The 448,178-nt window shown below is 46.8% G+C and overlaps 132 protein-coding genes across 132 annotated transcripts; 68 read left to right on the top strand and 64 right to left on the bottom strand.

Annotated features, from left to right (window-relative positions):
- Nucleotides 1–11,604: 11,604 nt before the first annotated feature.
- HD556DRAFT_1302222 (uncharacterized protein) lies at nucleotides 11,605–12,057 on the bottom strand (the record flags this gene model as incomplete). The annotated part of the gene is made up of 2 exons (XM_041299482.1): nucleotides 11,605–11,945; nucleotides 12,003–12,057. The coding sequence occupies 2 exons, from the start codon at nucleotides 12,055–12,057 to the stop codon at nucleotides 11,605–11,607; spliced, it is 396 nt and encodes a 131-aa protein (XP_041167458.1).
- Nucleotides 12,058–12,098: 41 nt separating this feature from the next.
- On the top strand, nucleotides 12,099–13,461 carry HD556DRAFT_4491 (uncharacterized protein). The gene is made up of 6 exons (XM_041310632.1): nucleotides 12,099–12,256; nucleotides 12,308–12,433; nucleotides 12,572–12,741; nucleotides 12,799–12,863; nucleotides 12,938–13,194; nucleotides 13,268–13,461. The coding sequence occupies exons 1-5, from the start codon at nucleotides 12,248–12,250 to the stop codon at nucleotides 13,192–13,194; spliced, it is 627 nt and encodes a 208-aa protein (XP_041167459.1). The 5' UTR covers nucleotides 12,099–12,247; the 3' UTR covers nucleotides 13,268–13,461.
- On the top strand, nucleotides 13,433–16,419 carry HD556DRAFT_4392 (GMC oxidoreductase-domain-containing protein). The gene is made up of 16 exons (XM_041310592.1): nucleotides 13,433–13,701; nucleotides 13,754–14,005; nucleotides 14,054–14,145; nucleotides 14,202–14,381; nucleotides 14,434–14,444; nucleotides 14,495–14,614; nucleotides 14,675–14,901; nucleotides 14,949–15,035; nucleotides 15,087–15,135; nucleotides 15,183–15,320; nucleotides 15,373–15,442; nucleotides 15,492–15,580; nucleotides 15,637–15,860; nucleotides 15,919–15,938; nucleotides 15,991–16,113; nucleotides 16,163–16,419. The coding sequence occupies exons 1-16, from the start codon at nucleotides 13,656–13,658 to the stop codon at nucleotides 16,256–16,258; spliced, it is 1,824 nt and encodes a 607-aa protein (XP_041167460.1). The 5' UTR covers nucleotides 13,433–13,655; the 3' UTR covers nucleotides 16,259–16,419.
- Nucleotides 16,420–17,215: 796 nt separating this feature from the next.
- Nucleotides 17,216–19,840, top strand: HD556DRAFT_1435525 (GMC oxidoreductase-domain-containing protein; the record flags this gene model as incomplete). Its single annotated transcript, XM_041305446.1, has 16 exons — nucleotides 17,216–17,261; nucleotides 17,318–17,569; nucleotides 17,618–17,709; nucleotides 17,766–17,945; nucleotides 17,999–18,009; nucleotides 18,061–18,180; nucleotides 18,242–18,468; nucleotides 18,516–18,602; nucleotides 18,658–18,706; nucleotides 18,754–18,891; nucleotides 18,941–19,013; nucleotides 19,062–19,150; nucleotides 19,213–19,436; nucleotides 19,492–19,511; nucleotides 19,564–19,686; nucleotides 19,736–19,840. 16 exons carry the CDS (start codon nucleotides 17,216–17,218, stop codon nucleotides 19,838–19,840), a joined length of 1,836 nt encoding a protein of 611 aa, XP_041167461.1.
- A 316-nt stretch (nucleotides 19,841–20,156) lies between these two features.
- On the bottom strand, nucleotides 20,157–21,193 carry HD556DRAFT_1315739 (uncharacterized protein). Its single transcript, XM_041301132.1, has 6 exons — nucleotides 21,134–21,193; nucleotides 20,950–21,084; nucleotides 20,884–20,891; nucleotides 20,649–20,845; nucleotides 20,531–20,588; nucleotides 20,157–20,476 (listed from the first exon to the last, which is right to left on the bottom strand). The coding sequence occupies exons 1-6, from the start codon at nucleotides 21,183–21,185 to the stop codon at nucleotides 20,288–20,290; spliced, it is 639 nt and encodes a 212-aa protein (XP_041167462.1). The 5' UTR covers nucleotides 21,186–21,193; the 3' UTR covers nucleotides 20,157–20,287.
- Nucleotides 21,194–23,065: 1,872 nt separating this feature from the next.
- On the bottom strand, nucleotides 23,066–23,763 carry HD556DRAFT_1315752 (uncharacterized protein). The gene has a single exon (XM_041301133.1). It carries the CDS (start codon nucleotides 23,481–23,483, stop codon nucleotides 23,214–23,216), a length of 270 nt encoding a protein of 89 aa, XP_041167463.1. The 5' UTR covers nucleotides 23,484–23,763; the 3' UTR covers nucleotides 23,066–23,213.
- Nucleotides 23,764–25,198: 1,435 nt separating this feature from the next.
- On the top strand, nucleotides 25,199–26,754 carry HD556DRAFT_1302226 (uncharacterized protein; the record flags this gene model as incomplete). The annotated part of the gene is made up of 7 exons (XM_041299483.1): nucleotides 25,199–25,437; nucleotides 25,640–25,766; nucleotides 25,811–25,950; nucleotides 26,004–26,131; nucleotides 26,190–26,236; nucleotides 26,327–26,422; nucleotides 26,530–26,754. 7 exons carry the CDS (start codon nucleotides 25,199–25,201, stop codon nucleotides 26,752–26,754), a joined length of 1,002 nt encoding a protein of 333 aa, XP_041167464.1.
- Nucleotides 26,755–27,118: 364 nt separating this feature from the next.
- On the bottom strand, nucleotides 27,119–28,694 carry HD556DRAFT_1315764 (uncharacterized protein). Its single transcript, XM_041301134.1, has 2 exons — nucleotides 27,827–28,694; nucleotides 27,119–27,774 (listed from the first exon to the last, which is right to left on the bottom strand). The coding sequence occupies exons 1-2, from the start codon at nucleotides 28,677–28,679 to the stop codon at nucleotides 27,407–27,409; spliced, it is 1,221 nt and encodes a 406-aa protein (XP_041167465.1). The 5' UTR covers nucleotides 28,680–28,694; the 3' UTR covers nucleotides 27,119–27,406.
- Nucleotides 28,695–29,385: 691 nt separating this feature from the next.
- On the top strand, nucleotides 29,386–30,653 carry HD556DRAFT_1223595 (uncharacterized protein; the record flags this gene model as incomplete). Its single annotated transcript, XM_041296897.1, has 6 exons — nucleotides 29,386–29,467; nucleotides 29,523–29,778; nucleotides 29,833–29,869; nucleotides 29,927–30,005; nucleotides 30,056–30,375; nucleotides 30,426–30,653. The coding sequence occupies 6 exons, from the start codon at nucleotides 29,386–29,388 to the stop codon at nucleotides 30,651–30,653; spliced, it is 1,002 nt and encodes a 333-aa protein (XP_041167466.1).
- A 566-nt stretch (nucleotides 30,654–31,219) lies between these two features.
- Nucleotides 31,220–37,825, top strand: HD556DRAFT_1302229 (OPT oligopeptide transporter protein-domain-containing protein; the record flags this gene model as incomplete). Its single annotated transcript, XM_041299484.1, has 37 exons — nucleotides 31,220–31,744; nucleotides 31,827–31,944; nucleotides 32,007–32,641; nucleotides 32,692–32,862; nucleotides 32,916–33,041; nucleotides 33,350–33,489; nucleotides 33,564–33,653; nucleotides 33,701–33,731; nucleotides 33,790–34,158; nucleotides 34,217–34,252; nucleotides 34,305–34,359; nucleotides 34,421–34,645; nucleotides 34,701–34,721; nucleotides 34,771–34,824; nucleotides 34,867–34,894; nucleotides 34,947–34,962; nucleotides 35,014–35,132; nucleotides 35,164–35,229; nucleotides 35,278–35,300; nucleotides 35,468–35,553; nucleotides 35,603–35,626; nucleotides 35,795–35,883; nucleotides 35,941–36,047; nucleotides 36,105–36,168; nucleotides 36,297–36,354; nucleotides 36,400–36,554; nucleotides 36,583–36,632; nucleotides 36,679–36,728; nucleotides 36,815–36,832; nucleotides 36,865–36,886; nucleotides 36,939–37,032; nucleotides 37,083–37,085; nucleotides 37,142–37,207; nucleotides 37,260–37,295; nucleotides 37,347–37,378; nucleotides 37,511–37,564; nucleotides 37,617–37,825. 37 exons carry the CDS (start codon nucleotides 31,220–31,222, stop codon nucleotides 37,823–37,825), a joined length of 4,065 nt encoding a protein of 1,354 aa, XP_041167467.1.
- A 133-nt stretch (nucleotides 37,826–37,958) lies between these two features.
- On the bottom strand, nucleotides 37,959–40,036 carry HD556DRAFT_5231 (phosphatidylserine decarboxylase-domain-containing protein). The gene is made up of 6 exons (XM_041310859.1): nucleotides 39,743–40,036; nucleotides 39,522–39,697; nucleotides 39,234–39,467; nucleotides 38,612–39,185; nucleotides 38,399–38,559; nucleotides 37,959–38,342 (listed from the first exon to the last, which is right to left on the bottom strand). Exons 1-6 carry the CDS (start codon nucleotides 39,966–39,968, stop codon nucleotides 38,070–38,072), a joined length of 1,644 nt encoding a protein of 547 aa, XP_041167468.1. The 5' UTR covers nucleotides 39,969–40,036; the 3' UTR covers nucleotides 37,959–38,069.
- A 2,005-nt stretch (nucleotides 40,037–42,041) lies between these two features.
- On the top strand, nucleotides 42,042–43,922 carry HD556DRAFT_1532068 (cytochrome P450). The gene is made up of 10 exons (XM_041309522.1): nucleotides 42,042–42,156; nucleotides 42,229–42,316; nucleotides 42,380–42,485; nucleotides 42,538–42,691; nucleotides 42,715–42,809; nucleotides 42,986–43,203; nucleotides 43,260–43,381; nucleotides 43,435–43,481; nucleotides 43,537–43,659; nucleotides 43,715–43,922. The coding sequence occupies exons 3-10, from the start codon at nucleotides 42,442–42,444 to the stop codon at nucleotides 43,818–43,820; spliced, it is 909 nt and encodes a 302-aa protein (XP_041167469.1). The 5' UTR covers nucleotides 42,042–42,156; nucleotides 42,229–42,316; nucleotides 42,380–42,441; the 3' UTR covers nucleotides 43,821–43,922.
- Nucleotides 43,923–45,772: 1,850 nt separating this feature from the next.
- On the top strand, nucleotides 45,773–47,576 carry HD556DRAFT_1522289 (uncharacterized protein). Its single transcript, XM_041309190.1, has 11 exons — nucleotides 45,773–45,787; nucleotides 45,854–46,024; nucleotides 46,081–46,119; nucleotides 46,183–46,211; nucleotides 46,270–46,283; nucleotides 46,339–46,374; nucleotides 46,548–46,607; nucleotides 46,657–46,791; nucleotides 46,850–47,084; nucleotides 47,145–47,202; nucleotides 47,257–47,576. Exons 3-11 carry the CDS (start codon nucleotides 46,099–46,101, stop codon nucleotides 47,443–47,445), a joined length of 777 nt encoding a protein of 258 aa, XP_041167470.1. The 5' UTR covers nucleotides 45,773–45,787; nucleotides 45,854–46,024; nucleotides 46,081–46,098; the 3' UTR covers nucleotides 47,446–47,576.
- Nucleotides 47,577–48,284: 708 nt separating this feature from the next.
- Nucleotides 48,285–49,923, bottom strand: HD556DRAFT_1522290 (uncharacterized protein; the record flags this gene model as incomplete). Its single annotated transcript, XM_041309191.1, has 2 exons — nucleotides 48,285–49,652; nucleotides 49,714–49,923. 2 exons carry the CDS (start codon nucleotides 49,921–49,923, stop codon nucleotides 48,285–48,287), a joined length of 1,578 nt encoding a protein of 525 aa, XP_041167471.1.
- A 1,431-nt stretch (nucleotides 49,924–51,354) lies between these two features.
- HD556DRAFT_1223560 (RING/U-box) lies at nucleotides 51,355–51,805 on the top strand (the record flags this gene model as incomplete). The annotated part of the gene is made up of 2 exons (XM_041296892.1): nucleotides 51,355–51,501; nucleotides 51,641–51,805. The coding sequence occupies 2 exons, from the start codon at nucleotides 51,355–51,357 to the stop codon at nucleotides 51,803–51,805; spliced, it is 312 nt and encodes a 103-aa protein (XP_041167472.1).
- A 3,195-nt stretch (nucleotides 51,806–55,000) lies between these two features.
- On the top strand, nucleotides 55,001–58,059 carry HD556DRAFT_1452183 (CHAT domain-containing protein; the record flags this gene model as incomplete). The annotated part of the gene is made up of 2 exons (XM_041308067.1): nucleotides 55,001–55,402; nucleotides 55,457–58,059. The coding sequence occupies 2 exons, from the start codon at nucleotides 55,001–55,003 to the stop codon at nucleotides 58,049–58,051; spliced, it is 2,997 nt and encodes a 998-aa protein (XP_041167473.1). The 3' UTR covers nucleotides 58,052–58,059.
- Nucleotides 58,060–58,793: 734 nt separating this feature from the next.
- On the bottom strand, nucleotides 58,794–59,948 carry HD556DRAFT_1522291 (uncharacterized protein). Its single transcript, XM_041309192.1, has 3 exons — nucleotides 59,615–59,948; nucleotides 59,444–59,556; nucleotides 58,794–59,392 (listed from the first exon to the last, which is right to left on the bottom strand). The coding sequence occupies exons 1-3, from the start codon at nucleotides 59,788–59,790 to the stop codon at nucleotides 58,971–58,973; spliced, it is 711 nt and encodes a 236-aa protein (XP_041167474.1). The 5' UTR covers nucleotides 59,791–59,948; the 3' UTR covers nucleotides 58,794–58,970.
- A 644-nt stretch (nucleotides 59,949–60,592) lies between these two features.
- On the top strand, nucleotides 60,593–61,444 carry HD556DRAFT_5774 (anaphase-promoting complex subunit 11). The gene is made up of 3 exons (XM_041310995.1): nucleotides 60,593–60,846; nucleotides 60,976–61,077; nucleotides 61,142–61,444. Exons 1-3 carry the CDS (start codon nucleotides 60,681–60,683, stop codon nucleotides 61,180–61,182), a joined length of 309 nt encoding a protein of 102 aa, XP_041167475.1. The 5' UTR covers nucleotides 60,593–60,680; the 3' UTR covers nucleotides 61,183–61,444.
- Nucleotides 61,445–61,468: 24 nt separating this feature from the next.
- On the bottom strand, nucleotides 61,469–64,248 carry HD556DRAFT_5761 (PSP1 C-terminal conserved region-domain-containing protein). The gene is made up of 5 exons (XM_041310993.1): nucleotides 64,189–64,248; nucleotides 62,295–64,135; nucleotides 62,137–62,244; nucleotides 61,730–62,086; nucleotides 61,469–61,671 (listed from the first exon to the last, which is right to left on the bottom strand). The coding sequence occupies exons 2-4, from the start codon at nucleotides 64,046–64,048 to the stop codon at nucleotides 61,927–61,929; spliced, it is 2,022 nt and encodes a 673-aa protein (XP_041167476.1). The 5' UTR covers nucleotides 64,049–64,135; nucleotides 64,189–64,248; the 3' UTR covers nucleotides 61,469–61,671; nucleotides 61,730–61,926.
- HD556DRAFT_5760 (Rgp1-domain-containing protein) lies at nucleotides 64,249–67,663 on the bottom strand. The gene is made up of 7 exons (XM_041310991.1): nucleotides 66,827–67,663; nucleotides 66,134–66,775; nucleotides 65,903–66,085; nucleotides 65,723–65,851; nucleotides 65,379–65,675; nucleotides 65,195–65,328; nucleotides 64,249–65,101 (listed from the first exon to the last, which is right to left on the bottom strand). Exons 1-7 carry the CDS (start codon nucleotides 67,248–67,250, stop codon nucleotides 64,397–64,399), a joined length of 2,514 nt encoding a protein of 837 aa, XP_041167477.1. The 5' UTR covers nucleotides 67,251–67,663; the 3' UTR covers nucleotides 64,249–64,396.
- A 1,245-nt stretch (nucleotides 67,664–68,908) lies between these two features.
- HD556DRAFT_1435540 (uncharacterized protein) lies at nucleotides 68,909–70,631 on the bottom strand (the record flags this gene model as incomplete). Its single annotated transcript, XM_041305447.1, has 12 exons — nucleotides 68,909–69,112; nucleotides 69,167–69,218; nucleotides 69,276–69,495; nucleotides 69,555–69,689; nucleotides 69,741–69,800; nucleotides 70,055–70,068; nucleotides 70,127–70,155; nucleotides 70,217–70,255; nucleotides 70,322–70,336; nucleotides 70,384–70,403; nucleotides 70,467–70,499; nucleotides 70,559–70,631. 12 exons carry the CDS (start codon nucleotides 70,629–70,631, stop codon nucleotides 68,909–68,911), a joined length of 894 nt encoding a protein of 297 aa, XP_041167478.1.
- A 1,886-nt stretch (nucleotides 70,632–72,517) lies between these two features.
- HD556DRAFT_6262 (uncharacterized protein) lies at nucleotides 72,518–74,943 on the bottom strand. The gene is made up of 4 exons (XM_041311125.1): nucleotides 73,873–74,943; nucleotides 73,116–73,820; nucleotides 72,978–73,062; nucleotides 72,518–72,925 (listed from the first exon to the last, which is right to left on the bottom strand). Exons 1-4 carry the CDS (start codon nucleotides 74,848–74,850, stop codon nucleotides 72,633–72,635), a joined length of 2,061 nt encoding a protein of 686 aa, XP_041167479.1. The 5' UTR covers nucleotides 74,851–74,943; the 3' UTR covers nucleotides 72,518–72,632.
- A 2,987-nt stretch (nucleotides 74,944–77,930) lies between these two features.
- Nucleotides 77,931–78,776, top strand: HD556DRAFT_1435542 (Prefoldin subunit 3; the record flags this gene model as incomplete). Its single annotated transcript, XM_041305448.1, has 5 exons — nucleotides 77,931–78,023; nucleotides 78,051–78,127; nucleotides 78,177–78,288; nucleotides 78,341–78,499; nucleotides 78,552–78,776. 5 exons carry the CDS (start codon nucleotides 77,931–77,933, stop codon nucleotides 78,774–78,776), a joined length of 666 nt encoding a protein of 221 aa, XP_041167480.1.
- Nucleotides 78,777–78,939: 163 nt separating this feature from the next.
- HD556DRAFT_1223950 (uncharacterized protein) lies at nucleotides 78,940–79,242 on the bottom strand (the record flags this gene model as incomplete). Its single annotated transcript, XM_041296925.1, has 2 exons — nucleotides 78,940–79,039; nucleotides 79,091–79,242. Coding segments are annotated over 2 exons (252 nt in total), but the record flags the coding sequence as incomplete, so codon positions are not given.
- A 1,418-nt stretch (nucleotides 79,243–80,660) lies between these two features.
- Nucleotides 80,661–81,848, bottom strand: HD556DRAFT_1428091 (phosphoglycerate mutase-like protein; the record flags this gene model as incomplete). The annotated part of the gene is made up of 6 exons (XM_041304682.1): nucleotides 80,661–80,801; nucleotides 80,854–80,952; nucleotides 81,005–81,525; nucleotides 81,645–81,690; nucleotides 81,742–81,771; nucleotides 81,831–81,848. The coding sequence occupies 6 exons, from the start codon at nucleotides 81,846–81,848 to the stop codon at nucleotides 80,661–80,663; spliced, it is 855 nt and encodes a 284-aa protein (XP_041167482.1).
- An 82-nt stretch (nucleotides 81,849–81,930) lies between these two features.
- On the top strand, nucleotides 81,931–84,160 carry HD556DRAFT_1315917 (uncharacterized protein). Its single transcript, XM_041301135.1, has 9 exons — nucleotides 81,931–82,483; nucleotides 82,550–82,668; nucleotides 82,725–82,886; nucleotides 82,956–83,031; nucleotides 83,090–83,218; nucleotides 83,267–83,454; nucleotides 83,506–83,783; nucleotides 83,840–83,972; nucleotides 84,036–84,160. Exons 1-7 carry the CDS (start codon nucleotides 82,414–82,416, stop codon nucleotides 83,755–83,757), a joined length of 996 nt encoding a protein of 331 aa, XP_041167483.1. The 5' UTR covers nucleotides 81,931–82,413; the 3' UTR covers nucleotides 83,758–83,783; nucleotides 83,840–83,972; nucleotides 84,036–84,160.
- Nucleotides 84,161–84,381: 221 nt separating this feature from the next.
- HD556DRAFT_1259046 (uncharacterized protein) lies at nucleotides 84,382–85,884 on the top strand. Its single transcript, XM_041299026.1, has 4 exons — nucleotides 84,382–84,803; nucleotides 84,856–85,058; nucleotides 85,115–85,539; nucleotides 85,590–85,884. The coding sequence occupies exons 1-4, from the start codon at nucleotides 84,449–84,451 to the stop codon at nucleotides 85,597–85,599; spliced, it is 993 nt and encodes a 330-aa protein (XP_041167484.1). The 5' UTR covers nucleotides 84,382–84,448; the 3' UTR covers nucleotides 85,600–85,884.
- HD556DRAFT_6940 (ChaC-like protein) lies at nucleotides 85,773–87,381 on the top strand. Its single transcript, XM_041311327.1, has 14 exons — nucleotides 85,773–85,881; nucleotides 85,936–86,055; nucleotides 86,117–86,141; nucleotides 86,201–86,271; nucleotides 86,339–86,398; nucleotides 86,452–86,482; nucleotides 86,540–86,593; nucleotides 86,662–86,675; nucleotides 86,732–86,803; nucleotides 86,861–86,866; nucleotides 86,916–86,949; nucleotides 87,002–87,072; nucleotides 87,124–87,201; nucleotides 87,259–87,381. The coding sequence occupies exons 2-14, from the start codon at nucleotides 85,999–86,001 to the stop codon at nucleotides 87,301–87,303; spliced, it is 618 nt and encodes a 205-aa protein (XP_041167485.1). The 5' UTR covers nucleotides 85,773–85,881; nucleotides 85,936–85,998; the 3' UTR covers nucleotides 87,304–87,381.
- Nucleotides 87,382–87,565: 184 nt separating this feature from the next.
- HD556DRAFT_7166 (uncharacterized protein) lies at nucleotides 87,566–90,226 on the bottom strand. Its single transcript, XM_041311397.1, has 17 exons — nucleotides 89,961–90,226; nucleotides 89,810–89,904; nucleotides 89,707–89,747; nucleotides 89,637–89,657; nucleotides 89,548–89,586; nucleotides 89,428–89,473; nucleotides 89,357–89,366; nucleotides 89,291–89,293; nucleotides 89,155–89,243; nucleotides 88,892–89,097; nucleotides 88,779–88,834; nucleotides 88,645–88,726; nucleotides 88,485–88,591; nucleotides 88,354–88,436; nucleotides 88,294–88,304; nucleotides 88,141–88,241; nucleotides 87,566–88,085 (listed from the first exon to the last, which is right to left on the bottom strand). Exons 1-17 carry the CDS (start codon nucleotides 90,095–90,097, stop codon nucleotides 87,938–87,940), a joined length of 1,275 nt encoding a protein of 424 aa, XP_041167486.1. The 5' UTR covers nucleotides 90,098–90,226; the 3' UTR covers nucleotides 87,566–87,937.
- Nucleotides 90,227–90,277: 51 nt separating this feature from the next.
- HD556DRAFT_1315983 (S-adenosyl-L-methionine-dependent methyltransferase) lies at nucleotides 90,278–92,642 on the top strand. Its single transcript, XM_041301136.1, has 7 exons — nucleotides 90,278–90,423; nucleotides 90,477–90,859; nucleotides 90,920–91,137; nucleotides 91,236–91,305; nucleotides 91,353–91,564; nucleotides 91,614–91,678; nucleotides 91,726–92,642. The coding sequence occupies exons 2-7, from the start codon at nucleotides 90,511–90,513 to the stop codon at nucleotides 92,462–92,464; spliced, it is 1,653 nt and encodes a 550-aa protein (XP_041167487.1). The 5' UTR covers nucleotides 90,278–90,423; nucleotides 90,477–90,510; the 3' UTR covers nucleotides 92,465–92,642.
- Nucleotides 92,643–93,523: 881 nt separating this feature from the next.
- On the top strand, nucleotides 93,524–94,967 carry HD556DRAFT_1316001 (aminotransferase; the record flags this gene model as incomplete). Its single annotated transcript, XM_041301137.1, has 6 exons — nucleotides 93,524–93,607; nucleotides 93,661–93,735; nucleotides 93,791–94,027; nucleotides 94,083–94,187; nucleotides 94,221–94,551; nucleotides 94,603–94,967. 6 exons carry the CDS (start codon nucleotides 93,524–93,526, stop codon nucleotides 94,965–94,967), a joined length of 1,197 nt encoding a protein of 398 aa, XP_041167488.1.
- Nucleotides 94,968–96,777: 1,810 nt separating this feature from the next.
- HD556DRAFT_1316048 (MFS general substrate transporter) lies at nucleotides 96,778–99,118 on the top strand. Its single transcript, XM_041301138.1, has 10 exons — nucleotides 96,778–97,008; nucleotides 97,064–97,130; nucleotides 97,184–97,317; nucleotides 97,368–97,474; nucleotides 97,521–98,035; nucleotides 98,100–98,213; nucleotides 98,266–98,357; nucleotides 98,407–98,540; nucleotides 98,588–98,720; nucleotides 98,770–99,118. Exons 1-10 carry the CDS (start codon nucleotides 96,880–96,882, stop codon nucleotides 98,914–98,916), a joined length of 1,572 nt encoding a protein of 523 aa, XP_041167489.1. The 5' UTR covers nucleotides 96,778–96,879; the 3' UTR covers nucleotides 98,917–99,118.
- A 290-nt stretch (nucleotides 99,119–99,408) lies between these two features.
- Nucleotides 99,409–102,695, bottom strand: HD556DRAFT_1316055 (uncharacterized protein; the record flags this gene model as incomplete). The annotated part of the gene is made up of 2 exons (XM_041301139.1): nucleotides 99,409–101,283; nucleotides 101,311–102,695. Coding segments are annotated over 2 exons (2,706 nt in total), but the record flags the coding sequence as incomplete, so codon positions are not given.
- Nucleotides 102,696–102,761: 66 nt separating this feature from the next.
- HD556DRAFT_1223603 (uncharacterized protein) lies at nucleotides 102,762–103,301 on the bottom strand (the record flags this gene model as incomplete). The annotated part of the gene is made up of 1 exon (XM_041296898.1): nucleotides 102,762–103,301. A coding segment is annotated over one exon (540 nt), but the record flags the coding sequence as incomplete, so codon positions are not given.
- A 3,363-nt stretch (nucleotides 103,302–106,664) lies between these two features.
- On the top strand, nucleotides 106,665–108,392 carry HD556DRAFT_1516024 (Alpha/Beta hydrolase protein). The gene is made up of 3 exons (XM_041309071.1): nucleotides 106,665–106,897; nucleotides 106,946–107,119; nucleotides 107,169–108,392. The coding sequence occupies exons 1-3, from the start codon at nucleotides 106,713–106,715 to the stop codon at nucleotides 108,181–108,183; spliced, it is 1,374 nt and encodes a 457-aa protein (XP_041167492.1). The 5' UTR covers nucleotides 106,665–106,712; the 3' UTR covers nucleotides 108,184–108,392.
- Nucleotides 108,389–110,646, top strand: HD556DRAFT_1516025 (uncharacterized protein; the record flags this gene model as incomplete). Its single annotated transcript, XM_041309072.1, has 12 exons — nucleotides 108,389–108,676; nucleotides 108,727–108,799; nucleotides 108,853–108,890; nucleotides 108,940–108,987; nucleotides 109,044–109,214; nucleotides 109,262–109,441; nucleotides 109,494–109,643; nucleotides 109,696–109,851; nucleotides 109,910–110,070; nucleotides 110,117–110,165; nucleotides 110,215–110,350; nucleotides 110,387–110,646. The coding sequence occupies exons 1-12, from the start codon at nucleotides 108,542–108,544 to the stop codon at nucleotides 110,644–110,646; spliced, it is 1,557 nt and encodes a 518-aa protein (XP_041167493.1). The 5' UTR covers nucleotides 108,389–108,541.
- HD556DRAFT_1280599 (uncharacterized protein) lies at nucleotides 110,637–116,600 on the bottom strand. Its single transcript, XM_041299291.1, has 6 exons — nucleotides 116,092–116,600; nucleotides 115,054–116,042; nucleotides 114,140–115,003; nucleotides 111,108–114,087; nucleotides 110,927–111,055; nucleotides 110,637–110,873 (listed from the first exon to the last, which is right to left on the bottom strand). Exons 1-6 carry the CDS (start codon nucleotides 116,451–116,453, stop codon nucleotides 110,738–110,740), a joined length of 5,460 nt encoding a protein of 1,819 aa, XP_041167494.1. The 5' UTR covers nucleotides 116,454–116,600; the 3' UTR covers nucleotides 110,637–110,737.
- A 1,798-nt stretch (nucleotides 116,601–118,398) lies between these two features.
- On the top strand, nucleotides 118,399–120,842 carry HD556DRAFT_1435554 (P-loop containing nucleoside triphosphate hydrolase protein; the record flags this gene model as incomplete). Its single annotated transcript, XM_041305449.1, has 15 exons — nucleotides 118,399–118,404; nucleotides 118,469–118,621; nucleotides 118,669–118,826; nucleotides 118,876–119,019; nucleotides 119,071–119,168; nucleotides 119,221–119,246; nucleotides 119,301–119,388; nucleotides 119,442–119,539; nucleotides 119,603–119,740; nucleotides 119,796–119,837; nucleotides 119,890–119,965; nucleotides 120,024–120,271; nucleotides 120,322–120,391; nucleotides 120,451–120,620; nucleotides 120,681–120,842. The coding sequence occupies 15 exons, from the start codon at nucleotides 118,399–118,401 to the stop codon at nucleotides 120,840–120,842; spliced, it is 1,677 nt and encodes a 558-aa protein (XP_041167495.1).
- On the bottom strand, nucleotides 120,705–122,872 carry HD556DRAFT_8287 (uncharacterized protein). Its single transcript, XM_041311756.1, has 9 exons — nucleotides 122,763–122,872; nucleotides 122,598–122,705; nucleotides 122,476–122,548; nucleotides 122,345–122,413; nucleotides 122,248–122,295; nucleotides 122,119–122,192; nucleotides 122,007–122,066; nucleotides 121,737–121,958; nucleotides 120,705–121,676 (listed from the first exon to the last, which is right to left on the bottom strand). Exons 2-9 carry the CDS (start codon nucleotides 122,689–122,691, stop codon nucleotides 121,045–121,047), a joined length of 1,272 nt encoding a protein of 423 aa, XP_041167496.1. The 5' UTR covers nucleotides 122,692–122,705; nucleotides 122,763–122,872; the 3' UTR covers nucleotides 120,705–121,044.
- A 311-nt stretch (nucleotides 122,873–123,183) lies between these two features.
- Nucleotides 123,184–124,647, top strand: HD556DRAFT_7946 (uncharacterized protein). Its single transcript, XM_041311654.1, has 7 exons — nucleotides 123,184–123,355; nucleotides 123,410–123,820; nucleotides 123,872–123,947; nucleotides 123,997–124,068; nucleotides 124,118–124,168; nucleotides 124,218–124,282; nucleotides 124,337–124,647. The coding sequence occupies exons 2-7, from the start codon at nucleotides 123,622–123,624 to the stop codon at nucleotides 124,555–124,557; spliced, it is 684 nt and encodes a 227-aa protein (XP_041167497.1). The 5' UTR covers nucleotides 123,184–123,355; nucleotides 123,410–123,621; the 3' UTR covers nucleotides 124,558–124,647.
- A 3,132-nt stretch (nucleotides 124,648–127,779) lies between these two features.
- On the top strand, nucleotides 127,780–129,626 carry HD556DRAFT_1316122 (uncharacterized protein). The gene is made up of 8 exons (XM_041301140.1): nucleotides 127,780–128,151; nucleotides 128,203–128,278; nucleotides 128,328–128,399; nucleotides 128,448–128,498; nucleotides 128,549–128,613; nucleotides 128,668–128,727; nucleotides 128,786–129,267; nucleotides 129,327–129,626. Exons 1-7 carry the CDS (start codon nucleotides 128,010–128,012, stop codon nucleotides 129,265–129,267), a joined length of 948 nt encoding a protein of 315 aa, XP_041167498.1. The 5' UTR covers nucleotides 127,780–128,009; the 3' UTR covers nucleotides 129,327–129,626.
- A 1,228-nt stretch (nucleotides 129,627–130,854) lies between these two features.
- HD556DRAFT_1316130 (uncharacterized protein) lies at nucleotides 130,855–132,668 on the bottom strand. Its single transcript, XM_041301141.1, has 6 exons — nucleotides 132,511–132,668; nucleotides 132,289–132,453; nucleotides 131,864–132,208; nucleotides 131,651–131,783; nucleotides 131,304–131,602; nucleotides 130,855–131,239 (listed from the first exon to the last, which is right to left on the bottom strand). Exons 1-5 carry the CDS (start codon nucleotides 132,652–132,654, stop codon nucleotides 131,325–131,327), a joined length of 1,065 nt encoding a protein of 354 aa, XP_041167499.1. The 5' UTR covers nucleotides 132,655–132,668; the 3' UTR covers nucleotides 130,855–131,239; nucleotides 131,304–131,324.
- A 792-nt stretch (nucleotides 132,669–133,460) lies between these two features.
- HD556DRAFT_1316135 (uncharacterized protein) lies at nucleotides 133,461–135,372 on the top strand. The gene is made up of 3 exons (XM_041301142.1): nucleotides 133,461–134,288; nucleotides 134,348–134,375; nucleotides 134,433–135,372. Exons 1-3 carry the CDS (start codon nucleotides 133,614–133,616, stop codon nucleotides 135,026–135,028), a joined length of 1,299 nt encoding a protein of 432 aa, XP_041167500.1. The 5' UTR covers nucleotides 133,461–133,613; the 3' UTR covers nucleotides 135,029–135,372.
- A 2,212-nt stretch (nucleotides 135,373–137,584) lies between these two features.
- HD556DRAFT_1435560 (P-loop containing nucleoside triphosphate hydrolase protein) lies at nucleotides 137,585–138,399 on the bottom strand (the record flags this gene model as incomplete). Its single annotated transcript, XM_041305450.1, has 3 exons — nucleotides 137,585–137,664; nucleotides 137,723–138,291; nucleotides 138,347–138,399. 3 exons carry the CDS (start codon nucleotides 138,397–138,399, stop codon nucleotides 137,585–137,587), a joined length of 702 nt encoding a protein of 233 aa, XP_041167501.1.
- A 204-nt stretch (nucleotides 138,400–138,603) lies between these two features.
- Nucleotides 138,604–142,407, top strand: HD556DRAFT_1280610 (uncharacterized protein). The gene is made up of 9 exons (XM_041299292.1): nucleotides 138,604–138,611; nucleotides 138,671–138,799; nucleotides 138,889–138,939; nucleotides 139,089–139,475; nucleotides 139,525–139,664; nucleotides 139,718–140,058; nucleotides 140,120–141,608; nucleotides 141,667–141,837; nucleotides 141,895–142,407. Exons 2-9 carry the CDS (start codon nucleotides 138,762–138,764, stop codon nucleotides 141,924–141,926), a joined length of 2,649 nt encoding a protein of 882 aa, XP_041167502.1. The 5' UTR covers nucleotides 138,604–138,611; nucleotides 138,671–138,761; the 3' UTR covers nucleotides 141,927–142,407.
- Nucleotides 142,408–143,454: 1,047 nt separating this feature from the next.
- Nucleotides 143,455–146,151, bottom strand: HD556DRAFT_1452289 (uncharacterized protein; the record flags this gene model as incomplete). The annotated part of the gene is made up of 7 exons (XM_041308068.1): nucleotides 143,455–144,205; nucleotides 144,270–144,587; nucleotides 144,643–144,960; nucleotides 145,011–145,244; nucleotides 145,289–145,353; nucleotides 145,839–145,992; nucleotides 146,056–146,151. The coding sequence occupies 7 exons, from the start codon at nucleotides 146,149–146,151 to the stop codon at nucleotides 143,459–143,461; spliced, it is 1,932 nt and encodes a 643-aa protein (XP_041167503.1). The 3' UTR covers nucleotides 143,455–143,458.
- Nucleotides 146,152–146,440: 289 nt separating this feature from the next.
- On the top strand, nucleotides 146,441–150,028 carry HD556DRAFT_1428103 (uncharacterized protein; the record flags this gene model as incomplete). Its single annotated transcript, XM_041304683.1, has 13 exons — nucleotides 146,441–146,651; nucleotides 146,698–147,209; nucleotides 147,263–147,363; nucleotides 147,466–147,479; nucleotides 147,511–147,739; nucleotides 147,789–147,918; nucleotides 147,969–148,144; nucleotides 148,209–148,305; nucleotides 148,355–148,555; nucleotides 148,833–149,076; nucleotides 149,201–149,317; nucleotides 149,370–149,437; nucleotides 149,462–150,028. The coding sequence occupies 13 exons, from the start codon at nucleotides 146,441–146,443 to the stop codon at nucleotides 150,026–150,028; spliced, it is 2,667 nt and encodes an 888-aa protein (XP_041167504.1).
- Nucleotides 150,029–153,396: 3,368 nt separating this feature from the next.
- HD556DRAFT_1435565 (uncharacterized protein) lies at nucleotides 153,397–153,816 on the bottom strand (the record flags this gene model as incomplete). Its single annotated transcript, XM_041305451.1, has 1 exon — nucleotides 153,397–153,816. The coding sequence occupies one exon, from the start codon at nucleotides 153,814–153,816 to the stop codon at nucleotides 153,397–153,399; it is 420 nt and encodes a 139-aa protein (XP_041167505.1).
- A 5,609-nt stretch (nucleotides 153,817–159,425) lies between these two features.
- HD556DRAFT_1223238 (uncharacterized protein) lies at nucleotides 159,426–161,412 on the bottom strand (the record flags this gene model as incomplete). The annotated part of the gene is made up of 4 exons (XM_041296868.1): nucleotides 159,426–159,738; nucleotides 160,394–160,577; nucleotides 160,776–161,220; nucleotides 161,281–161,412. 4 exons carry the CDS (start codon nucleotides 161,410–161,412, stop codon nucleotides 159,426–159,428), a joined length of 1,074 nt encoding a protein of 357 aa, XP_041167506.1.
- A 2,910-nt stretch (nucleotides 161,413–164,322) lies between these two features.
- On the bottom strand, nucleotides 164,323–165,565 carry HD556DRAFT_1452292 (uncharacterized protein; the record flags this gene model as incomplete). Its single annotated transcript, XM_041308069.1, has 5 exons — nucleotides 164,323–164,442; nucleotides 164,484–164,517; nucleotides 164,759–164,828; nucleotides 165,030–165,115; nucleotides 165,328–165,565. The coding sequence occupies 5 exons, from the start codon at nucleotides 165,563–165,565 to the stop codon at nucleotides 164,388–164,390; spliced, it is 483 nt and encodes a 160-aa protein (XP_041167507.1). The 3' UTR covers nucleotides 164,323–164,387.
- An 11,196-nt stretch (nucleotides 165,566–176,761) lies between these two features.
- On the top strand, nucleotides 176,762–177,099 carry HD556DRAFT_1435572 (uncharacterized protein; the record flags this gene model as incomplete). Its single annotated transcript, XM_041305452.1, has 2 exons — nucleotides 176,762–176,979; nucleotides 177,036–177,099. 2 exons carry the CDS (start codon nucleotides 176,762–176,764, stop codon nucleotides 177,097–177,099), a joined length of 282 nt encoding a protein of 93 aa, XP_041167508.1.
- Nucleotides 177,100–187,314: 10,215 nt separating this feature from the next.
- HD556DRAFT_1452296 (uncharacterized protein) lies at nucleotides 187,315–190,019 on the bottom strand (the record flags this gene model as incomplete). Its single annotated transcript, XM_041308070.1, has 3 exons — nucleotides 187,315–187,540; nucleotides 187,595–187,958; nucleotides 189,845–190,019. The coding sequence occupies 3 exons, from the start codon at nucleotides 190,017–190,019 to the stop codon at nucleotides 187,315–187,317; spliced, it is 765 nt and encodes a 254-aa protein (XP_041167509.1).
- Nucleotides 190,020–191,024: 1,005 nt separating this feature from the next.
- HD556DRAFT_1452297 (uncharacterized protein) lies at nucleotides 191,025–193,381 on the top strand (the record flags this gene model as incomplete). The annotated part of the gene is made up of 8 exons (XM_041308071.1): nucleotides 191,025–191,114; nucleotides 191,147–191,185; nucleotides 191,234–191,257; nucleotides 192,042–192,065; nucleotides 192,114–192,230; nucleotides 192,280–192,571; nucleotides 192,621–192,868; nucleotides 192,912–193,381. 8 exons carry the CDS (start codon nucleotides 191,025–191,027, stop codon nucleotides 193,296–193,298), a joined length of 1,221 nt encoding a protein of 406 aa, XP_041167510.1. The 3' UTR covers nucleotides 193,299–193,381.
- Nucleotides 193,382–194,539: 1,158 nt separating this feature from the next.
- HD556DRAFT_1302269 (uncharacterized protein) lies at nucleotides 194,540–195,296 on the top strand (the record flags this gene model as incomplete). Its single annotated transcript, XM_041299485.1, has 3 exons — nucleotides 194,540–194,665; nucleotides 194,903–194,937; nucleotides 195,092–195,296. The coding sequence occupies 3 exons, from the start codon at nucleotides 194,540–194,542 to the stop codon at nucleotides 195,294–195,296; spliced, it is 366 nt and encodes a 121-aa protein (XP_041167511.1).
- Nucleotides 195,297–195,725: 429 nt separating this feature from the next.
- HD556DRAFT_1259083 (cytochrome P450) lies at nucleotides 195,726–198,012 on the bottom strand (the record flags this gene model as incomplete). The annotated part of the gene is given in 13 exon segments (XM_041299027.1): nucleotides 195,726–196,061; nucleotides 196,119–196,148; nucleotides 196,198–196,320; nucleotides 196,367–196,413; nucleotides 196,463–196,497; nucleotides 196,547–196,633; nucleotides 196,685–196,787; nucleotides 196,852–196,974; nucleotides 197,031–197,280; nucleotides 197,334–197,459; nucleotides 197,524–197,660; nucleotides 197,715–197,859; nucleotides 197,879–198,012. The coding sequence occupies 13 exon segments, from the start codon at nucleotides 198,010–198,012 to the stop codon at nucleotides 195,875–195,877; spliced, it is 1,527 nt and encodes a 508-aa protein (XP_041167512.1). The 3' UTR covers nucleotides 195,726–195,874.
- A 5,188-nt stretch (nucleotides 198,013–203,200) lies between these two features.
- Nucleotides 203,201–205,948, bottom strand: HD556DRAFT_8870 (uncharacterized protein). The gene is made up of 3 exons (XM_041311942.1): nucleotides 205,262–205,948; nucleotides 203,589–205,214; nucleotides 203,201–203,539 (listed from the first exon to the last, which is right to left on the bottom strand). Exons 1-3 carry the CDS (start codon nucleotides 205,586–205,588, stop codon nucleotides 203,291–203,293), a joined length of 2,202 nt encoding a protein of 733 aa, XP_041167513.1. The 5' UTR covers nucleotides 205,589–205,948; the 3' UTR covers nucleotides 203,201–203,290.
- A 1,924-nt stretch (nucleotides 205,949–207,872) lies between these two features.
- HD556DRAFT_8868 (uncharacterized protein) lies at nucleotides 207,873–209,363 on the bottom strand. The gene is made up of 5 exons (XM_041311941.1): nucleotides 209,065–209,363; nucleotides 208,855–209,006; nucleotides 208,629–208,806; nucleotides 208,221–208,567; nucleotides 207,873–208,164 (listed from the first exon to the last, which is right to left on the bottom strand). Exons 1-5 carry the CDS (start codon nucleotides 209,189–209,191, stop codon nucleotides 208,060–208,062), a joined length of 909 nt encoding a protein of 302 aa, XP_041167514.1. The 5' UTR covers nucleotides 209,192–209,363; the 3' UTR covers nucleotides 207,873–208,059.
- Nucleotides 209,364–210,903: 1,540 nt separating this feature from the next.
- Nucleotides 210,904–212,083, bottom strand: HD556DRAFT_1435579 (uncharacterized protein; the record flags this gene model as incomplete). The annotated part of the gene is made up of 5 exons (XM_041305453.1): nucleotides 210,904–211,122; nucleotides 211,179–211,525; nucleotides 211,587–211,764; nucleotides 211,817–211,968; nucleotides 212,023–212,083. The coding sequence occupies 5 exons, from the start codon at nucleotides 212,081–212,083 to the stop codon at nucleotides 210,904–210,906; spliced, it is 957 nt and encodes a 318-aa protein (XP_041167515.1).
- A 790-nt stretch (nucleotides 212,084–212,873) lies between these two features.
- Nucleotides 212,874–214,297, bottom strand: HD556DRAFT_9673 (uncharacterized protein). Its single transcript, XM_041312154.1, has 2 exons — nucleotides 213,881–214,297; nucleotides 212,874–213,822 (listed from the first exon to the last, which is right to left on the bottom strand). The coding sequence occupies exons 1-2, from the start codon at nucleotides 214,095–214,097 to the stop codon at nucleotides 213,038–213,040; spliced, it is 1,002 nt and encodes a 333-aa protein (XP_041167516.1). The 5' UTR covers nucleotides 214,098–214,297; the 3' UTR covers nucleotides 212,874–213,037.
- Nucleotides 214,298–214,972: 675 nt separating this feature from the next.
- Nucleotides 214,973–216,138, bottom strand: HD556DRAFT_9107 (TB2/DP1, HVA22 family-domain-containing protein). Its single transcript, XM_041312006.1, has 4 exons — nucleotides 216,024–216,138; nucleotides 215,861–215,950; nucleotides 215,462–215,806; nucleotides 214,973–215,405 (listed from the first exon to the last, which is right to left on the bottom strand). The coding sequence occupies exons 2-4, from the start codon at nucleotides 215,948–215,950 to the stop codon at nucleotides 215,280–215,282; spliced, it is 561 nt and encodes a 186-aa protein (XP_041167517.1). The 5' UTR covers nucleotides 216,024–216,138; the 3' UTR covers nucleotides 214,973–215,279.
- Nucleotides 216,139–216,354: 216 nt separating this feature from the next.
- HD556DRAFT_1223493 (uncharacterized protein) lies at nucleotides 216,355–216,651 on the top strand (the record flags this gene model as incomplete). The annotated part of the gene is made up of 2 exons (XM_041296888.1): nucleotides 216,355–216,485; nucleotides 216,540–216,651. Coding segments are annotated over 2 exons (243 nt in total), but the record flags the coding sequence as incomplete, so codon positions are not given.
- Nucleotides 216,652–216,712: 61 nt separating this feature from the next.
- HD556DRAFT_1428107 (transcription factor S-II-domain-containing protein) lies at nucleotides 216,713–217,350 on the bottom strand (the record flags this gene model as incomplete). Its single annotated transcript, XM_041304684.1, has 6 exons — nucleotides 216,713–216,751; nucleotides 216,802–216,840; nucleotides 216,897–216,953; nucleotides 217,007–217,119; nucleotides 217,167–217,271; nucleotides 217,326–217,350. 6 exons carry the CDS (start codon nucleotides 217,348–217,350, stop codon nucleotides 216,713–216,715), a joined length of 378 nt encoding a protein of 125 aa, XP_041167519.1.
- A 699-nt stretch (nucleotides 217,351–218,049) lies between these two features.
- HD556DRAFT_1195040 (uncharacterized protein) lies at nucleotides 218,050–218,256 on the top strand (the record flags this gene model as incomplete). The annotated part of the gene is made up of 1 exon (XM_041296261.1): nucleotides 218,050–218,256. A coding segment is annotated over one exon (207 nt), but the record flags the coding sequence as incomplete, so codon positions are not given.
- A 996-nt stretch (nucleotides 218,257–219,252) lies between these two features.
- Nucleotides 219,253–222,198, top strand: HD556DRAFT_8905 (peptidase family M1-domain-containing protein). Its single transcript, XM_041311955.1, has 14 exons — nucleotides 219,253–219,674; nucleotides 219,727–219,790; nucleotides 219,847–219,995; nucleotides 220,058–220,137; nucleotides 220,201–220,220; nucleotides 220,275–220,406; nucleotides 220,462–220,619; nucleotides 220,672–220,768; nucleotides 220,815–220,845; nucleotides 220,892–220,970; nucleotides 221,025–221,290; nucleotides 221,351–221,520; nucleotides 221,576–221,735; nucleotides 221,786–222,198. Exons 1-14 carry the CDS (start codon nucleotides 219,514–219,516, stop codon nucleotides 222,139–222,141), a joined length of 1,923 nt encoding a protein of 640 aa, XP_041167521.1. The 5' UTR covers nucleotides 219,253–219,513; the 3' UTR covers nucleotides 222,142–222,198.
- Nucleotides 222,199–222,252: 54 nt separating this feature from the next.
- On the bottom strand, nucleotides 222,253–223,744 carry HD556DRAFT_1316290 (uncharacterized protein; the record flags this gene model as incomplete). The annotated part of the gene is made up of 5 exons (XM_041301143.1): nucleotides 223,566–223,744; nucleotides 223,486–223,510; nucleotides 223,329–223,437; nucleotides 223,189–223,268; nucleotides 222,253–223,137 (listed from the first exon to the last, which is right to left on the bottom strand). The coding sequence occupies exons 1-5, from the start codon at nucleotides 223,735–223,737 to the stop codon at nucleotides 222,255–222,257; spliced, it is 1,269 nt and encodes a 422-aa protein (XP_041167522.1). The 5' UTR covers nucleotides 223,738–223,744.
- On the top strand, nucleotides 223,739–224,988 carry HD556DRAFT_8907 (uncharacterized protein). The gene is made up of 4 exons (XM_041311957.1): nucleotides 223,739–223,986; nucleotides 224,040–224,590; nucleotides 224,640–224,705; nucleotides 224,757–224,988. The coding sequence occupies exons 1-4, from the start codon at nucleotides 223,866–223,868 to the stop codon at nucleotides 224,937–224,939; spliced, it is 921 nt and encodes a 306-aa protein (XP_041167523.1). The 5' UTR covers nucleotides 223,739–223,865; the 3' UTR covers nucleotides 224,940–224,988.
- Nucleotides 224,989–225,036: 48 nt separating this feature from the next.
- HD556DRAFT_1532100 (uncharacterized protein) lies at nucleotides 225,037–225,741 on the bottom strand (the record flags this gene model as incomplete). Its single annotated transcript, XM_041309523.1, has 2 exons — nucleotides 225,585–225,741; nucleotides 225,037–225,538 (listed from the first exon to the last, which is right to left on the bottom strand). The coding sequence occupies exons 1-2, from the start codon at nucleotides 225,728–225,730 to the stop codon at nucleotides 225,037–225,039; spliced, it is 648 nt and encodes a 215-aa protein (XP_041167524.1). The 5' UTR covers nucleotides 225,731–225,741.
- Nucleotides 225,742–225,811: 70 nt separating this feature from the next.
- On the top strand, nucleotides 225,812–227,844 carry HD556DRAFT_1316296 (YL1 nuclear protein-domain-containing protein). The gene is made up of 6 exons (XM_041301144.1): nucleotides 225,812–225,935; nucleotides 225,980–226,059; nucleotides 226,111–226,223; nucleotides 226,272–226,538; nucleotides 226,591–227,233; nucleotides 227,283–227,844. Exons 1-6 carry the CDS (start codon nucleotides 225,877–225,879, stop codon nucleotides 227,531–227,533), a joined length of 1,413 nt encoding a protein of 470 aa, XP_041167525.1. The 5' UTR covers nucleotides 225,812–225,876; the 3' UTR covers nucleotides 227,534–227,844.
- Nucleotides 227,845–229,336, bottom strand: HD556DRAFT_1316303 (p21-C-terminal region-binding protein-domain-containing protein). Its single transcript, XM_041301145.1, has 6 exons — nucleotides 229,173–229,336; nucleotides 228,883–229,119; nucleotides 228,619–228,828; nucleotides 228,349–228,555; nucleotides 227,938–228,297; nucleotides 227,845–227,886 (listed from the first exon to the last, which is right to left on the bottom strand). Exons 1-5 carry the CDS (start codon nucleotides 229,227–229,229, stop codon nucleotides 228,133–228,135), a joined length of 876 nt encoding a protein of 291 aa, XP_041167526.1. The 5' UTR covers nucleotides 229,230–229,336; the 3' UTR covers nucleotides 227,845–227,886; nucleotides 227,938–228,132.
- Nucleotides 229,337–229,694: 358 nt separating this feature from the next.
- On the bottom strand, nucleotides 229,695–233,510 carry HD556DRAFT_1316304 (vacuolar protein sorting-associated protein 35). The gene is made up of 11 exons (XM_041301146.1): nucleotides 233,399–233,510; nucleotides 233,224–233,320; nucleotides 232,867–233,173; nucleotides 232,525–232,816; nucleotides 231,989–232,462; nucleotides 231,794–231,939; nucleotides 231,333–231,744; nucleotides 231,164–231,283; nucleotides 230,629–231,117; nucleotides 230,426–230,575; nucleotides 229,695–230,373 (listed from the first exon to the last, which is right to left on the bottom strand). Exons 1-11 carry the CDS (start codon nucleotides 233,411–233,413, stop codon nucleotides 230,119–230,121), a joined length of 2,757 nt encoding a protein of 918 aa, XP_041167527.1. The 5' UTR covers nucleotides 233,414–233,510; the 3' UTR covers nucleotides 229,695–230,118.
- Nucleotides 233,511–233,676: 166 nt separating this feature from the next.
- HD556DRAFT_1223802 (uncharacterized protein) lies at nucleotides 233,677–235,086 on the bottom strand (the record flags this gene model as incomplete). The annotated part of the gene is made up of 2 exons (XM_041296913.1): nucleotides 233,677–234,806; nucleotides 234,855–235,086. 2 exons carry the CDS (start codon nucleotides 235,084–235,086, stop codon nucleotides 233,677–233,679), a joined length of 1,362 nt encoding a protein of 453 aa, XP_041167528.1.
- Nucleotides 235,087–236,531: 1,445 nt separating this feature from the next.
- Nucleotides 236,532–239,053, top strand: HD556DRAFT_1435591 (uncharacterized protein; the record flags this gene model as incomplete). The annotated part of the gene is made up of 4 exons (XM_041305454.1): nucleotides 236,532–238,404; nucleotides 238,452–238,652; nucleotides 238,698–238,986; nucleotides 239,035–239,053. 4 exons carry the CDS (start codon nucleotides 236,532–236,534, stop codon nucleotides 239,051–239,053), a joined length of 2,382 nt encoding a protein of 793 aa, XP_041167529.1.
- Nucleotides 239,054–240,166: 1,113 nt separating this feature from the next.
- On the bottom strand, nucleotides 240,167–245,602 carry HD556DRAFT_10361 (DNA-directed RNA polymerase II, subunit 1). The gene is made up of 9 exons (XM_041295949.1): nucleotides 245,144–245,602; nucleotides 244,772–245,095; nucleotides 244,473–244,719; nucleotides 244,247–244,424; nucleotides 244,112–244,191; nucleotides 243,994–244,063; nucleotides 243,886–243,946; nucleotides 240,406–243,835; nucleotides 240,167–240,352 (listed from the first exon to the last, which is right to left on the bottom strand). Exons 1-9 carry the CDS (start codon nucleotides 245,333–245,335, stop codon nucleotides 240,267–240,269), a joined length of 4,668 nt encoding a protein of 1,555 aa, XP_041167530.1. The 5' UTR covers nucleotides 245,336–245,602; the 3' UTR covers nucleotides 240,167–240,266.
- Nucleotides 245,603–247,016: 1,414 nt separating this feature from the next.
- HD556DRAFT_1316342 (uncharacterized protein) lies at nucleotides 247,017–249,709 on the top strand. The gene is made up of 6 exons (XM_041301147.1): nucleotides 247,017–247,135; nucleotides 247,187–247,353; nucleotides 247,406–247,625; nucleotides 247,676–247,946; nucleotides 247,999–248,594; nucleotides 248,645–249,709. The coding sequence occupies exons 1-6, from the start codon at nucleotides 247,081–247,083 to the stop codon at nucleotides 249,475–249,477; spliced, it is 2,142 nt and encodes a 713-aa protein (XP_041167531.1). The 5' UTR covers nucleotides 247,017–247,080; the 3' UTR covers nucleotides 249,478–249,709.
- A 306-nt stretch (nucleotides 249,710–250,015) lies between these two features.
- HD556DRAFT_1223815 (FAD dependent oxidoreductase-domain-containing protein) lies at nucleotides 250,016–251,856 on the bottom strand (the record flags this gene model as incomplete). Its single annotated transcript, XM_041296915.1, has 5 exons — nucleotides 250,016–250,907; nucleotides 250,968–251,083; nucleotides 251,130–251,430; nucleotides 251,490–251,607; nucleotides 251,661–251,856. 5 exons carry the CDS (start codon nucleotides 251,854–251,856, stop codon nucleotides 250,016–250,018), a joined length of 1,623 nt encoding a protein of 540 aa, XP_041167532.1.
- Nucleotides 251,857–253,079: 1,223 nt separating this feature from the next.
- Nucleotides 253,080–257,273, bottom strand: HD556DRAFT_1280659 (muts domain V-domain-containing protein). Its single transcript, XM_041299293.1, has 27 exons — nucleotides 257,195–257,273; nucleotides 256,931–257,140; nucleotides 256,655–256,880; nucleotides 256,530–256,602; nucleotides 256,283–256,477; nucleotides 256,165–256,235; nucleotides 256,070–256,108; nucleotides 255,929–256,017; nucleotides 255,724–255,879; nucleotides 255,588–255,665; nucleotides 255,497–255,538; nucleotides 255,213–255,449; nucleotides 255,106–255,164; nucleotides 254,988–255,054; nucleotides 254,895–254,940; nucleotides 254,831–254,842; nucleotides 254,639–254,780; nucleotides 254,574–254,581; nucleotides 254,433–254,520; nucleotides 254,279–254,379; nucleotides 254,119–254,231; nucleotides 254,052–254,071; nucleotides 253,953–254,003; nucleotides 253,885–253,903; nucleotides 253,788–253,834; nucleotides 253,697–253,734; nucleotides 253,080–253,642 (listed from the first exon to the last, which is right to left on the bottom strand). The coding sequence occupies exons 1-27, from the start codon at nucleotides 257,201–257,203 to the stop codon at nucleotides 253,320–253,322; spliced, it is 2,559 nt and encodes an 852-aa protein (XP_041167533.1). The 5' UTR covers nucleotides 257,204–257,273; the 3' UTR covers nucleotides 253,080–253,319.
- Nucleotides 257,274–257,348: 75 nt separating this feature from the next.
- Nucleotides 257,349–259,838, top strand: HD556DRAFT_11312 (FAD-linked oxidoreductase-like protein). Its single transcript, XM_041296091.1, has 7 exons — nucleotides 257,349–257,936; nucleotides 257,991–258,254; nucleotides 258,308–258,567; nucleotides 258,633–258,821; nucleotides 258,875–259,341; nucleotides 259,398–259,492; nucleotides 259,604–259,838. The coding sequence occupies exons 1-7, from the start codon at nucleotides 257,589–257,591 to the stop codon at nucleotides 259,730–259,732; spliced, it is 1,752 nt and encodes a 583-aa protein (XP_041167534.1). The 5' UTR covers nucleotides 257,349–257,588; the 3' UTR covers nucleotides 259,733–259,838.
- HD556DRAFT_1452441 (armadillo-type protein) lies at nucleotides 259,656–264,416 on the bottom strand (the record flags this gene model as incomplete). The annotated part of the gene is made up of 16 exons (XM_041308072.1): nucleotides 259,656–260,337; nucleotides 260,386–260,601; nucleotides 260,652–260,966; nucleotides 261,016–261,119; nucleotides 261,168–261,262; nucleotides 261,311–261,387; nucleotides 261,440–261,866; nucleotides 261,913–262,959; nucleotides 263,010–263,089; nucleotides 263,140–263,235; nucleotides 263,294–263,704; nucleotides 263,756–263,853; nucleotides 263,906–264,018; nucleotides 264,086–264,235; nucleotides 264,289–264,314; nucleotides 264,378–264,416. 16 exons carry the CDS (start codon nucleotides 264,414–264,416, stop codon nucleotides 259,945–259,947), a joined length of 3,687 nt encoding a protein of 1,228 aa, XP_041167535.1. The 3' UTR covers nucleotides 259,656–259,944.
- A 126-nt stretch (nucleotides 264,417–264,542) lies between these two features.
- Nucleotides 264,543–265,460, bottom strand: HD556DRAFT_1316416 (uncharacterized protein). Its single transcript, XM_041301148.1, has 4 exons — nucleotides 265,342–265,460; nucleotides 265,054–265,291; nucleotides 264,909–264,998; nucleotides 264,543–264,847 (listed from the first exon to the last, which is right to left on the bottom strand). Exons 2-4 carry the CDS (start codon nucleotides 265,222–265,224, stop codon nucleotides 264,719–264,721), a joined length of 390 nt encoding a protein of 129 aa, XP_041167536.1. The 5' UTR covers nucleotides 265,225–265,291; nucleotides 265,342–265,460; the 3' UTR covers nucleotides 264,543–264,718.
- Nucleotides 265,461–267,178: 1,718 nt separating this feature from the next.
- HD556DRAFT_1224043 (kinase-like domain-containing protein) lies at nucleotides 267,179–268,172 on the bottom strand (the record flags this gene model as incomplete). Its single annotated transcript, XM_041296930.1, has 5 exons — nucleotides 267,179–267,253; nucleotides 267,310–267,435; nucleotides 267,480–267,737; nucleotides 267,784–267,873; nucleotides 267,924–268,172. 5 exons carry the CDS (start codon nucleotides 268,170–268,172, stop codon nucleotides 267,179–267,181), a joined length of 798 nt encoding a protein of 265 aa, XP_041167537.1.
- Nucleotides 268,173–269,214: 1,042 nt separating this feature from the next.
- On the bottom strand, nucleotides 269,215–270,037 carry HD556DRAFT_1435600 (uncharacterized protein; the record flags this gene model as incomplete). Its single annotated transcript, XM_041305455.1, has 3 exons — nucleotides 269,215–269,813; nucleotides 269,861–269,925; nucleotides 269,979–270,037. 3 exons carry the CDS (start codon nucleotides 270,035–270,037, stop codon nucleotides 269,215–269,217), a joined length of 723 nt encoding a protein of 240 aa, XP_041167538.1.
- A 539-nt stretch (nucleotides 270,038–270,576) lies between these two features.
- HD556DRAFT_1316450 (acyl-CoA N-acyltransferase) lies at nucleotides 270,577–272,715 on the top strand. Its single transcript, XM_041301149.1, has 10 exons — nucleotides 270,577–270,745; nucleotides 270,805–271,090; nucleotides 271,142–271,388; nucleotides 271,438–271,527; nucleotides 271,576–271,651; nucleotides 271,703–271,767; nucleotides 271,823–271,916; nucleotides 271,972–272,086; nucleotides 272,136–272,320; nucleotides 272,385–272,715. The coding sequence occupies exons 1-10, from the start codon at nucleotides 270,673–270,675 to the stop codon at nucleotides 272,654–272,656; spliced, it is 1,503 nt and encodes a 500-aa protein (XP_041167539.1). The 5' UTR covers nucleotides 270,577–270,672; the 3' UTR covers nucleotides 272,657–272,715.
- A 68-nt stretch (nucleotides 272,716–272,783) lies between these two features.
- On the bottom strand, nucleotides 272,784–273,752 carry HD556DRAFT_10932 (60S ribosomal protein L19). Its single transcript, XM_041296074.1, has 4 exons — nucleotides 273,672–273,752; nucleotides 273,253–273,616; nucleotides 273,046–273,190; nucleotides 272,784–272,998 (listed from the first exon to the last, which is right to left on the bottom strand). The coding sequence occupies exons 2-4, from the start codon at nucleotides 273,606–273,608 to the stop codon at nucleotides 272,912–272,914; spliced, it is 588 nt and encodes a 195-aa protein (XP_041167540.1). The 5' UTR covers nucleotides 273,609–273,616; nucleotides 273,672–273,752; the 3' UTR covers nucleotides 272,784–272,911.
- Nucleotides 273,753–275,547: 1,795 nt separating this feature from the next.
- HD556DRAFT_1452443 (Pkinase-domain-containing protein) lies at nucleotides 275,548–277,667 on the top strand (the record flags this gene model as incomplete). The annotated part of the gene is made up of 4 exons (XM_041308073.1): nucleotides 275,548–276,219; nucleotides 276,299–276,631; nucleotides 276,684–276,801; nucleotides 276,879–277,667. The coding sequence occupies 4 exons, from the start codon at nucleotides 275,548–275,550 to the stop codon at nucleotides 277,253–277,255; spliced, it is 1,500 nt and encodes a 499-aa protein (XP_041167541.1). The 3' UTR covers nucleotides 277,256–277,667.
- On the bottom strand, nucleotides 277,521–279,177 carry HD556DRAFT_1316460 (AAA-domain-containing protein). Its single transcript, XM_041301150.1, has 5 exons — nucleotides 278,992–279,177; nucleotides 278,441–278,936; nucleotides 278,026–278,388; nucleotides 277,671–277,972; nucleotides 277,521–277,613 (listed from the first exon to the last, which is right to left on the bottom strand). Exons 1-5 carry the CDS (start codon nucleotides 279,026–279,028, stop codon nucleotides 277,597–277,599), a joined length of 1,215 nt encoding a protein of 404 aa, XP_041167542.1. The 5' UTR covers nucleotides 279,029–279,177; the 3' UTR covers nucleotides 277,521–277,596.
- A 12-nt stretch (nucleotides 279,178–279,189) lies between these two features.
- Nucleotides 279,190–279,918, top strand: HD556DRAFT_11617 (uncharacterized protein). The gene is made up of 3 exons (XM_041296097.1): nucleotides 279,190–279,425; nucleotides 279,480–279,607; nucleotides 279,656–279,918. The coding sequence occupies exons 1-3, from the start codon at nucleotides 279,285–279,287 to the stop codon at nucleotides 279,780–279,782; spliced, it is 396 nt and encodes a 131-aa protein (XP_041167543.1). The 5' UTR covers nucleotides 279,190–279,284; the 3' UTR covers nucleotides 279,783–279,918.
- A 2,610-nt stretch (nucleotides 279,919–282,528) lies between these two features.
- Nucleotides 282,529–283,052, top strand: HD556DRAFT_1199329 (uncharacterized protein; the record flags this gene model as incomplete). The annotated part of the gene is made up of 3 exons (XM_041296347.1): nucleotides 282,529–282,671; nucleotides 282,722–282,940; nucleotides 282,992–283,052. Coding segments are annotated over 3 exons (423 nt in total), but the record flags the coding sequence as incomplete, so codon positions are not given.
- A 1,376-nt stretch (nucleotides 283,053–284,428) lies between these two features.
- Nucleotides 284,429–285,342, top strand: HD556DRAFT_1223268 (uncharacterized protein; the record flags this gene model as incomplete). The annotated part of the gene is made up of 3 exons (XM_041296873.1): nucleotides 284,429–284,654; nucleotides 284,710–284,929; nucleotides 284,979–285,342. The coding sequence occupies 3 exons, from the start codon at nucleotides 284,429–284,431 to the stop codon at nucleotides 285,340–285,342; spliced, it is 810 nt and encodes a 269-aa protein (XP_041167545.1).
- Nucleotides 285,343–285,396: 54 nt separating this feature from the next.
- HD556DRAFT_1216838 (uncharacterized protein) lies at nucleotides 285,397–285,819 on the top strand (the record flags this gene model as incomplete). The annotated part of the gene is made up of 1 exon (XM_041296703.1): nucleotides 285,397–285,819. A coding segment is annotated over one exon (423 nt), but the record flags the coding sequence as incomplete, so codon positions are not given.
- A 1,270-nt stretch (nucleotides 285,820–287,089) lies between these two features.
- HD556DRAFT_1199499 (uncharacterized protein) lies at nucleotides 287,090–287,556 on the top strand (the record flags this gene model as incomplete). The annotated part of the gene is made up of 2 exons (XM_041296354.1): nucleotides 287,090–287,338; nucleotides 287,389–287,556. Coding segments are annotated over 2 exons (417 nt in total), but the record flags the coding sequence as incomplete, so codon positions are not given.
- Nucleotides 287,557–288,663: 1,107 nt separating this feature from the next.
- Nucleotides 288,664–290,252, top strand: HD556DRAFT_1223307 (uncharacterized protein; the record flags this gene model as incomplete). The annotated part of the gene is made up of 5 exons (XM_041296880.1): nucleotides 288,664–288,903; nucleotides 288,954–289,142; nucleotides 289,203–289,392; nucleotides 289,441–289,515; nucleotides 289,567–290,252. Coding segments are annotated over 5 exons (1,380 nt in total), but the record flags the coding sequence as incomplete, so codon positions are not given.
- A 7,266-nt stretch (nucleotides 290,253–297,518) lies between these two features.
- On the bottom strand, nucleotides 297,519–299,215 carry HD556DRAFT_1435611 (uncharacterized protein; the record flags this gene model as incomplete). Its single annotated transcript, XM_041305456.1, has 7 exons — nucleotides 297,519–297,677; nucleotides 297,732–298,184; nucleotides 298,256–298,447; nucleotides 298,505–298,756; nucleotides 298,810–298,875; nucleotides 298,935–299,117; nucleotides 299,174–299,215. The coding sequence occupies 7 exons, from the start codon at nucleotides 299,213–299,215 to the stop codon at nucleotides 297,519–297,521; spliced, it is 1,347 nt and encodes a 448-aa protein (XP_041167549.1).
- Nucleotides 299,216–300,329: 1,114 nt separating this feature from the next.
- Nucleotides 300,330–303,442, bottom strand: HD556DRAFT_1428132 (uncharacterized protein; the record flags this gene model as incomplete). Its single annotated transcript, XM_041304685.1, has 9 exons — nucleotides 300,330–300,613; nucleotides 300,660–301,306; nucleotides 301,357–301,466; nucleotides 301,661–302,045; nucleotides 302,101–302,249; nucleotides 302,613–302,766; nucleotides 302,816–303,009; nucleotides 303,062–303,282; nucleotides 303,358–303,442. 9 exons carry the CDS (start codon nucleotides 303,440–303,442, stop codon nucleotides 300,330–300,332), a joined length of 2,229 nt encoding a protein of 742 aa, XP_041167550.1.
- A 7,797-nt stretch (nucleotides 303,443–311,239) lies between these two features.
- On the top strand, nucleotides 311,240–311,953 carry HD556DRAFT_1435617 (uncharacterized protein; the record flags this gene model as incomplete). Its single annotated transcript, XM_041305457.1, has 1 exon — nucleotides 311,240–311,953. The coding sequence occupies one exon, from the start codon at nucleotides 311,240–311,242 to the stop codon at nucleotides 311,951–311,953; it is 714 nt and encodes a 237-aa protein (XP_041167551.1).
- A 3,471-nt stretch (nucleotides 311,954–315,424) lies between these two features.
- Nucleotides 315,425–316,825, bottom strand: HD556DRAFT_1428133 (uncharacterized protein; the record flags this gene model as incomplete). The annotated part of the gene is made up of 3 exons (XM_041304686.1): nucleotides 315,425–315,635; nucleotides 315,705–316,569; nucleotides 316,660–316,825. The coding sequence occupies 3 exons, from the start codon at nucleotides 316,823–316,825 to the stop codon at nucleotides 315,425–315,427; spliced, it is 1,242 nt and encodes a 413-aa protein (XP_041167552.1).
- Nucleotides 316,826–319,204: 2,379 nt separating this feature from the next.
- HD556DRAFT_1224136 (Endonuclease/exonuclease/phosphatase) lies at nucleotides 319,205–320,224 on the bottom strand (the record flags this gene model as incomplete). The annotated part of the gene is made up of 1 exon (XM_041296935.1): nucleotides 319,205–320,224. One exon carries the CDS (start codon nucleotides 320,222–320,224, stop codon nucleotides 319,205–319,207), a length of 1,020 nt encoding a protein of 339 aa, XP_041167553.1.
- Nucleotides 320,225–326,695: 6,471 nt separating this feature from the next.
- On the bottom strand, nucleotides 326,696–327,029 carry HD556DRAFT_1223940 (uncharacterized protein; the record flags this gene model as incomplete). The annotated part of the gene is made up of 2 exons (XM_041296924.1): nucleotides 326,696–326,819; nucleotides 326,878–327,029. Coding segments are annotated over 2 exons (276 nt in total), but the record flags the coding sequence as incomplete, so codon positions are not given.
- Nucleotides 327,030–327,583: 554 nt separating this feature from the next.
- On the bottom strand, nucleotides 327,584–330,683 carry HD556DRAFT_1302308 (uncharacterized protein; the record flags this gene model as incomplete). Its single annotated transcript, XM_041299486.1, has 14 exons — nucleotides 327,584–327,645; nucleotides 327,785–327,900; nucleotides 327,949–328,042; nucleotides 328,095–328,255; nucleotides 328,397–328,539; nucleotides 328,647–328,659; nucleotides 328,752–328,756; nucleotides 328,915–328,932; nucleotides 329,005–329,032; nucleotides 329,153–329,430; nucleotides 329,481–330,065; nucleotides 330,204–330,252; nucleotides 330,282–330,577; nucleotides 330,642–330,683. 14 exons carry the CDS (start codon nucleotides 330,681–330,683, stop codon nucleotides 327,584–327,586), a joined length of 1,890 nt encoding a protein of 629 aa, XP_041167555.1.
- Nucleotides 330,684–336,800: 6,117 nt separating this feature from the next.
- HD556DRAFT_1302309 (uncharacterized protein) lies at nucleotides 336,801–338,691 on the bottom strand (the record flags this gene model as incomplete). The annotated part of the gene is made up of 9 exons (XM_041299487.1): nucleotides 336,801–336,889; nucleotides 336,945–337,045; nucleotides 337,108–337,315; nucleotides 337,431–337,580; nucleotides 337,637–337,957; nucleotides 338,001–338,149; nucleotides 338,200–338,381; nucleotides 338,430–338,614; nucleotides 338,667–338,691. The coding sequence occupies 9 exons, from the start codon at nucleotides 338,689–338,691 to the stop codon at nucleotides 336,801–336,803; spliced, it is 1,410 nt and encodes a 469-aa protein (XP_041167556.1).
- An 860-nt stretch (nucleotides 338,692–339,551) lies between these two features.
- HD556DRAFT_1199166 (uncharacterized protein) lies at nucleotides 339,552–340,073 on the top strand (the record flags this gene model as incomplete). Its single annotated transcript, XM_041296344.1, has 1 exon — nucleotides 339,552–340,073. A coding segment is annotated over one exon (522 nt), but the record flags the coding sequence as incomplete, so codon positions are not given.
- A 4,740-nt stretch (nucleotides 340,074–344,813) lies between these two features.
- Nucleotides 344,814–350,305, top strand: HD556DRAFT_1435627 (uncharacterized protein; the record flags this gene model as incomplete). The annotated part of the gene is made up of 22 exons (XM_041305458.1): nucleotides 344,814–344,946; nucleotides 345,023–345,283; nucleotides 345,348–345,404; nucleotides 345,488–345,520; nucleotides 345,575–345,668; nucleotides 345,724–345,782; nucleotides 345,843–345,894; nucleotides 345,960–346,005; nucleotides 346,783–346,878; nucleotides 346,925–347,204; nucleotides 347,254–347,355; nucleotides 347,407–347,469; nucleotides 347,523–348,104; nucleotides 348,155–348,348; nucleotides 348,399–348,580; nucleotides 348,627–348,781; nucleotides 348,836–348,991; nucleotides 349,051–349,203; nucleotides 349,254–349,408; nucleotides 349,465–349,623; nucleotides 349,680–350,017; nucleotides 350,077–350,305. 22 exons carry the CDS (start codon nucleotides 344,814–344,816, stop codon nucleotides 350,303–350,305), a joined length of 3,579 nt encoding a protein of 1,192 aa, XP_041167558.1.
- Nucleotides 350,306–350,793: 488 nt separating this feature from the next.
- HD556DRAFT_1435628 (uncharacterized protein) lies at nucleotides 350,794–351,904 on the top strand (the record flags this gene model as incomplete). The annotated part of the gene is made up of 6 exons (XM_041305459.1): nucleotides 350,794–350,907; nucleotides 350,958–351,139; nucleotides 351,197–351,228; nucleotides 351,280–351,308; nucleotides 351,354–351,411; nucleotides 351,468–351,904. 6 exons carry the CDS (start codon nucleotides 350,794–350,796, stop codon nucleotides 351,902–351,904), a joined length of 852 nt encoding a protein of 283 aa, XP_041167559.1.
- A 99-nt stretch (nucleotides 351,905–352,003) lies between these two features.
- Nucleotides 352,004–353,503, top strand: HD556DRAFT_1435629 (uncharacterized protein; the record flags this gene model as incomplete). Its single annotated transcript, XM_041305460.1, has 3 exons — nucleotides 352,004–352,481; nucleotides 352,530–352,976; nucleotides 353,022–353,503. 3 exons carry the CDS (start codon nucleotides 352,004–352,006, stop codon nucleotides 353,501–353,503), a joined length of 1,407 nt encoding a protein of 468 aa, XP_041167560.1.
- A 154-nt stretch (nucleotides 353,504–353,657) lies between these two features.
- HD556DRAFT_1428135 (uncharacterized protein) lies at nucleotides 353,658–357,920 on the top strand (the record flags this gene model as incomplete). Its single annotated transcript, XM_041304687.1, has 12 exons — nucleotides 353,658–353,743; nucleotides 353,856–354,055; nucleotides 354,229–354,332; nucleotides 354,383–354,591; nucleotides 354,643–354,938; nucleotides 355,023–355,342; nucleotides 355,393–355,612; nucleotides 355,656–355,823; nucleotides 355,878–356,027; nucleotides 356,085–356,483; nucleotides 356,532–356,791; nucleotides 357,909–357,920. The coding sequence occupies 12 exons, from the start codon at nucleotides 353,658–353,660 to the stop codon at nucleotides 357,918–357,920; spliced, it is 2,424 nt and encodes an 807-aa protein (XP_041167561.1).
- Nucleotides 357,921–367,404: 9,484 nt separating this feature from the next.
- On the bottom strand, nucleotides 367,405–367,674 carry HD556DRAFT_1223026 (uncharacterized protein; the record flags this gene model as incomplete). The annotated part of the gene is made up of 1 exon (XM_041296852.1): nucleotides 367,405–367,674. A coding segment is annotated over one exon (270 nt), but the record flags the coding sequence as incomplete, so codon positions are not given.
- Nucleotides 367,675–368,769: 1,095 nt separating this feature from the next.
- HD556DRAFT_1214447 (uncharacterized protein) lies at nucleotides 368,770–368,988 on the bottom strand (the record flags this gene model as incomplete). The annotated part of the gene is made up of 1 exon (XM_041296644.1): nucleotides 368,770–368,988. A coding segment is annotated over one exon (219 nt), but the record flags the coding sequence as incomplete, so codon positions are not given.
- A 1,453-nt stretch (nucleotides 368,989–370,441) lies between these two features.
- Nucleotides 370,442–373,985, top strand: HD556DRAFT_1428136 (uncharacterized protein; the record flags this gene model as incomplete). The annotated part of the gene is made up of 17 exons (XM_041304688.1): nucleotides 370,442–370,732; nucleotides 370,796–371,236; nucleotides 371,272–371,388; nucleotides 371,515–371,678; nucleotides 371,743–371,924; nucleotides 372,000–372,205; nucleotides 372,335–372,424; nucleotides 372,487–372,540; nucleotides 372,623–372,625; nucleotides 372,668–372,761; nucleotides 372,795–372,908; nucleotides 372,930–373,018; nucleotides 373,064–373,291; nucleotides 373,369–373,438; nucleotides 373,510–373,741; nucleotides 373,834–373,911; nucleotides 373,958–373,985. 17 exons carry the CDS (start codon nucleotides 370,442–370,444, stop codon nucleotides 373,983–373,985), a joined length of 2,481 nt encoding a protein of 826 aa, XP_041167564.1.
- Nucleotides 373,986–375,041: 1,056 nt separating this feature from the next.
- Nucleotides 375,042–376,563, bottom strand: HD556DRAFT_1302315 (uncharacterized protein; the record flags this gene model as incomplete). The annotated part of the gene is made up of 6 exons (XM_041299488.1): nucleotides 375,042–375,154; nucleotides 375,343–375,462; nucleotides 375,543–375,657; nucleotides 375,830–376,160; nucleotides 376,206–376,410; nucleotides 376,470–376,563. 6 exons carry the CDS (start codon nucleotides 376,561–376,563, stop codon nucleotides 375,042–375,044), a joined length of 978 nt encoding a protein of 325 aa, XP_041167565.1.
- Nucleotides 376,564–377,754: 1,191 nt separating this feature from the next.
- Nucleotides 377,755–378,372, top strand: HD556DRAFT_1197598 (uncharacterized protein; the record flags this gene model as incomplete). The annotated part of the gene is made up of 3 exons (XM_041296308.1): nucleotides 377,755–378,000; nucleotides 378,074–378,197; nucleotides 378,245–378,372. Coding segments are annotated over 3 exons (498 nt in total), but the record flags the coding sequence as incomplete, so codon positions are not given.
- A 6,722-nt stretch (nucleotides 378,373–385,094) lies between these two features.
- Nucleotides 385,095–386,122, top strand: HD556DRAFT_1302317 (uncharacterized protein; the record flags this gene model as incomplete). The annotated part of the gene is made up of 6 exons (XM_041299489.1): nucleotides 385,095–385,120; nucleotides 385,416–385,486; nucleotides 385,518–385,582; nucleotides 385,668–385,771; nucleotides 385,820–386,048; nucleotides 386,099–386,122. 6 exons carry the CDS (start codon nucleotides 385,095–385,097, stop codon nucleotides 386,120–386,122), a joined length of 519 nt encoding a protein of 172 aa, XP_041167567.1.
- Nucleotides 386,123–387,518: 1,396 nt separating this feature from the next.
- Nucleotides 387,519–388,247, bottom strand: HD556DRAFT_1435637 (uncharacterized protein; the record flags this gene model as incomplete). Its single annotated transcript, XM_041305461.1, has 2 exons — nucleotides 387,519–388,136; nucleotides 388,197–388,247. 2 exons carry the CDS (start codon nucleotides 388,245–388,247, stop codon nucleotides 387,519–387,521), a joined length of 669 nt encoding a protein of 222 aa, XP_041167568.1.
- A 3,369-nt stretch (nucleotides 388,248–391,616) lies between these two features.
- On the top strand, nucleotides 391,617–392,480 carry HD556DRAFT_1302319 (uncharacterized protein; the record flags this gene model as incomplete). The annotated part of the gene is made up of 5 exons (XM_041299490.1): nucleotides 391,617–391,734; nucleotides 391,784–391,902; nucleotides 392,086–392,109; nucleotides 392,322–392,361; nucleotides 392,401–392,480. 5 exons carry the CDS (start codon nucleotides 391,617–391,619, stop codon nucleotides 392,478–392,480), a joined length of 381 nt encoding a protein of 126 aa, XP_041167569.1.
- A 2,200-nt stretch (nucleotides 392,481–394,680) lies between these two features.
- On the bottom strand, nucleotides 394,681–396,858 carry HD556DRAFT_1435639 (uncharacterized protein; the record flags this gene model as incomplete). The annotated part of the gene is made up of 9 exons (XM_041305462.1): nucleotides 394,681–394,848; nucleotides 394,911–395,105; nucleotides 395,155–395,304; nucleotides 395,580–395,702; nucleotides 395,748–395,837; nucleotides 395,887–395,928; nucleotides 395,987–396,034; nucleotides 396,087–396,200; nucleotides 396,745–396,858. The coding sequence occupies 9 exons, from the start codon at nucleotides 396,856–396,858 to the stop codon at nucleotides 394,681–394,683; spliced, it is 1,044 nt and encodes a 347-aa protein (XP_041167570.1).
- A 443-nt stretch (nucleotides 396,859–397,301) lies between these two features.
- Nucleotides 397,302–399,635, top strand: HD556DRAFT_1428137 (uncharacterized protein; the record flags this gene model as incomplete). The annotated part of the gene is made up of 10 exons (XM_041304689.1): nucleotides 397,302–397,322; nucleotides 397,377–397,493; nucleotides 397,547–398,090; nucleotides 398,137–398,187; nucleotides 398,218–398,361; nucleotides 398,422–398,586; nucleotides 398,671–399,107; nucleotides 399,134–399,218; nucleotides 399,280–399,459; nucleotides 399,499–399,635. The coding sequence occupies 10 exons, from the start codon at nucleotides 397,302–397,304 to the stop codon at nucleotides 399,633–399,635; spliced, it is 1,881 nt and encodes a 626-aa protein (XP_041167571.1).
- Nucleotides 399,636–400,047: 412 nt separating this feature from the next.
- HD556DRAFT_1316492 (S-adenosyl-L-methionine-dependent methyltransferase) lies at nucleotides 400,048–401,765 on the bottom strand. The gene is made up of 7 exons (XM_041301151.1): nucleotides 401,645–401,765; nucleotides 401,472–401,593; nucleotides 401,177–401,404; nucleotides 400,765–401,119; nucleotides 400,658–400,716; nucleotides 400,386–400,604; nucleotides 400,048–400,336 (listed from the first exon to the last, which is right to left on the bottom strand). Exons 1-7 carry the CDS (start codon nucleotides 401,679–401,681, stop codon nucleotides 400,283–400,285), a joined length of 1,074 nt encoding a protein of 357 aa, XP_041167572.1. The 5' UTR covers nucleotides 401,682–401,765; the 3' UTR covers nucleotides 400,048–400,282.
- Nucleotides 401,766–401,795: 30 nt separating this feature from the next.
- Nucleotides 401,796–405,337, top strand: HD556DRAFT_1316512 (uncharacterized protein). Its single transcript, XM_041301152.1, has 9 exons — nucleotides 401,796–402,189; nucleotides 402,241–402,312; nucleotides 402,456–402,509; nucleotides 402,568–402,609; nucleotides 402,661–402,720; nucleotides 402,770–402,826; nucleotides 402,878–402,916; nucleotides 402,969–403,470; nucleotides 403,534–405,337. The coding sequence occupies exons 1-9, from the start codon at nucleotides 401,990–401,992 to the stop codon at nucleotides 405,073–405,075; spliced, it is 2,568 nt and encodes an 855-aa protein (XP_041167573.1). The 5' UTR covers nucleotides 401,796–401,989; the 3' UTR covers nucleotides 405,076–405,337.
- Nucleotides 405,338–405,496: 159 nt separating this feature from the next.
- HD556DRAFT_11915 (FYVE zinc finger-domain-containing protein) lies at nucleotides 405,497–407,103 on the top strand. The gene is made up of 5 exons (XM_041296182.1): nucleotides 405,497–405,889; nucleotides 405,944–406,038; nucleotides 406,096–406,167; nucleotides 406,225–406,849; nucleotides 406,900–407,103. The coding sequence occupies exons 1-5, from the start codon at nucleotides 405,760–405,762 to the stop codon at nucleotides 406,974–406,976; spliced, it is 999 nt and encodes a 332-aa protein (XP_041167574.1). The 5' UTR covers nucleotides 405,497–405,759; the 3' UTR covers nucleotides 406,977–407,103.
- Nucleotides 407,104–407,380: 277 nt separating this feature from the next.
- On the top strand, nucleotides 407,381–408,875 carry HD556DRAFT_1223998 (phosphatidylethanolamine-binding protein; the record flags this gene model as incomplete). The annotated part of the gene is given in 7 exon segments (XM_041296928.1): nucleotides 407,381–407,850; nucleotides 407,868–407,949; nucleotides 408,002–408,175; nucleotides 408,226–408,304; nucleotides 408,346–408,403; nucleotides 408,451–408,746; nucleotides 408,796–408,875. 7 exon segments carry the CDS (start codon nucleotides 407,381–407,383, stop codon nucleotides 408,873–408,875), a joined length of 1,239 nt encoding a protein of 412 aa, XP_041167575.1.
- A 325-nt stretch (nucleotides 408,876–409,200) lies between these two features.
- HD556DRAFT_11939 (glycoside hydrolase family 16 protein) lies at nucleotides 409,201–411,292 on the bottom strand. The gene is made up of 13 exons (XM_041296237.1): nucleotides 410,721–411,292; nucleotides 410,508–410,672; nucleotides 410,425–410,457; nucleotides 410,361–410,370; nucleotides 410,275–410,313; nucleotides 410,147–410,216; nucleotides 410,058–410,091; nucleotides 409,970–410,001; nucleotides 409,839–409,923; nucleotides 409,669–409,783; nucleotides 409,527–409,614; nucleotides 409,402–409,476; nucleotides 409,201–409,346 (listed from the first exon to the last, which is right to left on the bottom strand). The coding sequence occupies exons 1-13, from the start codon at nucleotides 410,876–410,878 to the stop codon at nucleotides 409,285–409,287; spliced, it is 966 nt and encodes a 321-aa protein (XP_041167576.1). The 5' UTR covers nucleotides 410,879–411,292; the 3' UTR covers nucleotides 409,201–409,284.
- A 711-nt stretch (nucleotides 411,293–412,003) lies between these two features.
- Nucleotides 412,004–417,051, top strand: HD556DRAFT_1316545 (pre-mRNA splicing factor). Its single transcript, XM_041301153.1, has 20 exons — nucleotides 412,004–412,276; nucleotides 412,329–412,513; nucleotides 412,563–412,722; nucleotides 412,769–412,903; nucleotides 412,961–413,463; nucleotides 413,515–413,544; nucleotides 413,598–413,955; nucleotides 414,033–414,224; nucleotides 414,279–414,436; nucleotides 414,486–414,558; nucleotides 414,608–414,739; nucleotides 414,793–414,854; nucleotides 414,906–415,116; nucleotides 415,168–415,471; nucleotides 415,522–415,998; nucleotides 416,050–416,193; nucleotides 416,242–416,366; nucleotides 416,415–416,504; nucleotides 416,557–416,686; nucleotides 416,740–417,051. Exons 1-20 carry the CDS (start codon nucleotides 412,132–412,134, stop codon nucleotides 416,885–416,887), a joined length of 3,762 nt encoding a protein of 1,253 aa, XP_041167577.1. The 5' UTR covers nucleotides 412,004–412,131; the 3' UTR covers nucleotides 416,888–417,051.
- HD556DRAFT_1316550 (6-phosphogluconate dehydrogenase) lies at nucleotides 416,990–418,702 on the top strand. The gene is made up of 5 exons (XM_041301154.1): nucleotides 416,990–417,243; nucleotides 417,298–417,537; nucleotides 417,595–418,030; nucleotides 418,083–418,203; nucleotides 418,250–418,702. The coding sequence occupies exons 1-5, from the start codon at nucleotides 417,082–417,084 to the stop codon at nucleotides 418,518–418,520; spliced, it is 1,230 nt and encodes a 409-aa protein (XP_041167578.1). The 5' UTR covers nucleotides 416,990–417,081; the 3' UTR covers nucleotides 418,521–418,702.
- Nucleotides 418,703–420,516: 1,814 nt separating this feature from the next.
- Nucleotides 420,517–422,300, top strand: HD556DRAFT_1435647 (uncharacterized protein; the record flags this gene model as incomplete). Its single annotated transcript, XM_041305463.1, has 4 exons — nucleotides 420,517–421,875; nucleotides 421,928–422,011; nucleotides 422,059–422,184; nucleotides 422,238–422,300. 4 exons carry the CDS (start codon nucleotides 420,517–420,519, stop codon nucleotides 422,298–422,300), a joined length of 1,632 nt encoding a protein of 543 aa, XP_041167579.1.
- A 231-nt stretch (nucleotides 422,301–422,531) lies between these two features.
- On the bottom strand, nucleotides 422,532–422,834 carry HD556DRAFT_1224071 (uncharacterized protein; the record flags this gene model as incomplete). Its single annotated transcript, XM_041296932.1, has 1 exon — nucleotides 422,532–422,834. One exon carries the CDS (start codon nucleotides 422,832–422,834, stop codon nucleotides 422,532–422,534), a length of 303 nt encoding a protein of 100 aa, XP_041167580.1.
- Nucleotides 422,835–422,899: 65 nt separating this feature from the next.
- On the top strand, nucleotides 422,900–424,151 carry HD556DRAFT_1316565 (glycosyltransferase family 2 protein). Its single transcript, XM_041301155.1, has 7 exons — nucleotides 422,900–423,098; nucleotides 423,147–423,246; nucleotides 423,296–423,330; nucleotides 423,384–423,459; nucleotides 423,516–423,541; nucleotides 423,585–423,779; nucleotides 423,832–424,151. Exons 1-7 carry the CDS (start codon nucleotides 422,947–422,949, stop codon nucleotides 424,049–424,051), a joined length of 804 nt encoding a protein of 267 aa, XP_041167581.1. The 5' UTR covers nucleotides 422,900–422,946; the 3' UTR covers nucleotides 424,052–424,151.
- A 130-nt stretch (nucleotides 424,152–424,281) lies between these two features.
- On the top strand, nucleotides 424,282–425,194 carry HD556DRAFT_1223755 (uncharacterized protein; the record flags this gene model as incomplete). The annotated part of the gene is made up of 3 exons (XM_041296911.1): nucleotides 424,282–424,401; nucleotides 424,454–424,852; nucleotides 424,907–425,194. The coding sequence occupies 3 exons, from the start codon at nucleotides 424,282–424,284 to the stop codon at nucleotides 425,192–425,194; spliced, it is 807 nt and encodes a 268-aa protein (XP_041167582.1).
- A 104-nt stretch (nucleotides 425,195–425,298) lies between these two features.
- Nucleotides 425,299–426,198, bottom strand: HD556DRAFT_1223418 (chromosome segregation protein Spc25-domain-containing protein; the record flags this gene model as incomplete). The annotated part of the gene is made up of 4 exons (XM_041296884.1): nucleotides 425,299–425,426; nucleotides 425,479–425,679; nucleotides 425,735–425,881; nucleotides 425,934–426,198. The coding sequence occupies 4 exons, from the start codon at nucleotides 426,196–426,198 to the stop codon at nucleotides 425,299–425,301; spliced, it is 741 nt and encodes a 246-aa protein (XP_041167583.1).
- A 160-nt stretch (nucleotides 426,199–426,358) lies between these two features.
- HD556DRAFT_1223736 (AGC/NDR protein kinase) lies at nucleotides 426,359–428,260 on the top strand (the record flags this gene model as incomplete). The annotated part of the gene is made up of 6 exons (XM_041296908.1): nucleotides 426,359–426,614; nucleotides 426,669–426,982; nucleotides 427,031–427,288; nucleotides 427,339–427,437; nucleotides 427,486–427,841; nucleotides 427,903–428,260. 6 exons carry the CDS (start codon nucleotides 426,359–426,361, stop codon nucleotides 428,258–428,260), a joined length of 1,641 nt encoding a protein of 546 aa, XP_041167584.1.
- A 1,036-nt stretch (nucleotides 428,261–429,296) lies between these two features.
- Nucleotides 429,297–431,316, bottom strand: HD556DRAFT_1435652 (alcohol oxidase; the record flags this gene model as incomplete). Its single annotated transcript, XM_041305464.1, has 6 exons — nucleotides 429,297–430,073; nucleotides 430,124–430,202; nucleotides 430,257–430,619; nucleotides 430,669–430,720; nucleotides 430,771–431,160; nucleotides 431,217–431,316. The coding sequence occupies 6 exons, from the start codon at nucleotides 431,314–431,316 to the stop codon at nucleotides 429,297–429,299; spliced, it is 1,761 nt and encodes a 586-aa protein (XP_041167585.1).
- Nucleotides 431,317–432,716: 1,400 nt separating this feature from the next.
- HD556DRAFT_1223856 (cytochrome P450) lies at nucleotides 432,717–434,466 on the top strand (the record flags this gene model as incomplete). Its single annotated transcript, XM_041296919.1, has 7 exons — nucleotides 432,717–432,944; nucleotides 433,006–433,060; nucleotides 433,113–433,191; nucleotides 433,221–433,279; nucleotides 433,328–433,416; nucleotides 433,469–433,756; nucleotides 433,807–434,466. The coding sequence occupies 7 exons, from the start codon at nucleotides 432,717–432,719 to the stop codon at nucleotides 434,464–434,466; spliced, it is 1,458 nt and encodes a 485-aa protein (XP_041167586.1).
- Nucleotides 434,467–437,854: 3,388 nt separating this feature from the next.
- Nucleotides 437,855–438,506, bottom strand: HD556DRAFT_1452531 (cytochrome P450; the record flags this gene model as incomplete). Its single annotated transcript, XM_041308074.1, has 5 exons — nucleotides 437,855–437,906; nucleotides 437,963–438,044; nucleotides 438,101–438,187; nucleotides 438,241–438,343; nucleotides 438,390–438,506. Coding segments are annotated over 5 exons (441 nt in total), but the record flags the coding sequence as incomplete, so codon positions are not given.
- A 1,914-nt stretch (nucleotides 438,507–440,420) lies between these two features.
- HD556DRAFT_1208255 (uncharacterized protein) lies at nucleotides 440,421–441,303 on the top strand (the record flags this gene model as incomplete). The annotated part of the gene is made up of 3 exons (XM_041296515.1): nucleotides 440,421–440,650; nucleotides 440,695–441,007; nucleotides 441,058–441,303. Coding segments are annotated over 3 exons (789 nt in total), but the record flags the coding sequence as incomplete, so codon positions are not given.
- A 1,212-nt stretch (nucleotides 441,304–442,515) lies between these two features.
- Nucleotides 442,516–443,040, top strand: HD556DRAFT_1223149 (uncharacterized protein; the record flags this gene model as incomplete). The annotated part of the gene is made up of 1 exon (XM_041296858.1): nucleotides 442,516–443,040. One exon carries the CDS (start codon nucleotides 442,516–442,518, stop codon nucleotides 443,038–443,040), a length of 525 nt encoding a protein of 174 aa, XP_041167589.1.
- Nucleotides 443,041–448,178: the final 5,138 nt, after the last annotated feature.

The raw sequence follows: 448,178 nt of genomic DNA on the forward strand, positions 1-448,178 counted from the left end.
TCAATTCCTCCCGCAGGGCACCCCCACCTTACAGTCCACCAGCACCGGTAACTGGACCCGGCCGGATAACGTTTTCGGAACGGAATCCCTAATTGACGCCATCGTCTCATGCGAAACTGCCCCGGAACTACGAGGACCAAGGACTGACCACGTGCCCATTCTACTAACCTTAGACTTAGAAACTCCTCGCGCCCAAACCGATCCACACCGCAACTGGCGGGAGGTAGACTGGCAGAAGTTCAATGAGCGCCTCAAAGGACTCATATCGACTAACCCAGCTCAACCTTTAGCGTCAGAGGTCGAGTTTCAGAATGCCGCTCAACACCTCACCCAATCCATCGTATCTACCATGGAAGCATGCGTACCGTACTCGAAACCTTGCCCACACTCCAAAAGATGGTGGACAAAATGTCTCTCAGACCTCAAAACTCGCGTCAAGAACCTCAGCAAAGTATCATATCAAATGCGCGGGATCCCACTTCATCCCAGCCACGAGGAACTCAAGGCTGCCAAGGATCTTTACGCAAACGAAATCACGGCAACGAAGAAGCAGCATTGGTTGGACTGGCTAGAGGATATTGAAGGTAATGATCTTTGGACTGCTAATAAGTACATATCTTCAGAACCCCGGGACGGTGGCAAGACCCGGGTACCCTCGCTAATCACTTCAAGACCGGACGGCACCAACTCCGAAGCGTCCACCAACCAGGAGAAAAGCGAGATACTGGCTAAGTTGTTCTTTCCTCCTCCCCCTGTAGCTGACCCCACCTCCATAGATATTATATACCCGACCCCCGTAGAACGACTCCCCCCCATCACCAAGGACCAAATCAAACGAGCCATCAACAACCTCAGCGGCTACAAAGCCCCGGGGCCGGATGGGATATGTAATATAGTGTTTAAGGAATGCTCCGACACCCTCATACCGTACTTACTCTTTCTTTTCAACGCAGCCTTCTCATATCGCACATACTTTCAACCTTGGAGAGAATTCTCCACCATCGTCCTCCGTAAGCCAGGCAAGTGTCATATCCCGCGTTCCGGACCCGGACCTATCACACTCATCATTTCCGGATTTCCGGATCCGGCCGACTTCTATGTATCGTCCGGATCCGACCCACGTCTAACTTCCGCGCCTTATCCCTTTGGTATTTCCCTTATCAGTTAGTACGCTTTATTTTCCGTTCCTCATTCATCTCCGTCTTCATTTTACTAAGTTCCGATAGACTAGTGATAGTCGTACCATATGTTTTCTTCATAGCTTTACATAGCTTCGCACTGCACTTACTATTCTCTGTTATGTCCTCAGTAGTATATAAACCCCTGTACAATCTCTGTAGTTTCCTCAGTTCGAATATCATATTAGACTCTGCTCATTCTCTCCTCCGTCCGACTTGAGTTTCTCTCTCGTCGACCTCCGCTCGTCTTAGGATCGACTCCTATAGACTTGACACCTCCGCCTCTACCTCTGGTAGTCCTCCGCTGTTTCCTTTCTAGTTCGGACTTCGTCCGGATTAGTCTTATCTCTTGTTTCCGAACGTCCGCCGGAATTCCCGCGCATCGGACATCGGACTCCGGACATCGCCCGACGCCCTCCGGACATCGTCCGGTAACCTTCGGACATCGTTCAACAACCCTCGGAAGTTAGGGGCACGTACTCGGGTAAGGGGCGCAGCGCACGAGCTGAAGCCAAGCCCTTCGGATCCGACCTTTGAGCACGTTCTTAACAGTATATTCGAACTCACACCTTACCGAGTATACTTACATCTGACTTCATGGCACCTACACGGGCGCAGACCGCTCTCAATGCAGCGGGTGTAGTAACCGCCCGACGCGACTCTACTCCCATAGTCGATGCCTTCCTCAGTTTCTCACAGCGTCGCGCTAGTGCGCAAGGCGCTGCCTCCAGTATCTCACAACTCATGAATCGCCCACATCCGTCTACCCCCACCCCCACACCCGCCGGAAATCTTCCGCACAATGATTCCGACGATGAACTTGCCCTAGGCGGTAACCCGCCAGGAGGAGGTGGCGGAGATCCGGATGATGAACCTCCGGAAGACCCGACTGACGATGAAAACGAAGGTCTAGGTCCACAAGACTTGGTCTTCCTCCGGCTATCCCAAGCCATCAATAACCTGGCGCGTAACAACCGCCAATCCTCCGGATCCGGTGATCCCAAAGTCAAAGTCCGAGAACCGGATACCTTCGATGGCACTGAGCCCCGGAAACTCCGGGTGTTCTTTGTCCAATGTGAGCTTAACTTCCAAGCTAAGCCGAAATCTTTCTGTACCGGCCGAACTAAGGTCAACTTCGCGCAATCATACCTCAAGGGCATGGCCCTTGAATGGTTTGAGCCGGACCTCCTTTCGGATGATCTAACGGATCGTCCGGACTGGATGGACGACTACTCCGAGTTCATGTTAGAACTCCAAACTAACTTCGGACCTCATGACCCGGTCGGAGATGCGGAAATGCAGCTGGAACAGCTCTATATGCGCGACGGACAGCGCATCAACAAGTACGTTGTAGAGTTCCAGCGGCTAGCTTCCCAAGTCCGAGGTTGGGGCGACGGAGCTTTGCGCCGTCAGTTCTACAACGGACTTCCGGCTCGCATCAAGGATGAAATCAGTCGTCAAGGAAAACCCACCACTCTGTCCCAATACAAAACTCTCGCCCAGACTATTGACGCTCGATACTGGGAACGCAAGGGAGAAGTCTCCCGCGAAACCAAACCCTCCGCATCCGCGCCTCCCGCTAAGCAGTCAGCTTCCACTTCCGACCGGAAAGAGTACTCCGGCGGAAAATCCGGAAACACTTCGGCTTCCTCCTCCGCCAAACTTCCGGACTTGACGTCCAAGCTCGGAAAAGACGGCAAACTCACCTCCGAGGAACGCCAGAGGCGCATGGAGAAGAAGCTCTGCCTCTTCTGTGGCGGACCCGGTCACACTGCCAGGGACTGCCTAAAGTCCACTTCCCGTGCGGCCAAAGGTCGTGCTAGCACGGTGACTCCGGAAGCCAAACCGGAGGTCTCGGAAGAGACAAAAAATTAGTCCGCAACCCTCCTGACTCCGCGCGGGACGAGGGTTGCGTTGACTCAACCCGTGCAATGGAGCTACGCCTCAATGCTATTTCCTTTTCCGATCCGAACTCTCTAGTACCATCCGTCTCTATTTCTACTTTTCCCGATATTTCTCCGTTCCCGGCTCTAGTAGATTGTGGTTCCTCCCATTGTTTTATAGAAAGCAAGCTAATCCGAGAAAATAACATTCCGACCTATGCAATTCCTCCGCTTCCGCTCCATCTGTTTGATGGTACTTCTAATGCCACTATTACTGAGGCAGTAGATTTACCGATCCGGTTTCCGACCGGCGTGGTTACCTCCGAAACATTTTATGTTACTCCGCTGGACTCATCCTGTTCCATCGTTCTAGGATATAGCTGGCTCACCCGACACAATCCGTTGATTGACTGGGTAAAGGGCAGCATCGATTTCCGTCCGATTCCTCATGGAGTGCCTCCGACCCCTCCGACCTCTTTTCCGCCGGCTCTGGCGGAAATCCCTTCCTCAACCTCGCCGAGTCCCTCCGCTGATAATGCCGGTCCTAATATTTCCCTAATCAATGCAGTTGCCTTTTGCCGGGCCTGTAAATTAGAGGGATCGGTCCAGTTCAGTATTTTTGTTCGTCCGTCCGGTGTCAATCTCCGCTCCGCTACACTCTCCTCCGAACCTCCGAACCTATCCGGAATTCCTTCGGAATATCACGAGTATGCGGATGTCTTTGATAAGGGCAAAGCCGGACAGCTCCCTCCCCATCGTCCATATGATCTAAAGATCGAATTGGAAGAAGGAGCGGCTCCGCCCCTCGGCACCATCTATTCCCTTTCCCCGGTTGAGCTTGTAGCTCTTCGCAAATTCCTTGATGAGAATATTGCGACCGGACTTCTTCGTTCCTCATCCTCTCCGCACGGAGCCCCTGTCCTATTCGTCAAAAAGAAGGACGGCTCCCTACGCCTCTGTGTAGATTTCCGAGGACTCAATAAAATCACAAAGAAAGACCGCTACCCGCTTCCCCTCATTTCCGACCTTCTCGATTCTCCGAGCCGCGCTAAAGTTTACACTAAAATCGACCTCCGGTCCGCATACCATCTAGTCTGGATGGCGGAAGGAGACGAGTGGAAAACTGCTTTCCGAACGCGCTACGGCTCGTATGAATGGTTGGTTATGCCGGAGGGTCTCACCAATGCTCCGGCGGCTTTCCAGCGCTTTGTCAACACCATCTTCGCCGATATGCTTGACATATGTGTCATTGTGTATCTTGACGACATCCTCATTTATTCCGCAGACCTTGCATCTCACAAACAACACGTCCTTGAAGTTCTCCGACGCCTCCGGAAGCATCGGCTATATGCTAAACCGGAGAAGTGCGAATTCCATTCCGACTCCGTAGAATACCTCGGTTACCTCCTATCTCCGGCCGGACTTACAATGTCCTCCGACAAAGTCCAGACTATCTGCGACTGGCCGGAACCTCGGAAAGTCAAGGATATTCAATCGTTCCTCGGATTCACCAATTTCTATCGTCGCTTCATTTTTAACTACTCGGATATTGTAGTTCCGCTTACACGGCTCACTCGCAAGGATGCTCCCTGGAATTTCTCCGAGGATTGCCGGAAATCTTTCGAAACTCTCAAAAAGGCCTTCACCACGGCTCCGGTGCTTACGCACTGGATGCCGGATGTTCCTATCGTTGTTGAGACGGATGCTTCTGATTATGCCATCGCCGGAATACTTTCTATTGTATGTCCGGACCAGGAGCTCCGACCGGTTGCCTTTTATTCCCGAACCCTTTCGGCTCCGGAACTCAACTATGACACCCACGATAAGGAACTCCTAGCTATTTACGAAGCTTTCCGGTCCTGGCGACACTACCTTGAAGGCTCCGCCGAGCCGATAGATGTCGTCACGGATCACAAGAACCTTGAGTACTTCGCTACCACAAAACTCCCCACCCGCCGCCAGGCCCGCTGGTCGGAATATCTTCATCAGTTTAACCTCATTATCCGTTTCCGACCCGGAAAACTCGGAGCAAAGCCCGACTGCCTAACTAGACGTTGGGACGTCTACCCCAAAGAGGGGGATAAGGACTACGCTCAAGTGAATCCACACAACCTCCGGCTGATATTTACCACAGAACAGCTCGCTTCGTCCCTCCGGGCATCACACCTAGCAATTCCGGTGCTCCGGACAGCTGTACTGATGGATGTCGAGCAGCTTCATAAGGACATTCTGTCCGCCCTCCCTAATGACCCTATCGCTTCCTGTCATCTTCCGGATCCGTCGGACCCGAGATGGACAGTGGACGAGAGTGGTTTCCTCCGTTGCGACAACCGTATATACGTTCCAGAATCCAATAACCTCCGTCTCCGAGTGCTCCGGAATACGCACGACCACCCGCTATCCGGACATTTCGGTCAGAACCGGACCCTGGAAGTTATCCGTCGGGAATATACCTGGCCCGGAATCCGCGCATATGTGAAGGACTATGTTAAGTCCTGCACGACCTGCGCCCGAGCTAAAGTTCCGCGACACAAACCATACGGATTATTGAAGCAACTCCCCATTCCCGAAAAGCCGTGGAATTCTATATCCATGGACTTCATCGAACAACTCCCTGATTCCTCCGGCTTCACAGCCATCCTGGTAGTCATAGATCGACTATCCAAGCAATCCATATTCATTCCGACCTACGACACCATCACCTCTCCGGACCTCGCCCGGTTATTCCTCCTCCATGTGTTTTCCAAGCACGGAGTTCCGTCTCATGTTACTTCCGACCGCGGTACGGAATTCGTTTCCCACTTCTTCCGGTCGCTCGGAAAAGCGTTAGATATGATCCTCCATTTCACCTCCGGATATCATCCGGAAGGTGACGGACAAACCGAGCGGGCTAACCAAACCCTAGAACAATACCTCCGGATCTACTGCAACTATCAGCAGGATAATTGGTCGGAACTGTTACCCTTGGCCGAGTTTGCTTACAACAATGCTCCTAGTGCTACTACTGGAGTTTCACCATTCTTCGCCAATAAGGGTTATCACCCGAACATTTCCATACATCCGGAGCGTGATCTTTCCTCCGCCCGCGCCCGGGATTATGCTATAGATTTAGATGAGCTTCACCAATTCCTCCGAGAAGAAATGTCCCTTGCCCAAGCAAGATATCAGGGACCCGCGGACGCTAGACGGAAACCCGCTCCGGACTTTAAAGTTGGAGATCAGGTCTTTGTCAAAGCAAAATATTTCCGCTCGACCCGACCATCGAAAAAGCTCTTGGAAAAGAATCTCGGACCATTCGACATCATCGCTCGTCCCGGTACCCACTCCTTCACCATCCATCTTCCGGACGCTATGCGATCCGTACACCCCGTATTCCATGTCTCTCAGTTAGAACCCGCAACTCCGAACACTATCCCTAATCGCATCCAACCTCCTCCACCTCCGGTACTAGTCGACGGAGAACCGGAATACGAAATCTCCGAAATCCTGGACTCCAAGATAGACCGCCGGAGACGTCACTGCCAACTACTATACTTAGTACGTTGGGCCGGATATGAAGGGACGGATGAAGAAACTTCCTGGATACTCGCAACCGAACTCGGAAATGCGCCGGAACTTCTATCGGATTTCCATTCAGCATATCCGGACAAGCCGGGACCAACTTCTAACAAAGAGTAAGGAAAAACATGCATATATGTACTTTATTTAGGTGTCCGACATCCGGACTTCGGATCCGACGACCTAAGAGTCCATCTCCATGTCTCCGCCAGATCCGCCGGCCTCTTTTTCCGCCTCCTCCCCATTTTCCTCCTCCGGAGCATCTTCTACATGCATCCGGAAACCGCTCCTCAGACTCTCCATGAAGAGAGTCTGAAACTCCCTCTGCTCCTCCATGAACCGGAGCATAGTCTCACTCACCCGGTCCATCGCAGCTCTACTTCCCTCCGCCGCTGCAAAACCCCTCTCCATCAGCCCATTCGTCCGGGCCAGTTCCGCAACTATGTTGTTGGCGGCTGCGACCCAGGCCTGGTCGTCGTACTCCGCCCAGTCTTGATCCTCTCCAATAACCGTCCGGGGATTGGAGACTATTTCTATGTCGTCGTCGATGTCCTCCGGACTGCGCTGACGTCTTTTTCCTTTGCCCTTGGGGCTCGGAGATCCCTCCGGACGCGCGCGTTTCTTGCCTTTGCCTTTGCCGGCCGGCGCCTTGACAGGCGGATTTCCGCCGACGCACTTTTCCTTGGACGCGCGGCACTGGTCACACGTCCGGATCTTTCGGAAATCATCAGTAGTCATCCGGATCCGGACAAAACAGAAAAACTCACCCTAGGCGTCCTAGACGCTACTGCCCAGGTGCAAATCTTGCGCCTAAGGACGCACATCTCACACGCAACCTCCGGATCTGCCGGACCGGAGGACTAAAAATTGTTAAACTCCGGAAAAAACGCAAAAAACCTCATCCGACTCACCTCCGACGCATTACCCATCCTAGCCTTTGCCAAATGCTCCTGCTCGCGCTCAGCCAACCTCTTCCGAGTCTCCTCGATATCCTTCCGTTTCTGCTCCTCCATCCGTTTCTGTTCCTCTTCCGCCTCCTTGCGCTTGCGTTCCTCTTCCTCCGCCTCTCTCCGAGCGTCCGCCTCAAGCCGCGCAATTTCGGCCGCCATTTCCGCCTGTCTCTCTTCGAGAACCTGCCGGGCGGTCTTCTTGTTGCCGGAAGTGGAGTTAGACATGTTAAAAGCAGTAATAGGAGTTAAAGGGAAAGTTTTAGACGTCTCATGGGCGCCCCGGCCTACTTATATGCTCAGTGCTATTTTTACGAGCTCCGCCCATCATCTCGCATTCAAAAAAATCCGGTCCGGACTTCCGAATCAGAAGCCTCGTGGGCTCGGCCCTAAAGGGGGGATACTGTCATATCCCGCGTTCCGGACCCGGACCTATCACACTCATCATTTCCGGATTTCCGGATCCGGCCGACTTCTATGTATCGTCCGGATCCGACCCGCGTCTAACTTCCGCGCCTTATCCCTTTGGTATTTCCCTTATCAGTTAGTACGCTTTATTTTCCGTTCCTCATTCATCTCCGTCTTCATTTTACTAAGTTCCGATAGACTAGTGATAGTCGTACCATATGTTTTCTTCATAGCTTTACATAGCTTCGCACTGCACTTACTATTCTCTGTTATGTCCTCAGTAGTATATAAACCCCTGTACAATCTCTGTAGTTTCCTCAGTTCGAATATCATATTAGACTCTGCTCATTCTCTCCTCCGTCCGACTTGAGTTTCTCTCTCGTCGACCTCCGCTCGTCTTAGGATCGACTCCTATAGACTTGACACCTCCGCCTCTACCTCTGGTAGTCCTCCGCTGTTTCCTTTCTAGTTCGGACTTCGTCCGGATTAGTCTTATCTCTTGTTTCCGAACGTCCGCCGGAATTCCCGCGCATCGGACATCGGACTCCGGACATCGCCCGACGCCCTCCGGACATCGTCCGGTAACCTTCGGACATCGTTCAACAACCCTCGGAAGTTAGGGGCACGTACTCGGGTAAGGGGCGCAGCGCACGAGCTGAAGCCAAGCCCTTCGGATCCGACCTTTGAGCACGTTCTTAACAGCAAGCCGAATTACACCATCCCCAAAGCCTATCGCCCGATCGCACTACTCAACACCACGGGCAAGCTACTATCTGCAGTAGTGGCCGACCAGCTCACTCATACCCTGGAACGACATCAACTCCTACCAAACACGCATTTCGGAGGCAGACCGGGCAGATGCACCACGGACTCGCTTCATCTACTCGAGGAAACCATCAAAAACGCCTGGCGCACGCACAAAGTGGCCTCAGTACTTTTTCTAGATATCGAAGGCGCCTTCCCCAACGCAGTTACGAAGCGACTGCTTCATAACATGCGCATGAGGCGCATCCCTACTGAACTAGTACAATTTACAGAACGGCTGCTCACACATCGCCAAACGCAACTCAAATTTGACGGATTCACGTCCGAATGGTTCCCAGTAACTAATGGTATTGGGCAGGGTGATCCCCTCTCTATGATACTGTACATTATCTATAGCTCTGGCCTCGTCGACGTCGCAAAGCCCCGCATGGGACGCGAAGCGGTAAAAGAGATGACCCTTGCATTCGTGGACGACACGGCCCTCATCGCCGTCGCCGAAGACTTCACCGAGACTCACGCTATCCTCACAGATATGCTCGAACGCACAGGAGGAGGATACGACTGGTCAAGAGCTCATAATTCCTGTTTCGAAACTAACAAATTTGCACTAATGGACTTTTCTATGAACAGACGAAAACACCGCCCGGACATGCACCTACAGGGCTCCATCATCCGTCCCTCCCCTACTCACCGCTTTCTAGGGGTCATCCTAGACCAGGAATTACGCTGGAAGGCCCAAGTCGACAACGCTATCGCGAAAGGAACCACATATGTACTACAGCTACGTCGTCTTTCCTCCTCTGCCAAAGGATTACCTCTACGTCTGATGAGACAGCTCTACCTAGCAGTAGCCCTGCCGAAAATAACCTATGCTGCGGACCTCTGGTTCTCCCCCGTGTACTGCAAAGGCTCAGACACCCTGCAAAGGGGCTCTATCGGGATCGCGAAACGTCTCTCCGCCGTCCAACGTCTAGCCGCATCAGCCATCACAGGAGCTATGAGAACGACGGCAACAGATGTCATGGAAATTCACGCTAACCTCCTTCCTATCGCACTCCACCTCCAAAACGTTTGCCACCGAGCAGCTCTCCGAATGGCCGCCCTACCCAGCACCCATCCGTTACACACCCCAATCTGCAGAGCCGCCAAACGCTACGTCGGTGCTCACCGTACATCCCTACACCGTCTCACCCATCAATTCAACATCACACCGGACATGATCGAGACCCTCACTCCAGCAAGACGCCCACCATCCACCACAAACCCTTGGACCGTCAGTGTCGCTGACAGCAAGGAGGAGGCTATAACGGAGCACGAGCTTTTCACCGACCAAATCCAGGTATATAGCGATGGTTCGGGATACAAAGAGCAAGTGGGTGCAGCGGCGACACTCTTCAGAGCAGGTAAGACACCCAGGACGCTGCGGTATCATCTAGGTACAAAGGAGGAACACACAGTGTTCGAGGTGGAGGAAATTGGACTAACATTAGCAGCACATCTAATAGCCACAGAACGGGACCTCACCTTCCCCCTCTCCATCTCCGTGGACAACCAAGCTTGTATCTATGCCGGTGAGAGTTTCTATGCGCGCCCTGGTACCTATCTAGCAGACCACTTCCGCAGAATCTTGAAGAATGTCGCGAAGAGACACGAGGACTTTAAAGTGACGTTACGCTGGGTGCCGGGACACTCGGGCGTCCATGGCAATGAAGAAGTGGACAAGCACGCGAAGCTTGCAGCAGAAAGCGTCAGAAACAACAGCCCCAACGCCAAATTACCACGCTACCTCAGACGCGCTTTACCACTGAGCATATCAGCGCTCCGGGAAACCCAGCACAAGTCCATCGAAGAACGTTGGCGCCACTCCCCCCGCTTCCACAAACTCAATCACATCGACCCTCTAGTCCTCAAACGCTCCTTCACTAAGTTAACCGCAGCATTCCCCAAAAAACTTACTGGACTGTACATGTTCCTCCGCACTGGCCATGCCCCACTCAACGTGCACTTACATCGCATTCGCAAATCGACCACCCCCTTCTGCAGTAACTGCCCAAACGTAGAAGAAAATGTACATCACTATCTACTCGCCTGTCCCAAGTATCAACGAGCACGCCACTCACTGTCCAACGCGTTGGGCCGTCACGCTGCATCCCTCTCCTACATCCTAACCGACCCTGCAGCTACCCCCCACTTGATCAGATACGTTAACGCTACCGGCCGCATGAGAGCCATCCTTGGTGAAATCCCGCTTCCCCGCCCACCTGCCCGCTGACACCCCATCTGTAGAAATTGCACATAGCACCTTCGTAACCACGCAAGACTCAACTCCCAAAAACCTTAAAATCCAATTTAATACCACCACACTAATCCAACCTAATCCACTCGCCTACACGGAGTCACCCTCATTCAAAAATGGCCTAAGTCAGAAGGCAGTTGAAGAACCTCACCCGTCAATCATGTACTTCAACTACCAAACCTCCTGCACCCACAAATGACTCCTGTACCAGCCCGCGCAAGCGGCCGAGTACGCGTTCTTGTTTATTCGCTTGACAGACACATACCTCGTACCATTAGATAAACAGTCACCTCATCTTCGACAGGTCGCGCGTCTAAAACGGCCGGCGGGAACGGCGGACCGATGGGAGTACGCTTCACATAGGGGCATTCGCGAACCTAGAGATGTGTCGGGGACACTGGGGGTCCCCTAGACTAGATAGTATTGTCCTCCATAGAGTATAACTCTCAATAGGACAGAAATTGGAATAAAAAAAAAAAAAATGCGATGAGACTTGCACGGTTTTCCCTAAAGAAAAAAAACATCAGTTACTTCCATTGGCGACGTGAAAAGCTCACTGATGTTTCGTTTCAAATAGCTCGATACCAGTGAGGCGGGCCATCCCTCCCTAGCGCCTCCTTCAAAGCCTTATATGTTGCTTCCGGCGGCGCGGAGACTGGTAAGTGTTCCCCTGCAGTACAAGGATCGTCGCAAGCGAGGGCAATGCACCAAAAGCTTCTGCCCTTAGGAGTTTTCACCCGACGAAACCTGGTGTACAAGAGAACACCCGTCGCTCCCATAACATCCCTCGAAGCCAGCCTAATGATATCACGCGACTCTTCGGATGTCTTGGCGGGTGGATAGCCTATATCAAGGGCTCGCTGGTGCAACCAACTATCGCTCACCACATATCCATAGTATTTTACCATCACTAAAATTGAAGAATCATTAGATTACAGACGGTTCCAACTCAAATGCATGATCTTACCTTGGATTTGTGATTCGATGATGTTTAATTTCAACCGTAAACCCTTTATTGGCATGGGGTGTCATGTGACAAGGCACGTGCTTCTACCTGGAGGCAACTGCACAACCACCATGTTGTGTTCGCCCGCTCGTTGTTGACCTCTTTTTTCCTGTCGAGTTAAAGAATAACTTTTTTTGTTCTCTCTTGGGATCAATTGCCATGTCATGATCTGTCCGGACCGTACAAGAATGTTGACTTGAACCCACATGAGCAAGGTAAAAAATCCATTGTTCAGTGGAAATGCTATACACTCTCAATGATACTAGTATTACCCGCAAGAAATTGATCAAAGTCCGCACGACATATACCTCAGGCCCCTGAGGCCTGAGGACCTGATCAATTGTTGCCACGCAAAACTTGCTTGGAGATGTGCGGGTACAGAACGTTGCCTTGTGGGTCTGTGCACTTGTTTGCGAGCTCAACGATATATCGAGGTACCCTCGCCGTTCTATACGGCGTACGCTATGCATTCAATCGCGTAGCATCACATGTACATGCACTGCGTGTTTTTCTCACGTTCCACTCGACAGATCAACTTAATCAAAGCATTGTTGGTGCTTGATCTTTCTTCGACATCCAACACATTTACTCCAACGACTTCACTTTACATTTCTTCCAGTATTGCGACAATAGAGTCTCCTAGTCACCCGATAGAAATTCGAGTTGGATGCAGACAAGATGCGAACAGTTTTCCGCAACTGTCAGTCCTCTTCCTGTCATCCAGTCGTCAGCCCCATTGATCAATTGATCATCGGAGATTTTTTAAGGAGGACGGGCCCATCGTCACACTAGGACAATCTGGTAAATCTGTGCCCAAAGGATGTAAAGTCGCCTCTCATTATTCCTGTTTTCGTTCCAGGTACTCATACATTTCCCCATCTCAATATTTCAACCAGTGTTGTGTGCAACTGAAGCCAAACGACCCTGCAATATCCGAACATGCCCCCGCTCTTCTGTTTCTTCGATCCACTCTGGGAGGTGCATTGAACACGCTCTTTCCGTTTGTTTCGTTCCACTCGACGGCATCTCGGATGATGAGGTTCCCGACTCAGTTTTTCCGCAAGCGATCGACTTTTTTTTCAAATGGACAGGCATTCCTTCCGTCCTTTGTACGTTAAGCTTTGACAGTAATCTTGTAAGAATCGCTTCCTAGGTGCGAGGCCATGTTCGAGCACTTCAACAATCATCTCTCATACTTCACTGTCCCTGGGTTTATTTGTAAACAGAATCATGGCGCGAATGAGGGCATGACGTACTAACGGCTTGTTCGTGATTAGATAATGCGGTTACTGTGCGGTAGCAAATACGTCAGGCGCCGGACGTTGCCTTGTAGATCTGCGCTGTTTGCGAGTTCAACAATGCATTGAGATACCCGCGCCGGCGCGTCCTGTACGCTTCGCATTTAACCACGCAGCATCACATGCACCCCCGTTTTAGGTTCCAATGACTCCACTTGGTCTAATGAAAGAAGTCGCTATAGCAATTTATCGCGTTCTTGATCGCGTGATTCGTAGCGTATTGCAACTCCCCGTGGGCATAATGTTGGTGTTTCATTTGGGTGAAGGTCATAAGATGAAGCAGTGGATGGCGGCCTGAAAGTAACCCCGCATATCAATGTCTCATTCAATCCTGTCAGAATTCGATATCGTTTTTGCTGGAGGTGAGAAAATATTCTCCTGTGGTGGTTTTGCCTCTTCACACATTGTGTATAGGTGGTGCTACAGCCTGTGTTGTTGCAGGTCGCTTAGCTGCATGTGATCCCTCGCTAAGGATCTTGATCCTGGAAGCGGGTCAACACACCCTCAACAAACCTATTCATGTACAACCCTACCAATATCCCTTTAACCAATTACCGACGAGCACCACGGTCACGTTCAACATCGGAAATCCATCTCCTCGTCTCAACGGCCGTGCACCAATCGTTCCCTCTGGTCGTTGCGTTGGTGGAGGGTCGTGTGTGAATTGTGCGTAGCATATTTGTAACGATGAATGCGACTCTGATGATGAGACAGTCATGGTATACACTCGTGCACCTGCTTCAGACTATGATGATTGGGGAGTCAATGGCTGGGAATCTGAAAATTTGATTCCCCTCATGAAGAAGGTCTCGAATGCGTTTTCAAGTTATTTGTTCGAATTACTTATACTTTCAATCTACAGCTAGAGACATATGAAGTGCAGCCCGATCATCCAACTCACGGAAATAATGGACCTATCAAGGTGTCCTCTGGTGGGTGTGAATTAGGTGTCTCCGACGAGTTCATTCAGGTCGGCACGACCTATCACAAGAGGCGCTATGCCGACGACACCAATGATTTGGAAACATGCAATACATATAGTGTGAGCCATGGTGTTTTTTTCTAACGGCGATTATTAACTAGATTTGTCTTAGCCATGGCGGAAGTGAGTTCCTGCACTCGTAGGCTTCGCTAATTTTTGGCTCATGTATAAAGGTACATTGACGGGACGACCGGAAGGCGTTCGGACGCGGCTCACCACTATGTCTACAACCAAGCTCACAACCCAAATTTACAAGTCTGGGACGGAAAGCGCGTGAAGCGTGTCATCTTTGAGTAAGTGGGTGCCTGAGATCGCAGTCGCAACAAACCATTGACGTCTTTTCCCAATGAAAGAGACAAGCGTGCTGTAGGTGTCGAGTTCACCAGTGACCCAGTATCTTGTCCAGACGCGGATCAGTCGTCGAGTATTGCGAGAGCATTGAAGCTCGTTGTTATCTGTGGTGGAGCATTCGGTTCCCCGACCATTCTGGAGAGGTCTGGGATCGGTGCCGAGGCGGTTCTCAAGCGATGCGGCATCCAGCAATTGGTGAATTTGCCTGGCGTCGGAGAAAATTATCGAGGTGCACATTTATCTATCTATTCTATGAGCTTGACTTAGGATGGTCAGATCACAATATCGCCTTTGTTCCATACCTGGCTGCCGACGAGGCTGTTACCATGGACGCTCTCTGGCGCGGGGAGAGTATTGTACAGGGTAAGCATGTTCCCCCTATGATTTCAGCAATTTACAACTACCCAAATGTAGAAAGTCTTGCACAATGGAACAGCAGCGGAAAGTCATTAATTGCACAAAAGTTAGTGCAAGTCATCACTGCTGGTATTGTGCTTATTGGTATCTCAGTGGCATCGATTCAACAATCAAGTGGCGTCCTGATAATGAGGAATTGAAAGCCATGGGTCCAATTTTTCAACCACACTGGAAGGAGTTCTTCCAGGACCGCCCAGACAAGGCTGTTGCAATATTTGGTGCTCTTGCGGGGTGGGTGTATATTGCCTGACTTTGATGATATGGAAATACTCATAACAATTAGATATGGTGCACAACTCTCGAGGCCTCTCATCCTTCCTCCTCGCAACTACATAACCGCCGGTTATTTTACAGTATTGCTCTCCGTCTATCCCATGGTTTTTTTCTGAATCTCTTCAATAGCTTTATCCGGTGTCTGTTGGGAGCGTTCATATCAATGTAGTAGAGAACGACAAAGAAGGAATAGACTTTACTACAGGCTTTCTAGATGAGTGAGTGGACACATTTCATTTTAGGACACTTTGTGTAACTATGATACTCCGCACAGTTCATCTGATATTGTTCCTCTTGACTTCATGTACAAAAAAACACGCGAAATATTTCGACGCATGGCTTCCTATCGAGGTGAAATCGCTGCTGGCCATCCTGATTTCCCAGAGGGAAGCGCTGCAGCCTGCAGAGAAGCATCCGGTCCGGTGGACATAAATGCACCTGACATTGTCTACACTGCCGAAGATGACGAGGCGATCAGTCAATTCCACCGCGACGTCGGTAAGTCCCGACTTGCGCCATCTCCATTTCCACGGTGAAGTACTGAATTGAACATTAGTGCAAACGGCATGGCACTCGGTGTGTGCAGCTAGACCTTCCATGATTTCATATCTGATCTTTGTATTTGTAGCTTGGGACATGTGCCATGAAACCAGAGGAGGATCGGGGAGTCGTCGATGCTCGGCTAAATGTATATGGTGTGTCAAACCTGAAGGTCGCAGATATGTCCATTTCGCCATTGAATGTTGGCACGGTGGGTACTGAACAGGGGATTGTGATGTGCGATCTAATGATATATACAGAACACGTATTCGACGGCACTTCTCATCGGAGAGCGGGCTGCAATGATTATTGCCGAAGACTTGGGTATCAATTGCGTGGACCTGACTAGGGTTTAGGTGATTTCATCAGGGAAACGTAATTCATTACAGAGTGCTACAGAGCGCTCTGTAGCATTCTGTAACACAATCCAACCCGCTGATGTTCTCGTGTGTCACATCGGCGACTAGATGCGCGTACTGAGCCGAGCTCAATCTCTCACACGTTCCATCCAAGTGTATTTTACCTTGTAAAACACCACACGATCATCATGTCTTCAGGAACGAGTCGCGGTACTTTGTCAAAGTTTCAGTGGTTACAGGAATGTAGAAACTCATCTGTCTGAATGTTAGCACGTTTACTCTCAGAACAAGCTTCTTCTTTTCATGAGGCTTTGATGATATGATACTCTCAAAAGTCTATCGTCCAGTCGCCTTTCTGACACGACGTACTACCCGAATTCGAATGCAATGTTACGTAGACACATACTATCTATACCGGAGGCCGCCGAATCATTTTTTCCGCTTTTTTCCCCAAATGGACAGGCATCATGATTCTTTCTGCGTTAGGCTTTGACAATAATCTTATGGCAACCAGAATCAGCGAGGTCATGTTCCAGCACTTCAACATTCATCTCTCATACTTCACTGTCACTGTGTCTATTTGCGAACAGAATCATGGCACGGATGAGGGCATGGCGTACTAACGGCTTGTTCGTGATTGGATAGTGCGGTTACTGCACGGTAGCAAGTACGGCGGGTGCAAGACATTGCCTTGTGGATCTGCGCTGAGGTACCCTGTATTTTGAATTTTAAATTTTATGTTTGACCCGCACCCCCGTTTTTCGCATGCTCAGGTCGACGTGGCCTAACGAAAGCAGTCGTTCTTGCAATTCATCGCAGTCTTGGTCATATGATTCGTAGCGTACGTTGCAACTTGGCCCCGTGGCCCGTGGGCGTAATGTTGGTATTTCACCTGGGTGAGGTTATAAGATGAAGTATTAGTGAATGGCGGCCTGAAAGTAACCCTGCTTATCAATGTCTCATCCAATCCTGTCAGAATTCGATATCGTTTTTGCTGGAGGTGAGGAAATATTCTCTTGTGGTGGTTTTCCCTCTTCACACACACATTATGTATAGGTGGTACTACAGCCTGTGTTGTTGCAGGTCGCTTAGCTGCATGTGATCCCTCGCTGAGGATCTTGATTCTGGAAGCGGGCCAACACACCCTCAACAAACCTATTCATGTACAACCCTACCAATATCCCTTTAACCAAGCAACGACGAGCACCACGGTCACATTCAACATCGGAAATCCATCTCCTCGTCTCAATGGCCGTGCACCAGTCGTTCCCTCCGGTCGTTGCGTTGGTGGATGTTCGTGTGTGAATCGTGCGTAGCATACTTGTAACGATGAATACGACTCTGATGATGAGACAGTCATGGTATACACTCGTGCACCTGCTTCAGACTATGATGATTGGGGAGTCAATGGCTGGGAATCTGAAAATTTGATTCCCCTCATGAAGAAGGTCTCGAATGCGTTTTCCAAATATTTGTTCGAATCACTTACACTTTCAATTTATAGCTAGAGACATACGAAGTGCAGCCCGGTAGTCCAACTCACGGCTATAATGGACCTATCAAGGTGTCCTCTGGTGGATGTGAAGTAGGTGTCTCCGACGAGTTCATTCAGGTCGGCACGACTTATCACAAGAGGCGCTATGCCGACGACACCAATGATTTGGAAACATGCAATACATACAGTGTGAGCTATCGTGTTTCTTCCCTAATGGCGATCACTAATCTGATTTGTCTTAGCCATGTAGGAAGTGAGTTCCTGCACCCGTAGGCTTTGCTAATTTTTAGCTCATGTATAAAAGGTATATTGACGGGACAACCGGAAGGCGTTCGGACGCGGCTCACCACTATGTCTACAACCAAGCTCACAATCCAAATTTACAAGTCTGGGACGGAAAGCGAGTGAAGCGTATCGTCTTTGAGTAAGTGGGTACCTGAGATCGTAGTTGCAACAAACCCATTGACGTCTTTTACAAATGAAAGAGACAAGCGTGCCGTCGGTGTCGAGTTCACCAGTGACCCAGTATCTTGTCCAGACGCGGATCAGTCGTCGAGTATTGCGAGAGCATTGAAGCTCGTTGTTATCTGTGGTGGAGCATTCGGTTCCCCGACCATTCTGGAGAGGTCTGGGATCGGTGCCGAGGCGGTTCTCAAGCGATGCGGCATCCAGCAATTGGTGAATTTGCCTGGCGTCGGAGAAAATTATCGAGGTGCACATTTATCTATCTATCCTATGAGCTTGACTTAGGACGGTCAGATCACAATATGGTCTTGGTTCCATACTTGGCTGCCGACGAGGTTGTTACCATGGACGCTCTCTGGCGCGGGGAGAGTATTGTACAGGGTAAGCATGTTCTCTCTCCCTATGATTCCAGCAATTTACAACTACCCAAATGTAGAAAGTCTTGCAAAATGGAACAGCAGCGGAAAGTCATTGATTGCACAAAAGTTAGTGCAAGTCATCACTGCTGGTATTGTGCTGATCGGTATCTCAGCGGCCTCGATTCCAAAATCAAGTGGCGTCCTGATGATGAGGAATTGAAAGCCATGGGTCCAGTTTTTCAACCACGCTGGAAGGAATTCTTCCAGGACCGCTCAGACAAGGCTGTTGCAATATTTGCTGCTATTGCGGGGTGGGTGATTGCTTGACTTTGATGATATGGAAATACTCATAACAGTTAGATATGCTCCACAGCTCTCGAGGCCTCTCTCGAGTATCCTTCCTCGTAACTACATGACCGCCAGTTATTATACAGTACTGCTTTCTGTCTACCCCATGGTTTTTTCTGAATCTCTTCGATAGCTTTACCCCGTGTCTGTTGGGAGCGTTCATATCAATGTAACAGAGAATAACAAAGAAGGAATGGACTTCACCACAGGCTTTCTAGATGAGTGAGTGGACACATTTCATTTTAGGGCACTTGTATAACTCTGATACTTGATACTCCGCACAGTTCATCCGACATTGTTCCTCTCGACTTCGGGTACAAAAAGACACGCGAAATATTTCGACGCATGGCTTCCTATCGAGGTGAAGTCGCTGCTGACCATCCTGATTTCCCAGAGGGAAGCGCTGCAGCTTGCAGAGAAGCGTCTGGGCCAGTGGACATAAATGCACCTGACATTGTCTACACTGCCGAAGATGACGAGGCGATCAATCAATTCCACCGCGACGTCGGTAAGTCTCGACTTGCCATCTCTATTTTCACGGTGAAACACTGAATTAACATCAGTGCAAACGGCATGGCACCCGGTGTGTGCAGCTAAACCTTCCATAATTTCATATCTGATATTTGTATTTGTAGCTTGGGACTTGTGCCATGAAACCAGAGGCAGATCAAGGAGTTGTCGACGCTCGGCTGAATGTATATGGTGTGTCAAACCTGAAGGTCGCAGATATGTCCATTTCTCCATTGAACGTTGGCACGGTGGGTACTGAACAGGGTATTGTGATGTGCGATCTAATGATATATACAGAACACGTATTCGACGGCACTTCTCATCGGAGAGCGGGCTGCAATGATCATTGCCGAAGACTTGGGTATCGATTGCGTGGACCTGACCAGGGCCCAGTTTAAGTGATCTCTCGTGTGTCACTACATGCGCGTACTGAGCTGAGCTCGATCTATCACACGTTCCATCCAAGTGTATTTTATCTCGTAAAACAATCATCTATGTCTTCAGGAGCGAGTCGCGGTACTTTATTTCTCGGTTGTCAAAGTTTCAGTGGTTACAGGAATGTAGAAACTCATCTGCCTGCATGTTAGCACGTTTACTCTCAGAACAAGCTTCTTTTCATGAGACTTTGATGATATGGTAATACTCATGACAACGACGACAGATGAGCAGTAAGCGGAATACATTTCCCTCGTTCCGTTGAGGTAGTGTCTAGGATCCCAGATCCAATTTCCATTTCAAATTAACTGCCGTACATCCAATAAGTTAGATATTTAGGTACCAAGACGAAATTTTGAATAAACATGAACCGAATTCATATCGAGAATCTTTCTCCCGTTTCACATAGTACTGCTAGTTGACACTGACGCTCTCCTGGAAATTGATTGAAGTCACAGCAGTTGCTGCGTCGGATTGTGCCACAAGCCTAGCATGATATTCTCGAATGCTTAGGATTAGGCGTGGTCCCAGTACAAACATCTGCGTGAGCATAAATATTTCAGAGAAACCACTATAAGTTTGAGTCTTCGTGGAAGATGGGGACTATGACAGTGATGAATCGGGGTTGCATGCAAAGGTCAGAATAGGTCGACGTACCACTGAGATCTTCGGAGAAAGATAACCGATGAGCTCGATGCAAGTAAGAGCGACAAAACTAGCGATGGTGCAGATTTGAATTAGCGAGAAAAAGTGTGTATTCAGATTGTGAACTCACCTCGCAAAGTAAGTGACGTGAGTTTTCATCAAAACCGCGAAACAGTCCATGATTATTCCTTCTGATGATTGTTGCCGCTTTTCACGGAAGTGTTTTAGAGCTATCCAGACTGCGAGGCAAAGTGTGAGGACCTCCCATGCAGTGAGGAGTATCCAAGTGGTGTAGTCCAAAACTCGTAGGACACTTCCCCTGGGGCCCTAAAAGCAACAGTGCATTCATAATTACCAGAAAGAACGCGTTCCTCTGGCATTTGCCAATAAGCCAGGTGCACTTGAATGTTTCATCCACAATCAATGCTTACCGGCTACAAAATGGCTCACCATTATTGCGATCATCACTCCGATGGCGATTCTTATAGCCAGGAAGACGACGACGAGAAATATCAGCATACGTCTGGATCTCTGGTACATGGCATATAACCGAACGATCATGATGACTTGCCTGATGTTTCAGTCAAGTCAATATCACAAAAATGCATAGCTCACCACCCAGCATTATATTTGCGACATCATTAATGTATTCTATTGCGTCGGACATGATATGGCCTGACAAATCAAGTAATATAAGTTACTAGTCTTGGAGGAGCAGACATTTTAAAGAAACTCACAACTACGGAAGTCATTATCTTGATCTAACAAGCTTTTCGAGAATCTCACTCACCCCTACATGGCAATGTGTTGGTTGAACGAGAATGACTAGTAGGGTTCACGAAGAATACTCACTGTATCGGTTACCGAAATTGTCGGAACGTAAACTGCATGCCCTCGGTCAGAACACACACGACGACATTGAAATATGAAGAGACAAACCCAGAACACAGATGCTGGTCGTGAACGATGGCTATTTAGCACAACGCCGATTGCATATCCTCCGAAACGTACATGGCATATATCATTCCGGTGTAGCGCACCTAGGATATTTCGAAGTTAGTTTCACGACTTGCCAACCATATTTTTGTCACGAGTTACATACACCAAGGTACATAACGGTCATCAGGGACCAGTGTCGACTCTGCCGCAAAATAGTTGAATTTTCACGTCGCTCTTTCGATACAAGAGGCTACCCACCCAGATCAACTCAACCTGTAAATCATCGTTAGCGGGATGGCTACTCTAATAATGGCATCAACCTGACCTCTTGTCCGAACGTGAGTGCTGACAATACCTAAGGCCGTCAGTGGTTTTTTTATACACGTTCTTGCTCACCCCAGTCGTACATTACACAAACAAAGGAGGCAACTGCGACACCGTGAGCAAGGTCAGATTGAGTCGTCATTGTCATGATCCCACTGGCTGTCCACGAACCTACAAAATAGCTGCTTATGCGATGTGGATCTAGGAGTGGCCCGGACCAACTGGGATCATCTGAGACTGTTAGGGTCATATTACCAGAGAATGGAAGTAGACGAGTGGGGGAACTTGGGAGGACGTATGATGAAGGTATTCATGTTAGATATACCATATTCAAGTGCTTGCATCGCCGAAGTGAGATTGAGGGATGGTATCTATTCTTGCCTTTGTTAGCATACACGTAGAATTCAGTAGTCCTTCTGCCTCAATGGTCCAAAATGCGAATCTCTTAACAAATGGCTTGGTTACGTTCTATCAGAAACGGTCAATGATATTCCTAAAGTCGGTCGTATCCTTGATTGATCCTCGGTCACTCCATGCGACCTATAGCGCTCATGGATGTCTTCATCGAGCTACATTGTCACAAGGACGCTTATGCGGTAGATAGCTTTGTTACCGATGAAAAATTAGTATGGGTGTCAGTAGCTTGTATAGTAGTACTTATGCCTGCGAACCAAATAGAGGGAGGGACAGCTGTTCTGTTTTGTTACGTCAGGTGCGGGTAACCGAACCGTTTCCTTTGGTTCATGTATATGAGGATCATTACAGATGCGGACCAAAAGTGCATACATGCGTTGTTCCCAATTCCCGGTCACTGAGACACGATCGGCTTGTATAGTGACGAGGGCAGTCCTACAAAGGTAGATAGTTGGCCAAAGATGGGGAACGGGGGAGGCGATAAGCGGGCATATAAAGACAAGGAAAGAGATCGGTTGTACAAAGAAACAACAATAGAGAAGGAACAGGAACGCGGAACGAAAGCCACGAGCAGGTGTGGTGATGCTACATGCTTCATGAATGTGCGATGACTCCAGTTGATGAGAAACTTCGCCCAGAGGCTATTAAAAAGAACCGCGATAGACACAGACCAATATTGGGATCAGATGGAACCGAAAAATAGGTATCAAATAGTGCTTGTGCGTTGTGCATGTCTGGCATCATACTTACTTTGCTGCAGAGAGGAGTCACTAGTCAGGCCTGGAGCGAAATAAGTTTTCCTGGTAGGACTCGGAATCAAAAGCAAATGCGCGGAGTTTAAAATGTTCTCATTACACCAGTTGCATAATTCGTATGTATTCAACTGTTTGTTTCAAGATCTCCATTGCTCAGCGAAACTTGTTCAGAAGCAAATACAATCGATCAACTCTGCAACGAACTAGTGCCCACGCGTCGTGCCATCAATCATACTACACCAATGCGAAAGCAGAAATACGACTCACTGTAATTCACTGTTGTGACATACTACTAACTCACTCAGGTTCACAATAATCGACGACTGTATTCTATCACGTTGGTGAGTATTGTGGACGAATTCAGGACATAAACTGCTGATACTCACAAGCGCTTGGACGAATGTCGGCACGCACTTCTGACCAGTGCAGCAGCTGACCTCATTGCAAAGATTGGGACATCTACCATCAGCGTCACTGGCAGATACTGTTACCGTCAGAGCAGCAACAATAGTGAGAATAAAGGAGAAATGCATTGTTTGTGAGTACGTGATATGGGATCAAATCAATCTGAGGGGGACAGAAGAAAAACGGCTCACTTTTATGTGCTGAATTTTGTCGTGGCAGAACTTCATGGTAATATATGATCCCCTTGCTATCTGCATTGCCAGCAGACCTCAACTTCGATCCGCACTTACATAGGCTGACCTTATCCATACGAAGTCGTGTCAGCGGAAATTACTGAAGAATGATTTTATGATCTCAAGAACTTGAATCACGCACGGTTATACAATTTTGTCTTCGTTTAAAAGGAATATAATCAATTGTGTAGATACGCTATGTCGTATCTTCATCACCATATGCAGATGATATGGTTCGTGCTGCCAACGCATATCGAACTTGGAGAAGTAAGATGCACGAGTCAACGACGCACCACGGATGAAGGGTTGTTGAGTTATGGCGGCTTTAAAGTTTGTAATGAGGCCATGTGTAGGGGTCTGCTTGAGGAGAAATGAAGCGTGAAATTGATCAATTGATGGACTTGATCCATCAATGTCAAAGTTTCGCGCGCGGCGTCAATAACTGTGAGCATTTGAGTGAGCATTGAAGGGAGATACCAGTGCTGTAGATAGGAATACGCACGGGTAAACCCGCGGGTTTCCTGAGGTCAACCCGTACCCGTATCCGCCAAGGGTACATACCCATGAAGGTTATACGCATGAAGGTTATACGCATGGGTATGCAAGCATGTACTACCTCCACCCAATCCCAACAGCCATCGGTGCTTAGCGCACATGCCTAGCACACGTCAGCGAATGCTGACGTGGCCTGAACATGTGCGAACGGCACCCGAAGGCGCCAGAATGGGAGAAGGAGTGGCTGCGGGAGATGGGCCGAGATGTGGGGGTCGGATTGTGAATGAGGAGTGGTGCAGGGTGCCTCGAATGAGATGTCGAGGTCGAGGTATAGGAGGGACACTGCGCAGTGCGTGTGAGTGGGAAGGATAGATCTACAAAATATAGATCACTCACCTAAAACTTCTGTTACAATGAAAGGAAACACTGTTAGAAAATCAATCATTGAAAATAGTATACCTAAGTTACACAGACAGTTAAAGTGCTGATGCGCAGGGTGGGGTTTGGCGCGTAAGACGCAAATGGACCGCAACAATAATTGTATCATTGTTTACTTTCATTAGCTCAGTTTCTTCCTCTATGATCGCGCCTGCTACTAGCGAAGTAGCGTCTGCCTTCGAAATTAATGACGGAGCTATACTATGTAGCACTCACAACACCCATGTATGTGCTTCCATGGTAGGCCAATTTAAAGGTGGATGCTGGATATCACACTAGTACTGATCTTAGACTCGTAACCAGTCTGACTACATCAATTTGAAATGGTGAGAATGTATTGACGACGTTAGTCAGACTAGTCGATCTCGGAGTGATTTGGCAGGCGAAGCGAGGAGTTTGAAATTTGGGAGATGCCGGTATGCCGCTTTGGGTAACGTTCGTACCGTGAAAAGTACAGTATCCTCAAATACAACAGTACATCGCGCCGGAGCACTAATCATTGATTAGGACAATTAAAATGGTTCCAATTCATGCATTATACCCACCCATGATGATGTATAAGCAGCCTGAACCTTTGGCTTGCCTTCCAGACTCGACGAGGAAGGAAACATGGTTGAAACCTAAAGGCCTAACATAGCGTACAGTCTGAGCGAGAGCTGACGCATCACTTGTGCTATATGATTGGAACTACCTCCAGCACGACCGGCACCTATCGAATTTCAAACTCCTCGCTTCGCCCTGCCCTGCCACGCCACTCCGAGATCGACCAGCCTGGCTACACCACTCAAGTATCCGTGGTAGTCTACGCCAGGCTGGTCACGAGCCTAACCAGGGACGGGATCTTTGTTTCTAGGTCCATTGAGCGGGATTTACGGACGGTCACGCGTTTTGCAATTGGCAAATCTATGGTACATCGGTATGTGACCTTTACAAGTCAACCCATCATCTCACCCCCATTCTTAAAATGTTAGTATGGAATCTTGCCTGTGGATGAGCACAGTTAGAATCCCAGCTTCTCGCCTTCCGATTTTTACTGGCCTCGGAAGCAGCGCGCCCATGTCGGTAAGGTTTTATTTTTTAACTAGAACATATTGTTTCTGAATAACTTCCCTCTTCAGATTGGCGGCGGCTTTCTTGGGGACTGCTGTCAGTTGCTGGCGGTTAAATGAACGAGGGAAGGCTGTTAGCATTTACACCTTTAGCACCGTTATTGGGTCCCGTCCTGGGACCTATCGTAGGCGCCTGGTTAGTAGCCATCTCAGGTTTAATGTCACTATCTGAATTGTGAGCTGAACGGTCGACCTGGAGATGGGTGGTCCTATGCGCCCCTCTTATTAGAAAGGAAGGCAGAGCGGATTGGCAGATCTATGGATGTCGAAAAAATGCCGTATAGAGAAATCCGTACCGTTTTCGAAAGTCAAGACCATCGGTAAGTTCTCTTAAATTCCTGTGAGATGATATCTGAGGACATGATTTATATAGTCGGCGGACCATCATGGCCAAATCTCTTAGCCGCCCCTTTGCACTCTTTGCCCCGAGAGCGATGTACAAGATTTACGTTCATTTCAAAAATAAGAACGGTGGAGTTGCGAAGCCGGAGTTCCGATTGCGTTCGTTATTTTGTTTTATTGCCTCGTTTCTTAAGTGCTCATATAATATCACCAACAGCTACGGTGGTTCCCGAATCCGTGCTACTTCCAATAGGGTGTTCGATCGTAGGCTGGAACTTCTGAAACTAATTGGATTGCCTCAGATAATGTTAGCTTGATCTTCCCGGTATTGTTTTTTGATAACGATTTCCACAGGGTATTGCGCTTGTAGGAGCAGGCATCATTTTGAGTTTCCAGTGTATCCAGGCATACATTGTTGATTGTTTTACGCTTCACATGATGCTGCTTCCGGTACGTATTATCTCTTTCCCATTTCTCATCTCAAAATTTTCGCATTCAGCGCTGGCCGCTGTCTCCTGTTTGCTCCAGTGATGTACATCACACTTGGGTTTGGGAAGGGCGATACTATTCTGGGGGTCGTGGCAATCGTCATAGGCTGTCCTGCGTACGTATTCGTTCTTCTTCCTTCCGTTGTCACCCTTCATGATTACGACCCAGACCCTGTATATTTTGGTATTACGGGGAGCAGATACGGAACAGCAGTCGATATGCACGGCGATAACGCTAGACAAATGAGCAGCGACCGAAGTAAGGCATGGATCGCGATAACTCACGAATTATGAATCCTGCTGGCAGCGATACAGTATTATTGTTCTTGTTGGCCGCAAATAATACGGAGAACACTCCGCTCTTAACCTCTCCGTTCCTAATTTCAAGTCATATGAAGTTGCAACTGTAACAAACGTAAGAAGGATCATCACACATGAGATACATCAGTGTGCGGCATGCTCGATTTAGCGATTTCGACTGGTAGCATATGGCTGTTGTTGCTAAGGTCCGTCGACGGGGGCTCGAGTTTCTTGTCCCGCGAGAGCATAAATAGGATTCACCGACCAATCATATCTAGGGTATAGGCGCAACACAGACCGGCAGAAAAGAACTTGGCGAAGCTCTCATACGCCTTCACGAGAAATTCTACATGAGGCATGCATGCAATGCGCAATTAGGAAAGATTGGGATGTCAACTGCAGGCGTCGTTGTCGAGGCAGTGGGAAGAAATTGTGACCTGCGTACCGCTCAAGATTTTTGAATACATGTTGTGGGGCGTTGACTGTACACCAGTGATTCTGGTTTCCCTCATTTTGAAGTGCGGAGTAGAAGTAGCTCCAGTAGTTTAAAGGTGTAAACATGGAGTGAGACAGAAATCAGATCGATACAAACGACTTGCGATACAGAGGACAGATCAACAAAAAGGGCGACAAAGTGGCGTTTGTTCTATGTTCCGAACACGCCGTTCACTAAATGCTCTCTCCACGCACTCCCTACACCAGATCCGGGAAATATGTCGCTCGACAGGACTTTACGCTGAATGACGACGCTCGGAACGATGCTGAAAGCACGTAATCGGCCACTTTCGATAAGCCAACTGAAAGCTTGATCAAGAGCTCGAGAATACGCGAACGGTGGGTAGCGAAGATGCTGCAGAAGACGCCGAGCACCGGACAGGGAAAGTGCGTAAGCATGAGTACAACGTGGAGAGTAAGATGGGTGTATGTGTGACCGTGTTGGCAGGTCATATAACGGAGACATGACCTGAGGCGATGGAAGTGCAGAGTAGAAGGACTCATTTGACCAGCAGTGACCTGAGGAACACAATACAGCATCCATCGCGAACAATGTAGCACCGGCGCTTACCCAGAAAAACCATGTCCCAGCCATGTGGGAGAGAGGGCCAGATATGACGCATCCTTATCTCGATGTCCCTTTCCATGTCGATATCGTCTTCCAAGAAAACCGCGACATCCTCTGGAGTGGTATTCACTCTATTGATGAACTGGCGAATAGCAGAGACATGAGAATACCAGCATGAGATCTTTGGCGCAGTGAGGATCATCCAGTCCGGAAGGCTAGGGTTGAAAGGCGGTACAGAGTTATCTTGAGTTGCACACGTGACATTTGGATGGTGCGAAACACTAAGAGAGGACAAGGTGGTATGTCTGCTATTTTGAGTGTCCGCAGAGGTCCAGAGGTCGGAACCAGAAGCTCCAAAGTACTCTGTGGAAGAAGCAATGGCGTTGATATCAGCGGGCCAACGGAAGATTGATTCCAAGTCGTCCAAGGGTCCTTTGGAGGGCTGCAGCGAACGCTGAGAGACGATCTGCTCGAAAATATGACCAATAGTGATATCTGAAGGGTCGAGTGCATCAACAACCGTCCAACTGATTTCTTTGGATGCTTGCAAATGTCCCATCTGTTTTCGTCGGTCTTGTCGCCAGGGCAGAGATATGAGATATACCTCAGAAGCGATACCCAGCTGCGTCGATGAGGGGGAGAATAACGTTGTGAAGTTCTTGGTAGAACACGAAACCTCGCTGTGATCTCCTTCTTTCCAATGCACACGAGAATGGACGAAGGATGGTAACGAGCTCAGTTGCGGAGAAACGACTCGGAGCGCAGGGATCCACGACCCTAAAACTAGAATAACACCCAGAACTAGGTATATATATCTCGCAATACCCACTCGAGACACGAAAAGGTTGGTAACCATGGTGATGGCGTAACGCACAAAGCCGTTGGGTATTAGCAGACAATCACGTGAGGGCGTGTGCAAAAGCAACGATTACGTAAGTAGCGTGTGAGCGCCGTCCGGTATAAATCTACGCCTCATGTCAAAAACTGGCTCAGCTCTCCGAGCTTGCCAAAATAAGCAGGAAAGTGTAGCATTTCTTTTGACATGCATTCTGCACTAGTACTCAGTCTCATTGCAATCGACTCCCTCGCACAGACTCGTCTGGGCACATCACATCATATTACGAGAACTTCTTCGGTTCTTTGTCCCCCTATCAGGCTGCTGTCACTTCGCCGTCCATCCTGCAAATAATACAGGGTTGAATTTGACGTTTATAATTGCCCAGCCTTGAAATTAACGACAACATATACATATAGGGAATCAAGCAGCGCTTCACCTTCGATTATGCCATCTTAGTCCCACCGTGGGGTCTCGATGTCAATTTTTATCACTGTGTGAGTGACATCCTCAGCTTTAAACTTCCTGCGCGTGGCTGCCAATTTTTATATCTCCCTAGCGGAATTTTTATTTTAGGTTCCCCATATAACCTTTGTATCTTCCCTGCCCATCCCTTGCGACCGTCCACTCGTTGTCTCCAACATCTTCCGGTGGATAGGGCACAGCCTGGACGCTCGAACATCTATTTCGTCTTAATCACCCTCCTTTGGTGAACTATTTTGCGGCCATGTCATCCTATACCCCGCAGACAAATCTCTCCATAGAAAGATTTCGCCTTGATGGAATGATGTTCTTGTGTGTGTGCTACGGTATGCTCTCGGTTGACACGCGACGCGCCGGAAGTTGACTTATGTATCGCAATAGGCATATTTTTTATCCTTACAGTGCAAGCCTGGATTGCTCTCATGCAACGGCCTCGACACGGAGGGAAAATAGCAGATCATCGTCACATACTTCTTCTCTACGTCTTTATTACATTCGTATTGGGAACGATAAGCTTTGGTATGAACGCAAGATATACGGAGATGATCTGGATTGATCTTCGTGATGCGCCTGGTGGTCCGCTCGCACTAATTGAGGACTACATGAGTTATCGTATCAACTTTATAGCGCTTGCCACGTGAGTGTCCTTGCCCATTCACCTCCGGATCTCTAATGTCGACGCCCCGTCTAGCGGTCACCTCCAGGAGTGGTTCATGCAAGCTCTGCTCGTGAGCCAATTAGTTCCCCAGATCGTCCGCTACAAACCTCATGCTTAAAAATCTTAGCTCCACCGATGTTTTGTGATATGGGATTGGTCAAGATGGGTGGTGGTCCCAATGATCTTACTCTATGTTACTATGATCGGTACAATCTATCATTCACCAAGCGACACCCATCACTGACATCTTGCGCAGCATTCTCCATTGTCGTCCTGGTCGAGGCGGGCAGTGGTGTCAAATTTTACAACATTATCATGGAGCTTGCCTACCTCTGTGTCGAAGTAGGGCTCACCGTGATCTATACCGTTCTGGTGATAAATCGCTTGTTCGTCATGCGAGGGCGTATGAGACAGGTCATAGCCCAGTATGATTCAAGCGCATACAATACCATCGCCCTCATGGTTATCGAGTCCGCAGCACTATACACTGTCTTCGCTATTGTTTTTATAGTTGCCTTCGCCATGTATTCTAACGGTCTCACCACTCTATGTTTCATGTCTATCGGCAAAATACAGGTAAGCAAACAAATTCTGGTTAGCTGCGTCTCTGATGCTAGCTATTCCAGGGCATTGCCCAGTTGTTCATCATCATTCGTGTTGCACAGGGGCGGGCAGTCACACGCGAGTGGTCGACCCGAACTCCCGCAATACATACAACCTTAGCATTCTCAGGGACTGTATCCGACTGCACAGAGGGGACCGACAATGAACGAATAGGAAAGCCAGAGCAGACCGTTCAGTTGTATGCTGATTCAGAGCAGGCGACAGAAGTTACTATGTCTGCGGCTGCGTGAAAATCGTTGATCTTTGATTTATGCAATTGGCTATCGAACGTCTTTGAAGCAGGGGTAGCATGGGACAGATACCGGTATTCAATGCAGAAATGAGAAGATGACCAGTTTGCTCTATGCTCCACAACATCGTGATCATACACCTCGGACCAACCTCCAACTATCACAGATACAGTCCCCCTCAGCTCTGTGCACGCTCTGCCCTAGTATACATAGAGCTCACATGGTACACCGGGTAGATTGAGACATTCGCGCATGATTCATGAGCAGTATATAGCCTGTTATAGTAGATATGGTGTACTACTTATATATGGTTGGCATCCCGACTTGCCGTCCTTCTGGCCATCCTTATCCCTTCATGATACGCGCATTTCATCTCCGAAATTAGTGCATTCATGCGAAACTTGTTAGATAGCCTGCCAGGTTCGGGTGGATAACCGGTAGGTTACCGGTCAATGTAGCAGCCTTTGAATTCAACAAGACCAAACGACTATCATTTACCGAAGTAGTATTGCATTTGCTATCAACGCTGCTTGTGACACATCTCCCAGAGTGTTTGTTGCATAGCAATGGACTTGGATGAAACCGACTCACTGTCTCAGCTCTCTGACCAATTTCCTGGCTATGAAAAGTTCACCTCACATATCACGAGTGTCACATCAACCTTCGTCCTCCCATTCTTGTACATTACCGACCGCCGCGATCCGCGCATCACTGCCTCACTGCTCAATCAAATTTGCCGTAACAGTGGAGACTGTTCTCCTACACATTTTGCGCACATAAACGCGACTGCTTGCTTTACAGCACGGTTGTTGTATGACACCGTACTCAACGCACTCGCAAGATGGGAAGTGGCCTGGGAGAATGGGTGTCAAAATTGGCCTGGTGAGGATGGGAAAAGATACAACGACAGTATTGATAGCTTTTTACATGGACTCCGGAATATACGCAACAAATCCTGGGAAGGAAAGGCTAAAGGAAATGGTAGAACTGTAGATGAGGAACCGAACATGGTGCTCCTCATCGAGAGGGCTGAAAGGCTGAAGGACAACCTCCCGGACCTTATCGTTCCTCTGACACGTCTCGCAGAATTGGTGAGTGGTCTGATCTCATTTTTGCCAAACCGTGTGTCTCACATCTCAAGGGCAAACATTGACTGACAATATGTGCTTGCAGTCACAGGTGAAGATAACGACCATCTTTCTATCCTCTGTGCGATGGGAGGATATCAAGCCACCTCTTGGCGCATCCCCAGATCCTTACTTCATTGATATTGGTCCTCCAAGCAAACAAGGTAAAGTATCCAATCATGCGTATCCAATTAGTATGATCTCAGGGTCATTGGTGTCTTTTCAGATACAATTGACAGCCTTCTTTTTGAATTCCGTTCTACGTCTACAACACAGCCAAGTGCAGGCACACAAGATAGGACATATCATCCATCGCTGCTGCCATTGTATGAACAATATGTGGAACACGTCTACAATGTTTGCTCTCTCTACACAACCGATATCCGAGAACTGCAGTATATTGCCGCTGCACGATGGCCTGGGTTTGTTAAGCCTGTACTGCAGGAGCAAAGCGAAGTTAATGGGGGCGGGGACCCAGATCCAGACGGAACACGTAATGAACTGACACTCCCCGCTTCCGACGGCCGCATGAGACTGCTCAAGTTCTTCACCCCTTCTCTGACGGCGGCACTCGATGTACTCTATCCACGCTTGACTAATGCTGCGGACTGGGCGTTAGCCAATGACCCTGACATGCAAGCGTCAGAGGAGGCACAATCTCAAATAAACACGGAAGGGAGCATCATTGTTGACCACCTACCGCGGATGTCCAAGTTCATCTTACTCGCAGCGTTCCTGGCTTCGACGAATCCTGCCAAGAGTGACGTGCGAATGTTCGGTCGCGGAGCAGATAAACAGAAAAGGCGACGTCGGAAATCTGCCTCGCCAAAGAAGGTTGGAGCGCAGACAACTGTTGCAAAGGTATTTCCATGTTTATTTCACACTGTATGTAATTCAAAAGCAAATCAAAGATTACACAAAGATTACTTGGCCCTGTAGTATTTCCACTGGATAGACTTCTCGCAATTCTTGGTGCTCTCCTAGAGGAGAATGATGTCGAGAACCGGCCTCACGAACCCTGCTTTGAACTTCCAGGGGAGCACACCGACATGGAATTGGGGCGAGTGCATATTTACGCTGCTGTAAGTGCCACGCCTGATCCCGTGACAATCTCGTCTGACCCTGCATTCCCAAGATTACTGAGCTTACGTCCATGCGTGCTCTGCATCGCACGACTGCTGTCGAGAAACTAGAGGGACCGCCTATGTATAAATGTGGGATTTCATTTGGGGTGGCCGGGGCACTTGCCAAGGACCTGCAGGTACCACTGAACGATCTTATGTGGGATCCGGTGTAGTTTTTCGATAATATGGCCACATATATATTATAATGTGTGCCACACAAAGCATTTACTTTGTGGGAGTCATCAGCTAACGGTGCGATTTCCTGTATTGGTGGTTATCCGAACCTTTCTGAGCCAATTCTACGCCAGTACTAAGTCGATAGTGTATGAACTCGCTAAGTAATAAGCATTGTACTACAGATATATGATATGATAAGTAATATACCTCGCAGCCACCCTCAACTTGTTTTTAACCATGTGGGAAGATTCAATCTCTCTACTAGTAGAATCCGGAACCGAATTACAACCACCAATCAAGGGTTCCAGCTGGCACCAGTGCTATCGGTGAAATTCATAGTCACACCGCCGGTGCGAAAATCCTCAAGCCCGTGTCAGACAATCGCTCTTCTCCAATAGTCCAACTCCTGTATATCTATGACGAGGCCCACGGACTTCATCTCTGAATCTGCGGCATTCCCTTTACAACTACTCGACTCAAAGCCGCTCAAGAACTCTGCCGACCTCAGGCTCGGGAGTGAGGTCACTGACAAACAGGTTGACGACCATCATGATATGCAACGCTCAGCTCGAGTAAGTTTGCTGTGTAACAATACCTTATAAATATCATGTTTATAAAGTCGAACGGAGCTCTCAGCTTCTGCGTTCACTGTACGTCTGCCTTCCGCGCATCATGTTGAATCTTGAAATGAAACATCCTACTGCACAGACTCGGGATTCCATCGATGATAGTGCGGCCTTTGACGACCCGAACCTCGACCCTTCACATGGCCCAGAATTTGACGACGAGTCACCCTATCCAGAAGTTCGGTCCGCTGTCGCAAACACAGATGATCCGTCCATACATGTGACAACCCTTCGTACATGGGTTTTAGGCTTGGCCTGGGCAATTATTATGCCTAGCGTCAATCAGTTTTTCTCCCTCCGCTATCCCAGCGTGCCCATCACTGGCATAGTCGCTCAGCTACTCTCGTTTCCAATAGGCCGCTTCTGTGCTGCTTATATTCCTCGAAAAAAAATCTTTGGGATTTCACTAAATCCTGGTCCCTTCACTGTCAAGGAGCATGTGCTGATAACAGTGAGTCCTCTCTTTACAACCCTGTTGGCCTCGTTTTATCATCACCTACCCACGGTAGATCATGGCTTCGGTAGGCGCAACATCTGCTTACGCAGTAAGTCCTTCCCGAAGTGTCACAAAGCATGCATTAAAAACACCAAAATCAGACAGATATTATCGCTGTGCAAAGAGTTTTCTATAACCAGAAATTCGATTTCGGTTGTTCGTCTTCCACATCACCTTATCAAGATTAAACGTATGCTCATGAATTGTTCCTCACCAGATCAGTGGTTTTTGGTGATGTCATCACAACTCATTGGCTTCTCCACCGGGGGAATCACACGACGATTTCTTGTGTCGCCTCCGAGCATGATCTGGCCTATGACTCTCGTCAGCTGCGCACTCTTCAATACTCTTCACTCCGAGCAGTATGCGGGCATTGGGCGATTAGGCGGCTTAAGCCGAGGACGCTTCTTCGTCTATGTTTTCACAGGCGCATTCTTGTGGTGTATGGATTTCACCCAGTCCCCATTCTTGTCTAATCTAACTTTTTGATGTACCAGACTTTATCCCTGGTTACCTATGTAAGGCATATTCCCTATAGCGACTTTGTTTTGTCAATTGTTTGCACAGTCTTGTCCCTTTCGTGGTTCTCTTGGGTCACGTGGATTTGGCCTCACGATCCTGGTGAGTCTCCAGATACCAATCCATGGTCCGCCCCTCACGCAGAACCTCTAGTTGTTTCACAGCTCTTTGGGTACGTCTTTTTTGTTCTCTAAAAAATTATCACCATGCGCTGACAAAACTAGCTACGTCCACGGTATGGTATGTTAATGTTTACTTGGTCCCTGTCATGATTTGAGAATTTTGAATCAGGGAATGTCCGTGATAACATTTGACTGGGCCCAAATTGCGTATGCACTTGGTTGTTCCTACTTTGTCGTCCTTCTAAGCTTGGTTGCCCAGATACAATGGATCACCACTAGCCATGCCTTGTGAGCCTCCTACTATCTCTTCAATGTTCAGTCTAACTCTGGTCAACATCAGGGTGGGCAACGGCGAACGTTATCGTTGGCTTTGTAATTTTCTATTGTGAGTCCAATGTATTTATTTAAACTGAGTATTGAACCATCATTCTAGGGATAGTAACACCTATATTATACGTCAGTGATCCATAAAGATTTCACGACTGAGGATTTGACACCTCGGTAGTTTAAAAATACCTGGTATTCTCTTTACATGCCGTTCGTCTGATTACTGTCTCTCCTTGTATGACGTCAGCTCAATCTCTGTTAGTATTTCGTCAAGGACCTCCTTCGACAATACACAGAACACATACAACGTTACCCGGATATTGACTTCAGAAGGCACTTTCAACGCGACAGCGTACACGGAGTACAGTCCAATATTTATTCCGTAAGTGATCACACTCTCAGCTCTGGTGATATACCCACTTCGATAACAGAACAGCATTCGTGATGTCTTATGGGTAAGTTCACTAATTGGCGATTGATTTTGTCTTCTGTTGAGAGACCCCCTTTTCATCAGTCTCTCATTTGCCTCTATCACTGGTAAGGAAGTATGCACTACAGCTATGACACAGATTGACAGAAATGTCTTAGCAACTATCGTTCATTGCTTTATACATTTTCGGAAGCAAATTTGGTATCAAGCGCGACGGTCACTCAGGGAACAGGCAGACATTCATGCTCGCCTTATGAGTCGATACCCACAAGTTCCCGATTGGTATGACAAAAAATCTTTTCCCACAGGGGTTATAACTCAAAGCAATTCCCCACTCAGGTGGTACTTATCTCTATTCACTCTCATGTTTGCATTGGGTGTCGTCAGCATCGAGATTTGGCCTACAGAGATGCCGGTTTGGGCTTTTGTAGTGGCGCTCTTGATTGGTGAGTCTTCGAAATATCTGCCTGAAAGTGTTATTTGAACGTCCACATGCCCTTTAGCATTGACCTATGTAATTCCATGCGGTATGATACAGGCAATCACCAATCAACAAATTGGGTTGAAGTGCGTCACATGATCACGGATGGAATCTTGTCACAACTCAAACATACCCTAGCGTGATCACAGAGCTGATCATTGGGCAAGTTCACGTTGGTCCATGGCCTCAATCTATCTGACAGCTTACTATCTAGATATTCGCTACCTGGAAAACCAGTAGCAATGATGCTGTTCAAGACCTTCGGCTATATTGTGTGTCGCATATCCTCTAGCCTTTTGGTGTATTGACTCTCGTAGTCTATGTCTCAAGCCTTGACATTTACGTCCGACTTCAAACTTGGTCATTACATGAAGATTCCTCCTCGAAAAATGTTCTGGTGTCAGATTGTAGCTGCGATAGTCGCTGGAACCGCGCAACTGGGTGTTCAATCGTGGATGTTCTCTAACATACCGTAAGCGTTAATGTTGTTGATCGTTTAGTGGGGCTGAGTATCTTGTAGAGACATTTGTAGTGCCACTCAAAAAGACGGGTATGTCCGAATGTTTAGTATGGCATCTATGCTCAACATTGTGCAGTTTCACCTGTCCTACCGTGGAGGTATTTGGCACTGCATCCATCATCTGGGGTGCGTTTATTAGTCTAGTACCCCGAGAGAAAGATGATGAATTCACTCTGACGAACAGGTGTGATCGGCCCAGAACGTTTGTTTAGTTCTGGGCAATTATATCAGTAAGTCGTCACTTTACCTTTGATCTTATTAGGACTCAATGTCCTCTTGCAGCTGTACGTTCCCGTCAATAGCTTAACAGTAGCAACGTTACAAACACACTTCTAGCCGTATTGGTGTTCTTCATTATCGGAGCAGTCAGCCCTGTCGTGGGTTGGCTGGCGATGAAGCGGTATCCAAACAGTTTAATACGATACGTGAAGTGGGTCATATCTTGATCGCAAATTCATAACTGATTAACACTCTGACTAGTTTGTAAGTCCCATAGTATCATCTTATTCCTCCGGACAGCATTGCATCATACACCATAGTCCGCTTATATTTAACGGCACCTACAAGATTCCCCCTGCTTCTGCGCTCAATTATGTACCGTGGGCGTATGTGCACAGCATTTGGCATGTGGTGCATTGACTTACTGATGTACCACAGGCTTGTAGGTTTCATCTTCCAGTATGTAATACGAAGGTTTGTTTCTCGTTTGGAAACCTCTGCAGCATTTCCTGATGTAATCTGCAGGCGCAATTTTGCATGGTGGACGAAATACAATTGTAAGTGGATTAGCGGCAGTATTCACGCCGTATTTCATGAGAGCTACGCAGATGTCTTGTCGGCAGCCCTGGATGCTGGGCTAGCTGTTTCTATAATCTTCATATTTTTCGTGTAAGTCCGCTTAATCACAGTTTTAGCTGTCATTCATCGAGGTGCACAGATTGCAATATCCGGCAAATGGGTCGGTAAGTAAAAGGTTGCCACACATACTGACAAGCGTTCATACAATTCCACTAGATTGGGGAGGGCTTGCAACACTGGTGGGGCAACACGGTAGGCTCTCCACTGAACTACCAGCTCAAACGACTAATGCGTTTACCATCAAGGTATATTATAAAACTGCTGATGGTATGGGCACTCCAGTTCGCCAGCTACAGGGCTCAGAGACATTCGGGTACGTTGACTTACAAGCTGATCACTTCGGTTTTGTTGACGAGCAAACTTAGTCCTAGTATAGGATCTTGGTAGCCACTGTATATTCTGTACTTTAAATGTAGATTTATCTTGTTGTATTGATTGGTATACTATGGACTTGTCCTTGCGTTCCCGCATAATGACACACATCGTTGCAACTATCGTTTTCGGTGGGCGAATGGTTTATGCGAGGGTATCATGAACGTTCATCATTAATTTGTCATGAGATGCGTCAATGTAGATCGTCTGCGGCAAGCGACCGGAATTCGGGCATATCTAGTCGGTCTTCACTTTGCGAACCGCCGCAGAATCATTGGGCGTGCCACCGAGGCGGTTTCCAACCTTGACTTTCTGCCCAGCTTTGAGGGTGAACTCGAACGTCTTTGGGGCTTCGAAAACCAATACGATGGTGCTTCCCAAGCAAAATCCGCCCATCTCTTCACCTGCGGTCAACGGTTGACCGTTGAGGATAGGAGACGCTGCTGAGTAGACGGCCTCGTTATAAGTCCCGGGAGGAGGGGGTCTGCCTCGGACGTTGGTGCGAAGAGCCTTTAAATACGACATCAGCATGAAGTACACTTATAAACCAATGGAATGATACATACGGTATCAAAGTTGATCTTGATGCTGCCTACATTAGTGGCGCCAACGGGGATCATACCAAAGAACCCAAATTTCCATCGACCGAGAAGGGCGACTCTTTCATTCAGGACGAAGAGGTTTTGCAATCGCTTTGCCATCCATGGGGAAACAGAGAAGAGTTCGCCTTGAAGCCACACGCCGTCAGCAGCACGCGAAGCATGTGCATGAGGACTTACCAACGAAATGGCGCCGTTTCTCCACTACCCATGCGGTGGGGCTGTGGAATCGGTGATAATCACCCGGAGCGAGGTAGATGACGGTGAAGTAAAGTGCATTGCCTTCTTTAACGCTTGTGCCCGAAGTACTTCTCTTCCGCTCGAGCGACGGTCTGACGCCCATCTCGCGAGCAACGGAGGCATCATGCGCGATAGTTTCTTGGAGGGATCCTGGATGCTCCACAGACGCGTCAACCTGCTCGCCGAATTTCTTCGGCACGGAAGATGTTTCTACCTCGGAGGCGGACTGAGTTCTTGTAATTGGAGGTGTTATGGTACCCGGAGTGGAAGGTGTGGATGCACCCAGGAGTTGGTCTAAGCTATACTCGATACCGTTCACGTTAGCAAATTCTTGGTCCGTCACATGAGACATTTCTCGGTCTGGGAATTCGATTACCGTCGAAGTCGGGCTCTCTGGATCTGAACGATCCACACCGAGGAGGGCATCCAATGAGTAGGTGATCCCCTTGACTTGCTCCACTCGAAGATTCTCAATAGTTCCGAGATGTAAAACGGTGCCGTCGGCGGGGCTGACCTGTAATATAGTTAAGATAAAAGTTCTCTAATGAAGATAAATTCTTACGAGGATAGCGTTGTCTATGGGCCTAGCACCAGGTTTGAGCTTTCTGTAGAAAAATTGACCCAGGCTCGTGTATTGCGTTAGATCGTCAGGGTCGATTTCCTCAAGGTTGCAGCCAAAAACGTATGCATAGAGCCGGAAGCCATAGGGCCGTATCCAAACAGGAAGTTCGAGTGAGTTCATGTAGCCCCAGACGCGCGACATGTTTCGAAGAGGAAGGGCGCCTATTACGTGAACCTGCACGAGACCAGTTTAACAAACGTAGTACGATAACTAATCAGTGATACGCACATGCCATGGACCTTTGAGCTTAATGACTTCACGACCTTCATCATCGACATGAACCTCGTTCTCTGAGCGTGCTACTTTCTTGCGGTATTGGATGACGACGAGGAGAATGGCCCCGACGGCCAAGGGAAGCGGGTACCATTTTGTGGGAGTCTTCGTCCATGCCAGCATAAGACGTCCTAAATTCGGTGAGGTCAGATATGCACATACACGAAAAGACATACTGTAGAGCGGAACGCCATGCGAGCTTGACAACGGTGGTGGCGGTGGTGTAGTCTCCGGAGGAATACCGCTTCTAGTTGAACCCCGCTTGAGAGAACGCACAGTGCTTGATAGACTGATTCTACGCTTGACAAAGACGCGTGAGAAAAGAGCAGAAGAGCTGTTCGTGATAGCATGAGACGCCGCCTGAAGGGGCCTCTTCCCCTTCACGATGGCTTTATAAAACATGGAGGATTTTGAGAGTTCTGAAGCGTTGGGCACAAGCGGCCACACGTCCTCCTTCGGCAACAGGTACCTAAGCAAAAGCTTTAGATCCTAACAACGCCAAACAAACGGTCCAAAATTCTTGAAGATTGTGTTACCCCAACTCGGGGCTTTTTCGCTTGATAGCTCTCAATTACCAGCCCACCGAGGGACCCCGGTAACGTTCGGAACAGGCCCATCTACGCCATTTCCTTTGTACTCCTTTATTAAAAATACCGTGTTTATATGCTCCTTGCCTTTGAGCCCCCGCGTGCGTCGTCCCTCCCATTTGCGTCATCGTCTATGTCGCCAAATCATCTCGTTCGAGAAGATTATCCCACACAAGCAACCTCCCATTAGCATTCAGCTCCCTACCACCGTGCAGAAACTCGTGGAATTGGTACTCGCATTTCGAGAGGCAGTTCCTAAAGATGCCGGTCCCAAAGGGAACCAGCGAGCGCTGATGGAAGCTTTGAGAGAGTTGTCGTCCGCCCAGTGGTCGAAAATCTGGGCGGAATCGCACGACAAGGTTCTTGAATATGGTGGTGCCCGACCTCTTTCTTCAATTTCTTGCTGGCATTGCACGCTGCTGGCGAATACAGGAAAGATGGAGAGTTCCTTTCAGGGCACTACATTTCTTCATACACACCATCGCTCACCGCGCTGATCAAGGCTCGCGCAAGTCATGAGAGGTCTCCGTCGGTGCCCTTTGTCGCCATTGGTCAGAATCACCCAGCCGGTGCCTTGTTCACTTTGGATGCTGTAGAGCCTGAGCTGGAATTAGTGCGGAGACTTATGCCCGCTCCCCCAACAGTTTCGTTCTCCAAGATTATTAGCGTTGATGCCACAAAATCGAGAGCACTGCTCGCATTTCGGGACAATACTTGGCTCCATCTTGCGTGTCACGGGACGCAGAAATTTGATGAACCCTTCAAGTCGGCCTTTTTTATGCGCGACCAGCCGCTTTCACTCTTCGATATCGCTCAAATGGATCTGTCTCGGCATCAATTTGCATTTCTTTCTGCCTGCGACACTGCAGTCGGTACCTTTAGTACGCCCGACGAAGTGATACACCTAGCGGCCGGCCTGTAATTTGCCGGGGTTAAGAGCGTTGTTGGGACATTATGGAAGGTTGATGACAGTACCGTGCAGCGCATCGTCAAGGCGTTCTACACAAACTTGTGCGGGGATGGCACGATGAATTCCAAACGAGCTGCCCGAGCGCTGCACCGTTCGGTCCAGTCGTTGGCCAGTGACAAGGACATACCCTTGGCCTAGCGAATAGTATTCGTGCGTATTGGCATATAATCAATTCCGTGCGTCCCCCCACCTTGTTGATCAAAGCATTCTTGAGACAATCTGACGACTTCGCATCTAGTGATGGCCACGCTGAACTTGTCGCCAAGGACTTTGATATTTCAGACTTGGAGACTTTATACCTCCACGATATTTACACTCGATTTTGACTTCAATCTCGTATTTTCCTTTGTTGCCTCGTAATGGTTTGTGGGTAAGCACAACACTGATCTGGCATGACACCTCATGTGGCAAGCCACGATTTATGACGGACGTGATAGTCAGGTGTCTGAATTGCGTGAGGGCGTTGAATGCACTTCAACTTAACCCAGTTCTTGTGAAGAGCTTCACGAATCACCCCGGCTGGGTAGTCGACATTTACGTTCATTGATTTCTTCCGCAGATAAAGCTGTGTCGTCGCATAGACCCAATTCTACGTTGGTTCTCATGCCTTGAGCATATAACAATTATGAAATATCCAGATGCACCGAAGGAGCTTTACATAAATAGCTTTGTCATCTGTTCACCGGTTCAAGCTTTCAAAGAAACGGGTCCAAATATTCAACCGGCACCCACTCCCTCAAGTACACTCACCAGCATTTATTCACTGGTGCCTTCAATCCCATCACTACTTGTGAGCCACATTACAGGTCAAAAATTATTATTATGATTGGTTACTAATATGATGTGGAATATAGTATGGCGCGTGATTGTAATTGTATGGTGCAGGATATGAGTCACTGGTGCATGAGAATGAGAACTATGTGGTCCGTGAATGACGAGGCAAACTGGTGTGTTATCCTCCGCAAATATACGATCAAGGTCACGCTTGCCTCTTCCCCCTGGACCCCCTGGACGTTGGCTACCCAAAAGAAAAGTGAGTTCATAACAAGTTCATAAATATAATGCTCCTCGAGTCTACGTGGACGCTAACAGTGAACACATCCAGCCAATCTCAACGCTTTGCTGAATGAATTAATACAATCATCTCGCTCCGGGTTGGACCCAGGGTCATGATCATCATTGGCAGGAATCAGGTAAGATGGTACCGAACTAATGGCTACCTAGAGCACATACTCATTCGCATATTATGGAAAAAGAGGGTGCTAGCGGACCGTCCTCGCGCAGTTGCAGCAGGAGAATTCTGTCTGCCGGTCTACGTATGATTCTTGCACCTGCAGGAGAGCAGTTTCGGAGACTTCCCAAGTTGAGTGATATCTTTTCTTGTCGACTGCTTTACTAAAGTTACATTATCCAGGGCCACGCACACTCACCTTCAAGCAAAGGCCGCAGAATCCTATACGCCCATTCAAATGGACGCCGCCCGTGATGACATCTTTGACATCTTTGAAAACACCAAAAACACCAAGCAGCTGCAAATCAGTATGGGTCACTTTATCGCTGATTTTACGGTCACTTATGCATTCAACTCAAGCTATGCCGCTTCAATATCATCTTACGTGTCATGTATGGCAAGTTCATGCCCACCGCCATAGATGCTCGAGCGCTTCTAGAATCTCATGCGACCTGGTGCGTTGTTAGTAGAACGTTTCCCAATAATCAGATACCTCCCGGGATACACAACCGAGTTAGAGGGATGGAGAAGGGAAGAGAGTCAACTCTTCCGCGATCAACTTAATTGTGTTCCGAAATAATTGGTATGTTTTCAAATATCTTTCCTGAATACCTGCCTGACTAGTTCGTAGGCGACCGGCGAAGCTGGACCCTCATTTTCTTGGTACCTTCCCGAGAATCAGTCTTCGCACAAGCTTTCGGATGAAGAAATGGCCTAGTTCCCTCTTTGGTGCCGGTTCAGACGCGACTGCTGTCGCGATTATGGTTGTCGTCATGGCTGCTGCATGCTATCCCAAGGCGCAGGAGAAAGTGCAAGAGGAACTCGACACCGTCATTGGTCGTGGCAGGTGTAGGTCAACATGTGAGCTCATCTGAGTAAAAAAAATCTCAACCCGGTTATCATAGCTCCCACGTTGGACGACTACGGTTCCCTTCCCCAGATTGAAGCGTTCACGCTTGAGTATCTTCGCTGGAGGCCCGTGACAACTCTTGGATTTGCCCACCGTGCCCTGACTGACATACCATACGTACGTTTCCAAGGCTTTGGGATGATTCCTAAATTGATTCGCTGGTCGAGCAGAAAGACATTTGCATACCAGAAGGCGCTATCGTCTTTGGCAACCACTGGTACTGAATGATGTGTATTCTAGGCGAAACGTGTGCGCTGATCATGCTTTGACAGGGCTATCTCGCGCGACCCGAACGTCTATCCCAACCCTGACAAGTTTGATCCCGAGAGATGGCTCGGCAGCGATGGCAAAATCCGTGAAGACCTCAAGTTCCCTTCATACGGTTTTGGACGCAGGTATGCCTTTCCCCGATAAACCAGATGTACCGTAGTTCTGAAAAACAACGCACAGAATCTGCCCCGGGCGACGCATCGCGAATCGCTCGATCTTCATCAAACTCGCGCTCGTTTTGTGGTCGTTCAAGATCACGCAGGACCCGGAGAATCCTATTGATTAATCGGGCTTTGTGGATGGCGTGATTGCGCATCCAAAACGCTTGGCTGCGCGCTTCGAGCCACGGTTTGGAGACGAGGCGTCGTTGGGGGCTGTTATGGCCAAGTATAGAGAGGGGTTGTAAGATCTTGGGCATGAAGTAGTGACGTATCACGTATGTATATATGAGCTTGGGATCTGGTATTATTTTCGTGCTGAGGGCTGGCATTTTGGCACACTACGGCGTAAAGGATATTTAAGACATTCTTTTTAGTGTCTGAAACCCACTGAATGAATTTAGGAGAGTCCTGTATCGTCACAGTTTTGAGTTATTAAGTGTACTAGTCGCAGCATATGATTCAGTTACATCAGTAGCGTAGTCAGCCAATTTAACATCGTTCAGTGAGTGGTGTTACCTGCGAATACATAGTATTTGCAACACAGAATCATTGGGTAGACTCAATACTGTGAGCCGCGGGTCCTTCGTTGGCGCGCTGCAGTGGAGTCCGGCACATTCGAGAGTAGTAATGAGAGCGTTTTAAACTCCGCACATTTGCTTTTGCAATTTACCAGTGCTAAAGCTTACGCTTCCGAGTCCTACCAGGAAAAATTTATTTCGCTCCAGGCCTGACTAGTGACTCCTCTCTGCAGCAGAGCAAGTATGATGCCAGACATGCACAAAGTACAAGCACTATTTGATGCCTGTTTTTCGGTTCCATCTGATCCTGATATTGGTCTGTGTCTATCACGGTTCTTTCAATGGCCTCTGGGCGAAGTTTCTTAACTTTCAAAGAAACGGGCCCAAATATTCAGCTGGCACACCCTCTCAAATACATTCACCAACATTAATATTCATTCACTGGTGCATTCAATCCCGTCACCACTTGTGAACCACTCAACTGGAGTCATCGCACATTCTGAATTCATGAAACGTGTAGCATCACCACACTTGCTCGTGGCTTTCGTTCCGCGTTCCTGTTCGTTCTCTATCTTTCTTTCTTCGTACAGCCGATCTCTTTCCTTGTCCTTTATATGCACGCTCTTCACCTCCCCCGTTCCCCGTCTTTGGCCAACTATCCACCCTTGTAGGACTGCCCTCGTCACTATACTACAAGCCGATCGTGTCTTAGTGACCGGGAATTGGGAACAACGCATGTATGCACTTTTGGTCCTATCTGTACTGATCCTCATGTACATGAACCAAAGGAAACGTTCCGGTTACCCGCACCTCACGTAACAAAACGGAACAGCTGTCCCTCCCTCTATTTGGTTCGCAGGCATACTACTATACAAGCCATCAACATCCATACTAACAGTATTTGAATTTTTCATCGGTAACAAAGCTATCTACCGCATAAGAGTCCTTGTGACATTGTAGCCCGATGAAGACATCCATGAGCGCTATAGGTCGCATGGAGTGACCGATGATCGAGGATACAACCGACTTTGGGAGAGGAAAGCGGTTCATTGGATTACGCGTTGAGGTATACGCGCTGGCAAATCTGATGATAGAGGTACACCGGTGAGTTGTCAGTTGGTGGCATTCACCAATGATATCATTGACCATTTCTGATAGAACGTAACCAAGCCATTTGTTAAGAGACCTTTCGCACTTCGCAAATTGGATCAGTGAGGCAGAGGGACTGCTGAATTCAATGTCATCATTGAAATGCGAGAACTTGAGCTCTTTCGAAGATTATGTTGCGCTAAGTTAGGACCGTATGTGTTCTACAGTATTTCACTGATGAAACCCTTATCTGCTTTACGTGTATGCCAACCAAGGCAAGAATGGATACCATCCCTCAATCTCACTTCGGCGATGCAAGCACTTGAATATGGTATATCTAACATGAATGCCATCATCATACGTCCTCCCAAGTTCCCTCACTCGTCTACTTCCATTCTCTGGTAATATGACCCTAACAGTCTCAGATGATCCCAGTTGGTCCGGGCCACTCCTAGATCCACATCGCATAAGCAGCTATTTTGTAGGTTCGTGGACAGCCAGTGGGATCATGACAATGACGACTCAATCTGACCTTGCTCGCGGTGTCGCAGTTGCCTCCTTTGTTTGTGTAATGTACGACTGGGGTGAGCAAGAACGAGTATCAAAAAACCACTGACGGCCTTAGGTATTGTCAGTACTCACGATCGGACAAGAGGTCAGGTTGATGCCATTATTAGAGTAGCCATCCCGCTATCGATGATTTACAGGTTGAGTTGATCTGGGTGGGTAGACTCTTGTATCGAAAGAGCGACGTGAAAATTCAACTATTTTGCGGCAGAGTCGACACTGGTCCCTGATGACCGTCATGTACCTTGGTGTATGTAACTCGTGACAAAAATATGGTTGGCAAAGTCGTGGTACTAACTTCGAAATATCCTAGGTGCGCTACATCGGAATGATATATGCCATGTACGTTCCGGAGGATATGCAATCGGCGTTGTGCTAAATAGCCATCTTTCACAATTAGCATCTGTGTTTTGGGTGCGTCTCTTCATATTTCAAAGTCGTCGTGTGTGTTCTGACTGAGGGCATGCAGTTTATGTTCCGACAATTTCGGTAACCGATACAGTGAGTATTCTTCGGGAACCCTACTAGTCATTCTCGTTCAACCAACACATTACTATGTAGGGGTGAGTGAGATTCTCGAAAAACTTGTTGGATCAAGATAATGACTTCCATAGTTGTGAGTTTCTTTAAAATGTGTACTCCTCTAAGACTAATAACTTATATTACTTGATTTGTCAGGCCATATCATGTCCGACGCAATAGAATACATTAATGATGTCGCAAATATAATGCTGGGTGGTGAGCTATGCATTTTTGTGATGTTGACTTGACTGAAACGTCAGGCAAGTCATCATGATCGTTCGGTTATATGCCATGTATCAGAAATCCAGACGTATGCTGATATTCCTCGTCGTCGTCTTCCTGGCTATAAGAATCACCATCGGAGTGATGATCGCAATAACGGTGAGCCGTTTTGTAGTCGGTAAGCATTGATTTTGGATAAAACATTCAAGTACACCTGGCTTATTGACAAACATCAGAGGAACGCGTTTTTTCTGGCAATTATGAGTGCACTGTCGCTTTGGGGGGAAGTGTCCTACAAGTTCTGAATTACATCACTTGGATACTCCTCACAGTATGGGAGGTCCTCACACTGTGCCTCACAGTCTGGATAGCTCTTAAACACTTCCGTGAACTGCGACAACAATCATCAGAAGGAATAATCATGGACTGTTTCACGATTTTGATGAAAACTCACGTCACTTACTTTGCGAGGTGAGTTCACAATCTGAATACACTCTTTTTTCGCTAATTCAAGTCCTGCATCATCGCTAGCTTTGTTGTTCTTACTTGCATCGAGCTCATCGGTTATCTTTCTCCCACGATCTCAGTGGTACGCCGACCAATTCTGACCTTTGCATGCAACCCCGATTCATCACTTTCATAGTCCTCATATTCCACGGAGACTCAAATTTATAGTGGTTTCTCTGAAATATTTATGCTCGTGCAGATGTTTATATTGGGACCACGCCTCATCCTAAGCATTCGAGAATATCATGCTAGGCTTGTGGCCCAATCGGACGCAGCAACTGCTGTGGCTTCAATCAATTTCCAGGAGAGCGTCAGTGTCAACTAGCAGTACTATGTGAAACGGGAGAAAGATTTTCGATGTGAATTCGGTTCGTATTTATTCAAAATTTCGTCTTGGTACTTAAATATTTAACTTATTGGACGTACGGAAGTGAATTTGAAATGGAAATTGGATCTGGGATCCTAGACACTACCTCAAGGGAACGAGGGAAATGCATCCCGCTTATTACTGCTCATCTGTGGGCGTTGTCACGAGTATTACCATATCATCAAAGCCTCATGAAAAGAAGAAGCTTGTTCTGAGAGTAAACGTGCTAACATTTAGGCATATGAGTTTCTACATTCCTGTAACCACTGACACTTTGACAAACAAGATTCGCTCCTGAAGACATTCTGTATATATCATTAGATCGCACATTACAATACCCTGTTCAGTACCCACCGTGCCAACGTTCAATGGAGAAATGGACATACTAGCATGACACCTCATGTGACAAGAGTACTATAGTGAAACGCACTGAAGGATTCGAATTGGAAATTGAGTTATCGAATTAATTAGATTCGCCCGTTGAACATCCTTTTTTATTTTCGTCATAGAGATGACATCGATGACTGTACGTTATAGATATCTGCGCAAGACGAGTCTCTTTTCATCCATATATGTATATACATTGCTGAAAGTGGTCGCAAATGACTGCCATCTTCTGCTGCCTCTCAAATTTGATTGGCCGCACATCGTGCACATACACTGCAAGCATATAGAGCAAAGGTACATAATAGCTAACATATCGTACTATTTCATGTACAACCTATTTATCCTCACAATCAGTCATTCTTGTCCTCCTTCTCCCATTCCTCATCTTCCACTTAGTCCTCCTCCTCCGACTAAGGCTGTAGCTGCAGTAGAAAGTTTGGCCAAGAAGCTGCCTCGTCTGCAGAGTTTTCCCGCTCGATCAGCAGTTCGCTCCATGCCTTTTCTAATTGTATCCACGCCGAAAGACCATCGAAATCGAAACAATACTTGAGATCGGCTAGATTTGGAAACAGCACTGCTAGGAAGATGTGGAAACATGATGCTTCCGACACCTTCGAGTGTCCGACATGTAGTTTGCGGACGGCCGTCTGCGTGGTCCAAAGTTCCAGATTTCCATCCGGCGCACGGGGGAGTGTCGGAAAATGTGTGGCATCGAACATTAAGTGCAGGTCATGAAGCGACTTGCACCTGGTCGCTAATGAAAGCACAGGGGTCAAGGTGACCTGATATTCGCCAGGTACTTTTGAGGTGAATGTCAACGTACAAAGATCTGGCCAAGCAACTGCAACGTCCTCGATGAACGCGTCATCCAGGCAGTATTTTCCAATGTCAATGAATTTGACACTCGACAGCCTCCTGAACCGGAGCAAAGGTCGGAAAATAGAGGAATGGAGTTGGTCGTCAGGCCCAGGTTCCTCCGAGGGGTTTTCCGAATAGTCGACCACAGTGATATCTTCCAGGAATGCAAATGTTTTGCAAGACGTAGATAAGGATTCGATGACCGCGGTGATCTCGGCTGGTTGAGCAGTTGTGTAATACGAGATTTCGAGGACCGACAATCGTGGCATGGTAACTTTATGAAGGAAGGATATACAATTTTCCAAGCGGGCGCCAGGGAGATAGAGATGTTTGAGCGTACTCAATTCAAGTTGCATACCACCTGATGGTTGGAATGCCATATCAACTGACTTGCCCAAAGCCAGCGTAAGGGTATGGAGACTGCACAAATGCTGGATATTAGGAATGATCTGCTTCATCAGATCCATGCCGAGCAGGCCAATAGACAATCCATTCAGCTTCTTCGGCAGCTTAGGTACTTTGGAAGGACAGGCCGAAAGGTTGTGGGCACTGTGTAGCGATAGTTGCCGGAGGCCAGGCGCTTCAGTAAAAAGAGCATCAAACAATTGCTCTACCTCGTGCATCGGAGCGCCGGGCAGTACGTTAAATGTGAGGCTTTCCAATCTTGGCGAGAGGAACTGGCGGAGCAACGAGAGTTCTGCACCGAAGTTGAGTAAATGCCGAGATACTGTGTTGAGATGCAATGTGCGCAGTTGAGGGAACAACACAGCAGGCGGAAACAGTTCAAAAAGTTGCTGTAGGACCAAGCCACTTGGTTTCGGGGAACGACAAGTGTACCCTGTAAAGATAAACTCGCGTATCCTTGCCGCATTGATCCTGACACGCTCCCACTCCGTGGGCAGCGGTTCGCGGGAAAAAATCTGCAAATTGGAGTACAGTGAGCATTGTCCTGTCAAGACTCAAGTGGCAGACATCGCTCACAATAGTTCTACCGTACCAGACTGTCCAAGTGTCTTGCGGGAGACACTGGACGAGGGGTGTCAAATTGTCCTGCTGAGACCATAGCATGTCCAGAGCGAGATTTGAGAACGTGGAGCAGGTCATCGCCATGTTTAGCAAGTCCGGCTTAGAGGACTTGGCATGTTGCAGTATAGCGTAGACGATATCGTTGACTTTGAGAGCGTTATGCATGATGAAGAGCTGTTGGTAGCCCTCAATCATCTGCACGATCTTTTTTATATAACCAATCGTATCCACAAGTCCACAGGTCTTCAAGTCTTTAGTCTGGGCAGTATTCAGTTGTAGAGCTCACAGCCCCGTTGACTCTATCGGCTGCATTGTTGTGGACAATAGTTGACACATGAAATTATTACACTGGCACTGTGGACATTTCTCACCACTGCACAATGGTATATTTTCGCTAAATGCAGGATACTTACAATACGGTATTCACTGCGGGATCGCTGAAAGCAAGATAAGCGCACATAGCTGCCCACATCATCACGTGAAAGCCTCACCATCCATGGAGAGCAACTTTGAGACAGATGTTGAGCACTTGCTTTACTCAGCGCCTTTGGTGGTCCGAGCAGCAGTCAAAGAAATCTATGCCAGCCACTAGAGGTCCAAGCATAGATTCAATGTATTGACAACCGACTCTCGATTCAAGCACTAGTCGAGGCTGTTGAATAGGACATTTCTGGCAATAGCAATTTAGACGTGTCAAAAACAATGAATGAACGTGCACACTCAGAGTTAGGAGAATCAATGGCCTTATTCGTCCATAATCTGTTAAGGGGGACTAGTGCACATTGAGATTCCGTGTTGTGAACGTGTTACTAGCGCTGAACTACAAAACAATCTTGCATGGACGCCTCATCATGCATCACTGTTCACGCACATGTCGGATGCTGAGTAATAAGAATTGTATTCAGGATCCCAACAGGCCTTCCACTGACGTCCGAACTTCTGGGTGGGGCTATGTAACATTTTATGAATGTGCTACAGCAAAATTCCGAGGCTGAACGAACCGCAAAAAAACCTCAGCACCAAGGACAAAGCTGTAATCCACTGTTTCCGAGGCAGGTGGAGCCCAGTATCGACGTGAGACCCGCAGTAATTGCCAATGCCTCCAGGAGTGTCAGCAGATGGAATCACAACTTCCATATCTTGCTTCAGGAGGCTACAGCTGAACGTTCCATCCTTGAGACTGATCATGAAGCTTGCTAGCACACGATTAGTTAATACAAGTTGGATGTTAGAGCGAGAGATACAACCTCGAGCACCAATACTGTGTAAATAAATTATGCGTCCCGCGCCTTCAGGAATGCTGACCCTGATCAAAGAACACCATAATCAACGACCAGTTGTCCAATCTCCCCCATATGAAGTCCTCTAGATGCTCGTGGATTTGAAGCTCGGAATATGTAGAGTACGTGTGAGGATCAGCTCCAAGATCAGTGCACCAGGTCCCGGCCCCCGGGATTCGAGTTCATGTTGAGAGTCGAGTACTAGTACATTTTAATAATAGACTTATTAACATACCCACGACGCGTACACAATACCAAATAACCCCAAACCCTCCTCGGACGCTCCTGCATACTCCACACAAACCCATACCAGTCCATGAAAGTCCGCATCAAACACTGGAACGCCATCGCTCAATGGCGCTGGAACACAGGAAACACAAATCACAATCAAGACAACGAAGGCGACGTCTGTGGGATATGTCGCGTCCCATATGAGGGGTGCTGTCTGTCGTGTAAGATGACTGTCCTTTGAGTGAGTTCGTTTCGCTCCTTTGTAGTTTTGTCGTGCATGGTGCATTTTTTCCGCTCGTCACGTCCCCCTTCCATCTTTTCTTCGCGCAAAGTAACGACAACCCACCAATCTTAACTTTCTGTCACAACAGTCTGGGGCGAAATTCGAATGCAGTCACGTATTCCGCATGCACCGTTTTCTCAAATGGCTAGGAACGACTGCTTCGAAACAGCAGTGTCCTGTGGATCGACGTGCTTGGGGTGCGTGTTTATCTTATGTCTATATCGCCAGGCGAAACTGCAGTCGGTACCTTTAGTTTGCACGATACCTAGCAGCGTGCCTGCAATTTGCCGGGGTCAAGAGCATTGTTGGCACATTATGGAAGGTTGATGACAGTACTGTGCAGCGCATGGTCGAGGCGTTCTACACAAACTTGTGTGGGGATGGCAAGATGAATTCCAAACGAGCTGCCCAAGCGCTGCACCGAGCGGTCCAGTCGTTGGCCAGTGACAAAGATATACCCTTGGCCCAGCGAATAGTATCCGTGCATATTGGCATATAATCGATTCCGTGCGTCCCCCCACCTTGTTGATCAAAGCATTCTTGAGACAACTGACGACTTCGCATCTAGTGATGGCCACGCAGAACTTGTCGCCAACGACTTTGATATCTGAGACTCCGAGACTTTATACCTCCACGATATTTACACCTGATTTTGACTTCCATCTTGTACTTTCCTTTGTTGCCTCGTAATGGTTTGTGAGTAAGAAGGAAGTTGCACAACACTGATCTGGCATGACACCTCATGTGGCAAAACACGTACGATTTACGGTCAACGTGATAGTCGGGTGTCTGAATTGCGTGAGGGCATTGAATGCACTTATACTTAACATGCAAATGCCAAAATCCAGTGCTTGTGAAGATCTTCACCCCGGCTGAGTATTCAACATTTCCGTTCATTGCTTAGCTTTAAAGACATTCATTGATTTCTGACACAGATTTCTGCCTTCTCATGCAACTTACTAATAATACTATTGTCTGACAGCAGTAGTAGTAGGATGGCCAGTCCTAGTCATTGCAGGCGATGACAATGAGCCAGTACTTCGCAACTGATACGAGGCCTGGGAGTCCTTGTGAATGCTCTGCAGCTACAGCCTTGCGGCTGCTTTAATCAATATTGATTTTGCTGTGCAAATCTGATGCACAATGCACATTGTAAATGAGGCTATGAGTCGCTCGATGTTCTCAGCCTTTCTGCGAGTTGCTTCTGTCCTGTTCATCGGCGGTGCACGATGTGTATGCCACGCGCGTGCTGTACTTCATTCTTTTATAATCCTTCAGGACTTTACAGGTATTGCAGTGATTCGTGACCTCCAGCATCTCAAGTGTTGGTTTTAGTTTGAATCCACCCTTCGTCATATGTCAGGATTCTTCACTGGCCATTTCAGTGACTGCCCTTCACCCTTAAGAGAGGGCACGAACCACCAAGAACTCTCCCAGGACATAGGACAGATCAACCTCATGATTAGTGAAACACTGCAAGTTGTCGTCAATAGTATGTCTCACGTTTATCTTCATGTAGCATGTACCGATGACTTCCGACATTTTATTTCCTCATTAATCTCGTATTTGTGTCCGCCACAGACACCGTGCCAGACCCGCTCGATGATACCCTCCAAGCCTCAGTTGGGGAGCCAGGCCAATCAGAACAGCCACGGGATCCGGGAACGACAAACCTTGCGTTCAGTGAAACACCACAAGTCGCCACCAACAGTATGTGCCATCTACCTTCACTTAGCACATGTCACCCGTGATTTTCCCTGACAGATTCCATGTCGGACCCACTCGATGATACACTCACAGCCTCGAGTGAGAAGTCCAGTTGCCCAGAACACATCCAGGATTTGGGAGAGATAGGCTTCAGTGGAGTGCAACAAGTCGTTATTACTGGTATGCAATATCTATCTCCGCTCAGCTCGTAATGACGATTGTTCCCAAGCCATGCATGCAACTGATCTCGCTCTTGGTCTCCGACGGATCCCTGCTGGCTTCCATGTGGTGGTCAAGGCTGACGGTGCTGAATACCAGACAAGCAACGAATCTGTCAACGTAGACCAGGCTGTCGTGGAATGGCACGAGCGCATTGTTCTGTAAGTCATCCTTGACCCCGTCTGTTCTGCAGGAATTGAGAAAGACTGTAGGCCGTGCGATCCATCTTTTAAAGTTAGGGTCAGCGTGTATGCCTCATTCGAATCGGGTCCCATGCTCTGTCACGGAGAACTCCTCCGCACGTTCGAGATCTCCGTCGGAGAATTACTGGATCGCACCGAAAAATCGCTTCGTCAGTATCATCTACCGCACATAACGCCTAACAGATGCTAACGAGGGTCGCAGCCATAATCTTTCAGCCAAAGCAGGGGGAAGTCATATCCGCTTGTACTTCACTGTTCATGAGAGTGGAGCAGCAACTTTCCGATCAAAACGACGCCGCAGTTCTTTGCCCCCTCACCACTGTAAGCGATCCATGCGATCTGGCATTCTGATGCTGAGAGCTGTCCCATGTAGCTTGCATCCCGCGATATGAATGCGTTAGCACTAAGGACGGATGCGGGACATCGTCTTCTCGCACAATACCATAGGACGCAGAACAGCGGAGATCTCGAACAATCCATAAAGTACTTTGAACGGGCCTCGGATTTGTGCCCTGTGGATCATCCCTACCGCTGTAGGGATTCATTTCTGGCTGGGCTTGTAGAGACTGTTTTTACCTTACCTTATGTTGGCACTTTTGTAGCTTACATAAGCAAGTTATCTTTTCACCAGTTACCAGTAGGAGTCAGAGTCTTCAGTAGTTTTCTATCATATTTCCTCTTCTCTGAACCTTGAGCCTGGTCCAGAAACCCTTTAGGGTCGAATAGCAGCTAGGTTCTGCAAGACCCAACATTGTTCAGACTCACTCTCTGAATTGTTGTACCTTCACCGCCCTGCAGCTCTGTCCAATCTAGCTACCGCAAAGTTTGCTAGTTGCCAAGCTGATGGAAGATACCTCGACTTCGACATCCCTATCTCCCTTTTTCAAGGCGCACTCGACTCGCATCCCACTGATCATCCAGACCGAAGCGTCACCCAGCTCCATCTTGCCATTGCTCTGCTCTCGCGGTTCGCGAAACGGGGATTTCAAATGGATGCTGTTGCAGCTGAAGAATTGCTGAGCGAAGTGCTCGAGGTCTGCAATGCCAACAGCCACATCTACAGAGCAGCTTTGATTACAGTGGAAACATGGGCTCTGCATTCCGCTGGAAGGATTGATGGAGATGATCTTGAGCAGGAGCGGCCTGCCCCATCCTTGCTTCCGTTATCGCCGAATCAACTTGCTGATCGAGTACAGTGGTGTTTGCAGAGAGATGAGCCCGGTGCCTTGGATGAAGTGATATCCCTTCATTACGATGCACTCAGATACTACAACACTGGGCATGCTCTCTGAGGGCAATTGCTAGGTAATCTGTCTCTGATGCTGGGAACTCGGTTCGAGCGTCGAGGCAACGACAAAGACTTGGATGAGGCTATCGAAGTTCAGATGGAAGCACTGGCTTTGCACCCGGTCGGTCACATAGATCGATCCAAGTCATTGAGCAACCTCGCGAATGGACTCTCCTCCCGCTTTGACCACCGAGGGAACGACGAAGACTTGGATGAAGCTATCGCGCTTGACAGAGAAGCACTGGCTTTGCACCCGGTCGGTCACACAGATTGGTCCATGTTATTAAACAACCTCGCTGTTCGACTCTCCTGCCGCTTTGACCATCGAGGCAACGAGGAAGACTTGAATGAGAGTATCGCACTTCAGATGGAAGTGCTGGCTTTGCGCCCGGTCGGTCACACAGATCGCTTCAAGTCATTAAACAACCTTGCTGTTCTACTCTCCTCCCGCTTTGACCACTGAGGGAACGACGAAAACTTGGATGAGGCTATCGCACTTCACAGGGAAGCGCTGGTTTTGCGCCCGGTCGGTCACACAGATCGGTTCAAGTCATTAAACAACCTCACTATTCTACTCTCCTCCCGCTTTGACCATCGAGGCAGCGAGGAAGACTTAAATGAGGGTATCGCACTTCAGACGGAAGCGCTGGCTTTGCTCCCGGTCGGTCACACAGATCGGGCTGGATTATTAAACAACCTCGCTGCTATACTCTCCTCCCGCTTTGACCACCGAGGGAACGACGAAGACTTGGATGAGGCCATCACACTTCACAGGGAAGCGCTGGTTTTGCACCCGGTCGGTCACACAGGTCGGTCTGCGTCATTAAACAACCTCGCGAATCGACTCTCCTCCCGCTTTGACCACCGAGGGAACAACGAAGACTTGGATGAGTCTATCGCACTTCACAGGGAAGCGCTGGCTTTGCTCCCAGTCGGTCACACAGATCGGTTCAAGTCATTAAACAACCTCGCTATTCGACTCTCCTACCGCTTTGACCACCGAGGGAACAACGAAGACTTGGATGAGGCTATCGCACTTGACAGGGAAGCGCTGGCTTTGCTCCCGGTCGGTCACACAGGTCGGTCTGCGTCATTAAACAACCTCGCTGCTCGACTCTCCTCCCACTTTGACCACCAAGGGAACGACGAAGACTTGGATGAGGCTATCGCACTTCACAGGGAAGCGCTGGCTTTGCGCCCGGTCGGTCACACAGATCGGTCTGGGTCATTAAACAACCTCGCGAATCAACTCTTCTCTCGCTTTGACCGCCGAGGCAATAGAGAAGACCTCAGCGAGTCACTAGAGAACCTACGCTGTGCATTGACCATGTTGACGCACCATAATCCTCGTCAATTACTAGTCCATGAGTCGCTAGCTAGGCTTCATCTCTCATCCCATCATTCAGGTCTTGACGGCAGCGGCGTGGGCGGAAATACAGACAGTCTGAATGCTGCCATGCATCATGTCAAGGCAGCAGCAAATCTTGTTTCTGGAGGCTTGCTATCTCGCCTGTGGGCAAGTCTAAGTTGGGTGCACCGTGCTAGTCAATATTCGCATGGCACTCAGCTGGAGGCTTATGCGACCTCTCTGCAACTCTTGGACACTTACATGTCTGTCACAGCCTCTGTATCGTCTCGTCATAATGTCATGATGGAATTCCCACGCATGCTTGCTGTGAATGCTGCTTCATGCGCTCTTGGTAGTGGTGATGTGGGTCGCGCTGTTGAGCTGTTGGAGCAAGGCAGGACTATCATCTGGACCCAGATGGCACGACTGTGCACGCCTCTCGATAGCCTCCAGACTTGCGGCGATCATGCGCTGACACTGATGAAGAGATTCAGAGAACTCAGCTCCCTTCTTGATAAATCACCTGCGACTCATTCAGAAGGCACCCGAAGAGTTGATGCTGAAGCAGAAGAGACGCGGTACAGACGTCTAGTGAAGGACTGGAATGGAACTGTAGAAGAGATCCGGAAGATCGAGGGCTTCTCTCGCTTCCTACTTCCCCCCTTATTCTCCTATCTCCAAGATGCAGCTCGCGATGGGCCCATCATCGTACTCATCGCAAGCAAATTATCTTGCGATGCCATCATTATCCCACACAAGCAACCTCCCACTAGCATCGAACTACCTACCAATTTGCAGAAACTCACCGAGTTGGTACTCGCATTCCAAGAGGCAGTTCCTAAAGACGCCGGTCCTAAAGGGAACCAGCGAGCGCTGATGGAAGCTTTGAGAGAGCTGTGGGACGTTGTCCGCCCAGTGGTCGAAAATCTGTGTGGAATCGCACGAGAAGGTTCTCGAATATGGTGGTGCCCGACGTCTGTCTTCAATTTCTTGCCGTTGCACGCTGCTGGCGAATACAGGAAGGGTGGAGAGTCCGTCTCACGCCACTACATTTCTTCATACACGCCATCGCTCACCGCGCTGATCAATGCTCGCGCAAGTCACGACAGGTCCCCATCGGTGCCCTTTGTCGCCATTGGTCAGAATCGCCCAGCCGGTGCCTCGTTCAATTTGGATGCTGTAGAGCCTGAACTGGAATTAGTGCGAAGACTTATGCCCGCTCCCCCAACTGTTTCGTTCTCCAAGATAACCAGCGTTGATGCCACGAAATCGAAAGCTCTCAGCGCATTGCAAGACAATACTTGGTTCCATCTCGCGTGTCATGGAACGCAGAGAATGGACGAACCCTTCAAATCAGCCTTTCTTATGCGCGACCAGCCGCTTTCGCTCCTCGATATCGCTCAAATGGATCTGTCTCGGCATCAATTTGCATTTCTTTCTGCCTGTGAAACTGCAGTCGGTACCTTTAGTACGCCCGACGAAGTGATACACCTAGCGGCCGGCCTGCAATTTGCCGGGGTTAAGAGCGTTGTTGGGACATTATGGAAGGTCGATGACAGTACTGTGCAGCGCTTAGTCGAGGCGTTCTACAAAAACTTGTGCGGGGATGGCACGATGAATTCCAAACGAGCTGCCCGAGCGCTGCACCGAGCGGTCCAGTCGTTGGCCAGTGACAAGGACAACAAGGACATACCCTTGGCCCAGCGAATAGTATTCGTGCATATTGGCATATAATCAATTTCGTGCGTCCCCCCACCTTGTTGATCAAAGCATTCTTGAGACAATCTGACGACTTCGCATCTAGTCATGGCCATGCGGTACTTGTCACGAAAGACTTGCAATATTTCAGACTTGGAGACTTTATACCTCCACGATATTTACACCCGATTTTGACTTCAATATTGTATTTTCCTTTGTTGCCTCGTAATGGTTTGTAGGTAAAAATGAAGTTGCACAACACTGATCTGGCATGACACCTCATGTGGCAAGACACGATTTACGATGGACGTGATAGTCGAGTGTCTGAATTGCGTGAGCGCGTTGAATGCACTTCACCTTAACCCAGTGCTTGTGAAGAGCTTCACGAATCACCCCGGCTGGGTAGTCGACATTTATGTTCATTGATTTCTTACACAGATTTTTGAACTGCCATTCAGTACAAGTCAAGAGAGGGGTTATGCAATCATTGCTCGACAGAACTCTCCGCCCGGGGCACAGTCTACGGAGCGAGATGCACAAAAGGCTATAAACGTCGCAAATGACACGTTGTATGTGAAGTGTCCGCCATTTTGTACTTGGTGACAGCAAGAGAGCTTTGAAGAAAATGCTACAGAATGCTATCTATGCGTTGCTGTTAGTTTTTCATAGTGGGAAAGAAATCAGATTAATTGCTAGTCAACGGAGTAAATGAACAGTAAAAATGTTTGGTGCTATTTGGGCTGAATAGTGATGTTCCGGCCCGGCTTAGGCTCAAAGCCCCGGCTTAGGCTCGGCTTCGAAGGGCTTAGGCTCACAAAAATTCAGAGCCTAGGCCGTGAGCCCAAGCCAGCCCAAAGCCGGGGCTTGGGCCCAACCAGGCCGCGGCTTTTGGAAGCCAACAGATGCTCATTAGTGTAGGCTAGTAGTAACAAGCAACAGCGTGAATACAACGTATCTAAACGTCCATCTCAACATCCGACACGTCCTCGGCATCATCACCCAAAAGCATCATGTCCCAAGCTTCTTCTCCATCCACAACATCACCAGTCTCTGCGTCCGCTTCCGCTTCTTCGTCATTGTCGTCCAGGTAATCCAACTCAATGAGAGATGATGGTTGAGGCTCCCGGAACAGAAGATCGTGTCGTAGCGCACATTTCACAGACGGCGCTGATGGTATGGGAGAGGTGGGTGGAGATTGCGTGATTTCGGTAGTGGATGAAGTGGAGGTATGTTCAGCAGCACATTTAGCAGCCTCCGCAGCGTGGAACTCGTTAATTGCCTTGGTTTGGGATGGCAGTGCTGCCTGCTCGGCATGCTGAAGAAGGGTGGCTGTAGGTTTCGTTTTGCGCACGGGACGTGCAACACGGTGCTCGGCATCTGTGTTTGTCATGGGTGGGTAGCAGGTAGGGATGTTAGAGGGACACGTACCAACATAAATCGATTGAAAGATAGTACTGGGTGCGCAATCACGCAGACACTTGTGAAGGCGAAGCACAAAAGGCTTTAAATTTACTAAAAATATCAATTTGCGCAACTGAAACCTGGTAGAGTGAGTTATGTCAAACTCGCAAAGCACAGGACATAGTGCTGGCAGCTCACCGTGGCTTTTCCGTAGCAACAGACAAGAGATAAGGCCTTGAAGGAGGGTGAATTGCTGGATATGTTGGACAGTGCAGGACCATCTGAGTTGAAGCTGATAAAGTGATGGAAGTCAGAAGCTTAGAAAGACAAAAATAGAGTCGGGAAACGTACCTCCGGTGAGTGCCACTGAACATGCCAAAGCCACGGCTTAGGCCGCCGGCTCAGGCTTTTCGAAACTCAAGCCCAGGCCCAAGCCTTCCTCAGGCCGTGACTTAGGCCTGGGCTGGGCCCGGCTTATTTGGGCCCGGCTTGGGCCGGCCCAGGGCCTCAAGCCGAGCCGTGCACATCACTAGGGCTGAAAACCTGAAGGGTTTTTCGACCCGAAACATCGTGCGCGAAAGTGATATGAAATGAACACGTGTTTGCTGCTGAGAAGGGCCCGGGAGTGGTGGGCGGGTGCGACGAAATGAGAGTGGAGTCGAGGAGTAGAGAATTCGAGGAGTACTGTCTAGTAGTGGTAAGAACTACGAAGCAAGAAAGATGAAAGTCGCAAAAGCTGTGTCCTCCAATTCTACATTGGTTCTCGTGCCTCGAACATATAACAATTATAAACCACCCAGATGCACCGAAGGAGCTTAGACAGAAAGCTTTAGATCCTAGTACAAGTTGGATGTTAGAGCGAGAGATACAACCTCAAGCTTCAGGCTTCAAGTACCAATACTGCATATGTGAATTATGCGTCCCGTGCCTTCAGGAGTGCTGACCATGGTCAGAGAACACCATAATCAACATCCATGAAGACAGGGACAGGACGAGGACCAGTTGTCCGATCTCCCCCATATGAAGTCCTCTAGATGCTCGTGGATCTAAAGCTCGGAATATGTAGAACATGCGTGAGGATTAGCTCCAAGATCAGTGCACCAGGTCCCGGCCCCCGGGATTCGAGTTCATGTTGAGAGTCGAGTACTAGTACATTTTAATAATAGACTTATTAACATACCCACGACGCGTACACAATACCAAATAACCCCAAACCCTCCTCCTGGGACGCTCCTGCATACTCCACACAAACTCATACCAGTCCATGAAAGTCCACATCAAACACTGGAGCGCAGTCGCTCAATGGCGCTGGAACACAGGAAACACAAACCACGATCAAGATGACGAAGGCGACGTCTGTGGGATCTGTCGCGTCCCGTATGAGGGGTGCTGTCCGTCGTGTAAAACGCCGGGAGATGACTGTCCTTTGAGTGAGTTCGTTTCGCTCCTCTGTGCGTTTGTCGTGCCTCGTGCATTTCTTCTGCTCGTCACGTCCCCCTTCCACCTTTTCTCGCGTAAAGTAACGACAACCCACCAATTTTAACCCTCTGTCACGACAGTCTGGGGCGAATGCAGTCACGTATTCCACATGCACTGTTTGCTCAAATGGCTAGGAACGGCTGCTTCGAAACAGCAGTGTCCTATGGATCGACGGGCTTGGGGTGCGTGTTTATCTTATGTCTATATCGCCAAGTCTGGCTGACGCGTTACATTTGCAATTTGTAGTCACTGCTGAGCGAAAAGCGAATGAGCTGCCTGCGAGTTAGATGTTGGCGGGTCCATTCTTAAGTTAGCAGCGGGTCCGCCATTGAGTTAGCAGCGGATCAACCTCAAGTTAACGGCTCAACATTGATTGTGCGATCATGATTGCAATCATGAACGCTCTTATTGGATCCTGATAGTGATCTCGGTCCCGACCCCACATATCCTACCCCTGTATCAACATACGGACGCATTGTATACATTTTCATTGACGATTCCCGCCTCTATGCACATAAAGAAGCACCACAATATATATTTTGGATTGATATACGATACTAATACAAGGCGTCAGGCCATTTCTCATCTCCATCCCCCTGCTCCCCTCCAAACAAACCCCATCAAAAGGCAGAAAAAACCTCTACACTAACGTACACACAACCAAATACGATACAAAAGCGAAAACCAGAACATGAACATGAACGAACATGGTTCCATAAATAGCTTGAACTTGAACTTGAGCATGAAACAAATGAAAGAACCAAAAAAAAAAGGTTCTAGATGTGCGATGAAGAGTGTGGATATTGCATATCTAGATCATACATAGATACATACATTTCGTGAGATTGGCTGGTGTCATGTGATCGTGATGGTTGCGTAGTGTGGTTGGGATTGGGATTCCGTCCTGCTCTTCTGTTCCTCTTCCGTCGTTACTTGTATAGATGTGAGGGGAGCAATTACTGCTCGTACCCTCCTGGGCCTTGTAAAGAGGCCATCCAGATCCTTGTTTTATACAACCTATAGATAATTCGTTAGCAGGCGAGCGAGTAAAATATGCATAGCGGGCAAGACATAGAGATAGGCGCAGCATGTAGCAGGGAAAAAAAGACACACCGGAATAACTCCCGGACAAGCTCCCGAAAATCAATTCGTTTTTCAGCGATAAAGTAGAACGTGAGTTTACGTCGGTCCCTGCAGTGTGTCAGTCCTCTTGGGTCCTATGAACGCCAAACGGCACGCACCACTGATACTCCGCATCGATAACCTCCATAGGAAGTTTCTTCTGCCGAACTTTACTCTGACACAATTGCAGCGCTTTAACTTCATCTTGCATCTTGGTCACTAAATGTCTGTCGCCCCATCAGCATCCTCCCTAAGACTAGGCAATGGAAACACGTACTGAGTATCGCTAGCCTGCGCCTTCCCATAAATCATCTTCGGATTAATATCCTTCTTCCCCGTCGCTGCCGCACCCCCAGGACTCATCGCCTCCCCTGCCTCCCTCTCCCTAACCTCCCTCTGAAACGCCTCCACCTCCTTAAGCGTGATACTATCATTAACAACCTTGCCCAAATCCTTCCCTCTGTCCGCTTCGACGATCACCAAATCCCCAACCCTGATATCTTGGCTTAAATCAGTGAGATAGAAGAGGTCCGTACGCCCCGCTTTGAATTCGACGATGAAGAGCGGCCAGGAGGCTGGGACGCTGCTTAAAGGGAGACCCTTGCCTAAATCGCTCAAGGGTGTTTGCTGCGTTTGACTGGCGTCGGAGGGGCGCCGTTGCATTTGATGGTAATACGGGCCTTGTTGGGGCTGGATGGGGCGGGAGGTAGTAGTGGGCGAGAGCGGGCCTTGGCGTGCGAACCCAGCGCCATTGTTCTGCATAGGGAGGTACTGGATGCCCTGCCCTGGGATAAACCGGGCCGTAAGCTGCTGCTGACCGTACTGCGCCTCCAAAATCTGCTGGTCAAAATGACCCCGAGGGGGACTTGCACCTGTGGAGAGTGCGCTCTCGCTTGGAGACCCGAATTGTTGGCGGGATGTAAAGCTCGTGCCGGATGGGATGTTGAGGTGATAGGGGGATACGCGGTCTGCAGAGGGTGGGCTGCGTGGGTAGATGGGGAGGGAGGACGGTTGGCTCGTGGTTGATGAGCTGGACGGCGCACCGGGCTCTTTCATGCTCAGCATACCGAGATCAGCAGCTAAATCATCATCCGAAAGCATAAGACCGCCTCTCCCTCCAAATGGCTGTGCATTAAATACGCCAGGACGACCATGACCATGGGTCTCGTCACCGGGGCTTTCAGGCGCATTAAAGCCGACGATAGTAGGCCTGCGGGGCTGAACGACACTAACACTGTGTCTCCGACTAGTAGTGCCACTTCCACCTCCGCCGTTCTCGTCTTTTGGAGGGTTCATACCTGCCCAAAGTTCTCGGAATGCTGAGCCGTCGTCTAGGAGGATCTGGCCGACATCACGAACAAAGGGGCTCATATTGGAGACGTCGATGGTGTTCCTGTTCGGATAGCCGTTATCGGCGAGGGGGGACCTGCCCATGGCGCCGAGGCTCCCGTAGCGACTAGACGCGGGTGGTTTAATCTCTCCGTACCTAGCAGATGGAATATTGAGCGGGTTTGAGTTGTGAGCCGAGTCTGGCCAGAGGTGTGAATGCTGATACGGGGATTGAATTGAGGTGGGGCGGGTTGTGGTGGTAGCGAGGCTTTGAGAGCGGCTGCGGGTGAGATCGGGGGCATAGGAACGGCCACGAGATGAAGTGGGTAGGTAGTGTTCGTCATCATGATGGTCATAGGTATCTGAGAGTGCTTCAGATTCGTCGTCTTCGAAGGTCGACTCGAAGTGGGATTCGCGGAGTGCGGAACTATAGTTTGATTGAGGGTTTGAAAAAGAGGAGCTACGGGTTGGTACGCTCATTGGGAGACCTGTTGTTAATGTCCTGGTTGGTTGTTGAAGGATACGTGGTGACCAAGGAGATGATGAGGACGAGGGAGATGAAGGAGAGTTTTGATTGCGTAGACTTGTGAGGTTTGCCCTTGGCGGTTGACTTGTCGCTCGTTCCCTGCCAGAATTATTTGGGTCTGGGTCAAGGAAACGATGCCTGCGATTAAAGTCGTCGTTTTCAGGCAGATGTTGCATGACAGCTGGCGGTGGCGAGAGCAGCTGGCGAGTTCGTACGACAGCTGGCGGCTGACGGGGACTTTCACTAATTATTAGTTTCTATCACTACATCCTTCCATTTAACTAAATCTCTATGATAATCGCTGAAACTCACTCACCTAGCTCTCTAGTATGCTCTAAACACAAAAACCGAGTTCAAGTTACAAGGAAAGGCTTGGGTTCCGTCACGAGCTCACCACCATTTTTTAATTAAAATAATATCATACATACAAACAAAAAAAAACCTTTCGATAAATATCCGCCGATGTGTGGGGCAATACGGATCCTTCCGCGGAATCTAGATCACGGATCTCGATCATACCTAGGTCACACCTCGAACACAACGTCAACAGCGCTGAACGCTGTGTTACCAGGCCAAACCACCACTGGTACTTCACACTCCACGATCTCAACTTGCACATCTCTCCAATCACCCTCCTCCTGCTCCCCTTCCTCCTTCTGAGCAGGAACCTCAGGCTCTTCATCATCATTAATGTCATCCCCATCATGATACTCTTTCTCCCCAGTCCCGAGGAACGAACTCATGAGATACGAAGTCCAGCTCTGCTGCTGTGCTTGTTTGCCGACTTCTTTCGCACCGCTCCCAGGCACCTCTTGCTGTTCCGGAGCGATCCCAACGGGCGCACGCCATGCACTTCCCCACGAAGTAGGCGCGCCATCCCTCGTTAACCCACGCACCCGTGCGTTCGGCGCTGTAACGCCTACTAGTAGTGTCAGGTGTACTTTCCACGTCAACCCCCCTATCTTCCCAGGTCCAGCCCCAGCCACGGTTCCGTTCCCAGACAAGGACCCATTGATATGGCCGTTCCCAAGCAAAGGAGGAGATGAGAGCACGATTCCGAATGTGGGAGATGCGTCGCTGGGTATATCAAGTGCGAATGTGGTACGAAGGGTACTGCCTGTGAACGAGGCGTGGTGTTCTGCGTGAACGCGGCGTGTAGTACTTGTACTCGTGTCTGTGGTTCCTAGGGAGGCTGGGAGGCTTTCGTTCGTTTCTAGCGTTGCACTTAGCTGTCAAAAGAACCGAGAATGATAAGCCAATACAGCCCTCGAAATTGAGAAAAAAATGACGCAATCAAGACCAGCCAGGAACAAACTACTCACCGAAATTACCTTCCCCCGTCCCTCCCGCTCATTAATCTCCACAATGCCCAAAACAGTCTCCCCAAGCCGATACGCGCTTTTTGTGAATGTGAGAATAGCCACTTTGACCCCATCTTTTGTCACGTCGTATGAGACTGGCGGGGTGTTAGTAGTTCGCATAGAGCGAATCACGCGCTGGACGTGCCTTTTTTGGGATTCCGGGTTAAGATCTCGACAGCTTCTCGACATCCTGTCAGTTCTCCCTCTCCTCCCTCTATCTCTGTTTCGCGTTCTCTTGCGAATGCTCTGAGAGGATCCGAAGTTGCTTGACTCCCACTCCCAGAAGCAAGCCCAGAGGAGGAAGAAGGTACACTTTCAGGCACGCTCTCGGCAGGCTCCTTAATCCTCACACCCGTCGACCCCTCCGCAGGGAAGGTCTCGAGTAGCCTCTCCCCGTAGGCGCGGAGGTCATCAAGGGAGTCACAAGGTGATGTAGTCAGTGCTATCTCCCATTTAATTATGTGATGCATCGAAGATAAGAAGACGCACAATGTTTCGACGAAGAAGAGGACGAGTCTTTCTTTGCATCTCCACATGCGCTGCCTAGCTCGATAACTTTTCCACCGTCGTGTTTACGCACGGGGAGGAGGAGGTCGTAGGGGCTTTGTGGTTTGCTGACTGCATTGATTGGTGAGCGTCAGGTTGAAGTAAGGAAAACGACAGACTCACCGCTGACCCAATTATACACCCTGATAGGGACTTTCATTACCCTGCTCACTGTCACGCCGGTAGAAGGAGCTTCACCGCTATCGCCTCTCCGGCACGTACCGACTGTAAGTTCGTATGAGAAGCGGATCATGCGGCCCTTGAATGTAGGAGGGAGGGAGGAGGGTAGGGGAAGGGTGTATGTATCTATTGTGCATCAGCATGATTACACAAAGAAGAGGTAAGGCAACTCACAAGTCCTACTTTCTCCAGGACCCAAGGCGAGATCGACAGCTAGCATGGCAGGTTGTACTTCGAATACAGGGAGCGGCATCTCCTCTTCCCCTTCTTCCACAGGGTTCGCTGCTCCAACACTCAATCCCAAACCAACATTTGCAGGAGACGTATCACTTTGTGAACTGAGGGAAGGGGCTCTTGATCTCCCGAGCGTAGGAGTATAACTCGAAGGACTTAATAGACTTAATAGGGAACCCGTAAGACTCGTAGAACGCGAATGGGACCTGCGGGTACTGGCGATGTCCATGCTTCCGCCTCCCAATACAGGTTTTTTGAGGAGATGTGCGCGAAGATTAGACAAGGCTGCTGGTGTACTTTGTGGGAGGATGTGTGCTGTTCCTGAAAGTTGGGCATATGAGTAGAGGAGGAGGGCTGTGTCTTTGGGGATAGGTTTGGTGTATGAATGAGGATGACCATGACCGAGTGCCTGAAGCGATGGTCTACGAGGGGGGTATGAGTGGGTGGGCCCTTCTGCTATTGTGTCGAGCGTGCTGGTCTGGGGTTGTACTACTTCGGTTGACTGGAGGTGACCGTCCAATACTGATTGTTTGCGTGCATGTGGATGGTTTTGGGGAATAGTGAAGGTTGTACGTGGTGTTACTGCGATCACTTTGAGCTAGTCAAGGACGATGACGATGACGAAGGACTTACCTTGATCTACTTCATAAGCTTGTACATACTCTTCACTAGCACTGCGCTTGGCCTTCTCCAATGCACTACGCCTTGCTTCGAGCACTTCTTTGCCTTTCCCTTTGACATCGACTGATCCATTCCCAATCAATCCCTTTCTTCCCTCTTCACCAATTCCACTTCCAAGCGCTTTAATGAAATCTGGTGGACGTGGGCTCAAGCCAGGAGAGGTAGGAGGCCTGGCGAGGGGTGCCGAACTTATAGAATGGGCATTTCGTCTATGCGATTTCTGAACTGGTGCAGATGCCGGTACTAGTGGTGTGTTGTTTGGAGAGGGTGTACGTGTATTGGTGAATGTGATTTCGACGGTGAAAGGTTCACCAGCAAAGTATGCGCTTTGGGTTGGGGATACTTTGACTTTGATGGAGGAGTCTGTCGCGTCCATGGTTGTCTGGGTTGGTATGTCCTGAGCTTTATTTAAATAAAAAGGCTAATATGAACGATATGAACGAGGGAAAGAAAGCACGTTAGGGTATTCTCAAGCTTCCACACATATGAGAACTCATCCCAGGCGAGGTGCCATCACACCGATTCATGCGATGTCTAGTGTCAGTGCGCTGTGCAGCCTGTGCTCTATACCCACAGAATCTTATCTCGTCCATAACTACTTTCGCTCGCGTTACCCTCCCTTGACAACTACACTTTCCAAGCCCGGGGACGGATCGTACAAGTATAGTACTTGTGATATATATTGTGTATCAGGTTAAATCTTTGTCATACAGAAGTCAAATGCCTGATGAGCATCTCAGATACGATTAGAGTTTCGGTTGCTTGCGACTGTTTGGCTCTACCTGTTGGTCTCGGTTGATCGATCGGCTTTAAGTTAACCACGAGTTAGTAGGTCTTACCTTTCACCTCCTTTTCGTGTCGACAGCGATTTTGTCAAACAACGAGTATGTCGCCGCTCATCGTGAACGGGGACCTGACCCCGGGCCCATCTTCGCTCAACAAGCGCATCATGATCCTACTTGTTAAGGCACAGTACTCCATCTCATATTATATCTCCGCCGTGCTCGACATAGTGTCACCTTTTTGATATGCATGCCGTGGTGAGCGACGTATAGGACTGCTCCTAACACCACCATTCTCAATTTCAACCTCGTTTTTTTTCAACGCCCTAGTGCACAGCTTTTGTTCAAATTCTCTTTCCCGAGGACCATTCACTTACATCACTAGCAGCGACGTCCACCAGCGTTGTCGTTCGACACACCTGGGGCCTCATGGGCTTGTCGGTTTATCCCACTAGCTCATGGAGTCGTGTGACCAATAGCTAGTCCAGGCAAGTCGAAAAGGGCGCTTTAACGACACTCATCCATTTCAGACATCAATACCAATACTTTGTACCAGAGGTCGGATCGACCCATCCGTTGACTACAAACTCGGCCTCAGCCTCATCTCCAAGTCCATACTGAAATTATCAGAATGGGCATATGAGATGGGCTTGATGCATTCATGCTCACGTCCGCGAGAAAGATCGATCTTTTTCGCCGGATTTGTTTTTTTTTTGGAAAGACCGCGGTGTTTGCGCCATAGTGAAGCTGGGGAGTTGACTTCATGCGAATGGCTTCCGCGGGATCAAACCCTGTGCAGCTGAAGAGGATTCGCAGAGGATGTGATGACTCGATATATACTACTTGCGCGGAATCAAGCGTGCTCACATCCTCGCGAAGGCGATCGGAGGATGGTGATTTTGTCGTGTCTGGATTAGAGTTATCTGAATGTGATTAGCCTAAGTTGGACTCGGTCGGCTTAAACTTGAACGTTGAACCACCTTGACAGTGTTAGGTCCAGACTCCCTAGAACTTTGGCCCGAAGGTATGAAGACACTGCTTCTTAGCTTCACCAAATAAGCCTTGGGGTGAGTGCCAGCGCCTGGTCAGTCACATTTACTATTGGGTTTCCCAAACATGGCGAGTCTATTTCTCATACATGATTGAAAATACATATCAGTTAGTACCATGGCGAAACTCCGAATCCAAACGGCATTCTCAACCTCCCTGCAATACAATGCCAAGATAACAATGTCATAGAGTATTCCTCATACTACATGCCGCTATCAGTCGATGCGAGTGTGCACTCCTGGAATGCAACCGTAGTCATGGCAGTTGCTCCTTCGGAGTCATCCACAAGCCTAGTGCCGTGTTCTCGAACGCTAAGGACGAGGCGCGGTCCCAGCAAAAACATCTGCAAGAGCGCGGAAACTAGCGCAACAGCGTAATAAAGCTCAGCTCCTGCAGAACTTCCGCTCTGCACAATCGAAGAGCAGTCAGATGGATGCGAGTCAGTAACGGATGGGCCCACCGGTAAATTTGGAGAGATGAAGCTAATGCGGAAGGAAGCAACGGCAGCAAAGCTGAAACATACAGAACATCAACGTTGAAACGATAAGGAGCTCAAGTCATGAGCTCACCTTGCAAAGTAAAATACATGACTTTTTATTAACACCGTGAAACAGTCCTCAATAATCGACCCTGTCGATAGTCGTTCGCGGAAATGCTTTATAGCAATACGGACTGAAAGATACAACGCGAGGGCTTCCCATACGGTGCCGAGTACCCAAGTGACGGCTGATAGAAGAAGGCTATTCCCCTCGTAATTGCACTGATAAGTACCGGAGAGGATGAGCTCCTCTGTTATTTGTCTTGTAAGCCTGACTCTCTGAAGTCCTTCGTGCATTACCAAAGCTTACCTCCTGTAATATGTGTGCTTTGTATTACCGTGATTACTGCGCTAGTAGTCGTCACGGTAAGGAAAAATACAACGAGGAAGATAAGCATCTTTCTCGATCGCTGATACATGGCATGCAACCGAGTAATCATGATCACTGGCAAGATATTTCAGAGCATTAGCAATGTATTAAAGCTAAATAACTCACCACCCAGCATGATGTTTGCGATTGTAAACATCCACCATTGTTCGAAATCAAAAACAGTGCCTGAAACACACAATGAGCGATGGGCATTGTAGGGGACTAAGTCCAATCTCACAGCTATTCGAATGTTACATTCAGTCAACAATGTCGAGAAAATCACTCACCCCTACGAGAGAATCGTGAGTTGGACAGTAATGGGACGCATTGCTCGAATTGCTCGGATCACTCACATCATCTGACACGTAGAGTGTCGTGATACTTGCTAGATGACATAGTTTAGTACATGTCAGAAGATACTGGGAGTGGGAGAGACACACCGGGTATATCGAAGCTGGTTACGAGAGATGGCTAATTAGCACAATGCTGACATGTTGGCCTCGCAAACATACACAGCGTATATTATTCCACCATAGCGCAACTGGAATGTTGTAAGGTGAGCGCACTTGCCAAATGAAAATTAAAATTGGTAAGGTACGTACAGCAAGATATAAGACGCTCGTGACGGACCAGCGTCGTTTCTATTTCGAATTCATATCGGAAATCATCCAGTTGTCCTTAGACTTCTAACATAACACTGTGCTCACCCAGACTAGTTCAAACTACAAAACCGTTAGCAATGAGACAACAATGACATCGACCTACATACCTCTTGTTCGAATGTCAGTGCTTGGGAGTAGCATAAAAACATCAGCAACTTCCTCGGTAACTAGTAAGCCATGTCCTGCTCACCCCAATCGTATATCACCACAACAGTGGATGCAACTGGGGAACCGATTACTAAAACGTCGATGATAGAGCCAACAACCGACTTGCTTACGAACCTGTATAATAGCTTTCAACGCGATAATATTGGATATACCACCAGAAGTCGGGACTATTTGAGACTATGGTCATATTGAAGGAGAGTGGGGTCGGTGGATGGCGACTCGAATAGTGAGCACTAATAACATGTAGATTTAATATACTAGTAGATCGCGGGGCCCGACTTGATTGAATTTCGGCTAGTTCTCGCTGTGGGCGCGATATAAAAACACCGCGTTTCAGAAACCCGTTAAAAGTTACGGATTTATCCACGATTGTACTCGATGCCGTTTTTCGAGAGCTTCTTGTAACACGGATCAGGGAAATGCTGTAAGATCATTATAGGCGTGTAATAACTTGAAGAACCTGACAGTTTGTTTCACGAACTTGCATAATAGCTATCATCCCGATAAATTCTGTTGGACAACTACGACCTAGGCCCTAGTAGGATCCTTTGAGAATGCCGTCCTATTTGAGGGATGGTGTCAGTGTGTGGCGAAGTCTCCGACGGTGGTCGTCTAATGATGCTGTCCTATGATCGGATCATCCAGGACTTGAATAGGCTGCGCATGCAGTGAGTTTATTGTTGTATGAAATCAAGGTGAAGTACTAACCTATCACTACTGTCTTGAAAGTAGTATTCGTGTTGTAGTTCGTTGTCAGGGATAGCAGGACTCGAGTTTTTATCAAGGCTGTTCTCGAGAGGTCCTTGAGTTCGCCGCGTCAGCGGAATAATCAATACATTGTCTAGATCGACCAGGCTACTCCAAGTCCCACCACCGGAAACGTTGACAGCAGAGACTTGGAACATCTGCAATCGAATTTGAATTGAATTAGATGATAAATCGATGATGACCGGTAGCCCTCGGAGTCTGAGGCATGGCCGCAAGGCTCCATAAATGAAGCTTATCCTCGACAGAAAGATTCTGGTTCACTCTTTGGCCTGCCAGTAGCCTAGCTGTCGAAAGCGATTTGATTTGGTGGTAACCTCCGGAGCAGGTAGCAGACAGCCTAAGCGAAACCAAACATCAAGGAAATGCCGGGTCAACAACCTGAAGAACTTCTTGAGATAGTACACAGCAAATAGCTCTAGTAAGGCGGGCCATAATAAAAGTATTTTTTAATCTCTTCGTGGACGAATCCGATCGCGAGTAATCATAACATTCATTCCCAAGATACGTGAGCAGGCAAAGAATCTTATCATCAAGGATTATTCAGTAAATACAAGATGACGTAGAGTAGGCAGTGCGAGTCAGGAAAACAAGTAATGCAGATATCCGAGTCAAGTATGATTAGTAAACTGATGAAGTTAGCGGTCTCTAAAAGTCGAAATTTGTTTCGCTGTCAGCATCATATTTGCCAATGATGACTGGGACGTGGGTCATGATGAGATTAGTGGTGAGCGACGGAAAGTGGTCCTTGTTGATGGTATTGTGGCAGCGTGAGTCTCGCGAACCTTTCTGATGACATCGTAGCGTCACGGATATTGTTGTGTCATGGAATTGAGTGTTGGCTGTCGTGAGCATCGTGAAATGGTGTGTCTGAGTGTCGTGAATGGTCTTGCTTGCCAGTGGCGTGGAGTTAGTATCGTGATGCATGTCATACTCTTCTGGTCAGCTTGTCGCCTATGTTGGGCACGTCTGAAATGTCGTGAACTGTGGTGATAGGCGTTGTCCGTCGTAAGTATCGTGAAATTGAGTGTCGTGAGTGGTCTTGCTTGGTAGTGCCGTGGCATTAGCATCGTAATGCATATCATTAAATGGTCGTGATGATGTCGTACTCTTCTCGTCAGCTTGTGGCCCGTGTTGAGCAAGTCTGGAATGTCGTGAACCGTGGTGATAGGCATTGTCTGTCGTAAGTATCATGAGGTGGTCGTTGTCTGAGTATTGTAGTGTCGTTCATGAGGGTGGTCTCGCTTGATAGTGTCATGGTGTTGGTATCATGATGCATGTCACGATGGCGTCGTATTTTCTCGTTGCTATGTGACCTGTGACCTTGGCGGGCTATCGCAGTGTTCGTTGTCAGTAGGCAGAAGTTGTCAGTGTTGTAGGTATTAGTGAAGCCGCAGCGGAGTGGCGTTAAACGTTGAAGGTGTCAGCAAGTGTCTCGTCGGGGTAGCAAAGGTGGAAAAGTGGTGGTAGCTGGAATTGTGGCGACGACTGCATTTGTTCGATGGCGAAGTGACGCAAGACGGGCCTTGATCCGCGAACCAGGCTCTAAAACATAAAATGATTCGAATGTAAGAGGGGGCTGCGATCCTGGCGACTTCCGGTGGTTGCCGACCAGCATCGAGGTGAGCCCCACCTCCGCCATGGCAGTGACCCAGCTGTCCATGAGGGATGATTGATCGACACAAATCTGTTTGCAGACTTGCGCAAGGTGGCCAACTAGTAGTACCGAAATCAATAAGCAATTACAGTACGAAGAGGAATGACTGACCGATCCTGTGGGCGTGTCGCCGGAGGCGAGAACGCACGATGCTGTGGCAAGCAGAGTCCATTCGCAAAGATCTAGCAGGTTTGCGCTAATGACGTATGATGAGTGATATACCAAGCCTGACAATGAATATGCCCGTACCTTCTGCTGCTTCAGTTTATATGGGCGCGACTTCTCAGGAAGCGCTGTGAGAGGTAGAGGGATGAGTCGATCAGCGGCATATTTAGTAACGAGTATCAGGGGCTTTAGCCAGGAGGCAGCAGCCTTGGTCTTGTGAGCAAGCACGTCAGTGGGTCGGGCGGATCCAGAAGGGTTAGCGTCAGTTTTGGTACACAACGACATTGGAAAGCTATCGAGTGGAACAAGTGGCCGAAAGGTTGGCGGATGAGAGGGAACATTGCGGATGGCGAGAGCATTTTCGACAGGCGGAGCATTTTCGATAACAAGATCATTGTCGGCGATAAGAGCTGGCGTGCGTGGGGATATGGTGTCGATGTGGTGTTCGACGTCTTTGGTGTCTAATGCTTCGTCAGTGCCAGTGAAGACGCCCTTCAAGTGTACGAAGGTATCCGTGGGGACTACGGATGGACTGCTGTGGAGGGAGTTAGTGGTCTTCATCGTCTGAAGCAAGGCATCTGTGAGGTGTGCGGATCCAGGAACAGAATGGCTAGCAGTACACGTAGGCGTTGTCTGGCATTTGTCGACTAGGACAAGTGGCCGAACATACGGCATACAGAAGGGGCTAATGATGTCGATAGTTGTGCTTGGAGCTGGGGCATCAATGCGGACATTATCTGTAGTGTGCGCTGGTGCTAGCACCCCAGGCTGTGGCATAGCGTAGTTGTCCTGGAGCGAACCGAATGTTAGGCAATGTCAAGTTAGATATGATGCCTCGTACCTTGTCAGAGAAGATGTCCTTTGAGTCATCATCACAGGCTACAAGGGTAGCATCTGATGCGATAGAGAGGCGCTTACAATTGCTGAAATGTGACAAATCGAGGGTAGTAGTGATGTCGTTGGGTGTTGGTCTGAATACAGGTGACGATGATAATGAAAATAGTAGCAAGACGTCCTTCAAGCGGTCGTCGTCGCAGGCTACCAGGGCAGTATCTGATATGATCGAGAGGTCGAGAGTAGTGATGTTGTGTGACATTGTCGATTTGAATACAGGTGACGATGACAATGAAGATGGTAGCAAGACGTCCTTCGAGTAGTCGTCGTCGCAGGCTACAAGGGTAGTATCTGATGCGATGGAGAGGCGCTTACAATTGTCGAAATATGGCAAATCGGGGGTAGTGATGTCGTTGGGTATTGTTGATCTGGATACAGGTGACGATGACAGTGAAAATGGTAGCAAGACGTCCTGCAAGCGGTCGTCGTCGCAGGCTACCAGGGTAGTACTTGATGTGATGGAGAGGCGCTTACAATTGCCTGAATATGACAAATCGAGAGTAGTGATGTTGTGTGACATTGTCGATCTGAATACAGGTGACGATGACAATGAAGATGGAGATAACGGTAGAAAAGACTTCTGGGCTGGAACTGGCAACACGAAATTTGCGGGCGGGTGACGATCTGGAGTACCTTGATGTAAATTGCACGTCGGGCACGCCGTTCCCGGCAGCCTTGGTGGTGCATCGGGAACGTGCTCGCTAGTGGAGGGTGCACTGGTATTGTTGCTCAGATACATTGAAGCGGCCTCGTCAGCGGCTAGGATCAAGATAATTGTCGACTTGAATGCCGACACGACGAGGCCGGCGGTACCCTTCCTTGGTCCAGATCGGATTGGACGGAGAACCGTTTCCTCGAAGAACGATACCGAGATTAAGGCCGTAATGGTGAAACGTGAAGCAACGTAGAAGGTAGTAGAAATCATAATGTTGGCGGAATATCGTTGAATGTGGGGTGTGCTGGCAAGATATTCGACGGGGTGACTCCAGGATATCCCGCGATATTTATACCGGTTACGAATATTTGTGTGTGCTTGCCTGGATAAACACGACGCGTCAGTCACGTGTTAAAAAATCAATATATGTTTTGCATACCAATTCTGATGTCATTTGCAACAAAATGTGTGAAGAAACACGGAAGCTAAAAATGTTCCCAAAATCTGGTTAGTTGCGTACTGGAAACCCGTGCAAGAAACTTTACTGTCTTCTCATAGGGTGAGTAACACAAACATGCTCGTAGTTCAAAATTACTTCGTGAAGGTCTTAAGCGAACCCGCTGATTCGCTGACGAAAAGTTCACATCACAGCGGGTGTGATGGTAAACTCAAGCCTGGGTATCTGTTGATAGCAAGAGTTTGCAAGTTACGAAGGAACCACGGAGAGAAACCATCCGGCCTCAACGATGAGCTGAGCCACGTCTGAGTGCGTTCTCGCAACTAGCTGTGGTGTGTCCGCATGGCCGGTCGTCTACACCAGTCAGGATTGCGTATAGATGATCTTGAGGGTGTTTGCGTCCAAGTATGAATCACCGAGGGGGACGTGCCCTCGGCTAGATGACTCCAACAGAAGATCAAAAGCGCATGGTATGAGGCAGGAAGGATCCTAGGGACATTACATTCTTGCGCGAGGCTTATGACCTCCAGAGTACATTTTAGACCGATCTACAGGAGAAAAGGGAAGCTCACTAGCGGCATGAGAGAATGCAGCATAAGTCACTTTGGTGAAGTCTTGGGGCTAGGCAGAAACAGCTGTAGCTGATGTGTGCTCCACTGACGGAAGTCCGCAATGTCATATTTGTTGGAGAGTCGTAGGGCTCCAGCTATGGTATCAAAGACGACAGTGAGGTTATTGAACTTCCTGGAGACGTGGTGATATACAATTATAGTTTGACGGATAAGAAGATGGCTTACTCGTGTTGGTACAGCCATGTCAGGATTAGCCAGTTATTCGCGGAATTTTGCGACAAAATGATCAGACGACACTCATGTATTCTCTCGATGTCGGCCGGCTACAGAAGTTCGAGCATGTCCGCAAAAATTTCAGAACATATGAGCATTCCATGATTCCCCTTCGACACCAATCAGTGTCCCCGTCGGAAACCAAAACTCCGACTGCTCAATTAATGATTCGGATGCTCTGCAGTGGCTCGTGCGTTGTCGTTTCACTGGAGGAGGCGATGCCTGCATATCCTTGTCGGCACTGTGCATCATTAAAGAGTGATTAGTTTGAAGTCGTTGTTTCCTGTTGCATCCGCAGTCTCCTAGAACATGCCCATCGGACCCTTCTCCAAGTAAACCACATTACTTCCGAGACGGCGGTAAGCTACAACTGAAAAGGCCTTGGCAGCTTCATCTGCCTGTCCGAATTTTATCACCGCCATGGTAGCTGCCGGTGGTACGATAACGCGGTTGAGTTTCCCGTGTAACTCGAACATCTCACATATCTGTTCCGCAGTGGTGTCATAAAGGATGTTCTTCACAAATATCGTAGTCGCTCGGGAAAAAAAGTGATGATAAGACGAGTCCCTGGAACTCGAGGTACGACTTCGTCTCGTGGATAATGTGCATCTCCGCAAGCGCACACTTGACTGCTGCATTATCCGACTCAGACTTCAGAATATCTGCCTGGACAATTCGGAACCATCCGAACAGCATAGACGATGCCACTGCATTAAGCTCTGCACATGCATTGCACAAGATCTGGATATATAGTGCATAACATGACAAAGGCTTGACGAACATTCATGTACAACACACTCCAATTGAAGTCCCGCCCAGCTGTGGTTTTACGCCGAGAACTCTCCTTTTCTTTAAACATTTGTTTTCGCCCCTCGCCCTCTACTTGCATTTATGGTCAGAGACAGGGATGATGTAGGGAGGACGCCATTGGAAGGACATCTTGTCCAGCGCCTCATACGCCAGGAGGGCAGACATCGGCTAAACCCTTCAACTTCCTAGACAAGGTATATGGACCTAGTAGGATCGTGATAAGTCAGCGAAGTGATCGGCAACACACAAATTGTAAAAGGGGAATAAAAGTCAGATAAATTTTCTACTATTGGTTCCCGGGGATCAGCACATCCCTGGAGGATCAGATGTCCCTAAGTGTTTATCATCAAGAAAAAAGCGAAAGATGTGGAGAATACATAACAAGGCTACGAGATACTCACATTTACAACTTCCCCGAATGGTTGAAATAGCTCCATGATCCCTGCTTCGATACATGAGATGAGAGCAAGATTTCGAAGGAATAAACGAGACTGCATGGTTGTCTTTGTTGTCGAGTACTGGCGTTCCTCAGGGATGGTGCTCTGGTTCACCCCACGTTTCTCAGACTTGATCGGGTAACGAATCCGACACCATCTTCATACGTCGTCGCATCCATTCAAGGTCCGAGACAGTCTCATTATTATCTGATCCATTGGATGCTATCTTTGTCTCGAGGAAGGCCCGTCGGTAGTGCTGGATGAAATCCGCCTTGTGAACATGTGGTCACGATGACGGTCCTGAATCCGCAGCAGTATCTTCAAGGCGTCTTCCCTTACTTAGTCGAAAAGCTGGAGCATCTTTCACCCCCTGCGAGTAAATATATTAAAAGCAATACGACACCTGGAAAGAAGAAAAAACTTACTGCGACGGCCACGACATTAATTCGCGTCGAGCCAATGAACGTGCGATCCAAACAGCCCCCAAGTTGCAGCGTTTGCTTCTTGATCCGTCTTGAAGCCAACGAAACCGAATCGACGCGATGTGCCGTCTTGCTTCGAGTGAAATTTTCACATCTGTGATGGTTCCGGAGGAAGCACCTTGCAATTGTTGTACGGAGTGCGTTCCAAGGCAATCTGGCGTCAAGTATGTGGGGAGATTTTTCACAATCAAACAGGATAGAATTGAAAAAAAAATCGTGAGGACGGGAGGAAAAATGAATTCCAACTCCGACCGGACACAAACCGGACGTCATGATTGGAAGCGGGGTTCGAGCTTTCAAGATTACAGTCTCTACGACCATGTCTGCCAAGTCGGTATTTCAAGAGGAGAAAAATCCACGGGGTATCCCAAAAGCTCCATTCATCGCGCGTATCAACCAAAGTAGATCAATGGTCATCTGCTCATGCTTCATGATGTAGGCAAATGTCGAAGAATATCTGGGAGGTTCAGATGGCGCGGTCGAGACTCCCCTGAAGAATTTCCAGGATGCTATCGCGTATGTTTGATATATACTCTGTGACGATATTGAAACTAAGGAAATCCAGGAAGTATCGATATATGGATGCCAACCTAACACAACGACGAAAAGGTCTGGAAGACAAGATCCCCGATATCAGAAAGACATTACATATGGTGGAATTTCTGCAAGAACAAAGAGTGAGTCTGTCACTGCGAACACGTGCGTCGACATTATCTGACGATTATGTAGGAAGGCAAGAACAAGAACGACGATCTGGAGGATGACCTCAGTGACGAGGAAAACTCCGACAATCCCAAAAAGCCGCTTACCACAACGTTCGAATTAAATGACACGCTTTTTGCGGAGGCAGAACTTGAGGACAGCGACACCGTCTATCTATGGCTAGGGGTGAGTTTAGTTGTCCACCGTGAGTTTGCCGATGGTATCTGATTCGTATAAGGCGAATGTTATGCTATCGTACAAGTTGTCAGAGGCTGCGTCGCTCCTGCGATCCAAATTGGATCTTGCAGAGGCCAGCTTAAAAGCTACGATCGAAGACTTGGAGTTTATGCGAGAGCAGCTGACGGTGATGGAAGTCAACACTGCTAGAGTTTATAATTGGGATGTCAAGCGGAGAAGAGAGCGTCGACTAGCCGGAGAAGGCAATGGAACGAAGGGCAGCTAGCATTTACATACAGTCGGGCAGAATCTTCAAGCTTCAATGCCCATTCAGGGAGCCTATAATTTGCATACCCAAACCCTTGTATTACATACGGCCAACAAGAGTAAGAATGCAGTATCCCTGCCAGTATATAGGATTGAACTCATAATTCATGACATATCGTGAATCATGCCTTACTTCGGTCGCTCTTCATTTGTCTAGGATTATCGCCGTTCATATCGACTGCTGTTCCGTATCTGCTCCCGTAATGCCAAGATATCCAGGGTCTGCAGGTATCATTATTCAGGGTGACAAATGGAAGAAGAACGAAGACTTACGCAGAACAGCCTATGACGATTGCTACGACCGCCAAAATAGTGTCGCCCTTCCCGAACCCGAGTGTGGTATACATTACTGGATAAAATAAGGGAATTACAAAGGCTGCCAGTGATCGCAAATAGGAGACAGCAGCCAGCGCTGAATGTGAGAAATTTGAGACGTATGAGAGATGGGAATCATGCAATCCACAATGTATCCTGGATCATCACTGGAAACTTAGAATGATCCCTGCTCCAACAGGCGGAATACCCTGTGAAAATCGTTACTAGAAAAGAGTACTAGGAAAATCAATTGAACAATATCTGGAGCCATCCAATGAGTATGGGCTCCAGAACTCCAGTCTATGATCAAACACCTTTGTGCAAAAGGCCACCAGATCGACGGTGTGCAACGTGATAATGATCTCGTCAGAGCCAATCATGACGGTCCCTGCAGTGCTCTTGTCAGAGACACTAACACGGAAGCGAGTGCGTTTTGTGCGCGAAACATAGACCGAGTTTGTCGCGTTGCTGTTAGACAATAGGAGAGAGTACTGGGACACCTTGGAGCGAAGAAACTTGGTAGGTCCGCTAATGTGAAATATCCTGCAAGGAACTAACTCACGAATTCCCGCTAATGTTGTTCGCGCAATCAGACGATGGAATGGTGCTCAAGTTACGAGCACCTAGGTCGTCCAGCAACACAAAAAAACACCTGCACAAGGAGTTGGGTTGCAACCCCATTCATGGTGAGTGAGTCGACGGCGCTGGCCTGCCCCATATCATGGGTATAGGACTGGGCGTTAACATGCCGAACACTGTCCGTGAACCCAACGATGGAGGAAGTGGACACGCCACGCCACCACTCATTAGCAACTCCATAGCTAGCGAAGATAATCATATCGATAGGTCGACTTGTTGTTGATCTGAATGGTGATTTAGCGCGACATCGCAGACATTAAAGAATGAATTTTGGACATACGTTTTTTACATATGCCTAGTTAAGCATTATTGTACGTTAGGAGATGATTTGTTCAACGGTCATGTTTGGATTAAAACGAGTCACTTAAACGCTGTTATATAGAGAGTGCAAGTTGTTTGGTTGAGTTGATCATAATATCAAGAATTCGCATCAATATCATCTTCTGATAAAACCACGACGTCGTCCTCAGGAATGACATTCCATCTATCAATGAATTGTCGAACAGCTGAGACATGGGCATATCAGCCTGAGATCTTTGGCGAAGTGAAAATCATCCAGTCTGGAAAGGAAGGTTTGAAAGGTGGCATGGAGTGATGATGAACCGTGCGTGACGGTTGGACAAGATGAGACACTAGAAGAGGACATCTTCAATGTCCGCGAATGTACAGATATCAGAATATGTCTCAAGGGTCGAGTAAATCAACAACCGACCAGTTGATTTCTTTGGAAGCTTGCAGATGAAGGTCCATCTGTTGGCGCCAATCTGAACGGTGTGTTAGGTATTTGTTCATAGCCTCTGTGATTATAGTGAGCCTAGGTATATTGCTGATTGCACGGAAGCAGAAAATTGCGGGTTGCTAGTGACATCGTTGCGAAGGTGTGAATAGGTCACTTCTTTGCTTCCCTATTGTTTCCATCCAGTGCATCGCTCTCACAGTCCTTGGTATTCGCCGCACCATCGAAGAACGCTCTAATGTCCCGTTGCTTTGGGTCGTATGCAATCTTGCCGGTCCCGCCGGCGTTGGGCTTCTGAGAATTAGTAGTAGCAACCCCATATATGGGGGAAGTCAGGTGGACGTACAAGCTTGACGAGATGATCCGTACGACCGAAGTCCGTCACTGTTACGATCAGAGAGTTGTCTTCATCAGTGATCTCCAATGGTATGCCATCTGCAACGTCCTGTATACTACCATCAGCATCCGCATAAAAAAGGAACATAACATCAACTGACCTGCATTTCAATGATTACCCTCGCCCACGCCGTGTTCTGCATCCCAGTGTACCCACGCGATGGGGTAATCTTTCTGGAGTCCCTTTCTAACAACGCGCAAATGAGCGCTCTGATGCAGAGCCCATGGCTTACGAGTGCGATATGCTCTGCACGCCTGGCCCGCATTGCACTACGTACGTGTGGCATGACCACTTCATCCACGGCTTGCATCGCACGTGCTGCTAAATCTTCATCGGACTCACCGTCCGTAAAGCGTTCACCCGGAAGCGGTGTGGGGTACTTTCCCTCGCTCGTGTACTCTGAGAGCGACTTGGAAGACCTGTTATCAGGAGAACACCACGGTTTCCCCTCTGCAATGCCAAAATTCTGCTCCTTTATGGACTCGATTGTGAAGTCATGTGGCGGCTGTGGGGCAGGTTGGGCAGCAAGAACAAGTGCTGCAGTGGTGGCAGCGCGCTTGAGGGGAGAGGCATAGATCTTGGTAAACAGGGTCTTGGACAAGTATGCGCCGAGAGCTTCGGCTTGCTAAATGATGCGGATGTTGAAAGCAGGAAGCAGGAGAATTGAAGAGGGTTTACCGTTTTTCCTGCGTGTTGGAGAGCATATCAGAGCAGCTGATGTGAAAGAAGACTTAACGAACCGCGCTGGCTTAGCGGGGCATCAGCCCACCCTGCCCACACGTGCCTCTGTGACATTTAAGTACAATACGGCGCGTGGAGACTACAAAGTAAACTGACCACATTATCGGTCGACTGTCCATGCCTGATCTGAATCCCGCTCGCCCATGAGTTCATTTTCAAAGACACAAAACGGACTCATGACTCACGAGCGTCACGGTCAACATGAATTTGACTTGTGTCCTCTAAAAATATCGAGGCTCGAATAGTTCGGACTAGCTGGTGGAGCCGCATCATGATCGTGCGCGTGAAGACTCGATACATTTTCGGAATTACAAACCTAGCTTACTCATCAGTGAAGGACATATAATAGCTACTTGTAAAGTTCCTTTATCGCAACAGTCGTGTAGCATAATTGATTGTCACAGTGTAGACAACCTCGCCGTATCAGACTTGCTTCTGAGCGGCTCGCGCAGACCTGAAACATCACCCCACACCAGTCCAGGAGAGATGCGCTCTGCGGCCGCAGCCGAAATTGTCTAGCCTCAAGTAGACCAAATAAGTAGAAGGAAGTCACTCTTTCGTTATCAATTCGTTACTAAAATCCCTTCAAGATCAGCCTATCTGTGAATTCGAAGGCCATCATCATTGGCAAGGCGTTGCAAGCTACCGGATCTATCAACAAGCACCGCCTGATGGATCAGTGATCTCATATGATAACAGAATGATTCATTTCTATATAACGAAACTGATGAAGATGTACACACCGCTGCGCATCTCCCAGTTTTCGCCATGACTTCAAGTGGTATCCCATTCGATGCCGGCGCTTTAATGGCAACAGTGCTGGAAGGTATTTTATACGGTGAGCATCGGGCATCGGGGTTGTTTGTCCCATGTACATCAAGCTCAAGTCAAGTCATCTCTCCAGGCTTTTCAGTGCTCATGTTTATGGGCACCATATGGTCTTTGACCTACAAACAGCATGTGCGAGACATCAATCGCCCAATCGCCATAGTGGCTATCCTGCTGTTTTTATTGAGTACTGCGGTGAGTCCTTCTTGCTTTTCACGTCTGTGGCATGGCACCTATTAACATTCACCAAGCACATTGTCGTGAGCATCATTCGTGTGGAAGATGGACTGGTAAAGTATCGCGACACGTACCCAGGAGGACCAGCAGCATTCTTCGCAGACGTTGCACAAGAAACGTATGTGATCAAGCATGCGTTATACGTCCTGCACACTCTACTTGCTGATGGGATGGTGGTAGGTTCATATTTTCGTCTGCTATTCTAGGATCCTCTAGGCTAATAGAAGTGCCCCATTTAATAAAAGGTTTATCGCTGCTATGTTGTTTGGCAATCTATCCGGGTTATCATCCTACCAGGCCTGTTGTGGTGTAGCGTCGCAGGTAAAATTGCAATAATGCTCAGCCTGAGGAAGTTGTGTAATCTGATATCACCTTGCAGTCACTGGCACCATTGCAGTCTACAGTGTTTCGCAATCCGAGTCCACTACTAGCGTTTTCTCCAAAAACCTTGCGACGTATATCATGGCATATTTTGTCTCAACTATGGCAGCTAATGTGTCGGGTTCAGGTAAGCTCATTTCCGCCAGCACGGTGCAGAAGTTGTGAATGTGTCCAGGATTAATGGCATACCGAATATGGGTGATTGAACGCAATATCACTACCACTCGCGCCAGTACGAGAGGCACTTTGATGCCAATAGTACGCGTGCTCGTGGATGCCGCCATTTTGTACTCTGTGACACTTCTCACCGCACTAATCTGTTTCCTCTGCTCAAACAATGGAGAGTTTGTTATGGTGGACCTGGTAATCCCCCTTTTGAGTGATATCGAAACGTACTGAGCTATGATCAACTAGCTAATGCCGATCATATCGATTACATTCTACATGGTGCTTATTCGCATCGCCATGAATAAACATCGCGGTTACCTCTCAACCTCAACTGGAAGGACAACCGTCAGAACGGCACAAAGCAATTCGCAGGAATATCCTATGACACCCCTGGAGACCCATATATCCAAATTCACGCGCAGTGGCAGTACTTCAGCGGACGGGATGGGGAGTGAGCACAAGTCAGGACAGTCGCCTACTTGGATATTGGCGGAGTAGAGGTTAACATCAGAGCCGAATGTGAAGTAAATGACTAGAGCCTCCCAAGCGGAATATACCTTACTAACGTTTATGTTACAAGTTGAAGCTTCTCCAAATTCTGATCATAAAGACTCAAGGATGGAGAATCGGCCGTCTCTTTGGACATGTATAATAATTTTAGCTCTGTAACACCCGATTTTCCGGTTGATAAACATGTTATCCGTCGTGCCAACGTGAGTAAAATCGAGTACCTTTATCCCCTACTTCAGTAATCTCTGATATCAAAATATGCAAAGTAAACTATCCCATGTGCGATGGACAGGGCTGTGATGCCAGCATGTTTTCCACTTGCTCTAAACTCTCGGATCTGTACTTGATTGTTCTCATTTCATTGACCACAATATAGTGTGCCATTGTGGAGAATGTCTCATATTCGTGTGTTGTGAGGAAAACTGCTGAGTTTTGCCAACCGGTTGGTCCACCCGTGGGCAGAATTCCGAGTCCAGACACAATGTACTGCGGAAAAGTCCGTTCCACCAATCGCGTGGCTCTAACACCAGTGCTGTCGTACTACTATCATAGGCTCACCGGAAGCCTGTCAAACTTCTTTTTGACCAAAATTTTAAAATCGTGGATCTTCTGCTGATGTAACTTGAACACGACATATTATATTTAAACCCTTCTGAAATCTAGAGTGCTGTGGTTTGCCATGTTTGATTCTCATTTCAACATTACAACGGTAAAACTTGCGCTTGGGGCCCTGTCTCTTGCTCTCATTCTCTTCTGGTACTTACGGCCTGCACCACGGCTCACTCAGATCCCACCAACACAAGAGAGAGTCCTCATATTAGGTGCAACGAGCGGAGTAGGTCGTACCCTTGCTCATCAATATGCGAAGAGAGGTGCACGGGTATGCTTGGTAGGACGGAGGGAATCAATGCTTGATGAGGCTGCTGAGGAATGCAGGAAGGAATGGGTATGTGAAAGCGGTCGTGTGTTGCGTGTGCGCGGCGATTGCGCAAGCGTGGAAGACATGACAAAGGTGCGTGACACGGTGATCAAAGGTATGTATTATAGTTCCTTTTATTCCGCACTGTCATTGAGGTGATGTGTCAGAGTGGGATGGCATCGACACGCTCATAATCACGGCTGGTGTTTCTGCCCTTCAACCGTTGATGACGGTTGCTGGAGTGACTAGTTCCAAAGATGGTCTCTCTCCGCCACACGCCACGGTTGAAGCCATTCACCACGCGGTTGGTGTCGCTAAAACAGCCACCAATGGCAATTTCTTCGGACCATACATTGCTGCGATCACATTTGTGAGATTACGTCTCCATGCAATGCATTGATCACTCATAAATGTTCAACTTACTAGATACCTCTCCTCACTTCCTGTTCCATCTCACCATCTATCCTTCTCCTTTCGAGTGCGGCAGCAATCATTCCTGCGCCAACACGCACCATCTATGCTTCTACTAAATCAGCTTCCCAAATGCTCTTTCAGGCGCTCGCAATCGAGCACCCCCGTATATCATTCACGTCCTTCCTTCCCGCAACGATCGAGGGGGACTTCCGCGCGTCCGCGGTCGACACACCGCTCAACTCTTCCCCCGTTATACACGAAGCTGACCCGAATAAACATGGCTTGCGACGCGAGGTGGTGGCGACACGCTGTGTCCAGGCCATTGATCATAAAGAGAAGACGGTATTTATGCCCCGGTACATGCGAATTGCACACATTTTGTATTGGATCTGTCCAGCATATGTGGAGTGGAGGGGAAGAGTGAAGTATAATTTTAGGTAATGCAGATCAACCGTATTTGTGGCACGCCTGACTCCTTTTGTCTTAGAGCCGACTAGGGCATCCCCTTAGCGTCTTCCCTTGTATGGATAAGTGTACACTCTAGAAATACCCGGAACCGATTTACACCAGTCTGCGCGACACGGTATGATAGGATCGACAGTTGTTCGTTCGTTGTACTAGAGTATATACCCACTGGTCCTGGCTAGAGCTTCCGACCCGCTATGCTATGCAGTTGTTACGTGGCCCAGCGTGGTGTATTGTCACGCTGCCACATGACAGTATTAGCATACCTGTGTAGTTACCGGTCATCGTAAAATGAATTTGCTTTCCTTTATAGCGTATGTAGCCGCAGTATCTTCGGCGTCTATATCGCTTAGTTCTCGCCTGTTCAGCATTCTTGCATAGCGCCAACTCATTGTGCTCCGAGTATTCATCGCTTAACTCACAGGTCGCCCATGGGGTCCATCAATGCTCCATTCGTAGTCTTTGGATACGGCTCACTGATATTCAAGGTGAGGACAGGCAGCCACGAAAGCCTGTGTCACTAACTAATTGCGATCACTGCCGGTATAGCCCCCACCTCACGTCCAATCCCAGAGTGAGCGATCAATCCATTTAGCTTAGCAAACATGTTACAGTGAATATGGCTTTCTACAGCCTCCGGATTCCTAAAAGGCTATGTAAGGCGCTTCGCTCAGAAATCGCATGATCATCGTGGCACACCCGAGGTGTGTCCTGGCACTTATCGTACATGTCCGCGGAACTCCTGACGTAGTATTGATCGTGAACTCGCAGAATCCGGGGCGTGTGGTGACTCTTATCCACAAGGAGGATTGGGATCGCTTTTCTCAGTCTGTGAGTTCATCTCTTCTCGACTTCTAGGATATCCGCAAACATACACTACATAGGATGCATTCCCGAATGAAGATATTGTTTGGGGCAAGGTTCTTTCGTCCGATGGAGGCACTCTCCTGCTGATAATGTCCCTCTCCACAGGCATAGCGTACACGATTGATCCGGAATACGAGGCAGAAGTTAGGGATTACTTGGGTGAGTCCGATATGGCCTACGATGTTAAGGCTCCATAGTTCGTATTGACACTTGAGGTGTCTGAAAAGATTACAGAGAAAAGGTACGTCGCTCAACAGAACTGAGTATCCGATCATTCGAGGTAGTACAATGGATCAGGATGGATACACGATGGAGACGCTGCATGTCTATACCATAGAGAATGGGATCGAAAGAATTGCAATTCAGGATGTACGCAACACGCTTCACTTGTTTCACCTACGGGCCATCGTTGATTCCTTAACTCAGGCTTTCGTACGCGTTGTGTTTCTGACTGAGTTGTGCCGATCTCACGAGAAGCAAGTGTTATGTCGGTCGGCCAGATAACCCATCATTCAGTGAGCATCCCACTTTCCTCTTTTGAATTCGGTCTTATGACGATGCGATCAGTTGGTTCAGAACCATTAGAGGACTTGGCACAGCGGATATGGGTCTCCGAGGGGCCCTCTGGACGGAACAAGGCTTGTCAAGCTTCCTTCATGTCAGAGCAAATTTGAAACCATTTATATCAGGAATATCTGTATCGCCTGGCGGAATCGGTCCGTCAGCTTGCACCAGCATCATATGATTCGCACCTGTTTGCTCTTGAGGTAAGTTCGCGGACGATTACCTAGACAGGTGAGCCATTATTGATGTTTCCTCTGAAGGAACGACTACGAGAGCTCGATGAAACGGCAAGCGATGATCACTAGTCAGCCATTTTGTCGTTAGATATTACCAACACGAAGGAGAGGTCGATTATCTACATACCTCAGACACACTGGAATATATCATATATATACTATCCTAGCGTTCTGTACCATGGCACAGTGATCGGTTTTCATCTGCAGACACGGAAATGGCGCCCTCAACGCATCATTACAACCTCCTGAAAATAAGTTCTCCAGATATCATAGTCTTCATGCATATATATCGGCTTTGGGTCAATGGCAATAATATCATAGGGTTCATTCTGCAGTCGTTCACAGTAGAGAACTCGGAGTCCACACGTTTCCTGAATACCTCGCAGCCTACGTACATTGGGTAAATGTTACTGAAGTACAAATTCAACAGACTAGCACCATACCACGTATGAATGAATTTCGGACCCAACACCAAGTACTAGTCTGTTTTATGAAAGCAGAGGGCATGCCATCATGGGATAGACACAGCTATTATCCCGCGAATGTGCATGCCTGGATCTCGAAAAAGGAAAACACTTAACTAACCAATTGAATCCAAAATTGATGATACCAAGCGACGAGTCGATATACTAAAACAAACAGATTCATCCAATAACTCCGGCAGCGTACAATAGCGTACGCCCTATGAATGTGGTTGCGATCTTCACGTTCTTGGGGACTGGCTGAGTATGGCACCGTAACGAGGATAATTGAGATCAGAACGCGGAGATGGTGTGAAAGGTGTATCGCGCAACAGGGGTATCCGGTCGGAGGACGGCACTCGCGTTAAACTTCGTTCTCGCTCCACAATCCTTGAAAGATGGTATATCAACAACAGGTGTGGAAGAGTGACAATGAAACACAGACCCGCGCATTACAGTAGCCGTAGTCAGTCGTCTCGCACGTCTTTTACTCTGATTATCCTCGTATCGATCTGTTTCGTCCACAATTTCTTCTGATATGATCTCCTGCAAAACTTTGTTATCCTTGGATATATACCAGAGTCCAAGCAAGGCACACCTCAATGATGTCTGGAGCATGGATATTAGTAAGAGGATAGAGCTGTCTGGGAAAACACACCTTCGAGTGTGATCACTCCAATTCCACCACCTGCTAATCCAGGTGTCCGGCTAACCAGTAGTAAGTGGGCACGTCCTGTTTGACTGTAACACATGCATCAGAGCCGCGGAAGTTCAAGTGAAGATTCTCACAAGTAATCTAGCGCCTGGAAGCAATTTATACTGGGATGTGCTTCGGGAAGAATGGAGAGCTTGAAATCCGAGACTGGGAGAGCCCGGGCCGGGTCGTATACCAACAACTGAGAAACAACTTCAGCGTTTAGGTAGACTGACATATAACATCGAAAGTTGCCTTTTTGATGAGTAGAAGCCCTTGGAATGATAGTGGATTCCCGGGTTCATGTATAGGAAAGCGTGAGTAGCCACTTGTGAGACTGAGCGAGCTGTTAGTAAAAAAAAACAGGAAACTGGAACTATGATGTTTACATTGCGTCTACTGTGTTGTGATCAAGAATGGTGTCTGAGCTCAGTGTTACAACATCCTACAGTTCCGAGACACATGAGCGATATCGTCCTATATCGCCAACGCAAACACTTACCTGGATGGGTGTCATGATCGTCTCCACATTCTTCGTATTGAGCTCCAGCACACCATTCAATATACTGATTTCGTCATCCCGTAGCGGTTCCTCTCCCGTGCGATGGAACTGTAGAAAAGATTTGAGCTCAGCCTTCTTGTACGTATGGCCCTCATTCTGGCCTAGAACGTAATCGAGGAGCTTCGCAGTAGGGTATGCGATAGGAGCTATTTTATATCCGGAGTTATTATGACTTCGACGCAATGCATGTCACTATCACCTACCAAACAAATACATAAGGCAGAGCACGAAAGGGGCACATCGTGCGCCAATTGCGAGGCCATATCTGACGCTAACAGCCTGTGGAATAACTCTGCAGAAAATGTGATGGGATCAACTGGATACTTTGTTGTCACGTACTCTCTGTGGAAAAGAAGAATACGGTGTCTTGTTCAGCAAGTCCGATTCGAGAGGGGCGAAACGTACCCAAAAATAACTATAATCAAAAAATCAGCGGACAACGAACTCATGGATACTAGTAGGAGATTGATGCGTACCTATCGCTGTGGTAGAGATTACAACGGCCGCAATGCCGCCACCAAGCTATATAACGCGAATAGTATTTGTTAATCGGCGCGGAGCCGATCAATTGATGTTTCAAGAATTCCGTTACTTACGGCACCATCAAGAAAGATAGGCAAACTTTCGTTGATGACCTGTGGGTGTTTAGCTATTGTAGACACGGGCACCTGAGATAACCACTCACAACGTTGGCCAGAAGAAGTACCTATAATGAAGGATAAGTTATTTGTGCGTGTGCGCGGGCATCAACATACCACTAATACCCAATGCCGACCTCTCTGCATCAGTCTTAATACTGGTCGTCGTGTACCAATTTCATCAACTGGGAAATGAAACAAGGGCTGTTTGGCAACGCACCTTTTTGCGCATTGCGCTTCTCCGTCAAGTCCTCTGACGACGTAGCCAAGACACGCAGGTGCAATTCATCGAGCCCCATCAGCCCGAGAGTCAATCTATGACAAAATATCAAACATAACAAAAAAGGACCTAGTAGACTGCATAGACTCACCCTGCAAATACACCTCCCGCAAGCACAAGGACGGCACTGATAGCAATCCTGTACCAGAAGGTAGGTGAATCCACTGGCTCACCCGTTGTCGTCTCAGGGGGCTCCAAGAGCAGTGAGCGGGCGAGGGCAATGATCATGGTGCAAAAGAAACAACCAAGCTATCTCGGTTTAGCAGAATTTGGAACGTAATAAAAGCGGCTTAGAAGCCTTGGCAAAACCTAATGATGTGATGATGATGTGGTTGCAAGTCCGAGCATACGGATAAGTGACAAAGAATAACCGAAGTATGACGCTTAGTCACGTGTGGATTTCCTAGTCCGGAACGCAATTGGTGTGACGCCACGAAGGAATCAGGGCACCTTTGCAAATTGCAACAGGTGCGCTTGATGATCAGGGCATGAGTGTTGTCACTGTTGCGAACACCATCCACACCGTTTCAAGACTTTTAGCTCCTTCTCATCGCGTGCGTCGACTGGCAACCTGTCCTTCTGGTCTACTTTGTAACGTTCGAACCAGTTTTTTTTGCCAGTTCAAGACACTATCAGCTGCAATGTCTACCCGTGTGAGATCACCGACAATCGATCTCGAGGTTCCTGCACCAGTGGAGAAGAAGATTCGATTGGAGGAAAATCCCATGGATGAGTCCAATGTAACAAAAGAAGATACCAGTATCCCTGTGGTATCTGGACCTTCCAAGAAAGTGTCGAAATCAGCAAAGAGGAAACAGAAGCGTATCTTGCCAGAGCCTTACTCTTCAGAAGATGTCCTATGGCGCGATATAGTCGCACTGCTAGGAGATGATACGGTCGACCATGCCCTGCAACAAGGTACCGAGTGGGATTCACCCTTTGATTTCCGTGAAGAGGTGGAGGTGGAGGTTTCTACATTATCTTCCAATGGTGCGGATAAGGATATTCCCTGTCTGTTTATTGATTCTGACTAAACTTCACGTACACCAGGCGATGCGCTGGCACGTTCTCCTGCGTCTTCCGCTCCTTGGGTGATCGTTGCACCATTTGCATTACCAGGGGAAAGAATTCGTGTTCGAGTTTATCGCAGTTCGCGATTACATTCATTCGCCGACCTTCTTGAAGTTGTTTCACCGAACCTTGACCTACGCGACAATAGCCGTGCGAGGTGTCGCTACTTTGGACAATGTTCTGGTTGCCAGTATCAGGTTAGTTGCGTGTCTTTTAGTGTTCGCATGAGTATCAGCTCCCATGTTTAGAACAGACGTATCATAATCTTATTCGGCAGCTGACTATCGCATCTTAGATGCTTTCTTACGATACTCAACTTGGAATCAAGCGCAACGTGGTCATCAAGGCTTATGAAAATTTCTCAAGTACTTTTATTTAATCGTTTCTGATGGGCCTTCACTCACGTGACTAGACCTTCCCAAAGAAACCATCCCAGACGTACTTCCAACCATAGCCTCGCCACTTCAATATGGCTACCGCACGAAGATAACACCGCATTTCGAGGCCCCGCCAAAAAAAGCACGCAAGGAAGCTGATTCTAGTTCAGCCAATTCAACAGATAAGCCCAGCTGGCTAAAAATTGGATTTAATGAAATCGGAAAGCGGACAGTGCTGGACATCGAGGTGACAATAGTGAACTTGGAATGTTTTGATATGTACTTAGCAGCTTCAGGAGTGTCCTATTGCAACCCCCGTGTTAAACGCGGCACTTGGACCTATACGGGAAGATATAATCAAGTAAGTGAGCTGTATAAGAAACTCGACTATATCTGAATTTCCATCAGGAATATCTGGGGCTACAAGAAAGGTGTTTCATTACTTCTACGCGACTCCATTGAGCACCCGCCCTCCGATATATCATCTACCCCCAGTCCGGAGGACGAGAAGCACATCTGCATCACGAACCACAAGGCAACTGTTCGTGAACGCGTGGATTCCACGTATTTCGAGTTTCCGGGACATTCATTCTTCCAGAACAACAATTCCGTGCTTGTCCCGCTTACCTCATACGTAAAAGATGCGATCTTCCCTTCCTCGAAATCGTCTGGGCCTACGCATCTTGTGGATGCGTACTGCGGATCAGGTCTCTTCTCCTTGATGCTTGCGCCACATTTCGACACCGTCGCAGGCATTGAGCTCTCCGCCGAGTCAATCAAGTCTGCTACTGCGAATGCTATTATTAACGGCCTTCCACAAGGGAAATGTTCTTTTCTGGCCGGTGACGCTGCGAACATATTCTCGACAGTTTCGCACTTCCCCCCAGACAAAACGGCGTTGATAATAGATCCTCCACGCAAGGGCTCTGATGAGCCATTCATAGAACAATTGGTTCGCTTCGCGTGCAGCACCGTGGTATACGTGAGCTGCAATGTGCATACACAAGCGCGTGATATAGGGATGATTATAGAGCGGATGGAGCAGAAAGGGGGTGGGAGGAAATATGTCCTGGAGAGTTTGAGGGGCTTTGATCTATTCCCACAGACTGCGCATGTGGAGAGCGTCGCGGTGTTGAGGTTGGTTTAGCTTCCGTCAATGTCAGTACATAATTCTATCACGTTGGCATCTTTAACCGGACGGTCGGACTACGCTTTTACGTCGTCAGTCCTTGTTATTACGTGCAGAAGGTGAACATCCTGATCATGTGCTATCAGGTGCTGATATCAAGGGTGATAATAGGCCTTATCAGACTCATGACCAGACTTGCTTCGAAGTGCTTCGTTTGACGTATCTTCGTTCTACCAGCTGATTGAACTTATCGGTTGCGGGAACTTCAGGACCCCGGCTGCTCCTCGTCTGCAGATAGTCAGAGATCTGGACAATTTACTTCCGGAGTGCGACATTTTTGACTCGTGCAAAACGCCATGATTTGAATGTGGATTTGCGCATGCATCCAAAAGGTAATTCCCATAAGTCGCACCATGTTTCTGACACTCGTCGGTGTATCTAGACGAACCCACCGTTCCCAACAAACTTTTCTTGTAGCAAGTGATTTTGGTGGTCATGGGTATCGATGAACTCCACAGTCACTTGCTTCACAAGGTTACCAGCGGACTTCCAAGCATTGTACGTTGATACAAGATCGAAGTATGATGCCGATATCACTCGGCACAGTGTCAGTACTGTTGTAGGAAAATATCTGCACCTCATGGAGAGCATCCGACGTGGCACAAGCCAACGAGTCGTGTAGACGTTCGGATTAGGATCTGCCAGCGGCCTCTCGCGCTCACCAAGTGCCCATTGGTCACATGAATATCGCATCATGTCCACAGTTAGGTCTTCGTGACCATTCGAGGACGCTGGTCTTGGCCATGACGCATAATCTCTCTGATAGCATGAGTGACTTCGAGACTCATTGGGACTAGAGGTGCTGGCGTACAAAGCTGGGGAGTACCAGGGGTCTTGCCTTGGGTCGCATGCATGGACGATCTCCGATCCGATCATACATTTATAGTTCGAGACTTTTGTGAGGTGACGTTGATCGAGTCATTATTCTTGTCAGATATTCCTAGTCATGCTGTCAGTGTACTTATAAGAATATGGGTCGAACTGATCCCGCCTATTTTCCCTTTGGTCACAATAGCCATGGGTAACAGAAACAGCGTCGCTTCTCCTGCCTCGGGCCAAACGAGAGACTCTGCCAACCCGGGAAGCCCTGCTGCACTCGATGTGAGTGTGTCGCCTGCTGAACGTACTCATGTGTAACTCCAACGCTGTTGCAGGCATCTAAGCTGAGTATGACGCTCGCAAAGACATTGAAGCCCCTGCAGTCCATCGAGACATTACGTTTCGGCCAGGTGAGCAAGTACTCCTGACAACCATATTCATGTCGCTCAACGATAATGATACCAGTCATTCTCGGACCACATGATCGTTGCAACTTATGATCCTGAAATGGGGTGGTCCGCGCCTGAGGTCAAGCCCTATGGGCCCATTACACTTGATCCTCAATGCTCGTGTTTCCAGTACGGCGGAAATGTGTTTGAGGGTATGAAAGCTTACCTGGGGCCTGACGGTAAGGCACGTTTGTTCCGCCCAGATATGAACATGCGTCGAATGGAGAAGTCTTGTGCACGTCTTGCTCTTCCCGTGAGTACCATGACGTTCATGCAAGGAGTGTCTCTGACTTCGTTGCTCCATGCAGCCCATCGACGGAGATGTCGTTTTAGAACTTATAAAGCGTCTTGTGAATGTTGAAAGGCGCTGGATACCCAAAGAATCGGGATATAGTTTGTATATCCGTCCTACTGTCATTGCAACCCGCCCAGGTTCGTGAAATAAGTTGATGATGTACAAGCATTCACCTGATTGGAATGTAGGTCTGGGAGTTACGGCGTCTGACCATGCGATGCTTTACATTCTTGCATCGCCAACTGGGCCATACTTTTCGAAGCCTGTTTCTCTTCTTGCAGTCAGTGAAAATGTGCGCGCGTGGCCGGGTGGAACTGGAGGACACAAAGTTGCTGGCAACTACTCGCCCGGATTCCTACCCCAACGCGCTGCTGCAGAGAAAGGCTATGATCAAATCCTTTGGCTGTTCGGTGATGACAGAAGAGTCACAGAGGCTGGAGCGATGAACTTCTTCGTTGTAGTCAAGAGGGATGATGAGGACGGTGAGTTTGAATTGGACATGGTTTTATATATAAATGAATTATTGGTTGAAGGCGTGGACCTTATCACGGCCCCTCTGGACGGTACTATTCTACCTGGAGTGACTAGAGCATCATGTCTTGCCCTTGCAAACGATCCAGAATTCCACAAAGAAATCTCAGTGCGCTTACACCCACAAGAAATGGTGTATACCATGAGTGACCTCGCCAAATGGTCGTCCGAGGGCAAACTGCTTGAAGCATTAGCCATAGGCACAGCGGTCATTGTTGGACCCTGCAATAGAATTGGGTTTGAGGGTAAGGACATCGTAATTCCTGGGGATGAGATGGGCCCAATTGGCACTGCAATCCGGAAAAAGATTCTTGATATCCAGGAGGGTAGGACAGAGTGGAAAGGATGGGGCGTCGTGTGCACTTAGACTATGACATGTTCAATACATACACAACTTTGTTAATGCTGACGCGCCTGCTAAAATGGGTAATACCACACACATGATGCTAGATCTGGAAGGTGGTCCGTGCGCAGACCAGTTAGCCTTTATAAACCCTCGCTCCGCATTTTATTTCTTCATCTCTTGTGCTCGGGCATGTACTGTCGCCAGTGAGGTCTTTACCGAGGCACAGTCTTTTGCTGATTGCAAATTACACATCCGAACCCGTCTGTTAGCTTCGGCTTCCAGCAATTTTTGCAAACCCCTTCGCTGTGATACTTTTGTTTGCAAAAACGGAGTGGAGCGAATTCAAGAACCTGCGCCTAGTGGATGTAGTCTCTACCAATGTACTTGATGTTATTATTTTGTCAATGCACAGAATATCTTTTCATATGACAAGCTTGAACATAAGTTGGTGCCACATAACTTCGTTGCAACACTTGAGGTTAGGTCTCGTCAACAGCTCTGATGGCATCTAAACGCAATACATAGCATGTACCGAGCGCCTTCGAGGTCACATGCACATCCCGTCCCATTATAATACTGTGTTCATGCTCTGCGGCCTTATGTGTCCTTCAGTAAGATAGCGCAGCGCATGAAACTTGCAAGGTCGACAAATGAGATATGTTGGAGTGTTGGAGCTTCGACGAGTGCTAGTGATCCAGGGCTAGGTGGCAGCATGGCCGATAGAAACTCCGACTGAAAGGCCCAGCTAGTTCAGACTAGGCTGTCCAGTCCTTGTCCGTCCCAGCCAGCTCTACGAATTCAATAATACGTAGTGTGCAGCTGCCACATTTGCAGATCTGAATTTTGGTCGGTCCGTCTGCAAGTGTTTCATTGCAAGTGTCCCGGCCAATATTCCTATCTACCCACTTTGATGATAATTCGTTGACTCACAATTCCGACTAGGGCCGAACTCGCTTCAACTCCCTAGCCAGATTCAGACGAAGGAATACAGTTCCTTCTGATAAATCTCCCTCTCGTAACGCGTTACAACAGAATACCAATCAGAGGACAGTCCTGGTGAGAAAGTTATATCTCTTATATACCACCACATGACAATATGTGCAGAGCATTCCCTTTATCTTCATCGCTATAAGCAATATATTGCGACGTAAACGCCCTGCAATCAACGTAACGCACCCCAAAAGACTCGTCGGTTCCCTGATAATCGACATGTGGTCTTATTCTTGAGGCTGGTGCACACTTAGTAAGTTGATAATAGAATGTACGTCCTGTATGGACAGATAACAGGGTCGACTCATGACTTGGATGGTTTTCTCTTATAGAAATCCTGGATGATTGCGATCCTGAAGGTCACAGCTGTAACTCAAGCTGGTCGTTTATGGGTCTTACTCGCAGTGTGGCTATCCGATAGCCAGAATGAAGACAAGGTTCTATAGGCTATAGCCGCGCCACTCGATCGGCCACGTTGTCCGACACACTAACACTATAGTTAGGGTTATTTTTGATCAACGGCGCCGGTAAAACCATATGCGCTTTTGTCGCCCGCTTCATTGCTGAATTATCTATGTTATCATGTACTCTCATACAATCCCAAGCTTCAGTTCCCGCATCGGATAACCTTTTACGTTATGGCAGAAAGCCAGAGTGAGACTCTGTCGCCTACGGAAATTGAGAGTATTACAGTATAACGCTCGACGTCACTCTCCGTACGTACTCACCCTTTTCTTTTACATATGCGATCACTCCTCGTTGCACGCCTCATACTCACGTTCACCTTTTATTCTCCGTCTCAATCAGCGTATTAATTCTTCTCCCCTAAACTAGTCACCCTCAATCTTTTGAACCGAGACTGAGGTGAGCTCTCTCATTTACGGTTCTACGGACACCTTGACTATTTCTCGTGCCTAGTCCGAGCGTCTTTATTTGAGATAGTATGAAATCCCAGGATACAAACACCCAAACGTATCTTTCGAGTCCAAAATCGTCAAATGAACCTATCAAGCTCGATATAGAGCATGCAGTGGTTAAGGATGATCCTCGAATATGGTCAGACACGAAAAAGGTGCGTCCTTCCCTTTTGTTTTTGTAACTACAGGCTGATAGATCACATCGTACAGAACGTTGTAGTGTTCATCATATCTGGAGCATCGGTGATCACAGGTTTGTGCGCGAATATACAAAACCGTGAGTTGTTTCCTTGATACCATTGCAATATCGGCTGAACAGCCGGAGGATAGCTGCCAATGCTCAAATTGAACAACAGCTACACACCAGTAGTGGGGACATCAGCCTGAGTCTGTCTCTTTCCATTCTCATTCAAGGCAGTTTTCCTATGATTTGGAGCGCAATTAGCGAGATAAAGGGCCGCAAGGTTTGGATTTCTGTGTCCTGAGTGCCACTTGTTAATATCGCCGAGCTCAGATGGTGTACCTTTTCTCCTTAGTACTGTTTACACTCGGATCGGTGATCGTGGCCGTATCCAGAACCATCGGTTTTGTGATCAGTATGCGTGTTCTGCAAAGCATAGGGTAGGGAAGTCGCTCAGTCCCTTAATTCCTTGCTCACATGGAGTAGGGCAAGCGCAGTTCTCACTATTGGAGCTACCACTCTGGCTGATATATACGAGCCGCATCAACGAGGAAAAATGATGGGTATATACTATTCTGCACCTCTCGTCGGTCCCTCATTGGGGTCGATTATCGGTGGTGCACTCACACAGGGCCTCGGCTGGCGGGCGATTTTCTGGTTCCTAGCCATCTGGGGAGGTTTAATGTTTTTGGCATTCCTTTTCTTATTCAAGGACACCTTCCGGAAGGAAAGGAGTATGACGTACCAAGATGTATTGAAGAGGAGGCTCCGAGAACAACAGTCGTCGGAAGTAAAGGACGGCTCGAGAAATATCTCAGAGAAGGAATTACAAGTGAATGACGAAGACCAGACGAGTTCGAACGATATTGAAGCACAGCCGACGGTCATACCAGCATCAGCCGTCAGAGAAGTACAGCTGTCCATTGCTGATGTCAACCCTTTCCCTCCATACCTATCGATCATCAGCCGTAAGAACAACATTGCTATCTTGACAGCATCCGGTGAGTACCCTCGGTGGTCCTTGCTGAAGTTGTTTCAAAGAAATCTGATGCCCTCTTGCGCCAGGTTTAGTTTATGCCTTTGGCTTTAGCATCATGTATACATGCGCAAGAACATTGTCTATGTATTATAATTACGACGCTTTGAAGACCGGCCTCGTCTTACTTTCCTATGGTATTGGTAGGCGAATCACAAGCAAACAACGAGCACTTCCCTGACGCATCTATCCCAGGCTCTATATCCGGCAGCATGTTAGGTGGACGTTGGTCCGATCGGACACTTGCTCGGTTAAAGGCCGCAAACGGAGGGATCAGCTTTCCAGAGGTGACCTACTGTCTTCAGCTCAACCTGTCTCTAACGCGAATTCGTGCAGATGCGCCTCGAGAGTACAAAAGTCGCCATGGTGTGGCTACCTCTTTCTGTGATTGGATACGGTTGGGTGTGCCAAGAACGGGTCAACGTCGCTGCGATGTGCGTGATGCTCTTCCTCGCAGGATTCCTATCCATGTATGTTTCTTTCCTTTCATACCGTCTTCTGCTCTCATCCGCAATAGATGGATCTATGCGAGCACGCTGGCATACATTGTCGATGCAAACACTGGTCGCTCATCGACGGCAGTAGCAGCCAACGGTTCTTTCCGTGGTCTGTTTGCTTTTGTTGCTACTGAGATCGCTGTGCCTCTACAAGTGAGTCGACGTCATGATTGCTTGTGGAACGGATCTGAGGTTGGTTTAGGATAGTATTGGCGACGGTGGTTTGTATACCCTCTGGGCGGGGTTGATGGTCATTACTAATTGTATTATCTTACTGGTGTTGTACAAAGGCAGGAAGTGGAGAGAAGCTAGTGCTGAGCGAGAGAAGCGGAAGCTGGATGACAAGTAGATGATCATCATGGCTTCCGAAGTTCAGATCATAGATGAGTATAGATGATACTAACTATAACCATAACATTACTGTGTCACTGGCAGCATAGAATTAAGGCTCGTCTGCCGTCAATTCAAGTTGATGCATGTACAATAATCGGTGTCGCGTAGTCGACTGTCATCGATATCAAATTCATTAATATAGCGACGTTGTTAGTGTTTGAGTTGAGAGCCACTCTAGGCCAGTGACTCTATGATCGTCCACACAGCAGTATTGAAATTGAACGTGCTGATCGATATATATCCTCGGGTCGGGCTTGATCCAATGATGTCAAACTTCCTAGCTAAAGCCAACACACGGCGCCCTATTCCCAAAGCTCACGAACACAATATTGACTTGTGAAGGTGAATCATGAATGCTAGATCTTAGCCGTGCGATGAATTCGAAACACCAGACTGCGGCGTCTGAATGTTCTGGCCAGATCGTTCTTTGTATGCGAAGTTGCGAGTCTTTACTCAACAGCCTGTACATTAATTACAGCGCCAGACTCGGCACTATGCCCAAAACGTTTCAACGAGTAAGCTCGGCGATGAAGACAATGACTCCTATTTGATTCAAAGACCGATAGAAAATCTCTGCTAAGAAACTGAAGGTGAGGGCTTTCAAATGGCTCATTTATACACTCCTTGTAGACTATAGTATATTTTGAACGAGCAGTTCAATGACATATATAATCGAACGACTGATCGTACATTTGGTAAACCTCTTTTCATATATACTTCGCGATGGGTTTCGCAACTGGGAATGTTAACACCGACGTTCGAACGTTCAATATTCAACATAAATTCTGAAAATACACAAACGACGTGAAGGAAATATCTATGCGAAATAACAAGACAGCAAGACATCCAGTGCACAAATTCGACAGTTTCAAACCAGCGACTAAGATGACTCTGTAGCTTCAATGAGGTGTTCCTTTGTGCGCAGGTCAGCTGCTGGGTACACAAAAATCATTGAGAACACACCTGTGCAAGTTTCTGTCCTTCCGATAACACAAGCAGGCAGGAACACAAGCCCTTCAAGCACCACTGCCTTTCAAGCCAGGAGAGGAGGTGGCGATCCCAGAAGAGCTTGAATGCAAGGTTGAGCTTGTGGTCTATTGGACTCAAAGCTCGCGAGAGATGGAAGACCCAGTTTTGGCATGCGTACTTCAGAGCGTCAGAAGATGATTGACTTCGCTCACGTGCTTTGGTTGCGAAAATTGTGAACGTGGTCATAGTGTGGAGAACCTCGATGTCTGGACAATCTTGTAGGGATACAGAGGTGGAATGATATTGGGGCTTTAAGGCCAGGAACGCCGGAAACATCAAGAAATCTGGTAAGTTCTTAAACTCCTGGATTGCTTGAACAGCTGGGGGTAAATGCAACTGTGGGATAATTGCGTGTCCGCTGATTGTTTCCAACGTGTTAGAGAAGTCTTCCATCGTCACCCAGACAGACGCCGCAGGGGTTAACTGCCATTCTTGACCATGGGGGGTCTGTAGCCACTCTCGTCCTCTCTCGGTCTGCAGCCACTCTCGTCCGCCCATAGTCTGCAGCCACATTCGCCCATCCAGGGTCAGCAGCCACTTTTTCCCACTCTTCGTCTGTAGCCATTCTTGACCATGTTCAGTCTGCAGCCCACCTGGGGTCCGCAGCCACTTTTGTCCGCCCGGAGTATGCAGCCATTCTCGCCCTCCTGGGGCGAGGAGCCACTCTTGCGCGTAATTGGTGAGTAACCACTCGTGGCCACTCTGGGTCAGGAGCCATTCTCGCCCGTGAGAGGTGTCCAGCCATGCAAGCCCGATTGGAGTCTGCAGTTCATTTAGGATCTGTAGGCGGTCGTGCACACTCTGGGTCTCCAGCCATCCCCTCCCATATTGTGTCTTTAGCCACTGCCTCCCGCTCGGTGTCTCCAGCCACTGCCTCCCAATCTTTGTTTCCAGCCACTGCCTCCCGTTCCCTGTCTTCAGCCACTGCCTCCTGCTTGGTGTCTTCAGCCACTCCCTCCCGCTCGATGTCTTCAGCCACTCCCTCCTGCTCGATGTCTTCAGCCACTCCCACCCCCTCCATGTCTTCAGCCACTGCCTCCCGTTTGGTGTCTCCAGCCAATCCCCCCCGCTTGGTGTCTCCAGCCACTCTCCCTCGCTCAGTGTCTTCAGCCACTCCCCCCCTCTCGGTGTCTCCAGCCACTGCCTCCCACTTGATGTCTCCAACCACTTCCTCCCACTCTGTGTCTTCAGCCATTGCCTCCCACTTGATGTCTCCAGCCACTGCGTCCCGCTTGGTGTCTCCAGCCACTCCTGCCTGCTTGGTGTCTCCAGCCACTCCTGCCTGCTTGGTGTCTCCAGCCACTCCCCCATGCTTGATGTCCCCATCCACTTCTCCGGCCACTCGCTGCTGATCAGTATCTTCAGGCACCAGCCGATTAGTGTCTTCAGCCACTCCCTGCTGATCTGTATCAGTATCTTCAGGCACCCGCCGATTAGTGGCAGGCACCCGCCGATTAGTGGCGGGAACCCGCCAATTAGTAGCAGGCGCCCGCCGATTAGTATCAGCCACTCCCCCTCGCTTGGTGTCTTCAGCTCCTCGTCGCTTGATGTGTTCAGCCACCGCCTCCCGCTCGGTGTCTCTAGCCACCCCCTTCCGCTTGGTGTCACCAACCACTCCCTCCCACTCTGTATCTTCAGCCATTGCCTCCCGCTTGGTGTCTCCAGCCACCGCCTCCCGCTTGGTGTTGCCAGCCACTCCCCGCCGCTTGGTGTTGCCAGCCACTCCCCGCCGCTCGGTGTCTTCAGCCACTCTCCTACACTTCGAGTCTGCAGCCACGCACGTCCGTCCAAAGTCCTTAGCCAAGACTGTAGACCAGACCCAGGAGCTCCCTGAAGCCATAACAGGCCCATGAGAACCTGCAGCGGCTCTGGTGGCTCGACGATGAAGGCTAATGATTGTTGCAAGTTCCGGGGGTCATGGCGTTGCATAGCCTGATTCTGCGACTTCAATTCTGAGAGCGCATCCATGAGAGTAGTGCGTTCTGGAATGTCTTGGATCATCAAGCGAAAAGAGGAGGAAGCGAGTAGGGAATGTGGTGCTGTGATGGGTTGTAATCCAAGGAGGCTGCAGTTTGAGAAGTCTGAAACATAGTCCCGAATGGACGAGTGGTAGATATTCACGGGATGGCTGCTGTCAGCGGGAATATCCATGAAAGACCGTAGCTGGATCAGTGCGGTCGCGACATCTCTGCCTTGACCTGGGCCAAGGAGCTTCGAGATCTGTGAGATCGGCAGAGGGTCTGCAAGGGCAGCAACAATAGACAAGTGCTGGTATGCCCGGCTGGGGTCCGAACAGGTGGCAAGGATACGGTTGTATAACTCATACACTTCCGTCCCAGGTAGCAGTTCATTGGTTAGCTCGAGCATGAGCTCAAGGCGATCCCGGGGGTCGTTGTATCCGTCGTCGACAAACTTCATCATTGTAGATGCCACAATAAAACGTCTGCCAGCTCGGTTCGCCAGCCGCACAAGTTCATCCACAGTGGGCTGAGGGAAATCAGGATGTCGACTTTGTAACTCCGTGAAGGAATGCTGTAAGAAGATATAGATGTCATTGTCGACATCTTCGCCGTCTAACGAAATGGTGCGAGAAATGCCCTCCCCAGAAGTGTTCACCGGTATCTCGTATACTAGTGTGCGTACTTTTTCAATGGCTTTACGGATATGCTCCTCTAAGCGACTAGTGAGCAGAATGTGGATCACGGGAAGTTCAGGATCACGAAGAACTTCCCCAAGGAGGGAGATGAGGTCGCGGACAGTTTCAGGTCTGCATTCATCGAGGGCATCGATGACAAAGACCGGAGGTGGACAGTCGCGTAAACTGAGTTGCAGGTGCAAGAGAGGTTGGCGAAATAACGCCTTCATCTGGTTGCGAAGAGACTCGCTGGATTTTAGAACTGCAGGATTCTCGCGGATAGCTCTGTTCACGTCGTTCCTGACGCTGGGAAAATTACTCGCAAGCTGGTAAGCAAGCGTCGCAAAGAAATGTCCAGTCGTGCTGCGTTCCGTGGAATTGCGCGAGAAAAAGAATGTCCCCGCGAGCCTTGTTTCAATTTTCGTATTCTGTGTTATTTTCAAATTTTTCATTCTTTCAGCTACAGTGAATGCCACGGCAGACTTTCCGACGCCTGCCGTGCCATGCAGCCAAATGATTTGACTCTTATCTCGCTTGTCTAACAATCCGTGGATGAATTTGAGATGGTCCACTCGGGTCCCTTCCAAACATTTCGGATGGGGCTGGCGTTCAGGGGAGTCATATTCAGCGCTCAGGACAGCGACCTGGGACAGCTTCTCCCAAGTTCCTTCGGCCATTGATAGAAGCTCGCCAAGAACTGTTATTCATGTCAGAGAGCTAGAGAGGTAAAGAGGGAAGGATATGTTTACATCAATGCCAGTCACTTATCAACGGATATTGATGATAGAATGTGACACGAGACGGGAAGTTGGAATGCTGGAACTGCATTTGAAATCAAAAGGGTTAAGTAGCAAAACGATCGAGCAATGGAGATGTCAACGTTTAGAAAAGATGTTTGGAGTCTGAGATAGGATGGACGACGATTGGTTGCAATTCTATTCAAAGCTTGATGGATGGTGGTTGTATGCAGTCAAGTTAAAAGTACAAGCGCGCGGATGTTTGGCTGCAGGTCCCAACCCAACTGCCAGGTAGGCACGAGGCTGCACAGGAAGTTACGCCGGTAAGTTATCAAAATCTGACCCGGAAAGTTGGATATGAATTATGAACCATACACGTACCGCACCCGACTCGAACACCATACATATGGAGTCCATGTGCATAATCATATCAACTTTCGCTGTTTTATAATTTACATAACGTTCATCAGTGAACGGACGGATCTCTGAGAAGAACAAGCATCGGTGTAAGCTGGACGCTTACCAACACGCTTATCTTATCGCACGTCATGTGACCTTTCCCCTTATATTCTGCTGCTCTTGTACCGTTTAGACCAGACTCGAGTCTCTTACCTACCATCACATACTCATTAGCACAACGCTCAAAGAACTCACAGTTTCGTCCTGTTACTTTCGCCTGATTAGTTCAGTGTTCCTTGTCGTTCTCCCGGACAAGGTTCCAATCGAGTGCAATTGCGTCCATTACGTCATGCTGTGTTGTTGCGTGTTGTGTCAACACCGCTTCTGCTGCCAGTGAAGACGGAATCTATCTATTGGGTGCGCAACATCACACGTTCTCGAAGACGCTGAGACCTGTCTACAGCGTGCATCAGGAAAAACGGGAAGTGCAACATAGCACAACATAGGCTATATAAATCATTATCAGCAGGTTTCAACTTTCGACCTTGAACACCTGTGGGAAATTTTCATCCAGGTTATAGTGCGCAGGGTAAAACAGTCTCAAGTATAATAATATATCCCTCATACCAGCAATTCATGGCGATACCCACCTATAACTCATTCAATGGCATTAGATCTGTATCGGTACCATTTTCCAGGCCAAATCGAACTATTTTGACCTATCTAAAGACCTGAATTTCCTTTCGACTTCTATCTTTTCTCGTCTCGAAAAGTGCCGTTTTTTCGAAAGACCTCAAAACACAACGATACATTCTATAGGTTCTATTTTCTTCGATCTATATCGACACGTATCTACCTCTTTCTTGTCGATTTTCACTGGGGCTGAGCGATCATACACAACTTTTCCTCTATTAAAATTGTTCGACAGCATGGCTGATTGTGTGCCTGACGTAGATGTAGCTCCTCTGTTTCAAAAGAGAAGTCAAGAAATTTCCTTCAAAAAGCAAAGCAAGTACCTCTCACGAGAGGGGATATCAAATCAACATCAAACTTGGCACGGCCATAGAAGTATATAAAGAACTAACACTACACAAGGGACCCAGCACCGGAACTAGCATAAACTCAGTCCATCTTCACATCCGACAGCGGGTGAGCGCTTGTCCCTTTTCAGCTATCAATGCATCATCATCGTGAGTAAGCAAGTACCCTACCAGCATGACTCCTTCCTCCTTGTGTCCCCACCACATCACAGGCGACCACTCGTCTATGAGGTTGGCGAGCGTTTGAAGGTGGCCATATGCAGTTGGTTGGAGTTCCAGATCTGCAAGAATGTGTGAAAATGTTGTACCAATTTGCATGGGCAGTAAGTGCGAACCTGGGCGGTGTATATGTATATCGGTAAATATCTTATGTTCTCGTCAGTGGCTGAGACAGATGAAAGCCCAAACATCCGGTCTGTGATCGTCAGGGATAGTGTTCAATAACACTGACAGCAAAATACTGGACATGGATGACTCGCGCAGGAAAGGCTTCGCGAGGAAAGGCACGAGACAGTGAAAATCGGCTTCAGCGGGCTCGCTGCCACTCTAAGTCCTTTCTTTCCGGTAGCACATCTCTACTGTGTTTCGTCTCGAATGACATTCACGACGAGCTCCGAGAAATGCAGCCCAAGCGTCAATATTTGTTCCCTGAACGACTGCAATGTTGACAAAGAGCAGAATCCACCCCTCAAGACCAACACTTGGCATATAATACGTGATGTAATTCCACTGCCCATTCTGAAGGAGTGGCCACGTTTGTAGGGTCAGCGGATTAGAGGAAAAATACGAGTTGTGGAAGTAGTCCCAATATACATGACGAGTGCGGCCCATCCAGCACATGCTGCAACGATCACCCAAAGAGAAATGACAACTTTCCGAATGCTAGGCTGAGCATGCCACACAGAGGGCCGTGTCTCTGTTGGCTTCGTGAGACATCCACATGTGTCTAGGTCAGACACGACTTGAACATGCCACTCCGACAAGGGCATACCTACGACTCGTCAGACTGAGGTCGCAGAGGTCGGTTCTAGCATTGACAGTGGATTCCGCATCAGATATTGTCGAGTCAAAGTTCTGGTGACCCAGAAGTGCGCTATATACAAGAAGGCTGGATGGATGTCAATTTTCTTCTGGCGGTTTAGAAGAAGCTGACATCATTATGGGAGGCAGAGACAAGAAGGCCAGCGCATTATAGACGCGCAGATTGAATATATTTCACTTATGACCATGGCGTTTCACGATGGAAGAGCACGGTCACGTTAATATGTATCCTGTGCACCGTTGATTTACATCGCATCGCAGTGCGGTAGTACTGAAAGTGCACGCAATGTCAGGATGGTGATCGATTGATCAGTCAAGGCTAACCTCTTTGTAATGTACTACACACATATCCGTGCACGGACTGGCTGCTGTCTGTTAATCAAGAGAAATAATAACAAGAATGAGCTCGAGCTCGGCGTCCTGAAATGATAGAGTTCTGATTGCCGAGTCCCAATCGAGGTGTGATGTGCATGTGATGAGTGTGAGTGATGTGTGGCCTATTACGCTAAGTGAAATTGATGTTAGTACGGACCGTCCCTAACGTTGAAACAACATATGGGAGACCTGACTTGCAGACCAGGAGTACTTCTGTGAATCTCGATGATGTGACCGCCTGGACGCGACTCTGGGAGCATGGATATACGTATAAGAAATCAGAGCACGCTCGAATCCATGGCTCGTTCGGATGACAAGCACTGGGAAGTTCCAGTGACTACTAGTAGCAGTCAGTGTAATTACATAATGCGCACTCACCATTTGGGAACACCGGCAGTTGCCGCAGCGTCGGTGGCGCAGACGCCCGAATTTACCATTATTTGGAAATCACAGAAAACGTCCATGGCGTATATTGACCTTGCTTCGTGGCAAGGTTATGTCTCTTCCTGCAGCTTTGGTCGACCAGAACGTCTGTATTGTTCCATCGTTCACTCTTGAGAATGGGAGGATATTGCGGGAGGTCCCGGTCGCCTACAAGACTTGGGGCAAGTTGAATGACGTTAGGGACAACGTTATGATCATTTGCCACGCATTCACTGGCAGCGCAGATGTAGAAGATTGGTGAGATTTTTTGACACTTCATTTCGGGAAAATTCTTATGTATTCCAGGTGGGGCCCTCTTATCGGACACGGGAAGGCCTTCGACCCCAATCGATTTTTCATTTTCTGTGCCAATGTTATGGGCTCACCATATGGATCGGCTTCTCCTGTAACAACTAATCCAGCTACGGGAAAACCTTATGGTCCAGAATTCCCTCAGACAACGATACGCGATGACGTGCGGTGGGTAGTCTTCCAATATCCTGAATGGTTTCTGATCTGATTCATGCAGACTGCATAAACTCGTCCTTGATAATTTGGGAGTTTCCAATGTCGCTGTAGTCATTGGAGGCTCCATGGGTGGAATGGCCGTTCTTGAATGGCCTCTGTGCACCCCCCCAGGTTATGTCCGTCATATAATTCCTCTGGCTACTTCCGCGCGGCACTCCGCTTGGTGTATCAGTTGGGGAGAGGCACAACGCCAAAGCATTTATAGCGATCCGCTTTACGACGATGGATACTACGACACACAACCTTCAACTGGTTTAGCTGCTGCAAGAATGGCCGCACTTCTAACTTATCGATCGCGTGATTCTTTCGAGACTCGCTTTGGACGTCGCCCTCAAGCTACTCCTGTCCCGGAGTCTACCACTGTCACACCTTCTTTTATTACATTTACTGATAAGGACCTCGCTGCTCATAACGAGGGTCACAAAAAAGCGACCCGCACACGCCCCCAAACTCGAACCTCAACCGCATCATCTCCGCCCCATTCTCCAACAGAAGGGCCGAACAGCATGGAGCCTAACTCACCCCCTCCACTTTTTTCAGTGCAATCGTACTTGCGTTATCAGGGCGCGAAATTCGTGGCGCGCTTTGATGCTAATTGCTACATCCATATTACCCGCAAGTTGGATACGCATGATATTGCTCGAGGACGGACTTCCATTCTCGAAGACCCTCTATCACCGACAGCACAATCAACCGCTCTTGCTGCTGTCATTGCAACCCTCCCTCCGCGTGCATTGGTGATCAGCGTCGAAACGGACGGCTTGTTCACTCCTTCTGAACAAAAGGAGCTTGTAACACACATACCCGATGCAGAACTTGTAGTCATCCCATCGCCTGATGGCCATGACGGCTTCCTCCTTGAATTCGAGCAGATCAACACGCATATTCTTAGATTCCTCAGGAGGGAGTTTCCAGATTTATATGAGAAAGATGAGGAGGATGTTCCTGAGGGGGACTTCGCAATCAAGAAGACGAGCCTGTTTGGAGAGGCAGAGGCAGATATTACAAGGTGGTAGGGGTCGCGCAACCGATTCATGTCTCGTGAGGGAGAAGTGTCTAAACTGTTCTCCGGTGTTCTGGGTAAAGCAATAGATGGGGGCATGTCCACTAGCCCCAGATACCATCAATACAAGTCGAATACACGCATTAGGTATCATGATGTATAGGTTTAAGAGAAACCTTTGTGATCATATATGCATATGGTGTGTGTTTGATTGTGGCCAATACATTAGTGCAAGGCCGTCATGATTAATTAGTGGCAGTTGTTCAATCTTTGACCCGTACCGGCTCGAGTTCATTGCTGCTTCTACTGCACATTTGCACTCAGTATCGATTGAAGTGCCTGGTTCAATAACACAACATAACATCTCAAACATGGTTCTCTTGAGATTTGCACCATCTCCTACTGGTGCTCTTCACCTCGGTGGACTTAGAACCGCTCTTTACAACCATCTGTTCGCCAAAAAACACGGAGGCAAATGGATTCTCAGAATAGAAGACACAGACGCGGTCAGTTCCATGTTTTCTCTCATCTCTGCAAAATCTCATCTACGACCCAGGTGAGATATGTACCAACTGCGGTGGACGACATTAAGAATGCATTGACATGGGCTGGTCTTCCGCATGACTTTGGTAAGCTGTATGCCACATTCTGGCTCAAAGCAACTCAAATAATCTTCATCTAGGTCCTGGAGTGGATGGTCCACATGGGCCGTATTTCCAAGTTGGTGTCTCACAATTTATTGCACGCCCCGTATACTGAGCTCCACCAGTCAGAGCGGCTCGACCTTTACCATTCCTACACACGCAGGCTCCTAGACGTCCGTCTTGTGCTCATTACTTATCTCTTCTTTCTTTAACAATTGCCAATTCATAGTCTGGTCATGCATACCGGTGCTTTTGCTCTCCCGACAAACTTGCTGCTACTCGCGAGAAGCTTGCGCGCACAGGGTCAAATGCTACGTATGACAAGTCCTGCCTCCATCTCACGGAGGAAGAAGTTGCACGCAGAGTACGTGCTGGGGAGAAGTCCATCGTCAGACTGAATGTGAGTACATCTACTGTGCTGTTAAACCGCATGCTTACGAGCGACAGGATGACAACCTCCCAGACCGTGCTTCACCCACCGATATCGTCTTCGGTCTCCTGAGGGATGCACATGCCTCACTTCCAACAGACCCTGTTCTTTTGAAATCTGATCTGTTCCCCACGTACCATTTGGCGTCTGTTGTTGACGACCATGAAATGGATATCACGCATGTTCTCCGTGGAGAGGTAGGTGTCCATACCTCCGTGATACGACGTCCTTTAATTCCATGCATCCCAGGAATGGCTGCCTTCACTACCGCTGCACCTCGATCTATATTCGTGTTTGGGTCTCGAACCCCCTCAGTTTGCGCATCTACCCATCCTCTTGAACCCGAATGGAACAAAAATGTCAAAGCGCAATGGAGATGTGTCTGTCTTAGATTTCATGGTACGTCACTTTCATCATCCACGAACTTTGATTTGAACGCCATTTTCTATAGCGCCGTGGTTGGGAACCGGAAGGTGTTCTAAATTGGCTTGCACTAGCTGGTTGGGGCGTTCACCATGAAAATGGGCGCCCTTCCCCACCCGGAACGCCCTCGACTCAACCTCCCGACAGTACAACCCTCATGACGCTCCCAGAACTCATCGACCAAGTGCGTTATCACTATTTCATGAGTTCTTGGCGTGTTCTACAACAGGTCTATTCTACAGTTTGATTTATCTTCCGTCACACATCGCAGGAATGTTCTTGATCCTGCAAAGCTTGCATATCTTAACAAACATCACCTCATGCGGAGCTGGCAGACCGAACAAGGTATTGCCTTCCAGGCAAGACGAGTACACGATGTTGTCAAGGCTGCTTTCCCTCACAGGTAGTTCATCTATTCATTTATGCCCTTGTTAACCCGGTGTTTCTAGTCCATACACAAATGTGGAGTACATCACGCGTGTGATCAGCGTCTTGCAGGTGAGCATGCTTTACCTACTGGATGAACGTACAACTACAGTGCTTGCAGGGTCGCATAACAAATCTTCATGATGTTCCAACACTCGCTCCGTTCTTTTTCGTGGAACCGGATTATGAATTGCCCGAAGCGCGTTCCGTGAAGCGAGGACTATCAGCTGATGACTACGGCAAGTCACGCACTGTCAGTAATCAACATTACTGATCGCTTTGCGTCATTATAGACCATGTCGTGCGACGAGTTATCCTACAACTCGAGTCTTCATCACCATCGACTCAATCTGACATTGCAGTTTTCTTGCACGATGCGTGCGAGAAAACAGGCCTGAAATCCAAGGTCTTCATGACGGCTTTGAGGCACGCGCTATCTGGGATGAAAGCGGGACCCAGCCTTCCTGAGATTATCGATGTTCTTGGTACTGAACGGACAGCGCAAAGGCTGAAATTGGCGCTCTCAGTGCACAAAACTAGCGATTCGAAATAAATATAATCGAATTTCTAATTGTCCATTTGCGCTACTTGTATACAGATGATATGTGATGCACAGGCTTGCTAAAACTACGGGACACTAATAATTAAAGTGTTTCCCATCCCCCACTGTCGACCGTGCTCTCAAGTTTACGAGCAACAGCAGTTGGAATACCATGGTTAAGCCACGTTTTGCGGACTTCTTCCCATCTAGCTGGGTGTATATATTGACGACGACCACGTCTGTACGCCGCAGTTGAGCATTCAATTGAAATTAACCGGCAGAACAGACTGACCTCATTGAGACATCGACCTCACCATGAACATCAAGGTAAGGGGACTGTGCAAATGTCCCGTTGCTGGCGTATAAATAAAGTAGAGAGCATCGTTTCACGACGAAATAAACACCGATAGCACCACCGCAACTGCAACCACAGGGAATCAGCGTCATGTCATAGTATGACTTGGAGGACTCACTCTCGTGTATGCATGTTACACTCCCCCCTGAGTCCTAACTCGTCTTGACAGCAGTGACTCGCCATACAGCATGTTACTCCGCAGATCAAACAGATTGCAGCATCCGTCGGAACGGTGTTGCATCGGTGACATTTCATCACCTTGTCTCGTTCACCAAAAAGGTTATCGAGGATGAGTGGCAGACGGGCGATCCCGTATACAGCTGCGTAGTCCAGTACGACGCCACAGTTGAGTTGCGAGGCAGCATGCGAGTGGCCGTAGTGGGCGCACCATCCGGAGAGTGCGTTTTGAAGCGTATCTTGGTTTGGGAGGTCTGCCAAGGGAGGAATGCCAAGGGTAGCGAGTAGACGCTTGTACTCATTGACATTAGAGGCACCTAGTAATGGAGTCGGGAATGTAAGCGGGACAACGGAGCGACACAGGATTGCTGCCCGTCTGAGGAATGGAAGAGTAAACGCGTAAAGCATCTTCTCGATGCGAGCTTCACCAAACGCATCAAAGACTAGCGTGGCAGTGTGCTCGAAGACGGGTGAATGTCGCACGACCGACATGAAGAACATACGGACGTCACCGAAGATATCAGCATGGGCACGAGTAGCGGGCTGCTGGAAAGCGCTGTACGTCCTAGCCTTGTTGAGAACATACACCATACCAATGACTGTGCGAGCCAAACAGGCATAGTAGCACAAGATCAAGACATGCTGCAACATCTCGGGAGCCACTGCGGCGGTTTCGATGAGTACGGTGAATGGGTCGCGTAAGAGCAAGGGATACGAGAAGGAGGTCAGTGATGTTCGGCTCCACTCTGGGAGTAACCGTTTGATTATGGCTTGTTTGACTGACTCCCGGCCACCATCTGGCCGACCGTCCAGTTCAAGAGCGGATAGTCTTGTCAAGCTGGCAAGTAACCCGCGGATCATTCTACTTTGCGTATCCGATAATGACAGCGAATCCGCCACAATGCCTCCGGAGGAGTCAGTCCCACGAGCAGCAACCTCGATAGCGGAAATTGTGTATCCGACAAGGTCTTCCGGAAGATACATTCCTGCACCTCTTTCTCCTACTTCTGGTTCAGGTCGCTCGCGAAGATGACGCGTTTGTTGCGAGACCATTCTTGATGACAACATGAGGGTGTCGAGCATCTTCGTCGAAGCCACTGCTTCTGGTTTGCGCACGGCTGCGCCATAACCAGGATCTTGCGCGCTCCAGAACACAAACTCGCCCGTCCCACTCCTGAACTGCAGGCCATCCATGACGCTGTCTGGTTTTGACTTCAAGACGCTTATCCCCGCAGCTCGAATCCAGTCTGGGAAGGGGATGCGGCTCGCAGGAGCATTGTTGGGATGAAGAACGGGGAGAAGAACATTACCCAAGCTCTTACAAAGTGGGCAGATGTACTCCTTGCGCTGGATGTTTTCAGGATGGTTTCTCGTCGCGTGTGAGCGGTGCCGCTGGCGAACGGAAGAATTGTAGACTTGGAAACAGTCGAGGTGCATCATGTGGCCACACACAGATGCGTGGAGCCCGAAACGAGTGTACTGTGCAGGGAAGCCATCGAAGTTGGGCGAGCTTGCGGTGTCGAGCTCCTCAGCATTAGTTGGGGGGAAAGTGGTGTCGCGCGGATTCGCTCGATCGAGCGACTGAGGCATTGTCATAAGCTCGTTGAGATATTGACTGTGGCTGTCTGGGTGTTTCCTGAGCAACCGGCTGGACTGTACGAGCCCCAGAGAGCCGAACGCTTTGGCCTCATTGAGATCTTCCTGGCAGACGATGCAAGTGCCATACGAGGAAAGTTCATCAGATGTCTCATCCATATCCTGATCATTTTCCTCTTCCTCTTCCTCGAAATTGAGCGAGAAACTTGCTTGTTGAGCTTTCATCTCTGCCATAATGGCTTCTTGGCGTGCCTTAGCTGCACGCTTCTTGACACCCTCAACATCAGGTGTTGGGGCAGCAGGGCTCAGGACCTCGCGAGGAGGCTGCACCCCTTCCGGAACATGTTTGGAAATCTCTGTCAGAACCCAATCGATGCGGCTCTTGTAGGGTTTGTATTTTTCATCATGTTCCATGGCGCATATGATGTCGGCGAGTTTCTTTTCTTCTGCAAAGGGTTTGATAACAGAGACATGACTGAAGACAGAAGGTCGTTCTACAAGCGCTAGCATGATGAGCTGGAATGTTTGGTCGAGTATAGCTTCGGCGGAGGGCGGGGCCGTCCCCGCACTATTAGTGAGCGAAATCACGTTATATATGGCATAGAACATGACCTGAAGAAGCGCTTCAGACTCCAGGACGGACGGGAGTATCGAAAACGGGCCGGATGTGATGGTCAACGGCTTCGGGACGATGACTGGGTCTTTCACACCTGTCTTCTTCCGAAGTCTGTTCTTGAGGATGACCTCTACTTCCTCACGCTTATTCCGCGTGTAGTGGAAGGTGAATGGATCCACCTCATCATAAGCCTCATCCTTGAGCTCATACACGCCGGTGTCAGTTGTCGACTCAGGGGCGCGGAAATGAGATACGTCCTTGAGGACGCGCTCGAAAGATACATCATCCACCATCCTCTCAGAGACGCGCTTGGCAAGATCAGTGAATGAACTTGGCCCCGCCGCGAGTGCGTGCACGATCTCGCGACGGATGGCACACTGAAATGGGAGCTTCGTGGCGCTGGCTCTCTCGCCAAGAATAGTTATAAGGACGTAGAGAAGCTCCTCGACCATGCTCAGAAGATGGGCGCCTTCATAAGGGGACTTCTCGACTTCACCACGGAAGAACGAGAGGAGGCCGAAACGGTCGAGGATGGAGACAATGATGATATTTGGATCGAGGATGATGAGAGATGACTGAAGGATGAACAGGTCTTGGTCGTAACAGAGCTCGCGAAGCATGAAATCGCGGTAGTGCAGAAGCTGGCCACGAATAGGGAAGCCGTTGCGAACCCATAATCCTGCCCTGATCTGGGCAATCATGGCGAGCACTGCGAAAACACAGTTAGACAAGCTACAATATTGATGATGAACACATTTTACCTCGTAAAGGGAAATCAATTAATGTGAGGATGGCACCCTCATTGAAGGGGCGCAAAAACAAGTCCCGGACGCCAGACACCCCAATCTCCTTCAATGACTCCTCTGACAAAATATCAACATGCTTTAACAGATCTGCAAGGAGCCAGTGAAGGGAGTGATGAAAGCTGACCCATCCTTCCAGCACGTTGAAATCGACGATCTGGTACTGTGCATCACCAAACTCGACCTCGTGCAACATCGGCTTTGAAAACTTTTCCTTGTCAAGCCTATCTGTCGAGAGAGTACACACGGCGAGGATCTCCCGCACGACAGTTGTGATCGCTCCTACAAGCTGCGTTGGGTTCGCAAATGCGAAGGCTTCACCGTAGACCTTGATGACACGGGAAAGCGAAAGTGTTACGTTGAACACACTGATCCACACATCCGTCTCATACTCGACGTGACTCGAGGCAACGCGCTTGTTTGGGTTGATACACATGAAGACCTGGCATACCTTGACAAACTTGCGTATGAAGGCTGGGTTACGAGCGATGAGCTGTTGGACAGGCCGGTTGTGACAGAGATACCGGAGATCGCTGAAGACGGGCATGAAGCGTTTGCTTCTGAATGGGGGGCTTTCGACGTCTATGTCTTGTTGGGCAGGAGCCGTGGTGAGGATGTGCTTGTCCGCAATGTGATTGGTGAAGAAGTTGACAATGATGTCGAGCAGACGTGTCATGAGATCGTGTTGAGAAACGATATGCAGGGCAACGGATGGTGCAGTGAAAAGTTGGAGGGCGAAATACTTTATGGATGTTTCTGCTTCACGGTCAACCAGAAGATAAGCGTCAGCGACACGGTGGTAGGTGCTGGCAAAGTGGGACGCTGCAATACGTCAAAATGTGCTTATGACAATGAGCAACGTTGTAGCATACCAATGGCAATTTTATGGGGATGCGAAAGTATCAAGATCGATGCATAAATTGCTTTCAAATGTATCCGGGGCTTCTTCCACAGTCGAGTATGATAGACGAATAACCAATCAATACGGCATGGACGCGCCAGATCTGCAGCAAGATTTGGGACCTGGGGACCAGGAGTGAAGAACGTGTTCTCCCGCCGTCTCGGCGACAAAAGCTCGGCAGCGATGATTTCTTTGATTATCAGGGTATCCGCCCCCAGCCGGCTTCGAGTGAGATCAAGCAGCCACTCAATGATGACACAAGCAACCTGCTCGCGAAAGGTATCATATGCACGACGGATCGTGACACCGAGTTCAATTTTTGTCATCAAATGTGCTGCTTCAAGGAGCCGGGGGACGTCGCCGTTGATGTCGATTATTTCCCGGCCCACATCGTCAATAGAGTACGCCATTATGCTTGCCGTCTTCCTATCATGGCCAGTGGTCTCGGATATAAGCTTGATGACCTCATCAAATGAGTGCTTGTCGTCATTCCAAATGATGATGGCGTATTGGTCCTTTTGCATAGGATCTGCTGAGGGCTGCAATCGTAGGTCAGCCTCATGCGAAGGCACTGTCGCTTCATCCGGGGAGTAGTCCAGGGTGTCAAGGATGAAGTCGAGTGCATATGCAATAGTGCGACTCATGAGATCACGTAGGTCGGGCGGGATGGCGACTCTATATGGATAATCCTCAACGAATGGAATCTCCTCAGATATAGAACGCTGTGAGGCTCGAGGAGTGGCATCAACTGCGTTCAAGGACTGTTCAATCTGCGCTTGGACATGGGGAGCAGGTGGGTGAAAAGGACATGAGATAGGTTTACGCCAGGCCTCGATGTCTCCGCAATCGCAACAGCCCCCGGCTTGTTGAGCAACGAAGAAGCTGACGTTATGATCTGAATGATCACTGGAATGAAAACAGCGGCTACAGAGGACGCAACTATCATCGAGGGCGCAGTCTCTGAAGGGGTATTGTGAATGATTGACAGGATAGCAAGCGGGTTACTGACTTGCAACGAAAACAACTCTCTCCCTTGCTGAAGATATGGCCACACGGCCTTCCAGGAACAATCGGATCCTCTGAACCGGCACCAGCAAACCCCAAATCTGCTTGAACGCTACTGAGAGTAGCGTGCATGGGGAGGCTGGAATTGGATAACGGGAGGAAGAGATGTGAATACGGTCCCCAAAATGCATCGTAAAGCTCTGATAGAACCTCTGCACGGGTTGCAGGAGAGAATATATACTTTCGTGAACTTGGCATTGTTTCGAGGGCGTAGCGGAGTTGTGAAAGAGGATCTGATGGTCTGTCGCGAGGATTCATAGTCACTGGATGCCTGGAAGTGTTGAACAACGATATAAAACTCGACATTTCAGTTTAACATGGACTTTCAATTGATCCAAAATCAGACAGACACAGGTAGAAGATTACAGTGATAGAGGGTCTGAGATTCGTGCCAGAGGTTGGCGGCAGTAGCACATTATAGGTTATATTTTAATATTTTAATATTATTAATCGTTATCTACCGTGGAAAGGGGCTCTATACTTTGTAGGCAGTTGTGAATAAAAAAATATTGATCGTAAGCAGATAATTTGTTTGAGCGCAAGGCCCGTACGGTCGACCTCGCCCCGATAGTGACACTAATGACCCCCAACCCGCAAAAATGAGCCAAGGTGTGCTGCCATTCCCACATCATCAGTGAATGCAATGCAGCGAAGTGACCCTTGAAGAGCCGCAAAGCGACGGATAGAGATGAGGCTAGATGAGGATACAGTGAGTAACAGAAATAGTAAGGTATTCGCATGAGCGTAAGTGCGGACATCTCCAGTGTGTCAATACAGACATCCGCGTCAATGCAAGCATCTAGTAATACGTCAGTACAGGCATCCGCATCAACGCAGGCATCCAGGTACGTGAGGGCATCTGCGTTCATGAGGATGTGGGAACCGAGCCCACATGCGCACGGCAGCAGGTGCTGGCAAGGATGGTACTCTTATCCGCCATTGGCAGGCGTCATGGTGACTGGGTGGATGATTCCTCCCCTTATCAGCTTCTCTGGTAAGAAACTTGATGAGTTCACAACGACGAACTTCCTACACGAGTAAGCTTGACAGAGCAGTGCTATAGCTGCACCTTCGGGTGCTCTCTACCTTGGCCAGCCATGTGTTGTACAGCCGCTGCACACCTTGTACTCCCGTTACTAGTACCGCCGACCCTGTCTCACCTGTCAAACGTTCTGCCTTCGAGTTGGAACTTGGCAGTCAAGATACATATAGAAGACCGGCCCCTCAGAAAGAGGTTGACATTCACCTCAGTGGGCTTTATTTATGCACAACGGAAGTTCGAACAGAAGGATAATCCTTTATTCTGGTGGAAGGTTTATTTATTTTAGCCATTAATTCTTCAGCAAGTGGTTGTATTCCACTTACTAGTAACACGAGGTAATGTTTCATCGCCTCGTGATCCTCGTTGTTAGCGTCTGAAGCAAACATACTCTCGGCGATAGCCGCTCGATTAGATTATGTAAGCAGCGCTTCACAAATTCTTGGAACTTATCAACTTGATCATGCCGCCTTTACTACTTGCTACCGCTACTAGTAGATGAGGATCGCCGTGTCGCGATGCTCGTATACTAGTATAGATGTTGAATGCTGATGCCCCGTGCTGTCGGACATGTCAGTGTTCTAAATATTGGTAAGTTGCCAGAATTTTCTGCTTGCTCGAACCATTCGAAAGGTGGTGCTCCCGGAAAACGTTGATACCAGATTTTAGGATTCCTCTTTGCAAGGCTTCATGTAATTGTTTCGGCTAGTATGCAGGCAACCGAAACATTACCATTGACGCCATGAGAACTCTCTTTATGCTGCGATGCTTAATCATGCAAGTTCGGTCTCACAAGTTGGTGACTTACTACCCTTTTCAGCTCCTTCAGGTTGCAAGTAGTACTATACCGTAAGTGCGGTGATTACAATGAACACTGTGGTTGCTATGGTCTTCATGACAAGATTAAAGAGTCTTTGTTCTCATTATTCTGATTCTTAAGGGGTGTGTACTAATGCACCCATCGATCATGCTGACTTGTCCATGTCAGGCGGAAACAATCGACAGTGGTTGTCGCGAAAACTTATTATGAGATGTTAGCTTCAAACAATAAAACGAAGGAGTATCACACGACCTGAAGACTATCTGGGTTCGCCTAGGCCTATCACTCAAAAGGGTTACGAAGAGGTGCGAGAGATTGTGTACTCCTAGTCTCTGTTTCAAATTCAAGATACATGTCCGCCTTTCAGTTGTTTCTTGCATCATTGGAAAATGATGGTGGTCAAAAAGAGGCAAGCATCACTTTAACATCGTCTTAAGGCATTCTAATTAGTGTCAATTTCAGTCCCAACGCTACACCACTAATGTGACGCCATCTTCAGCCTCGCAGGCATCAAAATCCGTTCGACTTTCCAACGCCCCACAAAATCTGAAACACGAAGTAGTAACCCCACCTATTGGTGCAAACATTTCCCGTGAATTTATACTTGCGACGCCTGTGAGTGGCACCAAAGCTTGAACTTTTGTCAGTTTAACAAGCTTCAGAAAAAACCAAAGTCTAGCAATGCAGCAAACAACAAGATTGGTGGTTCCGTTCTGGGCTCATCGTTGGCCCTTTTCAAGCATCAAGCGATGGACCTCGAGTGGCTACTCGCCCGCGAGAAAGCAGGACAAGGAGGCTCAATACTCGCACACGAGATGGGGTGCGTGCAACGCGCATGAATGAGCCTCTAATTACTCATTCAAACTCAGTCTCGGAAAGACCGTAACTTCCATCGCGTTGATAAAGATGACGCTCCAAGAGACGAAAGCAGCAGATCTCAAGAAATCGCATGAGCTTCCTTTTAGGACTAGTGTACCCGTGAAAGTTCCCCCTAAACGACCGAAGACAACACTGTAAACCCGATCTTCTCTTCTTACTGTTGCCTCGTTGACACTGCGATAAAGGGTTGTTGTCCCTAGTGTATCTCTCCGCGAACAGTGGATGCGCGAAATTGGGAAATTTGGTGATGGGCTAAGAGCGAAAGTTCATGATGGGCACATGAGTAGGTAGATTGCCAGACCTGCCCGCGCATTCTAAAATCCACGTCAATATAGGTGTAAACGCTCTCACGGACGCAGATGTAATCGCAAGTACTTTCAAGAAATTACCTGGTGCTACCTAATACCCAGCGTAGATCACCACGTATCAGCGAATAGAACGTCGAATGAGCAAGGATCCTAAGGATCCAGTTTTTCTGGCACGCTGGTCCCGTGTCATTTTAGGTAGCATGTTCACTGAAGTGCCGACCGCCTTAACTGAGTACAAAATGTTGCAGATGAATCGCATAGGATTGTGGGTTTAGGTGCTTGGTACAAGGCATGCATGGCTTTGCAAAAGCTTCAAGGGCTTTGTCTTACTGGCACCCCGTTCGTAGTGAGTTTGTAGCGATTTGCATATGACCATCGAGTAACCAAGTCTCAACAACGGCTTGTATAGAACAAGCTATCCGATATCCAACCCCAGCTCAGATTTCTTGACATCACCAATGAACGGGGTCCGGCTGCCGAAAGCACCGTTTTCGCCGTGCGCGGTAAATGTGGATACTTCTCCAATGTTTCCGCACATGCAGTTGCGGTATGTTCTTATTGTTGTTCCGCTATGCGCAGTTATTGAAATGAACCTCTTATAGGATCTTCTTGCGGATTGTGCGCGATACAGGAGAAAGATGGATGTAATCCAATCCGAATCTAGAAATCAAGACTGTTCATGTGTACCAAACACAGGGGGAGAAAATGATACACGATTGGGCTCGTTCCAGCATCAGAGATTTCGATATCGGGTGGCTGAGAGCCAGGCAAGGTGATAGATCTGTTTACGTATACGGTGTGCAGATTATTCTGATAGTCCTTTCTCCTAGCATGCGATCATCCATTGCTACTCATGGGCGTCTTGGGACAGATAATCGAGGAGCAAGGCCTGGATGCCGATGTAACTTCAAGTGCAGTAGACATGTACGGACGTGGACTCGGTCCAGATCCGGAAGTTCTCCCATTAAACCTTCAACCATTCGCTCGGCTGTTTGGACATGCGTATGTCTCAAGTAAAATCCGCGCGGTGACAGATATCATCACAGGGGTACCAGAAGAACAGAAGGTGTTGGTTTTTGTATGTCGTTCTGCCATTTTCTTAGATTCGCCTCATGTCTGCCTGCCCAGTGCTGCTTTAGGGACACGATGGATCTGCTGGAGGTCCAGATGAAGAAACTAAAGATAGGCGTGGGCCAATGTTCGTATGATATGTCCATTTTATGCGAGTTGGCGTTTGAAAGCTATGACTATTGTTAGTTCACGGCGAACTCTCGACCAAACAACGCATGGAAGTCCTCGACTCTTCCGCGGACAATGCCCACATGAAAGTGCTCCTAATGTCCATTAACGCTGGTGGTGTCGGACTCAACATTACTGTCGCAAATCATGTCATTCTCGTTAACCCGTGGTGGAACAGTTGCAAAGAGGTGAGTGGTTAAAGCGGAATGCATTGCCGTTGATGTAGAAGGCCAGCAACTTAGGTACAGGCCATTTCTCGGTGTCGCCGCTTTGGCCAAGACAAGACAGTTTTTGTGTATAAAGTTATCACACAGGACTCTGTGGAGACTGATGTTATAAAGCGTCAAGAGGAGAAGAAGGATATCATTGAATATGTACTAGACCTGATTGCGCTCCCCCCTATCCTCTGAGCTTGAGAAAATGTTTTATAACCCTACCGCATATATGCAAACTATTGTGCCACCATTTCTCGCAACGCTCGAATACCCACTACACTATCCGTTGCACAGAAAATCCATTACTACATAGACGAAACATATACGATCACAGTTCGAAACCGCACGTATTGTCTACACCCGATGGAAGATCCAAGAAGAGACACAAATATATTCTCTACACAACAGGCCGACGTGAACTTGAAGCAGCTGTCGTTGTAGTGCGTTCAAGGGTAGTCCTTACATTCCGCCCATTGTCACTCGCACTTGCGGCGGTTGAGTCACTCATGGCGCTCTCAGCACTCGTTGAAGAGTGCATTCTCGGGGCGCGCGTCCTCCTCTGGCCCATGGCTGACTGGATGGTCGTGTCCCCTGAGCCACCTTCCCGCCTGAAGTGCCTCATGACAGAAAGCCTCCTGGAAGAGTTGGACCCAGTGCGGGAATGTCTTGAGGATGTGGGGGATGATGGGGTATAAGGGGGTGGGTTCATGCGTGATCTTTGAGATTGCGGTGACATGGCACGCTCTTGTGCAGGTTCACCGTAACTTTCGGCATTCTTTCTGTCTGGGGTGCTTGGTCGTGATGGTTGGGTGGCAAGGAATGGTGTGATTACATCAGCTGCATCGCCAACGGGTGACAACACAGGGGCGATAGGAGGCGCCAAAGGCGAGACAAGCATAGGACGAACAGTGGAGGTGGGTGAAGCGATGTGGAGCGAATGGAGACTTGTTACTGACGGACCGTTGGGAATATTATTGGATTGAATAGCGTAAGAAGAGGTAGACATCGCAGCTGACGTTTGAGGGTATCCTGATGGTGCAAGGGGTGTGTGAATCGTCGAGTCTTTGGTCGCCACAGCGAAGTGCGAACCATTCATTGTGGGCAGTGTCATTTTGTGCGGAAATTGTGCTGCTCTTCTGCGTTTCCGACAAATAACGAAGAAGCAAAAGCCGCATAACAGAAGCAGCAGAACCGTTCCCCCGACAACACCTCCAACAATCGAACCGATAGGAGTTGCTGAAGACGAAGAACTGGACGGTGAGCTCGAAGAAGAAGGATCGCTAATGGGTGATCCATTCACGTTGCCTCTTCCTAATGAAAGTTAGTGCGCATGTGACTGACATGGTCGATTGGGCTTACCCGTAGCACTATTATCCGAGGCAGTGGACTGGACAAATGTCCCGTTGGAGTAGTAACTAGCTGTAAGATCGTTCGTGATAAAGGAGCTAGCGGTCCTGCTATCAGAACTTACGATTGTAGCTCGCATAATAAGGTATTATTGACGCGTTGGAAGGGAGTCTTATTCCCTCATCCCAAGGAAAGTATCTTTGAGAGACATGAAAAAACTAGACCAGTAAAGACCAAACGTATATAAACTCACGTTGTTGTTGACGTGCTTCCATTACAATTCGTTATCCATGTGTCCCAGCTACGCCAAGTTTGCTAAAGCGAACAGCGAGTGGATTTAAGAAACTTACCTCACTAAGGAGGGCGATCCCGTGGCACAAAACGTACAGGCACTTATCAAGTTGTAGCTTGCCCAGGAACTGTTTCCAGTGGCCATTCTCGTTTTAAAAAGCCACACTGGATTCACACGAATGTGACTCACCAAGTGCACCAAGTCGCATTTGAGCTATCAGGAACGAAGGAACCCTCGGAAGAGGAAGGAGAAATGGTATTATCTGAAGCGACTCAGGCATATCACAAAGAGTACTGGGAGGAGGGGCTTACTCATCGTATTCGGACACGAACTGTACACCACTCCCACTATTTCACATGGCGTTTGCTGCTGGGTGTTCGTGGACCAAGTTGGACATGATGACATTTTGGCTCGATTTGCTATTGACAAGGTTGAGAGAGCTTCAAGTGATGAAGAAGCTGTGTGAAGGATGTTACAGGACTAGAAACGCAATTGAGATAGCAATGAAGTAATGACCTGCAAGTCGACCGCTGACGGCAGTGAATGTAACCAAGAGAGAAAGCAGTGACAACGGACGGTGGGTGACAACTTGGCTGCGAGGTGACAGGTGAAGCGGCTGGGAGATGTTGCACGGCTAAACGCGGGCCATAGGTCTCGAATAGCAGGTGCGCCCACTATCACTTCTCGGCATGAAGCTCCGTGCGGCGTGGATCAAGTTGGTAATAATGCGAATGACCATGATAGGAATGGGTAAACCAGGAATATCTCCGTTTTTACGAACTGGGGAAGTTTGAAGACTGCTACCGAACTTCGAAGATGGACCTGACTCCTTGGCGTCAAAAGGTCAGGTAAGTTGACAGATGGAGGGTGGTCGGTTAGTAATGACATAGCCGCATGTACATTACAGTACTAGCAACTGAGGGCTGTGACACACAGCCTGAAACGGATTCGGATGAGGCTTCCAGATGCCCATCTCCGAAGTCATTTCCCGTAATTAGAGGGTATTAAACACTTCGTTGTCGAGTTGCTGGCCGGTGTGGGCTTGAAGCTTGAATACAGCGAGTCAACCGTTAGTTGTTTCAAAATTCCCACGTGTAGTACACTGAAAAGATCGAGGAACAAGTTGGTCAACCAGTTCAGGAACTTCAGCGCTCATTTGATTCACACATCATGTCCGGTCCGCGCTCAGACATTTCTGTTCTCAGCTCAGGTCACCAGACGAGATCCCTGATAAGTAACTTTACGATAAGCCTGACATTCTTGTTCCTCGCTCCGTATGATTGGTATTGGTTGCCTACATCCCCCTAGTGCATCCCAGCGTGTGGCTCCTCCAACATGATGTCCTTGTGTTTCTATCGTTTTCTGCCCATAATTCCATATATTTCGACCATCCTTGCCGCACAAGTGCAACCAGCCAGGCGCAACATCGTCTCACCTGCCGCCTGCGTTGACGGATACTCATGGATGGACGACAGTCAGGGCGACTCACCTTGTCTTACGGCCGCTTATGTAGAGGGTGCGTGCACTGAGAACAGTATGTGGATTTCCCTTGTTTCTCGGGTGTGAACTCACGTGCACGCTCAAGACTACAACCAGCCAGTCCTGCAAAGCGGCTACTCGTACTCGTTACCAAATTCTTCGACTGCGAATCCTTGCTATTGGTAAGTGGGAGTGACGACTGCATTTTCGATTGTTCTGATATTAGAGCAGTTCTTGGTCGTCCTATAATCTTATGATGGCCTGCACTTTATGTCAAGGAGTTAGTAATTCTTCTGTCTCGGAGCAAGTCATCTGTCTTGTATTTTTCGGGGAAATATTAACGATTATATAGATGGCCTGCATGGGCATCCGGATGCACCACGAACCAATCATGGACACAGGAGTCTGTTCAAGATTCATAGTTGTTGAGCTGCGCTCACAATCTCTTATAGATATTTCCCTCCTGGATATATGCTTACTGGAGGTGCGTCCATACCTTATTGGGCTACTACTGATCGTGAGTTTGTTCTGTCTTCCGAACGCATGGTATCAATTGATGAGTTTTTTTTAGCGTCAACATGGACATACGCGACGTTCAATATCCCAGATGCGAACGCTACCTATCAAAAGAGTATGCTAAGTTCATTCTATCTCTTCATCACTGTTGTTGATCCGGTCCAGATTCTTCTAGTGTCACCCCAGGCGCCTCATCGTCATCTAGCGGTTCAGGTTCAAGCTCATCTTCCAGCAGTTCAAGTTCAAGCTCGAAGTCAACTGACGTGGGTGCAATAGTCGGTGGCACCGTCGGAGGCGCAGCCGCACTCCTTTTTCTCGTCATTGCCGCCTATGTACTGTACAGACGCCGCGTATACAGGAATGCCTCTGTTATCAACCAACAAAGGACGACCTTTATACCACAGTCAGACACACACAACCGTATCCCTTCCGATACATCCAACTTTTCTGCATCAATGTCAGGTTCTCTTGCGCTATATGGGCAGCCCGCCGTATCTTCCTCGCAGCAGTATGAGACTTCATATTCTCCACAACCTCAGACAGCATACCCATCTCTACAAGGTTCATATTCGCCTATTCCACGGACAGATATGACCGTCTACACTACACATTCTAGCAACGGCCGACCTGGTGATGCCATACCAATGGTTTAACATTAAGGTGCATCTTACAAGTTTTTATACTTGACGCGCCCGCATTCGGTACCTCATACCTATTATCTCCTGACCAATCTCCTTCGAAAATTTACTATGACAAGCCACCGACGGGGATCAGAGAATTTCTTACTCTGCATTCTATGCCGTCGTTCCCGCCGTCTTATGATGTCATGATAATAATGCCGTTGTTACATGAAACAACAATGTTCTTATTGAAATTACTTAGCATGCTTCTGTTGCTCCTTCGTTCTTTTCCAGAGCCCAGTTGGCGACTCGCACGATCTTCATGGAAAGCGACATAAGCACCCTTCCGAGCTTTACAGGACGAAGGCTACTACTACTTCAAGTGGAGATCTTCAAAAATCCGAGTGAGTTGGTGGATGGCGGCGATGGGACACCCACCCGCATTGTAGCCGCACAGGGTTGAATTAATATCCGCAATCTGAAACGGTTTGGATCGAGAGAAGACAAGTCGAAGCAACACCAGTCATAAGACCTAATTATATAAGGGATTCGTCGTACGATTACTCGTTATCTTGTCGACGACGTCACGCGTAGTGGTGGCGTTGTACAAATTTGAACTTGTTTGAACACCACACATGACACAGACAGCTAGCGTCTAGCAAGAACTTTATAGCCCTATTGGATCTTATACGGTGTATGCCATGATTCTATCAAGATCATCATCAGAAGATATGCCTCTTCCGAGCGCTGGAACCTGGAGATAAGAGCATGCTTGCACTCATTAGGATAGCCCGTATGACACTTGTCCACATCTCTGGCCCTCTTCCAGTCCATCTGAGCCCACACCATGGTCGCGTCCTCAGGTGTCTATCTTGTTATGTCTGTGATTTCAAGTGGCTCGATTGTCCTGGCCGTACAAGTTCATCCAGTGAAGCGCAACATTAGCTCATCTGCCACCTGCATGAGTGAATACTCGTGGATGGACGACGGTCAGGGCAACTCACCTTGTACTACTGTCGCTTATGTAGAAGCTCCATGTAATGAGAACAGTATGTGAATTTTCCTTCCTTCTTGGCCGTAAACTCATGCGCGCTCTCCGAGGCTATGACCAGCCAATTCTGCTCAACGGCACCACGTACATCTTGCCAAATTCTTCGAACGCGAATGCATGCTACTGGTAAGTGGGAGTGACAACTGCGTCTTCGATCGTTCTGATATTAGAGCAGTTCTTGGTCGTCCTATAATCTTATGATGGCCTGCACTTTATGTCAAGGAGTTAGTAATTCTTCTGTCCCGGAGCAAGTCATCTGTCTTGTATTTTTCGGGGAAATATTAACGATTATATAGATGGCCTCAGTGGGCATCCGGATGCACCACGAACCAATCATGGACACAGGAGTTTGTTCAAGATTTCATAATTGTTGAGCTGCACTCACAACATCTTATAATTATAGATATTTCCCTTCTGTATATGTGCTTGCTGGAGCGTCCATACCTTATTGGGCTACTACTAATCGTGAGTTAATTCTGTCTCTGCGAACGCATGGTACCAACTGATGAGTTTTTTTAGCGTCAACATGGACATACGAGACGTTCAATATCCTAGATGCGAATGCTATCTATCAAAAGAGTATGTTAGGTTGATTATACCATTTATCTACCACTGTTGTTGATCTGGTTTAGATTCTTCTAGCATCACCCCGGGCGCCTCATTAGAACCGTTATCTAGCGGTTCAGGTTCAAGCCCATCATCTAGCAGTTCAAGCTCAAGCTCAAAATCAACTGACGTGGGTGCGATAGTTGGCGGTACCATTGGAGGCGCAGCCGCACTCTCTTTTCTTTCTTTTGCCGCCTATCTATTGTACAGACGCCACGCATATAGGAAAGGAGGTTATGCTTTGGCTATCAACCAACAAGGGATGACCTTTATACCACCGTCACATAACCGTATTCCCTCCGATATATCTGATCTTGTTCCATCGATGTCGGGCCCTCTTGCCATGTATGGGCAGTCCGTATATCCGTCCCAGCGGTATCAGACTGCATACCCACCTCCACATCGTTCATCCTCACCTCTTCCACGGATGGATGTGTCCGTCTACGCCACACATACTGGTAACGGCCGACGTTCTGATGCCATACCAATGGTCTAACACTAAGGTGTATCTTTGAAGTTTCTTATACTTGAAATACCAGAGGCGCCCGCATTCGGTACCTCAAGGCCTCATGTTGAACGTTCAACGTAACATCGACAGTATTCCTTTTTTTCGTTTGTCATCACGGACTCTTCAGCATAGCTTATAATCTTGTATTGATCAGCGGTTCCGTCAATAACGCTGAGTTATAGTTTACGTCTCCTTGCACGCTGTCTCTTACTCACACTACTTTATTTTTAGCTTTGTCTTTTAGGTACTGAAATGTCATAGCGGTTCTCTCAATAATGCTGAGCTTTGTTTCTTGATCCCGATTTCATCAGGTTATGAGTTCCGACTCTTACTGAACTACAAGGACGAACTTTACTCACGTTAGCTCGCCGGCGGCCGCTCGCATAGTATCTTACTCTATTTCGTTCTTCTCTTACAGCGGTATCGCTATGGGTAAATAAGAAAGCTACTTACAGCCGCATTGTAGCCGCACAAGCGCTCGGCGACCACGCAATCTGAAACGGTTCTGATTCAGATGCCATTTCTGAAGACAAGGCGAATATGGTTGATGACATGGGCCTACTTAGTCATAGACTTGTTTAAAAGTTGACATTAACAAATTTGAACTTGTTTACATTATTCTGTATTAGTGTTACTTTTTGACTAAATTTCATACCCCAGACTCAACTCAGCGCTTGCCAATCGGTGATTCAAATATTCATCAGGCTTTGCAACATATATTGGACCTAGTCAGATCTTACGGTGTAAGTATGCCATGATTCCATCAAGGTCATCAGATATGCCGCGTCGGAACGTGGTGATAAGAACATGCTTGCACTCATTAGGACAACCCACATGCTTGCCCACATCCCTGACCCTTTGGCAGTGCATCTGAGCCCACACTACGGTCACATCCTTAAATTTCTATCTTTCTGTGTCTGTGATTTCAAGTGTTTCGACTACTATGGCTGTACAAGTGCAACCAGCCAGGCGCAACATCGTCTCACCTGCCGCCTGCATTGATGGATACTCATGGATGGACGACAGTCAGGGCGACTCACCTTGTCTTACGGCCGCTTATGTAGAGGGTGCGTGCACTGAGAACAGTATGTGGATTTCCCTTGTTTCTCGGGTGTAAACTCATGTGCACGCTCAAGACTACAACCAGCCAGTCTTGAACAGCGGCTATTCGTACTCGTTACCAAATTCTTCGACCGCGAATGCATGCTACTGGTAAGTGGGAGTGACAACTGCGTTTTCGATTGTTCTGATATCAGAGCAGTTCTTGGTCGTCCTATAATCTTATGATGGCCTGCACTTTATGTCAAGGAGCTAATGATTCTTCTGTCTGGGAGCAAGTCATCCCTCTTGTATTCCTCGGAAAACATTAACGATCAAATAGATGGCCTGCATGGGCAGATGGATGCACCGTAAACCAATCGTGGACACAAGAGTTTGTTCGCGTTTCGTGTTTGTTGAGCTGCGCTCATAAATATCTTACAGATATTTCCCTTCTGGATATGTACTTGCTGGAGATGCGTCCATACCTTATTGGGCTACTACTGATCGTGAGTTTGTTCTGTCTTCCGAACGCATGGTATCAATTGATGAGTTTTTTTTAGCGTCAACATGGACATACGCGACGTTCAATATCCCAGATGCGAACGCCACCTATCAAAAGAGTATGTCAGGTTGATTCGATGGCTGCATCTCTTCATCACTGCTGTTTATTTGGTCCAGACTCTTCTAGCATCACCCCAGGCAATTCAAGCTCAAGCTCGTCGTCTAGTAGTTCAAGTTCAAGCTCGAAATCAACAGACGTGGGTGCGATAGTTGGCGGCACCGTCGGAACCTTGGCTGCTCTCTCGCTTTTTGCCGTCGGCGCCTATCTACTGTACAGACGCCACGTGTACAAGAAAGGAGTTTACGGCTCTGTCATCAACCAGCAGCCATTCATAAACAGAGGCGATGGTGCGGCAACTCGCATGACACCCAATCGTTTTCTGCCCGATCCATCCAACTTTTCTCAGTCGTCGTTCGGCTCTCCTGTGTTGTATGGGCAGTCCACGTCTTCGTTGCAATATGGGACTGTGTACTCTCCACAGCCCCAGACGGCTTACCCTTCTCTGCGAGGTTCATTCACACCTCCGCCGCGGACGGTTACTACGTCTCTCCACACTACACACAGCAGGCAACACTCCAATACCATGCCAATGGTCTAAGTAAGATATTTCTGGCCTTGTACTGTCGGACGCACTGACGTGGACTTTTTATGGGCTAGTGCCGTCTTTCGCAATCTTGCACATCTTGGTATGACGCACAAAATATAGGCAAAGCGGGCTCGCGGAGTTTCTCTGTATCTCAGCTTCGTACACCCCGTCGTTCCCATCATATTGCGAGATATAAACTTCCGTCGTTATTTAAATAAAATATTTTGATTGATCATGAGATGTAGACATGCTTCTGGCATTCTTTCTTCTAGACCTACAATTCAAATTTCATACTCCACTCTACTCCACTATTTCCAGTCTTTAATTCCCCGGATGTGAAGTTGTCAGCTTGAAGATCAGAAGTATATGAGCCAGTGCACCCTTGCAAACGTTTACAGGATGAATCGACCGAAGGCGATGATGCTCTTTCGGTGGGTTTGTCATATCTCAAGATCTCAAGCTTGGGCACGAGGTCTTGATCAGCGAGCCCCCATATTAGGATCATGTCTTGTAAAGATTGTCACACCGATTGATATTTATACCTGGTTAGCTAGCGGTAAAAAAAACAGGGATTCTCTTCGAGAAATAGAAAAGCCGCAAAGTTCTAGAGCCCGCATAATAATGAACAGTAGAATTAGTCCGCTAGCTTCTCCTGCAAGTTTCGAATATTCACATACAAGGAGCCACGCCTCCGTAATGAGCTTAGACCTGGGTCTCGGGCATGCCGCAGGAGAAGCCGCGATCAGGAAATTACCTCTAGATTCAGATACCAATTACAAGAGGAAACGAGTTCTTCTCGAGTACTCGAGTGCGCAATTGGACGTACCACTCGTAATAATGTATTCCATAGGAAATTTAACAATCAAAAACAGCGCATATATGCACGGCACGAGGCCTGGCCAGTCGCTGAGAATTATTCCCATAATAAAGAAGAAATAAATGACTGCCGTTTTCTTCTATTTGGTCTAGGGGGGGAACACTAGATCCATTACATACTACGTACATATTGTCCAAAAGTCCGTCGAGCGAGTTCTTAATACATATGTACACGTAACGGTACGACCGGGCAGTATGGCGACAAAGAAAACTTCGCGGTGGGAAGAACTTCGTCTTGTTGTAGACTGGGGAGACCGCCGTTATATCGTAGTTTGCGGAGGGGAATCTTTTGACTTGCCTTCCAGCCTCGAAGCTACAGAAAGGAAGATGGAAAGGGATTGGGAGGGAGGTCGAAGGCAAAAATGATCGCTCTGAAGATCCAAGTGCTGGAGGTCCCCCAAGGTTGAACGGGGAGTACGATCCCTGGGAAATATACCGTAGGATCACAATTTGGGACGCACCGTAAATAAAATTTTGATCTGTGGCCGATTCCGCCCCCAGATCGGTCTTGCTGCTTCGTCGTCGTCTAAAACGTCGTCATGCTGAACGTAATGGCTGGAACCTATCTTCGATGAACGTGTCTGGAACCAAAGAATAATATCAAGCTGCTGCCAGATCACTGTTTGTCGAGCACCGTCTCCTTGATTTCTGCTCGCGAAGCACACTCGATTACTTAGCCTAGGAGTTGTTCTGGGTCACTTGTCGACGCTGACAATATCACGCTCTCCGCGGATTTGAACGGCACGAGGATGTACTTATTCAAGACTGCATTAATGACCTATCGCGATGTAGTCGTAAAGGTAGTGGTAGAATCGGGTAACCTATCAGTATCAACGTCTCACACTAAGGACATCTAGTAACAATCAAGATATTTCGGTGCGTGGATATATGACTTACGTCCAACTTGACTTCACCTGACCCCAGTATAAGTTGCAGTATATTTCACCTAGACATTACACAGATGGCTTGAGTTCTTCCCGACTCAAGTTTGTGCTTAAATAGTGCGGAATAAATGCAGAATAAATTAGACGAATAAATTGGACAATGTTGGAAAATAGCATTGGAAGAGCTATCAAAAGGATGAAATCCTTCTGGGTAGTAATTAAGTCTACATAACAACCGATGAGCACGAGGCAGGCAGACCAAAAAAAACTCAACTTGGGTTATCATACCGATGGGAACAGATGAATTGTCTAAAGGTACTCGGTTGATGCTGAATTTATGGCTGCGTGCAGAAATTCGGTAACCGTTGGAGGCGCAACTGTGTGCTGTCGGTTTGAAAAACCTGTTGCAGCTTCACTGTCGACATCCATGACGTCCGAGTCCGCGCCGAGTTCTTTCTTGCGTTTCGTCGCCAAGAAATGCAAGTACGTCAGACTATGCTGTGGGGCTGGTGTTCGCGCGGTATTCATTGGAGGAGCGGAAAACCAGAACAGCTCGTTTGTGTCTGGAGAGCGATCGAAATGTTTTGCTAACACAACGTGTAAGCGGGTTTGAAGAAAAATAACAAAAAACCTACTCGTTTCGGGGGGAAGCTTGTCGACAATTGGGGGAACAGTCAAATTCCCTGCCGCGGTCAGCATGGTCCGGTCACGATTGTCCTCGTGCGTGTGAGTCTTAGGAGGACTGTGCACAATTTCGACCAGTCGGTCCTGTGGCACAGCGAGTATGTAAGTATAAAAGCGGGGATTAAACATCACCACGGTTGAGCAGTCTATTCATGAATACTCGCCTTGCTGACCTCGGACATCCCTAGTTCACCAACGCCTTGCCATCTTGGGAGAGTTTTCTCAAGCTGACGGCCGATCGCCTCACTATCCCCAACCCTTTCTTCTGCAGTCACTGGTCCCTTTAGAGGAGTGGATTTGGCGGTCTGTGATTCGGAAGCTGGAGGTACAGCGGATGTTGGGGCTGTTGTCCTTAGTTTGGTTGTTGTAGAAGTAGAAGGCTGCATAACAAAGGGCTGCGGCGGTGCAGCGGGACCCGTTCCGTGGACCTTTTGAGCAGATGAGGGAGGTGGCGAGTGTCGGGGCACGGGAAGAATGCTTCTCTTCTGCCATTCAGTTTCGAGTACGGTCTGAACGCGAATAGATAAGGTCGGAACGCCCAATTGGTGTTGAGGGTAATTACGCCGCGGACAAGAAGTGGAAAACGTACTTTGAGAGTCTGCGCATCAGTAGCAATTTGACTATCTGGTTCGTTGTAGAACAACGCGTTCCAAAAGACGAGCGACAGATCGGTATAAGCGTTGAGCGCGTCCTTGTATCTGTTCCGTTCAACGCTTGACTTGATGGCGTTGATACATCGGGGTTCGGGTATGACCTATGTGATTCGGATATATATGTGCAGGGTTTGGTTTCCTCGGAATATTAGAAATACCTCATAATATTCAGGCCATTCTGATCTATCGACCAGATCCATAAACAATTCAGATAATTGACGTTTTCCTCGAGCTGGAGTTGTTGCAACTATAATTTCAATGACTTCATCTATAGCTGTCTTTTGTGCAGCTGTTATTGTCATGGTCAGAAAAGAAGCGTTGTTTGTAATTGTTTATCAAAAGCCTTGAAAATTAACAAGTCTCTACAAACGTAATTTATTTCGCCTAAGCCTCGGGCCCTGAAGAAGTTCAACTATGAAGGAACTTGATCTTGTTGCTATCTGCAATCAGAAATGAATTTCCTGTGCCCCCGCCTCCTACCGGCGGCTGCGTCATTTTTACTGACTAATAATTATTAAACTAAGTATAGGAGAATAAAGACTCAAGCATGCATATCCAGCGAGCTCTTCTTCTATTTCCATCATACACGAGGAGAATGCTTCATTTCCTCAATTGCATCTCAATCCACCGGGATCGTCGTTCCTCATATCTCCCACCTGCGTGCCCAGCTTCGAAGTGACACCGAAAAGGAAGCATGTGCGACATCATTGTACTACTCAGACAACGAGGCCACACCGAGCGTGGTATTTCCGCTCCGCCGAGAATCATGTCGAAGTTCAGATGTTGTTGCTCCAGTCAACGCGTGCAAGTGGGGGAAGTAGTCCTTTGTTATCACGGACCGACAACCCATTAGAGTATGATATTGATCCAACAATTTCCTTCCCGCAGCGCTTGCCTGTCGTCTTCCTCAACAACACGCGGGCATCCGAGGCTTCCTGCGAAAACGGTGAGTTCAAGATGAGCTATCGGAGTTCTCAGATGAGCTACGCCAGCCAGCTGCTTGGTCCACGCCTAATTACGATTGTAGAAAACGGTGTGAGCCGCTGGGGTTGAATGCTAAATTCTGCCGTAAAACAGCTGCTTGTTGCCTGGGCCTTCATAGATTTGGACCTCGTTTTCTTTATGTCTTCGCACCTTTAGGGTTGCAACGGATGTACCCAACAAATTATATATATAAGCTTTCCTGCTCACAGAATTGGCGTGAACTTCATCAGACTTCGTCCTCCTCGTCCATACCCAGCCGCCCCCTGACCTCTACGCCATGTTACACTCTCCAAGCCCTCTACTCCGGCAGCCAAATTTTCGGCAGCACCATATACAGAGCGCTCAACTCGGTCCATCTCTTTCCCAGTCAAACACGTCGGATTGGGTCTCAGGCTTCTTAGAAAGATCATCCATCTACGACGCATACGATATACAGAGCGGTAGATGTTCTCTCCAAGATAGCGGCCCATCGACAACGTCGGCCCTACGTGCCATGGTCACCGGACCACCTATATCTTTAGATATACCCCCATCTTTAGCTAACTTTCGTACCATCGCCGGCGGCCATACCTCATGTGAGTGGTCCGACGCACTGCCTTTATTCTACCAGCAACAACTACACTACCCATACCCTGCATGCGATAAAAGCCCGTCGTCATCACATTTTTCTTCCTCATCGCACTCTTACTGTATTGACCTTCCAACTTCGTCCAACATGGTTCTTCCGTCTCATTCAACATCGCCGCCGCTCCCACCTGCCCTGGCATTACCGGGGCCTTCCACCACCCCTGCAGAGATAACACAATCCATTCGCACTGCATGTGCAAGCTCTTCCAGGTCAGCGTCATCACGCAACACAAAGAGTGAAGGCTCAGGCCCAAGACCACGGGAGAAGAAGCATGCCTGCTGGATGTGCGAGAAGTCCTTTGATAGGCCCTCCACGTTGAGAAAGGTCAATATTACTTTGCCGCTATAAATAGCTAGCTCATGTTAAAGGTCTCTACCTTGCAGCATTTGCTCGTGCACACAGGAGAAAAAGGCATGTAACAAAATTGCTGCGGTTGTGCGATGCTAAAACTTAAAATTATAATTGTAGCATTCGTGTGTGACACCTGTGGCCGTCGTTTTGGCGTTGCGTCTAATCTTAACCGTCACGTTAAGCGGTGCATTCTTAAGCCCGTAAACACTGCGAATCGCACGAGCCAGATGACATCTAGTGACTCCGCTGGGACGTCACAGGAAGTCGCATCCGTCCTGCCGCCGTCCGCTGCCGCCTCGAGTGCTGCCGCATCATCAGATTCTGATCCACGACCAAACAAGCGTACTCGTGATGAACCGGCTACGTCACCATCAGAACAGCCCAAGGCGTCCGCGAAGAGGCGACGTCGTGCTCCGTCCCCGTCGCAATGGATACCGACTTCCCTTCTTCCATTCAATCTCTTCCCCGTAGAGTCTACAAAGGCGACTACCGTCCCACTCCCACCTGTTACGGCAGTCAAAGATGAGGTATCCAACGAGTGGGTCGAGGAGCGCAACTCATGGGATGAGACTGTTGGCCTCACACCATACCACCCATGTGGGTGGAAAGGTACCCTCCCGGGCCCAGCCGTAGGGTTCGGCGGCAAAGATGTAGGGAACGTCGGCCTCGTGAATGGAGGAACGTACGTTATGGGAAGACTCGTCATGGTCTAATCATGTTGCCATCTGCCGTGTTCTTCCCTGGATTCTTGACTTTCTCGCTCACGCTGAGAGGTTTCTTGACATTCTTGCAGGCTTATTTGGACTTCCTTGGTTTTGGTTCCGCCCCAGCATTTATTCCTGATACATCACCTAGTACCCGCCAGCTTTACATCTGGCCTCATCACTATTTGCTTGTTTTTTTTGGCCCGTTAGGGGTTTTTGAAATGCTGGTCATCTGCATCTAAATTACGACTGTTCCGAGTACGTACTGTAACGTTAGCTTGTTATGAGATTTGTGCCTGTATCAAGTATTATCCTGACGATAATCTATCCTGCTGTTGTTATTCGCCAGTCGAGCTCCAGCGGTCACCATGAATATTTACATATGTGCATTGGGCAGCCTACCGGTGCTCGGAGTTTTTAGTGCCGGTTTCACAGTAGGAGGCATTCAATATGTTCATCATGAGGCAGGATGCCGCCCAGATGGGCCTATAATATTTACTGGTCATGAATTCAACTTGAATTATTTTTTTAGTTATCCTCAGAGGAAATAATGAAACCAGTGAGTGTGGCGTCTGTGTTTCCTCCAATCATAAGGTACATCTTGGAACATGCCAACTGGCTGGCCGCGTGATGTTTTCGTGTGATTTACAGGAATACCGATTTACGGTTTGCGGCATTATCGCTACCAAAGCAGACAACCCAATATTGCTATCGCGGTTCGCTCTTTTCCAGAAGCTCCCGATCATGATGCATGATGTGGTGGGTTGGTGGCAGACCTATCAAGTACAGCAAGCACATAGCTGTATGCACATATGCCAAATGGTAGATTATTGGTACGCATCGTCAAACCCAAAACTATCAGGTGATAGATTTACCTGGAAGATGTTCGCCTCGTCCCATCTTCCCAAGCCCCCTTTCAAGGTTCCTCGGGTACGCTTTGTGGCGACTGCGCTGGTGATTAGGCAAAGCGAAAAGAAATTTCTGCTCAAGGAGAGGAGAACAATTAGACATTTTCAGTCATGACCCACGCTATAATCAAAATTCTCGGATTGCAACCCGCGCCAAATCGGGGTCGTACGCTCCAGCTCCAGCGCTTCGTAGAAGCCTACTGCAGGGTCATCTGCACATCGCAGCATCCCTTCCCCTATGGCTCCCACACATCCACCTCTGCGCCCACTTGGTGTCGATGAAAGGTCATAGGGCATCTTCGTCGAGTTCTTGCTTCCTCGCAATGTATGCATGATTTACAGGAGACGTGACGTTATCAGCAAATCGTTCGTCTTAGGTTATCCTCATTTTTTTCATATAACTGAAGACATTGTGTAGCACGCCGTAAGACTTTGTTCATAATATTAAGACTGTCGAGCTGCTCACCTCTACGGTAATATTGGAGCATCGCGTGGGCGATGCTGTCGTCTATTGTAGTCTAGCAGGCGCATGTTTGTAAAGATGTTCCCTGGCGCGATCAATGTTTTTCGTGCGACAAGTCAGAGATGCAGTTGTCGCGGTGCTGAAAGGTCTCAAATGGCGACTGGCGTGTCATAATTCTTCCTCGCTCTGTATATCGCAGATATAGGCCATATAAGTGAAGCTCACTGTCACCTGAATAACAATTTGACCAAGACCCTGATCAGCGGTATTAGCATGGTCTCCTACACTCACTCTGATCGAGCCGGTCGACTCGTAGTTGCTGATCTGAGACTTCCCTACGTGGACGATCATTTTATATGACGTTGGAGACGGACTGGTGGGGCTGGCAACGTGCCTGCCTCTGGCAGACAGAAGCAAGTGTGACCTAGTATTTGAGCGCTACTTACGACAACGTGCGAAGGCAGAGTCTACCCGTACTGACTAAGCTATGTAAATGGTGGCAAACACCCGCACGCCATAAATGTGATTTGTATTTTCATTGCATATCGTTCCAATCGTCAGTATATCCGTGATCAAAGATAACGAAAATAACCATTTTGAAGCTCATTGATAAGTCCTGCGATATATTACTATCAGTCTTATTTGCCGTAAGAGGCATTTACGTCGCGCGAAACAATTAGCGCTCACTGCATCGTGCTCGAAGTTCTACCCACTGTGAGCAACGGTACGTAACCCGCACATGTCTTGCAAACATGAGCACCTATCTAACTCCGCTACTGAGTTCGAGCTCATTATGGTGTGGATCAGCTTGGGTATAGCAGGTTCCCTGCAACTCAGGAACGGAAAAAACGATTTCAAACCACCAAAACTCTATGAATGTTATTCTTTCGCAGCCCCTGAATATGGCCATCGTCATGGATGCTTACAGCCACGGAGACACGGGATTCAGGCAGGGATGTCGGCGTTCCTCGTAGTAGACCGATCGACCGTGGAGATTCAGAAATACTGTAATTAGAGTGAAAGGGAGCTATGCATCGGTAGACGTTCTGCAAAATCACTGTGATGCACAGTCCACAACTCGATTGTGATTTATCTGTCCTTATTCGGGGGCTTATCGGCGAGTGAACCAAGTCCTAGTAGAAGCCTAGAATTTTATTGCATTCGGAGAAGTGAGATTTAATTTTTTGCAGTAGGTCAAAGGGTATATTTGGGGTCGTCCAAGCTCTTGATGATCCTTGTAGGTTCATATAGGTTTTCCGCAATAAACTTCCCATCTAGGAGACGAAAGCTTTAGCATCCCTCATATCATTTTATGAAGATAATGGCGTTTACTTGGCTCATCATTCTGTTCAGCTCTCCATATTGCCTCTTCCATGTCTTTAGCCACGCCCGTGAGGATGTGCCTCTTGACCAACCGTCGCTTCGCTTCCTCCAGATCCACCTGTATCCACCACCGTTCGTCCATTAGCTGTGCGCCTTTCTCCCATATTTCGTGCTTTAACATGGAGTATAAACCCTCGATCACAACCAGGCGGTGGGAAGGGTATATCGACACAGTGTGAGGGGTAGGATCTTTCAGGGCATGATCAAAAGAAGGGGCAGTTATCACAGTAGTTTCCGGTTGACGCAAAAGCTTGGTAAACTCGACGTAAGATGGTCCGTCGAAAGTCCAGTGTGCACCGCGACGATCATGCGCAAGTTTAGGATCCAACATGGCATCTAGTTGTGCGCGTGTCAGATGCCACCCATCCAAGGCAACCAAAATGGCAGAAGTGTGATGCGTGACGTTATCAGCAGCCAAAAGCGCGTTGACTTTGGCGACCACTAGTTCAGCCAGGGTTGATTTGCCTGACGCAGGGACGCCTGCGATAGCAACTAAGAGCCGCTCTCCAGCTACTTTACTGGCTTGCCAGTGACCATCAAATCAAGTGGCATTAGTCTAGAAAATAAACGTACACTTTGAGTTGCTGTACGAGATAGCTAGCGAGGTCTTCTGCAGTGCTATCCATGGTGTTTGGCACTGGTAAAGTCATCCATCGATTTGATGACAATATAACAGGACAACATTAGCTGGGTATTATGTCATGAGTCTCATGACTCGAAATAATAATAGCTTGTACCCTCTGACTACTCACAGTATATCAAGGCAGCGTTGCGTGCTCCGGGACTGCAGCTGAAAGCTTAAAAAAGCACTGATAGAAGTTGGTGCACAGCAACAAACGTGAGATTTCAATAATTATTTTACGGAATGATTATGTCACAAACTTAAAATACTTACAGGAACGATATTTATGTCTGTTTCTGATGGCCCTGGGCCTGAGGCCTGAGGCTTAGGAGCTGCGTAACACTTCACCTTACTTTATTTCACACCATGTCGGGGAAAGTGTTGGAAGGACGAGTTCTTCAAAGGTATGCTCACCTTTACCCTCACTACTAACTAACGTGCAATGACATTGTCATGTCACGGTTACTCATCACCTTGTTGAACCTTACCGCAGAGCAAACCCAAAGACAATACAGGATAAATTTCTAGTTGGATATCAAGGATGGTGCGTTCGAGTATCTCTTTGATGCAAGCTCGTGGACCGTCCAGGTCTCATAATCACCTTTGAGCGTCTCTCGAGTGGTCCAAAGTCGCAGATGGATGATGGGACCCATTATGATATAGTGAGCCTCGTGTTCAACATTCCTTTTACAGGTTCACCTGTCCTGGAGATGGCGAACCCTTGGATCCTAACCACCATGGGTGGCTACACTGGTTTGATAAGCCGCTCCCAGACGGTGGACGCCCCAATACAGATATATGGCCAGATATATCTGATTACTCCCCATCCGAACTGTACCCTGCCACAGGTCTCAAAAACGCAGACGGAGAACAAATGTTTCTATTTTCCTCGCGCCACTCGAAGACGGTGAGGCGCCATTTCCACTGGATGGCGTTGCACGGTGTCGACGGCGCGTTCTTGCAACGATTTGCAGGCCAATGCGACATAGAGGCGGGCACAGCAATGAGGGAAATCAGAGATGAAGTGGGTGATCGTGTTCGAGAGGCTGCTGAAGCAGAGGGAAGGGTATTTGCCATCATGTGCGCATATTTGTCAACTCAGTTTGATCGATATTCATTACGTATCTAGGTATGATGTCTCGGGTGTTCACCCAGACAAGATTCAGCGGGTGCTCGAGCAAGATTGGATGCATCTCGTGCGTGATAAATGTATTCTAGACAGCCCCAATTATCTTCGCGAGAAAGGCAGCCCGGTCATCGCTCTGTGGGGTATGCGTTTAGATCCAAATCACTTTGATTGTTTAGTTCATCTTTCCCCTCAGGTTTTGGATTCAACGAAAGAAACCACTCCCCCGATGTCGTACGATCTATCACTAATTTCTTTCGTTCCTCCACACCAGGCGGTGCTTATCTTATGGCAGGTGTACCTGGACACTGGCGCACATCGACATCTGATAGTGACCCAAACCCCGAGTTCTTGCGAGTCTGGACAGAAGAGTTTGATGCATTGAGCCCTTGGACTATCGGACGTTACGGAAATGAAGAAGATGCGGAACGCTGGGGGAATGAAAAAGTCAAACCGGACTTTGATTTTTTGAAGCAAAGAGGAGATGAAGGCAAAAAAAGAGTAGATTACATACCTGTGGTACTTCCTGGAGGCAGCGTAAGTCCAGTAATGCCCGTCTATGATCATTGTCCTACTGATTATTATTTATGTTCTACAGGGTTATAACCTCTCTGGCGGCCAATGGGGACTCAACGACATAAAGCGCAACGGGGGCCGCTTTCTCTGGAAGCAAATATATGCTGCTCGACACGCAGGGGTGCGCATCATTTATGGGGCCATGTGGGATGAATATGACGAAGGAACAGCATTCATGCCCGTTGTCTCTTCTTCAAAGCAACTTCCTGTTCACCCACAGTTTAACTTTCTAGCGCTCGATGCCGATGGCTATTCGCTCCCGTCAGACTGGTATATGCGCATAACTGGTCTTGCCGCTGAATCATTACGCGGTGATCGTATGATACATGAGACATTTCCTGTCAAGGAGTTACAGGATTATTGGGCAACACGCCCCAGGTATGAAGATAAAACAGCTCACGAGGAAGAGGCGGAGCGATGGAAGGAAGCTCAACGAGCGTATCACGATTGGGCTACAAAGGAAGGAGGTGCAGCGGTGGATGAGGCTCCACCTCCATATAGGCTGGAAGATGAGCAACCGACGCACAGTCCTCGAACAAGCAGTACACCCAACGTCAGACCAGTCCCACCTGAAGCCACCAAGCCCACTCTCGGCCATTCATCCAGTGTCTCAGCCTCTTTGGTGTCCCCACCGCCTGTTCCAGCCAGGAGTCCATCGCTGACCACGAGCTCGCCATCAGCGGGCAGCCGACCTCCTGTTATTAACATGAGTTCTCGCCCTCCACCGGCTCCAATGTCAGCAAGACCGGTATATTCCTCCGATAAGGTGGATATGGACATGCGTCCCCAGCAGCTCTATCAGCGACCAGGCTCCTCGCATTCCATTGTCAGGCCATCCTCTCAAGTTTCTTTCCCTCTTCCTCCACTTGCATCTTCTAATGTGGCATATTTGGCCGATGATCTCGCCCGACAGAAAGTATCACACCATCCGTCAGAAGTTGTCTCAACACTACAGGAATCCCATGTATCAGGGATTTCTTCTTCGGTCATGCAAATGCCTTCCGTGGAGGCGAGTCTAAGGCGTCCCAGTATCTCGCCCGCAATCCCGCCAATTTCTCCGCGCCCGCCGGCTTCACAAGTACCTGTTGCATCATGGTCCCAATATCCTGGTCAACAACAGCTTCACTATGGTCCGTACAATCATCCCCCTGCCCCACCCCTCGATTTCCACCCTTCACCCTCACCCCAGGGTAGGCCTTCCGCTATAGGCGGACCAGGATACGATCGACATGATGCTAAGACGCATTCACACGCCGCCTCTTACCCCCGCGTAGAACAATTATATCCGAACACAATTCCAAATTCTGGTGTACCTCAAGAACATTACATGGCAACAGACAAGCCACCACATCCCTGCCAAACCTACCCCGCATCAAATCCACTTGCCCAAGACTACTTTCAACACCAAGTTCCCCCCGCACAACCTCCTGGTGGTTCGCATTCTCCTCGACCATACCCTCCACCTGAATGGGGAATCCCAAGCTCGCCTCCGTCCCAAGTGCACCATATTAGTGTGTATCTCCTGTTCACGGCTGCCCTCGCGTTGCTAATTCTGGTTGTTCTCACAAGGTCCTCCTACGCACCCGCAGTCTCAGAACTATTGCGCCCCGAACCAGCCGGCACCGATGTGGACAGGCAATGGTGGAGGGGGCAGGTCCAATCTCGCGGGGCGCGCACTAGACACGGTGGAGGGCATCGCGGGGAGGGATGCGAGGAGACACCTGGAGAGTCTTGCGCAGAGTGAGTTTACTCCTGAACAACGTTCTGTCATCTATTGTTGATGTGGTTTCTTTGCAGGCGGGTCGAAGCTGCTGAACAAGTTCAAATGATATTAGCTTCTTAGGAACTCACAGGAACTTTTCAGCTTTGTACTATGATTACAGATGTTTCTCGTTGGACCAAAATTGGACTTTGATTGAATGACTATTGTACTCTTGAGCGGACATTATAAGCCATAGTATATGCACTCTGTCGAGTGCAGCAACGATCCTTTGCTGGAGAAAGGTCCTCGCCATCGTGATGAATGTAAGCGATCAGTTGGCGGCTGTGGCATGACATGTATCAACACACCAACAAATACCATCTCCTGCACTCGAGAAAGTGACGAGAGGGCTCATGATTTTGATTTTGCATTAGCATCAGCAAACTACAATGTTCTGTACAGTTCTGTACAGAGCTGTACAGTGTCACAGGGCCACAGCTTGGTCCCTTCTGTACAGAACCTCCCAGTGCCACAGCTCCCACACACTCCTACCCAGCGGTTGTTTCGAGGGTGGGCACTGGGGGTCCCATCCTATATCTTAGTACTAGACAAACTTAGACATATTTTCCCGTCCACTAAATTTCAAACTCCATACTTCTCCCTCCACCCTCTCATCTACTGCTGGCATAAAACATATGTAAACAACACAGCCACAGGTCCATCGGTAGATTTAGTCCAGTATTTACTCAATTAAGCAACCGGTGCGAAGCAGCTCAAGTATGACACACCTCGCTGCCAGTGTTCACTCAGACAGTGAGATATGTCATAAAACCCTATTGATTTAATATACTGTAAGAAAATACATTGTGCAATCCTACACATCAGGAAAACATCCGGATGCTTAAATCACTCTTAAAGTGCCTTATTTAGCTTATTTACAACTTTAAACAAACTATTTCATTGCTTGAAATAAGACCATAAAGTAGGTCTATCTCCTTAAAATAAGGCCAAATGACATTTAAGGCGAGTAAGCAGCATAAAAGAATACTATTAGGACATCGTAAATAGAACATAAGCCTAAAATAAGGAGATGCACGAGTTTAAGGGAGAGGTATATATCGCGTCTGTGTCATGCGATAGCTGGTAGAAATGAGCTGGGAAAGCAGGGTATATATGCAGGTCATAGCATGCGATAGCTAGCAGAAACGAGCTGGGAAAGCAGGGTATATGCAAGTCGTCTGAGCTACCGGCCGATGTTGAATGAATGAATTCTGATAAACAAATATTAGCAGACTGTCATATCCCGCATTCCGGACCCGGACCTATCACACACATCATTTCCGGAAGTCCGGATCTGGCCGACGTCTATCTATGTCCGGATCCAACTCGCGTCTAACTTCCGCGCCTTATCCCTTTGTATGTTCCTACTCCAGTTAGACTATATCATTTTCTGTACCTCATTTCATTTCCGCCTTTATTTTCATCTGTTCTAATCTCCGGGTTCATTTACTATTTTCTGATAGACTAGCGTTTGACTTTTCTATACGCTCTGTCCACAGCTTTGTATAGCTTCAGACTGCGTGTCTCTGTTCTCCGATAAGTCCTTAGTAGTATATAAACCCTGTAGAATCTATGTACATCCTTAGTTCGAATATCATCTTAGACTCTGCTCATTCCCTCCTCCGTCCGACTTGAGTTTCTCTCTCGTCGACCTCCGCTCGTCTTAGGATCGATTCCTATAGACTTGTCACCTCCGCCTCTACCTCTGGTAGTCCTCCGCTGTTTCCTTTCTAGTTTGGACTTCGTCCAGATTAGTCTTATCTCTTGTTCCCAAACGTCCGCCGGAATTCCCACGCATCGGACATCAGACTCTGGACATTGCCCGATGCCCTCCGGACATCGTCCGGTAACCTTCGGACATCGTTCGACAGCCCTCGGAAGTAAGGGGCACATACTCGGGTAAGGGGCGCAGCGCACGAGCTGAAGCCAAGCCCTTCGGATCCGACCTTTGAGCATGTTCTTAACACAGACGAACAAAAATACAAATAAAATAAAATTACAGATGCGCAGGCGGGCACGCTTGTTAGCAGGAGCAATCGACTGGGAGGAGTCACAACTCTCGTCCACTCCCGAACGACTCAGACAATTGTGACGTGGGTGTTTCATGTACTCTTCAGCACAAGTAAGAATCTCCTGGATACGAGAGTACGGTAAGTCCTTGACACTTTCCATGTACGCCTTAGTGTCTGTCTCCCAGTTCCCAGAGGAGAATGCCGTTCCTGTGTGGCTCATCTTGTTCGTGGCTTCATTGAGTGTTTGCAGGATCTTGTGACCCTTGCCGCCATTGTCGGAGGGGTCGCTATCAATCAGTAAATGATCTTTGACAAGGAGAAGAGCATGCTCGGCCTTTCAAGATATACTAGTTAACATTCTGCTGACAGAGCAAAAGGAAAAAAAATTGAGCACTTACTGCTGCAGCTGCAAGCACCAACACAGTCAGATATCCAGGCTTCCCAAACTGGACCAATGCATCAACCCTCACTCTCCCAGATATTGCAGTAAGGTGGGAGGCGAAAGTGCATAATATATATTCTGATAAAAATGTGCCGGGTTGCTCTTCATTTTTGGGATCTTCATATATGAAGCAGCAGTCCTGGAGTTGATACTTGGTGTATTCCTCGCGGGCTTCCTGGGTCTCATACTCAGGTGTTGAAGCAAAAAAGGCCATCAAGACGCTGACGGCGGTTGAACCAAACGCAGCACGCCACTCGTGAATCCTTTGGGACACCTGGGGATGTCTGAATCAGCCATATCTAAGTTGAGTAAAAATTAAAAATATAAACCAATTGAAATGGGAAGCCGTCGGTAAGAAATTCACAATGTCCTCGACGTGAACGTGGATACACTGCATAGTATACATCTTCAAGGGCACTCTCGAGCTCGCTCTCCGGGATGGACCATCCGTTGTTGTCATTACCCACCCAGTACATCAAAGAGGGAAGGAATACTGTGCGCCATTGACCTTGTTCAAGGACTCTGCTGGATAGGTCCGAGTTCTTCGCTTTACCTTTTCTGATCTTTGCATGGTGGTTTTCTGGGACTGCATCCTCAGGCTTGATCCGTGCATTGGTGGTCTTTGAGTCTGAGATACCAACTGACATCTATCAGAGTGTCAGGTGCTTTTCAGTCATGATCTGTTACAAATTCTTACCGAACTTGTACATCGCGTCTCAATAACCTTGGCCTTTTGATCTGTGCGTCCATTGTCATCCACCATCATTGCTGCATTGTCAATATACAGCTCATCCCCATCTTCAGCAGCCTCTGGGTCCTCAAGAAGCTCAAGTCCTTCAAGGTCAGTGTAGTCTGCTTCTTCCAAGGTTTGAAGTGAACGCTTGTCGCCCCTTGAGGCATCTCTCGGTCTCTCCATGAAATGCACCAAGTCCTGACTCAAGTAAGTACACATTCCAAACTCAAGGAGACACTGACCTGTCTCCCCTGGGCTGCTGGGGGTTCATAATGCTCTTCGTCATCAAGGTCCACATCAGACTCTGCTGCTTGGGGCGTCCTGTAGCTTCATCGACTCGTTGGCGCAGAAAGCGGCTTTCAGGTCTTGGATGCAACTCTATCCGCCCAATCAGGAATGGGGCCTTCAAGGTTTCCGAGGCCTAGACTAGCTGGCTGCTTTTGATTGGCACTTATTTTGCATGCGCAAATGAAATCAAAGTAATACAAAGTGAGTTCCATTAAAATCAGCATTGTGGTCAAAAGAAACTTATGAAGATCTGATTTTCCCATCGTTAATTGTGCCTTCAACATGTGTGTGACTGTCACTGATGGAGGTCGTGACTCCGCCGTTGGACACCTTGCGGTTAGCGGTGACACTATCACAAAAATTCAGCCTCAAGGCTTGATGTTTCCTCTTTACCAGTTGGTCAGTCTGACCATCTTCAGTAGCCTGCTTTGACTGAGCTGCTTTGCAAGTATCAATAGTTAACTATCAGGTGAGTCATTCAAGCGCTGGACTACTAGTACTTACCTGTGACAGCCTTATTTTCTAGATTAATACTGTTCTTACCACCGACGACCATGCGAGGCTTTGGTTGCGGCCGAACAAGCCTTGGAGGACCCATCGCTTGAGCATTCTGCTGGATGGCCATAGCATCTTCTACTGCTGCAATCGCAGTGCATGACTTTCATTCTGCTTCCACATGAATGTCCTTCTTAACTTGTTTTCAGTTTTTTTCAGCAGCTACCTCCTCTTTGGATTGTCGCTGCACTTTGTTTGCATCCTGGACAATCTGTCCAGGGTGCTTGTTTGCATTAGTAGGATGTGTTTGTGGACGAGACATCAGGAAACGAGTGACCAAGAAGAAAAAATGAGTGACGGGAGAGAAACGACAGACTAAGATGTTGAACTTGGTTAGTCAAACACAGTTCGGGTGAGGGTTGCTGTCCTCGCTTTCAATTTAAACTCACCCGAAACGAATAAGTTCACACAGTCCAAATCACATCGTTCACGTCAAAACCTCATTTAATTTACAATTCTTAGCACGTGGCGAAGCAAATATGCCTCGACTTCCTTGTCTCATACCTGGCTGCAAGCGTTTGTTTCGAAATAGGCTGGGTCAAACAAAACACATGCGCACTGTGCATCCGAGGCCTTTGCGCAGTCATAAGACATTTCATCAAGCAGCTCCTGCACCGCGTTCTCCAAGTCCTGTGCATCAAGACTTCGATGATGCGCATCTTCCAGACGAGAATAGAGCAGGAGAAAGCTTTATGCCGGAAGCAGATAATTCAAGTGTACAGTTGGGACCTCTATTTCGAACATTTCATCCTCATCTCACAGGTAAAAATGTGTACCATGCGCTCATTCCGATCTAACTTGTTTGTAGGACTCAAGTGTGACATCAATGGTGATTTTATCAACCAGAATGCGCCCCCAACACCCCAAACCGAAGCATTACCCACCAACTGGACCCCATATGAAAGTCATGTTGCATTTGAGACGGCTGAATTCCTCTTCACACACAATCAAATGTCTGCAGGGCAGATTGATACCCTTCTTGACCTCTGGACAGCAACACTCATCAAACATGAAGATTCCCCTCCGTTTGCCACCCACCACGACTTATATGATACCATTGACTCAACTCCACTTGGTGACATTACTTGGGAGAGTTTTTCAATGTCATATAAGGGAGTCAAGCCAGCGGACAATGTTCCACCATGGATGAAGGCTACATATGACGTATGGTTCCGTGATCCGCGTCTTCTCATCCACAACATGCTCACCAATCCTGATTTCGATGGCGAGATAGAATATACCCCATACTGGGACTACAATGACAATGATAAATGTTGTTTCAAAAAAAATTTCTTGGGTAATTGGACTTGGATGCAAGCAGTACGCTCATATATTTCTCCCTTTCTTCAAGCTAACGATACATCACAATATAGGACAAAATCGCTGAAGATCCAGAGATGCATGGATCAACCTTTGTGCCTCTGATTGTCAGAAGCGACAAGACTACGGTATCAGTGGCTACAGGACATACTGAGTACCATCCGCTCTACCTCTCTATTGGAAACATCTTCAACAATGTTTGACGTGCACACCACAATGGTGTGGTATTGGTAGGATTTCTGGCTATTCCAATAAGTGAGTTAACATATTGTTCATTGTTTTAATCACTCATTTGTCATAGCCACGAAAGAACATGCAGATGACATTGACTTTCGTAACTTCCGCCGGCAATTATTTTACTCCTCGCTTGCAAATATATTCAAGTCCTTAAAGAAATACATGATGACCCCCGATATTGTACGCTGTCCTGACAGCCATTATCGACGAGTTATATATGGGTTAGGACCGTATATAGCTGATTATCCAGAACAAGTCTTACTTTCGGGTATTGTTACAGGGTGGTGTCCGAAGTACATGCCTTCTAATGTCTTTTATTGACTTACACTGACATTGTTCAAGGTGTTTGAATGATCGCAGAAATCTTGATGGCAATGGATTACTCCGGTGCAGAGAGCACACCAACTTACTGGTTCAAGAACTCCAGCACAAACAGTTGTGGTATGAGTACGGTATTGTTGGAGACGTTGTGGTATGTTCTTGTTCATTTTCAGCCATGTTGATTTCTCATTTGTTTTCCAGCCGTTCACAAATGATTTTGCTCGTGCAGATATACATGAGCTTCTTTCTCCCGACCTCCTACACCAAATCATCAAAGGGACCTTCAAGGATCACCTTGTTGATTGGGTGGGAGAATACTTAGAGCGTGTGCATGGTTGTTCATGCGCAGCAGAGATTCAGGATGATATCAATCGAAGGTAAGTGACTTTTTGTTTCAATTTTCGTTACTTCTACATGCTAGTGCTTACAATCCTCCAACAGGATAGCTGCAGTTGCCCCTTTTGCAGGTCTGCAGCACTTTCCAGAAGGGCGTGGATTTGCCCAGTGGACCGGTGATGATTCCAAAGCTCTGATGAAGGTACATTGCTGTTTAAAAAAAATCTGTGCGCTAACACTACTAATACTAGGTCTATCTACCTGCCATCAAGGGCCATGTCCCTCAGGATATCATACACACATTCAGTGCCTTCCTTGACTTCTGCTATATCGTCCGACGTGAGGCACTGACAGAGGATGATCTTGTACAGCTTGAAGATGCCCTCCACCACTTCCACCAGTATTGTGAGGTGTTCAAGATGACAGGAGTTAGACTCACCTTCTCGCTGAAGGTACAACAATTCAGAGAGTGAGTCTGAACAATGTTGGGTCTTGCAGAACCTAGCTGCTATTCGACCCTAAAGGGTTTCTGGACCAGGCTCAAGGCTCAGAGGAGAGGAAATATCATGAAAACTTGCTGAGTACTCTGACTCCTACTGGTAACTGGTGAAAAGATAACTTGCTTATGTAAGCTACAAAAGTGCCAACATAAGGTAAGGTAAAAACAGTCTCTACAAGCCCAGCCAGAAATGAATCCCTACATCGCTTCCACACCAACACTCTTTACAGCATTACTCTTGTACGATCCGGCTCTTTGGAGCACCCAATGGTCTTTGCTCATCCATAACGGAGTCAAAGCACATCAAGGCTGTCAAAGAGCCCTGGCGCTGTTCTAGCCGCTACAAGGCACTAGGCCAAATGCTAATGACAAACCAATGTCTCGACAAAATTGCTGCTGCACGGAGCGACTTCGAGGCTTGTAATATGCTCCATGGATCATGTGTATCTGATGCTTTACAGGCGCTAAAAACCCGTATGTCTTTAGAAATTCTATCTAAGTCTTCTAATATCATAGTATACAGGTCATCCTCAGTCTCTCAGTGACGATGACAACGACAACAATGACAACATTTTCGCAGTTGCAAACGCACCTCAAGAGCTTCCCAACCGTTTACATGTCAATGAACCACAACACCAGACCATCGAGGGAGAAGCAGCTGAGATTATTGATGGACCCGCCGCCAAAGCTCATGTAGAGCTTGCTGCAAAGCCAGGTAAGTTTTCTGTCTTCAGGTCAAACACATTGAATTTGTTGAACTTTTGTAGTATTAGGCGGTGCATGTGATATCCCTGCACTCACACTCAAACTAGGGCTTCCAAGCTTGCCTACTATGGTCAAATGATTCCTTCACGACCAGCTTCACATCGAGGACCCTGAGCCTCCCGCATCCGATCCTGCTATGGCACCAACATTTCTGGGCCGTATTTCAGTTTTTAGCTCGGCGGCTGCATCATTCTATGCCCCTAGTGACCTCAGCGGCACTGGAGGCATGCGACACGAGCATATTCGTGCAACAACCTCATGGCGAGGTGGTCCTGCTCGGAATGATTGTGTCTTCGTTAGTATGAATGATGAGTTCAGTTGTGGCTTGGATGGACTTGCTGTCACAAGAGTATTGTGCTTTTTTAGCTTCAAGTACTGGACAGAGTACTTGCAATGTGCCATCATTCGGTGGTTCTCATATATCACTGACAGTCGGGATCCTGACACTGGGATGTACATTGTTGCACCATCAACCAATGATGATGGCACACCAGATGTCTCAATTATTCATATCGATTGTATATTTTGCGCAGCCCATCTGATTCCTCTCTATGGCACTAATTTTCTACCTCGTGAAATCACCCTTCATGACAGCTATGACGTGTTTCATGCCTTCTACATCAACAAGTATGCTGACCACCATGCATTCGAAGTAGCATGAAAGGCAGGTCTGTCGCCATCTTTTGTCCTCCTCACAGTCTGATTATTTACTAGGACTATCTACACCCTGCAGCATCATCACCTGGCCTCACCCACCCAATTCATTGCGCACGCACTTCACCAGACAAAGCTTCATTCTTCTGTAACTCCTCATTGCCCCCATTTCATCGTGTACGCACTTCACCGGACAAAGCTTCATTCTTCTGTAACTCCTCTTGTCGTCCCCATTTCATCGTGCACGCACTTCACCGGACAAAGCTTCATTCTTCTGTAACTCCTCGTTGCCCCCATCTCATCGCATACGCACTTCACCGGACAAAGCTTCATTCTTCTGTAACTCACGGGTAGCGGACATATAATCTCAAGGTTTACATTTATTTTATACAGTGGTATAAGACTAATGGCACAAACTTAGAGTCAGCAAGACAAGACTATCAAAATAATTGGTAAGTTCTCGTCAAATATGAGAGATTCTAGCACTCACTGTGGTCTACAGCCACCCTACACTCGAACGACGTGTTCCGTCTCGATTCCCATGCCATATCCACCTCTTCACCTTCTCCCAGACCCCGAGCAAACCCTCCATCCCTTCCGCTCTCGCCTCTGTTTCTTCTGCAATCACTGCAGCCCTGATCGCTGCCTCTGCCTGAACCGTCATGTCTCCCCACTGATGTCTCCTCCCTCGACTGCCATAAATGGATTTCGAAGCCATATGGTGTACTGGTTTCCCGTCAATCAACAGTTGACATCATGAGCAATAAATGTACCGTATTTTTTTGGTTGGAATGTGTGAGCTTTAGCGGCTGATCTTTCGTTGATTGTCGTGCGCTTAGTTTTTGAGTATGAGCTATAAATAAACGTAAATAACTATAAAACTTTTGTCGCGCCTTTGCTGCCTTGACTGCCTTTGCTGCCTTAGCCCTGCCCCAGTCCTTAGAAAAGTATAAAAATAGTCGCTTATGTTCCTTAGCTGCTTTAGCAATATTTTTAAGTAGTCTAAGACAAAAAAAGCATCCGGACGTTTTCCTGATGCAATTTTGACAAGCACCACACGACGTAAAGTCCATATGTCAATGTCAATGTCCCCGGAGCTCTGCTCAACACCATCCACTTCGGCTCAGTATTGTTCCTCTTCATTGTCACCAATATTGACATTTGCTGGAGTGGTTGGAGGGATGAGGGTACTCAAGTGCTGCTTCTGATATGCAGATAATAACACATTCAACAATTTCCATAGCTCCGGTGCAAGTCGCTCCATGTCATTTGCCAAATTGCCATGTCTTCAAGGTGGAAATTCTCCAGCTGCTCCATGAGTATGTTTGTGACACTGAAGTGCCAACCGTGTTGCTGCTTTGACAATTGAGCAACTGATTTCCTTAACTGCTCGGTAGATAAGTGGGACACCCATCATACAATTGAGTCTTTGAGATGTGGGTGGGTGACAGAGCTAGCCAAGACAGATTGAAAGTTGGCGGTAGGTCATTAACAGCAAATCGAGAGAAGTCGTGTTTGGTGTCCAAGAGACAGTTGACAAAATCTGAGACAGAAAGGTTGTAGTGCGAGAGTGCTTGCAGGACACCAACAACCTGATCATGCATCACGGCATTCATCATTAGAGAATTGATAAGGGTGACAATCAATAACTACTATCAATACTACTTGCCAAATTCAGTCGGTGTAGAAACAACAATACTGAGAGGAACAAATGATGCTCCTGACTGTATCTATAAATGTTGTGAGGTCGCGTGTTGCCTAGTCTGCTATACTTGAGACAACAAGTGCGTTCGACCCTAAAGGGGAAGCGAGTGCAGCAAGGATCTAGAAGTAGGCGCTGCTGGTTGGCTGATGCAAAGCGCGGGAAAGTGCAGGTGCGCGCAAGGTGCGGGAAAGCGAAGGTGCATGCAAGGTGCGGGGAGCGCGCACGCACGTGAGCGGAAATGAGAGAGTAAGATTGAGTTTGCTTAAGTGGTGATATGATGCAAGACCAGAGATGTGAGTGCGAGGTGCCAAGGAATAGATTGCAACTATATTCTGCTAGGTAGTAAGTGGGTAAGTGGGAGGTAAAGTGGAAAGTGAGTTAGGTGAGTAATATTATGTACTGTTGGTGCTTATATACGGCACCTAAGCGCTGTCATGCGGAGCCGAAGCACTACCAAGTGAGGTATGTAAAGATATATGTAAGTAAGGGTCCATGATAAGAATAAAGGTGGTATGATATGCAAATAAGGGCAAATGGAAATACATGCACTAGAGAACTTGGTGGACAGTGGATGGATGCTTCTGGATGGTGGGCGCTATAGGGCGCTCAAGTGCGGGAAAGCGCGCGTGCATATACGTCGTGAAGCACGGGAAGTGTGCGCGCATGTTGCGCGTTGCGCGGGAAAGCTGCGCCTCATATAGGAATAGCTGCAGAAAGCATGCAGAGTGATGCTGCAAGTTTGTGCCATGTACTCCCTAGTGACAACTGCCATATGATGCAATGAGAGGCATGAGTCTCTACATCGGTCCAGTGGTGCGATGGACCTGTGGCTGCGTTGTTTACATATGTTTTATACCAGCGGTAGATGAGAGGGTGGAGGGAGAAGTGTGGAGTTTGACATTTAGTGGACGGAAAAATATGTCTAAGTTTGTCTAGTACTAAGATATAGGATGGGACCCCCACTCTTGAAACAACCACTGGGTAGGAGTGTGCAGCTCCCAGTGCCACAGAGCTCACAGTGCTACAATGTTTGTCTAGTAAATAGAACAAAAAAAAATCACACTGTTAACATTCTTAATGTATTAATGGCAGGAATTGAACTTGAGACTTCAGAAAGCTCAGCAACAACATCAACACACATTTACCACTACACTATTGTTTCTTTGGTTTTACTCACTCACAATAACACATATACCAATTATTCTCGACCCTCAATATTGTGAAATATAGAATTAAACCTCATTTCAACTTCAAAATTCATCATAACTTATTGAAATATACAGATAAATTAAATCTCATTGCAACATGTTTTTGACTGGAGAAAGTTTAGTCAAATTTCAATAAGCTTTGATTAATACTGAGGCTTAGTGTCAATGTTGAACTAGATACAGTGTACAACCACTGGTTGACACACCAAGTGTTAACCTTCCTCCTGTACACCACACACCTTCAAAATAATAATTTCTAAGCGCTGGAATGGTGGTAAGTACTGTAATATACATGATTGGTGGATTATAATTTTAATAATCAACAATGATAATATATGAGAGTGTAGTTGAGCTATGTCGAATGAAACTTGTCGTTGACACACCCGTGACAAGCATGACACGTCACTGTGATAACACTGATCATGCGCATCTGAATCAGTGTCTACTTTGACACACATCTCTCTAGCTCTCAAACTCTTCTCCTGAATCCTCAGACTCTGTTTCATCATCCTGTGCCATATCCCCAAGGGTAACAGCAGAACCTGATGCCACTGGAATCTCTGTGGGGCCTGGTGCATGTTTTGGCTTCAGTGGTCTCACTGGCTTCTTTGGCCAGTTCTTTTTCAGCACATTCTTGGCTGCTAACTCCTTGCATACTGCCACCCACTTTGCCACATCCTCGACATGTTTCTCCTGCAGTTTACACCACTCTGCTTCGATGGATGCCTTTTCTGACCTTTTTGCAGCTCGCGAGGCCTTCTGCTTATCTTTCTCGGCCTCCTTTCCTTGTTGTTTGTGCTCGACATGCTCTAGCTCTTGTGTAAATGCTTCGTCGGTCAAGTGACATCCTTTTCCCTCTGGAAAAAGCTTTTTCCAGTCCATTTTCTTCTTCGTCTCTCATACATACAATGATTGGCTTTGCTTTGCGCACAATAAGCCCTGCACAATAAGCTGAGTATGTGCACCCTCAATAATGAGGTCCTGGCTTTGCAGGTGGGTTTTTGCATTGCTGAGGCTATTTTGCAGGTCTTCTGTGTACCCCTTGAGTTTGATCCGCAACATTGTCAATGGCTTTGCATGCAGCAATGTCCAATTCAGTGCGGGAATCTTTGGTGGCACCTCAAGAACAGGTTGTGCAATTTGATGTGCAGATGTGACAGGATCTTTTGATACTAGAAAGCTCCCCAAAGCTGTACATGAAATTGCAGCATTCATGAGTCACATGCACTTAGATGGTGTGTATAGGTCTGGATTGATATCAGGGTCAATAGGATGACATGGTGACCTTGCTCCATGAGATGTCAAAGTATGTGTACTTGGTGAAGTGTCAAATGATGTAGGTTTATGGTATCGAAATGTTGCCATTACAGCACGAACAGGACTTGAATGTTGTAATGGGAAGGCACCTTTGACCGATGTGGCCTCACTGGGTTTCATCTGCCCTGCTGTGATGACGTCCCTGTTAAATGGGTATATTCCGGTAGCTGAAAATGCTGCCTTGATCAATGTGGGTGTGAACACCTTCAAAAAAGCATTTCCAAAGACTTCGATGAAGCTTCCTTTGTCAACCTTTTGTTGATATTTCTTCTCAAAGCTATTCACTTCGTATTTCCAGGTCTCCTTAAACCATGCAAAGCAGACAACATCAAGGCCTTGGAGTGCATGTGTACAATGAGGTGGGTAACCAAGAATTTCGATGCTGTTCTCTTGGGCATAACAAAGAAAGGCAGGTGTGTAATGAGAACTGTGACCGTCGACAATCAAGATTTGGTGTGTGCAAGGAATGATAGCTAGATGAGAAGGGGTGAAATGGGGAGAAAGGGGGAAGTGGGGTAAAACTCAAATAGACCTCTGGACGCGAGTATAGATTCGGCCCAAGGGGATTGCTACTGAGAATGATTCCTCTAAGTAAAAAGTGTGAGGGGAAACATAAAAACTAGTAAGGGTGACTGAGACTAAAGAGAATACAAAAGCCAAAGCTGAAGTGATGCGAGCGTGAGCGAGCCACTAAAAATGCGATGCAATATATGCATAGGCGGAGTGCCAATAAGATGCAATGTGATGCGAGCGCAAGCAGCCGCGATGTGACAAAACGCGGAAGCGCGCAGTTAAGCCAAAGACGAGATGTGAAAGAGGTACTGAAAACACGAGGGCGGGGCTGAGCGATGACAAGCGCCAAGAGTGTTGGATATTTTAGACACGTGAACACAAGACAATTGCCGCCGACAGAAGTGCGCATGCGAGAGAGTACTGAAGATTTTAGATTCTTAGTCAAGACTTGTAGTTTTGCATGTAAATGGGTGATGAATTCTGATGGGAGAGGGAAGTTACATGAAAATTCTCAGTATCTGATATATGTATGCACACCAAAGTGATATTCGGAACCGGGTAGGAAGCGAGATGTATGTAAGTAGGGTCCATGACACATTTAATGAAAATATAAATGGAATAGCTTGGGAATTGTTGTTAGTCTAGTGTAAATCAAGTAATATATGCACCAATGAACCGGCAGAGGATATGGATAGGACAGACGGAGGACGCGCAACAGATCCGAAGAGAAGCCGATGCTAGCCAAAGCACGCGCAAGAGCCGCGGCCGTCGGCTGACGATGAAAGACTTGCGTGCTATACCAAGGCCTATACGAGGCCACAAAGACCATAGGTCTTACATCAGGTGCGGCCACCTGCCTTTTATTTGGTCTTAGCATCAAAGTCATTGCACAGCCACTGTAATGCTAACTCACCATCTGTCCATCCATTTGGAGACACTGCAATCCTATCAAGTGGTGAGCTGTGTGTCAAGGTTTGAATGGGGAGGTGGCTCACAAAGCTTTCAAAACATTATTGTCACCCCACTTCTTCAAGATGTTCTTGCCCTTAAAAATGACTGTTGGTGGGAGTGCAGTCCCATCTGCACAGATCATGACAATGGAGGTGACATTTTCACAATCCGCTCCACCTTGTTTATGTTGTGTCTTTGTGCCTCTCCTTCCGACAACATGGTGAGTGCCCTGGTCACCTGGTGTGTTACCTGTCTCATCCATTGCGTATATATCCTCCTTCAGAATAGGTTGTCCATCCTTGCCTACAATGCCATGCTTCTCCACAAGGTTAAACCAATGCTTGACTGTGGCTGGGTTTAGTGCCTGGGCCCTCTGTGTATCAAGTGGCTTGCTCCAATGGGTCTGTAGCTCGTCATTGTGCCTTGTGAGGAAGCACTGACACCAATTAATTCCAACAGGCTCAAATTCATCACCGAGACGAGACCAGAGGATTTCATTTGCAGCACTTTTGATGATGTTGTGTGTCAGAGAGATGCCATGGTCTGCAGATTGAATGGCAAAGTCAACAATTACTTGTTCTTCAGCTTCATGTTAGCTTTTTTTTGTAGCATTAAAGTCTGAAATTGACGGCTTATTGTGATAACATCTTGAGAGTGTCTTGAATGGAACACCATACTGCTGTGCAATGGGCCACAATCCCTTTCGATCTTTCTCTGGTTTGGCCTGCTCTGCAATATATGCCGCTAATGCATCTGCCATAGACAAGGCAGCAGTACAGCACTTGTCTCGCTTCTTCGCAGTATTGGATTTTGCGTGATTGACCATTTTAACAAGAATGGATGGAAATGACGCAGCTGGGAAGAGCACGTTCATCATTTACGCGTTGTACACAATTGACGTGTTTTTAAGTTCCCATGCCCCTGAGTACCTTTGCTGTGTCACACTCCAGTGGCCTCCACATAATCTTCATTCAGACTTAGTGAAATATCAATCATTTGTTGCAAATTGTGGTCTATACATTGATGAACATGTCTACCTACATGCTGATGTATTTTTGCAGCAATATAACAACCTATATTGCCCAGCAGATGGACATCAAAAAGTTGATGCTCCATTTTGAGCCACATTTCAGCAAGAATTTGTGCATGTATGAAACACAGCTCAGTGAGATTGCCCAAGTTTTTTTCTATGTCAACTAGATGTATCTATAGACCTAACTACAGAATATCAAGGTGTATCAGATGTTAATTTAATGAGTTATTGGCAAGTGTGTCAAGGAATGGTGGTGTGTCAACCAGTGGTTTTACACTATACAAGACTTGGTGAAAATTTTGGTTAATACTGAGGCTTAATGTTGATGTTTAACCAAAAAAAAAACTTGTTGAAAATTTTTGTAATTTATTTTGTGAGTCTGTGGTGCACTGTGAGTCTGTGACTCTGGATCCTGGGATTCTGTGATGTCTGTCACACTGTGAGTTCTGTGGGACAAAATGGTAGTTTGCTGATGTATCACATCAATATGACAAACAAAATACAATTGCACTGTCATATTGTTCTATGATAGATATCTATATGGGAGGCGTATATATGATGCATAGCAAGAAATATGACAATACAGTAGACTTGCTCATAATGTATAGCAACGGGGGCCACCCTTTCTCTACTAGATGTCCACGCTGTAGAAACAACAATACAGAGAGGAACTAATGATGCTCCAGACTGTATCTGTGAATGTTGTAAGGTTGCGCGTTGCCTAGTCTGCTATACTTGAGACGACAAGTGTGTTCGACCCTAAAGGGGAAGCGAGTGCAGCAAGGATCTAGTAGTGCGCGCCGAAGGCGCTACTGGTTGGCTGATGCGAAGTGCGAGAAAGAACACAGGTGCGCGCGAGGCGCGGGAAAGCGAAGGTGTGCGCGAGGCGCGGGAAGCGCGCGCGCGTGCGTGAGCGGTAATGAGAGAGAGTAAGAGTGAGTTTGCTTAAGTGGTGATTAGATACTAGACAAGAGATACGAGCGCGAGGTGTCAAAGAATAGATTTCTACTATGTTCTCCTAGGTAGTATGTGGGTGCTAAGTGGGAGGTCCAGTCCAAAGTTCGAAAGTCTCGTAATAGTATGTAATGCTGGCGCTTATATACGGCGCCTAAGCGCTGTCACGCGGAGCCGAAGCACTACTGAGTAAGGTATGTAAAGCTATATGTAAGTAAGGGTCCAAAATAAAGGTGGAACGATACACAGATAAGAGAAATGGAAACATACGCACTAGAGAACTTGGTGGACAGTGGATGGATGCTTCCGGATGGCTGGCGCTATAGGGTGATCAAGCGCGGGAAAGCGCGCGCGCGTATACATCGTAAGGCGCGGGAATGATGCGCGCATGGCGCGCGTTGCGCGGGAAAGCTGCGCCTCATATAGGGATAGCTGCAGATAGCACACAGAATGGTGCTGCAAGTTCGTGCAATGAACTCCCTAGTGAAAAGTGCCATATCACACCATGAGAGGCATGAGTCTCTACAACGCTGCCACCAGTAAGGTAGGCCTCATTCAGGTATAGTGTTGTAGGCAGAAGTCTGCCATTCTGCCAGCCGGTTTGGCAGAACATAACATAGATAATCATCATTTACAATCATACAATACCTGCCACTGCACTCCATCAGCAAACCAGTAGATATCTGTACAATCCTCAAACTTGTACAGGATTGTACAAGCTTGTACAGACTCACAGAATTTACAGCTAAGTGGGCCTTGTGCAGGCCTGTGACAAGGCATACAGGCTGTACAAGATACCTTGTGCACCTTGTACAGCTTGTGGGTTTTGAAGGACAAATGCCAAAAAAAATATAACTCCATCTTATTATTGTCACATCACATGATTAATTTCACATATTATATTTTGTAATTGGCAGGAATTGAACCTACATCCAAAGCAATTATAAGTGCAGCATTGTTACTACTCAGCCATCAGGCCATGTATATAATATAGCAATAATAGCAACATATACTGAAGCAATGTTACATGACAAATGCAAAAATTTCACTAAGTCAAGTCCATTCAATTACCCCACAACACTACCACTCCATTTACTACTACATAAGTTCCACTATGGTATCTTAATATAATTGTAATTGAATAGTAATAACTGATGTATGTCCTATTTTATTCAGAGTCATTATATTTTGTACATTAAGGATTACCTCAACTATATTGTCAGTTATTACAAGTTGAACAACATATAATAGGCTAAGGATAATAGAGACTAGAATAAGGTCAGAAAACTAGTAATTTCACAGTGAGTCTCTGCACAGCTTGATGATGTAATCATGAGGGGTTGATAGGTCCACAATGAAGTCTGTAAACAGCCGGAAAAGCACTGCACCATCCTTGTGGATCTCAGTGTGTGAGACAAGCAGCTTCGCAAAGGCCTCTGTTGCAAGCAAGTTCATCTCTCCCAGTCCCTACAAGGAAACGTACTCATAGACATGCTGAACAGCCGACAAAAATGTGTGTAGATGGAATGTATGGCCTTCGGAGAACAGACCTTGAGGCTGAGGCCAGGGAGGGAGATCTTTGCTGCTGTTCTTTGACACCTGCTTGACACCATCAGCACAGTAGCTCCACTTGTGGTTGAGTGGCAAGTTTCTGGGGCCAGGGTACATGATTGTTTGGCAGCGTGAGCATGTCTGCACTTTTTGGAGCTAAATAGCAAAAATTTCAGCATGTAACTTGGTGTGAACTTGAGTGAACTGACCTTTTCCCTAGCTCCTCCTTGACAAGAGGTACAACAGAACAATGGTGGTGCCAAAATGTCTCATTGTTCCTCTTTGCTATGTGTTCATATCCAGATATCAGAAAATACAGAGTGATGCAAGAGAAAATTTGATATGACAGCCATATGAACTTGGCCCACATGTCCATAAACAGGTAGAACTCGTCTGAACTTTGAAAGGTCAGTGAGCGAGGATCAATACCTGTGGCAATGGAGAATAAGTGCTGAGACCAAGTAATTGAGTTGTTGATGCCAGCACTGGAGTGATCCTGTGAGAATTCAAGAGGAAGTTTACATGTGTAACATTGGTCGGGTGTGATGGGACATACCTCTGTGGTAGCCCCAGGAATCACTGGGCGATCACTGGTGACTGCTGGGTGACCCTGTGAGAATTCGGGAGGAAGTTTGCATGCTGTGGTAACAACAATCCTGCTGAGTAGCAAGGACAAGGTTAGGTCTAGCTATGCCTAGCTGCGATGTCAGAGTAAACAGTGTTTGACCCAAGAGAATCTCTATCTAGGCTTAGGCTCAAGAGAGAGGGAAAATAAAGAGGGAGAGTGAAAGAGGCACTCCAAGCTAATGACAGAAAACTGAGTTCCAGGAGCTAAATAGTGAGCTGAAGAAGCTACAACTAGGAGAGCTACAACTAGGGAATGCTACTAAATAACCCAAGTTAATGGAGAGCAATCAAGAACTGGAAACTGAGGAAACTAGGTAATGACTGTAGAGTCCTAGGTAAAGGTAGAAGATGATTATGTAAGCGGTAAAAGTGCGAACATAATCTAAGGAAAGTGTCAGTAAGAGATGCTACATAAAAACTATCATTTCCTGCTCAGCGGGAAGTTGAGCTTGACAATGCGTAACATTGGTCACATGTGATTGGACATACCTCTGCAGTATCACCAGGAATCACTGAGTGATTCTCCAAGAATTTAGGAGGAAGTTTGCATATACAATGTTGGTCAGGGGTGATTGAGTTGTTGATGTCAGTGCTGGTGACTGCTGGATGACCCTGTGAGAATTTGGGAGAAAGTTTTTGTGGGTACCATTGATCAAGGATGGTATGACATACCTCTGTGACAGGACTGTGGAGCTCTCTGGGTCACATTACAAACATGACCAGAAGAAAAGTAGCCATCAAGTGTCTTGGTGCTGGCTGAAACCAAAGTCTGTTGTAGCACTTAGCCTTGTGCTGAGCTCATATTCAGCTAATTTCCAATGTACATCACATGCCCATTACACATGAATCATTTCCTGATGTTATCTGATGCTTATCCACTCAATCTGACACTAACCCAAGTTATGTGTGAGTTTGGCATCTGCAGTCTCTTCCTTGATGAGCAAACCACCAAACATAGTTGTATTATCTGATACTACAAGTCCAAAGGTCTCGCCGGAGTCCACACCTGGGAGTTCTGGTGGAGGAAGCAGCTGTGTGTCCTTCTTGTACAGTCTATTGTAGAGTCTTGCTATGTGGTTAGAGAGCTGGATGTGATGGGAGCTGTGAGTGAGTTTGACAAAGAGCATCATTTGATGCCTACTGGAAGTGACCCTAATGTTTCGATGGAGAACAAAGTCATGACTAAGCGCAGACAGCATTCCGATCCTACTTGGTTGGGCATACTGTAATGAGTTCCAGCCTTTGTGGGTACCCTCAACATGGCTGCCATCAGACCGGATGTCTTGATCTAAGCGCTCAAAACACTCTTTTTGGACATGTTTAAGTTGTTCTTGATGTACCTAGCAGAATATGACACTGTGAGACTCCATTTTCACTCCTAATGAAGCAGGCAGACTTACCTTCTGAGCTGCTGCTAACCACATACCTTTTTCAGCCCATTTATCAAAAGCTGCAACAAGGTGCCACTCCTGTTCACCACGATCCAAATACTCTGCTCCACATCCATGTTCTGCGTGTTTCTTGAGGATCATACCCAAAATATTGGCAGTGATGACACTACAGAATGGGCTTTTGCTGGTGTTCAAGATTGCAGCAATGTATCTTTGTTTGGTGAGGTTTCCTGTTAGCAAGAGTAGTATAGCTCATGCTGAAGTTACATATTTTGCAATAAAATGCCAGATATCTAGCTTAGCCTCTGTCTCAGGCATGACAGAAGCCACTGCACTGTATATATGACAGCAGTTGTTGGTGACCATCATCTTTGGTTGTGGGAGGTTGAGGATATCATGGCGCCACTTGAGGTCACACAGTAGCTCTGTGATTTCAGCATTCACATGTGTCTGACAGAACCACTTGCAAACAGGGTATATCAGCCTCAACTTTTTCAAAGTCAGATGAAAGTACTCATCCAAGCAATGATCTTGTTGCTTTCATTCAGCACAGTGAGTATCCCACCCTTGATCTCTCTTGTCTTTTGCCTGTCCTTGTTTGTAAGTGTTGCCTTATTTGATGCTTTGAAAGTGTTGTTGAGAGAACTGCATATTGCTGACAAACAAATAGTGAGTGTATAACACTGGGTGCAGGGTCTATCTTTTCTGCCAAAAAAACAGTAAACTTTTTGAAAGAAAAGGTCGAAATTTATCTTTCATTTTATCTGCCTAAAAATTGTGACACAAAATTATAATGGTTTTCTGAATTATCTCTCACACAAATCATGAATAAATCAAAATTTTATGATCCCAACTTTCTCATTATATCTCACATTAAAATTGCAAAATAATGTTCATATGTGTGGCTGAACAAAATTCTGGACAAGTTAGCAGCAACACAGGTTATGATGTTTTTTAAAAGTGTGTTTGAGAAACATTGAATGGAAACACACAAACTTAGCTTAAAATTTGTCTGATGGAAAAGAGCAGAAAAAATTTAAACTGCACAACCATTTCACCTCCCAATCCTATCTAGGGACCATCAGACCCGAGCACCTCATGCTGCCTCATGGTGCTCTTCCCCTAGACCTAGACTGGCGCATGCCACTGTGAAGAAGTAATAGTAGCTAGCTAGCAAGAAGGTTAGAGCACTAATAAGATCCTGCTGAGTGTGGGTGTGCTGTATCGACCCAAGAGGATTGCTATGAAGCACTTCCTCTAAGTATGGTGTGAAGGGAGCAAATGCGGTGTAGAGACTGACATCTCTGTGGCCTCATAAAGGTCTAATTTCCGATGTATGTATCAATGCTAATCATTATCCGGATCATTCACTATCATATCCGACTCAATACACACCAAACCCGAAAACATTAGACATTGGACTATTGGACTTCATGTGCACTAGTCATACCTATGTCCTGTCTCATTGTGCTAGCCCCACTAGGTGTGTAGTTACTTGTTTTCACATCACTAACATTGTAGACCACATTATTACATGTCCGCAGCACCTCATGTCTTATTACATAGGACATCGGACCCGAAAATATTGCGCACTGACTCCCAAAACTATTCCCAGACCGCAGACCCCTGGGTCAAATGCACTTGTCTCACCAAGTATAGCAGACTAGGCAGTGCAAGACCACAACATAAATATATCAGTTTGGAGCCATCTTTGTATAGCCCCACTCTGTGTGGTATTCCTACAGTGGAACAGAAAGAACTAAGGTAATCTTGGAAATGTAGGTCTGCCGATGAGAGCAAAAATGAGATTATCTCTGACTCATGCAGATCCCTAGATACAGACTCCTCTTGAACCTTCATAGGACATACCTATATAGAGTAGACACATATCATTGTATTTCCCTACTTGGATATACTTGGTTTTCCATCAGAACTCCTCTCAGTGTGACCTCCAGTCCCACTGTCTAGACCACACTTCTAAGGCAAGCCAACACTACCTTAGCCATACATCCATTAGCCCAACAGCTTGACGAGCTGCTGTGCGTACAAAGCTTGTCGGAGGATACCTCGGGCTTCATCCGAGCTAGAACCCATCCTTCTGTCTATGTGAGATCACTAGACAATTGGCCATTCAGCTATAGAAGGCTTGACCTATCCAAGTCGTAACACCGATGAACCGAATGGACATGGAATGGATGGACAAAGGATGAGCATGACTCTGTTATGACAGTCACATGGCTAAACACAACATTGATCAGCTTGCAAACAAAGCGACCATGAGCAAATTTCAGGGTATGTTTAGTCTACAACTGGGTCATGAGTGACAACCGACAATTGAAGGATCACATATGATTGGACGTAAGGGGGATGTTGGAAATTAATATTAGAACTGACAAAATGCAGATAAATGTGCCTTGAGGGTTCACTTCTGAATGAGTTCATTGGAAGTGAATCTAACTGGTCTTAGCCAAGCAGTCGATACAACAGAATCTAAATCTGTCTGTGTGGGTTCAAAACCTGCTAAAGATCGAATTGTCAAGTGATCACCAGAGTCAAAATCTGTTTCTCTTGGAATGTGCAGGTTTGAAACCTGCCGACGATGAATTTTATTTTCTATAAAAACACACCTTGACAATAACATTTTTATTTTTATTGTATGAATAATGAAATCACACCTTCACATTTCCACACGAATGTATAGCAAGCAAACACTGATGATCTAAAGCTTGATTGACATTGCTGTTGGTTTCATGCATCCTTTTTTGCTAGGTGAATGCGAGTATTTTTGACGCAGAGTTCGATATATGACCAAAATCTCGATGCAAACTCGGAAGGATAAGCATAAGAACAATTTAATTCTTTCTAAAGGTCTTGACTCTGTTGAAGAAGAAGAAGAAGAAGAAGAAGAGCAGATTACACATCAAACTTGCAAGTTTCATCCTAATGACCTGGGGAATGAGGAAAAATACAAATATATCAAGGCTGAGATTGTGCCTTGAGGATTCACTTTTGAATGAGTTCATTGGAAGTGCATTCAACTAGTCTTAGCCGAGCAGTTAATACAACAGAATCTAAATCTGTCCGTGTGGGTTCAAAACCCGCTAAAGATTAAATTGTCAAGTGATCGCCAGAGTCAAAATCTGTTTCTCTTGGACTGTGCAGGTTTGAAACCTGCCAATGATAAAATTCATTTTTTTTCTATGAAAACACACCTTGAAATTTGCTCATGGTCGCTTTGCTTGCAAGCTGATCAAAGTTGTGTTTAGCCATGTGACTGTCATAACAGAGTCATGCTCGTCCTTTGTCCATCCATTCCATGTCCATTCAGTTCGTCGGTGCATATTTCTATTCTATTTCTGTGAATTCTGACAGTATTGCTGGCGCTATGCGCACACATTCCATAATGCTATGTCATGGACCCTTATATTACATATTATCACGCACTCGCTTCGCTTCTCAGTTCGCTTTAGCGCTTAACATTACTTACATAGTTCATGTATGTTTTTCTCTCTTGACAAATTAACCACCATCATCTTGCTGTGACGCTCAGAACTGCGCTGGGCAGGAATGAGCCTATTTTTATATATGCATCAAGGAGTATAGAGCACTATCAGTTTCCCTATCCTTGTTCATCATTTGTCCAACAATTAACTCCTGTGCAAACCCAAACCCGCACTTTCCTGCGCACTAGACAGTATAAGTTGACTATACTACTACATCACTTCCCTCGTACTGTATACCTCTCCCTATAGGTTTACCTTCAAAGTAGTCCCTTGTGGTATGCACTTTTTAGCCCCTATTAGGTCCCCCTTCAACTCATCTAGAGTCGCTGTGCTCCAACCACCTGCATGCGCGCCTCACATCTGCTTAGCGCACGCCAACGCATAGTAGCACTTCCGCTTAACCGCGCTCCGCACATCATAGCGCGCCTAACCAGGCTTGACTAAGCATCTGGTTCAGTCACTCGCAATGTTTTCCCTCAGCTGAACAGATGAATTGAAAACAGACCGCAATACAACACTTTCAAAAAGCGAGAGAAGAGCAGGTCTCAAATACAGTGCACCTCAACCTTATACATAAGCGAATAGTGGCCAGATGGCTCTTTTGAATCTTTGCCTTGAATCTCAGCCTTGACAGATGTGTATTCTTCCTCATTCCCCAGGTCATTAGGATCAAACTTGAAAGTTTGATGTGTAATCTGCTCCTCTTCTTCTTCAACAAAGTCAAGACCTTTGGAGAGAATTAAATTGCTCTTGTACTCGTCATTCCGAGTTTGCATCAAGACTTTGGTCATATATTGAACTTTGCGTCAAGGATAAAAGAATCAACAGTGACCATGCTGTTGAAAGAACTGACAAAATGCAGATGAACGTGCCTTGAGGATTCACTTCTGAATGAGTTCATTGGAAGTGCATCTCACCGGTCTTAGCCAAGCAGTCGATACGACAGAATCTAAATCTGTCTGTGTGGGTTCAAAACCTACCAAAGAGTGATCACCAGAGTCAAAATCTGTTTCTCTTGGAATGTGCGGGTTTAAAACCTGCCAATGATAACATTTTTATTCCATGAAATCGCACCTTGACATTTCCTCATGATTGATATATGTTTGTTTTTTTCCCTGTTAGAACACACCTTGACATCGACCCATGTGTACTTTCCTGAGAGCTTCATATCACTGGTCTTAGCCAAGTAGATGTTGCAACAGAGTCAAAATCTGTTTCTTTCAAACCATGCAGGTTCAAAACCTGCTTGCAAAATATTTTGCAGTGTATAGATTCTCAGAGACCCAAGTCCCAAGTCCCAAGTCCCAAGTCCCAAGTCCCAAGTCCCAAGTCCCAAGTGCAAGCAAATAGGGACAGTTAGACGTTTTGGAGTATTCATCAAAGTGATGTCATTCGTGTCAGTTTTATCTTTTTCAATGCAACCCAGGTGTGACTGCTTTGTACTAGTTTTGCAGCAGAATGTAGCGAGAATGCTTCTGTTGCATCTATACATTGTGGTCTGTAGCTGGGAGTATCCTTCAGCATGACATAAAATAAAATGATGAAAATATTATACCAGCAGTGTTGGATTGGACAACAGATGGACGTGTAATGTAGGGCATGCACAGAAATGCAGTGCTTGGTATGGGACAGGACGTGATTTCATAAAATCAAAAATGTTATCATTGGCAGGTTTCAAACCTGCGCAGTCCAAGAGAAACATATTTTGACTCTGATGATCACTTGCAATTTCATCTTTGACAGGTTTTGAACCTGTCACAGACAGATTTGGATTCTGTCGTATTAACTGCTTGGCTAAGACCAGTTAGATGCACTCCCATTGAATCCATTCAGAAGTGAATCCTCAAGGTACGTTTTGTCAGTTCTAACATTAATTTCTAACATCACCCTTGAGCTCAACCATATGCGATCCTTCCATTGTCAGTTGTCACTCATGACCCGCTTGTTAATCCCAAGACATCACGAACATCATTGGCCCACCGCGGTGATCTGCCATCAGCACTTTTTTTGAGCAATTGCTGGATAAACAGGTCTTGAAGTAGAGGCCCAGGAGAAGTCTGATGTCTTTTGCGATAAGAGTAGAATAAAAGAATCAATCGCGGCGACTATATTATTGAAAGAACTGACAAAATGCAGATAAATATGCCTTGAGGATTCACTTGTGAATGGGTCCATTGGAGGTGCATCTAACTGTTCTTAGCCAAGCAGTTAATATGACAGAATCTAAATCTGTCTGCGTGGGTTCAAAACCCGCCAAAGATGAAATTGTCAAGTGATCACCAGAGTTAAAATCTGTTTCTCTTGGAACGTGCAGGTTTGAAACCTGCCAGTTGCAACATTTGTTTTCTATAAAAATGCACCTTGAAATTTGCTCACGGTCGGTTTGCTTGCAAGCTGATCAAAGTTGGCTTTAGCCAAGTGGTTGTCGCAACAGAATCAAAATCTGTTTCTATTGGAATGCGACAGGTTTAAAACCTGTTGAATGTCACATTTTTTCTATGAGAACGTGCCTTGAATGTTGGCTCATAGACGGTATCTCAGACATTGATCTTCATTGGTCTTGGTCAAGTTGTCGCCAGATTCAAAATCTGTGTCTCTTCAACTTTGCAGATTTGAAACCTGCCGATGATGATATTTTTATTCTATGAAATTAAACCCTGATATTTCCTCGTGCATAGTTTTCTTCAAAACCCATCATAAATGCTCTTTTTCATATCATTGCCACAATAACATGGCTAAGACCATTTAAGATGAGTTTTTGAGAAAACTCTTCACTAGGAAATGTCAAGGTGTGATTTCATAGAATAAAAATATTATCATTAGCAGGTTTCAAACCTGCACAGTTCAAAGAGAAACAGATTTTGATTCTGTTATGACAACCGCTTGGCCAAACACTAGTCTCAGTGGCTTTAAAGCAAACCGACCATGAGCATATGTCAAGGTGTGTTTTCATAGAAAATGAATTTTATCATTGGCAGGTTTCAAACCTTCACGGTCCAAGAGAAACAGATTTTAACTCTGGTGATCACTTGATAATTTCATTTTTGGCGGGTTTCGAACCCACAAAGACAGATTTAGATTCTGTCGCATTAACTGCTTGGCTGAGAGCAGTTGGGTTCAATTCCAATGAACCCATTCAGAAGCGAGTCCTCAAGGCACATTTATCTGCATTTTGTCAGTTCTTTCAACAGCATGGTCACCGTTGATTCTTGTATACTGCTCTTATTGCAAAAGACACAGACTTCTGCTGGGGCTCTTAACTTCAAGACCGTTTTCGTCAGGATTGGATGAACATGGACGGATAATGGATGGGGCGGGTGTGGAGCTAAAGGCTTCATCATCACTAGTCGCCCTCTTCTTTCCCTTGCCTCGATGAGAGGATCTTCGGTTCTTCCTCTTGTTAACCGTATGCGTTTTTATCTGGTCTATCTCCATTTCCGTGAGTACGAAGACGGAAGCGGGCATGGAAATTTGCTCTGCTTCTGCGATAAGCTCAGCAGGTTCCGCCGGGGTGGTTTCCCCTAATGCCTGTACGGGTACCAAACTGTCCTTAAAGGTTGCTACGGAAAGCGTAGTTGGTATAACCATTGGTGGGTGAATGTGGAGCGCTTGCAGCGCAGCAGATAATTCGGTAATTTCTGAATGCGAAAGGTATTGTTGATTGGGATTGGCTAATATTTCTTCATGCGTGGCGGAGAATGCAGTGTAAATATTTACCGGGTGCTCTACAGTTTCTTCTGGAGCTACCACAGTATCTGATGGGGTTGGAAGAGCATTGACCTGTAATGCTAACCGTGTTTCTTCTTGCAGGTTTGTAATCATAGCGTTGGTGATTTGCGTGAGACTATTAACAGCGTCCAATAGCTCACTAGACAAGCGAGGAGGAGGCACAGGAATTGCACCGTCATAGGAAGGTGGAGGGGTTGTAGTAGTTCGGCCAATTGGTTGTGGAGATGGTGGACGAGCGACTCCGGCAATTTGTTCAGCAACCACATGAATAGCCGCCTGAATGTCAGACTTGACTTCCTCAGGAATAAGACGCAAAGCGTAATGACGAATGCATTTCTGTAAATGCATGACGCCATGCTGTACACTTGGTTCCTCCACGTGTCAAAGGAGTCTTTCAATGAGGTCGGTGGCATGAATGATGTTGACGATGAGGTTAACTGAGAAGGCATTTCGGGAGATAAGGATTCTATTGATTTCGATGGCATGTTGGGGACAGAGGATTGCTGCTTTGATGAGCGTGAGGTCTTCGATTTTGGAGATGAAGGATTCAAATCTTCCTTTGTCGGACGAGAAATTGGTCGGTGCAAATGTGGATTTGTAGGGAAGAGTATAGGATACTGGGAAGGGCATTTTGTTTCAGGTTGGGAAAAGATGATGCAGTTGGAATCATTCTTGATTTCAGAGTCCGTGTTGTCTTTTATAAGCTGAGAGGGTTTGTTCAGCATTTCCAAGGTTTTCTGTGGGAATCCACTTGTTGCTCGCAGAAGAATATCCTTTCCACGATACCAGATAACGGCACCGCTTCCCGTTACCTTTATGGGCAAGGATGGCTTCAATTTCATATTCTTCTTCTTCTTCCAGAATATCAGGAGGGGGTTCTAGGAAGTTCGGACCGTGGACGTCATTTTCGCTATAGGACGATAACTGAGAAGCATGGAACGTGGGATGTATGTTCCATTGCGGAGGCAGTTGGAGTGTGAAAGTGATCGGAGATAATACTGCAGAAATGGGGAAGGGACCATATCGTTTGGGGGCAAGTTTCCGAGAAGGAAGTTTTAGTCGGAGATTCATTGCTGATAACCAGACCTTATCTCCTATCTTCCATGGTTGGTATTTCTTTCCGAAGGATCTTTCCGCCATTCGTTGCATAGCAATATTGTGACAGGCGATTGCTTCTTCCCTTATCTTTTGTAGTAGACGAACTCGTTCCTCTGCTGCTGGTACCTTTGACTCGGGTAGAATGTGAGGGATTGCTCTTGGTTCATATCCCATCATGATAAAGAAGGGAGATGCATTCCTGGCATCGTGTTTTCGGTGATTATGAACAAATTCGGCCATAGGGAGGTGTTCAACCCAATTCGTTGGATCATTCTGGCAATAGATTCGCAAGTAAGTTTCTAGTTCCTGGTTAAGTTGTTCGGTTTGTCCATCGGTTTGAGGGTGATAAGCGGTAGAAGGGGCAATGGCATAATCCAGTAGTCGTGCTAATTCGAGAGAGAATTTTGAGAGGAATTGGGGTCCTCTATCGGAGATTACTTTGTCGTGTAATCCAAAACGTTTGAATACGTGTTTCAAGAAGAGCTTGGCTACTCCTTCGGAGGAAATAGCTTTATGACAAGGAACAATAATTACCCCCTTACTAAGCCCATGGTCTACCACGACCATGACAGAATCAAAGCCAGAGGACAGGGGCAGATCTGTGATAAGATCTACGGAGATCTGAGAGAAGGGTCTAGTGGCGGTAGATGAAATGGGAATCAGAGGAGGTACAACAGGATGGGTGTTTGCCTTCATCTGTTGACAAGTAGCACAACCTTCAACATATTTTCGGACAAATGCTCCCATACCAGGCCACCAGGCTTCTCATTTCACGAGCTCTTCGGTTTTGAAACGTCCGGGGTGACCCGCAGTAGGGTGATCATGATATCGAAGAAGAATGTTGTTGCGAAGGTTGGGCAGGATATAGGCTCAATCTTTGTAAAACAAGATATCGGAATCAATCTTCCAGTCATTAAGTGCTGATTTCATGGGAGGAAGACAGATGCCGTTTAAAGTGTCCATGGCGGTGGAGAAGATGGGGTCTTCCAAAGGATTAGAAGCGGTAAGCGCACTGCGAAGGTCTTCATCGATAAGGCGGATAAACATGGAATCAGGAAGCATAATGGTGTCTTCATTATCAGAAGCTCCGTTATCATGATCCGATCGTCGGGATAAAGCATCCGGTACAGCTAATTTTGTACCGGGGACATGGTGAAGTTCTAGATCAAAGGAGGTAAGAAGCATCTGCCAGCGTGCCTGTCGACAGGTTAATTGTTCTGCCTTTCTAAAATAAAGGAGATTCATATGATTGGTGAATACCACGATAGGGGAGGGATGTCCTTCTAGATAGTGTCTCCATTCCATTAGGGCCCGGATAATGGCTAACAATTCTCGGTCGAAAATCTGGTAGTTTCTTTCCGCTGGGTTAAGGGATTGGGACAGATATGCACAAGGGTGGTAAACACCATTTTCATCCGTTTGTAACAGGACTCCACCTGTTGCAACCAATGAGGTGTCGGTAGCAATGGCAAATTGCTTGAGGGGATCGGGGTTTCTGAGTACAGGATGAGTCGTGAAACAGATCTTAAGATGATCAAAGGTTTGTTGGCAGGCGGAATCCCAAAGGAAGGTGGCGTCTTTCTTTGTTAAATCAATCAGAGGTCGTGCTATATCGGAATAGTGGGACACAAAAGCGCGATAGAAGTTGCAGAATCCCAAAAATGATCGGACTTCTTTAACGGAAGTGGGTGTTGGCCAGTTCTTGATACCGTCTGTTTTAGCTTTATCCATCTCTACATGTCCAGGCTTGATGACCATTCCCAGATATTCAACTTCATTGGCGTCAAAGGTGCATTTTTCTGGTTTCAGGAATAACTTTTCTTGTCTGATTTTATCCAGTATTCGTCGAGTCCACTCTTGGTGTTCCTCAAGTGTTTTTGAAAAGATTAGGATGTCGTCCATATATATCACCAGCCATCCTTCATTGATCTCCAGTCGGAATTTGTCATCCATATATCCTTGAAAAGTGGCCGGGGAATTGCATAACCCGAAGAACATTACTGTGGGTTCAAACAGTCCATGTTCCGTGGTAAATGCGGCTTTCCATCTATCAGCGGGGTGAATACGGATATTGTTATAACCAGATCTGATATCCATTTTCGTGAAGAAATTTGCACCGTGTAATCGTTCGATAAGAGATGATGGGAGTGGAAGAGGGTGGGAGTTCTTTATTGTTTGATCGTTAAGAAGTCGGTAATCTTGACAGGGTCGTAGTTCTCCACTCTTCTTTCCTACAAAGAAGAATCCACTTGCTTGTGGGGATTTCGATTTCGTGATAAATCCTTTAGCAAGGTTTTCGTCAATAAATTTTTTGACGGCGAGTCGTTCTTTCGGGGATAAAGGGTATACTCTAGACGTTCTTGGGAGAAAACCTGGTTTCGTTTCAATACGATGGTCTATTCCAGGTCTTTCTGGGGGAAGTTGGTTTAATCCGTCTTTGGCAAATACATCCGCGTAGTCATGAAGATAGGTGGGCACGAGTTCTTCGAACGATTTCTTTTGCTTTTGCTTTTCATCTGTGGCAAATTCTTGCGCCTTGTTGCTGAATTTGGGGAAAGCGGGGATTGTTTTCTGTTCGGATAGGGATGTTCCATCTCTGGTAAGGGGAGTATCAAGAGATATTTCTTCTATTACCCTCATGAATTCTCCATTAGCGTCGTATTCCACCAAGAATTCTCCATCGTTGAGTTCATAGGTGGAAACATCGCATACAGGAGGGGCAATCCATACATCTTCCTTAGTATCGAAGCATTTATCTTCTTCCATGGGTAGCGAAGGAGAAATGTCTTCTGGAACTTCTTCGATTGAGGCGGAGAACTTTGATGGTTCTTTTCTAAGTTTAGAATTGACCCATTTCGGTCCTTCGTTCGACAGTGTTTGTGAAGTTTCTTTTGACCTTTTAACACTTTCCTCAATTTCGATAGATTTCGAGGTGCAAGGAAGGGAGAGAGTCTGTTTGGTCCAATCAATAGAAGGATTCATGGCTCGGAGCCATGGGATTCCAAGGAGGATTTGGTCTTTTTGTCCTAGCTTCGTGATGTTAAATTTTCCCATCATGGTTCGTTCATCAATTTTGATGATAAGGGTGCAGTATCGTTCTACTGGTCCGCTGCTGGAGTAACTTCCATCCGCGGTTCGAATATGGAATGGTTTGTCCAATCTTCGAGATCTAATTCCGTGCTTTTTTACAAAGCTCTCGGAAATGTAGGTTCCGGAGGCTCCCGAATCTATTACTGCGCTTGTTTCGACATTCTGACGTGTTCGAGAGATGAGAGAAATGGGAACACGAAGTTCTTTCTTTTCACCAATAGCTCGAATAAGACATACAGGTTCTACTGGAGATACTATAGTCGACCTAGTTCTCCAGTTTAAAAATCCTCTTGAATGCGTCTGGTTTCCTCTTCTTCGTCAAGTTTGCGGATGAATGGGGGTCCTTTCTTTCTTTGAGGACATTCCTTGGCACGATGTCCTGTTTGATGGCAAATGAAACATTTGCCAACACGCATGTGTTCTTGGCGGTCTGCTTCGGTAAGCCGATCTATAACCATGGCATCATGGTCTCTGTTTGGGACGTATCTCTGGTCTCCAAATCGCCTTTTCTTTTGCTGCATGGGGATTCGAGATCTGATGGATTGTAGCTGCATGTAGCAGTTATCAATATCCACCACAGATTCGACGAAGTCGTCAAAGGTCTTTGGGACGCCTCCAGCATTGAATAGTTTCACGAGTATCCCTGTATTAAGTCCTTCTTGGAAATGGAAGATCTTGGCGGATTCTTCTTTTATCTTTGCTTGGGCAACGAGTCTTTGATAATCGGCAATGTAGGTCTGGAGATCTCCATTTCCTTGTTTAAGGTTTCGGATCTTTGCCATAGCCATTCCCGATGGGTCAATGGAGGAGAAGGCTTTGTTGAATGATTCCAAAAAGTCCTTCATTGTTCCATATCCTTTCTTTTGTCCAGAAGAGTCCACATATTGTGCGTCTTCAAGAAATTCTTCTTTCCATAATCTGGCATTTCCTTCGTTCATGAAGGAAGTGATGAAGATAACACGTTGTTTGTCATCTTTGTAAAGTTTGTCATTGATGTCCATGTAGGCATTACAAGAGAGGAGGAATGATCTGGAAAGTTCTCTATCTCCATTAAAAATGGGAGGATGGTTGATCTTGTATTCAAATTCCTTGGTAGTCGATGTGTTTGACATATTGAGTGGTGGTACAGAAGTACCGAGGTTCAGGGCTCGAAGTTGTGGGGTGAGTGATGTCAGTTTGCTTGCCTGCACTAGCTGTCTTGCTCAGCCAGGTCTTTTCTTCTTGGTTCGGTTCGTTCTTTTGACACACACAGAAGGGTGGTGTCTATCGACTTGAATCTTTTGTTACGAACTAAGATAGTTCTAACAACGACAACTCGACAGAGTTACGTTCGTTGAGATTTCTAAGCTTCTCAAACAAGAGAGGGTTCTAGGCTTAGTAGAAGGAGTGCTTCCACTAAGAATCAAGTATCAGACGACCTAAGATTGGGAGTCTTAGGCGAGAGATGTTTCAGGTAAAACCTAGTAAGATTCAAGTAAAGAATATAGTAATAATACATGTGCTTAAATAGGTCAATATGTGCGCACAGACCAAGACAATCGTGAGATACAAGATGTCGTTCAAGAAAGGAAAGCATGTAAGCCAAAATAGGTAGCCATGATTGTAACACCCCAGCAGAAGTCTGTGTCTTTTGCAATAAGAGCAGTATACAAGAATCAACGGTGACCATGCTGTTGAAAGAACTGACAAAATGCAGATAAATGTGCCTTGAGGACTCGCTTCTGAATGGGTTCATTGGAATTGAACCCAACTGCTCTCAGCCAAGCAGTTAATGCGACAGAATCTAAATCTGTCTTTGTGGGTTCGAAACCCGCCAAAAATGAAATTATCAAGTGATCACCAGAGTTAAAATCTGTTTCTCTTGGACCGTGAAGGTTTGAAACCTGCCAATGATAAAATTCATTTTCTATGAAAACACACCTTGACATATGCTCATGGTCGGTTTGCTTTAAAGCCACTGAGACTAGTGTTTGGCCAAGCGGTTGTCATAACAGAATCAAAATCTGTTTCTCTTTGAACTGTGCAGGTTTGAAACCTGCTAATGATAATATTTTTATTCTATGAAATCACACCTTGACATTTCCTAGTGAAGAGTTTTCTCAAAAACTCATCTTAAATGGTCTTAGCCATGTTATTGTGGCAATGATATGAAAAAGAGCATTTATGATGGGTTTTGAAGAAAACTATGCACGAGGAAATATCAGGGTTTAATTTCATAGAATAAAAATATCATCATCGGCAGGTTTCAAATCTGCAAAGTTGAAGAGACACAGATTTTGAATCTGGCGACAACTTGACCAAGACCAATGAAGATCAATGTCTGAGATACCGTCTATGAGCCAACATTCAAGGCACGTTCTCATAGAAAAAATGTGACATTCAACAGGTTTTAAACCTGTCGCATTCCAATAGAAACAGATTTTGATTCTGTTGCGACAACCACTTGGCTAAAGCCAACTTTGATCAGCTTGCAAGCAAACCGACCGTGAGCAAATTTCAAGGTGCATTTTTATAGAAAACAAATGTTGCAACTGGCAGGTTTCAAACCTGCACGTTCCAAGAGAAACAGATTTTAACTCTGGTGATCACTTGACAATTTCATCTTTGGCGGGTTTTGAACCCACGCAGACAGATTTAGATTCTGTCATATTAACTGCTTGGCTAAGAACAGTTAGATGCACCTCCAATGGACCCATTCACAAGTGAATCCTCAAGGCATATTTATCTGCATTTTGTCAGTTCTTTCAATAATATAGTCGCCGCGATTGATTCTTTTATTCTACTCTTATCGCAAAAGACATCAGACTTCTCCTGGGCCTCTACTTCAAGACCTGTTTATCCAGCAATTGCTCAAAAAAAGTGCTGATGGCAGATCACCGCGGTGGGCCAATGATGTTCGTGATGTCTTGGGATTAACAAGCGGGTCATGAGTGACAACTGACAATGGAAGGATCGCATATGGTTGAGCTCAAGGGTGATGTTAGAAATTAATGTTAGAACTGACAAAACGTACCTTGAGGATTCACTTCTGAATGGATTCAATGGGAGTGCATCTAACTGGTCTTAGCCAAGCAGTTAATACGACAGAATCCAAATCTGTCTGTGACAGGTTCAAAACCTGTCAAAGATGAAATTGCAAGTGATCATCAGAGTCAAAATATGTTTCTCTTGGACTGCGCAGGTTTGAAACCTGCCAATGATAACATTTTTGATTTTATGAAATCACGTCCTGTCCCATACCAAGCACTGCATTTCTGTGCATGCCCTACATTACACGTCCATCTGTTGTCCAATCCAACACTGCTGGTATAATATTTTCATCATTTTATTTTATGTCATGCTGAAGGATACTCCCAGCTACAGACCACAATGTATAGATGCAACAGAAGCATTCTCGCTACATTCTGCTGCAAAACTAGTACAAAGCAGTCACACCTGGGTTGCATTGAAAAAGATAAAACTGACACGAATGACATCACTTTGATGAATACTCCAAAACGTCTAACTGTCCCTATTTGCTTGCACTTGGGACTTGGGACTTGGGACTTGGGACTTGGGACTTGGGACTTGGGACTTGGGTCTCTGAGAATCTATACACTGCAAAATATTTTGCAAGCAGGTTTTGAACCTGCATGGTTTGAAAGAAACAGATTTTGACTCTGTTGCAACATCTACTTGGCTAAGACCAGTGATATGAAGCTCTCAGGAAAGTACACATGGGTCGATGTCAAGGTGTGTTCTAACAGGGAAAAAAACAAACATATATCAATCATGAGGAAATGTCAAGGTGCGATTTCATGGAATAAAAATGTTATCATTGGCAGGTTTTAAACCCGCACATTCCAAGAGAAACAGATTTTGACTCTGGTGATCACTCTTTGGTAGGTTTTGAACCCACACAGACAGATTTAGATTCTGTCGTATCGACTGCTTGGCTAAGACCGGTGAGATGCACTTCCAATGAACTCATTCAGAAGTGAATCCTCAAGGCACGTTCATCTGCATTTTGTCAGTTCTTTCAACAGCATGGTCACTGTTGATTCTTTTATCCTTGACGCAAAGTTCAATATATGACCAAAGTCTTGATGCAAACTCGGAATGACGAGTACAAGAGCAATTTAATTCTCTCCAAAGGTCTTGACTTTGTTGAAGAAGAAGAGGAGCAGATTACACATCAAACTTTCAAGTTTGATCCTAATGACCTGGGGAATGAGGAAGAATACACATCTGTCAAGGCTGAGATTCAAGGCAAAGATTCAAAAGAGCCATCTGGCCACTATTCGCTTATGTATAAGGTTGAGGTGCACTGTATTTGAGACCTGCTCTTCTCTCGCTTTTTGAAAGTGTTGTATTGCGGTCTGTTTTCAATTCATCTGTTCAGCTGAGGGAAAACATTGCGAGTGACTGAACCAGATGCTTAGTCAAGCCTGGTTAGGCGCGCTATGATGTGCGGAGCGCGGTTAAGCGGAAGTGCTACTATGCGTTGGCGTGCGCTAAGCAGATGTGAGGCGCGCATGCAGGTGGTTGGAGCACAGCGACTCTAGATGAGTTGAAGGGGGACCTAATAGGGGCTAAAAAGTGCATACCACAAGGGACTACTTTGAAGGTAAACCTATAGGGAGAGGTATACAGTACGAGGGAAGTGATGTAGTAGTATAGTCAACTTATACTGTCTAGTGCGCAGGAAAGTGCGGGTTTGGGTTTGCACAGGAGTTAATTGTTGGACAAATGATGAACAAGGATAGGGAAACTGATAGTGCTCTATACTCCTTGATGCATATATAAAAATAGGCTCATTCCTGCCCAGCGCAGTTCTGAGCGTCACAGCAAGATGATGGTGGTTAATTTGTCAAGAGAGAAAAACATACATGAACTATGTAAGTAATGTTAAGCGCTAAAGCGAACTGAGAAGCGAAGCGAGTGCGTGATAATATGTAATATAAGGGTCCATGACATAGCATTATGGAATGTGTGCGCATAGCGCCAGCAATACTGTCAGAATTCACAGAAATAGAATAGAAATATGCACCGACGAACTGAATGGACATGGAATGGATGGACAAAGGACGAGCATGACTCTGTTATGACAGTCACATGGCTAAACACAACTTTGATCAGCTTGCAAGCAAAGCGACCATGAGCAAATTTCAAGGTGTGTTTTCATAGAAAAAAAATGAATTTTATCATTGGCAGGTTTCAAACCTGCACAGTCCAAGAGAAACAGATTTTGACTCTGGCGATCACTTGACAATTTAATCTTTAGCGGGTTTTGAACCCACACGGACAGATTTAGATTCTGTTGTATTAACTGCTCGGCTAAGACTAGTTGAATGCACTTCCAATGAACTCATTCAAAAGTGAATCCTCAAGGCACAATCTCAGCCTTGATATATTTGTATTTTTCCTCATTCCCCAGGTCATTAGGATGAAACTTGCAAGTTTGATGTGTAATCTGCTCTTCTTCTTCTTCTTCTTCTTCTTCAACAGAGTCAAGACCTTTAGAAAGAATTAAATTGTTCTTATGCTTATCCTTCCGAGTTTGCATCGAGATTTTGGTCATATATCGAACTCTGCGTCAAAAATACTCGCATTCACCTAGCAAAAAAGGATGCATGAAACCAACAGCAATGTCAATCAAGCTTTAGATCATCAGTGTTTGCTTGCTATACATTCGTGTGGAAATGTGAAGGTGTGATTTCATTATTCATACAATAAAAATAAAAATGTTATTGTCAAGGTGTGTTTTTATAGAAAATAAAATTCATCGTCGGCAGGTTTCAAACCTGCACATTCCAAGAGAAACAGATTTTGACTCTGGTGATCACTTGACAATTCGATCTTTAGCAGGTTTTGAACCCACACAGACAGATTTAGATTCTGTCGTATCGACTGCTTGGCTAAGACCAGTGAGATGCACTTCCAATAAACTCATTCTTTACAACTGGGTCATGAGTGAGTGACAACCGACAATGGAAGGATCACATATGATTGGACTTAAGGGGGATGTTGGAAATTAATATTAGAACTGACAAAATGCAGATAAATGTACCTTGAGTATTCACTTCTGAATGGGCACATTTGGAGTGCATCTAACTGGTCTTAGCCAAGCAGTCGATACGACAGAATCCAAATCTGTCTGCGTGGGTTCAAAACCTGCTAAAGATGAAATTGTCAAGTGATCACCAGAGTCAAAATCTGTTTCTCTTAGACTGCGCAGGTTTGAAACCCGCCAATAATACTATTTTTGTTTTATGAAATCACACCACCAGCAAGATGGTGCTCTCAGGAAAGCACACATGAGTCCATGTCGAGGTGTGTTTGGAATAAGACTAAGACCAATGAAGATCAGCATATGGGATGCTGTCTATGAGCAAATATTCAAGGCATGTTCTAATAGAACAAAAAAATGCGAGATTAAACAGGTTTCAAACCTGTTGCACTTCAATGAAAACAGATTTTGATTCTGTTATGACAACCACTTGGCTAAACACAACTCTGACGAGCTTGTAAGCAAACCGACCATGAGCATATGTCAAGGTGCATTTTTATAGAAAATGAAAAATTATCCTTGGCAGGTTTTAAACCCGCACAGTCCAAGAGAAACAGATTTTGACTCTGGCGATCACTTGACAATTTAATCTTTGGTAGGTTTTGAACCCACACAGACAGATTTAGATTCTGTCGTATCGACTGCTTGGCTAAGACCAGTTAGATTCACTTCCAATGAACTCATTCAGAAGTGAACCCTCAAGGCACATTTATCTGCATTTTGTCAGTTCTTTCAATAGCATGGTCGCTGTTGATTCTTTTATCCTGCTTTTATTGCAAAAGACATCAGACTTCTTCTGGGACTCTTGATTTCAAGACCTGTTTACCTCTCAGCCTTAATAGATTTGTATTTTTCCTAATTCCCCAGGTTATTAGGATCAAACTTGAAAGTTTGATGCGTAATCTGCTCTTTTTCTTCTTCAACCAAGTCAAGACCTTTAGAAAGAATGTTATTGTTATTGTACTTATCCTTCCGAGTTTGCATCGAGATTTTGGTCATATATCAAACTCTGCGTCAAAAATACACTGTGCGATCCTTTCATTGTCAGTTTTCACTCATGGACCCACCGTGGTGGTCTTCCATCAGCACTTTTTCAGGGAAATCATTAGATAAACAGGTCTTGAAGTCAAGAAGCCCCAGCAGGAAGTCTGTGTCTTTTGCAATAAGAGTAGGATAAAAAAATCAACAGTGACCATGCTATTAAAAGAGCTGACAAAATGCAGATAAATGTACCTTGAGGACTCGCTTCTGAATGGGTTCATTGGAAGTGAATCTAACTGGTCTTAGTCAAGGAGTTGATGCACCAGAATCTAAATCTGTCTGCGTGGGTTCAAAACCTGCTAAAGATGAATTTGCCAAGTGATCATCAAAGTCAATATCTGTTGCTCTTGGACTGCGCAGGTTTGAAACCTGCCAATGATAACATTTTTTATTTTATGAAATGATGATGATGGGTATTTCAGATAAGGAGAGCGGTAATATTCACAATGTCAACAAAGAACTATGAAATATTGGGTTTGACCCCTATGTATCGGGAAATGGCTCCCTACTACTTGGATGATGGGTGATACTGTGGAGAGTCCAATATTTATGTAGATATGTAGAAATTCAGAATACATAGGTGAAAGCAGTAGTGAAATATTTCAGATCTGAAGTACATGTAAAAAGACACGAGGCGCTGTGGATGATGGGAAAAAATGTAATAGTGGTGGCTATGACATGAGTAATGTGCAAAATAATCAACTATGCACCTAGTGGGGCTAGCAAGATGGGACAGGACATAGGGAGGACAAGTGCACAATATTTGGTTGGCCGATGCAGCCAAAACATCAGGTCCGCCAGTCAAAGTATTGGGTCCACTATGGGCTATGGAGACTGTCAGAATATAATTGGGAAGTGATTGGTGTGTGACATGCATTTGACATATATTGTTAAATAGCTGAATATGAGTCCAGTGCTAGGCTGAGTCCTACATCATCTTAGTCAAGGAGTTGATGCACCAGAATCTAAATCTGTCTGAATATTGAATCATAGTCAGTCTCTCAGACACTAATCTTCATCAGTCTTAGTTGAGCCATAATAAGAAAAGAGGTGCTGCGGACTATGGGAAAACATGTAATAACACAGTCTATGATGTGAGTAATGTGAGAAATAATGAACTGTGCACCTAGCAGGACTAGCAGGATGGGATGAGACATAGGCAGCATGAGTGTGTGTGATATCTGATTGGCCGATGTGAAACTTGATGTGTGATGTTTGATATTTTCAGGTTTGATGCATATTGAGTTGGATATGATAGATAGTCACTCGGACAATGTTCAACAGTTGACATGGATCATAAAACAAGCTGTTGCAAGGCTAGCAGTGGAACATGGTTCCATACACCAGCTTTGAAATTTTTTGGTTTCTCTTCCAAGAAAGTCATAATGCCACAAGAAAATTGAGGCCTTCCAATTCATTTTAAGATTCATGTAGAAGTGTGAAGGTGTGATTTCATAGAATGAAAATGAAAATGTTATTGTTCGTAGGTTTCAAACCTGCACAGTTCAAAAGAAACAGATTTTGACTCTGGTGACAACTTGACTAAGACTGATGAAGATCAACATTTGAGATGCTGTCTATGAGCAGATATCTGAGACATGTTCTAATGCAAAAAATGTGTCACTCAATAGGTTTCAAACCTGTAGACTTCAATGGAAATAGATTTTGAATCTATTTTAGCAACGACATGGCCAACATCAGTTGAGATGAGTTTTTGAGAAAATCATTCATGAGACAATGTCAAGATGTGTTTTCATAGAAAATAAATTTCATGATTGGCAGGTTTCAAACCCATGCATTTCAAGAGAAACAGATTTTGACTCTGGTGATCACTCGAAGATTTCATCTTTAGCAGGTTTTGAACCCACACAGACAGATTTATATTCTGTTGTATCAACTGCTTGGCTAAGACCAGTGAGATGCACTTCCAATGGACCCGTTCACAAGTAAATCCTAAAGGCAGTTCTTTCAATAGCATCGAGGAGGATTCAAGGGGGATATTAGAAATTATTGTTAGAACTGACAAAATGCAGATAAACGCACATTGAGGATTCACTTTTGAACAGATTCATTAGGAGGGCATCTAACTGGTCTTAGCCAAGCAGTTGATATGACAGAATCCAAATCTGTCTGTGTGGGTTCAAAACCTGCTGAAGATTAAATTGTCAAGTGATCACCAGAGTCAAAATCTGTTTCTCTTGAAATGCATGGGTTTGAAACCTGCCAATGATAACATTTTTATTTTATGAATTCCCACCTCGACATTTCCTCATAAATGATATATGTTTTCTTCTTCTTCCTGTTAGAACACACCTTGACATTGACACATGTGTACTTTCATGCCGTAGCTCACGCTCCCAAACATCTGCTTTATATGGTGTTTGTGGATGCACTTTTCTGTGTCCAAGAACATCTCTGGGCTCTATGTGACGTGGCTCCGCATCCTAAGCACAAATGCCTGAAATCATGCTTCGGGGTTGCATAGAGTCAAGAAAGTGATGTCAGCGGTGTGATTGTAGTGCTGACCAAAACTGAATATGCATCTCAACACAGTCCTTGGGCCAATCATAAACACAGACAAATTTCTTCAAAGGTCTTGACTTGATTGAAGAAGAAGAGCAGATTACACATCAAACTTTCAAGTTTGATCCTAATGACCTGGGGAATGAGGAAGAATACACATCTGTCAAGGCTGGAATTCAAGACAAAGATTCAAAAGAGCTATCTGGCCACCATTCACTTATGTATAAGGTTGAAGTGTACTGTATTTGAGACCTTTCATCATCATGTTGCTCTTCTCTCGCTTTTTGAAAATATTGTATTGCAGTCTGTATTCAATTTATCTGTTCAGCTGAGGGAAAACATTGTGAGTGACTGTTAAGAACGTGCTCAAGGGTCGGATCCGAAGGGCTTGGCTTCAGCTCGTGCGCTGCGCCCCTTACCTGAGTACGTGCCCTGATTCGCTGCTAATACAAAAGTACATGAGCTGTATATAAGTGCACAATGGCAAGGGTCCTCGGTTAGTTTGATAGTTTGACTGAAACAATTAGGATGTGACAGATGCAGAAGGGAGTGGCATTGAGCCTGACAGGTGGCTAGTATGAGCAAAAAGGAGAAAGTACGAGAGAGTGAATTAATGGCAGTAAGAAAGAGTTTGGTTTGGACAGAATAACGAGTGTTTCATAGCAGTTTTGACAGGTTTCGGTATGGAAAAGTGAGAATGGAGCAGTCCATGACCAAAAGACAGGGTCTGAGGGTCGGTTATAGCAAGGGTTTTGTCTAGGTAGCGAGTATAGCGGTTTGTGCAAGTCAAAATGATGATGAAAGAGTGAAAAAGAAGATGAATGTATCTGCATGACTCGGATGCGAAGCATGATGCTTCTTTGCATCAATGAGTCATGTGGAGGTTTGCAAACATTGGTTCTACAATTTCCTTTTGAAGTCATGGTCGGGGCATAGAGGACATGTGATCCTTACATTCTTATGAGAAAAATGTTACATCCAACAAGTTTCAAACTCATTGCACTCCAATGGAAACAGATTTTGATTCTGTGATGACAGCCACTTGTCTAAACACAACTGTGATCAGCTTGCCAGCCAACCAACCATGAGCATATTTCAAGGTGTGTAAATCATAGAAAATGAATTTTATCATTGGTAGGTTTCAAACCTGCGCAGTCCAAGAGCAACAGATATTGACTTTGATGATCACTTGGCAAATTCATCTTTAGCAGGTTTTGAACCCACGCAGACAGATTTAGATTCTGGTGCATCAACTCCTTGACTAAGACCAGTTAGATTCACTTCCAATGAACCCATTCAGAAGCGAGTCCTCAAGGTACATTTATCTGCATTTTGTCAGCTCTTTTAATAGCATGGTCACTGTTGATTTTTTTATCCTACTCTTATTGCAAAAGACACAGACTTCCTGCTGGGGCTTCTTGACTTCAAGACCTGTTTATCTAATGATTTCCCTGAAAAAGTGCTGATGGAAGACCACCACGGTGGGTCCATGAGTGAAAACTGACAATGAAAGGATCGCACAGTGTATTTTTGACGCAGAGTTTGATATATGACCAAAATCTCGATGCAAACTCGGAAGGATAAGTACAATAACAATAACATTCTTTCTAAAGGTCTTGACTTGGTTGAAGAAGAAAAAGAGCAGATTACGCATCAAACTTTCAAGTTTGATCCTAATAACCTGGGGAATTAGGAAAAATACAAATCTATTAAGGCTGAGAGGTAAACAGGTCTTGAAATCAAGAGTCCCAGAAGAAGTCTGATGTCTTTTGCAATAAAAGCAGGATAAAAGAATCAACAGCGACCATGCTATTGAAAGAACTGACAAAATGCAGATAAATGTGCCTTGAGGGTTCACTTCTGAATGAGTTCATTGGAAGTGAATCTAACTGGTCTTAGCCAAGCAGTCGATACGACAGAATCTAAATCTGTCTGTGTGGGTTCAAAACCTACCAAAGATTAAATTGTCAAGTGATCGCCAGAGTCAAAATCTGTTTCTCTTGGACTGTGCGGGTTTAAAACCTGCCAAGGATAATTTTTCATTTTCTATAAAAATGCACCTTGACATATGCTCATGGTCGGTTTGCTTACAAGCTCGTCAGAGTTGTGTTTAGCCAAGTGGTTGTCATAACAGAATCAAAATCTGTTTTCATTGAAGTGCAACAGGTTTGAAACCTGTTTAATCTCGCATTTTTTTGTTCTATTAGAACATGCCTTGAATATTTGCTCATAGACAGCATCCCATATGCTGATCTTCATTGGTCTTAGTCTTATTCCAAACACACCTCGACATGGACTCATGTGTGCTTTCCTGAGAGCACCATCTTGCTGGTGGTGTGATTTCATAAAACAAAAATAGTATTATTGGCGGGTTTCAAACCTGCGCAGTCTAAGAGAAACAGATTTTGACTCTGGTGATCACTTGACAATTTCATCTTTAGCAGGTTTTGAACCCACGCAGACAGATTTGGATTCTGTCGTATCGACTGCTTGGCTAAGACCAGTTAGATGCACTCCAAATGTGCCCATTCAGAAGTGAATACTCAAGGTACATTTATCTGCATTTTGTCAGTTCTAATATTAATTTCCAACATCCCCCTTAAGTCCAATCATATGTGATCCTTCCATTGTCGGTTGTCACTCACTCATGACCCAGTTGTAAAGAATGAGTTTATTGGAAGTGCATCTCACTGGTCTTAGCCAAGCAGTCGATACGACAGAATCTAAATCTGTCTGTGTGGGTTCAAAACCTGCTAAAGATCGAATTGTCAAGTGATCACCAGAGTCAAAATCTGTTTCTCTTGGAATGTGCAGGTTTGAAACCTGCCGACGATGAATTTTATTTTCTATAAAAACACACCTTGACAATAACATTTTTATTTTTATTGTATGAATAATGAAATCACACCTTCACATTTCCACACGAATGTATAGCAAGCAAACACTGATGATCTAAAGCTTGATTGACATTGCTGTTGGTTTCATGCATCCTTTTTTGCTAGGTGAATGCGAGTATTTTTGACGCAGAGTTCGATATATGACCAAAATCTCGATGCAAACTCGGAAGGATAAGCATAAGAACAATTTAATTCTTTCTAAAGGTCTTGACTCTGTTGAAGAAGAAGAAGAAGAAGAAGAAGAGCAGATTACACATCAAACTTGCAAGTTTCATCCTAATGACCTGGGGAATGAGGAAAAATACAAATATATCAAGGCTGAGATTGTGCCTTGAGGATTCACTTTTGAATGAGTTCATTGGAAGTGCATTCAACTAGTCTTAGCCGAGCAGTTAATACAACAGAATCTAAATCTGTCCGTGTGGGTTCAAAACCCGCTAAAGATTAAATTGTCAAGTGATCGCCAGAGTCAAAATCTGTTTCTCTTGGACTGTGCAGGTTTGAAACCTGCCAATGATAAAATTCATTTTTTTTCTATGAAAACACACCTTGAAATTTGCTCATGGTCGCTTTGCTTGCAAGCTGATCAAAGTTGTGTTTAGCCATGTGACTGTCATAACAGAGTCATGCTCGTCCTTTGTCCATCCATTCCATGTCCATTCAGTTCGTCGGTGCATATTTCTATTCTATTTCTGTGAATTCTGACAATATTGCTGGCGCTATTACCTTCAAAGTAGTCCCTTGTGGGACACAACTTCATTGGCACCCACTGGTCCCACATGACGATAAAATTCCAGTCGGCTTTAATGTGCTCGTCTTGTAGCCTTCAAGCTTTGTCAATTGGATTTTTATAGACAATTTTGGTGGACCTGAACAATGCTGTCGATGAACAATGCAGAAGTCTGACAGCTGCCACACTTTGGCCATTTCCGGTGGTGTCACAATGTGATGCTCTTTGTGGCATTACCTTCTGTCAAGTCCTATCCACATCCACACAGACACTCTCACACTTTCAATTTTCACATCTCAACTATGCTGTCATAACAAGAATCCAATGATGCTTTGGCGCTCGCTGACACATTTGTGCACGATTCGGTCACCCAAATCAGACGCTGGGAAGGAGATGGTTGTGAAGTTGTTGATGAGGCTCACGAGATTGCAAGGCGAGTGGTGTGTGTTTTTTACTTCGTTTGTTATGTACCTACTCACAATCAACAGTCTCAAGCTCTCCAGCAGCATGGCAGGAAGTGCTCAGTCATCTTTCCGTTTTTGCTTTCCGCTGCCGCCGGGGTCCAGGTGACCATGAATCAAGGTCTCGTCCCTCAATGGAACTGTGTGCTGGCTGATGATGCACATATGGAGTCACATCCTTTCTTCCCAAAGACTGTTGGATATAGTGAGTTGGCACCCTTTGGATTGACAGTTACACCTTAATATTCTTACAGAACAACCAGTGTGAAGAAGTAATAAGAGCTGGCTAGCAAGAAAACTAGAGCACTAATCAAATCCTACTGAGTGCGGGTGTACTGTGTCACAAGAGGATTGCTATGAAGCACTTCCTTCAAGTATAATGCGAAGGGAGCAAATGCGGAACAGAAAGAACTAAGGCGATGCTGGAAATGCGGGTCCGCCGATGAGAGCAAGACCAAGACCACGGGTCCGATGAAGGTGCAATGTGAAACAAACGAAAGCGAGAGGATTCTAGGTAAAGAGCAGCGGGTTCTAGGTAAAGCGCAGTTCCGCAAGTAGCGGCTAGGTATAGACAAGGTTTAAGGCCAAGGTATAACTAGGTATGGAATGCTAAGTCGGAGACCAAGAGCAGTTTGGATACGCGCAGAGCCTAGGTAAGGAAAACTTAGATGAACATTCTTGGAGCGGTCAAGAACACGTGGGTTCAAAGTGAGAATGAACAAAGCTTGTCAATTGTGCAAAGTACTAAAGAACATCTAAGGTGACTCTGCAAAACAAAGGTAGCATCTGAGGGAAGGGAAGTACTGTACTGTATGTAACGTGCCAGATAACTGTAGCGATAGAAAATGAGGCAGATAAGTAATATGTAATAAGAGCGCTGTAGAGACTCGTGCCTCACATTGTGTGATATGGCAGTTTTCTGTTAAGACCGTGCACAAAGGGTAGGACTGATTCCAAGGGGCTTGGCTTCAGCTTGTGTGCTGCGCCCCTTACCCGAGTATGTGCCCTTAACTTTGGAATGAAGTCCGGAGAAAGTCCAGTGAAGTCCGAAGGACTTCCGGAGGAGCGTGGGAAACTTCAGAAGGACTTTCCAGATGAGTGCGGGAAAGTTCCGGAGGAACTTCCGGAAATTACGATGGAGTTTCGTCCTGATGGGGATATGTGTAATGGCTACTCAGGACAAGTCCTGAGTAGAAGCAAACAGAGGAAAGGCTGCAAGGACAAAGTCCGAAGCAGAATAGGTCCGGAGGACCGTGGGAAAGTTCCGGAGGAACTTCCGGAAACTTGGAGGAATGGTGGAGCGGAGGAGCGGAGGAGCGGAGGAGCGGAGGAGCGGAGGAGCGGAGGAGCGGAGGAGCGGAGGAGCGGAGGAGCGGAGGAGCGGAGGAGCGGAGGAGCGGAGGAGCGGAGGAGCGGAGGAGCGGAGGAGCGGAGGAGCGGAGGAGCGGAGGAGCGGAGGAGCGGAGGAGCGGAGGAGCGGAGGAGCGGAGGAGCGGAGGAGCGGAGGAGCGGAGGAGCGGAGGAGCGGAGGAGCGGAGCTCCAGCCTAGGGAATTCCTCCCTAGGCCTGAGATGCATAATTACTAAGTCAGAGGACTAGAACTGTTACGAGGACTTAGGGTGAAGGCTAGTGCGAGGACTAATATGTGTAATATTCAGACTGAGGAAGTATAGAGACTTTACAGGGTTTATATACTACAGAGGACTTAACGGAGAATCAGTCAGCGCAGTCCGAAGCTATGCGAGGCTGTGGACAGAGGGTATAGAAAAGTCAAACACTAGTCTATCGGAAAATAGTAAATGAAGACGGAAATGAGGACATAGGAAAATAAAGGCGGAAATGAAATGAGGTACGGAAAATGAGTTAGCCTAACTTGAGAAGGAACATACAAAGGGAAAAGGCACGGAAGATAGACATGGGTCGGATCCGGATGTTCGGAAGTCCGGAGACAGGTGATTACCATAAGGGGATGGGCGCTGATTTAAGGTTTGAGTTCGGACATGACAGATAGGTCGGATCCGGAGATGTGGATATCAGATCTGGCATCCGGATATCAGATGCAGGAGTACAGGGATCCGGACGGATAGAGGATTGGGTCTGGAGACATGGAAAGGAGGTCCGGAGGTCCGGATGAGGCGTGGGAACGTCATCGGATGTTGGTCCGGAATGCAGGATATGACATTTTCACTAGGGAGTACATGGCACGAACTTGTAGCATCACTCTGCATGCTATCCGCAGCTATTCCTATATGAGGTGCAGCTTTCCCGCTGAAGGTACAACAATTCAGATGGTGAGTCTGAACAATGTTGGGTCTTGCAGAACCTAGCTGCTATTCGACCCTAAAGGGTTTCTGGACCAGGCTCAAGGCTCAGAGGAGAGGAAATATCATGAAAACTTGCTGAGTACTCTGACTCCTACTGGTAACTGGTGAAAAGATAACTTTCTTATGTAAGCTACAAAAGTGCCAACATAAGGTAAGGTAAAAACAGTCTCTACAAGCCCAGCCAGAAATGAATCCCTACACCGCGCAATGCGCAACATGCGCACACACTTCCCACGCTTCACGATGTATATGCATGCGCGCTTTCCTGCGCTTGAGCGCCCTATAGCGCCAGCCATCTGGAAGCATCCATCCACTGTCCACCAAGCTCTCTAGTGCGTATATTTCCATTTCTCTTATTTGCATATCGTTCCACCTTTATTTTTATCATGGACCCTTACTTACATATATCTTTACATACCTTACTCGCTAGCGCTTTGGCTCCGCATGACAGCGCTTAGGCGCCATACATAAGCGCCAGTAGTACATACCAGAAAGTAGTTTTAGCAACCCCCATGTTCATACCACACAACTCAGTTTAGTTGGAATCTCTCCCTAGAAAGTAGCACTTACATTCCATATCTCTATATACGCACGCGTACTTTCCCGCACCTTCACGCCTCGCGCGCGCCTGCGCTTTCCCGCGCTTCGCATCAGCCAACCAGTAGCACCTTCAGCGCCTACTACTAGATCTTTGCTGCACTCGCTTCCCCTTTAGGGTTGAACGCACTTGTCGTGTCAAGTATAGCAGACTAGGCAATGCGCGACCTTACAACATTTATAGATACAGTCAGGAGCCTCATTTGTGCCTTGCTGTATTGTTGAACCTTCAGTGCGCATGGAACAGAATATGCAGATACATGTAATAAGCCTCGCTATCATTGTAGTCAAACCGAAAGAGAAAATGGACACGCACCAGCGGAGATAGGTGGACATGGAAAGGACCATGGACAGGTAGTATGGAGAAGCAGATCCGAGTGCAGGTGGTTGCTGGATGAGTATTGGCCAAACGGAACTTGTCACTAGAGGAGATGTAAATGATATAGACCTTGTAACTTCCTATAGGTCTTGACACAAGTATCAAAAGACACTTGTTCCTGCCCAGTGCGGGTCTGAGTGTCACACCAGTACCAACACCAGCACCAGCTCCAGCACCAGCACCGGAAAAAGCAAAAGCACTCTCCCCAGTTGCACCCCCAGCTCCCAAATAGATGTCAGTTCCACCGATTGTGTCATATCCCGCATTCCGGACCAACATCCGACGACGTTCCCACGCCTCATCCGGACCTCCGGACCTCCTGTCCATGTCTCCAGACCCAATCCTCTATCCATCCAGATCCCTGTACTCCTGCATCTGATATCCGGACACCAGATCTGATATCCACATCTCTGGATCTCCGGATCCGACCTATCTGTCATGTCCGAACTCAAACCTTAAATCAGCGCCCATCCCCTTATGGTAATCACCTGTCTCCGGACTTCCGAACATCCAGATCTGACCCGTTCTATCTTCCGTGCCTTTTCCCTTTGTATGTTCCTTCTCAAGTTAGACTATACTCATTTTCCGTACCTCATTTCATCTCCGAGTTCATTTCCTATGATCCGTCTTATTTTCTAAATACATTTCCACATGCTCGTACATAGCCTTACCCCTCTGCTTGCTGATCTGCAAAGACTTGCCTCTAGTATATAAACCCCAGTAGATACTCCTGTATTTCCTCAGTCTGAATATCATACACATATTAGTCCTCGCACTAGCCTTCACCCTAAGTCCTCGTAACAGTTCTAGTCCTCCGACTTAGTCATTATCCATCTCAGGCCTAGGGAGGAATTCCCTAGGCCGGAGCTCCGCTCCTCCGCTCCTCCGCTCCACCATTCCTCTGATTCTCCAAGTTTCCGGAGGTTCCTCCGGAACTTTCCCACAGTCCTCCGGACCTATTCTGCTTCGGACTTTGTCCTTGCAGCCTTTCCTCTGTTTGCTTCTACTCAGGACTTGTCCTGAGTAGCCATTACACATCTCCGTATCAGGACGAAACCCCATGGTAATTTCCGGAAGTTCCTCCGGAACTTTCCCGCACTCATCCGGAAAGTCCTTCCGAACTTTCCTGCGCTCATCCGGAAGTTCTTCGGACTTCCTTGGACTTTCTCCGGATGTCATTCTGAAGTTAAGGGCACATACTCGGGTAAGGGGCGCAGCGCACAAGCTGAAGCCAAGCCCCTTGGAATCAGTCCTACCCTTTGTGCACGGTCTTAACAGATTGACTCACTTCCTCATCCTGGTCATACTCACAATCTGGTTGTTCCTGGCACCATGACCGACAAGATCAAATGGTCTGACCAAGGGACTCATAGATCCCGAGAGGACAGCCCAGATGCCGAGTCAGGCAGGAAGAAACCCAATGTTTGTCAAAGGCCATCATCTCTGATACCAAGGACAAGGATAGGCAGCCAACAGGGACAATCGTAGTTAAGGTATGTTTTCCATTCACCATTTCCAACTAACTGCTTACACCACCTTAGCAGTCCAAGATCCTCAAATTAAAGGTAAGCACAGTGGTGTAGGACTTGGAGCCCTTAGGTCCTCGCATTGTGCGCGCTGTCACTAATGCAGTGCGCACCCTTTCTGTTATTGGCTGATGGTCATGGCTCATGCGCACGCATCGGCTTACCTTCAGTTCCATCGCGCATCCTTCCCTCCTCCTATCCATGTCCTCCCCTGGTCCATTGGTGCATATTCTACTTAATTCATATTAGACTGACCATAAAACCGATGCTATATCATTTATATCCTCATTACTTGTGTTATGGACCATTGTTACATACTACCGCTACCTACTTGGCTCCAAACAGCGCTTAGACGCACACATATATATTCGTACTTAGAATTTCTTTTGTATTCATTTATCTCCCACAAGGAATCTATCATCCGTCTGCACGCAACTTTGTCTCAACCTAAGTTTTACATGTATTACCGTGTGCGCATCTCTAACGGCTGCGTAAATGTCCGCCTTTTCATATCTGTATATCCCTTAACCGCTCTATCAGTTCACCACTGCGCCGCTTTGCCTTCACGCTTCGCATCGCGCTAGCTTCACGTCTTTCCCATTCTCAGTTACTTCTACTTGTTCTAAGATTTCCCCTCCATATTTTTACTTAGAGGAATCGTTCTCAGTAGCAATCCCCTTGGGCCGAATCTATACTCGCAGAGGTCTATTTGAGTTTTACCCCACTTCACCCTTTCTTCCCCTTTCACCCCTTCTCATCTAGCTATCATTCCTCACACACAGCGGTAATGTCAGTGCCGATATCATGGCTGACTCCTTTTCAGGGTAATACCAAATATGTCAAGCAGGTGAGATTTACCTCTTCCTGTCAGTCCTCACACCTCAACCATCTTCAGCCAGAAGCTGAACCAAAGATTGGCCAAGCCCAGCCAAAGGGCAAAGGAAAGGAGAAGGCTGTGGAAATCGCCGAGCCTATGAGAGGGCACAGGCAACTGAAGGCCAATGCTGAGGAGGTGAGTTGGGCAAATTTATTTCTGTGACAGAGTGCTACCTGTTTCATAGTACACTCCACTGTGCAAGAGATGCATTGGGGAGTCTTGTCTTGTTGTGGTCGGCAGGAAGGGCCAAGCCATCAAATCCTGTGCCAAGTGCCACTTCATGAAGGTGTGGTGTAACCAACTGGTGTTGGTCAATACTCGGGGTCCTTCAACAACACAGGCCCCAAAGTCACATCCTCAGTCAAAGGCCGCACCGGCCTCCAAGTCCAAGGCTCAATCCCAGACAACCAGAGCGACCTCGCGTGTACGTCCACCAACTCCTATCCTAGAATCCGAGGACACTGTTGAGGATACTGGTAAGTGATTTTGTTCTTCACAATAATGTGCTTTAACCCTTGTGTGTAGAGGCGTCTGTTACCAATTATGATGATGCCGAGATAGACCATGATACTGACGCCGAGCGGCACACCGACATCACCACTGAGATGTCGGTTGATCCTGATGATCAAATCATGGTTGACCAGCCTGCAGCCATAGCTTCTGCAGCCGACTTCTCCGCCAACCATTGGGTGGAGAACACTGATGACATGCCCATTCCCATCCCCCCCACCAACTCCTGCAGCCAACCCTCTTTCCCTTCCTTCAGCACCTTTGTCACCCACCATCCTTGAAAGCCTGTTAGCCCTGACTACTCAGGTCACTGCCATGCAAATGGCCGACAAGAATGCCCTTGCCAGGGTGAATGCGATGGAACAAGAGTTTGACACCCACATCTCTTCGATGTGTGCCGAGCTTTCCTCCATGCAGCTTGATGTCGGTGCCACTGTGACATTGGTGAATAGACTTGTCAGCCTGGTTGAGAAGCTTCAGCAGGAGTGGGTCCTCACCAATCCATCATTCTCACCACCAATACTAAGCCATGGCGATGATTTCTCGGCCACCACATTTGGCATGAGGTACTTGAATGGTGTGTTTGGCCCTTTGGTTGCTCCCATCCCTCTTTCTATTGGAGTCAGTCAAACCTCAGCCTCATGCCCTTCCGGTCATCCTGATATGCAGGGTGGCACTTTCACATCTGAATAAGTGTGCTCGGCATCAGCACACACCAGTCCCTCATGTGCTCCTGCTGCAGTTGAACAACATTTTGCTGTTATGCCACCTGCTTCTGCCGCGCACTCCCTCCCCTGATCATTCAGCAGATTACATAGTTGTACTGTAGATCATGTGTTGGTTGGCGAATTATACCTGTATACTGCTTGGTTTTGAATTTAATTGTTTTGGCATCGATTTGATTGTGCATTGACTCCTGTGTGATTTAAATGTTGGCACAGTTGATCTTGATTGGGTTTGCAGTTGGCATGGTGTAGAGACTGACATTTCTGTGGCCTCGTAGAGGTCTAATTTCCGATGCATGTGTCAATGCTAATCATTACCCGAATCATTCCCTATCCTATCCAACTCAAATACACACCAAACCCAAAAATCATCAGACATCGCACATCGGACTATCGGACTTCACGTGTACTCATCCTACCTATGTCCTGTCTCATTGCGCTAGCCCCACTAGGTGCATAGTTACTTGTTTTCACATTGCTAACATTGTAGACCACATTATTACATGTCCGCAGCTCCTCATGTCTTATTACATAGGACATCGTATCTGAAAATATTTCGCTACTACTTTCGCCTATAGGGTTCCAGACTTCTATGTATCTACATAAATATTGGACTCCCCATAGCATCATTATCATCCAAGTAGAGGAGAGCCATTCTCCAACGCTTAGGGGTCAAACCCAATATTTCGTAGTTCTTAGTTGACATTGCGAATATCATCGTTCCTTCACTGCCCGTATCAGTCATTTGTTATTATTGCGCACACCTCTCACTTTCCCGACACTCGCTATTGTGTTACTATTAGTTTCCGATACCCTGAACCTGAACCCAATAACCCAAAACCCCGAAAACATCGGACCCAACGCTTTTGCATCGGACATTGTAATTATACCTTCGGACATTGTTTCCCATGCTCGGACTATTAACCCCACATCACTCACTGACCCCCAAAACTATTCCCAGACTGCAGACCCCTGGGTCGAACGCACTTGTCTCACCAAGTATAGCAGACTAGGCAGTGCAAGACCACAACATAAAGATATCAGTTTGGAGCCATCTTTGGATAGCTCCACTCTGTGTTATATTCCTACATCGGCCCACCTGTATTTAACACAGCAATACATTGATGGGCCCACATGGGCTGGCCGGTGTAGAACAGGGATATTTCAACCTCGGCTGTATGTATTATACAAGGGTAAAGTAACTGCAGTATGTGCCATCATGCGGAGGTAGCAAACTGCCATTTATTGAATGCAGATCTCAATGTTGGACGCATGCACATGGAGCATAAGAAGAGTGGTATTGCAGCATTCACTCGCTCAGACTCAGGTTTAATGGTGAGTGCTCGTTTGTTGTTTTCATTATCACTTATCACCATTGAGATGATTGCAGACAACCTCTTGACATTCATCTTCGTCACAAACAATCCTGGCCACATCAAGATATTTATTTATATTAGAAAATTTGTTTGATTTTGAGGTATATATGTTTTTCGCACTTCTATTATGATATTATTTCAAGCGCTACATACTTTGTTATGTTTGTTTGTTTGTGCTGCTTGTACCGCTCTGTAGATATTTGTAATGACAAATGCTTGTTGGCTTGTGCTGTTTGTGACACTTGTGTAGTTCTGTATCTGTTTGTTATTGTTGTGACACATTGTCAGCAAATCAGTAGTTTGCTGATGAGTGATGCACACCAGGTGCTTCCTCCACATGGTAAACCTGGTAGTGAAATTGTTGATCAACGAGTTCAATGTGAAGAAACAAGGAGCCAACCAAGTGGATAGATAGTACTGAGATGGAGCTGGAAGAACTCAGCATGGAGGTGGAAGAGGATCCAGGGATGATGGATGAGGTATATGATGAGGACAGATTTGTTGACAAGGCTGAGTTGTTGGATGAGTGTGAGCATGTTGCAACAGATTTTGACTCTGTTATGACAGTCACATGGCTAAACCTGAGCTAAATTCAATTTAGATAAGCAAATGCTGGGGCATGTTTTCATAGAAAACAAATGTCGCAATTAGCAGGTTTCAAATCTGCACAATGCAATAGAAACAGAGTTGACTCTGGTGATCACTTGGCCAAAGCTATTAAAGACAAGTCTTTGAAACATTGTCTATAAGTGAACCTTCAAGATGTATTTCAAAGAGAAAGAAATATTGGCTGATTTTGATGTAACTATGAGTTCAAAAGAAGCAGCTAATACTCAGAGGGATTTAGGATCAACCAAATGTCTTGCTAGGTTGTGCCTCTACACAAACTAGTATCTGAGTCTCTTATCTTTCCAGCAGTTCTAGAGTGACATCAGATGACGGCGGTCAGCCTTGAGGGCAGTTGTCGGAAGTGTTAGCCAACTCAAATCAGTGGTTGCAGCCACCCACACCATGAGTCTCCTGCACTCGAAAGAATGCTCAGCGGGTTGAACCACATCGTCATGTTCATGCTATTGTTACACGCATACTACGAGTACAAGGACAATTTATGCAATACAGACCTAGAAATTTATCGCAATGCCTCCGACAGCCGCGCACTGAAAACCTCCTATGCGGCGATCGAACAGAAAATGTTTTTCAATGATGCTTCACCCATGCGAGGCTTGAAGATTAGGCCGAAAGGTTTTTGGTGTGATACTATGCCAGGGGTAAAGGCGGTGTCGTCGATGGGATCGCTAGGGTCTTCTGCTAGTGTGAAGGACCAGAGGATAAGAGCGACAGCAATGTACACTGATCTGAAAGTGGCGGGTGTATTGAGACAAAGTACTTATCAAGCCTCATTGTCGACTCACCGGTTAGCAACATGCAACCCTGGGCATGCACTAAAATATGTTCAGCGGAAACTCAGTAAAATAAAGAACTGATACTTACCGTCTTCCAAAACCAAAAGTGAACAGCTTCATATTCTCTTTGATTTCTCCGTCTGCACCGATCCATCGTTGTGGATCGAATACTTCGGGATCGTGGTAGACGGAGGGGTCACGTGCGATGCTCCTGAACCGAAATAAGAATTTGTAAGATGAATCAGACGTGCACCAACCAATGATTTCCGAAGACAGTAGCACCAGCAGGAATGCACATGCCGTTCTGTAGTGATGATGAACTCATATTTAATCTGTGATTGTGTGGGGCATACCCAGATGATATCTTTCGTTGCGCGGTGGGGTAAGCCTGGAACACCGATCAACCAAATGGCCTTGGATGTACATGGCTGGCTCACCTATCGGATTGACGGGCCTCCATCGAAGAGCTTCCAGAATGAAGGCTTGAACCTGAACAAGTTGCGACCAGTCTTCGAACGTAGGAACTACGGCACAAGGTCAGTCGGTTTTAAACTAGGGTGGTTTAACTTTCATACTAGTCTCTCGGTCAATGATGGCTTCTAGCTCTTCGTGTACGCGAGCTTGTGCGTGTGGGAAACGCGCAGCAGCCATTAAAACCGTTGAAATCGCGACAGCAGTCTAAGATTTCGCAAGTTAGTTTCGCCTGATCTGAGTCGCCGTCTATATCGGTTTCTTGGCTTACCGTATCCGAACCTGCTCCGATGAGAGACCCAGAGAGGTATGCTATCTCCGTCTCGGACAGCTGGTTCTCCTCCACGTGTAGAAGGAGATCCTTTGCAACTGAATGAGGGGCGATGTAGCGGTCCTGTTGTTCATGATGAGGTCGATGCAACGACTACACCATGGAAGAAGAGTCTGTACCATTTGACTTTTAACCTCATTTAGCTGGCTGAATAACATATTGTATTCTTGCCGGCTCCAATCTTTCAAATTTCGCCCATAACCAGGGACATATTTGAGGATGGGGTACTTGTCAACGAGGTATGCGCCTGGAACCATCGCGCTTTGGATTCTTGGGATCATCTTTTGCAGCTGCAGTAAATATGGGTCATTCAACAAAGTAGGGGTTGTTTTCCCATATACGACACGCAAAATTACAGATGCTGCAAAACTGCGCAAATGTCACCAGCTGAAGCGAGTATGATACTATGGGGACGGACGTACCGCTTGATGTGCTGCTGGTGCAATTTCGGTTCGTGCAGTATGTCCAGAATAATCTCGCGCGCATGCGCGACCTGTACCGGCTCGTAAGACTGAGCAGACTTCACTTGGAGGTGCACATGCGAAGATCTGCGTGGTCGGGCCGGTGAACCGTGAGACAGTCTTTTTCAGAATTAGTTAATATGTTGCCTACTTGCGAAATTTGCGGAGCCTCTCGCCAGAGCCAATTTGGACGAATCGCATTCCTCTTCCAAGGATGTCAGCGCCAGCGACCGAACGAGGCCGGTCTGCGAGGAATGCGCCCTGCTTCTCCATGAGGCCAACTGCTTCCTGTCATTTGTGAATACCCAAATGGTGATATCCCACATGTGAACGCGGTCATACCTGGTGACGTCCGATGATGACTAGTACATTTTTTCCATCGTTGAGAGATATGATTGGTCCATATTCTTCTATCCACTGAGCAATCTTCCTGGGGGAACTATTGTCGTGAGTTGATATCCATCGTTCATCGCATGACCACGACATACTAGTGCCCAGTAGGAGACTCTGACGGACCAGGGGGTAAAGGTAACACACGGGAGCGAAATGTGCGGGAGCGGTAGGAGTAGACGATGACGCTTAGTAGACCAAGGATGACTACCCCAATCTGCCAGTTCGACACGGAGAACATATCAAGCATGGAGGAGATGGGCAAAAATGCTGAGACCTAAAGTGTTATCTTCTCCACCTGGCTTTTGTAGGGTAGGGTGGCGCTCAACCTAGCCAGTGGAGTTTACATAGGATTAGTATGGGTTTATCAGGTATATTTACGTACCATGTACATGAACCGAGTTTCAACAACACATCGGGAAATTTCATCACCTCCCTATCTCTCACCCGGCCGTGCCCACATGGCCGTCGTGAACCAAGTCAATGATTCACTCCACATTCGGTAACTTGATGTTCGCGGAGCGTGGCAGTACGGTCAGTTCTAGTAAGTAGTACTTGTCACTGTGTTTAAGGGCCCGTTCGGTCGTTTGCGTCCGTTTGAAACGGTCGGCAACATGTTCGTGGGCCTGTCACGCTACTGCATAATGCGGCGTAAACAACCGGTTGCCGAACGGGCCGTAAGTTAGACTTTCTGTCAGGACCTTTACATTCAGATTGGGTCATCGATTGAAACACTTTTTTTGTGATATAACCACCAAAAAAAATGTTTCGTTTCGGATGTAACGAGGCTTAAGCGTAGCTGAAGGAGACTCAGTGGCAGTGATCAGATTGTGTTTACTAACACATGTATGTCTCGATGACAATTTATTTTTTGCAGGACAAAATAAACTGGTCAAGTAAGGTTTGTGTGCTGTTCCGAGTACTAAGACACGAGCAGCTGATCAACTTGCCGAGGGACTGCCACGCGAGAAACCCCAGTATGGCACGTTTAAAAATAAGTAAGTGCTGATGACCATCGCCTCCCAGTCATAACGCCATTATTAGATCAGGTACCTCTGGGGTTACGGTCTGTCTGAGTGCCTCTGCTGTCCATCTTCGTTCTAGTGGCCCCTCTGCTCGATATCGGTATGTTTCGCCTGCAATCATTGTACTTCGGCGGCTCTGCCCCATCTGCGCTGTCTGCTCCTGTGTTCATCTTTCAAGTCAGCAGACCACAGAACGCGATATTGTCAGAGATATCATGCGACTTCTTAGGATGAGCGTCGTGTTGACTGATATGGCGAGATAAATCGACACTTCAGGATCTCCATAAGCTCTGGTAGGCGTCGTCAAGGGCTCAGACCTTCGTGCTGCCCCTTGAGCACTAAGCTGATTAAAGCAAAGTGTCTTACTTCATATGGCCCGGGCCACGCTTTGCATCTCTGCAATCCAGGAAATCCCCGTAGTGGCAAGCTCACAAACGCTTACTCGAGTGACTCGGGCCGCTCAAGCGGCACCGAACTATAATGCATGTTTGAACTAGAGTATCGCCGGTCAGTAGAGTCTTTCCGGACTAGAGGCATATCGGCGACCCCTAGCCACCTGTGCTCATGATTAGGAGATACGACTGGCGGACTTGATACTAGTAGGCAGCAGCCAAATACAAATGCTTAGTAGTTCTGTATTGCAGTATCTTTGACGCACCCCTGGTTGCACCGACCTCATCGTTTGATACATTAGGTGCCGCCGTGTTACTAGTAGGGCCCAGACCTGTGGAATATTTGATCCGATCTTCTAGACTTTGAGGACACGCACCCCCAAGCACAAAAAAACAGGGCGTGCTTTCCATTAACAGTCAGTGCTAGTGAATCACCACAGGACACCTCTTTTCAAAATAAGGAAGTACGAGCATCGCCTGTCAATCAGCGTGAATCCAGATGCAGTCATGCGCCGTTGATAGATCTGGAACTCCTGGAGCTACGGTGTGTCTGGTCCGAATGAAATGGTGCAAGTACAAAGCACATTGTTTATCGTATGTAATCAAGTTTTATAAATGGAACAGATATGATCAGTCATCATGCATCATGGTCATGACTCATATAGGCCTTCAAGCTTCAAGCTTCAGGCTAGAGGCAACACCCAAGCCCCACCGCTAAGTACTAGACGATATGGAGTAGCCTACTCCATGCGTTATGCTTCGTTCGTGTTAGATTTGGTGTATTTACATAGTTCAGGCCGCTTCAGGTAGTACTAGCGTAACCACGGCGAACAGACGATCCGAATGATGCGATCCACTATGCTTAATGTTGGTGAATACTGGCAAAATGCATTGATCCAATCCACGATTTTGAAACGTACTAAGAGCTGCGGCATGGGGCAAGCTCACTCGTCCACCATCCGCTTGTATGCCTTTTCAATTGAATCGATTACTTTTGCTCACACAACACTACTAACCTGCCATATCGATTGGGCATCTTGTGCCACAGTGTTCTATATCTAGATGTGCAGCTTGAACGGCGATCACATCCTGACACTCAAACTCCACGATTTTCAAACTTCAGCTCGTCTGCAACAGTGCAATCTGGTCGAGGAATCTATCAGGCAGCTAATTTAAGCCACGATGGAGCCATATTATCCCCACTCGATCAGCTCCACGATACCCCCTGTCATTAGGCAGACCAAATTCGAAACGTGTAGGAAGGCAGTACTGCTAAGCAGTCGTTAGGCTCAGCGCTCAGCGCTCAGCCTCCGCAATTTAAAAAATTTGGAGCGTTACTTACGCCCGCGGTCTCGGTTGGCAAGTTCCAAACATCGACCTTCCCAGGGCTCGAGTCGTGTTCCGTAACCTCCGGAACGTCATAAAACACTCTGAAATTTGCGTTATTTGTTCTGAAGAATGAGATTCATATGTACCGAAATTCAGAGGAGAGGTAGATGTGCATCACGTTTCTTATCAATGGTGTATTGCTCTAAAACAATTACGACCGATAGTGTAAGCTAAACTTTAGTAAGGAAAGTAAACCTGAAGTTATTGAGAAAAGTATACACACTTAAAAGTCCAAACCGCGGTGACCGAGGAAGGCACACAGGGCTACACATATAAACTGACGAACCCGAGTCTGAGCAAGTGGTACCCAGTACGTCGGCCAACCTTAGCTATCAGTGGAGTCGAACGCCTTCAAGGGTGAATTGACAGCTAGGAACATGTCGATCATATTGAAGATGGCTTTTCGGCTGTTGGTCGCTGAGGCAGTATTTTGAACCACTTCTGAAACGTCTGAGGCTGCTATTACATCTGAAAGAGAGATAAGAGCGTTTTGCAACGCCTGAACTGTCAGGATCTGATTCGAAAATGAAACTGGGCGCGAGTGGTAAAGGATCCTGCGAAGTTAGTATCATTATCGCATACAGAGCATGCGAGAGTTGCACAGACCTGACTTGTCTCAGTGTATGGGAGATTCTGTACACTGAACTTTGCAGCTGCAGAATCTCAGGCTTTGTAGAGACGCCGTACTTGATTTTGGCGTAAGGAGGAGAGAACACGATATGCTGTGAGAAAAGAGTTGTGGTGATACAGGTGTCGGTTTGAGTGACACTAGTCGAGATGACGTAACGAGTGGAGTGGTGTTTGTGAGGACGAGGTAAGAGAGGAAGTTGGTGCAGATGATGTTAGTGAAGATGAGACAAGAAAAGGAAAGTTGGTTCACCAACTGGAGTGTCACGTCTGCGAGATTCAGTGTGCGAAGGTGAAAGGGAGCACGGCTGTGATGACATCGTTAGAAATAACTGGTAGATGTAAAGGCGGTAATCCCACATCACCTTAACTCGAATTGACTAGCTACTCTCCTTTCCTCTGCCAGGCTCTGCTTCAACCACCCCTAGTACTTCTTTCGAGGAGTGTCTTCAATTCGTTGAGTAGGTTTGAAAGTACAATTGAGTCTATCTAGTTGCCAACTTGTCACTAAATGGACGAAGAAGGAGCGAGTGGCACGCTAGCATGTGGACACGGTTAAGGTCGGCATATCGTGAACGAACGAACAGGACTATCAACCAAGCTTTACGATATTTCGTTGACCGCCGCCAGTCCGGATGGGTAAATGCACTACCGCGCGTCAGATACAACCTCATGCCGATCATCAATGCATCTATCGGATACTCACTTTCATTTGCATCTCGAACGAACACCACGATTTGCGGCATTTGCCACCACCAGCGCCAGCGGCTGTGCAAGCCAAGCGAGAAGACAGATACTGCCAATATCCTCAAGTCCATCATTTCTCTAAAAGCGGACGTTGCTAACGCGGTGCATCGCAACAAAGCGCACGAGGAACCAAGCTCTGTATCGGTACCTGAGCACAAGGAAGATGGATTCAAGACGCTAGTCTTGTCACTCACAAAATTCGACGCTTCGCCGCCGCAAATATTCGTTCAAGCAGTGTCATTAATGTGTCTGCTGCGGTTCTAATATTGTGCCCGGTTCAAGGTGGGCCGTTATCCAGATATGATGACCATATGACCGACCACCGCTAGGGCATCCAAGACCGAGTTCTGATCACCGAGGAGGCTATTGCCACAGTAATGTTGTATCATTCGAGACGACTCTGCTCATCCATCGGCGCGGGCATTACAGGACTCTCCGGCGGTTGCGACGCGAGTCATTTACGGGTCCGTTTTCAAACTTTGGTTCCGTTCATGGTTGAATCAATGAACGTTCTCAATCTCTTTTTTTTCTTTCTATTTCATTTATTTAATTTAATTTCAGTGACACCTATAATTAAACTGCCCCAGTAACCCCATAAGTGAAGTGCAACTAAAGGTTGCGTGCTAATCCTCTTTCGAGTCAGCCCTAATAGCAGGATAATATTATCGGGCAGACAAACCCGAAGGACTGCCACTGTATCAGTGGCTCAGCGCTCAGATTTGTAATTTTGCATTGGTGATGAGCTCGTCCGACTCGGAATTTACACGAGGTCAATACTTTTGCGGATACATGAGGCCACCGCGGAAACTGAGTGGAAAACAACGCCCTGCGGTTTCATATTTAAGGGTCATACTACGTATTTAAATAAGTATCTAGAAGATATGAGATATAAGATAGGCTAAGTACGTCTTCCGAATCATTCGACAGCACAGCTTTCGCAAGTATTGTACAGTAGATACAACAGCATCCTGAGATATATCACCAAGACCCGGATATGCATATGTATGAGATACAAAGATGTAGTTGGGAACCTCAAGGCCGGGATCCCATTGGGGTGTTCATGGTGTGCGGACTTGGTGGAGAAATTAATGGTGGAGACGTACTTTTGGGAGAGATCCACAATGTCAAGGAGACAACAATTGGAACGTCCCATAAAACCATCATCTGACAAGCATGCTGGTGCGAGCACTGTAGAACAGGGTGTCCGTTGTTGTGGTGCTATCCTCGCTCGGGGACTCCTTGTGGCTCCTTCGGGTGAAATCGTGATCAACATCACCCCCCCAGGAAGCATCAGTGTCGCAGCTCTGGCGCATCCACGAAGCTTCCGAGTGAAGCGAAGAGACAGGTCTTATGGTCTCAGTTTGGGGTTCGTACATGCTGCTGAGTCCAAACCACCCGCAAACATCCCAACCAGAACCTCGCTTCCCACACCCTCCATCAAGATCAAGGCCACCACCGTGAGGACCGAGGCTCGCAGGAGAATCTGACCGGGCAAAAGGCGTAAAGAGGGAAGGTAGAGATGCTGCTGGAAGGTTATCCCCAGGCTCAGGTGTAGTACTCGGCGTAGGAAGCTGTGCAGTAACAGCACATGGTTTTTCTGCGCCGTCCTTAGCCTCCAAATTCTGGTTCACCACACATTCCAAAACCTTTGTGAGTTTCTGGCGATCTGCACCGAGGGATAGGGTCCAGTCATCCCATTGTGCTACTTGTAGAGCTTTATCGGCTTCATGAAGGGCACCGTCCTCTGAAGGAGGCGTTGGCACACATATGCCACTCCCTGGTACATCGATGCAGAAAGGCAGCGACAATGTCCAGTCTGCACATGCAGGAGGGATAAGTGTAGCCTTCGGTATGGCTCCACTTCGCAGTAAGGGAGCAGATCTTCTCCGCTCCCGCGGAACTGTTAGAAACGGTATTGTGGAGACAGCACTTGACTTCCTCCTTGCTTTCTTTGATGGGCTTGCAGGTTCGGAGTTTGCCTCAGTATGAATCTGCACGCGTTTTTGAGGTGAATTGGAACAGCTGAGTGTCCCTTTTGAACGCCGAGTGCTTGGTACCAGTATGCTCTTCATGAGTCGTACTTGAGCTTCCAAATCATCGGCAGCCTCTAATATCCCAACACTCGCACGCTTGTCCAGGATAGGGGAATTGGCATTGGACATGCTCTTATTGGTGGGTGAACACGGAGAAAGTTCTCTTTTCCCCCCTACCTTCGAAGGGGAGGAAGGCGGACTTGGTAGACTCGAGGGAAGAGGAATCACGATGCGTCCTGTAGCACCCCAGCTTAAACGAGAAGGAAGTCGCAGGCTTCCAGGAGAAGGAGGAATCACAACTGTGCCCGAAGGCGAGTCAGTACGCACAGGAGTACGAGCACGTTTTGAGGAAGTCGGGTTGGTCGTTGGAAGAGGAACTGGGGCGTTGAGGGGCGTGGTAACATCCGAATTTCGTGCCGTTAAAGCGGGTAGTGGAGGAAGGGGGCTACTGGGTGGAGGTCCCGGCAATGGCGGTGTCAGCATGGAACGGGAGCCAGCCCGTGCACGAGACCAGGGAAAAGACGAAGTCGTTGAGGTAGACGATCTAGGTGCGCTAGATGAGGCCGAAGGAACGTAGGATGAAAGCTGGCATGATGTAGGTATGGATGAAGTAGGAGATGGGAGGGAGCACGTAGAGATAGAACCTTCAGTATCAGAGGGTACATGAGGTGATGCTCCGACCGCTGGTTGAAGGCAGAGGGATGCAATCTCTTGAGGAGGAAGAACCAGTGTCAATGCTGAGGGCCGTCGTCTTGTTTTAGCCTGGACAGTACTATCACTACTTCTATGCGATAAAGTGGTGAATCCAGTCGCTCGAGGTGTGACATTATCATCGATAGATTCGACGACATTGCATTCGGTTACTGGGGTACCCGACCCCATTTCCGTGGCATCCGTACTTGTCGTTGCGCCTTTGCATGTATTACTCGATGATGATTTATTACCAAATAGGAGCTGCAGGGGTGAACGCGGTGTGGGTGGAAAGTGAGCCGTTTGTATCGGAGAAAGCCGAGAATGTGTTGGTGAGGGGGATCTCCTTGTACTGAGGGCCACATTTCCCGTCTCCATGCATTCTGCGAGACACTTGGAGAAACGCTCAGACGTAGGTATCACCGAACCAAGACTAGATGTCGAAGACATGCTAGTCAGTGCTCTCGAAGGTGATAAAATGGCAGAAGTGACACTGCATCCAGATGACGAGCGAGAACGATTTAATGAGACACTTGGGATGTCTTCCACCTGCGTAACATGAATATGAGTGTTAGAGTACAGAGTCATATACGCACTGTATGATCATCAGCTCTACGAGACCTATGGGGAGATAAGCGTGATAAACGCCAGGTAAATGCCATCTTGCGGGGACTCGGTGTGACAGGCTCGTCTAGGTGTTTTAGTATGGGCGAACGTGGAACGAGAGGTAGATGTGACGATGAGCGGGAGAACAAGCGGTGAAACGTTGAGGTTTTTTGTTTTTCCGGGGTCGAAGGGAGTGTATCGTGAAGGATAGTGTCGGAAACGTTAACGTTTTCAAGTCTTTCTATGTCAAGAGACTCGCTGAGAATATGATTTAACTCATTTATGGATAGAGTTGGCGGCCTGCGGGTACAGAACATTCTAATCGAAGGAGTGACTGAGTGAGTGTTTGAAAGAGTTGGACAGACAATTAAAATAATAAAGATCGGCGAGGTGGACAGAGTCAAGGCATTCCTCGCAGAACGTGAAGTCAGGGTTGTAGGAGCCTTACCCGTTCGAGAACTAATGTAATATACAATACGTACTGCTACTAGTAGTAACTTCGTAATTCGAGATGAACCTTCTCGTCGGAAATATCGCTTAACTTGATGGGCGTCTACTATGATACTTAAGCGGGGAACTACAGCAATAGCTGCACTGGAGTAGTACTTTGAATAGATGGTCGAATACAGGGTGAGCGACGCGTAATACAAAGAAGCAAGCCATGAAAATAGTCGATGGGCTGGCTGAGTTGATCGGGGCGAATAGTCGTCAACCTAAAACACGAGGCAGATTACCTTCCAAAGTACTAATCGGCTTCTAAATGTCAAGGTATGTGCATTACCTCAGAGGTCGAGACCTCCAGCACCGCTCGGTAAGGTCATGTATAAGGTTAAGCACAACACCTACAACCTCCAACCTGCGCCCTACGCGCTAGGCCCAACCTCAGCGCTGTCTTCACGCCGCACCAGACCTCCCGCCCCGCCGGGGTCAGGAAGACATGGGAGTGCATCTAACCCGTAAGCCGGTTCAAATTTGGTCACTCTCCGACAATACGCAAGATAAGGAGATATGTTTTTTCTTACGAAAGCTCGTACAACTTTAATGACGTGGACAACAGGTCCAAGTCTGTTTGATGGTGGTGGTACCGACACAGGCTCGTATTTTGGAATATATGGCGGCGTTGTCGGTGGGAAGCGGGCATTGGCGGAGAACGACGGTGGACATGGGCACTAGAAGTGCGCTTTCACTCACCGGATAAGGATGAGGGCAGGGAACGAGTGGAGTTGCGGTGCGAGGGCGCATATGCATGGACTGATAAGACAGTATGTTATGTTCTGAAGAGTAAAAAGATATGTAATGAACAACCCGATTCGTAGGTTAAGGTTTAGGTGGCGACGATATATCGTGTAGACGACATGTCATTACCGTTCACAATGTTGGCGTTAACGAGCGCCACGGTCAACCTGCCCTGTTTGCCTGAGGTTAGTCACGTTGTCGCCGCTGTTCCGAGTCCTACTACTCGGGTAAGTCAGAAGAAAATTTCAGCTGACGAGGTTTTCGAGGTCTTGTCATAAAGTTCACATTGAGTTCTTACTTACTTTGTTTTTGTCACGGTCAACATTTTAATATTGAGGAGCCGAAGCACTCCAGAAGAACATTTATTTACCATTTGATTGGTCCCAGCACCTCAGGCTATTGGCCAGCCTCACACTCGGAGCCACCATCATCACCTTCTGGACCCTCGGGCGGTACCGGGTATCTATGATCATTATCGACGACTCCCAGTTTTCTAGTCTCTGAATCTGATATCTCAGCCTAATTTCACTTTACCAGTCTTAGCACAGCTGCCAGAATACGAATCATTACATGGATTCTAGCACTAAGCGCTAGTAAGCAAGGAAAGGCACTCTTTGGAAATTTTCACGGTACAACGTGCGTACCAAACTTTTCTCGTCATCGACGCTCATGACTCGGAGCTTACGCCGAACTTGTGTTATAGTCGCGGAAATTGAATGATTGAATGATCTTCAAACTTAAGGAATTTTCCTTTCAGACGTCATTTGCGATCTAGCAGGACCCGAACTGGCATTTCAAAAGACTTTAACGCTAACTTGAGTTATAGTCGTCTTCCAATTTTCCGATCTGATGAGTTAATTTCACTTGTATTTTGACAGATTGTATTAGGGCATTTGTTTGTCGACCCTCTTGGCCTTGATTCCATTCGAGGACAATGGTGTATTGAGTGTTACGATTGTTTGAAACTCGTACAATGCAGCTTATTTGGGTCAAGGCTTTTTTCAAGGTTGATAGTGTCTTGCTAGCCTCTCAATTTAATGCCACGTGTCAGGAGCGTTTGGACACTTCTAGACTACCGTACGCCCGGGCTTAAATACAGCTAGTCTTCACTGAGTGTACAGACTGTCAAAGCCTTGATTACACTACTGAATGATCTTCTCTTCCTATAGACGCCCGTGACGCACCCTCGCGGCAGGTGTTTTTTTTAACGGTAATTTTTACACCGAGCTTCGTGATGCAGAACTATTATTAGCCTTGGAGCCTTCGTAACAGTGTGTCCGAACTTCGGAGGCCCTAGCCATAACGAACAAAGCTACAAGCGTTTTTGGAAGACCATCTCAATCACTTACTACTTGTCGAACCAATTTTACATCATTGTTATTTCCAAATGGCAAGCACCTTGGTCATTGTACATGTCTCGAATACTTATATTTATCTTCCAACGATCCAGGATTCAACTTTAACCCAACTCTGCACTAAATATGCAGTCGATGGCGAATCGAATGAATGATTGTTTCTCCATGCGCCAACTGAGCGCACCACCTGTGGTACCCTATGACTGGGACCAAAATATCAGGTTACTCGAAGTCGTCGGTGCAGTCTGCTCAAGCGAACTGCCCAGCCCAACACGAATAATAATTAATGTGGACGCAATTCCCTGATGCACACATGTATATTTAGCTGAACCACGAACCAGAATGTACGAGGACTCACATATACCTGTGTCCCAGCATAACTTAATATCGCCTCGGCAGGATTTCGAATGGCCACGAGAACGACATAAATGAGTTGCGTGACCGTATACAGAGCACCGCTTTCGATGATGAGCATCATCGGGCGTCCGCCAGTCGTGATTTTTAAAATCACCGGCTTTCCATGCTCGTCGATGGTGGGAATGCGAGATATGTTCCAGAGGCGACCGGCGATGAGCCCGGTGACCATGATATTTGTGCAAAGAGGCAAAACATATCCGGCAATAGTCAAGGGTACGATACCAGTCGGAGGAACTGGTGATGTCGGGTCAATTGACAATACAAGGGATGGGATGGGCAAAATGCACCCTGGCACATGGAAGGTGCAGATAAGCGGTTTCGTCTAAAAAGAAGACTGATGAAGATTTACCAAATCCCCCAAGAGCAGTGAGCAGAGGGAGAATAATCACATAGAAATTCTTCCCCCAGACAAACCAGCATCGATAGAGTAGGAGTAAATCTCCAACTAAATCAGCAACAGAACTCAGTAAATTGGCTGCCATTAGTGCAGGAGTTTCGTTTCCGAAATCTGAGAACGGAGCATGGTCCTGTGCCAATGTGAGCCTTCATTAGCATCATGAACTATTATTCCTCACGAGTGCAATGTAGAAATGGGTGAACACCAATACAAAATGAGCCGTCGATGTCATAAAGAGGAGGCAGTTCGCAACCCATATTACTCGATTGGATACTCGATATCGTGTGATGAGAATTACGATAGAGATAATAAATAACGCGCAGTAGACTCCTGCATGATGATGTAAGTTGATCACTGATCCGAGAACTGACAGCAGGGAATCGCGCACCGTACAAAAACGCCTCGCATGCCGTACCTACAGCTGCAGAGACATTTACTGAGATGCTCATAACAAGTTGGGAGGGAGAAGAGGGCTGAAGAGGCAAGACATCCTGTTGCAATTGAAATAGAACCATATCTAGCAAAAACCTTTGAAGCACTGACGTGATTTAGCTAATGGGCATAATAGGGCTCCGTGAGTCGGTCAAATAGTAGCTTTTTGAAGTCGTTATTGACGCAGATTATTAGCCTTCGGTCGGGTCTTGGTCCTGGATAGTGTTGTTGGCAGAACTCGGGAGTGTTGCCAACCGGTCTGGCAAAACTGGTTGTGCCTCAGTGCCTAGTCCACGGCAGAACTCATGCGAAGGGAGGGTGGTAGAACCTGGCAGAACTCCAGGGTAGCTGATCATGAGACTCACGGAGACGTAATTTAGGTCTGATGACACACTTTGAATTCGACAAAATATAAGAACCGACGTCCCTAAAGTAAAAAGGAGGACGCCCCCCGCATCACTGTTCCAATCAATTCCAAAGTTTTATCCACTTGTCTTTGCCCTGACGATCGTAGGGTATGCAGGAGCACGATCTCGGCATAACACAAACCGTGCGACAATGCAATACATATTTGAAGCATAGCGAGATTCGTGCGAACCTCAGGCCTTCGACAACACCGTAAAAGCCGCAGAGGCTGGAAAGTCCGCCGTCGACATGCGCACATGCGCACTCATGAAGAAGTCGGTATTACCAATTCGCTGTCGAGAATCAAGATGATTACACAGCATCTTTCGCATGGACATCTCCGCTCTTGACCGAACCTCGTGATGCAGATGACCTTCTTGCTGTCCAGACAGTATCTCGCCTGACCTGATGCTGCTGCTGCTGAAGTCACAGCTCTCAAAGAGTTGAAGAGGACCGAAGAACGAACGAAGTTAAATGGCTCGAGGGAGATGCTTTTGATTTTGGCGAGTTGGATTGGTTGAAACAAGGAGTAATTCCACAGGCTATTCTAAATGAGGTCGAGGTGGGTGAGGATGTCGATGACAGATGGGATGATGTTATTTCATAGCCTAGAGGTTCTGCCATTGTGCTAACCGGCCTACGCGACACTAGTCTTGAGGGTGCGTATTAGTGCTATGCCTAAGCGACTTGATTACGTACATAGCCAAGGCTTCGAAGCTTCCATCACTTTCAAGTTTATACATTCCATTTTACCCGCTCACCAACGTTGTTTAGCTTTAGAGCGAAACAAACAACTGGCTTCCTGTCTTCCCTTCTTGTTATTTCATATCGATACTAGAATCACTTAGCCGCGTTTTTATTGTTGCAGTAACACCAAACAGTTAGAGGCGCTCATGCTACTAGCTACTTTTGTTAGTCATCATCATAACTTGGCGAGTAGTGGTACAACGATCGCCGAGCGCCGACCGTTACCACCATGCACGGAAACCATCGACATATACCAGATGCTGCGAAACAGCAGTGGGTTGCCGTGTCCGCACGCAACATGACGTCGAAGGCCACACAAGCACGACTTACTTTTTGTCTTGCACGAGGGCTTCGTTGCTTGGCAATGATTCTGAAGATTACCTACAGTTGGTAATAGTAGTGTAGTGTAGTACTACCATCACCATGTACAGCTGGTCGCAGATCAGTGCCCGCGCAGTGGGATTCTAAGGTCTCGTCACTACATTAGTACCGCCCGGGTCCGCCCCGCACAAGCCCCACAAGTCATGTTGACGTACAAGTTAAAAAAGCAACTAGCACTATGGAGCGAGTGTCGCTCCAATAATAAACAAAAGCGGCTAAGTGAACTTTTTGAGATTCTGGTCTATCGATATGAAAATAGTGATCAAGGATTCAAAGGCGGACCCGATGACCACTGTTCCACGCCCAATTGTGCAGCTAATGGAGAGCTAAAGGAGTGATCATTTCTCCACGTGCCAACTGAGCGCATCCCCGTGTCTTGTCGTTGGGAACGAAACTCTACTTGAGTTATCGTCGACATAGTAGTCTGCTCAGACGAAATGCCAAGCCCAACACGAATTATGATCAAGGTGGACGCGATACCCTCATACGCATATGTCGATTGAGCTTGACCACAAACTAGAAAGCACAATGACTTACATATATCTGTGTCCCAGCCAGACTTAATATCGCCTCGGCAGGATTTCGAGTGGCCACGAGAACGACAAAGATGAATTGTGTGACCATATACAGAGCACCGCTTTCGATGATTAGCATCATCGAGCGCCCGCCAGCTGCGATTTTCAAGGTCACTGGCTTTCCATGCTCATCGACGATAGGAATGCGAGATATGTACCAAAGGCGACCAGCGATGAGCCCAGTGACCATGACATTTGTGCAAAGAGGTAAAGTATATCCAGCAATAGCGAAGGGTACGAGCTTAGTTGGAGGAGTTGGTGATGTCGGGTCGATTGACAATAGAAGAGATGGTATGGGGAGGATACACCCTGGCACAACGAGGGTGAAGGTGAGCGTTTTCGACCAAAGAAGAGACTGATGATGATTTACCAAATCCCCCAAGAGCGGTGAGCAGAGGAAGAACAATCATATAGAAATTCTTCTCCCAGACAAGCCAGCATCGATAGAGTAGAAGCAAGTCTCCAATGAGGTCGACCACAGAAATCATCAAATTTGCTCCCATTAATTCATAAGTTTCGTTTCCAAAATCCGAGAACGGCGCGTTTTCCTGTAGCAATATGAGTCTTAACTTCATCATGAGTCTCTTGCGTATTCCTCACGAGTGCGATATACAAGTGGTTGAACATCAACGCAAAATGAGCCGTCGATGTTGCAAATAGGAGGCAGTTTGCAATCCAAATCACTCGGTTAGACACTCGACGGCGTCTGATGAGGATTACGACAGAGATGATGAATAGCACGCAGTAGACTCCTACGCAATGATGTCAGCGATGGACCTGAATCACTCAGAAAGCACATCACGCACCATACAAAAGCGCCTCGCATACGAGACCTACAACTTGAGTTACGTTTATTGAAACAGTCATCAGACAGCTGCAGCAAATGGGGAAGATACAAAAAAATTTCTTCTTTCACTTGAAGACTTACAAAAGTACGCAATTCAATTGTCGAATCTGGTGGAAGCGGCCCGTGCTTTGATGAATCATGAATCATGATCCGCATCAGCTCGGTAGTCACTGTGACAATTTGAAGGAGCTAGCGATAAACCATGCGTAGCCTGGATAATTGGTTCATCCCGGTTCTTGCCACAAGACTTTCTAGACCTTTTCCGTGGAGTAGTCTAAATGGGTTCGCGGAGTAACACGAGCACATCGCAGCAAGCTTGAGTATGTATAGTGCTTACCGTTGAATAACCAATACTTGCCACGTCGTTTCAGACTTGTGATTGTTTATGGATATAACTTTGGGGCTCATAAAATATCAGTAAGCGATGAAAGACCTGTGGGTATTGGTGCCGCTATCGTATTATGCGAGTATGTACCTTCACCTAATTTAAAGGTCGAGTTGAAGGTGAAAACTGCTGGAAGGTGGATAGAACTTAGGTGAGGGTACCTGTGAGTTTGAGCCATTGTCGACACCATACGTTGGTAATTTTAAGAATCCCGACATCATAGTAATAGTTGGTTGGTATTTGATGGATTCGATGTGGCTGAAACCTTGGGACCCAGATTCTCAGCCAACTTTAAGCCATCGGAATTCTTGGAAAACGCGCAGTGCAGCAGTGTCAGATCCTGTGTTTGCCAGCTCGTAATATCGCGAATTGGGTCTTCCAATATATCGATGTGATGTCACAGAAGTATGTTGTTGAATGCAGTGCAGGCAGTATATCGGTTCGGTTACGATTAAGGATACAAATAAACAAATAGACCTAAATATCAAGAACGTAGTAGGTGCGTGAGTGCGTGAACACGAGAATATTACTGAGCTCGTAAAGTTGTCATGGGTATCACTGGGGTATCAAGCGAAGATACAATAAAAAATTAACATCGATATACGGTTTGAAGGTTGAGAAACAGTTGCATGCCCTGCCCCGTAGGAGCGTAGCTCAATCCCATCCATCTACGAACTTCTCCTAAACAGTCTATACGCCGCGGTCCTTGTCGTTGTTCCCAGCCATGTAACGTCGGACTCGCAGAAGCTCTCTCTTGTAAAGCCCGCACAATTGCATCGCCACCGTCTGGGTATACACATCCGATGTGCTCCATCTCAGCTAGAGTAAGAGGTGTCTGTAGCCAGTTGTAGATGGCATCGAGAACGTCTTGGACCTTGATGGCGCTCGTCCTTTGCACCCTGATGGCATCCCACATGTACGCCGTGGGACAAGCTGGGATGGCAATCTCGATAATGCCAACCGGGATATCCGTGACTTCAGAACTCAGAGCTTGTGCCAGATCCATGGAAATATGTGCGCCTGTTGTTAGCCTAGCTGTAATTGGGTTCTGGCGGATATCCCACTGAAGCAGAGGCATGTCTGGTTGGAAAGGATTTGTAGCGAGGCAGGGTACAATCTTCGGGCGTTCATCGACTATCTGGGGCCATGATACAGCAAACAGTGTTGCAGGAGTCCACGGAACAGTCCCGGGTAAATAGCTCAGTCCATTCATGTGTGGAGACCAGGTTAGATTTCCAGCTGGATAAGACCACACATTGTGATCAGGTTGTCTGGCTGGCAGCGCAGGCATGATAACTCTGCTTGCGTCGGCCCAGGCAGGCACCCGATATGGATACCGTGGTAGAAAGCCATTTCGCCATGGAGGGACTGATCCTAGATCATACAAATGCATCCAGTTACAATAATGTACAGAAATCAGAGAACGACTTACCAGGCGTGGTGCGAATGTCATGACTCACACTTCGACTTCTTTGCTTTGTGCGGCAGAAGGAAGAGTTGCGTAACCAACCACATAAGCCGCCACTGCGACTGGAACAATCATCGCAATGCATGATGGAAGAATTGAAATTGTTGAAGAGTGAAATGTCTACAGGAGAAGCTTTTGTACTGTTGAGCACCTTAAGGGCGGGCACAGGTGTCAGCCCCATACTGCGGCAAGGAAGGCCCCATATGACCCAAGAATCGATGCGATGCCTCAGTGGGTGCCTATCTCAACACAAAAGCATCGCATACGAATTCCTGCAGAAATACAAGGCCACTTCAGCAGACACAAATACGTCGCTAAGAGAAAAATTACTAGCAGAACAAGACCAGGTTCACAAATCCGGGCAATCGCGAACCCGTAACCTGCTGGCACAATAGCTTGACTGCACACAAATGTATACATGCGCCTACAAGGGCAGTGCGCGAAGGAAGGCTGTGGTACGACATCTCACCACATATGCACGTAAAAGCGCATTTCAGGAGCAATCAAAAAAACGGGACCGCCAAAATTACCATAAATCTATTTCAATATTCCAAATCGGAATACGCCGACAGCTTGAGAGGTCATATACCGAAACGAACACGTCTGAGCAGGTGCCAGTGAGTGTACATAAACAGGTATCGAAACTCACCGCCGCAGAGTCAGCAGGCACTACATGTCATCCTTTCACTGACAGGCCGAGCGAGGCTCGACATCAGAGAACGGCGTTCAACCTTAGTAGTTTCAGAACTTCAAGATAAACGTTAATAAATGTTGGAGCAGTATACAGGAGAGCGTGCCTAACAGTGCCACATTGCTACCAGTACTTGACCCCAGTACTACTAGTTCGCACAACACGGTGAGCGTCATGATCAGTACTGAGCTAGCAGATAACATCGTTGGTGAATGAAACCCACGCTCGGCACCTATGAACATCACATGAGCTCTAGTAAGAATAGAAAACAACTGCCAGTCGTCAAGTCACCGATTGAGATCATCTTCTCTCACAATTCACAATCAATTCACTGGCGTTGACAGATCTAGGCGCTCGGTCGGTTCCGAGTACGCTGAGATCTGAAACCTGGTGACTTTCCATAACAGAAGTAACATCCAATCAGAGCGCAACAGCCACCCTCCACGCGCGCGTCGCGACGCTTGTATGATGTGGCGTAAAAAAAGCTCAATAATGGTTTGAAGAGATACGTGAACTAGAACATATCGAAACGTAAAACGAATTACTCCTCAGGCTTGAGCAAAAGCATGGATAATGGAAAGGGGGCGTATGATAGTGTCTATGACCATCCAAGCCGAACTACATACACAGACCGAAACGAGAGCCGACGATAGCGAGGGGGCGTGTCCGAAATCACTCTGAATTACCGCGGTCACGGACACCCTCAGCCGTCACCGTATCGGTGTGCGCTACAGCACGCGAGCCGGCCAAGTTTGACACGACAGGCTTCAACACAACGCCGTAAATCGTTTGTGCGCCCTAAAAGAAGACATCAATCTCCTGTATCTTGAAACGCATTCTATCTCGCGACTTACACGGAAGGTTGGGAGCTGCAGCCAGAGGATGAACACTGTCTTGAATGCAAAGTACCACGGGAAGTAGTAGAGAACCATTCTGAGTGCAATGCTCTCGAGGAAGTTAAAGAAACCAAAGACAACCCAATACGTGAGCCACTGAACGTCATCCTGATGCCCGGGGCTCTCCAGCGCCTTGAAGGAGAGGTAGGACGGAAGGCCCCATCCAACGAGGTTAGAGACAGGCGCGGCGAGAGGGTTGACAAAGTGGAAAAGGGTGAGGAGAAGGACCGTGCAGCTGACAAAATATGTCTTTGGAATCTGAGTTCGCTGCTCAAATGTGTTCAACACTGGATACTTCGTGAGCTGTTGAGGGGCTTATGTTAGTTGAAAGAATTTAGCCAAGAATCTGTTACTAACTTCCTTGTCGAGCTGTTGGAAGTAATAATTTGCCTTATTCTGCGCCTGGATGAAAGCAGGGTGCTGCTGAACCTTTTGTGTCGCGGACATCTGCAGAGTAGGGACAATAGACAGTTTTCTTGTCAAAGCCAGAAATAAGGATATCTAAATTAACACGACTGACCTCAAGGGGGCGTGGAATATGTACTGAGGAAACTGATTAGGTAGCAGTCAAGACGGTGGTAAGAAAGAAAGAAAGTTGGGGCGGATACGTCGTTGATATGGGTTTGATGACATGTGTTTGGCGGCCACAATACGTCAGCTTGCCTCAAGTTTCCGTGGCCCAGAATCATATATTGGTGCATCCACCAGCAATCTCCGCAGCAGCGCTTGCTCTCCGTTTCAGATTCTTTCACAACTCGTGCTTAACGTCTGCTGCAGTCATGGACAATTACGAGGCAATTCAGGTATGTCCTTGATATCCACCGTATAATCTGAATCAGATTCGGACACGTCTCAACCACGCTGAGCAGGCCCTACATAATTCACTGCCTCCATTCTCACCTTATGTGCCCGCGTCACTTCTGCCGTCTATAGCTCTAATCCTCTTGGCATCAACGTTCGTTCTTGCATTCTACTTTTCAACGTAAGTCGCCGCTCTAAACTTCTGTAATACGTGTTCCTATACCCATGTCCACAGCCTTCCAAAAGACACGTTTCCACTACGCGAGACCGCGGTGGCATCATTAGCAAGTGTCCTCGGTGGTTTCGGAGTTGTCGCCCTGTTCTGTAGTGCTGGAGTGAACGTGTAGGGATGTTCGTGTCCTAGTAGTTCCAATCGACCGTTGGATACCCCCACCTAAAACATTTACACTAATTGTTGACACGCCAGCCGTGTTTGCAAGAGACACACTGAACAACAATGAATGAGACGGGGACAATGAATGAGGGGGGTGACGTACTGTGTATAAAATTGTTGAACCTTCATCGGCACTGCGCATCTGCAATCGTGGTCAGCTCAGTTTTTAGCACAGACGGTATTAACAGTCTTCCTTGCCTGTTTCTCTTCGTAATAGGCTTCCAGATGACCGCAAGCCGGGCATTTTTCTGACACCTGTTGGTGGTGTGAGGAAAGCTTGATATCTCCAATACATTGATGCTGGTCACCTTTGGTAAAACTTTACCCTGATGAACCTTCGTTTGGGTTTTGCGCTTCTGTCTCAGCGCTGAAGGGAATGCTTCAGGATGTGACCGAGTGGTGATCTCAATATTCTCATAAGCTGCGGTAGATCAAGATGATGATCTGTGTGGCTCAGAGAGTACACACATGATGCTGGCTCCTCATAGCTGCATTGTTCGCAGATGACTGTTTTCTCGTCATCTCTTGGAGGACTGAGGAGAGTGCCACAATGAGGGCAAAAGATGAGGGAGCCTAGAAGTTGGTCACTTTTTCTGTTTCGGATGTGAGTTCAGTCCATCATCTCACCAATTTTATGTGCGAGAGTCGGCATAAGATCGCGATTTATAGTTTGATGGACTTTTACTAAAAAGCTGTAAATGATATGGAAGCTAACTTACTATCGGTTTGGACAAAGCATGGCACGGCATCGCGTCGCGTCGGGTGCAATAACGACTTTCACCAGTTTTAGAACAAGACCTTTTTGTTAGCGCCCACACCGACGACGGTCCCAACATTCATTCATTTCTACGCCCACACTGTATCGATGCAAGTTGCCGGACCTTGACGATTGCTTTGTTTTTACCGTCGACGTCCGACGTAACTATCACTGAAGAAAGCCCGGCTAGTTAATGATCATCGATGATGATCTGATGGCACGTTCGAATGGCTTGCTTTGACCCGTCTCGATATCACCGAAGATGACAATAAAGGGACATCAAACGAGTGGCACTTCTTTGTTCTTCTACGCCGAGTCCAAGCTAATCTGACGTATGAGCCCCTGGACTCAGACACCGCATATATATGAACGCCTTTCTTCCTCCATGAAATCTCGGACCCTCTTCGTAATCCTTACTTTCCCTGTTTTTCATCCTGCACGCAGGCGTGCTACTGGACTGCTACTTTACTATTTCTGTACCTTCTTTTCACGTTCACCGATACGTCAAACGCTCATCATTTTCACTTCTACCATCACGCGCCATTCATTGTGTTCTGATCTTCTATTGAAATAACGCCATCTTATATGATGTCTTCCCATACCGCTCTCTCTGACGCAGCTCTCTCCGACCTCGCTTGCAGGCTCCGGTACGCCAACGCGCGTTACGGCCAGATCGCTTGTCAACTGCGTTGTCGCATAACAATCACGCGCACGCATCACGCACAGCGACGTGCCTTCTGGTCTGGCTTGCGCATTGATATAGCAAAGGCTAAAGGTTGTCCTTCGACTGCGATTTCAGTCAGGCCCCTGCCTGTCCTTGATACGACTCCCAGTCCATCACCGCTTATGCTTTCACCATTTGCACTTGTTGGCAATGTCCGCAACGAACTTGGCTTGGAGATTCCAGACATCGTCGTATCTCCCCCTGATGCCTATGACCAACCCCGCAAGCGTCTTGTTATTCGGATTCCACCACTTGCTGGCCTTCATGACAATATGTACCGCCATGAACACTGTGACATATCTGCTCCGGGCGCGCCACTCATCCGGACCAAGGAATTACCGGAGTGTGAGATGGATGAAATGTGCTCTTCACGTTCATGTAGGCTCTCAAAAGATACTTGCATTTTTATGACTAAATGACCATCTTCAGCTTCTTCCGCTTATTCCACCCCTCTCTTAACACCCGTGAGTCCTCTAAACCATATGTTCCTTTAGCACACTAACTTCCTGCACTAGATTGACATTGTTCACTCTGGTCTTCGTATCAAAATTCCAGCCAGGAAGCGCAAACTCGGAGAGACTGACGATGAAGATTCCTGTCCAGATAGTTCAGACATTCAGTTTCCCAAGGTTTGCTCCTCCATGATTCGATGATGCAAACGCTGAGGCCTTGTTTCTAGAAGCACATGAGGAAGCGCTGGGCCTGTTCACAGACAACTAACGACCGACTATATTGGTCTCCTCGGTCACAAATTGCCTCGCTTTGAGCTTGCAAGGACGATATTCACCTCACGGTTTTATGCGGTTTCTGCGAATACATACAATACCCAGCTTGTCAGTCCATTTAATGTTTCTCTTTGTTGTGGACGTTGTTACACGAGACTTCCATGTACTTTTTAGTCGCCTTGTGAAGGACTCTATAGTTAATGTCTGCCTAATGGTGTATCCCAACTGTTTGTGTCATCTTATCATAACAAACCTTCGTTAGCTTCGCGTATCCCAAACCTGTGACTGCATCGAAATGTGAAGGAAAGTTAGTCGCGATAGTACTACATAGCACATTGGCGCCACCGTCGGACTTCGATCGAAACAGAAAACTGGAACACTTTATCGAAGTTGAGGTACTACGAAGCGCTGTTTGCCTGCCTAATGCAGCCCGGACTGCAGGCTTCTAGCCTTTGTTCTCGTCCGACTTACATTAATCCATTCGGTTAACGCTACGTGAGCTTCGAGGCAACGGTCATTAAAGACATTCTCGCAAGGGTGCTTGGATAGGAAGCTGTCTCCACCTCTCTCGCTTACTACTACCACAACGCGGCTGCGGCAACAATTCTGATGAGTTCCGAAACTACTGATCCAACCTCTCAATCGAACTATCGTCAGATCAGCACGAAACATTTTTCCCTCGACTGGTCGATTGATTTCCATGAGAAAGTGATCAAAGGCTCTATCACACACGAGCTTACCGTGCATACAAGCGATTTAAAGGAGGTCATGTGTGTTTCAAATTACCTGTCCATGTTGTGCGGGGAGTACTTATGTATATAGTTTCGATACATCTGATGTGGTGATCAAGCGCGTGTACGTCGAGGGCGAGGCTTGCCATGCTCAGGTGCGCAGATATACTTCTTCGATGTGCGAGTTCAAAGTGCTATGGCGAGCTTGCAGTATTCCCTGGGAGAGAAACATGAAGTCATGGGCTCTGCGCTGTATATTCCACTTCCTGCAGGTCTGCAGCCAGGATCTTCAGTGAAAGTGACGATCGAGTACAATACAACGGAGCCAGGATGCAAGGCATTGCAGTGGCTTGACAAAGCGTCAGTAGCCATTGAACTTCTTGTTTCGTATTCCCACTCAAACTGCTGGGATATTTTAAAAGACAAACTCATGGCAAGACCCATCCTTACTTGTTCAGTCAGTGCCAACCGATTTATGCAAGAGGTCTTTTGCCATGTCAAGGCAAGTTTCAGATTTTGATGCATAATATGCCATAGCAGCTTAAACAGTGTACGACACACTCAGATACTCCATCAGTGAAAGCCGTCAGTCATTGTTGGTCTGGTGCAGTTGTGATTTGCAACTGAGATCTTCAATAGACATATGAAGCGAGGATCACGTCTGTCCTTCCTGCACTCATGTCTGCTATTCGAGTGTCTCCGCCTGCGGAAGGACCGGTGCACGATGGGAAGATTGTTGGGCAGGATGAAGTCACCTACGTTTACAACCAGGTGTGTGGTGCTCAACAGGATCATTCAGCTTTACCTTGACTTCCTTGATACCCAGCCTGTGCCCATACCATCTTACTTGATTGCGATTGCGTCAGGAAATCTCTGCTACCGCGCATTCGAGAAGCTCGAAGGAAAGGACTGGACGAGCGGAGTATGGGCCGAGCCGGACATCATCAATGACGCCTGGTGGGAATTCAAGGAAGATACGACAAGGTTCTTTTTAGAGCATTAGAATTGATGAGATATTTGACAACTCTTTGCATAGGTTTTTGGCTGCAGAGGAGGAACTCGTTGGTATGTCGTATAAATTTGGCGTGTATGACCTGCTGGTGTTGCCTCCGGCATTCCCTTATGGGGGCATGGTGCGTTCCTCTATATCCCTCGGGTCAGATTCTGATAGACATCCAGGAAAATGCATGTTTGACGTTTGTCACGCCAAGTTAGTGCATACGACTTATCATGTTGCGTTTTTGACCAGAGGTTAGCTTTGTTGACTGGTGATAGGACATTAGTGGATGTCGTCGTACACGAGATCACGCACTCCTACTTCGGGAATGGTATAACGTCAGAACATCCTCCTTCCTCTCCTACTTCTTTTTGACTGGCATTCTCGCGCAGACACGCAGATGCTTCACACTTTTGGCTCAACGAAGGTTGGACGACGTACATCGAACGCCTCCTCCAGCAGATACTGCACTCCCCTGCTCACCGTGGATTCTCTTTCCTAACCGGTTCGAAGCAGCTTTATGATGACCTCAAACTCTATGAGCAGCGCAATAAGAAATATCAGAAATTGCAAATTGAATTCGAGAAAGGCGAGAACCCTGACGACGCCTATAGCTCGGTGCCATACGACAAAGGCGCTAATTTCCTCCTCCACATTGGTCGGTGCCCATCTAGTCCAAATGACGTGCAGGATGTTAACAGTGTTTCGGGGCTTTCAGAACGGACGTTGGGTGGTTTGGATGTGTTCCTGCCATACGCGAAAGATTATGTCAAGACGTTCATGGGTAAAAGCATTACCACAGAGATGTGGAAGGAGCATCTTTTTGACTATTACACGCGGTTTGGTGGAGATGACGAGCTCGAAGCGCTTAAAAGCATTGATTGGGATGCAAGTATTTGAGTTATTCTCCTTCGGATCACTCGACTGACGATTGTCAACGTAGGCTTGGCTTTTTGGAACGGGCGTGACCCTTCCTGTGCCCATGGAATATGACATGACACTCGTGCAACAATCCTACAAGCTCGCTGAGAGGTGGAGCAAAACTAAAGATACATCTGAGTTCAGCGCCACCGATATCAGTGGGATGGACGCCAACCAGATCGGTGAGAACGGGTATTGCTCATGGTTATGGTTGCTGACTGTGTCTTATAAGGCGCTTTCCTTGAACGACTACAGTCCTTCGACCCCTTGCCAGTAGCGCATATTGATGACCTTGGTAACCTCTACGGGCTGGTTAGTTCACCCAATGCAGAACTTCGTTTGAGGTTCTACCAAGTAGCTTTGCTTGATCCCCAATCTACCAAGTCGGAACAATATGCCACAGCAGCTTTGGGCTGGATTGTTGGCGAAGAAGATGGGATGGTCAAGGGTCGAATGAAGTTCTGTCGGCCAATATTTAGGGCGGCGTTTTCTGTTAACAAGGCGATGGCACAAGACAAGTATGAAGAACACAAGAGTTCATTCCACCCTATCGCACGTGATCTTATTGAGCTGGTGAGAGACAGATAGGTTCTTCACCGACGAAACTAATGCCGCCGCAGGATATCGAGTTAACTAAAGGATCACGGGACTAATGTATAACAAACATTTATTTATCAAACTGTATCAATGCACAATCAATGTTACTTGAAGTCACCCCATAGATCCCCGAATACATCGTCCTTCTTGGGCGCAGGGTGCGCCTGAGAAGTGCCGAGAAGGTTGTTGGAGTTACTGGGTGCGGAGACAGACGATCCCCAAATATCATTTGTATTGAATGAGTTCACTTGGGACTGGGCCTGTTGTGCCGTAGGAGTTACAGAGCTCCCCCATAGTGTATTTTGGGAGGGTGCAACGGGAGTAGCGTTCCAGCCAGAAGAAGCGCCCCACAAACCAGTGCCACCGGTCCCCATCATGCTTGTAGGCTGAGGTTGTGTCTGAGGAGCGCTTCCATCCCATGCTGATTGTGACTGAGAGGGTGGCGCAAAAGTGCCAAAAGTACTGGAAGCAGCACCTGTCGATAGGTTGGAATGACTGGGGACGGCAGCAGGAGCAGAGGAAAAGAGGGACATGATGTCTGATTTCATGTCTTTAGACGACGACGGTGGGGCTGCCTTTTGAGCGGGTGCATGGAAGTCTAGTGAGAATAGGTCATCTTGAGATGGAGGGGTGAGCTGCGCGAACGTTGGCTGAGGTGCAGCAGATGTCGGAGATGTGATAATATTGACTTCAGAGTTGATTGCTCTGCCAGCGATTGCGGAAGAGAGTAATTGACGGGATTGAGGCTGACGTGTTGTGATGTGGGTTTGGAGTGTTGGAGATGCTGATCTTACACCAGAGATACTGGTATTTGGTATATGAGTTGGGCGTGAGGATTGCGTAGCCGTGGGGGGTGGCTGCTCAGCAGCTTGTGAGGTATGTACAGTCGAGGTTTCAGTCTCAAGAACCGACGGATCGGATGGCGGGGGTCCATCAAGTGCCCATCTTCGAGATTCGTATTTTGAACGAATGAATGAGTCCATTTTACTATGGTAAATCGTGAGCTTATGTTTTGACTAAAGGGCTAAAATCACGTACTGCTCTGGGGGGACATGACCAGACTTTAGATGGGATTCCCAGTACAGGTTGGCACGACGATTCCCCCATTTCTGAATCGACTGCAAAGTAAACGACGTTGAGCAAGTCGTAAGACTGACATATGAGTGATATAGCATTACCTCCATCTGTTCCGGTGTCCAGATATCGAGATCGACGGACTTGACGCGGCTAATATGTGTTCCCATGCCACGATGGATGCCTGAACAGCGAATGCACAGAAAGACACCTCTGGAAAGCATGGTCAGGTTAGAGCAGGAGCGGTAATGCGAAACGCACAAATTCCATGATGCCCAACGAGGATCTGGTTCAAGAGTAATTTAAGAAGCTTGGAGATGGACTATGGGGACAAGACTAACCGTTCCGCTTGCAGTCTGCACAGACCTTATTGTCTGACTGCTTGACTAAATCTTTGAGGATTTTAGCATTTCGCTCAGTCGTGGCTTTATCTTGCCTGGACATGATGGTCGACGAGAAGACGAAGTGGTTAGAAACAAGATGAATAGACTTTCGGAGGAGACTCAGCCTCATTCCTAAAACGTGTCAGGGTCCGCTTCCTATTATTACGCACTACCAACGTTTTTGCCTACCACATCCATCGTCAAAAGGCAGACAGCATATTGTCTGCATTCAATAAGGCTAAACTAACGACCGTCACAATGTCAGCTACAGCTCGCGCAGAGGCTCGTCGCAAAGCTATCCTCGGCAGAGGAACTGACCGTCTGTCGAAATTGACGACGACTGCTCGTGGAGAAGATGCTCCCGCATATTTGAATGCTGGTGGGTGTTTTGACTTGGCGTACCACGGACAATATCAATATTTTGTGTTGTAGGTATTCCTCCCAGAGCTACAGCTGCTAGTTTTGTGGCTGAGGCGCTGAGCATGCCATCTCCGCCATATATGCCACCCCCGCGCTCTTTTGGAGATGCAGGCGTTAGTGGAGCAGGACCTGACCCATCCGTTTGGTCAGAAGAGCATCAAAGGCAATTCCTTCAAGCTCTCATGAGTGGCGCAGCCAATTCTCCGCAATTTCCTCAGCCTCAGATCTCAGCTGCGGCTTCCAATGGAACAACTACACCTCCTTCAGGTGACCCTTTCGTTAATATCATGAATTCGTTGCAACAAATGGACCCCTCTCGTGGTGGTGCTACCGGAAAAGTACCTGCTCCTCCCGCACCTGCAAAGCCTCTCTCGACCGTGCAGAAGTTCACGCCATTGCTGCACATCCTGTGCACATGGCTTATTCTTGCCTTTTTTGTTCTTGTCAAAGAACCTCAAATATTAGTCGAGCGCAGCGGTGGTTTTTCGGAAAGTGTATGGAAACGTTGGGCGGAGCTTGCCTGGAGAAACTCTAGCATCGAGGGCTGGGGAGTGCAGTTTGCGGTCAGTGTTCCGCGCTTGACTTGACATCTCGTCGCTGATCGACGTATAGCCGTTCATGTGGGCTTTTATGACTGTGCAAGTTGTGCTTCACTCGATACGTATATCCACGGGCAATGTAAGTGTCTTCAGGTTGCGAATAAATGCTGTGCTGATTCTATTTGTATAGAACCAAGTGCAGCCCCCGGTTTTGTTGGCGCTAGCTCTGCCTCATTTGCCCCCTCCATTCCCATCTATCATCACGAATGGCTTGCGCTATATCCGGATGGGAGGCGCCATCCTTGATGATCTGTCGGCGGTTGTATTCGGAATCGGGATGGTTGTGTTGATCGCTGGATGGTTCGCTGGATGATTGGTTCATGTAAATTCCGTCAGTACGATGAGTTTAGGATTATTTTTGGGTAACACATGCATGCATCTAATAACTGAAGTGAGAAAGTACCATCAAGCTAGGGTAATATGGCAGCAGCTCCAGTCTTTGGACGCTCAGGTGATGACAACATATTTTCCACCATGGCTTCCAGATTCTCTGGGTTACGCGTGCTCGATTTCGGTGTCCGTTTCTTGACAGCAGCTAAGCGTTCCTTCTCCTCGCCTGGAAGAATAGGCAGACCAGCAGATTGAGCAGCAGCCTTGTGCTCTTTCCATACATCACCACCAGCAAGATCCATTAGTTCCTTGGTAATGGATGTGGACCATTTATTTGAAATGTCGATGGTGGTCTTGGCTCCGTCCTCTGTACATTTGATAGAAACAGTGGTAAAGGGGGAACAATGAAGTCTGTCAGAACGTGAAGCAAGTTTAACAGAAGAAATCGAGTCACCGAACTCGACGACCATCTCAGGTGTCCAATTGTCTTGTAGAGATTTTGGAACTTTGTTGACCTCCACGTTGAGTTGTGGATTGGCATAGCGTATGCGTCCGAGCTCCTCCTTCACAAAATGCCTAGGTCTGTCTTAGATACGCGTGTATCAGAGTTGTCTATGAAGTAGCTTACCGTGCTCCGAAATGATCGTTTTTTGCAGCCAACTTCAAGCTTATCCCCCGCAGACCAGTCAAGGATAACCTTGGTTCCTCATTCAACTCCTTCAGTATGACAGACAGGCGAGAAGGCCCTGGAATGAACTTGGGTTTCCGAGGCATTCTGAATGAAGTTGAGAGTGAATTTTAGTAATTTGTAGCCGGCTATAGGTTGTTTGCTCCTGTTGAATTCTAATGCCTCAGCTTTCCTTTCTTGGTGGACCCGTTTCCCTTGGACTCTGATCGCGGTGCTATATACATCATCCAATATGGCTGAAGAGGAGACTTTGGTATTGCGTCGGTCGAAGAGAAGTACTGCGGGGAACAGGTTTGTACGGTAATTTTGTTGTTGCCCTGACTGAAAATGATTAGGATGGAGGCGGCCCTCGCTGAGCTTGCCATCGAGGAAGTCAACGAAGCTGAAGAAGACGTCGACTTCGTCAATGACAAAGGTGAATACGATGCGCTTAATACTGATGGAATGTGTCTTATGCTGCTTTTAGATGAGGAGGATGTATTTGAATCAGATTTTGCAAGCACGGACGACGAGGCAGCTGCTGAAGATATTGATACCGGAGAAAAAACTGTCGAGGATGAGGAAAGGAGAGCGAGGAGGGTGTGTATTTATTACAGTTTGTCTACAAATATTCTCATATTTATCTAGAGCGCGCGCGCAAGGGTGGAGAAAGCTACCGCCGCTGCTCATGCTCGCCACAGGGTCACCTTTAATCCCCAAACGGAGACTTCAGAGAAGAGACCTAACAAGGAGGCTCAGAAGCTCAAAAGACGTGTATCTCTTGGTGTCGCGGTTAACGCAGAGACAGGAGAAGTTATTGAGGGTGGTACAAGGCAACGGCAGAGTCAAAGATCACATACAATCATGAATACGTCGGCAACCGTCAACAGAATGAAGGATGCAGAAGAGAAGCGGGTAAGTCCTCATCCAACTTCATACTCGACACACTTCACTGTCCCTCCTGCAGGCCACTATTCCGAAGAAGGCAAGAGTAGTCACGAAAGCACCAACACAGGATGAACTTATCGCGCGGGCTCTCGACACGGAGGAGGGGAATATTATTGAGCACCGGGATTATCTTAAACTCGAGGAAGAGAAACGCGCTCGTGCTCGTGTAGTTCGAACCGCTCTTGAAGGTCCGGTGTTGCGATGGATCAGCCGTAAAGAACAAGTGAAAGTTGAAGTCACACCTCCGGTACCTGCTCCATATCCATCGCCGTACGGTTTTGTCTACAATCCACATCAAGGGACTTCCTACTCTGGGACACAAAATAGCCAGTCGCCCTTCCGTGCATACGTTCCAACGCTGCCAAGCCAGGTGCCGGAAGGTTTGCCTACGGCATCACAAAGCTTGGCTGCCACATCACAACCGCAGTCATCAACACCATCTGTGAACACACCATCTCAACCTTCATATTATTATTACCCCATGCAACCCCCACCAGCACAAGAAAGAGTTGTCGACGTTTGCAAGAACTACATCGTGCATGAGCTATCGCAAGATCCATCTGCAGCCAAACCACCATGGAAAGATACTATGTCAGCTATGTTTGGCGACGAGGTCAAATGGGACGAAGTCCGTGTGTTTACAGGGAAACAACGCCCATTAAGTGAGTTTTTCTTCGTTTGGTGTTCTGTCTTACCTAACTCTCATTGTAGGTCGACCCGTTCGAGCTTGTCCGATCACTGGGACACCTGCGAAGTATTTAGACCCACGAACAAATGTGCCCTTTGCGAACGTTGCTGCATTCAAGACTCTGACTAGAATTTTGTCTCACGACTATGTCTGGAGCGAGGCATTAGGGTGCTATGTTGCTCACAAAGAACAGCCTAACCATGATGTTGATGAGGGCACCACGACAAAACGCAGAAGAGTGGACGATCAAAATGGGCAAACTAATGAGGGTTAACTGTCCATATCCCTGCACTCGACACGACTTAAGCCCTTCGATGAGAACTCAGTTGGCGACTCGTCTACGATCTCAACGGACGCGTACCAGGGGTGTATCTACGGCACGCTCAGTTAGCTGCAGCAATATGGGATTCCGTACTTCCTTGATGAGGATTCGCAGGAATTGCTGGGAAGGTCGCTTGCTTTTGAGTATGGTTCCTGCCGTTCTGAGGCAGTGTTCTGGTACAAGTGGGTACTGCATATACATACATGTCACTGTAACCCTGTCACCTATCATAAGAAATACATCCCCAGGACCATTTTGAAGCCTTAGTGGCTGTGGACGTGCGCATGATAAAGCTACCGTCTGACCTGCACAAAAATGAGTGAGTCTGAGTGTGCCTCCCAAGCTCGCCTACGCACAAATAACATGACCCTCGAGGTCTAGCATGTGCGTATATCATGTCGTGCTTTTTTCAGGCAGATGAAAATAAGGTAGGCCGTACATAGTATGCTGTCGCTATTTTATTTCCGATACTTGTTACTCAGAGTATCTCTCGATCGAAACACAGATTAACATTCGCCCAATGAGGGGAGGGATGACGGCATGCCGACAGTTTACACATTTCCAGGTGGCTGAAATACATCCCCGAGTACTCTTGCTAGCTCTGTGAGCTGTGCCGCTGGCACAAGCATCAACCGTCCAGCCGTGTCTAATCCAAATGACTCTGCATTGCGTGGCTGGGCGTTTGAATACGGAAAAATCAGATGATGAGAGGCAAACTAGGACACCAGGTGAGACCAATCTCAAAGCACGTCAATAAAGGGGTGCACCTTTCGAATTTCCTCGTCCTCTGGGTGGAATGGATATACTCCATCAGGGCTTCTGTCGTTCGTTTCCTCATTCGAGTTTTGAGATTTCTGTCTTTTTGACGCTTTCCCTGGTTGTTGTCGGGCGATAGTCATCGCATCCTCCTCCTCCGGAGTAAGCTTGTATACACGTGATACGAAAATCAGGTGTGTGAAATTGAAGGGTTCGTTCTGAGAGGAATGACGACAAGGCCTATGGTTCATATAAAAACTTCATAAGAATCAATGACTCACCTCTTCGACTGCATCCCTGAGCTCATCCACGAGCATACGGTACATGGGAGGTATCACCGGCACAGGCATGTTGATCAACCTTTCGCATAGAACGAGACCTACTTGACACTGAGGATCACGCAGTACCGTCGATAGTGATTCGTGGAAGGCATTGTCTCCCTTCGATTTTGCCAGAATGTACTCTACGAGCGACTTTATAGACACGTTGTCCTGACAGCAATCCTTGCTTGAAAAAATGCCAGACAAAAAACAAACGATACTCACGTTGTGCACACCGATATTTAAAACGCTCAAAAATGCATATGGGCTGCTTTCCTCTCCATCAGTCTTGATCGTAGTCCCTATATCAGGCTGTGAAAGCACCAGGTCCGCAAGAGCGTGCGTGCTGAGACCCTCAGCATCTACACCAAAGAGCTGATCGAGAAGACGCTTGATGGCATGGTAGTCGATCGTTGCATTGAAGCCAAAAAAATCGAAATCTACATCGATGAACGTCGGACTCTACTAAGAGCTGGTCACTATAGATCATCACAGGAAGCCTCATGGAATCATACGTCTTCCGAGTCGCTGTCGGAATCTTCGTGGTTAACTTGATTTTTGCGTTTTGACATGAATATGGAGTGGACCAATACTTATGCCCAGGTCACGAAACAAAGTTTATTGTGTTACGTAAGTTCCTTCGAGTTTATCGTTCACACACCGGCGGTTTTGGAATTTTGCACTATGCAAGATTTGTTTTGAAATGTTAATGATAAAGTTGGCATTCTTACTATACATTTTGACGTAGTAAAAATGAAAAAATTGGATGAGTGGATAAATCTTGGACGAAATTCTACATTTTATGAGTCATTTTGACATTGTAAAAGAAAGACATTTAACCGACAGCAAGATCTGAAGAAAAATGATCGAACATTTTGATTCAAATCTTACATGAGGTGAGATTTGAGGAAAATTTAAATAAAACACATTTTACCTATTGGAAAGGAATTTTACCCCGATATAAGATTTGAATCAAAATGTTCGATCATTTTTCTTCAGATCTTGCTGTCGGTTAAATGTCTTTCTTTTACAATGTCAAAATGACTCATAAAATGTAGAATTTCGTCCAAGATTTATCCACTCATCCAATTTTTTCATTTTTACTACGTCAAAATGTATAGTAAGAATGCCAACTTTATCATTAACATTTCAAAACAAATCTTGCATAGTGCAAAATTCCAAAACCGCCGGTGTGTCAAACGAGCAATTGAGTGTCCCCACGATAGTGAAAAAAAATATTATATACAAAACCACGGTGTCAACAGTACCAGAAGCGGTCGTCATAAGTACACCCTAACTAAAAACGACAACAACAGCAAGTTAAGAACACTGTAAGCATACTCGCGAGTCGCGAATGATCCAACCAAAGTCAACGTTCAGCCTGGCATTAAGATAAGTAAGTGCCGCGTCTGTCGCTATGTACAAACGAACCACAATCAGTGATCAGTGAACACGCAGCCGCTACCGCGTGATGCCCATCTTTAAGAACGCCCCCACTACCTCGACTTCATCCCATTGTCCTGGGTTCTCCGCCGTTTTCTTCGCGTAGATGTATGTCAGGGTATTGCGGAAGTGTCGAGTGATCACTTCGGGCGTCGCGACGCCTTCTATTCTTTGTGAGGGGTGGAGATATGAGGAGGATGACGATGGAGATGTGATCGTATCGATGGAGGAGGCGATGAGTTCAACAAGTGAGACTATAAATTTAGGTGCGATCTAATTCAAGCATGAATGTGTTATTGTTGTTGTTGAAACGGCGAGTACTCACTGCAGGCGCACCCCGGTCGAAATAATATAAATATTGATCGAGCGTATCGCAGTAAAGCTGGACAGTGACTATCTCCTCCGTGGCAGAATTTGCTATGCGTAGTGATTTCTGAAGGCATTCCAGTACACGCTTACTGTCCTTATGCGGGTACTAGACACCGTCTATCAGCCATCGCATCTCAGTAAGGATCGAGGGCTACGCACCGCTTTAACACCTTCACCATCCTCTCTAGGGGGGAAAGCAGCCTTCTCAGACTCCTTCACAACAGGCCCATCAGCCTCGCCCTCTTCTAATACAGGCTCTTGCCACCACAGATGGCTAGCGGCATGTACCGCCGTCGCCTGATGCTGTTTTTTCAACAACCTTGCACCGTGCAAAGCAGCCTTCGTTATCAACGTATCGTACCCATCGATATTAAACACTCTCGCGCCTTGAAGAGTGCCAATGATAAGGGTGATAGCAGCAAGCTGCGCTCTGCTTTCCGAAATGCTGTCTTCGTATACCGAGAAAGCTTGCACGTAGAAATCGTAGGCAAGGTCTTCGAATCCAGAGCCGCATTCCGATGCGATCTGTGCTGCGAGGAGGAATAACCTCAGTGCGAATGCTGGGGCATCGACCTGGGTGGCGAGAATGGAGGTACATTGTCGAACGAATTTGAGTATCGTGTTGACCTTGTCTTGCCAACCCTCCTCCTGCGAATGGTAAGCAGCAGAACACAATAACAACAAGACGACATACCAGATGTTCACAGTTCTTATACCGCCTACATAACTTGATGCTGGAAGTGATGAGTGCGGGGAAGGTATAGCGCATCCGTTCGCCACCAGCTTCAAGATGTTTTCGAGCCATTTGTAACAGCTGCACAGCACGTCAGTTCAGGAGATACCCCCGCAAAGAATATTCGCACATCGAATTGGATATCCAACGAATCTGCGCGGAACAAATGCACCATCCGTGCAACCCAACCCTGTTCCTCTGCTAGATCCTCCCTCTCCGTGTGATAAGGTCCCTGTCTTCTGACTTCCTTGGCACCAGTGATGTTCTGCGGTGTAGCAGAATCGGTCTGGTCCTTGATAAGAACATGACAAAGTTCCATGACCCCATCAACATCTTCCGGCGCCTCGATGATCGTTTCGTTCTTGAGCACGCTCGAAATTACAGAGTGAGCGATTGACCGTCTTGTCGAGAAAAGTTGCTGGGAGAGCAAGGGGACATATTGGGGAATTGCGAGGAGTGTGAGGACAGATTGGTAGGAATTTATAGGTGCTACAAGGAGAGCAGCGAGGTTTGCAGCTGTCTGCGGTGCGTGGAGGTCAGGGCTGGAGAGCTTGATTAGTGTGAGTTGTCATAAAGACGCGCGTAACCTGCCTTTCTGAGAACTCCTTGATTTTGTCACGCGCAAAGCCAAGGATCTGATCCACGTATTCTAGCCTGTCCGGATAACAGCTTAGCGATAGGTTTGTGAGGGACACAAGCAGTGCGGTGATATCCTGTATCGACAAGTCTGGCCGTGCCTTACGGACGGAGTGAGAATCGCGTGTGGTGGTATAGATTGAAACTCACTTTAATAAGCTCTACTACTTGCTTCCAAAACACCTCGAACAACCGGACGTTCTCTGGAACACCCCTGAATTTCCGAACGGGCGATCCATCATGCTCCTGCTTCTCCTCCACCGAAACGCCATTCGTAGCCGTAGCCGCCCCTGCACCAACCTCCAACTCAGCCATGCTTTTCTCCGTATCAGCAACAGCACTATCCCAAGCATCCTCCGCCGAGGGCGGTGCACCAGCCGCAGCATCATTCTCCCTTACCCGAGCCTTCTGAACTTTCACCTTATCCGCAAGTCTCCGGGCAGCAGCTTCTTCCTGGCGTTTCGTCTCCTCGGGGTCTTCGCTCTCAGCCTCGCGAGCAGCATACGCAGCCAGCCGGTCGATAAGCGCAATAACAATCAGTTTGATGTTCACCTTTGGATGAAGTTGGGCTGTTGCTGATAGGAATGGGCCAAGGGTATGTAAATGGAATTCGTCGGTGAATACCTATTGATGGGAAGTCAGTAAGGTCTTCCTTAATGCCCCGCAATCAACCCCATCACTCGTACCTGGATCACAACCTCCATCAGATACTCCTGCGCAATCACATCTTTACAATTAACGACTTGTTCCAAGATAGCGGGGAGGATGCTGTGCTGGTACATTTCGAGGTCTACGCCGTCGAGTTGGGAGAGTCGGACGAGGTTGGTGCCGACCAGGATACGGAGGTCGCGGCGCTCCATCTCGCGTTTTTCGCGGTCGCGGGAGTGACCTTGGTGTTGGAGACGTACCCAGAGTTTGTTCATCTCGATGAAGTTGGTTAGGACGAAGGAGATGGAGTCTTGGAGGTTTCCTGTAGGTCTGGGGGACGTTAGTGTTGGTTTTGGTGTTGGGGTGGTATGGGGACGTACCCTGGATCGACGCCGATAGGGAGATGGTCCCGAGTCTGTCCGCTTAGGTAGTGCCTTAAGAAGAGGCCTCGTATGGGGTGTAACACGCCACGAGACATTTCCATCATATCCTTCATGATCTCCTTTACAGGTGCATCCGAGATAGACATATACACAGCGCCGACTGTGATCATGAGATATAACCTCGGTACGATGTTCCCAGCATATTGAACGAGTTCGTAGAGGTCTGCGAGGTGGTGTCGTGATTGGGTGTGTGCATCGTAGAGATAGTTGGAGAGGTGTCTTAGGGCGTCAAATACTGCCATGTCTGCGCGAAAATTCATGATTAGGGAAGGGAGAAGAGGAGGAAAGGCGCACAGAGTTCGTAATATTGCTTTGGGGATAAGGATGACGTCCGGAGTTCTGCTAGCATCAAGCTAGCGCTTTTCAGCGCGTCCATTATATCGTCGTTATCCTGAACCAATGTGATGTTGGTGAGTTATGACGTGCAGGCGTTGAAGTGAAATTATGTATATGCTGCGCAGAAACTCACCAAATGTCGCTTCATCTGACCGACTTGTATTTTGACGGTGCTGAGGGACTCGCTGAGGAGCTTGCCTTCCTCTATTACTGGGATTACTGTCGTCGTCGTCGTCGTCGTCGTCGCCATTGCTCCGTTTGACGAGATATGTTAGACTGACTTGCCAGCGACAACGGTTCCGACCTGTGTACCCGACGAGTGGATGTCCACTTCTGAAGATGACATAAGCCATGACGAGTCCTTGATCGCGCGAGCAATATTAATATACTTATATATTCCTCGTGGCTCATTCATACAGAACGTGGTGAATCAATCTTATACAAAACAGCCTCGATCAACGCATCCAGATCCGTATCACCTGCCCCACTCTCCTCCTTCCCAATTCTCTCCACAATCACAGCTTCACCCATCCACGCCGGCATCTCCTCCCCTTTATATATTTTCCAATACGCCCTAAAAAGCTTCATTTCAGGCCTCCACTCTCTCCCCTTCCTATGCGCGCTCAAACTAACCAACATCGCGGCGTACGAAAGGCGATACAACACCTTAAGCTCCTCATCACTCGCACCAAGACGCGCGAGTTGGTTATTCAATGCGTGGTCCTGATGTTCCATGCGCAAGCTAAGCCAGTCTTCGATGAGACTATGGCTTGAATCGGCCAGCAGGAGCGCAAGTTCTGTCGCTGCATCTACGAATACAGACCCTAGGCCTCCATAAGCTGCGTTCATCTCCTCGCGGTAGTACGTGCGCAGGACTTTGCTCGGACGTGGCCATTGGACGCATTTTTCTTCGAATTTGCCGGGGTTGAGACCGAGGATGAAGCTGTACGGCTCGAGGCCTTTGTTGCGCCCTAGGATACCGTGCGCGAGGCAGACGGGTTGGCCGTCGTGCCCTGAGGATGTGAGGGGGGAAGATCGGAGGAGGCGTTGGGGGACTGCGAGGATGCCGCGGCTGACACGGGGAGAGAACCCAATGTGGGTGCCCCAGAGGAGGGAAGCGGATTTATTGGAATGGATGGGGGCATAGAGACCTGTCGTGTCGTCTGGAACAAGGGGTGTCTCTGATTTCTGGTCTGGCTGCTGTTCGGATTGTCCTGTTACGGTATCCATGAGACGCTTCCTGGCCTTGAGGATGTCTGTGGGGTCATCGGCGATGAGATTTGATCGGAAGATCGGAAGACGGATGTCGACGGGGTGCTGTTTCATTACTGGGACCTCTTTACTAAGGATCGGCCATGGATCGTTGCCTTTAATCAAGGGGACTAGAGTCGTGTCAATTCCTGTGCGGCTCGGGCCAGTCCATGCTGCCCATCGATTAGAGCAATAGTGTCGGTTACGCCATGCAGGCCATGCATAGCGGAATACGGCGAGAGAGGATGCGCTGGCTAGCAATATGATTCCGAGTGAATCGTTGTTATTGCCTACAGGAACATTGAATATACGAGATGACAGTTGTGATAGGCGCTTACCGGCAAGGAAAGATAAGACCATACAGCCAAAGGAAGCGACGAGAGCGATGGCTATGGCTGACCACCAGAGATGTTCCCTTCTGCCCAAACTGAATCTGATTGTCCATAAACCTTCTGTCTCGCAAATTTCGACGAGAGTTGTGATAGCGCCTTGAAGTAGAGATACAGCTACAGCAATGACAGTTGCAGCCCAGAAGATCTGTGTGCGTTGCGCATCCGTAAGTTTGCTCATAAGGAACGCACCGCTGGTGTTGGTGGAAGAGGGGGTAGTGGGGGTGGGGATAGAAGAGGAGGTTGGTGATTCGGAAGCCAGGATTTGACCATGTGGATATGGTACAGCAGCTGCGTACGTAATTGATATTGCAACATTGATAAGAGTAAGGCTGGTTATCATTGTGGGGGCCGGGTAAGGATGACTTATATGTCTGCAGCAAGAGTTTTATGGTTGTCTGGTGTAGTTTGAGTCAGGGATACGAACGCTCTGTGAAGGCCAGAATGTTGAATTGAAGGCTTGGGATGGTGTAAATAACGAGAGCGCCGCCTCCTTTGCCATACATGCCCTGGTCATCACGTTGCCGCCGTTATCTTTGTATAATACCAAGTATTAGAGAGACAAACGAAACATTGAACACTACCAGTTTGGATGATTAAAGGGCTTGCTGGGCATCGACATGATGGCGTCAGGGAAAGATGCCTGATAGTAATGCAATAAGGGATGAATCACTACGGAAGCTAGATTTTAGCTCTCCCGTAATCCGTGGTACAGACGTAAGACGTATTCCGGACTCACGTTGACCAGAACACATCAGCGCCGCCTCCTTTGCCACACGCGCACAGGTTATCCCGTTGCGTTGCCACCGTTGTCTTTGGATGAATCACTACGGAAGCCAGATTTTAGGTCCAGCGTAATCTGGTGCAGACGTAAGATGTATTCCTTCGTAGACGAAATTCGAGCGTCAGGGAGCGGATGCCAAAGTTTAAAAAGTAAATTGTCCCACCGAATGTAACTGACTTACGTTTTCATTAACGGTATCACCAAGTCGCGCATTTCTCAGTGGCTTTGAATGTTCCAGATGGGCTCTTTTGACCTTGATGACTAACATAGCTGTGCGGGTCAAGGGAAAGGTGCTGTGAAACTTACGGCTATCAAGGCTGACCTGCACTTTTTATCAAAACTGCGGCTGCGAGTTGAAATGATGGCAGGTGTCAAGTGTACTTTGCATTATACGTCGACAAGGTTACATGGGCAGAACTGATCACTCACGCTGGCAGATTCGAGTAAGCGCTGCCAATGGGTGGGAGCGGGGTAGCAACAGAGAACCAATTTTGAATTTCTGCACGAAATTGACCTATTAGTGTCGGTCAACGTGTGAGGAGCATAAACATATAGGCAGGGTCTATAAGGAGATGGCGAAGGCGGCGATGAGTAGCACGTGGGTAAACTGAAATTACACCGGTAGACCTACTCCCTCAGTGAATTGTTTTGTTTTATTTGGTTTTTGTCCAGTTGTTGGTCGTCGCGGTATTCGTTGTCCGTCGTGTCGAACTCATCCTTAAGGAAGGGGGGGGAGTACTGTTTTTTTTCTGTTCCTTAATCTTTGTGAGTTTTGTTTTTTATCTTAATCTTTTACAACTTAACCATCATCATCAAAAGAAATCTGTCCTTGCAGTTTGCCCATGGCCGTTCTCGCACCACAAGATTGGCACCCACCTCGCGATCATACAACAATGGATTCACGTCCTCAACCAAACGAGCAACAGTCTAACATACCCATCCAACCTTATCCATACCCAGTTCAACAGCCTCATGGCACTTGGACTCCAAGTCCAAATGCTCAACCCTTTTACCCTTCTTACTACCAACAACAACAACAACAACAACAGCAACAACAACAGCAACAGCAACAACAACCTCATCAAAATCCTTATTTCGATCCTCAGGCAAATGCTCAACTTGCTCAGTGGGCATACCAGCAGATGATGTATTCTCAACAACAACAACATCCTCGTCCTGATTACTTTAACCCAACCCAATTATTCTCCCCTTTTCCAAGTGGAACTCCCCCTCCTCATGCTCATCATCAAAGTTACCCCCCTCCTCAAGTACAACGTTCAGTATCATCAGATGCAGCTCAATATAATGGCTTTCATCCATATCGCCGTCCAAATAATACCCGTCCTCAAGAACTTCAGGAATGGCGTGCCCAACCTCCTTATGCACGCGGTGAAGCTTCCGCTTCTACAACTTCTGTTAATTCTTCTTCCTCTCATGGCGGAGCATCACGCCAACGGACAACAAGCCAGGGTCAAGTGCCATCTCGTCCAAGGATCCCAACAACAACAGCAACAGAAAATCCACGTCAACGCACAGGAAGCAATTCATCATCCACTAACAACCGTCCACACAACCGCACCCCATCTACCTCCTCTACAAACTCATCATCAACTCCACGCCCTTCCCTATCTAATCCTCCATCTAGGTCTTCCACCTCAACAGCTACAACTCCCCAATCCGCTTCTTCTTCCCATGCTCGTCCAGTCCGGCCCTCCCCGCTAAGTCAAGGCACATACACTGCTGCGGAAAAGCGTATGTCACGTGATGACTCCGATCTCGCAGCTATCCTCGAAGGTACTTCCATCGGTGCAAAAACAGGTGGCATCAAAGGCAGACTCCGTCGTGCACTCAGTCTCAATGCCGCTCAAGCCTTGCAAGAAGAGGAAGAACAACCCTCTGCCGGTGCAAGCACAACAAAAACCACTCCAACAACCCTCCCTGACCCTGACGCCGCCAGCACCGCCACAGTTCAGACCAAGAAAAAAGGTCGTGCAGCATCCTTGTTCAACTCCCGCCTCAACGCTAGCACAGATAACATCTCTCTTTCATCTACGATGTCCTCTGCTTCCGTCGTCATCCGCAAGATCGGCTCAATCGGAAAGCTCGCGAGGCGGAACAGCCTCGCAGGAATAACTTCCCTTTTCAAAGACAAGAACAAGTCCTCTGAAGGCACTGACGATAACGGCAAGAAGAAAAAGAAAAAAGAAAAGGACGCAAAAGGCGATCTCGTAGCTCCTGCTCTTTCCCACGCTGTTGCTGAGCTCGATCGTGGCGATTGGAGCAGTCCAGAGATGAGTGGATTGAGTCCTGCTGCTAAACTTGCCCGCCAGCATACACTCAAGAGTAATGCCGAGGCTGCTGCTGCAGCAAAGGTACGCGTCGAGCCCGTCCAGCCTCAGCCGAATGGGATCCATGTTCCTGCTGCGTGGGAGAAGAATACTGCTACAAGGACCGGCGAATCGAGTGCCAGGGTCAATGAGGATGGGACGAGGGTCTTAGTCGAGGAGGATGATGAGAGTGATGATGGACATGCCTATCCTGCTGCACAGAACTTTATATCGGAAGGCTGGGATGACGATGAAGTCTGGGATGAGGATGGGGAGGAGGATCTTACTATTCGTGTAGCGGGCGAAGACGAGGAGGTCGTCGCTTGGGCGACCAATATCAGGCGTAGCATCGAGCGTCAAAGAACGCCTGCAAAGGGCATCCTTAAAGGTGCGTATCGGGCAGATTGGGCATTATTTACCCTGATCTTGTTCTAGGTGCTGATAATTACTCGCAAGAGGTGTATAATGGCGAGACCGTGGTGAACCCTGCTATTCGCGTACGCTCGAATTCATATAATTCGCATCCGGCGCAATCATCCGAGCTGGGTCCACTCGCTCGCATACCCTCTCCCGATCCAGACCATATCGATGGCCTGCATCGACACGCCTCGCATTCAAGCAACACACCCGCAGGAGGTACGCCTCTCCTCACTAAATCATACCTATCTAACATTCTAGTAGAGAAAGAAAGGAGCATGTTCACCCTCTCCAACTCATCCGCCCCAGCCCTATCAACGATCCCTACGACCCCACCAACGCTGACCCACCGCTCAGCGACGACGCCTGCCAAAAGGCTCGTGTTTGCAAATAATCTGTCAGTTTATGATACGTTTTCGTCGGCTGTTTATGATCGTCGCAGCGAGCCTGCGACGTGGAGTCGATTGACGCCTGCGTTGGCGCAGCGCATTAAAGAGGAGCTCAATTCGTACAAGATGGAGGAGATGGAAGTGCATGCTTGTAGTCGGATGCAGTACGTTCCTCATCTTTTGAGTGGTTGTGTACTAATCAATCACTGCAGTACCCAATTTTTTATCTGAGCGGTTTGTTGCTGGTACCGGTGCTTGCTCGGTTCGATTTTTGGCTCGCTTTTATCTTTTATCTTCTCTTTTTCTTCCTGTCCGATGCCTTGCCTACGTTTCTTTTCCTTGCACAACCACTTCTATCCCCCTGATCTAAAAACTCGGCATGAAGAGCATTCGCATTTTTACAAGCGGCTGCGCTGCACAGTACAGTACCTCATTAAAGCTGTCGGATCACATCGTGACATCCCTCATCACCCCCACGTGTTACAACCCATTTCTCCACGTCCCCATTTCACTTCAATTCACTTGTCTCTCTCTCATATACCCTCACGTGTAATACTATACGCGCGCGCGGGCGTTGCCAACCATCACACCACCACAACCAAACCCACTCTTTTGCAAATAGCTCTAGCTCTGCTACGTACGTACATTTGATATTTCTCTTTTTTGGACGCTTTTTTGCGTTGAGTCGGGAGTTGATTTGAGAGCGATGTGACTTTCTTTCATTTCTTTTTTTTCATATATATACATGTCGCCATGCCATCGCCCCAATTGCAAGATAAGTAAAGAAGGTTTAAGTACATATGCTGACTTTCATGTTTAACATACATACATAGATACATACCGCTCATTCAATTTTCATGTTTATCATGCTTCACTTTTGAGAGGGACGCGATAATAGGCATATCTAGCTTTGTATAGTAAAATGTGCTTAATCTACATGGAATGCTTGACAGAAAAGAAACGTGCTAGATAATAACGCCAACGCATGGGACGGACACCAGACATGGAACAATGGTCTTACTCCCAGGACGGTGACGTGCTGTACGAGTGACTGCGGCCGTTCTGTGCCGGACTTGAAGGCGACCATTGGGGTGACGTCGGGCTATAGGCGGGAGAAGCAGGGGCTAAAGAGAGGTTAACGACGGTTAGGTTAGCAGCCGGATGAAGAATCTTACAATATGCAGGTGCTGCGTGATAGAATTTGGGATTAGAGGGTGCAAAAATACGATAGGGTGAGAGTACTCACAAGCTGGCGAGTATGTAGGGGATGTGGGAGCTAGAAAGTGTGAGTTAGCTGTCTTCCGCATGAATTGGGCGACTTACAGTATTTTGGAGACGAGGGGGATACTGGTGAAGTGGGAGAATACTTTGGTGAGGAAGGGGACATTTGGGCAGGTGCTGGAGTAGGATTTAGTATGTAGTCGGTGAATGAAAAAATGAACACTTACAAGCTGTGAGTATGAATAGAGCGGTGCAATTGATCATGAGTACATTTCATACATGAATAACATCCGGACTTACTTGGTGAGTCTGAGAAAACAAGACATCAGTCAAAAGTTGAGATACAAGAAAAATCAACTTACAACGCGGAGAAGCAGGGCTGAAGGAGGGGCTGGTGGGAGAGTAACGCGGTGACGTGGGGGAGAACGATGGAGATTGTGGACTGTAGCGCGGCGATGTGGGAGAGAATGACGGAGAAGTAGGAGAATAGCGTGGGCTCGTCGGTGAATATCCTGGAGACGTGAGATTGAGTGCGGGAGATGTCGGCGAATACGTCGGTGATGTTGGTCCTCTGCCGCGGTCGTAGAAGGGAGAAGTAGCATACGGAGATGTGCCAAAAGGTGATGTAGCGCCGCCAAACGGTGATTGTGGAACATACGGTGATGTCGGCGAGTATGTATTGGGAGAACTGGGGCTGTACCCAGGCCCTGCAGGTGACATGCCTCCGGCGCCAAGAGGACTTTGCCCATATCCAAGGAAAGAGAAGTTTGCGGGATCCTCGCCGCCGTTGACAGCAAGAGGAGAAAATGCGGCTGATTCTCCTTTGAAATTGCCTTCTGACCATGCAGGGGAGTTTGTATCATATGGCGTCATTGCCACTTGTCCTGGTGTCATACCACCATCTGCCTGTGCCGCTAGCATATTTTGGACTGGCAGACGATGATCAACGATAGCGTCCTTCAGCATGTCGATATCGAGAGCAACATCAAAGGCACCAGTACCCATTGGCGCTAGCTGGCCGAACATGACATTCTCGGCGATGCCATGACAGTCGTCCTTCTCGCCGACGGCAGCTGCTTCCATGAGAATCTCCACCGTCTCCTCGAATGAACATCGCATGAGCGCTCCGGTGTCAGCACGATTGATACCGTGACGTGTGATTGCCATCAAAGAACCTCGGTGCGTCATGAGATCACAAAGGAGAGCAAGATGGCGGTAGTTGACGTAGGAGCCGTCAAATTCGATGACCCCACGCAACTCCTTCATAATAGCAGCGCGGGCTGCTTCGATGCCCAGCACGTTGAAAACCTCAACACAGCTGTTCGAATACGTACGTGTAAAGTCGACGCTATCGATGCACATGACAGTCTTGAGATTGATACCGTCCGTCTCCAGCACCCACTCCTTCTTTGTCTTGATGGCGCCTGTCTTGTCGGTATATACTTTGTCATGCTGCTGCAAAAAGACTTTTTGGATGCCAGGAACCCCGCGCAAGCTCACAGAATTCAACATAGTGTTTTCAAGCTGGCGCAAGAAGATGTCTTCTTCTACAGTTCCTAAACCGTCGTCATCTTTGTCACCACCGCCGAGCACACGGCAACGGATAATGAGCTTCTCCGAGTTATCTTCGCTCCAGATGACGAAGAGATCAGTTTTGAAACTCTCCGCGATCCGACCGGCAACATAAGCCATGGTGAGCTTGCGATCAATCATTTTAGCACGATCGAGCTCGAGACGAAGGAGCCACGGCGACTGCAGATGCAGCTTGGACTCAATATCCTCGTCGGGAATGGCAAAGAATGACTCTACGAAGACGGAGTCCTCCTCGATGATGGTGGAACTTGGGTCTGGGTCATACCAGATCTCCACGGCTGCCGTCACGGTACGCAATGAGGTATATGCGAGCTCTTGCTCGACGTTCTTGGCAAGCAGACTCTCTTCAGCAACGTCAGGCTCGAGGTAGACAGTGAGGGAAGGTGTTTTGATTTTGGTAGCAACGTTGATAATCTCCTTCAGACGCGGGACACCGAGTGTCACATTCTTACTGGAGACACCGGCATAATGGAACGTATTGAGCGTCATCTGCGTAGCCGGTTCACCGATCGACTGAGCAGCAAGTGTGCCGCACATCTCTCCCGGGTTCACTAACGACTGGTTGAACTTGGCTTCCACTTCACCAATGACCCAGTCAAATGCCTCCCTGGTAAGATGGAACTGTTCGAGTACGCGGCGAGTAGCCATAGTGGCACGGACGTGCATGCGGAATGTGAGCGATGAGTTGGCTTGGACTTCTCTCGTCAGCGGATCGTCACCAACCACGACAGCCAAGCGATTGTTCAGCTGCTGAACAGCCTCAACGATGTAGGCCGGCTCCAGATCACTCGGCTTCCGCTTGTCGATGTGGAAGATTTGAGTGGCGTTCTGAATAATGCGATGAAGGTTGACAGGCAGATAATGAGGATTAAGGCCGTCAGCCTGAGGGAATATGAATTCTCGTAGAAGACGGCGGTCGTTTAGAAGCTCGTTGTATTCTTCATCCAACTTCATCTGTAGCTCCAGAGAGCTGTCATCCACACCGATCTGCAGGGTATTTGGCAGGAATCCACTCTTGCCGTCCGTGACATCAACGCGATAGTTGTGCTCAAAGGCTTCATTGTCAAGACCAAAAGTCTCGATCTTTTGGCGTTCGATGAATGCGCCGTCCATACCGTCTTCGCCATATACGAACTGAATGAGATCTCCAAGCGAGTTGCGAACTGTACCATCATAGTGAACCATGACGTCCTCCAATGCCTTGACGAGACGACGCTGGATGTAGCCGGTCTCTGCCGTCTTGACAGCCGTATCAATAAGACCTTCTCTTCCAGCCATGGCATGGAAGAAAAACTCCTGCGGCGTCAACCCTCGCAGATAAGAATTCTCGACGAAGCCACGTGCCTCCGGGCTGAAGTCGTCCTTGGTGAAATGAGGAAGAGTACGATGACGGAACCCGAATGGGATACGACGACCTTCAACACTCTGCTGCCCGACACAAACAGACATTTGCGAGATATTAATGTATGAACCCTTGGAACCAGCTGTGACCATCTGCTTCACGTTGTTGTCGTCCTTCAGGTTCTTCTGCGCGTACTGACCGGAGTCGTCACGAGCGCGATTGAGTTCGCGCTCTACCTTGCTCTCGAACGACTCTCGGATAGTCATGCCGGGTAGCGCCTTCAGCCGGTCGTGATATGCGTCATCGATGATCTCCGCAACCAACTGCTTCTTCTCGCTAATACGCTGCGTGATGAAACCCATGACCTTGGGACCAGCAACAGTGTCACCGATGCCGATACTGAATCCATTGTGGAATAGCCAGAAATTCACGACCATCTGGATGCCCGTGAAGAGATCACGAGTAGCCTCCGGGCCCTTTTCGCGGAAGACGACGTGCACCAAACCACCTTGAGAAGCGCCCACAGTCTTCTTCTCGACGACACCAAAAATGATTTCACCATTCTCAATTAACATACCGTCGTCGAAGATGGGGTTCGACGACTTGGGGTCTGGGGCCCGATGAATATTGATACCGCGGGGGATCACCATGCTAAGAATCTGCTTCCCGGACCACATGGGTTTAGGCTTGATGATAGCGGGTATTGGTACATTGCCATCCCAGCCAGGGACCCACAACAAGATGTTCTGAACCTGGTTCCAGTCCAGGAACGTATCTCGCAACGTAAACTTGCGGATCCCACAAAGCGTGTCTTGCACAATGCCCATGACTGGTTTATTGGCTTGTGGCGAGATGATCTATGTACCAGTCAGATATAACAGCCATGAACGAGGGAAGATGTCATTACCTGACGGGGAACCCACGCTATTTGTGACAGTTCGGCACGTGTTTCTTCGCTCTGTGGAATGCTGGGAAACGTGAACATTGTATCGTATAGGAGACAAAGGTGACTCACTGCATGTTCATTTCATCGCCGTCGAAATCGGCGTTATATGGAGGCGTCACGGATAGATTGAGTCGGAAGGCTGTACCCATTAATTTCTTGCAAAAGCACCAAAAAATGCTGTACTCACTAGAGTATGGCATCAGCCTCACTCGATGGCTCATCATACTCATCTTGTGCAAACTTGGTTGCCGGTTGAACAACACGAAGCTGAAACGTGTATCAGCATAAAAATCAGCGCGCATCCTTTGCTCCTTAAACTCACTCTCCATCTTTTAGATGCCGCTCGACGATCCACCCATATTGCAGGAATGCGTCTGCACGCTTGTTATAGCGCAGATCAATACGTTCGCCAGTATCTCTCACGACATAGCGTGCACCGGGGTATGTAGTCGGGCCATTGCGCACCAGCTCTTGAAGGTATGCGATATTATATGGCGTCACTATAATGACATTGTAAGTCGAAACACCCTAAGCTGTGACGAACGCACCTCGCTCGGGATAGGTCAAATTCATGGCGATGCTCCGGGGAACACCCACTTCGTCCAGCTCCAGGTTAGGATCGCCTGTAATGACCGTACGCGCAGAGAAGTCTACACGCTTGCCCATCAGGTTACCACGCAAACGCCCCTCTTTGCCCTTTAGCCGTGCACGGATAGCCTTCACCGGACGTCCAGATTTTTGCAACGCTTGAGGAATACCGGCAATATCGTTGTCCATATAGGTGGCAACGTGGAACTACAATCAGACAGTCAATACCCGCACTTAGATTTGTCTCCGCAAAACTTGCCTGGAGTAGATGTTCATGCTCGCTAATGACGTGCGCGGGCGCGCCTTCCTGCTCACACCGCCGTACATGTGCGGACGCCTTGATGATCTCACCAAGCTTGTAGGTCAAGTCATCTTCGCTCCGCATAGCCCCGCCATCAACTGCTATACTTGGACGGACAGGAGGAGGCGGGACAGGCATAACCGTGAGAATCATCCACTCAGGACGAGCGTACTCATCCGAAAGACCTATGAGATGAAGGTCGGAGTCCGACATCTTCTTGAACGTCGTGTAAACCTCAGATGGAGTGATCAGCCGCTTGTCAGGCTGCATCGATTTCACATCCTGAAAACCAGTCAGTAACAGCATTCAGTGATGCTGCCATATACCGACCTCATCCTCATCTTTGGGTCTTTTGTATTGGACGAAAAGCTTCAAGCCTTCTTTCCTAATGGCCGGTTGTATATGACCACATCCACCATGACCTTTCTTGGGCTCATCCGCATCTCCCTCAGCACCATCTTCCTTTGGCTCGTCAGTCTCACAGGTCATCTTGGTCTTGCAGTGCGCCCATACAACAGCCATGCGTGCCTTGGGATCGCGAATATGGCGGATCTTGTCGGCGAAATTGGGATCGGACTAAAGCACGACAATGGCATTGAACGAACAAATTAGGAAGCACATGAAATGTAAACGTCAGCATCAACTTCGACGGAAATAGAAACATTATCTAAGGGATTGCAATGCATCACAAGGAGGCAGCCGACATGATTTGGCATTTATGTCGGCCATTGGTGAACCCTCTTCCCGCGTCACAGGGAGGGCCACCAAAGCCGAGTCCAGTAAGGTGCCTTAAGCACTGGCTGGACTACGATTTTCGCACTCCTCGTTCAGCGCCCCATTTCACCGCGCACCTCGTGTCCAACCATCACTGGGCGTTTGCAATGGTCCACGCGGCGATCAAGCGATCGAAAACGCGCGCAGACCACGCCGCAGTGGGTCAAACGCCTCGTTTGTTCGAGGTACTGCCGCGGTGCGGGTTTGGGGTTCTCCAATGGATTATGGAGAGAGCCCCCAGAAAATTGGGTGGTGGGGTGCGAAACGAGTAGAGGAACGAAATTCAACTCACGATGTCGGCTTTTAGCTTTCCACAGTTTACGCAGATACATTCCAGGATCTTCTTTACTTTAATGATGAAACCTGAAAATCGGATGAATGCCGCACGCTAAGACAAAGAGAGCTTCGTCAACACACCTGGGTGAAAGACCGGCCTCGCCAACTCGATATGGCCAAAATGACCAGGACATTCTGACATTCCCTCTCCACATGTCTGGCACTTGAAATTGCGGTCGATGGTTCCCATACGAGGATCCATTAGACCGCCCATCTTAGGTTTGTGCGTTGTCTCGTCCATAACCTCCGGATGCTCAACTTTCGCCACCGAGTATGCTTTCTGCATGGTGAACATGGACTAATTAGCACAGTAAGGTAGAGAATGTGTTATGACGCACAATTTCCTCTGGTGACAAGATACCAAACTGGACCTCCTTCACTTTGCGAATGGGAGCGGCCGAATACGCGAACTGATGGCCCAACATGGTTGCAACAAAAGGAGTAAGGAGAATAAAAACGCGTAAAAATCAGCAGTGCAATGACGAGGTCAGAAAATGGTGCCGAAAGGGGTCCGAGACGTGAATTAACGCGAATGCGATGTCGTAAATGCGATTGTGGGGATAGTGGTGGAGTTTTGACCACTTTTTGCGGGTTCAAAGGAACCACGAGTGCCTGTTGAAAAGGAACAAAAAAAAGATGGAAATCGTTCACAAAAACGGGTCAAGCGGAACTCAGCAAACCGCGCAACTGGCGGAAGCGTTAATGAATTCGCCTGAATCTGCAAGATAGCAGAAAAGAGTCGACAACAGGTCCTTCGAAGACGGCAAGATGGCTGTTGAGAACAACCTGTGGATGGGTCTCACGTTCCAACTCCGCTCCAATTCACCTGCGTCCGGCCCCGAGTCACGCAGTCACTCTTTTAGTCACGCACCATATAAACTACACCAGTGTGCTACCCAAAATATTATGTAGAAGTCATAAAAAATTGTGCATAACTTTATTGATCATCTCTAGTAATACTTCTGTAATTTTTCTGCGGCACACTACCCTTCACAGCGTCACTGAGAAATAATATGACCTGAATATTTGCTGATCGGAGTGCGAAAATCACGGTTGATTTGTCATCGTGTCACTCAAGGGCTTGTTGCTGTGCGCAGTTGACGCGGGCTCACTACACCACTTAATAATCATATTCACTTACACGGTGCTCATTCTACATGGCATCGATCAGCAGCTGGTTATGGGGAACTTCACAGCTTGACGACGCTGTCGGTGAGCATGCTCCGCAACATCGGTGTACTTTCACTCATTATTATCTTTTAGACAAGGCTACCTCGGAGCTCATCCCGAATGGCTCAGAGGATGTTGCTCTCAATCTCGAGATATGCGACCAGATACGCTCCAAGTCAGCGCCCGCAAAGGACGCCATGCGTGCGCTCAAGCGCCGCCTCAATCACAAGAATCCCAATGTCCAACTCCTCGCACTCGGTGTAAGCCATATCATTCCAGTCTCCGCGATATCCTTTGATGCCGGTCCGACAGTTGACAGACATCTGTGTTAAGAATGGCGGTGATCATTTCTTGACCGAGGTGGCCTCAAGGGAGTTCATGGATAATCTGGTCTCCATCCTCAAAATGCCTGGTCTAAATCATTCTGTCAGAGATGATATTTTGAAGTATATACAGAACTGGTCCTTGGCTTTTGAAGGCAAGCCCAGTCTTAGTTATGTCAATCAGGTCTATAAGACCCTCAAGAGTGAAGGTATTCACTCAGTCGATCTGTCATCACCATGTTTCACACTTGCTGTACAGGACATCATTTCCCTCCAAAGGACTTTGCTTTGGCGAATTCTGCCATGGTTGATACGTCAACCGCTCCAGAATGGATAGATTCGGAGTTGTGTCTGCGATGTCGCACTCCGTTTACATTTACCAATCGGAAGCATCACTGCCGGAATTGTGGACAAGTTTTCGACCAGCAATGTTCATCTAAATCCATACCTTTACCTCACTTCGGCATCACTCAAGCTGTTAGGGTCTGTGATGCGTGTTACAATAAGCTGCAGAAAAAGGCTGAGAAAAGGTATATATGTTCTCGTATGCATAAGCCCTTCTGATATGCTGTCTCCTGACAGCGACAAGGGACACCGCCATTCTGCAAGTATGTATAGTCCGCGTCACAGCAGTGCGCGCGACCTCGCAGACGCCGAGCTTCAACGTGCCATTGAGCTCTCCCTCGAGGAGGTCGGTGCTGTTCATGGACGCAGACCGGGTTATGTCCCCGCTCAACCCTCCGCGCACAATTGGCACATTTCCGAACCTCCTCTCGTGGACAGAATGACGCACCCTGATCGTAAAGTTGCTGCTGCGGATGAGGACGATCCTGATCTCCGTGCAGCCATCGAAGCAAGTCTTCGCGAGGCTAACGCCCCAAAACCAAGTGCCCCTGTGGAGCTGACAAGCACAGATCCATATAGCAACGTGTATGTCGCGTCTCAATCGTATCCGCCCACCGTCACGCCTGCCCCACAAGTGCCGAAGCTTGCGGGTTATGATCTCGAGCCCTTGGAAACCGACGCCATTCTTACATTCAGCCAGACAGTGGAGCAACTGCAAGCCCAAGGAGGACGCGATATGTCGCGGTATCCTGCTGTCAACGAACTATACGACAAGGCAAACGGACTCCGGCCCAAGCTAGCAATGAGCCTGGATGATACCGACCGCAAAGAACGTGGGTCAGTTTACTTGGAAATATTTAACTCTACTGATACTTGCATGCAGAACTGCTATCGGAGATGCACGAAAAGCTTTCGCAAGCCGTCAAACTCTACGATAAGCTACTAACGGATCAGGTCTCACATCCCACATGGCGGCGTTCTCCCCAACAGGTCCATCCTACGACTGTACCAGTGCGGCAATCCACACAAACTCACAGTCAATGGGCGCCAGCTCACCTTCATGCATCCTCCGTATCTTCCCCGGGTTTTGCGCCACCACGGACCGACTCTGCCCAATACGCCCCACAGCTTCTTATTTCCCGACCCCCATTATCTACTGTCCCCGAGTCAGAGCCTCAGTATGCTCATTATGCGGCAGGACCATCACAACCATATACTTCAGAAATTCCTGGGTCATCGCAGCACCTCACGGCCCCACTCGCCTCGCCACCTGCACCTCCTCAACAGCAGCTGCCTCAATTCACTAGTCCGCCGTTATCTGTATCCTACCTCCCCCAGCCATCCCCCGCTTCTCCCACCATTTCGGTCAACCCACCCGTGTCAATACCCCAGTTCGCCAACGCTCCCGCACCGTCACAACCACCACCGGCACCCGCACTTCAACCCATGACTCCACCCCTCGCTCCACAAACACCAGCCCTCACACGGCACCATAGCGTCTCAGCACGCACCACAATGTCCCCGCCGCCTGCCCCTCTCGTTCGCTCCAGTACCGTATCGCGGGCGTCCCGCCCTCAGTACCAGCAGCCCTTACAACCACAGCTCCCGCAGTTCCCCTCCGCACCAACGGCAGCGCCGCAGTCGTTTGACTTGTACGCACCGTCTGCGCCTACGAGTATTCCGGAGCGACGAGAGGAGCTGTTGATTGATTTGTAGTAATTTTTATTGTTGCGGTGTACGAGTGGGTTACAGTAGGATCGCGCACTAACGGACTGATAGATTAATGTGAATCCACGTAGTAGATGGGTGATCCTTGAATATGTTTGCATGTAATAATCATGTTGCGGTGATCATCTTCATACTGAAACTTCGAATAACTTAATCTTTGTCCTCTGATCAGAGGTTCCACTCGCACGGCGTGCATACGTCGGGATCCGAACGACGAAAGCATCATTGAGTATATCATGTAATAAATGGAATAAGTACCGGAAAATCATGTGTACATCAAGATCTATTGGTCTCAGAACCAAACTTTTGGGTACCTGTGCGATTTCTTGAAAATCTAGCTCGTCTATCGGGTAAGTGTGCCCCAGACTCCAGTACGGCCAGAAGGAACAATGTACAATAAAAACGATAAGTTTGCATTCAAGTAAACTACACAGTAGTGTGATACTTAGATACAGCCAAGAAAACTACGCAACATGCACATGATTATAGTACCCACTATAGAGGAGACTCTTAACATATGTAGGTATTAAGGACTGAAAACACGCTTCTTGCCACTCAGTACAACATCAGGCTTGAAAGTCCGCTTGGCCATCTTGACTCTGTCTTCCGTGACACTGAACGACTCGGGGAGCCAAGTCTTGACCTCAGTGAGATCCTCCCCTAGAAGCATCAGCGCAACGGCCTTGGAACTTAGCCACGCATGCACCATGCCCTCACCGGAGTAGCCAGCCGCAATCCACTCACCAGGAGCAGCAGTGAGAACTGACTTCAGCTTCCTCGTGCTTGAATTCAGAGCAGAGGGCGCAGACGAAGCAGGGGGTGCCTTCCTGCCAGCCACATTAACGGGCACATTTCCAACCCACGGCATCCCATCGGCCGACTCGCTCAAGAGACCGCTCCAGATTGCCTTTACTCTTCCCTCTGCCCACAAACCTACACCCACATCCTCTTCATGTGTGGGAGTGATTGGTAAGGCCTCAGCACCCCAGCTCTTCGCTCCAAAATAGATTGGCATTGCACCACCTACATGCGCTGCGCTATGCACGCCATACATTGCATTGGCTCCGCCATCCATACTTGACTCGAAGCCTGCGCCGAACATGAGTTCGTGCTCGCCTTCTGGGAGTTGCGTCAAGTAGTCGAAGCCCTTACGTGGGCTATCAAAGAACACGAAGCTCCGCCCGCCATGCAGCGTGCTTGCATGGAGGTTACGGCCAGGCCGCTGTGCGGTCATGGTTTCTCGAATGGGAAGGATAACTCCCTTGAGAGCAGGTAAGAGCGCAGGTGCGTACGCATTTGTGAGATGTACGACGTGTGGGGTCATAATCACCCCGCGCGCTGTAGTGAGTCTATAGAATGGGCAACTTGATGTGGGCTCATCGATCGATGTACAAGGTGCGTGAGTGTGAATCTCAAATCTAAGTCGAATTTGAGACCGTCATGAATGATTGCGGGCTACAATGATGTTAAAGACTTACTCTTTGGGGTAGTCTGTAAGAAGGCGGCTTAAAATCGACGTCACAAAGCGATATGGATGTATAGCACCAGCTCGCGTGGCAATACATCCTACCGCAAGTGGCGAAAGGTGAAATCTCTACCATGCTATCAGTCAGAGGTCACAATGCTATTCCCCAACGCACCTCTTGAGCATCTAAACCCTCATAGCAGGTATACGAACCTGCATGTTCGCCCATATCACACTGATACACTTGCAGCTTCCGCTGCGCCTCTTTAAATGTAGGCTTATCGAAGTACACATCGACACCCTCGACGGCACGACATTGTGTATACTCTGTGATACTCTCCTCTGCGGTAATGGCCAAAATCTCATCCAAGTGCGCTTTCCGGAAGCGGACCATCTTCTTTGCCATATTCTCGCCCACTCTTGTCTTCAGGGTTTCGTGGTCATGGTATGTAGCGGGAAAGATATGCCCACCATTTCTAAGCAAGACATTAATATCGCATCAACGATCTAAGCGAAATGGGCGCTCATTGCTCACCTGCCGGTGGCCCCTGAGCATACATCTTGGGCTTCAAGCATGACGACGTGAAGAGAGTCTCCGTACTCAAGCAGAGTTCGCGCAAAAGAGGCGCCAGATATACCAGATCCAATAATAACTATCGTCAATTATTCACCTGATGACCTCCAGATGGGTACATAGGGTACTCACCCACGTCTGCATAGGATGGCAAATTCTTCTGTGACCAAGGTTTTCCTATTGGGGCTGCAGGAATCGTCCAAAAAGAAGTTGTTGGCTCTGCTATAGGTAGACCATCTGAAATGTGATTCCCCATATTCTTCTCAGCAGACGAACTGCTAGAGAAGACTGGAAAAGGCTGTTTAGAACGGGAAACACAGTTACCCATGAAATACTGTTGTGCCACTAGGTAATGGAGAGGATCGAAAGCGAGAAACTACGGAGGAGCGAAGAAAGGCGCACATGTTCACGATAACGCGGGGCTAACTAAATGAGAAAGTGCCACAGCCCATGTTACTGTACACGACTGGTCCGGACACGTTACGAAACGTGAGGAAATCAGGGCCCTTATCTTATCACCCATGCGCACAAGCACCTCAACCAGAGGCAGTTTTGTCACATCGTGTGCTGCACGACTGCCATCGCAAATTTGCAAGCCTATCTTGAGAATATCCAGGGGGAAACGTGAGTCCTAAAGCCAGATACGCCCTGTTTCAAGATATGGGAATGGCAGAAGTGAGGGAGCTCTCAGCTGGGTGCTCCACTGTTTCGTTACTCCCACACTTCCTAGTCAGTAAAGATCGTAGCCTGAGAAAGCAACGGTATAGAGTAAAAGGATGTGACATCCCCCGAACTCATAAGGTTCGGGGGAGTTCAGAGAGTTTATCTTTGTCATGAAGGCACGTATTTCACAGCAGCCCTTTTCCCCTGCGGGACTGGTAAACGAGTACGGTACCGGTTTTAGTTGCGACGACACGCATTTCTCGCTTGCCCATATTACTCGGCTGTCTATTCTAGTCTAGGTACAGCAATTGAACATTGAATATTCGAATTTTGACCGAATGTCGGCATAATTAGCACTGCTAGCGAATATTGGCAAAACTCCCAGGCACGCTATGGGTACCTGGAGTACACAAATACAAACAAGCAATGGTATAAATTCCTCGAACAATTTGTTGGTTGACCTTCACCGCAGCTTTTTAGACAGTGCCCGTTCTACCATTATTCAGGAGGAACGACGGCGATTCGGTAATGCGAAGAGTACTTCGGATAGGATTATGAACGCACGCATCTTATCTGTATGGTGTAGTGGGTGTCAGACCTCTCCAACATGTCTTCGTTTAGTATATGCATGTATGCGAATTCCGGACACATACCATGCGTGCCACCTTAGATTTAGAGAAAAGACTCATCAGTCATCTATCGATCAGAACTTCGTCTCCTTTTACTTGCCTGCTGGTGGGTAAATTTGCGCCCTCAATGTGACAATGTAAATCAGTAGTACCATTATGAAACATTGACGAGATGTGAAATTTTGAAAGTTGGTATCCACCATGAAGTCGACAATTTCAGATTTGGATTTGTGGCACTTCATCATCATTTGATCAATCGATCGCGCATTACACACGAGTGTTAACTTCAAATCTATCATTTTAGAAGCTCGTAAGAACATGAATGTGCTCTAACACAGCGAGAGCATCTGCAGGAAAATGAACCTTTGAATAGTGTCTGGGGGCGTTCTCGTCGAGTGTCTTCGTTTCGTCTCTTCGGGCTTCAACAGGTAAGGGCTTGTTGATGTTTCCTTTGTATTGTCAAGTCAAGAATCTTCCTTGTTCTTTTGATCAGCGATTGTCAAAGAGTGTCTTTTAGAGTCTTCATGAAATCCCTCTGCAGTCGTGCCAGATATGCGACCAGTTCCTCCTCAGGAAGCGAAGAGTGATCTAACGCCTGGTTCAACTGTGTATGAAGCTGAGGAGATATGAAACATTCAGGACCAGCAGTGTTCAGAAAGCTAATTGGTGATACCTTCAAAAGTGCACGCCTGCGAATGGTCAAGACGTTTATGTGACTTTCCTCCTCGCACCGTAGGTTTTTTTCAGTAATGATTTCAGACACTCGTTTCGCTTCAGTGAGTACGTCGTCGGGGAGGTCAGCTAATTTGGCTAGTTCTAGTCCTGATCGGGGCTGGTCCAGATGCCTTCTCTATCTGGCTGTTGTCTGTGACTCACCATAGTGACCTGTGTTTTCCGGAACTCCATCAAGGATCCTATAATTGTGTCATCAGCCGGGCACCGTGCATTATAATAATATAGAGTTGACTTGTATTGAAATATCAGGCCGATGTGAGAGGCCGATGGACGTGAACGCTGGATGACAATCTGTAAAGAAGGTATAATCGAGAGGAATTTGAAAGCACCTGAACAGATAGATGCAAACTGCACAAGTTCGTCATGCGTCACCGGTCAAAACAGGAACACCACTCACTTCACCACAGCAGGTTGTCGAGAAAGAGTGGTTGATAGCTCGTGAAAATGGCTGGCTATCGTGTTAACGCGCAAGTCAACCTAGTAGTCGCGTGCTCACGTAGCGAAGAGAACAAAACACTGAGGTTCTTGTAAGAGTAAAAATAAAACACGAGCGATGTGCTTACTTTTAATCTGATGAGTTCCTCTGCAATAGCATGTGCTATACCAAGACCCTCGATAGGAGATGTCCCTCGACCCAATTCGTCAACGAGTACCAGTGTTCTTGGGGTCGCAATGCCTAGGAGGAGTTCAGTATAAATGACAGACTCATCTACACACCAAAACCTAGGATCATAGCAGAAGATGTCATTTCATTTGCAAACGTGCTGAGGCTCTTCTCTATATCGTCGTCATTGGAGAGCCGAGTAAGTAAGGCGTCATGCAGGCTAGAGAGAATGAGTGCATCAAGATTCGATTAAATTCAACGCCTATGACTCACCGAAAGCTTGCATACTCGGCAGGTACAAAACAACCGACCATTGCCATCACAGTAAGAAGGCCTGTTTGACGCAGATATGTGCTTTTGCCTTGAGAGAACGCTGAGAATGATCCGTGGGACGGGTGCAGACGCACATCGTACCTGACATGCTGTTGAAGAGTATGGACGTCTGTACATCCAGATAATGAATCATTTATGAAACTTACTTTGGCCCATGAACAATGTGAAAGTGGGCAGCGTCGCTGCAATATATATCGTTTGAAACGACCATTCCAGCAGATTGAACGGTCTCAAGGACGGGATGACGACCACTCTTGATCGCCAGTGTATCAGTAAACTCGGGACGTACTAAGAAAAAAGTCTGTTGGCATTCTTTGAGAGGAGATTGCACCCTGTACCATAGCTTCGCACTAATGAAAGTTTCGTTAGAGTGAGGTAAACGCAATGATTGGAATGACTGACTGATGGAGACATGAGCAAAAGACCACAGCAAGTCGATGGTTGCAACCTGAACTGGCATTGAGAAACCTAAGCTTCAAATGGAAATGTCATTACCGCTTCTGAAGCAGAATAGAGGACTCCTGAAAACGCTATAATCTGCCCTACGACATCCTGGACAATCCTTTGCATTTTATTAATCTCAAATGACGATGGAGTCACAATGAAAACGTACTTGTCGCTTAAGACCAGCGTCTCCTCTAATGAATCTTTCATCCGAGCGTTCATTTTTTTCTATCATCTGATGTTAGACTATATATTGCACTTTCTGTTGAATCTCACCAGATCAATGCTTGAGAACAGCCAACGACCCCGTTGCGCAGACACATTAATGAATCCCTTCGGCAGCTCATCCTCAAGTTCATCCTTTTTGAGAGCAAACACAAAACCACTTTCTTGGTAAACGAGAGTAAGGGGTAGAGAATGCCGTTCGCTTAGGGCGTGGTTGAGCTGGTATATGTCTGCAACATTCTCTTTGAAAGTTTCGCGAGCAACATCCAAGAGACGGTTGCGGTTCGCCTGCGACAATGAACCAACTGGTAGAAAGCGAGTAGTTGTCAATGTACCTTAACTGCGTATACTCTTGCGTTAATTGCGCCGATCCCTCCCTAGCAAGAGGTTGTTTAGACAGCATCGACAAAAACATACTTCAATTACCTTGACTGCCCCTGCGTCATCATTGAGGTTTTCCGCGATGAGCTCCTCGATCTTGGTCAACCGTTCGTCAGACAGGATCTATATTCATGTTGCGGTATGAGAAGTTGCAGATTCGAAACCGCAGTGCAGGGCTCACGTCATATATTATCAGTAGTAGCTGGGACTTGCATCCATTCAAAGCCCTCTGCAAAAATGGAAGGCTTCGAATAGCAGTGCGCAAGCTGAGTATTTGTGACACGCGAGAAAAAGCTCCTTTTGCTGTTGTTGTTGGCCGTACTTCAGAAAACCCAAGCTATAGGCTTGGAATTATGTTCAAGTCCAAACCATTATGTAAGGCTCACCGATGAGATGAGCTTGTCGAAGTCCATCTTGTTCAAGACTTTCAAGGCATCTTTAATCTCGGTAAATTTATCCTCGCTGTGAATCAGCTCTATTGTAATGTAGAGGTTAGTACTTGCAGCAGAGATATGCCAATATCGGACCTTCAACAGCGTCTAGGCGGGCATCCAAGGCACTTTGAGCTACAGACGGGGTATGTGAAATCAACTCACTGGGGTTCTATAGCGCAAGCACTTACCTGTTAGAGGTGCCAATATATTCGCTCGCAAGAGTCGTGTGGCCATTGCAGTGCAGGTATGGTTAAGCACCCTGAAGCGTGTCAAATCACGACCGATCGAAGAAATGATGCCAGATACCCAAAGAGAGAATGCGTGGATTTCTTGCGGGTCTGGTTGTTGATTAGCTCCAGATTTCTAACGGTTTCGGGGTCTATCATCATCGTTCCCTCGACAGGGATATAACGTATACGAAGAGAACACGCAGAAAAGCGGGTGTTGAGGCGAGTTTCTACAAATTTGAAAAGAGCACATGCGGCTGAGAGTGTATAGTACCTGCACGCTAGCAATTAGAAGAGTAAACGCGGAAATACGCGCATATTCTGACTTGTCTGTTACGGAGACCAGTGTGGCCGCACGCTCATCGTCTTCAACACAGAATTGAGCGATAAACTGATAGCCTAGACGATAGCTAAGCGCATATATGCGGGAGAAAATGTGTTGTCGGCTGACCAGCGCTATCATTCCAGTATTTTCTTGCTACCGGTTCGATAGGGACTTGAGGAAACTCCTCCCTGATGAACTGTACCGACAACGATGAAGCTCCCCGCGTTGCAGACGCAGAAGCAGTGAGGCTCGTGTTTGCAGAGGATAGGAACGTATCGGGAACTAGGATCATGCATGGCATGTGCACATGCATCTGGTGTAGAGTCTTAACATACGTAGAGCAGTCCGAGAGCTAATTGGTATGTGTTAGTTGCCGTGAAATAGTAGGAGACGAGCCCTTACTTGAATGAGCATGACTCTACCTGTATCTTTGTCGAGAGCGGCCATACCCACTTCGTGCGCAATGCCTCGACTTTCGATGAGGGCGATAACAAAGCTGGCATCGTGCATGGTGGAAGCGGCGGTTTGGGGACGCGCCGTCCCAGGACGTGACTGGGCAGTCCATGGTCGCCCGGGCCGGGATGCGCTTGTCTGCCGTGTATAAGGACGTGACTGACCAGATTGAGGGCGCATTGATGGTAGTTTATTGACTGACCAAGGACTTACATTGCTCATGAGTGTAGATATGGTCGCTTGCTTGTGGAGGTAAATACTATTCGTGCACCTAGTGGTAATTAAGTCTGGTCTAGAACAAGGTTTGTGCTGACGAAGACTCGGAAGTCGGCGCTTCCCGAGTAGTGAGCACCTACGAAAAGTTTCCCTTTATTGTCATATGTAAACATGACACAAATCCATGTTCATCGACTCTATCAATGACTCAACGCTCCGGGGCGCGCGATAATTTTGCTCCGGATGTCTGGCATACCGTGACCCCATTCGTATGATTAGCGTTCCTCGGGTTCCTGCAATATCCGTACGTGTGTGTATGTTAATCGGACGGAGCTAGCCTCAGCTTTATTTCCGGATCAACCTCAAGCACGTCTCTTATTCGTCTACGACCATGAGCTTGATCACTCGTAGTGGTACATTGCGTATCTTTGTTCGCGCTCGAACTTTCTCCACTGCTCCACCTCCACGTCTCAGACGACTGGGACGCGTGCTAGTGCTTTCCAGCGCATTGACTACCTCCGTGCTGGGCTACGTATTCTACAATGATGCTTCAACTATCGAACCGGCGCCTTTTGACACACGCACACTGTCAGATCTGTTACGTGCATATATCGTGTACGGGACATGCAGCATCGCTCCCCTCGTTGATGCGGCACCGACAATATTGGACACCTTGTTCAGTATTCCTGGAGTGAGTAAGATAGTCGAGAGTTTCGTGCGAGCTACTTTCTTCCATCAGGTACATATAATCTATTTCTTGTTGTCTAATTCGAAGCCATAACCAGGTCGGCAGTTTGTCGGTGCAGACACGGCCAATGGTGCACTACCACTGATTACGTCTCTCCGTGCAGAGAACAAAGGTGCTCTCTTTGCTCATGCCGTTGAAGTCGACCAGAAGGAGGTGATGGGTCAGACGAATATGGAAGGGCAGCCTGTACACAAGCGTATCATAGAGGAGATTATAAGGAGTATCAACGCCTCCGCCGATTTCGAGGACGGAAGGGATGCATTTCAGGATGGACACATAGGGAGGCGGACTTGGGTTTCTGTGAAGCTTGTGAGTTGTCAGTATTGTACATTAGGAGGAGCACGATACTCATGGTTGCCCAGACTGCCATGCTTCCAAATGCCCAATCGTTAATCAACCTGTCAACACACCTCGCAAATACTCGAGCACAGCTTGAACCGCCGGTACTTTTTCCAGGGACTCCTTCACCATCCGATCTTTCTATCTTGCATTCCTCTGCATCAACAGGAACACTAACGGAATCTGACATCCATGACCTGAAAGAGTTATACAGCGACCTTGTGCAGATTTGTACACATGCTGAAGAACGTGGAGTAAGAGTGTTCATTGATGCAGAGTATAGGTGTGTCTGAAGTTTATCGGCTGCTTGTTAGACCTTATACACTTACTCATCTCTTCATATTATAGTTGGTACCAACCTGCCATCGATGCATTTGGACACGCATTGATGGAACGATTCAACAAGCTCCCCTCCGATGGCTTCTTGCGGACATGGTGGGACATCTCCTCTTGGACATCCTCTCCATCCGCGAGAAAATCTGTGGATGACAGAGTGCGGCCTCTCGTGTATGTGACCTATCAAACATATCTACGACGGTCAGTACTCAGATCTACGCAAATGCTCAAGTGTGCTCACGCTCAAATTACAGCATGCCCGCGCACCTTACGCACTCCCTAGCGCTGGCCCGTGCCAGAGGATATGCACTTGGCGTAAAACTTGTCCGGGGAGCTTATCACCCATATGAGGTTGCTGCCCATCATCTGGCTCGTTCAGTTGATTCTGCAGTCGGATCCCCGCGCTCGCTCTCCATTTCCCCCGACCCTGAACCCCCTGTTCAACCCTCGAAGGATGCGACGGACCAGTGCTATCACGACTGCGCAACCGTGTTGATCGATGCAATTTCCCAGGACGTCCACCGCTCTGGCCGATTCGGTGCACCAATCATTGGTGTATTTTTTGCTACGCATAACTGGACCTCGTGCGAGTCCATCCTAGAGGAACTCGTCAAGAAGGGCCTGGGAGTCGTCGAGCGTGTTGGCGTCAATGAGGTGCAAGAGGACGTAGTGAGGATACCGCTTGAAGTTGGGGAGAGGATTGCATTTGGGCAGCTGTATGGCACGTTTACCTTTCTTTGCGTCTAATGTAGCAAGAACTCATTGTATGATATGCAGGGATGTCAGATGCGCTGACGAATTACCTCGTCGGGCGGACGCGGTGTGAAAGGCCGTGTGTGATCAAGTATGTCCCGTTCGGCGCACTGGTGCAGGTGAGTCTCACTTTATTCCCTCCGAGATTGGCCTTTCTGCATCAATACATCAAGTCTTTTTTACCTTGTTTGTAGTTTCAAGGATTATTCTGACCATGTTGTCATGTCTAGGTCATGCCCTACCTTTCACGTCGGGCGATTGAAAACAAGAGCGTTCTCGGAGCAGGGGGTGCCACAAGAGAGAGAAAGGGGGCTGCGGCTCTCATTTGGAAGAAGATGAAAGGATTGGTTGTGTCATAGATATCTGTGCCCGTCGCATTTTTATTGGGTGATTTTGATGCAACAAAGGCCGCTCTAGACGCAGGATTGTAAGTACTGGTATGTAGAAGTAACTAACCACATCACGGACTTGGAGACGTAACAGATATCCTAATCACAAGAACGGTTTGCGCTTTGCCTACGAGAGCATTGGAAAACAGATATAGCCTACACTGCCTATATAGTGAAATCCTTCAGTGTCCAAGTAACTCCCTGAATTCCAGGCCCCATTGCTCATTCTTTCGTGATTCCTCCACAAAGGCATCGAACTTGGGCGCGCTACCCGCACTATCGATTTTGCTGAGGGCAGCGACAGCGCGCATCGTGCTTCTCCGTAGCTCCGCCGCGCGTTCGATGTCCTGTTTTACCGTGTCTTTAGTGACAGCTGTGCCGCGCATCGTCGATTCAAGACAGGGCGTAAGTTCGTCGAGGCGCTGCGCAAGTGCAATGGACGTTGTTGGAGATGCTGACAGCCGCGCGAGGAGCATGTGCCCAATCACTTTAATCTCGTCCGACGGATCGCTGATGGCTGCAAGCAAGTGCGAGAGGAAGATCGATAGGTCGAGTTTGGCGAGGCAGGTATCGAGCTAGGAGTGCATGAGTAAGGGAAGGGCACGTGTATGGCAAATACTTACAAGGGTGTACAGTGTCTCCCATGCAGTCTTGCGCGCGTCGAGTCCGTCATCGACTTTGTGTGTCCAGGGCCCCATTTGGACCGTACGAATGAGATCGGGGTTGACTTTCATCTCCGCATAGAGGCTCGGCAGTAGAGTTGGAAGGTGATCACGTATGAGGTGGGGCTTCGTTCTTGCCGCAGAGTTGAGAGCGGACAACGCAAGACGGCGGACATTCTGAGTAATTTATATCAGGAAATTCAAATTTATTAGAGCAACCGGCACACCAAATCTTTATCATGTATTAAATCCAAGAAATCCATGATCAGCGATGCTAAAAGCTCGTCATATGATGGCGACGACTCCGCAAGCGTATGACGGATAGCAGATACGACAGTGGCGCGTGCTGCAGGGTTCTCGTCATGGATGCGAGAGTGAAGGTGTGGGAGATATCGTGTGGGATGTGTTGTAGTAAGTTTGCCCAGACAGGCAGCGGCAACATTGCGTGTGCTGTCCTCCGCATCCTCCGAGTATTGAAAAAGGGGTGCCCAGAGCTGCTCTGCAACACCTTCGAGCTGTCCATGCGAGCAATGCGTGACGACCTAGACTGACTCTCAGAAAACAAATTATCACAAAGACTAAATTTCAGACCTCCTTCAATGCATGCAACGACAGCAGCTTCTTATGCGGATCACTTTCTGCAATCCTGAGGATTGCAGGCAAGAATTGATGAAGATTTCCGATAGCAATATTTCCTAGGTACGTCAATCCATATACCCAGTTAATGTGTAGAATTTACTTACCAGCAGCAAATGCGGCAGCAGCACGAATCTCCTCTTCTTCTGCTGCGAAATGTTCGATGGTACTACTAAACGTATCTTGTTGCTTCGACATATCACTGCGACAGGGTTATCGATGGAACAGAAATACTGAGAATCTGACATACATGAAACGGCCAAGTTCTCCAACAATTAGCAGACTTAACACCACAACAGAAGTGGCAGACTTTGACTTTGAAGATTTCTAGAAGCAGCGCAATGTCAGAAATGCGCTAATTTACTGTACATGGGCTCACCTTTATATACTTGGAATAGACCGCGATTGTTCCTGCTGCCACTCCCTGAGAGCTCTGGACAACTTGGCCAATGCATTTAGCGACATTGGCTAAATTGGCGTCTGACTTGTTGGCCTTTTCCGCTGATGTCGCCAAGCTAGGAACAACGTGGGTTGCAATTTGGCTATCAGCCTGCACCAACAAAGAGAAGAACATAAGAAGTGAATCGAGAGCAGCTCCTGACACAAGAGGCGAATGTGCAATCTGATAGATATCACCAAGGAGCTCACGCTCAACTTCAGGGAAAGTCGCGATCGGAAATAACTCGAGTAACACTGTAATGATAGTCAATGCATGAGACAGTAAGGAAATGTCTGTTGTCGATATGTATGGTTTGATCTGGGGGACCAAAGTGGGTGGCAGATCGGTGGGAACGCCAGATGAATATCTGGACAAAATGAGGTTGCTTCCAGATCTCCAAGAGATGAACTGACCTTTTTAAAAGAGTATCGAGGGCAATAAATATCTCTGGTTTTCCTCCCCTCTCACTTTTCTTTAGTAAACCCATGATCCATTCAACGCAGCAGTTCACCCAGTCATCACTCATTTCCACATCCCTCGCAACTTTCGTGACCACTCTAACAGCTCCTCCTGTATTACCCGTGGTCCGACATATGGCTTGCCATTCCTTACCGCCTTTCGGTTTGATGACATCAGGAGCGCAAATCCATAGGTCTGCAATACAGTCCTCAGCGCATCCGCGAACCTCGGCGTCTGTGTCGTGAATGCTGAGACGCTGAAAAGCTTGGTCATACAAACGCTCTGCCCATTCGCTATTCTTTATGGGCCTCGTGGCATTGAGTAAAGCAGAAAAGACACGGAAGGCTTCTGAAGCAACTCGAGGGTGTTTCTCTCCAGCTGACTTCAAAAGGACAGGCGTCAGAGTAGGAAGTGACATAGAAAATGTCCCGGGAGCATGCGTCGCGAAATACAATGCGATGAAGGAGAGACATGTAAGGTGAAGGGCCGAAGTTGAGGTCGCTGGTGACTGAATCAGCACAGATTGAGAGATTGCGGCAATGGGTATAATTTGGTTGGAAAGACAACCAGGAAGAACGCCAAGTAAAGCGTACAGAAGCTGGAAGCCTGCTTGAAGCGTCGGTGGTGGAGTCTTCGGGGACTTGAGTTGCTGGAGCAAGGCCTTGGATAATGAAGAAACCTGTGAGCGCAGAAGGGTATGTGGCGTTTCCTCGACATCCATTCTCTCTTCGCTATCTCTTTTCCTCTTCCTAATGGCGGAATCGTTCTCTTGAGATTGTAGCAGGCCGCCGTACATGCTAGTCTGGTTCAGTAGAACACCATAAGCTGCCCACACTTCGAGCCGAACAGTTTTCTCCCTGTCACCAAACCTCGATATTAGCACAGGCGACACCTCCTTGTACAATGAGGTCAGAAGCTCGGGGCGAGTAGTGATCACAGCAGCTAGAAGTTTGGTAGAAGCACGCCGGATCTTGTACGATGTGTCTTCATCGTCAGAGTACCTAAATGCGCATTGTGAGCAAAATAAAAAATAAAACAGATCATGTCTCACTCATCAATATCGGCATCGTCGTCGTCATCATCTGCATCTGCCATCTCTTCGTCCTCACCGTCATCCGGTCCAGCATAGTTCTGTGGACAGATGGGATCTAACCATACAAAGTTATGAATTCATAACTCACTGGGTCATATTTGATGAACTGGCTTCCTATCTGTACTATCGAGCTTAGGAACGGTGCCGCTTCTGTCGGAGACCTCAAGAGTAACGTCTCAAGAGCCTGATCGAACATGAGTGATTGTCATGACAGTGTTGATGTGGAAGAAATATTTGCGAACCTGAAGACAACCTTCACGAAGTTCATCATCGTCCCTCTGGACGGCTTTGATGACTCCAGGTATGATGTCATTGTACACTGATGTCAGCTGCTGCGGTGCCTGCCGTATGATAGCAGCAACCAGATGCACAGTCGTGCGCTGTTTTTCGAGGTTAGCGTTAGGTGCAAGGAATGGGAGAATGTGGGTCTGCAATAGATCGTTGACGAGTGCAGGAGGAGCTACAGGGACATATTGTGAGAGCGTCAGAATAGCACGTTTGCGTACAGCAGGACGAGAGTGTGAAAGAAGCGGAGCTATTGCAGGCAGAGGGTGCGGCGTCAGGGCTGGATCAGATACGTGAGCAGGGAATCGAGTAATGAGTATAGATAGCGTTGATAATGTCTCGATCAAAGTCTCCGGTGGGGTTTCCGTCTACAAGTGGCCATGTCAAGAGCAGGATCAATATTGAAAGAAACAACTCACATTCGAAACTTGCTGTAGAAGCTTTGGTGCGAGCTTTGCGCATGCTCTGGGAGTAATTTTGCCTTCCAGTGGCAACTCGGAAGTAATCGTTTTCAATGCTGTATATTTGCTATTAGGATATGAGATGTGTCAACGATCTCGATGACCTACCCAAGCCAGAGATATCACGCAGTTCATCGTCCTTTCCTACTGAGAAGTTGATTAAGCTATCAACCACGAGTTCCATCTGCGTTTCGCGGATGATCTTGATCAATTGACCTAGACTAAATGCACAGGAAAACATAGAAGTTATAAGTCCCAAGAACAAGACAGGGTAGATGTTGGCCGTACCACTTGACAGCCTGATTCTTGACTTCCGAAATCCTATCTTCTACTAAGGAAAGAACCTGTTTGAGGACCTTTGTCTCGGTAGGCTCATCTCCGATGAAGCTGGCTGGATCTTGTTTGATCTCGCTCATCAGATCGTTCAGACCCATAAATCTATCGAGTACTTCAGAAAACACGAAGATGTATGTTTGGGAAAGCTCACGCACCGAAAGTCCTGGTCCGGAGATTGCATCTATAGTACACGAGATTGCAAAGAGCTCAGTTGATTCCAGTGAGTAAACTTTAAGGTACTAACTTTCTCAATCAGGCTGTTCATAAGATACGTCTTCGTCATGGTGGCCGTGTGTTGAATCGTGGATCAAGATGTTAATGTGGTGGAAGCTGGCAGACAGGAGCCACACAACGCGCTTTTAGTAGAATACTTACAGATTTCAGTCACGCACGTCAGTGACGTCACAACTCCAAGAGACGATGGACTACAATTGAGCTGAGAACGGGAAGAACAACAAGATACTACAGTGTCGACGAATAGGTCACAATGCAATGCCGGTCATCATATATGTACATAGAATAGAACATAAATACTACTGATACGGTGTAGAATCATTGAGTCCTTGAGTAGGTGCCAGCCCCTCACTACAAAATGCCCGCCTCCTCCAACATCTTCCTTATAGGCGGAGTATCAGGCTTCAACTCGCCATTGAGAGGTGCTGCATATCTGCGCTTATTACGACTATAGGTGACAGGCCAAAAAAGTCCATCACCCTGCCAGTCACAAAACAGGTCAATCATTGGGGCAGTCCGACAATTGTATCAAGAGGTTCACCATCTTCGTCTGGGCAGCCTTGGGCAGGCCAGAAATTCTCCCTTGATACCAGTCATAACCTGTGGAGTGAATCCACACGCTGTCGCCACTCTGGTAGTCAGGTCGTTAGAGGAACAAAGGAGTCGATTTAGAAATACAATGCTACCTGGAATCTATATGGCCATGGCTCCTCGAGGGTATCCGGTTGGGATTCTTGGAATGATATATCACCGTAGGCACCATCGTCCCACTCCTTGAGATTTACATAGCGTAGAGGGTTTGGCCTCCGGTCGGTCCCCATGATACTGCGAGGATCCTTCTTGGGGGTTGTGTACATATCTGAGGTGAGTCAGGGAAATCAGAAATTGGAGGACTGCTTTGAAGTTTGAAGTTATCGTGAATGCCTGTATACCAAGTTATTTCTGCAAAACCAACTCAGACTCTTCATATATACCCAGTCGGTGTGGGTTGTGTGGTGACTTCGCATCTCCATGCCAGAGAAATGGACCACTGCTAAGTGCTTTTAGCTTTGACGAAACACAATGGAGTTGGCGATGGCGTAGCTTACAATTGAACCATTGTTCTAAAAGTACTGACCACTACCGAGCACCGCCAATGGCGAGTCACTTTCTCCATTGGTCACGATAGCACCTATTGTCACCCCTTTGGTGGCTGCCTGAAAGAAGTCCACAGTTTTGCCACAGTTAAGTAGTCATTGACCGGTGACCTGCATGCATGATACTGTTGTCAATTAAACGCTGGTCGAGCACATTTCTCGAACTTCTTTTTTTGCAACTTGCCGCCGGGTAATTCCCGAAGTGGAGCGGAAAGTTCTTGCTGGTCTAATACTCGTTCAACAGTTCACACTTATTGGATCTAACATTGTCATGTACAAAAAGGCCAAAGAATTACATGCATATTACGACAACAATAATGCACAAGCGAGTGTTAAGACATCCATTTTATGACAAAGTCCTGCAATTGGATAAGCGAGCTGATCAAAGGAAAAAATTGAGCGGAACATCGATATCAATAAAATGCGGCGTGATTGCGAGGCTGGAAAAATAATCATAAAAAAGACTGAAGACCCGAGGACGGTACCAAGCGAAGGGTGGATGACTCATGGTGCACTATTCCCACTGTCTGGGCAAAGAACGGAGTCTCTGGTGTCACTGGGCCTTCCGAGTCGTTGGTTGTGGCCGAGAGTGTGTCTGTAGCCGCAGAAGGTGGCAGGGACTCCATACCAAGTGTCCAGGTTGGCCCATAGAGCCCACGCATTACTACAGTCGCGTCATGGGCACTACTTGAGTCTGTCGGCGGGGATGTCTTGCGTTTAGATAAAGTCTTTCTGGAGATTTTGCGACGTATGACTGGCACCAGCTTTTGGCATGCGCGGATAGCGGATCGATAAACCGATTTCGAGCGAGAAGAAAGGGGTTCCATAGGGGGGCTGAAACCGATGCCGTAGCCAATCTGTTTGACGCCAAGGGGAAGTTTCTTGAGCAGCGGATCAAGGTGAGGAGACCTAAGTGTAGGGGTGCTTGCAGAACGCATCCTCTTGCGAAGCTTATTTCGGACATGCAATTTGGTGGAAGGGACAGTGCTTGCGATAGATAGGGTGGAGCGGGCACGATCTTGAAAGGTTACCGACCGACTCTTTCGCAGTGTGCCAAAGTTCTCTGGTGGCTCCTCACGACTGGTTGTGCTCGGGTTAGAGTAGTGCGAGGAAACGGAGTTAATCTCCAAATCAAGAGCGTCCCACAATGATAATGGACCTGCCGGAGTGTGTCCTAGGTCCATGACTGCAGAGCGCTGCCTGAAACGTCGTACATAATCTTGCGCGCTCGACTCCACTTGACCTACGTCCAGGGATTCCTCTTCGTCAGAAGCTTCAGGTACAATTTCTAGGCGAGTGCTTTGTGAAGAGATACGTCTTTGTGTTTTGAGAATAGCATCTTTTTGCGCGTTGAGAGATCCAGTTTTGGGTTTTACTATTCGTTGTGGCATGGGGGTGAATGAATCCACGATTCTCTCTTCGGCCAAGGTCAGAGGTTCATCTTCTGTAAGGACCACCACTTTCTTTGCATCTGAAACAGCCATATTATCTTCGGAATGTCGTATGTTGATGTCAGGATTCTCATCATCGTATCCGAGGGGTGCTACAGTGAATGTCAGTTTAGCAGGCAAGCACTCGCAAATTTGTATCCAAACCCTTGCCAACCCTGTTGGTCACGTTGTTCCAATGCCTACATCAAGTTTCGACAATGCGGTAGCGCCCAGAGTTGTAAAACTCACACAGTGCAGAAGTATGTATGCGCCCTAATCTGTTTGATGTCCAAGCGAAGGGCTGCATTGCGCTCCAAACACTAACACAAATACGTGCATCAGCCAGCGCGCGCGTCAACATATTCCGAAAACTCACTTTGACTAAAAGATCTTGCGCTGCCCATGATACTGACACTGTCTGGGGAATCATCAGCGGGCAGTAAAGGACCTTGGTTTGCAGAATGGCAGCGTTGTCATTGTCGTTGTCGGCAACGTATGGGTGCTAGAACGCGTAAATAAATGGAGAAATTGATGCGGTAAACTCACAGATCCGAAAAGCATCATGTATATCAGCAGGCCAAAGCTCCAACAGTCAACACTAAAATCATGCGCCCACCCTAGGATGAGTTCAGGAGCACAATACAAACCAGTATCAGGCAACGGGAAAGAGGCTTCTGAATCAGGTCTGCATGCTTGACCAAATCCCGTAATGACCGCATGTCCCGACGTGTCGAACATGATATTACATGGTGCCAGATCACGATGAATTATGCCAGCAGTATGAAGCGTGTCCAGCGCCTCTACCTATTGCAGGTAAGCATATTTAATTGCGTCACTTGGCTTGGCTTACTATTTCGCAAGCTATGCGCAGGGCGTGGCTTTCGCTAAGGCTCGTGTCGCGGTCGAGCAAATCCTGGAGACTGCCATTAGGGTAAAACTCCTGGTTCAAACTGTTGGCACCTGGAGCGCAAGAGTAAAAGTAAAGCATACCGCGATGGAATGAATTTCAAGGCCATCCTCGTGGATCCAGATGAATGGTGAGAGGAAAGAAGACCGCAGTTCGCGAATTTCCTGGCAAATTTCCATTTGAAGTTGGATGTGATCATGAGGACTACGAATTTGAAGGCGCTCCTTGTTCAAAATTCGTATAGCATAGAATTTGAGGTTGTCACGTTTTCGGCATAGATGTGTCGATGAGATGGAATCTTTGAACAGTGTGTAGAGTAGTCGGAACTGCATGGCTATGTCTGAGCGTAGATTTAAATCAATATTCACAAAACCCACATCACCGGCTTTCACGCCTTGCCCGGAGGAATGGATGAGTCTTGGTTTCGGTGAAATGACCATCACCTCCTACAAAGATCATCGATCATCAGTACCTCGGACGCTCATCGGTATAAGAGACACTGCACCTCGATTTCTCCATCCCTAAAACGAGGAGCGAGATCAACAATATCCTTAAACTAGAGTTTAGGTGTCAGAGCGATTCTGATACCCAAAGGAGAGATGATGAACCTCGACGTCATAACTCAGGTCCGAGACCATGCCTGCTTGTTTCTGAGTTTCCGGAGGGTCCGGAAACAACAGGGATGTTGCAATATCGTCGTCAAGAAGACCAGTGAATGACTCCTACGTCAAAGGTAGTTAGCGTGCAACTCAGACTGCGGAAAACAATCATTTTAGTACTGAAAAGGGTGAGAGGTCAAAAGATTCGACAGCGAGCCTTGGGGCTAGTTGAGAGTATTGAGAAATGATGGACTTCGATATACTGCGAGCGGGAGAAGAAATTGGAGCTGGCTGTGTGTCGATAGCAGGCATGGTGATGTGCATTGTGCAAGTACCGAACTTCCAATGAGCATTAAGTGTGTGAATTGGTGCCGGTTTCTTATGAATACATGTCAACGTGCAGGATGCCTCGTAACTAGTTTCCCGAAGGTACACAAAATGAAAGGAAGATTCTTGGTCGTTTCCTCAAGATGGATGTCTCGAGGAAACTAGCGGTTACATAGACAACTGACTGCCTTGCTCCTTAAGCCTAAGCCTGAAGCTTTGAAATTTGAAGTCTCAAAATTTCATGATCTATCGTACGTAACAGATATACCTAGACCCCAAAGACAAGTAACTCTAGCGGGTGAGCGCAGCGAAGCGATATCAAGTTGTCGAGAAACGATGAGAGAACACAGAAAGATCAATTAGACAATCGCACCCTTTTCATGAAGTTGTGATAAGCTCCTGAATAAAATCGGGTATCTCGTACGAAATCTTAAGATGATGCATACTGTTAAATTGAGGTATAAGCTGGTGGAGGTTCATCATTCGCAACTTCTGTCTGCACGGTCAACGTACGCATCTCCACATTCTCAGGAGGTGATGAGTGCCTGACGGGGGAAGTGTGTGCTGAAGTGACCCTAATGGACGGTGCTTGAACAGTAGATGGATCAGCAGAGACTTGTGAATGTGTCGAAGGGGGAGAAGGAGAGAGGGGAAACCCAGGGGGTGGTAAGCGGGCTGAATTCGGGGAAGAGGGAGGTGAAATGTGTGGGGTCTGGTTTGAATAATATGAGTGGTGGGTTGGAGAAGGCATGGTGGGAGATCGCATGCGTGTAGAATGTGCCGTTGGAGATGGCTTGGATAGTTGTGGAAATGAGGGTGCTACAGGCATTCCATGTCGGTTCAACGAATTCAGTTGACCGGGGATAGGTCTTGATGACTGTAGCCCAGGAGGACATTGTGATTGAGTGGGGTATGAATGATACACATTTGATTGTGGCCTGCCATAGCTGTTACTAGGTGTTCCATACAGGAAGGTTGTCTGTGCAACACGTTGGAGTCTTCGCCGGCGAAGAATCCTGCCAAAAATAACAATGGCCAAGAGAATGACTGCCGCAGTTGAGCTAATGCTAAATATTCTAAAAAATCATACTTACTTCCGCCAATAGTAAGACCGACGATAGTCGACGTGGGGAATGGAGTACAGTCATTCGAATCCGCCCTAGATTTTATCTGAGACAAGAAATAAAAATAATTTTTGGGAGAGTAACTCACGAGTACATGCAGGATGCATAGACTTGAGAAGCACAGAGGAGAGTGACAAAGAGTGACATGATATTTACGATACTAGCTCCGTAATGTTGAACTTGAGGCGTCAATTCTATTCACTGGCAGTAGTATCCGGTCGCTGTGTAGCAGCTAGGTGTGCTCCAAGAACGACTCTGCGTTAGTCAACCGAATAACAACAATTTCTTGATAGAGAGCGTCGTGGAGGCGAGAAAGATGAAGTTTGTGTGTAACTTAAAGAAGAGAGGATAGACCCATCCAAGTTGACAGTGGATACCGCACAGATGTACTCGTGACTTTGTGCCTATAGAAGCTGTAGTGACATGCAAGTGACATGAGACAGCTGATATCGGCCGTATGGCGGATCCGTACATGGGTCAGACCCTGGAATCTTCCGATCGAAATTTGAAGCGTGCCGTGCGATAACTTTGAAAACAGTACGGCTGGTAGAAATCAGCTAGGGCCTCCTGAGTGCTGACTCGGAGCAACTAACTAATGGGCATATAGATAAGTCGCTTAGCAGCTCCTAATGGTAAGATGTACGTATAATAGCTGGTTGAAATTGGTCGCAAACTTGCAAGGTTGGTAAAATGAATCACGACATAATAAGTTGACTCGGAGAGCCGGAGCGCCTGTAGCATATGCTACTTTACTTCAACCTTGCACACCCTCGCCTAATTTGATGACAGAATCAACTAGCACATCCGCACGATCGCAGAACACAAGCTATATTGTTAACAAGAATGGTGCAGATCGTGCGTTCTACATCTTTCTGTCAACAACTTTAACTACTGAGGCGAACAACGTGTTTCAGAACTTGTGGACATCCTTCAACGTCGCCCGGACGGACAGGTGTATGTCCACTATGATGGATTTGATAAACGCCTAGACGAATGGATTCCAGGGGCTAGCCTCAAACCTGCTAACGAATCCGCGCGCAAAAGGAGGAGGGACACCCCTTCACCTGCGCCTACAGAGCCAGAAACGCGGCCCGATCCCCTCATGACCGAGGAAGAGTTTGACATCAAACACCACAAACAGATCACTGCGCAAAGAAATTTTGACAAGGTCAATTTTGGGCAGTGGCGGATCAAGACCTGGTGTGTAGCGCGTATTATAATAAACTTCTTCTCACTCACATCATGTTGTAGGTATTTCTCACCTTATCCACTCACAGACTCAGAGCTCGAGGATAGCACTGGACTACCTGGAGGTTCAGCTTCGACGTCCAAGATTCCTGGTGTCAACAGAGCGACTGTTCGATCACATGGGCGCACCTCTGACCTCTTGGCCGGCGGGCTTACTCGCTCACACCTATCTGGTGAAAAGAGCATATTATGGGTCTGTGATCGCTGTTTCAAGTACATGGCTGAGGGTGCAGCATGGGAAATGCATGTAGTACGTCCTGATCTTGTTGTGTGTATGGCTAACTTATGTCTTGCTCAAGAAACAATGCGACAGAAGGCATCCACCAGGACGAAAGGTTTATCAGCGAGGTGCGCACATAATTTGGGAGGTCGACGGCGCCAAGGACAAGGTCTCTACATATTGCTGCCCTCGTCCGAATACTTACCAAGACCTTCAGCTCTACTGCCAAAACCTCTCGCTCTTTGGAAAATTGTTCATCGACGTTAAAACTTTGTTCTTTGATTGTGACAACTGTGCGTTTAAGCCGAGAACAACTTAATGGCTCCCACTAACACACGAATCAGTCTTGTTCTATATCCTTACAGACGCAGATTCACAACGAGATCATGTTCTTGGGTTCTTTTCGAAGGTATCTCGTTTGCTCCGAGTATACATCGAGTCCCGAATGCTTATTCCGCCTGCAGGAGAAAATATCTTACGATGACTATAATCTTGCGTGTATCATTGTTCTCCCTCCATATCAGCGCAAGGGCTATGGAATGCTCATGATCGAATTCAGTACGTGCGAGCAAGCTTCACAAACTGTCAAAATTCTGCGGCTCACATTATGCAGGTTATGAAGTATCCCGCCGCGCTGGTAAAATTGGTACACCTGAACGACCCCTTTCAGATTTGGGCTTGAGAAGCTACCTCACATACTGGGTGGCTACGCTCATTCGCTTCTTCAGGTACTTGTCAACTCTTCGCTTATGCACTATCCTCATCATTTTCGTGTAGACGACTTTTGTCAGTTCTCCCACCCGATCGACCCACGGTTACGTCTTCAGGGCGACTACCTGACCTAACTGGTGTACTGCCTCCTCCCTCGGAGGATGCTAATTCACGAAAAAAGCGAGCGAAAGGATGGGATGGAGAAACACCCGATTCAAATTCTACATTTTCATCGCCAAACGGGTTGGATGGTGAGTGTCTACTCGTATCTAGATGCGATTCCGTCCAGTACTCATCATATCCGTGTGAATCTAGACACAATTGCAGCAATGCGCACGGTGCTGACAATCTCTAATCCTGACGGCAGCGCGACCTCGCATGTCGTTGTGCGGTCCACCCTTGCAGAGATCGCATCAGCCACGAATCTACGCATCGAGGATGCTGCATTTGCGTTGAATGAATGTGGGCTTTTAGGGAGCACATTGGACGGTGTGGTGGGGATCACAAGGGAGATGGTGGAGGCCGTGGCCAAAGAGAGGAATGTAAAGAGGATGTGTTTGGATCCTGCCCATGTCATGTTGACGTGATCACTTCTATCCACCAGAAAGGCGGGTTGTGCGCTCAAACACTTCATTTACAATGCCAACTTGTCAATCAGGTGCAATATCTGACCTCAGGGCACATTGCACGTATTCATCATGTTTACGATGGGGAAAATGAGGAGAAATAGAATGCATGGTGAAGTATGTGAGCGATCGTAGAGGCATGTGAACATAGCATAAGTGCTATAGGGTGCAGCGTCAAGCAAGTCGGAATGAAATCGTAAATATACATGAACCATTTTACTCCTGAACAGCTGCCTCGTGCTCCACCGCAAGAATTGCTTGCCGCTTCTCCGCCAGTCTTTTGGCACGACGGTCGCGAGTGGCCTGAAAATGTTGGTGCCAAATGCAATTTTGAGGACGTGAAAACTAACCTTGTTCTTCCCACGGCGAGCCTCCATCTGGTCGCTGAGGACCTTGGTACGGTTCTTCTCAGCTTTAGCTTTGTGAATGTACTCCATGAGAACGCGCTTGTTCTTGAAGACGTTACCCTTCGATTTTTGGTACAAGGAGTGATATCTTGTAACGCCGTCCAGGTGAGAACACGAGATCAGGATATGGAGGGAACACAACACACTCACAGGTGTTTGTCGATCTTGCCTGCTTCTCTGTACTTCCTCAACAACCGTCTCAAAACACGCTGTCTCCGCATCCACTGCACCTTGGTGGGAAGACGAGCCTCAGCAGTACCCTTTCTTTTACCCGGACCAGTGTGACGACCCTTGCGCTTGGCGGCAAGAAGGTCACGGGTGCGGGCACGGGAGTGGATAACAGTGGGCTTTATGATGACACGGCCATCTTTGATGAGTTTCTTAACGTGCGAGCGGGAGTTGGCATTCCCGATCTCAGCTTGCTCAGCGGGGTCGAGCCAGATTTTGCGCTTGCCAACACCGGCGACGGCTGCGGCGAGTCGCTTTTGAGAACGAAGGTTGACCATAGCGGCGTCTGGGTGCAAAGAGAAATAAATTTGAGCAGAACTTGGACCAGCAGCGTTTCTCACCTTGATCTTGAGGATTGTCGATGAGGACAGCTGTAACTTAGATTCACAAGCCCAGCCGTGATGTTACGTAATGAAGCCACTGAACCTTGTTCAGTTTAACTATACATATCTATCGGATGTTCCCGTGGCTACTATCAGTCCTGGCCTGGCCGCTTCCAACCCCTAGGAGACCTTTCCCAGTCCTCCGTCCTCCGACATACAACAAGTACTTTCTTCATGTCAGGATCGTTATCGGCCGAGTATAATCTAGTACTATAGATTATAGAAACAATTATCACAGATCCGTCAAAATCGCATCAGAATTAGCCCAGATGGTTCAACTTTGTATCAAAAGCAAAAATTGTTGCCAAGTATGACTTGCGTTGCCAACCTCGATTCATCAATGCATCACAGATCAAGCTGCAAGCTTCTCGAGCGCGCAATGACATCACCCTGCAATCAGCGGTAGCTTCGTGGATTTGTCATGAAAAATCCGAAGTTCCAAGTTAAGGACTCCAACCTCGAGGCTTGTTCCTGAACTGCGCACCCTCCCGGTCCCCGGAAGATATTGGACGCAATTCAAGCCATGAATATTTGTAAATGCCCGTCCATGACAACTAGTAGAGCAATAGACATGATGGAAACTAATTAACTGCTAGTAGTATGCATCATCAGCATGATCGCGAGGCTGGGGCAACGGGGCGAAAATTTCAAGGTTTCTCCATCGTCCACCTATGTGTACAGGTGAGTCCCACCCCAAAACTGTCCACTCCTAAATTTGGATCTGGGCAGACCCTTAGGGTATTGGGGATCATCAGGGTCTTCACAAAGCTTGTCAGGACTGTTCCTTGAGTAGCTGCCAAGTAGTAGTGCAACAAATAAATAATATGGATGTAAAGTCACAATATGATGAATGTAGTGGTGGAAGCCGGAATATTCTGGTTGCATTATTAATGTAACGTTTAATAACAGATTCTAGCTACGCTCACGCACGATGACAAGTATAGAATCCAGTGTATACCTCAAGTCAAAATGATATGCTAATACGTACGCTCAGTTCTGACAAGCTCTGATAGTACTTGTTAGTGATTATCGGATACACTCCAAGACAGACCAGGATAGTTGTAGCTGGTCGGGTTCAGATCACTCCGACACCGGCCAAGATATGAGCTAAGAATAAGAATGTTGGCAAAACCCGTGCAAACCAAAATATATTGACGAATAGCATTAACACCTAGACTAGCGCCAGGTTCGTGGAAATGCATGAGAATAAGAATGACAAGCTGACTTTTACGTTGACAATTGAGTTCAAGCGCTATTCTGACCTCAATTGGCTTGTTGAGCGTGGGTGGTCTACTAGTAAGTAAAACTCCGGGTCGGATGGGTACCCAGCTGTTGCTTACTCAGCCATCGTCAAACGTTCAAGACGGATCTTCCAAGGGTATCACCCTTTTTCATCACATTTTTGCCCCTCCAATATCTGGTCATCGCTAACATTGTCAACGTTGACGGAACTATAACTTGATTTGATCTTTGGCAGCTAAAAGCCCTGGTCCAGGGCTTAACAACGTCTTTTACGAGAGGGTTTAATTGCCATTTCTCGCCTTGCCGTAGGCAGGTCACCGTCAACGGCTGGGTTCTTCCCATTCATCCCACGACAGATTTCGATTATAATTGATCATCATCATCACCATCACCATCAAACTTTTTTCAACTGTTTCAAGTTAGCATGCTGTCTCTGTAGGGCACGACCTTACCACACCTCTCCTTCCTTTCATCTACGATTGGTCCTCTAACGAATACGATTCGCTATTAGGTCAGCAACGGAGACTAGTAGCCTCTGGTAACCCCCACGTTTATCTCGCCGTTTCTACCCCACTTGTCTTCTTTCACATCAATGCTGGTTCTTGACTCAGCAGATACCGCTCAGAGCGAGGGCGAAGGCCCTGATGGCTCAGACAAGCCCCCGCTTGATGGCAGTACTCTACACACTTACCCCCATCCAAATTCTTTCATCAACGGTACCACGTACCATATGCAACCGCCCAAGGTAGTCAAGGGTGGAACCCCACGCTCGGCAACGCCCTCCATAACAGATTCACCCTCACCATCGGAGAGCGAGAATTGGAGTGCTCCTTCAACCCGTCCTCCAAGCCAGGCTCCAAGCCGGGCTCCTAGCATATCGGGCGGTGTGTCAGGCAACAGACTAACCGTACCGAATACGTCAAAGACTCCTCAGAAGGGCAAACCTCTGCCGTCAGAGAAACCACCTACCAGCCGCTCGAGGGCACCATCCAACGCTCACTCGGACAGTGGGCAGAAATTCACTCTCAAAGATCTCATCACTGCTTCTGCACCTAAACTCTCACGCAAGTCTTCTGCCCGCTCAACTAGTAGCAAGAAGTCAGATTCCGACGTAGATCGAAAATCGGTTGGTGGTGAGAGTGCAGCCAGTTTAACGCAGAAGTACGGTGTTTGCCAAAAGGTTGCTATTGGCAAGGGGGCCACTTCTGTCGTCCGCCTAGCCCACAAATGGGATAGAAGTGAAGAAAAGCTGTACGCTGTCAAGGTAAGCAGACACGCCACTAGTCCCGTCTTTGCCCATCGCAGCCTTTGGCTGGTGCTCATCACGTCTTTTTTATATCAAGGAGTTCCGCAAAAGACGAAAGAATGAATCAGAAAAGGAGTACGTCAAGAAACTCACCGCAGAGTTTTGTATTTCCTCTACGCTACACCATATCAACATAGTTGAGACAGTGGATCTCGTTCAGGACGAGAACCAACATTGGTGTGAGGTTATGGAATTTTGCCCTGGTGGGGATCTCTACGCTGCAATCAAGAAGGGTGGTATGTCGCCCAGTGAAGTCGAGTGCTGCTTCAAGCAGATGCTTTCGGGTGTTTCGTATCTCCACAGTCAAGGCGTCGCACATCGTGATATCAAACCGGAGAATCTCTTTTTTGACACCAAGGGCCATCTGAAGGTGGGTGAACTGTTCATCCCTCGTGTGTTCTTGTCTTCTCATGCTTTTATAGATCGGCGACTATGGCGCATCGACTGTATACCGCCTGCCATGGGAAGCGACAATTCACATGTCGACGGGGCTTTGCGGTAGTGAGCCGTACATTGCCCCAGAGCAATTTTTAGGCAAACGTAAGCCACATACAACCCTCTTTAATCCGGTTGCCTAACTGCGTAGACAATAATTTCTTTATTTTGACTTAAAATAGCATACGACGCCCGTTTAGTTGACATATGGGCGTGCGGTATTGTGTATTACTGCCTCCACTTCCAAGAGATGCCCTGGCGTGCTGCTCAAATGTCCGACACGCTCTATGCGGCGTATGTCGCAGCCTGTGCAGTTTCGCACAAAGACAAGGATAAAGACAAGGATGTCGTTTTCCCACCGACTATCAACAACCTGAGCCCACGGGCGTGCCGCAGTTTAATCCGGAGGATGCTTGAGCCTGACCCGAAACTACGTTCTCCCATAGAGGACATCGTGGCGCATTCATGGGTGCAGGGTATAGAAGTTTGTCATGCTGTAGCAAAACCCACGCACGTGCATGTGCATGCGATGCAGCAAGCGCAGATCATATCATCATGAGGCGTTCTTGCGGGGGCATGTCGCGTGTGCCAACACCTTGTATGTTGTAACCTAATATCAGCCCTCTTGGAACACAGCGCCGCCTGTATTCTTGAAGCATAATACACAGAACAATACGCCTTCTGTCGTAGTATCCAATTTTCCTTTTTCTGCTATTACATCTGTCACTGTCTGCGCACCTGCTTACCATAGCTTCTTGTAGTACTTACTTGGCCATGGAATCGATGTCTTACGTCACCTACTATTGTCGAACGGCACAAGGACTCCTTTGCAATATAGAATATGTCATAGAACAGTACGGTATTGTGGTATGCAGTAATGAGGTAGGGTAAGATCGAGAATTATGCCCCGTCGTTGCCTGGAAAGCTAAAAGTCAATAAAGAATTGGATTGGATCTAATTTATCGTTAACATACCGCTCTCCTTCGTCCAATCATCATGTCGCTTGATATCCACCTCGGTGACCGTTGGTCGTACGTTGTCTAAGCTCTTAATGAAATCTGCTAACCTTAGCGGTGGTTCTACAAGCTCATCGGAATCAATATCCGACCAAGTCTTTTCAACGGCGTTTGAATCCCCGGGCGAGCATGGTGTCCACTTAGCGTGTCCTGACGACGAAGAAGGTGGTATAGGTTTGAAATGTGTCGCTGATATGACTTTGCGAACTGGTTGCATAAGAGCATCGCGAACTACGATGGATATATCCGAGCCAGAATACCTAGGTAGTAGTTGGGTGGATTACTTCACTTAGATTAGGCTAAAAGATCATACCCTTCTGTTCGATCGGCCAAAAGACGATAGTCCTTTGGCTCTAGCTCGCATGGCGTACTGCCAACGTGGATTTCAAACATTCTTTTCCGTGCGTCCGGGCCAGGAAGTGGAATATATATTCGTTTCTCGAAACGACGCTTGATTGCAGGATCAAGTTGCCAAGGGATGTTAGTTGCTCCGAGAACGAGAACGCCAGTGTCATCATGGCCAACGCCATTCATTTGCACCAAGAACTCAGTCTTGATCCGCCGTGAGCCTTCAGACTCAGATTCGTTTCGTGTTCCGGCTAGAGAGTCGACTTCGTCGATAAAAATAATTGCAGGTTTTTGTTCGCGAGCCATTTCAAACAAGTTCTTTACCAGCCTAAAGGGGATTTGTGAGGCGAGCTGAACATAACATAGCGCCAAGCACCAACCGTTCTGAATCTCCCTGCCACTTGCTGACCAAGTCACTTGAGCTGACGCTGAAGAATGTACTTTTGGCTTCTGTAGCAACAGCTTTCGCAAGGTAGGACTTGCCCGTTCCCGGCGGGCCATATAGTAGGATGCCTCGCCATGGTGTCCGTTTTCCAGTGAAGAGATGGGGAAATTTGATAGGAAGAATAACAGCTTCTTTGAGGGATGCTTTCGCTCCTTCCAAACCAGCAACATCATCCCACTTCACATTCGGTTTCTCTGCTAGAATGGCGTTTGAAAGACCTGCGCGTAGCTTCTTGAGCTCAGGGTCTTTGTCGTCATCGGGACTGTCAGTGGAGCCCTTGCCCCCAGTGCCATTAGCAGAACCATCAACGCTGACGGCTTTACGCGACTTCTTCTCATCTCTCTGTAAATGCTTCTTCAAGGTCTCTGCACGTGCAAGATACTCCTCGATCTTTGCCCTGACGAGTAGCTTGGCTTTTTCATTCTTCTCGTCTACATTTGGATGTATACTGAGTGCAGACTGCAGATTTTGCGGAAGTGGACATACACTTCTGAGCCAGCATGAAGTAGTCGAGTGAATTCATGTACTGCTTGTACGCTTCAAGATAGTTCTGCTTTTCATCATCCTCGATAGCACCCTTGACAAGCTCTATGGCTTTCTTAAGATCTGTTAGAAATACACAGATCCAGAAGATCTCGGATGCCACTCACATCTAGATTACTTTGCGATGACATGGAGTGACGAAATGACTGAAAGGCAAGCTTTGCCGCAGTACTATTGATGGATGACATAAGCAATTAATAGGCGTCGTTCAGACTCTGTCCTTCGAATGTTGGAACATGGCAAGTACACCGGAATGGACTTCATTGCCAACTGTACTCTTCGACGGATTGTTACCCAAGCTCGCTATGGTGCTTGAGCTCACCCAAAAAGCAGAAGGGACTGCAACTCCTGTAGCCAAACAAGCACTGCTGCATGCGGTATGTCCTTTCCTACGGCAAGATCATTGAGTAGTTTGATCAGCGTCCTAGTAGACGAATGATTTCAAACATGCACTTACTCAGGCGAAAGATTATGCAAGCACACTTGCAGGAGGTGACCTCTTAGTGGAGGAGCAGGACAGTGTAGTCGCAATGCTCGAGATGCTGAAGCAGCACAAGCGGTGAGTTCCAAATCCTGTCTTGATTACGGAGAGCTAATTCACCACCAGGCAGCAATTAATACAATTTGCATTGGAGGTTGGATCTTTGTCTACTATCGCAATCTCCAATGTCAGTTCAAAGATGGAGATTGATTCTACTGCTTCAACCCCATTTGCTTCTGGTGGTCAATTATGATACAGGACTCAGGAAGCGCCGACTTTGTCGGCACAAACTTTGCTTGTCTTTGGCGGGTGCGATTTTATGCTCTTGAAGGTCTCTTTGATGTGCTGCTGGCCTGCCTTACTGTTTTTGCGTGGCACATTATATATGTAATTGCCCCTTATTTATCTTTTGCATAGCCATTGTCTTATTCTTTGTGTTGAAAAATTGAACTTATATTGGATGACTTCCCGCAGCATTTGGAATCCTAGATATTGTTTCAAATCTTATTTGTCAGAGCTTCGGCTCACAGTACATCAACATCTAGAAACATGTTTTGAACCGTAGGCCAAATGTATCTAGATTTGAATACACATTCTAAACTCAAACATGGTCCCATGGACAACGATGATGCTGATCTCTATCAACTATATCACATGCTTGAACTGGTGGAGGATGAGATAGACGACGAAGATGAATTCCGGAGGCATAGGATAGCTGTACTTGGTGCAGTCATTTTTTCAGGAGCTGAAGAATCACGATGCGAACGCCTTGCACGCCGACAAGCAAGAAGAACATACCTCATTCGAGGTGATCTACTTCCTAACCCCTGTGCCAATACACCCTGGCAAGCTTTGTACTTGGCTCATAATGACCGAGCTTTCATCACAACAATGGGGGTTCATGTGTTGGCATTTGATCACCTCCTTTCAGCAGGCTTCGCAACCATTTGGGACACCACACCTATTACCCGCGATGACATCCCAACTACTGCTGTTCCTCGAACTCATTGCCGTTCACTTGACTCTGCTGGGGCTTTGGGCCTCATCCTTCATTGGCTCAATTCCACCATGCATGAAGTCAGCCTGATGCAAATTTTTGCGTTAATCCCAACCACGGTCTCCCGCTATCTGAATTTCTCACTTGTGATACTCCTTCGTACTCTCAAATGCATTCCCGAAGGCATCATCCAATGGCCTGCAGGTGAAGAAGACTTTCAAGAATTAAATTATCTTGTCCCAGCACGTCATCCATTGTTGACTGGTGCTTTTGGAACACTCGACGGACTCAATCTACTGTAGAGATACGACACTAGGTTCGTCACAGGTCACAGCCCTTAACGAATCACCTGGCTATCCCAATTAGTAAGCCTTACTAGGCTTGGTACACACGTGCCGTGCCAACTATAATTAGGCTCGCTGTAGGACACGAGCTGGCGCTGGGCTCGTATCGAGCTATTTTACAGTACACGTCAAATACCCGTCACATGCTAATCACTTCCCGATGGTATCCGACGCTAACCCGCCAACCCGACGTTTAGGCTGCATTGGACCCGATGTTTTCCCGCGCACTTGTCCTATCCGTGTCCCGTCCTGTCTTGCTAGCCCCACTAGGTGTGTAGTTCATTATTTCACACATTACTCACGTCGTAGCAAGCACTATTACATGTTTTCCCATAGTCCGCAGCGCCTCATGTTTATTTACATGTACTTCGGATCCGAAATACTCCGCCACTACTTTTGCCTACGGGTTCTGCATTTCTACGTACTTACATATATATTGGACTGACCTTGAGCATTATTCATCATCCAAGTAGAGGGGAGCAGTTCCCCGATGCTTAGTGGTCAAACCCGATATTTCGTAGTTCTTAGTTGACATTGCGAATATCATCGTTCCTTCACCGCCCGTATCAGTCATTGTTATTATTGCGCACACCGCTCGCTCTTCCGACGCTCGCTATAGCGTTACTATTAGTTTCCGACACCCCGAACCCGAACCCGAAAATCTGAAACCCCGAAAACATCGGACCCGACGCTTTTGCATCGGACATCGTAATTATACCTTTGGACATTGTTTCCCGCGCTCGGACTATTGACCCCACATCACTCACTTACCCCCAAGACTATTCCCAGACCGCAGACCCCTGGGTCGAACGCACTTGTCAGGCAAGTATAGCAGACTAGGCAGTGCAAAGACCACAACACAAATATATCAGTTTGGAGCCATCTTCGTATAGCCCCACTCAGTATTGTTGTTTCTACATCGCCTGTAGTTAAATCCCAATACCAGCAATGAATATTGCCCTAAATCATATTTTACCTCTAGTACTGTATTATCACAGCCGCTAAATATATCCGGCAAGGTACGTGTTTACCACACTTACTAATTAGGGTAGCCAGCGCTCTCTGCAGCGCCATTCCCGCCATTCCTGCCATTCCGGCAGTTTCTGTTCCAGGTCCGTTTCCCAATGAGGGTTCTGTTTGGGCAAGGGGCGCTCCCACGCCCCTTGCTCCTTACCTTTACGCCACCGCCCACACTGGCCAGGACAGCACCTGCACACCATGTCCTGCGACGCAGGCTCTCTCGAGAGTCTCAGGTTCAGAGGCCTCTTGGTTCTATGCATCTCCTGTCATTCCGGCAGCTTCCGTCTTAGGCCCTTTTTCAACTAGGCCCTGTTTGAGCAAGGGGCATTCTCACGCCCCTTGCTCCTTACCTTCATAGCACCGCCTACAGTGGCCAGGACAGCATCAACGCACAATGTCTCGTGGTGGAGTCCCTCTCAGGCTCAATGGGCTTTCAAAATCAGTTGTATCGCACAATTTCAGAGGGCGTCATCGCCAAACACGCATCCTTATGGCTGGCAAGCAGTTTCAGCGTGTAGCTGATACAGATGCTATGCGTCGCACTGAGATTCAAGGTTAGTGCTCATCTTCTGAGTTTCAAGATAGTGTTCACAGTTTTTTTAGAGATGTCAACAGAAGATCGCGATATGGTGGAGAATATGATGGTAGACCATGGAATGGATTCCGAGGTGCTCCCATACACAGCACCCCCTGGAGAGGAAGGCTTGGAGTTTAGTCATGCGGGCGGAGAACATGAAGCTTTTGAAGGTCTTGCAAGCCAAATTGCTGAGATCAGCGGCTGGTGAGTTTATTTACCTATCTGCGCTTGCTTAGTCTCACCCCACATAATAGTCGCTATACAGATCACCGCACATGCCATGACCATACAGAAAATCAGATGGCTCACTGGGATATTCAAATAGGTCACCTTGTGGATGCTTATCTCGACTATCGCTCTCGCTCTGCTGAGAATGGCATGCCAACCTTCAATGAACCACTCATGGCGCCATCTTCAAGTGATACTCAGTGCCTTTCGCTAAGTAATATCGAACTTGTAGATCTTTTTCATATGTATGATGGACTTCACCCTGCTATCAATGCTAATTTATTTTCAGAGCGAAGCCGCTCATCGCCTCAATCTTTGTTGTCTCACAAGTACCCTAACGAGACCCTGATTTATCATGGCTACATTGGGTGTGCGCCAATGTATCCCACGGTTGCAATATCTGTTGAGTTCGGTCGTATCGGATGCTTCGGACGACGCCACGTAGTACGAGTGCGACCGTTTGACAGAGGCATGAGAGAAGAGACGTTGAGTGTCACTCGACGTCTAGATACCAATGTTTCACTTTATCATTCTCCTTACAACGCTAATATACGTATCACATCAGTTTTACCTTATAAACTTCGTAGATATCGAACGAACATCTCAGTCCCAAAATATAGACTGAGATGTGAGTTGTTACTTTCGAACTTACTTTAGAACGCGCACTGATTCAAACGAGTAGATATTGTCCCTATCTACTAGGTACTGTACATGGACTTAGAGTCCCAAAATATAGACTGAGATATATTGTCCCTATCTACTAGCTCCCTCCCGATCCGCTCGCCTCGAACCTCTAAAATATCCTTACGCACTCTTGCTGCCTACCACCAAATTCATCGAATGTGTCCTCGTTTCAGCATCCAAGCTCAATGCAAAGCTCTGTGTTTTCTTCATGATGTAAGTGCATGGCTCATCTGGTGAACCATCTTACGATGGGCATTTAATAGATTCCTTATCGGCCATACTTGTGCATGCAATTTTCGGCTGCATATGACATATACCTCGAAATCGCTCACATTGTCGATAAGCGTCTCCGGGCAGCCCTGAATCACGACACGCCTAACTGGCATTTACTCAATTCCTGTCCGGCATGTTTCTATAAGCTCTAGGATGAGCCCACACTTGAGTTTGACTGGCTCGTCTCAATAGATGGCAACAATAGCTTGAAACACTGGGATTCCGCTATATATGGTACAACTGCATGCATGGATTCTCGCAAGGCACGTTCCGACTACTGGATTGGACCCACGGCTGTAGACCAATTCAAGGGTGAAGTTAAAGCTCAGGGAGTAAGTCTTTTCTTCTGATGTTATCACTGCCTGATGATGTCATACAGGACTCAAGTCTAGATGATTGGGGAGATGAACCCATCAAGACTAACCTGGGCTCACTCACTTGCGTTAGTCGCTGGCGAAATGCCGGACCCGAAACATGCAAGAAGATGTTTTCAGTCTTCCACGAATCAGGCATTTTTATTGCTGCCTGCCGTCATCGTTTCGTACTCCTGGCCTGCGACATGATCCAAAGCGGAGAACTGTAATTCACTCTTGCCGTCAATTAATTTGGCACTGACTTGATTTGATAGAGCTAAATATCCCCTCACGCTCATCGATAAGCTTCTTATGGTTTACGGGAAGAATGGAGCTTGTGCTTACGACATCGGCTGCGCGTTCTCCAAGACCTTAATGAATAGCTCCTTAGGCCCGCGAGCATTAGACTTGAATTTTCGGATGATGGTTGGCGCGTTTCACGGCCATGCACACAACCGCAAATGCCAGTTGGTCTGGCATCCAACATATATTTTGGGCACTGGACACAGTGAGGGTGAAGGGTGCGAGCACATATTTTCCGCCTCAAATGAGCTCGCTCGTAGCACTAGACATGCAAGCCCGTTCCACCGGCACCAAACTATCGAAGAACACTTTGCTTTTTGGGATGCTGACAAGTATGCTGTGCTTTGTGCGTAATTTCTTTAAGGACCTAATATTCGATTATGAAACTGATATTTCGTCAGCCAATTTTTTATCAAATCATTACCGAGAAGCCACCAAACAGATCAGTGTGCTCATGGCTGAACTAGCGATCATTCAATCTGAGCTTGGTCTTACTGATGCCGACTTCCCTCGCTTCCTCAAGGAAGAACATGATTATCTTGATGGTTTGAAGCAGCCACCTGAAAAAGATCGCCTCTCTGTTCGGTACATTGAGGTGCTCGATGAACTTGCTGAATGGAGGTAATGATAACTATTTTGTTGATATGTGGCCCTGACACTAATTTATTAGGGCTGATTGGGACTTAGCACACGAAGCTGCTAACAGTTCCCTCACTGCAATTGCAGCCGGTAACCTGGAGCAGATAAACAACGCACTTTCGCAAGCTCGTATTCGGGTCGACTCTTCATATGCTAAATTACAGCATGCCGAGGCATTGGTTGCGCACGTAGAAGCTCTCTTGGCTGTTGATGCACGATGGGAGATTGGTGGCCAGGAGTATAACCATTTTAAGGAGGAAGTATCTCTCAGCAAGTATCGCAGTGCGCTAGATGACCTGGAGCGTCTGGTTGTTATGAGGTTATTTGAACTTTCGAAGTTGTCATTGTCCAGCACAGGTGTTTGTTTATTGCAAATCACACATTCAGTGAGCTAACATTTTTTAGGGTATAAACTACGTCAACAACTCAGCAAAGCGCTACAACGGTGATCAGAAGCTATTCGGAATGCCATCAACCGCTACAATGTCCAAGCTGTCGCTTTAAATCCACTGCGACAGAAGGTATCTTGGAAAGACATCGCTGACTACAGTTTCCTTGGCGAATTCGATCTGCTGCGCCATTCTCGTACTGATATTCGAAATAGTGACTGGGCAACACCTGCTCATCGAGAGGCGACCACCAAATATTTCAAGCTTTGTCGAGCTCGCGAAGAAATTACTCGGCTCAACGTCGAAGTTCGCCGTCTGCGTATGGCAATTCATGATGAAGAACTCCATACCTCTACTGTCATACAAGATCTTTATGTTTCGAACCCACAGTTGGGGAATGAGCTTCGACGCCAGTGGCGTTCATGTATGGCCATCAATGCTATTCATTCTTTTCGCTTAGATCGCATTCCTGGATTTTCAGGAACGAGAGGTGTTGGTGTCCGCCTTAATCAGTTCACATCGTCTAGCAATGATAATGCAGATTCAGCCTGTCCTACCTGTCCTGGTACGTTTTGTGCAAGTGTTCGTTATTTGATGTTTTGAAACTAATTATATCGCAGTGCAACGAGACATCATTGATGATGTGCATGATATCATCGCTTCCGATATTGACCTAGATGCTGAAGAGAATGATTCATTGACGCAGGACATGGCCGACTATCTACAATCCATTAACGATTAACATTTATCTCGTGATCTACAGCACTCTGCTATGTATGTAATAACACTTCTGATAATAATAATCATGCTTCAGAACAGCGAGAGTGGTTGTCTGAAAGCTACCCTGCTCAAACATTAATCTACTTTAGAACAGCAAGAGCGGCGGTCTGAAAGCTACCCTGCTTGAACTTTAGAATAGCGAGAGGCGGGCTTACTTACATAGAATCAGCTTTAGAACAGCAAGAGCGGCGGTCTGAAAGCTACCCTGCTTGAACTTTAGAATAGTGAGAGGTGGGCTTACTTACATAGAATCAGCTTTAGAACAGCAAGAGCGGCGGTCTGAAAGCTACCCTGCTTGAACTTTAGAATAGCGAGAGGTGGGCTTACTTACATAGAATCAGCTTGAGAACAGCAAGAGCGGCGGTCTGAAAGCTACCCTGCTTGAACTTTAGAATAGCAAGAAATGGGCTTACTTACATAGAATCAGCTTGAGAACAGCAAGAGCGGCGGTCTGAAAGCTACCCTGCTTGAGCATGAGATTTACATGAGGGTTAATGTATATATAGTGATTGAGGCAGGCTTACTTACATAGAATCAGCTTCATAGAACATCAGGAGCGGCGGTCTGAAAGCTACCCTGCTTGAACATCAATCTACTCTAGAATAGCAAGAGCGGTGGTCTGAAAGTTACCCTGCTTGAACTTGAGAATAGCGAGAGTAATGGTCTGAAAGCTACTCTACTTGGACCTGATACTTACATGAGTGTTAATATGTCTAGTAATTGAGGCGCCAGGCTTGCTTACATGACCGCTGTCAATACATCAATGTTTACCAAAACCTTTCTGATGGTAGGATGAACACTCCTATTATGTGTTATTAAATAGCCTTTGCTAGCGCCTTTGACCTTTACGTTCAAACTACAGCAGTCTGTTTTCAACATCATGGTCATTACTCCCCCCAAGGCAAAACCACAGCCATCCGCACAAAAATTATCGCCAATGGAGACGCTCACACTAGTACCGGGATCTGGTCATTTCACAATGTCTAGTCTAGCTGCTCTCCATGCATCGCCATTTGCACAAGGCTTCAGCAACAATGAACGTCAAGCGGCTGGAAGGGCATTGTTTAGGCATGACACGCACATTGATGGTGCTCATTATCACGCTAGGAAACTTGGTGGTCTTCACCCGGCATATGCTGCATTCAATCAGACCAATGGTAAAGAGAGGACTCTCACTCATGTTGAACTAGTTGAGGCTGCACTCCGGGATCTTTTTGATGCAGTAAGTTTAGACTTTCATACATTCTTTCTAAAATTTCTTAAATTATTCAGGTAACCATGCAAGACCATATCAATGGCGGAATCTCTCTCCTCATTCGATGCCCAGGCTCTGAAGTGTCTTCAACAACCTTGCCTGAGGAACTTGCTCTCGACCTCTACATCACACCCCGTGAACTTCAAGAAACACCACAGTGCATCGGTGGAGACGTCGCTACCTTAGTACAGGCTTTTGCTGCAGAATTTGCGCTACCTCATCTTCAATGCTTTTCCAAGCGTTGTGCTGTCGAAGGCATCAAACCACCTAAGCGCTGTAAGTCAATTGATTTTCATATACTAATCTCACTGCTAACATAATTCTGAAGTTCCTGCTGCGCATATCAATACTCACGGTCTACAATACCTTCCTGCACCCATGGATGCTGCTGGAGCCCATATTCAGTGCTCTGCGCAATCACCGCAAGCTTTTTCCAATGACTTCGAAGTTCAAGCTCAGTCAAAGACTCCAACCAACATCCCATCTGCGGCCATTTGTCAGGGAGTGGAATTGGCTATCAGCACTGCGAAAAAACCAACAGCACATTCCCAGCGGATTCGTCAACGTCGATTCGCAGATGTATTTGTCCCTGGAGACAACAGCGCAGGCCCGCTTTTTTCGGGTCAGGAACTTAGCCACGATGAGCCAAGGTTTGGCCCTGCACTTATTAGCATTGGAGTAAATACCGATGTGGCACTTGATCGGCTCGGTTTGGGGGATCAAATTTTGCTTAGATTGCGAACCTTAATTGGAACTACCCGCAGTAGCCGATGGGAGGTAGTGTTTAGGTTGCCAAAGTTGAACCTTACTTACGAACAGGCTGCTATCCTGTCGAAGGCTCTGCTTGCTGACCTTCAAGTTCAACCCGAGGTTGTCAAGGTTGGTGTTTTTTTATACTATTTCAAACTGTTCAATCCATGCTAACTCTTTTGGTGTTAGTATGATCCATCATATTCGGTACTGACACTCATTCTCAAGGTCCTTGGAATTCTAGTCTTTGTATGTGCGCTTTACTTCTTTGGATTAGTGTTCTTGTAGATCTTAGAATCCGTTTATGTCAGTCTGAATATGCGTGTCCGTCTACCCTGAACCTGCCGTCCACAGCCTCGAAATTTATTTATTTATTCATGGTGTGTTAAATATCTTAGCTTGGATGCAAACTAGTGCTTACGCCATTGCAGCAAACAATGGTCTCTCAGTCGTTTCATGTCGTCAAGAGCGTCTCTGCAGGTCGGCACATTCAACTGCCACCTCGTACTCGTCCCAAGGTTGTTTTAAGCAAAGAAGTGTGAGCTGCGCTCAAACACAGCCAACAGGAGAAGTCTCGTCAATTCAGAGACACCCTCGATGACGCCTGGAACCAGCTTGATGAGGCCATAAAGACCATTGCTGTGTCTCACCACAAAAGTGTACGCCGCGTGCAAAATGACTTGTATATTGGTCGTGGTTTGCTTCGCTCCAGGTGTTCTAAGCTGAATGCATGGAATGCGTTCTGCTGGAAGAAAAACCAAGAGACCGAGAACCATAAGCTTGTTTGACTCGTTACACACACTTACTAACACATTTTTTGACAGGTAACCAGGGCCGAGGGGCACTTGAATCACTCATCCACGAACATCGGGATGAATACCTTCGACTTTCGAAGGATGAGCAAGACAATATCCTTGCAGAGTATGCCGATTGGAAAACGACAAAGGTTACTGGCCTCCGTGTCTCAACAAAGTCCAAGATAAATGACATTACTCAAACTCTCAAAGCTGTCGAAAATGAGGTGCGTCCTTCATCCATTTGACTTTCAAGCTTACTGATACCTAATCCATACTACTGCTAGCTCAACAGCCTCAATTGTCGCACGGGTGCAGAGACCATTCTGTATATGACACGTGGCTCTACAGATCTCCCTCTGCGAGGCATCGCCTTTGCCACTGAAGGTGTCCAACACTTCATGAATTCTGTCATGGGGATCGACAATCAAGATCTAGTCAGCAAGATGGAAGGTTTTGCAGTGCAAGGGATGAAAGGTTTGAATGTTCATTATTATTTTTTGCCTACTGACTTGTTACATTTAGGCGCTGCTACAAATCACAAACAACAAGTCTCCGAAATTCGCTCGAAAACTCGTGATATCATCAACACCAAACTACGTCAGTTTTTTCTAGTCTTCTGCAAGGTATTTGACTCATGTGCGTTGATAGAACTCGTCACTGGTGATCCCGATGCCAGGATGCAGTGGACACATTATTTTCGTAATGTTGTTCAGCGCTATCAAGTCGCCATTGAGGGCTGGCCAGACAACATTCCATTCGCTAACCTTAGTCAAGTCTCGAGTGCACGTCCCGACCTCGAGATGCTTTACTCAAAGTGGGAGTCAAAACAAATCAAATGGAAGGTACTAACTGATGAGGAGTTCGAGGAACTTTATTCAAAACGCCAGGGGCAGATTGACAGAGGCGAGATCGTTGATCACCATCGGCGAACTCGTTCTGACAAAGGAAAGAAGCGCAAAGGGCTCGCAGCTGCCACGAACCCAAATCGCCGCAAAAAGTACAAGAGTTCTGAGACCATCGAGGACAATGATTGCACTGATGAAGAGCGCGAGCATGGGGATGAAGAACGAGACGAGCCTGTTGATGAGCCTGTTCGTCAATTTTCCACACCGGCAGCTGCTCGTGCTGCTAATCAACCCTCTACATTTGATCTGGCTAATACCTCTACTAGTTTGCAGTTGCCAGGTTCTGATGTCCCTTCCCCTTCCAATGCTCCAGACGCATCAGATTTCAACTTTTATATTCCTAGAGACTCCGATGTATCGACTTTCCCTCAGTTTGACTCTGATGCTATGTTAGCAACCTTAGATAGGATGTTCGGTCCTGCACCTTAGATTTTCCTACTGTGTATCACTTGTTCAAGTTCAATGTTTTGTCTCACACTTCGTCATATTAACATATACAGGTTATATTTGCATAACTACAATCAAGTTCATGAGGCTGAGGGAATCGTGCGGGAGCGCTTCAAAATCCATTCCATAGTCTACCATCAAGCAAGGGGCGTCAGAAGTAAATGTAAGACTCATTGAGCACGTCCGACCTATCAAACTGATAAGTGGTTTGAACGACTTCGTTTGAATTATGCACTCACATTCAAAATATGTATAATTCGGTGGTGATCACGCCAATGAGGATAAATGACTTTTGCCAAGCGCGATAGTAGGGCAGGTTGCAGTATCCACGTCGACACTGTAAACGTTGCAAACGTGGAGGGTGGTAATGGGGAGGAGAATGCTTGATGGGAGCGCGATAGTAGGGCAGGTTGCAGTATCCATGTCAGCACTGTAAACATCGCAGATGTAGAGGGTGGTAATGGGGAGGAGAATGCTTGATGGGAGCGCAATAGTAGGGCAGGTTGCGGTATCCACGTTGGCACTGTAAATGTTGCAAACATAGAGGGTGGTAATGGTGAGGAAAATGCTTCTTGATAGTCTGTAGACAGAGGCCTAGGGACTGCGCCATGAGATGTCGTGTGTTGATGCTGTCCTGGTCAGCCTAAGACGGAAGCTGCCAGAATGACAGGAGATGCATAGAACTGAGAGGCCTCTGAGCCTGAGACTCTCGAGAGAGCCTGTGTCGCAGGACATGGTGTGCAGGTGCTGTCCTGGCCAGTGTGGGCGGCGGCGTAAAGGTAAGGAGCAAGGGGCGTGGGAGCGCCCCTTGCCCAAACAGAACCCTCATTGGGAAATGGACCTGGAACAGAAACTGCCGGAATGGCGGGAATGGCGGGAATGGCGCTGCAGAGAGCGCTGGTTACCCTAATTAGTAAGTGTGGTAAACACATACCTTGCCGGATATATTTAGTGGCTGTGATAATACAGTACTAGAGGTAAAATATGATTTAGGGCAATATTTATTGCTGGTGTTGGGATTTAACTACAGGCAAGCCTAATTATAGTTGGCACGGCACATGTGTACCAAGCCTAGTAAGGCTTACTAATTGGGATAGCCAGGTGTAACGAATCGAATCTATTTAGTGTGACTGTCACACAAATTTTTGGTGGGATGAAGCTAATTTGTGACATACGGAAAAAAAAACATAGGTTGTGCGCTAATGGGACCAGAAATCATCATACATCGAATTTGCGATGCGTCTACGCTTTCCACGCCCATAATCAACCTTCGGAACACTGTTCGAGCCACTCTCCACATCTTCGGCAGTAATGTCACCCACATCATAGACTTCGGAGTGGTTTGAACACAGAAGTCCGCCATCTGCATCAATACGGCAGTCAGAACGGACATGTTCACCCCCAGAAGCCATATGGTCAAGAAGTGCATCCATTGGCACGTCACTGGCATCAAGGTCATGCTCGCTAGCATCGTTGAAGGGGGATTCAACTCCAATAGTATCAGTGGCCTCGTCCTCTGACTCGGAGTCTGTTGCCTGGTTGACGCTGACAGTCTTGTACTGAGCGGTAGCAATCCTTGTCCATCCAGCTGGATCATTCTTCTGAACATCACGTAAATATTGCAACGCCTCTCGACTTGCGAGGCTCGCGAATGAGAGATTGAAATTCTCCCCGGCCTTACACATGAAAAATGCCTTGAAAACATGATTTAGCTCCGTGCATCAAGATTTGACAGTGCGAGAAAATGAGAAACAAACCTGCTTTACAAGCTCGGGCTTGTTTATAGCGTGATATCCATTTATTACCCACCGCAATGACTGATCACGAAGGGTGCCAATTGTTGTGTCGAGTTGGATGAGTGATGCAGACCTGTCTTGGGCGAGTCAAACAAGAGACTCGTTGACTATATCAGCATGCTGTGTCTGTTTGACTGCAAGTTTGAATGGTCGTTGAATACCGACGTCACATGGCTGACCAACACCAGTGCAGCCCCCAGGGACAAAGCGGTATTTGATCCAAGGGTAGGTCATATCCATCCACATGCGAAATTGAATTGATCTGTGCACACTCCACACATCGAGGTGCAAAATACACTCCTGGTCAGCCGGTGCATTGAGTAACACTTTCTGCTCCTCCCAGTAAGGCACCAGAATGTCGTTAACATACTCGCACATGAGGGGAAATGTTGACCAGTATGTGTGTGTACTTGAGTATGAGATTTTGAACTTGAGTTCCATCGCTTCCTTGTATTGCGGAGTAGACTTTGAAGGAATAGAGCGTGAAGTTTTCCCCTCATAGATCAGTTGCAAGGGGAGGGCATGACCTCCAGCAGATATTCCGTTGACGACAGTGAACACTCGTTTTTCTTCCTGCCCGATCACGGAGACTTGCTTTGAGCCAATTGTTTCAAAAGTTGAGGTGTTTGCTGGCTGATAGACAATATTCGTCTGGTCGATATTGACAATCAATGCAGCATCGAAGATTGCGCAGTCACGAATTGTGAGTGTTAAACGGAGGAACTGATCAAGGAGAAGCTGATCAACATTTGGTGGTGTTTTTTGTGCTGCACGTGTTGCCCTGCGGAAGCTCCAATTGAGATGCTCAGCGAGAAACTCCTTCACCCAACTCTCCGTGCAGCGGAAGCGAGAACCGTCCTTGGCGACATGCTCGAAAATATCAAGAACGGAGTGTTGCAGGTGTGCAAGGATGATACCACGGCAGCGGAGAGTGTCCAATGCAACACCAACTAGATGGAGAGACTGAAGGTCGTCGATGATCAATTTGACAACATTGGGATAGGAGGATAGAATATGTTTCTGTGTGTTTTGTTACATGGGCAGGCTGCGTCGCTGAACACAAGCAAGAGTTGCTGCGCTCCAAACAGCTTTGTCACCAGAGCGGTTGATCCATGTTCCAACTACCTGCGGAGTCAATGTCCGGAATCGTGCAAAGTCCCTCTGCTGAAGATCACGCACAATCTCTATGGGAGACATGCCAATCCCCACTCGAACAGCAGCTTCAGCAATAGTAGCCCATAACAAGGGGTGTTGCCAGTTGACACAAACTGCAACAGTGTCCTCATGCTTCCTTTTGCGTCCAGGTTGAACACCAGGTTTATGCACCCTCGCATCTCTTCGAATCTCGTGATATGGGCGAGACACCTCAGCAAGATCTGTCATTGGGAGGGCAGGAGCGATGTCGGATGCATGATTTGTAGTGGCCTTCTTCATAGCCTTTTCACGGGCACGTTGGATTTGTTTCCGCTCCCTATTTCCCTCACATCGGCATATATCTCTTTCTACTCCTTCAACACGAACCCTATGGGCATCCCGCTCGCGACTCTCTAGCTCCCAAGAGAAAGGAGTCCATGCTGATTTGAGATGCTCCTTGTGTGTCATAGTTGGAAAGTACTTGAACAAACAAACAGATTTTTCCTCTTCGCGAACCCTAAGATTCAAGGAAACACATTCTGAGCTAGATGTTGTTGGCGGAGGGGAGGGGCTTGTTGCTGGTACCGGACTGGGATATGATGGAGGACATGATGAAAATTCGACGCTGAAATCGCTAGTGTCATCTGCGAAAGAGCTCTCTGAAGACTCAGAAAGTAATTCCTCAGACTGTTATGAGGAAATGAGTTTTTCGAGTCGTAAAAACACAGTAAAAACGAACCTCGAAGTGGCTCTTTGTCAACATCAAAAACTCCTCCATGCGAAGACGATATTTCGAGTCATCGGTGAACAGCGGGTGGTGTCTGAAGACAGCATACTTGATGGTATTGAGAGCCGCGATTGCACATGAAAAGGAGTCTGTCTGCTCCCCATGAGACAAGGATCCTTTGCCAAATGGTGCGAAACCGTGGTTTTTCAACCAGCGGCGGATAGTATCAACATATGAACTAGGCATGGACCATCCAAGTGAGTCGCCATACAAGATCATCCGTGTGCAAGCATCCACGCTAACAATGGCCCAATAGACATTGGCAACATTGACAGGGAAAATGACGCGCTGTATGGTGCCATCGTGAAGCGAGTCTCCGAGGTAATGCAGCCGAGTAAAGGCTTTGTCAAAATGATACTTTGACCACCGCGTGTCACCCAGGAACAATATATTTGAGAAATTAAGCATCTCGACAGCAGTATCATTGTGTTCATCCACACGATCATTGATAGCGGCAATAAGAGCATCAAGTACACGACCATTGACCATTGTGTCAGCGAGTAGAGGGAGAAGCTCTGGTGTGCGAAGACTGGTCTGAGCACCAAACCCCTTCAAGTCAACATCCCATGGCAAACGCTCAAGCGAATCTAGAACCTCATCTACAACTACTGACTCGGAAGCACCACGGCCTGTGTCCTCTTCATCCTCAAGCGTCTGAAGAACCCAATCATGGGCCGATATCCAGGTGAGACGAGCCTCCAGGGCACATGAGATGTCCCTCCAGTATGAAAGAACCCAGAATGGAAGGTGAAATGTTGGGGAAAGTGGATGGATGACTGAAGTGTGACCATTAAACCAAGCCTGACTGAACTGATCGAGGAGCTGAGTGACACAACAGAGCGGGGGAATTGACCATGCCGTGAAATCGTTGGGAAGGCTGAGGAGAGGGGGGTTTGTTGAGAAAATGATGGTGTCTGGGCTAAGATCACAGTCCAGCGATGCGCAAATATTGATGTTGAGTAGCTGCGTGACAGGCAGAGTCCGAGATGGGATGGTTGGTTGCATTGAAGTTGGGATCCTGAGTAACCGTGTGATCTCACATCAAACAGAAGGCGGCAGTTTGCCCTGGTCAAAAACACGACCACATGAGAGCCACTCTGAAGCAATAAACATATCAGTTTGTGATGGCATGACGGGCACTTGAAAACGGATCATACTGGTAGACTCACCTGGCAGGCTTTAAGACCATGGAGTCTCCAATTCCACTCGTTACCATTCAGCGCTATGCGAGGCGAATCCACGACAGACTGAAGCAAATTGTTTGAATCACGAAGCAGCATGTCAAATGGTTGCAAACAGATCATACTAGTAGACTCACCTGGCAGGCTTTAAGACCACGGAGTCTCCAATTCCACTCGTTACCATTCAGCGCTATGCGAGGCGAATCCACGACAGACTGAAGCAAGTTGCTTGAATCACGAAGCACCATGTCCGATCCACAGGCGAATCTATTTGGGTAAGGTCACAGGTCACCTGGACATTCGAACCTGTAACACTAAGTGTGACATTGTCACGGGCTGCATGTGACGAACCTAGTGTTGTATCTCTACAGTACCAGTGCAGACTTCGAGTGACCAAGAGATTAAGAATGCTACTTACAATGGTTGGTTGCATGATCATTTTGTTAGCTCAGTCTAGTGATGTGCATGGCCCGGCTTCAGGCTGTGGGCCGACCCAAGCCGAGCCTGATTAGGCCGAGTCGAGCCGGGCCTAAGTCAGGGCCTGACCACGGCCCAGGGCCTGGCTTGATGTGTTGAGAAGCCTGAGCTGGCGGCTCAGGCTGTGGCTTTATGGTATGTTGTCGTCCTTACTCTAACTTGATACAATGACCCTATGGGTATACCTGGACCTCTTGTTCCCCCATGTCCACGATTTCTTGCTCATTTCTCTGCCTCCTTTTCATCACCAAGATGTTTCCTTCATTCCTCAATCTCTTCCAATGTGCTCGGCATGTTGTCCGGGGGCACAGGCCCGTTTTTTTTTCAGCCACACCTCTTCGAAATGGACACAGTTGATTATCGCAATTTTCACGTACGAGGCAGCAACTACTGGAACGGGGTAGCGATTGATGAGGAGTCTGGGAGAATTGTGGTCAGTGATGCGGATGGTACGTCGTCCCTCATTCGTTGGTGTTGTTTGCTCAGTTCTATACATTTCAGCACACGATCTGTAAATGCTTCTTCTGACCAACGGCATTCAGACAGTGTTCCAACCATCTCGCTGACAGATACAGTGAGTCTTTTGAACAGATGCCTAGTACTAACATTGCGGCAGTTCTCTCGGCAGGCATGGCCATTATGGCAGCATCTGTCTCGAGTGAGCAAGTGAAAGGAGACATCGTCGTGAGCCAGCCGACGATGAGGGGCGGGACACACCAATTTTGGACAAGGAGGACGACATCAGAGTCCGACGTTGGTTCAGTGGACGACAACTAAGTACTGTAAGTCTGTATAGTTACAAATATGCTTAGATCAAATTTTACATTTCAAAGCCGTTGTTGAGCCAAAGCCGAGCCGCGGCTTGGGCCTGGCTTGGGCTCATGGCTCAGCCTGAGGTTTTGCAAAGCCAAACCCCCCCAAAGCCGGGCCCAAGCCGCGGCTTTCAGGCCAAGCCGAGCCTGCACATCACTAGCTTGGTCCTTGCATTTGCAGCTGATGGTCAGTCCTCTTCGTTATTCTGAGTTTGTCTCCACTCATCCAATAACACAGGAAATATAATTCAATGTCGACTCAATGCTCCAGGAAGTTAGCATGATTCACGTGTTGCACAGCCCATTTATGAGAAACTTCGTATGGAGACACCATCAGGATATTACCTCATGGCAGACACTGCCTTCCCTCGTGGAACTGACCAGATTGCTGGTCGGATTAAAGCCCCAATCAAGGCAGGTCAGCGCCTCCCAGCAAATGCAAACGAGAGGGAAAACCTGTTAGCCTTCAACCGACAGCTCTTATCATTTCGCCAGACTGCTGAATGGGGCATGCGCACACTTCAAGGTTCATTTGGACGTCTTTGTATCCCTCTTGATATCAACCATGCTGAGCAGCGAAGAGACCTGCTCGAGGCATGTGTCCATCTGAACAATTTTCGTGCTCAGAAGGTTGGGATCAGTCAAATTCATTCAGTATACATGCCCATCTGGGTTCAAAACGAGCAGGAGGTATGGGACTATTTTGAAAGTATGTTGTTCTCTGAACAGCGTCAAAATGACAGAGTTGCATGATTCCATCATCTGTGACAAGTTAATTTCATAGACCAATACAACATTTGTAGCTAATCTATCTCCTTCGAATTTGAGCTATTCTTGATGGCCTCAACATTGAATGAACCATCAGATTCCCTACCACAACTAGGAGATATAACAATGGATGATGGTGTGAATGAGACATCGAGCTGTGTGGAGGATGTACCAGGGGTGGCTGAAGGACGAGGTGTAGCAGATGCGCGAGGCGTCATTGGCAGGTAACATGTTGCTCGAGGAATGATAGCACCAGTGTAATGGCCTGCACGCGAGTCTTTAACAACATCATGTCACGAGGCAATATCATGGTCATCATAATTGAAGTCATCTCCAGCATCATCAGGTGTGACCCAGATAGTGGAGTGGCCTCCATCCCTATATATTGTCTCACGACAAACACGCTCTTGCTGCTGGTGTCCAGTGCGAGTCATAAACTTGGCCATTTCAAGCTGCATCTCGAGACGGTCAGCATGACGTTCACTGTTTGAACGATCTCATTCAACTTGTGCAAGCTGGCCATGAAGCTTATTAATAGTTGCATGTGCATCACACAACTGAGTGGTCAAAGATAAGACCTGCATAGACTGAATGGCACATGCAGAGTGCTCTTCATCTCGGACAGCCTGAAGGCGAGGATCGAGTGATGCAGAAATGGTTGTGAGAAGGTCAACTCCTGCACTGTGTGATATACGAGGAGGACGAGAAATAGTAGGGGATGTTGCACAGTGAGCAGTGGGGCCAAGATAAGGCTCGTGGACCTCAAGCTTGATCTGGGTTGGTTTCATTTTTGGAAGTACTACTGAGGCCATTGTATCTTCATTGTCGTCCGAGATTTTGACTACTTCATCAGCAAGTTCTTCGTCATTAAGATCACGGATGCCAGCTTTCTCGTTGATCAAGCTGTCAATATAGTGTGCTCGGTCAATATAGGGAGGACATTCTGCATCTCCCATCAGCTTAGTGGTTCAAACGAACTTTGAATGATAAATCAGATGAACAGTCAAATAATGTCTGAAGAAAGACTTACTTGCTTGAATTTGAGTTCAAGAGATTTTGACGAGCGAGCTGGACAGTCATTTTCATGTGCCCACTGTGCAAAAGCTGCTTCGACAGAATTCCAACTCTTTGCACCCACAGGTAGACACGATTCACAGGCATCAAGGAGGGCATCAATGTTGTCTTCATTATAATTGGGTGCTCCTTGTTGACGGCCACGTTTCTTGGATGAGTCAGATGCAGTAGGAGGTGCAGATGGGGCCTTTCGCTTTCAATTGACTAGTGGGGCACTGTCCATGACATGTGCCTTGCCTTTGGCTTTGGCAGTTGGGATAGTGGTGCTCATGTGATGGCTCCCTGCAACCCTCTTGGCTGGCTTCATGATATCACTAAGGAAAGTGGACAGAGGTGGAAATTCATCCTTGTCATCCTCATGTTCATAGTCGATTAATGAGGGATCAATTTGCTGCATCCGCCCTGCAGAAGTGGGCTTCGATGAAGGAGGGAGAGGGGGTGGATATGTGAATTGATTCTGTATTGCAGCAAATCAGCTTGTTTCAAAGAGATTGAGACTCGGAGATGTACCTGACCTAAACCCAGGTGGGTCATGTGAGATTCAAAGCCACCAAAGGTAGCACTAAAGCCTGGAAGCTGTCAAGTGAAGAACAAGATGAGTGCATTGATTGAAATCAACAGAAATGAGCACGCACCTGGTTATCATTGGGATGGTCTGGACCCATATTCGAAGGTTGTGTGAAAACATTGTCTGTAGGAGTGAGTTGAGGTGGTGGGTGATAGACACGCATAGTGCGAGGATAGTTACTAGAGTCAGAGAAGGTCAGACGTGCGACGAACTTTATAGTCGTCAAGAGAATGAGACTGGAAGCAGTGCCCTGGATTATATGGTTCATCAACGAAAATTTACCATTCATATGCAACAGGAACTTACCTGAGTGACTTTTGGGCAGTAGATATAGCAGTCAATGTACATTCTGCCCTGAAAATGAGTTAAAAATGAGTTGTTGTCAATGTGCGTACAATGATCTATGGAAGTGTCAGTCATACCAACATCGTCGTAGTGTTTGAAAGTAATTTAGAATGTGTTTAGAACACGATTTGAATCTAGAAAGGGGGTCCTGCCCCCCCTTCTAGATATGAATCTAGAACTGGGTCAGTTTGACATGCGGACTTACAAAAGACTGACGTTTGACAGCGGCACTTCGGCATGAGACATTTAGAACTGATATTTAGATTTAGAACGATGTTCTAAATGTTGCAGGAAGTCATCCATTCAGTATATAAAAATATAATTCTCTTGTGACACCCCAAATGGGTGACTGTCATGAGTTCCAAATACAAACACCTAGGTTGCCCAATTGGTAAGCCTTACTATCACTCCTGGGGTTCTGCAACATTTTCAATAAACCTTTTGTAACTCCTCAACCACATCATATTTTCTTCTATGGATTTGCACCATCATGGATTTGTAGCTGCTCTATATGAATCTGATTTTTGCTGATTTTTGCTGATTTTGTGGTGGAGTGTCGGATGAAGGCCAAGAAAATTCAGGGTCTGACTGGTGGTCTGCAAAACTTTGTCATGTCCTGTCACACATTGGCACAGTAGCAGCACCGTCAACTTTCACCCTCCAAAAACAGAAGTTCCTGGCAGTATAATATATCATATACTGTGATTGTAGAAGGTATGTGATACATCCACACCTTCAATCCCTACACAGTGATGTATTAGTTGTCCTGGGTTGTATCATCCTGCTAGTGATATATCACTCTGGGTGTCCTGTGGCTGATATATCATTGTCTCTTGTTACTGATATATCACTCTGGGTGTCCTGTGGCTGATATATCATTGTCTCTTGTTACTGATATATCACTCTAGGTGTCCTGTGGCTGATATATCATTGTCTCTTGTTACTGATATATCACTCTGGGTGTCCTGTGGCTGATATATCATTGTCTCTTGTTACTGATATATCACTCTGAGTGTCCTGCAGGTACCATGATATATCAGTGAGCATAAAACATAGATTATAAACCACCATAAACAAAATTTCCGTCATAAACAAATCTGTATGTATGCTAAATGTATCAGACTATGAAAGGCTCAACAGTCCATGAGGGGACAGCTTCCCACAATGACTTGAACCGTGCAGACATTCTTTGGCGTAGCATTGCCTGATGGTGTGCATATGCAACCGCACCCTCTGTGAATGCATGTGAGACAAATTGGCATTGTGACCCTTGTGCTTCCCACCATCCGGCCTGCCACTCAAGGAAAGCAAGAACATGGCGCATTTCCTCACGCAGGAGCTGTACTTCCTCATCCCACTGATGAGCCTGTGCCCGTGCCTTGCACCATTCCACACGTAATGCTACAGCCTATTAATCAAGTTGTACACATCATAATTGAATACTTACAATCTTGTAGCCCTTCCTCCTGATTGTTGGACACCCCAGCAGTTCTCCATATCCATGAAATACTTTGTTGGCCGACTGTCTTTCCTGCATCATGCTTGAGTGGGACAGCATCTTTCGTCCTGTCCAGTGGCTTCAGTACACGTTGCCAGTCATCATTCTTACCTAGTTTTGATGTGAGTATTATGAGCGCATCTCTGGCAACGATGTACTTGGCTGATATTGCACTGATTCGGCCTTCAGCTAAATGGATAATGCTGTGAGCACGAGTATTCGTATGTTGACCTCGAACAAAGGCATCCTTGTAGTTGTAGAGGTGGTAGGTCATATTGATGACAGTGCGAAGGTCGGTCAAAGCATCATTTGCCTGTGCCTCACGTAAATTCCATTTGTACCTTAGCAAGTGAATGTCGCATGGGAAGTTTGAAGGCAATGAAGAAGGGAGAAAAAGATTGATTTTGTGGACCTTGTCCTCAGAGGTGATGTCATCAGGTGATTGCAGGCAGGAGACATGAGGCATGTACAACAGTTGTATGCAGGACCAGGTGCCAATTCTGCAGCAGAGGGCATTGATGTGCTGAAGTATCTTGACCTTTTGAGTGTCAGTGGCATGCTGTCCAATGCTCTTCACCTCAAACTCAACACATTGTCTAGTAGAGCCGATTTAGCCATGAGTGTAACAAATGATACTTATACGTACTGCTGATCCTCCAGTTCCATTCCCAATGAGATAAAATTTTCGAGCACAAAACAGCACATACTAGTCCTCTCTTTCATTTCAAACGGGTTTGACAAAGAGCGGTCTGACTCCTACATCTCAATCTCTGTCCTCTATCCAGCTAACTAGTCTGCATTAAGGGCAGCCTCAAATTCATTAAGATCGTGACTGCATTCTTCAGCCTCGGGTACTGCAGCCTTATATTTTCGGAGGAGAATGGCACCTGTGGGAGTAGCTTAGCTTTGAACACTGATTGATAGAATGATTATTCACCCATAGTGCAGACCTTCTTCCAATTCCAGTCATTGAAATGGACATCTATAGTGTCTCGCCTGGATCCAGGTCCCATCTTGCGAGTACTGGTAGCAAGAGGGTTGATATCTGCCCATCCATGCTCTGGAGCTTCACCATCTGTTCGCCCAACACCCTTGATAAAGTTGAATGAAAACTTTGTTTGGCAACTAGTGATATGTGCCAGCAGGTGGAATTTAGGCACGAAGAATGTGATGACCTTTTCGTCGTGGTTGATATGATACTCATGTGGGAATGCCAACATGTGCGACCAAAGTTTTTTGTTCCACTGACAGGCAATATCATAAGATATGTTGAGGACATGAACATCACGTGAGGAACGCATGCTTGAAAAAAATAGATAATCCATGTTAATGTACCTATGAACAGTGGGTTTGGAAACAAGACTATGATATGATTGATGAAAGAACGCACCTCTCCCCCTTTTGCAAGTCACCAACTGAACAAGGGTGTTTGAAATTGTGCTGCACACAATCAATAGTCCCTGCACCTGTCGCTGCAAGTCCATAAGAAGCCCTCGTATCTGCCAGGTTCACTGCAGAGTGACTAGAACATGTGCTCTTCTACAATTGATCATAGTTAGCACAGAGACTCATGTAATTGTATTTGACTTACCTCCTGCACATTGCCTACTGTTACAGTTCTATTCTTTCCCTTCACATCTGTCACATCCTATGCTTACTCATCATTCCATAGTATTCTATCATGTTCTATCGTACAATTCTCTTTCTCTTTTTCCTATTTGCTATCCATATTCAAGCTCCGCTTCAATACCCCTATATATACCTTACTCTTTATGCTTTGTATCTTTAACGTGACCTATGCAGGCCGGGGCCTGCAATCTAGCTTCATCTTCATCAGAACATTGGCTTGACTTGAATCTTTGAACATTAAGATGTCTAATCAATGCCGAGCGTAACACCTACCCTGTTGCGTGAAGCCAGGATATCCTTGTACGCAGTTTCTTCGACAAAAAATGCATATCCATGATTCAATCTGGGATCAATGGCATCCAATGATACATTACGATAAACAAGTTGGAAATTTGCATCAATAGCAAGGAATATTGCATCCAAAAATCTGTAGCTAAGGTAAAAATCAAGGTTGAAATTAATCTGGACATTCTTACTGGAATTCCGGTGGTGTATTTTCCCACCCAACAGGTAAGTTTTTGCTCGGATGGGGACAGGCAGGGCATAAGATGGCGCAAGCGCCTGCCTTTGTTTCTTCAATGCCTCCAGGATGATGACCCTGGCTGCAGTGTTTCATTTGGATTATAAAGTGCCATTCACGTATCATCCGGAGGAAAGGCTCATAACGATCCTGGATGATATGGTGAGTAAAGATGAATTTAGATGTAAGACACATAGCGTACCTTTAGGACACGGGTGCCTGTGTTATCTGTAAGGCGAGCAATCATATTATAAAACTCCCATGCCGATACTTTAGATTCGAATGACAGCATTTGAAAATACTCCAGTACATGAAATGTAGCGGCTGATTTAGGGTCCCCTGTAGTTGCAGGAAAGAGGCGAACATGTAGCAATTGGGTGATGTGTGGCTGAGCAAACTCACATCCACAGAAATCAAGTCCGACTTCATGGACACCATTGTAGTCGAGGACAACGAAGTCATTGTTGAATGCAGATATCGGATTCATGCATCAAACACCAATAGAATGCCCAAGTTGAAAGCGGACTCCCAAGGCCTTCAACATGGTGGTCTGAAATGAAGTACCATTCCAACACTGCAACATTATTTAGATCATTGCTCATACACAAATAAGTAGTGCACATACCTCCATCCTGTGAAGTGGTTGCCTGTTAAGAACGTGCTCAAAGGGCGAATCCGAAGGGCTTGGCTTCAGCTCGTGCACTGCGCCCCTTACCCGAGTACGTGCCCCTAACTTCCGAAGGCTATCGAACGATGTCCGAAGGTTACCGGACAATGTCTGGAGGGCGTCGGGCAATGTCCGATGCGCGGGAATTCCGGTGGACGTTTGGGAACAAGAGATAAGACTAATCCGGATGAAGTCCAAACTAGAAAGGAAACAGCGGAGGACTACCAGAGGTAGAGGTGGAGGAGGAGTACCAGAGGTAGAGGCGGAGGTGACAAGTCTATAGGAATCAATCCTAAGACGAGTGGAGGTCGACGAGAGAGAAACTCAAGTCGGACGGAGGAGGGAATGAGCAGAGTCTAAGATGATATTCGAACTAAGGATGTACATAGATTCTACAGGGTTTATATACTACTGAGGATTTAACGGAGAGTAAGCCAGCGCAGTCCGAAGCTATGCGAGGCTGTGGACGGAGGGTATAGAAAAGTCAAATGCTAGTCTATCGGAAAATAGTAAATGAACCCGGAGATTAGAACAGAGGAAAAATAAAGGTGGAAATGAAATGAGGTACGGAAAATGATATAGTCTAACTGGAGTAGGAACGTACAAAGGGATAAGGCACGGAAGTTAGACGCAGGTCGGATCCGGACATCCGGAAATGAGGTGTGCGATAGGTCCGGGTCTGGAACACGGGATATGACAGTATCCCCCCCTTAGGGCCGAGCCCATGAGGCTTCTGATTCGGAAGTCCGGTCTGTGTTAAGGTCGTACTCTCGTAGGATCGGATCCGAAGGACTTCGGCCTCAGCTCGTACGCTGTGCCCCTTTCCCAAGTACTGTCGCTTATTTTAGAGACTAACGATAACACGTCCGAAGGTCTGGACGGGTCTCGTAGTTATATCTGGATGACTTCCGGATATCGGAAACACGTATAAGACTAATCCGGATGGATCCGGACTAGAAACAAACAGAGTATAGACTATCCGAAGATAGAGGCGGAGACGTAGACTATCGGAATCGATCCGAAGTCTCAGAGATCGACAAGAGTTGATTAGACTCAAGTCTGGAGGACAGAAAGAGGACAAACTAAGATGATATTCGAACTGAGGTACTACAGGAAATATACACAGGTTTATATACTAAGAGGATAACGGAAGGATCAATAAGCAAAGGTCCGAGGCTATGTACGAAGCATATGCAAAGCTTATCAAACGCAAGTCGGAAATGAAGCATAGGATAACAGATCAGTAATCATACCGGTAATAAGTATAACCGAGACACCGGGAAGAGGAAATACCGAATAGGCTGTGTTTAATGTTATATGAACAGGAAATGAATTAAGAAGCTTATCGGATATCGGACCGGACGCAGATCTATGCATCGGACCGGACCGGATCTAAGGGTCCGAAGTACGGAAGAGAAGCGTGAATATATGGGATATGACAGTCTGGAGTTTTATGAATGCAAGATGATGGGCGGAGCTCATAAAAATAGCACTGAAGCATATAAGTAGGCCAGAACGCCCATGAAATGTTTAAACTTTTCCCCTTAACTCCTATTACTGCTTTAACATGTCTAACTCCACTTCCGGCAACAAGAAGTCCACCCGGCAACTCCTGGAAGAGAGGCAGGCGGAAATGGTCGCTGAAATTGCGCGGCTCGAGGCGGAGGAAGAAGAGCGCAAGCACAAGGAGGTGGAAGAGGAACAGAAGCGGAAGGATCTCGAGGATACTCGGAAAAGGTTGGCTGAGCGCGAGCGCGAGCACCTGATGAAGGCTAGGGCGGATAATGTGTCGGAGGTGAGTCGGATGAGGTTTTTTATGTTTTCTGGAGGTTCATAGAGTCTTGGTCCTCCGGTCCGGCAGATCCGGAGGTCACGTGCGAGATGTGCGTCACCAGGCGCAAGGCTTGCACCTGGGCAGTAGCATCCAAGACGCCGAGGGTGAGTGTTTGTTTTATCCGGATCCGGATGATTGCTAATGATTCTGGAAGATCCGGACTTGTGACCAATGCCGCACGTCCAAGGAAAAGTGCGTCGGCGGAAATCCGCCTGTCAAGGCGCTGGCTGGCAAAGGAAAAGGCAAGAAACACGCGCGTCCGGAGGGATCTCTGAGCCCCAGGGGCAAAGGCAAAAGACGTCAGCAGAGTCCGGAGGACCTTGACGATGAGGTGGAGATTATCTCCAGTCCCTGGACGGTTATTGGGGAAGGGCAAGACTGGATGGAGTACAATGACCAGGCCTGGGTCGCAGCCGCCAACAATATTGTGGCAGAACTGGCCCGGATGAATGGGCTGATGGAGAGGGGTATTGCAGCGGTGGAGGGAAGTAGGGCTGCGATGGACCGGGTGAGTGAGACCATGCTCCGGTTCATGGAGGAGCAGAGGGAGTTTCAGACTCTCTTCATGGAGAGTCTGAGGGGCGGTTTCCAGATGCATGTAGAGGATGCTCTGGAGGAGGAAAATGCTGAGGAGGCGGAAAAGGAGGCCGGCGGATCCGACGGAGATATGGAGATGGACTCTTAGGTAGTCGGATCCGAAGTCCGGATGTCGGACACCTAAATAACGTACATATATGCATGTCCTTTTTTACTCTTTGTTAGCAGTTGGTCCTGGCTTATCCAGATATGCTGAGTGGAAATCTGATAGAAGTTCCGGTGCATTTCCGAGTTTGGTTGTGAGTATCCAGGAAGTTTCTTCGTCTGTTCCCTTGTATCCGGCCCAACATACTAAGTACAGCAGTTGGCAATGACGTCTCCGGCGATCAATCTTGGAGTCCAGGATTTCGGAGATTTCGTATTCCGGTTCTCTGTCGACTAAGACCGGAGGTGGAGGAGGTTGGATGCGATTGGGAATGGTGTTCAGAGTTGCGGGTTCTAATTGAGAGACATGGAAGATGGGATGTATGGACTGCATAGCGTCCGGAAGATGGATGGTGAAGGAATGAGTGCCGGGATGAGCAATGATATTGAATGGACCGAGATTCTTTTCCAAGAGCTTTTTTGATGGTCGGGTCGAGCAGAAATATTTTGCTTTGACAAAGACCTGATCTCCGACCTTGAAGTCTGGAGCAGGTTTCTGTCTAGCATCTGCAGGTCCTTGATATCGTTCTTGGGCATAGGACATTTCTTCTCAGAGGAATTGGTGAAGCTCATCTAAATCTATAGCGTAATCCCGGGCACGGGCGGAGGAAAGATCACGCTCCGGATGTATGGAAATCTTCGGGTGATAACCCTTATTGGCGAAGAATGGGGAAACTCTGGTGGTAGCACTTGGAGCGTTATTGTATGCAAACTCAGCCAAGGGTAATAGTTCCGACCAATTATCCTGCTGATAGTTGCAGTATATCCGGAGGTATTGTTCTAGGGTTTGGTTAGCTCGCTTGGTTTGTCCATCGCCCTCCGGATGATATCCGGAGGTGAAATGGAGGATCATGTCGAGTGCTTTTCTGAGCGACCAGAAGAAGTGGAAAACGAATTCCGTACCGTGATCGGAAGTGACATGGGACGGAACTCCGTGCTTGGAAAACACATGTAGGAGGAATAACCGGGCGAGGTCCGGAGAGGTGATGGTGTCGTAGGTCGGAATGAATATGGCTTGCTTGGATAGTCAATCTATGACTACCAGAATGGCAGTAAAGCCGGAAGAGTTGGGGAGTTGCTCAATGAAGTCCATGGATATAGAATTCCACAGTTTTTCGGGGATGGGGAGTTGTTTTAACAATCCGTATGGTTTGTGTCGTGGAACTTTGGCTCAGGCGCAGGTTGTGCAGGACTTAACATAGTCCTTCACATATGCGCGGATTCCGGGCCAGGTATATTCCTGACGGATAGCTTCCAGGGTCCGGTTCTGACCGAAATGTCCGGATAGCAGGTGGTCATGCGTATTCCGGAGCACTCGGAGACGGAGGTCATTGGATTCTGGAACATATATACGGTTGTCGCAACGGAGGAAAATTAGTACAGCCACCCAGAGCACCGGAATTGCTAGGTGTGATGCCCGACGAAGCGAGCTGTTCTGTGGTAAATATCGGCCGGAGGTTGTGTGGATTAACTTGAGCGTAGTCCTTATCCCCCTCTTTGGGGTAGATGTCCCAACGTCTAGTCAGGCAGTCGGGCTTTGCTCCGAGTTTTCCGGGTCGGAACTGGATAATGAGGTTAAACTGATGAAGATATTCCGACCAGCAGGCTTGTTGGCGGGTGAGGAGTTTTGTGGTAGCGAAGTACTCAAGGTTTTTGTGATCTGTGACAATGTCTATCGGCTCAGTGGAGCCTTCAAGGTAGTGTCGCCAGGATCGGAAAGCTTCATAGATAGCTAAGAGTTCCTTATCATGAGTGTCATAATTGAGTTCCGGAGCCGAAAGGGTTCGGGAGTAAAAGGCAACCGGGCAGAGCTCCTGGTCTGGACATACGATAGAAAGTATTCCGGCGATAGCATAATCAGAAGCATCCGTCTCAACGACGATAGGAACATCTGGCATCCAGTGCATAAGCACCGGAGCGGTAGTGAAGGCTTTCTTGAGAGTTTAAAAAGATTTCCGGCAATCCTCGGAGAAATTCTAGGGAGCATCCTTGTGAGTGAGCCGCGTAAGCGGAACTACAATATCCAAGTAGTTAAAAATGAAATGATGATAGAAGTTGGCGAACCCGAGGAACAATTGAATATCCTTGACTTTCCTAGGTTCCGGCCAGTCGCAGATAGTCTGAACTTTGTTGGAGGACATTGTAAGTCCGGCCGGAGATAGGAGGTAACTGAGGTATTCTACAGAGTCGGAATGGAATTCGCACTTTTCCAGTTTAGCATATAGACAATGCTTCCGGAGGCGTCGGAGGACTTCAAGGACGTGTTGCTTATGGAATGCAAGGTCTGCGGAATAGATTAGGATGTCGTCGAGGTACACAATAACACAAATGTCAAGCATATCGGCGAAGATGGTATTGACAAAGCACTGGAAAGCCGCCGGAGCATTGGTGAGATTCTCGGGCATAACCAACCATTCATACGAGCCATAGCGCATTCGGAAAGCAGTTTTCCACTCGTCTCCTTCCGCCATCCAGACTAGATGATAAGCGGACCAGAGGTCGATTTTAGTGTAAACTTTAGCACAGCTCGGAGAATCGAGAAGGTCGGAAATGAGGGGAAGTGGGTAGCGGTCTTTCTTTGTGATTTTATTGAGTCCTCGGAAATCTACACAGAGGCGTAGGGAGCCGTCCTTCTTTTTGACGAACAGGATAGGGGCTCTGTGCGGAGAGGATGAGGAACGAAGAAGTCCGGTCGCAATATTCTCATCAAGGAATTTGCGAAGAGCTATAAGCTCAACCGGAGAAAGGGAATAGATGGTGCCAAGGGGTGGAGCTGCTCCTTCTTCCAAATCGATTTTAAGATCATAGGGACGATGGGGAGGGAGCTGTCCGGCTTTGCCCTTATCAAAGACATCCGCATACTCATGATATTCCAAAGGGATTCTGGATAGGTTCGGAGGTTCAGAGGAGAGTATAGCGGAGCGGAGATTGACACCGGACAGACGAACAAAGATACTGAACTGGACCAATCTCTCTAACTTGCAGGCCCAGCAAAAAGCGACTGCATTGATCAGGGAAATATTGGGAACAGTGTTATCAGTGGAGGGACTCGGCGAGGTTGAGGAAGGGATTTCCGCCGGAGCCGGTGGAAAAGAGGTTGGAGGGGTCAGAGGCACTCCATGAGGAATCGGACGGAAACCGATGCTGCCCTTTACCCAGTCAATCAACAGATTGTGTCGGGTGAGCCAGCTATATCCTAGAACGATGGAACAGGATGAGTCCAACAGAGTAACATAAAATGTTTCGGAGGTAACCATGCTGGTCGGAAACCGGATCGGTAAATCTACTGCCTCAGTGATAGTGGTGTTAGAAGTACCATCAAACAGATGGAGCGGAAGCGGAGAGATTGCATAAGTAGGAATGTTATTTTCTCGGATTAGTTTGGTTTCTACAAAATAGTGAGAGGAACCACAATCTACAAGGGCCGGAAACGGAGAGATATCGAGGAAAGTAGAGATGGAAACATTTGGCATAAGAGAGTTCAGATCGGAAAGGGAAACAGCATTGAGGCGTAGCTCCATTGCACGGGTTGAGTCAATGCAACCCTTGTCCCATGCGGAGTCAGGAGGGTTGCGGACTAATTTTTTGTCTCTTCCGAGACCTCTGGTTTGGCTTCCGGGATTACCGTGCTAGCACGACCTTTGGCCGCACGGGAAGTGGACTTCAGGCAGTCCCGGGCAGTATGACCGAGTCCACCGCAGAAGAGGCACAGCTTCTTTTCCATGCGCCTCTGGCGCTCCTCGGAGGTGAGTTTGCCGTCTTTTCCGAGCTTGGATGTCAAGTCCGGAAGTTTGGCGGAGGAGGAAGCTGAAGTGTTTCCAGATTTTTCGCCAGAGTATTCTTTCCGGTCGGAAGTTGAAGCTGACTGCTTAGCAGGAGGGGTGGATGTGGAGGGTTTGGTCTCGCGGGAGACTTCTCCCTTGCATTTCCAGTATCGAGCATTGATAGTCTGGGCAAGAGTTTTGTATTGGGATAGAGTAGTGGGTTTTCCTTGACGACTGATTTCATCTTTGATACGAGCCGGAAGTCCATTGTAGAATTGATGGCGCAAAGCTCCATCGCCCCAACCACGGACTTGGGAAGCTAGCCGTTGGAACTCTACAACATACTTGTTGATGCGCTGTCCGTCACGCATGTAGAGCTGTTCCAGCTGCATTTCCGCATCTCCGACCGGGTCATGAGGTCCAAAGTTAGTTTGGAGTTCTAACATGAACTCGGAGTAGTCATCCATCCAGTCCGGACGATCCGTGAAAACGTCCGACAGGAGGTCTGGCTCAAACCATTCAAGGGCTATGCCCTTGAGGTATGATTGCGTGAAGTTGACTTTAGTTCGGCCGGTACGGAATGATTTCAGCTTAGCTTGGAAGTTAAGCTCGCATTGGACAAAGAACGCCCGGAGCTTCTGGGGCTCAGTGCCGTCGAAGGTATCTGGTTCTCGGACTTTAACTTTGGAGTCACCGGATGTGGCGGATTGGCGGTTGTTACGCGCCAGGTTATTGATGGCTTGGGATAGCTGGAGGAAGACCAAGTCTTGTGGACCTAGACCTTCGTTTTCATCGTCAGTCGGGTCTTCTGGAGGTTCATCATCCGGATCTCCGCCACCACCTCCCGGCAGGTTACCGCCTAGGGCAAGTTCATCGTCGGAATCATTGTGCGGAAGATTTCCGGCGGGTGTGGGGGTGGGGGTAGACGGATGTGGGCGATTCATGAGTTGCGAGATGCTGGAGGCAGCGCCTTGTGCACTAGCGCGGCGCTGCGAGAAACTAGTGAAGGCATCGACTATGGGAGTAGAGTCGCGTCGGGCTGTTACTAAACCCACCACGTTAAGAGTGGTCTGTGCCTGTGTAGGTGCCATGAAAACAGATGTAAGTATACTCGGTAAGGTGTGAGTTCGAATATACTGTTAAGAACATGCTCAAAGGTCAAATCCGAAGGGCTTGGCTTCAGCTCGTGCATCAACTATCGACTTCATTTCGACCTCTGGACCCAGTCTGCCTCCTCCATTTCTTGACAACCTCATCTCACTAGATGATCTGTTAGATCAGCATGTGTCAAGCTCCAGTCTGCCACTAGGGCAGGAATCAAATACCTGTGGATTTGTGCTCGATCCTGTTCCCTTGTCCACGCATGTCTACGGCATGGACTTTAACCTCACACCGCAACTGAACGGACTGCAAGGCTACCAGTACCCTGACCCATTTTCTTATAATCCAGCAGGTCCAATGCAACCAGACTCACCAATCACCGCTTGGAGAAATGAATGTACATCTGATGAAAATCCAATCATGTCCACCACGCTCCCTCAAACACAGGAATCAAGCTTGCCATCTTCATTTTCAAATAATGCTAATTTGTTCCCCGCACACGATCTGTCATTTACACATGTAACTCCGTTACTTTCTCTTCACCAGCCTTTCCTGCCAGTCCCTTCACTCCAACCCTCTCTCCCACTCTCTTTACCCTGCCCTGCCCTGCCACTCTCATCACCCTCTCTGCCGCTCTCGTTACCACAGCCTGCCCTGCCGCTCTCATTAGCCCAGCCTGCCTTGCCACTCTCGTTACCCCCGCTCTCATTACCCCAGCCTGCCTTGCTGCTCTTGTTACCCCAGCCCGCCCTGCCACTCTCGTTACCCCAGCCTGCCTTACCACTTGAAGCTGACCAGGATGCATTGGTGCCTAATTTGGAGCCATTGATGTCCTCGGAACAGATAGTTAGAACCAAGGCTAGGCGCTCGGGACGTCCTTCAGCTCGAGCAAAGGAAGTGAATGAGATGGGAAATGTAGTGCCAAAGAAGAAGCGAAACTCTGAACAGCCCAGTGCTTTGGAGTTGAGGAAAAAAACTCGTAAGTGATGTTATTATGGGTCTTGCACTCATAGTTACCTGCTTACTATACCAATATACCCATAACCTGTGTCAGAGATATTAATATTGAGATTGTTGTGAGTGATGAAATTTTGCTGGAACTGCCGGAGCATTCACTGTCGACAGTGTGTTGTGTCAACTACTGGTTTTTGCTGGATCATTTCACTCTACCATAGCATCGGTGAGCATCAGTCCCCAATTCCCTTGCCCAGGGTATTATCATTGTACTGACATTTTCTTTGAATGGTATGATAGATCTAGTCAATAACAACCTGCTGACGGAAAATCATTGATTTCACAGGCACCAAGCGCTACCAGAGGCACATCGGACACAGGATGCTTTCGTTCATCTTGAAATCGCTGCACTTTGAGGGCATTTTTAGCACAGGATGCTTTTGTTCATCCAGGTCACCCCCTCCACAAAGAGGGCATTGTTAGCACAGGATGCTTTCATTCATCCAGATCACCCCCTCCACAAAGAGGGCATCGATGGAACCAACCTCTTCTTGAAATTGCTGCGCTATATAGTATCTGTAACCTGTGTCAGAGATGTTAATAGTGAGATTGTTGTGGTGTCCCTGTGACTCAACTTTGGTGTGTATTGGACTACTAGATATGTGTGAATGCAACAAGACCTCGTCACAGCGGCTGCCAGACTTGCACAAGACTGAACACTTCAACCCGGATGCATCCATGAGCTATGAGGTGATATATCATGCAACACAGGCTGACCTGACTTGTGATATATCACCGGTCCTAGCTTGCAGATGCATCCGCAAGCTAGGAGGTGATATATCACTGGCTAGAGTGCTGAGTATTAGGAGTACTATAGCAGGTTATATATCAAGTTTTGTTAACCTACCAGTGATATATCACAATTTTAGTGACTCATTTTCTAAACCTAGTACTGGAAAGGTCTATTATAGTATACAGCTCGCTAGCAGCTAGCCTAGAGCTGATGATATATCACATATTGCTAATCTTTCAGCCTGAGTGATATATCACTGACCATTGCAGGTATCCGAGTCCTACTGGAATGTGATATATCATGATCCTGGAAAGGTCTGTTGTTGACCCAGCGGACCCGCTACTACTAAGGTTGATAATATATCATTCACACAGTGTGATGTATTACAAAATTTGATATACCAATCTCTGCCAGTAGGTGATGTATCAACTGATGTATCATTGTCTTACATTTTTACTCAAAGGTGTGGATGTATCATATACCTTCTACAATCATAGGTGATTAATAGATCATTATGACACTATCGCCTGCCAAAAACTGAGCTCTGTTGACATTGTGTGTGAAGCTTTGAAAATGACTATTAATCTGTTATTGAGGATTGTGTGTTCATATACTAATTATCGTGATTATAATGGTACTGTTGATGGAGGCCTGAGTTATACAGCTGACCGCCTGCATTACCAGATCCCCCCATGTCATACATCTGTGCTCCACCACCAACTCAAAAATCCTGAGACATGCCAGTGAGAGGTCTACTAACCAATATGAACTGAGGGTGGAGAGTAGGTGGAGACTGAGCAAAGACATGTTGTTTTGTTGCACATCTTATAATTATGCAACAAGTTCATAAAAAAAAAATAACTATGTTAAGTGAAGGAAAGTTGAGCTTCAGAGGTCGAGTTGGCTAGACTATAGACATGAGTAAATGATCCTGGCAGGCTTACTCTCCCACACCGGAGTGTGTGGGCCGCTGCTCCTCTCCACCTAAGAGGTGCTGACATGCGAGTGTGTCATATCCCGTATTCCGGACCTACATCTGATAATGTTCCCACGCCTCATCCAGACCTTCAGACGCCCTATCCATGTCTCCAGTCCTCTACCCATCCGGATCCCTGCACCTCTGCACATCCACATCCGCGCATCCATGTCCAGATCCCTTTACCTCCGTACATCGGACCTCCATACCTCCGCAGCTAGCCTGCATCATTCGTCCTTTGTCCTATTGCCCTAATATCATATCCCGTATATCCACGCTTCTTGTCCGGACATCCGGTCCGGTCCGGTCTGATCCGATATACGATAAGCTTCCTAATTCATTTCCTGTGCATATAACGTTAACACAGCCTATTCCTCTATTCGGTATTCCTTGTTCTTGGTATCTCGGTTATACTTACTACCGGTACGCTTACTGATCCGTTAACCTATGCTTCATTTCCGACTCGCGCTTGATAGCTTTGCTTATGCTTCATACATAGCCTCAGACACTTGCTGTCTGATCTTTCCGTTATTTCCTTAGTATATAAACTCTTGTATATGTCTGTAGTTCCTCAGTCTGAATATCATATTAGTCCTCGCACTAGATCTCACTCTAAAGTCCTCATATCAGTCCTAGTCTTCCGACTTAAGTCAATATCCATCTCAGGCCTAGGGAGAAATTCCCTAGGCCAGAGCTCCACTTATCCGATCCTCCGAAGTTTCCGGACATTCGTCCGAAACTTTCCCGCAGTCCTCCGGACCTATTCTGCTTCGGACTTTGTCCTTGCAGCCTTTCCTCTGTTTGCTTCTACTTAGGACGTGTCCTAAGTAGCCATTACACATATCCGTATCAGGACGAAACCTTGTTGTAATTTCCGGAAGTTCCTCCGGAACTTTCCCGCACTCATCCGGAACGTCCGTCCGAAGTTTCCCGCGCTTCAGATGTCCTTCGGACATCTTCGGACTTCCTCCGGACATCATTCTGAAATTAAGGGCACATACTCGGGTAAGGGGCGCAGCGCACGAGCTGAAGCCAAGCCCCTCAGAATCAGTCCTACCCTTTGTGCACGGTCTTAACAGAGTGCAACTAGACGTCAAGCAGTGATTCTATGAACTGGTAAGGACTATACATGTGGTGGACTGGCTACTTATATACTAGTGGCTACTGTGCACAGACCATGCAACCCAAATAGGTAGGCAGACGATAAGACTATCCTAAAGTAGGTAAGCGGTAACAATTCAAACTCCAACACCAAGGACACATCACTTTGAAAGGCACCTTATAGGTACACAACAAGCTTATGACCAAATATATGACTATTGTCATATCCCATATATCCACGCTTCTCATCCGGACCTCGGACCTTAGATCCGATCTGATATACGATAAGCTTCTTAATTCATTTCCTGTTCATATAACGTTAAACACAGCCTATTCCTGTAGTTGGTGTTCCTTTACTCCCAGTATCCCGGTTATACTTTTTTTTTTAAAAACAATCCAATTTTTTGTCTTTGAGAGTGTAACTCTATGTAAGACAGTACTATCTATTTTTTTTTTGGTAGAACAATATTGCTAAGTGGCGGCTGACCAGGTCAACTCCAGGAAGCACGTTTGTTATATGGGGTTTGCACCCGTAAGATGAGGGAGGTAGTATCTAAGTTAGTTACCCAGGGGAAATGCTTTATGCACGCCATGCTTGGCAGTGTGGGACTCCTTACCTCGCAAGTAGCCAAAACTACCCGTTATGCTCCGAGAAGCGCTGAGGCAAGATACCCACTAAAACCCCTGCTGTCCAGATCCAGTTATCCGGTAAATCGTCTTCATCCAGTAGGACCCCACTCCAGGTACGGAGTACCAAGGATTCCCTTAGCGCCTTTTTTCCGTGTCTCGAGGCGTTGGTTAGTAATTTGTCATATTTGAGTCTTCTATTAATTGTGGAGATCCATCTATTGCAGATTTCATTTTTGGAGTGGAACTTGTCCTCTTCATTGTTGAACTTAATAACTCATTCGCACCTTAGTTTCCAGATTAGATGGGTTGATTCGTAAGTCAGGATTGAGAATAGTCTAGATTTTCCTTCTAATCTTTTCTTTTTGGTGTCCATGAAATGTGCTAAATTGCAGCCTAGAATCGTTCCAAATCTTATATTGGGCCATGTGTCCTTGCGCCGACACCAGAGTTTTTCTGCTAGCTTCCAGATTAGCTTCCTCGCAGGTGAGTCTTCGCATTCTACTAGGATATGTTCCATTGATTCAATGCCTCCACACAGTCTACATGTCCCTCTGTGTTCGTAGTTTGGTATGTTCTGCCAGAATTCGCCTAGGCGGTACGCTCCGTGGAGATTCTTCCATAGGAATCCACGGATACCTTTGGGTATGTCCTTATTCCTTATTGATTTCCAGATTTGTGCTTCTGAGGGTGTTTCCAGGCTTATCTCTCTTACAGCGTGATGTGTCATGGCTAGGGCCATTCGAGTGAGGCGTCTCTTGTGGTATCCTTTATTGATTCTGCAGATTCCTTTGTAGAATAGGCTCTGTGTGCCTCGTGACATTAGTAGTCCGGAGGTGTTGAATTTGTCTTTCACCTTGGTGTGTATGTTGTACGTTTTAGGGTTTTCTATGCTCCTACTTATTAGATTTTCAGTTTCATCCATATTGTGTGTAGGTGTATTTGTTCCCCACACTTGTAAGGTTGTGGCAGTGCTTCTCTCGCGGAGTTCTGCCATAATTGCTATGATGAGTTTGGTGTTGGGGGCTTGGATCCAGCCCAGTTGTTCTAGTCTCGGTGCGTCTTTGGTTAAAAGTTTGATTATTTTCGATGCTTTAATGGATAGTTCCATTCTAGCGTTCTTAGGGGTGGCCCTGGCTGTTTCTAGGATTGCTGCTAGTTCACCAGCTTCAGGTGTTGCTAGGTCTTGAGGTAGTTGGAAGGCTATATTCCTGACGTCGTCTGGTCCATACCATGCCGCACCAGTTGCTACTGGTTCCCCATCGTTGTTGATTTGGTAATTTCCACTGATGGTTGCTAATGTTTTCTCAGTATCTGACTCATTGGCTTGTGCTTGTGACTGATGTGCGGGCACTATAGAGTGTGTGAGGCTTGTGAATACCTGGAACCCGTCTTCAATTATGGACATCGTGGGCAGTGCAGGGTCAAAGAGTATGTTTCCTTTCTCTTTAAGTGCTTTCTCATTTGCTTCATGTTGTTCTGGGGTCAGGTCTGGTACCTTTTTGAAGATTTCGGTGGATGTGGACCATTTGGGGAGGATGCACGCCAGGATTTTGATGGCTGTCTTGCGGCACCTGAAGGGTTTGGCACATTCATATTTTGCGCGGTCGGAGGAGCATACTGAGCATTCACATTCTTTTCGGTTCTTATGATCCTGTGGTGTTTGCTGAGTCGCTTTTTCCAGGTCTCCCACTGTGACTATTTTATGTTTGTCTCTCAGGCAGTTCACATAGTAGTAGTTGTTCAGTTTGTTGAGTTCTGGGCTTGCGCCGAGGTGGAACCAGATGGGTAGTTGACGTGCTATGTTTGGGGGAATTAGACATGAGTCTCATTTCACATGGTAGGTCTTCGCGGCTTTGAGCATTCGTTGTATTGGTGGTGGAAGTTTCCTGGTTAGTGGCTTCCATGTTTGGAGGAAGATACTAACTTTTGCACTGTTGCAGATGGATGGAGCTGGTTTTGCATACTTTCCTATCAGGGCATTAGCGAAGAAGGCCCAAGGTGGGCGTTCGTGGGCTGGTTTAAGGAGGCCTTTGAGCCACATTAATTCAATAGCATCATTTCAGTGAGTGAGGTTAAGCATGTTTTTGTCGCCTTCCTCTATTGGTTTGCACAGGATATTAGTACTTATTGGGGTCTTCCCTTTATTGTCCCAGGCAAAGTCTCTCGCTTTTACCATGAGTGATTTTTCGATCTCCTTAGGCATTCCTTGGCCAACAGTTATATATTGGGTCATGCCGCCTATAGTACGTTGAATTATAGTCTTTCGTCCTTCGACGGTTGGGTGGCTCTTATCCTATCTCTTTAGGCTTGTGTCGATTTTCTCTATTGTCAGTGACCATATTGTGTGTTCATTGGTATCGTTTCCCATCCATGCTCCTAGGATTCTCACTGCTGAACCGTCTTTAGCGATGTTGATATTGGTAGGTATAGGAGCACCCTCTTTGTTGAGTATCCTCGTTGTTTGGAGTCTTTGGCGGAATGTCTTGGTGCCTATAGGTATGATTTCGGTTTTTGATCTATTAAATTTTGCGCCTGATGCGTTACACCAGCATGTTAGGATGCTATTCAATAGTGCGAAGTCGTCTTCTTCCGTTAGGTATATGGTGGTGTCATCTGCGAACATTGTTACAATGATTCTGTACGTCATGCCGGGCGCTTGGTAGCCTTTAAGGTCTGATTGTCAGAGCATTTCTGCTAATGGTTCTATTGCTAGGTCGAATAAGAGGCATGAGAGTGGGTCTCCTTGTCGGACACCCCTGGTTACTTTGAACTTATCACTCAATTCGCCGTTGATCATGACAGCTGTTTCTGCTTCTTCATATAGGGATTTGACTGTGTTGATAAATTGATCGGGGAAGTTGAAATGCTCGAGTGCTTTCCAGAGGTATGAGTGTGTTATTTTGTCATATGCTTTTTCTTGGTCTAATGCCACGATAGCTCCTTCCTTCTCTTCTGCTTCGGCGAAATTGATTATCAGTTGAGTCAGCTGTATTTGGTCTGTTATACTCCTCCCTGGTACAAACCCGGCTTGATTTTCGTGTATGACTGATGGTGCAGTGCGTGCTAGTTTTAGGGCTAATGTTTTGGTAAATATTTTATAGTCGCTGTTTAGGAGTGTGATGGGGCGGTAGTTTGCTATTTCCCATCTATCGTTCTTTTTGTATAGGGGGCACATCCATCCCTCAGAGAAGTTGGACTCTTTCGTGACCCCAAAGGTCTCAATGTCGTTGTAAACATTAGTCATGCATTGTAGTAGGTCAAAGGGTTCGTTTTCCTCATCTTTCTCTTTCGGGAGTAATCTGGACATCTCATCTAGCCATTTCCAGAATTCGTATGGGAGGCCATCTATTCCTGCCGCTTTACCATTTGGTAGCAGCCTTAGTACTTCCCCGATGTTTTCTTTTGTCAGGGGGTTTTTGAGTATGTTTCTTTCTTCTTCGGACAGCTGTCTATTGATTGTATTCATAACTGTGTCCATGGCAGTGTGTCTTTCTTCTTCTGGTGCCAGGTCTTCATTTTGTAGGTTATTGTGATGGTTTCTTGCGATTTGGGCCATCTTATCTGACCGTGATTCGTAGATGGGGGCTTCTGCCGGTGAGTCTATTGTTTTCAATTCGACGATTGTGTCTCTGGGCTTAATGTCTTTCCCAGATCTTGACCACAGTTTGCTTACAGGTGATTCACATTTGATTCTCATTTTTACTGCTAAGTTGTCTTTTATGTTTTTGTGGTGTTTCCTTTCTAGGTTACTAATTTTCTCCTGCAGTTCTAGCCCGACGAATTGTCATTCATCTTCAGGGAGATTATGGTTGTTTAGGCATGTTTTGAGGTGGATTTTCAGGGTATTAATACGGTTCTGGATCTTCGAGATAGATTTCTTTGCTGTATCTCTGCATAGGTGAATTACTTTGTTTTTGAACGTTTTGAATATTGTTTGGGGGTTGTTGGACTCTGATCTGTCAGACTGGGAGCTCGTTATGTCCTTTTGCAGGGCTCGTCCCATCTTGACTATTTCATCTCGTACTTGTTTGTCTTTAGGGATGAAGAGCGGCAGTGTCCACCTGCCTTTGCCTACGAAGGGAATACGTATGTCTGATATTCTCGCTGATATCAATTGGTGATCGGTTGCAATTCCAGATGGTTCTATTTGCCATTCTTTGCTAAAGGGCGTGAAGTCCTCGCTAATGTATATCCTGTCTATTCTCAATTGTCTTCCTCCTTGCCGGTGAGATTGCGCAAATGTGAATGCAAGTGAGTTGGGATTCTCTGCGCGCCATCCGTCTCTTAAGTCTAGGCTTAGTTTTAGACGTGCTAATGATTCAGTAGCGTGTTCATTGTCTTGTTTACATGGTAGTCTGTCTAGGGCATCTTCAACTATGTTGAAGTCGCCAAGCATTACGTCTGGTTTAGGTTTCCCTTCTAGTTTGGTGTGTAATTCTTCCCAAAACAGTTGGTTTTTTGATGGTTCATTTGGTGCATATATTGCTAGGATTGTCAATATCGTTTCTTTGGTCCATGGTATGTGTATCATTAGTGCTCTTCCTGGGATGATTTCGAGTGAGGTCACTTCCTTACTCCTTGTCATTTGTACGTTTAGTACAATTGCTATACCTTTGGCATTAGTGTTTTCGGGGTCAATGGATGATATGATTTTTAGCCGACGTCTGAAGGTTTCGTCTAGCTTGGATTCTTCTTCTTTTGACAGGTGAGTTTCTTGGATGGCCATAATCCCAATCTTTTTATCTCTTATAACTTGATTGATGTGGTTCCATTTGTCTGTTCCGTTGTGCCATCTTCCTCTCATATTCAGAGATGCAACTTTGATGTTTGCTCTTATCGTTTTCTTACTTTCTTTATTGGCGCTGACTCTTAGATCAAATTGAGGTGGGTTGCGTCTTGCTTGGGACTGTCTGCTTGACATCATGGATCCCTCATGGTTAGGCCTCATTTGGGAGGCACCTTGTACTACAAGGTTGGGAGTACTATGTACTTCAGCTGGTGTTGCCAAGTTGATGTTTGGTGTGTCTTTTGTATGAGCGGGGTGCTCAATAGGCTGGTGGCCATCTGCTGTGAAGAAGTCAGTATCCCGCCATTGGAGGATATTGGAAGCTTCCTTGAAGGATGGAGTAAACCATAGGTCAGCGGCATACATCATTTTTGGTATAGCTACAGCTTGATACAATTGGCGCATAAGGGGCATCGGGATTCCTTTGGCCATGGTAGATAGGCGGCAGATCTGGCATATGTAAGCTGTTCCTTTGGCCATTGCGTTATTGACTTGTGCAGTCCATCGTAGTTCTTGGTCTACTATGATGCCGAGGAAGCGGTGGGTTGCAGAAGGGTGGATGGTTGAGCCTTGGATGGTCATGCTGGGGCGGGGCTTGCGTTTATTCATAGAGAAATCTAATAAAGCGAATTTGTTAGTCTCAAAGTGTGAGTTATGATTGCGTGACCATTCAAATCCGCCTCCAGGGCATTCCAGCATATCAGTAAGCATAGCATGCGCGGTTGCAAAGTCATCCACTATCACGATAAAAGTCATGTCGTCTACGAAGGCTAGAGTCAACTCCTTCAGAGTCTCTCTCCCTTGCCATTGTTGAGCGACCTCTACTAAATCAGAGTTATAAATAATATAAAGGATCATGGACAGGGGGTCTCCCTGTCCTATACTGTTAGTGATTGGAATCCAGTCCGATGTGTATCCATCGAAGCATAATTGAGTGAATCTATCAGTTAGTACTCGTTCCGTGAACTCTACCATTTCACGAGGAATGTGACACATTCTCATGTTGTGGAGGAGGTGGCTAGTGACTGCATTGGGAAATGCGCCTTCAATGTCTAAAAAGAGTACAGATGCTACTCGGTGAGATTGCCAGGCATCCTTGATGGTAGCTTCTAGAAGATGAAGGGAGTCAGTGGTTGAGCGGCCCGGCCTACCTCCAAAGTGCGTGTTCGGTAGGAGTTGGTGATGTTCTAGTACGTAGGTTAGTTGCTCAGCTGCGACCGCCGTGAGGAGTTTGCAAGTTGTATTGAGGAGGGCGATAGGTCTGTATGCTTTGGGGACTGTATATCTGGGCTTCCCTGGTGTGTGGAGGACCACTGTTGTGAAGTGGCGCCATGGTTCTTAGTATGTCTTGTGGGAGAAGACGGCATTGAAGATATATATGAGGTGTGGGATCAATGTGGTCGTGCATCGTTTGAAGTCGATGTTACAGATGCCGTCCGGGCCAGGAGCCTTATATCCACTAAGGTTGGTGATGGTGCGCAGAAGTTGGTCTGTGGTAAAGGGAGTGTGCAGTGCGATTGGGTCGGGATATCTACAGTCTGGTGGTACATGGTCAGTAATAGGTGGTGTAGATGAGGAATTGGTAGTGTGGTGATAAGGGTGGTATGAGATATACTCAAGTAGTCCTCAATGAGCGAGATATGTGTCGACCCAAGGGGATTGCTACTGAGAAGGTTCCTCTAAGTATATGTGTGGAGGGAAACACTGGGCCGGGCGCTTGGTCAGGCCTGGTAAGGCGTGCGACGATGAGTGAACAAAAGCAACATGAAGCGCTGGTGAGCGACGGCAGGCGACAATAAGCGGTGAAGTGCGACTTATAACGGAAGCGCGTGCTGAGAGGGAGTGATGTGCGCGTGCGGGTGGTGGAGCGGAGCGACTCTTAATGAACTAATTTGGCAGGGTTTCTAGTAATGTACGGCCGCGGCGCTCGTATTGTACTTAGATAATTAAGAGATATGAGGGAGAGCTTTTTAGACTTAAAGTCCAATGATGTGCGGGCTGAAAAATGATCATTACACAGTTTAGGCGCGTATATATATACTAAGTAATACTAAGCGCTGTCAAGCGCTAAAGCGAACCGAGAAGCGAAGCGGATACAAGATAATATGTAATGTAAGGGTCCATAACGGAAAACATACGAGATATGGCCATAAGCGCCGGAGATATGTCAGAATAATTGGAAATAGAATGGGAATACGCACCGACGAACCGAACGGACATGGAATGGATGGATGGAGGATGAGCGACAGAACCGAGGATACGCGACCGAAGCGCTCGTGCATGCGAGCGGCCGACGGAGCGCTCAAGTGCGCTGGATGAGATATGAGTCGCGCTATATTAGGAAGTGATAGAGACGATGGGAATTTAGATCCCTGCAAGCCCACAGAGATATTAGTCTCTACAGCAGGGAGGGAAGAAAGCTTCTGCGATTAGGGTGCTCTTCTCATAATTAGTAGATGCCTCAATGGAGGAGCCATCTGGGTGCTTAATGGTTAGTGTTGGGACTTGAGTGTTACCTCCATCCTTAGGATCGGACATTGCATATTGGTTTGCGGTCCATATGTCATTACCTTCAATGTCTTCGAGCCACTCTGTCCAATGCTGTTGCTTCGTCGAGGCAATGGAGTCCGTGTATTGAGTTTTGAGGTCCTTCAGTTCCTCATGGCATTCATGGAGAGGCAGGGTGCACATTTGGTAGGACAAGCGGCTGAGGCGATTGACTTTCTTCCACAGTACAGTGAGCTCCTGAGTCCACCAACACTTGGAGTGGGGACAGGGTTTTGAGAGTGGTACATGGACAGTGATGGTGGAGGTGATGGCTTCTGTTAAACGGCGGGTGGCAATCTGGAACTCTTCATTAGTGGCTAATGGCTGTGGGGGATGAGGGGATAGAAGATCTTGGAGGTGCTCATCGAATTTTTCCCAATCTACTTCTCTCCAATTCTTCTGGGTGTTATGTCTGCATGTGGGGTCTCCAGTTCGAGAATGAGATGTATTGGGACATGATTGATTTTTGGGCCTCTGAGTTCTGGGGCCATGGTGCAGGTGATAATTGCATCGAGTAGCTGTTCCGTTCCAAAAACATTGTTGGGTCTGGTCCAATTGCCGGTACTGGAGGATTGGAGTGTTGGGAGGTTGCCAGGTAGTAGCTGTATCATACCAAAGTCAGCAATTAAGTCTATGAGAGGGTTAGCAGTAGTATAGTTAAATAAGTGCCGGTTGCGCATTTCTTCCCAGAGTGGATGGTGGCGGTTGAAGTCCCCCATCCAGAGCATGTGATCTTCTATAGTAGGGCGGAGGGTTGCAATGTTACTTTCAATGAAGGTTTACCCCTGCTGATCCCTAGTCCTTGTACTAGATCTCACACTAAGTCCTCCTATCAGTTCTAGTCCTCTAACTTAGTCAATATCCATCTCAGGCCTAGAGAGGAATTCCCTAGGCTAGAGATCCGCTCCTCTGCTCCTCTGCTCCTCTGCTCTTTCATTCCTCCAAGTTTCTGGAAGTTCCTCTGGAACTTTCCTGCGGTCCTCCAGACCTATTCTGCTTCAGACTTTGTCCCTGCAGCCTTTCCTCTGTTTGCTTCTACTTAGGATCTATCCTGAGTAGCCATTACACATATCCCTATCAGGATAAAACTCCATTGTAATTTCCGGGACTTTCCAGGATTTTCCTGGACTCCTCCGGAAGTTTCTCACACTTGTCCGGAAAGTCTTTCCGAAGTTTCCTGCACTCCTCTGGAAGTCCTTCGGACTTCACTGGACTTTCTCCGGACTTCATTCTGAAGTTAAGGGCACATACTCGGGTAAGGGGCACAGCGCACTGGCTGAAGCCAAGCCCCTTGGAATCAGTCCTACCGTTTGTGCACGGTGTGTGTGAGGAATGATAGCTAGATGAGAAGGGGAGAAAGAGGGAGAAAAGGTGAAGTGGGGTAAAACTCAAATAGACCTCTGGACGCAAGTATAGTTTCGGCCCGAGGGGATTGCTACTGAGAATGATTCCTCTAAGTAAATATATGAGGGGAAACTTTGGAAACTAGTAAGTGAGGTTGAGAAGCGAGGGAACATGGAAGCCAAAGCCAAGCCAATGTGATGCAATGCAATGCGAGGCGCTGGAGGTATGAAACAATGTGAAACCGTGAGGCTGAGAGTGTTTTAGTGCATGCTAGTGCATGGCTGAGTCGAAGGGTAAGGATGAGAAAGCCGCTGAACACACAAAACAAGCAGTAAGAATCAATAAGGCGGCCACTAGAAACACGTGTGCCGATATATGCTGAGGTTTATGATCTTGAGTGCGGATGTTCAATTTTTGCGTGCAAAGTGGTGATAGATTCTTGTGCAGGAAAAGAAGAGCACATGAAAATTCTAAGTATGAGATATATATGTATGCACGCCTAAGCATTACTCAGAACTGAGTAAATCATGAGAAGTATGTAAGTAGGGTCCATGACACATTTAATGAACATATGAAAACCCAGTGGTGCCCTCGTCGCTCTGCACTCTAGCTTTCCTGTCTGTTCCTATCATGGATCTCTTGTCAGATGTTTTCTTCTTCTACATTTTCTTCGTTATTTGACTCTTCCTTTCTCCTTTCTTCCTCTTGCCGCTGCTCTAGCTGCTCCTGAAATATCTTCTGGTCTTCTTCTAATCTGGTTCCTTCCCTTGGTGTGAATGCCCTTAAATGTCGTGCATGGTACTCCCCCCCTAGTGCTTCTCCTCCCAGTGATTCTAGTTTGTACGAGTTCCTAATGTGTGCAGTGATATGGTGCAGAGGTGACCACTTTGGCAATAACTTGTGTTTGGCTTCAACTGTTTGGTCCAGTTGGCTGCGATAGAATTGAACGAGCTGCCCTTGAGAGAAGACTACCTCACCTGGATTCTGTTTCAAGACATGCTTGTCAAATGCTGCTTTCCATTTCATGGTGTGTTGGACTGCTGCATCATATCTGTCAAGCTGTTGCTGTGCGACGTATACCATATGTACATTGATGTCTGCTGTTTGTATTGCAGATGTGCTCTCACTTAGGTCCATTCGAGGGGTATTGATGACCTGTCCCAAGAGTAGTCCCTTTGGAGAGGATTTCAGTGTGGGAAGGATACAATGATTGAGGGCTACTATAGTGTCATCTATGTGGTCTGTCCAGTTGAGTGGTAATCTATCCCATGAGAGTGTCTCATAGTCATCTTCGCCAAGATTTGGTGCACATAGTCGTTTGAGGACATGTAATAGAATCTTGTTGGTACCTTCCACTAGACCATTAATCCAGGGTGAGTATGCTGTGTGTTACAGGTCCACTTAGCACACAAATTCTTGACATCTGTGTTGTTAAAGTGTCTGCCCCCGTCTGACATGAACATTTCTGCCGCTGTGAAGTTCTGGAAGATCTGCGCTACACTATTGATTGTCGTTTTTGCGGTTCCCTAGGACTTATACTTGAATGCCCAAACATGCTGTGAGAAGGTGTCTAGATATACACCTACAGTGGTGTATCCTTTGGATTTGGGTGAGGTTAGATAGTCTCCAACTAAGAGTTCAAACAGGTGACGACGTGTGATTGGTTTTAGCAATGAATGTATGTGAGGGTTACCAAATTTTTTGCATCTGCTACAGTTGCTGATTGCAGCCATTATGGATGCGTCTAGTTTTGGACTGTAAATGTGATCTGTTAACATGATTTTGATGGTTTCACTGTGAGTTCCTTGGCTTCTTCCTGTGTCACGCATTTGGTCTTACTCCATGCCCATACTGCTGTGCCTCCTTGTATTCTCCATAATTTCCCATCCTGTATCAAGTATTGTGATGCCTGGTGCCATGCTCGCTTTCGATTCCGGATGTCCTTCCCTCGGTCCAACTGGAGGATGGCTTCAATCACTTCTGAGAATACCAGTTCATTTGCAAATCTTTGTAAAAGTTGGGATGCTGTAGTTTCATCAATGTTAGTAGATATATGCAGCAGGTCATTGATCAAACCCAAATTTGATTCCCGATCTTCACTAATGGTCCACTTGCTTCCATCCACCAGGTTCATGTTCCTTGGGTGTCCTTCCCATTGTCGACTGAGACTGTCTGCGATGACATTGAGTTTTCCTGGTACATGTTTCACATCTACAATGTTATGTGCTAATATTCCATCTCTCCACCGAGCATGTGCCGCGTTCAATTGATTGCTGATTAGGACGTCTTTTAAGGCCTGACAGTCCATTTCTACTTCTACTGGGAATCCCCATATGATGTCCCAAGTGCCGACCCCCGACCCCCGAGACCCGGCAGTCCACAATTTCGGGGTTCGGGGGTTGGTAAAATCTCAGGGTTCGGGGTTCGGCACTGTGAAAATTTGACATTTATATTTTTGCGAGTGTTGTGCTTCTGGTGTCCGTGTGTAGCAATAGGATATGTCGCACACCAGGGTTCAGGTGTGGGGTTTTCCCACTTCAGTACTTGATTATTGGTCAATGCCACACATGGTCGATTCATGTTTTCATGCTTACGGGTTTAGATTTCGGTGGTCGATGGTAGGTATATGCACTCATAGTGTGCATGTATCCTACGTGTTTGATTCGCTAGACCCTGATAGGATTCTACAAGCTCCATAAATACTCTATGTTCTCGTTGAATGCTAAAGTCGAAAGTACTATAAGACCCTACTGACATTCAATCAGCACAATTCTACTGACTCAGCTGGATAATCTTCTATTGGAGAGTCCTGTAACTCCTCGAGTCGAAGAGTGTTTCCGGTCAGGAGAGCAGGGTAATTGCAGAGTGCAAAGACTGTCTGACCAAAATGGCACCCATGAAGAACAAGGGGATTGGATGAGGTACTCTCAGAAGTCTTTGCGACAATGCATTCTCATTGCAAGTAATGTCATGCTCAGGTAGGCTCTTCAATACAGCATGCATTACAAGACTCATAAGGTTCACCTGCAGCTTCCAACTTCCCTAGGGGCTGGAGCCACACAGACTATAAGTGAGATTTCAAAATTAGATCTGTTCGCCGGTCTAACAAAAGACCACCTAGGTGCCAGCGAAGAATTTACACACAAAGCAGAATCTGAGTGGCATCAACTTAAGGAACAGTCAAAGAAAGCAGAAGATAGTGTTGCATACCTCACAGATAGGATGTCACATACAGGTATAGATGGCCGGAAGAGTACTACCATGCCAACAACCTTGAGCATCATATGCCCAGTGACATTCATGTGCCTGACCTTGCTCAGATTCCTCTGGGTACCCCTTCTCCTGCATTCTCTTCAGAATTCTTGGCCTGGGAGAGTATGTGAGGTCCAAACGGGGAGAGAAGAGCGAGTTAGGGTCATTGAAAAAACCGGATAAGGTGTCCGTGCGAGGACGTATTGTTTTCCCAACAATTAAATTCATGACTACTTAAGTATAGTATGGTCCATACTGTATCACACCATGTTTTGTGCCCATTCCACAAGGCATACCTGATCAAAATGAAGAGTAACATAAGTCATAGGTGAAATCGTGACCTCTACAGTATTCTTTTTGACATTACACTTTATGACAATGAAGACGTGACCACAATATTCCCCATCCAGAACAAAGACCTGTTGTTTTTTTTACGTGGAGGGGCTGGGCTCAGATCTTTGGCGGGAATATGGTAGTGTTGAATGGCAGCGCCTATGTTACTGGATGTGCAGAATACCACAACACAATTTTCAGGTGCAAGTCCATTCACACTGCAGAACCGATCAGGACAAGCTGTTGACACAAACTGTTTGTGTAACCTGCCTCCCATGAAGCCCACTGCAACCTTCAACACCGCGTGATAAAGGAGGAATGTCAAGGAATACTCCTTGCCCATTAACCAAAGTAGTGGGACTACAATAAAATATAATAAACAAAAGGTTTGATATCTCTATCGTGTACTCACCACTGTCTGGGAGCTTCTTGGCTCTGGTGTCAATGTTATCCTGAGTGTCCTCAAGATTGAGGATCCAGGGGTCAAATTCGGACAAGCTCAGAGCAACACTCAATGAGAGGTGATCCACAATACCTTCTGCATTGGAGGTCCAGGTAGTCCATGGCGACAAGCTATTAGTACCTGGTGAACTCGACGGTAGTCAGGCAGGTGGTGGAGTAATGCTTCGATGTTGAGTTGTCGTCGTGTACAATCTCTTTCCATAGCTAACAAAATTTAACAATCTAGTAATGACGAAACTCTGCGGTGCTCACCTGGTGACAATGTCATGCCGTCTGAGAGTAGTATGCGCCCGCCCATTTAAAGCAATGATGCAAGTGTCGGAACTGATGTCGTACAGTGTCGCTCGATAACCTTTCAGCTCGCCCCCAACAATAAACACTTCTTGTCCAATGACCTTGTTGAACAAGTCTGAGTTTGTGTCACATGTTTTTATTACAAATGTGATTGGGACATCAATCTGTGACAGGTCAGCCATGCTCGAGTTGGGGTATTGATACTTACGAGGGAGTGATCACTGTCAGATAGAAAAGTCAAGCGCGTGTTTGGAAAGTCGACACTTCGCACGACCCCTGTCCTCTGATATTCTGGACCACGGGCAACACTCACTACGTCTGTTAGTTATATGATCATTCACCTCTACGTACATTTCTATGTCTTTTATGTGTCTTATTGTGCCTTCATACTCATAGTATTATTCCTGACACTTTACTTACCATTTACATGGCTTCCTGACTTCCCTAGGATGTCCCTAGGTCGAGTTATTACTTACTCTTTGATTGTGGCTTGTCTGTTTACATTTGTTTACCATATGTCACCCATATCCCAGAGTCCAGTGCTCCCTGCCTCTTTGGCAACTTACTCTGGACTCTAGGTACTGTATAACTTTACTACACCATTCAATAGATTGGCAACTTACTCTGGACTCTAGTCTGATCTCTTCTGGTCTCTCAGCAGCCTCTAGAAGCGGCCCAGTTCACTCCCATCTTAACAACATCTCCAGGCCTCACGACATAGCCCCTTGAATTCTCAATGATCCAACACTAGACTCGACATCATCCCCAGCTAACACGGGGTTCACATCCCGGAACCATAGCATGATTCCTCCCAAAATCCACTCCATGATGCCACATTTCCCGGAGTGCTCGCCCGCAAGCACTTCTATGTGGTCCCCGACTTGCAAAGATTCGTATTCAGGGGGAGGCTCAAAGTGTTGCAGCGTATGTAACCATGGTTGAAGGGTGTGATGCAAGGGGCAACAATCTAGATAGTACCTTGAAATGAATAGCTATGCAAAGAGTATTAGATCATTTTGATTTCATTCAAGCATAATCTTACTTCTTCTTTGGAACCATCTTGGCAAACATGGAACATATCATCACTAATCTGAATAATGTGCCCCTCCAACCCCAGGTATGGACCTGCTACTACTCGAACTTCATTGCCGACACAAAAGACACGCTCAATGTCCTCCAGTTGAATGTCAATTCCACTTCGGTGTCCATCAAGGATAATTTCCAAGCATATGGAACCTGAAGCATGATCCGTCAAGACGACTGTACCAATCTTTGAACGAAGTTCCCCTGAGATGACCCTGGCCAAATTGCCTATGCGCAAGAACTGCATCGAAAATACAGCCAGCGTTTTCTTGATGAAGGGTGTGTCGAACCTGGACTGCATATGCAGTTGAATGTCATTGGCATGGGGAGAGGCAACAAGTTCGAGGTGACCGTGGTGAAAGTGTTTCAGTACAAGTCCCATATAGTACTGTTCTCCTTTGTAAGAGCATCCTACAACTTTGCCATCATGGTTTAGGTCGCGAACCGTCTGATTGTTTGGAAGGTGAAGTCGGTCGAGTAGGGCTACAGATCCACTATGCATGAGTCCAGAGTAAGTTGCCAAAGAGGCAGGGAGCACTAGACTCTGGGATATGGGCGACATATGGTAAACAAATGTAAACAGACAAGCCACAATCAAAGAGTAAGTAATAACTCGACCTAGGGACGTCCTAGGGAGGTCAGGAAGTCATGTAAATAGTAAGTAAAGTGTCAGGAATAATACCATGAGTATGAAGGCACAATTAGACACATAAAAGACATAGAAATGCGTACTGTAGAGGTGAATGATCATATAACTAACAGCCTACACCATTGTTCAATGGGAGTACTTGACAAAGGACCATCCGTCCTTGGTGGAGACAAAGGTAGGGGTATGTGACTGGTTTTTGAAGCGCGAAGGTTTGCCAAGGTGATGCTATTATCACCATCATCACCATCACCAGAGAACAACACATCTCTGGCATCTTTCCAGTCATCGAAAATGTATCGATCACCGAGGTATGCAGAAAATGCCTCTTCCAGTTGGGGGTATGTCATATCCATAGTGAGATACTTTTCAAGAATTTCCCATGTGCCTCCATCTGCCAATGGCGCTGGCTGAAAATCTCCTGTCGTGCAAACAGGCTCGTAAAGATGTTGATGATATCTTATCAGAACTCACTGTCATCGATTCAGATGCGTTTTCGAGTATGTTCACCATCATTGAATGACGCACATTTGGACATGCTGTTAAAAATGCATCAGTCTTTGGATCACATAATAATACTTAACGCCTCACATGCTATGTTTGATAATCTACTTGATTGTTCAGGTTCTAAATGATGGTAGTGGAAAGAAACCTGAAAACACGCATCCACGAGATTTTGTAGTGAACAACTAATTTTGCTTAGTAAATGTGACTACAATATTTGGAACCAACGAGCTTGCACTACAAGTAATGTATATTGAGGTTTTGGACTTTCGAAGCGAAATAAAACAGCATTGTTATATAGGTGTAAAATAACAAATTATCCTATGAACCTTTAAAGGAGTTTTTTTATAACACTGCAGACCGAATCATGAGGTAGTTGCACAGCTAATTAATTTGTGCTCAAAATTGATACCCTGTCAGGAGTTGTGGTGATGTCGAAAAGACTTGATCTTGTAACGAATGCGGGTTGATATACAGAATAACAATTATTCAAACTCAGTCGGCAATTCCCGATGTTTGGTGTGCCACACAGTCACTCGCCGAAAAGCTATCCCACACATCCAACAGTAGTAATGTGTGACACCAATGCAGCTGATACAGCTTGTAATGAAACAATTTATCATCTTGAGAATTTGAGAGCTTCTTCTGCAAAACAGCCACTAGCAAATGGTGATATAGATGTACAGCTTCATATGTCTGGGGCCCTGGTGTTTGTGTGGTACAGGACAAAGGTACTTCGATGGAGACCAGTGTTTTTTCGATCCTGCATCTTCATCCTGCCATTCTGCCTTGTCTCCTTTGTTGTATTCATTCACCTCCAGCATGGAGTTGATGTTTTTCCAATGCATGGATGTCACATCAAAAGCGCTGAAAGTACTAGTACTCTGCTTGAGACTTCTGAACTACCTGGTTCCAGTACCAATAGCCTAGCTGGAAGAAGGAATGATTGGGTAGGGATAGAGATGGTAGAGGGAATCATTACTTGAAGTAGACGGTTCCTGGGGGGCCTCAGGAATAAATGAGAGGTCAGCCATGGTCATGTACTCTTCTGGATCATGGGATGAGGGCATAGCGCAAAAATATTAACGCACTAGCCCAAATATGTTTGCAGGAGTACTGAAAACTGAGCATGCCAGTAAGCCTGAATAATCTTCTAGACTGACAATATATCCAATAGATTGTGGAAGTAGATTACAGACTTCTGCAAAAACAGTAGATAGGGACTAAGGGAGCATGTCCCTGAATCTCTGTGGTAGTCATTGGTTTTGATGTCTGGGTCTCCACTGTGCTAGACTCATGTCCTCTTCATCAAGATTCTCTCCTTCAAAGTTACAATAATGGACCACATACTTCAGTCATATTCTATGTAGAATCCTGGCTCTGGACATGTCAAAAGGCTGTAGAATCAGGCCAGCTAGGTACCAGCCAGTTAATGTAGAATCAGTACTGGCCAGTCACTCTATGAATAATATTAGCTAGCATATTACAACCAGAGTAATATACATAAATCATAGGCTGACTGGATGTATATAATGTATTCCAGTATGAGCCTATTGATCAATCACTATATGTAGGATCAGTGCTGGCCAGTGGTTGGGCCATGCATATCATTAAATAGTGGCTAGTAATGACTATGTGATATGTAGTATTGAGCCTGGCTAGACTTTACTTATGTATTGCTAGCATGGCCTTCTTGACTATATGACATGTAGTATTGAGGCTGGCCAGGTTATATATAAATATTACTAGCATGGCCAGCCTGACTATATGACATGTAGCAGTGAGGCTGGCCAGTGTATATTCAAATATTGCTATCATGGCTAGCCCCACTATATGACACGTAGCAGTAAGGCTGGCCAGTTTATGTATAAATATTGCTAGCATGTCCCCTTTGACTATATGATATGTAGCAGTGAGGCTGGCCAGTTGATACTCAAATATTACTAGTATAGCTAGCCTTACTATATGACATGTAGTATTGAGGCTGGCTGGATGTACTAAAATGTCGCTAGCATAACCAGCCTTACTAGATGACATGTAGCAGTGAGGCTGGCCAGTTTTATATTCAAATATTGCTATTATGGCCAACCTTACTATATAACATGTAGCAGTGAGGCTGACCGGTTTATACTTAAATATTGCCAGCATGGCTGGTCTGAATCTATACCATGTAGTATGAAGGCTGGCCTGGTGTATTATAAATCAGGCCAGCCTCAATACTACATATCATATAATAAGGCTGGCCATAATAGCAATATGCAAATACATCTAACTAACATCACTGCTATATGTTATATAGTAAGGCTGGTTATGCTAGCAACATTTTAGTACATTCGTCCAGCCTCAATACTACATGTCATATTGTAAGGCTGGCTATGCTAGCAATATTTGAGTATCAATAAACATTTGACTATAGGATAAGATATCTATAGTAGCATATTAAGACCTCTTATCCTTCAAAGAGGGTTGCCTAGTTCTGGTAGATTGTCAAATAAGTTTATGTTCTGTCCTTGCCTTCTTGCTTTTCCTAGAGAAAGTCTGAGATTTTGTTTTTTTCTTCACTTTCTGTGTGCCCTCCTCCTGTTTCTCGTCATGGGCATTCTCTACCTCCTGCATCTGTACATTCACATCTCCTCTCACCAACTCTTGCTTATCTTCCTGGTCCTAGTCTACACTATTCTCTCTCTTGTCCATCTTATCCTGCTTACCATCAGCTTCCTCCATCTCTTCCTTCTGATCACCATCATCAGAGGGATCTGAAGCAGCCTTCATTGTCACCTCAATGAGACCTATCACTGTGCATGTCATATGACTGATTGTATCATCCACCTTAATGATATATTGAAGGTCTAAGTTCGAACTGGCCAAGTAGAAGGGGGTACTATGGAGGGCCTTATCTTCTTTATACTTTATGATGTGCTTGCAATCCCTCAAAATCAATCTAATGCCTAAGACCATCAGTGCGGCTGAGTATATAGATTAAATTGGGGCTTTTGTCATCAGCTCCAAGCTAGCCATCACCATGTCCTGTAACTCATGCACATACTCCGAAAGATAAGACTCTTTCTAAGACCAATTAATCCAGTCAGGTAAATCCAGTTCCTCCTGTGGCGATGGCTAGTGAATTGTATTAGGATCAACTCATATCTAAGATTGACTAAATACTTACAAGATTTTCTATCATAATAGCCAAATCCTTGACTGCATTACGAGCTCAAAGTAAGACTTATCAGTGCTGAGGGCTTTCAAAAATGCAAAATAGTCACTACATAGCACCTCCACTGGTGATGCTGCAGCCAATATAGTACCCAAATTAGCTGAACTATGTTGTTCATCATCTTCAGAGGTAACTTCAGCATAAGGTTTATCCTTATTGAAACTAGCTCTGTCCCTTGGACTATGCATTAGATTGATTCTCATGTCAGATGGTCTTGCCTTTATAAAAGTGACAAGTCTCTTCTGTGCCATGCTCCGCCTCTCCCAATAACTCCAGAGAATATTAATATTCTTTGATCTCATGTGAGAGAGGTCACAGAAGACCAAGTTAGCTGGAACTGAACCAGCCTATAAATACTCAGATGAGCAAGGAGTTATGGTGTGCCAAGGCACAGGCTTACTGCTGCTAGTGAAAACTTCTACAAATATACACTGATTGACCATGCATATAGCTATTCAAGTCATAGACACTTACTGTATGCAGTATGAAAAATCATTCTTACGAGTTTTTGTTGATTCTCAAGTATGACACCACCATGAGAAGGAAGTTATACATAGCCTTCATCATCTAAAACAACTTTAGGTAGTTCATATTTATTCTCTTCCTTGCAGTCTGGATCAGCTGTTGGGTCTATTGATTATAGTCAACTAGTATGTAAAATGAAGATTGAATAAACATACGATACTTAGTCTTTGCCCACTCTGCAAAGAACTCAAAGCCAGTTGAAGCATACTCTTTGATGCCATCTGAACTGACTGAGAAACTTTTTTTGGCATTCTGAGGAAGAGATTCATGTCTAGAGGCACTTCAGTCACCCTCAAAAGAATACCTATTAGGTTGATAGTCCTCTACACAAGTATTAACCTAAAAGGTATGATTTCTCTGGTATTTCCCATTATATTGCAGGGCAAAATGCCAAGGCTGGGATCAATATGGGACAAGTCCTGTGGGATAAAGCCAATGCTTTTCCCAGCCCATCTGGGACATACTTTTATGACAATTCCTATGGGAATTCCCTACAATATGGGTGGTGTCAGAGGTCCTTTTGGCAAATTTTTGTGCCATATTATGGGAGTATAGCAGGGACTATCAGGGGCTTTTTGTGCCATATTAGAGGGTATAACAGGCACTATTAGAGGCTTTGTAGGGACCAGTAGGAGGCATTACTGGGATAATTTGGAGGAATCATGAGAGGATTATTGAAGGTAGTATGGAGACCACGAGAGAGTAGTATGAGCACCATCAGATGGTAGTATAGGGGCCATTAGAGAGTAGTAATGGGACTACAATAAAGTAGTGTAGGCACCACTAGATGATGATATGAAGCTCTATAGAAAATAAAATAAGCACTTCTAAATAGTGGTACAGGGACCTCTAGGCAAAATTGAAGAAATGGGTGGCACTGGATAAGTCCATAGTGGGAATTTCTAACTTACATGTATTTTATAAACTGGTATACAGTGTGAGACTGGTCCTTCAGGCACAAATTCTTATTTGTTTATCTTTTCATATCAATACTAAGTGATAGGTTGAAGACGAGGTCCCAGGCTCACACAAATTCTCATGTTGGGAATTCACACCTCACATAATCTTATGTTGGGAAGTCCCAGTTCACAAATATTCTTATGTTGGGACTTTGTTAAGACCGTGCACAAAGGGTAGGACTGATTCCAAGGGGCTTGGCTTCAGCTCGTGCGCTGCGCCCCTTACCCAAGTATGTGCCCTTAACTTCAGAATGAAGTCCAGAGAAAGTCCAGTGAAGTCCGAAGGACTTCCGGAGAAGCGTGGGAAACATCGGAAGGACTTTCCGGATGAGTGCGAGAAACTTCTGGAAATTAAGATGGAGTTTCGTCCTGACAGAGATATGTGTAATGGCTACTTAGGAAACAGAGGAAAGGCTGCAAGGACAAAGTTCAAAGCAGAATAGGTCCGGAGGACCGCGGGAAAGTTCCGGAGGAACTTCCGGAAACTTGGAGGAATGGTGGATCAGAGGAGCGGAGGAGTGGAGCTCCAGAGGATCGGAGCTCTGTAAGGACAAAGTCCGAAGCAGAATAGTTCCGGAGGACCGCGGGAAAGTTCTGGAGGAACTGCCGGAAACTTGGAGGAATGGTGGATCGGAGGAGTGGAGGAGTGGAGCTCCGGAGGATCGGAGCTCCAGCCTAGGGAATTCCTCCCTAGGCCTGAGATGGATAATGACTAAGTCGGAGGACTAGAACTGTTACGAGGACTTAGGGTGAAGGCTAGTGTGAGGACTAATATGTGTAATATTCAGACTGAGGAAATACAGGAGTATCTACTGGGGTTTATATACTAGAGGCAAGTCCGTGCAGATCAGTAAGCAGAGGGGTAAGGCTATGTACGAGCATGTGGAAATGTATTAGAAAATGAGACGGATCATAGTAAATGAAGACTGAAATGAAATGAGGTACGGAAAATGAGTATAGTCTAACTTGAGAAGGAACATACAAAGGGAAAAGGCACGGAAGATAGACGTGGGTCAGATCCGGATGTTCGGAAGTCCAGAGACAGGTGATTACCATAAGGGGATGGGCGCTGATGTAAGGTTTGAGTTTGGACATGACAGATAGGTCGGATCCGGAGATCCGGAGATGTGGATATCAGATCTGGCGTCCGGATATTAGACGCAGGAGTACAGGGATCTGGATGGATAGAGGATTGGGTCTGGAGACATGGACAGGAGGTCCGGAGGTTTGGATGAGGCGTGGGAACGTCGTCGGATGTTGGTCCGGAATGCGGGATATGACAGACTTCTCATTTTACATGCATACAAGTACCAGGATGATGTTTGATACTCATGACAAGCTTTTTTCACACGATATTACAAGACAAATTAATACGGTCAGATGGCATTAGGTGAATAGTGACATGACAGAATTCAGTAACAAAGTTGACTAATAATCAGTGTAGAAATCAGTATTATAGGCACCATCCTCGTCATCCTTGTCATACTCCTCTTCTGCTCTGCCAGAGATACCCAAGCCTTGGTATGAAGCCATGATGGACCAGCAGGGGCAGACTCTCGGGTATATGCATACTGGTGTCGGATGGGAGGTCTGGACTGAGGATAAGCATATTGACGAGATGGGTGCATAGGCGGCGATGAACTATGATGACAAGGTAGACAAGGTGGATGGTGCTGTGAATGATGGCTAGTCATAGTCATGAGTAGAGGGTTTGCGTGGCAAGGCGAAAACATACTACATAGCACTGTCCTGAATTCGTCTGCTGACCATTGCACCCTCGCCATCACTTCTCATCTCATTGGCGCTTTCGGACAGGTACGAATTCTTGAACCTTGCGAGATTTCGGTAAGGCAGGTGCAGGGCAAGTCGCTCGAGACATATGTTGGCAGTTTGAACCATGCACGACGACACCTTGCTGCAATGAAGGTTGATGAAGGGGCACTCTGGTAGGGATGGAACAGGGAGGTGGCAAGACCTTTCGATGATCACAACATGGTGGAGAAGGGGACCAGGCATGTGGTGAGGAGGGCTGAGGAGTCGGAGAATTACGAAGCGAACCAGCAGAGTCCGGTGGCTCAATATGAGCAGGAAGATTCTTCATAAATTGAATGCAATCCATTAGAGTGCGCTGGACATTACCATCTGGGTCAGTAATGAGGGGGACATTTAACACTGCAGGATCTTTGTTGGCCATCAATACTTTAGACTCTGTCAAAATTCCAGTGAGTCATCCAATGATATGATAAAGATAAGTTCAATTTTACCATCTGACCACAGCATGAACATCAACTCTTTCTCAGGAATCTTCACCCCACTTAACTTATCTTTCCTTTTCTTCTTCAGCTCCCAGTGTTCAACACGAGCAAGCTCCGCATGGTATTGAGTGCCCATGCAACACTTTAAGTAGGGGCCAACGAGTGCCTTCAGCTCATCGGTCTTCAAGTCCTTGAATATGAATTCAGAGCCCACAGGAGACACACCTGCAGGCCAGTCAACAATCTGTACTTGGTGAAGGTATGGTGAGTTGAGCATAGTCTTCCAGGGAATATTTTCCGCCTCGTGTGGAATGCTGACTCCTTCTATAACTAGCATCAATATAATGTCAGATATGGTTACCACATGACTTACCAAACTTTTCTAGCATCATTATAGGAGCTACATGGCGATTACGGTCACGAGTTCCCTCCCCTTTCTCGCATAAGAGTTCAGGATTGAATTTCGGTGCTGTAATACAAGTAAAGGACGGTAAAGAAGCATCATCATTGATGTGATTGTACCTAGAATACACATTAATACAGCAAAACATGTAGAGGGAAAAGGTAATTACTTGATGACAGTCGTAAAGTAGTCAGCAAGTTCCTTGATGTCTGCTTGCTTCTTGTTGATGAGGTCTAGAATAAGTGGCGAACTAGCAAACACCCCTGCCGCTCGGCGACCTGCTTCCTCAGTCCCTGTGTATAAGATGAATCCTCCCACATAAATATCCTCAAGGCGTGAATAAGCTTGGCACTGTAAAATCAATTGAGACACCATATAAATGTAACAATACAGACTTACACTGAGGGCAAAGGCGTTGCGTTCAGCCATGATACGGTTGTATACTACTTTTGAAGACTCATCTGTGTTGCTTGAGGTCCCCTCCCAGAACTCGCGGATCTCTTTCCATAATTTGAGGTTTTCACTCTGGTCACAATGTTTGAGCCAATGGGCACGTTGCATCTGTTTCCAGTCATTTGTAGATACTTGGCAAAATCGCGTAAGAAAGATATTGGATGGGTACTGCACACTACTCACTGTCAGAAGACTTGGGGTACTTCATCTTGTACCATGCTTGATAAATGTTCCAACTATTGTCAGCTCGCCTTGATCCTGACTGTTGTCTAGGTCTTCATCATCTGTGGCTGGAGGCAGCTCCCTCCCCTTACCCTTGGCCCATCGGGTAGGAGGTGGAGGTGAGGAGTCACAGGAAGGAAACAGTTGACATGCAGTCAGACCTTAGTGATGGACCAAGGTGTAACAGTTAGTAGAACAACAGGGAAGAGAAGCAAGAGGGGAATTTGTGTAGAACATGTAAAGAATGCGCTTTTATGCAAATAATGTGTTAGATACTTGTACGTACACAAGTGCTCAAATCAGTCGACTATGGGCCAAATATGGGATTGAGCATTGGTGTGATGCCATATCTTGGTCGGCTGGGGGATCAGGGACAGTCAATGTCAGTGAATGAAAAACAATCGAACCTGACCTCAACTGGTGGTCTAACCTACTGCAGTCAGGAGGTGTTTCCCGCCTAATTCTCCCACCAGCTCCCTTTTCGGTCCTATTAGCGCTTTCAGATGCTAGTTCTGGCGTAGGCATTGGCATCGTCATTGGTGAGAGGTGGAATGCCTGGAGATTGGTACTTGGGGGCCAAACTGCAAGAGGGGACAAACGAGATATCACCTGGGCAGAAGCCATTGGTTTTGAACTGTTGGTCTATACCCTCGCCACTCTCCCTGGCATTAGGAACTACATCATCATTTACAGTGACAACACCAGTGTTGTTGAAGGATGTGGAAAGGAAGTCACAAAAACAAAGCTGTCAATGGAGTGTTCAAACACATTCATGAGTTCATTCACGATCTACCCAGACATCTCAACATATGCACAGAATATGTTGTTAGCAAATCCAATCCCGCAGAGGAAAGTACGGACCAATACACCTTTTACTCCCTCCCGCACATATTCCTCACGAGATCAGACACCTCGTCATCAACTTGTAGAGTCCTCTCACACCCACAGAGCTCTGCCTATTCCATGATGGGCGGTACTCCACTCCCGCAGCCAAAGTCATCAACCAAACCCTCATTCAACAACAAGTGTTCAAAAGAGCCAGAGCCCTGTGTGTCAAAGAAGACAAAATTATCTTCAACACCATCTCACAGTGATCCCACAGCCATGCACCATTGTTTCAGCGCCCCATTGACATCCAATCCATCTCCATCCCTAACCAATTCCTCCCCAATGCGCTATAGACCAGGATTAGTCCCTCTTCCATCGACCCTCAGACCTCACTGTTTAGCCCGTGAAAGACTTCGCAAATGGCTACTAGCAGGAGGAAACACACACATCTCCAGTGCGAGTACCCCCAAAACGCAAGACATTAGCAAATCCAATGAACAACTAGACCACATTCTAGAAGTCATAGGATTGTCGTGGGCAAACTCTACCAAAGAAACATATGGAGCCGGCCTCCTAGTATTTTACGTCTATTGTGATTCTCTCAATATATCTGAAGACCAATGTTGTCCAGTGTCACCTACATTACTTCTTGCCTTCCTATCCAGTTGCGCCGGATCCTACTCTGGTACAGTGCTAGCAAATTATGCTGCAGGACTCAAAGCCTGGCACCTCCTGCATGGTCGTCCATGGTCAGTAAATGCGAAAGAATAGAAAGCTATTCTAGATGGAGCAACCATGTTAGCTCCAGCATCATCCAAATCCTCCAAACGCCACCCATTTACCATTGAAATACTGTCTATAATTTGTACAAACATCGACCTCGACGATCCCTTAGATGCAGCCATCTTCGCATGCATCACTACCATGTTTTACTCCATTGCCAGACTAGGTGAATTCACAGTACCCGACCCGCCATCAAAGCTTTCAATTCCTCCAAGCACATAACTTGAGAGAACATATTTGAAGCTGTCAATCATAATAACTTACCTGTAACAAAGTTCCACATCCTGAAAACCAAAGCATCTCCAATCAAGGGAGAAGATGCCTTTTGGGCAGCTCAAAACAGTCCTTCAGACCCGAAGACAGCTTTCGATAATCATTTTCGTGTCAACCAAGCCGACAGAAAAGCTCACCTTTTCGCTTGGAAACACCTGAAGGGTCTAAGACCTCTCTCGAAGACAGAACTGTCGAAGAGACTCAGCAGCATCGCTCACAATGCCAATCTCCCAGATCTCAAAGGTCATGGACTCAGGATAGGCGGGACACTGGAATACCTGTTGAGAGGAATTCCGTTTGACGTCGTTAAATCCATGGGAAGGTGGTCAAGTAACACATTTACGCTATACCTGCGTGAACACGCTGTCATCATTGTCCCATACATCCAATCTTCCCCTGCCCTGGAACAGTTTACACATTATACAATGCCCCCAGTATGGTAAACACAAACATGAGTGTTTCTCCTACCTTTCAGAGTATCAAGCTTTGCTGTTAGTGTCGTCGCACTCCTAAGCTTATGGGGTCTCAGCTCACCTTGAAACCCTTAGGTTTGTGCGCTTGCAGCGGGCTGAGAAGTCCTACGGGCTTTTGCCCAAAACCCCTTGTTAGACTTAAATTAGATATCATCAAAACTTCCTGTATCCAAGCAACTCTAAATTCACCTTCACTTCCTGCAGACACTTTACGTCGAAAGGTATAGATGAAGATCCATACAAGTTTACTAAGGCCTGTCGCCGTGCAGGAATCACCCTCTATCATCCTTTCTGGGAAGACCTGCCACATTGTAACATATTTCAAGCCATCACTCCCAATGTCTTGCATCAACTGTACCAAGGACTTGTCAAGCACCTGATCTCGTGGATCAAATCTGCATTCAGTGAGGCAGAAATTGATGTATGATGCAAACACCTGCCTCCTAACCACAATGCGCGAGTCTTTATGAAACGCATATTCATTCTCTTGCGAGTCAGTGGCACCGAGGATGAACAAATTTGCCAGTTCCTGCTTGGAATAATCATTGACATTCGCCTGCTGAATGGTGCATCACCACTCAGACTGGTCCATGCTGTAAGAGGTCTGCTTGATTTCCTGTATCTTTATGCTATCCTTGTCACTTGCAACAAATCTTGGATCTTCTGGATGATGCGCTCAATCTGTTTCACGACAACAAGTCAATTTTCATAGATCTTGGCATCCGTTCATCATTCAATCTCCCTAAGCTCCACTCCTTTCGACACTACATTACAATGATTCAAGAGTTTGGAACAACCGACAACTATAATACTGAGTATACTGAACAGCTTCATATCGACCTTGCAAAGGATGCCTACTGCGCAACAAACCACAAAGATGAGTATATGCAGATGACCCTTTGGCTCAAGTGACGAGAAAAGATTCTTTGACACCATCAATTCATTCAGTGGTGTCGTTGCTTACCTTCCGTGGATCCTTGCCAATCATTCAGTTATTCTCTGCCACACATTGATCTTCTGTATTGCTGACAATACAAAGTCACCAAACACCCCTCTGTGAAATGAGTGACTTTCTCGGCACTTGCAGCTGATTATGGTGCAGTACATTTCCATGTGGCCCTGGCACATTTCATAGTGCAAGTCACAGAGCCACATCTGACTGCCTGACAGCTTGAGGATGTGGCTGTCAATGTGATACTGCCTTTCCAATCTGTGGCTGTGTTTCATAAAATCTGCTACAATGTCATCAATGTCGATGGAACACTCAACAATCTCACCATTGACTCCATTCATGCTTGGCCAGCAAGACATGACTGCCACAGCAGGAATGTCCCTGCTAGGTTTGACACAGCTCTTGTGAATCTGGGCAGTGGCAGGAATTTAGGTGTGGAAGGTAGGCATGGACTATGTTGCTGGAGATTCATACTGATGAGTGAAATGGATATCAGGGTACTGAGTTGCACAGGTCCAGATTGTGTTTAGTCTCTCAGCAAAGGCCAAACTTACTATGTTTCGCAACCTGAATGTGCCGGATCATTTGGCCTATGTTGAATGGTTCACACCTTTTGCTAACAGACCAGAGCCCAATCATGGCTTGTATAAAGTCTCGCGAGTATTTTGTGATGGTGACAAGCAGGCCAGCATTGTGCCTGTGTGCAACATTTGACGTTCTATCTACTTGATGCCAAAGTTTGGGCCTGTGGCCCCTTAGGAATGGATAACAAGCAATGTATTAGATAGATGTAGTACTTTTTCTGTCAATAACTTCACTGAACGGGATGCATATGTTACCATTTTCTAGCACTCTGACACACCATTGAGGTCTAATAATGTTTAGCATTGACAAAAGTTGGAGAGCAGACAACAAGCTTGCAGATGATGGGCTGGAGCTCCATCACGCCATTCCCAACACCACGAACATCATGTGCAAATGCCCAGTGCATGTCAGCAACTGCTGACATGGCTCAGATGAGTGCGGACAACAGATGGGAGTAGGAGGAGGGAAGAAGATGAGGTGGGAAAGCTGATGGCATCCCATGCATTAGAGAGTGTGATGGAGATTTGCTGCATACATATGAGGCAATGTGAGGAAGGAGTTGGTTGGTGCCGGCAAATGAAAGGTTGGCCAGTGGTTGCGGCCCAGAGAAAGGAGTAGGTGCGCGGTGTCTTCTTAGATAGATGATCTATAGATAAACACCTATAAAACCAAATATCTCCATGGTCAGTGATTCAGACAAATACCAATGACTGATAACGCGGTCATTCGTGGGTGGCTAGTTGTATACTACCCAAAGTACGTTCAGCTAAAGGTACTTCTGCAAGATCAGTAAATATGATGGTCAATCCAATCTATGGACTTGACAGAAACAAACAAACAAACAAATAATGGTCAGCCCGACAGTATGGCAGTAACCAAAGAAATAGAAAGTTCTCCCTCAAGCTTCCTTTCAACAACAGTGCCTCTTACCAAACTGTACTCCAAAAAGAATGGTGTGGAATTACAATAATCAACCCCCTCAGCACAAAACAGGTAGAATCAAAGGTCAAGACTAGTCAAATGCTTTATTGTAGAACTCTTAGCTCAATATTGAACCTGCTGTCAAGGAACTCACTTTGAGTATTCAAACAGACTCAGGAACGGACGTCCTTGGATTTACTACCAAGTCCCCTCTTCAACAGCTAAAGCCTAGCAGGCACAGAAAACCTTGGCTCAGTATCACTACTCAGATGAGTGAGGTCAAGCTTCACTATCAATCCCTAAAGTCTCCCCACTAAGCTACTCTGAGTCTTAGGTGGACATAGAGACAACACGAATATTTTGGAATATGCTTTTTGGAAAAAGAACACCAAAGGCTGGTGAAGGTAAAACAAAAGAGAAAAGAAAAGAAAAAGAAAATAGAAAGTAGAAAATTGAATAAAACTGTGGCTGTACCTTGCTTGCTGGTTGTTGCACACAGTGAGCTCGCAGCTACTCGTTTAGTAAGATGAGCTTGCAGTATTACTGTCTCTTGAGAATGTTCCTCTCAGTCTTGAACAGTTCTTGACACTGATGCTGACACTTATCACACCTTACTCACAACTTAATGTTAGATGGGCTGAAAACTCCCACTTGGTTGCTGCTTTTTTATTTCAAAACTGGGGTCATTATATACACAATAAATGTGGCTGTGCTACTAGTATATTCAAGAGTCATAAAGAGTCATAAAGAGTCATAAAGAGTCATAATGAGTCATATATTCAGGGTGAGTCATAGTGAGTCAGTTCAAAGTTATTTCTAGTCATAGTGAGTCATATATTCAGAGTGAGTCATAATGAGTCATTGGGTATTTTGCTAAGTCATCCTGGCTTGTTGCTAGTCATGTGACCTATCCAACTCCTGATGACAAGTCCAGAAAGAGAGTAAGAAATGTCACATGATGTGAATCCTTTGTGTGTCTGTCTTTTCTTTGCTTTGTTTGAAGGGTGAAAATGACACGAGCCTAGTATTTAGGGTTTTACAAATGTTTTTCCAGGACAACATATGTGGGAAATATTTTTCACAGTCACCTGACATGCGTGGGAGTTTTGTCTGGGTCATCACCATGGCTGACTAAGCAAAACTCATTGCCGAATTAAAGGTACTAAAATATTCAGTCTGCTCGCATGCAAACTCATAAAAACGAAAAATATTCCCTTAGCCTCAGTCTGACTTCAGTTCATAGAGAAAATGATTTCATAGGGCATAGGGCTCATAGGAGAGTATTAGTCATCCATGCACCGAACCAGTTTGGTGCAGGTCAGCGTTATCAGAGATAAGGTGGATGATGGGGTGGAGACGAGGGACGGGAACGGTCCCGAGGATCCGGTCAACGGATATCCGGTAGAGGAGGACGAGCCGGTAGATGGTGAGGGCAAGGATGAAGGGAAAATGATAGGGGGGCCATGTGACTGATGTTACTTGTAACACATGGTGGTGGAAAGGCATGGTTGATATATACAAGAATCTTGGAAGGAGAATGGCAATGGAAAGCTTAGGGTTGATATGGAGGGAAGGACCACAGTGGATGGGAAAGGCCCGTAATCAATTATGGGAAGGACCATGGGGGATGGGAAAGACGTTACCCTCTTGGGCGTGCTTTGCCTTCGCACTTGGCTTATTTCTGGGGCGCTACACGCTGCTGCAGACTTATTCTCATATTTCAGGTGTGTCAATCATTCACCTTTCACTCGTCAATCTAACCGGTGAGTTTTCGATGTCTTTGATCTACAATGTCTCCTGACACGCATCGCACTTTACCCACTATAGCCCTCGTCACTTTACACCACTTTCAAATCTCATCTCACACGTTTATCTACGACATCGGTGAGTCGCATTTGCACTTCATTCATATAACAACATTCCATTCACACGTCAACAGAGGATATTGTTTTCTTTCAACCACCCAGCTACTCGACAATCTGTTAAGACTTTGCTAATTGGTGAGTGTATTTACCTTATTCATTTGCAACAAGCGCATAGACATGACCGTTTAGGATACCACTATCGTCCAACTGATGTGATCAATGTCACAAGTATCTGCGCACAAACAGCCACCTCACACTTACTCGCCCATCTGTTGGCCAAACTGTACGTATAACTTACGTTCTTGTTGCCATATTATAAAATCCTGATTTATTCTTAGGAAACAAGCACCCTTCGCATCTCTCGACATTCATCTACTAGTGGCTGGTGCTCGACAAGGTATATTTTACATGTTCCGCTGTACAATTAGTGTCTGACTTGTTCTTAAGCAACCGACAGGGTTGAGTGTGCCTCTGACCGCTGACCAACCAGCAATTTGTCTTCTCAAAATGTAAGTTCTCAAAACAGTTAGGTTTAGCCAATCAGTCAGATCTGTCCCGCTCATTTTTGTATTAGTCAGGGTCAGCTGAGTCTTTCATTGGCCAATCTCGCCGTCAGGGTTGTATATCAATGGGCCTCGACCTCTCCTGTCTTGGATGCAAATCTGGAATGAGATCCAAGTGTTGCTCTGTATGTGCTCACTACCACTGATCTGTTCGCTAACTTTCCTCGGCTGCCAGACACGGTTCTCATTGGCTCGTCTCCCAGCCAGCGATGCACTCGTTCCATTTTAGTCAGTCTCAGACTTGACCAATCTAAAGGATTGGGCACTGTACGTAGCCACCACCTCCGATCCACCATTAAATTCCAGTAAGGCCAAGGTCAACCTTTTTTTCTATTATTTAGCGCTAACCAGGTTTAGCTTCAGTGCTGTACCCTAGCGTTTATGGCAACAACGTCCGCAGTTCAAACTATAAAGGTAATGAGTCTCTCAAGTTCGAGCGCGTCAAATTCTGTGTTCTCAACCCAATATTGTTTGCAGTTCACCATCTTCTACCATCCATACATTGTCTGACTTCGTGTCGACCAAATATTGTTGAGCAAACTTCGAGTTCTCAACTTGTGTTCCATGTATCTCCATGATCGTAGGAACACTATCGTTTTTCTTGAAAATGCCCGCTGTTACTACCCGCTCAGGTCGTCATGTCAAGTGTCCTCCTCTGCCTGATGAACCCAAGGTATTCTTTATATTTTCTTGACGTCTGTAGTAGCTGGCTCCTGTCATGTCAAGACTCGCAGCAAGGCAGCGAACATTCATACTGAGTCTGATGCAGACACCATCCAGGCAAGTTATTTTTTTCAAAGTTTGTCAACCATGATTGATTTTTCATTGCTTTAGTCCCCCTGGGCTCGAAGACACCCCCACGCTCGTCGTCGCGCTGGGCCTAAGAGTGTTATGGTCGACGACAACAACGATGACAGTGATCCACAAGAGGTAAACTATGTCTGCGAATATGTCGGTGTCCCCACTTACTTTTTAGTCATCTACAACTCGTCGTCGTCCTCCACCCAAGCCTCGTCCGCTTGCACGGTCCAAACGTTCTAGCCCCATGACCTCATCCGCTGAGGAGGAGATTTTCGAGGCCAGTTTCTCAAGGTGCTCATCAATAATTCAAAAGACCCCTGATGTCGATACAGATCAACAATCCTGCCCATCTCATGTTCAACTTGCTGATGGCACTTCATTGACACGTGCCGAATTCAACTCCCTTGCAGATGAAGAAATATGCGCCGACACCCAAGATGGCGATGTAGAAACAAGTACAGTTTTTATTGTGATGTGAATGTCCTGTATTGACTTGTTGCCTAGCAGCTCCTGCATTGGTTGCTGAAGCACACAGCACTACTGCGAGCAAGGATCCAAATCCTGCCTCTGAAATTCAATCAAATGACCCCAATGGTGGGACTTCAGGTGAGATAGTGACTCTTTCATATTTCATAGCTTCACTAATTGTGAATACAGCTACTCCTACTGAGTCGCACAACACAGGGCACGGAAGCAAGGATCATGGCAAGGATACTTCAGGTGAGCCATAGACATTCATCTATATCCAATACCTCAACTAATTGTGCATACAGCTGCCTGTGCTGATTCACACAGTGCAGAGGATGGCAGAAATAATTCTGCTACTCCTGCTACTGGCCGCCCGCATAGGTCATGCGGCGGCAAGTCATATGCACCTGATCGTAACAACGGTGAAGAGAGCTCTCCATCTGACAGTGACTGGGCTGCCGACCAAGAGCTGCGCAAGAAAGGACAACGAGCTGCTGTTGATGCCGCTGCGAATGATGGTGACGACGACGAGGGTGTCCCTGCAAGCAACTCCCTGTCTCCATCTCGGTTGATGGCCACACAAAAGCAAAAGTCCAAGGTGATGGTGGACGTCAATGAAAACAACGACAGCGAAGACGAAGACTTTGTGAAGATCAAAGGGAGAATACCTCAAGCAGGTATCTCAAAGGCGCAGGAGCTTGGAAAGAATACGTTGGAAGCTGCCAGAGCAATTGGAAAAGAATATGGGAAGAGTGCAAGGACGATCCTCATCCAAGCTGGGTTGACGATGAAGGCAACCCGGAAGGAGTCTCCGTGGAACCAACATCAGACATGGTTTGCAGCTACCTGCCCCCCACCTAAAGGAGTGTCGGGAGCTGTGTTGCCAGGTGTGTTGCAGTCTTCGTTATTGATTTCTTAATGCTAACGACTTTTGCAGCGGATCTTAAGGCTTGGAGGGTGAAGCAACGAGCTCATTACAAGGCCCACCCACATGGTGACCCTCAGCACGCATCAGTGTGGAAGGAGATCCTGGAGAACTGGGATCGTGCTGTTGCGGGTTCAACCGAGGACCTTACATCACGATCTGCTGCAGGTCTGATGATGGCTGTTCGTGATGCTTTCACAAAATCGGTAAGTGTTGTATTCATGCGATCTTGATCCAGAGACTAACTACGATCAAGGCTTCATACTGGCATCACACCCATGGCATTCACATTGCCGGTGTGGCAATATTCCCTGGTGACAAAGAAGCAGGCCACCAAGCATCAGGACTGTTCGCCGGCTCTGACATGGTCAAGGCCCTCATCAACTCACACCAACTGGATATTAAGCATTGGCTAGATGAGCTCACCACAATCCTTAAGTGCGTCTTGTATTATTTATAGGTGTCAGTGCTAAATTACTTCCAGGTACAAAGACTTGGAGGCCGCACACGCCAAAGGCAAGACTTTCAGTTTGCTCCCCCCTTCTTCCACCACTCCAAATGGTACCCTCTTGTGTAACGGCAAGCCAGCCAGGGATAGGAACAGAAAGGTGGTGCCCATGATAATCAGTGAGAAATTTGGTACGTTTGTTTAATTGCAGTGTATTTCTACTGTACTAACTATATGTTGTATAGCTGAGGCCGGCCACCCACTCAAAACCTCGAACAGTAGGTGGTTGACCATGTTGGACATCCTGTATGCCGAGAAGCTTTGCATACATGATTGGCCCGCTGGTGTTCCCCCGCCTGGCCCCGATTTTGATCTCAAGGCTCTATCTGCAAGTCAACTATGTGCGTTGGTTGCTCCATATCTCAGATTCATCTCGGAGCCATGTACGAGGCCGAGTTAGGCCTTGATGACGACAATGACGACAGCAAGGCAGAGGCAGCGAAGGCGAAGAAGCGCAAAGGCAAGTCCAAGAAGTCAGACGACAAGGGAATGAAGATGGGGCCGATTGCAGAGGAGCCAAGTGTAGTATTGCATATCAGCAGATGGCCTGAAAGTACGTATTGGATCCTGCAAATCATACACAAGCTGATATTACAACTACAGGTGATATTCTTGCTCTTGAGATGCAGGCCTCAAATGTGTGTCTCATCCCCCTCGTCATCGACACTGACAGCAGGGTCGTTCACGCCCTCCAAGACTCGGAGAAGTGCATCAAGGACCTTCCACAAGATGACACTCCTAGACGCCGCAACAATGAGGTAATGAAAAAAACCCACTATCTCTAATACAGCAGCTTCGCGCTCAACTATGGAAGCTTCGCACTCAACTATTGGAGCTTCGCGCTCAACCATGGGAGCTTCACGCCCCAATCAGGAAGCTTCGCGCCCCAATCAGGCAGCTTCACGCTTCAATCAGACAGCTTCGCGCTTCAACAATGCAGCTCCGAGCTCCAACTGTGAAGCTTCGCGCTCTCGTCAATATACTAACTGAGCTATCCATGAGGATCTCCTGCCTTCATCGCCACCCCAGGAAACCCCACGCTCACGTCACCCTACTAATCGAGTCTTTGACGACCTCCCGCCTTTGTCACCGTCAACACCATCTTCGCAATTCTCGTCTCCCCCTCCTATTTCACGCTCGTCAACTCCAGTGCCAACTTCAGATTATTCGCACGTCCGGTCCCGCTCTCGATACAAGCCGTCCTGCAATGGAGCACTTCGACATCAACATGCATATGACGATGTTATGCCAACATACAATTCAGATATTTGCAAACGGACTCGGCCCCATTATGAATCTGCTCAGGAGACTGAAGACTTGGAGCGTGAAACAGTAGAGGAGAGGCACCGTGTCAGGGTGCATGACAAGTGTGTTGCTATGCCCTGACTTCTATGTATGTTTGCTAACTGTCATATTATTGTATCAGTTCCCATATACATTCAGGGCGGGCCCAATCGCAAATTGTCAGCACCTCCCGTTCTCGTTTGCCATCGTATTTCTCTGTTGTGCCGCCCTCCCGTACCGGTTCCTCTGTTGTGCCGACCTCCCGTGCCAGTTCCTCGCAGTGCCGCCATTATCCAACTGTCAGATCTCCGCATATTCGCCCAGCATCTCCTGATTGCCGTCTAATCATCGAGGAAGATGAGTATTACTAACTTTGTAGCCCTTGTTGCTGCCCACTTCTGGTAACGTCTTCTGGTATTCAACCCCACTGGCGCAGCAAGTATGAGCGACCGGGGCGACCCTCCAGATGCAAAGTCTAGGAGTGGGAGATCAGCGATGCGAAGTCAACTGATCAAATGAGTGAACGGCACGAAGCCAATTCATAGTGCCAGGAACCGTCGTTGTTGGACCTATCGAGGGTGTGGAAGGCGGGATGATCAGATCGAGGGCGGGGAAGGCAGGATCGAGAGCGGGGAAGGCGCAATCGAGGGCGCGAGGACAGCATAAAGGACGGAGTATTGTCGATGTAGATGAAAGAGTGAAACTTGTCAATTGTGGGACTTTCCCACCAGTCCTGCAAACTTCGACTTTTCGACTCAATTGGGAAGTTCCCACCTTGTTTCTCAATTGTCTCATTTCCTTCTCTGCATTCCCCTTCCCCAGTTCCAAGTTCCTTCTTTGCCCTCAGACCACAACATTCATGCATCCTTCATCACTCGCATCGTTCAGCTCATCACACGTCAAGCCCATCAAGCTCATCACCGCGATTGATCCAACAACCACGGTTCCTGGCCCTTTGAATTGGCTTCGTGCTGTTCACTCATTTGATCAGTTGACTTCGCGTCACTGATCTCCCACTCCTAGACTTCACATCTGGAGGGTCGCCCCGGTCGCTCATACTTTGCTGCGCCAGTGGGGTTGAAGACCCTCTTGGGCGTGCTTTGCCTTCGCATTTGGCTTATATCTGGTGCGCCACACGCTGCTGCAGACTTCCTCTCATATTTCAGGTGTGCCAATCATTCACCTTTCACTCATTGGTCTCATCAGTGAGTTTTCGATATCTTTGATCTACAATGTCTCCTGATGCATATCTTACATTATAGTGCTCGTCACTTTAGCTACGTCTTCCTTTTTGGTAAGTATTCTTTTCATTATCTCACTAATCCATATACTGACCAGCACTTAGACTCTCACCATACCATACCAAACTCTGAGGTGTGTTTGCCTTATACCTGTCAGCACATTTTCTAACTTTCACAGTTTTCCATCATGCCCAACGCTCTGACGATGTTCAAGGGTGACCCGACACTTCGTGCATGTATGTGATATTTGTCTTTTAGCATTCTTACTTACTTATGTGCATGCATCCTGCAGCTTGGTTACAATCTTACGATGCCGTCGCCATCGCCATCCAGGACAATCTAGTCATCACTACGCCCAACATGCAATTCGTTCCCAAGTTCCACCATTTCGAAGAAGAAAACATACAAGCCCGCGCCGATGGTCGTTTCGGTGTCGTCGACTGCTTTCAATGGCCTCAAGCCTATGACAACATCTTTTGCAATTCTGTCTGCATTCCTCGTAAGGAGGCTTACCCGTTCCCGCACCCGCTTCACTGGGCGTGGTACACTCCCGAGCAAAAGGACTTCAAGACCATCCCAGGCAATTCGTTTCCTGTAGGCACGCTTGCCTCTGACAAGGTCGAAGGACTGGAGTCACTCCTCAAATCAGTAGAAAAACGTGTACAGGACTGGAGGGCCAATCGACAAGGCAAAAGGGATGTCATCGTCAATTGTGTCATCTCTCTTTGACACGGTATCTCGCGGCTCAAAAAACATCCCCTGACCTTTTGTGATCTCCTCATCTTCGTCACGGATGCCCAACGCCTCCTCCTCGAAATTCACTCTTTTATGGATTGGGTTCTCATTGCCCAACCTCGCATCTCCTCTGGCATCGGGACTGTCATCGTCAATTCGGAATGGATGGGCACTTTCACGCATGACAGTGACATGTGCAACAAGCTCCACATGGCTGGTGTGCCCGTCTGGTATGTCCGCACGATGGCATATATACCTGCCAATATGAAGGTCCACAAACCCGTGTTGATCACTCATTCGGATGACATCGTCATCTCAATGTATGCGGAGGGCAACAGAATCCGCCCTTATGATATCATTTATCGTGGCCAAGGTGGCCACCAGCGCCAACTTCATGTTCGTCACCTGTACGGCGGCACAACTTTCAGAAATCCCGACGTCACGGTTCCCTCGTCTGCTTCATCCAGCAGTTTCTCTACCCCCAATTCTTCTGCTCTCACGCCATCCTCTCAAACATCCGCTGCTGGAAGAGCACCTCAACAAAGTCTCAAAAAGCATAGGCGACAACCTTGTAAGTGAACCCTTACTAATTGCTTTGTGTTACTTACTACTGTATTAGACGCAAGAGAGGCTCGGCCCACCCAGCCCTCCCAGTCAGGGGAATCCAGGGACAAGTGGAAAGACCCTGAGAGCCCATATCTTCCGCCCTCTCTTTTGCATTGGGATGATGCCCTCAAGACTTGCAACAAGGATCCATCCCGCGTGCACATGCCTTATGCCATCGATTGGGGATACAGATTCCCTGAACCCGCTCTCCTCCTCGGTCCCAAGCTGCCGGAGCGCCTCCAGGGTTATATCGCTACCTGGCTCGCCTGCCATCTGCTATGGATTGGCCGAGTCGATCACGACCTGCCATGCAATTACCCTTCGCCACAGCTCTGGCGTGACTTCCTCGGCAGTGGACTGACAACCCAATCACAAGGCGCAGCACCCAAAGGCAAGGATCCCGAAAAGAAGGGACCTACGGCGGCGGAGAAGTGCAAGGCGGTGATGAGGGACTTATTTGGTGATGACGTGTTGGAGACTCAGGGAGACCTGTTCACATGAGAAGGATCGGTGGAATTTCGTGGCGAACAAGTGTTGGTTGCCAGTCTCGCCAACCCTCCACGGCGTCTCACCCAAAGGATCACATGGGAGTTATTCGAGCTTGGTTTCCGTTATGAGCTGAGGGACCTCAATCGCTCCCTGGCCGGCAAACATTGGGCAGATGATCTGATCGGTCGCGAGCAGCTCCTTCATTCTATCTTCCCTGGCAAGGCTGGATTAGTCATGTGGTCAGAGCAATTTCCGGAGGACAACTACGGCATGTGGAATAACACCTTAATTGGTGTTCTACCTTACCTGGAGAAATTCCGAGAACTTATCTGTGCTTGGGACGGCGCTCCGCCGCTTCTGGTTGCGCTACTGACGCCAGATAGCTTCACAGATACCAAGTGTTGGGAAGTCATGCATACTGCGACCGTGTTTTATGTGCAGACATTCTTTCGTCATTTTGGCAGGCCCCCCATCGTTCCCCATTCCATCCCTTTGTGATCAATACTATATTGCAGCGTTTTCGTACTAAGCATTTATTCCCTTTTGTTCTACGCTACTACTAGTATAAATGACGAATTGTACTATGTACCATTACCTGTTAATCTCCGTAACGCGCTGTCAGATAAGGTTATGCTTTGTTTTAGTAGGCTGCATGAAAACTCAACCTATATCTCCCAGCCCCGCCTCCCTTGTTGGTCTTGCCCGGACGCCAACGCCTCATGCAGCAAAACTTCTGCCGTCTGTTGTCTGCATCCAGGACATCGGTCACACAAGAAGATATTACCGATGAGGTTCTCTTCAGCGACTCCCTACATTTCTCCAATGATCCTATCGGCCGTCGTCTCACCAGCTCACAGAAAAGGGCCAACCAGTGGCCCAGATGGTCACAAGATGTCATTCCGTCCCTACTTGTACCATATTTATCCTATATCCAACAAACTTCGGTGTTACGTTATACCAACGCACCAGGAGAAGCTCAGCAAGATCTTGCAGTTTGCCAAGCTGGGTGTAGGACTCGGAGTATTACAGTTGCATGTGTGCACTTCGACGGTGTGTTATTTTTCACTCTTCTCCACAATGTATCTCACACATCTTCCAGCATTGAAAAAAAATTAACATCATCACATGCCCGTGTTTCCCTGTACCCCTCCAACTCCTTCGTCACGGTCTGTTTCCGTGCGCTCCTCTCGCTCCCTCACTCGTGGTCGACTTGCGCGTTTTAGAGTTCATCCGTCTTCTCTCCGTACACCAGGCTCCCAACCAAACCATGTGGTGCGATGCGGTGGACACCTTTCTAGATGGAATGGGGTACAAGTTGTCATGCAAGGTTAGCCTTTCTAATCCTCTCACATACAATGATGCTCAGTCTTTCATCAGAATAACTTGTGTCATCGTTTCGGCAATACTTTCCACTGGTACCAAGTGCTGAGCATCTTGGCTCGCAATCGCATTTCTACTATCATCGCTGACATTCGGAGGGGTCAGGCACATACCCCACCCATCGATCAGCCATCTGAATACCTTCGTTCTCGTTGCCTGCTTTGTTTCGGAGGCAATACTTGCCATGGAGCAGATGCTCGTTCTATGTAAGTTTGTGTCTCAGCTCGTATTGTACCGTATTTAATTGGCAATACCAGCCCAGACGTTATTGTTTGCATAGATGCCTGCTTTACTCAAAAGTGTTCGACTAATCCTCGCAGTGCTAGCAGTATTGACCCTCCTAATCCGACTCCAACATTCTTTCTGTCGAATGATGATGTCAAAGCGATGGAGGATTTTGTACAAAGTTCTCGTGGAGAAAGACGTCGAATGCAAGCCTCAAGAGCGGAAGAGGAGGAGGATCGCTATGAAGAAGGGATGCGTGTGCCAGTGTCTGTGTTGAATGGATGCGGAGAATCCTTTGTTGCTGCAGACAAAAAGCATGAAAAGGCAAGTACTCGTTTTTTTACCGACACAGGCCTGATGGCCCTTCTATGCTGACATGACCGTGTCCTCTGGCTTGCCAACCTCACATCAGCAGGGGAAAAGCAACACTACGCGCTCGCTCTCCTGGACCAGTTGTTCAAGCACATACCCCCTCAGATGACCGTAGGACTTCTCTATGACATCGGATGTCAACTCGAACACAGCTGCCAAAAATGGAATCTTCTCGATGACAATACCCTATCGTGCATATCCTTTGCTGTTGTGGTATTCCATGCCTATGGCCATCAATGGCCCTGTCAGATCATCTACCATCCGAGGAAGTGCGAGGGTTTTGGATCGTCTGATGGTGAGGGATGCGAACGATTGTGGAGTTCTCTCAAGCAACTCATCCCATCGTTACGCGTTTCTGGGGTAAGTAAGTCTATATTCACGTGTATATCTTATCTCTAATTCTACTGTAGTTCCATCAACGTCTCTTTGTCCTTGATGTTCAAATTCGCCACCTGGACACAAAATCCATCCAAGGCTACGGACATTGGCTCCATCGGCGATGGCTGCATTGCCAGATTAAGAAGAATGCGGCTCTGGACGGTTTACTGGACTTAGACGTCAACAAGGATATCCTTCATGCTGAATGGAAGGTGCAAATTGCTCACCAGACGCGACCTGTCCCACATAAGAGTTTTACCAGTGTTCTCGCTGTCTTACTGATTACATTGTATAGGGCAATCCAAGAACAAGGCGGCGGAGGTCATTACCACTATTCTTGCGCTGGAGAAGACCCTGGATGCTCACGATACTTCTGTCCGTGAGCTAGAGATGCAGCTTTATGTAGGCGCCGTTGCTAATGTCGTGGAGTTCAATCTGCAGCTCGCCGATGCTCGGTCACGACGTGCCAAAATTGCAGATACCCTTTGACGTTGTAAGGCTACCCTTGGACCGCAAGGACAGGCCGATCTTATGACGATGAAGAATGACATCTACCTGACCATCCGCTTGAATGCTCACACAGTAAAAACTCGTATTAGGGACCGTCTCCGTCAACACAAATTTGAATTGGAGAGGCTAGAGAGGTCGTATCGAGCAACAGTAAATGGTATGTTACTACTCTTTTGCCTTACTTTTTCGGCATGTCTCATGTGTTGTTCAACAGAACACAAGCTTCGCTCGAACACCCAGTATTCAATCAAACGGCGAGAACCTGCAATTCTCAAACTGGTGTCAACTTACAATGGCCTATGTACTCAGCTACAGTCCCTCATACGTCAACGGCGAGCTCCCCCATCTGCTATTCCCCCTCATCCTATTGCTCATGAAGGCATCTTCTTACTCAACGTGGACGATGAAATCTGGCAAGATATTGGCCTCAACGACGATGGCATGCACCTGCCGGCATGGTTATCGGATGAGGCCACCAGGTCTGGTATTTGTTTACAGCTTGAATTGGATCGTTGCATTGAGGAAGAGACTCGTTTGATGCGAGAGCGGTCTGTGATGCAGGAATGGATGTTAGCAGAGTGGGAGGCTGTCCAGACTGCGTTGAGAGATCCTGGTGTGTGTAGTCAGAATATACCATGACCGACATTTAATTTGTCGGCAGCCAATGATCTCGTGATGCCATTCCACCTCAAGGCCCGCGCAAAGGAACTTCTGTGCATCTGTGTTGTCTGGAAGAACAAGGTTCGAGAGATCCCTTGCGCTTGGCCAGTCGAGAGTTGGGGTCCTACAAACGAGGATTTCCTTCGAGCCGCTCGAGACCAGGTGCAGTCATCATTTTTCCAGGATGATGATGACAACAAGAGTGAGAGTGTCGGAGTGGTGGACGAGAGTGACGAGGACGGTGATCTAGCATATTCTGAGGTTGGAGATAATGAAAATGTCACAATTAATCATTTATTTTAAAAATTAATACTGTGAGTCAAAAGCACAAGGAAATTGGGGTTAAGCATGAATATTGGAACAAGCAAGCAATTGACTGGTAGATATAACTAAGGACAAGGGTGACAATGATTAGTGGCATAGTTGTATATGGAGACCATGTGCATCCTTCCCTTAATTAATTATGGGCCTTTCCCATCACCCATGGTCCTTCCCTTAATTGATTATGGGTGTATCCCATCCACCACGGTCCTTCCCTTCATTGATTCCATCCACTGTGGTCCTTCCCATATTTGATTACAGGCCTTTCCCATCCACCTTGGTCCGTCCCACAATTGATTGCAGGGCTATCCCATCCTTCATGGTCCATCCCATAATTGATTGTGGGGCTATCTCATCCTCCGTGGGCCTTCCCTTAATTGATTCTATCCTCTGTGGTCCTTCCCAAAGGTGATTGTGGGCCTATCCCATCCTCCATGGTCCTTCCCACATTTGATTACTAGCCTATCACATCCTCCGTGGTCCTTCCCTTAATTGATTGCAGGCCTTTCCCTTCCTCCATGGTCCGTCCCATAATTGATTGTGGGGCTATCCCATCCTCCATGATCCCTCCCATAATTGATTACAGACCTTTCCCATCTACTGTGGTCATTCCCTCCATATCAACCCTAAGCTTTCCATTGCCATTCTCCTTCCAAGATTCTCGTATGTATCAACCATGCCTTTCCACCACCACGCTTCTTCCAAACCCTTTGTCTATGTCAATCCCAATTTGAAATCTGAAATGAGTGATTATTTTCAGAGGGGAGACACCCTGGGCTGGGCCTGGGAGGGGGGGGGGTGGGGACGTTAATGAATGATTATTTTCAGGGGAGTGATCTCAAAGTATTTCGCATTTTTCAGCCTTTCTCGTCTACTCCTTCTTGAAGTTGTTCAGCCTCTCTCATCTATTTATTCTCTCTTCATCATATTCCATTCTGTATGATTTAGATCGGGAGATGGGAGGCGAACTAACAGGATGGTGATGGGGGCAGCATCAGTGGCTTAAAAATTGATATCTGAATAGTGCAATCCCCAAGTAATGACTCTGTAGGTGTAGGCGAGTAGCTGAGACCAGGTGTTGGTGGATCAATATCTGAATAGTGCAATCCCCAAGTGATGATTCTGTAGGCGTAGGCGATTTTATAGACATAACAGTGTGATGTAAATGTGTGATCATTTTCAGAGGGGAGAGATCCTGGGCTGGGGGGGGGGCAGTGAATAAATGATCATTTTGTGTTTTCTGATCCTATTTTATAGACATCTAATAGTCATTACAGTCATTATATGACCCATTGGCTTGCATTTAGGGGCCAAGAATGCCCCAAAATTTTCATTTTTTGGCACAGAAAATTGGGTGGTAAGAGGACCCCTGACACCCCTCCGCCATGGGAAAATACCATGTATGTATAGTCCAATGTTGGCTGGTGGTCTTTCCCATACAAAAATTATTTTGATCATTGGACCATGCCCAACATATTTTATTTTGGATCCTATGCACTTGGGGAAAGACCAACAAACATTGGCCAGACCATCCGAAAAGCACCCCCTAGGTGAAAACCCTTATAGGTATAATATAACCTAAGAGGTACCTGAAATGGGGTGACCAAAGTGCTCACTGACCCCCAAAACTATTCCCAGACTGCAGACCCCTGGATCGAACACACTTGTCTTACCAAGTATAGCAGACTAGGCAGTGCAAGACCACAATATAAAGATATCAGTTTGGAGCCATCTTCGTATAGCCCCACTCTGTGTTGTATTCCTACAGCGCATTTGAGAAAACGTAGGTTATTTTTCTACATTTGACTGAATTTGCTCAAATTATCCCTAATATTAAAAGGGGGTTTTTTCCGATGTGTCTAGGAGTTTAAGTTTTTATGGCTTAATCAATTGTTTTTTAGTGTACAGTAATCAATGAAATAATAGATAGCATGTAGTGTAGTGTCTCCTTATAAGCTGCTGATATCCCAAATTCCATAGCAAAATTATGGTTAATAAATATCCAGAAAAGAAGGTTAAATATGAACAGTATATGTTATATATATAAAAACAGCAAGCAGGTAGCCTGTGTGTCATGCAATAAGTGTTCTTCTACAGGTATGCAATTCATTGCCAAAAAACTTTAAAGAAGCTAAGAAAAATTAATCTAATGGGAATGTCACTCACAACTGAACTTCTATCCTTTTGATTTCTTTCAGGCGACTTTTTGTATTCTGGGCCCATTGTTCCAAGGTAGTACAAATTGGATAGACCCAGTTAGGGTAATTTGATAATATATCTCATTCTTCTAGACTTAATGGGTCTGTAAGATATGTGCTCCCAGATTCTCACAAAATATATCTACCTCTCTCTGATTGTGTATGTTTCGCCAGTACATGACCTACCCATACAACTACAATGTCCACTTGTAAATACATCAATCATAAATGTGGCTTCTGTTAAGTTAAATAACAATACTGGGTGAACTTCATAAATTAGGTAGAAAATAGAGAATCCTATTACATGGTTAGTGGTGACATGATCTGCAAATAAAGTTTGTGGGATCTTTTGAGGCCATTGTGTAAGATTATCATCATATGCTTTCACCAGCACTTTTTATAATATGAAATGACCTCTTTCAACTACTCTATCAGCCTTAGCACAATATACTTAAATTCTTGGGCTGGAGGCATATGCATGATGTGGTAGATACTATGATAGGAATGTGTATCTTTGTGCTGTACCATATCTGGTAGGGGTTATATGAATGCATATGGTGTCATACATCTAAAAATAAGTAGGGCCAGAAAAACCTCAGCTGAATTGTCTTCCATATGGCAGCTTCTCCTTTATGTCCAAATTCTTCATGTACTTGATTCAGAATAGTTGCACGCTTCTCTGAATCAAAGATTACTAATAATGGTAGAGAGAGAGGTAAGGCTATATACAAGCATGTGGAATTGTATTAGTAAGTAAGACAGATTATAGGAAAATAAACTTGGAAATGAAACTTGTACAAAGATTAATAAGTAAGATGGAAACAGAAATAACCAAAAGCTAGAAAAGCAGAGATACCTAAATGAGGAAACATTACAGATATGAGCAAAGCATGGAAATAGGTCTAGAGATCTGGAGATAGAGGGTCTGGAGATATGATAGAAAACAGAGACTGATTCTTCTGAGATATGGAGACTAGAGGTCTAGAGTTTATGGATGAAATTAGATTGGGTATAGATTTAGAAATATGAAATATGACAGGAATGCTCTTGCTTCCTTTGGAGTTGTCAAGTCAGGTCGGTTTAGAATTTTATCTATCTTGGTCTTATTAGGATTGTGTCCTTCAGGAGAGCAACAATCAGGACCTCTGGGAGACACAACTGAATTATAGGTGCTGAGAATGTAGCATCAGCTTCCTTGATATAATATATAATTTGATGGGTTTTTAACAAGAACAATAGATTGTTCTTACTTATTAGGGAATGTGGTTGTAGAGTATTTTATTTGGAGATCATCTATGAATATATTGGCTTTGTCTGGAATTTCATCCTTAAGAACAAAGGTCATGTATTTCTGAAATTCTGCAGGAAAATTGGTGAATTCAGAAGTAATATGAAATAATTTTAAGGAAGTTAGAAATACAATAAGGTCTCCACTTAATAGGTGCAGTTTTCTAGCATTAAATTCCTAGAATACATTGAACACTGTATATCATTGTGCTCTTGCAAAGGGTTCTATAAAATCATCAAAAATAGGAGGTAGTCCAGTATCATAAATTGTGACTTTGTTCCAAGGCTGTAAATCATGAACTGTCTTCACTGTTCTGTTTTAATTTTTATATGTGCTTATTATTGTCTGACCCAACCATTTCCTTAGGGGTATCTCTTTTGGCAACATGATCTGTCTATTTTCTAGTCTTACTAATTTCCCATAGTGAGCAGTTCTTTTATTCTTAGGTATGTTGCTAATGTGTGATCCTCTTCTCCACATCCAAAATAAGTTATTCTCTCAGCATAGGGGTTATAGACTATATATGATATTAGTAGTTCTATTAGATGTATTATAATAGTTGTCAGGGTTCCTAGATATATTATTTATTTCATTGTCTCTTGGTATAAATCTAGCACTAGGAAACCTACTATCTTTTAAGTCTATATCATATTCCCTTCTTTTCCTGCTTAGTAGATTCTCAATAATGTTTTTTACTACAGGATCTAAGAGATATGACAAAATATTTTACCTTTAATCAAGTATCTCAAGCAGCAGAAAAGATTCTACAATGTGATTACTTTGATATGGACTTAGTATATTCAGATATGGAAGACTTAGATAGCAAAGATTCAGATAGTTCCAGCAACACAGACTTAGAGAAGAAATATTAGAAGAGATCCAAATCTTTAAAAAGAGTAAAGTATAGAAGGCGCTGACCTACTAGTAAGATCATTATATGTATGATTCACTTTGAGGATGGAAGCTCAGATGAGGAAACTCCTATTTCTAAAACACAAAGAGCAGTTCACAGGCAATAGGCTGCTAAACAAAGCTCACATAAAAGTGAGAATTTGATTCAATAACTTGGAAGAATGAAAATAAAGGATATTAAGAGTTCAACATCATCATCATTGTATGCAAATGCTACCTCATTTTCCTATGTTCAGTATGAACACTATTATCAGACTACAGAAGCACAAACATAATCTTCAGGGCATCTTCTGTATCACACCTGGATGTAATAAAGGTGATCATGATCACAATCACTGCTACAGCAAAGGAGGTGGGATGGAAGGCAAGTGCCATGGATGTGGACTAAGAGAAAGGAGAACTTAAAGGAAACAGCTGCAGCCATTATTCCTACTATCCTTACTAGTCTCTATGATGATGTTTCCTTTACATTCATCACAATAGTCCCTGACAATGTTTTCCAGTATAAATATATGATCTTACAACTATCCTACATAGATACAACTCATTAGTGATTTGTGTAACATACATATTAGCATATAGGAGTCTTTATTACATTTCCCTAGAATTTGTTACTTATCTATTAAATGTCTGATCTATGTCTTTTAAAGTTTAGTATACATATTGTTTTATGTATATTTATATATATTAGTATATTTCCTTTAGCCCTCTACTTACACTTACTTATATAAACTTATTCATCTATAGATTTATGTTTACTTCTTAGTAATATTCAATTATATATCATAGTCTAGAGTGGCAGCTTATAGTATAAGATAGTTTAAAATTAGCAGCAGTAAAAGTAAAATGACTTAAGTATATTAGAATTAATCTATCAGTCTTTTGTTACAGTTTTATTACTCATATGAAATTAACTAATACTTCAAATCTACATTTCTAGATCATCATTCATTAACTTCTACAGTTCCTTATTATTTATTTCATACAATTTTTTACTTTAAATCTACAATTTTTATATTTTAATTGTTTTATTATCATTCAATGGTAATCTGAACAACATTCAGAATATAAATTGTTTTCCTTAACATTTTTGATGAAAAATTCAGTATCTATAAACTAAATAATACTGTACTAATCATATTTGCGGATTATAAGTGTTAGCATTATATCCTGACAAATAATCTATAGATAGAAGTTGGACCTTTTTATTAATAATAGGACATCAAAAGAGTTATGTTGAATGGTTTTGTATAATCTACTTCAATAATACTTATCATGAATGCTTTAAGTATTACTGTAGAGTTTTAGCAGATTTTTTCTATATTTGGCTAGGTCAATATTTCATAAATAGATTATTCATTTTGTCAAAGTTTGTCTGTATCTCTCATTAGTTTTCTTACATGCATTTGTTTAATGCTAGAATCTCATTACTTCTTTATAGTCAATATGTATTCAACAAATCTTATTCATAACAATTACATATATATGTTGCTCTACTAGTATAGCTATGTACTAATGATTTTCATTTATAAACTCAATAAGCTTTTTAGTTTAATTACATAACTTACATTTTCTTAACAATTTTTCTTTGATCATTACTTCATAATCACTATCTGAAGTTTATCATAAGCTTAATTGAATAAATGAATAGAGTGATTATAATTATTATGCTAGTATTATATATCATATATACATACAGTGTGGTGAAAATAGCTTTTGTAATGAGTATATTATATACTTAGGATCATAATAGATGTTTTGATGAGGAGGTCGTATATTTTGTTATCATTAAAATTACTTTCTTAATATAATATAACTTCAATTATGATCTTTAGCCCTGTAATTATAACATATTCTGGCTTCAAATCTATACAACATTGCTACTACATTCCTAATAAAAAATCTACTTAGCTATCATATTGGAATTTATGTTATATCAAAATTTTCTCAACTACAAGTAAATCAATTAATCATAATACCTCTAATCTTATTAATCATCTACTTGTAAATATGGAGCAATCTCATTTCAGCAATATCTTGTCTATATTCAAATCTTACTTTGAAATATATTAATTATTATTTAAGTCTTTGAGACTAGCTACTACATTCTAAAGTACCTTTCAAGTGACTTTAATCTTTGATATTAGAAGTGGAAAAATTATCTATAGCTGACATAAAGAAACCATTTGTATTATTTAGTAATCTTCATTAACTTCTCAAAACAGACTAATTAACAGCTATAATTGGTATACTCATTTCACAGGCCAGGATCTTTATTATGTCCTAGCCAAATCATTAGCTCATATTTTGCCAAATATTGGAGTTACCTATTTATTGACTGATCTAAGATAAGAAAAGCTCTTAATGTTGATATTATAGAGTCTTAGCATGAATATGCTTTAATATAAAGTGTGATATATCTTAGCTTAGGGCAACAGATAATAGATTTAAAGTATGTGGAGTATTTTCAGCTCTTATGCAGAAAGTAAATATCCTATATGTTGTGATTTCACCATATAATTCACAGACTAATAAAGTGGTTGAAAGATGACATTTCATATTATAAGAAGCTTTAGTTAAAGCATGCAAACTGAATCAAAAGACTAAACTTCATTATTTTGGTCTATATAAAGTAGAATGGAATATATTAATATGTAATTGCCAATCTTTAAGAACCCTATTTAGCACTCATATATTATAAGGACACTCAAATTCAAAAACATTTACTAGTTTTCCACTGATACACAAACAACACTACTCATTGTCACACTTTCCTTTTAAACATGCTTTTCTGCTGCTAATTCAAGTCATTCATTAATCTTTCCCATCAGCTCCCCACTATTTTTACTATACTGGATTAGTACACCAGCCTGTCAGATTGTGGGTGGACATACAAGTATATGTACCACATTCGTTTCTCTTCTATTTCATTTAACAAAATCATGTATTTGTTAGATCTATCTCCTTATCATCAGATGTTTATTAGATGTATTTCTAAAGTAGTAGTAACAGAATGAGGAGTTCATATCTTTTCAGATGATGTCCTACTGTCATATCCCACATTCCGGACCTACATCCGACAATGTTCCCACACCTCATCTGGACCTCCGGACTGTTACAACATGCTACACGAGTCCCCTCTGCCGCCCCTGCCCTCTGCCACCTTGCATGGCAACGACACGATACCCAGGCCTCAGGCGTCCTGACGATAGAAGATAGAAGATAGAAGATAGAAGAGAAGCGGCACATGCCGGCTTAGATAAGCGGTCTGGACTGCATATGACGACATAGGTCTAGAAGACCTATTTATGTTATCAAGATAGAAGGCAAACCTCGTGTTGCCTCATGCACTGATAGAAGGCCACCATGTGGACCTTATCATAGATAGAAGGATGCCATGAGGATCCTATCTCAGATAGAAGCCTACCGTGTGTACATTATCTCTGACTCGATAGATAAGCAGATTAGAACCCAGCTTTAGGCTGAGCTTAGATACGATAGAGTAGCCTTATATAAGAACGAAGATTAAAGTAGATGTTCCTTACTTTAATCTTACTTGGTTTTACCTTGAACTCCTTGTCCTGCTAAAGCTACCTGCTTGACATTGACCGCACTCCGCTATCATCGCTACATAACCCCTTGCTTACCGACAAGCTTCATATACTTGTCAATCAGCAAGCTATGCCAGCATATGCAACCTTTGGTCTTCTCCAGAGGCCGACGACTCTCAGCACTTGGTACCATTATTGTGGTTGTCGCTGTTAGAACTATCCAAGTCGCACACAACTGCCTTGTTGTAACACGGACCTCCTGTCCATGTCTCCAGACCCAATCCTCTATCTGTCCGGATCCCTGTACTCCTGCATCTGATATCCGGATGCCAGATCTGATATCCACATCTCCGGATCTCTGGATCTGACCTATACTTCATATTCTAACCCAAACCTTAAATCAGCGCTCATCCCCTTATGGTAATCACCTGTATCCAGTCATCAGTTATCTCTGTTTCCGTTTTGCTTATTGATCCTTGTATGACTTTCATCTCCGAGTTCATTTCCTATGATCCGTCTTATTTTCTGATACATTTCCACATGCTCGTACATAGCCTTACCCCTCTGCTTACTGATCTGCACAGACTTGCCTCTAGTATATAAACCCCAGTAGATACTCCTGTATTTCCCTAGTCTGAATATCACATATTAGTCCTCACACTAGATCTCACACTAAGTCCTCACATCAGTTCTAGTCCTCTAACTTAGTCAATATTCATCTCAGGCCTAGGGAGGCATTCCCTAGGCTGGAGCTCCGCTCCTCCAATCCTCCGATCCACCATTTCTTCAAGTTTCCGGAAGTTCCTCAGGAAATTTCCCGTGGTCCTCCGGACCTATCCTGCTTCGGACTTTGCCCTTGCAGCCTTTCCTCTGTTTGCTTCTACTCAGGACTTGTCCTGAGTAGCCATTACACATATCCCTGTCAGGACAAAACTCCATCGTAATTTCCAGAAGTTCCTCCAGAACTTTCCCATACTCATCCGGAAGTTTCTTGCACTCGTCCAGAAAGTCCTTCTGAAGTTTCCCACGCTCCTCTGGAAGTCCTTTGGACTTCACTGGACTTTCTCTGGACTTCATTCTGAAGTTAAGGGCACATACTCAGGTAAGGGGCGCAGTGCACAAGCTGAAGCCAAGCCCCTTGGAATCAGTCCTATCCTTTGTGCATGGTCTTAACACCTACCTACAAATATATATTTAATATTATATGGAAACTAAATCAAATATTAGATGAAGTAGAGAAAGAAATACAGGAGTCCCAATAAGTGGATGTTCTACAGGAGCATTTATCTCTGTCACAGAACAACCTTATGACCAACTTATTATAATATCTCTTCAGTTTCTTTCATTTTTTTAACTAGGTATAGAGGATCTAAATATTTTTGAATATTTAATTCTGCAATAAATTATGTTTAGTTATTCTTATAACTCAGATTATTTCTCATATGTATTATTCTGTAAAAACATTCTTAAAATTTCAAATACAAATACTATGTCAATTTTACTGTTAGTGGAGCACATAGACAACAGAAATAGAGAAGCTACACACAGAACTTACACATTATACAACTATTCACATTTCTTTTCTTGCTTTGTTATCAAAAGCTACACAAGTCATAGAATAATTCATCTATATATCTAATGACTTATTAATTCACTATGACTTATATCAATATATATATAACTCAGTGTGTTGATATATAACTTTTGAGGAGTCTTATTATATTAGTAGCACAGCCACTTTTATTATCTATATGATGACCTCTGGTTTGTCTGAATAAAAACAAACTGATTACCCAAAGTGTGTAAGATGTAATTAGTTGGCATCAGTATCAAGAAGCTGAGCCAGGCTCTTCTTTGCAGAAAGGACTTTAGCTGTTGAATAAGGGACTTGATACTGAAAGCTAAAAATGCATGTTCCTAATTCTATTTAATACTTATTGTAAGTTCCTTATCAGGTTCACTAGCAAGTGAAGAGTTCTATATAGCATTGATTAGTTCTGATCTTTAATTCTCACTAGTAAAGATAGTTTAGATGTATCAGTCCTTGTAGCACTGCAAAAAATCAGATATACAGTCATCCACCAGCCACTGATACAGTGAATTTGAAAATGTTGTCTTGCCTCACATTCATACCACGAGTATTTAAATTTTTGATGCGTACATTTACTCTAACATTGTGCCTATCAAGTGCAGCAATTTCTAGGCCAATATATTATGTCTTCGTCGAACTATGAGCCAACTTTCATCACTGGTCATTTTTGGGTCAAAACGGGCAAATGATACAGGTGCGCTATTACCAAATGTAGACTTAAACTTATCCTAATCTTTCTCGCTATCATCACTGCTCTCGTCAATGGCATCTAAGTCAAAATCCTCGCCACTTTCCTCCTCATCACCAACAACAACAACCTTTGGCTTTGGCAAGGGCTTTAGCAGTTCTCCGAGCTTTGGTGCAGGTATGGTAAACTTCCTTTTGTTGATTCTTGCTTGTTGCTTTTCTTCCTCCCACACAGCCTTTGCAGCACGAAACTGTTCTCGCCTCGTCGCATTCTCAGCTTTCCGCTCTGCCTCTTTTGCTTTCCACTCATCCATCATGCCCTTTCCTCAAGTGCGTGCATCTTTTCTCGCAATTTTGTCCGCCTCTTTCTGTTTCTGCCATCTTGTAAACTCAACCACCCTTTCATAGAACTTGTCACCTGATAGTAGTCGTGGGAGACCATCATTGACAAGTTTCCCAGGTGCATCAGGGTTTGTGACCTTTTCCTCTCGAAAGTCAAGCTGATAATGAAGCTTGTTACAGTAAGCTTCATTCAAGATGGCCTGTGCCTGCAAGGTGATGACATGATTTTGGTAGGACTTGCAGAGCTCTTCTGCCTATCGAAGTGCTGCAAGAAGGAGTATTTCGTTTTTTAGTTTTAGGTTCGATTTTTGAAACATCGGTTGTGGTGCCTGCCATTGACTGAATGTTCCCAACAGCAGCGGATGGCATTTGTACTGAAGATGAGAGTGGCTTGTTGGAGACGAGGTCAGCTATTTGTGTCTGTGATAGCTTTGCAATGAGCTCATTGATACGTGTTTGCAGTGATTCGTGTGTGTTATTATTGTTGGCAGGTGTCGCTGTGGGAGTTACAGAGGTGGTGTCGCTGTTGAATGCTTCTGGTGCTTCTTCAATGGTGGTAAGATGGAGATCCTCGTTTAATGAGAGGTCTTGCAAAAGTGTAGCAACTAATTTGATAGGTGTTGGTGGTGTTGTTGGGAGACTACCTTGACACAAAGTCTCTTTACTTGTAGCCAGCATATCCTTTGTAACGACATTGGGGTTAAATGGCCATACTCCTGTTTTGCGAAAAGCTGCGAGGATGTTATCTTGTGTGAGTGCCTTGATATGTGCAGTACCATAAACAGCAAGGAAATTCGTCTTGCTGATAGGTTGTCCTGTCTTCTTCTTCCACTCATCATGCGCCTCACTCCAGTGCCGCTTAAGGACTGAGAAGATGACAACATCAAGGCCCTGGTAGATATGTGTTGTGTGCGACGGATAGCACAGCACAAGAATTTGGTGAGTTCGTGCATACTCCAAAAAGCTGTGGGTATAATGGGAGTTATGTCCATCGACGAGCAGCAACTGATATTCTCCATTTGCTTTCTTTGATGTTTCCTTGTCAAACTGCTCAATCCATGCAACACCGATTTCTCCGTCAGTCCATCCTTTTTTTGAATATCCCAGACTATATTGATTGGTTAGTTTTCCTAACCACGAAATTAGACATGGCTTACGATGCATTAGCTGGGTTATTCTGCTTCCATTTGACGTGATAGCCACTCCCTTTGAAAATCACAGAAGGTGGAGTCGAAGTACCATCTGCACAGATTGTAACAATAATGGTAATATTCTCTCGAGATCCTCCTCACTGCTGATACTGCAAGTCGAGCATTTGACTGTGTTTTGGTCATTCCACTAGCTGCAAGTCTGATGAGTGTGCTATGGCTAAGCTTGACACTCTTGCCTGTCTCATTGTAATAAAGTTGTTGAAAGTCAGAGCAAATAGTTCGAGCACCTCGTCGTTGCTGATAAGGCCCTTTGGCTAGCTTAATCTGATATGCTGCAATAGCACGAGCCATGATACCATCATGGGCTTCTCGAGCAATCTGCCATTTTTTGGTGTCTGATTTTGCTCGTCCAGGTATGATCAGTAGGTAGTTAATTTACAATAGAGCTGCAAGCTTGTCAGGATTAAATTTCTGTACTAGAACTCGTGTATCAGGTGAGGCTTTGCAACACAACTTCCATTTCAGGATGGGAACCAGGCAACATAATATACTATGCTTTGAAGGAGCCATGTTTGATGAAATATGAGTCTGAAAGGGCTGCAGACTCATCTGGATTGTCACAAGAATGTGTCTATGTGGTCTGAGTCCAATTTGCACCCAATGATTCTGTTTTATCCTTGTGAGCAGGTTACAAAAGTTTCAGAGTAAACCAGATCATGTGATTTTGATGAATTGCTGAGACACCACACAATTATTTTTCCATGCTGTATCATATTTTTTTTACATGAGTCGAAAGCTATAGACATGTAGTATGATCTGAGATACATCGAAATAAAGTGATATGTAAGATTTACTTGGGAGAGTCAAAATGTATCATTGGCCAGTGGTGTATCACTGGCCAGTGGATGACTGTAATAATGCACTCACTCTCAGTGTACTGACTTAGTGTGCTTGATACATCCTTTTCTACTAGTAAGCTGATACATCACATTCAGATACAACAATTACAGCAGTAATACAAATAAACAAATAAGACATACTAACTAATCTTCTGTAGCTAATGGTGGAGAGTACTTAATGATGAGTATGTCATTAGTATCAGCTATGCTCAGTGAGGTATCATCATCCAGCTCAGCAGATATGACTACTGGGACAATGGCTTAGTGTTGTGTGAATTTTTCCAACATAGCTTTATAAAGACTGGTTGTTAGACTATGGTGTTCTCAGTGAGGCTGACTTGATCAGCTAGGCTAGCTCAACCTCACTGATGACACCATGGGTGCAGCTGCCCTGCCCCTTCATGAAAATGATGTGCTCATAACAGAAATATTGTATTCTTTCATTAGACACTAACTAACTAACCCTAACTATACAAAAACAATTCATTTTCTTTCATTCATGGACATAGAAAGTGGGTATCTGAAATGAGTGGGGCTCAAAAGGTAGACAATCAAACTTACTTTAATTAAGATGTAGTCAGTAAGGCTAAATTTTCAACACTGGGAAAGCTGTATATTATGGCAGGTGTATGTCAGCTTACATCATTCTCACAATCATATGACTTAATTTTTTGGGAAAAAGTTAAGAGTCACATGTCCAGAATATGCCCATACAACACCAGACTTTGATGCAAAATATTTACTGGCGAGAATGTGTGAGAATTTGAAAATCTGGCAAAAATGTGTAACTCATATCCTCCCGATAACTACAGTTGGTTACTTGTTTGAGACTTATAGAATTAATCGCAGGCGCTGCAGTCAATGTTAATGTGTGTGTGCTGCGCAGCGCTTACTCACCGCAACATCAACAATCTCTGAGTCTGCACGTCATCACTCAGCTCAGCTTCCACATCCTCCTACCGGGTCTCCAGATGCCCAGGCTGTCATATGTGTGGTCCTCTTGTGAGAGCTACAGATGTCGAGATAATCCTGATGCAAGTGGTCAGAAACTACAGGCCATTCATACAGCTGCGAGACATCATGACACTGATCAGCAGCTCCACAATGCTCATGCCACTGAACCAGTTGATGATGTCGCTTCTGGGCATGAGCCCTTTGGAGCCGACGAACCATTTATGCATAGTGATAATGATGGGGAAGTGAACTTATACCCTCCTGAGCTGCTAGACAACCTCTTCAAGATGTGGAATCAACCCCCCAATGTTCAAGGCCCAGATAATTTCAGCACTGACAAAGATGAAGAAATCATTCAGCAACTTGGATAGTCCAATGCACCACAGGATGATGTGAAAGATCCCGCTGTTCTTGATGATGATCCTAGCACTCTTACTGAGAATGATGATGATGTCCCCCGTGAGGATGAGGCTATTGCCACTATTAATCTCTTTGTATCACAGGGCACCCAATTTGATCTCTCGGATGTCCAAGAAGCAGCAGATATTGATGCTGACCCTCCATCATGCATAGACGACCACCCAGCAGTCAGCAATGCATACATATGTGCATTTATATCTGCAGCTTTCTACAATGCTATTCATGCAGCAGTATATCATGATCTTGAAGGAAAGGAGCACCTTCTGCACACCACTCAACAGGCCAACCCTGATATCAAGTATCCAGGGCTCAATAACTTTGCCCACACACTCCCTACCCTCCTCAGACAACTTGGTCTATCAACAGATCAATTTATTGTCTATTTTTTGTATGTAATATCTGTTGGAAGCTACACCATCCATCAGAGCTTTCCGAGCTACTTTCCCCTGATTGCACTGTCACTAATTATGACAGATCATTATACACCTTGAAACGACCCGCTGATGGCACCCTCAAACAAACTCCAACAAAAATCATCCCATATGTACCTCCTGAATGGGCTCTACAGCGATTTCTTCTATGACCAGACAAATGGGACCAATTCCAGCACTGGTGTGGCCCTGAAGACAAGCCAGGTCGTGGATATGATTGATTTCCTGACCCGTCTAAGCCAATGAGGAACATCTATGACAGATATGGCTGGCATATGATTGAAGCGGGGCTAGAGCGTCAAAGAGGTGGATGCTGGGAAATAGAGGATGTAGATGTGCATGAACTTCATCAACACTTTGTTTTGCTACCTTGCAGCCTGGTCTGGCAGATCAATATTGACTGGTATGTCTTTCACATCTTTCACCCTCTACAATTTGATACTTACACTAGGTGCTAATTGTTACAGGTTTCAAGTGGTCAAAGGAAAATCAGGCTATCATTCCATGGGTGCATTTTATGCTGTTATCTGCAACAATCTGCACTCTATTTGTTATCTTCCAGAAGAAACAATCTTTGTTATAGTTATGCCAGGACCTGACGAGCCGTCATTAGAGGAGATGAACTATCTCTTAGAACTGTTTGTGGAGAGTATGCTTTGTTTGGAGAAGAGTAATTTGTCTATAATCCGAGTCTTTGTAACTGTTTTCAATTGATGTCCTACAGGAGTAGAATTCACCGTTTATGGTCATGATGATCTGGAGGTGTCACACTCTCATCTGTACTGTAATGTATCTGATCTCCCATCAAGTCGCAAAGTGACCGGCCTCCAAGGTCATAGTTCAAAGTTCTTCATGTGTCCAACATGTAAAACACCTTTCTTCTTGCTTGCTCACCCTAGTTATTTTGATCTGTCAAGTATATATCTCACTGTGATGCACTGCTCAATCACCGCTGACATTTGCTCACATAGACTTCAAGGACTGAGATGACTGGAGATATATCAAGTATTTGTTTTGTTCACATAATGCAGACTCTGCGACTGTCAACACCATCATGAGAATCAAGGCATCCATTGGTCTGCCCTCAATTACCTTCCAGGTTGGATGCCTACTCATAGCTCTGTTGTCAAGTTCATGCATGCCGTGTTTGTGTGGAAGTTTCAAGGAATGAAGTTGCAATTCATTACTGACGTATCAAAGGTTTGGTGAAGCATCTTAACAGGATCATCCTTATCAAGTCTGGTTTACTTAAAGGAATGAAACTTGTCAAGCCAATGGACCAACTTGAGGCCTTCTTTCAGGGCTTGTCTGGCCAGTCGAAGCAAATCACTTACCACCTTCAGTTAGTGTGTTATTTACTCTTTATTGTCCATATAATAATCTGGTTCGTAGCTTTCAACTAGCAAGATATCACCTAACGCAGATCAGTGGCGCAATCAAATTGGAGTCCTTTTTGTCGCTCTGTATGATGCATGGGCAGTCAACGGTGAGATCCCAGATCGTGATGCACCTCCCTCAGCATCTAATACCAAAAACTTCACTGCACAAGCCACGATGCAGAAAACTCTTTACTCGCAGCTTATGGAGCATCTCCTTGCTCGCAATGCAAATCCTTCTGATGCTGAGATCACTGGTGTTAACTCTGCAACAACAGATTGTAATTTACATCACCATTATGCTGTAATTCTCAAGTTCTCTGCTACTGTGCACATCCTATCATCTCAATCTATCAGTCCAGATGATGTTTGCAGAGGATGTGCAGCACTGTCTCATGCCACACAGAGCTAGGCTCACATGGGATGTCACTTGACTCCATACTTTTATGTTGTTAATCACTTTGAACAACAGATGTACAAATTTGGATCTTGCTATGCAACATGGGCTTTCACATTTGAACGACATAATGGCAGGCTCGCGAAGATCAATCACAACCAGCATAAAGGAGGAGAGCTTGAAGCTATGCTGATGCAACAATGGTGGAACATCACATTTAATTATGAACTCATATCTTTTGATGTGCATTCTTTATTAAACTAATTTTCTATGTCTATCATCAGATCCTTCATATAGAAGCTCTCCCTAACTGAACCGAGGATGACAAAGACTCGCTGCATCTTTTTCAGACATCCCTAAAGGCACAAGAGAAAACCAATGTCATTCAAGGTCTGTCTTACCCCCTCTCTCATGATGTGAAGTTGTTAATAACATCTCATTGTGGATTTGGGTACACACAGAGGAATTGACTTTTGCCAAGCACCCTAAAAAGCTCCATCTATCGGCAATTAGTGACGATGTGTATCAAATCACATATGAGTACCTGTGCAATGAGTGGAGGGCAAGTGTCCATCTCAAGACTTCTATGAACATCTTGGGAGATGACAAGAACTTTATGGGCCATGCCAGATCATACTCTCACTTGTGGTTGCGGAGACTTCATTATGGTTCTGCAACTGCTCACCAAGGAAAGTCTGCCCATTATGCATATATCAATGGACACCATCCTGTAGAGATTCAATACCTACTATAAGTCTCACACGATAGACGTGATGTTGATGCAGTACCCCTTGTGCGGATCTTGCTATTGTATGGTGCTTTATTTTGGATGACAACATATCTGAGTTTCCATGGGTGCTTTGGTGAGCACATTCCAATTGTGTCTTACCATACTTACTATGTCTCAAGGGCAATAGATTTAGATGTTTCTGCATAATACACAGACCAGCTTGGTGATTTGGAGGTGATTCCTACAACACTTTGATGGGACACTTCATCCTTGCTCCCATTGAGGTACATTGTTAAGGTCATACTCTCGTAGGATCGGATCCGAAGGACTTCGGCCTCAGCTCATATGCTGTGCCCCTTTCCCAAGTACTGTCCCTTTTTCAGAGACTAACAATGACACGTCCGGAGGATTGGACGAGTCTCGTATTGTTATCCAGATGACGTCCGGATATCAGAAACATGTATAAGGCTAATCCGGACAAGTCCGAACTAGAAACAAACAGAGGATAGACTATCTGAAGATAGAGGTGGAAATGTAGACTATCGGAATCGATCCGAAGTCTCAGAGATTGACAAGAGCTGATTAGACTCAAGTCCGGAAGACAGAAAGAGGACAAACTAAGATGATATTCGAACTGAGGTACTACCGGACATATACACAAGTTTATATACTAAGGGATAATGGAAAGATCAGTAAGCAAGAGTCCGAGGCTATGTATGAAGCATAAGCAAAGTTTATCAAATGCGAGTCGGAAATGAAACATAGGTTAACGGATCAGTAAGCATAACCGGTAGTAAGTATAACTGAGATACCGGGAGTAAAGGAACACCGAATAAAGGAATAGGCTGTGTTTAACGTTATATGAACAGGAAATGAATTAAGAAGCTTATCGTATATCGGATCGGAAACGGATCTAACGGATCAGATCGGAAACGGATCTAACGGATCAGATCGGAAACGGATCTAATGGATCGGATCGGAAACGGATCTAACGGATCAGATCGGACCGGATCTAAGGTCCAAGGTCCGGATGAGAAGTGCAGATATATGGGATATGACATACATGACCAAATGCTTTGGATCACAGTGGTGTATGATCATGTATGTCTCTCGTTTTGTCATCCAATCAATTCATACTAACAGTTTAGAACACTAGGGCAACCCAGAAGCAGATGTGGACATTGATGATGACTGAACCATTACTGATATAACATTTTCTTAGAATGATACAGCTTGATTGCATGAGAAGTCTCTCATAGGTTACTAGGCATTGTACAAGTCCTCATCATCCTCATCAGCTAGTGGCTCTCTTTTATCATCTGCTAATTTTTCATCGTTCAAACCTTGTGATATGGCTTGGGCTTGTTCAGACGCGCCTGCAATAACTTCATTTTGATATGATCAACTTATCAATTTACGTGCAGGCAATACTATGATAATAGCAACATACCAATGCTTCCATTGTACCTCAATGAGTCTTGGGGGTGCATATGCAGCTACTCAGGATTGATTGCACCAAGGGATATCTTCGAACCCATCTTAACATATGGCAAATCTCAATCACATGGACCACTAATGATATGTGGATGACGATGGCTGAATTTTTTGTCCTCGAGTGCAAGGCCATTGAGGGGATCCATGGCTTGATTGAACTGATCTGATTCAGCTGTGTGCTCATCATATACTTGTGGAGTACGCACCAACAATGATGGTAATTTTCATGGTGTGTAATCCATGGTTCCTTAGATGGTGCTTTTCACTTACCCTTGGCCTTTGCAAGTGGCTTCTTGCAAACATTTTTTTCCTCATCTGTGTCTGGGTTGATTCCTCCATGTTCATCCTCTGATGGCATGCTCTCATCAGTGCTCTGATACACTAACTGGAACACATAATCCCATGCAGTGGACATGAGACTTGATACAGGTCACATGTAGTTACGCTCCTCCAATTTCTCCACGAAAGTCAGTCAATGTATGTGAAGCTTATGAAAACCTTACAGTTTGTTTGTGTACTTCATATCATGCTACCCATGAGTCAACCTTTCCTTTTACTTTTCCTGTTGTTAACAAGATTTTGTTGGCACTGTGGTACTCTGCTGCATAATACTTGAAGTTTTCGTGGAGGCACTTGAGGATGTCTTCATCCATTTTTGAAGCCAGAAGCTCCTGGGAAACGATTGGGTGACATGATCTGATATTGTGCTTGATATACTGTATAAGGTGAGTGTGCCATGATGCATTTTCACTCCAGTCTTTGCTAAAGTCGGGCCAAACTTCATCCCCTTTGATTTGTATGCCATCGTTGTGTGGATGGTAGGCCTTTATTGTTGATGGTTTCATAACACCAATGCCTTTCAAGAAACATTTGCGGACTCCCGTCTGTCTACAATGTGAGTGAGTGATGTTTAACCCTCACTTGATCACTCACACTCCAGATATTATCCTTTGAATTGTCACTAACTGTGTCATATCCCGCATTCCGGACCAACATCCGACGACGTTCCTATGCCTCATCCAGACCTCCTGTCCATGTCTCCAGACCCAATCCTCTATCCGTCTGGATCCCTGTACTCCTATATCTGATATCCAGACACCAGATCTGATATCCACATCTCCGGATCTCCGGATCCGACCTATCTGTCATGTCCAAACTCAAACCTTAAATCAGTGCCCATCCCCTTATGGTAATCACCTGTCTCTGGACTTCCGAACATCCGGATCCGACCCACGTCTATCTTCTGTGCCTTATCCCTTTGTACATTCCTTCTTGAGTTAGACTTACTCATTTTCCCTACCTCATTTCATTTCCGGCTTTATTTCCCTATGTCCTCATCTCCGTCTTCATTTACTATTTTCTGATAGACTAGTGTTTGACTGTTCTATACCCTCCATCCACAGCCTCGCATAGCTTCAGACTGCGCTGACTGATTCTCTGTTATGTCCTTTGTAGTATATAAACCCTGTAAAGTCTCTATACTTCCTCAGTCTGAATATTACACATATTAGTCCTCGCACTGGATCTCACACTAAGTCCTCACATCAGTTCTAGTCCTCCAACTTAGTCAATATCCATCTCAGGCCTAGGGATGCATTCCCTAGGCTGGAGCTCCGCTTCTCCGCTCCTCCAATCCTCCAATCCTCCGCTCATCCACTCATCCACTCATCCACTCATCCGATCCTCCATTCCTCCGAGTTTCTGGAAGTTCCTCCGGAACTTTCCCATGGTCCTCCGGACCTATTCTGCTTCAGACTTTGTCCTTGCAGCCTTTCCTCTGTTTCCTTCTACTCAGGACTTGTCCTGAGTAGCCATTACACATATCCCTGTCAGGACAAAACTCCATCGTAATTTCCGGAACTTTCCCACACTCATCTGGAAGTTTCTTGCACTTGTCCGGAAAGTCCTTCCGAAGTTTCCCACGCTCCTCCGGAAGTCCTTCGGACTTCACTGGACTTTCTCCGGACTTCATTCTGAAGTTAAGGACACATACTCAGGTAAGGGGCGCAGCGCACAAGCTGAAGCCAAGCCCCTTGGAATCAGTCCTACCCTTTGTGCACGGTCTTAACAAACTGCCTGTGCTGCCTTGGATTTGGATGGCTCGCTACTTCCTTGAAGCAATTTGGTAATGACGTTGTAGAAACAACAATACAGAGAGGAACAAATGATGCTCCTGACTGTATCTATTAATAATGGGTCTCAGAGTAACCACATGCTGTGAAAAACACTTCGGCACTACATGGCAATTTCGGCAGCTTTGAACTCCGACATACCACAATGATTGGACTTACCATCTACACTAGATGTGGCTCCTCACTGTGTCCCACGGCACATCATGGCAGGAGTCGCGACTGGTCGTGGACGTGGATCTCGAGGTCGCCCAGTGAAGCGTGGTAGCCATGGACTGATAGCTGATTCCTTTGCTCCTCCCAGTGCCAGCCCGCCTGCCAGCACTGGATCAGCTCCAGCACTCAAGATGCCTACTATACACTGGGAGAAGAAGAATAGTCCATGTACCGCTCGCCTTATCAAGTGGTGCAAAATCAACCAAGATGCTCGACTAAAAATATTCTCTGATTCTGCCAAGGATGCAAAGGAGGAAGGGCGCACGCGTCAGCAGATGACCACTCAGAAGAACACTTATATGCAGCAGCTCGCAGCATCTGTTTTCGCAGGTGATGAAGATCTGAAGGTCAGGGAATACTTTCAAGCACACCCTCTCGCTTTTGTGAAGCCCATTCAAGGCTGATTTACATCGTGAGTTGCTGCCAGCATTCCCATGTTCTTCAGTGCCAACCTAGCTACTAACAAGGTGTTTTAGGCTATGCAAAAAATATAACGAGATCAATCTACAACTTGGTCAGACAGGTGCTGGACTTTCATTTGAGGAGCTCAACAAGAATGAGAAAACAAGGACGCTTCTTGGTCAGTACACTCTTTCTCTGCGGGCATGCACTCTAACAATTTTGTAGACCGCCTCTTGCAGACATTCCCGTGGTGGGTTGACCTCCATGGGTGGTGGAGAACCAATCCTGCCTATAATACATCATTTTCGACTGCCGACCCAGGTCAGGATTTCTCAGCTGAGGCGATGGATGTCTTTGGTAAAGGGAAAGGGAAAGAGACTCTGAATGATGCAGATCGTGAGGATGACGAGGGAGGGATGCAGGTGCTCTCAACAGGGACCTTGAGCTGGGCGAAATTTTGGATGGCGAGGCCGATAAAGATGATGATCCTCCTGCGCGAGTTGATGATTCTAGCTTACACATGTTTCGTGATGATGAAGGTTTAGGCTGGGATAGCCCAGGCAATACCTCTAACTCTCCGTCTTCACGCTTCCCTTGCCCTCAACTTCCCTGGGCACCGTCATCTGCTTCTTCGACTCATTTTCAACCATCTAATCTTCACCACTACCAACGCCCATCCATCACCCATCTTGACACAATGCAGCAAAGCATACCACTAGGACCCAACGAGATCTCCCTCAACTCCCCCGAATGAGCAGATAGGCCCAAATACCCCTTGCCATCCACCAATGCCACTGGTAGCAAAGCCAGAGCTGCATCTGTGCAGATGGATACCTCTGAGGACTCTGACACTGCTGCAAGCTGCATGATGAAATCACTTACTGTGCATTCGCACAAGGCCAGCCTTGGTGTTCGTACTTCTCATACTTCCAGTGGTCATGTATCATCTGATCAAGACTCGGATCAATCGCCAACTACATCTCATAACCGATCAGTATCTCACAAACGGCCACAAGACCCAGCAGCTGAGCTCATGATGAAGCTGAATGAGGCGTCAGATACACTCGTTCAGCACATACGCGAGGTGTCCACAGTCAAGGCCAACCACAAACACCTCAAGCTAGAGACCCAATTGGCAAGCAGAGAGCTAAAGATGCACGAATCTCATGCTGAGCGTGAACATGGACTCCGGAGCACAATAGCCATTCAAAACCACGAGCGTGCAATGGCAGATGAACAGACGAAGCAGCTGGAATTGGAGATCAAGCTCAAGCAAGTGAGGTTGGAACATTTGATTATGGAAAAAGATTTGGCTCATCAGGATCCCAGTGCTGAGAATTGCAACTAATTGCTTGATGTTTGTTCTGCTTTTGCTTCGCTTCCCTCGCTGTTGACATTTTAGCTCACAAATTCTTTACCGTGTTCTAGGCTTGTTCTTCATTATTGTAGGTTCAAACATCGTGATGTATGCTAGAAGAATTTAATGTGTATCGGTTGAAGTCACTCTGGCTACTGTATTTTCCTTGAGTTTGAAGCAAGCAGGCTGTTGACATGAAGACCACCGCACTTTCCTCGCATCACTCATTCTAGGCTCTTGCGTCCACCGTACTTTCCTCGCATCACTCATTCTAGGTCCTTGCACCCACCACACTTTCCTCGCATCACTCATTCTAGGTCCTTGCATCTACCGCACTTTCCTCGCATCACTCATTCTAGGGTCTTGCATCCAGGGCTTCATGCGCTCTTGGTTGTGAATGAATTCCTCTTCCAGGAGCAGGTAGTCTTTAATGTGGTTCATCTTAAGTAGACGAAGTCTACACCATATAGCAGGGAAGACAGGGGGTAGCTTTGAGGCAGCGTCCACCACACTTTCCTCACATCACTCATTCTAGGTCCTTGGGTAAATTTACTAAAGTACGTATCTACTACCTGTCACTGTTGATATCGCAGTAACTGGCCCATCAGCGTGTTTCAAAAAATCTGTCCTTCAGACCCGATAAAACCTTCATCCCCAGCTCCTTCTTGTTCGGCATTGTCCCCATCCTCCTGTTCACTGCCCTGCGCTCCATGACCCCACTGCCTTGCTTCCTGGGCAAAATGATTGAATGTACCAGTACCGCCAAGCTGTTCCTCGATGTCGACAATCATATTATGCAAAATAAAGCAGCAACGGGTCCACATATTCACTTCATCAAGGTCTTTTTGCGCCTGTATTTGAACCCGAAGTTCACGAAGAGATTAAAATCACCCTTTCAAAGAACCATAGCAGTGCTCGGAGCGAACATGGACCTGCAGATGTTGAGTTGACAGTTGTGACTCAGAGAACGGTTTGTACTACCTTCGACAGATGATAATTAAATGTTTTTTGATCATGCGTCAATCCACCAGCTGCCGGCCGCTTAAAAGGTACAACACACCACGGGCGAGCACCATAGGCTGAATCTGCCCAGATCCACTCATTTCCTCCCAAAAACGTTTGCGGATGGCGTGAAATTTGAGCTTTTGCAAACGTGTTTGAGTCATGGACACTCCCAGGGACTCCAATCACATAATCGACGATGCGCAGGTTGTGGGGCATAATTACGACCTTCTGAAATGTTAGTTTGATTTTCTCTGCTCTAACTCATGACGCACTTGGGCTGACAATGAATAATTCGATTTACGGTCGTAAAATCCCTCACTGTGCCACCCAGGCTTCTGAAACAGATTGAATGGTGTGCCATCAACGTTAAGAAATCCACCCCTCCACTCTGGACAAGTCTGTCCTTCAACCCAGTCCTTTGCTCTCTCTTGCTCATTTTGATCATCATGATCAAGCGGATCAAAGTGGATTACATCATTGTGGTGCTGAAGGATAGCAACCATGACACGACGATGACAATTATATACCGTCCCGATCGAGACACCGGCCCAATCCGCTGAAGGTACAACAATTCAGATGGTGAGTCTGAACAATGTTGGGTCTTGCAGAACCTAGCTGCTATTCGACCCTAAAGGGTTTCTGGACCAGGCTCAGAGGAGAGGAAATATCATGAAAACTTGCTGAGTACTCTAACTCATACTGGTAACTGGTGAAAAGATAACTTGCTTATGTAAGCTACAAAAGTGCCAACATAAGGTAAGGTAAAAACAGTCTCTACAAGCCCAGCCAGAAATGAATCCCTACACCGCGATGTCTTCTGTCGTCGCGGCATTTCCATAGTGGCCGGCGCTATTCAAGAATATAGCAAGCTGTACTGAGACTGGCAATTGAGGGTTGCGTGAGTTGTTATGGAATATAGGATGATTGCTGATTTTATTGACAATCTCCACAAAGACTGGAGGATCGACACGAAGCTTATGACGGAATTTCTCAGGTTTATCCAGCGCCCACTCCTCAAGCAGATGTAGCTGCGGGGCCCGGCTAGATTTTGGACGAGCGAAGAGTATCTGTGACTTTTCCACTTCATCAGCTAAGGCTTGAACTGTGTTACTGAATTCGAGGAAGGGATGCAAGCATGTCAGTATTTCTGTTGCATCCGTGGATGTCGCAAACGAGAAAATCGACTCGCTAAGTGAGGATTCTGATGATGTGGACTGGCGATCAGAATCAGAATCATCACTATCATCGGAGTCTTCGAGTCCTTCCATGGCGAGTTTGATGAGTTCAAAGTAGTGAGCATATTGGAGATTGAGCTGCTTAGCACGCAGTGCCTGCAAGATCTGTTGTCGAGCGGATGTGCGAGGCATGATGTTTATTATCGCGATCATCGATTGTACTTAGCAATAGAACTGATACCTATCGTATTCTGGCAGAGCTTGAATACCTCTGGAACTTTGTTTCGTTTGGATGTTTCTAATGGTTCGTAAATTTAACTTTGAGAACCACTAATGTTGTGAGGTCGCGCATTGCCTAGTCTGCTATACTTGAGATGACAAGTGCGTTCGACCCTAAAGGGGAAGCGAGTGCAGCAAGGATCTGGTAGTAGGCGCTGAAGGTGCTACTGGTTGGCTAATGCGGAGCGCGTGAAAGCGCAGGTGCGCGCGACGAGGCACAGGAAAGTGAAGGTGCGCGCGAGGCGCGGGAAGCGCGGGAAAGTGTGCGCACATATATAGAGATATGAGATGATAGTGCTTCTTTCTAGGGAGTGATTCCAACTAAGCTCAGTTGTGTAGTATGAACATGGGGGTTGCTAAACTTCCTTCTGGTATGTACTACTGGCGCTTATGTATGGCACCTAAGCGCTGTCATGCAGAGCCGAAGCGCTAGTGAGTAAGGTATGTAAAGATATATGTAAGTAAGGGTCCATGATAAAAATAAAGGTGGAACAATATGCAAATAAGAGAAATGGAGATATACGCACTAGAGAGCTTGGTGGACAGTGGATGGATGCTTCCGGATGGCTGGCGCTATAGGGCGCTCAAGCGCGGGAAAGCGCGCACGCATATACATCGTGAAGCGCGGGAAGTGTGCGCACATGTTGCGCATTGCGCGGGAAAGCTGCGCCTCATATAGGAATAGCTGCGGATAGCATGCAGAGTGATGCTACAAGTTTGTGCCATGTACTCCCTAGTGAAAACTGCCATATCACACAATGTGGGGCACAAGTCTCTACAATGTCTCTTTAGTCACTTGTGAGTTTTTTGTGTTTTTGTGTGACTCTGTGACATACTAACTACTATTTCAGTTCAACCTTTCATCAATACACATTTTGTGGACACAAGTCTCTTTCATTACCAGTGAGTTTTTGTTGTTGTTGTGTGGTGCTGTGGCATACTGACTACAATTTTAGGTTCTCTATCATGGTGCACACCAAAAACACTGCAAAGAAGTGTACTGGTGGCTCAGTGTCACACATACACCTCATGTTACAAGTAACATTGGTCATGTGGCCCCCCTATCATTTTCCCTTCATCCTCACTCTCACCATCTACTGGCTTACGCTCCTCTACTGAATATCCATTAACCAAATCCTCAGGGCCGTTCCTGTCCCTCGTCTCCATCCCCTATTCGACCTTATTGCAGATAACGTACCAATGTGCGCACATGCCTTGGCACTAACTATGACTCGTCTCGACTCATGCCACCAATGTGGCTTTCCTTTTCTGTTCCCTTTGACTCATGCCTGCTGAGCATTGTATCTTTACTATTGGTTTATTCCAATGTTTCTCGGTCTCATTCCACATTTGACCTTCCATCACTAATTAGGCTGTATTGCCAGCATACCTATACCCTTTCCGTTTCCCCTCTGCCCTTACCTACAGTACAGTAACCCAGCCCTTAACCCTTTCCACTTAGTATGAGTAGTCGGTCATCCTGTACTAGATTCCCTAACTTGAATCTACTCAATCCTCCCTCAAAACTACTTCCTTCAAGAGCCCCTTCAGCTCTTGTCTCTAGTACGACTTTCTTAGGTGCTCGTGGCACCTAATCTACCTCAATCATCACTCATCGTTCAAACAAAACAGTCCTTACTTTGAGTTCAGTAACTTCACAGACATCTGTCTTAGAAGTCACATGACACACACATCTGTGATATCTGCTGACTCAATGTCACCAGCCTCACTCGCTATACTAGATCCTTCCGGTTACATCACAAACATTAGCGGACGACACTCCTCTTAGGGCTCCGCATAACAGACCTATTTGAGTGTGTAACACCTCAAGATAATCAGGACCATCACTAAGAGCCTTTCTAGAGTAGAGCTGGATGAAGGCCAAAGTTTGGAGATATCCAAACTAGTTCATCACAATGAGGTGCATCAGGAAACCTACAATTCTGCTGAATGTCCTGATTTACCTGCATGACTGATATCAGACAACTGTCTGATATCAGTAATAATCAGTAACAATCAGCACATATCAGTTGTACAGATACATCAGATTATTAGACCAACAAAATCACAGAGTGTTCAGGTATGTCTGATGTGAGTCTTTTGTTTTTTGCTGTATTTGTGCTAATATATCTTCTTCCCTCCAACAGTTCTGTATCCCTCTGCTGGGATGGCTCTGTATCATTAAAAGAGAACACTCTCTTTATGTGTAATGTTAAGACTGTACACAAAGGGTAGGACTAATTCCGAGGGGCTTGGCTTCAGCTCGTGCGCTGTGCCCCTTACCTGGGTATGTGCCCTTAATTTCAGAATGAAGTCTGGAAGAAGTCCAAAGCACTTCAGGATGGGCACAGGAAACTTCAGACAGATCTTCCGGCTGAGTGTGAGAAACTTCCAGAGGGGTGTGGGAAAGTTCCAGAAGAACTTCCGGAAATTGCAATAGAGTTTTATCCTAACAGAGATATGTGTAATGGCTACTCAGGACAAATTCTGAGTAGATGCAAACAGAGGAAAGGCTGCAGGGACAAAATCTGAAGCAGAATAGGTCTGGAAAAACTTCTGGAAACTTGGAGGAATGGAGGATTGGAAGAGCAGAGCTCTAGCCTAGGGAATTCCTCCCTAGGCCTAAGATGGATATTGACTAAGTTGGAGGACTAGAACTGATATGAGGACTTAGTGTGAGATCTAGTGCAAGGACTAATATGATATTCAGACTGAGGAAATACAGGAGTTTCTACAGAAGTTTATATACTGGAGGCAAGTCTGTACAAATCAGTAAGCAGAGGGGTAAGGCTATGTATGAGCATGTGGAAATGTATTAGTAAGTGAAATAGATCATAAGAAAATGAACTCAGAGATGAAACTGGTATAAGAATCAATAAGCAAACAGAAACAGAAACAGAGATAACTGAAGACTAGAGACAGGTTATTACCATAAGGGGATGGGCACTGGTTTAAGGTTTGGGTTTGGATATGAAAACATGGGTTGGATCCGGAGAAGTGGATGTCAAATCAGGTGTATGGATATCAGATCCAGGAATTGGACAGATAGAGGACTGAAGCTCTGGAAACATAGATAGAGGATCTGGAGGTCCGGATGAGGTGTGGGAACATTGTCGGATGTAGGTCCGGAATGCAGGATATGACATGCAACCATTGCCCCGGAGTGATGTGCCACCTATGTATGCAACTCCTCCTGGACACTAAAGACATGATCCTCAGCAAGGATGTGTCTTTTAGGTGTATATGTTGTCACATTGCTATGGAACAGCAGGGTACACCTACTATGTGAGTGTTTGTTTTCAATATCTGTTCATTCACAACTAATAATATATCAGGGCTTCTATCATACTAATGGTGTCCCAGTCCTCAAGTCTTTTCTATAGGTCCATGCTTCCCTCGAACTCTCATTACATGCTGAAATTTCAGCTGCACTGATCATATTCATACACCTCATTCTTGTCGACTTCAAAACTACTGCCAGCCCCTTTTCCTTTACTCATTCATTCCTCCAGCCCTACTTTACCAGCAGCAGCATTGAATATTGTGAAATCACCTATGACATTATCTCTGACTTGTCCAGTTACCACAAAACTGTCCATCAAATTATCAAGGACCTCAAGAACTCATTCACATGGGAATGTGTGGTGGTTGGTATATTCACTCACAACTGACAATGATTTAGGTGACCTATTTGCTGGGTACTGTTTGGATGACAAGAAGCACTATGCTGGTGCTCTAACTAAAGATGTAAGTTTTGTTTTAATTTTCCTGCTGCTGATTACCAACTACTTCTAACTTAAAGTTCTTAGATAGTATTCTTAGTCCATGACAGTCTCTCCTTGAGCATGCCAAAAAAACCTACCTCTGGCTCTTGTACTGTGGTGCAATTGTCAACAACAGTGATTTGTTTGTAGGATTGCAATATGCAGTAGTTCAGTGAGTTCATTTAAATTACATTTTTTATCTTATCTCACATTCCAACAGTTACAAGCTCTCTACCACAATCACATTCAATACCGCACATTTTCAACAATCTTTTGTGTCCCATTTGCTTCTGGCATTCACTAAACAAGTCCTTATGGAATGTTGCCCCATTGGCCTTGCATTTGGTGACATGCTGGGTCAAGCATACAAACTTGGTTGCCACGCTGATGTCTTATTACTAACACCACTTGAGGGTAGTCTGCAGGTCTCCAAGTTTGTATGGGCTGATGTAAACTTCTGGCTTTGGGGCTTTGTGCCAATCCAATGCCCAACCTATAGGTGGACTATGTCGGAAATTTCTAGGCACCATTGTAGGTCCCTGGTAGACATTTTAAGGACAAATTTTCACATAGGCCATTATAATGCATGCAGATGACACACAATTTTATTTTAAGACCTTATAATGGTTGCCTTCGTCTATTGTAAGGCATTTGGATGGCTGTGTTGTGATACGTGAGACACGGGCCTTGAAAGGCATTGTAATGCTGACATCAACCTTGAAATAGAAAAATAATAAGTTAATGACCCATGTGATCTTTCAACACTTCCAACCGAACTTTAATTGTTGTACTACCATTTTATTTGTACGACTATCCTATTTATGTTACTATCTAATCATGATCTATACTACTATTATTAACTATTGTAATGTACACTGGTGGAATTCGAACTCTAGACTTTGACCTTACCAAGTAGAACCGTAGTATTAACTGGCATAGTTACCCCTTAGCCAAACGGCCACATATAAGATGGAACCCCAATGCTATATGTGCGCATTATAAGGTCCTTATAAGGCAACATAATGTCTTACCCAAAACTTAAGTTGCGGTTGAGGCCATCGAGTCTAAGGTTAAAATTGTAGCATTGCATATCAATCAACACACATCTGACATCAAGTATGTAGTCCTAAGTACTGTTAAGAACGTGCTCAAGGGTCAGATCCGAAGGGCTTGGCTTCAGCTCATGCGCTGCGCCCCTTACCCGAGTACGTGCCCCTAACTTCCGAAGGCTGTCGAACGATGTCCGAAGGTTACCAGACAATGTCCGGAGGGCGTCGGGCAGTGTCCGGAGTCCGATGTCCGATGCGCGGGAATTCCGGCGGACGTTTGGGAATGAGAGATAAGACTAATCCGGACGAAGTCCGAACTAGAAAGGAAACAGCGGAGGACTACCAAAGGTAGAGGCGGAGGTGACAAGTCTATAGGAATCAATCCTAAGACGAGCGGAGGTCGACGAGAGAGATACTCAAGTCGGACGGAGGAGAGAATGAGCAGAGTCTAAGATAATATTCAAACTGAGGAAACTACAGAGACTGTACAGGGTTTATATACTACTGAGGACATAACAGAGAACAGTAAGTACAGTGCAAGCCTATGTCAAGCTATGGATAAAACATATGGGATGACTATTACTAGTCTATCGGAACTTAGTAAAATGAAGACGGAAATGAATAAGGGATGGAAAATAAAGCGTACTAACTGATAAGGGAAATACCAAAGGGATAAGGCACGGAGGTTAGATGCGGGTCGGATCCGGACGATACATAGAAGTTGGCCGGATCCGGAAATCCGGAAATGATGAGTGTGATAGGTCCGGGTCCGGAACGCGGGATATGACAAGTATGAGGAGAGACTGATGTAAAGTCCAGAGTAGGAATAGCTAATGATAAGACTGAATAATAACAACCAAATACTCTGAATCACCTCATTGTTGGTTTCTTGCTGCGTGCGCTAATGTGTTTGGGTTTCGGAACATCTGGTACAGCAGCAGGGACAGGCTGAGCTGAAATACAACCCCGACACCGTGCTTTTCCACCTGCTGGTTCAGTCTGTGCTGCCAAAGAATCACGATCAGTTAGTGATAGCTGACTAACATCCACCTGTAGCTGCGTAGAAGACATGCCGGCACATGGCTGGCTGATTGACATTGATGTTGAGACAATGATACAGTCATCCTGGGTGATAGGACCTGCAGGCACTGCAGAAAGAGCAGAGAGATTGGAAAGAGCCGGCGAGGGTGCACAGAAAACAGGAAGAGTCGGCGAGGGTGCACGAGCAACAGGATTATCCAATTCCTCCAATAGGTCATCTTCCCAGGTGCGAGGGATGGAGGCAGAGGGTACAATGGATGCGGGTGCACTTGATAGCGCTGCACGGGTGGTGAAAACTTCCTTATTGAAGTATTCCATCACACCAATTGCCCATGGAGAGCTTTTGAATAAGTGTTCCAGATAGAAGTCGTAATCCTTCTGGTAATCAATCTTCGTCTCTGCTCCGGTCGCAGTGAGCTCGGTATCGTGCGTTAACAAGAAACATGCCTGTGAATGAATGATCAGCAATGATGCAAAGCAAAGGACAGACAATGATAGAAAACTTACCAATATAGCAGCGCCGGCAATCATACCCTCAGTAACACTCTGCACACCCATTCGCAGACCCCTGCCCTTTGGATGGCCCCTTGTCTTCCCACCAAGTATCGCCTTTCCATACACTTCAATGTGATGTAGAAACAACAATACAGAGAGGAACAAATGAGGCTCCTGACTGTATCTATAAAGTTGTGAGGTCGCGCATTGCCTAGTCTGCTATACTTGAGATGACAAGTGTGTTTGACCCTAAAGGGGAAGCGAGTGTGTTAAGACCATGCACAAAGGGTAGGACTGATTCCAAGGGGCTTGGCTTCAGCTCGTGCGCTGCGCCCCTTACCCGAGTATGTGCCCTTAACTTCAGAATGAAGTCCGGAGAAAGTCCAGTGAAGTCCGAAGGACTTCCGGAGGAGCGTGGGAAACTTCGGAAGGACTTTCCGGACGAGTGCAAGAAACTTCCGGATGAGTGTGGGAAAGTTCTGGAGGAACTTCTGGAAATTACGATGGAGTTTTGTCCTGACAGGGATATGTGTAATGGCTACTCAGGACTTGTCCTGAGTAGAAGGAAACAGGAAAGGCTGCAAGGACAAAGTCCGAAGCAGAATAGGTCCGGAGGACCGCGGGAAAGTTCCGGAGGAACTTCCGGAAACTCGGAGGAATGGAGGATCGGATGAGTGGATGAGCGGAGGAGCGGAGGAGCGGAGGAGCGGAGGAGCGGAGGAGCGGAGGAGCGGAGGAGCGGAGCTCCGGCCTAGGGAATTCCTCCCTAGGCCTGAGATGGATAATGACTAAGTCGGAGGACTAGAACTGTTATGAGGACTTAGGGTGAAGGCTAGTGCGAGGACTAATATGTGTATGATATTCAGACTGAGGAAATACAGGAGTATCTACTGGGGTTTATATACTAGAGGCAAGTCTGTGCAGATCAGTAAGCAGAGGGGTAAGGCTATGTACGAGCATGTGGAAATGTATTAGAAAATAAGACGGATCATAGGAAATGAACTCGGAGATGAAATGAGGTACGGAAAATGAGGAAGTCTAACTCAAGAAGGAACATACAAAGGGATAAGGCATGGAAGATAGATGCGGGTCGGATCCGGATGTCCAGAGATGAATGCGTGATAAGTCTGGATCCGGAACGCAAGGAAGATAGACGTGGGTCGGATCCGGATGTTCGGAAGTCCAGAGACAGGTGATTACCATAAGGGGATGGGCGCTGATTTAAGGTTTGGGTTTGGACATGACAGATAGGTCGGATCCGGAGATCTGGAGATGTGGATATCAGATCTGGCATCCGGATATCAGATGCAGGAGTACAGGGATCCGGACGGATAGAGGATTGGGTCTGGAGACATGGACAGGAGGTCCGGAGGTCCGGATGAGGCGTGGGAACGTCGTCGGATGTTGGTCCAGAATGCGGGATATGACAGAGTGCAGCAAGGATCTGGTAGTAGGCGCTGAAGGCGCTACTGGTTGGCTGATGTGGAGCGCGTGAAAGCGCAGGTGCGCGCGACGAGGCACGGGAAAGCGAAGGTGCGCGCGTGTGTGAGCGGAAATGAGAGAGAGTAAGAGTGAGTTTGCTTAAGTGATGATTAGATATTAGATGAGGTGAGAGATGCAAGCTGAGAGACGAGGTGCCAAAGAATAGATTGCAACTATATTCTGCTAGGTAGTAAGTGGGAAAGTGGGAGGTAAAGTGGAAAGTGAGTTAGGTGAGTAATATTATGTACTGCTGGCGCTTATATATGGCGCCTAAGCGCTGTCATGCGGAGCCGAAGCGCTACCGAGTGAGGTATGTAAAGATATATGTAAGTAAGGGTCCATGATAAGAATAAAGGTGGTATGATATGCAAATAAGGGCAAATGGAAATACACACACTAGAGAACTTGGTGGACAGTGGATGGATGCTTCCAGATGGCGGGCGCTATAGGGCGCTCAAGCGCGCGTATACATCGTAAAGCGCGGGAAGTCATGCGCACGTGCTGCGCATTGCACGGGAAAGCTGCGCCTCGTAAGGGAATAGCTGCGGAAAGCATGCAGAGTGATGCTACAAGTTCGTGCCATGTACTCCCTAGTGAAAACTGCCATATCACACAATGTGAGGCATGAGTCTCTACAGTGAATATTCTAGTATGAGCGATATTCAAGGTGCCTTGATAGTCACCTAACTGGCATTATAAGCCGGTGGCATTACAATGGCCCTTACTGTTAAGAACGTGCTCAAGGGTCGGATCCGAAGGGCTTGGCTTCAGCTCGTGCGCTGCGCCCCTTACCCGAGTACGTGCCCCTACTTCCGAAGGCTGTCGAACGATGTCCGGAGGGCGTCGGGCGATGTCCGGAGTCCGATGTCCGATGCGCGGGAATTCCGGCGGACGTTCGGGAACAAGAGATAAGACTAATCCGGACGAAGTCCGAACTAGAAAGGAAACAGCGGAGGACTACCAAAGGTAGAGGCGGAGGTGACAAGTCTATAGGAGTCAATCCTAAGACGAGCGGAGGTCGATGAGAGAGAAACTCAAGTCGGACGGAGGAGAGAATGAGCAGAGTCTAAGATGATATTCGAACTAAGGATGTACATAGATTCTACAGGGTTTATATACTACTGAGGACTTATCGGAGAACAGAGATGCGCAGTCCGAAGCTATACGAAGCTGTGGACGGAGCGTATAGAAAAATCAAACGCTAGTCTATCGGAAAATAGTAAATGAACCCGGAGATTAGAACAGATGAAAATAAAGGCGGAAATGAAATGAGGTACGGAAAATGATATGGTCTAACTGGAGTAGGAACGTACAAAGGGATAAGGCACGGAAGTTAGACGCGGGTCGGATCCAGACATAGATAGACGTCGGCCGGATCCGGACTTCCGGAAATGATGTGTGTGATAGGTCCGGGTCCGGAACGCGGGATATGACACTTACCTTTTTTCTGACATAATTCTTGGAGGTCATCTATGTTAGGGGCTGCAAGGACAAGGTCTATGTCTTTAAGTGCAAGAATGACACCTGCAACCAGTCTTTCAGCTTTAGGCCTCCCAAATGGGCCACCATATTAACACCAGGTAGGAAGCTAGGGTATGCATGGATGCATGTACCTTTGAAGTCATTGTTGACTTAATTATGTACATTTCTTACTTTGGTTACTCAAATTTTGTCACTTTATATATATCTTAGCTTTAGGCAATAATGTTTGGTTGTTTTTTAATGAAACTTTGGTAGATGCACTTCGTGGATTTTAGCAAATATTGTGAATATTGTGAACATAGATTTCACATGACCATGTTTGTAATATTGAGTTTTTCAACAATGAAGTCTTGTCCAACAGTACATTCTGCAAACTTGTACCAGCCTGCATTTCTGTTATTGTCTGATATAATAGCCAGCTGGACTCTTGTTTTTAGTGATGTGTTGAATGAACATAAGGATTCCTCTATGACAGCTAAAGGAAATTCTGCCATCAGGGCCTGCATCCTCAAGACAATCAAAGATGCTATAGGCAGCAGTGAAGTAGCCAAAGACCCTTGTGTCATATTTTCTGAGAAAAATCTATGTAAGGTGAGCTTTTATAATTGTGTTCTATACTAATCTAATCAATATAGGCTATTTGTGCCTATTTTTTGGACTTCTGGAAGATGATGAGGATTGCAAGATAGAGGAAGAAATTATTAAGGGAGGGACTAAGGACAGATTTACTCCAGATGCTGTCACTGTAAAGATGGTGAGATAGCGGGAAGATGATAAGCTTGAGGATGCTGGCAAGTACAAGACAGAATTCTCTGGTTTTGATGACATCCAAAAATTATTTAAGGATGAATTTGCAGAATATGACAAGCAGTACAGAGATACCTCCAACCCAAAGTCTATTAGTCAGAGGATAAGATTGGCCTGCATGTGACACTAGGTCATGTCCCCTAAGGTGAAGAAGGTACTTAAATGAGTTGCAGCAAAATAGAACCAGGAATGACCTCCTGCAGATACCAAGAACAGGTATTTTTTTCCTAGCACTCTATTAGCATACATGCTACATAACTCAATAATACATCAACAGATACCATACTCATAACCAGAAAAAAATAATAGAGGACTTTATGGACATGGTTCAGATAACTATGAGATTGCATGTCATCATCCTTGCAGCCTATGACTGAGGTAAGGGAAAGGCTCCTAGAACTAATGTGTAAGTGTTTTTGATGCTTTATATTATTAATAATAACAGACTTGTTTCTAAAGCTGGGAGACTTTGCCTCAAAAGGCCAAAAACATTTTACTCGGGTAACCAAAGACAATTGGAAATAGGCAGAACATGCTCAAGATCATCTTGCCAACTGACTCCTTAAAGTAGAATATAGTAATGTCTCTTTTAATTTTTAAATCTAATATGGTAGCTAAGATTCTAACAGCTGATGGAGAGGACGACAATGAAAATGATCTCCCAGATCTAACTATTGAGGTCGATGATAATGGTTATCCTTGCCTACCCAAAGGCTTTGAATCTCTCAAGCTCAAGCACAGGCAATAGCTTGTTCACACAGTCTTTCAAAAGGCCTACAATTTGTTCTATGTGATTTTATCATTTACTCACTTGCTCTAGCTGTTATTACCAACAATTTCTGGGCTCCATGCCCTGGAGTGAGATATTTAGTGATCCAAATCACTACCTTGATTCAGGATGCATCCCTGAGAATGTTATCATCAGGGATCCTTCCCACCTGCAAAAGGACACAATCACTACGATATAATCCCACTGGAAAGATTGTGCTAGTCATGATATCTCAATTATATGTTTTGTTAGGTATAGGCAAGCTGATTTTTATTATGCTTACACCAAAAAGAGAGCTGCAAAGAGCAAAGCAGGAAAGAAGCCTGACTATGTTGAAGTCTTCTCAGATGAGGAAGGACTCTTGAATAAGATCAACAATGATAAAAGCCCTTCAGATGAAGTTGAAGTTGAGGTGGAGACTTTGACTATTTGTTGAGACCATGCACAAAGGGTAGGACTGATTCCAAGGGGCTTGGCTTCAGCTCATGCGCTGCGCCCCTTACCCGAGTATGTGCCCTTAACTTCAGAATGAAGTCCGGAGAAAGTCCAGTGAAGTCTGAAGGACTTCTGGAGGAGCGTGGGAAACTTCGGAAGGACTTTCCGGACGAGTGCAAGAAACTTCTGGATGAGTGCAGGAAAGTTCTGGAGGAACTTCTGGAAATTACGATGGAGTTTTGTCCTGACAGGGATATGTGTAATGGCTACTCAGGACAAGTCCTGAGTAGAAGCAAACAGAGGAAAGGCTGCAAGGACAAAGTCCAAAGCAGAATAGGTCCAGAGGACCGTGGGAAAGTTCCGGAGGAACTTCCGGAAACTTGGAGGAATGGTGGATCGGAGGAGTGGAGGAGTGGAGGAGTGGAGGAGTGGAGGAGTGGAGGAGTGGAGGAGCGGAGGAGCGGAGGGTTTATATACTATGGAGGACTTAACGGAGAATCAGTCAGTGCAGTCCAAAGCTATGCGAGGCTGTGGACGGAGGGTATAGAAAAGTCAAACACTAGTCTATCGGAAAATAGTAAATGAAGACGGAGATGAGGACATAGGAAAATAAAGGCGGAAATGAAATGAGGTACGGAAAATGAGTATAGTCTAACTTGAGAAGGAACGTACAAAGGGAAAAAGCACGGAAAATAGACGCAGGTCAGATCCAGATGTTCGGAAGTCCGGAGACAGGTGATTACCATAAGGGGATGGGCACTGATGTAAGGTTTGAGTTTGGACATGACAGATAGGTCGGATCCGGAGATCCAGAGATGTGGATATCAGATCTGGCGTCCGGATATCAGATGCAGGAGTACAGGGATCCGGATGGATAGAAGATTGGGTCTGGAGACATGGACAGGAGGTCTGGAGGTCTGGATGAGGTGTGAGAACGTCATCGGATGTTGGTCCAGAATGCGGGATATGACACTATTGCTAATTCCAGCCTCAAATACCATCTTGCTAGGAACATAAATGTAAACAGACATAGTAGTGCAGCCAGCCATTGCAGTCAAGCTCACTGTTGACAGAGTGCCTTGCCCTTCTCTGCACCTGGTTGACCCTGTGCAATCGCCACAAAGGACAGAGGCATGTACTTCCTCATAAACTATCTAGATCTGATCAGAGCTGAAAGTGTCAGCATATAAAAGTCAATGTAGAGCTTTTTGGCCCCTTATGTGAGTTAGCTGATCCTTAGTTCGAACTTGTATACACAAAAACAACTAAATTTGATTGGGAAGAGTGTAGATGATGTGGGTTTTTATGAGCGAGCATGAATTATATACTGTATTAGACAGCTTTGAGATCAGCAACAAGAACCACCATCAAACACCTACTCGTCCATCCCATTGAGGTCAAGGAATGCAAGTGCATTAGTTTTTGAATCAGTACCAGTGCTCTTTGTAGTATGCATGAGATCCCTGCCAACAAAAGGCTCGGGGTAAGTTTAAACTGTCGAAGAAAGAAATTAGACATACTCTATTGCAGCAAAATGTCCGCCATGAGTTTGTGGAATTTCTGTGGTGTGTTCTTCTTTAGATCCTCAAGAAATTGCACATGGAAGACATAGACTTTGCTAAACTGGTTCCCCATGAAGTTGAACTTAGGCGGAGAGCTCTGGGCCTTCCAAAAGAATGCCACGTACACCTACATAGATGGTCACAATCAAGATTCGAAATATACCAGTATTAGATATCAGAACACATTACCAAAGTACTGGTCAAAGTGACCATAGGGATGGAGACCTCAGGCCGATTGGCTTTGTTCTTCATGATTTCAGTAAATTTATGTGCAAATACGCCACTGACTGACTTTGATCCGTTGAAATAGCAACCCTTCATAATGTTCATGATGATATTGCCCTGGTAAGGTTTGTGTCGCACTGGTTTTGGGGTGTTGTCGTCCTGTAATATATAAGTTAGTATAACACACAGCCAAGGCTTCAAAATGTACACTGAACTGCATGGAATAGTGGTAGCTGTGGTTATCGATGAAGAGTTTAGCAGAGGCAGCGCTATCAGATCCTAAACAAAAGTAGGCAGTTACTTGACTGCAAGCGTCGTCCTTGAGTTCACCACGAAACAGTGGTACGCGAGCTTCGACCTGCAAATGCATTATTAGATGAGGGTATAGTTGTTTCAGCGATGTTAACTTCCCAGGCTTGCAAGAGCTGATGTGTATGCATCATTATTTTTGATCTCCATTTTGATAGATGTTGTGCCACGATCATGAACTGACTTTAGGAGCGCATTGCATGAAAAGGAAGTTTTTTCTATCAACTCCGGGTAGCCATCAATGAAAGTCATATAGGCCTTTGCTTCAAGGATGCCACCTTGAATTACATTTCGAGTTTTGGTATCCTGGTCTGTCATTTTCACCTTCCCGTTCTTCACCTTCCCATTATCGGTTAGGATGAGCTTTGCATTTGAGGATCCGGAGTGGCGTGAAGATGATTCACTACCCATGCGCTCAGCATCAGATGAATCTTGCTCTGACTTCACCTTTATGATGTCAGCTTGCATAAGGTGTGAAGTCGATGTACTGACAAAGATACTAGTATCTGAGTCAGACTTGGGTGCCGGTTCATCACGAGACTCTTCTGATTCACTGAGGAGATCATCTGCCCACATAGGTGTCTGAAAATTCAGGAAATTAGAACAAATCTTCAAAACAGGATACTCTTACCTCTGTTGCTCGTTTGCGAGCACGTGCAAACTGCTTGTCCACCTAGTAAGAATATTTATTTATTGATCAGTTCAAGTTCAAGATTAGTTCACACACTTACAGTTACCGCTTGGTTCTTTGCCTTGGTACTTGAGACAAAACTCGGAATCTGTCACATGATGGTGTGTGACTCAGATTTAGATATGACTAAGCTGACGAACCTCTGTTGATAGCGTCTTCACAATAGATTTGGGGTCTTTGAAGTCGCTCAAACTTGAGTCAGTCCCATCAAAATTGGTCTGATCGCTGTCATCATCTGCTTCTTCACTCTCACTCTGTTCTACTGATCAATCTTCCTTGATAGACTCGAGTTGATGAGTGTGGGTGTGGCAGCCTGAAGACTTTTTGGTGTGCAGCCACGCTCGACCAATATCAGTGAGTATGAAAAGCTGTACCATATCATCAATAACTTACAGTGTTTGTATTTCACAGCCTTGGCTTCATCCTCTGATGTCGCAGGTGAGATATCTAATACTAGTGTTACTAAGTGGGACTCGATGATTCAGGGAGGTACTAATGACAATGTTTCTTGTTTGGTTTAGACTTGGTTCATGGTTGTGAACCCCACCATGGTTCTTCAAGTTGTTCAGAATCAGAATCTGGTGACCGGTGCTGGGTTTCCACCTCATCTTCCTCTGCCACTGGTGAGACATCTACTAATTGTTACTAGGTATTTCAAGATTCAGACAGGCACTGACAATGACTCTGACTCTTCATTGGTTTAGGCTTGGACCACGGTTGTGAACCCCATTGTGGTTCACCTTCCGCTGAACTCGCTGTGTCACGTTGAGAACTTGCCTTGTCGTGTTGGGAGCTCACCTTGTCGTGTTGGGAGCTTGCCATGTCATGTTGGGAGCTCGCCGTGTCATGTTGTGAACTCACTGTGTCGCCTTGTGAACTCGCAATGTCATGTTGCTGCCGCTTAGCGCACATCTTGGGTGGCAGCCAGACTATGTTCTTGCATGTGAGTTTTATATTTTTCACCAAATTTTAATTGTACTGACCTGCATCATTTAGAGCCTTCTTCTTTGCATTTCAGACACCTGCGTACATGCAGGCGGCTGTAGTGAGTCATATAAATGTCATCAAATGTGAGCACATACCCTGAGTGGGATGATTTTTGCTGCTCATGGCATGCTAATAAGATTGTAGGTAGAATTAAACAAAAGTGGTTTTTGAACGAGTGGGGGAAAGGTTGAAGGTACAAAAAAGTAAACAGAGTGAACGTGGTTTTAGAATGAGTAGGGGAAAAGGTTGAAGCCAAAATTTTTTGGGATGCAAGGTTTTTACGACTTTGCACTTTCATAATACACTAATACATATACATTCCAGGGTGATCCCAATCCCAATCCACTACTCATTTACATTACAAGGCCATGCCAATCTCATACTCAATGGTACTGGTACCCCATCCAACACATATCATCCGCTCAGCACTAATTTTCATCCAGACAATCCTTGTACTGGACAATCTTGTATTTGCACTGGAGCGCCACTATACCAATGACAATGAAATGGTTCGACTATACAGTGACATGCACACAGGTAAATGGTGGTGGAATACTCAGGTGAGAATTTTGTGTTGTATTACTTGTTTATCGACTAACCCTGATATGAATAGAAAAAGCTTGACAAGCAGCAGCCAGGTGCAACCATCATACCTGTCATCATCTCGACTGACAAAACTCAAGTGACTATGTTCCGCAATAAAACTGCATACCCTGTATATCTCACCATTGGCAATATTCCAAAGGATATTCATCACAAACCGTCTCGGCATGCTCATGTTCTCCTCGCCTATCTTCCCACCACTCGTCTCAAACATATTACCAATAAAGCATTATGTCATCAAAGTGTGGTGAATCTATATCATGCATGCATGGCACGTGTATTATTGCCACTAGAAAAAGCTGGTCTTGATGGCTTGGCAATGTGTAGCGGTGATGGTATTTTGCACCACTGTCATCCACTATTTGCTTGTTTCATTGATGATTACCCCGAGCAAGCACTTGCTACTGCAGTCAAAACTATGGAATGCCCTAAATGTGATATCCCACCCAACAAACTGGAGAGTAGCACAGCACCCTTTGAAATATGTGACCTTCATGCTGTTCTTGATGCACTCGCTACCATTGATGTTGGAGACCTCGAATTCGTCCAGGCATGTTGCGATGCTGGAATCAAGCCCATTGTTCACCCATTTTGGGAAAGCTAATATATTCCAAGCTGTCATGCCCAACATTCTCCATCAGTTGTATCAAGGTGTCGTTAAGCATCTTCTAGGCTAGCTAGCACAGGCATGCGGACCGAACAAGATTGATGCGAGATGCCGAAGATTACCCCCCAACCACCATATCCGCCTGTTCATGAAGGGCATCACAGGCCTCTCTTGTATTAGTGGTACCGAGCATGCTCAAATCTGTTGCTTTCTCCTTGGTGTCATTATTGATGCTCAACTCCCCGGCAATATGTCTTAAACACATCTTTTACGAGCAGTCCGTGGTCTCCTGGACTTCCTTTATTTAGTGCAGTATCCGTGCCATAGCTCAGAGACACTATCGCTCCTTGACGAAGCTCTCGTCCTATTCCACGACAACAAAGAAATATTCATCGACCTTGGTATCCGGAACCATTTCAATCTCCCTAAACTTCATGCCACTTGTCATTATGTATCAATGATTCGCTTTTTCAGCACAATGGATAACTACAATACTGAATATACTGAATGACTTCACATCGACTTAGCTAAAGATGCCTACCGTGCAACAAATTGCAAGGACGAGTTTATGCAAATGACTCGGTGGCTCGAACGCAAAGAGAAGATCATGTGCCATGCAAAATTTATTCATTGGCGACTTCACAACAATGTTCCACACCATCCAAGTCCTCGACCAGCAAGTCTATCATTTGACCAAACACAAACTTTGGCCAAGCATCCAAGTGCCAAAGCTGTATCTTTTCGTACTTTAATCTCAGATTATGGTGCCACATACTTTCGCGAGGCTCTCGCTTGCCACATTGTACAACAAAATCACTTAGACAAATCACTTTCTCACAGTTGTCTCAAAGCCCTTACTGCAAATGTACACCTACCATTCCATTTGGTTGCTGTGTACCACAAGATCAAATGGCTATCTGTTGATACTCGCGGCCACGGTGACCCACTCGCTACAGTGGATAGTGTATATGTCATGCCCTGTCGCACCAGCACTCACCAAAAAATGATGCTCTACCTGCGCGTTTTGACATGGCGCTTATAAATAATGGTACTGGACAGTCTGTGGGTGTCGAAGGTGAGGCTTAATACTCTCATCTTTTGTTACCTTTGCTTATACAATGACTCATACTTTGCAGGTTACCGGGTTGGTCAAATTCAGGCAATTTTCTCCATTCGAGAGAGAGATGCGCAGTTCCTATTTCCTCCAATGTATCAACCTCCAAAACACCTCGCTTACATCGAGTGGTTCAAGCTGTTTCCTTTGACACCAGATTCAAGACATGGCATGTACAAAATCACTCGTTCAGTCTGTTCAGGTGAGAGACTCGCTAGTATAATCCCTGTTTTGAATATAGTCCACAGTATACACCTTATTCCAAAGTTTGGACCAGTCGTGCCTCATCACTGGACGAGCAACAACATTCTTGAGGAATGTGATGCATTTTTTGTTAATTGTTACATAGACAGGCATAGTTTTGTGACTCTTAGGTAGTACTCTATAAGTTCATGATAATTACATCTATGTTATGAATAATATCGAGTTTATGTATATCTAGCTCTAATTTGTGATAGTTTATCTGACTTAGAAGTATTTTGTCTAATTACATCCAAGTTAGCATGGGAGGTTTTCCCTGATGTAGGTGCTGAAGGCGAAGTTAGATTGAGGGACTGTGTGAGCCCACTGGCTTACCTGAGTTTCTATAATCAGCACATGTAAATACTGTCTGAGACACATGAGCTTTTCAGTATCACTTTTGGTATAAGTTAAAGGACAACAGTCTTGACTACTTATAGACTCATTGAATGTTGACTACACTGTGGTAGTATGAGTACATTTGGAAGGCATACATACCTGGGGTATGAACTCAGACAATATCACATATGACTGCCACTCATCTTTAAATGTGGGCACATCTCTTAAACAGACTAAGTCAAACCAAACACCTTGATATAGTACACTAGGCCAGTGAACTAGATCTTGAAACTGAACCTTAGACTAGCCTGATTGTAGGTGCGGAACCAAAACATATTTTTGTGGCTCTGGGCTCTAGCTGATGGATATCAAGAGTAGGATCAACATAATTCCATGAAACCAATGCTGCTATCAAGGAAGTGGAACAAAAGAGGAAGAGATAAGAATCACGTTGTAAATTCATCACCATCAAAAAGATAATCAATCAGGCGCTGCACGACCTATGTAGGGAATCGCCAAATTTTCTTGTATCAAAGAACATTCACTCACTTCCACATTGACGCTATTGCCAATGAGCCGGTACTGTGATTTTAGAGATATGGTGGGCGGCCACAAAAATTCTTGGTTGGACTCTGGCTGCTCGAATCTAAAGATCTTCAGGAGTTCGCTGGGAGTAAAATACCGAAGGTGTAGCTGATCTAGAATACGGACGGCATCTTCAACTCCCCGCGATTGAGCTTCAAGAAACCTGTCAAAGACCTCGGTGGTCTGCCTTACTTTAGTGCAAAATTCAAGTTTCAACATTACATCTGTAAACTCACATCAAGATCCTCATTCACCTGAAGTATGGAACCTGCACGCTCAACAAGTTGCGTATAACCTGAAGTAAAATTGGTAAATGAGATAGCCAGCGCTAGAGTAAACAAACCCCTCGTGAAACAACAGGTCCGCCTATCAGATGGCAGTACGATGTCGAACAAACGACCCCACTTTGAAAGTACTCGATCGTGGATGTTGTGAAGTAGAGGAATTCCATCCTCGTGTGTAGGTTCTAAATATTCCTTTAGCGGGTGTACATGAATGTCTAATGCAGTTCCTGGTATCGTCTCGTGAACTTGGTCGTCATGAAGGCCAGAGAACCGGAGGGGGGATAATTTCGCAAGAAGGTAGTATCGTAGTCGCGAATTTGGGATACCAAACTGTACAGGAGTGAGAAGAAATTCAGCAACAACGTAGCCGAACCGTTGCAGGGCATCAACTAAATGTCTCCTTGTTATCGAGTCCTTGTCAATGGCACATCAAGATTGGACAATGTCCACCGTGGGATGATGTAGACTGACCTGGAAGCTTGCTACATTCTCGATGAGTATGTAGCGAGGCTGAGAGTCCTGGGCAGTGAGGTCCGGTAAAACATGATCGATCAAATGAAGAAACGACTTTGCTCTAGGGTCGGCCTCTCCTCTAGCAGCAGGGTTCAAAATAGTATAAGGTTGGCATGGCGGGGATAAGAGCCAAACATCAGCATGCAGGTGTAAAAGATCTGCTGCAGAAAGGGTTGATATGTCTATCTACGAAAAGGACACACGACCTCGCGCAGGTCAATGCCAGAGAATCATGTATCAAAGGTCGACCTACCCTGGTAATTATTTCGGCGCCATAGTTAGCTGCATATACCTGACATGCAGTTTGATCCCAGTCGAACGCTTTCACAGGGGAACATGCCACACAACTTTGGCGAAGTGCGAGATGCAGGCCACCTACGAAGTGATTTTAAGAAAAGCTCGGTCACATCGATATCCATGAAGCACCTATGCCACTATAGAATTCAATGGCGCGCACGGGCATGACGAAGTTTAGAGCTGATTACAGTAAAATTGAAGGTTCAGAAGGTTCAGTGCTAGTTCAGTGTGTCAAAGGAGGATTTGCAACTACATCCAAACTGTGGTTATGTAATCGTCGAGGTTGTAAACTAATTAGAAGATAGACTCATTTGTCTGCAAGTTCACCTTTAATCCCTCTTCAATCCAGTTGTGAAGGGCTGGTCAAGACAGAAAGGAAGAGCCTATCGAATCTTCATAGTCTGATCGATCTTTCGCAGCTCTTGGTCCTGTTTCCGATCCTTGGCGTATCCCTGAGGCGGCAGCCAGAGTCCCATGGTCGTGTCTGACAAATCCGCAAAAACGAGCAACGAGGTCGCACCTACTGTGACGGGAAACGGTATGCCGCATCTTAGCGTGCTGAGGACACCAGATATGCCAGAGACAATGTGGCTCTCGCACCTCACATACCACCAAACCCCTGGTTCAACGAATGAGTACACCGAGAGGGGGCGTGCATCATCAGATGATGCTAGGTGAGTGCATGGTACATACAGTACGGATACGTAATTTGACACACCTGATAGTCCAACAAGGCCCGCAAATGGCTTGCTACCTCCCTTTTCAACTCAACATGTACATCTTCCTACGCCGCTGAGGTGAGCATGTCCGCTTTGATATTTACCCTATCTGTTCACTGTCGCAAGTCGCATTTGCGAATTTGCAAATCTTTAACTTTCACTCACTCAAGGAAATTCGATACGCGTGTCCACGCAAGACGCTAACTTTACTCTTCTCACAGCCCTAGTAATCTTGGTGCATATGGGCAATCGAACATTACTTCCAAAGGTCAAATGTGAGTATGTTATTTAACTTCCTAAAGGAAACAAAGCAGGAGTAATTATGTCGTACAGCTTGCTGGAGGACGTCGTGCCAACAGATTTTAGATCCATCTCGTGAGTGTGACTGACTGGTTTGAATCAATGTGAACTAGATATCCGATGTAGATATCCTGCTGCTTCATCTCCAACATTTAGGCCCCATCAAATGATCACACCAGATTCCAGGTATGACTTGATTTGGTCTTATGTGTAAAGTCATTATGTTTAGTTTCAGCCCACTTGTGGTTCGTTCTCGTGCAAACGGACCTCACGGAAAGAACGACGAGAGAAGGTATGTATAACTTATAGGTCCATTTCCATGAATGTTGCTGAATCCCATTAGTCATTCGCCCTCTCGGATTATAAGAACGCCGCCCACAAAGTTGGTTCATTAACAAATGCCGACTATATTGTAATACTCAGCACTTGCATAGTTCCACAAATGGACCGGTCGGGGGCACGGCAGAACCTTCTCGGCGTCCTCACATCTATGTCGCGCAAGATAATGCATACAGTGCGACCACGCAACAATCAATGGAGGTCGAGAATGCGACTCCAAATAGAAAGCGCCCGGCATCTCAAGCTTCATCCACCGACTTCCTACTTCCGTCTAACAGTATTTCTTTACCACCTTCCGCATCACAGGAACTCAGCGAAGAGGTCGGAGGGGAGATGGCTCGGATCCGTGCACAGTTGTTAGAGAATCAGATCAGCCTCACACGAGAAGCGGAGGCACGGAGGCCTGATTACCTCAAGCGTGCAAAGCGTATAGAGTCACCACCCCCTCTTGATGTAGAAGGCATAGAAGGACAACGGGCAGCCGCAACGATCGGAGTAACGGAGAGTCCTATCAAAGGCCGGCGGTTGATGTTATTTCAGCAAACTTCTGACGAAAGCTTTGAAGAAAGTTTGATGGCAGGAGGGTATGATCGCTATGTATGTACCGATTCCAGTTGGCCTCGGCGGACATGCTGACCCTCTCACTACTTCACTGTTCAGCGCACGGACCTACAGCGACCTGCGGATCCTGGGGCTCTGGATCCTTCTGGAGAACCTGAAGCATTCCCTTTGGTCAGCGAGCAGGAGCTCCGCCAACAGAACAGATTGTCTGCATTCCGGAGTTCTTCCCATGTTTTCTCCTCACGGTCAAACCTAGCTCCAGTTGAGGTAGAAGGATATGGCAGAGTTTTGATGGATATTGGACCCTCTGATCCACCCAGTCCAAATAAACTTAGTCCATCGAAGAAGAAGCGTTACCGGAAAAAGAAGAAGACACCTTCCATGGATGAATCAAGAGACCAAAGGACCTTCCATTCGCAATTGGAAGCAAATGCTGATGTTCCAAACTGGCCGGACGCCCAATTTCCGTGGCGCTTGCGTTCGGAGCAGTGCGATGATTTTTCCAAAATGGAGGAGGAACAACGCTTGCGGTACATTGAAAATTTCTTCAGCCGGGATTCGGATGATGAAGACGACGAAGAGAGTTTGTTTCAGAATCAAACAGTGCGTTCCGGGTTCGGTAGCGGTAGAGGCAAATCGTACCCTCTTCTCGCTCGTTCGCAGAATCGAGATCGTGGTCCAACAACGGTATCCGTTGTTCCGAGCGATCCAGCTGATGCCAGAACTGCATTGCTATCGAAGCGATCAATTAGACAGTTCTCGTTCCGACGAGCGCAGCGTAAACCCACCGACGATGACATTGATGATGAAATCGTTTGTATTTGTCGAGGCAGCGATGATGGCCGAGAGTTGGTTCAATGTGACGAATGTCATACTTGGTACCATCTACAATGCATTGGCATTCGAAGTGTCGCAGACTTGGGCAGGGAGGAAGATCCCTGGTTTTGTGGTAGTTGTGCCAAAACACCCCCTCCAAATATCTCGCCGTCATTCGAGCCGACGTTCGTACCAACTGAAGAGAAGCTAAGGCATGACAAAAGCTACGACCCACCCTTCTTTCACGTGGGCCTTAACCCCTCGCCAGCAGTCCCATGGAACAGCTCTCCACGCCCACCCATGACCCCGCCTGGCCGAAGGGCGGGCCCTTATTTTTCCTCTGGTTCTTCCTGGGATGAAGCATCTTCCCAGCCTGGTCCACAAACACCACAACTCTCTTCTCAAAGTGTTCGTGTGTACACAACGACACCTGGTTGTGCTGAGCCATTTATGGCTGACGAATCTCCATTTGATCCAACATCGACACCTTCACGCGGCATCAGGTTTGGCGCTCCCTTTGCAACACCAAAGAATAATTTTTGGCAGGGACGCGGTCCTGAGCTGTTCCACACGCCCACTAGACCTAGTGAGGGCATGTCAAACCGTCGGTTTGGACACCATTTGTTGGGAGGTGCAGATGATTCGCAACTTCCAATTACCCATCTCTCCTCTGGCCCTGACATCACACCAATTGGTCGTAATTTCGCCCCTGTCGGGCGTCTCGCAGAATCTCCACTGGCTGCGAAGAATTTGCGACGCGGGCCAGGCGGTGGACGGTTTCTGGACGAGCATTTTGACAGCGCGAGAGGAGGACGACATGGTTGATGATTCGCTTGTGCTTTCGTGAGATTGTATGTACTGCTTTTAACTCTAGTTGCTTTTGAGTTTTATCCTACTTGCCACACCCACTGTGATTATTGGAAACATACATTCCTTTATGTTACTGTATGAACGATTGTCTTTGCTTACATGAGGCTTTTGCGCAACTGCAGTGACTAAGACAATATAAACAACGTTGAAATTCGACAATGCAATGTTCGGCCCTTGGAGTAGCCAAGCTTCAGTGGCATGTGTATTGACCTTGTCACCATGACTGTGCTGGGAAGAGCGGCCGGAAGATGTCGAAACAAAACTTAACCGACCGCACAATCCGGCAAGGTTTGTTCCCAGGGATTTTCCCGACACTCCGTGAAACTCCGCGGCATTGATATACGTTATAAAATCGATTTGGCTTTTGTTCGTTTCCACTGAATCCTCCAATGACAAGAAGCCCGTTGAGCGGCCTCGGGCGGCTCCAGCCAAGGTTGTTGCAAGGGTCGGCCTGACTCGGCTAATTACAATATACTAGAAAAGTCCAATTTTTCAAGGTTCGAAATAGCGCCGTTGTAGTGACGGTCTCCCAGAGATTCCCACGACAATGATGGAATTCGATATAACTTGTAGCAACGGAAGAGATGAACTCGGTATTGCGGCCTGCACATTTAATTCTTCACCACACTTTCTTCCGCCATGTCTGTTCTTCAAGTTGCTACTGTACTGGCCAACCTTGCTGCAAAGGCACATTCTACGATGGCCTACGCTGGCTCATTAACTTCTAATGACTCAGAATGCTCCTCTGACGCGTCCTCTCTGGCAGAAGGTATTACTGTTGAGAGACATATACTGGATCTTTTTTCTGACGAATTTTGTAAAGGCTCTTCCCCAACATCTGATTCTCGCCTCTATCTTGCCTTACCCCCACGTACCAACGAACATCTGGCAGTTCTATTGCCAAGGAACCTCTGGAAGGTGCAGTCCAATGCTGACACACTTCGTTGTTCACTATACTGACCTCACCGCACTTAGCCCGATTCTCTCGCTGCTACATGTGATAATTTTTATTGCCACATCAAGTTCTCGGTCCTTGAACGGCGTCATGTGAGTTCGAATTTTACATCTTATGAGTTAGTCTGGAACGTTAATTGTACATAACAGCATTGCAGAAAGTGCGGTGGCGTTTTTTGCCACCAGTGCACCACCCGTTCAACCCATTTACTTGACGTTTCTAATCTCGATTTCCTTCATCCTCCGCGGAATGTGCCTATCTCAAATTACGATAGTCCAACGTCACCAGTTCTCGTGAAGAAGGTCTGCGATGACTGTTGGGACCAGATCTACGGTTGTAATTCGCCTCGCACTCCAGACGGCAGACCATCCACTCCTATGCTTGTCAAGTCTCCGGTAGATTCTAGAGCTCCTTCTCCCAATTCGTCTGTTTGTGCATCTCCTGTGGACAGCCCAGTACCCCCCTCTCGACCCGTTCGCGTTGCCCGGAGCTCATCTCATTTCAGCACTGGACATATTCCATTACCCACTTCTGTCTTATCTCCTACTGAATTCGAGGTCCCTCAACCATCGTACGGCGAACTGGATGCATATCCACTACGGAGGTCCAGTATCATTTGTAAAGCAACAGGCGGTGGTCGCTGGGAACCCAAACATTCACCTCCCAAGATCGGGATCCGGATACCTGGTTACAAAGCACCATACGAAATCGAAATGGAACGAGAAGAACAAGAAGAACGCCGTCGTTGTCAAAATCCTGTTGTGCGAGATGGAGGTATGTGTCTGTCTGTTATCTGTGCCACTCCATCCTGAGTCAAATTGCAGAGTTTCAATATCGATTCCGGCAGGACCGGGTCGTGGCTAGTCTTCCCCGCACTGCTCTGTGTTTCTCCACTTTCTAGGTTGTCTGTTTTGTTGTTATCGGTGTATATATTGTGCGAGCTGTTGTATTCCTTCGTCGTGCATAATTTGCTCTTGACTTCTGTTTATACGTAATTTTATGTTCCATTTTTTCCATACTAATCTACTTGTTGTCCTTACAATTATTTATCATATCGCGCTTCTATATCTGACTGCATCTACGATACCATTGCTTGATTGATACACTATAGATATATACAATTTGTATACGCTCTTGCTATTCATCATACCATGTATGTCCCTAGGATCATCGAGTCCGTGCAGTGCTTCCCAGAAATTTCCTTTTCCGGAGTCACGAGAAATTTCACCCACTAGTTTTAAATTAAAATTGAGCCCTTATTACCTTCTCTTCGAAGGAGTAGGCTGGCTGACTATTCCCGTCGTAATGCTAGCCCTACGCCGCGTCCAACCCTGGGCTCTTGGTTTTGCGCAACGAAGTGCAACAAAACAAGTAGCCCTCGCATCGACAGCTGTAGACACTGACGGCTCGCATTCTCAGTCATCCGACGAACCCGTGGCACCACAAAAGCATCAGTCTCGGGCAATTAGAACACGTCGGCCTAGAATTTCGCTGCAACATCCGCGCGAATGGAATAGGCCTCTCGCATTTGGTGTTCTTCCTGCGTTCGATGAAGCACTGAAGGTCATCAAAGAAGATTCAATGGCGCTCAAGGATGAAGTAACGGCTTTGGAGGGAGCCATTGCGCGTGAAAAGGAGACACCTCAGCATGACCAGCACGCGCTGCGGGTGATGGAGGACAAGCTCAGAATTCTAGAAGTGCAGAGCGAGATCAATTTTCCTCAAGTGAGGTGGAAATGTGCTAATGGAATGGGTAAGCAAGTCCCTGACTGGACGTTGCGTATGTTCACAGTCCTTCAGCGGATATGTCTAAAGCCGTAGACAGGCACCTTTTGGAGCAGCGGTGGAGGAAAGAAGGTGCATTAGATTTGTTGGTAAGTGTGCATCAAGCAGTTCGGCAATGTTTCTCAATATTATATTTTGTAGATGGAACGTATCCACCAAATGAAGGTCGTGCCGGACGTTCTGCCTGATATCCATCCCTCGCTGGATCTCCGGGTCAACTTCCCAAAAATCAAGTCGAATGCAGGGCTTCAGGCTACGGTTTCAAAGACCGTGTACGAGTACGTTGAACCAGGAGTATTTCTTCTTCCAGAGCAGGTATGTAGAGCAGGTCATTTGCGCATTCATTCCGCTGACGGTGCCTCAAGACCGTGGAGCCTCCTAAGATATATACAACTGTTTTTCATCCAGAGGAGCGACTATATACTCTTTTAATGATCGATCCGGGTTAGTCGGTGTTGAACTACAAGTGACCGGCACTGAACCAGTAACAGATTTTCCTGATGAGACCAATAAAACATTCCAGACGTATCTACATTGGCTTCAGTGAGCAATAGGCTTTTCCTTCAATTTGTCTACTAACCTCTATTCAGACCGAATATCCCTCTTTCGAGCGTTTCTCCCTCCCCAGTGCCAAACCTGAACACTCACACTGCCTATATACCTCCTCACCCGCAACGTGGAACTAACTATCACCGCTATACCATTCTACTCCTCCCTCAACACTCCCGTCTATCTATTCATATGGTTGCGAAGGACAAGCGTACATGTTTTGACGTAAGAGCATTTATGGAGAAACATGGTCTAGATAAGAATGTAGGCGGAGGTGTCCATATGTGGCGAGAGGTTTGGAGTGAAGGAGTTCCCGCGGTTTACAAGGAGATACTCAGTGAGTTTCGCAAAGTCTCCTTCACGAATTGAGCTCACGCTTGTTCCAGAAACTGCGGAGCCGAAGTTCGGGAGGATGCCCAAAGCAGACCGATATGGGGATTTTAGAGGGAAGAAGCGGTATGTGTAACCACTCGACAGCGTGTCCTTCGGTGATTGCCAGGGAAGCAATACCTCATAACTCTGAAACTCATTGATCCAAGTGATCCCCGTTGATTCCTCCTCCCACGCGATGAATTCATATCTGTTTTATACAAAGACCGATTCTTCAGCATCATGTGTTCAGGCATTACTTTACACACGACACACATGTTAACAATTACATAAGATGGGCGCTGGTCCAGCTAACGACATGCCTTGTGTCTGGGTGACAGCGCTATCTGAGCGCTATGAACACTTGCCTAATAAGACGTGATTACTTACACGAGGTACATCGAGTTCGATGGCATCTGGTTTATGTACCACATTTCGTTACACATGTACAACAAGATGGATTCTTGAAGGAAAAAAAAACTATTTTACAGCATTCCTGCGATAGTCTACGTGTAGACGTTAATGGATGAGAATTGGAAATAAGCGTTTGTGAATGCGGTAGGGTTATCTGCGGATTGTACTGAGAGGTTTGCAATCGCACTAGACGTTGGGTGAGCACTTACTGTCGACGTAGGTCACGCAGTCTGACGGGCATCCAGAAGCAGCATAGACGGCTGAGTTGCCTGCCCAGTCGCCACCTGTACGTTGCATTAGCCTGGCATAACACGACAAGCAAGGCAAGACTCGCAGAACGTCAAATTAATGATGATGTTATTGGCATCAAAGTGAGACGCAAGGTCACAGTCGGTGTTTGGGAAGTAAGCGGCAGGAGTTCCCTAGCAGTCGGATCGTACGTGAGCAGTTAATCCAACAGATGTAAGGACTATTACCCAGAGGTTGGTGTCGATGCTCGACGCACCGGTAGTAGCATCAAAGGGAGCAGATTCATCGTCTCTCTCCCAGAACCAAACCTGGATATAGTTATTTGTGCGCTCCATAGCATACCTGCAGAAGAGCCTGTAAGGCGCAAGAGTATTAATCATAATTTGCAGTAACGCACCATCCTCCATTGATACTGTTGAATCCTGGACCAAAACTATTGTAGTCTTCTGTTAACTGTACACCACAACCCGAATTTCCATCGACTGTTGCATTTTAGTTAGAGACTGAAGTGAGCAATGGTGGCCTCACCCGCAGTGTCACAGTTGGTTGAAACTGTGGTGCTAAACAATTAGAACCTTAGTCGGACAGTTTTGTGCGATGCCAATTTGGAACATACCCTAACTGGGTAGTGGAATTTGGCATGGTGCAGTCTGCGCAATAATAGGAGTTGAAAATAGTACATCCATAAAATTATACTGAACCAACTAGGGCTAGTGTGGAGTGTCGACTGGTTGGGCTCCACATTGTTCACGCCTTCGACAATATCGACTTCACCCTAGTAAAAGGGAACTATGTCAAAATTAGAGCTATCATACGCAAGGAGAAAAACAAACACCAGCAGGCCAATTGGATTCGTTAGTTTCCCAGACAGCCTATGATCCGTTACTATAAGCCTATTCCGTCGGTGTCAACTACTTACAGGCCATGTTCTGTGTTAAGAGAAATGCGCAACACAATTCCTCGGATGAACAAAAGAGGCTCACCCACATCCTTCAGGCATATGTTGCATATCAAAGCTGCCATCGAAATTCATCAGTCGGTGAGATGTTCGTGAGGGATCACCTACACAACAACGTGCTGTGTGTACTGGCTGTTGGATCGAATCCTGACGGAATTCCGGCCCGGCCCGCTGGGGGTCAAGACTGTAGTGTCATCGGCGCGCATGATGAAGGTGTTGCTCGTGGAATAAGTCAAGTTAAGCATCTGCGCCGTTGACTGGTTCACATATGTCCTGTCATCAACTAAGAAACGGAACAAATTGCGTGCGGGGTAGACATACACACGCCCATCAGTTGGGTCGGGGATAGCCTCGAAATTGAAAGAGCTGTAGAAGCCTTCGCCAACGATGTTGTCGTTGAGAGTATAGACTGCACCTGCCAAGGCCGATCCGGCAAGCGAAGCAAGAGCGACACTGACATTAACGATGTTAAGCTTCATGGTGAACGATAGCCTGTAGGACGAGAGTACGATCTCCTGCCAGGTCTCTGTATTTAAACCTATCCGTGACTCCTGACGGGTGGGGAGGGGAGCTCTGAGCTCGTGATAAGTTCATGTGAAGCATACCATGCGGCAGAGCGGGAGTCATGGCAGCCCCAGGTTAGGAGACAACCCTTTGGAAAGAACGAAAATTATTCCGACCTATTGGATTTGGCACAAGTGCCAGCATGATAGCGAAGGAGCCCCCTTGACCCATGAGAAGGAAGCATGTGGTAGGGGCGGAGAAACATCCAGACACAAAGTTGCGCAAAAGAGACCGTCGGTCACGAGAAAGCTTTGAATAAAAAGGTGCAGCGTCCGACTGCCGACCAGTTAGTGTCTTGAAACACAGTACCTATTGTGGGCACCATATCGATCACCTGCATGACTTGTCATATGGACCCGCTTTTTGTGAAATAGGAAATTTGACCGCTTCAGTCGCGAGTGCTGTGGAGAACTAGTTTAAAATTGTACAATTAACTCGTGACACCATTAACATCCTAGAGTAGCAGAGGACTCAAAATAAAACGCACCACAGAGATCATCTATTGGCGGGGCCCTCACTGAGAACTCTTGACAATGTGTGTGCTATTCCGACAACATTCCGATGCCTGTGCACCTCTCATCTTAGCCCAACTGGGCTCAGACATCCGAGGAAGAATTGTTGAATCGTGTGACTCGGATTTATCACAAGCTGCATTGATGGCGCGGGGGTTGCATGCGTATAGAGACGTATAGATAGCATGGAAGGTTTATTACTGTAAAAAGCCGGGGCAGTTGCTGAGTGCCATGATACATTCAGACCGAAGTCTCCTTGGAGGAGTCATAATCAGAGACATCAAGAGATCATACCCTTTCATACTTAATTATGCCCGAACGATCGTAGAAATAAGGCGGTCTGTAGACTGTCGTTCGCTAAAATCACGAGTAGTTGTTTTGATTGGAAGGAACGACTGTCCTTCCCTAGCCACGACTTAGGTACCCAGTACTACCTCTACTAGTAGTAGCTACTGTAGTACTAGTCCGTGTGGTCCAGCAGCATGTGACTAGCTGTGTCGAATTATGCAAGAGCCGCTGACGTAAGACTATATCTCCAACACCAGTGCGCAAGGCCTTAGTTAGGCTTGAGTGTTTCATGTGCTAAAGCCTACGTGCATCGGCAACCTCTTTAAACAATTCAACGACTAGGCAACTTGGACTGAATTAGGCGGTCCATGTCTTCCAATACAGATGATGGGTTTAAGCACCAGGTTGCCATTCAACTTTCACGAGCATTGAACCTCGTAAACCCAAACGACTTGCTCGCAGAGCGTGTTATTGACATAGCTAAAACCAATTCCGCCGAAGGCTTTGCCAAAGGTGAGTTTCTCTGCACTGGAGTCCAGGCACGCTCGCTAACACTTTGTTGCAGCGGCTCGGGCGTTTGGCAAGTTTCAAGATTCCTTTTTGACCGAACTGCATGACGAAATCTTGTCACATGTCAAGCAGGAGGCTTCTGGGCTTGCTCCTCGTCCTGTCGAAGGTATAACTGTCCATGACAGCGAGGTGCTCGAGCCTGATCCAATCCGGCAAGGCGGCCTCGTGAGGGACGATACCGTACGTTTATCACCGCTCATTGTTCTATATAATTGCTCATAATCTACAGAGACACACTTTCCGTCAGCCTGCAAAGCCAATTGAACCACCAACTCCTCGCGGCTCTCTGCTCGGCCTTGATCGACTAGCGAAAGAAAAGAGAGAACAGGCCCTATCCGAGAATGGCCCTCGAAAAAAGCCGAGGCTGAATGATGACACTTTTTTCAAAGGTGCGACAAGGTTGCGGTTTCGTAATATTATCTTACCTTGCACTAGTCCCCAGTTTGCCAACCGGACGAGGAAATAGTTTAAGGCAGCGAGGAGAAGAGACACCGTCTCATCCAGGCGGTCTGTCGGATCCCGCAAGGGCCCGCTTGGAGGAGTACCGACGAAACCGTGAAAAGCAGAAAGGTACGACTGATATATCCCGCTGTGGCGTGTCGTTTCTGACTACAAAGTAACCTTTAGAAGGAATCACTGCCGTGCAGGAGCAACGGTCTCACACTTCTCAAGGACTTGGAGATTTTCAACGACGATCAAATCGGGATAATGATGGGGGATGGGTTCGACGAGGCCATGACAAGGATCGGCAAAATGGACGCGGCTGGGATTCTACACCCCACTCAGAGCGTGGTAGTAGCAATCGCGATGCGCCTAGTGTCCGTGTGCCTAATGTTGGGTGGGATTCAACGCCGAGACGACAAGAGGGCGAAGGATCTGGCTGGGGAGGGGCAAGGAATCGTGCTTGGGATGCACCAACACCGCGCATTCCGAGAGGCGGAAGCCCGGAAGATGATGGACTCCTTGGTGTCGATGTAAGGGAATGGGAGGAGGAGCAGCTGCGGCTGGACCGTGATTGGTATACTGGAGCAGAAGAAGGTGGTGTTGCTGGAGACGAAGAACACAACCCTTTGGCACAATACGAGGATCTCGCCGCATTGAAGGACGCAGAGATTTCGAAAAAACAAGTGGTATTTGATTCGCATCTGCAAGTTGCTTAATGTTGCTGAAGTTTTTTGTAGAGGAGAATATCGGCCAGGCAAGCGCAATATGTGGGACTTGATATACATTCTATCTCTTCTTTTCGTTTTGACTTTCTCTGTAGAATGCAGACAATGACCTCTGGGAAGCTAATCGGATGCTGACTTCCGGTGTTGCGACCCGTAAGGAAGTTGATCTTGACTTTGAAGACGAATCTGAGTCGACGGTGCATGTCATGGTGCATGATATCAAGCCACCTTTCTTGGATGGCAAGACGATCTTCACGAAGCAGCTCGAGCCCATCAATCCAATCCGCGACCCTACGAGCGACATGGCGATCTTTTCAAAGAAGGGGAGCGCTTTGGTGAAAGAGAAGCGAGAACAGGCGGAGAGGGCAAAGGCAGCTGCCAAACTTGCATCTCTTGGTGGCACACAACTCGGTAACATCATGGGCGTGAAGGACGAAGAAGCCGAAGCTGAAGGTGCGTGGTTATTCTCTGCCCTTGTGGCGCAGCTCGAGTTGGACATTCACGTAGTCCATTTGGAATGTTTCGTACAGCTCTGGCAGAAGCAAAGGCGAAATCTGGTGAGAAAGAGGATTATAAGGGGGATTCTAAGTTCGCTAGCCACTTGAAGGCTTCCACTGGGGTCAGCTCCTTTGCAAAGAACAGGACACTGAAGGAGCAGAGAGAGTATTTGCCTGCATTTGCATGTCGAGATGAGCTTCTCAAGGTGATCCGAGAAAACCAGGGTTAGATTTATGCTATGCAGCTGTGTCTACACTTCTAACATTTATGTTCTACAGTTGTCATTGTCGTGGGAGAGACTGGTTCTGGGAAAACTACTCAGCTGGCGCAGTTCCTTTATGAGGATGGGTACTGCGCATACGGTCTCATTGGTTGTACTCAGCCGCGTCGTGTGGCCGCTATGTCTGTAGCAAAGCGTGTTGCTGAGGAGATGGAGGCAAGTGTCAAATTAATCTTCTTGATTCTTGTGCTAACCCTTTATTCAGTGCAAGCTTGGTTCTACCGTTGGTTATGCGATTCGTTTTGAGGACTGTACATCAGCAGAAACCAAGATCAAATGTACAGTGTCATTTCCCTCATCTTTAGCTTGACTTATCTTGTTTTCTAGACATGACAGACGGTGTTCTCCAGCGAGAATCTTTGAATGAAGGTGATTTGGACCGTTACAGTGTGATCATCCTGGATGAGGCACATGAACGTTCACTAAGCACTGATGTTCTTATGGGTTTGCTTCGTAAGAGTACGCCTTATTATTACCCGGCTAAACAACGTTGGGCTCATCATTTGTTCCAGTTCTGTCTCGGAGAAGAGATTTAAGACTCATCGTCACGTCGGCAACCATGAATGCTGACAAGGCAAATATTCTCTATAACTGTTCTGGCAATGAGAGACTGACGTGATCCCAGTTTTCTGCGTTCTATGGAAATGCCCCTTGTTATACCATTCCTGGGCGTACATTTCCGGTGGAGATGTTTCATTCAAAATCACCTTGCGAGGACTACGTAGACAGTGCTGTGAAACAGGTTCTCCAAATCCATCTTTCGCTTCCCCCTGGTGATATCCTCGTATTTATGACTGGACAAGAAGACATCGAAATCACATGTCAGGTTATTAATGGTATGCAAGTTTCAAATGTTAACGACGCCATGCTCTAAATCTTTTGTTTAGAGCGACTGGCACAGCTTGATCAGCCCGCCCCTCTGGCAGTGCTCCCAATCTATTCACAGATGCCTGCCGACCTGCAGGCTAAGATTTTCGAAGCCACTCCTGATGGACGAAGGAAGGTCATCGTAGCTACTAACATTGCCGAGACTTCCTTGACGGTTGATGGGATTATTTATGTGGTCGACGCGGGCTACTCCAAGCTTAAGGTATATAATCCAAAGGTCGGAATGGATGCTCTGCAAATCACACCGGTCAGCCAAGCCAACGCCAACCAGCGGACTGGGCGTGCCGGCCGTACAGGCAGCGGGTATGTGTTCATTTTAGCTGTATCACATTAATTCCCTCAATTTTCTGCAGGTTCTGTTACCGCCTGTATACAGAAATGGCGTTTCGCAATGAGATGTTCGCGAATACCATCCCAGAAATTCAGCGCACTAATCTCGCCAATACTGTTCTGCTCCTCAAGTCTCTTGGCGTCAAGAACCTGCTTGAATTCGACTTTATGGACCCTCCTCCCCAAGCCAACATCATAAATTCAATGTACCAACTTTGGGTTTTAGGTGCGCTGGATAATCTTGGCGATTTGACGCCTGTGGGTAGGAAAATGTCCGAGTTTCCCATGGAGCCCTCCATGGCCAAGATGCTTATTGCGTCCGTGGATATGAGATGTTCAGCAGAGATGTTGACTATAGTGTCCATGCTTTCAGTACCAAGCATCTTCTACAGACCAAAAGAGAGGATGGAAGAGGCCGATGCCGCACGTGAAAAGTTCAACGTACCAGAGAGTGACCATCTGACTCTGTTGAATGTTTTCAACCAGTGGAAGAGTCATGGGTCAGTTCGTTCATCTTATTAATGCCGCAGGGTGCTCATTCTAACTCGCAGATTCCGTGATGAATGGGCTACGCGTCATTTTCTGCATCCGAAACTACTCCGCAAAGCTCGCGAGGTTAGGGCTCAGTTAGAGGACATAATGAAGTTCCAGAAGATGGAGATTATTTCTGCTGGCACAGACTTTGATATCGTCAGGTACTGTACAATAACTGCATCAATTATGTCTCATTGACCTTTTCGTAGGAAAGCTATCACTGCTGGCTATTTCCACCAATGTGCACGTGTGAAGGGTATCGGCGAGTATGTAAATATTCGCACTGGTCTCCCGACGCATCTGCATCCTACAAGTGCGCTTTATGGCCTTGGATGTATGTGATTGATTATTCTGTTTCTGGGCCTCGCTGACGACGATGAAGATACCCCCACATACGTTGTTTACCACGAGTTGATCTTGACTTCGAAGGAGTACATGACCCAGGTCACTGCGATTGATGCCATGTGGCTAGGTATGACACTGTCTTACACGTTCATGTCGGGAAATATTAATGATGATCGTAGCTGAATTTGGTGCGGTGTTCTACTCGGTCAAATTCAAGGACTTCGACGATCGTGGAATGCGGCGACAAGCCGATCGAGAATTCTCCAGAAAAGCTGAATTGGAATCGCAAATTGCGAAGCAAAGGGAAGAGTACGTGACCGACGATCTGACGAAATGGCTTTTTTTATTCACGATTGTTGCAGTCACGCACGGCAAGAGGCAGAGAAAGCTCTCGCAGTCAAGGTTTCGAGTGGAAGCAGCTCAAAGATCATTGTGCCTGGAACGCCGAGACATCCTGGCCTTGCAGGCAATCGGGTTGGTCAGACACCTAGAAGACGAGTCGGGATATGATGGATGTATTCATTCATGGGTTGCTTGCGTGTTTCATTTTATCAATAGTGTTACTTCTTCCTATGCACCATATAGTTTTGCACACGTGACCCTCGCTGGCATATCGGACAAGGCCGGCCGAGTGACTCGGTCTTAAGCAATAAAATTTATGCAGTGCTTCTTAAGCTCCCTTTCCGACTTTTTTTCCACTCAACATGGCATCCTTCGCGTCCCGTTCAGCTTCAGCCCTACGTGCTGCTTCTCGCCGTGCACCTCGTGCCGGTGCAAAAATTGCAGCCAAGCCTGCACAGAGCGCGTCCTACTCTTTGCTTGCTCGTCAGGCTTTGGCAGGCACCTCGTGCAAAGTTGCCCTTCAGGTGAAAAAAAAGTATTGGCGTGACTGATAAGCGCTGACTGTTACATGCATATAGTCCGCTACTCGGGGCGTAAAGACACTTAACTTTGCTGGCACCGAGGAGGTTGTTTACGAGCGAAGTGACTGGCCGCTCGCGAAGCTCCAGGATTACTTCAAGAACGATATCCTTGCTCTCATAGGCTATGGTTCTCAGGGCCACGGTCAAGGTTTGAATGCTCGTGACAATGGTCTCAATGTCATCGTTGGTGTCCGTAAAGACGGCGAGAGCTGGCGGCAGGCCATGGAGGACGGTTGGGTATGTCCACCTCTGCTTTGGCTTTTAGGCATCTAATGTAAACTGGTATGTGATTAGGTTCCTGGAGAGACTCTCTTCCCCATCGAAGAAGCCATCAACCAGGGCACGATTATCATGAACCTTCTCTCTGATGCAGCACAATCACAAACGTGGTCCACCATTGCACCTCTAATCACCAAGGGCAAGACCCTCTACTTCTCGCATGGCTTCTCTGTTGTATACAAGGAAGACACTAAGGTTATACCTCCCGAGGACGTCGATGTCATCTTGGTTGCGCCCAAAGGTTCTGGTCGTACTGTCCGTACTCTATTCAAAGAGGGTCGTGGCATCAACTCTAGTGTAGCCGTCTTCCAGGACGTCACTGGCAAGGCCATGGAAAAGGCTGTTGCTCTTGGTGTCGCCGTCGGCTCAGGGTACATGTACGAGACGACCTTTGAGAAGGAGGTTTACTCCGATCTCTATGGTGAACGTGGTGTGCTCATGGGTGCCATCCGTAAGTCTATTCTCACGCAAGATGCATACGTTCTCAACTGATGGTGTATCAGAGGGTCTGTTCTGCGCACAGTACAAGGTGCTCCGTGCCAACGGCCACTCTCCTTCAGAAGCCTTCAATGAAACCGTGGAGGAGGCCACTCAATCTCTATACCCCTTGATTGGACAAAAAGGGTACGTGTATATGTTCTTTTGCGCACCTTTCTCTCATCGTTCGTAGGATGGACTACATGTACAACGCCTGCTCCACGACCGCTCGCCGCGGCGCGCTTGACTGGGCACCCATCTTCGAGAAGACCAACACGCCTATCTTTGAGCAGTTGTACGAGAGCGTGCGCAACGGGACGGAGACTCGCAAGTCTCTCGAGTTCAACGGCCGCTCGACTTACCGCCAAGATCTGGCAAAAGAGCTGAAGGAGATCGATGACCAGGAGATCTGGCGTGCAGGCAGAACTGTGCGATCGCTGCGCCCCGACTACAAGGCTGAGTAGATGGGGTCACGGTTGGATCAGAGCAGCTCTTACTTACATTTACTTCTGTTACGAAAAGCGCCAAGGTGGTGCACGCTATGTCGGAGAGCATACTGTATAAAATCGATTTCTGATTACACGTTATGACTGATTGATGATCCTCCAGCCTGCGGCCCCGTATACAGGTTGTTCATACCCCGACTCTGCCCAAGTTTTGAAAGAACAATATCTGTACTTAGGTGAAGCTCGGAGCCTGAGTGTTGATGCAAATTTCTAGCAGTGGCTAGCGGGCTTTGATGGCAACGCGTATTTACTCCACGTCATGTTGTCTGTTGGCAGCTTGATGCTTGGCATGGCGGCGGTCGCTTCAAGTCGCGAATCAGAAATGTGTCATCCAAGGGCAAAGGAGATGAATTCACATCTGCGAAGCTCTCGAACCTGCCCTCACTTTCGCTAACAATATCCTTCTGCACTTCTTTCAAAGCTTTCGAGACCGAATAAGTATATGTAGGTACGCCCTTCATTACCATTCTTTCAACCGAGCTCACAAGTAAAACGAATGACCAACATTGCCTTGATACCGAGGGTCTGTGTATAGTGCTTGTTGGTGGCTCGACGTTTGGGATGTTGTGATTTCATTGCAGGCTTGCCGATACAGTCACTGTATCAGGACTTCGCTTGCTTCGCACCAGGTTAAACGCCGCTTGCAATTGTTCTGGGCAGATTCAAGTTGACCAAGAAACAGACATTTCACGCAGACCAAGACTCCCGATGAACTTGACAAGAGGTGTTGTTTAGGAAAGGTATGTGATGCATTGCTATGGCTGTACGTTCGCTCATTGGTGAGCCCGTGAAGAAATATGAGCATGGCGACTTACCACAATTTCAGGAATATGGAGGTTGTATATATATGTGTGTGAGTCATTTAATTATAATGTGGATACTCAAACAGGACTGAAAGAAGAGACATAAGTCAGAGAACATATCATATCTCTATGTTGACCTTCCACGTTCCGATTTTCCTTGTGATATTCACATTAGTGCATGTAGTTCGCTTGATGTTCAGCTATTTTGAAGCTCAGAATCAGGATCGTTCACTCATCCAGCAGCAGCACAGATTCCTGGCGTTCAGATACACATCTGGGCTATACTTAACACGGAGATTGCACTTGTGAGTGACTACACATGAACCGACGATGGTTGTCCTCAAAGTAATCAGTCTGTACGATAGGAAGTTCAAACCCACTGCCAAGGTCAGGAATGAACTCGGGATGTGCAAAGCCCATACCATTGTGGTCTACGACACGGGTGAGGCCTTGAGCTCTGAGGTCCACGATGCGCGATCCAGAAAGTTCTGCTTCCGACAAACCAAACGTGGAGATGGGAATGTGAGACTGGATGACTGTGATTGTCTGATTTCCGGTTACACAGACCAGATCTGTTTTATATGACGTACTGAACTTGACGTCGAGGGACAACAAGACCTTACCAGGTCTGTCGAGAGCTAATTTTAGTTTACATAATGTTGATGTTTCGACAGTTTGTTTCACTTTGTTTTATCAACTGAAATGGCTATTTATGTCCTCGCGGTCAAGGGAAGCAGCCGCATCTGCATCAGCTGTGCCTGACATGATGTCATCCCGGCTGTTGCAGCTGAGGGGAGCTGCAGCGCTGAAGGTTGGGATATGGATTGATCCCTCCGCAGTAGTTTAATGTCGCATTTAGAGTTACATAAATATATCGTGTACATTTGCCGAGAACAAAATCATTGTTTTTCATCGCCGTATGTATAATACAACATGTACTGACAAGCCTACGTATCATAACAATAATTAAAGTGAGATGAGGACAAGAACAAAAATGTTTTATATTCATTGAAAGGCACGGCGTAAATGTGATCTGCGACACGTCCGCTGAGTCGGACACACTAATGGACAGCGGAGCTATCATGTTCTCCCTAGTAACCTAAGATCCTGACCTGCCTTGCCAAGGCTAGCGCTGACCAGCTGCAAGTATCATGGCGGTATCACATGAGAACCAGGTGCGCCTGGCCCATTCATCACCACTAGACACCTTGGTTCGGCGAACTTCGTCTAAACGACAGGCTGTCCAACGGAAAGAAGAACGTGAGGCTCGGAAGCATGCTAATGCCATTAATCCCTCTTTGCCAGTGCCATCTTCCTCTCGGTCAACTCGTTTTCCGGCGTCGTTAGTACAAGTCCAAGATATTTCTCCGCCGAGGCTATACTATGGAACTAGTCCGAGAGTGCCCGAGTCTCCTCTGTTGCACTCGCAATTCCGTAATTCGACAGCTAGCAATGCTGACTATCTTAACATAAAGTCGTTTCTGTCGTTGACGGACGAACCAAACGGATATTATGACGAGCTTGAATCATATTACGAAGAGAATAGCATGTATTCATTGCGGCAAAGTCACACCCCCGGCGCTTCTACAGACAGCCACCGTGCTTGGCATACCACCCTAGAACCTACCAGTGGTTCCACAAATGGGTTGAACATACAATCCTCGGTTCATGACATGCATCTGTCAAACTCAAGCACTCCCGTTCCAACCGTCGTGGTTTCCAAGCCCCAGGATGTCGACAAGCAGGTCGCCGCTAATGAGCCAAAACTTGGCGGAAAGTCACCCATAGTTGACCCTACTCCCCGCATAAACTTTTCCAGGCCAGGAAGACCACCAATAATCTCTTCTGAAGAACAGAAACGCCAGGTTCTTGAACGAAATTCACGAAGAACCCGTTCTCCACTGACCGCTCATACCCCCCTTTCGTTTGTTCCAATTACGCCCCAGACGGGCGTAAGCTTTCCTGAAAACCAATTTTTGTCGCCTACGCCGCAATCTGATGCATGCTCGCCAGGGTCCTATCTTCAACCAAACTATGCTGTTTCTTCCCCGACCCTCTCATCCTCCTCCCATGTACACCTCCCCTCTCACCCCCCGTCTGTACGTCCGAGCTCACCAGAAAGCTTATACTCCACCTCATATTCATTTTACCGTTTGAGCGATGGCTCTCCATCCCCAACTGGCAATTCAAATTTTCCTACCCAACCACCTTCCTCGTCGGGCAACCGTTCACCTTCTACCGAGCCTTCAACTCCACAAGAATATCTCCAGCTAGGAATACAATACCACGAGGCCAACAAACTACAAGATAGCGCATTTTACTTCGAGAAAAGTGCAAAGGAACAAGGTGGCTGTGGGACAGGGATGCTCTTGTGGGGATTGACGCTGAGGCATGGGTGGGGATGCGAGAAGAACGAGAAAAGTGGTTTCAAGTGGCTCACAAAGGCCGCGGAAAGCGCTGTGGATGATCTGGGCAAGGCGAGAGAAGGCATGGACGTGAAGGCTGTTAGAGTGAGTTCGATCTGTGGGGCTGTATATGGAAGCGCTAATGAATCTTCCTCAGTCGGAGCTTGTACTAGCGATTTATGAGGTTGGGCAATGCTTCTTTCATGGCTGGGGCGTAGCTAAGGACTACAAGATGGCAGTCGTACGTCACCACTGATTGTCTCTAGACTTGTGCTCACTAATCTCCAGAGTTACTATCGAGTTGCTGCCAACCTCGGTGACGGGGATGCACAAGAAGATCTCGCTTTTTGCCTAGCCAATGCCAAAGGGTGCAAAAAGGATAAGAAAGAAGCTGCTAAGTGGTATCGCGCTGCTGTGAGTACAACCAGCGTGATTCTTGCAAATTATATGTTAACGTAGTTCTGTAGGTCGCACAAGGTGCCAGCGACGTAGGGATGGCGTGGATCTACAAGGACAAATACAAGGGCTAGTGCGCTGGCCAATGATGAAGAATCCTGCATCGCGGAACAGAGCCCTGCGCATCATCAGCGATGCCCGCAAAAGGCCCAATTCGGCTGAATCCTCACAACAGACAGCGGATAAAAGGGCTTCTCGAGAGATCATGAATTTCTGTCACATATAACCATGAATATAGGAGAGGTGGACAGGACAATGGATGTACCATTTTGGACAAATCATTTAATGTATCTTCGAACTGTGATTTAGATGTACAAGCTCTTGTCATCCTTTGCTTTGCCATTTGGAGTACTCTGTTGGTTAAATGCTTCGACATGAAGGACTAGGCGCCAGGGGAGCATGACTTGGCCGACAAAGCGACTAGTCTCGTTTCCCAGAATGTACTCCTCAGTGTTGACGAGGATGATATTCAAAAGTTGGTCAGTGCCCATGAATGTGCCAATGAACACTCGATTATCGGTCGTCGTGATGCGAAGGGTTGTAGTGAGTAGAGACTTGAGGGCTGTGATAGACGGAGACGTGTTTTGGTCAGTGCTTGAGGGCGACATCGATGACGAAAGCAATGAGGATGATTCAAAGGAGGTCATAAAGTAATATGAAAGAGCCGACGCCTGCAAACTCGCACGCTAACTGCCATCCAGTCGCAAGACTATAAAGTTAATGAACCCTTTCGCCAGCCCAGTGTCGCTGAACATGCAAGGCCAATACAACACGCCAAACACTCACAAGTATTCTGTTATTCTACCGACCTACAATGAGCGCAAGAACCTCCCAATTATTATCTGGTTGCTAGCGAAGGTTTTTGAGGAACAGTGCGTTCTGTCTGCTTAACATGCCGAAAGCCAGACTGAGTATACCAGTCAGCTTGCATGGGAGATCATCATCGTAGATGATGCGAGTCCGGATGGGACACAAGAAGTTGCCATTGAGTTGGCAAGGGCTTATGGCGAGGACAAAATAGTGAGTGCAAATGGATCACGCGTTGAGGTCCGACTCATTGTCGGTCAAGCTTCTCAAACCACGGGCAGGAAAACTTGGACTCGGGTAAGTGCTAGGAGTAAGTATGGAAAACGAACGCGTCGTCAGATTGTGCGTAGGACTGCATATATCCATGGACTCGAGTTCTGCACTGGTGACTTTGTGATAATAATGGATGCCGACTTTTCGCATCACGTACGTGCTTCACCATCCTTTGACACACAAGTTCTAATGCGCATCCATCTCGTCAGCCCAAGTTCATTCCGCAATTTATCAGGTGTGTTGTCTTTTCCTAACTTTGCCCTGTTAACAACGTGTAGATTGCAACAAGCACATAACCTCGACATTGTGACAGGAACGCGATATCGCTCAACATCCACTCCATACCTTTCTGAAACTCAACCTGGTGGCGTGCACGGCTGGGACCTGAAGCGCAAATTAGTTTCACGAGGAGCAAATTTCCTAGCTGCTACTGTGCTGAACCCCGGCGTGAGCGACCTAACGGGCAGTTTTAGGTACGTAGATTATTAGTTCGGGAAAGCGGGCTGAAACTTAATGCTGGTGTAGACTGTACCGGTTACCCGTTCTTCGGCATATCATCACACTGACACAGTCCAGGGGGTACGTGTTCCAGATGGAGATGATGGTAAGGGCACGGGCGCTGGGGTACACCGTTGGCGAGGTTCCGATCACTTTTGTGGATCGGATATTTGGAGAAAGCAAGCTCGGTGCGGACGAAGTTGTGGGATATGCAAAGGGCGTGTGGCAGTTATTCAAGTCGGTTTGAAAGCACTGTAAATGTGGCATTAGCCTTGATCATAATTTATGGTACTCGGTCCCATTTTTTAGATGGTCAATTCGAACAATTAGAGTTTTTCAATATCTCATCTCATTGTTATCAGTGTGGACTGTGGTTGGATGACATCATATATATTCCATCTTTGTCAGCCTTTGGTTTTCATCCGAAGCTTCATCTCTCACATCTAGATTCCAAACCACCTACACAACTGCTGCATAATGAGTTTGCTACAAGGCGTGCTCAAATCGCAATCACAGACCCATGAATTGAATGGACTCCATCCATCTTCCAGGCAATCCCAGGCTGAGAATGACTCAGACGATGAGCTTGTTGGCGTGGTATGCCCCCATATCGTCTACTCTAATATCAATTACTCAACATATTCTCAAGTTCTCACTACCAGGGACGCCAGCGAGGTCGAGAGGACCTTCACGCCCCTCATCGCGCCCTGTGTCACCCACACGAAGAGGTTTCGCTCGCTCTGCGAGTGCATTGCCATTGAAGGGCCTCTCGAATGACCCCCTAAAAGTATTTCCAACTCAAGTATCGCAAAACATCTTCCGGTGGCTTGGGATATCTGAGCTCGCGACCTGCGCTAGGGTATCGAGAAAGTGGAATAAGAGTCAGACACTGAACTACAGCAAGTCATATATATATATATTAGTGTGCTGTATGCTAATGGTCTACGTTGTGTTACAAGTTTGGTTCCAGCATTATAGGAAGGAAAACTTCCATGACGAAACTCTTCCCCCCGGGAAGTGGACTAGAAGGGAGTCGAAACAGAATTGGGTGAGTACTCTATCTTCCTGTGTCTGGCTGTATGATTCGATGATTTGTTCTCAGCGGATGACCTACATTAAATCTGTGTCGAATCGCTCGCCTCCATCATCACCGTTGCCTTCGAGAGGCTCAGGTCGTACTTCACCGTCACAGTCAGGCCATCAAACGCCAAAAGAACTTAAAGAAGAGCAATGGCGACAAGAGGAGCTTACGCAAAGCCGGCCAGGCAAGTTGGAGATGAGAGAAATGTACAAGGAGCTGGGTGGCCGCAAGAGCCGGACCAAGGGAAAGCTGGGAGGTTCTGGGGGTCATAGAGACCGGACGGGTTGGGGGGAAGGAGACGATGATTAACATGGAAGACAGGGTAGTATGTACATATAAGTTTGTAGCTTTCTTGGAGATTATCGTGGTATATGTTGTATTGATTCATAGGCGGTATAGGAATTGGCAATCTCCTAATGTTTCTCTACTAATAGGGCAAACGCCGAGCGCATTGACCTGATAAAATGGAATATATCTCTTGTTTCGTTTAGTTCATTAAGTAGTATGGGGAGATTTGGCAGTGGTGGTGTGGTCGTTATCACTGGTTGGCATATGTAAGTGCCACCTTTGAGATAGGCCATTGACTTGCATACCTTGATTTGAGCTGGATGCGACGTCGAGCACGAAGCTGAATTCACGGTCAATGTCAAGCTTGTCAATGTGCGTAAATCGGATGAGGAGCCGGTCCTTCTCTATTCCCTCGATATGACAACGTAGACGGGTTTCGCAGGCATTTAATTCAGGTCCTGTTTGTGCTGCATGCATCTCCAACGTCTGCCGTTCTCGATCTTTTTCTGCAGAAAGTAGCCTAATCAGCGTAAGCAAGAAAATTACAACGAGAGTACATACCTCTCTTCAAATTGGCAGTGAGGGCACGATATTGCTCTATCTCTGCATCAACAGACTGGCAGGTTTCACGGATTGATGCGAGCTGGCGTTTCAGAGCGGTGATTGATGTCTCAGCTTCTCGGACCTCCTCCTTTTCCCTTTCCATTACTGAGAGACGTCACTGCTGCACAATTACACCACCACAAGCATGACCACGTACCAGCCAGCAGCTCAATCTCCTTCACCTTACACTGATTAGTTTCAGCCTTTACTGCAACAGTCTTCTCAACCAAACGTTTCTTGTCTGCCTCCTGAGCATTCCTGTGTTTGGTGATCTCTGCTACTGCGCGATTTGCATAGTTGGTGACCGCTCTGAGAAAATTAGATGTGGAAGCTTCATATGCGTACAGACGCAGGTCGACAGAAGGGTTAGGCTCGGCGAGGATTGAAGCAAGATCAATATGAGTAGGACGAACTTGAGGCATGGTCAATCAGCAATATTGTCAGCAAACTTTCGGACTCCTTTCCAGAACGCGTCCGTCATGTGACCGTATCAATTATCCATAAGAATCAAACCAGTCTCATCTTCATCATACAAAGATCGATAGACCAGGAACATCTAGGATATCAACTGAGTTATGCTCTATGGCTCCCCTTCCATCTAGATCAGATTCGCCCCAATATCGAGATATACATATGGACACGGCAAAGGGAATCACATTGGGACTTCGGGACATCCACATGAGTACCGCAAAGCCTAACGGCGGCGCTTGGTCTGATGATATTTCAATGGACACTGCACGAAATGCGACAACCGTGAAAGCAGGTGGATTTCAGCTCTGGGAGAGGGAATTGCTCCAGAGCGCCGAGGTCAAGCGCAAGGCCACCGTGGCCCAACTATGTGAGCATCTCATTTTGAGACCTTCCCCGATCTCACCATCTATGCTCCTACCAGTTTTTCTCGACTACTACTTTATGAACCTTGGATATATCGCATCCAGGAAAGAAAGGAGGGCACGCTTTGATGCAGATACTACCAAAAGGCAGCTAACAGCCGCCGAGTACGCAAAGGAGTTCAAGTCGTATTGTGGGCGAGAGAGAGTAATTCTGAGAAAACGCAGAGCAAAGCTGAGGGTTGACCAATTTCATATCATCGCACAAGTCGGGCAGGGTGGTTATGGTGAGGTGTTCTTGGCACGGAAACAGGACACAGGAGAGATATGCGCTCTCAAGAAGATGAAGAAACGTATATTGTTCAAGATGGATGAGGTTTGTTATCCCACTCACAGATCTGCGTGAAGACTGATGCATTTCAAGGTGCGGCACGTCTTAGTGGAGCGCGACATCCTTACCGCAACCAAAACACCCTGGCTCGTCAGACTTCTTTATGCATTCCAGGACGCACAACACGTGTATTTAGCAATGGAGTATGTTCCCGGAGGCGATTTTCGTACTCTTCTCAACAATTCTGGCGTTCTCAAGGAAGAGCATGCAAGGTTTTATATTTCAGAAATGTTCGTCGCTGTCAACGAGCTTCACAAGCTTGGTTACATTCATCGTGACTTGAAGCCGGAGGTAAAACTGTGTCGCATGCGCAAGATCTGTAGTACTGACAATGCCTCCAGAACTTCCTTGTGGACGGCACCGGACACGTCAAGCTGACTGACTTCGGCCTTGCCACAGGTGCCCTCAATCCCAAGCGCATTGAATCGATGAAGTTGAAGGTCTGTCTGCGACCCTGATTTCATCCTGTGCGCCCTAATATTTCTCAGCTCGATAAAGCGAAAGACGTCCAAGTCGTCTACCGCTCTACCCTAGAACGCCGCTCCATGTACAAATCCATTCGCGCTGAAGACCCACGGTATGCAGACTCCATAGTTGGCTCACCCGATTACATGGCGCCGGAGGTCCTCAGAGGCAAACCATACACTTATTCAGTCGACTATTGGTCGCTAGGTTGCATATTCTTCGAATTTCTCGCTGGTTTTCCGCCCTTCAGTGGCGGTACGCCAGAGGAGACCTGGACAAACCTGAAGAATTGGACGAAGGTACTGAGAAGGCCAGAGTATGATAAGCCTGAAGACTTGATCTTCAACTTGACGGATATTGCATGGGATGCCGTGACCAGGTACATGGCTTGCTACCGTGTGTTGTCTGACGACGCTGAATGCCTCTTGTTTCCTGTTCAGACTCATCTCGCACTCGAGCGTTCGATACTCTACTCTTACACAGGTCACAAGCCACCCTTTCTTTGACGGGATGCAGTGGGAAGACCTCCGTTCAACACGCGCACCGTTTGTGCCTGCTCTTGACTCAGAGATTGACACTGGGTACTATGATGATTTCACTTCTGCGGAAGACATGGCGAAGTACGCCGAAGTGAAAGACAAGCAGCGAAACGTAGAGAAGGTAAAGGAAAAGGAAGAGCCAGAAGCCCGAGGTGTCTGGGTCGGCTTCACCTTTGGTAAAAATGGTCCGGGAGGAAAGCTGTTTGGTTCGTTGGATTCGAGTCAAGATGATGGTGAAGCATTGGCTACTATATTTTGATATCGTGGTACTTTCGCTAATGCCTCGTGCTCATCATGAGGGTTTTGTTCCCTATCCCCCAATCATTGCAGAAACAACAGATACCGGGTTGATGTAGAAGTAATGACAACTGAGACCTAGTGTAAACCCAAAGAGACAGATCGAGGGATATCAAGACGTAATCAGACCTCAACGCCTGAGGAAGAGAATCCAATCTTAAGTAAGAGAAGGTGAGTTGTGATTCTCAAACGTTAGGGATCCGACTGTAACGGCTAGTCAAACAAACACCTGTCAGTCACGGTCACTCTCAATAGTATCTTATCCTTAGCTCACCCCAGATCATCTTCATTGGTTTAACTTTGTTCCTGGCTCTCCCTGAGCCTGTCATGGCTTACACCTCCGAAAAAAGTCGTTGACTCGTGGAACGCGGGAGCCAAGAATGAATATTCCTATGTGACAAGGCGTTCAGAAGCGGGGAGCACATCAGAGAATCCTGCGCCTGTGGTTCCCATAACCACAAATTGGACGTAACAGCTGGCGCTGAGTCTGACGGCAGTTGAGCCTTCCATCAGAGAACCCATGGAAAATTTTAAAGGTCGTATAGAAAAGATACAGAACTTGTGTGTGGCGAATGCTAGGAAGCTGCGATCAAGGGAGAATCGAAAGGGTGGGTAGCTGAAAATAAACTAAGACTGACCCGACGGCGAGCCTAGTACTAGTACGTAAGAATTCAACACAAATGACGTACCCGACACAACGACGAGCAGGTGAGAAGAATCGCTCAAGGTCTTTACTTACATATAATTCAGTGCATATATATTATATCGCGTCAAACTCGCAAACTCGCACCATTATCTCTAGTATTTTATGTATATCATAGTCGAATGGATGAACCATCATCACGTTAACCCCCTAGTTCAACGTTAACGTTGCAACGTTGAACCCTAGCTTGCTAATGATGTATGTACATTCATATCCTACATAGCGTGTAATTTTCATACACTACACAGCACTGTAAATAACTGGCACATCATTAACGTTTACAAAAGGCGCGCCATCAATTGGTTGCGCTCCATGTTTTCTTCAGCATGTCGGCACACTTTTCAGCTACCATCACAACCGGAGCCTGGAGATGAGTTGCAACTACATCTGGGAAAATGCTTGCATCTGCGATCCTCAGCCGAGAAACTCCATGCACGCGGAGCTCATCGTCAACAACACCTGGGACTGTGTCATGTTCCTGAGCCATGCGACAACTGGATGCATAGTGGTATGTTGTGCGAACGTTCTGTCGGATGAAGACGTCCAATTGCTCGTCACTGTCGCCGGCAGGAATCAGATGATTCTCCATCTGATACCCGTTCGTACGCATTCTTTCTCCTAATGCCATTGCAAGGCGCACAGCCTTCCTGACAACCTCGATATCTCCCTCGCGCGTGAAGAACCCGAGGTCTACTTTTGGGTTTGCATGGGGGTTATGAGAGAAAAGCTCGACCGTGCCCGATGATTTGGGTTGCAGAGGAACGCAAATGAAAGAGAAGAAGCCCTGAGACTTCTGGGATGTGACATAGGTACATTCATGGGGAATGGGCATGATTTCAATATCGGGAAATGTTTCACGATTGGTCTCCTCGACGCTAGGCTCTGCATCATCTCCCAAATTATCCGATTTGGCAAATATCGACACCTGCACGGATGGATTAGTGAATAGTCCCCGACCGCGTATCAGGTAATTCAAAAATTCAGTTAATGCTCGCGTTAAACTGCTCTCAAGCGCGTGGAATGTATCAGAGAGGGGGACCTTGTACGTGATCGTGGTGCCAACATGATCTTGCTGTGGTGCATGTTAGCGAACGGAGCAATCGACAGAACTTCTGTACACACCAAATTGCGGCCAACGCCTGGCAAATCCTTAATGACTTTGATACCATGCTTTGTTAGATGATCTTTTGCACCGATCCCACTGCAAGAGAAGGCTCGACGATTCGATTGGACAGGAAAACAAACAAGAGCTTACCTTAGCAGCAGCAGGTGGGGAGTCTCGATGGCTCCACAACACACGATAATCTCCTTCTTCGCCCTCGCGTAGAACGGTTGCTCTTTTGGAGTGGACTCGTATGGTTTGAAGAACACTCCCGATGCGACCGGTTGCACGCCGCCAACGTCGAAATCGATCTTTGTGACAAGCGTGTCGGTGCAAATCGTGAGCCTTTGCCTCTGCGTGGTGATCGAGGGAGGAAGAAAAGCATCGAAGGTAGACAGACGCTTCCCATCTGAAGTCAATGTGACGGGAATTTTTGCGCAGGACACGCAAGGTCCTTCTGGGGCGTTGACATCATCAGTGTACGATATACCGAGGTCCTGTGCAGCTTTCACAGCACTGGTAGCAACATTAGTCTCTGATTATGAGAGATGAACAAGAGAATTACTGAGGGAATGAACTGAAAAGGAACTTGTCGAAATGTCGATTGCTCCATGGTCCTGCATGTCAGAGTGAGTGTGCAAGTTCCTCATGATTTGACCAAATTCACCTTCGCTGCCATGATAATACCCTGAAGTGCTGACCGCATTCTCGGACTTGATGAAGTATGGTTCGAGATCGGCATAGCTCCAACCAACGCGTCCCTGCCGCCTCCATTCGTCATACTGCGCAGGACTACCTCTGGTGTAAAGCATCGAATTGAACCTTGACGCTCCACCTAATACAGTGCCAGTGAGAATTTCAAGGACACGACCGTTGGCAGCAGTCAAAGGTGTGCTGTTCCATCGTACAGAAGGATGTTTCCCCTGGGCATATGATGAAGACAAAAGAGGACACCGCATAGTGAAGGTGTCGTGAACGCCGCCACGCTCAAGAAGTAATACGGAGATTGTAGGGTCCTCGGTCAGTCTGCTTGCAAGGACGCATCCTGCGGTTCCTCCTGAAAACCTCATTACATTGACTCTAGTGTTGTGGTTAAAGGGTAGCGAAACGTACCTCCAACTATGATATAGTCATACAGGCCTTTACGTGGCACGCTGGTATCCAAGAATTGAGCATCTGCACCGACATCGGCAGGAATATGTTGTAGTGGCATTGCGCGGTTGTTCCTTTGGTACGTCGGGCGCGAGAGCTTTTATCTTTCTAGTCGAAAGACTGGCCCCAATCAGGTATTCTAGCTAAGACCGATCAAGGACCAATTAAAGACGGCATCGCTATCCAGGAAGTTGAGAGAAGTTACCGCAGGATCACGGAGTAGTACAGCCCTGTCCTGCTGATCTACTCAATTGAAATTCTCGTTAAATCCACACTTGAATCTGGACCTACCAATACGTAGTACGTAATGACTGAGCCTTTTTGTTACTGCAAACGAATTGCTATAACTTCGCATGGGTGGTGGGTTTAGGGTCCACATGCTGTACACTAGCTAGCCAGATCTGGAGCTCTAACCGGTAACCAGTAGCACGTCGTATATTCTTGATTATCAGAAATCCGCCGCGTACGTGTGCATCGTTGATTCCGTTCATAAATAGAACTACAGCAAGGACCAATTTAGCTTTATCGGCAAGGTCCTTGTTTACCGATCACATCGTCGCTGAGGTTTCGTTGGGTAGTGTTATCTTACCGCTGCTGTCACGCAGTTTATAAACCTCATAAAACTGAAAACCTAGTGTACTCTCATTGAAGGGGCGGATTTCTTTGTACATAGCCTAACATAACACACTTACTAGTAGTAGATTATGGGAAATGCTGAGATCAGTGACGGAAATGACTATGTGTGTACGTAGTGACAAACTTTCAAATTTGCTCCTAAATGCGGTCGGTGGTGGGCGTACATGATGGCATCATCCTCGAGGTCGCCACACCCTCGTGAGACCTGCAATGCTTTGTTGTCGTGGGGCGATGCCATCACTGCGCATGCATCCCTGCAATCGTAGCAACATCTTGTACGAATATGACACAGTCGTCTGATACACGTGTCGGCACAAAGATAATAATTATGTGTGATTCAAATATTATAACGTTATTTATCTTTCTCTGATTTCATTTGTCTGTGACTTGATGTGACAATGCAGTGCAGGTCATTGTTTTATCCTTTGTTTCCCTACGCGGTCAAGCCATCAACTCGGTATTTCAATACACCCCTGAGCTTTATGATATGCCACTGGTAGGCACAAATAAGTTCTGACAGTCCATTTCACTAACTCAGTAGGAAGTTTTGAGTGGCTCATCGAGTCGCTGCCAGGAGTCAGTCACAGGAAGGGAGGTCCGATTCGCTCCACCAATGAATGTTCAACGCGATTGTGGGCTTCAAGTTCATAACCGATCAAGCTTTGATGGCCGTTTAGTTCATTCGCATATGTGCATGTGCACACTTATCGACGAATTAAAACCGTGATAAGTGGCGTTTGTTTATAAGATGCATTTAAACTCGCTCTGATTATCATTATCTGGGTGACACTCTTGAATTCTTGACGCGCACTCACTTGACTTCCTATGATTGAACTACTACTAGCCATCATCCCCCCCGCCTTACTGGTGATCTTGTTATTATACTTTAGCCCTGGAGCAGATGACCATGGACATTTGCCATCTTCCGATATCCCTAGTCAACGGGCCATCTGGTATATCGGAAGCGCTAGCTTTTTCATGAATCCATCGCAATTTTTGATAGATTCTATGAAAAGGGCAAATAATTCCATTTTCTCCTTTCGCATTTTTGATGTGAGTGTTCCCATTTATTCGTTCCGTCGCAGCTCACTACAATGGCACTGAAAAACAACAGAGTACGGTTGTAGTCTTGCGGGGGGTTACTGGAAGAAACGCATTCTTTTCAAAAGGTTCACCTTTTTGCGCGAATTATTCATTGTCGACTCATGATCATCTTCACAGGCCTTGATTTCATGGCTGGATATAGATTATTGGGGAGTAATATCTATAAATATACTGACTTTCATCCTTACGGAAGTTCGTACAGAATCCGCTACTCGAGACAATCAGAGACGAGAACATGGCAAGCGTGATAGCGACATGTACGCGCCCTGATGTATTGGAACGTTGTAAGTTGCAGTTCTGTTCCATCGTATATAGAATCTAATCGATCATAGTATTACCATTGATGGTGGAAGATGCTTTGCAAACATTCGAAATGTGGGGAAATCACGGAGCAAAAAATATTTCCAAGAGCCTCGACGAGGTAGCTTCAGTCTCTCATATTAAATGTCACTGGTGATCGAAAACATCCCCAGATTGTTTTTACCCTGGCTGCAAGAATGACGATGTGCCGCGAGTTCTCTGAGGACCCGAAGAAAATTCGTGCATTGATCAGCATTTTCAAGCGGCTTGAAGATGGCTCGGACCACAATGCCCTCATAGTTCCTTGGTTCCCGACTCCAGCCAGATTTGGGAGGATACTTGCTGGGGTGCAATTACACCGCATGATTTCTGCAGTTATTCTTTCGAGGAAAGATCGTCGTGAAGACGACCCACTGCAGACCATGATAGACAAAGGCCTTTCTCCCACCAAAACCACTGTGGTCAGTCACTTACCTATCTCTCTACTCACAACATAAACGCTCTACCGTAGTTGCTTGCTACCATGCTATTTGCTGCAATTGGCAACACCGGAAACGTGATCACCTATTTGCTCCTTCATCTAGAAGCCAACCCGAAGTGGAAAGTACTCGTCGAGAATGAGGCGAGACAGTTGTACAAAGACTCGCACACCTTTGGACGCGACGATGGTAAACCCTTGTTTTCAATGAATTCCATAGAAACGCAGATGCCGCTTTTCGATGTCTGCATTTCCGAAACGTTGCGCATGCTTTTCAAAGGACCATTCATTAGAAGAAGTGTAGAAGACATGTTCGTGGACCAAAAACACATACCACGCGGAACTTATGTCATGTTCCCAACCGCCGACCTTCATGATAATGCTGCATTCTATTCGACACCGCAGGAATTCAACCCGGAGAACTTTTCAGCAGGTGCGATCCAAGAGCGACGACGACATGGAACTACGTTCGTGGGATGGGGTGCTGGTCGTCATATGTGCGCTGGGAAAAGAGCTGCACAAATGCTCATGAAGGTCATCGTCATTCTCCTTCTATCGCAATTCGACATTCAGATTGTTACTGATGGGGGGGAACCGGCACGAAGAGTTCCAGAACAGGTAGAAAATCAGTTGTTCAAGGTGTGTCCACCCAAGCAAGCTGTAACACTTCGCTATGAGGTACGGCGCCAGTAACGGTCACTAGGATTACTCTGCTGTCATATTCACTTCTACGGTGTTTGCTTGCATCCCCATGTCAAGCCGTTGTGCTGTATATTATAATTTATCGCACTGACGTTGCGTACCCGAGCCATCCCTGACTTGTTATTTTTATTTTCCCGGACCCTGATCATAGCACTAGTACATGTGTCTTCTACCGTTGCGACGAGCTGTAGAGTAAAACATGCATTACAAACGAATAGATTGCGTTGTATGGTGCAGACGGAATTGCCAACTCTGATAGAGTCGTTGCCATTCTCATGTGTTCAAGTTGGGTTCAGGCGGGGTGACATCACCAAACATCTGTTCAAATTTTTTGGGGCGCGCGATTTGCGCGTGATGTACTTGAACAATGCTTGAGTTGGCTTGCGTGGGATTTCCCTGCGCACGACTGCGTCCAACCAACCGTCCGACCAGCCAGGCCTCAAGAAGATTCGAGGCTTTCCCCCACCACTCCATCAAACCAACCGTCGACCAGCCAGGCCTCAAAAAGATTCGAGGCTTGAGAGCCTGGCCCATGACGACTGCACATCATTGATCTGCATAATACCCCGCCTTGCACTGCGAAAATTCGTGATCGAAACCGTGATCTGCTCCACGCAAACTGTGATTCTCCTCTTTCGAAACTGTGACTGGGGGAGGATAACTGTGATTCGGCGTTCGCTAAGGATAGCTCTCGCCCGATCATCATGTTTACAGGTTCACTGCCACCATCATACGTTGTTCCTGCCAGTTTCATGTTTATGAGCGTGGCTTCGAAGTTCTATCACGAAGGTATCATATGGCCGGCGGACTCATTCTTAGAACGTTCACCCGGCAGGTGCATATGGATCAGTGCGCGATTAAAGCTGCGTTGTCACACATGAATCACTTCTGACCATCATGATTCACGAACTTTCGGACCTGTTCGATTTCATTCAGGGTGTTGCAGTGAATGAAAATAAGTTCCAGCGAACATATATACAAAGATATCTGAAACTGCGCGTTTGTAAGACTCGGATGATGATGATGTTCCGACATCCAAATCGAACAAAATTGTTTAATAGCGGTCAAGTCCTCCGAAGTGATAGTAGTTCCAGAAGAAAAATAGTGGTCCAGGGTCGACGTCCAGGGACCATTTACTTTTTGCCTTGTTTCTGTGAGAATCAAGTTCAATCAACACCACTATCCAGCGCGGCCCTTGGGTTTCATATATATCATACATATCAGTATTACACAACACTGCATCACGATCATCATCTTACAAGCGCACAATCTCCGATATCTTCGTGATGGATCCTCAGGCCTCGGGCCTCAAAGTGGAGTCTTGCTCGAAACAGGCTGTTGCATCAATCAGGTTGCTGATGACGGTCCATCAGCAAAACTGTAAAATGAACGCTTGGCAATTATTATAATTATTCTGGTTCGAAGCTATTACGACCTCTTACCGGACCTGCTGATTGAGCTCTGATTGGTGGAGATACGAGTGTAACATAATTGTTGCAATACCCTAAGATTGTTCTACAGTGCGTCGCAAATTCCTAATTTGGATTAGTACAGCGCCTTGCAACAAGAGGCGTGCGATGACGAAATCCAAAACACTGGCTACCTGCTTACTATACTATTGGTTACCACTTGCTCGTGCACACCACATTTCGTGCAGTTTAGTCACACTGGCTTTTTACAGACTTGAGTGCGTGCCATCCATGCGCGTCTGAGTTGAAACTCCGCTGCGGCAGCGGATGGCAGGTGACAATGGAAGTGACAGAAGCCTTTGTCACCACCACATCAGCAAACTACTTCGTTCTGTACAGCATGCAAGATGCACAGCTTGGTCCCTTCTGTACACTTCACTACAATAACACTTCATTCTGTTAGTTCCTGTACAGACTACTACAGATACCTACTGAAAATTGTGTCATGCACAATATTTCGAAACTGTGACGAAAAATATTGTGTGCTACTGTCCAGTAGCACACCAACCTGTAAAGCTGTACTGTTCTGTCCACACATGTAAAAGATGTACACAACCAAATGAATATATTGAATCATGGATAACACGGAAACACAGATGCAGATACTACTAGTAATAATGACGAATGTGCGAACGCTCGAGAGAATGATAATCGCAAAATAGCGGTCCGAATCTAATCAAGCAGGACCCGCAAATGACGATGCTTTGATGTGTCCTTGCCGTCAACTCCGCAGAATTGCACCCTGCGTGGATTTAATTAGCGAAGACTTCCGTTTATTTTGAAAAAAGTTCCTTACCATCCTTCTGCAGCCCACTCACGAAGCTGTCATGTCAACTTAGGGCCGTTGTAGAAACAACAATACCGAGAGGAACAAATGAAGCTCCAGACTGTATCTGTAAATGTTGTAAGGTCGCGCGTTGCCTAGTCTGCTATACCTGAGACGACAAGTGCGTTTGACCCTAAAGGGGAAGCGAGTGCAGCAAGGATCTGGTAGTAGGCGCTGAAGGCGCTACTGGTCGGCCAATGCGAAGCGCGGGAAAGCGAAGGTACGCACGAGGCGCGGGAAGCGCGCGTGCGCGTGAGCGGAAACAAGTGAGAGTAAGTGTGAGTTTGCTTAAGTGGTGATATGATGCAAGGCAAGAGATGTGAGTGTAGTGATGTTCCGGCCCGGCTTAGGCTCGGCCTGGGGGGGGCTTAGGCTCACCAGATTTCAAGCCTGAGCCGTGAGCCCAAGCCGGCCCAAAGCCGGGGCTTAGGCCCATGCAAGCCGCTGTAGGGATTCATTTCTGGCTGGGCTTGTAGAGACTGTTTTTACCTTACCTTATGTTGGCACTTTTGTAGCTTACATAAGCAAGTTATCTTTTCACCAGTTATGAGTAGGAGTCAGAGTACTCAGCAAGTTTTCATGATATTTCCTCTCCTCTGAGCCTTGAGCCTGGTCCAGAAACCCTTTAGGGTCGAATAGCAGCTAGGTTCTGCAAGACCCAACATTGTTCAGACTCACTCTCTGAATTGTTGTACCTTCACCGCGGCCCAAATTGATGTCCGAGCTCCACCATACTGTTCCCAACACCATGAACACCATGCGCAAACGCCCAGCACACGTCAGCAACTGCTGACGTGGCTCAGACGAATATGGACGATGGACGAGAGCAGGAGAAGGGAAGAAGACAAGGAGGAGAACGAGAATGAGAGAGAGGAGATGGACGATCGGTAGCACTCGAGTACTTTGATTCTGCACGCCCGGAAGAGTAAGCGCTGAATACTATAACTCAGATACCTGAAGTGCAGCATTGAGAAGGCGTAGGTACTTGCGCTTGCCGTATGTGAGTCGAAGAGGGATGTATTTCGAATGGTCGACGAACCACTCGCCAACCTTGGATCCAATTGTAGGTTGGGCACCTTGAATGAGGATTAAATTTGTGTGGTTCTGGGAAGACCTTGGGATCATTTGCGATAGCCCTGAAGCACGAGCGTCAGACCCAAATGTGAGAGGACAAAAATGAATGCCTACTGACCAATGGTTGCCAATAACAGTCGCACCTGCAGGAATGAGGTAGTTATTCCAAATTATGTCCTTAGTCGCGCGATGCGCAAAGCCTGTATTGCAAGGTGGTTGTTCATTATCGCGTCATCACAGCTCAAATAAAACACACCTCCAAGAGTGACAGGTCTCCACCTGAGACTCTCGAGCATGAACACGGTAACTTGCGGCAGCATTTCCTGATCAGCAAATGTCGGTACTAATCAGGAGCTTTTTCAGTAAGTAGATTAACATAGCATAGGCGCTGCCTACACTGTGTACGCCCCATGACGTCATCAAGTTCCTCTTGTACATGAGTCTGTGCATCTGTGTAAATGGTAGCGGCCATCATCATGATTGTGATTGCGGATGCAGTCTACAACAGTTGTCAACTTATGACACGATGCAATGTAAGAAATTACCGTATCAGAACCGGCGGCAAACATTCCTCCCGCAATGTATCCCAGTTGCTTGTCTTCGAGCTGGTACTGTTTCTGGTGTTCTAAAATGAACCTTGCAAATGATGGCCTCGCAGTCCCCTCACGCTTCACGGTGATGAGTGAGGAAATGTGTCATCGCAGTAAAACCACGAACCATTTGTCTTCGCACAGTGTCCAACGGGCCAGGCGGACGATGATCTTGTGTTCCATTTGAGATTAACGGATCTAGGCTTTTGGTCACGACTCACCATTTCATGCGTATGTAGTTGAAGTTGAGAGGAATCGTGTCATAGTAAGAGTCAGTAATGAGAACATGCCAAAGGGGCGTGACCACTGACGTGACAAGGTGTCATATACTCTATGTACCAAAGCCGCGGCTTGGGCTGCCAGCTTAGGCTTGTCTAAATCCAAGCCCAGGCCTAAGCCCTACTCAGGCCGTGACTTAGGCCTGGGCTGGGCCCGGCCTATTTGGGCCCGGCTTGGGCCGGCCCAGGGCTTCAAGCCAGGCCTGGCACATCACTATGTGAGTGTGAGGTGCCAAGGAATAGATTGCAACTATACTCTGCTAGGTAGTAAGTGGGTAAGTGGGAGGTGAAGTTCCCTGGTTGGAAGGTTATGTGAGTAATATTATGTACTGCTGGCGCTTATATACGGCGCCTAAGCGCTGTCATGCGGAGCCGAATCGCTACCGAGTAAGGTATGCAAAGATATATGTAAGTAAGGGTCCATGATAAGAATAAAGGTGGTATGATATGCAAATAAGGGCAAATGGAAATACACGCACTAGAGAACTTGGTGGACAGTGGATGGATGCTTCCGGATGGCGGGCGCTATAGGGCGCTCAAGCGCAGGAAAGCGCGCGCGCGTATACGTCGTGAAGCGCGGGAAGTGTGCGCGCATGTTGCGCATTGCGCGGGAAAGCTGCGCCTCGTAAGGGAATAGCTGCGGATAGCATACAGAGTGATGCTGCAAGTTCGTGCTGTGTACTCCCTAGTGAAAACTGCCATATCACACGATGAGAGGCATGAGTCTCTACACCGCTCAAACAACCACAGCTGGAGATAACGAGATCAGTCAGCCAGTAAAAAAGAAACATGCTGCGTTGAAGTTGAGTTTTCGAGACAGCATGAATGCTAATTGCAAGGTATCCAATGGTGGAGTCACAGTCTGTACCAGTGACAGTGACACATGTGTTGGAAGCACAACAAAGATTGGTGATGGGAAAATTAAAATGTCGTAAGTCGCTTTTAGCTATGCTGATTCTATCAGAACTCACTCTGTATTACTTTGATTACATCTGTGCATACCATACTATCAGCACCAATCTCAAGCAGGTGATCAGTTCTGACCTTGCAGGGCCCATTCCCGACTGGGTGGAGAAAGTTGCATCACAAACTCAGCTGAAACCAAGTGCACCGCCAAGTGTGCGAAGGACAGCACGACCCACCGAGTCTGCTGTGGATCTTGATGACAAACCTGAAGAATACAGTGAGCCAGCACCAAAAGTGCAGAGGGGAAAGGTCAGTGGCCATTTGAGCTGTGTACACATACTTACCTGAGTGAGAACATTGTGCATCTGAATGAGAAACCAAAATTCACCTCAAGAGGCAAGAAGCGCTCACTCCCAGTCCCAGATGAAACAGAGTTGTCCGCAGAAGAACTCGAGATTCTGGAGGATCCGGAGGCTGATGAAGAACCGGAGAACCTCGAAGACCTGGATGCTGCCGAAGACTTCAAGATGCTTGAGGATGGGGAGGCCGAACATGAAGACAACGAAAGCAATTCCACGATGGTGGTGGATAAGGCTAGCATGGCATGATGCACAAGCTCTGTAAGTCATTGGTCAATCTTGATGGGATAGAACTGATACTCGGATAGATGTCAGTTGATGTCTCGGAGCAGAAACCCGCAACAAAGCAGGCTAAAGGCTGTACTACTAAGATCAAGGCAGAGGTCAAGACTGAGCCTGAGGCTGTAGTGTCAGAAAATATTTGTGCAAAGCTCAAGAAAGGCAAGGCGAGGAATGCACACCTACCCAGTGCAGTCCTCGAAAACAGAATATGGCACCTGAAGTTCCTTCCCTGTGTGATGTATTGGGTTGGTAACAGCGACTATGGATGGACCATACCAGAGGCTGAGCTCGAGTCTGTGCTTGAGGCGATATTTTACGCAGTATACCCACGTACTAAAGGACCATGTGATTTCAATGTTGAGGAGTTGGCTTTTCATCTGGTCTGCATTCAGTTTTTGACTTTTAATGGCTACTGATTCACTTCACCCAGGTAAGCCAAAGGGTCCACAAATGGCAAGCTTCATTTGGTTCAACAGCCGTCACTGTTTTGATGGCTTTTTTCACGTCAATGCCCGAGTATGAGACCCAGGAAGCCCGTGAGGAATACACCGAGTATCAACTCCAGGAATGCCATTTCATCTATGAAGATCCTGACAACAAAGAGCAACCCGGTGTCTTCTTGTCAGAATATATACTACGCATTTTTGCTGCACACCTCACCACAGTCACCAGGAAAGTAAGGGTGGATTCATTGGTTGAATTTGGCAAGCCTGGGTATCAGACCGCACTGGCGCTCACAGCTGTGGCAGTAAGTTTTTTTTTATCTCTTTGTTGGGGAATGTTAACTATATTTCATAGGTTGAGCGTGCTCTCGTCTTAGTCAAAGATCGGTTGTTGATTGATAGCGACCCCGCTGACAATGGTGGTAAAACTCACAAGATCGTACAGACACTTAATGAAGTGACTAATAAGATGAGCCATACCGGGACAGCATTTTCATCTGGAAACTGGGAGACGGACACCATGGCGTACATGGACAGTATCAAGGCTCTACCCTATGAATGCATCCAAGAGATTCTCGAGCAGTTGGAAAACTATATGAAGCACCCACGTTTCAATCATCACAGTTCAGCGGATGATGGTTCCACCGCCCCAGTCAACAAACGCTCCCGCCTTCATATCTGTAATGTGTATCTATTTCCTCTTTTTTCAACCGCTAACTTTATTCATTTAAACAGGAGGAGGACACATCATTTTTTTTGAGTAAGTACCTTTCAGAATCACCCCAATTGGTGTACTAACCTATTGACAGATACTACCGCAATATCATCATTTCCCCTCATTTCCTGCTCTTTCAACCAGCGGCTCCACTGCTTGCATACTATACCCTTTTTCTGAGCCCGCTGAAGGTACAACAATTCAGAGAGTGAGTCTGAACAATGTTGGGTCTTGCAGAACCTAGCTGCTATTCGACCCTAAAGGGTTTCTGGACCAGGCTCAAGGCTCAGAGGAGAGGAAATATCATGAAAAATTGCTTAGTACTCTGACTCCTACTGGTAACTGGTGAAAAGATAACTTGCTTATGTAAGCTACAAAGGTGCCAACATAAGGTAAGGTAAAAACAGTCTCTACAAGCCCAGCCAGAAATGAATCCCTACACCGCTCTATTGTTCGGACGCTATAACCACCTTCCTTAAACTTTCAAACCTCCTTATTTTGCCTTATCTAAAGCTCCTGGTCTGATCTGCACACTCCTTAATGGTTTTCTGCGCTAGCCGAGGCACGAGGCTAGCGCAGAAATGAGTCTACACTTGAGTAAGCAAAGGTGGCGCAACGCACCTTGCTCTGACTCACATCAGTAGTCGAGCTACAGTCTCTCATTATTAGTCTTCTCTTATCATCTACTATACCCCGCTGCCTTTCTTTACAGCGCTATCTATCATAATGCCAATCCTCACAGAAAACCCTAATTTAGCCGTTATTCCAAACTTCCTATCACTCGAACACGCAGAAGCTCGCGCGCAACTCATCAGTGACGCAATAGACAACCAACAGGCAGCAGACCTTCTAGCTAGTCTCTGACACATTCAGAACAACGCGGACAAAATCCGATGGGCAGACAGACTGGAAGACGAAGAAGCCGAACACAGACAGGAAGCAGAAGCTGAGGCCAAAAGACAGTGAACACTTCTCGCAGAACAAGAAGCCGCTATTTTGGAAGACCGAAAGAAGAACAAATCAAAGTACACTCCAATTTGTAACGTTGACGTCCCCTCCAACCCAGTCATTCTTCCATGCCAATACGCTGTTCGAAAGATGAAGTCTGGGGACTATTGTGAATTATTCTATTTCACAAACACTGGTCTAGAAGAAGCCTCCCAAGCCACTTTCACTGCAGACGAAGATGCCCTTGTTATGCTACCCACTTCAGATGGACTACACAAATGGATCCCTGCCGGTGCAGCGCGAGATCCCAAAGCGCACGTGCTGAAAGATGAAAACCTCACATGGGAGCAATTCAATGAAGCGGCCCCTCGCATGATTATGATAATGAGAGAGAATGATTGGCTGGATGACAGAATCGACATGCATGTAGCCTTCTGGTCTGCATTGCAAAACCATCGTTGGCGGCACGACTTCGATGCCCACAAGCAACGAGCACTGCTGCTCTACCAAGCCCAACAGCGACGGCGATGGCACCTGTCCATTGGCAGCTCAAATAGCTGGAGCTTAGCAAAGATCAACCAAGATCTCCTAAACGAAGCTCGAGAGTCAATTTTCGACCAATTTAGAATCCAACAGCTTTCCATACAGGTTCGTATGCTTGTTAAAAGATCCTAAATAAACATATGCTAAAATAACTCCTCTCCATCCTCCTTTCCTTGTCTTTTTGCGATCGCCGCCCTTTGCACAATGTTTGGCATCACGTCCAAACACCAACCCCCCCTCCCTCTACCAAACCCCGGACATCATGTTCCACCCAACCAAAACTGGCCATCGCGGCTACGTCCATCCCTGGACTACTTTTCGGCCACCACATGCCACAAACCACTACCCTCCCACCTTCCCTACCCTTCTTGACACTTAGTCTCGTGCCATCGCGGCCACATCTACGAGCAAGAGCCAACCGCAGCACAATCACTCGGTTTCCAGTTCCCAAAAGTGCTCTCCGCCTCCATCACCAGACTTAAGAATCCCCAAGAAGCCTAGAACCTTTCGTGATCCCAATGCACCGCTACCCTGTTGCGCCATATGTCTCGGACGCAACCCCCACCGAACAATTGACTGCGCAGCAACCCTCACCTGGGATGGAAAACACAACACCATCTCAGAGCGCATCCATAAAGCCCTCTGGACGAAGGAAGGAAAACAACTCTGCACATCCTGGCAACGAGAGGAAGGGTGCAACAGCAATAGACACGACTCCAGCCACATCTGCTCAGGATGTGGAGCAGTCACTCACGGAGCCCAGCGCTGCCCTAGAGCGCAGAAGGCATAATCCTATCACACCCTACAAAGCGGACGTCTGGACTAGGAAGCTCCGCAACGCAGGACTCCTCCCACGCTTTTCTAAAGTCCCTGAAGGTATTCATTATGGTTTCAATTTAAATTTTCCCACTATCTCTTCTATGCAATCCCCTCCTAATAAACAATCCATCATTATGTACAAAGACCAGTTTCTCGCCAGTATACAGAACAAACTCCAATCAATGCTGTAGAAACAACAATACAGAGAGGAACAAACGAAGTTCCAAACTGTATCTGTAAATGTTGTAAGGTTGCGCGTTGCCTAGTCTGCTATACTTGAGACGACAAGTGCATTCGACCCTAAAGGGGAAGTGAGTGCAGCAAGGACCTAGTAGTGCGCGCCGAAGGCGCTACTGGTTGGCTGATGCGAAGCGCGAGAAAGCGTGCAGGTGCGCGCGAGGCGCGGGAAAGCGAAGGTACGCGCGTGAGCGGTAATGAGAGAGAGTAAGAGTGAGTTTGCTTAAGTGGTGATTTGTGATGCTAGACAAGAGATACGAGCGCGAGGTGTCAAAGAATAGATTTCTACTATGTTCTCCTAGGTAGTATGTGGGTAAGTGGGAGGTAGAGTGCCCAGTTCGAAAGTTGGAAAAGTTCCTTTCAGTATGTAATGCTGGTGCTTATATACGGCGCCTAAGCGCTGTCACGCGGAGCTGAAGCGCTACCGAGTAAGGTATGTAAAGCTATATGTAAGTAAGGGTCCAAAATAAAGGTGGAATGATATGTAAATAAGGGAAATGGAAATACACGCACTAGAGAGCTTGGTGGACAGTGGATGGATGCTTCTGGAAGGCTGGCGCTATAGGGCGATCAAGCGCGGGAAAGCGCGCGCGCGTATACATCGTAAAGCGCGGGAATGGTGCGCACATGGCGCGCATTGCGCGGGAAAGCTGCGCCTCATATAGGGATAGCTGCAGATAGCACACAGAATGGTGCTGCAAGTTCGTGCAATGAACTCCCTAGTGGAAAGTGCCATATCACACCATGAGAGGCATGAGTCTCTACAACGCATTACATAGGACCCTTCTCTACTTATACCCTCTCCAGTCTCATTGGACCGTTGTAGAGACTCATGCCTCTCATGGTGTGATATGGCACTTTCCACTAGGGAGTTCATTGCACGAACTTGCAGCACCATTCTGTGTGCTATCTGCAGCTATCCCTATATGAGGCGCAGCTTTCCCGCGCAATGCGCGCCATGTGCGCACCATTCCCGCGCTTTACGATGTATACGCGCGCGCGCTTTCCCGCGCTTGATCGCCCTATAGCGCCAGCCTTCCAGAAGCATCCATCCACTGTCCACCAAGCTCTCTAGTGCGTGTATTTCCATTTCCCTTATTTACATATCATTCCACCTTTATTTTGGACCCTTACTTACATATAGCTTTACATACCTTACTCGGTAGCGCTTCAGCTCCGCGTGACAGCGCTTAGGCGCCGTATATAAGCACCAGCATTACATACTGAAAGGAACTTTTCCAACTTTCGAACTGGGCACTCTACCTCCCACTTACCCACATACTACCTAGGAGAACATAGTAGAAATCTATTCTTTGACACCTCGCGCTCGTATCTCTTGTCTAGCATCACAAATCACCACTTAAGCAAACTCACTCTTACTCTCTCTCATTACCGCTCACGCGCGTACCTTCGCTTTCCCGCGCCTCGCGCGCACCTGCACGCTTTCTCGCGCTTCGCATCAGCCAACCAGTAGCGCCTTCGGCGCGCACTACTAGGTCCTTGCTGCACTCACTTCCCCTTTAGGGTCGAATGCACTTGTCGTCTCAAGTATAGCAGACTAGGCAACGCGCAACCTTACAACATTTACAGATACAGTTTGGAACTTCGTTTGTTCCTCTCTGTATTGTTGTTTCTACACCGTTTCAATCTTCCCCCCTGTCAATTATCCCGAAACCTGGCAAGCCAGGCAAGTTTAGATTAATTCAGAACTTCTCCTTCCCTCATTCCTTTGATCCCCAATTCCTGAACCCGTCCATCAATTCATATATCAATGCTAATGATTTCCCCACTACATGGGGAAAGTTTTCGGTCATTTACCTACTTATATCGAGACTCCCCCCAGGATCGGAGGTGGCCATGCGTGACGTCGCAGATGCCTATTGAACCATCCCCCTTCACCCCTCCCAATGGCCCGCTGTGGTAGTACGCACATCTAATACTGAATTTTATGTTGACACGTGCACAGCATTCGGAGCAACACCTTCTGCAGGTGCTTACGGGCATGTGGCAGATGCAGGCGCAGAGATTCTCCGGTTTGAAGGCCTAGGCCCATTAGACAAATGGGTAGATGACCATATTTTCTTTAGAATCCGAAGAGAATTTCGGAATGAATACAACCAAAAACGGGCAGAATGGCACCATGATTTAGCCCAACGAGGCATGCATCAAACTGGCAGCAGAATATGGTTTGGCAGCCGCGTGTTTGATGACGGCTCAACGGAAGAATTTAGCAAGGACTGCTCCCAGCCCATCAGAGACCTGTCCAGCAATTCACCAAGATCGGATCACGATCTCCTCTTCTGCTCCAACATGCAGGACATCGACGATGCCTCCGTGGATTTAGGCATCCTCTGGCAACTTCCCAAGGACCAGCCCTTCGCTTCCACCACTATCTACATCGGCTTTCTATGGAACCTCTCCCTCCGTTTGGTCGCACTATGTCTCACAAAGGTCGATAAGTACCTCATGGCCATCCACTCATGGAGAAAGAAGCCAACGCACGTGCTGCAAGAAGTGCTCGAGCTTTACGGAAAGTTGATGCATGCCTCCGCAGCAGTGATAAGGGGAAGGGCGTATCTTACGAGTCTGGAACGCATGATTGCCGTATGCTGGAAGAAGCCCCTTCTCCCACACCACCCCGATAAAGAGGTCAAACCAGACCTTGACTGGTGGACAGAACTGCTACAATCCGGAGGAGTAGCTCGCCCAATCTACCCACCAGCGCAGTTTTCGAAACCCCTCACCTTTTCAGATGCCAGTTCAAGCATCAGCATTGGCATCGTCATTGGTGACCAGTGGCGCGGTTGGAGACTCGTACCTGGGTGGCAGACAGCCAACAATGCAAGACGAGACATTGGCTGGGCCGAAGTCATCGGCTTCGAACTCTTGGTCTACACCCTCGCCTCTCTCCCTCACGTTGGCAACCACATCATTGTCTATGGTGACAACACGGGTGTGGTGGAGGGCTGGTGGAAAGGAAGCCACCGAAACAAAGCTGTCAATGAGGTCTTCCGATGCATACATGAGTTCATTCACACTCTACCCAGACATTTCAAAATCCGCACAGAGTATGTCACCAGCAAATCTAACCCTGCTGATGACATCTCCAGAGGCTTATATGGGCCCAAACACCTTCTACTCCCTGAGACCCACATTCCAAGCCAAATCAGAGATCTTGTCATCGACGCCACAGCCCCCCTCACCCCAACAGAACTTCGCCTATTCCGTGATGGGAAGTACGCCCCTGCTGCCGCCAAAGTCATCAACTGAGCCCTCACTCGCCAACAAGCCTTTGAGCGAGCCAGAGCATTGCACGCAGAAGAAGAAGAAATCATATTCAACGCCATCTCTGACTAGCACGACTCCTCCACACACTCGTTTTAGTGCCCCGCTAGTATCTACTTCTCTCTCCCTGCCCAATACTCCTTCTCCCCAATGCTACAGACCCGGCCTCGCCCCTCTTCCCTCACCCTTGAGACCGCACTGCCTCGCACGCGAACGTCTCCATAAATGGCTACCATCAGGTGGCAATGCGCGGCTCCCAACACACGCAACCCCAGACATACCAGATATCAACATCTCGGACGAACAACTAGATCGTATCCTAGAGGTCATGGGTGCGTCCTGGGCACAATCCACCAAAGAGACTTATGGTGCGGGACTCCTAGTATTTCATGTATACTGCGACACTCTTAATATCCCAGAAGAGCAACACTGCCCAATCCCCCCCACTCTCCTTCTTGCCTTTTTATCGAGCTGCGCAGGCTCATACTCAGCATCAGCACTGGCCAACTATGCAGCTGGTTTAAAAGCCTGGCATCTTTTACATGGCCGTCCGTAGATTGTAGATGCCAAAGAACTCAAGGCTATCCTCAACAGAGCAGCCACGCATGCTCCAACCTCATCGAAATGTTCTAAGCGTGCCCCATTCACAGTAGACATTCTCTCAACCATTCGCGCGCACGTCGATCTCAATGACCCTCGAGATGCAGCCATTTTTGCATGTATCACAACCACGTTCTATTCCATAGCAAGACTTGGGGAGTTTACCGTACCTACTATCAAAGCCTTTGACCCCAACAAACACGTCACCTGTGACTCCATTTCAGCTGCCGTAGATTGCAACGGCCTGCCGGTCACCAAATTCCATATCCCGAGCACAAAAGCATCTCCACTAGAAGGAGAAGATGTTTATTGGGCGCAACAAGATGACC

Source organism: Suillus plorans (assembly GCF_016647745.1).
Source record: "Suillus plorans strain S12 chromosome Unknown HD556scaffold_1, whole genome shotgun sequence".
Classification (NCBI taxonomy): domain Eukaryota; kingdom Fungi; phylum Basidiomycota; class Agaricomycetes; order Boletales; family Suillaceae; genus Suillus; species Suillus plorans.

What these genes read in the sequence shown, in the direction of transcription:
- HD556DRAFT_8287 (XM_041311756.1), bottom strand. Translation starts at nt 122,691, where the DNA reads ATGTCATCATGTCCAACTTGGTCCACGAACACCCAGCAGCAAACGCCA. An exon ending in TTCGTGTCCGAATACGATGA is followed by an intron (nt 122,549 to 122,597) that starts GTAAGCCCCTCC and finishes GAGTCGCTTCAG; the next exon opens with ATAATACCATTTCTCCTTCC. An exon ending in AATGCGACTTGGTGCACTTG is followed by an intron (nt 122,414 to 122,475) that starts GTGAGTCACATT and finishes CACTGGAAACAG; the next exon opens with TTCCTGGGCAAGCTACAACT.
- HD556DRAFT_1280659 (XM_041299293.1), bottom strand. An exon ending in TACTACTGATAATATATGAC is followed by an intron (nt 255,666 to 255,723) that starts GTGAGCCCTGCA and finishes ACATGAATATAG; the next exon opens with ATCCTGTCTGACGAACGGTT. An exon ending in AGGAACTCATCAGATTAAAA is followed by an intron (nt 254,072 to 254,118) that starts GTAAGCACATCG and finishes CAAGAACCTCAG; the next exon opens with TGTTTTGTTCTCTTCGCTAC.
- HD556DRAFT_4392 (XM_041310592.1), top strand. Translation starts at nt 13,656, where the DNA reads ATGTCTCATTCAATCCTGTCAGAATTCGATATCGTTTTTGCTGGAG. An exon ending in GTGAAGCGTGTCATCTTTGA is followed by an intron (nt 14,615 to 14,674) that starts GTAAGTGGGTGC and finishes TCCCAATGAAAG; the next exon opens with AGACAAGCGTGCTGTAGGTG. An exon ending in TAACCGCCGGTTATTTTACA is followed by an intron (nt 15,443 to 15,491) that starts GTATTGCTCTCC and finishes TCTCTTCAATAG; the next exon opens with CTTTATCCGGTGTCTGTTGG.
- HD556DRAFT_4491 (XM_041310632.1), top strand. An exon ending in CGGGTACAGAACGTTGCCTT is followed by an intron (nt 12,434 to 12,571) that starts GTGGGTCTGTGC and finishes TCCACTCGACAG; the next exon opens with ATCAACTTAATCAAAGCATT. An exon ending in GCGAACAGTTTTCCGCAACT is followed by an intron (nt 12,742 to 12,798) that starts GTCAGTCCTCTT and finishes TGATCATCGGAG; the next exon opens with ATTTTTTAAGGAGGACGGGC.
- HD556DRAFT_5760 (XM_041310991.1), bottom strand. Translation starts at nt 67,250, where the DNA reads ATGGACGCGACAGACTCCTCCATCAAAGTCAAAGTATCCCCAACCCAA. An exon ending in GGTGTATAATTGGGTCAGCG is followed by an intron (nt 65,852 to 65,902) that starts GTGAGTCTGTCG and finishes CAATCAATGCAG; the next exon opens with TCAGCAAACCACAAAGCCCC. An exon ending in CTCTTCTTCGTCGAAACATT is followed by an intron (nt 65,676 to 65,722) that starts GTGCGTCTTCTT and finishes AATGGGAGATAG; the next exon opens with CACTGACTACATCACCTTGT.
- HD556DRAFT_8870 (XM_041311942.1), bottom strand. Translation starts at nt 205,588, where the DNA reads ATGTTCTGTACCCGCAGGCCGCCAACTCTATCCATAAATGAGTTAAAT. An exon ending in GTAGAGCTGATGATCATACA is followed by an intron (nt 205,215 to 205,261) that starts GTGCGTATATGA and finishes CATGTTACGCAG; the next exon opens with GTGGAAGACATCCCAAGTGT. An exon ending in ATCGCCAGAAACTCACAAAG is followed by an intron (nt 203,540 to 203,588) that starts GTTTTGGAATGT and finishes AGGACGGCGCAG; the next exon opens with AAAAACCATGTGCTGTTACT.
- HD556DRAFT_1522291 (XM_041309192.1), bottom strand. Translation starts at nt 59,790, where the DNA reads ATGTTCAGTGGCACTCACCGGAGGTACGTTTCCCGACTCTATTTTTGT. An exon ending in GTTGCTACGGAAAAGCCACG is followed by an intron (nt 59,557 to 59,614) that starts GTGAGCTGCCAG and finishes TCACTCTACCAG; the next exon opens with GTTTCAGTTGCGCAAATTGA. An exon ending in CTTTCAATCGATTTATGTTG is followed by an intron (nt 59,393 to 59,443) that starts GTACGTGTCCCT and finishes TGACAAACACAG; the next exon opens with ATGCCGAGCACCGTGTTGCA.
- HD556DRAFT_1315917 (XM_041301135.1), top strand. Translation starts at nt 82,414, where the DNA reads ATGACTTCAAGTGGTATCCCATTCGATGCCGGCGCTTTAATGGCAACA. An exon ending in GCTGGAAGGTATTTTATACG is followed by an intron (nt 82,484 to 82,549) that starts GTGAGCATCGGG and finishes TCATCTCTCCAG; the next exon opens with GCTTTTCAGTGCTCATGTTT. An exon ending in AGTTTGTTATGGTGGACCTG is followed by an intron (nt 83,455 to 83,505) that starts GTAATCCCCCTT and finishes ATGATCAACTAG; the next exon opens with CTAATGCCGATCATATCGAT.
- HD556DRAFT_1315764 (XM_041301134.1), bottom strand. Translation starts at nt 28,679, where the DNA reads ATGGTTACCAACCTTTTCGTGTCTCGAGTGGGTATTGCGAGATATATA. An exon ending in CTGGGACATGGTTTTTCTGG is followed by an intron (nt 27,775 to 27,826) that starts GTAAGCGCCGGT and finishes TGTGTTCCTCAG; the next exon opens with GTCACTGCTGGTCAAATGAG.
- HD556DRAFT_5774 (XM_041310995.1), top strand. Translation starts at nt 60,681, where the DNA reads ATGAAAGTCCACATCAAACACTGGAGCGCAGTCGCTCAATGGCGCTGG. An exon ending in GGGAGATGACTGTCCTTTGA is followed by an intron (nt 60,847 to 60,975) that starts GTGAGTTCGTTT and finishes CTGTCACGACAG; the next exon opens with TCTGGGGCGAATGCAGTCAC. An exon ending in TATGGATCGACGGGCTTGGG is followed by an intron (nt 61,078 to 61,141) that starts GTGCGTGTTTAT and finishes TGCAATTTGTAG; the next exon opens with TCACTGCTGAGCGAAAAGCG.
- HD556DRAFT_6940 (XM_041311327.1), top strand. Translation starts at nt 85,999, where the DNA reads ATGGGGTCCATCAATGCTCCATTCGTAGTCTTTGGATACGGCTCACTG. An exon ending in GGGATCGCTTTTCTCAGTCT is followed by an intron (nt 86,399 to 86,451) that starts GTGAGTTCATCT and finishes TACACTACATAG; the next exon opens with GATGCATTCCCGAATGAAGA. An exon ending in GGCCCTCTGGACGGAACAAG is followed by an intron (nt 87,073 to 87,123) that starts GCTTGTCAAGCT and finishes CATTTATATCAG; the next exon opens with GAATATCTGTATCGCCTGGC.
- HD556DRAFT_1315739 (XM_041301132.1), bottom strand. Translation starts at nt 21,185, where the DNA reads ATGTCCGACGCAATAGAATACATTAATGATGTCGCAAATATAATGCTG. An exon ending in CACGTCACTTACTTTGCGAG is followed by an intron (nt 20,589 to 20,648) that starts GTGAGTTCACAA and finishes CACCATCGCTAG; the next exon opens with TTTTGTCGCTCTTACTTGCA. An exon ending in TTTCTCCGAAGATCTCAGTG is followed by an intron (nt 20,477 to 20,530) that starts GTACGTCGACCT and finishes TCACTGTCATAG; the next exon opens with TCCCCATCTTCCACGAAGAC.
- HD556DRAFT_1316460 (XM_041301150.1), bottom strand. Translation starts at nt 279,028, where the DNA reads ATGAATTCACTCGACTACTTCATGCTGGCTCAGAAGT. An exon ending in CTTCATGCTGGCTCAGAAGT is followed by an intron (nt 278,937 to 278,991) that starts GTATGTCCACTT and finishes ATCCAAATGTAG; the next exon opens with ACGAGAAGAATGAAAAAGCC. An exon ending in TTGGCCGATCGAACAGAAGG is followed by an intron (nt 277,973 to 278,025) that starts GTATGATCTTTT and finishes ACTACTACCTAG; the next exon opens with GTATTCTGGCTCGGATATAT.
- HD556DRAFT_1316450 (XM_041301149.1), top strand. Translation starts at nt 270,673, where the DNA reads ATGACAGAATCAACTAGCACATCCGCACGATCGCAGAACACAAGCTAT. An exon ending in CAGTGGCGGATCAAGACCTG is followed by an intron (nt 271,091 to 271,141) that starts GTGTGTAGCGCG and finishes ATCATGTTGTAG; the next exon opens with GTATTTCTCACCTTATCCAC. An exon ending in ACGCTCATTCGCTTCTTCAG is followed by an intron (nt 272,087 to 272,135) that starts GTACTTGTCAAC and finishes ATTTTCGTGTAG; the next exon opens with ACGACTTTTGTCAGTTCTCC.
- HD556DRAFT_10932 (XM_041296074.1), bottom strand. Translation starts at nt 273,608, where the DNA reads ATGGTCAACCTTCGTTCTCAAAAGCGACTCGCCGCAGCCGTCGCCGGT. An exon ending in GGCAAGATCGACAAACACCT is followed by an intron (nt 273,191 to 273,252) that starts GTGAGTGTGTTG and finishes CGGCGTTACAAG; the next exon opens with ATATCACTCCTTGTACCAAA. An exon ending in CTCGCCGTGGGAAGAACAAG is followed by an intron (nt 272,999 to 273,045) that starts GTTAGTTTTCAC and finishes CAACATTTTCAG; the next exon opens with GCCACTCGCGACCGTCGTGC.
- HD556DRAFT_1316048 (XM_041301138.1), top strand. Translation starts at nt 96,880, where the DNA reads ATGAAATCCCAGGATACAAACACCCAAACGTATCTTTCGAGTCCAAAA. An exon ending in CGTGTTCTGCAAAGCATAGG is followed by an intron (nt 97,475 to 97,520) that starts GTAGGGAAGTCG and finishes CACATGGAGTAG; the next exon opens with GGCAAGCGCAGTTCTCACTA. An exon ending in GAGGGATCAGCTTTCCAGAG is followed by an intron (nt 98,358 to 98,406) that starts GTGACCTACTGT and finishes GAATTCGTGCAG; the next exon opens with ATGCGCCTCGAGAGTACAAA.
- HD556DRAFT_1516024 (XM_041309071.1), top strand. Translation starts at nt 106,713, where the DNA reads ATGTCTCTTCCTGCAGCTTTGGTCGACCAGAACGTCTGTATTGTTCCA. An exon ending in AGCGCAGATGTAGAAGATTG is followed by an intron (nt 106,898 to 106,945) that starts GTGAGATTTTTT and finishes TATGTATTCCAG; the next exon opens with GTGGGGCCCTCTTATCGGAC. An exon ending in ACGATACGCGATGACGTGCG is followed by an intron (nt 107,120 to 107,168) that starts GTGGGTAGTCTT and finishes TGATTCATGCAG; the next exon opens with ACTGCATAAACTCGTCCTTG.
- HD556DRAFT_1315752 (XM_041301133.1), bottom strand. Translation starts at nt 23,483, where the DNA reads ATGCATTTCTCCTTTATTCTCACTATTGTTGCTGCTCTGACGGTAACA.
- HD556DRAFT_1532068 (XM_041309522.1), top strand. Translation starts at nt 42,442, where the DNA reads ATGATTCTTGCACCTGCAGGAGAGCAGTTTCGGAGACTTCCCAA. An exon ending in CCCTGACTGACATACCATAC is followed by an intron (nt 43,382 to 43,434) that starts GTACGTTTCCAA and finishes CTGGTCGAGCAG; the next exon opens with AAAGACATTTGCATACCAGA. An exon ending in ATCGTCTTTGGCAACCACTG is followed by an intron (nt 43,482 to 43,536) that starts GTACTGAATGAT and finishes ATGCTTTGACAG; the next exon opens with GGCTATCTCGCGCGACCCGA.
- HD556DRAFT_8868 (XM_041311941.1), bottom strand. Translation starts at nt 209,191, where the DNA reads ATGGTTCTATTTCAATTGCAACAGGATGTCTTGCCTCTTCAGCCCTCT. An exon ending in CCCATTTCTACATTGCACTC is followed by an intron (nt 208,807 to 208,854) that starts GTGAGGAATAAT and finishes ACATTGGCACAG; the next exon opens with GACCATGCTCCGTTCTCAGA. An exon ending in ATGCTGGGACACAGGTATAT is followed by an intron (nt 208,165 to 208,220) that starts GTGAGTCCTCGT and finishes TGTGTGCATCAG; the next exon opens with GGAATTGCGTCCACATTAAT.
- HD556DRAFT_1259046 (XM_041299026.1), top strand. Translation starts at nt 84,449, where the DNA reads ATGTTTGATTCTCATTTCAACATTACAACGGTAAAACTTGCGCTTGGG. An exon ending in GCGTGACACGGTGATCAAAG is followed by an intron (nt 84,804 to 84,855) that starts GTATGTATTATA and finishes GTGATGTGTCAG; the next exon opens with AGTGGGATGGCATCGACACG. An exon ending in ACATTGCTGCGATCACATTT is followed by an intron (nt 85,059 to 85,114) that starts GTGAGATTACGT and finishes TCAACTTACTAG; the next exon opens with ATACCTCTCCTCACTTCCTG.
- HD556DRAFT_11617 (XM_041296097.1), top strand. Translation starts at nt 279,285, where the DNA reads ATGGCAAGTACACCGGAATGGACTTCATTGCCAACTGTACTCTTCGAC. An exon ending in AACAAGCACTGCTGCATGCG is followed by an intron (nt 279,426 to 279,479) that starts GTATGTCCTTTC and finishes GCGTCCTAGTAG; the next exon opens with ACGAATGATTTCAAACATGC. An exon ending in ATGCTGAAGCAGCACAAGCG is followed by an intron (nt 279,608 to 279,655) that starts GTGAGTTCCAAA and finishes ATTCACCACCAG; the next exon opens with GCAGCAATTAATACAATTTG.
- HD556DRAFT_1316304 (XM_041301146.1), bottom strand. An exon ending in AAAGCAATATTACGAACTCT is followed by an intron (nt 233,174 to 233,223) that starts GTGCGCCTTTCC and finishes ATTTTCGCGCAG; the next exon opens with ACATGGCAGTATTTGACGCC. An exon ending in ATAAGAACTGTGAACATCTG is followed by an intron (nt 231,118 to 231,163) that starts GTATGTCGTCTT and finishes TACCATTCGCAG; the next exon opens with GAGGAGGGTTGGCAAGACAA.
- HD556DRAFT_5231 (XM_041310859.1), bottom strand. Translation starts at nt 39,968, where the DNA reads ATGTTTTATAAAGCCATCGTGAAGGGGAAGAGGCCCCTTCAGGCGGCG. An exon ending in GCATGGCGTTCCGCTCTACA is followed by an intron (nt 39,698 to 39,742) that starts GTATGTCTTTTC and finishes CACCGAATTTAG; the next exon opens with GACGTCTTATGCTGGCATGG. An exon ending in TCAAGATCAACTTTGATACC is followed by an intron (nt 38,343 to 38,398) that starts GTATGTATCATT and finishes TCGTATTTAAAG; the next exon opens with GCTCTTCGCACCAACGTCCG.
- HD556DRAFT_7946 (XM_041311654.1), top strand. Translation starts at nt 123,622, where the DNA reads ATGATGTCCTTGTGTTTCTATCGTTTTCTGCCCATAATTCCATATATT. An exon ending in ACTGCGAATCCTTGCTATTG is followed by an intron (nt 123,948 to 123,996) that starts GTAAGTGGGAGT and finishes ATATTAGAGCAG; the next exon opens with TTCTTGGTCGTCCTATAATC. An exon ending in AACCAATCATGGACACAGGA is followed by an intron (nt 124,169 to 124,217) that starts GTCTGTTCAAGA and finishes AATCTCTTATAG; the next exon opens with ATATTTCCCTCCTGGATATA.
- HD556DRAFT_9673 (XM_041312154.1), bottom strand. Translation starts at nt 214,097, where the DNA reads ATGGGGCTGACACCTGTGCCCGCCCTTAAGGTGCTCAACAGTACAAAA. An exon ending in TGACATTCGCACCACGCCTG is followed by an intron (nt 213,823 to 213,880) that starts GTAAGTCGTTCT and finishes TGTATGATCTAG; the next exon opens with GATCAGTCCCTCCATGGCGA.
- HD556DRAFT_11312 (XM_041296091.1), top strand. Translation starts at nt 257,589, where the DNA reads ATGAGCTTGATCACTCGTAGTGGTACATTGCGTATCTTTGTTCGCGCT. An exon ending in TTCATTGATGCAGAGTATAG is followed by an intron (nt 258,568 to 258,632) that starts GTGTGTCTGAAG and finishes TTCATATTATAG; the next exon opens with TTGGTACCAACCTGCCATCG. An exon ending in TATCAAACATATCTACGACG is followed by an intron (nt 258,822 to 258,874) that starts GTCAGTACTCAG and finishes CTCAAATTACAG; the next exon opens with CATGCCCGCGCACCTTACGC.
- HD556DRAFT_1522289 (XM_041309190.1), top strand. Translation starts at nt 46,099, where the DNA reads ATGACCGTCATGTACCTTGGT. An exon ending in CGCAAATATAATGCTGGGTG is followed by an intron (nt 46,608 to 46,656) that starts GTGAGCTATGCA and finishes ACGTCAGGCAAG; the next exon opens with TCATCATGATCGTTCGGTTA. An exon ending in TTTCTCCCACGATCTCAGTG is followed by an intron (nt 47,203 to 47,256) that starts GTACGCCGACCA and finishes TCACTTTCATAG; the next exon opens with TCCTCATATTCCACGGAGAC.
- HD556DRAFT_1280599 (XM_041299291.1), bottom strand. Translation starts at nt 116,453, where the DNA reads ATGTCGAGTTTTATATCGTTGTTCAACACTTCCAGGCATCCAGTGACT. An exon ending in GAGAGTTGTTTTCGTTGCAA is followed by an intron (nt 116,043 to 116,091) that starts GTCAGTAACCCG and finishes ATACCCCTTCAG; the next exon opens with AGACTGCGCCCTCGATGATA. An exon ending in AATTGATTTCCCTTTACGAG is followed by an intron (nt 114,088 to 114,139) that starts GTAAAATGTGTT and finishes GTGTTTTCGCAG; the next exon opens with TGCTCGCCATGATTGCCCAG.
- HD556DRAFT_10361 (XM_041295949.1), bottom strand. Translation starts at nt 245,335, where the DNA reads ATGGCTGTTGTATGGGCGCACTGCAAGACCAAGATGACCTGTGAGACT. An exon ending in GAGGCTGATGCCATACTCTA is followed by an intron (nt 244,064 to 244,111) that starts GTGAGTACAGCA and finishes TAATGGGTACAG; the next exon opens with CCTTCCGACTCAATCTATCC. An exon ending in CAGCCCTGCTTCTCCGCGTT is followed by an intron (nt 240,353 to 240,405) that starts GTAAGTTGATTT and finishes TTGTTTTCTCAG; the next exon opens with ACTCACCAAGTAAGTCCGGA.
- HD556DRAFT_11939 (XM_041296237.1), bottom strand. Translation starts at nt 410,878, where the DNA reads ATGAAGCTTAACATCGTTAATGTCAGTGTCGCTCTTGCTTCGCTTGCC. An exon ending in AACAGTATCAATGGAGGATG is followed by an intron (nt 409,784 to 409,838) that starts GTGCGTTACTGC and finishes GCTCTTCTGCAG; the next exon opens with GTATGCTATGGAGCGCACAA. An exon ending in CTGCGTGACCTACGTCGACA is followed by an intron (nt 409,347 to 409,401) that starts GTAAGTGCTCAC and finishes TACAATCCGCAG; the next exon opens with ATAACCCTACCGCATTCACA.
- HD556DRAFT_8905 (XM_041311955.1), top strand. Translation starts at nt 219,514, where the DNA reads ATGAGTTCCGAAACTACTGATCCAACCTCTCAATCGAACTATCGTCAG. An exon ending in GCGAGGCTTGCCATGCTCAG is followed by an intron (nt 219,791 to 219,846) that starts GTGCGCAGATAT and finishes GCGAGCTTGCAG; the next exon opens with TATTCCCTGGGAGAGAAACA. An exon ending in TTAAAAGCATTGATTGGGAT is followed by an intron (nt 221,521 to 221,575) that starts GCAAGTATTTGA and finishes TTGTCAACGTAG; the next exon opens with GCTTGGCTTTTTGGAACGGG.
- HD556DRAFT_1316512 (XM_041301152.1), top strand. Translation starts at nt 401,990, where the DNA reads ATGGTCGTGTCTGACAAATCCGCAAAAACGAGCAACGAGGTCGCACCT. An exon ending in GCATCATCAGATGATGCTAG is followed by an intron (nt 402,190 to 402,240) that starts GTGAGTGCATGG and finishes CACACCTGATAG; the next exon opens with TCCAACAAGGCCCGCAAATG. An exon ending in ATAAGAACGCCGCCCACAAA is followed by an intron (nt 402,917 to 402,968) that starts GTTGGTTCATTA and finishes GCACTTGCATAG; the next exon opens with TTCCACAAATGGACCGGTCG.
- HD556DRAFT_1316296 (XM_041301144.1), top strand. Translation starts at nt 225,877, where the DNA reads ATGGCTGAAGAGGAGACTTTGGTATTGCGTCGGTCGAAGAGAAGTACT. An exon ending in AGGAAAGGAGAGCGAGGAGG is followed by an intron (nt 226,224 to 226,271) that starts GTGTGTATTTAT and finishes ATATTTATCTAG; the next exon opens with AGCGCGCGCGCAAGGGTGGA. An exon ending in AGGATGCAGAAGAGAAGCGG is followed by an intron (nt 226,539 to 226,590) that starts GTAAGTCCTCAT and finishes TCCCTCCTGCAG; the next exon opens with GCCACTATTCCGAAGAAGGC.
- HD556DRAFT_1280610 (XM_041299292.1), top strand. Translation starts at nt 138,762, where the DNA reads ATGTCGGGGAAAGTGTTGGAAGGACGAGTTCTTCAAAG. An exon ending in GGAAGGGTATTTGCCATCAT is followed by an intron (nt 139,476 to 139,524) that starts GTGCGCATATTT and finishes TTACGTATCTAG; the next exon opens with GTATGATGTCTCGGGTGTTC. An exon ending in TGGTACTTCCTGGAGGCAGC is followed by an intron (nt 140,059 to 140,119) that starts GTAAGTCCAGTA and finishes TATGTTCTACAG; the next exon opens with GGTTATAACCTCTCTGGCGG.
- HD556DRAFT_1316416 (XM_041301148.1), bottom strand. Translation starts at nt 265,224, where the DNA reads ATGTACACAACCCCCAAGAAGGATCCTCGCAGTATCATGGGGACCGAC. An exon ending in CATGGCCATATAGATTCCAG is followed by an intron (nt 264,999 to 265,053) that starts GTAGCATTGTAT and finishes CCTGACTACCAG; the next exon opens with AGTGGCGACAGCGTGTGGAT. An exon ending in AGGCTGCCCAGACGAAGATG is followed by an intron (nt 264,848 to 264,908) that starts GTGAACCTCTTG and finishes TGTGACTGGCAG; the next exon opens with GGTGATGGACTTTTTTGGCC.
- HD556DRAFT_1316545 (XM_041301153.1), top strand. Translation starts at nt 412,132, where the DNA reads ATGTCTTCCAATACAGATGATGGGTTTAAGCACCAGGTTGCCATTCAA. An exon ending in CGCCGAAGGCTTTGCCAAAG is followed by an intron (nt 412,277 to 412,328) that starts GTGAGTTTCTCT and finishes ACTTTGTTGCAG; the next exon opens with CGGCTCGGGCGTTTGGCAAG. An exon ending in AACCAGTGGAAGAGTCATGG is followed by an intron (nt 415,999 to 416,049) that starts GTCAGTTCGTTC and finishes TCTAACTCGCAG; the next exon opens with ATTCCGTGATGAATGGGCTA.
- HD556DRAFT_1316130 (XM_041301141.1), bottom strand. Translation starts at nt 132,654, where the DNA reads ATGACAATAACAGCTGCACAAAAGACAGCTATAGATGAAGTCATTGAA. An exon ending in CTGATGCGCAGACTCTCAAA is followed by an intron (nt 132,209 to 132,288) that starts GTACGTTTTCCA and finishes ATTCGCGTTCAG; the next exon opens with ACCGTACTCGAAACTGAATG. An exon ending in CAAGCTTCCCCCCGAAACGA is followed by an intron (nt 131,603 to 131,650) that starts GTAGGTTTTTTG and finishes ACGTTGTGTTAG; the next exon opens with CAAAACATTTCGATCGCTCT.
- HD556DRAFT_1315983 (XM_041301136.1), top strand. Translation starts at nt 90,511, where the DNA reads ATGTCTACCCGTGTGAGATCACCGACAATCGATCTCGAGGTTCCTGCA. An exon ending in GGCTTATGAAAATTTCTCAA is followed by an intron (nt 91,306 to 91,352) that starts GTACTTTTATTT and finishes TCACGTGACTAG; the next exon opens with ACCTTCCCAAAGAAACCATC. An exon ending in GGACAGTGCTGGACATCGAG is followed by an intron (nt 91,565 to 91,613) that starts GTGACAATAGTG and finishes TAGCAGCTTCAG; the next exon opens with GAGTGTCCTATTGCAACCCC.
- HD556DRAFT_1316492 (XM_041301151.1), bottom strand. Translation starts at nt 401,681, where the DNA reads ATGCCCGTGCGCGCCATTGAATTCTATAGTGGCATAG. An exon ending in GACCTGTTGTTTCACGAGGG is followed by an intron (nt 400,717 to 400,764) that starts GTTTGTTTACTC and finishes ATTTTACTTCAG; the next exon opens with GTTATACGCAACTTGTTGAG. An exon ending in GCAATAGCGTCAATGTGGAA is followed by an intron (nt 400,337 to 400,385) that starts GTGAGTGAATGT and finishes TTCCCTACATAG; the next exon opens with GTCGTGCAGCGCCTGATTGA.
- HD556DRAFT_11915 (XM_041296182.1), top strand. Translation starts at nt 405,760, where the DNA reads ATGTCTGTTCTTCAAGTTGCTACTGTACTGGCCAACCTTGCTGCAAAG. An exon ending in CGGTCCTTGAACGGCGTCAT is followed by an intron (nt 406,168 to 406,224) that starts GTGAGTTCGAAT and finishes TGTACATAACAG; the next exon opens with CATTGCAGAAAGTGCGGTGG. An exon ending in TCCTGTTGTGCGAGATGGAG is followed by an intron (nt 406,850 to 406,899) that starts GTATGTGTCTGT and finishes GTCAAATTGCAG; the next exon opens with AGTTTCAATATCGATTCCGG.
- HD556DRAFT_6262 (XM_041311125.1), bottom strand. Translation starts at nt 74,850, where the DNA reads ATGATTTCTACTACCTTCTACGTTGCTTCACGTTTCACCATTACGGCC. An exon ending in AGGACATCTTCTCTGACAAG is followed by an intron (nt 73,821 to 73,872) that starts GTACGAGGCATC and finishes GGTTCGCTCCAG; the next exon opens with GACAACTACGCTATGCCACA. An exon ending in GCGACACGCCCACAGGATCG is followed by an intron (nt 72,926 to 72,977) that starts GTCAGTCATTCC and finishes CGGTACTACTAG; the next exon opens with TTGGCCACCTTGCGCAAGTC.
- HD556DRAFT_1316122 (XM_041301140.1), top strand. Translation starts at nt 128,010, where the DNA reads ATGGCTGTACAAGTGCAACCAGCCAGGCGCAACATCGTCTCACCTGCC. An exon ending in GGGTGCGTGCACTGAGAACA is followed by an intron (nt 128,152 to 128,202) that starts GTATGTGGATTT and finishes TGCACGCTCAAG; the next exon opens with ACTACAACCAGCCAGTCTTG. An exon ending in GAACGCCACCTATCAAAAGA is followed by an intron (nt 128,728 to 128,785) that starts GTATGTCAGGTT and finishes TATTTGGTCCAG; the next exon opens with ACTCTTCTAGCATCACCCCA.
- HD556DRAFT_1316565 (XM_041301155.1), top strand. Translation starts at nt 422,947, where the DNA reads ATGAACCCTTTCGCCAGCCCAGTGTCGCTGAACATGCAAGGCCAATAC. An exon ending in ATGCCGACTTTTCGCATCAC is followed by an intron (nt 423,460 to 423,515) that starts GTACGTGCTTCA and finishes CCATCTCGTCAG; the next exon opens with CCCAAGTTCATTCCGCAATT. An exon ending in TTCATTCCGCAATTTATCAG is followed by an intron (nt 423,542 to 423,584) that starts GTGTGTTGTCTT and finishes AACAACGTGTAG; the next exon opens with ATTGCAACAAGCACATAACC.
- HD556DRAFT_8907 (XM_041311957.1), top strand. Translation starts at nt 223,866, where the DNA reads ATGTCAGCTACAGCTCGCGCAGAGGCTCGTCGCAAAGCTATCCTCGGC. An exon ending in TCCCGCATATTTGAATGCTG is followed by an intron (nt 223,987 to 224,039) that starts GTGGGTGTTTTG and finishes TTTGTGTTGTAG; the next exon opens with GTATTCCTCCCAGAGCTACA. An exon ending in GCTGGGGAGTGCAGTTTGCG is followed by an intron (nt 224,591 to 224,639) that starts GTCAGTGTTCCG and finishes ATCGACGTATAG; the next exon opens with CCGTTCATGTGGGCTTTTAT.
- HD556DRAFT_1316342 (XM_041301147.1), top strand. Translation starts at nt 247,081, where the DNA reads ATGGCATCGATCAGCAGCTGGTTATGGGGAACTTCACAGCTTGACGAC. An exon ending in TAAGACCCTCAAGAGTGAAG is followed by an intron (nt 247,626 to 247,675) that starts GTATTCACTCAG and finishes CTTGCTGTACAG; the next exon opens with GACATCATTTCCCTCCAAAG. An exon ending in CAGAAAAAGGCTGAGAAAAG is followed by an intron (nt 247,947 to 247,998) that starts GTATATATGTTC and finishes GTCTCCTGACAG; the next exon opens with CGACAAGGGACACCGCCATT.
- HD556DRAFT_1316303 (XM_041301145.1), bottom strand. Translation starts at nt 229,229, where the DNA reads ATGTCAAAACGCAAAAATCAAGTTAACCACGAAGATTCCGACAGCGAC. An exon ending in TCAGGGATGCAGTCGAAGAG is followed by an intron (nt 228,556 to 228,618) that starts GTGAGTCATTGA and finishes CATTCCTCTCAG; the next exon opens with AACGAACCCTTCAATTTCAC. An exon ending in AGGACGAGGAAATTCGAAAG is followed by an intron (nt 228,298 to 228,348) that starts GTGCACCCCTTT and finishes CTGGTGTCCTAG; the next exon opens with TTTGCCTCTCATCATCTGAT.
- HD556DRAFT_9107 (XM_041312006.1), bottom strand. Translation starts at nt 215,950, where the DNA reads ATGTCCGCGACACAAAAGGTTCAGCAGCACCCTGCTTTCATCCAGGCG. An exon ending in TCCAACAGCTCGACAAGGAA is followed by an intron (nt 215,807 to 215,860) that starts GTTAGTAACAGA and finishes GCCCCTCAACAG; the next exon opens with CTCACGAAGTATCCAGTGTT. An exon ending in TGCAGCTCCCAACCTTCCGT is followed by an intron (nt 215,406 to 215,461) that starts GTAAGTCGCGAG and finishes GTCTTCTTTTAG; the next exon opens with GGCGCACAAACGATTTACGG.
- HD556DRAFT_1316550 (XM_041301154.1), top strand. Translation starts at nt 417,082, where the DNA reads ATGGCATCCTTCGCGTCCCGTTCAGCTTCAGCCCTACGTGCTGCTTCT. An exon ending in AGGCCATGGAGGACGGTTGG is followed by an intron (nt 417,538 to 417,594) that starts GTATGTCCACCT and finishes GTATGTGATTAG; the next exon opens with GTTCCTGGAGAGACTCTCTT. An exon ending in CCCTTGATTGGACAAAAAGG is followed by an intron (nt 418,204 to 418,249) that starts GTACGTGTATAT and finishes CATCGTTCGTAG; the next exon opens with GATGGACTACATGTACAACG.
- HD556DRAFT_1316135 (XM_041301142.1), top strand. Translation starts at nt 133,614, where the DNA reads ATGTTACACTCTCCAAGCCCTCTACTCCGGCAGCCAAATTTTCGGCAG. An exon ending in GGCCCTCCACGTTGAGAAAG is followed by an intron (nt 134,289 to 134,347) that starts GTCAATATTACT and finishes TCTACCTTGCAG; the next exon opens with CATTTGCTCGTGCACACAGG. An exon ending in CGTGCACACAGGAGAAAAAG is followed by an intron (nt 134,376 to 134,432) that starts GCATGTAACAAA and finishes TTATAATTGTAG; the next exon opens with CATTCGTGTGTGACACCTGT.
- HD556DRAFT_7166 (XM_041311397.1), bottom strand. Translation starts at nt 90,097, where the DNA reads ATGATCATTGCCCTCGCCCGCTCACTGCTCTTGGAGCCCCCTGAGACG. An exon ending in GCGGGAGGTGTATTTGCAGG is followed by an intron (nt 89,905 to 89,960) that starts GTGAGTCTATGC and finishes ATTTTGTCATAG; the next exon opens with ATTGACTCTCGGGCTGATGG. An exon ending in CGATCATGACACCCATCCAG is followed by an intron (nt 88,835 to 88,891) that starts GTAAGTGTTTGC and finishes TCGGAACTGTAG; the next exon opens with GATGTTGTAACACTGAGCTC.
- HD556DRAFT_5761 (XM_041310993.1), bottom strand. Translation starts at nt 64,048, where the DNA reads ATGCAACATCTGCCTGAAAACGACGACTTTAATCGCAGGCATCGTTTC. An exon ending in GCGCAGGCTAGCGATACTCA is followed by an intron (nt 62,245 to 62,294) that starts GTACGTGTTTCC and finishes ATGGGGCGACAG; the next exon opens with ACATTTAGTGACCAAGATGC. An exon ending in ATCGATGCGGAGTATCAGTG is followed by an intron (nt 62,087 to 62,136) that starts GTGCGTGCCGTT and finishes GACACACTGCAG; the next exon opens with GGACCGACGTAAACTCACGT.